The sequence below is a fragment of the Alligator mississippiensis genome, chromosome 2, assembly GCF_030867095.1.
Source record: "Alligator mississippiensis isolate rAllMis1 chromosome 2, rAllMis1, whole genome shotgun sequence".
In the NCBI taxonomy this organism is placed as follows: domain Eukaryota; kingdom Metazoa; phylum Chordata; order Crocodylia; family Alligatoridae; genus Alligator; species Alligator mississippiensis.
This window is the reverse complement of record NC_081825.1, coordinates 196,995,171-197,525,592: the sequence shown is the minus strand read 5'-3', so window position 1 is coordinate 197,525,592 and position 530,422 is coordinate 196,995,171. Positions and strand designations below refer to the sequence as shown.

Sequence of the window (530,422 nt, the reverse complement as noted above, 5' to 3'; positions counted from 1 at the left end):
CCAGACTCACCCTGAGCTATATATCCACCAAGCCATGCCCCTGGGATGACTAGTCATGTGGCTTCCTCTGGCCCACTGCAGGTATCCTCTATTAAATCTGTAGACCAGCCAAACTGCAGTAGCAGTTTCTTTCTTCTCCAGGCTGAACTCTGTCCTACAGTACTATTGCTGTGCTACCAGCCCTGCAATAAGTACTCTGCTGCCCTGGCCACTTTGCCCCATCGCCTTACCTCTGAGCTTCTTATTCTGCACTGGGTGCCTACAAGCTATTAGTCCCCTACTGATTGGCCTCTCCAGGCTACTGGTAAGCAGCTCCCTGCACCTGGGTGCCCCTGTAGGTAATGGGGAGTCCCCAGCTCCCTGTTACAAGATCATTTAGGTCTTTAGCCTATGTACTTTTGCAGTTTTCCCTAGTCAGAACGAGAGAGAAATAAAATGAGTCACAATGGGCTAGTTCCCAGAGTATCCTTCTCTCATTCTCTCCTTAAATGCTTGAGGAAAAAAAAGATGAACTTCTCAGCATCTCTGGAAAGGAAACACCTGAAGCACCTAAAAAATGGTAAAGAGTAACTCTATGATATCTCCTAGTTTGCTGGTGAGGTTACAGTACAGTGAAAGTGACATAAAGTGTTATATTTTTAATTAAACATGACAGGAAATGATGGAGGTACACAGCAGTACAACAGATTTGAAAAGGGGTATTCCCTCTCCAAATACTCTGGGAACCATGGTTCTAGCCCATTGTGACTCATTTTATTTCTCTCTCATTCTGACTTTCACACACTAGCCTATTAACAACACTGCTCTGTCTTGAGAACACCGTTTTTGTCATCTTACCCATATATGTTGGTGGGGAAGGCAGTATTTTCCTGCAGTCCCAGTAACCCCAGAGGTCAAAGAGCTGAGACAGAGCACACACTATCAAAAATGTTAGTGTACATTTCTTAATGCCAATTTATTTCAAGCAATTGTGTCACAGGATAGTTTTATTTAGCATGCAACTGTCTGAACAGAGTACTGAACTGAGGCCTAGGATGGCTGGATGTGTCTAACTGTGAAGGGTCAGAGCTGGTCCCCAAATTCTAGAGTTGCATTATTCCTACTCTGCCCAGCCTGTCCATGCAGTCACTTCTCAGTTGTAGCTGGGAAAAAATATTTTTATTCTTGCTTACAAATGCATGCAATTTCTGATGCTGCAAGAATCCTCTGACCTGCAGCCCTCAGCTCCTGGATTTGCTCAGGTCAGCAGAACAGAGGTTGTTATGCTTCTGTCTCTCTGGTTACAAAAAGGTTCACAGGAATCAGATTTCAACTAGGTTGAGGGCAAAGAGAAAGAGAAATTTTCCACCTACCAGGGTGTTCTCACACTTCCTCAAATACTCTTACAAGTCTCAAGAATCTCACCCCAAAGAGGGACTGTCCCAAACATAAATCACAGAAAGGAAAAGGGCAAGGCTGAGACAGGGGCTAGAAAGGAGGCCTGGGTTATGAAAAATATTGGGACGGGTTAAATGTAGGAATTGGGAAAGACTTGCTATGATGTGAGCCCATGAACAGGGACAGTCAAGCCAGTGGTGAGTGAGAGAGTGGCTAGCATTTACTATCTTGGGGTGAGCATCCTGTAGTAAGAGACCATGAATTTGCTGTTGTCCATATCAGTGGGAGAAACACAAGAAGCCAGGGAAGATTGGTCTAGAGGACACCTGGCATTACCGGATAAAGGACAAATGAGCCTGACAAGAGTGGGAAAGCTGTTATGTTCTGCAAAGTGTTTTGGGGGAGTGTAGCTAGAGGTGTAAGTCACTTCAGCAGACCTAGTTATACTGACTCTTAAGGTCTGATTTTGGGCTCTGCTTCAGTCTTTACTTTTGAGTTAATTTGGGCTACTGCTTAGGAGCTGTACTTAATACCCTTCTATCCACATATATTATCTCACCTGAGTTTGACAGTACCTTCAACCCAGGCTACTTGGTACAGGTTGGAGTAAGAGCTAGAACCTGTACTCGGCTCACTTTAGCAAGTTGCATTGCAAATGCAGGCCAAATCACTCTAGTACTGACAGTCCACCAATGCCTTTCTTGCATGCTAAGGACAGACAAGACTTTCCTCAATTCACCAGAAAAGAGTGGCTGATCTTCCGAAGCATAAGGATCCATGGGCAGTTACACTAGCTTATTCATGGGTACGTACAGCACCAGTTCATAGATACTGCCTTTTGTATATGGCTCTGCAGTCATTTATTTTTACCTGGATGAGATTTAACCTGGTGCTCAGGCCACAGTGCCAGTCATCTTCAAGGCCACTATAGGTGACCACAATCTGCTGCTCCCCCTTAGAGCTCCTTAGCACATGCACATGCACATGCTGAGGGGAGCCTAGGTTTGGAAACAAGAGGAGCAGGCAGAGCACTTTATGCTCTGGTTAGTTTGCACTGTGGGTCAGTTGCTCTCAGTTAGGTGGTCTCCCATGAAGCAAAGCCAGTCTTGTACTTCTGGGGGTTTCCAAAACACAAAAAAAAGAGTTTAAGAGGTCACCTTTGCAAACCATGTTAAAAAAAAATCCATTTACATTCCTGACCACTGTTGTAGGGGCATCATCAGCATCCCAAAAATACAAGGACTTTTGACCAGTTTCAGGAATCACACAGTAACAAAGTCCAATTAGACCTCACTACCTTTGGAAATAGTCCCCTTAGCACCTTAGAATTTGTGTTGCCAAGGAATTCAATCCCTCAGCCAGGGAAAGTTTCACAGCAGAAGGAAATCTGAAGGAATGTAATCCTCTTCATGTAGTGTGGAGTGGAAATTCTCTGTGGGGAAATCATTGCAAAAGAAGATCACAATCTAAGCTATAGCCAGTGAAAGCTCTCAGCAGTGGGGAAAAAATGTAACTAGTGTTTAAAAACAGCCCATGAAGAAAGAGAGATCATTGTTTTCTGTCTAAAAAGCTTCCTAAAGCTGTCAGCAATGCTAAACTTAAATACTTTTAGTTTTTTTTTAACAGAACTAAATCTCCCACGACAAACAGCCTGAAAGCTTTATCAAGTTGTCTGGTTTCAGGGAGAGTTTTCAGGCCATTTAAAGATGTAGTGTTGCTCCCTGTTTACACAGTATCAGTAAAGGAACATTACAAAATGTTTGTCACTTGCTGCTGGGGTTATTTAGTGGGAAGCAATGCTTTCCAGGGCATTTACAGCTTCCAGAACACACAACTATCTTCTTTTTTTTATTTTAAGACACCTTATACATGTCCATACATAACTTAGCAGGAGCCAGCTCACAGGAACATTGTCATTTACCATTTCAATGACATGCATCTGCCAGATTACATTTAGCATACTTCTGCGTTGACTTACTTCAGTGTAGAGTTCTATTTATGAAGTGATATGGCCTGTCTTTTACAGACCCAAGTCTACAAAGACATAAGTGCATGCTAAAGTTATACTTACAAGTAGTGCTTAAAATCAAGCATGTGAACAATCTGTCCAGAATTAGACCTAAGGGACTAAACCAATATCCTGTGAAATAATGGGAATCTTTCCAAGAATGTTAGATCAAGCCCTTACATTATTTAATGTTTGATCATGGCAAAAGCCAAAGGACAAATTACACTAACTTTGAACAGACTTAAATATTGAATTTCTCACCAATATTAATATCTGGTGAATTGGTAGCTGAAACAAGGCATTTTGCTTACACCAGGCCATATTCCGTCTGCCTGGGCACTGATGTGAGCTTGTGGGCATTGTGGGGCTGGCGATGCAATGAGAACAAGAATAAAGAGGGCTCACAAAGGATTGTACATTTCTTGGTAGCAAGCTTTCTTGGTTTATTCAGGGCCTTGCTGTGCTGTTTCATTGTCCTGGTGTGCTGGCAGTTTCCTGCACAGTCTGCAAGAAGATGTTCCAAACATGGAAGATAAATGTGGTTATCAGTGGAATCAAGATCATGCAAGGGTCTGGTAATGCTGCTTCTCAGCAGGGCACGTTAATTGAGACAGCTGCAGTATAGGCATAGCCTCTGTTGTATTTTAACCTGTTACTGACATCTTTTCTGGGAACTGTGCTAGGTAGCCTATGCCATAAACTAACCTCTCTGCAAAAACTTGCCTGTGGTCCTACCCCTGTACTCCATGTGATGGCTAGAAACTGGTATCTAGAGGTTTCCTTTTGGGAATTGGCTTATAGGTAAAGTAGATATGCGTTAGAATAATGGTCCAGGGAAATGGCAGGGGATAACTGATTTCTAAAAGCCTGTTTCTGAAAGTTTCTTCAAGGCCTGCTGTGTCTGAACAGACAAGCAGCGAGCAGACACACAGGCTGGGAAATTAAAGACATGTACCACATTGTTCCATAACATGAGATAAGGAGGCATTAGGTCACAGTGCCCAACTGCCTTTGAGATTTCTGGTTTTATGGAACAGACCAAATTAGGAGAAGACCCAGAAAGAAGCAAATTAGGATGTGTGTATGTGATGGGTTTGTAAAAGAAAGAATTATGCCGACAGAACAGAAAATGGACAGTATGATGACCACCGAGAGACCAATCAGTGATGGCCAGAAATTAAGAGTCATCAGGAGGGGAAACGAATACAAAAGAAGGGATTTCAGAGCAGCAAAATGCTGACATCTAACATTCAAGAGAGAACCTCAGAGTGAAGCTCGCGTACTGGCCAAATGTACCTTGACTCTGTGTATCTCTAGGACTGGTAGATATAGAATTGCGTGTGTTATTCTTATCCGCTATCACTTTGTATCAATAAAATGTGCCTATTATCAAATGGAAAGGTTGTGGTCAGTCTGAGGGTTTTGGGTCCTCTTGAAACAAGGTATCTGGATCATAAATCCAGTGCCAACAGATTAAGTGTTCTGCACGTCAAGGACTGAGAGAGATAGAGGAAGGAGCTGCTACAGTGACTCAGCACCACCTAAGGGCTCCTCCACATCAGGGAAGATCAGAACCTGTTGTTGGTATTATGTTTCTGCAGCCAAAGCAGAAGTCAGGAGCCAGTGCTGGAAGTTTGCTTTCCAAGGAGCCTGTTTCTGCTTTTAAGATACCCCAGATCTCCTTTCCTCTCCTGCTCACACTGAAATATAAACGAGTCTCAGGTTTTGGAAAGCTGCACATACATTTCTGCTCTCAACAGCGATTGCACAGTTAATGAGGCAGAAAGCACACAGGGTTTTGCTGCCTTAACTTAGCTGTAAAATAATCCAGTGTGTAACATTCATTAGCTATAATGAGTCCTGTATGTGAGACCCTGCACACATCGCACTATAATATGTCCCAGATGCTCAGATTTTAGAGACTGAAACCTGGTGGGTTATCAAGACCTTGTTTCCTTGATAGATCTTTTAAAGCTAATGAGGAAATGAAAAGCCCAGTCGCATTAAGGGAAGAAAGTCAGGAAACTGTCTGACCTGCTTCCCTTTTCTGGGAACAGACCTTTGAAATTCCAGTGCACAGCTCTCTGAAAGTCTATTGAAAGTACAGTCCCTTTCAGTGGCTAATGGAATGAAGAGCTGTTCACAGCAAGGTGCTGGATGTTGTGTAGTCGGAGTCTCTTTCCAGCACTGCTGAATGTAATGGCAGGCCTGCTCAGAGGTGTGGGTCAATGTTGCTCTCTGGTGACTGCAGCCGAAAAGGGATATAAACCCTCATGGTGGTACAGCCAATAGGTTTTGGTTTTTTTTAGTTCAAGTGATATGGGGCTGGGTTCCCAGAGTTATTTCCACTAGTGCTTTACCTCCTGATTATGGTACCCATTTGCAGCCATGTATCTAGATCTAACAAACAGATGCCAAGCTATAACACACTCCTGTGAGACCAAAATATTCAGCAACCAGTTTTCTCTAACTAGGGGGGGTAAATAAAATAGCAGCTAAGTGCTCACTTCTACCACAGCCATCTACCAGTTACAGTATCAAGAGTCTGTTGCCTTCCACTGGCTGCACCAAGTTTATGAAGTCTACTCCAATGGCAAATGGAATAGATAAGGTTGGCATGGGAATTTTCTGCCAGCTGTGGTAGGGTTTTACTTAGGGATTAAGTACAACCATGAGTGACTGGTGCCTCCTGAATCTGGGGGGGAGTACCCTCAGAAGCCACCAATGGCAGTGACCCTGTCAGGGAGGCATCAGCCCTACTGACAGCATCAGTGTCAGCCATTGCGGGGGCACTGGCCCCATCGGGGGGGCACGTGCACCCCCGTATACCTTCTACTAGTCGCCTATGATTACAACTGGTTCAAACCTAGCTCAGGTCAGAAGTGGCTTAAATGAAATGGATGGGCAAGCTTAGGCCAGTTTCTAAAAGACAAGTAATCACATTACAAAATCCGCCACCACTTCAGCTAGTGCTGTATCAGCAACATAGTAGCAATCTTCACCAAAATGCAAGGGCTGAATAGGTGTGGTAATTTGATTACCTGGACTATTGCCCCTTCCCAGAGCCTGCCTATGTGGCAAAGAGAAAGTCCTGTCCCTAGAGTGGAGAGAGACATGGAGAGGGGTCTGTGCTGAGTGCTATGGCTTGTGCAACTTGAGCCAACTTTGACATAATCGACATAAGCCTTTCACCTTGGGAAGGCCCAGAGGAAAGAGCAGTGCCTTCCTAGTATGTCAGCAAGAGGAGAAGGGGAAAAAGTTGTGATGAAACACTTATTTCTTGGTACTGGAAGAATCAGATTGTTCATTATGTGGTTTACAATATCCTTCATAGCTCCTTTCCTTTTATAAAGGAGGTGAAAGATAAGTACATTGTCACATAGCAATGGTAACTGCTTCTTTTCTAAAGGATTCTTTTCAGCATTCACATACTGTTTATCTAGAGTACTTTAATGGCCCCCCATTACCGTAATATTGGGGTGCCTCACAATCATTTCTCTCTGTATCTTGTAATAATACCCTGAGAGGCAGAGAAGTGTTGTTACCTCTATGTTATAATTGGGGAACTGGGACAGAGACACTAAGGATACAGTTATTAAAAGTGAGGAAAGCTCAGCTTCACAGAACTACCTAGGTGCCTAAATAGGAGTTAAGTACCTAAATACATTTGGCCTCAAAGTGATCTGAAAGACTAAGTCCCACTTTCAAAAGGGAATGAAACACATGGGAGCCTTGAGACTTAGGCACCTAACTGCCACCAAAACATTTGAAGATCTGGGCCTTATGTGCCTAAGTCATTTTTGAAAGTGGAACTCATTTAAATACCATTAATCCTGTATGATCAACCCAAATTACACCACATGCCCATAGAACAGCCAGGAAAGAAGCCTAAATCATTGGAGTCCCTGACTAGCACTGTAGCCACCATACCATCCTTCCTCCCATCATAGTAAAATTGATTGGCCAGAGTCTGTAGTAGCCTTCTAGTTGTGGGTGGTTGATGGGGTAAAAGGCTGCATATGTACTTTTTAAATTACTTTTGGACTCTCCTTTCTATTCAGACACATAGAGAATGGCTTCTGACAAATTCTACACCCTATGTCACAAAGCAGCAGGTAATTTCAGCTTTTGCTGATTTCAGCGAGAGTTCAGAGGACTCAGTTTTCTACAGGATTAACCCCAGCGCAGGGCTGCTTGTGAGTGTTTTATATCTAATTTCATTTCTTGCAGCAATCTGTTTTTATGTGTGTATCAGCAGAGGATGTGACTCTTACACCTCTGGTTTCCCCATTGTCATGTTCTCATTTTCTCATGTATAGAACACCTCTCTGGTGGGCACTGTCTCCTACTCATTCTGTTCCCTAGCACTTCCCTTAGGAGAGACTTCTATTATCATTTGGCAGCAGATACTGTGATGTTTAATTTGCAGCAAAAAGAAATTTGTTCCATGTCTCTCAAAAGCAAATAACTGAAGGAATTATTTTAAACTATATAGGATCATAGGACCATAAGAAAGAAGGGCTGCTGTATATGCCTACGGAAACTGCACTCAGGCTGAACATACCCCATGTATTATTGTGGTTTTTGATCATTGTTGGAAATCATCAGATGGCCTCTTTTCCTAGCACAAAGGCCAGAAGCTGTACATTTTAGTACATGAGTAAAATGGCTGCTTTTAACATTGCTGGCCTTGGCATGCTTGAGAGCGGTTGAGTGGAGTTAGAGAGGTTTCATCGTGTCATTTCTGGCTTTGGTCCACAGAAGAGGGAAAAAGTAGCCAGTGGGGATGCCATGTAGGGAGCACCAGGGATACCATGTAGACTTACACTTAGTTTTCTGGGAGGAGAGAGCTCTTGTAGTCATGAGTGCCAGGTACTAGCAAGAGACATGAGGACACAGACAAAGCCAGGGAACTGTGTGCATGCTCACCAACCACTTACCATATTTTCTCACATACAACCTGCATCTTTTCCCAAAAAACAGCTTCTGGAAACTGGGCTGTGCATTATAAGTGAGGACATACAGTAACAGCAGTATCTACTGCTTAAGCTTCTGCCGGGTGAAAGCAAAAGTAAATTCTGCACAAGATCCACGGGGAGGAAAACAATGATCAGACTTGGCTTCTTATGCGCCACTGCTGTTATTTACTACTAGGAGAGAGGTTTTTGAAATGCAGAATGAAAGGAAAAATGTGTGCGTCTTATTCTGGGGTGTGCTATATGCAAGAAAATACAGCATCTGTGGAGTCATTTTATAAGCAACCATAGCTGCATATACAGAAACAATGGGCATCCCTGCAGCTCAAACCCCTGAGTCCCCCTACTCAAAGGGCAGGCTTGTGCTGCTGGAACTGAATGAAAGCTCCCTTAGCTATGTACAAGTAGCAGGCAGTACTGATCGCTGAAAGCAGCACTACAGGAAGATGCAAATGGCCACATCATTATCCAAAGTCCCCAGGTGGGAAATACATTTTAAAGGGATTTTTCACTGACCCCAGTTAAAAACAATATTAAAAAGTAGGCCATTTCTCTTCACTTGCAATAGCTCTGTCAAAAGAGCTATATTCTTGATCAAATAAATAATAATAAAAAACCCTTCATCTATATTCAAGCCCTCTGCTGCCCATAAACTTGTCACGAAACAGTGGAGAGTATTTTCAGGCACTCAATAATTGTGTAATGTATTGGGTCACTGGGAATACATGAAAGCTCAACAGCAGCTATAATTTGCTAGATAAACTATACACCAGCAGGCTGCTCTTGTTATTAATTTAAAAAGAAGGAAGATATTTTGGGTGATTCATTAATCTTTCCCAAACTCCTGAATCCCAAAAAATATTTCAGACTGACTGACTGGAACATGAACTCCATCAGGAGTGCACTGTAGCCTAGCAACCAGTCTTTCTTCTCAGTCCATTAGACCTACAAAAATGATCAGGTCCTGGAGCTGAGAAGGAGCAGGTCTGAAAGGAAAGGAAATATGATTCAGAGCTGGCGTATGCAGAAGCTGCTGTGGAAAGATTCAGAATTACAGCTCATTCTGTAAAAAGATGTTATTGTAAGCAAGGCTTTATTAAAAGCTATTAGCCCTTCTGAGTTAGCAGGTTTGCAGAGAAAGCCCGTAGGTTTAAGAGCCTGAATAGGATCTTACTAACACCTCCATTGAAGCAAATGCCTTTCTCGTATTGAGTTTAATTGCAGATTTTTAGGGTTCACTTCTTTTTAAGTCCAGTTGAAGGAAAAGAGCTATTTTGTTGTCAGGAAGTTTATTATTTATTTAAAAAAAAACCAAGTGATCTAGGAGGGCTCATTAATTGGACATTTACAACAATGCAAGACATCATTTTCTTAGGCAAATTTGTTCTTACTGAGATTACATTTTGCTTCAGAGGAAGTGTCTGAATTCATTCTCTTCCTGCCTGCTGCTCCATATGCTGTGATATTAAGGTCATACTCATTTTCCAGTGCCATATTCAATGTTTTCCAATTACGTGCATAGTAAATTGAAGATCTCTTGTGCCATTTAGCTCTGAGAGCTGACGCATCTCTCAGTATGATTTCTGATGGCATGGGTCAACGTTGTAACAGCTAAAAAGAGCCTGCTGAGAAATATTTCTAGAAGCGCTGGTGACAGAGAAGTCATTTAGCAATTAAATGGATTATGTTTTTGCTTCACGTTAACAAAAACCTTCCAAACATATGGAACAACAATCAGAATCAGAATGGAATGACATCAGCTGTGTGGAGAAACTACTTCTTGCTCCTGAGAATCAGGACTAGGGCTTTGCCCATAGTGTTAATAATTTGCCATTCAAACATACACAGTAGTTAACCATGTTAGTCTGAAGTTAAGCAAAAAGCAGAGCAGTGTGGCACCTTGTAGACTAACTCAGAGAGGAACAAGCTTCTTCAGTGAAATGGTTACCTAAGGGAACCATGGGAATAGAGTTGCAGAGCCCTAGAGTGCTAGTTCATATCCTGTCTAGATTACTGATGGTATGAAGACCCACTGTCACATCAGCCACGTGAAAGGGCTAGCCATACGTCCATTAATCTTGATTGCTTCGGGTGGAGGCAGAAAGGGGTGCAGCATGACCAGAATACTGACTTCCTGCTGCCAACCTATCTCCAGCTAAGTCATGCCTAAATTGGGACAGGGATTACTTGCAGGCCTCCAGGTTGGTCTTTGGTCCAATACACTGGTATGGGTTGGTGCTGGGAGAAGGTTTCATCACTTGGGCAGACAGCATGCACTGCTGCTAGAAGACCTAAGCAAAGCCCAAACTCCGGTCTGGAAGATCACCTTGAGGAGCAAACAGAGTGCAAAGTTATGGCTAAGCTAGTTGTGAAAGGATTACTCTCCTTTGATGTGTAAGGGACACTTTACTGTTGCTGGGGGCTGTGTATCTGATACCTTATAGAGGGGTCCTTTAATGGGACCTATTGCTAACTATATGTTTTATCCCTGCTCAGTTACTGTTGTTCGTCTTTGTGTGCCATTTATTTCTAGGGTTAATTCTAGCTTCACCAAAGATTATGGAAGGGAACCAAAAAAGTTGGACCTAGAAAGAGACTGTCCACCTTAAGGCATACAGTTTGGCATTAGAGACAACAAAGGGACTGGGATTCCCTTACCATGGTGGTCAAAGTTGTCTTCATTATCCAGTCTTGGATATTCGACTTTTCACTGGCCTGTGTAATATATGATGGTTTTGATCTATGCAGAGAAGACAGGGGTGTGAATGTGACTATAAGTATGAAAAATGATCACAGTAGTTGGCATCCTTGTTGACTGGAGACTCTTCATGCTGCATGGAAGTCAGGATTAGAACAGGGCCAGACAGGGTCGTGTGGAGAAGCTTGCTTTGTTATTGCTTGTGTTGTATATACCTTGAGGGTAAATGGGAGACTTGGGCACCCTTCACTAGCACTTGTATAACAGTTGAACCTACTTACCTGAATCCAGGGGATGTGTCTACACATGTACTTATGGACACCTAAATGTAATGTGCCTGTGCTTAAGGCACATTAAGAGAATTTAGGTGTGAATCTACATGTGGACATGCTAATGTGCATTAAGGTGCATTAAATTTAGGCACAAATATCTAAGTTGCATTAACTCATGTGCAGATGCATTAATGTGAATTAACACAGTATGTATCCATAGATGCACACCACATTAATGCGCATTAGCGTATCTACATGTATGCTAATGTGACTCAACTATTTGTAACTAAATTTGATATCTGCTTTAAACAGGTATCAAATTTAGGCTCACATAGCCTTAAATCACCATTTTAAAAGCATATTAAGGGTGCACACATGTAGATACATGCCCTTAATGCACCTTAAAAATGGTGATTTTAGGCTTAGACCACTTGAAGTATGAATGAATGCACACTTACATGATATAAACTACCAGCCTGGTCACTGCAAATGCAAAACCACACAAACCTGTGTGTGTATAGGATTTTTGTTTCTGGACTGTTGTGTATGGTTTTTGTTTTTATGTTCTGTGGTGTTACAATGTAAAGTACAAAAGTTACAATGTAAAGAGGCTCCTTAACAGGAGACTTGAGGGAGTTGGATAACTGGAAGATAGCCCCTAAGTTAAGTAGTTAATTAGGGACAGACTGCAACAGACTGCAGAGGCTTGTCTACAGTTCCACAAATAAAGGTTATTGTTAGTTCTTCTCATTCATGTATGCCTAGGCTTATTGAACCCAGTGATCATTACATGTTCCTCTTTCTTTTATATTATAGATGTTTTGTAGATATGAACATTTGGCAGATATGAACAGGAGACAGCTCCAAAGGATTTAGATAAGTGAGGATCTACTATATATGCTAGGAAAAGACAAAATTACAGAACAGAGGGGAACATAAGCCTATTCTGAAAATGGTGCATTTATTTTTGGAGGACACACGGACGTCATTCAATTCCAAGAAAAGTCCTGCCTCCCCCTCTCAATGCTTCAGACTTCCCCTTCCCTCAGGAAAACTTCTAAAATTTGCATCTTGTGAGTTACCTTAGCAACTGTGCTTTCAGTTTGATTGGAGCTGTACAAATGGAGCCAGATTGTGGTCTCAGTTCTGAGATGACAGTCCAGTGTAATGCTGTTGAAGTCAATAGAAGTACTTCAGCTTCACATTGGTGGAAGTTGAGTTTGGCTCTCAGTCTCTGACTCAATCATGGTCTTAGGGCTGTTAGGATGGACTGCAGAATAGGCATAATAATAGACTTAAAATGAAGGTAGCATGTTGCCTGGCCTAGTTTAGGAAGAGAAGGATTGGCTTGTGGTTGGTAAAGTGTAACACACTGAATTCAGGAAATTTTCATTCTGCTCCTGCATCTCTCACAGACTCTCTAGACAAATTTGCTTGGCATCTGAGACTTGGTTTCCTTGCCTGTCTAAATGGAAGTAATGGGCTTTTCTTTTGGACTGTGTTGAGCCCCCATCAGGAGGAATCCCCCTCAGAAACGTCTTAAGTTGACACAAGACATCTTCAATTTCTTCTCTACCAGTGGCCTCCAGATATCAGCATAGTCTGAAAAGTGGGCAATTCACTGGGAAGAGGCAGACAGGGAGCAGGTTGTTTCGGTTGCATCTCCATCACGTGATCTGCTGTGGGGCTTGCATAGAGTTCAAATTAAACCAAAGCTTGCACTTCTGTGCTAGTCTCCTACATGCTGCCTGGCCTCATGGAAAAGCAAGACCCCTTGGTTTGCAACAGCCCTGATGGCCCACAGAGATATATGTTTCACCCCCACTATATCAACAGTCTCAGTCAAACTTAGTAAAACTGAACCTTCTTTATACGAGTACCATAAGAGGGAGTGCCTTAACCACCAGGCCAGTGATTCTTAACCAGGATGCTATGGTACCAGCTCCTCTGAAGACTGCCATGAGGTTCAGGCTTATCCCTGCCTGTCAGATCCTCTACTCCCACTGCCTAACACCTCTGCAAGGAGGGAAGCATTGTAATATATAAAATAGTTTTTGAAATTGGGTGCTACTCCATTCACAAAAGTTACGGAGGGGTGCCTCAAGTCCAAAATTGTTGAGAACTGCAATACTAGGCTCCACAGTCAGATTCTGACTGGGCTAATTAATATTTATTTATTTATTTATTGTATTTAATTATTTATAAATAAGGAGAATAAGAGGAGAAACAGAGAAAGACCCTGATAACCTTTTGGCTAGGGCACTCTCTTGGCCTGTTGGCTATTCTGGGGTATATCTCTCCATTCTCTCAAAATTCTAGCACGAACCTTTGTCCAAGCCAATATGTTTCTGCAACATTTGGTTCCAATATATCATATTTTTCCAACCAAATTTTATATTAAAAATTACTAACCAGTAGATTATTACCATATATATAGAATAAACATTTCATCAGAAATCTAGTTGGACTTTATCAAGCTAACTACATGATGACCTTCAGCAAAGTTTAAATACTCCCCTGTTACTGTATGTCTTCCATTCACACAGTGGTTGCAGAAATAATTCTAAAGATGAAATGCACATGTGAAGAATTAATCAAATCTACCTTAAAAATTATTGCAGTAGGAGCATGACAATTTGTTCTGTATTTCTAATCTTTTCCTGTATAAACTCTTTCTCTACCCCCCCCACTCCCCCCACATAAAACACACAAACACAGGTCACCTTCTCTGTAAGGCAAATAAATTCTTATCAATTATACTAGATATGGAGCCCCTTTGATCTTACTGTGGTTATTCTTAGTTTCCCATACTGGGTTATACAGTAGTTTGACCAGTCCCTGGAGTATCAGATGGTCACTATGACATTTCTAGGTGATAAGAAAATAGAAGCAGTGTCTTCAGAGTAAGAATTGCATAAAGAAGCCCCTCAAACAAGACAACAAAGGAGAAATGGATAACAGGCAAGGGTTCTTATAGAAAGAAAGTGAATAAGAGGAAAGGGGTGTTAAAGCTGCAGTGTCACCAAGAACTGATTCCAGTTTCCTGTACAGACATCCATTGTAACTCCTTTTTACTTCCATTGAATTATTTCAGACTTCCACTGGTGTAAATGAGGTTTGATTCTGGACTCTTCTTACAGTAGCTGAGCTGCAGCTCAGCTTAGTAGCTGAACTGTAATTGACTTGGGAAACAAGACATTTGCAACCAGCATCATAGAAAATCAAAACTACCCAAAATGTAAAAGGGTTAATATATCATTAGAGACGTGGGAGGATATCATGACTTGTGCACATTTTCTGGAACAGGGAAAGTTGTGTGAAAGAGAAAAACAGGGGTTCATGAAAATGTCTGCAAAATAAAAGATTATTTGCTACAATTTATAACAAAATGAAGGTGGAGTCTCATTTGTGGAAGTCTGCTTTGTATTTAGCAGTTCCTTAAACCTCAAAGGGAAAGGTTTTTCCAAGAGCAGTGGGGGTGATTATTTTCAGAACAGCTCAGTTCCCATTTAGTCATCTAACTAGATTTTTCAAACCAACCAATCTAGCTTGTCAATTGCTGAGCAGTTACAAAAATCTGGCCAGAAATGTCAGAAGTCATATAGTGCTAAGAAATTCTGAAAATCTTGGCCCTTATTTAAGTATCTTTTATAAGATACTTAAAACCTGGCTCTTATTTAATTGTTTGAAGGTTGGGGATGCTGTTTTGAAAACTTTTATCACCATTTTATAACACTTTTATGCCCACTGGCTGTGGTTTGAAATAATCTCCACATAAACCACTCACTTAACCCTTTGTGAATGTGCTTTTTAATTTGCTAACCTTAGAATTCATCATTGTATTTTTGCAAATGTCTTTCCAGATACTAGAAGAGATTTTTCTGAATGGATCTGGGACCGCCTTTTTGTAATACAATTAAACTCAAGGGGGCATCATTCTGGAGCTGTCAGTTACATAATTCCTATTGGATCTCCTTGACAGCATCCCCCAGAACCCCAGCAGAATGGAATAATAGGATCTGATCTTGGTATAAAACCAAAATAACTCCATTTAAGTCTGTTGAATCACACTGGTGTCAGCTAGATGTGTGCTCTCTCAGCAAAACCAGCCTTAGGGGGGTGATGTGGGTGACCCCACAGGATGCTGTGGTTGGCAAGGGCACCACACACACACACACACACACACACACACACACACACACACACACACATGCACGCATATATATGTGTAAGCAGCCCATATTCACAGCAGCACTGTCCCCCTGCCCCAGGTAGGAGAAGCAGTGGCCACCAGCCCAGGCTGCCCCACTACCTCCAGCTCCTGCTCAGGAAGAACTGGGTCAGGCAGTGTGGGTGGCAGCACCATGCTGCTCCACCTCCCTGCCAGACAGCACCATGAGCCCCTGCCCACCTGCTTCTGCCTGCAGCAGCACCACTGGCTTAGAGGGTGGGGAGCTTGTGAAGGGGGGCAGCAGTCCCTTGAAGTCGAGGATGACATCCATCATGCTTGATGGGTCCTCAGGTGACTGAGGAGCCCAATTCTGGATACACACATTCTTGGGCAATGGGGGTATGTTTTTGCACAGGGGTGTGGGAGTCACAGCTCTGCATTGGTCTCCTTCTCCTTCCTCTGCTGCTGCCATTCTGCTTCAGTATCGAATCGTTGGACCTCAAAGTGGTGCACACCTTGGTGGACCAGGTGGTGCCACATCAAACAGTCAGCAGCTTGCTCCTCCCAGATGTTGATGTCAATGTCGATGCCTCCATGCTTGAGGGTGACCTTGAGCGTGTCTTTGTACCATTTCCTTTGGCTGCCCTTTGAGCGTTGGCCAATGGAGAGCTAGGAAAAGGGAACCTGGTGAGGGAGGCAGTTCTCGGACATCTGGACACAGTGGCCTGTCCATTGGAGTTGATTTCTCAAAAGCAAGGCTTCAATGCTGGTGGATGCAGCTTCATGGAGGACGCTCACACTGGTCTGCTGGTCCTCCTATTTGATCCCCAAGATTCGACGCAAGCACCGCTAATGAAAGCTCTCAAGGGTTTTAATGTGGTGTCAATAGATGCTTCCAGGTTTCACTGCAGTAGAGGAGGGTGGTCAGCACGACAGCCTTGTACACCAGGACCTTCGTCGACTTCTGAAGGACTCTGGTTTCAAAGACACATTGTCGCAGCTTAAAGGAGGTGGCACTGGCACAGTTGGCCCAGTGCTTGACTTCTTCATTGATGGTAGCCCGTTGAGAAAGGTGGCTGCTGAGATATGGAAAGTGCTGCACGTACTCCAGAGCCTCCCTGTCTATGTAGATAGCACAAGGGATGTCAGCTGTCCTGGAGAGGGTTGGTGGAGAACCTTCATCTTTTTAACGTTTAAGGACAAGCCAAGTCTCTTATATGAAGCATTGAAGAGATCTAAGGTCGCTTGCACATTATACCAAAATACAAGTTTGCCCAGGGCACCATTATCCCTAAGGCCATCTCTGGATCTCAGAGTCTGGGTCCAGAGGACAGAGGAAATGGCTGAACAGAACTCAGAACAAGTTCTCTCCTCGGGAGCTGGTTTAGCCCTCCTGGCTACCAAACCAAGCAGACACTCATGGGCCAAGGATTGGCTCAGTGTGAGTCTTATCTCCTTCAGAAGTGGACCAAAGTGGACCAGAAATATTAGTCCCAACTAATCAAATTCTACCATCTCCTATTTATGGATATACTGCATTCATTTTGAAAGACATAACACCCTTCCTAGGGCTAATAATGGTCTTAGTCATAGTCTTGTGATTTGGGGAGAAGGGGATATGTCATGGGTTTTATACAAAAAGGAATCTGAACTTACAACCAACTTGCAAGTGAAAGCAGTGAAGCGCCTGTACTGGAACAAAAGCCCAATACTCCTAGTTCCATTCCTCAGTTTGCCACCATTTTGCTGTGTGACCTTAGGCAAGTCACTCAGATTTGCATTTTTGGAAGTGGCTTCTGATTTTGAATGTTTAAACCAGGTACCTAAACACCAATATAGCCAAAATCAAAAGCCATTTTTTTCCAAAAGTCATTTGGGTTCTTAAGTTGTCATTGGTTCTTTTCATCTACCTGAGGTTGCTTTGACTGAAGAAGAGTTTGAGGGACTTGGAAGGAGATATGCACTGTGGTTTGAGACATCTGCTCTAGTAGGAAATATATATGAAGTCTCCCACTGCTGCTGCGGAGCCATGCTCGGAGCTGTGTGGCCAGCAGCAGCGGCGCAGCACGGGGTGGTGGTGGCGATGACTGCGTGCCACCCGGCCACCACCGCGCTGCCTCCTGGCAGCCAGCTGCACAGCTCCGGGCACGGCTCCGTGGCGGCAGTGGGATGTTTTGTAGGCAGTGGCTATCACCCCCATCACATGCCAGCCTCCCTCTCCCCCTCCCCAGGGCAGGCGGCTGGGCAGCTTGAATGCGGCCTGCACATGGCGGGCACCACCACACTGCGCCCTGCATCGCTTGTCCGCAAAGCCCCGCCCCACAGAGAGGCACCTCTGCTCTCACCCCCTGGCTCTGCTCCCAGCTGCGATGTGCTGCCTGGGGCTGGCAGCACCCCCCGCTCCCTCAGCCCCCAACCATCTTCCCCAGCCCTGCCCTACTTACCTCTAGGATCCATGGGTGAAAGGCATGGCTCCACGGTGGCGCCCACAAAGCACCCCCACCCTGCATGCAGCTGCCACCACCCTGCACCACCGGGGAGCTGTGCAGCTGGTTGTGGGGCATGCTGCTGCATGCAAGCCCCCTGTTTTACCCCCCGGCCGGGAGGCATGTATACGACCTGCACACGGTGGTTGCCACTGCACTGCCACTGCTGTGACCTGCACCATTTGACCACAAAGCTGTGCAGGTGGCTGTGGGATGGTAGCTCAGGGTGCAGTGGCAGAGTTGAGCTGGCGACCTCTGTGTGCAAACCTCCTGTCAGGCCGGCCGGCACATGTGTGGCCCACAGTGTGGCACCCCTGCCCTCACCCCCTGGCCCTGCTCCTGAGAATGGGCACAGGGGCACACTCCCCCCCCCCCTTCTTGATCTACCCCCACAACACCTTCCCTTTCCCCTGCCCTGCCCCCTCCTTCCCCCCACACACACTTACCTGCTGGGGTTGGTGTCAGTGTCTGCATGTCTTGGGGGCTGTTGTGAGGGGCATCAGGAGGGCTGTTAAGACTGTGGGGGGAGTGCAGAGCACCAGCAGCACTGGGAGGGGCTGTGGGGGGGCCTTTAATTTTTATCACGGATTTTGGGTTTTTAATCAGAGAATTTGCAGTTTTTAATCAGAGAAAGCCAGGGTCCCTGGTCATGACAACCACCCTCGAGTGTGTTTTGGTTCTGCTTTGTGCTAGGCATTGTTTTCTTTTCCAGCCTCTTGTTTTTTTCCATTCCTCTAGTCAAAATTAAATTATGTGTTAGAGAAGATCTCTAGTGCAAACACCTTAGTGATTATAGTTATTTTCAGACTACACAGTCTGTATTTTATTACACAGCTATTATACAGGTTGATGGGGGCAACATTAATGAAGCAGCTTGTTAAAAGCTAACCTTATTATCAGGTAGTGACAATAAGTAAAACAAAGATGGCTTTGAACCAGACCATGAATGCTTCTGAATCATAGGATAACTGGATCAGTATATGAAATGAAATGCCCTGATCTGGTAGACTCTTTACTTTTTGAGATCTAGAAATTTCTCATTATTTGATGGTCATCTCATTCAACTTATTTTTCATCAGTTCCTTTTCTTCTATCCTCCCCCCACCCAAATTCCACTGACATGTCACTAGTAAACTCACCCATCTGTTGGGATAGGAGACCCTTGGCTTACCTGAATGCTACCAACTAGACCTTCTGAAGAGCTCATCCCCACGCTGGGCCCAGGTTTTCCAGGTTAAACGTCTTGCCCTTATTCAAATGCTTAAGTGAAAGCTAAAATATCCAGACATTATGGGCTCCTATTCACAGAAAGCATTTTCTTTTTTTATTCTTTACATTTGTATTCTTTATATTTTTTTTCCTGGTTACAATTAAGGCTTTATGTATGTTTCCAAGAGAGAAAATAAATTCAGCTTTATGGATCTAGACAGCAGTGAAACGTAGAAAAAAGACACTCAAAAAGAACTACTGATATAAAACACTGATATAAGGTGTATATCATAATAATCTGTTGTAAATGAAGGTTAATAAGCTGTTCTCATTGAAGAATCATAGTAGAATGTGACAATCGGAACAAAAACAAAACAAGTCTACATCAATTGTTCTCTTTTGATATTATTATTTGTAACATTTGCAAATAGAATTAAGTTAATGCAAGTGGTTCTCTTGGGGGCATCTGCCTTAGTTATTGAGTCTTTACAGCAACAAGTACCTAGTACAGGACAGACGAGGCAGAAAAGTTTACAGACTCAAGGCTAGATCACAGGGTGGAGTCAATTGGCATGGTTCTGCTGAAGCTGTGAATGGAGCTCTGAATACAATATTTAGCATGTAACATTAAGAAAGAGGTCTGTCAGTGCTTTGTTTGCTACCTGATGGGGCTAATCTGTACCAACTGTAAAACCAAAGTATTGAAAGTCTAACGTTACACTGGATTAATTGTATATTGGCAACCTGAAACCATTCTGTAACACGCCCCCCCCCCCCCCCCCCCCCGCCAGGCAACTCCTTCATGGGACTTGATTTTTAAGCCATAAGAGATCTTTTTTTAGTTTGCTTCTCAAATTACTTAGTCTGGGAGTGCTCAAGCCCCAGCCCACAGGCTAGATCTGGCCATGTCATTTGGCCTATAGGGCTCCCCATGGCTCTGGAAATTTGGTGGCAGAGGAGCAGCGGCAATGCTTGCCCTGCTGCCAGATTTCTGGACCTGTGGGGAGATAAGATCCACATTGGGTGCCTAATCCCAGTATGCTGGGCCTGCCAGGGGTGGTCCCAGGGCCCTATTCTGGCTGGAAGGTGGACAGAAGGGGGTGGTGCTGGAACCCAGAACCCAATTCTGGTACACAGGGGCAATGCTATGCCCCAGGGCCCAATGCCCAGGCATGGAAGCCAACCAAGGCCTCTCAGGGTCCAATTCTGGCACACAGGTTTTAATCTGGTCCACAGACTGACCCCATACCACTCATCTGGCCCTCCAGACCAAAAGCTTGAACACCATTGACCTAGTCCAATCATCTCTTTCTCACGTAATTCAGATTTTATATGTGTATGAGACAGTTAAATATATTTTAAAAATTCGACAAGCTTTTGAATGCTATGCATTCTTCAACTCTGTTGTCCTAGGCTTCAAACAGAGTTTTAGGTGTTGTGGCAACAAGTAACATGATGACAGTCCCTATCCCAGAGAGCACACAAAGTGAGATTAGAACAACAAGACAGGTGAGGAAAAAGTCAAGCAAGAATTGGAAGGGAATGAGAAAGCCAAGGCTTATATGTGAGACACGTATATGCATAAATGTGTGATGACAATGTTCTTAACGCCTGGTGGGTGTGCTGATGGCAGAAAAGGCAGCAGGGACAATGCATGGAGCACTGGAAGGCCAGGTGGCCTCAGGGAAGAATTGGATCGGGTGCCTCCAAGCTGGGGCAGCACCTGGCCAGCTAGCAGTCTGCCCAGGCAGCCCTGCTCCCTGTGCACTGTCCCTACCACCTTCTCTGGCTGCCAGCACACCCAGCCACCCTCCTGCTGCCTCCCTGTGCTGCCCCAGGGGCAAACCAGCCCATTCCTGGGTGGCCCCAGGTGTTCTGGCAGCCACAGGCACCTGCTGAAGGCAGAAGCAGTGAGGGGTCCAATCCTTTTTTTGAGCAGGCCAGGGAGCAAGCTGACAGATTAATGGTACCCCAGCCATGGGACAGGCAGGCAATCTTTGCTGACATTTAAAAAAATGGATCAGGCCCTCACCGCTTCTGCCTTCAGCAGGCACCTGCGACCACCAGGACAATGACAGAAAAATAAAACCCACTGTTTCAATTAAAAGCTCACCATTTCAAGTTAGGGGGCATAGAATACAACCCTGAAGGACTAAACCCCCATCATGTGTACAACCATCCTCTGTTCATTCTTCTTCAATATCATTTAGACTTTTCTCCTTATTAATTTCCTGTCAGCTTCTATAGATAAGTGCTCAAATTGTCCAATGGTTCCTGCTTGAAGCAGTCAAAACAGAGGATGGAAACTATATAAGTGGCTATACACAAGATTCATTTGTAGTGCTAAGATCAAATAAAATAGAGAAGCAGATTAACCAGTGATTGAGTCAAGCAGAAGGCAGTGTACCGGCAAATGCTGGGATCATAGAATCATTTGAGTTGGAAGACACTGAATAATCTAACATATCAAATTATATGTGTTGCAGATAGGGAGCTTCAGAAAGAATAGTCTGCCTGAATGGACCAAATTCATCTCTTTCATAAAAGCAATGAAGCTTTTACATAGAGACTGGCAAAAATTGTTGTTTGTGATTTCTTCTCAGTTCATTGCAACCCCATTATCTGAACACCAGGAAATGAAGACATACCTAGGTAAACATAATTCTACCTCACTGGAGCTGGCTGTAGCCAATAGGAATGACCTGCCAGTGCTATGCTTGTATTCACTGTGCTCTGTATGAGTGAATGGTAGACTGAATAATGAATCAGCTTGGGCAAGCTATGGCTGTGATGTAAAGTGATCTAAGAGGGCCATCACTCAATGTGGGGACAGGCAGTTAGCCTCCCTTCCTGCCTCGTGTGTGTGTGTGTGTGTGTGTGTGTGCGTATGCAGAAGTAACGGGAAGGTAGCATCTGACAAAGCAGGCTGCCATGTATAAAAGCTTATGGCTTTCTGAACCAGTCTCTATATAGGTGAAGGTGACACCTGCCTTTTGTCACAGGAAACGGGCGTGTGTACCTTGAAAGATCCAGTATGCTAATTTCAGCAGTGCATTCTGTAGGCCAGGTCATTCATGAGACACAGGGGTTCTCTTGCTGTAAGGATTATCAGCACTTAGATGGGAGGTGATGTGGTAAGGATGGATAGATGGAACTCTCAGGGTTGATAGTGTTGTGTGCATTGGCGACGCGGAGGGGGTGCATGTGGGTGCACATGCACCCCCTGAGCGTGGTGGTGCACCCCCTGCAAAAACGCACCACTGACACTGTCGGTGGCCCCTGCAGGCAGTCACTGCTCACCATCCTTCCCCCCACTCGCCGCCGATGTTCAGCAGGCGGTCCATGATCACTGCTGGCTGCCGCTACCAGCGGTGTCTGCAGGTGGTCACCGAGTGGCACCCAATTTCAAAAACCAATTTATAGATTACAGTGTACAAAAATGCAAATAGAATCTGTCAGCCTGGAGTGTTGCTGACGTTAATCATCTGCAGGGGTGCACTTCGATAACGCTGGCTCAGATGATCCCAAGTTCGACACATTTAGCTTACCCTGCACCCAAAGTGATAAACCAAATTTTGGGGGAAGTGAATTAGCACATGAAGTTTGGAGCGCTTAGAGGAGTCAGCCTTTCAACAGCCTTTCAACAGCCTTAACTATGTTAAAGTTGTTACTCCATTATAATTTGTACCAATTTCTTATTGGCCATAGACTACTTGAAATCCATAATATCTTTCAACTACACTTGCATTTTAATTCACTTCAATAAACGGCGCATGAATGAAATTCACAACAGTTTTAACAGGCTTGCTGTGCCCAACAGCAATGAAAATGAATACGGTCCCTGGAGCAAAAAAAAGTCATGCCCAATTATGCTACTGGGAAACTGTTTGATGTAAAATGGTGATGAGAAGCTGAAATCATCTGTCCTTCCAGTGCTGGGATTGTGGTGCATTAAACATCTATGTTCTGTAAACTACAATGCCATTATTTTTATTGTCTTTCTTTTCATAAAACATCTTTGTTAACTGGAAGACATAGGTTCTCCCTGGGTTGAAAATCTCACTCTGAGCGCAGCTGTCAGATGTAATGAAGCAGTCAGGAGGAAATTCAGAGGGAACTGTTTTGCAGATTGTCGTCATGGAAACACAGCAACTAGGGCATCGAGGGCATTATTGTTTTCTGCACGTACTCTGCCAATGCGATGGCATATAATCAATAAAGTGCAGCAGCATTAGGACAATCAACTATTAAGGCTCCTCTTTCAGAGATTTACTCTGGAATAAGATCCAGACCTCAACCAGTGATAAACTGGTGCTGCCCTGTTGATTTCAGTGAAGCTCCACTGACTTTAAACTAGCTGAGGATGTTGCTCTACATTTTGGAAGCCATGGCTTGAGTAAACAATAGCCTAACAAAGCAGGAGCGTGTAAACCTTCTAAAAGTAAAAAATCTGCAGGGAACTATTCAGCGGGCATATCTACACATGCACTAACATGCTTTAACTGTATATCGATTTATTTGGGTGTCGATATAGTTAGGAGACAGAATTTGGGAAAGTTAGTTAAAGCTAGGTTCTCTGCTTAGTAAACAAAAAATGTAGTTAATAGCCTGTAGGTTTTTCTTTTCGATTGGCTGGACCTGTCTGTGGGTATCTAGCATATTGTTTTTACTCAAAATTCTCAACAAAGTTCATGCTAAAGACTGAAGCCAGCACTAGTTAGAATAAATGTTGGACCGATAAGTGATTGCAGCCTAAATACTGATTTTAAGGAAATATCCACTAGAGCGCCAAGATTAATTGGTTACGCAGGGAAACTATCACCAGTAGAAATAGATCATCATGCTGCAAAGAATAAGATCAGATTCTAAGAGTTAAAGACTATTCTGTACCAGCTGAAGACATCCTTTCATGTCCCAAGGGTAGTTCCTTGCAACATACATACAAACTTTCCGGAAATTAAGGAGCCATTTTTGTAATTATCGTGTAAAGTGAGTCCTAGCACGAACTGAAATCATAGAATCATAGAAAATTAGGGTTGGAAGGGACCTCAAGAGATCATCTAGTCTTAGTGTGTTACATCTTTTACCAGATTGTTAAATAAATAGCCAGTTGGTGGCAACAGAATGCTTTTTCATGAGTATATAGCGCAGCAACATCTTAAGCCAGTATCAGATCCAGAAGATTGTAGTGGTGCAGTTGCACCCCCACATTTTGTTCCTGTTCCGCCCAGTTTAAAGTCAACTGTCTGACAGAGGCAGGAGCAAAGGAATCAATTGACTCCATGGCTTATTAAAATCTATCTGATTCCTTCTAAACTCTTCATTCCACAGGTGTTAATGATCCTCTCTCCTTTTTGACGGTCTTGATATTCCACTTGTCACAACCCAAAGTTGTGAGTTTTTGTTTGTGTGTGCTTCGGCAACGCTAAATTATGTTCCCACTAAAATTACAGCTTCCTTGCACGGCGGAGTTCTCTGCTGCGGGAGAGAACTCCAGTGCAACGGGGAATTTCCCGCCAAATTTGCAGCTTCTTTGCATGGTGCATTTCTTTTGCATCTCAGAGATGCACGGTGCAAAGGAGTTCCCACCATTTGTATGGGAGTTTGCGCCACATTATTGGCCAACTCTGAATAAAGGCACATGTGGCGGCTAGCTATTGGCTTGCTAGCCGTACAAAAGGCTTGGGTGGTTTCCGCCCAAGCCGGAGAGAGAGGAAACCTGGAGAGAGAGAAAACTCGCCAGGAGGAGGAGGAGACTTTGCGCTGTGTGAAGCTCTCTAAGCGATGTGGACCCTTACGGACTCAACGCACCTCTCTTAAGCAGGCAACAGAGGTCTAAATAGCATTTGGCCTCTCCCCATCTCCGAGCGCAATCCTAGACGTATCCCTATCCTATATACCCAATTTTCGGATCCGCGAAGCCTTAACAACTCTGTGATAGAGGGAACCGAACCAAGCCCGTGGAGCTTTAGTAACTCCGGGGAAGATTAGTGCCATACGAACCCACGGAGATTCAACCACTGCGGAGGGAACCGAACCCACGGAGTCTCAACAGCTCCGGGGGAACTGAATCCATGGAGCCTTGACAACTCCGGGGAAAAGAGCTGACTTGTCGTAATCCTCCAACGGGGATTTAAGCGGAGCTGTGCCTGGAAAGCTGTCCAGCCTACACCACTACCATCTTTTGGTGTAAGTAAACAATCTTTTAATCAACCATCATGCTTCCGTAATCAATTCTAGCTTGCCGCGGTCTTCTCCGGCCCCGCATGCCCGGGGTGCTGGCCACAGCCTGCGTGCGCAAAGACAGGCCCCGGCTCGCCACCGGTCGGCCCGCACACCACTAATCAAGCTATCCTTTCTTCTATAATTCTGCTGTCTGTTAGCTGCTTCTGATAATGTAGTTCCTATTTCACAGCCTTGCAGACGGTATTTAAATCAAATTAAAAACATTAATTCAGGTGGAAACATTTATTCAGGTGAACATGAACTCAGGTGTGTAAATAATTTTCAGTGAAGCATGTTCTTATGTTAAGAAGGCCCTGCATTGCGGGATAAGGCCTTGCACTGCCTCATGTTGCACCGCAACATGTTCAAGAAGGCTAGATTTTGTTTTATGATTCTGAAAGAATGTAGATTCAATTCTAATGGCAACAGAACTAAAGAAACCACATTTCTTGATTATTTTTGCATAGTTTGCTGTGGTTCTTAATACATAATAGGTGATATAGCAAACTAATGTATATTCCAATAAAATTAGATTAGTTTTTGCTTTGATTGTAAACTGAATAATATAGCCTTAGCATATTAGTAAAGCTTCTAGTTGCTTCTTACCTGAAGAAAAATGTGCAATGTCTTATATGTGCTCATGCACCTCACCATCTGCACTCCCTTTCCAAACTCCTAGATCTGCCCATGCCTTAAGCCAGGGGTATTCAACCTTTTAGTGCAACAGGCTGGATGAATGGTGTGGGGCCTGTCAGCAGGCCAGATCTGACCCCACATGCCAGGATAAGGTGCTGAACTGCATCCACAAGTCCACTGCTAAATGGGGCCCTGTGCTGCCTCCCTTGGCTCTTTGCCACAGGATTGGGCCCCGTACCACCTCCATAGACTGCTGGATTGGGGCTCCAAGCTGCCTTCCTGGGGCTCTGTGCTGCCCATGCCACTTCCCCAGGGTTCTGTGCCCTCTGCCTCAATTCCATGCGGCCTGCACCACCTCCTTGGGGCTCCATGCTGCCTGTGTCACTTGTCTTAGGGTCATGCCACCTCCCTTGCCTCTATATGGCCTGTGCTGCTTCCCTGGGGCTCCATGCTGCCTCCCTCAGTTCCATACCACCTCCCTGGGGACTCATGCATTCAGATCTGGGCCCCACGCTGCCTCTACTTGACCCTGCACTGCAGGATAAGAACCTGCATTGCCTCCAGCTGGCCCCTATATGTCTGGATTGGGGCCTGGGCCACGTACATACACTGGTCCAGGTCCAGCATGCTGTTCTACCGGTGGGGCTTCCAACAGGTCTTGAAATTTGGCAACAGGAAAATGGCAGTTGCTGTCACTGCTCCCCCACTGCCAAATTTTTGGACCCTTGGGGACCCCTGTGGGCTAGATGGCATGGCACTTCAGGCTGGATATGGCACGGGGGGGTTGGTGGTTGAGCACCCCAGCCTAAAGCTATTGAGAACCTCAGATAACATAAGAAAAATTTGATATATTTGAAATGAGGGATGCACAGCATACTCAGCTCTTCCTACCATCTGATTCATGCAACAAATAATAGTACAAACATACTTTCTCATTCTACCTTTGTGCTGTTTTTATATGCAAATTGTTTTTCTAACATAATTACTAGATCAGGTAAGGAAATTACCATCCATCAATTATGGTCTTGTAATAATTCTCAAAATAAACAGTTTTGGGAAAATTTGCTTTATTGTATTGCTGTACCCTGCTGATGTACAGCATTTACTACACTGCATGTTCTAAAGAGGTAAAATGAATAAATTAAACCACAATAGCAATTCATCTGAACTGTGTCAGTGAGGCCTTTGCCAATGACATTGTTTGAAGATGCAGAACTGGTCTACTAAATTCTTAGGGTTTTGGTATGAGGGGCCAGAGTGTATTCAAATGATTGCTGTTATCCAGTCTAATGAATGTAGATTTCTCATTATCATGGAACAATTCATGTCTGTAGCTAATTGCCACCCACACATCTTTGCTAATTAAAGCTTGTTGCTCTAGAAAGGATGTTTAACCTTATCAGCCTTTATTTTTTGGCTGCATACGTTCAGTGGAGAAAGATGGCCCTGCCTTCTCTTTATTTTCCTCCTGCGCAAATACTAGTCACTGCTGTACTGGGAAGCCCAGTCACAAAGGTACGTCATTATATTTGCTTTTTTACACCCTTTCTGCTGACTCTTATTATGAATAGTTATATAAAGCAGATTTTCAGCCTAGCAAAGCGACGGAGGCTGGCAGCATCTGAAATGAGAGGGGCAAAGTTGACATAAAATGCTGCCAATTTGGAGCAGCAGGAAATGATCATAATGTAAATGATTAAAATCATGGTAGACACCATCTACCCAGCCTGCTCTGTGGGGTATCCACTGAGGCTGAGTGCCTGTTCACTGGCAGAATATGAGTCATAAACCATACAAATTGCCTCAAAGTTTAATGGGTGCAATACAATTACCATAGGTTGCACAGATGCATATTACAGATAGAGGACACATCTACACAAGGCGCTTACTGTAAACTTGCCTAATTAGCTCTGCAGTAAAGTATTACCAGTCTACACATGTGGAGCTATTAGGCTGGAGTAAACTAAATAATTCTGCCATAGGTTAGTACTGCCAGATACAAGTAGTATTCTATGACAGTTATTTACTCTGCCATAACACATATAGGGCAAGCACGTGAGCTTGTAGCAGCTCAAATAGAAGGGGCGCAAATTTGAGCCGGGGCTTTTTGCTTCAGTGCATGTGCTCAGACATGCACTTCGTTGTGGAGCAAATTGTGCCACTTGGGGCAAAATAACCCTGCCTGGCTCCTCCCAGATCTGCAGCCAGGGAGAGATAGAGCCTGGGGCCAGCACCTGTGCTGTCCCCAGCAGTATAAAAAGCTGCCCTGTCCTGGCCCCAGCGGTATAAAAAGCCGCCCTGGCAAGTAGCTCAGGGCTACTAGCTCTCAGGAGCTTCTGGGACCCAGCCAATTGGTACCTTGGGACACTACCCTTTGTGCCAGCTAGACTGCTGAAGCAGCCCTGAGAGTTCCCTTCACCAGCAGTCTGGCAGTGGGGACTCCTGCCTGGCTGTGACCTGCTGTGGACCTGCCAGCCTCGGATGGGGACTGGCCCTCTGGGCCAGCTGCCAGTGGACTGCAGTTGCAGGGTTGGCCTTTGTGCGGCACTACTGCCATGTGTGCCCCTGCTCAGCCATCTGGGCAGCTATCACCCGGAAGATGTTCTGGGTGTGGTGGCCTGCTTTGAACTATCAAAGCATGTCCTCCTAGCACCAACTGGCCAGGAGGTCAGCCACAGCCAGATGGGTCCAAGGCGCCAGCTCTGAGCAAGCAGGGTCCTGCCACTGGCCTCCCTAGCAGGAACTATGGTGTTCCCTATTGGAAAACTGAAAAATCCCTGATAAAAAAATCCCAAAGTCACTCTGTAAAATACCCCCAAATCCATGTTCCTCCACAAGTAAAACAAAAGACCACTATAAAGACAGAGAGCAAGACAAAGACAGCAATTAATTGGACAATGTTTTATTGATATATCTACAGTGTTAAAGCAAGTCTCTTATCATAATAATAAAGTGAACTCTACATACACGTTTCATAAATTCATGAATACGTTTTGCTGTACTCCCACAGGGCGATGACCCCCACACAAGGGGTTTGGCCCCCTCCAACAGGGGGTTCAGCCCTCTCACAAGGGTTATGACCTCCCAACAGGGGGTTCAATCCCCACGCAAGGGGTATGGGCCCCCAACAGGGGATTCAGCCCCCACACAAAGGGTACGGCCCCCCCAGTGGGGGCCTAATGACCCCCACAGGGGCTACCACCCCCCTTGCAAGGCTCACATGACCCACCCCAGCCCCCCAATTCCTGCCCCACCCGGCCCCATCCCCCACCAGTGGCTGCAGCCCCCGCAATGGCTACCCCACCCAGCCCCACCCCCACTCCCCCAGACCCCCCAGTAGCTGCCCCACCCAGCCTCACCCCCCCAACCTGCACCCCCAGGCCCCCATGGCTACCCCCACAACCCCAGGCACCATTGCTTAAAAAAAACTCAGAAGAAAATGGCAAAAAAAGCCTCTGCTTACCTTAGAAGGGGGGGGGGAGGGCTCCAGGGCCTCCTGGCAGAGCCCCCCTGGGCAGCACAGGGCAGTGGGTGGGGGCAGCAGGGCCCAGGCTGTGCCCGCTGGGGCTGTCACCCTGCCCCGCACTTTGCAGGCAGGGACCCAGGCAGCCAGCCACAGCCAGACTGCAGGTAAGTGCAGGGGGGTTTTTTGTTTTTTTTTTTTAAACTATGGGGTGGGGGGCAGGGATCTGGGGGGATGGGGCCAGCCAGGGCAGGGGGAGGGGCCTCAGGGGGCCTGGTGGGGGAAGGGGCTGGCCCCAGCAGGAGTCAGCGGGCCTCGGTGGGGGGGGGCTAGTGGGGGGAGGGGCTGGCCGCAGCAGTGGTCAAGGGCCTCGGGGGGCTGATGGGGGTGGGGGGGCTGGGGGAGTGGGTGGAGCCATCGGGAGTCCTCCCCATGGCACCCTCCCCCCTCCTCCAGCTCCCCTGACCCTTTACTCACTGGCACCGGAGCCCTGGTGCTGAAACATGCAGTCTGGCCGGCCGTGTGTTTCAGAATCAGGGCAAGGGCCAACCATAGAGATGCTCTGGCAGCCAGAGCATCTCCATGGAGGACCCAGGACTGTGCCCTGCCCCGCTTTTTTAAACATTGATTTTTTTAGACCCCTGGATATCCAGGGGTTTAATTTTGTCCCCATGCTGCAGAGTGGGGAACATTTTTTTGTTTCCACACATGCCTGTTGCCTTGCCTCTAAGTGGTTTAAGGCAGGGCAAGAGGCATGTGCCCGCTTGTGTGGATGCGCCCATATAGGCTAAGAACAGGCATTCAAAAAGCCTGAGCCTGAATTGATTCAATCTTTGCAGGTTAGTCTAACCTGGCTAGGCTAAATCAGTGTAACCGGACAGTTTTGTAACCAGACAGACATCCCAGAAATGCGGGCACATGGCTGCCTGCAGTGGCTCAGGCTAGAAGCCGGGTGGGGGTGAGGGACGGGTGCTAGAGTAGCCCTCCCTTCCTTCCACAGAGCTGAGCTGAGGGACAATATGCCGTAATTAGGGAAAGGGTCCCCCTCACCCGTACAGTCCAGCAGAGAATATTTATGACCCCTAACTCAGGGTTTATCACCCCATTAAGAAAACAGAGAGAACATTACCAGCTATCTGTTGATTCTGCCTTTGTCCCATGTGCCACAGCTTGGAGGTAGCCAGCATGTGGTCTGCTAGTTAATGCCGAGAGGTGTCTGTGAGGGACGGGAATGCCTGCTTAGCAGAGAGGGGAGGGGAGGAGCAAGCAGATGCTTCTGTGCCTGCAGGTCTCTGATAAAGCTGCAGCCAGGGAGCAGAGGGGAGGGGCCAGCCCTGCTGTGGAGTAGAGAGCCCCACCCAGCCCAGAGAGCATGCCAGGATGCTGGGGGAGTCTGGTTTAATTTAAACCAGCAAGAGGTCTGTGACAGACATTGCATAAACCAGTTCAAGCCAAATTAGTTAAGTCTGATACTACATACAACCAGGTTTATCTCAAACCAGTTTCAGCCATTCTCAAACTGTTTTATGTGCACTAAACATCTGTTCAGTTACAAGTTTAAATCAGTTTCTAATCACTTAAACTGGTTTATGTGTAATGTCTGTCCCTAGCCATAGACATTGATGGGGCTGGCTGGAGCACAAGAGTGCTTCAGTGCAGGGGCTGCCGGCTGGCTAGCCCCACACTGAAGCACCCTCATGCCCCAATCAGGCCATGTACAACATGTTGAGCCAGGTTGGAGCAGCTGCAGGTTGGCAGGCTGACCCCTGGGACCCCCTGCCAGCCAAGGCTACGTCACTCAGGCTCAAAGTGCTGTGGTCCTTGTCATGACCCAAAGGGTATGATTTTGTGTGTGCTTCAGCACTGCAGAATTATTTCCCACCACGAGGAGCTTTCTTTGCATGGTGCAATTCTCAGTTGCATAGAGAAAACCCCGGTGCAAAGGTGTTCCCGCCACCCGCATGCAAATTTGTGTCCCACTATTGGCTGTTTCTAAATTATTCCCACGTGGCGGCTAGCGATTGGCTTTCTAGCCGTATAAGAGGCTTGAGCAGTTTCCGCCCAAGTTGGAGAACTCCGAAGAGAACCCCGCAAGGAAGGACTCTGTAACCATCTTGTGGAGAACTCTAAGTGCACTGTGGAGTTCAACGAACCCAGCGTGTGCCTTAGAGGAGGATACAGGGGCCTGATCAACCTCTAGCCTCTCCCTGTCGCCGCCTGATCCCTCAACGTACCCTTCCCTGCGCACTTGTGGAGAGTCACCTTTTGGACTCTCATCGTGGTATCCAGAGCTCTGTCCGGGTTTAAGAGGCTTGAGTTTTCTACGGGTCTTGTTCGAGCGAGTTTTCTTTTCGTTTGTAACTGCAACTTAAGCGAAGCTTTTCCTGCCTGCACCGCGACCATCTACGGTGTAAGTAAAATAATCTTTAATCAACCTCTATAAGTCCATGCCTAATTCTAGTCCGTCGTGCCGAATTCCTCGACCCACATGCCAGGGCTGCTGGCCACAGCCGGCCGCACGCCCCCGAAAGCCTCGGACCGCTCCCGGCCCGCACAGTCCTGAGCACACTTGTAAACACTGAGCCCAAGAGCAATAAACTCCAGTGTGAGCTGTGCCAGAGTTTATTATGTTGCATTAATATTCATGTGTAGATGCATCCATGGTGGTTTAAAAAGAGAGTTGATTGAATCTGTTCCAGTTCAGCATGCAGGGTTCAAATTATGGGAGAACTTGTGGGGGGGGAGGGGGAGGCTGAGCCCACCCCCAAATAAGAGATGACAGCCCCACTGTAAGATTTGAAAATCATAACCTGGGAGGGTCTTCAGTTTTATTAGGGTATCGTGATGGGCAGCCCAATTTTTTTTTGCAGACCCCTCCAAGAGCCAAAGTGTAACTCAAACCCTGCCAGCACAGCAAGCAGGAGTAGAAACACTGCCTAGCATTCTGGGGCTTGACTGAAAGCCCACTGGAGTTAATTAGCGTTTTTCCATTGGCACCAGTAGGCAGCCTCTAATAGGCACTAGCTGTGAGTAGGTACAGTGTCTTAAAGGCAAAGCTATTTATGTACATGTGAAATGGTTTTTTTTTTCTCAGGGGATTAAAAATACTGCTCCCAAACTACAAATCATACCCTTACAGGATATTGTGCATGGGCCACATTAGCAGTGTTATCCTTGGGCCCTTGTACACGATGTGTGTTGTTTAGATGTGTGTTGTTTAGTTGTTTTGGCAGAGCAGCCTGAGGGTGCTCTCCACTTAGTGGGCTGTTGCAGGTGACAGATGAGCCTGCACAGTGAGCAGCCTGTATGTTAAACCTGACGACCCAAGGGAGTTGCTCAAGGCAGCAGGGCAGGTTGGGAGTGACTCAGTGAGGGGCAGTGTGCAAGAGGCCTGGTAAGAGAGGGCAAAGTGGAAAAATCCCCAGTGAGAGGGGGATGGTATGAATGTGGCCCTGAAAGGGGTAGTGTGTGAGAGGCCCAACAGTGGACCGAGTTTGGCCCAGCCTTAAGCTGGAGCTGTGAGAATAATTTGGATGCCATCTGCAAGGCATGGGACACGATAAGGGAAGGTTGGAGCCATGTATAGCACCCCCTCAGGGCAGTAAATTGGGCAGCCTCCAACATTTTAAACCAATTTATGGAACAGCAAGTTGTGGTAGGCAAGACTGAGCGGACTGCCCTTCTTAGACAGGTGGGAGGGCCAACATGAGACCTGGCCCTAGGATGGCCCCCTGTCACAGGCACTAAAAGTCACCATTTTCCTAGGTTAGTCGCATTTGAAAATACACTTTTTTTTTTTATTATGGTAGGTTTCAATTTATCATGGCAAGTTAGACCACCTCTGATATGTTTTATTTTTACCGAGGCCAAATGTTCCACCAGGTTTAAGTTTATTGTGAAACTTTTGTTATGCATATTCTCACGCACAGCTAAAATTGCCATTTGCCCTGTTCTGACACGATTTGTCCACCAGGTGCCCTCTAGCATTTTTTACTAGTAATAGCACATTAACCATCTCACTGGCTGTGCTCTCCCTCCCCTTATATGCCAGTAGTAAATGGGGAAGGATTTAGCCCTCTGTGAGAGGTCTGAGATGAAGCCTTGGAATTTACAAAATTCCTCTGAAGGAGTTACATTTTTACTAGTATTCTACAGGGGAATTATATATCTAATATATAGAGGACCCCCTCCCCTTTACTCACCCACCACACATTCATGTTATTAATTTGGGAAGAAAGGGAGGCTGCCCGAGGGCTTTCCAAGCCTGGTCTCACTCTTAGGACCACAGGTGCTCATCATTGCCTTTAGAGCTAGTTTTGTGGGCTCTATCTTCCCCAATACCCACTCCCATGCCTTGCAGGTGATCTGCTAACACAACTCTCTGCTCTCTGGCAGGTCCCAGGCACTGGAGCTTCCCTTGATGCAACCTAGTCCCCCTGGGTACTGGATCCTCCAGGTCCCATCCCCTCCAGGCACCAGACCCTCCTAGTCCCCCCAGGCACTGGACCCTCTCTCAAGTACCTAGTCCTTCCTGGATTCAACCTATCTTTCTCTTTGGGCCCCTGGCCTATCTCTTTCAAGGCCTGTTCTGGCTCCACCCTCTGCCCCTATGGGCTCAGATTCTCTTCCACTGGGCCCCCAGGCCCACTGTTCTGGCCCCTCTCTCTTGCTGGGCTGATTGGGACCTCCACATCTTCCCTTCAGTCCCCACAACCACCCATGCTATGCAGCACCAACACTCTCACACCATTGTCTCCATCCCTGGGCCTTTCTGTTTCAAGGCCTGCCTCACCCCTCTCAGGCACTGCTCTACTCACTAGCTGAGCTTTGGGCACCCTGGCCTTCCAGTTTCTGCCATCCCTCCTCAGGCTATGGGCTTGCCCACTCCTAGTCCCAGGCCTATCTGTTCCAAGGCCTGGTCTATTCCTGGGCTCAGTGCTGCTTACCCCAGCTCAGTGGTTATCAGGAGCTCTGCTGCCAAGAGCTCCTTTCACAGTGGTACTTGGGGTAGACCATTGGCGATACGTAGGGGGTGCACGCGCACCTCCTGAGAAAAGTGCTGCCAATGCTGCCGGCAGCGCCTGCGGGCAGTCGCCACTTGCCACACCTCCCCCCTCGCCACTGACAGCATCTGCGGGTGGTCCCCAATCACCACTGGCTGCTGCTGCCCACTGGTCGGCACTCATCACCCTCCCCCCCACCACTGACACTGCTGTGGCTACCTGTAGGAACTTCCTGCTCACTGCCGCCACACCCCAGCTACTGACACTGCCACCACCTGCGGGCAGTCACTGTGCCCCCCAGCCTCTGGGGGCACACAGCGTTCATGAGGTAGACTGCCTAACCAGTTCTGGCCCTGGGCTTGTATAGTTCAAGCCTGGCCCCTTCTGGTCACCTGATACTCTAATTAGGCCCTACCACACCTGCAGGCTGCTCCTAAAGCAGCCCTTGCTCTCAAAATGGCAAGTGCTCCATGCACCATATCACAGTGAGGTCCGCTGTTTTGAGTCCCCATTCTCCACAAACTTCTGTCCATTGCTGTATCTCCTGAAACACTGCCTGTACTTAGGTCTTGTTTTATACACTTATACACCATTATATTCTTGGGTCTTCTCTTTTTCCAGCCTCCAACCTCATAGCCTGAGCTTTCTTCCCCACATGCTCTTCAGGCTTTCTAGCCACATACCCAGACCATCTCAGCCTGATCTTGCTCAACTTTTCCTCCAGTGATGCCTTTGCCTGTTGCCACTCCTATATCTTATATGATCTTTCTTGCTGACTCCACAACTCCATCTCCATCCTCATCTTTCACCATCCTCAGAGACAATCATTGTTTCTTCTTTGCCCAGTTCTCAGATCCATACAAAAGCACTGGTCTTATCACTTTATTCTAGATTTCCCTCTTTAGATGAAATGGCATTTCCCTATCACAAACTATATCACTTCCTTCCATTTTGCCCATGCCTTATTTATTTTGCACTTAACTTCCTCATCTCCCTCTCCATTTTCTTGTGCAATAGACCTCAGATACTGAAACTTGCACACAGATGGTATATGCTGGTCACATTCACAGAAGTTTAGGGCTGGAAAGGACCTCATGAGATCATCAAGTCCAACTCGACTGCTCTGGGCAGGAAAGACTGCTGGGCTCAAATAACCCCAGCAAGGTGTGTGTCTAGTCTCCTTTTAAAGATCTCCAGGGTAGGTGCCTGCACCACCCCCACTGGGAGTCTAGTCCAGAGTCTGGTCACACAAACCATGAAGAAGTTTTTCCTTATATCCAGTCTGAAACTTTCTTCTAGGAGCTTAGAACCATTGCTCCTAGTTTTCCCCTGGGGCGCTTTGGTGAATAGTTGTTCACCTAGCTCCTGATGCTCACCTCTGATATATTTGTAAGCTGCCACCAAACTCCCCCAAAGTATTCTCTTTTCTAGGCTGAACAGTCCCATATCTGTCATCCTTTCCTTGTATGGCTTGCTCTTCAGGCCTCTAATCATATAAGTGACACCTGGCACCTGGCTGGGGTCATCTGACCTCGGTCATCTTTCCTGCCAGGGGCAGGGGGTCGGACACAATGATCCTTTGTGATCCTTTCTGACTCTACAATCTATGAATCTATGAAAGTGGCTCGTCTCTAGACTCTCTCAAGCTTCTCCACATCCTTCTTGAAGTGTGGCGCCCAGAACTGGATGCAGTACTCTAGCTAAAGCCTCACCAATGCTGAGTAGAGCGGGAGAATAAGTTCCTTAGTTTTGCTTGAGATGCCTTGGTTGATGCATGCCAGCGTATTGTTTACTCTGCTAACTGTAGCATCACACTTGTGGCTCACATTCATTTTATGGTCAATTATGACCCCTAGGCCCTGTTCGGATGTAGTGCTAGGTACGATAGCACCACCAAGCCTGTAAGTTTGTTGTGGATTTTCTCCTCTCCAGATGGAGCACTTTACACTTCTCAGTGTTGAACAGCATCTGATTCTGGTCCACCCATTTAACTAATCTGTCTAGGTCTGCCTGGATCATTAGCCTACCCTGATGCATGGTCGCACTTCCCCACAGCTTAGTGTTATCAGCAAACTTTGCCAGTGTGCTTTTCACCCCCATATCCAGACCATTGATAAAGATGTTGAAAAGCACTGGTCCAAGTACCGAACCCTGGGGATCCCACTGGCTACCTTCCGCCAGGTCAACATAGATCCATCTATTAGTACTCTCTGGATCCAACGCCACAGCCAGTTTCCCACCCATTTGACCACTGAATTGTTGAGCCCATAGTTCCCTAGTTTTACCTTGACAGCCTCATGGGACACCAAGTCAAAGGCCTTCCTAAAGTCCAAGTAAATGATGTCGATCTCATCTCTCTTATCCAGGTGGTGAGTAACCTGGTTGTAGAAGGAGATAAGGTTAGTCAGACACGACCTGCCCACGACAAAATCAAGCTGGCTGTCATTTAGAATTTTGTCTTGTACTATCTTAATTCATATGGACTCCTTGAGACATTTTTCGAGGATTTTTCCTGGGATTGAGGTCAGGCTGATTGGCCTGTAGTTCCCTGGGTCCTCTCTCCTCCCCATCTTGAAGATGGGCACAACATTGGCCCTTTTCCAGTCTTCTGGGACCTCTCCTGAGTGCCTCAAAGAGGTTTGCCAGCAGTCCTGTGATGACTTTGGCTAGTTCGTTCAGCACTCGGATGGAGTTCATCCAGTCCTGCTGACTTATAGATATTCAGCCTTTCTAGCTGTTTTTTTTACCAGCACTACATTGACTGTTGGTAGGTGATCATACCTACTGTGACCAGTCTGGGTCATATTTGCATTCATCAGGCTATCACTCTTAGATTGGTGGAATACAGATACAAAGTACTTGTTCAGGAGTTCAATTTTCTCCTTGGTGTCAGTGAACAGATGTCCAGATGCGTTGAGCAGTAGTCCCACATTTCCACTGGTTTTCTTCCTGTTACCTACATACCTATAAAAGAACTTCTTATTGTCCTTGATTTCAGTTGCTAGCCTGAATTTGGTCACTGCCTTTTCTTTCTAATCTGCCCCTACAGGTGTAGGCCAATCTTATCTAGTTCTCCTTGGGGCCCATTCCTAGCTTCCATCATTGGTAATCCTCCCTTTTCTTTTTCAGAAGATCTGCAGCTTCTCTATTGAGCCAAGATGGCCTCCCAGCCCCTGGGCCACCTTTTTTGCATACAGGCATAGACAACTTCTGTGCACCAAAGATCATGTCCTTGAGGAACAACCACTCTTCATCCATACTCTTTCCCTGTGGTCCATGATCCCGTAGGGCATTACTCGCTAAAGTCCTTAGCTTATTGAAGTCAGCTTTTTTAAAGTCAAGAATTTGTACCTTACTGACAGATTTCCCAGGCCTACAATGGACCATGAAAGTGATAGTGTCGTGGTCACTGTCACCCAGGTTACCCTCTATCGTCAGATCACTCACCAGGTCATCCCCCTTGGCCAAAACCAAATCTAGGCGGGCATCTCATATACTTCCGGAGACAGATAGAGCTCATTGATGGAAGTCAGGAATCTATGCAGCCAGTCAGATCTGGCCAAGTGTTCTTCCCAGGAGATGTCTGGGTAGTTAAAATCACCCAGGGTGAACATAACCCATGCTTTTGCAGCCTCTTCCAGTTCTCTGGAGAATTCCAAATCTAGCTCCTCGTCTTGATTTGTGTGGGGGTCGAGGGGGATCCGGGAAAGGGTCGACTGGGTTGTGGCCACAAACCCAGCACGTACAGATGGGTACTTTCGACTGCTGGAGTAGAATTAGGCACAAACACGTACTGGTTCAAACAAAGATGGCTTTACTTACACTGTCGAGATGTACAGCGTAGGAAGAAAGTTAACTTCAAACTTCAGTTACTTCAAACTTCAGTTTCAGTTTAACCGAGGAGCTCTGATAAGACGAGATATCTTTCTAAGGGGTCTGAACATGAGCATGCAGGACATGGGGTACGTCGGGACAGTTGGCGACGGGGAGTCGTTGGCAGTTGATCAGTCCGCCACGTTCACTCCGAGATGGGCGCGGAGTTCTCCAACTTGGGCAGAAACTGCTCCAACTTTTTATACGGCTAGCGAGCCAATTGCTAGTCGCCACATAAGAATAATTTAGATCTGGCCAATAGTAGTTTGTGAATTTGCATATGAGTGGCGGGAACCTTTCCACGCCGGGGTTCTCCACCGTGCCGAGAAATTCCCTCGTACAAAATCTCACCGTGCCTTGTGCTAGAAAGTTCCACTGTGCCGAGGCACTCAACCACTAGGCTCTGACAATTTGGAGGTCTATAACATATTCCTACAGTTAGGTCCCTTTCACAGCACCCGTCCCCCCTCCTATCTTGACCCAGAGGGTCTCAAGTTGCCCTTCCTTAATACTAATTTTGGCTTTCAAGGAGGTGTACTGCTCCTTTACATATAGAGCCACACCTCCACCCTTTTTCCTATGTGATCCCTCCTATGCAGGGTGTAGCCCTCTATAACTATGGTCCAACTGTGGGTAGAGTCCCACCAGGTCTCTGTTATCCCTATGAAAACATAGTCCCCACTAGAAAGCAGGAGGACCAGTTCTTTCTGTTTGTTCCCCATACTCCTGCTATTTGTGTACAGGCATTTGAGCCCTCCGCTGAAGATCCTTGGGTTCCTGTTACATTGAGGGAGCTCCATTCCCTCAGCTCATGCTGTAGTGTCCTTCATGTTGTCTCCTGTTGTGATGGCTGCTTGTTTGTTGGCCCCGGGCTTGCTCTGCACATTGTCGTCCCCCCCAGTCTCCTCTCACTGTTAGTCAAACAATACAATAAGCATATTCCCCTCACTATCACCTGAAAATATATCTGACATACTCCTTTTTTTACCTTCATAAGTGTAGACCCTGACTACTGAAGATTTACCTCCACCTGTCCAGGTCACTCTCTTTTCTGTAGTCAAGGTCATATCATCTATAAATAATATTAATCAGGAGGCATTCTTCCAAATGTCATTGGTGAGTGTATCCAGGACTAGCACAAATAGTAACGGGGTTAATGCTGAACCTTGATGGATTCCAACTTTTACCAGTGAATCTGCTGGAATACAACACATATTGTATTCAAGTCCACAGGATATAACACATTTCCTACAAAAATTACTTTCCGACTTAGAGGCTGACTAGTAACTTAACCCTAACAAATAATAATTGGTATTTTTTAAGTATATATATTTTCTCCAGTAAAGCATATGAAGGTTGATTTCTGTATCTCATTAACTGAAAGTGGGCTTTTATCTGAGTAAGGTTAGAATGAGAACTGCAGGATACTGCCACATATATATATATATATATACATACATACATACACACATACACGCATACACATAGCAATCCAAGCTTCTATTCCACAGTTAAATCATTTAGATCTCTAATCACATAAAACCCATCTTCAGCCCTTCTGAAAGGCACTGTACATGAATAGCAGCTGCAAATTGAGCTGTTTTGACCAAAGCAATATTTTTTAATATTTGATTTGCAATTATCTCTATATTCCCTCAGGGCTAGACAGGGTTCATGTTGATTTAATTATATTGGTTTCAAAAGTTGGCAACAAAATTTTGTGCAGTAAATTTACCGTGCAGTAGACTAATTTACTACACAGTAAGTACCTGCATGCATAGACAGTGGTGCTTTACTGCGCAGTAGGTTAGTCTACTGCACAGTAAAGCATCTTGTGTAGACATGGGCAGTGAGAGATACAGCCTTTTAATCCTCTCTAGTGGATGTGGAGGACTAGGACTCTATGATCACTCCACAGAGAGCAAAATATATACTGTTATTTAAGAGAACAAATGAACTATCCTACGTACAAACACCACCATTTCACAGACACCAGTTGCCTGCAAACAACTTCCCATTTCCTCAGTAGGTGTCAGTAGATTCCAAGGGATTTCCAAGAAAGGGCTTGAGGGCAGAGAAGGAAGTTCCAGACAACCACAGCAATTAATTTCTTAATTACCTTCTCTACACAGTTTTTCAGCAGGGGAAGATTTTCAGCATGTATAAATGGGAATGCTACCATTGACTGATTTAATTGGAACTGATCATATTTACATCAGATGAATATTTGACCCATTGTCTCAATAAAATTGAGTGTATTTTTAATTTAAGCAATCAGCTTAATAACTCTTCAGCTTAACCAATATATGGATGATCAGGGTAAATAAGCACCTACTTGTTTGAAAACATGTGAAGTATAGACATATCTTTAGAGAAACATAACCAATCTATTAAGGGGCCTTAAATCTGATCAATACTAATTTATAAGGTGTTAGATTTCCCTCCCCTGCATACTAAATTAAAATAATATACAGGCGACCCTTGCCATTCGCAGGGGATACATTCTTGTATTCCCTGCAAATGGAGAAATCCGCAAATAAGGCACTGCGTTCATGAATGCCGAGCCCCCAGCAGCTGGGGGGGTAATGGCTTTGGTGGTGATGGCGGGAGTGTGGCAGCAGCGGCGGCGGGAGCCTGGCAGCAGCAAGCACAAAGCTCCCAAGGAGCTCCAGTAAGTGTTTAAAGTGTATTTAAAATGTGGGTTCGGCATTCACGAATATTTGAAACCACGAATGCCAAACCCACGAATAACGAGGGTTTCCTGTATATAGTAACTTTTAATCATAAAAGATCCTAGTTTACTTTACACACAACAGCAATGCCTAGCATGCTGTCGGTATGATAGAGGTGCTATTGAATTAATTTAATAAACATTTGATACTGAAACTATGTTGCTATTCACTCAGCTGCAAGTATGTTCACTAATATATAGAAATCAATGTAGACACGCACCTTTATAGACTAACTACATAATATGTGCATGTATGTGTGTGTGTGTGTAGAGCACAAACTTTCAAGAACCCAAGTTCCTCTGATGCTGTAAAAGGACATGCGGAAAGCAGAGTGTAAGGAGAGAAATTAGAATACAAAAGACGTGGTGGGGGGAGATAGGGATGGGGGAGAAAGATGGGAGGAAGGAGGGCAGTGCTAGGAGAGAAAAGGAAACAAGGAGTCAACTCATGTGAACAAACTCATAAATCACAAAAGCTAATTCAGGTAATGAGATAAGAATCCACAGTCCCTATTTAAACCATACGTAACATAGTCCATTGTTCTGCAGTTTCTCATTCAAACTGTTTTTCAAAAAAGTTTTGCTTCAGAACAGCAATTCTGAGGTCAGCAACCAAGTGTTCAGAGAGGTTGATGTATACTGCCATAGGCTTTTGTGTCTTTCTGCAGCTGATGTTAGATCAGTGTTCATTCATTCTTACACACAGAAATTGCCCTGTCTGTCCAATGTAGAAAGCAGAAGGGCATTGTAAGCAGGTGATGGCATATATGACATTGGTAGAGTTGCAGGTGAATGAACCTTGGGTGTTGTACTCTTTGTTATTAGGTCCAGTGATGTGGTCTGTATTGATGTGGGGACAAGGCCTGGTACCTTGGTGAGATTGATAGATTTTTAGTCTGTTGTATGAGAGATGCTGTTTTAGATTGCGGGACTGTCTGTAAAACAAGTTTGTCCCCAAAGGCTACCTTGAGATGGTCATCCTTTTCCAGGAGAGGTTGGAAGTCATTAGTGGTGTATCTTAGGTGTTCAAGCTGGGGGCTATAGGTGACAACCAGAGTGATTTTGTTGTCCTTGTCCCAAAGTTTGTATTGTAGCAGATCAAATTGAGATCTGAATTTGTATATTGACATATGTTGACATGCTGGGGAGTCATACATGTTTCCATGGCAGTGCCATTTGTTTATAGGTATGGGGAGTCCCCAAACCTGAAATAGTTGTGTGTGAGGACAAAGTGGTAACGCTTAATTGAAACAGAAGTAGTTTTTTTTGTCAGGGATATTGTTCTTCATGGCTTGTAATCCGTCCTTATGAGGGATGCTGGTGTACAGAGACATGACATCCATGGTAGCTAATACGGCATTTTCTGGAAGCTTGTTAACGAAACCCAGTTTCTTTAAGAAATCAGTGAAGTCTTTCACATAGATGAGAGCTCCAGTGGTGTATGGGAACAAGATAGTGCCAACGTAGCGAATAGTGTCAATGACAGGGAAAAAGGAGTGTCCCAGGTTGCCAGGTTTGTGGATATTGGGTTATAAGTAAAAGTTGCCTGGCCTAAGTTCTCAGAAAATGGAAGTAGTCATTCTCTCCAGTGTTTCCGGAGGTGGCTTCTTTAAAAGCGTATTTAGTTCCTCCTGGTATTGTGCTGTGGGGTCCTCTGTCAGGAGTTAGTAAATGTAGTGGGACCTGAGCCGAAGGGCTACACTGGGGTGGGGCCTGGGTGCCACGCTCTTAATGAGTGTTTCATCCTCTTATCCCACTTGTCACAATTTGCTGTTAATGAAAAGGATATCAGGAGGCAGTACCTGACTGTAGTGGGCTACGTTGAGATGCGCACACATCTCAGTTTCCAGGCAACTTCTGTGGGGCTCCATCTCTCCTACACCACAGCCTTTTCCACTTGGGTGTTCCTGTGAGGGTATTGGGATAGGCACCTGGTCCCCTAGGAACCCATCTTCACATGACAAAAGAAAGGTCCAACATGAGAAGAAAAACAGAGCAGTCTGGGACGGATGTGAGCTGTCCGAGACCTGTTACTCTGGCAGGGGTCTGCCACCAATGGCATCCGTAAATTAATAAAGCAATATAACATAAATAGCCATGTCTGTCATTAACTCATGGGCCTAGCTTCGACCTTGTAGTGTACATTCATCTTCTCCCCAGGTGGCTGAGATGGCTCCACCTTCCCTGCAGGTGGCTCTTTGGGGTTTGCCTCCAGCTGCAAGCCTGATTCATAGGGCAGGCCTGTATCAGGCCAACCTCTGTGGGTAGTTTGGGGCCATGGGTACTATGAATCCCCATGAGGCCCTTGCAGGTACCTTGCATCCAGTGTCCCATGCAGATTCCTGCCATGGGAGCTGGGGTTGAGCTGGTCTCCAATGAGATGTCTTTGGCTCCAGTAGACGGAAGCAGCATGGCTTGGTGCCTATGCCAGTGCCTCCCCTTTTCTGGGGCTGGTGCTGCCCTCATTTTTGTGCCTGCTGGGCAATGGGCCCAAGTGGAGCCCAGCTTCCAGCTCTCAGCCTTGCCCAGGAGACAGACACATGGGGAGTACATCACCTGCTGCTTGCTGCCTTGCCCAAGGGGCAAGCATGCAGGGGGTATGCTATCTGCCTGTGCACCCGCTGCCTGCCATTGGGACACCCCAGGATCCCACAGGCTGTGGAGCATCCCAGCAGCCATTGCCCTGGTAAGTGCAGGGCCAGCCTGGGTCCCTGCTACGTACGGTAAGTCACTATATAAATGGTAAAAATAGTAAAAAACAAAGAGTACCTGGAATCTGCAATGGGAAGGTGATTACCTGATTTGGAATTTGGCCAAACAGTGTGGTTAGTACCCTCACACTCATTAAATGCACCTGGGGATCTTTAAGGAATAGACATGAATATTCTGTAATACCACACAGGAACTCTGGTTCAGCAGTGATTCAGACGAAGGAACAGTAGCATAACTACAGGTGGGTGAGTGGACTGTGATCCTGGGTGCTGCTGGAGCTGTGGGGTGGGGGCACCAGAATGTAGCCATAGGATCACCTCACACTCCCATCTCAGCCCCCTGCACACTGCACTTTCCATGCTCCAGCAGCCAGATGCAGCACTAGGTGTAAGACAGATGGTGGAGGGAGGGGCAGCAAATCAGTAGCCTGGGGTTGGTACAAGTCAGAGGTTTGCTCCCAGGGGAAGCTGCTGTTGTGGGAGGTGTCCATCTACCCCTTAAGTTTTGTGTTTTAAATTGCTGTTCAACATACATTTCAGTGGCAGGTTCTGTGTTGACCCCTGCAGCAGCAGCTTGCCTTGTTATGCCTCTGCCACCTGCCTCATGTGTGGCCATGCACATGGTGCAGAGCTGCTTAGTTGTGCCTCTGTGAAAGAGTCACACCAGGTGAACTGCACCACCTAGATGGTTTCTGATCTAGCTACTGAAAAACTCAAGCATGCTTTTTACTTGTGTTACCTAGTAGCATAATGAGTCCAAGGAGGTACATATGATAAAAACACCACTCCTTTAGAAAATAAAGCCTCCAGTAAAACAATGAAGCATCTTACTAGTGGCAGTGGAGAGCACATGTATATTCTAAGCATATCTTTTTGCCAGAGAGTAAATTACTCAACCTGTTCTCTTCAAGGTAGAGATTTAAAGCAAATATTTTATCCACACACATTAGTTTATGAGCAACCCATCCAGGACAAAAGGAAAGAAACTTAAGTGAGAAAATAGCTTATTTTCAAATAAAAATTTCCTTTTGTATTTCTGTCTATTTTACTAGTCAGTAATGTTTACTTGCCTTTCTGGGTAATGCCAAAATCTGCTTGTCTGCTGTTCGTAGTTTTTAGCACAGAAACAACTTACAAAATTGAAACCTGAAAAAATGTGAGCATGATTTTAACTCAATACATCAAAGAATGTGAACACGTTTTATTTGCCTCAGCTTTCCTATAGAGAACATGGCACTAGTCAATACTGTCCCTACACGTGTCTAATGCACAAGACAGGCACCTTGAAACATGTGCCTACAGATGCACATTGCTCCTGCTGTCTGCTGTGACAGAGCAATAAACAAAGGAGCCACATTGGCTCCAAGAGCACTGAAAATACAACAACAAATATTGTTTTGCAAATGGAGAAAGACAATGCTGTTGCCTTCATGTGTCAGTGTCCTCCATTATACAGTGGAGATGATAACACAGGGGAGCTGTGTGAATTCATTCACATTTAAGAGACTATTGACCATATAAAGACCCATGTGAATCTCTCTTTAGGCTCCCTATCAATGTAAGCCTCTCACACACTTTAATGAATTTATGCTTTCAACACTGAAAGTGGTTGAAGAGACAGGCAGATAATTTTGGGGGGAAAAAAATCAAAAGAAAGTGTTGAACATAGATCCATTTTTATTCCAATTGCTCTTGCAATAAATTACTGATTTGTTTCTCTTTGCTAAAACCCAGATTTTCTGATTCAGATGACTGAAAAAATTGAGAACATTTCTGTAAACATAAAGTTTAAACAATTTTTACTAAAAGTTTCTGAGGGGTGGTCCTTTTTTCTGAAATGCCTTTTGTGCAAAACATGGCTAGCTACACTCAGCACCCTTGTGATGAAGGAAGCAACATCCACATCTTACAAACCTCTACGCCTGGGAAGATCTTGGACCATATCATTAAATAATTTATTTTTAAGCACCTACAAGAGAACAAGGTGATCAAAAGCAGTCAACGAGGATTAACGAAGAACAAGTCATGCCTGAACAGCCTGATTTCCTTCTATGACATGATGGGCTCTGTGGATGTGGGAAGGAGGGAATGTGATGTACTGTGACTTTAGCAAGGCGCTTCACACTGTCTCCCATGATATTCCTATTATAAAACTACAGAAATATTGTCTAGATGAAAATATAGCTAGATGGTACATAACTGGTTGGATCATCATGCTCGAAAGAGTAGTCATCAATGTCTTGATGTCCAGAACGCAGGGCAGATGTGGACCTGTATAGACTAAAGAAGATATATGGGCTGAAGCTCACTTCACTGTTTAGCATCTTCATCAGTGATTTGGATGGGATTGAGCGTGCACTTGGCAAATTTGCAGATGACACCAAGCTGGGTGGAGCTGCTGACACACTGGAGCGTAGGGCTAGAATCCAGAATGACTTGACAAACTGGAGAAGCAGGTGGCTAAGGAAAAGATGGTGACAGGTTATTTTCTGTGGCAACCGGGGACAGAACAGGGACTACTGCTTTGACATAGGAGCCAGGGACATTTTGGTTGGACGTTAGGAAGAACTTCCCCACTCCACTCCATGGGTCATCAAGTGTTGGAAGAGAGGACTGCCAGCAGGGAGCAGGGCCTAGATCTTCTAAGGACAGAGCCAGTATGTAATTATGTTGGTTAGGGGTTTGATTTCTTGTTTAACTAACCTGGTTAGCGTGGGACAAACCCTAGGGTAGAAAGTTACACATGTGCAATGGCAGTTGCCCGCAGTATAGTTAACCAGCCACCACTGGTGACGTGTAGGCCATGCACATGGGTGCATGCGCACCCCCTGAGCGTGGTGGTGTACCCCGAGAAAAGGAACCACTGACACTATTGGCAGTGCCTGCAGGCAGTTGCTGCTTGCCACCGCCCCCCCACTTTTCGCCACCAACAATGTTGGCAGAGTCTGCGGGCGGTCCGCAATCACCACTGGCCACCACCACTGCTGCCAGCGATGTCTGTGGGTGGCCACCGACCACTGTTTGGCACTCACTGCCCCGCATCCGCCTTCCCGCCAACGGCGCTGCAGCTGTCTGAGGCTCACGGTGCCCGTCTCCTTCCTGGACAGGAACAGCAGTAGACACACAAAGTACACTTATGCCACAATAGGTGGGTTTTTACTGGTATGTGTGTGTGTTTTCAGTGTGTGCGTGTGTGTTCTCGGGGGGGGGGGTGCTTTGTGTGTGTGTGTGCGCCCACGTGTGTGGGTTTTTATTGGGGTGTGTGTTTTTACTGTTTTCTGCGGGTGTGTTCAGTGTGTGTGTTTTCACTGTGTGTGTGTGTGTTCTCGGGGGGGGGGGGGGTGTTTTCAGTGTGTGCTTTCCCTGGTGGTGCCTGTTCCCGCGGTTCCAAAAACGCGGCTGTGACCGAGGTGTGACGAGCGCCGTGTGTAACCCCGCTCCACGACGGCGGCCGGCGGGAGGTGTGGTCCCGCACTGGGAGCGCCTCGGCGCGAGGCCGCTCCCCCCGCGGGCTGCCCGGAACGCTGAGGCTGAGACACGCCCGGAACCTTCGGACGCCGCCGCGCGGGGGGGCTTTTCCAGGGCGGACTCGGCCTCGCGTCACGTGACGCGTGAGCGACGGAAGGCGGAAGTGATGGTGCCGGAGCAGCCCTCGGGAGCTCGGGGGCTGGTGTCGCGCCGGCGCCGGTAAGAAAGGACCGGGCGGATGCGGATCCGAGACTCGACGATGGCTGCACGCGCCGGGCTGTGCTCACTGCTGGCGCTGGCAGTGCTCGCGGGTCTCGGGGCGGCCACGAAGGTGAGCCCTTTGGCGCGGCACCGGCGGGCGGAACAGCCGTTAGAGCGAGCAGGCTGTGCGTGCGTCGAATCCCCCCTCCCCCCTCCGAGGCTGTGCGCGTGTGGAACCCGGCGGGAGGGGCTTTCGCTCACCGTGGGGGAGGGGAGCCGCGCGCTGGGGGCTGGGAGGGGCGGGGTCACGTGGGAGGGGCGTGGGGGGTGCCGGGCCTCTGCTGCCAGTGTTTAGGAGGCAGCTCTCCCCCTACACCCATATACACACATACATGCGTGTACACACACACACACACAGGAACATGCGTGTGCACCCACATATTCGAGTACGTGTGTGCGCACATACGTAAATGTACATACACACACGTGCACACATGCACATACATGTGTGCACAGGCTTCTGTGACTTGAAGCTGGTTTACTTGCGTTGTGCAAGGACATACGCAAAGCAGCATATAAGTCGGTGCGGACACCTTGCATGCTGCCCCCTCTCTTCCTTTTTCACTTCTGTCGCTGCCTGCTTGAGAGGCAGACTTGGCACTGGCTGCCCCATTCTGACATGCAGCTCTCATGTCCGAGACCTGCTGCAGATAGCCCCAAAATTAGGGAGGGTCATGGGAAAATTATGACCATTAATTGCTTGAGCTTCCTGAGCCAATGGGCTCGGTATTGGTGGTCTTGGTCTTTGGCAGACAGACACGTTTTTTGTTTGTTTGTTTTTAAATTCTTTTCTATGTAGAAAGGGTGAAGTGAGTGTCTGTTTTATGTTTGTCGGCCACACTGTTTTGTGACTTGTGTCAGAGAAATGGGATGTTGGTAGATGTCATGTGAATAGGGTAGATGTTGGTAGACGTCTCTCTCTTCTTGTCCCTGCTTATTTTTCAGCTATAAGATGTGAATATTAGGGATCTGACATTACTAACTGGGACGGCACCGTAGATTTCGTAGATTTTCAGGGTCAGAAGGGACCTCAGCAGATCATTGAGTCTGACCTCCTGTCCCGGGCAGGAAAGAGAGCTGGCGTCAGATGATCCCAGCCAGGTGCTTGTCCAGTCTCTTCTTAAAGACCCCCAAGGTTGGGGACAGCACCAGCTCCCTTGGAAGCTCATTCCAGACTCTGGTAACCCTTACCATGAAGTTCTTCCTGATGTCTAACCTGAATCTGCTGTCTGTCAGTTTGTGGCCATTGTTCCTAGTTACTCCAAGGGGCACCTTGGTAAACAGAGTATCTCCTATTCCTTGCTGCCTGTCCCCCTGACAAATTTGTAAACAGCCACCATATCCCTTTTCAGCCTTCTCTTATGGAGGCTGAAGAGATCTAGGTCCCTCAACCTCTCCTCATAGGACCTATCCTGCAGGCCCCTAACCATATGAGTGGTCCTCCTCTGGACCCTCTCAAAGTTATCCATATCTCTCTTGAAGTGCGGTGCCCAAAACTGGACGCAGTACTCCACCTGTGGTTTTACCGGTGCCGCATAGAGGGGAAGTATTACCTCCCTAGACCTGTTCGTAATGCACCTATTAATGCATGATAGACTGTGGTTAGCTGTATTGATCATTTTATCAGATTGCCGACTCATGTTCATCTTTAAATGAACTATGACTCCGAGATCCCTTTCTGCTGCTGTGCTGCTTAGAAAGTACTCCCTCAATCTGTATGTGTATTGGTGATTCCTTCTTCCTAGGGGCAACACTTTGCACTTATCCTTGTTCAACTGCATCCTATTTTGTTCTACCCACTTTTCCAACTTGTCCAAATCCTCCTGAATCCATTCCCTGCCCTCCAGTGTGTCTGCTTTGCCCCGTAATTTAGTGTCATCTGTGAATTTGGACGGTGTGTTCAATATGCCCTTGTCCAAATCACTGATGAAGGTGTTGAACATCTTCGGCCTGAGGACCAAGCCCTGTGGGACACCACTGCCCACATCATTCCAGGTTGATACCAACCCATCCACTACTGCTTTCTGGGTGCGTCCCATAAGCCAATTGGCCACCTACCTGACTGTGTAATCATCTGAGTCACAGCCACTCTGTTTTTTTTTTTTATGAGAATGGGATGTGACATCTATCAAAGGCTTTTTTAAAACCAAATATATGACGTCTACCTCGACTTCTGCATCTAAGAAGTTTGTGACCTGGCTGTAAAAAGAAACAGGGTTTATCAGGCAGGATTTACCTGCTGTGAATCCACTCTGGTTGCCCTTCAGCATTACTTTCCTGCTGGACTCACACAAATGTATTCCTTAATCATTTTTTCAAAGGTTTTCCTAAGGATAGAGGTGAGACTAACCAGTCTATAGTTACCCAGATCCTCCTTGTTCCCCTTTTTGAAAATAGGGCCCACATTGGCCCTTTTCCAGTCCCCTGGGACCTGTCCTGAGCACCATGAGTGCTCATTGAGCATCTGTCAGGCATGGGAGGGCAATCAGGCACATGTCTGTCAAAGAAGCTTTTTGCTGCTGTGCTTCTGTACTGCTGTATTTTTAGAATGCAAAAGGGGAGCAGGGGCCTCCGATGTGTGTCCTCTTTTGCCATGGCTCTGTCTTGTTGCCCAAATTTTAGTGTCCTGGGTGTGAGCACCTTATTCTCTCTCTGGTTTTGTTCTTGTCTCTTCTGGCTTCTGCTGTTTCATTGCTCTAGATTTGTTTTGGTTTTCTTTTTATCTGATTAAAATGTGAGTTGGTGCTGTGCTGTTGACTGCTGTCTTGTAGCAGATGAACACTCGACATAAATCTCTTTGCTGTCTTTTACAGAGTGTGAATGCTCTTTTATGAGCTAGCTGACAGCAAGCACTTCCCGCTTTATTCAGGGATCTTGACACACAGCATTCTTCTTTAATATTAATTAGACCTTGGACTTCCCTGCAGCAAGGTATAAACATACAAAATGATTGTCCTCAGCAGGTGGGTGAGCCAGACCAGTCCCTGGTGGGTTTTTTAATGAGCTACAGCCACTTAAGCTTGCTCTTACCTTTACTGACCAAACCAGTGTTGAATCCAGGGTAGATACTTCTCATCCTTGCCTTTATAAACAGCCTCCTGTGCTACACTTCATAGAAAGCTTACTTGAATCAAGTGGGCCAAGTATCACCATTGGCTCTTGCTCTCACTTCCTCAGAGCAGTTAATCTGATTTGCGATTAAGCCAGCCTCTGAAGGATTTATAAACCTGTTGCTGGCCCCTCCAAAAACCTACCACATCCCTGGACACAGGAAAAGGGAAGAATTGTTTCCTTATTATAGGCTTTCATTACTCCTTTCCCATTTGAATACAACTCCTCCCAGTCCAAAAGAAACTAAAAAACTTTAAAGTGCAGTTTCCAGTGCATATCTCTGTACTGTTCATTCTGTTGTACTTTCCTTTCTTCAGTGCTTTCCTTGCATATACTTGGGCTCTGCCACTTTCTTTTCCTTTTGGTTTGCTTCTCCCTCTTTCTCTTTCTTTTATGTCAGATTCCAGTTGGCTGCCCTTGACTTTGGTCTTTTTGTCCTCTTACCCCCAACTGCATTAAAACAAGAGGGCCATGTGCTACAGTGCTTCCCCTAATGGTTTCTTGTAAAAGTCTGTCTCTGCCAAGGAAGGATAGTAAGTAATTGGTGAGGAAAGACTTGTCCACCAGGGTACTGTTACCAGACTGCCTTTCTTGTTGACTGTTTCCTCATCCAGCCTTTTTATGCTGTTCACTGTCCCATTCTGCATCATCTTCAATGTGTGATGACAGCTGTACAGAGAATTTGGCTGTACCATGCTAAAATCCTCTTTAAAAAGCTCATGTTATAGAAAATTGAGATAATTTAAAGCAATGCATTTTGTTTTTCCAAAGAAATTGTTGTCATGTGGGTAGGCTCCTGCTACATTACTTTGATCTGTAAAGTTCTGGCAATTGAGTGCTCTCCTTTAAAATAGTTACTGCTTTCTCTGACACTTGTGGGGAAGAGGGGGAGCAGCGATTATGGTGATGTAGATACTTTACAAATAGTTGAAGTACATGTAAAATGTATATTGTAGCTGCTAAGTTTATGTTGTTGTTGTCGTTTTTTTGTTAAGAGCTTTGATGGTTGATGACACTTTTTTTTTTTCTAAGCTTATGTTTATTTTCCAGGATTCAGAGGATGCCCGATGTAAATGCATATGTCCTCCTTACAAAGACAGTCGTGGCAATATTTACAACAGAAATGTTACACAGAAAGACTGGTAAGTTTGTGGGGAATTATAAAGGTTTATAAGGTTATGTTTCATTTGTCTTTGTCACCTTTCCAAGATGACACACATGAGAGATGGTTCTCTCTTTTGTAATTGTATGAAGGGAACTGTAGGATTGGGCAAGGCCTCAAGCTATTCTCTCTGCTCTCTTTTTTGTGGGGGTGGAGAGGGGGATGGGTTAGGGGTGCATCGATAGAGATTTTTGCAGCCCATAGCTACAGCCAATTATTAAGGAGGCATATCGGCCGATACTGATCTGATTTCTGGTTACAGCCCGGTAGCTTGGTGAGCTGCCTCCAGCTGGCCAGTCTGATATGGGGGAGAGGAGGAAGGAAAGGGGCATGGGGGGAGCAGATGAATGCGCTCGCAGTGAGGGAGGCATGGGGCTGGAGCTGGGGCAGGGGCAAGCGCTGCCCAGTCAGGGTGGGGTGGGCATGGGACGGAGCTGCAACTCATTCGGGGGGGGTAAGGGAGGTATGGCTCCTGTGGCTGCACAGCGCTCGTCTGGGAGCCACTGGTCCACCAGCTCATCCGGCACTTGCCTGTTTGTCCTGCAGCTCCTGCCACTGCTCCCACCACTTGTCTGGGAGGGCGTGGTTGGGGGGCGTGTGCCCCTGGATCTGTGCAGGGCAGGCTGGGGCCAGAGCTGTGCCAAGCTCTTCCTGGTGGGGTGGGGCTGCACTGGGAAGGGGCTATGGCAAATTTGTAGTTTCCTCTTTGAAATCTCTGGGTTTGTCTTGTAAACCATGTATAGGTGTTTTCCCACATAACAGTACTAATATTGTGCAACCCCCCATAGCATTCTTAAAAGCATCTCCCTGGTTAAGAATCATTGGAATGGATTGTAATTATTTGGCTTTGACAAGGATTCCTCAATTAGTGAGTCTCCTGCTATGTCAAATACCTGATCAACTGTTTTTTAATGGAATTTGGCTAGAGAGTGCATTTATGTGCATTAAAGTTGGGAATGTTAGTGGTGTATATTTTTGCCTTCTATTCAGCAATAAAACTTGCTTGTAGATGCAGAACAGTATGATATACAGCATCCATTTAGTATTAGTTCAGTTATTTATGTGACACAGGAGCTAGATCAATTTTTAGCGTCTCTAAATTATTCACCACATAATGGCTGCTTACAACTGGTTTATCCGCTCACAAAGTCTGATGTTAATGTCTGATATGGTGAGCATCATGGGTATAATAATGAGCCTACAATTTGGGAGTCTTGTTGGTTCTTTCACTGAGATTATTTTTTGGTGCTTCAGACACTGGACCTAATCACGCAGGAGCTTGTATGTATAAGCTGAGGATGCAGGAACCTTACTAAAAGTGTTTGCCATATGGTGAATTTGGGTCCATAGCTATTGTGGACCATTTCAGCTCTGACTGAATAATACATTAAACTGCATGTCTGGTACAAAAGGTAACTATTGCTGAGCCACTCTGTAATATGAACCACAATGTGATTGGACTTGACAGTCTTGTAAGAGGGGCAAAAACAGAAAGAGTTGCCATAGTAGATTTTAACTTTAAGATAGGGGAACTAGAAAGAAATTAAAAGTGACACCAAAAAAGGTTAAAAACTTGCAACCAGCATGGAAGCTGCTTAAGAACATCATATTGAAGACACAAAGTAAATGACTACTACAAATATTTTTTTTTAAAAAAGGAGGGAGGAAAGTAGATCACATGGTCAAATGACACTAAGAAAAGGAAAAAAATATTCATTTAAAAAGTGAAAGTCAAATCTGAATGTGGTGAAGGTGAGCACAAGCTCTAGCAGGTCAAATGTAAAAGTGCCATAATACAAGCTAAAAAAGAATTTGAGGAGGAATTTACTAGAGACATAAAGCATAACGATAAAAAAGTTTTAAAGTATGTTAGAAGCGGAAGGTTGCTTAGGAATCAGTTGGGCCACTAGATGATCAGGTTGTAAAAAGAGTACTAAAAGAGGGCAAGGCTATTACTGAGGAACTCGGTGAGTTTTTTGCATCATTCTTTACTCTTGTTAGGGAGATTTCCTTATTGGAACCAATCCTTCCAGAGCACATGTCAATAGAACTGACCCCAAAAAACCATTTTTCCGCTTGCGGTTATATGGGAATTTCTGGGGAGAAATCAGCATGGCTTTTCAAAAGGGAGATCATGCCTCATCAGCCTATTAGAATCTTTTCAGGATGTCAACCAGAATGTGGATCGGAGTGATGGTAGTGTATCTGGACTTCAAAAAGCCTTTGACAATGTCTTGCATCAAAGGCTCAATGGAATTTGGGTTGCCACAAGATTAGTGCTTGTGGATCAGAATTTGATGTAAGGATAGAAAAGAAAGAGTAGGTATAAAGGGTCAGTTTTTAAACTAGAAACAAGTAAACAGTAGGGTGCCCTGAGTATCTGTGTTGGAATCCATGGTTTTTAATATATTCCTAAACAATGTGGGGAGGGGGCTCGGTAGTAATGTGGCCAAGTTTACAAATGACACAAAATTATTCAGAGTAATAAAGAGCAATGCAGTTCTCAAAGAACTACAGAAGTATCTTGAAAAACTGAACTGATAGGCAACACAATTGCAGATGAAATGGCATGTTGATAAGTGGGGAGTGATGCATATGGAAAAAATAACCCAAATGTATACATACACAGGGATAGGTTGTACATATTAATTGTTATCACACAGGAAGATTTCTTGGAGTCATTTTAGACAGTTTGTCAAAAACATAAGTTCAGTGTTCAGCAGCAGTCAAAAAGACTAATTAAAATGTTAGAGATTATTAAGAAGAGAATTGTAAGCAATACTATGGTATGGTATGGTAAAGGCTTACAAAAATATTCAGTGCTGCAGTGAAATAGGGATTTACCTGTCACACTACTAGAACTAGAGTACATGAAATGAAACTATTAGGGAGTGGGCTTAAAACCAACAAAAGGCAGTTCTTTTTCACACAGCGTATAATAAACTTGTGGAACACATTGCCATAAATGTAAAGGCTGATGGTTCTAATCCATTTCAAAGGGGAGTTGGAAAGATTCATAGAGGAAAGATCTAGCAGTAGGTATTGAATTACCATAGCAAGGTGCAGCCTCTGAATCAGAAGTTCCTAAACCTCTGACTGTGGGTAAGCTGCAACAGGAGTGGAACAGGGCCAAGAAAATTCTGGACATACCCTGTTCACCCTCTCCCTCGGCATCCTCTCTGCCACAGACAGGATACTGGTTTACGTGGACCTATGGTCAGACCCAGTAAATGGCAGTTCTTATGTTCTCACAAGACTGAATAAAAGTGGTTTAGTATGTACTGATGATTAGTGGAGCCAACTTCCCTGATGCTCTGCTAGCTAAATGAGTTTAAGATGTACATACATAGTTTCTGTCTGCTCATCTCCCTTGTATACAAGGGAATGTTCCCTTAATTCTGTTAATTCCCATTATTTCAAGCCATGGTTTGCAACATTCAAATGCCCAGTCAGGTTCTCTTGAGAGTGATGCTCTTTCCTTCATAGTTTTTATTTTGTTTCAACAGACCAAACATGTTCTAAGGTCCTTGCATATTGTTAATGAGGATAAAATAGGACGACTTAGGAATTTAAATAAAAATGTGGGTATGTTAAGACAAATATATTTATCAAAATCCTTGTATGCTAATGCTCATTCATAGCTTTTACAGGTGTCCTCATTTGAGACTTAGTTACACTACCAGTGTACTAAACTGAACAAGAACAGTCTAAGATTTGCTGCCATTGCTATTTGATGTATTTATAAGACAGTCAAGTGGAAGCAACTTCATATTCTGCTCATGTGAGCATACACTGTTGATGACTTACTTCGAGTTGACTTGGAATTTGAATATTGCAGTTAGTAGCACAGGAGAACTTCCAAATAAAAATATAATCTCCTTTCTCTTCTTAACAGAACTCAGAATTTTTGAATTTTGATAATTAGATTTTTTTTCCTCAGGCTTTTAAAGGAAAATACAAATGAGACACAAGGGGTTGGTGAGGTTGTAGCTGGTCACCTGGCTTCCAGGCATAATAATCCAGCCCCTGTTGGATCTTCTTAACTGAGTGGTGCTTCCATAGCAGCTCTATTAGTATCTTAATAACCTGCCTGTGGCTATTCTGTTACTGGGACACCCAAGCTAGAAAGTGGCCCCAGCAGTAAATAAGTGCTTGTATACCAAAAGGAAGCCTTCAGTTAGAGGTATAAACAAGCAGAGTGTGAGTCAGCAAAAGGCCCAGGATTGCACAATGCTTTGGCAGGGAGCAGCAGTCTTGTGATGGCTGGTGTCTGAGGTTGGAATTTTATAAAGACAAGGGCTCATATGCCAAAAGCACAGTTAAAGATCTTATCTTGCATTGCTTAATTTTAGCTCAATAATGCTTGCACTTACTTGTTTTTCTACTTTGTCTGTTGGAGAAAACTGAATATATTCCCAAACAGCCACTTTTTGTGTTGCTTAAAAAAACAAAGGAGTGGAGTAGGGGCAAGCACACTAGCTTCACACTCCCTCTGGTACATGTGTAACTCTCATTTGCAAGAATAGTTGTTATCATGTACCAAAGGGAGATTGATCTTCCTTCAGGCACTGGAAGGATGACCTAGTTTGGGGTTTCCCAACTTCTGGGGGGCTGCATGCCATGCTGCCCGTGTGCTGCACTCCTCGGTTCTCTTGAATCCCCAGCTGTGAACTTCCTCAGCCCTGGGGGGTGCCCTGCTCTCAGGGGTAGGAAGCAGAAGCTGAAGGAAGATCTCAGAGACTCTAGCAGCAGCCAGAGTGCCATGTGGGAATGGATGCCCTGACTAGGGCCTGCATTTAAACCCCTGGGGGACCACATAGAGGCTATCAGTTAGCCCTGACTTAGATGGAGAGGGGGATACAAAATTGAATGCTGAAGAATAAAAGGAAAAAAGAGGACAGTAGCTGGAATAGTTGCCACTTATCTCCATGACTATGTTAGATGAAGACTCTTTTTCCAGCCCTTTTTGTTCTGATTAGTTTTATGGGGGGGAGCAAATTTATACTCTTTATTATAGCCCTGATTATACCAAGTGTTGAATGCTCTGCTGTGCCCAAATAAACTAAATGAGCCATAACTCTGGTAACTGTTGATAACAATGGGGCAGGGCTGTTCTTGAGCTTTCATTACTTATTGCATAACACATACATGATTGATGTAAATGTCACATGCCCCTTTTGGTTCTGTACTACACAGAAAGCTAGAGGAGACTGGGATGGGGGAAGGAGCAGTTATCTCATCTCTTTATTTAAAGGGAGATCCCTTTGGGATCACTAAAAGTGGCCAGCATGCTACTAGGCATGGGGACAAAATAACTTTGGGGATGGAATAAGGTGGAAGAAAAAACTTGGCTCACAGGAATTTATTGGACCAAGTTTTGTTTGCTAATTTAAACGTATGTTCCCAGTGCAGGGTGTAGCAGGATGATATGGAAGGGAGAAAAAACAGGAGTGGGAAGAGTTTCTGTGAGGCTGGAGTAAAAGCATGCTTCAGTGCAGGGCTCTACTCTTAAATTGTGGCCTTGTAATTTGTACTTCTCAGCATTGGTATAGAACAGGGGTAGCCAACCAACAGCACATGCCACAGGTAGCCTCCTTATTTGACAAGTAAGATTAGGGAGGGAACAGGCATCTCAGCAGGAGCTTGGGCAGGGAGCAGAGTAGAGAACAGAAGACACAACAGCAGATCATACAGGGGAAGGGGATCTGAGTGGCATTTGGGGAGGGTACCAGGCCCCTGCTGGCCTAAAATATGTTTAGTTAGTTCTAGTAAGAATTTGCAAGCAAGCTAGATGGTGAAGTCTGAGCAACGAGTCGCTCGGGTAACTAAACTTGTTGAAAAGTGGCTCTATTAAATCTTAGATGTTATAACCCAGGAAAGTTGGGCTTAACCAAAGATTGGCCTCTCTTGCCTGCAGTTATGGAGCCTGCACATTGTGAACAGTAGAAACTGTCCAAAGAGTTGGGTAAAACCAGCCAAACTGACTATAAGCAATTTGTTTGTCTCCAGTGACTGTCTTCATGTGGTTGACCCTATGCCAGTCCTAGGACCTGACGTGGAAGCGTATTGCCTACGTTGTGAATGCAAATATGAAGAGAGAAGCACATACACTATTAAGGTAACAATATAATTCCCCTGCTACATATTCAAGTCTTTCATCCACCCATAAAACAGAGCTGACAAAATAAAAGCAAAACATCCCAAGTACTGTAAAGCTTGAAAATATCTCCCTTTCTAAACATCTTGTTCATAATAATTGAACATAAAGTGAACAGTAGTGACACCACATGGCAACTAAGACTTGGTCTTAGAGGGGATACACTTAACTTTTTAGTTTCAAAATTTGATCTGATATTTGCTAGAAGCTTTTGGATTTTGAAGCATTCTGATGTTTTAAGTGTGTGACTATTTAGAATTTGCCTTGCTACATTTTTTATGGTTTTCAATCTCCATTGATGTTTTTGTGCAAGTCTTAGATAAGTAGGGAATGAAGACAAATTGGTGTGGCTGTAATAGGAACCTCTGATTTTTGTCAACCAGCCCACTGCACAACCTGGATGTTGTTATTCTTTGTGGTAGGATTCTTTCCACCAGCTACCAGTCTTGCTTGCGGCAAAGAGTTGAAATCTCAGCAAAGACCATTAAGAAGAGGAAATTCTTCCCTAAACAAAACTTTCTTTTGTTTTGTCATTAGTTTCAAATTAATTTGTGTGTTTGTGGCCAAAGTTAATAAGCTTAAAGCAGTTGTGTTTCTTTGCTTTTGCTGTCTGTTGTGTTGAAAGCATTGTGTGGAGCATATTTCCAACACTACCATAAACTCTGCATACATTTTACAACATGCAGGTTACAATCATACTCTATTTATCCATCTTGGGGCTGCTTCTGCTATATATGGTGTACCTTACCTTGGTAGAACCTATCCTAAAGAGACGTCTCTTTGGACATTCACAGCTTATACAAAGTGATGAAGACGTTGGGGTAAGTTTACCTCGTTTGAATGCTGTTGAACATTTTGTGGCAGGCTGTATGTGAGAAAATATGGAATGTAATACACACCCGTAGGTCTTCAAAGTTCGTGGTGGGGTGGGGCATGTTCGCAGTGTTAATTGTCATGGCTCCCAGACCTGAAGCAATTAATGCCATCACTGCTTGCTTGCTCACTGCCTCACCCCCCCAGTCTTCCATCCCAACACACACGCACAATTTCTGGAGTCATAAGGATCCCTTTTCTTCGCCTATAATGGACCCCCCAATTTCTCCCAGCTGGTTTTGGGGAGGAAGGTACAGGTTATGTGCAAGGAAGTATTGAGTGATGAGAGAGCTTTTTCCTCAGGGAAAAACCACCTTTTTGCAAGGGGGCATGATAATCTCCAGATTTGCAGGAGGTTGTAATGGCCTCTGCAGAACCTTTTGTTTTTGGACGTTAAGATCAGGAGCTGGAGTTTCCTCACTGTTACCTCAGTCTAAATTTTGGGGAAGAAAGGGATGAAAAAGTAGGAATTAAAATGTGTCCTTTTAAACGTTGATGCCTTCAGTCCTGGTAGTGGTTGCTACATACTAGGTGGTCTTGTGCAGTGGAAAAGGAAAAATCTTAACAGTACAGACATGAATGAGATGGTCTTCCCTGGATATGCCAACAGATGTTAGCGGAGATACTAAAAGATTAAATGCTTGACAGTGAAGTACTATCATGAGGTAACCTAGGAGATTACAAATAAATAATTTTCCTTTGCATTATAACTAGCTACATGCATGATGAGAATACATTCCCATAGATCAAGATAATTTTTTCTCAAGAGTTCTGTCTGAATAAAGGAAATAGACCATAGATAACCAGTGGGAGCAGTTGCTTCCCCAGTGTTTGGCCCAGTATTTTTATTCTTAATGTAGATAAAAATACATAGATAAGACAAGTTAGATGACATTGCAAGCACAGTCAGCTTTGTAAATGTGATGGTCCATATGCTATGAAGAGACGTCTGAGCGGAGAATGTGGATATGCTAACCTGGGGTAACCTTGATGGAAGGAGAGGAGAAAATCAGTATTGTGCCCTTTTTGATCAAAGAATTTTAAGGCTCTCAGTCTGTGATAAGAAATTAAAGTACATGAAATATCTAAAAGCATAGAGTCTAGAAAATAAACTCATATTCTTGCTATATTCGGCCAAACCACATTGGTAGTAGATATTAAAATATATTTTAAGTGCAGTGTATCTTTACTAAGTTAGAAACCACACCCCTCTTCCCCCCCCCCCCCAAAAAAAACAACAAAAAAACCAACCCTCAGTCCTATAAGGAGGTATAGTTTGGTTTGCTTTATTCAAATCTGCTAGCAGCCTAGACAACTCTAGTTTCTAGTTTAATATGGTTTTAAATGACCATTTAATCTGTACCCTCATTTAAAAGTGCTCGTTATAGCCTATATGTGGTCCTTAAGAATATTGTCATTAGTGCTTTCAGAGTAAGTAGTTGGCTAATGATGCAGCAAAGCTAAAGAGTTTCACGCTGATGTTAGAGAGCCCAAATTCGCTTTGTTTATTGTAAAACAAAAGGCTGTCTTTGTTTACACACACTGTTTAAAAGTCCTGTGTCTAGAGGTGCACTGATGCATCAATCCATATCATATTGGCACCGATAAAAGGAACATTGACATTATTGACAATCAGCTTTTTTTGGCTGATGTGGCCGATTTAAATGCCACATGCATGCTCAGCCACAGTGTGCACGCAGCCAGGCAGCGTGGAGAGCAGTGTCCATCTGGTAAGTCTGTTGGGGGTCGGGTGGAGGGAGGAAGGGGGTGTGGGGAGGGGCAGATCAAGGCCCTGCAATGAGGGAGGGAGTGGGGCAGGGGCAGACACTGCCCAACTGGGGCAGGGCGTGGGATGGAACTACAAGTGGTGCGTCCAGGGGGGATGGAAGGGGCTGGCTCCTGCCACTTTGCATGGGGGGCGGCATGGGGGGCATGTACCCCCTAGATCTGTGTGCAAGCTGAGGGCAGGCTGCCACTTGGGGCTGGGGGTAGTGCCAGGCTCTTCCCAGTGGCAGGGCGTGGCTGGGGCTGTGCTCAGGGTGGGTGGTGGTGGTGCTGGGAGGAGGGATATGGGGTGGGATACAGCCACCCCAAAACTCACCGTAGCCTCCCTGACCCTGCCTTCCCTCCCAGCACCACCGCTGCCCACCCTGAGCACAGCCCCGGCCCAACCTCTCTGCTAGGAAGAGCCTAGCACTGCTCCCAGCCTGCAGCTGCAGCCCGCCCTCACCCCGCACATAGATCTGGGGAGCATGTGTCCCCCCCATGCCTCCCCCAGGAGGGAACTGCCCTGCCTCCCCATGGGAGCCACCCTGCTTCCCTGCACCCCCTGGATGAGCCGCTTAAGCTGCATCCCACACCACGCCCTGCCCCAGCTGGGCAGCGCCTACCCCAGCCCCACTCCCCTCCCTCACTACAGGGCCTTAATCTGCCCCCCCATTCCCACACCCCTTCTCCCCAGTAGACTTACCAGCCAGACACTGCTCTCCAAGCTTCTGGGTTGCGTATTGGCAGTCGGATTGGTATCGTCCGATACGGCTTCTCAATGAACGGCCATCGGTATCAGCAAAAAAAAATCATTATCAGTGCACCCCTAAAATGTCAGTGAGTGTCATTTTAACTGCTTTACATTCCCAGCTTGTCTGCTCTGAGGAATCATATTTGAGGAAATTTGCTCTGTATCTTTATATGCAGGGTAGGTCAGATTTACTTCCATCGTACTTACCAAACTGTTCTGAACACTTAGAATTGTTATCCTGGGCAATTTGAGAAAAGTATATCACTTAGTCTTGCCCACCAACCATCATGATGGAAAGTAACTGTTTTTATCCTTCAGAGATTATGTTTCCATTGTGGAAACGTAACTTCAGTATATTCAATAAATATTTTCCTGGATAGTGTCTGTAACAGTACATACAATACAACTTCACTGCACATCTACAGTATATTTACACTGCTCAGTTAGCCTAGTTGATTGACACGTGTCTGAGCAACTAAGCTAACCTAGCTTGTATTCAACTCCCACCCCAACAAAGTTCCATCTGTGTTATTGTGTCATCACTATCTCTGCTTTTACCCATGCATGTATGAGGCATGTCCCACGGTTCTTTTTGCTGAGATTTTGTTGACATCTTCACCACAAAGTTGGTGGATTCCAACCTGAATAAAACTGGAACCCACACTCTAATGTATGCCATAGCACTGTGAAGCTAGCATGGGTTTAATAGTCTTTCAAACCTGGATAGAGGGTTTAGGGGCAGGGTGGAATAGAATTTGGATTCACTATGCACTAAAGATAACCTCTGATCCTTCCTGTCTTCATCTGTGGAGCAAAAACTCTCGCACAAGTTCATTGCTCTGAGTGCTGCAGCATCCTCTCAGACCAGAAAAGTGCTTCTGTCTGTTCACATAGCTGTGCAAAGATGATTTTCCTACTTCCTCACTTAGCCCACGTCACGTCTTTCATCTCATCCATTCATTGGCTGCTTGTTTTTATCACATCAAATACAATCTGCTTACCTTTGTTCTCAAGGTCCTTTGCAGCATATCGTGTTCCTTAACAGTTATGGCTCATATGGTGAAAGACGGTTCCTGTCTCTGTGTTGTCATTGAGCCCAGTCTTTTCTGTGCCCTCACATTAAACTCTCAAACAAGCACTTCCTTGCCCTCTCTCATGCTGCCCCTCTTAGTGGAAGGAGCTCCCTGTAATTTTTTTCAAAGCGATTTGCACTATGCTATTTCATATCCTTCCTTTAGGTCCCTGTTAAAAGTTCAATAGGATCTGACCAGCAGTCTCAATAATCGCCCCTTCTGTCATGCTGCATACGCATGGCACAAGATGCTGTTGTTGGGATTGCAATCGAATCCTAACCATGATGTGGTGCCCCTAAGGCTAGGAGCCCTGATCAGCTAACTGGGCACAGTAGTCAGCTGATCAGCTTGGCCACATGTGCAATTCAAGGCATGATGGGAATCAGCTGCAAAGTTGTTTTGCATATTTTATGTAATAACTTTGTGCCTTATTCTCTGTTTTATTGTACCATTATTTGCACCAGTGTGGCTGGGTTACTTCTTAAGATGTGATTAACTGTATTGTCTAAATTTTATTGTGCGCTCCTATTCATGTATTATCACTTGCTTCATACTTGGATTACAAACTCCTTGAACTAGGCATCATCTAGTTCTGTATTTGTACAGTACTCGAGGACCCTGTTCCGTCCTGGCCCGTATCTTGGGGATTCCTAGGTAGTACTGCAGTGTAATCCATGACAGTCCATTTAAGGAGGATCCTCCTTAAATAGGTCATTGTGACTGTGTTCCTTTATACAGCACATGTCACTAATACCCACCACTTTTGAAATGTGGGTTTTGGCAAAAGGAAGTCAACGCATAGAAATGCAAAAAGCGCAGAAACAAATCAGTAGTGTTTATCCTAATATGTCATTTATGTAATCTTTTCAAATGTCGTTATATCTCCGTGGGATTTATTTATTGGAAAAAATACAGCTTTGGCAGGTACTGTTAAAAAAACAGGTAGAGGAAACAGTAAATAAATGCTGGGTTGTTGTTGAGGTTTTTGTCATTAAAACAGCTGTATTTACCCTCTGTTTTTCAGACAGCTGAGCACAATGGAGTTGGTTTAGTAAATATCAAAGGGTGTTGGTTTTTACTTAGCATCTTTGTGTGAACATCTCAAACAGCTTTACAGTAACCAGTTGAAAGCTGGTGGCATACTGACATGGGCTCCTCCATTTTCCATTTTTAAATTGGAGTCCACTCATGAAAACTGATGGGAGAATCCCTGTATCTTGGTCACCCAGGCTTCTGATTCAAAGAGCTCCTAAAAAAAAAATGTAATGCTTAGCACATGGTACTAAGACATATTCTCTTGCCCACAGAAGGACTGGTTCTTCTTCCATGGGACTTGGTGGCTAAGCTTCCAATGACAGCCATGGTGTAAAATCAGACCCCATATTACCATTGTGTTGCATGAGTTGCTGCTGGTATGAGGCCTCCCCTTAAAGAGCACGCACGCTAAATTTGGCTCCTCTAAGGAAAACTCATAGCAGTTAATTTCTGTAAAGTGCTGAAGTTCCTATCTGTTTTTAAAGGTTGTCAAGCCTAGTGTGTCTTCCTTTTGTCCAGGATAATGTATTTACACAGTTAAAATCACAGAAATATAAATGTTACTTTCTGCAACTTTAGGATCATCAACCTTTTGCCAACGCTCATGCTGTGCTGGCTCGTTCTCGGAGTCGTACCAACGTGTTGAACAAAGTGGAGTATGCTCAGCAGCGTTGGAAGCTGCAGGTCCAAGAGCAACGCAAATCTGTCTTTGACCGCCATGTTGTGTTGAGTTAACTGATGTCAAGTTGAGTTAACTGATAACTGGAAGAAAGCAAAATGGACTAATGGAACTAGCTGACTTATGTCTTCCTGCTCCTACCACTTCTGAAGGGTTCTTTAACTGGTTTGTTATTGTTGGCAAAAAAGCATTTGAACCTTTTGCAAGAATGTACCAGAGTGGAAGCTATTAAAAATGAATACCTGTAATTAGCCTAAAGCTAATAATTCTTTGTTTTCAGATCGCTTTTGCTAACAGAACTAAAACAAACAAACAAAATCAAAGGTATCTTTGGATATAACTCTGATACTGTATTTATCATTATGACTTTAAGATGGTTTTTAAATGTATATTTCTCACTTCTGCTTCTGTGATTTAAGTAGTAACAGGGAATATACTTTGTCACAAGAGATTGGTTACAACTCACTAATCAGGTTACACAGACTTTTGTAAATATACTTGGGGTTTCTCCTGGTTACTTAGAGCTGTGTATTAGGAACCTAAATCTTGTGGTGTAGTTTTCATTTTTAAGATTAGTGGGTGGTATTCATCACTTGGTTTGTGCACTGATTCTTTGAGGAAGCTTAAATGGACAGTGACTGTTGATGAGCTGCAGACTTAAAGTACTGTGATGTAGATAAATTCTAATGCAGTGCACATTAAGCCAGTTTGGCATTTTACTCTCTTGATTTGATCATTTAATATATTGTGTATGGTATCTTACAAAAACATCTTTTCCCATCTCTTCATGAGTAAAGTCTCAGGAGTTAGTAGATGATAAAGTATTTATTTTACAACAACCACAAGGAAAAAACCCTTTTGCATTTGTCTCCAGTGATGGTCTAATGCACATACCTTTAACTAGCGCCTGTCACCTTGGGACTAGCTGTACCTTTTTTTTTTTTTAACTGTGGTTCTGTGCTCATCCCTCTAAGAGGTGTATACAGGTTATTAACTTTCATATATCCTCTTTGGAATGTAACAATTAAAAATGATTGTGCTGATTTTTGAAAAGCCTACTTGCTGTTTCTGTATTTCATAATTTCCATGGATGGCAAGAAGGGAGAAATACTTTACATTTTTTAAACCATTTTGCCAGGTACTTCAGATTACAGATTAATGTTCAGTGTTTTGATTGGGGAAACATGAGTCAGGACTGGCAATTGAGTACAGATTACTTCTAATTGAATTCATATCCAGTGTTGGTAGTAGTAGCTGCAAGTTATTCCCATTTTGATGGGAAGCCTTGTCACTGCTCTGTGTGCAGTAAAAGCTAAAATAAGTTAGCTACAGTCCAACTTCCAGTAGGAAAAATAGCAAAATACCCATGCTTAGTTCTGCTGGGTGCTCTTGTTTGTGCTTAAAGCAGCAGAACAGAGGAGAACAAACCCCTGTTGCATACCCGAATCCAGGTGCAGATGGATATTGCAGCTGAGCCACAACCATCCTTGCACTGCCTTAGTTCTGTGCAGATCAAGGACTTCACTCACTTCTCAGTACAGTCACTGCACCCATTTCACAAAATCCAGAACTCTTTTAATACCAGTAGGGTTATCATGTGTGCTTTTACCTGTAGTAAAAAAAAAATAAAAAAAATCATTTGCTAGTAGAAGATTGAGAGCCAGTAGAGTGAGAAACCAAGCTTTAGTTACTATTGCTTTTCTCAACACCCAAACTCGTGACTCCCAGGTCAACAGGGACAACAATGCCCTCATCCTCCATACAGGAAATACAGTGTTGAAATTCTTTGCTTCATGGTCACTTGTTCTTTACCATTTCAGATGGCTGCCCTACCAGCAGCCTTACTCCTTGCATGTCTTCTCTGAAGAAGCCTTGAAGGAAGGGAAATGGTGGTTCCTACAAGGAAGGTCTTGAAATGTTTTGAATTCCACATATACTAGCCTTCTTCCTGATGTAAAGGTAGCAGCAAGCAAGTCTATGTTTTAAATCCTGGATGGGTCTTCCCAGGAAGGAAAAGTGCAACTCTTTCAGCGTACCAGATTCACAGTCAGTAATTTTAGGTTGTGCTTGAAAATGATTAAGAAAATGAGCTGATCAATAGGAAATGCAGTTTGTTGCTCATTTTAATGCAGATGAAAATGGAGATTTCTCAAATGAGTTAACTTATTATACATTGGATTCAAGTTAGAATGTGCTTTAATACTGGATGCAAACTTCATAAACTCGTTGGGCAGCTTTAATATGTAGCAGAGACCCACTTTTAAAAGCTATGGTTACTGATAAGACTGCTGCAGAATGTGTGTTGCCATTGTCTTGTGCCCTGTCAATGTCTTCCTTGTCCAGCACACCCAGGCTCTGCATCTCATGGAAATTCCCCTAGAGAAAACGTGGGCCCTTCTCACTCCTGAAGTGATGCAAATGGAGCAGAGAAGGTTTAGTCTGGCCCAGTGCAGAGATCCTGGAAACAGCTAACCCAAGAGACCACTGAAGGTTGCTCAAAACAAAACTGATCTTGTGACACTACCATAAAATCAATTTAGTTGAAAATACCAGTTTCATGTACCCCTTATTCAAATATATTGATTTGTGTATTGAATGAAAACATAAAGGTCTAGTTATTTTTTTTATGCTGATTATGTAGTGAGATGTAAAATTTAATTAAATGAAAAGACGTTCATTACTGCAAATTGCTGCAGCATATGGATGAGGGATATAAATAAAACATCTTCCTGATTTACTTTTTAAGGTAGTTCAATTGTATCTAATATATCTAAACTTTCTAGCCTATCATTCTAAGATTTGTTGCCATCATAGTTACAGTGTGGGTGGTAAAAACTAAACCAGAAAAGAGCAGATATAACTGTAAGCTACTTTGCATATTGTCGGTTGACTATAAATTACACCAGTCTTTTGACTCAACTCAGCAGTATTAGAGGTACATCATTCAGGTAAGAAACGTCAAGAAATACATATGGAAAATTACGTACTGCTATGGCTGGCTAAATGTCAACTGACTTTTGTAAATGATTTCTCAAGACTAATGTGTGTGAGAGACACTAGGTAGTTAAGAGTACTTTAATCAGTCTTCTTTAATCTATTTTTTATTAAAAACATAAGCTACTACTTTTATATAAGAATTAAAATGCTATTTTTGAAATTTATAATGCAAAACAGATATTTTACAGGCATATTCAGCTGCCTCAAAATTGGAAACTCTGTTTCTGTGGATTGTTTTGGAGTTTTTACTCCATCTCAGAACAGGTGAGTCTTTTGTAGCAGACAAGAAATGCTGTATTGCTTCTGATTTTATGTTTTGGTTTAGATGTGAGCCTGGCACATAATGTGTTGTATAATGTAGTTGTGTAGCAAGTATTAAGTGCCATCCAACTAATGCTGTAAGTACCTGATGATATCTTTGTTGGCTTTTACAGTGCAGATGCAGTTACTGGCATTTGTATTTTAGTGGAACATAAACAAATTAAAACTTCCTATCTTTTTCCCCCCAGTATTAACAAAGGAAGCAATCATCACTTGTCTGCTGTTTTGAATTTACAGTACATACGTATGTTCAACTTGGATCTTTTCCCACATGTAGTGAGGCAACTTATTCTGTAATTTAACATGCATTTGTGTTCAGCATTTGCCTTTGCTAGCACCTAGCATACTAAAGCATCTGTTCTAGAACTTGCTTTCCCTTTATATAACGTAGCATGCTAAAATAGATTCTCAACTCAGTGAAAAATGTGAAGCTCTAGGTAGTAAAATTCATTGTATCAAATGATACAGAACACAAATCTATTTTGATAAATATAACTTTATGCACAGGGAAAATAGGCCCAAACAAGCAATCATACAATTCCTTCCCTTCTCAATGGAGTGGGTATGAAGGTATTAGAGAAGCTGCAAGTCATGGTGAAGAAGTTGGATTAATGGCAAAATTCTTCCATCAGATACTGCACTATTCCTCTGTGAATATCGAATGTTTGGTATTTTTTTATTTTTTTTTAATAGGTGGTGATACTGGGCATTTCCAGTACTGTTAGGAAATTCTTCTGTAGTCTTTCCTTTTAGGACGGCATGATGTAACCTGATTTTAAGAGTGGCACGTAGATGTGGAAGTGGATGGTATTCTGGCTGGACTCTGCATCAACAAAGATTGTGTGCAATCCCTGTGAACAGATCCTGGTAAAATACTGTCTGCTTTAAACTTTTTAAATGTGGCTTTCAGTTAGAAAAATAATCAGTGCTGGAATGCTAAGATTAAAGGACTCCTGACATAGCTTGATAACCTTGTACAGTATAGCTTCCTACTGATGGTGCTTTTGCAATCTCTTTTTAATCTTCGGAGTGTGATTTGAGCAGTTAAAACCCAATCCAGAGTAGTTTATCTGTGGTACCTATAGTTAGGCCTCTTGTAGAGAGAAGGTGGAAGCATCCTCCATTTATGGACACCATGAATTGGAAAGGGATTACCAAGAATATGCTGATCTCTGCAATACTCTCATATTCATTCACTTTAGCTGCAGAAGCCTTTCTTCCTAATACAGTACTTCATTACTGAAGGTATATGATCTGGACGTTTTTTGTCATCCTTTTAATATGAAGCTAAGCTGACTCTCAGATCATTGCAAATCAGTGGGAGCAAACTGTTTAAAACAAACGTGGGTCCCTCCAAGAAATGCATTTCTCTCATAGACCTGGCGTAGCACTTCACAGACACAAGATTGAGGGCCCCACACAAGAAATTTTCAAACCAATTAATACAAAGAGGTGGTAGGATAACAGAGCAAGCTGTCAAGCTTTCAGCGGACGTTTATGTTCAGTGGGGGTGCTAGTTACTTGAGCTGTAATCTACATGGTTTTGGGGGAAGTGGGAGAGTGCATGGGGCTGGATAGGATGTTGCTTAACATGCCAGACTTGTTTATATAACATCAGCAATGAGTACTAATTTCTGTCCATTTCAGCCTGAGCTGGGATCGGTTTGTGACGTTTGTTTCCACGTGCCTATTAAATTGGAGCTCAAGAAGCAGCTTGATTGCTGTTCCGTTTAGGAAGGTGTACAGAGTTGTGTTGTCTTTACTTAGCACTTTTTGGTAAGTTTCTCTAGCATGAGCTGGTTTCTGGGCCTAGCAAAGACTATGTTCAAATGGTGCATCCATTGTGACAGTCTCTCATATCATTCTATAGTAGCATAAATTAATTTAGAAGTCTTTCCTGGAACATCTTACTGATGGCAGGTAACCCTTAAACTCAAGGTATGACTTAATTAATATGCAGTTATACATTTCCAGGTTCAATGCAACCCCCCCTGGATAGTAAAAACTACTGTAACTTCATGGACAAATTACCCATCTATGGTGACTCACATCATGTGCCATTGCCCAGGCCTTTTGGTGGGGATCCCTTCGTCACATTTCACGTATACCCTGAGACTCCTCCCCAGGTTGCTTGCTCTGAAGATTTGTCAGTACTTCCTTTTGCATCTGAGCAGTTAATCTCTGAGAATTTCTACAGTGATCCCTGCAGCTTCCCTTATCAAGTTCCCCATGTCAATCAGGGCAGAGGAGAGTACTCATATGGACCAGCTTTCATCAGAAAAAGGAATGAGAGGGAAAGGCAGCGGGTTAAGTGTGTCAATGAAGGATACGCCAAGCTCAGACATCACCTGCCTGAGGAATACTTAGAAAAACGGCTCAGCAAGGTAGAAACACTTCGGGCTGCAATAAAATACATTAGTCATCTACAGTCTGTTCTATACAGTGATCCTCTGGTGATGGAGAAGAATAGCCAGGCACCAAGCCAAGGCAACTGTCAGACAGCTCCAGTTTTGAGGTCTATTTGAAGTCCTCCGACCAAATAAAAAATACTCTTAAATTTGAAAGCTTTAATAACCATTGTATTATGAGTAACATGCATTTCTGGGAAACCGGTTCATTTTATGTGCTGTCCAAAGCACCCATCAGTACCAGCATGCTTGAAAAAATTAAAGTTAGCCTACTGCGACTATACTAAAAAGAGATGTGTTAATGGGCAAGAAAATCATATCTGGACTGTCTTAAGTCTTGGAAATTAGAGAAAAATGTTAATTGGAGACCAAGAGTTTAATAGCTGTTTGTCATTCTTTCAGCGAAAATTAACTGTCTGTGCTGTCTCAGCTTGCAGGTTCTAAATAAAATAACATTTTCACTGATGAGCTGCTGTTCATTTTCAGGGATAATGAAATGGGTTTTCCCTGTGAACGCACTTCCCTGGGGGAGCTTTTCTCTAACTGCCAGTCTCTTCCACAGAATACAAGACTTTTTGTAAAGGTCCTTGGGGTGTTATTAGTAGGCCCCAATAAATTTTCATTTATGGCACAGTGCACTTACCTGGGCTTGGGGGAATGCTACATTTTTGGATATGGGCCCTTCCTTTTATTAAGCAATATTTAGTATGTGAAACCTGAAGCTCTTCCTTGGGGTTTAAACCCCATTTCTCATGGTCAGACTTCAATATGAGAGCCAAATATTGTCACTCATCCATGTTCTGCATGATTTTAGTTAATAAGCAGCTATGTTGAAAGTAAACAGGACTTTTCATAGAATAAAACAACTCATTGTGGGAGGGGAGAGCGTAGAATGTGGCCTGGAATAACTATACCTGGTGAGCTTTAAGTACTCGGCAGTTCCACTATGATCAAGGTATTTTTTCCTTCCCCTCTCCCCCCCAACTTTTTTTGTACACCGTAGCTATATGCCATTAGACAACGTATGGTTTCACTTTGCACGTATGACAGCAAAGTGATCTTTCTAGCAAGAGCCTAATTGCATGAGAGTGTTCAGGAGCATCTAGCCCATGGTTTGTACTGAGCTTTGATGTCTCTTGGGATAAAAGATGCACTACTATTATAGGCATATTTTGTTGGTGAATATCAGTCAATCTCCCCACTTACCATGAGGAGAGCTATTGCAACCTGGGTGCTGAGGAAAACAGAAAGAAGACCAAACAACATTAGTGCCTCAAACACAATTCCAGATGTGCCTTTTCTCTAAACACTCTGCAGAAATGCAGTGAAGTGGCCATCCAAATAATATCCCACTACTTGTTGAAGAGAAGGCATGTCTAGAAGCTGGAGCAGAGCTTGACAGGGAGATTCCTAAAATGCACATTCCTGACTGATCTTAAGCAAGTTAAGTAATCTCAGTTTTACTCATCTAGAGATGGCAGAGTCAGTCTAATCACCAAGGGATCCTGGTTTTGTCTGATTTAAAAATAGCCCCAATTTTTGGTTTAAGAAGTAACCCTAAATCCACTTTTTTCAGTGATTTAAATGAAACACCATTAATATATAGATATATGTATATAGTGATGTTTCATTTTAATCATGGAAGAATGTGGATTTGGGGTTACTTTTTTTTTTTAACTGAAAATTGGAGATTCTTTTAAATCAGAACCCCCCACCAGGATCTCTGTGATCACTGGACAGATTCCTAGAAGGGAACTTTACAAATTAGGGATACCCCTTTCGTTAACGAGAGGCCTTGAAACGTATGTTGGACCAAAGGCTCTTTGAGGAAGGATTCTTCCCAGTTCCAGGTTTGTACAAGGCTTACACAGTGGGACTGGGGTCTTCAGGGGTTGCTGTAATATAAATAGTAAAAGGCAGGCTCTGACTTCTTTAGCTATGTGCCATACCCGAGTGCTGTTGCAAAGCACAACCAGTCCACTGGCTCTTGCTCGCAAACATGCAACAATGCAGCTGCCTTTTGAGGAACTTTATGCTTGTAAGACCCAATCTCAGCCTGTGGGCTTGGCACTGCTCTCAGGCTGCTGCAGTGCCTCATTTTCAGGATTTGGTGTGATGCAGTGGGTGAAGGGAGCGTGCTTCATAGGAGTACTCCTGGGCTCCAGAAGCCACACTTCATCTCTGTATCTCAATTCACCCTTGTCTTTTTTACTTTCAATAGAAAGCAAGCCTTGTCTTTTTGGCCTGTGAGCTCTTAGGAGCAAGATCTTTCTGATCCTGGGTTCGTACAGCAGTTGAGACTCGGACTTGGTGTGGGGCCTCATGGTGTTACTGTAGTCTGCATAAATAAACAGAAGTGAGGCAACGCAAGGTTTGTAAAGTGATCTGAGGTTATCAGTTAACATATCTTGGCCACGGTCCTTTGACCCTCCTTGCACAGCCACAACACCCTTTATCATAATTGCACAGCTTCAGGTATTAGTAGGATAATATTTAGTTATTCAAAGGTGTAAAAAGGCCCATATATACAGAATGCAGTCTAGTACTACAGCCTGCACCCCTGACCTCCCTGCTACAGCTAACCTGACAATTTAATCATTTAATTGTCAGTGGTGTTTGAAATTAGGTATGTTAGACAAACCATTATCCTTGGTGGTTATGTTTCTGCACTTGTTAGCTGAGAAGCTCATGGGTGTGCCCGCTTGTCCTACTCCAATGCATCAGTTCCTGTTGGTAGTGGATCTATGGCAACCTGCTTAGTAACTAGAAAACACTGGCAGTGAATGACTTTCCACATCAAGCAGGAAAAGGAGCAGGATTTCTGAAGCTGTGCTGACAAGATTCAATACTCTTTATAACTGGTAAGTTCAATAAATGCCTTTCCCAGAACTGCTTGTTTAAGTAGCTGAAACTTCTCTACTAGACTCTTCTCTTTGGTCTGTGCTTTCTCCTGCCTACTTTGTACCCATTGGGAGACTAAACAGGGAACTTCACTCTTTCCCCCTTCCTCCCCTTATGCCAATAGGTGTCCCCAGCATCATATTCACTCAGAAATTAGTTTAAATGGAATATTAAAAATAAAATGATAGTTAACACAGACAATAATTTAAAATTCATGATGTCAGCAATCTTTTGGTGTCAGTTTGAGAATCAGTTGATTATATAAAGAAAGCTATCCATATAATTTCTGTTATTTAGTCTGATAATATTTGCAGAGATGATTATGGTTTATGATTTGGGTCTGGTGGTTATTGTTCAAAGAAACTATTTTATTCATGGAATTTGCTGAACTATCACAAGGTTTACCATCATGTTTGTTCTGTATCATTACATTTGTTTTAAAAAATGGTATCATTTTTAAAAGCAAAGATACATCACAGCCTCAGTTTCATTTTCAAAAGCAATTTAAACACCTGGAAGATTAAGTCCTATTGACTTTCAGCGTGAAAATTTTCCCCCAAGTGTGCAAACATCTCTGAGGTGATATACAAGCTTGGCTGGAAATCTGCATTAAATCTTGCCACACTACTGGCAGTTACGCTTATGTTGTCATTTTTACCATGACAGCCACAGAATAGTTACCTCTTCACTTGTCACATCTGAACACGATTTCCTTCTCTTGGCAAAGCATTGTCTGTCATTATAAAACAGGATGGAACATTAGATCAAAATATTTCCCATTTAAACATCACTATAAATCACACATGAGTAACAAGCAGCTGTAATCTAGCATAATATTCAGTCTTTGAGTTTACTCAGCTCTACCTCCAATTTTGTTTGTTTGTTTGGGGGGGGGCACACAAAATCTGGAGGGTTGGGCTGGAGACAGTCTGCAGGCGGGAACCTTCTCGGGTGCAGCAGTAGGTGGCACAAGTCTGTGAGTCCCAGAATGGCGTCAGAGCACTGTCCTATTAACGACTAGTTGTAAAACTGGTGTAAAAAATCCCATGGCACTTTTCCTAAGATTTTCCATTTTCATATAGATACCTCTAAGATTCTCACCCTATAGCCTGTTAAAGTTGATGGAAGAATTCAATCAGTTTTTGCTGGAATAAGGTTAACCCCCACTAATACTTTTTGGCCTACCTAAACTGCATTCTGGACAATTATATTCAACCTACGTAAACTCTGCCTGTGATTTCAATGAAATACATTATTCTCCACTTCCTGTTGCTCTGCACTATTACAGTGCTGTTGCATTCACCCCTGAGGTGGCTGAATTTCAGTGGAAAGTGAAGTTCTGAACAATTTTCTTATATAAGAAATGCATTAGTTAATAAATATTTTTAATTTCTTAGTGATCCACTGGCAATGCTTGGCTATTGTGGTAATGAATTAGCTATATGGTAGACTAGATTAAATCCTTGGTATCTGGTGTATATTCACCTCAAACACCAGCAATGTCATTATTCCCTGTTTTAGGTAGCTGGTTCTGTGGGGAATGGATCAGTCCTTGTTTGCAGATCACAAGTACTGCAGCATGATGACAGCACACGATAAAGTCTCATGCACCAACTTTATAACTCATGGTTATCCCTTCTCCAGTGGATCCTTCATCACTCATCCTGCCTGGGTTACCAGCTCCCTTAGCCCTGTAAGGTAAAGTTGCTGTTTGTGTCTGCAGTTTGCCGCCTTATGCCCAGTCTCTGCTAATAAGAAACAAAAGCATAGAGGCTTTTGATTGACTGGCAAACTAAACATAATTAGAGTTTTGCTTTGTATTTTTTCCTTGTCAGCTTTTTAGAATGTTCTTGTCCAAAATTATCTTGCAACATTGTGGACAATTGAAAGCAACTAGTAAGCCTGCTATATGAAAAAGTCTTCTAGTATTATACAGATGCCCAAAATCACAATGTGCCTAACTAACAACCATCCTCTGTGAAGCTGTCCTCATGATGTTTTGGGACAGTAAATTTCCTTTCTGTGTTGAGCCTAAGCCAGTCACCAATGGTCAACTTGACTTTACTGAACTGCTTTTCTCTGTCTTTTCCTTTTACTGTGTTCATCCTTCCCTACTGTGGCCCACCGTAAGTTATTAGCCCTGACCTAGCCTTAGTCTAGTCCTAATCCTCAGGTCCAGCTAAGCTGTGCTTAGTTCAGGATAGCTTTGTGGCTGGTACCTGTCTGTCTCTTGATTTCAGCCAGCCAGGAACCAGTTGCTCACAGCAAGAGCGAGACTGACTGCTGCTCTAAGTCACATCAGCCCAGAATCACAGGATTTTCTTACTATTAAGTAGCTGCTTATACCACTTTTCCACCTACTTTGCACAATGGGAATAGCAGAAAGCAGGTGTCTGGTTCTGGCCCTGGGAGGTGTTCTTCACCTGACTTAGGGAAGTGATTTTCTCCTAACAGTAATCCACTGCTTTTTAATTCAAGGTGCTCATGGATCAGGCACTGTCCCTGTTTCCCTGAAACAATATGTAAGGGTCTCATGGTGCTGGAAAAATCTATGGACTTTGCTAATGTTCCTGTTCTGGCAAGAAGGGAGTCAGATGGGTTTTATTACCAAGGTACAATAAAACAGGAGATCAAGGTAAGTAACTAGTGTTTTCTATCCTGCCTGGATAACATGATGTACAGGGAGATCCATTCATTAGATGGATTATGTAGTGGACTTCCTACAAGACATGGGTAACATTCACAGGGATTGCTCTGAGTCTTTAATGAGCACCCTTTCCACCCCTTGAGCCCTGAAATAGGCTGAGCTGAGCGGCACTGCCTTGGGTGGATCTCTGTGCCTTCAGCGCATTGCACAGGGTTTCAATGCCAGTTTTGAACTCAGCTGCTGCAGACAGGCAGAGGGGAGGCCAGAACCTGAGCCATGCATAGGAGTCACAGCATCCAACTTAGCCATAGCACCTATCCCATGCACCTTTTTCATGACATACTGTGCACAATGGCTTGGGATACCATATACGGCTGTGTTACCAGCTGTTTTTTTCCTTGGCTGTGCCTTGTCTTCCTGATAGGTCTGACTTTATGAAAAGTATCTTGGCCTTTATGAGGGGCTGTTAATCTTGGGGAAGGATTCTTCTTTGTCATGTCTCTAGTCCAACCTTTTTTATATAATCTGCTCCCAATATTTTGCACAGGTCACTGCTTCTGGTGTTAGTGTTGTCAAGTCTTGTGCGGTGCATTGTGGTGCTACAGGGCACCTCAGCAGATGATCTATGGTTTGCTTCTTCTGATGGGAAGGACTGTGAACACACACTGTTCAGAAAGACAGGCTGCTGCTTGGGAGAGAAGGACTGTGAGGTTGAGTTCAATAGAGAAGTCCCTATGGTGATACTACTCCTTTATACTGTATCAGGATGCTCACTCTTCCTTTCATCAGCTTGAAACATTGTGACCACTGTCCTTCACTCCATGTCCCACTTCCTTGCCGGAGTTAGTCCAAGTTTTTTATCTGGACAGTACACAGTTTTAATTCAGTGTAGTCCTTAGGTATTAGACCACTCTCTGCTGCTCCCCACACCATCTTGCCTGGGTTTAATGATAATATCTTTGCTTTTATCCCCAAGATTGCCAGGCTGTAAGGAGAGACTGCAGCCCAGAGACCCTGTTACAGCATGCCCTCCAGCATTGTGGGTGCCTCCAGCAGGGAGGGTGCCTCCAGCACTGTGTAAATCTGTCTTCAGGCTGGAGCCCAGGTCTTCCTATTTGAGTTAGAACGCTCTGCTCATAACCATTGACTCCTCACTTCCCTCCCCCTCCCAGTTCTTTCTTTGGGGGTTTGCCCATTTGGCCCTCTCCAGCAAGGTTGTGAGACCCCTTTGCTCCTGCTGAGAGTTGGGGCACTCAGGACCTTGCAGAAAGAGGTTCTTTGTTTCTGTGCCAGTCATGCTGGGCATTAGGCCAATTTGAGATGAATATTGTTATGATGGAGAGGGTCCCAGGTCTTGTTGTGTAAAGACAGATAAACATCAATATTGCTGGAAAGGTGTTAGTGTGTTATGTATACACTTACACCTTTCGTCCTCTGCAAACTATGGCACAGCATGTCTTCTCAGAGACGGTAGTGAAAGCTTTAATTCATTAAGTTGTTAGCAGTTAAAACTTCAAAGAAAAAAGGGCCTATTCTTTCTGAAGAACAAGGGAGTGGCTCACTTCACTTTTTGATGCTGAGTCCCTTCACTGTTTTTAAATAATTAAATTCCTGCATGTAAGGAGAGAGGGCTCAAGAGTGATAGAGAATAGGCCTGTATTGCCTTGGGGTGCTTTATCATTGCCCATCTATGCACTGGTTTGCGGCATCCAATCAGTATTGTATGGATTACAGCCTATAGTATCTTTTGCAGTGGGGAAAATACAGGACTTATTTGTAGTGAAGGTACTGGGTATGTTTGACTGAGGCTAGGGGATGCAGATGGCCTCCTGGAGTTCTTCCCAGTTCTCTAGATTCCAGACGAATAGAGCATGGGCTGCTTGCTGTCATGCTTTAAGCTGTCCATGGAGTTCTGGCCTAGTCTAAACAATCATGGACTGGCCTGCTGACTGATATACAATACAAGGCCTCATTGTAGTTCTCTTTTGTCCTGGGAGCAGGAGGAGAGTGGAATGCATCTGATAGAGTTTGCCAAGCCACCTGCACTGGGTGAAAAGTATCCAGCATACGTGCAAAAAACATCCAAGGATGACATCCTTGAGTATAGCCATGGAATGAGTCACTGCATACTCCCTGGAGACAAAGTTCTGGCACCCTGGGAACCAGACATGGTGAGATATGGCCCTGGCACTGTTGTACTGGGCATTGAGACCAGGGATCCACTGAGAGGTAAGAATGAAGTTAACCTGCTCTTGCTACCCTTGCTCAGGGACACAATTGGGGTAGATTGCATCCTCCCCCACTTTGATTTCTGGTCCACCCAGTTTAAAACCCAACTGCCTGGCAGTAGAAGCAGCATTTCTATTCAGGCAGTGCTGGGGGTGTCAGTTGACTTCATGGTTCATTATCATCTGACTCCTTCTAAGCTCTTTGTTCCACAGGTGTTGATGACCCTCTCTCCTTTAATGGTCTTGATGTTCCACTAATCAAGCTACCCTTTCTTCTGCAATTCTGCTGCTCTTGATAATGTAGTTCCTATTTCACAGCCAGACAGACTGTTTTTAATTTATTCCAGTAAAGTTATATTTGTTTTTGCATGTCTTAAACTGAATAATATAGCCCTAGGCCCCTAACATATGAGTCAGGCTTCTAGTGTCTTTTTACCTGGAGAAAAAATGTGTGCGTGTGATGTGATGATGATGTACTTGACCATGTGCCACCCCTCTTTTCCAAAATCCTAGATCTGCCCAAAGAACCTACTGTGATATTATGACAATGAATGCTGTGATGGGTGGTGTTGCCATACAAGCATCAGTGCAATTTGTATTGTTTATTTAAAAATACAGTTTCCATGGAATGCAGTAGGAAAAACTAATATGGCTCTTAAGTGCTTGAGCGTGAGAGCATGACATCCTCAATTTACCTGGGTTAAGATTGGGACTTGTTAACGTTCACCTTCACTATCCACTATGTCTATTCTTGTATCAGCTATTAATTAAAGTAGCTCAGTGGTTCTCAACTCAAGGCACCCCTTGGAAGATGCCAACTCAGTTGTGACTAATTTGTTGCCTACAGAAAAAATATTTAATAGAGATTTTCTGTTGCAAAGAACACAAAGACTATAACTATACATTTCTATTTGAAATTTCTGGACTGAATTTGTGAATTGTTTTTATAAACCTAACAGTGCTAACAATGTGTGGCACCCTGCAACACCCTTGAAAGCATCTCAAGGCACCTTGGTTATGAATCATTGAACTAGCTCCTAAAACATGGACCCACCCATTTCTAAGGAAGTGAAAGATGATGTCCTGGTCCTGGGACTTATGTGGAGTGCCCATATACCAAGCAGGGCAAGTGTAAGAGGATGGCCCATGTAAAAATGCTCATAGCACTCATTTCTACATCAACATGGTGATCTGAACAGCCAAATGTGAGCTATTACACAGTCTTGTGATTCAGTCAGGTTTGGCAACTGGGCCCTACCAGTTTATCAAAATGTTGGTATAAAATGTCATTAGATTCTCACTGCTATGTTTGGCTATGTTGTCAGAAGTTATTCAGACAATTAACATTTGCTTGCATTTCACTGGGTAACACTGGCAGTTCAACAAATGCCACAGTATCTTCCAGTGTGTAATGAAATTTTAGAGAAGTGATTCCTAAAGGCTGCGCCGCAGGTGACAGACGTGTACTGGAAGATCCCCCTTTGTGAGGAGCTAAATGCTCTCCTCCCCAGCCTAACACCCTGTGCCTGCCCCTGCTGCTGCACACCCCCTACCCCAGGCCATCCCCAGGCAGTCCCCCTCTCCTCCCCCACTCACCCCCCACTCCCAGCAACATGCTGTGCTGTGTGCAGGCAGGTGGGTGGATGCACAGATGGAGCTGCACTTTGCAGTCCAGCTCATCCCCTCCATCCCTCCAATGCTCCTGGGGCTGGCAGAAAGAGCCATTGGGGTGGTCACTGGCATGTAAGACCCTGCAAGAGCCACCTCAGCAGAAGGGGCTGTCCTTGTCCCCTGACATACAGACCAGGAGTCATGGACAGTGGAAAGAGCAGGGCACAGCTTTTTATTTTGATGTAATTTTTTAACAGTACATTTCAACACTGGTATGATTTCCTATAGCAGGGGAATGGAATATGTTATATTCTTTGAAATATATATATTACAAGTATTTAGCTTTTTGGGTATTAAGAGTGAAGCGTACTGCCAACTTTAAACCAGAAAACAAGTTGGCCCCAGATACCAAAAGTTTGGGAAACGGTGTTAGAGCATGTTGGCATTCCTGTTCTAGTGTACAAAGGTTAAGTTGCACTGACCTGTTCAAACACTTTTTAATGGAATGTTACCTTTTCTTTTCAATAGCCTCAGAGGATGAAGAAATTACAGTCCATTTCTGGAATGGCAAGGAAGTGAAAGTACCACTAGGTGTGGCCTTATGGATTCCACCAAATTTGTGGGATAGGATTATAGATATGATCCACCTGCCCTTCACCAGCAGTTTAAAGCTTATGGAAGCCCTCCAGAGCACTAGCTGTTGCAATTTGTGTTGCAGACCTCTGAAAATTCCTGTTAATGCATACACTTTAGATAGGTGTACTGCATGCAGGTGGCCATGCACTATCACCTGGACCCCCTTCCACTGTCATTACCATAGTACGTGCTGTTCACTGGCACATGCGCAATGCATCTGCTACCACCATCCCAAAGTCAGTACCGGGTGGCTTGTACCATCCAAGTCTCCACTACTTCTGAGAGACACTGAACAAAAACAGCCCGACAACAGTATCAGTATGAAACTTTTGGAATTGGAAGCTCCAAAAGAAGAAGAATCAGCAGTTGTTGGTGCTGATGCTGGTGCTGCTGCCTCCTCCTCTAGCTCCTCTGATTCAGAAAGTGACTCAGAGATGTACTTAACTAAGAGCACGATGGTGGACAGTGCTGTTAACACAGATTCTAGCCTTTTCGAAAAGTCCATGTTGAAAGATGCTGTGAAACCTCAGTGGAGATACTGGAAGAGAAGCCACCCCAAGTCACTTCCCCGGAGTCCAGGTAGAGCTCAATTCCCTCCTGGGGTGGCTCTCAATGGCTGCTGCTTTGCTGAAGGCATTCCATGTCCTTGGCAATCTGGTAGTCCTTTTTTTAGGGTCGGCTTGACTATCTCTCTGACAGGAGTGACAGAGACGTACCTGCATATGTGTATTTATGCCAGTAAATAAAGTAGAAACCAAACTGCATGTTTGTGTGGTGCACAGATAAAGGAAAAGGAAGCAAGTAGACAATCTGACACAAACCCTTTTCCTGTTACATGGAATTTAAAACAAAAAAGTCAGAGGAAATCATGCTAACAACACTTATTATGAATTTAATTTTTGCAATCTTACTTCATTAAAAAACCACAAACCCTGTTTTGGAGTTTCCATTAAGCATGACTTTAATTGGTATAGAAGCACGATGTGCATGTCACACGCATTTTCTCCCACCCCACATAACATTTCTCCCTCATCTCAGCCTCTTTCAGTACTTTTTTCTGGCGAAAAGCAACTCAAACTATTAACTGAGACCATGCAAGATAACTCTGGATTCCAGTGGTCTCCCTCCATGGGTTACCTTTATACCCTTAGTGACTAGTCTGAGCTAGAGCCAATTTCAGAGCAAAATTGCACTTTCCTTCCTTGTTAAATGAATGTTTCTCTATATATTTTTAATTATTTTCACACACAACATTTCAGTGTTTTGCATGTTACCTGTTGTTTCATGGTCCATAGGAATCTGTGTTCCTAGCAATACATGGGCAAAGGACAAATTGAAATCCAAAACTATTTGTCTGGAGGCGTCACCTATTGCAGCGATCAACCATAGTGCAATGTTTCAAACTACTGAACAGTCTCCTCGAAGACAACTCACAATGAAGAAAGCCTTAATCCACCAGAACTTCAAACCATCATTGGGGGTAAGATTATCTAAGGTATAACAGCAATGTAATTAGGTGTATTCCATCCTTGAAAGGAAGAGACTTTGTAAATGTACTGGAGATTGATTGGGGAATCATATGGTCCTAATATTACCCTTTGACTTGCTAAAACCAACCCCTCTCCCCCCCCCCCCCCCCAAAAAAAAACACCCCCCAAAAAACTACAGTGGGGAAGAAAGTCCTTTCCCAATACCAGACAATTGGAAAGGATCTGAACCCACTGTACTTGGTTTAAAAACTGGATCTGTAACCAGATAATCCAATCAATAGAAATTGATCTTAGAGTATAATCTCAATGCCTGCTGAAGCCAATGGCAGGTAGACTAGATGACTACAAGATTGATGTGCTTCTGGCAATAGATAGCTCTGAAATTCAGGTGCATTAAAATACAAGGATTGGGTCTATTTTCTAGGGCTTTGCTATTCTTGTCTTTGCTTCTGCTGGGCAGCAATGTATTAATCTCACTCTGCAGGTGCCTCAAAGATCTGCCCTTCTGAAGTGTATGCACCTTTTAGAGTTGCAGGTACCTTGTATTCCTTAGCCTTTCTTGAACATTGCCCCTCAAAGCAGCACACAGTTTAGACTGAGGAATACTATGAGATTGTTTTAAAGGATACAGAATGCATACGCCAAGTCAGAAATAAGATGGACTAAAATCCTGGTTGTCAAGCTTACTTTCTATCACACACAGGCCATCCCTCCTTTAGAGAAATCTGGAGAAAATCAACACTGCAAGAGCACATGCACAGACCAGCAAAGGAAGCAGCAAGTCCTGCAGCAGAAAGAGGAATGTGAAAGGGAATGTCAGGCTGAACACAGATGCCACACTGCATTGGAAATCAGTGGGTACATTACACAGGTTATATATCTGAGGCCAGCTATTTTCTCCTCTGGACCTTCTGATACCCGAGTAAAGCACATGATAAACTGTACATGCTAAACTTACAAGGTGTTTATTTGCCAAAGACCTGTTCTGCACACACTAGTGTGCACTTTTTAAAAAGAACCCAGTAGTTGTACTTACTGGGCATTTTTCCTATTTCCAACATTTCTAGTTTAATCAATCAAATATATACAATATATATATATTATCTGTATCAGGGCACTGAGGCAGCCCATGAGGCTGCTTGCAGGTGGCAGGGGAGAGCTAATGAGGGACCTGATTGGAAGAGGGCTCAGGCTGGAGCTATGTAAGCCCAAAGCCTGCACTGATCAGGCAGTCTTGCCTCAGCAACCACAAAGTGAGGAGCTCCTGGCTGCAGGGCTCCTAAGGGACCTGGATTTTTTTGAATGACTTTGCGAGCTTGGGAATAGAGGCAAATTCCCTGGGGTGAAAAGGACTGGGCTTTTACAGGCAAGTGGCCTTTGTTTATGTTAAGCTCCTGGAGGGTTTGAAGTTTCTGCCAGAGGGCTGAGATGCTTCTTATTTATTTAAGTTACACTGAGAGTTTAGCCTTGAGCCGGGTGGTGGCCAGGCTCAAAGCCTATTTAGAGAGCCGGTAATCCAGGTGCCAACAGACTGAGAGTGAGGCCAAGTAAGGGGTCTAGCAGCTTAGGAAAGGCTTAGACCCAGACCAGAGGGTCCATGAGCCCCAAGCAGGCTAAGCTGGACTAGAGGGGCTGAGAGCCCAGAGGAGAGGGCTGCATGCAGGACCAGGGGTCTGAGAGCCTGGAGGGGCTGTGTGCAGGACCAGAGGTCCAAGAGCTCAGAGGGAGACTGTGTAGGGGGTCAGGGGTTTGAGTGTAAAAGTAGTTAGTGTCAAAGAGAGAGAACACCCATGAGGCTTGGGGCACGATGTAGGGGAGAAAACAGAGCCACGCATTGAGCCCTTAAGGCTGCGGCTGCCTTAGAGGGGCATAGATACACATATAGCCCTTGAAGCTACAGAGGCCCTGCAGGTGCACAGGCCAGCCAAGAGGGGCTATTGAGCTTAAGGGTCAAATCAAGGCAGTTGAGGGTCCAGGAGGGACCCAGTGGTACTAAAAGTGGACTAAGGGCTGTGGGCAGCCTTCCTTGTTTAGCCTCTAGTAAGATCAAGGCATGGCATGTGAGTAATTAAGTGAGGGCTGTAGTAGAGGTTGAGCCAGGCACAGATCACACAGCCACCAGGGGGATTCACAGCCACTCCTGGGGTACAAACCTGCCACATTATGTTCTTTCATAACTGATGTAATTGCACAGAAAAACTGTTGTTTTTAGATCTGATACAAGTGCTGAACTCCTAGCATGCCATACATTAGTGGCTAATGGTAGATCATATCATATATACCTCTACCAATTCTAGACAAAGTGACTGAAGAGCAAACAGGCAGATGGACGGGACTTGAACATAAACTCCTGCATGATGCATAAGTTTTGCTGCATCAGTACTTCAAGCTTTGGAAGTTGGACCTCATGTTCATAAAGACTAGAAAGTATCTACATGAAGAGACTTCCCTCATTTGTGGATGAGTGTGCTATTACTCACAGCACTGGTGGCAGTAACAGAAAGCACACTTAAACTCCAGATGATTAACGATTAAAAGGACAGCCCCCCAAATATTGGAGTGTTGTGGATGCAAGTCAGTGTGACTGTTCCCTCCGCGAAAGGCAGCTGAAGCACAGTTCTGCCTTGTAGTTAAAGGTACCAGCTAAAGAGCCTGTGTTCTTTAAAAATATACAACTGTAAGGAACTAGAACTTTAAAGGTAGGATTTTCAAATGCATTAAGTGTTATATTAACTTTTATACATCAAAAGGTAATAAACAAACAATCTCACGCTGACTTTGATGGGATCAGAATTAAGCCAACAATGAATAGTTCTAAAATTCTATTAAAGGTTTGTTATTTTGCAGCAACAGTTAACACAGAAATGTTAAAAGCTCATACTTGTATAAAATTAGTTCCATTAGGTTCCACTTTATGCTGAGGGCAAGAGGGCTGTTACAGAAACAGCAACTGTTTTCCACTGCAATATTTAATTCACTAGGGTTTTTCTCTTGTCAAGAGAAATGATGGTGAAACATCTTGAGCAGGAAGACATGAAGCAGAGCCAGATAACAAAAGCAAAGCAACTTGCACAGCAGAGAAGAAACCTGAAAATGCAGACCATGTCAGAGACAGATAGGCACAAAGAACAGCAGAGACTAACAAACCTGGAAACAGGTCAGAGAGAAACATCATCAGAAGGAAAGGAATAAGTGTATAGCTGAAGAAGTCAGCGATACAATCTCAGGTAAACCACATTATTTATATAAAGTATGGTTTTCTTCTACAGATCCGGCCTGCAAGGCCTTTCTACATTCCCAACAAGTACAATTTGTAGGTGGCTGGATTACCTCCGGGTTTGAGGTATTAGGCTATTTCCACCTAAATGGAATCATGGTACCTTCACTCTCCACTCCAGGGGTAGGTAGTTTTTGCCACCTTCTACATGACTTGAAGATCCACCTGTCTTGGGAACAGCAGCAAAACAAATAATAGTACTAGTAGCTTGCACATGTGGAAGACAAGATTCTAATAAGCCTCCAATTTATTCTAAGTCTCCAAAAGAGGCTGCCAAGAGTTTACAATTCTCCTTTTTGGGGAGCCAGCAGATGAGTGGAAAGAAAGAATGAGCTAATAGAACAAAGGTATCTTAAAAGATGAAAAGCAAAGTATGAAGGAGAAGCTACAACAGATAAAAACCACCAATACTTGGAGAGAACCACCATCCCTGTGCTAAATGTATATTGGCCTTATTTAATAGCTCACAAATTAAAATTTGTGTGTGTGTGGGAGGCGGCAGCTGAGTGGAGCCGGGCCGGGTCAAGCCCCGCCCAGGCCCCTACTTGGCCCAGCCCCCCAGGGAGAGAGAGAGAGAGAAGGGGGGGCACTCACCAGCCCCCCTCCAGTAAGGCAGGGTCCCCCAAATCCCGGGCAGGGCCCCCGTATTTGCCTTAAGAGCAGCTTCCTCGACGGCAGGCCCACTGCGCATGCGCGCAGTTTAAAAGGGCCCGCCGACCGGGAAAAAGCCCAGTTAGACGCGGGAGCGGCGAGAGACGTGCGGGTGAAAGCTCGCTGCGCCCCCGCTCCCCCAAAGCCCCCCAGAAACCCTCCAGCAGCCGCGGAGCCCTCCGCTGACCCCCAGCACAGCCGGGGTAAGCGGGGCCCATGGAAAGAAGGGGCTAACCCCCTTAGTGTGTGTGTGGGAGGCGGCAGCTGAGTGGAGCCGGGCCGGGTCAAGCCCCGCCCAGGCCCCTACTTCGCCCAGCCCCCCAGGGAGCCACGCGACCGGAGCCGCACGAACAGGCGGCACAAACAGGCGCGCTTCTCTGCCAGCGCGTGAGTTAGCACAGAGTTCGCGCGGGAGGGCGTGCGGGAGGGCGCCAGACCCTGTGCCTGCGCACCCCCCAGGGTAGACAGTCCCAGCCGTAGCCAGCCTACCTGAGGCATGACACGGATGGGCACGCGCCGCACCCCGAGGGTCCCCTCGGGCTCCGCGGCCCCCCCCCCCCCGGCACCTCAGAGACGGCCACCCAGACGGAGCCCCTGGTTCCGGGCTCCACACAGACGGAGCCCCTGGCTCTCGGCTGTGGGGGCTGCCTGTCCCTTTTTCAGGCTCTGGGGCCTGGGAGCATGGCAACCTCCCCTTGCGGGGTCTGCTCCCTTTTGGGGTCTCTGGCGCGCCAGCTGGAGGAGCTCCAGGCCACAGTCCACAGACTGCGTGCCATCAGGGACTGTGAGCAGGAGATAGACTCCTACTGCCAGGCCCTTCTCCCCGGGAGGCAGAGGGTAGATCACAGTCTCCCTCCAGGCCAGAGGAGGACTCTGGGACCTCCTGCTGTGTCCAGCCAGGGGCATGGACCAAGGTGGTCAAGGGCCCTAAGGCCCGCCGCACCAAGGCCCCTCCCCCGCCAGAACTGAGCAACAGGTACGCACCTCTTGCTGCCCCAGCAGAGCCTGCTGAGTTGCCGGCCCCCACAGGCAACATGGGCCTAACTGCAGCTCCCGCCCCTGCTCTCCCCAAGACAAAACGTAAGGTGTTTGTTGTGGGAGACTCCCTCCTGAGGGGGACGGAGGGGCCAATCTGCCACCCCGACCCCTTAGCCCGGCAAGTCTGCTGCTTCCCAGGGGCCCGCATCCGGGACATTGCGGAGAGGATCCCCAAGCTCCTCAAACCCACAGACCACTATCCCATGCTCCTTATTCATGTGGGCACCAATGACACGGCTCGGAGCACTCCCAGCCAGGTCATGAGGCGCTACAGGGATTTGGGAGCGGGGCTTAAGGGTCTGGGGGCACAGGTGGTGTTCTCGTCGATCCTCCCAGTCTCAGGCTATGGGCTGAGAAGGGACAGGAGGATCTATGTGGTCAACCAAAGACTGCGGCGCTGGTGTCGTCAGGAAGGCTTTGGCTTTCATGACCACAGCCCGCTCTTTGGCGAGAGAGGCAGCGAGCTGCTGGGAAGAGATGGTCTCCACCTCTCTCCCCTAGGGAGGAGGCTCTTCTCAGCCAGACTGGCTGACCTGCTCCACCGGGCTTTAAACTAAGCCCGCTGGGGGATGGGGGGACTACTGCCACTGCTGGCCCGCTGAGCAATCCTTGCAAAGCCAGCGGATCACGGCACTCAAGGGAGCCCACCCCAGCCCCAGCCCTGGTAAAATCTGTGGGCAAGGAAGGAGCCCCCCAGGGGGCACTTGCCTGCCTGTACACAAATGCCAGGAGCTTGGGGAATAAGCAGGAGGAGTTCATCCTCCTGCTCAGTGCAAACAATTACGATGTCATAGGGATCACGGAGACCTGGTGGGACTCCACCCATGACTGGACCACGGGGATAGATGGCTATACCCTGTACAGGAGGGATCGTGTACAGAAAAGGGGCGGGGGTGTAGCTCTCTATGTTAAGGAAAGCTACGCGTCCCTGCAAGCCGATATTGGCGACCAGGGTGGACGGCTGGAGACCCTCTGGGTTAAAATCCGTGGGGAACACGGCACAGGGGACACAATGGTGGGAGTCTATTACAGACCTCCCACCCAAAGTCCTGAGCTAGACCAGGAGTTTGCCCAGGAACTGGCTGAGGCAGCTTGCTCCAGGACCATGGTTGTCATGGGTCACTTCAATTACCCAGACATCTCGTGGGAGGATCGCTCAGCAAAATCTGAGCGGTCGCAGAGCTTCCTCTCGTGCGTGGATGACCTCTACCTGACTCAAGAAGTCTATGGGCCAACGAGAGGCAAAGCGCTGCTCGACCTGGTGCTGGCTACTGGGGAGGACCTAGTCGGTGACCTAGTGATCGATGGGAAGCTGGGTGACAGCGACCACGAGCTGATCACCTTCACCATCCGCTGAAAAGCTGGCAAGTCGGTCAGCAACACGCAAGTCCTTGACTTCAGGAAAGCCGACTTTGACAAGCTCAGGAGGCTTGTCAGTGAGGCCCTAAGGGACCGTGACCACAGGGAGAGGGGAGTTCAAGAAGAGTGGTTGCTCCTCAAGGGAGCGATCCTCAATGCACAAACTAAGTCTATTCCATCTCGGAGGAAAGGCAGCAAGAGGGCACAGCAGCCCCCCTGGCTCTCCAGGGACCTAGCAGACCTCCTGAGGCTAAAAAGAAAGGCCTACAAAGGATGGAGGATGGGAGTCACCTCCAAGGAGGATTATTCTGCACTGGTCCAGTCCTGTAGGGAGCAGACCAGGAAAGCCAAGGCTGCAACTGAACTCCAGCTAGCTTTGAGCATCAAGGACAATGAAAAGTCCTTTTTCAGATATGTGGGGAGCCGGAGGAAAAGCAGGGGCAACGTTGGACCCCTGCTGAACCAGATGGGGCAACTGACAACTGACGCCCAGGAAAAAGCCAACCTATTAAATAGGTACTTTGTGTCGGTCTTTCATCAGCCCCATGGGACACCTGTGCCTGCTACAGGGCCGGGAAGTCCGGGTGAGGGTGATCCCCTGCCCTCCATTAATGCTGACTTTGTGAAGGAACATCTTGAGAAGCTGGATACCTTCAAGTCAGCCGGCCCTGACAATCTTCACCCCAGGGTACTCAAGGAGCAGGCGAGCATCATAGCCCAGCCTCTAGCGCGGATCTTTGAAAACTCTCGGCGCTCTGGTGTAGTGCCCGAAGACTGGAAGAAGGCCAACGTGGTGCCTATCTTCAAGAAAGGGGGGAAAGTGGATCCGGCTAACTATAGGCCCATCAGCCTGACTTCTATCCCGGGGAAGATCTTAGAAAAGTTTATTAAGGAGGCCATCCTTAATGGACTGGCCGACGCCAACATCTTAAGGGATAGCCAGCACGGGTTTGTTGCGGGTAGGTCTTGCTTGACCAATCTCATTTCCTTCTACAACCAGGTGACCTATCACCCGGACAAGGGAGATGAGATTGATGTCATATATCTTGACTTCAAAAAAGCCTTCGATCTGGTGTCCCATGATCGTCTCTTGGAGAAACTGGCCAATTGTCGCCTTGGGTCCCCCACGATCCACTGGCTGGAAAATTGGCTCTGGGGTCGGACCCAGAGGGTAATAATTGATGGAAGTCACTCACCGTGGTGTCCTGTGACCAGTGGGGTCCCCCAGGGCTCTGTCCTTGGACCCATACTGTTCAACATCTTCATTAATGATGTGGACACTGGAGTCAGAAGCGGACTGGCCAAGTTCGCCAATGACACCAAACTTTGGGGCAAAGCATCCGCACCAGAAGACAGGCGGATGATCCAGGCTGACCTGGACAGGCTCAGCAAGTGGGCGGATGAGAATCTGATGGTGTTCAACGCCGATAAATGCAAGGTTCTCCACCTTGGGGAAAAAAAACCCGCTCATCCTTATAGGCTCGGCAGTGCTATGTTGGTTAGCACTATGGAAGAAAGAGACTTGGGGGTCATCATTGACCACAAGATGAACATGAGCCTGCAATGCGATGCTGCGGCTAGTAAAGCGACCAAAACGCTGGCTTGCATCCATAGATGCTTCTCAAGCAAATCCCGGGACGTCATTCTCCCCCTGTACTCGGCCTTAGTGAGGCCGCAGCTGGAGTACTGCGTCCAGTTTTGGGCTCCACAATTCAAAAAGGATGTGGAGAAGCTTGAGAGAGTCCAGAGAAGAGCCACGCGCATGATCAGGGGTCAGGGAAGCAGACCCTATGATGACAGGCTGAGAGCCCTGGGGCTCTTTAGCCTGGAAAAGCGCAGGCTCAGGGGTGATCTGATGGCCACCTACAAGTTTATCAGGGGTGACCACCAGTATCTAGGGGAACGTTTGTTCACTAGAGCGCCCCAAGGGATGACGAGGACGAATGGTCACAAACTACTACAAGATCGTTTCAGGCTGGACATAAGGAAGAATTTCTTTACTGTCCGAGCCCCCAAGGTCTGGAACAGCCTGCCACTGGAGGTTGTTCAAGCGCCTTCATTGAACACCTTCAAGATGAAACTGGATGCTTATCTTGCTGGGATCCTATGACCCCAGCTGACGTCCTGCCCTTTGGGCGGGGGGCTGGACTCGATGATCTTCCGAGGTCCCTTCCAGCCCTAATGTCTATGAAATCTATGAAAATCAACCAAAATCTTAGTCGAGGAAAAGTCTGCATATACCCAGTTAAAAAAAAAAATCTTTTTTATTTATAGATATTAATTCAGCAAGATATTTAAGCATAAAATAAGTCTCTTCAGAAGGCTGCTTCTTCAGGGGCTTAATGGGTAAATGTCATTGGATTATGTTTTACTCAGTTTAGTGAAAGTAAAAATACAGTGAATTCTTTCAGGTAGCCATAAGTGGATTTATTCTCTTCAATTATAAATAATGCATGGTTTAGCTTGCATTCCTGAGACAACCCATCCTTCGTATTAGAGAGTGTCCAGTGAGCAGGTACAGTATCCTACATGGCACACTGCAAACCAGATTCTGGGCTGATGTAAACCATCTTAGGTTCATCAAAGCTTATGCTGGTCTGCACCAACTGAGAATCTGGCTCTTTACATTCAAAGAATTACAGCTTGACTCTGCATTGCTGCTAAGTAGGGCTGTGTGAAATTTCATCAGCTGTTTCATTTCGGAGGTGTTTCAGGCCATTTCGGCACTCGAAACACTGAATCTGAATTGAAACAGAAGGCTCTGAAACATTTCAGAAGTGGTTCAGAGAATTTCGGAGTTTCAGAGCTGAGCTTGCAGGGAAACAAAAACTGAGGAGGAGGAGGGGAAAGGGGCAGGGGGAAGGACTTTTAAAGTCTTACTGCCCACGTAGTTTAAAAGAGCACGCCAAAGGAAAAAAGCCCCAGAGAGGCTTAGAGAGCAGCGTGAGACGCACAGGTGAAAGCCTGTCACACCCCTGCACCCCAAAGCCCCCCCAGCAACCCCCAACTGCTGCGGAGCGCCCCCGCCGACCCCCAGCAGCAGTCCGAGGTAAGCAGGGCCCGTGGTGGGAAGGGACTAGCCCAGCTCAGCTGAGGGAGGCAACTGTGTAGGAACTGGGGAGGGTCTCGCCCCGTCCTGCCCCCTACTTCACTCAGCCCCCCAGGGAGCCACGCGACCAGGCTGCGCAAACAGGAGTTAGCACGGAGTTCACGCAGGAGAGCGAGCGGAAGGGCCCACAGCCCTGCCTGTGAGTCCCCCTAGGGAAGCCAGTCCCAGCTGTAGCCAGCCCACCAGTGGCATGACACGGATGGGCACATGCCGCACCCCTTGGGTCCCCTCAGGGTCCGTGGGCCCCCCCCGGCACCTCAGAGACCTCTACCAGACAGAGCCCATGGTTCCGGGCTCCACGCGCATGGAGCCTTTGGCTCTCAGCTGCGGGGGCTGCCTGTTGCTTTTTCAGGCTCTGGGGCCTGGAAGCATGGCCACCTCTCCTTGTGGGGTCTGCTCCCTTTTGGGGTCTCTGGCACGCCAGCTGGAGGAGCTGCAGGCCACAGTCCAGAGACTGCGTGCCATCAGGGACTGCGAGCAGGAGATCGACTTCTAGTGCCAGGCCCTTCTCCCCTGGGAGACAAAGGGTAGACCACGGTCTCCCTCCAGGACAAGGGTGGAGTCCTGTACACTTCACTCCCTTGTCCAAGTCACTGATGAAGACATTGAAGAGTATCAGTCCAAGGACCGAGCCCTGCGGGACCCCACTGCCCACACCCTTCCAGGTCGAAACCGACCCATCCACTACGACTCTCTGGGTATGACCCTCTAGCCAATTCACCACCCACCGGACTGTGTAGTCGTCCAAGTCACAGCCTCTTAACTTGTTCACCAGTATGGGGTGGGATACCGTATCGAAGGCCTTCCTGAAGTCTACAAGTATCAAGGACAATAAAAAGTCCTTTTTTAGATATGTGGGGAGCCGGAGGAAAAGCAAGGGCAACATTGGACCCCTGCTAAACCAAAAGGGAGAACTGATGACCAACGCCCAGGAAAAAGCCAACTTGCTAAATGGGTACTTTGTGTCAGTCTTTCACAAGTCCCAGGGGATGCCCCTACCCATTACAGGACAGGGACGTCTAAGTGAGGGTGGTTCCTTGCGCTCCGTCAATGCTGACCTTGCAAAGGAACAGCTTGAGAGGCTGGACACCTTCAAGTCAGCCAGCCCTGACAATTTACACCCCAGAGTACTCAAGGAGCTGGCTAGCATCATAGCTCAGCCCCTGGCACAGATCTTCAAAAGCTCCTGGTGCTCTGGTGAAGTGCCCGATGACTGGAAGAAGGCCAATGTGGTGCTTATCTTCAAGAAAGGGAGGAAAGTGGGTCCGGCAAACTACAGGCCCATCAGCCCGACCTCTATCCCGGGGAAGGTCTGAGAAAAAATCATCAAGGAAGGCATTCTTAACAGACTGGCTGATGGCAACACCCTGAGGGACAGTCAGCACGGGTTTGTTACAGGTAGGTTGTACTTGACCAATCTCATTTCCTTTTACGACCAGGAGACCTATCACCTGGACAAGGGGGAAGAGATTGATGTCATATATCTCTACTTTAAAAAAGCCTTTGATCTGGTATCCCATGATTGCCTCTTGGCAAAACTGGCCAACTGTGGCCTCAGGTCCACCATGATCCGCTGGCTGGGAAATTGGCTCCGTGGTCAGACCCAGAGGGTGGTGGTTGATGGAAGTCAATCGTTGTGGTGCCCTGTGACCAGTGGGGTCCCTCAAGGCTCTGTCCTTGGACCTATTTTGTTCAACCTCTTCATTAATATGTGGACATTGGAGTCAGAAGTGGACTCGCCAAGTTCACTGAGGATACCAAACTTTGGGGTAAAGCATCCACACCTGAGGACAGGGGTAATCCAGGCTGACCTTGACAGGCTCAGTAAATGGGCGGACAAGAACCTGATGGTGTTTAACACCAAAAAATGCAAGGTTCTCCACCTTGGGAGGAAAAACCTGCAGCATGTCTATAGGCTTGGCAGTGCTATGCTGACTAGCGCTACGGATGAGAGGGACTTGGGGGTCAGGATTGACCACAAGATGAACATGAGCCTGCAGTGTGATGCTGCAGCCAGTAAAGCAAGCAAAACACTGGTTTACTTCCATAGATGCTTCTCAAGCAAATCCCAGGATGTCATTCTCCCATTGTACTTGGCCTTGGTGAGGCTGCAGCTAGAGTACTGCGTCCAGTTTTGGGCTCCACAATTGAAAAAGGATGTGGAGAAGCTTGAGAGAGTCCAGAGAAGAGCCATGTGTACGATCAGAAGTCAGGAAAACAGACCTTATGATGAGAGGCTGAGAGCTATGGGACTCTTCAGCCTGGAAAAGCACAGGCTTAGGGGCAACCTGATGGCTGCCTATAAGTTTATAAGAGGTGTTCACCAGGACCTGGGGGAACATTTGTTCACCAGAGCGCCCCATGGGATTACAAGGTTGAACAGTTATAAACTCCTGCAAGACCATTTCAGGCTGGACCTAAGGAAGAACTTCTTTACTGCCCACGCCTCCAAGGTCTGGAATGGCCTGCTGCCAGAGGTGGTTCAAGCACCTACTTTGAACATCTTTAAGAGAAACCTGGATGTTTTTCTTGCTGGGATCTTATGACCCCAGCTGTATTCCTGAGCCTGGGGCAGGGGGCTGGACTCAATGATCTTCCAAGGTCCCTTCTAGCCCTAATGTCTATGAAATCTATGACTGCTCTGATATTGGCATCTAGCTCCCGGTTTGATTCCCCAGCTCTCTGATTGCTTCCCCCAGCTCATCCCAGGGGAAGAGCTTGTATGAGCATGGGGTTTTAGCCAGCTGCCGCTGCAGGCTGGGGCCAGTGGCAGCTGCTTGGCGCAAGCGCTGGGAAGACTGTGGTGCTGCCACTGGCCCCAGCTTGCAGCGGCAGACTGCTAAAACCCAGCGTGCAGATCTGGGGGCCCGTACCCCCCAGGAAGAGCTGAGGAATCCCTGCCACATGACCTGACTCTGCAGGGAGCAGAGATCTACGCCAGGGTCTCCTCGCTGCTGCCACCTGCCCTATGCAGCCCCACATTGCTGAGGCAGTGCGGGGCGGGGAGCAGAGAGGAGACCCTAATGCAGATCTCTGCTCCTTGCAGAGCAGAGTTGAGCGGCAGGGACCAGCAGGCTTGTTCGCCACTCTGTGCTGCTTCTCTGCCCCGCAACCTGGCGTGACATGGATCAGAGATCCGCGTGGGGCTCTCCTCACCTGAGCAAAGGGCAGCAGCCCTCCCCCTCCCCCAGATGAGCCACCCATGGCCCCGACCTGCTCCTCGCTGGGGCCCCAACCCCTGCCCAGCTGGATAGGGCTGTGCAAAGCTTCCCTTGCAGCCCATTTGAAATACATTGGGAGGAGATTTGGCAGAGTCAAATCTCCAAAACAGATTCAGCTGAAATGAAACAGGACAGTGATCTGAAAAGAATCGCTGTCCTTCAAAACGGCTGACTCCGAAACTGAATCGAAGCACAGCCCTACTGCTTAGATCCCAATTTTAAAAAAAAAAATAATAATTTTCATCTCCATCTAAAGATTAAATTTTATCCTTTATTTGCATCTTTTATTTAAAAACAATATAAAACCCAGTGTAATACAATTGTACAATTAGAATTAAGGCATATGTGTACAAATATGTATACATATAATATCCATGTATACAATAGGTTGTAATAGTCTTTTCTGTTCAACAAATACACAATTCACAAAGCATGTACCCTGAGAATAGAAGACCATTTTAAAGTGCCAAGAAGGAATTCATGCTTTATTGCATTAATTTGTTAGCGGATTCTAGGATTGTTTTATTCCATGATTTGCCAAGAGACCAATCATCATAGACTGAAAGTTAAATCAATACTTTGTCCTGCAGTGATGTCTACCACATGTGTCTGTTTCACCATATCCTCTGAGGTTGCTGTGACAGAATAGGTGCCAGGGGCTACTTCAATGTAGATATCTTTAGAAGCCTCTCTTCCCTTATGGGGAGAAGAAAAACAATACTGTTTAGTAGTTTTGAACTTCCTACAGAAACTGGCCTTCTTTAGTTGTGAGATGTTATGTTCATACATCAGGTAAAACATGTTAAATTTTTAAAAAGGTACTGGCAAAGATGAACATTACTGGTAGTTACATTTTCTGCTCATTTGAAAAATTAGGAAGCTGTGATTGTAAATACCATATTCAAAGCCTTTTATCTGTGTTGTTTTTTTAGAACAGTAATGTAGAAATAACTGGCATATAGATCAGTTGTGATCTATGAAACTGGGGAATAGATTGTCAGACATTTCTCATCAACTTAAATGCAAGTAATGCAGATTTAGTAGAAAAAAAACAAACTTGTTGGGGGTTCTGATAAAGATGCAATGTTTTTCATTGTCTGTGGCCTAAAATCCATAGCAAATTGATTTGGCAAAGTAGCCTTTGGAAAATGTAAACCATTTCTCTCTCTGACCAGAGCAAAGAGTACTGCTCAAAACCAACCAGAGTAACTTCTAGCTCTACAACAGATAACACGTGTTCAAAAGCTAGCATTCTACAAAAATACTTTTTTGGGGGGGACTACTGCCTGACCTTGCCATAGGGGAATTTTCAAGGCCAGATCTTTGGCCATACTAGGATCCCCCTGTCAGGCTCTGCCAGCATGGCTGGCTCATTCCCCATAGTCTGGCTCGATTCTAGCATTAATAACATATCAAGGACACGCTGGTGCTGTGGATAGAAGGGGGTCATTAATGATGGTGCATGTCAGACAAGCCAGAATATTATTTAATATTACATTTTGTAGTTCCTTACATTTTGTATCCATACCATACAAAAAAATCTACTTTTATATAACCACATGCTAACAATTGATAATCTGGCTTCCTGTCTGTGTGTGTATATACACATGCACATCCATTTTAATACTTGTTTATCCACAATGGTGGTGGATCTTGTACAAATGCACTCTCACAAATCAGGACACAATTTTTTGTGCTACCACTAAAAATATTGTGTGACTCTATAAATAGGATATCAGATATTTGATAGAGAATGAAAGGAAATTTCATTTGTTGATTAAGTAACTCCATATACTTACATGTTGCTGAGGGGTTGCAGCTGGACTGGATACTGGAGAGGTTTTATTTTTCTGGAGACAAAAATGGTGCTTATTAGTCAAATTCCATATATTGCCAGTTCTGGATCCTGTTAAACCCCATTCTGATGAGTCTCTTGTTAGAGTTTGGTTTGTATCTAGAACAAACTTTTTCTAAACGTCCTTAGCTATAGTAGGATAGAAAGAATGTATGGAAAGTTGGGGGTTATTTGGATTTTAAAGAATTATCTTGGAAATATTTTGGCAAAGTATCGTGTGATCTAAAAAGGATCAGGCAGCTCATCTTCAATAGCAAATATCTTGACCATCTTCCCAATAAAGAAGTGGGAGAGAGCACATTCTTTCTTTCTTCTTTTTCTACGGACAGTGTCCATAGAAACTAACACAATAAAAGTAGGTTGAGAGACACTCGAGCCACTTCAATCCATAATTAGATGCATTTGCATAGTTCTTTTATATATATTTTATTTTTTTCTCTCCCTTCAAGTTATCTTAGTACAGTTTTACAGTCTGCTGTAGTAAGATGGCAATGAAGCCAGTCTTGCTGGCCAAATCATGAAATGTATGTTGTTCCACAATCTACAACCCAATACATTATTGTGGAGAATGTTGCAAGAGTAGGGAACCCCCTCTCCCCAAAAAATGGTTAACGATAATGTGACTAACAGTCCAAAGGCAGAGTGGCATGTAGGAATCAGTAGGAACACCAGGCAGATTACACCCATGATTTGGATGAGGAAAAGAATTAAACATAATCACAATAAATTATTGGTAGCACCAGTATACTCACTTCTTTTTCCAGTGCCTTTAACAGGTTTTCTGCTGCTTGTCTGTTGTGGTATCTGCAGACATGTTTAATTTCATTCTCTCTACACCTACATGCTGGCACAGAGCTATAGTATTTCTGGAGAACAATAAGCACAGAGGATTACATAGTCCAATATCACAATCACACCCAAGGCTGCTCTTAATTCACAGTCAAAACTAGAAGTGGAAATGCATGATTATTGACCTTTTGCATTAAATCAGTACCCTGTTCCAACTGGAGACTGGAAATGCCCTTAAATGAACAAGGGCTATAACCAAAAAAAAAAAAAGAGGACTTGGGTTCCTGCTCCCCCAACCCCCTGGAAGAGAACCCTCAGCCCTGAGTGAGATGCTTCAGAATAGGCATGAAATGGCATACCGAGTAAGAAGTTGTTTGCACTAGCTGAGAGAGAAATTTTGAGAATGGGATGAGTCTTAAATCCTTCCTCTCTCCAGCATTCAGGGAGACACCATGCTCCAACTGGGATTCACAGCTTCCAGTACTCTCCAAAAGGTACCCCCTTTTAAGAGGGTCTAGCGGAATCATGTTTCCTGCTCCCTGGGTCCAATTCAAATTCTTCTCTCCAAGTGCAACACCTGAAGCAGGACAGGCTGAGAATGCCCTGGTGGTTGGGGCACTTGCCTGGGAAGTCAGAGATATGCATATAAATCCTCAGGCAGAGAAGGGAATTTAGCCTTCATCTCCCACATCTTGGGTGAGTGGCTTAACCACAGGTACTGCATTAGAATATGGCAGCAACAGATGCAAAATGAATGGTGATCTATTGGCAGACAAGGTTCTTTGGGTGAATCTGATATCTTTTATTAGACCAATTGAAATAGTTCGAAAAAAAAATTAAGTAAGCTTTATTTAAGTTGGTCTAATAAAAGATATCAGATTCACCCAAAGAACCTTGTCTGCTTATGTCCTTAAACCAACACGGCTACAACCTACACCCCTGTAACCTGGTGATCTAATGGTACTTCAGGGTATGTTCAAATAGACCCTCAGATACCTATGGAACTTTAATGCTAAAAACTGTTTCCTGTGGACTCGAGGCACATCCAGAATTAGGGTCAGCAGACCAGGGGTTTTGAGAATTGTAATTTTGGATTTAGGTGCCTAAATCCCACCGGAATCCCTTTGTCCATATCATGCCAAGTGAATTGGTCTTCCTATTGCTAAGTGAATTGCTTGGGAAGGAATCTGCTGCCATCTGCTGTCCCCATGCAGCACACACAACTTTTGCTCACGTGCCCTTTTAGTTAGCAAGCAGGAAGTTCCAAGTGGTTTAGTTCATCTTGTGCATTTCCTTTGCCAACTAGTCTAAGCCAAACAGACCAGAAATATGGCGAACTATCCTCTTCTTGTTTGCAATTCCACTTTCCCACTTTATGCTTTGATGTCACTACTAAAAGCAGTTTCAGTTTTTTTTGACAATTATTAAATAAATTGGTCTAATATTGTTATGTATATTGTACACATGCCCAAAATTATATTGCAGTTGAAGTTCAGCTTCAGATACAGATACTGCCCATGGACCCATGTCTGTATTCCAGCCCGTGGGACCAGAATTTTGGCAGTTGAACTTTGAGAACTGCAGCATTAATGCTGCTACTGCTCATCCCACAACCAAGGGTGTTTTTACATGTGTTCCCAATGCAGAGCCAGATGCTTTTAAGTAGCAAGCCATGCTAATGAAAAGCACCCACATGTCACATGCATAAGCAACACAGCATGCCTCTGCACTGAGAAAATGGCAGTGGTACACTTTGAACTAAAGCACTTAGCACTGCCATTTTCTCAGTGAAGAGGTGTGCTGCGCTGCTGATACACATGACACATGAGGCTGCCAGAGTGCATCAATTTATGTATCCCAGCAGACTTGATTAATCAAATCTGTTGCAACATGCTAATTCAGAGCATCAAAGTGGGCTCGCTGCATGTGTGCAAGTGCCCCAAGTTTTCATCCCCCTGGGCCAGATCCAAAGCAGGCCTGCAGGGCCAGAAATTTGGTCATGTAGGAACAGCAGCTGCTACCACCGACTTTCCAACCCTGTGGGCATTCCCATGCTACTCAGCCACTCCTTTGAGCTGCAAGAGTTTTAACCCCCTGGTCTAGGAGACTAGTGTGGTTGGAAGGCTATCACTCCTCAATTCTCACCCTAACTCTGCTAATGGCTCCTGCTGTGGTACTGGGTACCCTATACCTTGCTATGTTTCTATTCTCTCTTTTGTAACATGGAAATGAAGCTGTCTGTGTCCTGCTGGGGTAGTTGGAGGCTTCACTACTGTGTTTACACAGTACTTTGAAACTAGGTGCTATACAAGAGCTAATTATTGATGTATTTAACTTGAACCCTTCCCCTTCTTTTCAGTTCTCTCTAATTTTAGACTCACCCTCTTATTAATTTTCTAGATAACAAGCTGCTTGCTGCAAGATGATAGCCAACATCAAAGGACAAAGATGATATAAATTATGATGAGGTTTGCTTACAGATTTTAATTCAAAAGATATGCCACAGCAGTGTGTTCCAAAAGGCAGAATTGGAAGAAATCAATGTACAGTTTCCAAGATATTTCCAGAAAGCTAATGAGACTTGATCACTAGGTTTCTCAAGTCACTGCTAAATTACAATTTCAGGGTAAAATATGTTCAAAGATGAAAGCACGTGGCTTTTTAGAACTCTGCAAGTAACAGCAGGACTGTGAAAACAGGCATTTTATTTGTCACTCTTTAGGTTCTGCTGATCATAAATAAAGAAACAGTCCACAAAAAATTTGTTCATAGGAGCCTGATCTTTACATAGGTGAAGTTCCTCCAGGCATCAGCAAAAATTTGCTTGCATCTGGGGTGCGTGGGGTTGGACTGTACGTGGCTCTTTCATGAGCATACACAAACAAGAAAAAGTTATCTCTATCTTGCTGGAGGCGATAAAACTACACTTCTTTCTCCTCTTGCTCTTTAAACACACGGAATATTTTGGCTGTAGTGTCATGGCACACATGGAAGGTAATACAACTTACCTTTGTTCAAAGCATCTACACACCAACAGGAGTAGTTCTGCATCGCACATGACAAGAACTAAAACAATGATGGTGTTAATCACTGCTCTAGCCTCCCCATTTTAAGTTTCTCTTCCTACCCATTGTGTCACTCCTCTACAATCAAGCTTCTCTTACAAAGGGAGAGAGTGAAAATAGGCACCCTCCTGTGGCTGTAATTTAATATGATTTTACTGGGGCTACTAACAAGGGGAATGCTACTGCAGACTAGGTGACAGTGTCCCCTAGCATGCCATGCAACCCAACTCAGAACAGATCCAGGTGAGTGGGAGGTAAGAGGGCTGCCCACTGATCTGAGGGTGGGAGATGTCTTTAGAGTTCTCAGTCTAGACAGGGTCATATAAGCCATCATTCAAGCCCTCATTAGTCATTACTAAAACCTGAGAGGTTGCTCTGAATCCCCAATTCATGTCTAGTTCTTTTACAAATGAGCCAACCACAAGCATAAGTTTGGCAACTCCTTTCTTCTCTCCCAATATAAAGACTTACCTCACATTCCTTTGTGGTCTGATTCATGAACTCCACAACTGAAGCAAATGCTGCACTGAGACTTTCTGAATCTTCTTCCTGAAATTAAACAATTGTTGGGGAAGTGATATGTGACTAAGCGTTTTATAACAGAGGCCTACTGTGGTTCTTGTGCCTTGCTTTGAAGTTACCTTCATCCATATGAACCAGGTGCGCACAACTACAGCCAGGCTGGCAGAATAAGCAACAGAACATCGCCTAGCTTACGAGGCTTTCTCCATGAGGCAATAGCTAGCTGTGGACTATATGATCCTACCCTACATCAGAAGCATTTGTAAACCTTTGAAGCACTTATGAACCTTTGCTACCAGGTCGCATCCACAAAGCCATTGCAATGCTGCAGAGTAATTATGCAGTTTCACCATCTCTGAAAACAAGAGAGTTCGATGCAACTGGGAAGATTTTACACTGGCTTTGACAGCATGCAACGCAGAAAGGTACCAGGGCACAAAGCGTGACTGCTGAAGCATCCTCACATAGTCTAACTAATTATAACACATGCATTAGGTCTTAAGGCTAGGGACAGCAGTTACACATAAACCAGTTTAAGTGATCAGAAATTGGTTTAAATCTGTAACAGAGCAGAAGGTCAGTCCACATAAACCAGTTTCAAAATGGCTGAAACTGGCTTAAGATAAACCTGGTTGAATGTAGTATCAGACTTATCAGATTTGGGTCAGACCGGTTTAAAGAACTTCTGTCCCAGACCTAGAGGACATGCCCTGTAGACTCCACCTGCTGGAAGGAAAGCCGGCCCAGGGGAGATGGTCCTGGCCCTTGCAAGAAGGCAGGAGCGGATCACACCTCCAGGACTGGCTGCTTCCAGCACTAATGCAGTGATTCCCCACTTGAGATCCTTTGGAGCAGGTTGCACAATGTGAGCCCTGCGAGGGCTTCGCAACCTGGAGATGTTGGAGCGCTGTCTTTCAATAGGAAAAAAAAAAAAAGTAGCCCTGCCCTCAGGTTTTCTTGTAGGCACTGCCTGAGAGGGGGTCTCCACTCTCCAAGGGCTGAGAAGCACTGCTCTGAGGAGCCAGCCTTGCCTCTCCCCCTTGGCCAGAGCCACTGCAGGGGGCATTTCACTGGAGCTGGCTGCTGCTCCCTGAAGTGCCCGGGGAAGACTCAGGAAGGCGGGAGCCGCGGATCCCACCCCCCATCCTCAGCCCTAGCCCCCTCCCGGCTCCCCAGGCACCGACCCGGGGCTGCGGCCAGTTCACGCGCCGCCTCCGGGCGCGATCCAGCACCTCCCGCGCGAGCCCGGCGGTGCGCAGCATTCCTCCGCCCCAAGCGGCCCGGCCCCAGAACGCCCCGGCGGCGCGTCACAATGCGGGAGCGTCACTCCCGCCACGCCCCGCCCCCTGCACGTCTGTCCACTGCAGCAAGCGCCGCGCGCCCGGGGCTGCCTCCACGTGCCCCTCTAGCCCAGCGCTGCTCAGCCAGGCGGCACGGCGACGGCGAGATCCTTTCAGGGCTGCAAGGCAGTGTTAGGGGTGCAGAGAGGAGGAGTCGCCAGCTAAACCCAGCTCAACTCACTCATTTTGTGACGAGAGGAAAATCATAACAACAATTAATAGAGCACTAGTCTGTTGCAAAGAACTCGAAAGCTGCAACAGGTCAGAATGCTGACCATTATCCTCAGCGTTGCTTATCATCCGGGATCCTGGTTTTCTCTGATTTAAAAAAATCCCCAATTTTCGGTTTAAAAAGAGTAACCTCAAATCCACATTTTTCCATTATTAAAATCAGTGGCCTTGAGACCGTTGGTGCGCTCCCTGACAGGGCAAGTTCCCTGCTTAGGTGATGGGCAGAGGGGGTAGGTGGGAGCGCTGGTGCGCGTACCCCGCCCCCCACCCCGTGAGCACTGGCCGGGGAGTGGGAGCACCTGGATGGAGCACGGTGGCCACTTCCAGGAGCAGCACTGCCAAGACTGGCTGTGATGGACCCCTCCCCAGTTGCTGACTGGTGGCTGGGGGGGCACATGCCCCCCCTGACTAAGGTGGCACCCGTTGCCCATGATTAAAATGAAATGCTGCTATAGATATATATATTAATGGCATTTCAGTTTAATCACTGGAAAATGTGGATTTGGGGTTACTTTTTTTAAACCAAAAATTGGGGATTTTTGTGGATCAGAGAAAACCAGGATCCCTGCATCATCATCATCCTTATTGCTGTTATTATTGGTGTTGCTGTTGTAATGAACATTATCATTTTTATTGTTGTTATCACTGTTAATATCACTATAGTGTCACTATAGGAACCCCCAGTATTAAAAGCCTTTTGACCTGCTGGGGTGTTGGTTGTAGCCATGTTGGTCTAAGCAGGGGTGATTGGTGCCTCCTGAGTCTGGGGGGGGGGCACAATTTGTGGGTGGGCCAAAAGCCCCATATCCACTCCTATACTTCTATACCACGGCTTAGTGCCCCCCCCCACCCCCACACACAAGCTGCCAGCCTGTGTGTCAAAAAAGCTGCCCCGCCCTGAGCAGTGCTGAGTTGGGGGCCAATCTTAGGGGGGGCACAGGCCCCCTGTGCCTCCCCTACCAGTTGCCTGTGGGTCTAAGGGCAGGCAGGAAAGGTTTTTTGACATCTTTTATTAGACATTTAAAAGATACTAAAAGTTTAAGATTAAAACTTTAACTTATTATATAATATCTTTTATTAGACCAACTAAATAGTTGAAAAACTGGTTCTTTGCAAGTTTCCTTGTTGCAAATTGGCATTACCCACTGGAAAAATGTTTGGGTGGGAAATGTCCAACCAGCCTCTCCCCTGCAGGCCAGATGAAACCATATGGCAGTTCAAAGTGCATTATAGAAAAGCATGTTAGACCATTCTGCCGATGCCAGTTGCATCCTCAGGGGTAGCAAGATGATGTAAGGAGAGTTCAGATGGACTCAGATTCAGCAGGCTGTGAAGAGGATGGGGAACCGAGCCGGTTTCCACCACAGCTAGCATTGCTAGAGCAGCGCAGGTGGAAGAATCATGCATCCTATTTTTGCTAGCGTAAGCTCCAGAGTTTTCTATAATGTTTCCATCCTTGGTTGTTTTGGACTTATGCAATGTGGGTCATAGGATTTCTTTAATATAGTGGTTCTGAGCATTTTTAGACTCAAGGCACGCCTTGTTAGACTTTGGGCACCTCTCAGAAAATGTCAGCTCACCTTTCACTTATTTTTTTACTATAGGAAAATAATAGAGCAAATAATAGAGCACTTACTCTGTTGCAAAGAACTCAAAAAGACCACAACAAGTCAGAATGCTTATTGTCATCATCATTATTACTATTATTATTGCTGTTGCTGTTATAATTATCATTATTGCTGTTTTTATCAGTTAGTATCACTATTATTGTTGCTGTTACTGTTATTATATATACCCTGCCTTAGATTTATACCCTGCCTTATCCAGAAGGCTCAGAGCTGCTTACAGTAAATGACACTCTGGATTCTACTTTGAAGTCTCTGGCTTCATCTTGTGATCCATGTGTTTTGCACCTCTAACAGCTCTGATATTGCGCAGCATCTGATGACACCCTGAAAAGGATCTTATGGCACCTTGGTTGAGAATCACTGCTCTAACTTCTGTCAGGTGCCGGGAAGGCTTATGGAATTACACCTATGGTTCCTGCCTTTTAGGGTCACTCCCTGTACTTATCAAGGAAGGGCATCTCAGTATGACTAGCCAATAGTCTACTCATTTAGTTCAACATACATCTAAGATGCTATAATCAATATATACCTTTGTGGCATCAGATGTCAAAAAAGAAGCCCAGAAATCATTTAAAAATTAAAGTATCGTTTTATAGCTTCAGCTACATGTCTGCCACTATTTCTGTTTCAAAGATTTCTCTTTAATGGTATGTTTAAAATAGTTTAAATGACCCCACACAGCAGTTCTGTACACTGCGCATCGATTTACCTTTGTCCAGTCTTGGAGTATCTTTGCTATTGCGTTCTTCTGCTATTTTTCAAAAGCTGACTAAGCAATAGTAAACTACAATGTATTTTGTCATAACATTAAGTTGCCTTTTCAAATAATAGACACAGGGACATTTAACTAGTTACTTTTTCTGTGTTACATCTACTGGTTTATGAGAATACAATATTACTGTTATTACATAAAATGATAGTAAATAATTCTGAGAGCTGGATGTGAACCAGGAAAAGCAAAGGAAATCTAGAGACTATCATTCCTAGCTTGAGTTTTTATTTGATGCTGAGAAATAAACCTTTCAACCTGTGGTTTACATAGAACTGCTGACAGACCCTTACCTAATACTGTACTGCCAGGAGCCACTGTGAAATATGACCATGTTAGAGTACTAGGTTTTATTACCATTTATTACTACCTGGTGGAAAGGTAGTGTTCCTAGAAATAAAATGTTAGAAAACATAGAAAAACACTTTTAAGACATAAAAATAATTACAATATAGAGAACAATTGGGTGAGTAAGAATAGTTATGAAGAACTGTAGAGAGAGGGGAGAAGGCAGCTGAATTTCAATTTTCCTCATGAAGCCTTGAATGTTTTATTGTCTTGAGTTCTGATTCAATTCTGCACATTCTGATGGGAGCAGAACTTGGAGTGAACAGCAAAACTATGTTGTTCTCAAATTCTCTTTGGCAAGCCCACAGGCTTTAACAGTAAATTCCTTTGTAATTTGGTTACTGTGAAGAAAATTGGACACTTCAGCCTTTTGGCCTTGCAAGCTACTTATGTGTTTGTAACATATGCAAGCCTTATGGAAACATTAGGTTCAGGACAAAGGCCTCATCTAGAATATTGTGTGCAGTTTTGGGCTTCACATTTAAAATGGACATGGAGAAGTTTGAGGGGGTCCAGAAATAGACAACAAAGATGATGAAAGCCTTGAAAGGCAAGTCATACGAGGAGGGGTTGAAGGAAATAGGCATGTTCAGCTTGCACAAAAGGTGCTTAAGGGGGAGGTAAAATACCAATCTTCAAATATCTGGAGGACTCCCATAAAGAAGAGGGAAGAAACCTTTTCTCTCTTTCTGCAGAGTGTAGGGTGTGGACCAATGGCTTGAAGTTGCAGCAAAGTAGGTTTAGATAGGATATCAGGAAAAACTTCTTCACTGTTAGAATGGTGAGGCTGTGGAATAGTTTTCCTAGGGAATTCGTAAAATGTCCATTGCTGGAGTTGTTCAAGAAGAGGATACAGTGATGCTGTGCTTTTGCTGTTAGTTGCTGAATAGCCCTTGGAAGGCTGTTGCAACTTAATTAGTGCTGCCCTGTGGCTTCTCTAACCCACACTGAAAGCTATAGAGAGAGCAGCAAAATAGGCAAAAAAATCCTTCAGCTTGACTGGGGCCATCAGTAATGCAGGGGTGGCCCTGATTTCAATTCCTCCATCCCTGTCATAGGGGCTTAGCCTACAGTAGTTGTCATCTATTGGGGAAGCAAGGAGAATAAGCCACTCTGAGTTTACACGTGATGATTGTCATCTCCCAGTTGCTTCATTAGTGCAGCAGCTAGCTGCTTGCTAGAGACTTCATTGGAATAAACAAGCTCTTCCCAGCTTGTCTGAAAAGAAGTTGTCAGCAAAGGCCACAAGTGGTAAAACAAAGGCTTTATTTTCACTGCATTCTATTTGACTAAATACTGAGGTGTATGTACCTAGGTGCTTCCTGAATTGAGGCCTAAACTGACAAGCAGTTCAGTGGCTTCAATTCCCTTGTTTCTTGAGATGCTGACAGCAGGGAAGGAGAACTCTTCCCACCCTCAGCCTCCCCAGAGCTGAGCTTGTTCCTTTGGGAAGAATTTCGAACACTCTCTTTGGACACCTAACAAGACCAGGAGGGTATGACTGTGTCCCTTATTTTGATATGTAAACTAAGGCACTTCTATATTATAGGATGTGACCAAAGGAAGGAAGAACAGGGAGCTGCCTGCTCTTACTTTGCTGACTGAACCACTAGGTGACACTCATTTTTTGTCTTTATGACTCTGCTTTCCAAAACACCCGCTACTGCATGGGAACAGTATACTTTTAAGATAGGTGATGGAACTAGCTAAGGATTCTTCTTCTTGATTAGGAAAGATACTTTTGTTCATTTCTTTTTCCTACCATGGTATTGGCAGCAGCAGTTTTTTGATCTAGAGTTATGCTATTCCATATATGTTGAAACCTAACCTCCCACATTTTTTGATGTTCAGTGACACACTACTCCTTTTGCAGCTGAGTAAATACATCTGTTATGTGAAGGCTGACAGCTGAAATGGCTTTTGCTTTGAAATGCATTTTAGCATTCGAATCCAGATGAGTATTGTGCTTATTTCCCTTACTCTTGCTGTTTGAAATATAACAAGGCTTGTGAAATGCCAGACAACTACACCAGATTTCCTTGTGGGACTATATTGTCTTGAGATATATCAAGGTCGATTGCCTGCAACTTAATTTGAGTATGTGCTGAGGAAGCCAAGAAAAATTTTGCCTGCTTTTAGGATCTTCAGGAAAAAAAACCCAACCCTACTTAGAAAAGCACTTAAGCAGGTGCTTAATTCTAAGCACCTGCTTAGGTTCCATTGATGGAGAGACTTTAACTTATGCTTAATATTAAATAAATTTTCCTAAATTGAGGTCTTTCTTATCTTTTTCCTTTTCAGTAACTTCCCAGGCATGAAATGTATTCCCCTCCTTTCTTTTATCTTTCTTTTGTTCCCATTATCATTCGATTCATGCATCATGTGATTTATTTTTGTGTAAATATTTTTCTGAAAGCAGTATCTGAATGCAACTGCCAGACTTTTGAGTGTTCCCCTCCCCCTGTAATAATTTCACAAATAAATCACATTGCCATCATAGCTCATTACTGGCACTTCAGGCCATTTGTAATGAACACTATTTATTTTCCATTAAACATTAAAGGGCCACGCCTATCTACATCAAACTCCATGCTAATGCTCTGGCCTGTAAAATGCCACTGTACTCTCGATGTTTTCAGTTTCTTTAGAAAAATGGAAACCACTTTTGACTCCCCTAAACTTTACACTGTTCCCAATCCCACACACAATTGGACCTGTTAGTGTCCATCTGGGTGCTGTGGTCTACCTGTGGAGAGACAGCTGCAGTAACATTTCTGTTTGCTCCAAGCAGTTTGAGCTGGTGACTCTAAGCAGGACAATAGACTTCTGCTTCTACCCACTAGGGAGCAGCTCATTCCAGGGTGGTTATTATTCAGGCTCCCCTTAGCAATCCCAAGTGACACAAAGGATGCCAGTGGGAAAGTTCACATAGTTGCCATTTCCTCCCTCTCTCTCCCCTTCCTTTGGAGATGCAGGCTGCAACTTCAGTGCTCTCTCATGATAAGCTCAGAGAAGTTTTTTTTAAAGACAAAAGATTTTTGTAATGCTGAGACAGTTCCCTCACCCTGTGCTCTGGCCGGCTTCATGCCTGCTAATACAGCCACTGCTGCTGTGATCAAAAGCAGATGGTTTCCACCAGGGTCAGAGAGAGAGGGAGAGAGAGAGCGAGTGTGTGTGTGATCTCCAACAGTGTCAGTCTGTGTGTGAGAGTGATCTCCATCAGCATCAATGTGTGTGTATGTGTGTGCGCGTGTGTGTGATCTCCACCAGGGTCACTGTGTGTGTGATCTCCGCCAGCATCAGTGTGTGTGTACGCGTGTGGTCTCCACCAGTGTCAGTGTGTGTGTAAATGACAGAAAGCTGCCATGTGTCTCCCTCTCACCCACACCCGAGCCGAACAGGGGGTTTGTCTCAGGGGAGAGCCGAGCCGGTTTTGTTCCGAAGCACTGGTCCCAGACTCAATGCCCCTCAGCTCAGCACGTCTCGCTCCTTCCCGGCCCGGAGCAGGTCCCCCCTCCCCGGCTACAGCTCCCGGGGGCCGCAGCCCAGGCTTGCTCCCGGGCCCGGCGACGAGGTGGATGCTGCGCCCCGGGGAGGCGAGCGCTTCTCCCGCCCCAGCCCTCCCTTGGCGGGGCAGCGATGCAGAGAGCAGCTCTCCGTGGCTGCTGCCGGGGGACTGGTTCCTATTAATCTCCCGTCTCCACTTCCTGCCTTTGCATAGCTCGCTCTCTCCCGCTCGCCTGCCTGCCCTCCCTCGCTCCCTCCCTCGCTCCCTCCCTCCTTCCTCCCCCTCTTCCCAGCTTCTCCCAAAAGCCGCCGCCGGCCGGGCTGGGCGAGCAGAGCTGGGGGTGTCCGGCCAGCGGTAGCAGGCGGGATCCGCACCTGGAGCAGCCCAGGTAGGAGCCGGGTGCCTGCCCGCCGGCTCACTCGCGGGGCCCGGCCGGGCCGGGCCGGGCCGGGCCGGAGCTGGGGCAGCGCGGGACAATGGCCCCTTCCCCGGGCGCCTCGAGCGCAGCACGGCGCGGCGCGGGCAGGGGGCGCCGTCCGGGCCCCGGGCTGGGCTCTGTGGGCGCCTCACCTGGCTCAGCATCTCCTCGCGGTGAGGAGGGGCGCAGGGCTGGGAGGGGCCTGCGGAGGTCAGCTCCTGCAACCCCCCTTGGCCCCAGCCAAGCCACGTCATACAACTAGGGTTGCCCACCCTCCAGGATTGCCCTGGAGTCTCACCCCGGGGGGCGCTACCCAGAAGGGGGTGGCGAGACTATATGACTGGATCCCGAACGGACTTTAAAAATGGATCAACAAACTTTAAAACATGGGTTCTCCTTTAAAAACGTGGAAAACTCTGGCTTTTCCCTTGCAGCCAGTTGCAGCCTTTGGGGTGCTTGCCCCCTCCTCCCCCCCATGCCCCATGCACTGGGGCCTGGGATGGGGTTGGCAGGTCAGAAGTGAGAGGCACTAGGTCAGGGCTGGCTCTCGATGTTTACAAATGGCTCCTGGTACAAAAAAGGTTGAGAACCACTGATCTCAAGTGAAGAAAGGGCCTGGCATCAGGAGGGCGCTTGACACAACCTGAGGTGTAGGCCTCTCTGCTGGGCTGAAAGCCCTGCCTCCCCTTCAGTGGAGTGGTGGCAGCTCTGGCCAAGCAGAGGATGTTTCCCACCCCGCACCCCCATCTCCATCCTGCATGGGGAGAAGTCAGGAGAGCTGCCACAGCCCCTTGATTTTCTCCCTTCGGTACACACGGAGGTCCCTAGCTGAGTGCACTAGATGCGGGAGCAAATGAGCCACCTGGTCGCAGGCGGAAAACTTTGTTGGATCCCAAGACAGATATAGCCCGTGAGCTGAGGGAGCTGCTTCCACAGGCCACTTGGTGGGAAAATCAGATGTGCTTCTGCTGGACTGCTCCCAAATGCTTGCCTCACTCAGGGGCAATAGGTCACCTCCAGAAGAAGTGGAGCTGCAGACTATTACAGGCCTTTTTTACTTTGTGCCTAGGTTTCTAAATGACATGCACTCTTCATCCAGCTGTTCAGGCTAAATACATGAGGATGTGTGCATGTCCATAATAGTTACTGAGGTGGCCATCTCTTATATTGTATAGGGTTTGGGGAATCTTTCTCCTCCTGTCTTGTTCAGTACTGTCTCTTCTTAACTCAGGCTAGCCAGTGATCCAGTAATAACTACATAGAATGAGCAAAACTGATGGGAAATAACAGATCATTTTGGATTATTAATCTAAAGAATTTGGTTTTAAGGCAATTGTCACCCAAAATAAAGGAGTCTATTAAATGGTGATTATGTGAAGTAAATATATTTTGATTTCTTTTAAAATTAGCATATAGCCAGTGGATAAAAATATTCCTTAGTACCAAATGGCTAAATTAATACACATGAGGGATGGTAAGATCTCATATTAAAAAGTAGTGTTGGTTGAACAAGTCTTGTGTGTGAATGGAGTGTCCTCATTTGTTTTACAGTTTGGTGCTCTGATTTACACAGCATCTCAGAAGTAGTGAATAGCGGGAGTCAGCTTTATTATTAACAATTAGTTTTTTTACTTTTGGGATTTCAGGAAGTTACTTTTTATTTAAAGGAGAACTGCAATTCCTTTAAAAATTGTTATTAATTCATCACTTTAACTTCACAGAGTTAATGAAAAGCATGCATGGTCAGTGCTTTTTAAGGGGCTACAATCTGTACATTATTAAGAAGGATCAAAATACCACTGACAGGAAGCTGCTATCTTGTTGTATGATGACCTAGGGTCCAGTTCTGTCTTCTGGAAATTGCTCCCTCCTCTCTTAATTAATTGAAATAATAAATCTAGCTTTTATATAAAACTTTTACTGTGAGACCGACTGAGCCTTTAAATAAAGGACAGCAGTTCACTGAAGCTGTGCTTCTTAAGTGAATGTCCCAGACGGCAGTAAGCCTCCCATATCCCTGAGGAAGGGACACAAATTCCTCTTCCTGGTGTACTGTATGTGCTCTTCTCTGCTGTCATGCAGAGGGGAAGAAAGATCAAGGCCTGTTTTTTTTCCCCCCACCCACACTAAGCTGGAGCAGCTTTGGCCCTTGATTCAGTGTCGGAGCCATAACTAATTATTTCAGTGCCCTGGGCAGGGCAGAGAGGGGAGGGAGGATGTTGTGTAGAACAGAGTAATTATTCAAGGACCCTGGCCCCCTTATTCAAAGACTCTGGCTCCCGCTGCCAGGTGCAGAAGTCATTGCATCCTGGATGCAGCAGCCAACACAGCAGGGCCTCATGGCAGCTGCTTGGGCATTCTCTCTAAATCTGTGCTGGGGGAAGATGCTCTCTTGCCCACCCTTAGTTACGCAACTGTTCAGTACAGTCATTGCAGTTATGGCTAGACACTTCATAAGACACAAAAAGGAGGTGGCTTTTGTCCTTCCCCATATTGCTTACACATGCTGGAGCTACCCATACCCCGTTCCTAGGAAATGGGAGAGATTCATGGCCATTTTGCTCTAAACAAGTGACTCTGAAAATGTACTGGACCTTTTTTAAGGAGCATGTGACCCCTTATTAGAGGTGACCCTGTAAACCATTGTGTAATCTGTTGACTCTTATGGGCCATGCCAGTTTATTCTGGGTTGGGAAGCCTTGCCAAGGACTTGATGGAATAGCATGATTTTATCCACTTTATTGTTTTCATTGTGTTCCATAAACATCTACTACCCCCTGGGAAGAACCATTGGGGCGGCTGGGCCTCTTTTAAAAAAATTGCTGGTTAAATAAATGTTGCCAGTTAAAAAAAACCAAGCAGCAAACAAAAAAAATGGCTGTGGAGGATCTGAGAGTGACTGGAACTGTTGAAGTATGTTTAGGAAGCAAAGCTATTTTTAGTGATGGGGTAGTTGAAGAAATGATGCTAACGCCTTGTAAAGAAGCCAGCTTAAAGTTCAGAGTCTGCTTTTATTGTAAGACATGCCTGAGTTTTCAGCAGTTGTATAAAGCAAACTAATTTACTTTTTAAAATATTATTACTTTTATTTCCACTTTTAAGAGAGAAAGGTTAGGCTCATATTTCTTGTTCAGGGGAGAGAGAGTCAGGAAACTCAAGTTCTGTTCTTTACCATGCTAACAATTTTCATTGTGGCCTTTGTTAGATAATAAAAGTCTTGGTTGGCTAATTCACACTGGTGTAAAGGTCACAGTACCAACAAAGCCTTTTCGTGACTGTACGGTAGTCTGAGTTTGGTACTGCAAGATGGTGAGCAGGTTTAGCTGAGTATGCATGGTGCCTCATAGGAAGTGTGTCTGTCAGATGTTGCTTTAATATGTGATCATGTCCCTGTCAGCTGGATTCTCCAGTGACTATATCAGCCTGTTATTTAGTCCCAGGTAAAGGAGCAAGGATCTTCCAAATGATCCTAAGTGATTTAATAGCCTGAGTCATAGAATAATAGAATTAGGGCTGGAAGGGACCTCCTTGTGTCATCTAGTCCAGTCCCCTGTCCTATCCAAACCATCCTATACAAATCAATTGTCTAGCCACTTAGCCAAACTACACTGTCAACCCTGACACGGCACAAGACATAACACCCTAACCTATCATAGGAAAAGCTGGGGAACCATGGCAGCCAATGTCCTGCTGCTGCAAAGGTTGTTAATACATACTTAAGATAACCCAGGAAGATGGCCATGCCCCCTACCACAGAGGAAGGCAGAAACTTCCACAGTCCATACCAGTCTGACCATAGGGTAAAATTCTTTCTTGAATGCAAATGTGATGAGCAGTTTGACCCTGAACAGAGGAGCAATAGTCATATTCCCAAAAGTGATTATGTTCCTTAATCCCTTGGGGAAAAAAAGTTCAGGCTACTCAATCACTTAAGATCTTTTTGGAAGTTTTACCTGAATATCTCCAGTTCTGAGGAAGATGCACCTGCTCTGCATGGTAAAAAGCCTATGGGTTAGATCCATGATACCAACTTATATTTCTCTGTATACGGTCACAGTTGAATTTACTCAGCTTCTACCAGGAATTTGCTCCAGGGGCCAGGTTTCATTCCGTCTATTAAACTTGTGGGTGGACTTAAGCACCTAGGGCATTTATAGACAAGTTCTGGGAGGTGGGGGGGAGTGCTTTAATCAGTGCAGCTCTGAGAGCCTTGCTAATTAAAAGTGCCTGGAGCATCACGTGTATCCCTGCACTGAAAAATGGTGGTGGGGCACTTTGAACTAAAGCTTGTCGAACAAGCTTTAGTTTAAAGCTCTCCGCCACCATTTTTCCGTGTGGGGACACTGATACACATGATGCTGGAGTCCGCTGGAGCACAGTAATTACCACGCTGTAGCGGACTCGATTAATTGAGTCTCCACTGACACGCTGGAGTTCCAGTGCATTGGAGCAGCCTCCCTGCATGTGTATAAGAGCCCCCAGGTGTGGTTGTATTTCACCATACTCAGATCACTGAAACACCATTAAGGCATCTACTTTTGTAACAACTGCCATCTTACCCTTGAACACCGGTGAAGAGGAGGGTTAGAACGACTCACCTACCTTTTGTATTAACTGTTTTTCTAGGTGTTGCCTGAAAAACTCTACTTATATACCTATTAAGTAGGACAGAATCTGGCCCAGTTGTCCACACAAGTCTAAAGTTTACAACCAGGGAAAAATTAAAGAGTAGTCATAGCTCTGTGGGTTTATCAAGTTTTTAAAATATACTGTATGATGACAGTCAATTCAAGTTTCAGCCCAGAGTTTGTCAGTGTCTTGTTTCACGCAAGCAAAACCAAGAACATATTACTTTACAAGTTACTTTATTTTCTAATATGGAATGCCATATGTGCTTGTTCTGTCTCTAAGGTTTGCAGACTATGTCTGAGGGGTTCATGAAAGATGACTATGTTCAATCAAAAGTATGTGAATACCCACACTTATAATTCAAAGGGGTCTACACCTCCATTCAAAATTTCAAATGGAGGTGCAGATCCCTTTGTAAATTTTTTAGCACCCACAAATGAAAAAACGTTGAAAAACACTGGTGTAGAGTGTAGTAACTTGAGTTTCAGATGTCATTAGCCTGCAGTTGGGATTTGGTTGGCAGTTCAGATACAGGCAAGTTTGGAGAACTGAATTCAAATATTTACATTCTCAGCTTCGCCTAGTCCTTATGCTTGTAAACACTCCCAGTCACATTAACCTTCAATAAGGTTATGGAGGACCTTGCCAATCCCTTCAGGCTCCCACTCTGCAAGACCTGAAGTTTCCTCTTCTAGGAAGGATTTTGAATGCATTTATTGGACGCTGAGACTTGACACTCAGCACTCTCACCCCTTAACCTAATTCTACAAGTTGTTTTTCTGTATTGTGTTCCTTTTTGAGATGACATTTTTTCCTGCTGGTAAAACATGCCAAACAGAATGTCATAGGGGTTGATATCCTGCCCACAAGAAAGGGTGCAGCATGGGTTCAAGGAATTCAAGGAGCTTTAAGCTGCTTCAGGCCTCAGTCCTGTAAGGTCCTGGGCTAGTATAATTTCAGTGGACACCTATACACGTGTAGGGAGGCTGCTCTGACTTGATTAACCGAGTCTGCTGGACTGTGGTAATTATCGTCTGCCAGCAGACTCCAGCATCATGTGTATCGGCATCCCTGGGCTGAAAAATGGCAGCAAGGGCACTAACTAATGCTCATTCAACGGGTCCCACATCTTGGGGAAGGAGCCAGGGCTGCGCTGACACAAGGATTGGGCCCCATGCAGCTCACCTGCCAGCCACCCCTGGCACACCAACATCTTATAAGTTGTGGGTGTTTTTGGTACTCTGCCTAAAAACGTTGTTTACCTCTATCTCGGTTGAACTTGATGATTCTGTTCCTTTGTTTGTTGCTGTTCTCATGTCCGTTGGCTGCCTGTAAGTGAGGGGACAGAAATGAAATTTGAGGAGGGATTTGACTGATGTGGATTCTTGTCCTTGAAAGATAAGATATATGCTCTCAGTTCATTTCACACTGGCTACCCAATATTCATCAGCTTCTGGTAACAACTTTATTGTTACTGGAGATGCATGCCATAAGTTTGGATTTTTGAATTTCCCAATCTTTAGAGGTTTTTGGAATGAGTACAACTCTGAATAGAGATAGGGGTCAGCTGTTAAGTTTATACCAAAGTCCAAACTCTCCTGTTCAGTCATGGTACTTAGATTTAGTCCTTTCTCTAGTTTTTACTGATTGGGTTTACATTTGAATTGGTAGCTTAGAAATAAATGTTTTGAGGTTTAGCTGTGCATGTAATTCTGGTTGAGCAAATGTATCTGTGCACAGTGAGGCAAAATAGTGCAAGTCAAATCCCTCTGCAAAAAAACTATAAGCTGTGTCTGTGGAGCTGTGACTTACATATTATGTACAAATAGAAACTTCTTCGCTGGCAAATGGAAAACACAGTAACATTTTTGTTGGAAATGTAGCTCTCCCTCACCAGAAAATGAGAGAAGTGGGATGTTATTTAAACTTAAATATATATGCATCTCTTAACATCTGCTTGAAGCTGATATTTAAAAAATGCCTGATGTGTGAACATTTAATGTTAGTGCCGGTGCCAGCACAGGAAACTGGGTCTTTGAGTTGAAGCCTTTAACATGATCCCATAACTCCCATGTTATTAAAAACACTCATTGTGTAAAGTTCTGTTACTATGATTCATTTTAATATTTTGACAGGGTCACCACACTGAATTAATCGTTTGCATTTTTTTCCCTAAAAAAGAATTAGTTGTCTGCATGGAACATCCCTATCACAATCACAAGAGATGGATGCAAACTGATCTACATAGTACAAAATTCACCCGTTCTATCTGGCATTCTAACTATTAGTGCAAAGTTCTAAATATGTTTTGCAAATTTCCATTGCACATTACAGAATTATCCCCTTAAGTGAGTGTGTTGATCACAGGAAAAATGAAAGACAGCAAGAAGCGAAGATCTGTAATGTTGTTTCAAATGAACACTCCGTGCACTGTTTTGCAAAAGTGCTTCACATCAAGAGACGGAACAGGCAAAATGTTTCTTGACATCTGTTTCATAGGGCATTGTTACTTTTTTGAGGGAGTACAGATAGTTCCTACAAGATGGGGAAAAATGAATGACAAGTTCCAGTGATTTTTGAACTTTTGTTCTGGTGGAAACTCTTATCTTCCAAGGTCACTTAAAAATAAGAACAGTAGCTGGCCCAACATCATATGTTTCTTTCATATTCTCTAGAGAAAAATGGGCAGTCCAGACTGTGTAAGCACTCCTCTCATTTAGGGTTAGGAAGGTAAAATGTTTGAGAGTTTCTAGTGTTTCTTATCTTTGTCCTGCTCTAGGTCTAAAAGTCATCAACTACTTTTATTCACTATGGATCATGTAGCCTTGATGATAAAGTATATTGCTTGGCAAGTAATATTGCTTGTAGCTTGAAGCCTCTCAGGAAGAAGTTGCTTCCTAAGTTACCTGCATGGTAGTAGAATTTGCTCTCTGAGCTGTCAGCAATCATAATTTCTGCTTCTAGGCAGTAAATTTGCAAATAGTTTTACTGTAGTGTATGCTTACCACATTGTGGCCTATTATAGAATGTTTGTTCATTTATATTTGTGGAGAATGTGTTTTCCATCTCACCCAAACTATACCTGTGTAGGAAGTGAACACCTCAAGAGATGAGGCAAGATCAAACTAGAAAGGGGCATTGCTAGGTCAAAAAGGAAATGATAGGGAAAAAGGCTTAACATTGGCTGTAAAAAATCACAAGTTTACCCAGGTTTTACGTGATTATTTACTTGACTAATAGGATCGATTGAACCACTACAATGGCATCTAGTGCCTACAGATACAACATACAAACCTTCAGATTTGTGTGCCTATTTCTTTTTCAGTGTTTTGCAGATTCACCCATTCTCTGTCACCAGTGCAACTAGCTTAGCAATATCCATTAAATCATGAATTAATTACAATCTGGAATATTTTTAAAATAGCTGATTCCACAAATATTTTTGTTACCATTTGCCCAACCTGGATTCCTCAAATCCAGATCATACTGAAATGGACACAATGAAACAGGCCATCCTCCTGATGGTCTCCCCAGCCATTGCCTACCCCGAATAGACGGTTTGGTTTTACATTGTGCCCTGATAGTTAGGGAAAACAAAATGTTAGTAGGCCCATTCCAGAGACAAAGGACTGCCAGTGAAAATCTATCACCACCGATCCCTCCTGTGTAAGTGTGCCTCATCTAAACTTGTACTGTTGGTGCGTGAGGAGAAAGGCCTTGGTTAGGTCAGGTGGCCTGGACCTCTTGCCTCTTCTTAGACCAGCTCAGGACACAGTCTTTGTTACTTGAAGTTTACCAGTGTACAAACAGTAATTTTCAGGGTGAAGGATAATGCCTGCATAGGTAGTGTGCTGCCTGGTGCTGTCTGATGCATCCCAAAGGCAGAAGAAGTGTTACTTTTTATAAATCTCTCTCTGAGCCAGAAAAAAACACCAGGGTGATTTAGCGGAGGCAGTACTGTAAATAGGACCCAGGCCAGACCACTGCATGTCCTCTTCTTTTCAACCTTCCTGATTAGACTCTTGCCTCCTCTTAGTCCTTGATCTGCATCTCAAGATATCTTGTACCCAGGCGGCAGGGCTTTAATAAATCATGTATGTCACAGTCAGCTGCGTTGCTTCCACTGTATCCAGGGCATCATGCTCATGGATTAGGTCACAACTCACCTACAGCTTCATTGAGCCTGAGAAGGGATAAATGCCACCAGAGATGAACTTCTCTATCTGTGTGTATGTGAGGTCTTGTTACCCTTGATTTACATTCCCTGGTAGCAGATATTTGGACAGTTCAGTAACGTAGTGCCACCGTTTACAAATAATTTGAAGTGAGAAACCTGTCACTAGTAGTATATCCACCTGATCTCCTTGGATGCCCTTTTGCTTCACAAGAAACATTGGTGGTTACTGTGGGCCTACAGGAGTTTTCTCTAGTCTAGGTAATGGGTTCTAGTAGTCAGAGACCTGAAAAATCACTATGTTCACCCTCTTCTTCTGCCACATTTTCTGTAAGGCCACAGTCTCCAGGCTATTCATCAGTGTCCAGAATCCCTCTTTGTTTGCTGGAGTGCCATGAGAAATGTCAGCTTGTAAACTGAGGATTAAAACCTGTGTCACAGGACATTCAGTCAGGACTTGCTGTGAAGCCTAGCTTTGTTTGCCTGTGAATTCCCTCCAAAAATGATCAATCCCAGAGTCAGGAGGAGCAAGTGGAGAAGTTGCCGCAGATGGAATTAAGATATTCCCCACAAATGAAATGATGAAGGAGCCAAGCAATCTTGCTAAAGAGAGAGAAATAATATGGATAGCAAAAGCTTGGTGTGAAAAAGGCATTCCATATCTGCCCTTCAGCCCCTATAAGATGGTTTACACCCTGGAAGGGATCAGGATACGTGACTGGGAGGAAATGATTGCCTCATTCTTTCAGCCCAGTGGATCATTGTACATAGTAATAGGTCTGCCAATAGAAACACTGCAGTGGTTAGAGACTAGACTAATAGAGCAATCTATAGGAATGCTTGGAAACTCTATTTTTTGCACTTAGGGAAAATAAAATGAATTCTTTTCTGAAGTATAACTTTTAACCCATGATTATACTTCCTTTTAACAGAGAACATCATCATATTCACAGAGCTTGAGACAGGCCAGAATCTGATCTTTGACAGTACTACTATGAAGCTAGGTGAACTCCCTTGTCCTCCTCTAGTCGAGATCAATGATAGTGCAACTGAGAAGAGAATCTGGCCTGCTCTCACTTGTGGGAAATGTCTAAGTGCAAGTCTCCCACACTGCTCCTTGTGTTTCAGCTACAGCTTTTGTCGATGACTATGATACCTTCTCCATAAAGTGCAGTGACACAAATGTGAAAAGTAAAACATGCACTGACATTTGGGAATCTACATCTTATTAATACTCATCAGCCTGTGGATAATATTACCAAACCAAGGATCCAGGCCTGAGTACCCTGTTTCAGCATCTCCTTTTTCTTCTCATATTCTTTACAATGTGTGATGGTGTAGGCTGGCAACCACCGTTGCCAACCTGAGGCCAAATAAACTTATAGGCAGGGGGGCATCTGGGATATAGGCTACACCAAATAGTGTCATTTGGACCATCACAGGAAACAGATGGTGACTTGTCCAATTTCTCCCAAAATATATGGTACCAGCATGGGCAACTGGTGCCTCCTGAGTTGATGGGGCATGTGCCCCCCCCCCCCCCCCCAGCAGCCAGTCAGCAACCGGTGGGGGGGTGATTTCACCTACCGGGGGGGGGATCATCCCACAGCTGATCACACAGACCCAGAAGCAGTGGTCCCGGAAGTGCCAGCAGTGCTTCTCCTGGCACCCCTACTCTGTGACTGGCGCCCACAGAGGTCACAGTGGCGCTCCCACCTGCCCCCCCCACCTGTTGCCTAAGTGGGAAGTGTTGGCAGGGGGTGCACTAGCACTCTCAGGGGATGCATGTGCACCCCCATGCACCCACTTTGTGTGTTTTAAGTCTGTCTCCTTACTCTTTTCCATTTATTGGAGGCGTGAAAGGTGAAAAGCTTTCTAGATATTCTCAAGTGAAATTTTTAAGGGAGGCCTAATGCAAACATGAATGTTGTTTAGCTGTTCACTTTAATCTAAAACCTGTCAAGGTTGGTGATCATTTTTTACATTGACTTCATCTGAGTGTTGGCTACAAATGTCCAACTTGGGATCCTTAAAATTCTGGTTTATTAGGCGGATTGAAACACTGTAATGAGTTAAATCATAAACCTTGGGGCTGGTCCTTACACACACACACACACACACACACACACACACACACACACACACACACACACACACACGGTAGCAAGCTACAAGAGTCAGGTATACCTATCCTACAGGTGCTGGAGTCTGCCGTTGAGGCTTCTTTCAGCGTGGTGTTATCTTCCAGAAGGGGGTTGCCGGCTGGTCCTTCTGGCTGGACAGGTTGGGTGCTGGTCAAGTTGGAGATCAAGAGGGTGCCACTGAGGGTCACTTTTCACTGCTTTTTATCTGTCCTTGGCAGACTTTGGTGACTCCCCAGTTTTCAGGGTTGCCCAATCCAGGGGTCGTTGACCCTCATGGGATTTCCCCCCTCGGTGGCTACTGGATGGCATCTGTCAGCCCCTGGGGTTGTCTGCATGTATGTGCAGGTTTGGGAGTCCGTTGATGAATTTTGAATAGGACTCTGGGAGCGGTCGATCTGGAGATATTCAGCCCAAAAGTTGGTCCCCAGCATTGATTAACTCAGGCCAGGGCTTCTAGCCCTTGATCAGTGACGTTTAGAGATTTCCTGGTTGTTGCATTGTCTTCTATTGGGTTCTTCCATTGGTTGATCTGCAGTTTCCTTAGGTGTTAATTGCTGCCTGCTACTATGTTACACATTCAATCACTGATTCACTCAGGGGCCAGCCTGATACAGGGAAGGGCAGTTTGATTCCTGCCCTTGTTAACATTGTTACAATGTATAACTTACTTATGAAACTGAACACATTTAGTTAAAAGTTGAAAGGTGAGGAGTATAAAATATAAGCTACAAAAGTAATGCCATGGCATACAAATAGATAAAAATACCAAAATACAAGGGGAGATACAAAATGCACACATACAAATTTCAAAACACAATTCCTTATCTTAAAGTGAAAGAAAGAGGAAGGAAGAAAAGGTAGAAGAGGAAAAACATATCCAAGGAGGGGAGAGCAACTGCAGGCAAGAGGAAAAGGGGCTTTCTGCTACATGAGTTCAGATTAAACCATTTAGAATAACAAACTCATTTATTTTTACTGGTCCTAACCTCTGAAAAGCTGCTGATCTCACTGGACAGGAGAGTCCTACTTTTGTAGGCAGGGTATAGGCCTAAAAGAGACGCACTGTAACTTGTGTATTGTGGGAATGTGAACATTCGGAGCTTCTGAAATAAATTAGTTAGAACTCGGTAAATAACAGAGAAAATGAGAGAGAAATTAATGCACTTAGAGCATTTAAAGTGTGAAAAAAATCAATTAAGTGTTGCAGTTTCAGAGCTCCTTGTGTCACCAAATATCAAAAGTGATTTAAAAATGTTAATTAATTAAAGCATCACTACAACTTTGGACAGTATCTCAGGTCTACAAGGCTAGGGCTAGGGTTAGGGCCAAACTATGTGTGGGTCTGACTTCATTTATCACATGACAAGCACAACTGGAATGTTGAAGTAATGCTGACAGGCATCCAGGTTGTAGCCGTGTTGGTTTAGAGGAAAAGGCAATCAGGACTCGTAGTAGAGATGATTTCTTTTATTAGACCAACAAGATTTTTGCAAAAAAATGTCTTTAATTGCAAGCTGTCGGGGACTAACACCCTTCATCAGGCATTGAAGAAAATATTATAAAAGTTCACCGAGGTAGAAATGAAAGTTCATATTTCATAGGATTTCTCTGTGAGATCTTATGAAATATGAACTTTCATTTCTACCCAGGAAAACTTTTACAATTTTTTCTTCAATGCCAGATGAAGAGTGTTTGTGCCGGAAAGCTTGCAATTAAAGACATTTTTTTGCAAAAAATGTTGTTGGTCTAATAAAAGATATCATCTTTACCACAAGTCCTGAAATAATGCTGAGAGTTTCAAGCCATCTAGAATAGAAGGTGAGCACCTAAACTCATGGGCTGGATCTGGCCTGCAGATTGGTTGGATCTTGCTTGTGAAAGTCTGACCTGGTTTGATGTGACATGGGGGATTGGGTGGCATGCAGTACCCCCTTTGACAGTCCTTTCTCCTGCTCTCATAAACTAATCCTCATGGCAGAAGGGTCAGGGATTGTTGGTGATAAGCACAGGAGGCTTGAGGTGGAGATTTGTGACCTGTGGCAGGGGACCAGGTCACAAGTTCTGGCTTGCAGCAGTATACGTTTGCCAACTCCCCTGATCTAGGAGCTTTGGATGCTCCATTTCCACTAAAGTCAACGGGAATTGGGTGTTGAAATCACCTGAGTGACTTTGAAGATCTCATCCTAAATGTCCAAAAGCAAGCACATGCAGTTTCATAGATTTCATAGACATTAGGGCTGGAAGGGACCTCGGAAGATCATCGAGTCCAGCCCCCCGCCCAAAGGGCAGGACGTCAGCTGGGGTCATAGGATCCCAGCAAGATAAGCATCCAGTTTCATCTTGAAGGTGTTCAATGAAGGCGCTTGAACAACCTCCAGTGGCAGGCTGTTCCAGACCTTGGGGGCTCGGACAGTAAAGAAATTCTTCCTTATGTCCAGCCTGAAACGATCTTGTAGTAGTTTGTGACCATTCGTCCTCGTCATCCCTTGGGGCGCTCTGGTGAACAAACGTTCCCCTAGATACTGGTGATCACCCCTGATAAACTTGTAGGTGGCCATCAGATCACCCCGAGCCTGCGCTTTTCCAGGCTAAAGAGCCCCAGGGCTCTCAGCCTGTCATCGTAGGGTCTGCTTCCCTGACCCCTGATCATGCGCGTGGCTCTTCTCTGGACTCTCTCAAGCTTCTCCACATCCTTTTTGAATTGTGGAGCCCAAAACTGGACGCAGTGCTCCAGCTGCGGCCTCACTAAGGCCGAGTACAGGGGGAGAATGATGTCCCGGGATTTGCTTGAGAAGCATCTATGGATGCAAGCCAGCGTTTTGGTCGCTTTACTAGCCGCAGCATCGCATTGCAGGCTCATGTTCATCTTGTGGTCAATGATGACCCCCAAGTTCTTAGAGAGGACCCAGGATCTTCTTTTCAGGAACAAGATTAATTAGATTGAGTATTAAAAGCTGAAGTCATGACTTAGTTTTATATCTTTAACCTAATCCCCTTCCTCTCTTTATGTAGCTCTGCATTATATTATTTATTCAGTAATTTATTGTTCCTCTTTTACTTGGCCATAAAAATATTTATTTGCCTTTTTCCTGTATACATCTTTGCTGAAGCAGAAATGAACACATTCCTTCAAACAGTTAAGACTAAAGTGGCTGTTTCCCTGTGGTAAGCATTTATTCCAAACTACAATTAGAAAAAAAAACCTGTTTTCTGCTGTGATTTCAATGTCATCTTTCTCTAATCCATGTGATTTTTCTTGCTGTGTGAAAATGCATCACAGAGAATGTGGGATTCATCTTTATAGCTGAAGGGACCTACTTTTCCCCCTAAAATCAAAAGTTATCTATTGCATTATACTTAAGAAGTTAAAACCTTGAGAAGTGAATATTAGGAAATGACTTAATGTTTCATTCAGGATGCACTTTTGTCACCTGAGACAAAAAGAGTATTGTTGCTAAAGTCTGGATTGCTAAAAGAAAACAAGAAAAGACTGATCCCTATCTATCTTGAACTGCTAAAGGCAATTCAGAGGAAGGGCACCAGACTAAGGATCTCCAGGATCCTATTTCCTGTTCTTCTGATGACTCACGAGGCCTTGTTCAAGTCATTTAGCTTCCTTGTGTCTCTGTTTCTTCAGTGGTCAAGAAGGGATATCATTGCTTATCCCACGTTGTAAAATTGTTTTGAGATCTATGGATAAGAAGTCCTAGGGAAGGTGCTGAGTCTTTTTATTAAGTGTTATTCAGATTCATTCTTATCTGTGTTTCATAGTTTGTTCTCTTGGTTTCCCAAACTGGCAAAGACAGAGGCTTGAAACTGTGCATTTTGAATGTAGTGGGAGGTTTACCATTGACTTCAGCGAGTAGCGGCTCAAGCCTTAGGAACATAGCACAGACAGGGAGGCATGAACTTCAGAAGATGACATCTGGTGCTTGGTCTGCATTGACCCTTGTGGCTAAGCAGAGAAAGGCCCTGAAAGCTGCAATGCTACAGCCACCCTTCTCAGCCCAAAGTCCCTGTGATCCAGAGCTGGAGGGGAGGGTAGCGTGGAGGAAGATCCTCCAAAGAGTACCCAGAGTCTTCCCTTTCTCAAAATGTCTGAAATTAGCAGACTTTTCACCTGAGCAAGTGATGTGAGGCCAATTTTATACCTACTTTACCTCTAAAACACAGCCTCAGTGGGAATGCTGACAGGATTATAAGGGCAGAGCAGCATGAGGGACTACATTAGGATATTTTTGTGGAGCAGCAAAAATTCTCAATTTCCCCTTCTCAGTCATATTTCCCATTGCCCAATAATTGTTCCTGGTATCTGGTTACATTTTAATTTAAAGCTCGTAGAGTGAATATGTTTATAATTCACAAGGCTCTATATATCCTATTTGAAAACCTTATTTCACTGCTCTATTAAATATACTGCAAATCTGCTTGGCTTCCTAATAGGAAGTTGCATGTTTGTTTCTCTGGCCTTTTTAACATGTTAGAAAGCTTTTGTTCTTGACTTAATTTGGGTTTTAGTTATAAAGTTCTTTACAAAGTCTCTCAGATCATTTCACTGTTCCACAACATCCCAGACGGTTGGAGTTGTGTTTGTTATTTTTGTATTGGCTACAAATGTGCTTGACTTGCTGAAATGACCTCGGTCCCATGTCACAAGAGCAGTGAAAATATTACTGCACTGCATTTTTATGCTGTGTAAATGGATTTTATTCAAGGTCAGGTTTCTAACCAGTTTGGTTACAATGGAGACAAAAGGCAGAGAACAAATGACAATTTTATCAAGCCCTTTGGCCACTCCTCAGGTTTTTCGGATTTTCTTCTTAATAAGCAGCTGAGTGCCCTATGGCAGGTCATTCTCCTCTACTTAATATCGTAGCAAGGGGGGGAGAGAATGAGTGGGGCAACCACCCCAGGCGCCAAAATGAAGGGGCACCAACAGGCACTGCCCAGCTGGGGTGGGACACAGGACGGAGCTGTGAGTGGTTCATTTGAGGGGTGGGCGCGGGGACGGGGAGAGTGCAGCTCCCACCGCTGTGTGCACAGACCCCCAGATCTGTGTGTGGGGTCAGGGCAGGCTGCCACTGAGAGCTTTGCCCCGGGGGGCCAAACTTTGTTGCTATAGTACTGCCTCTACTGCCCCTAGTGGGAATGCTGAAAACTCCACAGTTTGGCTACAACTGCTTCTATAGATTCCTACCATTAACAGTTCATTGAATTTGTTCAGGACAAGCCTAAACTTTTTGCAACCTTAAGCAGACCCTTGCGTTCTCTTTGAAGCTGCTAATGAGAGTCTGGCTAGGCCAGAACCTTAGTGAAGTGGTAGTTTCCAGCCCTGGCTGTTGTTGGTGAGGAAATGATTCTTAGCAAGAGAACATCTCTGGAAAGTGGTTGTGGTTGATGGGGGTGCTGACCAGGCTGCTTTGGGACAGTGGCTCCTGGCTGGTTGCTGTTCTTGGTTAGGACTGGAGGTGGACTGGTAGAGCCACCCTGAAACTTCTCTGTACCTTAGACCAGGGTGCAGCAATGTTTTGCACTAGGGGACCTTTGTGGTATGCTTCAATGCAGCACCCTGCCCCCCAGCCCTGCTGCCCACTCAGCTCCCGTGTGTGTGCTTGCTGAAGCTGCAGTCACTGCTCCCCCTGCAGTGCTGCTGTTGCAGATTCTCCCAGCCACTCACGCAAAGCCCCCTGCTGGCAAAACACTGCTGAAGCTTCTGACCCCATGGTCTGGATAAAATAGTTCTGCAGACTGGATCTGGCCCACAGGCTGTAAGTTGCCAACCCATGCTTTAGACTGTTGTATATATGACATGCCCCTAACATTAGCCCTGTAGCTGTTCGCTCTGAGGGCAGTTTGGGGGAAGGTCTGTACAGATGCGGCCAACTGCATGTTTGAGGCCAAAATCCCTTTTGATCCTCCAAACCAAAAGATCATTTTAGCTTTGATTTTCATTTGTAGTGTGCGAAGGATGTTGAAATAAAGAAAATGAAGTTAGACCTCAAGATGTATAAATATTTGACTTACCCCAGCAAAATGCAAATGTCTCAGAATAGATACAAATGGAATGAATGACACTCTGTTTTTAATAAAGATTGAAGAAGCAGTCAAATAAAACAAGGCTCAATGTCTTGGGAAAATGAAGCTAGATGTTCCCAGTGTTTCTGGTTTTCCCATTCGGAAACCTGAGCCATTGATAGTTTTCTGTAGCATTCGCAGTAGCAATCATTGACATAAAATGCAGGGGTGAGGATTTTTTTTTCCATGGTTAATAGTTTCCAGGATCTGTTGCCAGACTGAAGATATTTATCCTCCCTTAAGTGTGAGTGAAGTCCCCTTGGCACTGTTCATGTGGGAGTGCAGTTATAAGAAAGTTAAGAATCTGTATTTCTGCTTCATTCATCCAGAAAGCATTTCTTTGAATGTAGCTAATTAAGAAAAAAACTGCTCCTGGATTAGGTTTGTAAAGGACTGCATTCAGCGCTTTTACTTAACGTAGAGCTAAATCCCACAGTCCTCCATGAAGTGATTTCAGTAAGAGTTTTGCCTTTGATAGTACTGACACCCAGTTCTCTGCTCCAGTGAGTGCAAATGGATGTAAAATATTATCAAATAAAAATGGTAGTAATTTACATCACTTTGTGTTGATATAAATCCCTCCACAAGATGCAGGCAGTTCAGAATGTGGGCCTGAGTACAGACTGGAGGATTTGACTTATACTGGGTGCATCTACATGTTCATTAATGCACAGTAGTTACTGTGCATTTAGTTGCTTAATGAAGTACTAACTAAATGCACTAGCACCAGCTCACGGTGTTTTAGCGATGCTTACTGTGCAGTACCCCAGCACTGCTGCGCAGTAGCTTATTGGCACTGTTTTTGCCCAGCGCTCTACTGCACAGCATTATTAGGCTACTGCATATTAAGCATCTTGTGTAGATGTGCACAGTATAGCAGATACCTTGTGCTGTGTGAAAAGGTTGGCTCTTTTATTCAAGACCCTATAAACTTTTTGTGAGTTAAACAGGGTTGAGCAATTTCCCTATGTAGAAGGGAAACTTTGAAGAAACATGGAGGTGCTGCAGGACGGATGCTATGATTTAAAATGTGGTGTCTGTCCTTTTAAGAGGGAATCTGATCCTGTGTTCTACTATGAAGTTGAGGGCATTGTGCTGTTATAGGCAATGTTTTCCAAATGAGATGCAAAAGAGACGCTGGACCCTTACAATGACTGAAGTTCTTGGCTTGCTTTTCTGTCTGACTATCATGTCTTGTAGATTTAAATGATAGCTAAAACATAGGAGTTTTAGGCACCCTGAACTTCCAAGAATGCAATAATGACTGCCCTACCAGCATTCAAATTAAATAATATAAATTCAGCCTGCCAACAATATTAAACAATCATAAATAGTCAAAAAGTAACTTCAGTAAATCAAATGGCAGAAAAACTTCTTTTCACCCTCATCAAATCCCTCCAGATTCCATCAGGGAAACAGAAGGGTTTTTGAAGCACGAGCAGAAGGTTATCAAATTTGAAAACCCTGGGTGTTTCTGGCCAGTTGTGTATTAAATTCAGTGTTCTGTCCAAATTCAAGTTAGGATAATTTACAGTCCCCTGCCACCCTGCTACAATTTCCCATTAATTCAAGCAGATGTGGTAGCATTCTTCATTCTTTGTGCTATGCAGTTCTATATTATTACTTTGTGTGGTTAAGTGATTGCCATGTTTCAATCTAGTGATGGTCCTGTTTCAGTAGCGGACATACATCCCTTATTTCACAAGGATATTGTTTCTCCTGGAGGCTGGACCTTACTGGTGAGGGATATCTAAACTGGCATAGCAGGAGAGCTGTACTCTGGGACCAGCAGACGTCTCTCAGATGCTTTGGCAGCTGGGATTCAGCCATGTGGAATGATTTATCATACAGCTGTGGTAATAATGATAAAATGTGTTTTTGAGATCTGTACTTGAAATATGTGACAATTTGTTGTGAAGTGTTGTTAACTAAATTACAGAGTAAAACATTTCTCCTCTTTGTGATCTGAGGTCTTAGTTCACATCAGTGCAAGTTGTTATAGTGATGATAATAATAATAGTACCTAGCTTTTACCTAACACCCTACGTTAATAGATCTCCAAGTATTTTACGAAGGAGTCAGTATTGTTGCTTGAGCTGGCTGGGACTTTTTTGACTGAATATTTGATTGAAATATGCTCTTCTGTCAGAAATGAAGTATGTTGTGCAGATGTGTCCATTTCAGTGAAGCGTGGTTTTTTTTTTGTGGAAAGATGTTCTGAGATCTGAACCTCTCTTGTCATTTCTAAAGACAGAGTAAGGGAGAGAGCTAAATAAAAAAGCCTGTGTTTTTGACCTAAAAGCAGATATTTTTATTTAATTTTTTTTTCATGAAAAAAATCACAAGGTTTTGGTTCCATTTCAGTCTAGAGCAAAAATAATTTTTGAAGCCTCAAAGGTTGCAGCAAAACGGAACTATCCTTTGCCTGGCTCTAAACATTATTTCTGTTTTATGGATGAGAAAACTGGAGCGCACAGAGGTAAAATGACTTGCCCTAAGTCAACCAGTGGGCCAGTGGTAGATCTGGTCTTCCTGAGACCCAGTCCATTGCCTTATCCACTGGACCACACTGTTTCTGGGTGAAATACAATATTACCACAGTTTATCCAGGTTCCCCCTATAGCCCTGTGGTGACCCCAGGGATTCCTTTGAAATTTAATTTTGCATTAAATTTAATTTTTCATTAAAAAGAAAAAGATACCAACCTTTCAGATTATAATAAAATTCTCTCACTGTGGTCCTATGTAAGGCTGATCAGTTGATTTCCTCCCCCCCTCAAGTTCTAAAATGAAAAATAGCTGTCACTTTCTCCTATTAAAGGAAAAGGGTGGGTAATATATAAATATGTATCTTCTGCTGACACTTTAAATAAGCAATTCTTAACCAGGGAGCCATGGCATCTTTGGGTGCCTTGAGATTCTTTCAAGGCTGCTATGGGCCACACAGTATTAGCGTTATTAGGTGCACAACCATGATTCATTAAGATAAACCCAGATATTTGAAATAGGAATTCATAGTGTTAAAAACCTGGCTTTCTGAGTCTTTCTGAATTTTTAGGAACAAAAGAATTCCTCTCTGTTGTTTTTCTGTAGTCAAAAATGAGCGAAAACTATGAGCTGGCTTTTTCTGAATGGTGCCTTGAGTCCAATGAGGGGTACCTTGAATCTAAAAGGTTTGAAAACCACTTGTTTAAATGGTTACATTATTAACTGCATCACTGCTAATTATTGCAGCCAACTTTCCCAATTGGTCTGGTATTCTGGGAGGAGTTTGGGATTGTGGATGGTATTGGGATGAAGCATGACAACAATTTAATTTTTTTTAAACCAAAATGATGTCTGACAGTACACAAGAAGTACTTGTTATGTCATAAAGAAAGCGAATGGTAAGAAAATACCCTGTTACAGTGCCATAGGAACAGAGGACTGGAAGGGGCATCCTAGGCCATTGTGTATGTGCAGGCACTTGTACTGTTCAAGCCAAGTAATGATGTGCTACCCCATTCCATTTTCCTTCTGTAGATACTTCTGTCTAGAAGATGATGTTTGCTCTGTATTGCTTTCCATTTATGAAATGAAAACATGCTATTCCCTTCAATTCAAGAGGCCTCCCTGTAGCAAGCAGCAGAGATTCAGTGCCCCAGTTATTATCTTGACATTTTGTTTTATTGTTCCAGTTTACAAAGTGGTCCCTGTAGGTTTGCAAAGTATGCATGAGTAAGAAAGAAATGCGCTTCTCTTTTATGTTGGGAATTTTGGGGATTTCAGCATAGCAGTAGATCTAGCTATCCATTGAGACCCATGGTTCTAGCATACCCCACAAACACTTTTATCTCCTAGTTCCTACCTCATTCTTTTCCACCAGTTTATATCTAGATCCACTTTTTCTATACTAGCAACTCCATTTAACTCCACTGTTATTTAGTTGTATGCTCGTAGTGCTAAGAGACCCCAGTCAGGGATTGGGGAAACTTTATGCAATACATTGCATGTACATAGAACCAAAAAAAGTCCCTGTGTGTTAATGAGATAAGAGAGAACAGGTAGATACTGCAAGAAGACTGAGGAAATACCAGGTAACACTGAGCTGGTTAGGAAGAATACATAAACCAGTGACCCCTGTACACTGTCTACCTCACCTTTCTTGGGTTTTTTGCAGGCATCACAGTGGAAGTGGACTATGAGGAGAAAAATGCAGCATTGCCTTTGTAGAATTTTACAGGGAGTTTCTCACTGCATATGGAAGAGAGGTCACTTTCATATCCTGGGAAAACAAATGTGACACATGCTCAATAGCCTTTTAGAACAGAACAGCTCAGTTTCCTTCAGAGATTTCTGTAGTTCAGTGCTTCGTCCTTCTTACTCTCTGTGTGTCCAAGCTGCAGGCCAGTTACTAAAGGAGATCAGTTTTTAGCTTTGATGGGCCAGTATTGCTTCTCAAAACCTGACCTTACTGGTCAGAAGAAACCAAGTTAGGATCATGTCAGCAACAGCTGTGTTCACAAGAGGTTCTTTGGACTATGGTTTTAATAGGGCCTTAGCTGCAAACTCATTTTGCCAACATGCTAGTATAATAGGGGGAAGAAAACGAGGCATATCTTCATGCATGGTATAAGTGTCAAGCACAAAAGCTGTCTTGTGCTTCTCTAAGCATAATGCTGCTGCCTGGAGAGAGCAAGGAAGGTTATTTATGATTGTTTTGTTTTATCTTAGGGCTCTGCCAGAAGTTACATTTATGGTGCACATGGTGAGTTAATCATGTCGTAAGTTACAGCGTGCCAAATGTTCAGCCAATTTATGGTGCCCAAATGGCAAACCAATCACAAAGATGTTCCACATATAATGTAGAACATCCTAGTGGCTGGTTTGTTTTGTGCCTTAAATTTAACATAGGTCATGTGTCCCAGATCTGGGGCTGCCCCAGGCTGATGCAGACAATCATCTGATTGTCAGCATCAGCCCAGGTGAGGCCCAGGTTTTGAACCAGGTCCAGGGCTGTTCAGGGCCAATGTCAACTTTGTCCATTGGCCCCGGGTATCCCCCGGTTTAGTACCAGCTGACTGCTAGCATCAACTCTGGACAGCCTGAAGTCTGGGGTTACCCCCAGTCTGATCCCCAGGAGTTGGGCTGCAGTAGCTCTGGGTCCCAAACTGGGATCTGGGGCTGCCTCATGCTCAGCCCTGATGCTCAGCTGAGCATTGGGATTGGGTATTGGGCAGGCCCAGGGACTGGGACACAGCTGCCCTCTACCCAATCTGTGGGATCAGGCTGGGGGCAGCCTCAGGTACTACTTCAGCCCCAGCAGTCGCATGAGTGGGATCTGAGGAATTTTATGCCCATTCCAAACACTGTGTGTCTTGCCATGCACAGGTGGCAAGGCAGGACATGTGATTTTTGGGATGGGGCATAACATTCCTCCGATCCGAATCATGTGACCCTAATCACACCATTATTTTAGCATCTGCTGGGGGCCTTGGTGTCTAGGAGCCACTTGGCTTGGACCAGTGTCCACTGTGACTAAATACTGAATGAAACAGAACAAGAGGGCAGTCCCTGCCCCAAAGAGCTTACAATCTCAGTATAACACCAGAGACCACAGATGGATGCTAACAGACAGAGGAACATGAGGAAGCAGTGAGACTATATGAATCAGAACAACAGGCAGTAGTCTTAGGTTGTCTATATGCTTACTGTTTTCAAGTGTTTTGTAGGCATGATGGAAAATATGTTTTAAAGAAGAAACTGAAGGAGGTTTATAACGGTAGCTTTGCAGATGAATGCAGGGAATTCTTCCCAAATGTGAGTGGCAGAACAAAGTAGCATTTATTTAAAAATCTAATGGATAGGTGATGAAGATAGGAGATAAGAATCTGTTTAAGTTTTAGCTGTTTGGGTAGATATAAAATGCTGTATAGTAGAAGTGTTTTGAAAAAAGAATCTGACAAATTTAGACATGATCTGGATGTGAGGACCCAGATAGAGATTTTAATCAAATATGGTATCTAGATTATGGGCCTTTGTGGTAAGTATCATAATGATTTTGTCTACAGTGCTTGAGAAAAGAGGTAATGGTGGAGACTTGTTGGGCGGTGGAGTTTGAGTTTGCTTTGTGTTTACCCCAGGGCTTGTCTTCACCAGTGTTCAATTGATTGTTCTTCAGTTGGTTAAATCCATCTGACAAAAGTTGTGTCTAAGCCCTCAGACAACTGAAGTTTTGTCTTTGTGTTCATTATAAGTCTGCCTTAAAACTGTTAAAGTGGGTGATATCCTCTCTACTTTTCTGGTGATTTGGAGTGAATATGGGAGGGCATGTTAAGGTGGTGAATTTCTGAAGGAAGGAAGGAATACTGTGAGTAGCTGAAAGGGGGCTGAAAGGAGGCATGGTGGGATGCAATGAAAGGATAGATAGCCCTTGAGCTAGTAATGGAGCCCACCAGCTAAGAGAGCAGTTAAGGATGACAGCTGTCAAGGTTAATACACTACAATATCTGTCAGAATTGACAATGCAATGATTGTGCCAGTGTGGCCAAATTGGTGCATAATGGATTGAGCTACACATTTTTTGCTTTTAACATTTCAAAATTTGAATTGAGCTGCTTGCTGGCCTCCAAACATTTGAATGACATATTTTTGTGTGTGGACACAAGGTTCTTTTCAGTCTTTTTTTTTTTTTTTTTGGCGGGGGGGCAGTAGGGAATTGGTGTAGATTTCTGCTTTACAGATAAAGGCTTAACTATGTTCTTCCTGAGATGGAGCAGTTCTTCTGGCCTTGAAGCATAATAGCCCTGAGAGGAGTGACCTTGGAGAGAGCATTTTTGTAAAAGGCTCTGGCAGACATTGTCAAGGCAGCACCATGGGAACCCTAGGACAGTGAATATTTCATAAAGGCGCCAAGAGACAAAAACTGAGATCTTGACTCAGGTCCAACAAATTGGACAGAAATTTCTGAGGAAGGAATAGAGAATGCTGCAGAAATCCCGAATTATCCTGGAATTATTGTATTAGTGAAAATAATTAAGTACTGTGAAGTGTCTCTGCCACTTGGGAGAAGGGAGGATTAGACTGACTGAGGGCATCTGCTACTTCTTAGGCGTTGGGATAGGGTTCAGTTTCTAAGTCTTTGTCTACTTTTGCCTCACTTGTTTGCCTGAAGTTCTCATGGCAGACAGCAGCCATCATTGCCCTACTGCCTGCTTTTTTGGCTATGTATGGCTACACTCGGCAGTTGTGCTATCCAACTGCAAAGTGCACCCCGGGAAAGCAGCTGCTAAATACACTTTGGCAGCTGACAGAAGGTGTAGGATTGGCTACTGTACCTTCTGCTATCTTCAGAAGGGTGGTAGAAATCTTACTTCACTTGGCATAGGATGTTTAACTGCTGGCAGGAAGGCAAGCTCTGTCAAGAAAACTATGTATTGTAGCCTAGACCCAAGCTTTCCTTCATGCATAAGGCTTTCTGTTCCCTCTTGGTTTTCACTGATTTCTGAAAAATGGTCTATACATTTATACTTCATTGTCTTCTGCTTCCAAGTCATGTTTTAGTTAAGCCCCTGGGGCCTGATCCTTCTCTCATTGAAGCCAATGGCAAAATGCCCTTTGGCTTCAGTGGTGGCAGTAATGAGTCCTCAATGTCAGTTTCTGTTTCTGTTTTTTGGTCATGCTACGTGCATTTTTCTGTAAAAGTCTTAAAAACTGCTCTTAACTTCCTCATAACTCTGAGATTTGTAGCCTTATTTGCATGCTTTTTCTAAGCATTCTATATTTCCTTTGGCCTCTCACTCTGTTGAAGAATATGTCTATCCTCTGTACACATCTACGCATTTAAGTAACTTTTCCTATCCTTTCTTTCTCTTGTATATCCTTTTTCTTACCTGTTTGCCTCATTGCCTCCTATAGATTCACAAAAGTTTAGGGCTGGAAGGGACCTTGTGAGATCATCGTGTCCAGCCCCCCTGCTCTGGGCAGAAAAGACTGCTGGGGTCAAATAGAAGAGAAGCTGGTGGTTTTAATGTCATCCAAGAAATAGTTTGATCCCCACTGCTCTTAATATCTGGCCCCTTATGCTGAATAATTGGCATGGAACTGGCCCATGGGCTGCATCCAGCATGGGGTTGGTACATAAGATTGGTCTTGAGGGGCATTTATATACATTTTTTTTTGTCCTGCAATGTGCCGGAGATCTGCCACTTTGGAGCAGACTCTATTAATGGCCAGCAGGGCCATGTTATCTAGACTGAAGGGCTTCCTCAGGGTCTAGAAATTTGGCAGCAGGGGAGAGGTGGAAACATTATTTGCTGTGGTTCTGGAAGCAATTAATGTTACTACTGTTCCCACACCATCAAATCACCAGACCTGTGGGAATCCCACAGGTTGGGTGACACAGCTCTGTACGCTGGATATGGCCCACAGGCCAGAGGTTAAGCATCCCTGACTTTAGAGCATCACAAAAGATGATAGAACACTTGGTTTTGTGTGCATTTGGAAGGCAGAATACACAAACAGTGAATAAGTTGTGTGTCTGTCAAAGATGTATCTGCTGCTGGCATTCCTGAAGCATTGTGCCTGGGAGGAAACTGAAACCAGGCTGTGCGAAATAGCACCGTTTCGTTTTGACTTCTGTTTCGCCATTTCAATGAGACACTGTTTTGTTTCGAGTTTCATTTCGATACCACTGTTCCGTTTTGTTTCGTCGAAACTGTTTCAATGCTGTTTTGATGTTTCACCCATAGACTATAATAGGGAAGCATGAAACTACCTATAATGTTGTGAGTTTTTGGCAGATTTGGATGAAAACAGTAGGGATGGTAGACCCTTCTGAGGGTACAAAGTCTGCCAAGTTTCAAGGAGATAGTTACAGGGGTTTCTGGAAAACTGCATCTCAAAGTCTTGAAAGCAAAACTCATGTTACTTGTAAGTGTGAAGGCACAGCAGGGTGAAAACTGCAGGCATGGTAGCTCCTGCTGAGGCCATGAAGCCTGCCAGGTTTCAAGGAGATAGGTACAGGGGTTTCTGGGAAATCGCACCTCAAGCTGCTGAGAAGCAAAACTCATGACGTGTGTGTGTGTGTGTTGGCTTCATTCATTTTGGCAAATAAAAAACAAATTGTCCAATAAAAAAGTTAAATAAAAAAAAATTAAATTAAAAAAATAAATAAGTTAAAAAAGGGGTCTATGAGACTGCTTCATGTCCACTATGCTTCTTGGTTTGGAACATACCATATTTACTCAAATATAACTCCCAATAAACGTGGGAGGAAAAGCTGTGCTTCTTCCAATCACGTACAAGGAAACCACATTAAATATATTGTCTATTGTTAAACTGCTGCCAAAAGCAGCATATGCTCAGTAATGGAAACCAACTATAAAGGTGATTAAATGCAACCGGCACCAAGCATGTCATATATATATAATTGTATCTCTAACAACCTGTCAAATGAACACTGTGGCTCACTTGGGAGATTAAAACATACTTTAATAGTTAAACTATTGTAATCCCATTACACACTTTGCACCATGCACCCATCACCATTCTAGTACTTTCACTCACTGTCCTTTCAGAGGGTTTGCCTCTGAAAAAGTCAATGCCAGTCTCTTCTCCACCAGATGAGGTCTGCCGTTACTTTTGTGTTGTCCTCTGCTGTCTTTCTATAGTACCAGTACATTTCACTCAGCCCCATTTTAATACAGTCCTCGACTGTGAGGTCCAAGTGTCTGTTGATGAGCAGGTTCCTGGCTTTCCACAGGGCATACCTGAAGCAGGAGATGAACTGGTCGAAGTGAGCTGTCGAGCTTGTTTGGTCAAGTGCCTGTAGAGGACCGTTTCTCCAGTCAGGATTCTGAAACCTGCACTAGGTTGAGTGCACAGACTTTCTTCCACACCTCTCTGGCATATGGGCAGTCTAAGAAGAGGTGGTTGATCATTTTTGCTTGCCAGCAGCAGGTCTGTCTTAAGCAGTTTGATGGGCCTCTTTGCCCTGCACTGTTTCTTCATGCCCATATGGGGAGAGCTCGGTGGGCTACCTGCCAATTTAGGTCTCTGTGCTCCTTCTGCAGGTCTTTGTGGAAGATTCGTTTCCTACACGGACTGGTAGCTGTCACCAGGTAGTAAGTCCACAGGCAATATGATGTCTCTTACCCTTACCGCCTTCCGTATCTTGTGGTGGTTCACCAAGGTTGCTAGTGTAGCATCATGCAGTTTGTATTTGTCCCAGAAGCTTTTCAGGACCTCATAGAGCCATGGGAACACCATTGCCCATGAGCTCCCATTGATTGTCATGTACCCCTGCCGCTGTCGTAGCAGCTGCCCTGCAAAATACTTGACAAAGCTGACTGTATTGGATTCCACCTCCGTTGCTAGTTTGCAAACCTGGCTCATGTACTTGGCCCAAAGGAAGAGAAGGATGTCTGGCATTCTTTGGCCTCCGGACTGTTTCACTTTGTATAGTTTGGCCCTCGCCACTTTCTCCCATGTGGAGTTCCAAAAGAAAACACATGTGGCTCTTTGGATTCTGCAAACAACTTATTATGAGGTGGGGAAGACTAGGGCAGTGTGCAGAAATATCGGCAATTGTACTGCCTTCATCAGCACCACATCCCACCCCCATTGATATGCAGCGTGATTGCCATAGCCCCAATCTCTGTCTGGCCTTGGCCTCTGTCTTTTCCCATGCCCTCTGCCCCATCAACTCTGGGGTAAAACTCCACCCCGAGGATTTTTACCCCCTTGTGGGGAATGGAAACCCCCAGGGGTGACAGGTCCCTGAGCTCATCCTGTACTAGGCAGGTGCTCTTGCTCACCTTGAGTTTGGCTCCTGATGCTGCTCTGTTTACCCGGGTGTGTTGTAGCATTCTTTCAACTGACCCTTTGCCCCTGCATACGATGTTCAGGCCACCCATGTACGTGAAGATTTGTGTCTCTTTCCCCAAAAAGGATTGGGGAGAGCAGGCAGCCCTGCCTGATGCCCAACTCCACCATGATTGGGGCTGTCAGGGACCTGTTCACCAGTACCCTGCTGCTCATGTTGGTATACAATGCCTTTATCCAGATGACAAAGTTGCAGAGACTCCAGTGTCCACTCCTCCACCAGCTTCTGTCCCTCATCCTCCCTGAGGACCCACGTGAGCCTTTGCAGGCAGTCCTGCATTTCTTTGGGGTCCTTTTGTCAGCCTGTGTAGAGTTTCCGGTAGAACGGTGCCATTGTCTCCAGTATCCCCTCATTTTACCAGTGCTTCAGCCCCACTCCATCTACCAGGCTACCACAGGGATAGGTTAGTACAGTCCATTTGAATAAGTTACATGATCGTGCCAGTGTACTTAGTCCCCGTCAGTGCCACTTCTTTCAAGTCATGGTGAGCCACTATATTTAATCCATTTTTACTTCATTTAAGCTCCCACAGCTGAGTTGTGACATTCTTTCCCATTTCCAATCATTCCTGTTTCTTCACCAGCCTTAAATGTCTGACAAACATCACCAAATGGGGCCCACAACAGTTCACCCAGAATCCCCCTGTTGGCCTCTCTCTTAGCCTGTTACATATGATTAGTGTGACCCTGCCTTTCATGAGGTACAGCTGGACTAGGTTGCCATGTGCCTCATCTGCATATATATATATTTTTGAAGGATCCTAGGACTTGGGACAAGAACACCCATTTCCAGTCATGAGTGGGAGGCTAATTGGCATATGGATCCTTTGTAGGGGACAAAACTTTCTTAAAAGTATATTTGTGGAATACCTGGGCTAAAACTTTCAACCATTAAAACATCTCTGTGTTTTCAGATTTGCCCCTTACTTTCATGTGCTCAGGTAGAGCAGGGTCTGACAGTTAGTGGGGGGAGAAGAGGCTGCATGGGGAAGACGTTGGTGAGGGTAGAGGGAAAGGAAGCCACCTGACCTCCACAGATTTATTTTCCCTGCTGTAGCAGGGGGAAGGAAACAAATTCAAAGCAAACCTCCAATAATTAGATTGTATACCTGGAAAATTGTAACAAATGTATACATTTTCCATATGCAGAATCTAATTATTGGGGGGTCATTTTATATTCAGGATCATCTTATATTCAAGTAAATATGGTAATTTCAGAGCACAAAGTTTCATCAGTGGGTCCCTTACAGAATGGAGAAGGCAATCTTGTCACAGCTGATGCAGAGGAAGCTGAAGTATTTAATGCCTTTTTTAACTTCAGCTTTCAATAGCTGTGCACTGATACAGATTGTTTGGCCTGATACCGATGGCTGATTTTGTTAACGAGCCATATTGGCCAATACTGATCTGATTGCCGATATGCAGCCCCGCAGTGTGAAGAGCGATGACCGGCTTGTAAGTTGGTTGTGGGGGGAGGGGTGGGGAGAGGGAAGAGGTATGGAGCACGCAGATCGAGGCCCCTGTGGTAAGGGAGGGAGTGGGGCTGGGGTTGGGAAAGGGGCAGGTGCTGCCTAGCTGGGGCAAGGCAAGGCATGGGATGGAGCCACGAGCAGCTCATCTGGGGGGTGCGGGCAACTCTCGCCACTATGCACACCCAGGAGGGCATGGGGAGCATATGCCCCCAGATCTGTATGTGGGGTGAGGGCAGGCTGTCGCTGCGGGCTGGGCCTGGGGCTGCGCTGGGCTCTTCCCATCAGGGGTCTAGGCTGGGCTGTGCTCAGGGCGGGCAGTGGCGGTGCTGGGAGAGACTACAAAAGGGGCTGCAGCCACCTCAAAATTCGCTGTAGCCGCCCCTCCCAGCACCACTACTGCCCACCCCGCATGCAGCTCTGGCCCCGGCCTGCAGTGGCAGCCTGCTCTCGCCCTGTGTGCAGATCCGGGGGCATACCCCACCATGCCCTCCCGGTGTGCACATAGCAGTGGGAGCTGCCAACCCTGCCCTATACCTCCTGGACGAGCTACTTGTGGCTCCATCCCATGCCACTCCCTCCCTCACTGCAGGGACCTTGATCTGCCACCCATGCCCCTTCCCTCCCCCTTCCCCAACAATGGATTTACCAGCTAGACACAGCTGCTCTCCACTCTGCCGGGCTGCACTTCTGGCCATGTGTGTGTTGCAGCTGTGCTCATGCATGTGGTATTTATTGGCCACATTATCGACCACATCAGCCAAAAAAGCCAATTGCTGATACTGTCAATTTTCCTTATATCAGTGCCAATCTGATATGGGACTGATGCATCAGTGCACCTCTAGTTTTCACAAATAGGGGCAGCTACCAGATGATGAGTGCAGTAGGTAGCAGGGATAGGGAAAAGAGACAAACAGCCTAGAGCACTGGTGCCCTACCTTTTCCCTCCTCTGGCTGGCTGGTTGGCTCTCAGTCCCTCTGTGGGCCTGATTCTGGGGCAGCAAGGCAGGACCTAATCGAGCCATGTAAGGAGATTGGGGAAGGGCCTAGATTAAGCCCTGCTGGGTGAAGGGGGCATGGCCCAGACCTGATCCTGCCCTTCAGGGGGAAAGGGCATGGCTCAGCCTCAACCCAGCTCTACAGGGAGAGGGGAAGTGAGCAAGGCAGGGCTTGTCCTGATCCAGCCCCATAGGGCTTGGGAATTTTGCACTGTGGCAGGGGTGGCAGTATTACTTGCTGCTTCTCCCACGCCACCAATTTTCCTGGCCCATGGGGAGCCCATGGGGGCTGGATACCATGGCTCTGCGCACCACGTTTGGCCCATGAGCTGAAGGTTGAGCACTTCTGGCCTAGATTAATGGCAGAACAGTTTAGGGACTACTTGGAGAAGCTTGATGCTTTCAGGTTGGCAGGACTGAATGGGATGCACCCAAGGGTACTGAAGGAATTGATTGAGGTAATTTTGGAGCCATTGGCTATCCTTTTTAAGAACTTGCAGAGGTCAGCTGAGGTCCCAGATGACTGAAGAAGGGTAAATATAATGCCTGGCTTTAAGAAGGGGAAAAAGGAGGATACGGGGAACTACAGCTCAGTTAGCCTGACATCTATACTTGGAAAGATCATGGAGCAGGTCATCAAGGAATCCAGTGCAAAGCACCTAGAGGAAAACAAGATGATCAGGAACAGTCAGCATGGATTCATTAAGAGCAGCTCATGCCTGACCAATTTGATTTCCTTCTCTGATGAAATGATAGGCTCTGTGGATGAGAGAAGAGCAGTGTACAAGGCATACCTTGACTTTAGAAAGGCTTTTGATAATGTCTTACAAGAGTCTCATTAACAGGCTAAGGAAATACAGACTAGATGAAAGTACTGTACGGTAAGATACAAAACTGGTTGGATTGTTGTATTCAGCAAGTAGTCATCGATGTCTGCTTGGGAGGAGGTATCAATATCTTAGGGTAGCTTGAAGGGTAGTTTAATGCTTTGAAGTTGCACCTGCTTATAGTATTGTTTATATTTAGCCTTATTTAATCATCGCTTAAGTTTTGTCCTTATTAACTTTTTATTTTTTTTATTAGCTGGCTTTGAGTTATTTTTGTAGAGCTCATAGGTGCTCATTATATTGTATCATTTAATTTTTATCACTGTGAGAAGTTATTTTTATATAACATAGCAATAGCCTTGTTAACAGCTCCAATTAACTGAAATTGGCACTAACCAGCTGAATCAGAGGGATGAAAGTACTGGATATATTAATGAAAGGTGATAAGGGAGACCAATGGACAATGCCCAAAGTAAGACATCAGAAAAAGGCCAGATTAAGAGGTGTGCTTGTGATGGGTCTATTAGACAAAGGAATATACTGATGAGATAAAAGATGGACAGTATGGTGACTATAGACAGACCAATATGAAAGCAGAGTCATCAAGGAGTGAAGTTGAAGAAAATTATAAAAGAGGGGAGCAAGAAAGTGATTGTCATCATAAATCCAGCCTTCAACACCTGTCTGGACTGTCCCAGCCCACAGTGTATACTTTGCTTCTAGGAACTATGTGGCTGTCTTTTCTGTTGAGTAAAGTAACATCTGGGATTGGGTGAGATTATTGTACTGAATGTTTTTCTCTCTCTGAATATAGAAACTGCTAAGATAAGACTTGTATTAATGAAGTTAGACTTTGATTTTAGGACACTGAGGTGTCTGCCTTCGTATTTCACATTCCATTTTTAAGGGTTGATTGTGTGTTAGCAATCCCTAAACGCTATTTGGGAGAGAGTGCTGCTAACAAATTGGGGTTTCCTAGAGGTCTGTCCTGGGTCTGGTTTTGTTTAATATCCTCATTAAAGTTTTGGACAGTGGAATTGAGTGCATGATTAGCAAATTTGTGGACTATCCCAAACTGGGTAGAGTTGCAGATACTCTGGAGAGTAGGGCTAGGATTCAGAATGACCTGGATAGACTGGAGAAATAGCCCACAGTCAATGAGATGAGATCCAACAGGGCAAGTGCAAAGTCCTGCATTTGGAACAAGAATAACTACATGCACAAATACTGACAGGGAAATGACTGGCTAGAATGCAGTACTGCAGAGAAGGATCTGGGGGTTACAGTGGACCATAAGCTGAATATGAGCCAACAGGATGCTCTTGTTGCAAAAAAGCCAACAGCCTCCTGGGTTGTATTAACAGGAATGTCATTTGCAAATCAAAGGAAGTGATTCTTCCATAGGCAACTGGTAGGGGGAGCATGGGGGCCCCCCCCAAGATTGGCCACCAAGACACCCCCGCCAGCATCTGTGGGAGGTCGCTGCTCACCACCCTGCCATCAACGCTGCCACCCACAAACTGTGCCCCCCCAGTCTCAGGAGGCACCAGTCACCCATGGATTCTTCCACTGTATTTGGCACTGGTAAGGCTTACTTTGAGTGCTGTGTTCAGTTTTGGACCCTACACTTCAAGAAGAAAGTGGACAGTTTAGAAGGAGTTCAGTGCAGATCAACAAAAATGATTATGTTCCAGGAGACAAGACATGAGGAAAGGCTAAAAGAACTAGAGTTATTTAGTCTGGAGAAGAGAAGACTAAGGGCTGGGGGATTTAATAACAGTCATCAAATACCTGAAGGGTGATTATAAAGAGGATGCAGATTGTTGTGGGGTACAGGCCTAGGAGCAACAGCCTCAAGCTGCAGCTGGGGAAATTTAAGATGAAGATTAGGAAGAAGTTTCTGACTGTGAGGGTGGTCAGGCATTGGAACAGGCTACTTTAGGGGCAGGCAATTATTTTGGCTGGAGGGCCACTTAATGAGTTTTGGTGAGCTGTCAAGGGCTGCAGGGGTGGCCCCGCCCCTTGACAATTGTCCTGTCCCCCTGGTCGCTATCTTGGGAACAGAAGTTCCTCGACGTAGGGTTGGGGCATCTCCTGGCTGCCACTGCTGCTGGCCCCAGCCCTGCAGTACTGGCAGGGACCTGTGCACGCAGCCCCGACCACGCACGCCCTGCACCTGCTCCGGGCTTGCCCGTCCGGGCTGAGCAGCAGTGGAAGCATTGGGCAGAAACTGTTGCTTGGAGTTGGGGGAAAGCAGCCCCTGACCCTCACCACTGCTGGGCAGCCAGAAGCAGTCACTGCTGCCTAGAAAGACAGGCCAGATGCAGAGCTGCTGCATGCCCAGGGGGCAGCAAGATGCTCCATGACCAGGTGGTACCTCGGCCAGGCAGGACCAAGGGACCTGCCGCAGGCTGGACAAAGCCCCTCCGCAGGCTGGATCTGGCCTGTGGGCCATATTTTGCCCACCCCTAGGCTACCTAGAGGAGTTGTGGAATCCACATGCTTGGAAACTTTCAAAAATTATTAGACAATTAGCTAGGATGGTTTATTCAGGGATGATGCTGCCTTGAGCAGGGGATAGGAAAAGATAAACTTATGAGGTCTCTTTCAGCCCCACTTTCCTAAGATCTAAAACCCAGAGCTTGCTGAAATAATTGTGTACTATTCCATTGACTTTTGACTTTGGGTGAGGCCTTTAGAATGCAGGGCTGTAGTTTCAAGGCTTCCTGGGGTTTTTTATGATCAGTGTTGGTTTTTTTTGGTAGGTGCAGTCTGCTACATAGTATATGAATCGCTGACCTTGTATGGACTGGCTCATTTTAAGGACAGTGCCTTCTATTGGTTAGACCAGTGGAACTCTGCTAGCTTAGTTGATAGAGGCCAAGATTGCTACAGTTCTGGGTGTTAATGAAAGAAACTTTGCTTTTACCATGTGGACAAACTCTGTAAAATGCTGGGGGCAGAAATACCAGTAAGTGCTATACTGCACTTTGTGTGTGGGCACCCCTTCCATCTGTGGGAAATACAGTAAGACCAATTCATGCGTGCTTTATCCCTCCATCATAAGGACATCTTCTTGATTAATTTTTTGTTTGTTTGTTTGTTCGTCCAAACTGGAAAAAGTTGGAACCAAGTTGCGCTTCAGGTTAATGCAGATCATTTTTTGCCTGCTTGTTTTCCTGCTGAATAAGAAAAATATTGTTTTGGGTCAAGTGAAACCTCGAGATTTGTTTTTTCAATTTTTCAATTAAATTTTAAGTACATTTTAAAACACATCCTTGTTTTGAAACGAAAAATAAAAATGTTTCGTTCTGAAAACGTTACAATGGAACATTTACACTCTCAATTAATTTTTTGTTTGCTGAGACAGTTTGACAAACTTGGCATGAATTTCTGAACAGTTTTGGTTGACCCAAATCTGTATTTTTTTGCAAATAAAATATTCACTCAAAACATTTGATCAAGCTCAATTCTTCTTGTGTTCTTGTGGCTTAAATGTTGGAACCCCCTGACCTGATGCACCCTACCTCAAATCTTGGCATGGTATAGCTGTTTTCAAGGTAAGCTACTAAACCATTATGAAAAGTTGATGCAAGTTATTTGGGGAAGGCCAGAGAGTAAGAGCTATATCTCAGATCCCTCTCCAACCAAATGATTTTCCTTTTTTTTAGATTTTACATTTACCCCAGAAACCATGCCGCAGTCCTTTAGGTGGTTTATCCAACATGATCACATTGAAATAGAGAGTTGTGACTGATGCACTCCTTTCCAGTCTTGGTTACATCCCAGAATTTTGGCATATCATCCTTGCTTACCACTTTATAGAACCAGAATGAGATTTTAATAATTTTGGAAAGTTTGCATTGTATAGCTGGCCGTTGATGTCATTCATTAATTGAAATCATGGAAAATCCATTGATGTCAGTTTTATATGGGTCCAACCTTTGCTCTGTTTCTCTCCTGTACATGGGCAAAAATTTAGAGACAAATTTTAGAATTAAATCACTTTTTGTGGGTGGGAGGCAGGGCTGTAACTTAAACCCTGAGTAAAAATGAGCAAGGATCCTGGTTTTCTCTGTTTAAAAAAACAGAATTCTCTGATTAAACCCCCCAAATATGCATTTTTCCATGATTAAAATGAAAAGCCACTATATATATAGGTATCAGATTAATGCAATGCTTTATTGATATATTTACAATTTTAAAGCAATTTGGAAACCTACCAGTGCCTCGATCATTATTATAAAATACATTCTAAATACCTGTGTATTTTGTTGTTTGTTTTTGTTTTTTTAATCATAGTAAAATCAGAGCTCTCTCTGTCCCCTTCGCTCACCAGGGTGAGGGTCCAGTTGCATCTGTTCCCACAGCTGCTTTGTGGCTATGAGCAGCATGCTGGTGCCCTGCCCTTGCCCATGCCCCTCACTCCCAACCCACAGTCCTCCCAGCCCTGCCAGTGCCCCTCACTCCCATCCTGCAGTCCCTGTCTGTCCCCCACAGGTCCCCCCTTGCACCAGGCCACAGATTCAACTGAGGCTGTCCCACCTGCTAATTTGTGGCTGTGGGCAGTGCTGGCCACTGCTGTTTTGTTCCCCGCATCTGTGCCCAGGCCCCAGCGGTCCCCATTCCCTTCCTGGGAAACCCATCACAACCCCCTAAGTGGTTCCTGGGACCAGGACCTCCCCCCACTGGGGCCAGCAAGGCCCAGGGCCTGTCAGGGCTAGCCATGCTGCCCTTCCCCGCCCCTCTGTGTGCCCCATAGTGCAGTGCACTCCCAGCCACCACCTCCAATGCTAGCCCCAGCAGAGCTGCCAGCAGCCGCTGCAGCCACAGGCTGCTGGGATGTGGTGTGGCAGTGCGATGAGCAGTGGGACAGCGGCCACTGGCAGAGCAGATGGGCAACACTTGCCACCAACATCCTGGCCCCTGCCCAGGCACTGCTCCGGCTGGGCAGCATCCCCAGCCCCCAACCGTGCCTTGAGGGCACCTGGCCTTGTGGGCAGGGGCGCAGCATGCACTCCCTCCCTCCTGCACTGAGCTGCTGCCACTGCTGCCCTAGCTGGGCAGCATCCCCAGCCACAGCCCAACTGGGATGAGCCACAGTGGGACAAGGCATCCTGCATCCACTTCGGCCTTGGTCTGTGGTGCCAGAACAGGGTAATAGGCATCCCCATCCCTGCCCAGCCCTCCTGGCATGACCTCACCTGACCTACAGGGCACCCCCCCCCCAGCCCTTCCTCTGCTGCCTTGCACCCCAAAGACCCAGCCCCCAAAAGCCCAAAGGCTGTAGGAGAGAAAGTGAGTCTGAACCAGCCCTGGCTGACTCAGATTCTCAGGCCCTGCCTCTGCCACCTCCACACAGGGTTTAGGATTTCTCACTTTTTTGCAAGTAGCTCTTGCAGGCTGAAACTCTGCCAGCCTGCAGAAAGCTGTTTACAAAAGGGGAAACCTGTGATTTCCTGCTTTAAGGGAGAAAACCTGTGTTTTTCTCCTTTTAAAAGGGAAAATCTGCACTTTTCCACATTAAATTGAAAACCTGGATCCCTGAAAATGACCACAAATTTTCCTTGCCATCTCTATCGTGTGGCCTGTATTGACATAGCAGGGCTTAAGCCAATCTGAGCAAGCATGTGTATTTTGGAGCACTGTGCCTAGCTCTCTGTATAGGTCTGATTTCTTTTCAGTCTTTTACTATGATGCTGCCTCATAGCATTCCAGTCAGTGGCAGCAGTAGAGGACATTTGGAGAATTGCTTCTTTGAGAAAAACTTGTTTAAAATATGTATTTTAAAATTCTGAGATACGTATGAAAGGCTGGGCAGCTGAGCATATTGCTTATACTAGGTAACTGAATCACCCTCGGTCCCTTTGCAAGCAGGAAATAGTACATCCTTGTGATGCAGTATCTCATTTTAAATGGAAGGTTTCTAGCTCAAAACTGATTGCATTTTCTGTTCTTTACACCTGTTGCTGATTTATGTAAACTCAGGATGTTTCAAGTGTTTCAACTGAGCCTAAGCAGCATCTGCTGCTGGAATTATAGCTCCAGCAGTGTCAGTGACCCATTTCCTAGAAGCTTCTTAAGTGCTGGGTTAAGTGCTCTTCCTTCCCCCTCTCCGCAGGGGAATGCGGAGACATTAAAAACATTTGAGGGAGCTTACTTTGCAGTGAAGCAGTGTGCACATTTCCCCCTTCCCCACATCTAACATTTGGTACTAGTCTTCCCCACTCTTCCTGAGTAACCTTTGTAGCACCATGCTTGTGGAGGTGTCAAGCTTGTGAGGATAAATAGTGGGTGGCAGCAAAACTGGTGTACACTTCATGTGATGGGTTCATTTGACCAGGCTCCGGCACAGATGTATTCCAAAAGACATCACACTGAAGTCAGTGATGTTTCTCAAGGAATGAGGTTGTACTCAGTATGAGTGGCATTCTACTGAATATGAGTAAAGGTATAATATGGCCCTTAGGAAGGTGTCCCTTCTGGGAGGGCAAATCAAGGGCTTGTGACTCTGCGACAAAACAGTAGCAAAGGGCTGTCCATTATTGTGCTTTCAGAAAGCAGATGGGGAAGCAGGTAGTTGTTCTTACAGGGTTGGTAATGTCTCAATATGCCTCTTAGCTTCCCTCCTGGTTCTGGGGGAAAACTGCTTGTTTCAGCCCAACACCTGGACCTATGCAGCTCCCCTTGAGCAGCTGACCTGGATGAACTATGCTTTGGCCACACATGGTAGAAGGAACAGCAGCTCTGCAGAGGCTAGGTCCCCCTTTATGCCACCAGTAAAGGCACAGGAGAGGGTCCTCATATCCCCTTGCTCTCCTGTGCAACTGGGCAAGGCTGGCCTCTATTTGGCTTGGCAATAATGGTTTGCCAGTGCAGAAGGCTAAACTGTGAAACCATTCCACCAGTGAATATTTGTCCACTCTTCCATGTAAGCGCTCACCAGTGGCGGGTGTTTGCTATCTGGCTCAGAGCATCTTATCCTAAATTCAGTTTTTCTCCTTGCATATCTATTATGTTTGGGTAAACGAAAGATTTCCAATAATGCAGCTTTCCTTTTATTGTTCACTGCCCGGTGGAATTAATCCCTACAGCCCCTGCAGGATGGCTCTGTGAGCCCTGTGATTTGGTAGAAGTGTGGTAAAAGAGCTAAGGCTGGTTGAACTATGTAAAGTGAAAGGTTGACCCTATTCTAGCATTTTGCAGAGAAGAACTGGCTTGTCACTGTGTTCTAGCTATACTATGCCAAAACTTTTGTGCATGCCTCAGGGATGGGCACTTGGGTTTTTATAAAGATTTTTTGTGATTATAAGTTACAAAAGATATGGGACTCTTCTACCTTTGCAGCTGTTTTCTTTGGCAACAGGTAAACTTTATCACTAAAAAAGCAGACAAATACATCTATTTAGTTTTGACTAAACAATAGCTGTTTAAAAATACAAGGCATGTAATCCATGTGTAAGGCAGAGCTGTGAGAGTGCTCTGAGTAGTGGGCTTGTAGGCAGCAATGCTTAGTTTTAATGCCAACTCCAGCACTGACTTTGGAGGTCCTGGGAAAATTACTTAAGGTCTGATGTTTCTGAGGTGTTGGACAATACAGGATTCAAGCAGTTGTTGGTGCTCAAGTCCTTTGAAAATAATTTCTCCCTGGCCTAGTTTCCTTTTGCTGGATGCTGCAAGTCTCGTTTTGTGTATATCACTTTACAGATAATGCTATATACTGTTAGTTCTGAAAGCAGTGAAGTAGACTCAGATTAGGGTGCTACCAAAAGCGGATCTTGGATTTCGAAAAGGGGGATGCAGATTGTGTGGCACATCATCACACATAACAATACACATTTTTCTCCAATTAAAGAAAAATTACAAGATTTACTAATATGCTAAGGGCAGCACTATATTATGCATTTTAAAATCAAAGCAAAAATATAATTATTGGAATATGCATTAATTTGCTAGTTTATATATAAAGTTAAAAAAACACAACAATCTAGGCAAACAAGTACTGTTAGGCAAAATACATTGTTTCATGAGTCCTATAGTTATTATAGTTAAATGTATATCTCTTATTCAGAATCATAAAATCTAGTAGTCTGTAGTGTCTTGACAGTGCCACCATTACTTCACTTTCAGTTAATCTGAGTTAATATTACCATGCCAGGGTTAAGGTTTTAAACTAGACCTAAAAACAGTCTGCAGGGCTGTGAAATAGAAGAGAAATGTTACCAGGAACGGCTAACAGATGGTGCAAGTGCAGAAGAAAGAATAGTTTGAATAATGGAACACTAAGACCATTAAAAAGGCCTGTGGAGTGCAGAGAGGTTAGCAGGAATCAGGGAGATGACAAAGAGCCATGAAATAAATTGGCTGTCTCAGTGTTGCCTGGATAGAAATGTTCCTGCAGGTAGCTGGTTTTAATGTTTGGGTGGAGCAGGAATCAAAGAGGGGTGCAACTGCAATACTGAACCTCCCCTGGATCTGTCTTTGCATGCTACCATTTCCAAAGTTTGTCACTGTTGCTGTTTATTTGTATTTCACAAGTGCCCAAGCCATGAACATAACACTGGAAGGGACTGTCCAAGTTCTTGAGTCCAGGCCCCGGCTGGCACAGGTACCCTGTCACAGAAACTTAGCAAATACCCCCTCTACGGGTTAGGATTTGTGTTCCCGCTGCTCCTATTGAGGACCACACTGCTCTAATGATTGGAAATCTTCCAGTTTCCAGCCTAGATTTATTTATAGCCATCATATACTCATTTGTGCTTTAAATCAAAATTTGTTCAACAATATAGAATCAGTAGAACACTGGAATGTGGAAAATGGGATCTCTCAAATCATGGAGTGCTTGGGCCTCGACAGCTCATGGAAGGAAAGAGGTTGCTCAAGAGTTAAGCTTTCTCAATCTCACAGCTCTATGGATGTGGCTGGTAAACTCTTTTGCAAATAAATTCTATTTTTGTTTTTCTTTGAAAACTAAGGGCTACGGGTCTAATCCAAAGCTTGCCAAAGTTTCCGGAAAGATTTTTGACATCAGAGGCTGTTAGACTGAGTCCTACATGGCTCGAGTCAGGCTGGCGCCGTGCAAACCTCTGATATGCAGTTCAGTTAGAATACATGTGTGCAAAATGCGTGTCAGCCTGGTGCAATTATGTGAAAGCTCAAAGGGAGCTATGCATTCAGTACAGCGTATACAATCCCATTTGTGCCTCTATACAGCATACTTCCCTGCATCTGCCATCTGTAATGCTGCGCCTCTTCAGAGAAGACAATGTTAGTTGTGCCAAGTTCCCTTATGATTTTATGCTGTGTGAAAAATGTCTGTGACAGGCCAGCATGAGGTTGCCACATTGATTTTTGTGTGTGTCCTAATCGGGCTATGAGCCTGAACTGCAGCTATTTTAGTCAAGGGATATTACCCAGGGGCACACAGAGTCATTCATGTAGTTTGGTCTGAGTAGCTGAGAGGAAGTCTTTTGATAGTACATGGTTCCTTCGTTAAGTGGCATGCTTTTTCTTGGAGTGAAAATGGAATGCTGTTTTATAGGCAGGGCATGATGATTTGCACTCCATGAAAATAAAAATCATGAAAACAACTGGGGATGGAGAGCTGCTTAGGCTGGGCATAGTGAATGGGAACCAGGTATTTGGATCATCTCGCCCTCTGAGGCAAACCTGGCCTGGGCAGGATCATACCAGTCTTGCTGGGATCATTTGATCCCAGCAGTCTATCCTGCCCATGTGCAGGGGGGCTGGACCTGATGATCTGTAAGGTCCCTTCCAGCCCTAACAACTATGAAACTATGAAACGCTCTGCTCCAAGAGAATGCAATATTAGGTTAGAAGGTTCTGGATTGTAAAACCTCACGTGGTGGGCTTGTGGACCCTTTCTCAGTATTTATGCTTATGCTGCAGCCATACCACTTTGTGGCATGACTCACAGGGATAGGCCTGGTGAGTCCTGTACTTGAATGAGTAGAATGAAGAGTCCTTAAAGGAAGTGGAGTTGGTTATTCAGTAGGGATGTTGTTCACTCCCAACCTTCAATAAATCAGTTACCCAGTGTGGTCTTTGATGGCTTTGTCTTTCTAGAAGTATATGACAGCATTCATGTTAAGAGAAGAAGAGAGAGGTACAGACTGTTTGTGGTTGAATTACCAAAAGCTCTCATGGCAGGCAAATTTCACTCAAATACGAGTGTGTTAGATTTGATTAATTTCTTTTCACTGCATATTGTGGTCTTTTTTCCTCGCTTTCTTGATGACTATGCACTGTTAAAAATGTAATATTCTGCTTGTGGCTGCATTTCCCTAGTAAATGAGGTTACATCTGCATGCTGCATATGTCAGGTCATACCCTCTATTGCCAATCCAAGTGCTCAAATATGATGTCAGTACTCCCTCCCTTAGCTTCAAAATAGGCTTAAAATCATATTGTTTTAAAAAAGTAAAAAATGCCATGCCTATTTATTCATACTCTAGTTTCAGGCCTTTAGAGTTGATCTGTTTTTTGGTTTTCCCTGCAACAGTGATGGTTTGGAACTTATTTTTTTAAATGAAAGCTAGGATTCGTATGTCTCAGCATGATCTTAGGGGAATTCCTGGTTGCCAAAAAGGCGGTGTATACCTCCACTGCTCAGGCCTGTAGCGGGGCTGTTAGGAAAGCTAATGCGGACATAGAGCTAGGACTAGCGTCCAAGATCAAAGATAATAAAAAGTCCTTTTTCAAAGATATAGGGAGGATGAAGAAGGCACTGGGAAATGTGGGGCCCCTGCAAGATATGCTAGGCAATCCGGTGGTTGCGCCAGAGGAGAAGGCAGACCTCTTTAACAAATTCTTCACCTCTGTTTTCTTGTGCGGGGACCGGGACTCCCCCACTGTGATTCAAGACAGACTCGAGGGGAACGTCTCCAGACCTAGGTTAGAGTGGACCGGGTTGAGTGCTTCTGGAGGGGCTGGACGTGTTCAAATCAGCAGGTCCAGATGCTCTCCACCCCAGGGTGTTGAAGGAGCTAGCAGGGGTTATTGCAGGGCCCTTGGCACAGCTTTACGAGTGTTTGTGGTGCTCGGGCCAGGTGCCAGATGATTGGAAAATAGCCATTGTGGTCCCCATCTTTAAAAAAGGGAGGCGGGATGACCCGGGCAACTATAGGCCCATCAGTCTTACCTCAATCCTGGGGAAACTCTTTGAGAAGATCATCAAGGAGCACATCTGTGATGGGCTGGCATCGGGGATAATGCTCAAGGGCAACCAGCACAGTTTCATTAGAGGCAGGTCATGTCAGACCAACCTGACTGCCTTTTACGATCAGGTCACAAAAGCATTGGATGCAGGTGTCGCCGTGGATGTAGTCTTTCTGGACTTCAGCAAGGCCTTTGACACTGTCGGCCACCCCATCCTCATTAAAAAACTAGGCGACTGTGGCATTGATGCCTACACAGTCAGATGGATTGCAAATTGGCTGAAGGGTCGTACTCAGAGGGTGGTGGTGGATGGGTCATGTTCAACCTGGGGGGAATTGGGCAGCAGAGTCCCCCAGGGCTCGGTCCTTGGGCCCGCACTGTTCAATTTCTTTATCAGCAATTTGGACAGGGTGAAAAGCAACCTATTTAAATTTGCTGATGATGCCAAAATTTAGGGTGAGATGGGCACACTAGTAGGGAGGGAAAGACTGCAGCAAGACCTGGATAGGTTGCAGGGGTGGGCTAACAAAAACAGGATGCGTTTCAATACTGACAAGTGCAGGGTGCTGCACTTGGGCAGTAGTAACCAGCAGCACACTTATAAGATGAGGAAACTCCCTTCTTGAGAGCACAGAGGCAGAAAGGGATCTTGGAGTCATTATTGACTCCAAGATGAACGTGGGCCGACAATGCGAGGTCACGGTCGGCAGGGCTAACCGGACCTTATCGTGCATCCACAGGTGCATCTCAGGTAGGGCCAAGGAGGTGATCCTCCCCCTCTACATGACACTGGTCAGGCCACAGCTGGAGTACTGTGTCCAGTTCTGGGCACCCTGCTTCAAGAGGGATGTGGACAACATTGAGAGGGTCCAGAGGAGGGCCACCCGCATGATCTGGGGACAGCAGGGCAGACCCTACAATGAGAGGCTACGGGACCTGAACCTGTTCAGCCTTCACAAGAGAAGGTTGAGGGGGGACCTGGTAACCGTCTATAAACTCACTAGGGGGGACCAGAAGGGTTTGGGGGAGACCTTGTTATCCCGGAGGGCACTAGGGGAAACAAGGAATAATGGCCACAAGTTGTTGGAGAGTAGGTTTAGATTAAACATCTGTAAGAACTACTTCACAGTCAGGGTGGCTAGGATCTGGAACCGGCTTCCAAGGGAAGTGGTGCTGGCTCCTACCCTGGGGGTCTTTAAGAAGTGGCTTGATGCTTACCTGACTGGGGTCATTTGAGCCCAGTTTTCCTGCTGCCCAGGCAGGGGGCCAGACTTGAAGATGTACAAGGTCCCTTCCGACCCTACTTCTATGATTCTATGATCTTTAGATGAGTGCACCTATTGGTAGGAATCTACCCAACTCCAGGAGGCAACTGGAAAGTTTCGTGGGCAGATTGCGGGGCCAGCTGCTATTTTTGAGGGCTTATCATGGCTGGGGCTCCACCTCTGATTGGCTGAGGGGCCACGGTGGTCTTGTCCCCCCACCTCTGACTGGTGTAAAGGGATGTCCATTGTACGGCCCCACCCCTCACCACTGATTGGTTGAGAGGGCTGTCCATCATGCATCCTTGCCCCTCACCGCTGATTGGTGGAGAGGGATGGGGCCACACAACAGGCAGCTCTCAGCCAATCAATAGCGAGGGGTGGGGGTGGCAGCCATCTTGCCATTGTCCCAGTGGCGAGCCAGCATTTTATTTTTAGTAAGTCTTTGCTGATATCACCCAATTTTGCAATTTCAGTAGGTCCCTATGTATCAGGCATGGGAAAAGGGTAAAAAACAAAAACAAAACCCTTCCCTTCCTCAGTTTTGCTCATTTTATTGCAAACCTTGTGATATTTGGTGGGTTTCTTCTTAAAGCCCCAGTTCTGTGATTGAGTGTGTACTAGACTCACTCCACATTTTGGGCTTTTATGGAGGTACAGAAGAACTTGAAAAGACTCTCAAAAACCAGAAGGCAAATAAAAGGCATGATATCTTTATTTGTTTTTAAAATTGATGATTTCAGGCCCCTCTCACAGCATTTTAGAGGTCAGTGTCCTGACTTTGAAATGCTTGAAACCTGCTTTGGAAAGTTTCAAGCATTATGATTTCAAGCTTTCTTTGAAGGCAGAGCAAAGGGGTACTGACATGATTTTTTTTTTTTTTTTTAGCACTTGGGTCATCAATAGAGGGTCTCCCCTAATACGTAGAAAGCAGATGTCATCCTCATGCTTGAAACTTGCTTTCCTTGCATCCTTTTGTGCAGGATCCAGGCTGATGAGCAGTCACTGCATTCACAGGGTTCATGTCCTTCCCTGGATGCACTGACTGCTCATTGCTAGGACAGCGCCCTTCTTGCTGGCTGGCAACAGAGAACAGCAGTTTACACCTCCTGAGAAGTGCCAGAGAGTATGCATTCCCCACGTTTGCAAGGAAGCTCTGGTCGGCACAGTGCCTCTTGGAACTCCTCCCATGGCATGAACTAGTGCCTCACCAACCTCAACGTTGACCAGTGCCTGCAAGGAACAGTCCAGCCTGTAGCTGTAACTAATTGTTATTACTTGCAGTACATCTAGTTGCTTTGTTTCCTGATGATGTCTCTAGAAATATACTCAACATTGCTACTGCCTGTCTATATGGCCAAAGTTGCCTGATTGGGGGTGAGTTAGCTAGTGAAGAATTCCATATCTGACTCCAAATAAATAAACAAGTGTCTCAGGAAGTCCTCCAGGATTGGAGGCTGAGGGTCTCTTAGACTTGGCAGCAGGAACAAAATCAACAAAAAATGATGTTTTTTGTTTTGTTTTGGGTTTGATTTTAATAACAGATAAAAGTTTGCAAGCAGGAACGTTGCACATACCTTACGACATTTATCTAAGGAACGCTCTTTTTTAATGGAAGAAGAAAGGGATTTCTTTATAATTCAAAGATCATTTCTTACTGATTTTGTTTTTCCAGTTAGCAGTTAGTAGGTAGATCCGTCCAACAGATAGAGAAGCCTTCTTTCTGAAAACAAAGCTTTCCCTGAACTCTTGTGCATTTACAGACCTTCACCTGCATTGAAACCAGCGGTGTTTAATAAGCTGGAAAATTTAACCCAGGATATTTGCAGCTCACATCCCTCCCTGGCATATGTTTGGTTCGGGTCAAAATTTCCAGTTGTAGTTCTAGAATAGGGGGTTTTATTTGGAGTTAGATATGAACTTCCCCAACAGTGAGAATGTTTAGATCTAAGTTTTCAGCCTCTGGCCCGTAAGGATTTGTTGACCCATAGATTTACTTTAGTGCCAAGCCAATACAAGACAATTTTTATTTCATAAAATGTCTTTCAGAAAAACTGTCATCCAGTATGCTTTATGAAGTCAAATACCAGGAGATAGTGATAAAATTAAAATATTTTCCTTTGGGATTTGGTGTCTGATGGAAACTTGTGAAAACTTCTTGTGGTAGAAACAAATGCAGGGTAGAAAACACTGGCATTCATAATAACTAGATTATGTGGAAGTAGGTAAAGATGGGCTTGTGTTAGATAAACGGATGCAGTGTGAAGGTGATACAGAGGGAGAAGGAATCAAATGTTGTCCTTGGTTACAAGAGCATAAAATCCAGTCACTCTGTTGACTTGAATGAAATAACCTTGTGCTGTTACAGCTCAGGAAACAGAATTTATTTTTGACCATGGCCTATGCAGTAGCCTGGAGTAGTTGAACTGTGATGTCTACCATTTACTGTATAATGTAGCTGACCTTACTGAAATTATACTGGAAGTAAATTTGCCCTCTGGAATAGAATTTTAAACTGGGTGCTGAGATCAGTGGGCATGTATGCTGGTGGGTATGTGGGTGGTGTGGCAGTGATTCTTATCTACCTAGTGTTTTGCATAGCAACTCTTATACTGAGGATGAGAAATCATTCCAGCGTTGGTCTTTGGGGAAAGAAAAACCCAGCTCAATTTGGTTTGATGAATAGACCCTAACGATAACATTTAGCTTCTCCTTACCTTGACTTGTGAGGGCGGAAAAAGGTTGTCTGTCTAATTAGGTGCATAATGGAGATTAAAAACAGAAGATGAATGGGTTCTTCAGCTCAAGAGGGAGGATGATAAACAGAGGGGAGCTGGTGTCTCTGCTACCCACTACTGCCACAGTAGCTGTGAACAAATGAAGTGGGTATAACTGGTGCCTATGTTGTGTGGTTTTCCTGCAGCCTATTATTTGACTACTTGGATACTGCCTTTAAATTGGGCAGATTACTGGTGTGCTGTCTGTAGTTACATCGCTCTATGTTTTATGAGTCCAATTTAAAGTCCAGCCTCTGGTTTTCAGTTTGCGTTTTTGTGGGCACAAATAATGGCAGGAACAGTCGGGCATCCTCAGACATGTATATAATGAACTTGTTATTCAGACATGTAGTGCCTGACTTTCAGGTGCAAACAGTACTTAGGTGTCAAAACTAGGCATCACAGACATGGACTGTGGATACAAAAGCTGTGGCCAATTTTTGAAAGTCTTGCCCTGTTTTGCTAGATGGGCTCTACTGGAGTGCTGCAGTGCATAAGGGGAGGTCCAGCAGACAGGGATGTGGTTTTGATAGTAAGTATGTGGTTGGAGTTGGTTTTCTTCTGTTGGTGATGAGATATTTAAAATAATAATGCTTATTTCTTAAACAGCATGTTTCATTTTCAAAGCATTCTACCATCATTGGAGCACATGCTCAGCTGGCTTAAATTAGCATGGCTTTATTGACTTCAGTGGAGCTCTGCTGATTTATACTTGGTGAGAATCTGGCTCATTAACTGATTTACCTTTATGATAGTTGGGTGAATTTGGCAAGCAAGAATTATTATCCTCATCTTACTCATGCCCAGAGCCACATCAGTATCCCTGCAAAAATTAAAATCTAGGACTTGGAAAGTCTTATGCTGGTGCAAATGAGATGAGAATAAGCTGGGAGTAATTGCCCTGCAGTCATTAGAACTGCACTGGTGTAAAAGCAGGGTACATGGAATCAAGCTGTGAGTTCCTGATCCCCACATCTGTGCTCACACCTCTGGATTACATTTCTAACTGAGGTTTTTTTCCATCTTTTTTTTTGGCTATAGCCAGTGCTCAATGACTTTTAGGAGCAGACACTTATCAGACACTAGATCAGGACAGTTAAAACAAGCTAAATATAAAACTGTCTGGAAACAGAACTCCTTTACTCTGCCACAGAAAACTCATGCTTCACATGTGTATGATCCTTGTCTGACCTAAACTTAAATCATGAGTTCAGGGAACAAACGTTTACGGAACTGGTTAGGTTTATAATTCCTTGTGTGAATAACAGAAGATGGTCTTAAAGAGAAAACAAAGATACTCATTTCTCAGTAAACACACAGCATAAAAAGGACCAAATTCTCATGGGTTTCCTGTTGCTGGTTTTTTTCTTGTGGAGTAGAAGTTGCGGGGTTTCAGAAATATGCTCAATCAGTGTAAGCCATTTCCTATTGTGGCTGGCAGCTGTTCAGTCAGTGTTTGCAGATGTAGGACACAGCAGTGCTCCTTAAAAACAATCGTCTATGAAGAGCAGATGAACCCATCTGAGGTTCTGGCTAAAGAACATGCACCCATTGTAAATCAGTGTATTATTGTACCTCTGGAATACTTTTAGCTCTTCTGACTGGAAATGAATGTCAGAGTTCTGGGAATAAAAACAAGGCATGTTTGAAAGGAAGCCACTGAGTGGGATACTGCTTTTGTGGCTCCCGTTCAGTAAAGTAGTAGGCATATATTTAAGTCCTTTAAGATCACTGGGACTTAGGCATGTGCTTAACGTTGAGCATTGCTTAAGTGGTGAGCTGAAACAGGATAGTTTGTTATAGTTTTCCAGTGCTGCTAGGTGCCCTCATAACAGGAGGAGGAAAAATAGTGACTTTTTGTTTTTCCTTCTAGAGCAGTACTCCTCCTTGGCAGCCTCACTCACGCAACTCTTGTGTTTGCAGAACATGGCTACCTCTGCTGCTTTTTGGTGTGGGACCAGCTTTACTTGCCTTTAGGAAAACGTTTGTCATGACAGACTATTCAGTAGGGCTGTGTGAAATTTCACTGTCCGTTTTGTTTCAACACTGTTTTGACTCATGTCGAGGTCGAAACAGCAAAATTGAAACAAAACAAAGGCCTTTGAAACAGCCTCAAAACAAAACTAGGCTAGTCGGAATGTATCAAGCTGGGGATGGGAAGTCAGTCCAGCTGGGCTGACTTCCCATCCCTGGTGCAAGATCTGGCCGGGAATGGGAAGTCAGCCCAGCTGGGCTGACTCTCTGCCCGCAGCCTGATCTAGTGAAACATCGAAACAGAGTTGAAACAGCCTTACTGTTTCGACGAAGCAAAATGAAATTTGATATGAAACACTTCCGTCAAAACCTCAAAATTCAAGATGAAATGGAACGGTGCCATTTTGCACAGCCCTACTATTCAGGGGTGGCCAACTCACGTGCCCCAAGGAGCCTTGAGGCTTGCTATGTGTGGCATGGATGTGCTGGGTCCTCAGTAAAGGGAAATACCAGAATAGAGGCAGGGGGGCATGAGCATCCACTAGCCTGGAGTGGCGTGAGAGCAGGATGCTGTTATAAGCAGAGATGTCGGGAGACTGCCAGAACTAGATTAACCCTTCCCTGACCCTGCTCCTGCTGTGGAATTCAGGTCTTTGTATCCTTGCTTGCCATATAAAACTGCAGTAGTTGTGGGATCAGGGAAGGATTAACTTGGCTCTTGGTGGAACACTTCAACTTGCAGGAGCATCCTCACTCTGCTCTGTAGCATCTGTTCAGAGGCTTAAGCCCCCTGCCTTCATTTCAGCACCCCAGGGCACAAACTCTGCCAAGCAGGGATCAATCAGAGCAGCACTTGAGGATAGGGCAGGGCTTAACTTATGGCACACCTAGTGAGGAGCTTCTTATATTAGCATATTTGAGGATCATGATTGTTATATTTTGTATTCCAGAGTCCTGTAAGATGATCAGTCTCCACTGAGCTGAAGACCCACAAGAGTTGGGTCTTGTCCTGATGGACTAATGCTCCCAATAGACAAAATGTAACAAAAAGAATATTACCCCATTTTACAGATAGGGATCCAAGGCAGATTGAGAGGGAAAGAGATTTTTCAAAGGCTCAGGTAACACTTAGGCATCTAAATCCTAGAGATTTTTCTATTTGTGCCACTTGAAAATCTCCTAGGTACCTGCCTATGGTTTATCAACCAGCTTGTGGCAGAGGTGGGAACTGAACCCATTGTTTCTGGCATTTAAGGCAAAGCCTTAACCCCTCATGATGTTCATTGTGAATGCTAGGCAGAAGGCAGAGTAGATTTGTACTGTTTGTAGATTTGCAGTGTTTTGATGTAAAGGGTAGGGAAAGCAGAAGGAAAAAGAAGGGGGCACTGCTGAGAGAGGCAAGGTGTGTAGGAGTGAGAACCTGAGGAATATAAATGTTATAAGAACAAATCTAGGTAACAAGATAAGAATCTGTAATCCTGATTTAGACCATATTTAACACAATCTAGCCTGTGGATGACTTCTTGTTCCACAATTTCTCATTCAAGCTCATTGCTATAATGTGACTTGTGTGTAAATGAATGTTGCAGTAATTTAGGATTTGATGTTTTTTGTTAAGAGGAAATACACTCAATGTTAACAAATGTCCAGCCCTGCACAGTCTTGTTTATTACTGTAAAAGGTGGCTGCACACATGAAACTAGTGTCTGTCTGGTTCTGGGGTGACAGTGACCCTTTATTTTGAAAATGACAGTGCCACCTCAGGTCAGGTTTGTATGAGGGCTTTTGGAGATTGGATTAATTATGTTTGTTTGCTCTTTTCCCTTGCTGAGGCAGTGTTGCTCTGTGGATAGTTCAAACCCAGACTTAATACAGGGTCACCAGATCACTCTTTCCTTCTCCCTTTTTGCTTTTGGCAAAAATAATTGTGCAAGCCTGTCATAGGGCACTGTGGTGAGCAGTGCCCCCACAGTTGCACAGCTCTGCTTTTGTGTTTCTAGATCACAAGTGATTTACTGCAGACACCAGTTTGGCACAGACAGCTGTGCAGATTCAGTGGTACTTACATTATCCTGTTGTGTCTTAGCATGGTCATTTTGATAAGGCCTCAGTTCAAAAGCATGAGAGAGAAATGTGCTGAAAGCCCACCTCCTTCTTAGCAAGGTTTTGCTGGCAGTGCTGTTTATTATATGCTGCTGTACTACAGAGGCAGAAATATATTCTTTTGCTGTATAATTTCAGCTATACTGTGAGGGCACTGGGCACTTAAATCTGGTGGGGAGGGGGTATCTGCCTTTTGGCATGCATGGCATGTCTTGGCTCCATTACTTTGCTCTTGCTTTCAGCTTGTTGGCTTTTCTGCTGAATATTCTTAACAAATGCCTATTCAGACATTGTTTTATGTCATTTTTTATGTCAGTTGCCTGGCAGCATTTCATCTGTAAAGCTGGCAGGAATGAATGTCATGCAGTTACCCTCATGCTGGGGATAAAAGTTTGCAAATCTGTCTTGCTTTTACCAGGCTGTCCTCCCACTTCCATCCTCTAGTCCAGTTCCATACTCCAGTGCCAGGACTGAAGTAGCTGTGATCATTTGTAGCATTTTACACTTTGGGACATCTGGAGTGGCCAGGGTGGCATCAAGGATCATGTGAGGTTTTTTTAAGGGCTCTTTTAAAAGGTATATAATATCCCTGCTCCTGGCAATTTAGGGTGGGCATGTCACACATAAGGCCTGTGGGCCGGGTCAGGCCCATGGAGCACATCTATCTAGCCCCCTGGGCCACTGGTGGTTTACTGGAAGTTGGGAGCATGGCCAACTGCAGAATGTGGAGCCCTTTGGCTCCACTGGCCAAGCCTGTTGCTGGCAAGTTTGGTTTGCTGCCATGGCTTCCTCTAAACTAGACTCCTATCTCTCCTGGACCTGCTGCTGGACCCATCTCTGCTAGCAGACCCCTGCCCTCAGACCTCTCACCACCTCTGGGCCCACTGCTGCCACCAGATCCCTTGCTACCTCCAGACTGATCACCACTACTGTGGTCACCACCGCCACAGTGGTCACAGCTGCTGCCTCTGTACCCTGGGCTGGATCCAGCCTGCAAGATGCCCTGTGATCTGGATCCAGTCTGGGACCCCAAGTGAATTTGACACTCCTGGTTTAGGACATTCAGATTCAGCACAAAGGTGCCTCAGCAAAGAAGTTATATTTAAGAAAGTCTTTGGTGCATTATAATTAGAGAGAAAGAGCAAGACTGTGATCAGTGGGAATAAGACAGATTCTCTGTTTATCTATATAATGAGCCTATACAGCATGGATAAGGGAATAAAACCACTAAGGTTACCAAATATTCTAATAGGCATGGATTCATATTTATTACAAGACTTAAAATAATGGGTCCCTTCCTCAAAGAGACTTCACACATTCGCATGCTTCTCAGCCTCTGGCCAGCTGCCAGGGTGTGCAGCCTCTAAAGCAGGGGTTGGTAACCCCCCCTTCCTCCCCCCCCCCATGAATGCCAGAGCATAGCACGTGAAGGGATTTTGCTTGCTATGCATGCCTCAGGGCAGACAGTGGGGAAGGGGCCAGGGCAGCACTGCCACAAGGATCGGGTTTGTCATGTCATGACTCCCGTGTGTGTACCCACCACTGACAGCAAGCTGGGGTGGGGCTCCGTGGACCCCTGTGCAGCCACTTGCAGCCTCCCAGCTGCCTGCCACAGCCGGCCTGGGCTCTGGGCTGGCCCCTGCCACCTGCCACAGAGCCTGGGCTGCTTGCAGCTGGTGGTAGCAGGGAGGCTGCAAGCATCTGCACTGGGGTCCACGGAGCCCTGGCCTGGCTCATTGCTGAAAGCAGATGCACACATGCTTTTAGGTGGACAGCAGGGCCGGGGCCAGGTCTACGCTGCCACAACAAGGATCAGGCCCCTTGCAACTCCCCTGCTATCTGCCCCTGGCATGCCAATGTTTTATAAGTCGAGGTTGAGTTATTTGGGGCACTCTGCCCAAAAAGTTGCTGACTCCTGCTGTAGTTTCATATGACTGTAGTTACAGTAATTAGCTAGCTGATGCACTGTCTTGGTGGTGCTCACATCTCCATTTTTTGGTCCTGGCAAATTCCATTCAAGCATGGATCCAGCGGGTGGGACATAGCGCTCTCATTTCCTCTCAATTCCTTTGCATAATAGCCTTCCCCCTGAAGTTGTTTTCTAGGCCTTCCCTTGGTATAATACACTTGTCTCTCAAAAGCCCACCTGTTATTGAGTAGGGAACAGGTGGAACGATAAGGCCAGATGGGCAAACCCTTCAACTGGAGACTGATGCTTTGATTCAGCAAGTTTCAACTGATCTGAACAGAAGAACCCTTCTCTCCCCCCTCAACCTTGGAAAGATCTGATTAATCCTAAAAGGAAAGAACTTGAAAGGTTTTAAAGAAATCACCTGGCCCTTTAGGAAGATCTCTGCTTTGTGTTAATGGCTAAAGGATGTATTCCAATGAAGGTTAAATCTAGTGAAACGTATACATTTTCTTTCATTTTAACAGGAACAGATGATTTAATATGCAGCTATAAATCTCTTGGGAATGTACAGACATAGTCAAACAACATTCTGCTGCCAAATTTTTCACTGACTAGACATATAGCCTATGAGTCATAGAGGTCTGTTATTCTGCATCTCCAGTGCCTTTTTTTGTTGATAGAGGTCCTTTGTGCTACAGATTGAGGGTGTTATCACCCTCTCACATTAATGGACCTTCTCTTTCATCCAGTAGATAGTGTTAAAGCTGTTGATTTTCTTTATCTGCATGTTTGGGCATGCACAGGAGCATGTGAAATTTCTTTTTCATTCTATAGCAAAGCTGGTTTCACACTGTGAAAGTATTCTTAGATAGCTGAGTTAGTACAGCCTTATAAATGCATTTAATCATGGGATTCTGGACTGCCTAAAACAGGCACACACCACCTAGTCAGCTTCTTCCTTAACTTAATAATATTTTGCACCCAGTGGTCTCTCTCAAGTTTAAATATCTCCCCTCACAACACCTCTGTTAGGCTTATTTACTGCTGTCATTTTACAGGTGGGGAAACTGAGGTCTGATCTGCTCTACAAAGTACTGCCAGTATGTTCTGAGCCTTTGTGGGAAAGGGCTGCATATAAATGGAATAAATCAGGGATGTCAAACATATGCTGGGTTACCAGCAGGCGACTGGAAGTTGGGAGGTTGTGGCTGGGAGGAGCGGCCTGCTGCAGAAGCCAGGGCCATGGGTCCTATTGGACATGGCAGTTGGCAGCAGGAGGGTAAACAAGGGCTGATGCAGCTCCATTTGCCCCAGGGTTGCTTGTTTTATCACCATTACCACATCTGTAGCAAGCAGCAGCTTTGCTCCTGCACCTGCCCCACCTCCTCCACCACTGGCCCTGGTATTGCCCCGTGCCACATCTCCTGTTGTTGGTGCTGCCACTTGCCCTGTGCTGGAGCGAGAGCTGCTATCTGCTTTGGGCTGGAGCCACTGCTGCCGCTGTCACATGCCTTGCACTGGAGCTCCCATTGTTTGCCCCAGGCTGCCTCCAGCCTGAAAGGAGCCTTGTGGTGCTCCACCCTGGAACATGAGGTAGATCCGACATCCCTGGAACGAATGAATAAATATATAATCTAGGGTTAGATCACACTCCTCCCTACCTGCTGTAGTTATGGCAGCAAAATCCCTGGTATGGATGCAGCTACACCAAGAAAAGAGTGCTTCCGACAGCTTGGCTTATGCTGTTTGGGGGCAGCAATACCGCAACACCTTGCTCTGCATGTATTGTATATCTGCTAAAAGGGTTGGAGTGTCATTGTAGCCATGATGGTCTACTCTAGGAAATGTATGAGGCAAGGAAGGGTTTGCTGAAACAGAGATACTGACACTGCTGTAGCAGCCGAGGCTTTTGAAGTTAAAAAAAGAGTTATGTGCCCAAGTTAAAAAGGAGTTCAGATCTAATACCTTTAATTCATGTTCAATAATATCTTACTGGAACAACGAGCTGCTAACCCTGGCCACAAAAGTGTCCGTCTATCAGGCTTATGTCCTCAGTACCCTCCTTTATGACTGTGAAAGCTGAGTCACATACTCCAAACAGGAGTGGAGATTGAACAGCTTCCACCTCTGCTGTCTCAGAAAAATCCTTGGAGTCACTTGGGACTAATGGATCACCAGCAATGAGATCCTTGAAAGAAATAGCCTGCAGTCCATGCAGACTACGCTGGACACTTGCAGGCTTCGCTGGCTGGGACATGTGGAGTGCGTGTCTCAAGATCACCTGCTGAAGGCTGTGCTCTATGGCCAAGTCAAGAACTGCCTGTGACTCAGGGGAAGGCCAAAGCTCCAATATAGTGACAAGGTCAGGCAAGGTCTCAAGAAATTCATCTGACAACTGGGAGAACCCTACCTACAACTGCTCAGTCTGGAGAAGCCAGGTCAAGGCTCATACAGTCAATGCAGAGAGCCATCAGAGAGCCCAGTCTGAGGTCTGCAGGTGAGCCAGGAAGTCTGCTTCAACTTCCATCTGAAGCCACTGTGGGAAGGTTTGCCATTTGTGCATTAGGCTTGTCTCCCACTTCCCACACCACTGCCAAGCACTACTAACTGACTGACTGTCACTTCTTTCATCTGTCAGGATGTTAGATGGCCAGTTGGGGGGAATATCTTAGGGTAACATTTTAAAAAACATCTAAGTGATTGAGGAGGCTGAGTTGTAGTTTCAAAAGGGGCTTAAAGCCAGGCTACATAAGTGTTTAGATGCCTAGCTCCTGATTTCAATGGGAAATAAAACATCTAAATAGGAGAGGCACCTAATGAGACTGTCAAGTTCCTAAGGCACTTCTGAATTTGGGACTTCGGTTCTTGAGCTTTTTAGGTATTTTTGAAAATTTTACACTTAGTCTGCAAGTGATCCACCTGAAACCAATAGGAACACTTGCATAGTAGGGAGTATGTCATTACAGTGAAAGGTATCAGAACTAAGGGTCCACACTGAAGAAGGCAAAAGTGGTTACAGACACCAGCATATTTAGAAAGGTGTTAAAAATGGGTAGTTTTGAAATCTGGTATCTCAGGACCTGCTTAGCCTTTTTCTCAGTGGAAAATTGATATTTTTTGGCTTTTTACTGATGCAAAGCTTGCAATTTCTGTTAGAAATGGTCTGGAGATGTGAAACCTTAAATCTGCTACTGGTCCAATCCTGTATATTGGCTTTTGGGTCAGGAATTCTGGTAGGTTGTTTCTGAGGAGAAAAAATGGCCTCAGGGTAAAAATGCTAAGAGGCATAGAAACTTGAGAATAGCATTGGTGGGGATTGATTAGAAGACAGAATGCAGGTGAGATCAAAAGAGCATAATAAGTGAAACTTATTATGTGACTGCAATTTGTTACATAGTTCCATAATTTCATTTTCAGCTCCAGGTTTCAAAATGCTCGAGAAGCTAGAAAACCCCATTGCCCAGATGAAGAAACCAAGGCAACTAACTTGCTCAAGGTGTCATAGGTGGGCAATGTCAGAACCAGGAAGAAAACTCTTTTGCACTGTTGGTTGGTTCTCTTTCCACTGAGATCACCTTGATTTCTTTTAAACATGGATTTTACCATCATGTGTTATGGCCACAAAAAAAAAAGAAAGAAAGAAAATCCTGCTTGCATCTTCATAGGGAGCTTTCTACAAGGACAGAACTCCTCTTAAGACCAACGGAAATCTCACACATCAGGAAATTGGAAAATGGAGTCAAGAACAGACATGTCAATTGTGAAAGGGAAATTTGCCCCAAAGCAAATTCAGACGTGTGTTCTTAATCAACTGAAGCTGGTGTTCCCTAAGCAGCTTCCAATACTGTGGGTATAAATTTATACTTATAATTGAATGTGGACACAAAACTACTGCCATTAGTCAAAAGTTTATGTCATAAAGTATGGGTATAATCTGTTTGGTGCCAAGTGCCCTCATCTCCTGTGCATTCCTGGAAGGTGGAGTGCTCAGTGTTTTACAGGGTCTGATCCTATCCTGTTGGATAGTTAGAGATAATTGTAGGTACAATTTTCAGTGCTCACAATATTGCACACCAGGTAGTAGCTCTGCTAAAAAATCAGGGTTCAATTCTCAGTAGATGTTAACAAGGCTTTGCTGGTACTTCCACCCTGGTTGGCTCCTGATGACCTGAAAAGTCAGTGCATATGGCTTGCTCTGCTTGACACAAGCTTTTCTGTGCACAGGTGGCTTGTGCTTGATCTGTGATGTAAAATGCTGCCATTTCACAGTGATAACAGTAAGCAGCAGTCCTAAAGAGTAAAGCATTACATTAAAACAGCATACAGAGCACTGGAGTGCATCATGTGAGTACATAGACCTTTTCCAGCAGCTTAAAGGAAAGCTATCTATAATAGCGTCCTGGCACAGACACACTGTATGGTTTCCCAGACTTGGAATTAAAATACTGGTACTTTCCCAAGCTCCAGCTTGGTTAGTTTGGTTTACCAAGCATCAATTTTTCTTGTCACTTTTCTTACGTCCTTTAAAATGTAATTAAAAATAGGAAAAGATGTTTCAAAACAACATGGGGCAAACTGGTAATTTACTTCTGGCCCATCTGCTATTATATGAGAGTAAAGCAAGAAGTAGCTGTTGCTTTCTTTTTAAATAGCAATCTCTAGGGATGCTGGATGCTGACTGTGTGATCATTTTGCATACTGCCAGCCCAGCTAATTTAGAAGAGCAGGTAACGTGTGTGTAGTCCCTGAAGGTTAAAAATGTGTGTGTAGGGTATGGGGGAGAGGCTTTTCCCTGTATTTACTTCTATTTGTCTTTAATGGTCCCACAATAGTCTCTTTTTGAGAAGTGTACACTAGTAGAAGAGGAAGGATAATATTGTTTTTAAGGCATTAAATTAGCACAGCAGAGGTCAAAGTTCAGTTCCCAGCTCTGTCGCAGACTCCCTTGTGATGCTGACTAAGTTACTTAGTCTCTTGGTGCCTTGTTTCCCCCTCTGTAAATTCCCCATTACCACCATGTGTGGATAATATTTCCCTAACACATGGTGCTGGTGTGAAGACAAATTCATTAACATCTGTCTGTCCTAGGTACTTATATGAATCTTGTTGCAACATTGACTGAACACCGCAAAATGTTTTATGTATTTGTTTTCACAACACTTGGATGAGGGACGGGAAGTGCTGTTATCCCCATTTTATGGATGGGGAACTGGGTCACAGGAAGAGTGACTTGCCAGGAGTCATACAGGAAGTCTGTGGCTGAACTGAGAATTAAACTATGGTTTTCCAAGTCTCAGGCGAGTGCTTTAACTACTGTCCGGTTATTCCCTTCCACATCTGTGAAGTGTTCAGATGAATTGGAGCAGTTCACACACTATAGTCCCGTTTCAGTCTGCAGATTAAGGAAACTGTTACTTTGCATCTAGTTCTTGTTTTGAAATCTTACTGCTGTAACCATGAGGACTAGAGACTTGATCCTTTTTTTTTTCAAACTGAAGCTTAGGAAATGGAGCGTAAGATTGAAGCCTCTGAAACAGAGTGTCTTTCACTAAGATATTGCAAGGCAGCCTAATTTAACCATTGAAATTGGACGTTAGGGACACCTCCTCAGTTGATGAGAACTGGTATTGATCCTTTAACTTCAAAAGCACCTGGCCCTTAAAAAAACTGTTTTGCAGAATTAACAGATAAGTTTTAGACAAAGTTTGCATGACTGGCACAACTGGAGCATTTTAACTCATTTCAAATTATTAGTCCTTCAGAAAGGTGTTTAGGTAGCTGTAAAATAATCAGTTCATTTTAATGTGGTTGTTTTTATTGGACTTCTATTTTTTATTTCATATGTATGTATATGTGTGTGTTATATATGTTATATAAAACTTCTTAAAGAAAAAATGTTGCAGTTAGGCCTAAAGTAAATAGCACTGAAAGAATACATGTTTCAGAAGGTTAGAATTTGGAGTGCTTCCAGTTCAGATGTTGTTGCATTGGCCTTTGTTCCCATGTCTGTGCAGTTAAGTCTATATATATATTTGTATACATAGCTCTCTGCACATGTAAGTCTGGACATATCTCTCTCTTCCTCTGCATGGTGTGATTGCTGTGTCTCAGGATTTTTTGTACCTGGACTGTGGCGGGCTCAGCAGTCCTATGAGAGTAGTCTTTTTAAATAATGTTTTGGTGCTTACTCTTCCACTTAAGTTGAAACCAGGAATGGCTGTGGGATTGGAACACAGAGCTAACTTAGTGGTTTTTTAACTCTTTGAAAAGTTTGTGCATTTTTTTCCAGTTTTTTCGTTGGGCTTTTTGTGGGCTTGTGCTGTGTTTTATTTGAACTCGGTCATTCTGCTTACTTCCTAATTTTTCTTACTTCCACACGGTTAGGAACCAACTGCAAGGAAAGCTTAATTTCTTCTATTTCTTCTGATTTCTGCAAAGAGTCCTGTGGGAGGGCAGCATGATTTAGTGGTTAAATAAAGAACTATGCGCCCTCTTTCTGATTGCCATTGGCTGCTACTGATTGACCTCAAGCAATGTCCCTTAGCTATTTTTACCTGCCTAACATAGGGCAAATACCCACTTTTGTAAAAGACTCTGAGACACATCAATGAAAAGAACCGTATATGTGCAAAAATGTTGTTTTATTTATCTCTGTTATTCAGAGGCAAAAGACAAAAAAGCATTATTATCTATGGTTGGGAAATCTCCCTGCTGTTATGATTGTGTTCCCTGGCTGACAATGTGCAAGACAAACTCATAGTATGCCTAAGAAAACAAACAACACTTTATAGTTCTGAATGCTAGATAGTGTAGGTGGCTTGCACAGTGTTGAGCTGCTGTTCACAATACCATTCCTTTTTTAAATGATGTTATGCAGGGTCTCATGAGATCCCTTCTGCAAGTTACCTCCAGCTCACATGGTCACACAGGTCAGTTCTGTGATTCGAGGCATATCTAAAACAAAGGAAATGAAGTAGTGGAGTTATCCCACACATTAAGCGACTGCTTTGCATAAAATGGTCAAATCAGGCTGACATTTTACCTCTTGAGTCTGTTGCCTAATAGACTTTGGACGATAGTCAACAGAAGTTGTATAAACTTCCTAGATACTTTTATAATTGACTATCAAAAGGAACCGCAAAACAGACTGTAGTTATTTTTGTTTTTTTAGTTCAAAGAGAGCGCAGTGCTGTGGGGTAAGAATGTTTCATATAACTATGGTGATATTTTACTGGACAATCAACCTTAGATCCTTTTATCTTTCTGTTTTGTGTTCAGACTAAGAAGTCTTATGGAGGAAAATATAAACTTTTATTCCAGAAAAATGGCACCACTGGACTTCATAGAGCTGGTCCCTGTTCCCATTACTTCACTAAATAAAACAATTTTTTATTCAGGTTACCACAGCAGATCCAACACACCTGTGACGGTGCTTATAGAACATCATCATTTGGCCCATTCCTCAAGTGAAAACTACTTTCTTAGGGGGAGTCCTTCCTCCCCTTGCATCCTTGCTCAGCCCTGCTCTAACTGTACCTTAAGGTGTGATGTAAAGAGGTATAATGGAGAACAAATATCATTTTCCTGCTATTATTCCCCAACCAGTGATCAGCTGCATGTGTTGGGAGGGGGCAGTGGCATAGGGAATGGGAGGAGATCAGGTTCCACTCTTAGTTTGCAGCAAAAGTAGCTGTCGAGATACACAGGGAAAAATAAGATCTGATGCTGCATGAGTATGGTCAAATAGTGCCTCGCTAATCACAGCTCATTCTGGATCATTTAGCTACAAACAGTCCCTGTCCAAGGCAGAATTTTTTAAATTTACAATGTAGCCCCACGAGTAGCACATCGTTTCAGACAGTATCATGTGAGTAGAGGTAACTCAATCCTGTTCTTTGGCTCTAGTTCATTAAAAAAATGCAGCTCTCTCAGATTCTGTGGCTTCAGAAGCTGAAACAAACTCCTACTGATACTCCTACAGAGTATCAAACAACTTCTGACACCTTTACCTATCACGGCCAGTAGGCAGTCAGTGACCCTTGGAGAATCAATCACCAGCATGCTTGTGAAGTTACCTCCAAGGGTTTCTTTTCAGACTATAAATCCAACCTTTAAGGGTAAATAGCCTGGTGACATTATAAAAAAAAAAAAAAAGTTTTGAAGGGGAATTAAGCCTCCTAAGGGACAGGTTTTATCTCCCATCCAGGAAGGATTATTAGTTTTACTGGAAGGTCTTTCTTTTTTTTTTTTTAATCCCTCCTGCTTCAGATTTGGGCTACTGCTACCAATCTCCTTTTCTCAGGCACAAATGCCAGATAATTATCTATGGACGGGGTCTGCTCTAGGAATTGTGGCCCATAGGAACAGAAAAACTGTCTTACAGAAGCTTCCCCCTTTTTGAATGGCTCCACAGCTTTCCATGACCTGCTGGCACCACTTGAAATGATTCTGCTATAGTAGGATACTGATGGTTGGCTGAATCAGTGAGCTGGGTACAGAGCCAGCTTGTGTGGCCTCCTTGACTTTACACAGCCTTTCATGTTGGGTAATCTGCACTATGCGTATATATTCATGAGCCAGTCTATAGATAGGGGTAATTCTAAAACTGGGCATTTAAATTAGTTAATTTTCCATATTGTCCTGATTTTCAGCTGTTTTATTAACCTAAATCATGGGATTATTCAATTCCTTGCTCAGTGGTTCATTTTTGACGTCATTAAAAGATCTAATATGGAGAATATGCCTAGTTATGTCACCAAATAGCATCTTAAAGCCTTAATTGCCAAGTAAGAATGATTTCCTTGTGTCTTTTTCTAAACATACCATACTACTTAAGGTCTCACTTCAACAAAGCACTTTAGCACATGTTTAACATGTGCATAAGGTCCTTTGAAGTCAATGCTTCGGCACTTTGCTGAAGCAGTGCCTAAAAAGTAGCAATCCCAATTTTAGGCCACTTTACCTGTGAATGAAAATGTCCACGTAGGAGTTTCATGTGACTGAAGTTATGCACATTAACTAATTATACATCTTTAGTTTAATTTCCCTTAACTGTCCAAGTAGACAAGCCCTTACTTTCATTGAAGGTTAATGGATCTGAGGCTCCTAAATCCCTCAGAAACTTATGAAAATGTTACCTGATACTCCTTAAAAGGGATGGGTCAGGCTTCAATATGATGAGCTTTCATGCACAAAGTGAGATCAAACTGGAATAGACTATGAAAACATAAAGGGTCTGGCATATTTTCAAAAAGTGTACAACTGGGATTAGTCATTTCCTGTGTGCTTGCTGGGATAGTGGAATCAATGTAGTCAGGCAAACACAGACCTTGGTGGGCTATAAAAAGATGCTTTGGTTATCTTTAAATCTACTGTTCAAACGAAGGAGTTATTATGAAAATATTGAGGATAATGAAATTGAGACTACAATGGGGAGGAAATTGAGTTCAGAGCTGACTAGGACTCTACTACTGAACTTAAGAGTTTACAATGAACTCAGGGGGATTAGTTGTGTCTAGCATCGCTAATAGTCTTAGTGTTGGTAGGATCTAGTCACAATTTTAAAATGTATTAAACCCCTAGCAGATGTAACATTTAAGATGTGATTAGTCTGTCAATTACATCTTAAATAGTAAGTAGGGCACACATTCAAGCAATTAATGGTGCCACAAATAGGGAAAGCAGCCACAAAAAATATTACACATTTTTGTGCAATTTTTTTGTGGCTAGTTTCCACCGAACCTTAAATTGAACATGTGACAGGATTAAGACTGCTCTGGGGTCTGTAACTGGCCCCTGTGCAGACTGTACTGGCCAATGATCAGCTGATTGTTGGCTGGATTGGGACCACATTAGGGCTTGAACTAGCCTGGTGCAGTCCTTGGAGCTGGCTGATGATTGTGTGGCATGGCAGGACAATCGTGTGGCTGTCAATCTTGTGGTGTGCCCAGAGGCACGATTGTTGGAATTGGGGATTAGATCCCATTGTACTGTTTTAAATAAATGTCTCTCAGCAGCCTTAGAAAAATATATTGTACCACTCAATTGTACTTGAATGTTATTTGTTTAGGCCAAGTCATAGTCTAATGAGAGTCTATGGGAGTTTTGTTGTTTACGTATATAGGATGAGGATTTGGCTGTAAACATGTATCTTGTAACATAATTTATTGCAATGCTCTGGTATTGTAGACTTAAAGAAAGAAAGGTCTAATACTGTAAACCTTTTCTTCATATGAGAAATCTTATTGACATCCCTGGGACTGCTCATCTGAGTAAAGGTTTGCTGGACTGGGCTCTAAAAAGTGCAAGCATTCTTCAAGGAATCTCATGGGAGTGCCATGTGTGCAAAGGGACATCAGGGTTGGGTCTTCAGACAAAGGGCAGGATGTATAGGATTATATCCCATGAACACATGGTGCACTGTGATATGGTGCCATTTCTTTTTTTCAAATATGATGGGGGAAATGCCAGATTCCTGCATCTATCACAGATGCTTGCCACTTCTCAGGCCTCACATTTATTAGGGTGGGATACTAACATTTATTTCAGTCTGTCACGTCTTTTCACAACAGCTGCTTGTAATGGGGCCCCTACCCTGTCACTGAAGGAGAGAGAGACCAGCTGGCTGGCTTCAGCTCCCTGGAGGAACCCATAGTGGCAGAGGGCCTTTAATAAAATGGCCCTCTTCCCCAGGTACGGCCAGCACAGTGTGGCCAGTGATTGACAGGCCTGAGGCAGAAGTAGTGGGTCAGGTGCCCCAGAGAGTAGGTTTAAGGCCATATAAAACCACGACTGTCTGAGGCCTGGGGAGAGAGGGGCCTGGAGGAAGGACTTTAGACTGTGGGGGCTGCAAGGAAGCCCCAGAACCACTCAGCAGCAGAGATAAGTATTTTGGCCTTGTGTTGTAGCTCATTGCCATGGCTGGACGTTGACCCAAGGTTGGGGGAACCTTTTGTTTGGGATCAGAAGGTCGTAATTTGCATTGTGTTGAAGTCGAACCGGAGGACTGGATTGTGGCTGCAGGGGAGAAAGACGCCTCCAAGAAGGGTTCCAGAGGCACCCCAGGTCCTAAACCCTTCAAAGACGGGGAGCACTTCTGTTAGTCAGAAGGACTGTAATGTGAGACAGAAAAGATTGAGAGCCCAAGTCCAGAGCCCATGAAGGGTGAGACTGGGACTGGAGGGTCCAGAGCCCACAAAGGGTAAGACCAGGGGTGAGGGGGTAGGGCCTATGAAGGGTGAGGCTTGGGCCTTGGGACAGTGGACCTTTGGAGGAGGGGACCAACTGGAGTGAAGTGGGCCAAGGGCAGGGGGCCTCAGCCCAGACAAAGACCTAAGACCCGGAGTGAAAACCCCCTGCCCTCTGTTTCCTGACCCAGTGATGTACATGAGTGACTTTTACAGGAGTCAAAATAGCAGACTGGAGCAGAGTGAAATAGTGACTCATGAGAAGAAGTCTAGTTTCATATAAAATGACAGATCCTTGTGTCTCACAAATCTGTATGATCTCTTGGAATCACTACTGCAGTGTGTGTTTTCACCAGCCTTTTGGAATACACTGTTTGCTGTGAAGTAATCATCTGCATCACTTTGTATTGTAATTTAATTTGATTGAAGCATTTTTAATAGAATTAAATTTTCTATTTTTAGGGAAAAATACATTGTCAGAAAGTCCTAGACCTGATGCATTTAGCAATATGATTGTGTATATAGTTAAAGCTTCTTGTGCCATTATGCAAGGGCTTGCCAATAGCCCTGTCCTGTTTTGCTTTTGCTTTTTTATTTATATCCACAAAATTCAAACGTTATACATTTTTGACCTAGCTGAAACTATGAGATTTCATGAACCATTTAGGAACCAAATTGATTTCTGATGCCTCTTCTACTCCTGATGGCTTTTTGATTTAAAAAACCTTCAGCAAGGAAACACAAGACATCAAGCTCACTGAAAGAGTAGCTCAGATTTCCATTTTCACTCTCCAGGGAATAGACACCAGATGCACGCTGCTGAGGAGTCACTCATTGTGAACTAATCCTTTGTGATACACGCCCTACCTGCTCCTGCTTGCACTCATATTGTGTCTGTCCTGGACAGGGAACTGGGACTGTGGTGCAGAGTGATTAGTTTATATGACCAGTTAGAGATAGGATGTGGTTTTAGGAATAAAGATTTTTTCCAATAGTAGTCATGTGAACATACACATACAATATACAAACATGGGATGCTCCTTGATTACAATGTGGCCTTGGCATTTCTTGGACCTACATCAATAATTGAGTACATGTTGTTTGTTTGTTTTTGTTCCTTCTAGAGTCTGCCTAGCACTGTGCATATGATCACACCTAAAAGAGTCATGGCTTGGAACTGAACCATAGGATAAAAGTCCTGATTCTGGCATTCCTGTAAACTTAAGTATATGACACTTGAAATATCGCCTAAGTCACAAATAAATGTTTTGGGGTAGGAAATTAGGGAGCATAATCTTTATGCTTGCTCAGGCACCAACCCACACTTTTCTCTAAGGCTGAGCAGAATGTTTCTTCTTTGGCAAGAATCCTGCTAGGCACTATATGCAAGGCTTATAGCAGCTAGGTGCCCGTTTTGGAGGGTTAACGAGGCTGGTTTCTGCCTGGATCTAGGGTGTGGCACACAAATATGCACACAGCCAATAGCTGCAAACAGCAGATAACATGGCTAAAATAGGCGTGGCCAATTATTTAAATACACTAGAGAGAATTTTACAACATTCCATGCTATTTGTATTCTTTACATGCCACACAGATAATTTAGAAGGTTTTAAATACATGATTGGGACTCCCTTTTCTTTTTCTTTGCATAAAGTGCCTATCTTGGCTAGCATAATGCTACATCCATGTATAATAATTTTCTTGTGTTGGGTTCCCAGACTAAGAGAATAATAGCAAATGTCCATCTTGTCTCCTTAAGTAGTTGATGGTAGATTGTTTCTTGTGGGTTTAGTAGTTTCAGGATCCTACAGTGCCTGCTCATGTTCAAGGGGCAGAGGATCATTGTATCAGAAGATGGAAATAGGTCTTCCAGTACTAATGTTTCATCTTTGCACGTTAATGTCCAGTAGGGGGAGTATTGCTTGTAGCATGGATTATAAACTTGGAGTTTAATGATTTTTGTAGTTTTTAAAAGCTTCAGTGATTCTCTCCAAATAAATCTTAAAAAAAGAAAGTCCCTGTGCCATATCTCAGAGTTTAAAAGTTTTGAGTGCAGAACTGCTCCTAATGAGTTCGGTGAAGACAGGATGAGACTCGTTGTTTTTACTGCATTTTCTGACTAGTTGCTTGAAACACTCTCAAGTATTGAATCCAAGATTGGCAGAGTTGCCAAACCATTTGGGTGACACTGCTTTAGAAATGCCTTGTCAGGGAAATAATTGTGTGTTTTACTTAGGCTTGAAATCAGTTTTGCTTTATAGCAATGATAGCAAAAATGTTGTGTACACCTTTTCTAGTGAATCTCTCTTTCTGACATTGCTACTGTTTCACTGGAAGGCAGTGGGTTTTGAATAAGAACAATTTAATTTTACGTGACATAGGAAAAGCTCCAAACAGACTAGCCAAAAAAGTCCTGTTTTACAGCTACGATGTTATCAGAAGGCTGTGAATGAACCCTTTAAAAAATAGTTAAAGTCTCTGTCATGTTTCCTGAAAATGCAACATATTAAAGATGAGGTACTCAGTTATATCATTTGTATGTGCCTTGTATATGAGAGAGCTGTATGACTACATGTCCTTAGTTTAAAAAAATTAGAAGTATTCTTTATTGTTGCAGAGAGCAAAAATAATGAATTAGAGGCCTCAGAAACATGATTTATGAGGAAAGGCTGAGAGACCTGGGATTATTTAGTCTAGATAAGAGAAGACCTTGGAGGGATGTGATAGCTGTCCTCAAATACCTGAATAAAGAGTGCTTATATGGAGAATAGAGATAGACTATTCTCTGTGCCTGCAGGGGACAGGACAAGGGACAATAGCAAGGGAAAGGAAAGGGAAATGTTGCATGTTGTAGCAAGGGAAATTTAGGTTGGCTATAAGGATGAACTTGGTTAAGCCTTGGAGCAGGCTGAGAGGCTCTGGAATTTCCATCCTCCACCACTTTTAAGAACAGGTTAGACCAAATTTTTCTAGGGATGGTTTAGTCAGGGATGATCCTGCCTTGAGCATATGATTGGAGCAGATGACCTCCTGTGGTCCCTTCCAGCCCCTACTCTTGTATGATTCTACTAGCAAATTGCCCATCAAGAATGATGGGGAGGGAGGCCTGCATCCAGCCCCCTCCCCCCCCCCCCCCCCCCCCCGGCCCAGTGCCAGGTCTGCAGCCACAACCCACCTCCCCTCTGCCACTTCAGGCCAGCACCAGGCACAGGGCCATTCCTTCCCTCCCCCCTGCCACTTTGGGCTGAGGCCAGGGCCCCTCCCCCCCACCACTTTGGGCCGGGGCCACTCCCCCCCGTCCCTCCGCCTGTTCAGGCTGGGGCCTGTGACGGTGGCAGCAGCAGAAGGTAGGGCCGCGGCGGCAGTCATGGCAGGGCACAGCCACCGGTCACCCTCACATCTCTTCCTGCTCCCCTTCCTCCCTCCCTCCACTCTTCCCTGCCGCCTCCCCTTCCCTGCTGACTGTTGTTGGGGCCCCTGGCTCCAAGGGGCAGAGAGGGGGTGGGGGCCGAGCCCAGCATCGCTGGCCTCGCCCCCCTGTTCTGGCCCCAGTCCCTACTGTTATGGTGTCGCTTCACCATGTGGGGTGGGGTGAGGCCAGCGCTGTGCAGCCAGCACCCCGTGCCTCCGCTGCCTCCAAGGAAGCAACCAATCAGAGTGCGAATAAAGCGTTACAGACAGACAGACTAAGGCTTTTATAACATCAGAACGATTGTCTTTAATGTAAATTTGTGTTTGATTTTGAAGCTGGCTTTCAAATTAAAAAAAAAAAAAAAAAAGTGAGGAGGAGTCTCCTAGCTTTTGTAATATGTTTTTCAGAGATTCAAGTAGGGTGGAAGAGATCACATGTAGTGCCTAAATCTTGTTACTGCCCTAACAGGTAGAATAAAATCAGGCCCTGTGTGCTTACAGACATTGACTCAGACCCATAGGCACAATTAATTCCAGCTATAATAAGAAGCATAATAACTCTTTGTGCACTTCCCATCCAGCTAAGATCCCCAGCGTGGAACACAATGTGACAGAGACCTCAAATGAGCAACTTAGATTCGTGCAGAAACTTAAATGAGTGGGTTCCTTTTTTGGTCAGTTAAGAATTTTCACAATTTCAGTTTCACAATTCCCTATTTCTGCTGCAAATAATTTTGCACAATAAAAGTGAAGCAGGTATGTGTGGAAGAAGCATAGGCAATTTCTGGGAAGAGTGATGTCCCTGGCTAGCAGAAATGTGTGAAAGACACAGCTGCCTGTTTTTGGGTCATAATAATGGCATGTACCTGATGCACAAACTTGTCTTCTTAATTACAGAAACATGAAAGAATACAGGAAGTTCTTCATGACCACCGAGAATCCCTGCACTAATTAAGACACTAACTAGCTACTGGGCAAGCAGCAAGGTAAGCAAGCAGGTTTGAGAGGAGCTTTTTGTGTAATCTGCTTAATTGTATTTCAGCTAAGGCTGCAGCTATCAAATTCATAACAAGCCAAACCAAGATAAATAGCTGCTGGGCTAGAATATGAAAGATTGCTTTGATTACAAAGCTTTTGCAACCAAACATCTCAGTTCTCCTTCTAGGGGAAAAAAGTTCCCAAAGCTCCATGTTGTTTTTGAAAAGCAGCGTGTCTCTATAACTGCAACAATCGATTCATGACCAAAGCTCTGTTTCCTGGGTTGACTCGAGGGAAAGCTGGGAGGAGGGGAGGAATGCATGAAAAACTTTGTTGATGAAAAGGCGTGCTGTTTCATGGATTCCTCCCAGAATTGTGTGTGCGCGTGCATGCGAGCGCGTGTGTGAGTACGAGGGAGAGAGAGTGAGTGCGTGTGTGTGTGTGCGCGCGTGTGAGCATGTGAGAGAGAAAGAGAGAAAGATCTCCATGACAACTTGCTCGGCCAGTCTGCGTTCTCTGCAATCATTTTAGTTGGAATCATTTAGTGCTGTGAAAGGTCATATGAAGGAGTTGTGGGAAGCACAGCAGGTATTAGACCCTTAACTACTGGTTTCTAAGTGCATCAGCTAATAGGACAAAGTTTTGTCTGGGAAATACAAATCTGAGAATGGAGCGGAAAGGGAAATGCTGCAAATTTCAGGTAACAAAAAATCCCTTTTATTTTATTCCCCCTGCCCCCCTCCCACCCTTGAAAAGTTTTTTTTTGCATGGTGTTTACTGCAAGCTGAATGTCTGTGTGAGTTTGGACTCCCTGGCTCTGGGGAATGATGTCATGCTCTAACAGTTGGATTCTATTAGGCAAGGAGGGAGGAAACATTGTAATTTTCTGAATAAAAGACCTTTGGGCTCTTTGTTGAGTCTTGTATAAGAGTTGCAAAAAAAAAAAAACCCCAAGAAATTTGCTCCAGGAAAGTGCCATTTTATGTGAGGATCTATAAATAACAAATAAATTAAAAACCACAGCAGCAGTTATTATTATTCTATTTCAGATTATCACTGAAGTGTTGAAATGGTAGGCTTTAGCAAATTTTTTGTTATTTTTTTTTTCTTTTGGATGTTCCCTTGCCTCTCTTATGTAATGAAGAAGTAAATAGATTGCAAAGCAAACTAAGCATGCTGCCTGAAACCCATACATGCTTGGGATACTTTCCCAGTTGTTTTAAGCACAAACTTTTGAATATTTCTTTTAGAGCTGATCTTGTATTTGAAGTCTCGTACCTATTTTTGCACATAACTGTAAGTAGCATTTTTGTTCCTGGTGATATTGTTTTAAATAGGATTTCATAACCACTGTATTTTTTCCTGATCTTAAAATAGCCTTTCTTGAACAGTGAGTATGAGCAATGAGTGTATTAAACCTAGGAATGCTAATAATATTTCTTACATACAGAAAATAGGGGTGTTTCTGTTAGTTTTTGTTTAAAATCCTTTTCTGTAAAAGGTTTTATTTCTAAAAGAACAAATGCGACCATTAGTACAACATATATGGCTCTCATAGTCATAAAAACATCATTAGCATTTTGGACATTTAGGGTCATTATGCTCAATATGCTCTTGTGAATAGGATCTTTAGTGGAAAATACCTGCACATCAATTTAAAACATTCCCAAAGGAAATTCTCTGAAATTTCTGGTTTCTCAGGCATCACAAAAAGATGCTGAACTGATAACCATGACAGGCAGAATAGATTGCTATCACGTTACTTAAAATTCCTCTCTTCCCAGATGCTTATTTCCAAACTTTTTTTTATAACTGTTTCTTTTTATACATTTGTGGCTTGATCTAAAGCTTTGCTCTAGTCTAATGCCCATTGACTTCAAAGGGCATTGGATCAGATTCTTCCTGAGAACTTCTCAGTCCTTGTTTCAGCCTTTGACTGTGGGACTAGGCCTCAGGCTCTCAGTTTTCTTTCTTGAGCTTTCCCAACAGAGTGTCTTTTGTGCTCTGTCAAACAATGAAAGACGCTTTTGATTGGCTTAAATCCCCTAGTACAAATCAGAGATATTGATGATGCCTATTTCCCCTTTCTGTTAGAATGACTTTAGAGAGAGGGAAAAATGGAATTGGATTTCTCCCTCACCCCCCCCAAAAGGTTTGTTTGTTTGTTTGTTCAAATTGTCCCTTGATCAAGGCATGTTATCAGTCATCCTTCAAGGATGAATTTGAGAAAAGCTTTAGTAAGAAAACAATATCACAGTCTTATCTGTCAACAGTGAACAGAGAAACAGAATGTCTGGCTATGTGTAATCTTGTCATAATATGTGCATATGCAATTGATATGTACTTTCTGTCAATAAAGCACTGATATACCAAATTAATTTTTTATTCCAAACTCTATTACAGTGTCAACAGACAAGGAAAAAAAAATATTTGAGCAAATAAGAAACCTAGATTTAAACATTCTATCCTGCAAAGACCTCAGCAAAAAGGAGGACTGATGCTTCCAAACATTAAATATTACTACAAAGCCAGCCAACTTAGAAACATGGTGTATTGGATAACACCAACTCATAGTAAGCATTGAGTAAAGATAGAGCAAATGTACTGTCCAGAAAACTTAACATATTACCGTGTCTAAAGAAATTTTTCAGACTAAATGCTATATGTAATCCCTCCTTTATGAAAACTGCAGTGAAAACCTGGGATTACACATATAAGAAATGAAGCTCTTATTCCATCACCTGTAGCACCTACGCATAATTATATTACATTTAACCTTAATAATGTATTAGGAAGCTTTAATATCCGGGAACATATTGGTATAATACATTTTGAACAATTTAGATCTTTTGAAAAAATACAGTGACATGAAAAATGACATTAAATTCCATTTTTTAAATATTTGCAATTGGGACACTTTGCAACACATTCCCAAAGAAAGATGAACCTCAGTAGGAAGCTGTCAGAATTTGAGAAAATTTTGGTCATGTCTATAAAACATACAGGCCTATTCTCTATGTTATAAAAAGCAATTTTGAATAACCATGTAGAAGGAAAAACACAATTTATGACAAGATGACTTAACAACATTGGGTCAGAAATTAATGCTGAAGAATGGGAGGCCATCTGGAACAATGGTCCTCACATATCCATTTATATTCATAAAAGAAAACTTTTAAAATCTTGTATTGATGGTATCCTATCCCACTTAAAATTAAATGCATTTATAATTTAGAAACAGGCAAATGTCAGAGGGAGTGTGGTGAGCTGGGAGGATTGTAGTGCATGCAGTGGACATATCTCAGAATTAAATTGTTCTGGAAGAAAGTTGGAGACGTAGTGAGGAAAATAATAGGATGCCAATTATCTGATAACTCCTTAGGCTAAGTACAGGCAGTCAAAAAGCCCAAGGCTGAATTGATTCAATCTTCACAGGTTTGTCTAAACTGCATAGATTGAACCGATAAGCAAGTGAACAGGTGCTCACTTTTGATCCTGGAAATGCAGCCACATGCCTGCAGTGGCCCAGGCCACAAACCAGGGGGTGCTAGAGTATGCCTCCATGGTTGGCTGGGGCAGAAAGCTTGGGCCAAGGTTAGCGTGCCCATCCTGCAAGAAGGGGTTTGCTGTGGAGGTGCAAAGCATCCTGGGATTCTGGGGGACTGCGAGTTAACTTGAATCTAGGGGAGAGGATCTGGGACAGAAGTTTAATAAACTGATTTAACCTAAATCAGTTAAGTCTGATACTCCATCCATCCAGGTTTATCTTAAACTGGTTTTAGCCATTTTGAAAGTGGTTCGTGTGCACTAAATTTCTGTTATGTTACAGATTTGAACTGGCTTCCTGTCACTTATACCAATTTATGTGTAATTTCTGTCCCTAGCCTTAGTGTTCCTATTGAACTTTCCTGAGAACTCTGCAACGTGTCGTAGGGAATCAATCAGTCATTTTCGGGTGGCTGCAAGAATTATAATAGCAAAAGCCTGGAAGAGAAGTGACACCCCTAAAATTACTGACTGGTTTAAACAATTTTGGGAAGTTTTAGTAATGGAAAAGTTGCCCTATTAAGTCAGTGTTCTACAGGGGAGCATGCAAAAACATGCTTTCTTGAAAATCTGTTGGAAATTGTTGGAATTTGCTAAAACTATCTTTTCCTACCTCCAAACCAGAAAATGTGAGAAACATTTTTGAATATTGACATGCAAGTTCTATGAGTGAACACTTTAGAATAAACTTAGAATAAATTAAAGAGTTACAAGCAGAGGGGGGAAGAAGATAATGAGATTTGTTTTATGCAGAATTCTAGGGAAAAGGTGGGGGTGAATTATTCTATAAAGATAAAACACGGGGCTTGGAATTGATGGAACTGTTAGAGACTGGGGAACAGAGAGAAAGATAATGTAAAATTTCTGTGGACATTGATTTGAGTTGTGTTAGCACTGTTGATAGAAGATTAATGACTTTGTGTATATTTTGGGTGATTGGATATGTTTTTGAATATTAAATCTGTTATTTTAAGGGTTTTATTCATTAATAAATCAAGTTTTAAAAATAAAGTACTGATACACATTATATAACATTCAGTTTTCTGCCTATCAGATTTTATCCATTTGCTATCCTATAAATAAATAAATAAATAATGGTTTAATATGTTTACATCAATAACTTTATTATTGAAACCATTATTCATCTCATCATGTACTTGGTGATTTCTGTATTCCTACATGAGGGGCATTTAAGTAAAAGTCACAAATCTTTAAGAGGGAGGAATCACTACTGGTTTATGTTTCTGGTCAAGTTAAATTACAAAACCCATGCTTTAAGTTGGACACCTATACCATGTATAACCTGTGTACACTTTGTCAGTGGGTCACACATCCACACATAAGTCTATTGTATCTATACAGAAATCACCTCTGGTCCCCTGTTTAGCATGATGAAACAAGGAAGAGTGCTGTAAATGGCAAAGCCATGGATTCCAATTTTCAGGAAGCCTCTGTAAATGAACCTATAAGATTTGTGGGATCTGCTTCTGACTTTGTATGTTGGCTCCTTAATCTGTAGGCACAGTGGTCCATTTCTGTGTTGACGAATAATCATGTACCAACATGTTTGGAGGCCTGCTAAAAATTTGGGCTATAAATTTCCATTTGGGATAATAACTACTGTATTAATCTCAGGGTGCTTTTAAAACCTTTACTTTGCTCTGGCATTTATCTTTCCATAACTTTGCTGTAAGTTTAACTTCTGTGGATGCATCTACACATGCAATTAGCATGTAGCAATAAACTCCAGTACAGTTCGTATTGGAGTTTATTGCTTCTAGGCACAGCGTTTATATGTGCTTCTGGGATCACAGCACAATGAGCTGAGTTGGATCAGTCCCAGGTAGTTGCAGGCCCAGGGGGTGAGCCTGCCAGCTTGAAGCTGTTCTTCCCTGGCTCAACATGCTGCAGAGGGGCAGGCTGGGGCACAAGGGTGCTACATTGTGCAGGGCTAGCTGGCAGGCAGCCCTCACACTGAAGCACCCTCATGCTGCAGCCAGCCCTGGTCACCATCTGCCCGTGTGTTTTGGCAGACTAAATAACTCTGCCGTAGGATAGTACTTGTCCCAGACAGTACTATCCTACAGTGGGGTTAATTAATTAGTGCACCATAATAGGGGCAGGAGTGTAGAAGGTGATACTTTTACTGTGGCACTAATTAGCCAACTCCACAGTAAAGTGCATGTGTAGATGTGCCATGCAAGTGGTAAATATTTAGATTTTAATGCCTCCCCCTCCCCTCACATATAACAGTTGTGGTCCAGAGCTGATAACATTGAACACACTTTATGATCTTTCTATTTCTAGAAAGGAATGGAGCCATCTACCTCATGTTTATTGGTGTCAGTGGTAGGTTGCATTGCATTGTAGCTACTCACCATGCCCTGGCCTGTTTAGCTGTTATTCCTTCAGTCAGGTTGGGTTGTTCTTTTAGGGCAGGGGTGGGCAATTATTTTGGTCGGAGTGCCGCTTACCAAGTTGTGGCAAGCTGTCGAGGGCCGCATGGGTAGCCCCGCCCCTTGACAGGTGCCCCCCCAACCCCACTTGACAGGTGTCCTGACCCCGGTCACCATCTTGGGACCAATGTCACAATGTCTTGGGACCAATATCCCAGGGCCAGCACCGGTGGGGCCCAGATCTGGGCACAGTCTGGCAGGGGTCTGTGGAGCCGGGTTGGGCTGCACCAGCAGGGAGAGGGGGGAGCTGGCCTGGCTCCATAGAGCCCCTGCCAGCCAGGACCCTGTACCCCTGCTGGCGCTGGTGCTGGCCCTGGGACATGGGTGCAGGCTGTGCTCCTGCACCTGCTCACTCCCAGTACCCCCCCAGCCCCATGGTACAGGTTGGGGGCAGCAAGCAGCCCCAACTCCCTGCTTGCCAGCAGGGAAGGAGCTGGTGCTGAGTGCAGGAGAAAGGCGGCTCCTCACCCGCCCCGTGGCTGGCGCTCCCTGCTGCAGCCGCTCGCAGCCTGCACGGGGCTATCCTGAGCAGGCACAGGCAGACCCACACGGGCTGTGAGCGGCTGCAGTGCAGGGTGCCAGCCACAGGGTGGAGGAGGGGCCCCTTCCTCCCCACCCCTTCCCCTCCCCCCCGCACTCAGCACCAGCTTGTAATCCACCCCTACTCCCAGCCTGGGCCCCGTGCCAGCTCTGGGCTCGCCTGTTGTGACTGCGCCATGGTGGTGGTGTCAGCAGCTGCAGCCCCCGGTTGCCGTGCCAGGCAGTGTTTGCTGCTGCTGCCCGCCCAGCACTCGCATGCTGGGCAGCACAGAGGCAGAGGTGGCACCCCAGCGCCCTGCACTGCAGCCACTCACAGCCCTCATGGGGCTGCCTGTGCCTGCTCAGGACAACCCTGCATGGGCTGTGAGCAGCTGCAGCAGGGAGCCCTGGGCATGGGGTGGGGGAGGGGCTGCTTTTCTCTCGTGCGCTGCACCAGCTCCTTCCCTGCCCCCCGCCCCCCCCCCTTACCTGAGGTTCTGGTGCCAGGGCAGACAGTGGTCCCAGGCCAGAAGCCTCAGCTGGGGCTTCTAGTTGGGGAGGCGAGGCCAGGCCAGGCAGGCCCTGCTGTTGAAGGATCCCTCCAGGGCTTCCCGTGGGTCCTACTGCCCTTGGTTCTTGTCATCCTTGACAGGAACCAAGGACAGATCAATTTTAATTTTCTAAATTTTTTTAGGGGCCTCACGGGCTAGATAAAATGGCCTGTGGGCCAGATCCGACCCACAGGCCGTATTTTGTCCACCCCTGTTTTTGGTGGTCAAGTTTGCTTTTCCTGTTTTTTGAATTCTTAATATGTTTTTAGAAATATCAATTTGTTTGAAAGATTTAAGGTTTATAGGTTATATGGCCAGAGGGGACCAATATGGTTAGTAACCTGATCCTGTATAATTTTTTGATTGTACCCTATGACACTGAAATCCGTTCTTTCCAAGACCATTATGAAAAAATAATGCTGCTAATTTCAAAATGATGTGGTAACCCAGGCATTCTGTACTTTTGAGAGGTACCCAAGTGAAACTGTGCACCAGATGTTTTTAGTGCTGTAATGAAACATGTTTTGTACAGAACCAGGCTCTGGCTGAGTGACCAGTTTTCCAAGATTCTTACTCTGATCCCATTGAAGCCAGTAGTAAAATTTCCAGTGACTTTAAAGGGAGCACTATTAGAGTCAGGTTCTGCACTGTGAATCTCACCCTTTGGATTTTGAGGGAGAAGATGTTTCTGTTTCAGTCATGTGTTTCTTCCTTTCTTATTGTGTTTGCCTAAGGGATGGGAACCAAAAGGATAATAAAAGCATTTTATGCTAGGGTTAAATCCTGCCTGTGGCAGTGCAGGTGCATAAGGAACAGGATGAATGGACATAACTTTTATAGAAGGCACAAGCCATGCTGCACATAATAGCTGAAATTCACCCAGAGTTAAAAAGCATTGTACATGGAGCTAAGAAAGAGCTTTGGTAAATAGAATTCATACCATCAACTCTTACTTCTCTGAAACTCCATAACAGCTGTCTGTGCTGGAAGAGCTGATAGTCCCTGAAATTTCTACTATAAAAAATGGCCAGCGTTTTGAAACACCGATGGGTGATTTTGAGTGCCTCTATATTAAGATGCCATTTAAGGCATTAATTAAAATGAATTGAAAGATCCCTTGATAGTGTTTCAAGTTCAGCACTAACTATTGGAAGCATCCAAAATCACTTATTGCTTTTGAAAAGATTGGCTAGCGCTCTTGTCTGTGACTTAACATGGAGCAGAATCTGTTGAATTCTCTTAGTGTGACTGAGTGGCATTTCTTATTATGTTACATTCTGCAGCATTTACAGGAAAGCAATGTGAGTCATAATTTCAACATTTCTTAAACATAATTTCCATATGCCCCAATATTCCAAGTGGACATGTACCAAATGTAGTCTACATATGTTTATATACTGTATATACCTTACCAGTGGGAAATAAAAAACATTAGTAAATCATAATATTTTTATAACTATACTAATATTAAAAAGGTACCTGTTAGTTGACTTGTAGGCACCTGGACTGGTTTGATATAAATATAATAAGCAGCCCATGGATAGTGGCTGTTGCTATCTTTTCATTGGTAGGGAGTAAATAGAACTTAGGAGAGTTGATTATACAACTCCATGCACGTACACCATGCTCTTAATTCTGTTCAAACTAATGTGATGACCCCATATCAGCCAACAAAGACATCGCTTCCACTGCATAATTCCTGTAATGGTCCTGTGCCCTCTATCCACTACCTGCTGGAACATTTGGCTTTACTCTGCCATTTGTATGTCATGTTCATTTTTATTGTGTGAAAACAGATAGTTTACTTCTTCCACCATGGTGTATGTAGTCATATTTCTGCCTATCTTACACTTCTTTCCCTCTCTATTTGTGCACACCCATTCTATGTGCACCTAGCTGTAGCTAGATAGAAATAAAAAAGTAGTTTCGCCCAGTATGGGAGGCCATTTATATTGTGCGTCTCCAAGGCTCCAGTGTAGGCTCTTTTGTTCTTTCACGTAAACTGCTGGATCATGGGGTTCATCTAGTCTTCTCCTTTCTCTGACAGCATCTAGTAGCATCTGGTTTAAGAAGTGGGAGACCCTTCTATTAGATGAGCAGGGAGTAACTTGCTTATAGTGGAGGTTTTCTCTATAACTCCTGTTTGTTCATGTTTACTGAGCCTGAGGTTTCCTATTCTTTGTCTTGTTTCATTTTAACTGTGGGCATTGTCATTATCCAAGGGTGTTCTGCTTAACTTCAATGATACCTTGCTGCAGTAAGTTTTTGGGTTAATTATGTAGTGTGTCAATGCTTGCTTTCATTTCCCTTAAATATGTTCCCTTACCTTTGTTTATTTATTTACTTGTAATACATGAGCAAGGCAGGGTGGCACCTTAGGCGTTTGTAGATGGTTTAATATTTTCTAAACCATGTTAACTGATTCACATCACACAGTTCGAATCAAATTTCAATTCGAATTAAGGGTTAATAGATGATCATCATTGACAACCCCTTAACAGACCGAATTCTCAGCCTGTGTGTTTAACCTTATGCTGTTGGAAGTAATTAGGAGGAGATAAGAAGCCTGTGTAAGCACAGCTACATTGTTGCAGTTATTTAAAGTGCTGTGCAATTAACCTGATCCTTAAGTCACCCTGGGGTGTTGTAGGCACATTTGACTTTATAAAGGTGTTACTTTGTGCCCAGATAGGCTCTGCTGTGTTGCAAAAACCCAACTGAGTTTCCCTTGAGGGGATTAATATTTGCAGTTCTTATCTGCTTATCTGAGTTTCTAAAGACTGTTAAGCAATGCAGTATATACATGTTAATATAGTTTAATTTGCCTACTTCAGACTGCCCTAGCCTGCACTATCTTTTAATCCTCAGTAAATGAGGGTTAGTTAATTCAGACTGGAGCCAAATTTAATTTGGACTACAGATGTCCACATGTGTATAGTGATGGCTGTAGTTCAGATAAACCTGGAAAAACATACGTTCTATAAATGTTCTTAGAGACTATTTCGTTCAGAGAGTCATGAACTTCCATAGGCAATAACCTAATTTGTCAGATGCTATGAATAGGAACATCTTGCTTTCCTTCTCTGTCATACACATTATTTGTATCCTGTTAGCATGTTCTTCTTAGCTTCTCACTGTATGGAAAATTTGATCATTTTGGTTACACATGTCTGTTCTTCTCTTTCTGCCAAACCTGCTTGAAAATGGAGGGGAGCAGGCATGTGAGGGCAAAGAAAGGTATAATATTTTCAGTATTTTTTCCTTGTCCCATTTGCTATCATAGTAGCACATTAGTAGGTTAGACTGATGCTACGTATTTAAGAAAGTTGCCCACAATGACAACCATGTCTTTCCCCTAATTGGTAATTTAGAACCCAGTACTGTGAATGAGTAGTTTAAAATATTATTTCCAATTTCTTCTCTTCCATGTGCTTCCCTCCAGCCATGCTACCTTGCAGCAGACAGTCAGTGTACTACATGCCAATTGGGAGTGCAGGAGTAGTTGTTCCATGCAATGTGTCCTGGATGCATCAGAGAGGGACACATTGATTTGCTATCATTAATGACAGCAAGAACTTTGAAATTGGCTGTGCTGTCATTCTGTGTTGCAGCACAAAATCTCTTTACCTCTCATCAGCAGTCTCTGTTCTGTCTCTGCATCTCTGTCCTGGTTATTTTACTGAACTTAACACAGTTGCTGTTGTAACAAAAAGCAGACTCTTGGCACAAACACGATTGCAAAGTAGGGAGAAGCCTGGCAACTTTCACATAAATCCATTATAATTAAAGCTTCCGGTCTGGGATTTAAATTTCATCTTGCTGCTAAGAGCCTGATATATCTTAGTTTTCAGACTGAAAGGAGAGGGAACCAAATGCCTGTGAAAGCAAAGCCTTGGTACCACTGGCTACCAGCAGGCGTGGAACAGGCAGGTGTTTTTCAAGCCCCTTCACTGAACTGAAAAAATAGTCAGCCCTAGAAGGCTAGAGACAGAAGTTGCACATAAATTGGTTCAAGTAATCAGAAACTGGTTTAAACCTGTAACAGAACAGAAGTTCAGCTCACATAAACCACTTTCAAAATGGCTGAAACTGGTTTAAGACAAACCTGGTTGAATGTATTATCAGACTTAACTGATTTGGGCCAAACCAGTTTATGGAATTTCTGTCCCATACCCCTTCCTGGTTCAAGTTGAATCAGAGTCCCCCAGCATCCCAGCATTCTCTGCAGCTCTGGGCTGTGCTCTCTGCTTCGGTGGAGTAGGGCTGTCCCTGCCCCCAGCTGCCAGCAGGGACTTTTCCATCCTCAGCAGCCAGGAGCAGGGTGGATTTCCCCACCTCACCTCCTTCTTGGCTAGGGAATCAACCCAGCTCCCAGCTGGGGGAGGGGAGTAAAGCCCCCACTGCCAGCCTCCCCCCTCTGCTGGGCATGGCTGGGCATTTGCCCCCCTCCCCCCACTCCACTGTAGGTGGGTTCCCCACTTCCCCAACACTGAGGAGACCTCAGCTGGGGTCCAGTGACAGGTGAAGGGGAGGGTTTCCCCTCAAACCCCCTCAGCTGGCCCAGGCTGAGGAGCGGGCATAGCTAGGGGGACCAGCTCTGGGCACAGGGTAAGAGGGAGAAACACCCCACTGGGGGCTTCCCACTTCCCCCTTCCTCAGCACTAGGGAGACCCCGGCTGTAGGTGTGATGGGTGGCAGGGTTCCCCTCATACCCCCTCCTCAGCTGTCTGGGGGCTAGAGAGGGGGCATGGCTGGGGAAATTGCACATCTCCTGGCTTTCTGCTCTGGCTGCCAGGCTGGGAGGTGAGTTCTAGTGCGCCTGGCTCCTGGTATGGGCCACTGCAGGGGTCTGACTCCGTTTCACTTTTGAAAAGCAAATTTAAGTTCACTTTCTTATTGGTTCAATCTAAGCAGTTCACAGAAACTTACAAAGATTGAATCAATTTACCCTTGGGCTTTTTGACTGTCCCTAACCAATATGTGTTGAAACTGCCAGCTGGTCTAAAGCCAGTCTCACTAGTGGCTGGCAGGGGTATACCAAATTCATCCTCAATTGAATGCCAGCCGTAACCCAAAACTGAGACCACAGATGGTGTGTTAACCCTCTCTATGACCTAGGTACAGAAATATGGGGCTAGTTCCAAGTACTCCAACAACCCTGGCCTGTAAAAAGCAGTATTCTCCCATTTCATCAAACCCTCCCACCATAATGAGAAGAGAATGACCCAGATGCCAAACCTCTCCCTTTACCTGGCCCAGATCTTGCATTGCTCCCTAGGAAAGGCTTCTCATCTGATCAATGGTAGAAATGGTTGCAGGATATGGGAGTCCATAATTATTGCATGAGCACTGTCTGGCTCCTTCCAAATGTCCTGAGCTCCGAAGCAACAAACACTTACAATGTCCTCTCTAACGTACCAAATTGCTCCATTTTCCTGATCCAGCTGAGTGCATCTGTGTGTGACTGGAACTTTTTCAAGTGCTGCGTCTGTACCAGCATGCTTTAAAGGGCAAAGTCACCTCTGCAGTCCACAGCACAGACAGTGACAGAGAAAAAAAAACAGAGGGGAATTAAGGAGGCACAAGATCTGCTTTCAGGAAGTCTACCTTAGAGAACCTCTCCCAGCAGGGAGCACGTTACTGTTTGATTCATTAATCCCTGCAAATGGAGGGAGAAAGGACTGTGGTGAACAGCACTGTAATGTAGAGCACAGACCTGTTTAATCTGCCTGTTTGGAGATGACAGAGCTTCTGTCCCCTGCTCTATAAGCTGGCAGGGTTGGAGGGTAGCTCATTGTTCCTATGCACATACTCTTTGGTCTCTCTGTTGAGAGGGTTTGCACAGGTATCGGTGCGATATGGAAACTCAGGGCTTCTCCCAAAACAATTATGAACAGTTCTTAAGATGGTTTCCAGGCGTGGTTCTGCTTATGTTGCCTTTTTGTTGACGAAGCAAAACTTTTTGCAAAGCATCACTGAGGAATGTTTTAGGACATAAGATATGCTGTTCTTTTAGCCTGTGTTTCTGGAGAGAATCCTTCATTTGGGCTCTTTGCCAAGCTCACCCAGATCATGATACATGGTTCACTGAGCAGGCTTGCTGTTTTTCAGAAGCTGATTTATGGGAATAGGTGAAGGGTAGTGAAATTTGAAGAGGTGTCACTTTCAGGGGATTTCTGTTCTCTTCTGCTCAGCAAGTTATAGCAAGGGAATGCCTGGAATAATGTCCTACTGGACATGTACAGGCAACCTCTTAGCTAGCTTTCATGTTCCCTGTGTCAAGAGTTGGCTTCAGGCAGAGATGGAAGCCAACCATCAGGAAGGCAGTACGACTCCCAACAGAGGTCACCTTAGCCTGACTTCTGCTGGATGCACTCTTTCCTGAGGTTGGGTCTTGACAGTGTGTGTTAATATAAACATGCATACCAAGGGTTGTGGGGCTGAACTGTACCTTACAAGATCTGTGCACTGAAGGGGCTGTGAAGGCCCTCTCCTGTTGATGTACACCCGTAAGGATGAAGGACAAAGAGAGCCTTTGGATGTGCAGCATCATTCAGCCAGCTGCTGGCACTGGGAGTGAATTCAGGGTCAGAGTACTTTGGAAGCAGAGAGGGGAGTATTTGGGCATGTTGTGTGAATTTAGGGCTGTGATCCTCCCAGACCTCTGACTGTCCTCTGTTTCTGTCTTGCCTCTCCCCACTCTGTAACCTCTGTGGATTCAGTGGGTGGGGAAGGAAGGGGGGTGAAAAGCAGGGCAGAGTGTAGCTGGAGAGTTTTCTCACTGTGTCCTTTCTGCACAGAGGGAAATACAGGAGCCTTATTTTTCACTCCAGCAGAACTGCCATTGACAATGAGAGCTTTGTCTCACTGGGTGAGAAATTAGATTCAGCCCTATCATGTTTAGAGCTGCTCCCTCAAGCTCTCACTAGCTTCTCGCCTCAATTAAGGAAAGAGATCAGGAAAACAAAAAGATGAAGGAAGTGTGGGCTTATTGTACATGGTCTGAAACATGTTCTGCTCTCTTCTAATGTGAGAAATGGAGGAGAGTGTCATATGCCTTCAGATTTGGCATCCGTGTCATGGTCTGCATTCCTCTGCTACTGAGACATAGTACTGTCTACTGAGGCATGCACCAAGAACTAGGATTGCTCCGGCTTTCCATTTACTACTGGCTGATGTGAATAGATTATAGACTGCACATGTAAACAAAAAATCAAATTGTTGTGTAAGCAAGCACTACAGAAGCATAGTGCATTTCCTGAGGATTTCTGGCCATCTAGGAGGGATTGATTTCCTGAGTTATATATAGCCCAGGCCATCAGTTCTACCTGGCCAGTTGCAATTCCCAGCAAAGGCCCTGTACTTAGGTTATAATAGTAAGTGTGTGTGTGTGTGGCCAGATTTTCAGCTGATATAACATGAAACCAGTGGAACTATCCTCTATACCCTTAGAGGATCCAGCTGTAAGTTTTGTGCTTTTTAGTCTTTATCTGAAAATAGCAGTTTATGCATCATGTCACTGGGGTTAGAGGTTAATGTGTAATGTCACTACCTTGGTCATACACATACAGTATAAATAAAGGGCTTCACCTATGTGATGTTATGGATGTCTGGCAGGCACGGGTGACATCACTGACATCAGTGATGTTTATCTGTTTTTAACCACCTCTACTGATTTTACTTGTATCTATTGTGCATGTATAACATCACAGATGCCCATGGTGCTCAGGTGAATGGGAAGTCTGTTGTCAGCAGAATGTCCTTATATATAAGTTGTAAGTTATATAACTATATATATGTCCTTATATATACATAGTGGTATATGTACATAGTGTCATTAGTGTTGGTGAGGTGTGTGTGTTACATTACTGATAGATGCTGTGTGTATGCCACTTGCATCAGTGGTGTGGTATTGTATGTATCTAGGAGCAATAAGTTAGGGAGCAAGCTCCATGATAATCAAACTCTTTTTATTTTGAGAAAGATTAATTGTCAATGTCCCATTTACAAGGCACCAGCTGGTGGGGAGATACAGGAGCATGCTGTTGAAATATGGTTGGTAATGGGGAAGACAAAGAGGAGGGAGAGATAATGGGACCTTCTGCTTGCAACTGAGGGAATGGCCAGCTACTTCTAAGGCTGGAAGAGAAAGGGAAAGAGAGAGAGGCCCACTGCTTGTTGGAGAGGAAGTGGAGGAGGGAGGGAGAGAGGCCAGCTGCTTGCATAGAAAGAGAGAGATATTTGCTGCTCTTAAGGGGGGAATGGAAGATCCAGCAGTGCACTGCTTGCATGGTGTGGGTGGAAAGGGATGATATGGCATAAATAATTCATCAAAACCAGGAGTTTACAGCTTTTGGGAAATCTTCATGTTCTGACCTTACTTCCATTCTAATATGGAATAAAATCAACTATTGACATTTTCTGTAGAACCAGAAATTCCATAAACTTTCATTTTGGAAATACTTACACACTGTAATTCTGAAATGAAATGTGCCTGGCGGAGCCCTATCAGACTGATGTGATTCTGCTAAGTTTCCCTGATGCCTACTATTAAATAGCTGGGGTGAAACTGTCAGTGTGACAGGGATGCCTCAGAGCTTTAGACCCTGCCTGTGACTCATCTAAGTTTCATCCATCAAATATTGCAAGTTTGACAAATCAGCATTTTCTGATAAAAATGTGTTTCAGTGGAAAACTCCTAATCTGCTTGGAGGTTCTCTGAGTTGTTGGCTACTGACAGATGTGGTTCTGGTTTGTGTGTGAACCAACTAGCTAGGGTCAGTTACATTCCTCTGTAATTTTTAGTAAATGTTATATGTGGCAGACTCAAATAGCACATTGCAATTGATGAATCAACTTCCTTCTTTTTGAGAAATGTTATCCATTGCTCCAGGAGTTAACATGCCTTTTCAAATGTGGACAGATTGTATACTTTCAGGTAAGGCACTGTCTGAATAATGGACAGGGAACATCAGTGATGGCTTATAAATGCATTCATTATACTACAGACTTTGGCGACTTTGGAGCAAATGGTCTGGCTGGCCTAGAGAACATGGTGATTCATTTGTCTTCTTTTGCTGGAGAATTACTGGCTAAGGTGAAGCTGCAGGATGTTTGCTGTTGCTCTGAGAAGCAGCAGAGTAGTTTGCCTTGTTTTTACTCCTTAGCAAGTCACTTTTTTCTGAAAATTTAGGCATTTGCAAAGTGTCTCATTGGACAAAAACGGAAGAATATAGACTCATTATTTATTTCTTGGTTATCTGTCTTCCTGTCTTATGTATCAAATACAAAATATGCACATACATATAAGTAAGTAAGGGGGAGAAAGAAAAAGAAGTTCATGTTCAACTGCATGCTAGAATCTTTCTCCCACCATCTTTTTTCAAAAGTATTTTTGATCACCTGTGTTCCTAAGCTCAAATTGTAGCAGCAGGAATAACAGCAAGTAGTCACCCACCATACTGATGAGGGCTTCAGAGCTATTGTAATGTGCAGTACAATTACCTTTTGCTTCATGGAATCAAATCTGTGTGGGCATTTAGTCATTAAAAACTGAGACCCACTAAGTTATAAGTCTTGCTAACATTGATAGCTACTGGAACATCTTTTCTTCAAGTGGTAGAACCCTCTGATTTTAGAAGAAAAGGTCATGAATTCAAACCTGATGCTCTGTGTGTGTGTATGCATGTGTGGTTTAGCTGAGTGTGTGCTTAGCTGATAAGCCTGGTACCTGGCTATACATGGAACTATAAATTATTGCACTCTGTCTGACTATATACACAGAGTCCACATAACAAATGTCACTGGTAACATTTTGTCTCCAAACTGTGAGGAACTGTTTCATAGATTCATAGACATTAGGGCTGGAAGGGATCTCGAAGATCAAGTCCAACCCCTTGCCCCAGGGGCAGGAAGTCAGCTAGGGTCAAAGGATCCCAGCAAGATAAATATCCATTTTTTTGGATCCAATGGTTTTAATGGTTTGATGAGGAGAGCCCAACTCTGCCCAAGAAAAAGTGACTAAACAGCTCTTCAGGAGACCAAAGGCCAGCCTGCTTGGATCAAGATTGCACTTCAGGACTTAGGGTTGCTTCTGGTTTCCACTCTTTATTAAATGCAGTGTGAGCATAGGCAGCACTGTATAAATCCAATGGTTATACTTGTAAATAGTCACCTGTGTAATAAGCAGTACCACTGCGTGTTGCCTCAATTTCCTACCAGCACATGGACATTTGCAGTGGTACCATGCTGATTTCTTATTCCATGCACAAAGTAGTCTGAACCTGATGATGATGAATATCCCATACGTAAAAATGTTTTTTAAAGGAATGATCATTCCAATTACTCTTACTCTTATTTGTAAATTCCACTGACCCTTTTTGACTATAACCAAAAAAGCTCGATGTAGCTGTGCAATAAGACATGGAAGCTCATTTTTTGCAGACCATGTCTGCCAGAGACAAAGTGGGAACCTGAATAAAAAGAAACAAAGATGTAAAACAGAAGAGTGAGCTTGTCTCCCACTAATGGCAAAACGATTATGTTGTTGATCTGCTGTATGAACAATTGGAATTGGGGGCTGTGGGTGGGAGCAGGTCAGCTTCTCTGAGATATATCAGGCTGAGTCACAGCAAAAGACAGAAGGGAAAGTGAGACGGAAATGTTTTCATGTTAAAGGAATGCCCCACTCTCTATCAGTGCTAGGCTTCCATGGGGTCTTGGGGGAGATCTTAATGGCAGATGTGCTCATTCTGTTAAAATGTTTACACGTCAGTAATTTTGGACATTTTGAGATACAGCTCCCAAAAAAAGTCAGTATCTCCAAATTAAGAGAGAATAATCAAAAGTAGAGAAAGAGGAGATCTGACATGTGAAGTATGTCACTGAAGGGGAATGCATTCCACATCTCAGATGTGGATGTTGGAGATCAGCCCCAGAGTACTTGATGACAATTAATCCAAAGGAAGTAACTAATACAATTGGCTATGGAAAAACATAACTTTTAAGAGCTTTAAAAGAGGAGGGGCAGCTGCTGGTCAGGAGTGCACATGAGCTGCTACATTGTAACTGTCTGTGGGTGGGTCTACATGAGAAGTTTACTGCAAACTTGCCTAATTAACTCCACAGTAAATGTTTTGGCATCTACATGTGGCTGTATTAGGCTACAGGAAACTAATAAACTTGGCAGCAGGTTAGTACTTGTAAATACAAATATTATCCTGCTGCAGAGTTTTTTCATGTGCAGCAGTGCACATGTACATGCTGATGGGGCTGGCTGGGGCATGAGGGTACTTCAGTGTGGGGGCTGCCTGGCAGCCAGTCCTGCACTGAAGCACCCTTGTGCCCCAGCAGCTCCCCCCCCCCTCACACAGCACATTGAGCCAAATTGGAGCAGCCTGGGGCTGGCAGGCTGACCCTCCCAGGCTCTCTGCCAGCCAGGGCTGCTCTGACCTGGCTCAACATATTGCAGTCCCGGGAACACACGTAAGTGCAGTGCCCAGAAGCAATCAACTCCGCTATCAAAGTTTATGCATCAAAGTTTATTGCTGCACATTAATATACACGTGTAGATGCACTCTGTGTGTTCCTGTAGCCATATAACGAGTGAACTGCTACAATTTTGATCTTGAATGAAACCGGGTTAGTTGCAGTGGTTTTACTATACTTGTATTACTACAAATGCCTGCACATGTAACAGCTTATAGCTTTTGAGGTTAATACAATTGTTATGTCTATCTGTACCTGATATATTGTTGGCCTGTAAAACAGAGCATCGGATGGTGCCAGCTTCCTTGTGCTGAATTTGACCTTATTTGTGAATTGATTTCAGCATGATTGCTTGAGGAGTCAAGTACAACTCAGCTTGACTTCATTGGGGTAAGTCATGGAGGAAGGGCTCCACTCCCATAGTGTAAGACCGGTAGATCCTGGCCCAGCATTAGAATGCAGGAAGCAGGGGGAGAAAAACATAACCACAACAATTAAATCTGAGGCTGTCTTCATCTTTTACTAGGTAGGCAATGCCAAGCTAAAGCAAAGTAGTTGTTACAGTGACATTTTTTACCATGTTATCAAGGACAGCTGGTGGCAGTGGTATGCTGTGTTACCAGTCTTTTTTTCCGTTTTGCTTTCCTCTCCCTGCCCCCTCCGCCCCCCACAAAAAAATTAAAGCACAGAGAAGAGTTAGAACTAACTCTCAAGGATTGTAAAGGGTTTTTATTATAACAAATGATAATAGGAATTCACATCTCTTATCCTCATGAAAAAACTGCCAGTTACTTGAGCGTTTCTCTCTCTCTCTTTTTTTGGTTAAAAGCATTATTTTAATTCTATGTCATGAGAAGGATTGTGGATGGAGTATAACATAATTTTGTTTTTTGTGTCTACAGCACTTGACATGGTAGGGTCCTGATCTGTGACTTAGTTGCTTGGGTGCTCTGATAATGCCAGTCATTTTGAAAGGAATTTGGAAAAATACTGAACACATGGGGCCAAATTTTGCAGTCAGAGTCACTATTTGTCTTTTTCATCAAATTGTCTGAATAGTGAATCAGTTAGGAAAAAGACTGTGGCTGAGAAATGGAATACAGGCTGAGAGATTAAATACAGGCCTCTGGATAATATAATGGTGCCTGAAATTGATAGGATGACATCTCTTCATTTTTAATTGAACTTGAAGTTTGCATTCCTGTTTTGTTTCCGTGTGTGACAGGTAGCCTCTGGGCCGACCTTAATGTGGCCTGCACACCTGTTCCTGGGGCAACCGCCCGCCTACTCGCCTGCTACGCTTTGTTCTTACTTGGTTAACTGGTGTTAATTAGTGGGAGGCTGCCCTTGTACTGCCCCGCTGCTAGGGGGTGCTATCTGCGGCTCCGTTTCCTCCCCTATACTGCAGTCCACACCTCGCCGATGGAATAGCCATTGTCTCAGTTCTATCACTATTTGGCCCCTTCCTGTTCTCCCTGGGCCTTCCTTCTCCATGCCCACACTTGGGCTCCCCAGTAAGGCTGCCCCCCTATCTGGGGCTCCCCAGTAAGGCTGCCCCCCTATCTGGGGCTCTCTGTGCCTACACTGGGGCTCCTCAACAGTGCCCCCTCTCTGGGGCTCACCACCCCCGCACTAGGGCTCCTCAACAGTGCCCCCTCTCTAGGGCTCGCCACCCCCGCACTAGGGCTCCTCAATGTTCCTCTCTGGGGCTGGGGTCTATGTACCCCATACGCTGCGCCCCTACTGGCACTGGGGTCCCCACGCTGTGGGTCCCCTATGAGGCCTTCTCCAACCCCTCATAGCCTCACCCAAACCACCGGTCTGACAAAGAGCAAAACATAAGCCCCTGGGCTATAACATAAATTGAAGCCACCTGGCTAAAACATCAGTCTGGCCTACCGGGGAACACTCCTTTCCTCAGCAGGGTCAAAACGCTGCTCCTGTGGTCAGGCCTCACCCTTCTTCCCTGAGAGAGTTCCTTCCCCTTGGGCTGCTGGAAGGGAAGTGCCTCCGGTCTGTGCTTTATATAGGAGCCAGGCCCTGCCCCTTTCAGTCAGCTGACCTCCTGGTTGCCCCGGCAACCCACAGCTGGGCTCCTTAGTCACTGCTAAGGCTCCCTCCCTAGCAGTTTCCCCTCTTCAGGAGCAGGGCACCTCAGTGCTCTGTGACACCATGTAAAGCCCTTTCATGGAAGCATAGAAAGAGGAGAGATAGAATTGCCACTTCAACAGTTATATTTTTAAAAAGATACTTGGCTCTTGGAATACAGAAGACTTTTATCCTTATTTAACTGTCTGCAGCCTTACATGGAGTTTTTATTGTGATGTTGAAAACCATTCTCAGAAAAGCTGTTCTGAAGCCCAGGCAGCATATAGAAAATGTTCCTATCTAAGTGCTTGCTTCTTCGAAGTAGTGAAGCCAATGATAAGTTGATGGTTCAGCATCTCCTGAGGGTGGTCCCTAAATGATTTGAAAGAATGATTCATTAAAAACTTGTTAAATTTGCTTGTAAAATATGTCATTTTTTCCTGGCACGTGTTAACTTTGGAAGGAAAGACATGAGTGCAATATACAGTCCAATGCAAACCTTTTCCATGGGAGCAGTAGCTGCCAAAAAAAGTTGGGGGAGGGGGTTGGGGAAGTGGGGAGAATAATAGTTACAGTTTGATGTTACTGTAATATTAAGGCTATAAATTTCAGGTACCTCTTCACCTGGAGTACTGTGCTTAGTTCTAGTCACCCTAGTTCCAGAAGTCTATAGCCAAACTGGACAGATGGCTGATGAGAATGATTAAAGGTCACGGTCAAGCAACATTGGCAGGATACACAGTTTTGGCAGTTTAGCCAAGCGAGGGGTTGAATTCTCTCTTTACTTGCACTCTTTGCAGCTGTATTGAAGCCAATTTCATTGCAGTCAGTGTCAGTGAAAATAAGGGCAGAATTTGGCCTGGAGCCTTATGACAAGTTTTTATGTAAGTGTGAGTGCTAAAGCTTTAGGTGAAATAGCTTAACTCTTTGTTTCCCTTGAAGGACCTTAGTGGCTGAGTCCAGATGTATGTGGCGCCACAGACCCATCTGTGATGCCACACATCGCACATTCAGGCATTCCCCATGCTGCTACCTTGAAGTGCAGGTTCGGTGGGGGATGCAGGGAGGTTGACCTTGGGAGATCCCAGGTTTAAAAAAAAAGTGGAAAAAAAGCAGGGCAGTGCAAGCTGCCCAAAACCAGAGCCTGGCTGACTGGAGCCACACTGGTTGCTGGCCAGGCTCCCAGCTTCAGGAATGATGTGGTTGTAGCTTCCCTGGCCCCCAGGACCCCAGGTAAGGCTGCTGGGGCCAACACAATTACAGGCCCCCACCCTCCCCTATCCCACCTGGGGTAACACACATGGTGCACCACTGCTACTTGTCCCTGGGGAACCAAATGCCCACGCTTGTCTGGACATGGTCAGTATGTACATTTGTAGCTCTTATGTTCAGAAAGTGATTTGCAGGTTAGTAATGGATTTGGATAATTAAACTAGGATCAGATGCTTCCCAGAGATAAGCTGGAATGTTTTTAGGTTTATAATGAGCTGTAGCCTTAGTGAATCAGTTTGTTTCCATTTTGAAATTAAGCAGCTGGATAATTTTTATTTTGGCAGCAGGCCATTGCCAGCCAAATTTGGGTCTTTTGATTCTGTAATTTTTGCTCCAATGGGAGTTTTACCCAAGTAAGGCCTAAAGAATTTGTCTCCCATTATGAAGCAATATAAACATTCTCAAACTTGATTCCAAGCTCACTGAAGTTAATAGAAAGGGCCTCACTGATTCCAGGGGCCTTTGGATCAGGCTCTTATTGGGCAGGTGTATTCCTACTGGAAGTGAATACTCTTTTAACTTAATGTTATGTAGCCAGGCTTTGTTGTGGCTACTATTTGTTGTGGCACGTTTAGTGTACTCAGTGATTTCATTTTTTACTGCAGCACTGCCAGCAAATTCTTTGAGGAAAAGGTCTCATTGCCTTCAACGGAGAGCAAGTTGGAATCCAATAAGACAGGGTCAAGTGACAAAATAACCACAGTCTAAGTTGCTCAATAATCTTTTTTTTAACTTTTCTTTTTTAATTGATTAGAACATGGTTGCGTCGATCCTTTGGACCTAATCTTGAGAAGCCTGAAGTAAATGAAGTGACAACACATTTAGAACCTTTTAATATTTATGAAGCACAGAGCAGGTACTCTGGAGCAGCGGTTCTCAACTGGGGGTCTGCAGCCCCGTAGGGGGCCGTAAGCAGGTTTCAAGAGATCAACTGGGGCTGTGGTCAGCTGGGGCAGCCCATGCCTGGGCTGAGCTCGCTGCCGCTGCCAGGTGCTCAGAAAAACTCAAACCCAGGAAACTGTGGGTTTCCTCTTGCAGGCTGGTAGCATTTCACCTTTTTCCAGCTAGCATATAGTCTGGTGGTTTGCCTGGTTCTCTCTCTCTCTCATTGTCACGCTGCCCCAGGTTCTATATCCTGTCCAGAGGTAACCTTCTCCAAAGCACCTGAGTCCTGTTGACATTCACTGAGATTTTGGTGCCGGAGTGTGAGAGTCATTTTTGAAACTAGGACTTGAGCGCCTTAGGAGTTTTTTAAAATGTTATTCTACATGCATCTATTCAAAATACTTAACTTTTAGTTATTTAAAAAAAAAACACATTAGGAAAACTGACACTTACTTTTTTGCAGACCAGCAAGACCCGTTCTCAGAGCAGCAAGCCTTTAAGTATTTTACTTTAGACAATAATCTAAACATTTTAGAAACTTTGACTGCAAACAAAACTTGAAACAATTGCTTCCACCTGCGTGGTGAGGAAAACGGCTTAGAAAATAATGTGCGGTGAGTGTATCTGCGTGTCTAAAGAGCTTGAGCAGTATTTCTTTCACAATCATACGAAGAAGAGCAATGAGGGAGGAGGAACAAAAGATATAAACTGTGAAAGAAGAAGACAATGAGAGTAAGAGAAACTGTGTCATATGGATTAAGAAGCACTTTCATTTGAGCAGTGGCTGAATAAGACTTTTCTTTCCCATTATAGTGAATTCCCAATTCATGCAGGTTTTTTGAAGCAGCTGATGTTCATTAATTCTTAATGGTGCAGAACTCTGCTACCCAGTCAGTTAAGACTTGGGATTGGAAGCAATTTTCTTACTTAGGTGAAACATCTTTGTGAAAGTCAAGAAGATGAATTCAGGCCTTGGTGGGAAGCTACAAAATCATTCTTAAAATAAATAATTTCAAATGTTAGTTCAACCCAATTAAATGTTTCCACATTGTAGTGGATCATGTCATTATCTGTTATCCATTTTTCATTTCATTGCAGGGCTTGTATTACAGGTCCTAGATGTTTATTTGAATGCAAATATGACAAACCTCTTTTTGATGAACAGTGTTAACTTGCTTCCTGTGCTTTTGTGCAAAGCGATTCATGTTTCTATTTATGACTGGTGTAGAGCAGTTCTTTCTTAAACAGCAACAGATATACATACATACATATTTGGATTGTGGATGTGCCTGATGTATGCATTTTCTAGTCTCTCAGTTTCACAGAAAATTGGAAGAAGCTATTTGTTTCTCCCTCAGCAGGTGAAAAAATAGATCTCTTTCTTGACAAACATATAGTGCATATATAAATAATATATTTTATCTGTTGGGTAGATAGTCTGAACAAAGAATGTCTTAAAGCTTCTTTGGCTAGTACATGAACAATGTTGATGCACAAGAAGGAAACTGCATCCACTTACCTTCAGCACTAGGAAAGGCGTGAAGATAAAGGGTTTGGTGGAAGGAGGTGTGTGAAGCTGAGAAATTGAAAGAAATAATAGGGATGACAGAGGAGCCCACAGAAAAAAAAAAACCCCAGGGTTGTTCTTTGGTTGCAAAATTAAACTTAATTCAATGGATGATTCACAGTTCCCGCCTTGGTTGTCTTTTAAAATCCTTCATTCATCAATCCCTGACAGTGGAGGATGATTGTCTTTCCCTGATCGCTTTACCTGCGTGTCTGAAAATGGCTAATGAGGCCTATCTGGAATCAACAGGCTCTACTGCAGCTCGGACATGTTTCCATGTGGGGTGGGTGGCATTGAATTCCTGATTTGGTCCACAACATGCTGTTTCTGCTGCTCCTGCTTCTTCATCTCCTGTTGTTGTCATGAGGTTTCAAAGACTGAGCTCCTTGCAGCAGACTCTTCCTCCATTTGGGGTGGTCCTGGGTGATAGGTTCCCACAAATTAACATTTACGTTGCATTTTTTAAAAATTGGCCATGAGAATGTTCCTGAAGTGCTTTCTTTGCCCACCTCTTGAGTGTACGCCTTGACTGAGCTGGGGTAATGAAACTTGCTTTGGGAATCTGGAGTGAACATCCGGGTGATGTAGCCAGCCCAACAAAGTTGATGTCAGATGATCGTCACCCTCAGTACTCATGGTGTTTGTTTGCAGGAGGACACTGACATTGTTGTGTCTGTCTTCCCACTGGATTCGGAGGATCTTCCAGAGGCAGCATTGTTGCTGCTTCTCCAGCAGCTTTAGATGTCTTCTGTATGTTGTCCATGTTTCAGCTCCATACAACAAGGTGAGGATCACAACTGCTTGATAAACCATGAGCTTGGTTTCAGATCTGATGTCATGCTCTTCAAGCACCCATTTCTTTACGCATCCAAAGGCATCACTTGCACATTTGAGGTGATGCTGGATTTCTTTGTTGATGTCAGCTTTCTGTGAAAGATGTTTTCTGAGGTACAGGAAATACTCAACATTCTCCAGAGTCTCGGATTTGGATTACTGGAGCTGGGAACTGTTCATTAGGAGCTTATAGGTGGAGGACCTTAGTCTTCTGAATGTTAAGTGTCTATCCCATTTTCTTGTATGACTTGGTAAAGATGTCGATGATTGCCTGAAGGTCAGTTTCTGAGTGAGCACACACTACAGCATCATTCGTGCACTGGAGCTCAATAATTGAGGTCAGGGTGGTCTTGGTTTTGGCACAGAGTCAGCTGAGGTTAAACAGCTTACCATCCATTTGGTAGTTTAGCTGTATTCTGGCCGGAAGCTTGTTGGAGGTCAGATGTAGTATTGTGGCATGGAATAGTGAGAAGAGTGTTGGAGCAATGATGCAGCCTTGCTTAACTCCTGTTTTAACCTCACAGGGATCTGTGATAGATCCATTAATGAGAAACTTAAAAAAAATGTTATTTAAATAGTCTCTGGAACAAATAATGACCAAGAAGGGTATCCAGGATTCAAATGAAATACACCATAATTCTTTTGGCATATAGCCCTTATGAAATTGAATGACGTGAAGCTCTTTCTTAATGGAGTTATTCCTGTTATGATGTTTAATGATAAATGTACAAAGATTTTTATTTCAGCCACAGAAGATCCTTAATGCTCAGTTCACAAAATATCCCACAGCAATTACAGTCTCTGCAGGGTTCATTTTAAACTCTGTTACCTGTGCATTGAAACCCTGTCTGCAAGGCAATCTACAGCCTTAGTAAAACACCTTGAAGATGTGACAGAATCTAGCAGAGGTGTACCTGTATATTTGCCCATATCTTATCGGCACCAGTACAAGGAAAATTAATATTATCGGCAATCGGCTTTTTTTGGGTGATGTAGCCAATGATGTCACTGATAAATGCCACATGCATGCACACAGCCACAGCATGCACATGGCCAGGAATGCAGCCTGGCAGCTCAGAGAGCAGCATCTGGCTGGTAAGTCTGTTGGGAAGGGTGTGAGGGAGGGAAGCAGGTGGGGGAGCAGATCAAGGCTCCCACAGTGAGGGAGGGTGTGGGGCTGGGGCGGGTGCTGCTCAGCCAGGGCTGGGTGGGATGCAGGGCAGAGCCATGACTCATTGAGGGATGGGGGAGTGGCTCCCGTTGCTGCGTGCACCCCCGGGGGAGGCATGGAGGGCACATGCTCCTTGGATCTGTGTGGGGCGAGGGCGAGTTGCCTGCTGCATGCTTGGGGCTGGAGGCTGCACCGAGTTCTTCATGGTGGGGGCTGGGCCTGGGCTGTGCTCAGAGTGGGCAGCAGTGGCATTGGGAGGGAGGCTATGGTAAATTTTGGGGTGCTATAGCCCACCCTGTAGTCCCCCTCCCAGCACTGCTGCTGCCCACCCCACTCTGCCCACCCTGAGTGCAGCCCAGGCCTAGCCCCCACCAGGAAGAGCCTGGCACAGCCTCCAGCCCCAGGTGCACAACAGCAGCCCACCTTTGCCCCATGCATAGATTTGGGGGGCACATGCCCCCCGTGCATCCCCTAAGGGTGCACACAGTGGCAGGAGCTGTCCCCACCCCCCATGCCCTCTGGACAAGCCACGGCTCTGTCCCACACCCCACCCCAGCTAGGCAGTGCCTACCCCTGCCTCAGCCCCACTCCTCCCTCACCGTGGGGGCCTCAATCTGCCCGCTCCCATGCCCCTTCCCTTCCCCACAACAGATTTACCATCCAGCTGCTGCTCTCCAAGCTGCCAGGCTGCATATCAGCAATCAGTTGTTATTGGCTGATATAGCTGGTTAATCATCGGCCATCGGTATCAGCCCCAAAAAATCTTCATTGGTGCACCCCCAGAATCTAGATATATATCCAGCCAGTTTGCTAGAAGGGAGCATAATAGTGAGTGAATGAATGAATGAATGAATGAATGAATGTTAAGCACTTAAGGGCTGAAATACATGGGTGGTTTTACCCAGAGCAGAATAAATGTCTTTAACTTATCAGGTAGAAAGCTTTTATTCATTTAGAATTGTTTTGTAGGAGTTTTTTTATTAATTACTTTTACTAAAGCACAGTAGCACAGCATAGGGCAGATCATCATTAGTCCTAACTTCAGTGGAGATAGTATTTTACCAGCTGAGGTTCTAGAACTATAGTTTCAGCTAACAAAGGGTTATTGAAATAATGACCCAGTAGCCATGCCTGTGGATTGTTCCAGTCAGGTTGTAGCATTTGAGTGATACACAGCAGGCGTGTCTATACGTGCATATTAATGCAGAGCAATAAACTCTGATACTTATTGTGCTGAAGTTTATTGTTCCTGGGAGCCACATGTACATGTGCGCCTAGGACTACAGCACATTGAGCCAGGTCAAAGCAGCCCAGGCTGGCAGGAGGCCCAGCGGGTCTCACCCCATCAAGCCCTGTCCTTACATTATTGTGTGCAGTGTTGTGTATTTGGAAAGTCTCATCTCTAACACAGTGAGCAGTTCTGATTTGGCCTTGTCAGCTTCAACAATGAAACATTTTAAAATTGGTGATGCAAAACTTGAGACGATAAACAATGTTACATCATATCTGTGGGTTGGGATGTTTTAAACCAGGTCAGGGATTTGAAGTCCACTTCCCATTAATTTTAACACTACCAGGGCAGCCAAATATCCTAGATGGCTTTGAAAAAGCTCATCAGTCATATTTTAGTAATATCATTCTCTTACATTGCACCCATCAGTCAGGAAGTGCAAAATGAACTGTAAGATTTAAATCTGTGTATGACGTAAGCAAGTAGCATTATACTGATGTTAAATCAGGCAATAGACACAGAGCACTTACATTTCTTGCCTATGTTCTTGCAATGAGGTAGCAGCAAAGTAAAAAATGCTATTGAGTTTTGATACTTTATTTCTGTGCTCTAACCAGTAGACTATTCTGCTTTGTCTTCCCTTGTTTAAACTGCACCGCACTAGTTTAAAGGTGTGATAATGAGAGATATAACTGGGTTTAATTCTTCATGCCTAGGGGCAGCCAGAATTTGCTGAATTTTCGGTTCATAGGCAGTCCCACTTGAGAGTTCTGTTAATATCCATTGGATCTGACAGGCAAAAATATTAGGGATATAGTTTCAAAACTGAAAAGTGCAATGCTTTTATAAACTGTGGTTCCCTAGTTGAACATGAGGATCAAATTCATTCCAGACGCTATGTTCAAATGGAACAGCTTATGAATGGAAGCACAGCCCCTGGATTGAATTTCAGCTTTAGTAAGTAGTTTTGCATTGTGCTATTTCCAACGTATACAGAATATCTATTTTATAAGCAGTCATTTCCCCATCTCCAACACTATTTAGATATAAAATCAGTTGTGCTTTGGATGTCCTATGGGATGTTTGGCATAGAAAGAAAATGATAATACTGAAAGGCATAGTCATTGGTTGTTCTGCATCCGTTTTATATATTGAAAAGCTATATAGTTATGTGTGTATGTATACATATATAATGCGTCTGTTGTCTGTCTGTCTGTCTTCAGTTAACAGGGTGTATCTATATTCAACTAACAGGGTATGTTATCTGGTACTTAAAGGAGGAGATTGGGGGTGATATCTCCTGCCTTGTGTTACCGTCTTGGGTGCTGAATGCTTGGTGGCCTTGGTTAAGTTACATAAATGGGCTGTGCTTTAGCTTAGTCATCTGTAAAATATGGATAATTCCATCTCACTTCCACACAGCGTTGTTGTGTTCCTTAATTAACGTTAGTTTGTAAAAGCACCATGAAATGTTTAGAAGAAAATCGTCCAAATGTGTTATTTATGTGTCCACTTGAATTAACTAAAAAGAATAATATCCTATTTACCCAAGAAAAAAGTAAAGAAATGTGTTTAAATAGCAACTTTTAGGAAACATGGGAGTCCTGTACTGAAGTTTGCAAACTTTTAGCCATTATTCAGAAAAACATCAGCTGAGAAATAATGCTTGAAAGTAAGGAAGGAGCCACAAACCAGTCAGCTAAATTTTTTGTGGTTTCACCCATTGCTTCAAATCTTGCAGGTTGTGCTAGAACATTGGCAAAGGCAAAAAAAAAAAAAAAAAAAGACAAAAAATCCTCATAAAAAGGAAAGTTTATGCAGAAAGGTTTTTAGATGCGATTTTACAATTGTTAGCTGCAGGTTTTAAATTTGAGGAAGTTGTTGCACTCTCCTACCTTTGGGTAAACAATGATAAATTATATTTTAAGCACTTCTCTCTCTCCATTCTTACTGGGTGCGTCTACATGTGCAAGTACTCCAGGGTGGGTTTACTTTAGAGTAATTTACCCTCCAGAGTATTCACAGACCATTCCACAGCATATAGGTTACAGTGTTAGTTTAAATTAAAGTATTCAAACCAAAGAATTGATATTGTCTCTCTTAACCTCTTCCTTGCTTGGCTGTTGGTGGCTATGTCTCACTGCCATACTCTTTTTTCTTCTGCATGGCTAGATAGGCCAGGTTCACTCAGGTGCCATGCTCTTTCTAGTGGTCGTCTGTGGACTGCTGTTGCTGGAACACTGGCACATCCTAGCTATCAATGTAGTGGTTAATGACTTTCTGTGTTTCTGGGATAAAATGGAGGATGGCCTTGATGCATCTAGGACACAATGGGTGCCTGTATATGTGTCAGGAGACTGCTCCGATGTGCTGTCATTACAGCACGTCAGAGCAGAATCAATTAATCAAGTCTGCTAATTAGCACGCTCTAGCCAGCCTTCACATGTCTTGTATTAGGGTCCCTGTGCTTCAAAATCGTTGCGGGGGTGCCTAAACTAAGGCTCGTTTGATGAGCTTTAGATAAAGTGCCATGACTGCCATTTTGAAGTGCAGAGATACTGATACACGAGATGCTTTGGGGCTTTAATTAGAGCGGCTCTCAGAATCCCTCTAATTGAATTCCTCCCCCCCTCCCCCCGAGCACGTGTAAAAACACTCAGCATGAGACTTAATTGCTGTGCAAAAGCGTTCCCTCAGTAATGGTAGAGGCTGGAAAATAACCCACAATGTCTGTCTTGAAAATAGACAACCACCTAGAAACCAAACACAAACTCAAATGAGTGAGGAGAGTGGGGTCTTTCTAGAGCTTAGATAGATTTTATTTTTAATGATATTGATTCATCAGTATGTTTAGTACATGCTGCTAGGCTTATTGGTACTCTAAAAAGACAGAATCAGATTAGCTGTCAGATGGATAATGAACCATTTACACACACTGTGCAATATCTTTCCCACAAAGGTGATGTCAGTTGAGTAGTCCAGTTACTTGTGCTGGTGAGATGGGCCTGGAGGTTGAGATACCTGAAGAAATTGCCGTTTTGGAAGTTACTGTAGATTGAACACATGACTTTCATACCATCATTTTGTGGTCTAATTTGCCTGTGTTATCCAGAACGTTAGAGTAGATAAGTATAATGGCTTCTTCTGCCTTCTATGAATGTATGAAAAATACAGGTCCCCTCAGTGTCCAAGGCCTTTCATACAAGATTCTTTCAGTTTTTAAATGGACAGCATTGATTTTCCCCTTCTTTATTTAGTGCAAAATAATATTGAGTGCTTTTTATATTATTTTGCTTATTGAACTTGTCTTATAGGATATTGGACTATCACTAACTAAATCCTACCCAAAGCATTAAAAATAATAGAAAAGAGATACAAAAATTAAGAAGACCTCTCTTTACCCACTCAGCCCCAAACCCAAATTCAATCTCAGTGGCAGTTCCTACTAGACATTCTTGAATATAAGGGAGTGGTTCCACATCTTTCTGAGCCATGACCCCAACTTTCCCAGTGTTTTTATTTCTGGGGGGCTTTCAACTCCCCACCTGTAAGTGCCAGGCCCCATTTGAGGTCATGACCTCTAGTTTGGGAAACATTGGTATAGTGCATATGAAGTTGGGACAACAGTGTTTAAATCATTATCCTATGTGTTTAGCTAAATTACAGTTGACAGTGACTTTTCAAGAGCTAATGCCATGCCAGTGATGGACACCATGGGAATGATTAAAATCAACAGCAAGGAGCTCGATTTTTTTTCTCCCACACATCAGGCAATGGAATTGCATTAAACTCTGTTTAATAGTGCATCTGACATAATTACATTGAATAATCTGCCAGCATTTTATTATATTAAATTTTGAGTCAACAATGCCTTTATCTTTTATGTTATAATAATCCCTGTTTGTGTTATAGTATTGTCTTAAGGTCCCAATTGGAGACAGAGTCCTGTTCTGTTAGGCAGCATAACAGAAAGACACTCCATTCCCCAAAGAGTTTTTATAATTTAATTTTTATGTCTCTGTCATTTCTGTTCAAGAGTATTTCTTTTGTCATCTATATCAGGTAGAGGTGCTATGGTCCTGTGTAGAGGTTACTCACCTGGAAACCCAGCAATAAGTGTTCTGTTCCTGGCTCTATTGCTGATCCACTGTATGACCTGGTGTAGGCCACTCCATCAATCTGTTTATTTCCCTTCCTACTTTTTGTCTTTTTCATTTTGATTTTAGTTTTGGATGGGGATGGGCAGGAACTGTCTTCATATGTACCTGTATACTGTCTAACACTATGGGACATTGATCACCATTGCTGATATTTTAGGAATCAATGGGCGCATCTACAAATGGTTGTATGGTCATGTAGCAATGTGCTATGTCACTGTACGATGTGCTACGGTGATGTAGCAATCACTTGGGTCTACACGTGATTAGCAGCTGTCACCAAAGCAGCATGCTCCCCCAGTATAGCGTGCCGCTATGATGACATAGTGGCTAAATCTAACTGTATGCTGTGTGCACAGTGCAGTAACTGCCCATGCTGAGTCATACTGTAGTACTTCCAAAAGGAAATACTAAAACACAGCATCATAGCAACGTCGTTGTATTGCAACCCCATGTCTTTTTGCCAAATTTTGGCTTTTCTTTTCCCATCATCTTGGGCCTTCCTAAAGAACTTAGAGATGTGCTGACTGCCTGGATATTGTAGTGAGTGTTCTTATGTGTATTTGTAATGCTCATACATTGCCCCATTTGGAAATTTTTTGTTTGTTTGTTGTGTTACCATTGGTGGGCATACTTGAATGACATTGAGAAAACCAAACCAGCATACTAGATCGTTTTTGAGGGGTTTCATGGGTCTTAATTTACTGGCTAAATCTCAGAAATTTGCAGGAGCAGAACCACTTATACTTCAGATGGAGAAAGGTAATTCTTCTTTAGAAGAAGAGGATGATGCACTTGTTTCCTTTTATTTAGTACATATGACCCATTGGGTCATAAATAATAATGATGATGCAAACATTATAACAAAGTAGTTAAGAAAGCTTGAGCAGTGTGGGAAGAGGGACTAAACTGTGCTATGCTGGCTGTTGGCATTAAGTCCTTCCCAGGAGGAGTGGCATAGTACTGCATACAAAATAGCAAGTTATTCCTGCCAAAGGCTCCAGATCAACACTCTGTCAGTTGGGAATGTAAGACTTGCTGCCCTTAGTACAGAACTCATTAACCTTAAGTTTTGAGCAGTAAATTTGAACTACAGGAACGATAATATTTATCTGTTGGGGGGGGGGAGAGGGAATAGTTTGTTCATGTCTCCTTGGCTTAAATTTGTGAATATGTGCAAGACTCTCAACTGCTATAAATCAGCATAGCTCCGTTGAAGCCAGCTGATGATCTCGCCAAACTGTGAATAAACATATCAATCAGTTGCTTAAAAATACGGAAAGATTTGGACCTGTTGTTTTACTCTTTTAATTGTTTTTAAAGATACTTGGAACCTTGAGTGTAGGCATAGCCTTTTATCATAAGAGACTAGTGGGATACTCGTCCACTCTCCTGTCTCCAGCAGGAGGAAGGTATAAAGCCCCTGTAATGTCCCCAGCTGTAACTTGGAAGGAAATTTCTTCTTAATAATGCTTTAATGCCATGAGACAAGAGTGGAAGTCAACATCAGAGCAGAAATAAAGGAAACTAAAATGTGTTGTAGTATTGAATAATAGGGCCATATGAAGCTTCAGTCCCTGATTCAATTCGGTGGAGATTCAGCCTGATTTGGTGGCCAAATCTGAGAATCTGAATTGAATCAGGAGACCCTTTAATTTCTCCAAATCAAATTGGAACCCTCTGAATTGTTTCAGAGAGATTCAGAAAGATTTGGAGATTTGGACATAGACACAATTTTAAATGTTTTTTCTACATACCTCAAGGTACCAGGCAGCTCGTCAATGCTGCGATGGTGGGGTGGATGGAGCATCCCACAGGAATGCCGGGGGGGGTCCCCAGCAAGCTCAGCAGCAGACTTGGAAGTGGACCAGAAGCACTTGCGGTCCACTTCCAGGTCCACCGGGGAGTGCACTGGCCTCCCCTTGCCCCGGCTTGGTGACTCGTGCCTCCTGGCCTGGGGGGGCACCCAGGGTCTCCCCACGGCTGATCACTGAGCTGAAGGGGCATGGGGAGCCCCCCAGTGTGCTCCCTAGTAGACCCGGAAGTGAACTGGAAGTACTTCCAGTCCACTTCTGGGTTTGCCCTCGAGCACACGGGGGGGGCTCTGCACTCCTGTGGGATGCACCATCTGCCCCAGCATTGCAGCATGCGTGAGCTGCGCCTAGTACCTCAAGGTACGTAGAAAAAACATTTAAAGCTGTGTCTATGGCTGAATCACTGATTCTCTCAATCAGCATCAAATCTTCAGATTCGGATTCAGCCGAATTGAATCGGGAACAGTGATCTGAATCAACAAATCAAATCACTGCCCCCGATTTGGGCCAAATCCAAATCAAATACGGTCTGTTTTGCACACCCCTATTGAATAATCGCATCCCAGTATGACCAGCATGTGACTTGAATATGTGACTCCAAGCATACTCTTTTGGTACTGGAAAAGAAAACATGTTGAACACACCAGGGTAAATGTAGCCAGAGGTGGGTGTTCATTTAAAATTTAATCTGTGCTTAATTGTGAATCATTTTATAGGAAATTGGAATTTAGGAATTCATTTTTTGTTGTGAAGTTTTGCATGTTGAAGAATATAGGAACCAGCATTCCTTTTACACTCTTCCAAGACAGAACAGAATGGAGATTCTACCCATCTCTGCTAATTCGCATGCATGTGCACGCGTGCACGCGCACACGCACGCGCGCGCACACACACACACACACACGTGCGCGCGCGCACACACACACACACAGACCCCAATGGGTCTATATAGATGCTGCTGCCCATTTGGCTCTTATGGTGGTTCACAGTCCATTAGAGAGTGTTTTTTGTGAAACTCACTTTATAACTACTGTTCTTAGGCATTTGCTGAGGTGCAGGAAACGTGCAGTTTTATTTACCCAATTGTATGGATTGTTTTAGAACAACAGAAATTTCTCTCTTTTTTTCGCCTTTGCTGTGTCTATAATGGGTGCTCCAGAGAAGGAAGCAGTTTATGCACAAACTTTTTTTCCCCTTTGAGATAATTTGAAAATCAATCATTCCAGCATAATTAGCAACGTTCCTTTCCTAGGTTCTGACTTTAGATTATCTGTGATGCAGTTATGAAACCAGAATTTAGTTAATCCACAATGTTGCTTTCACAGCAATATTCATACAACAATGCAGTAATGGGGTTGTTGGTTGTAGCCATGTTGATATAAGCAGAGTCTCCCAATGCCTAAAGAAGGGTGTTTGTGCTCAAAAGCTTAAGAACTTTTTTCCATCTATTTAGTTGGTCTAATAAAAGATATCACATCTACCCAGTGACAATGCAATAATTGTATGCATTAGGGTTGTTGGTTGTAGCCATGTTGGTCTAAGCACATAGGCAGACAAGGTTCTTTGGGTAGATGCGATATCTTTTATTAGATCAACTAAATAGTTGGAAAATTGTTCTTTGCAAGCTTTTACCCTTCTTCAGGCATAGGGAGAGTCTGCTGGTGTTTTGAGTGCTCTCCTGGGTAAAATAGAAGCCAGTATGCAAAATACAGCTCTGTGAAAATGCAAATAGGTATAATATACAGCCAACCCCTCCAGTACCACCGAATGTGCACTGAGGAGAATACCCGCAATTGGCACCTCCCAAATCTCAAAAGGGCTTTCACCAAACAAGGACAGTCCTCCAGAGAGAGTTTATACTTATGAAAGAGCCACCTAAATACCACATGAAGAATTGCTGCAATACAAAAAGAAAATCTCCATGAATCGCATGCCATTAGTTATGACATACCATCCTTCCCTGGAACCTATATGGAAAATCCTCAAACAGTTGCAACCCATACTAGAAGAAGACCCAATTCTTAAAGAGATCTTTCCAGAACCACCCATTCTAGTCTTTAAACAAGCACCGAACCTCGCCAACCTCATCACCAGATGCAAACGCCCTATGGCCCAAAGCACACTGAATGGATCCAGACCATGCCAGGACAAGGAATGTAAAATCTGCCAACATATCTCCATCACTTGCACAATAACTACACCCCACAACAGAACCATCACCATTCCTGGATCTTACACCTGCACCTCCAGAAATGTAATATATCTCATCCAGTACACTAAATGCCCTGATGGAAAATAAGTAGGAGAAACCAAACAAAAATTATGTACCAGAATAAACACACATCGAAAAAGCATCAAGGACAAAAATACCCAATTTCCTGTGGGTGCGCACTTCTCACAAGACAACCACTCTCTCTCCAATCTCTCAGTTCTAATCCTCAAAGGGAACTTAGAAAAAACCTTTCATAGACAAGCCTACAAACTTCACTTCATAAATCTACTGGATACAAAAAAACATGGACTAACTATAGACATTGGATTTATGGGACATTATAACCTGCTTGCCATCTAATAACCCCAGTTAACCTGCCTGCATTTTACCAGCTACATCAAGAGTGAGCAAAATATGGCCCCCAGGCCAGATTTGGCCCACCAGGCCATTCTATCCAGCCTGCAGGGCCCCTAAAAAAATTAGAAAACTATTATCTTCCTGTGGCTGTTTATCAAAGATGAAAAGGCACCAGTGGCAGCAGGACCCAGTGGCAGCAACAGCAAAGCCTGCCCAGCCCCATACCCAGCCCCTCCCCACCCCCAACCAGAAGCTTCTGCTTAGCAGAGGCTTCTGGGTTGGTGACTCTGGAGCTGTTCCCCACTGCCCTCTGCCCAACAGTGGAGACTCAGATAAGAACGGGCAGAGGGAGTGGGGGAGAAGATTGCCATTATGCAATCCCTTCTATATATAGTACACAAACACAAATCCTGACAAATACGTTTTTTGTAATAAAATTTAAATGTGTTTACTAGGTGTTTGACTTCTGGTGTATGATTTTTTTCTTCTGGTTCTAAGATGGCAAAACAGTGGCTGCCACCCCCTCCCCCCGTCCCCCCAGAGTGTTTCTGGGAGGCAAGGAGAGGGACTTCTGGTGGCAAAGGTTAGGGGGTAGGACTTCTGGTCTCAGTCTGGTGACCAGAGGGCAGGGCAACTGTCAAGGGGTGGGGGCTACCCATGCGGCCCTCAACAGCTCACTGAAACTTATTAAGTGGCCCCCCACCCAAAATAAATGCCCGCCTCTGGGCTACATTCTATCACCAGTTCAACATTCCCCCTTTGCCCCCCACCTATCTCACATGTATTGTCTCCCTTTCCCTCCGATCCTCACTGCCACGCATTTGCATTTTCACAGATCTACATTTTGCATACTAGCTTCTATCTTACCCAGGAGAGCACATGGACACCAGTAGACTCTCCCAGTGCCTGAAGAAGGGTGTTTGTGCCCGAAATCTTGCAAAGAACAATTTTTCCAACTATTTAGTTGGTCTGATAAAAGATGTCACATCTACACAAAGATCCTTGCCTGCAATTGTATGCAGTCATTTTCCAATTGTTTGCCTAGACCATATCAATCTTCACTAAATCTCGAAGATCATGATGTTGCCTAATTTTTTTTGTTCTGTCCTGGCAATCCTAAATCCAAACTAAGTAAAAAAAAAAAACCAAAACTGAATTACTTGGGGTTTAGTATGACACGGAACAGAATATGTCCCTTTGTATTTTAGTTTACAGGTGCAGCAAGTACAGGCTGAGATGTTGCTAAGTAGGACTATGCAGTTGCTTATTAATTGCTTATGTTTAAAGATGCATCTTTAGTTATTCATCTTTGGATGCAAAATACTCATCTGCACCTTTTAAATTCAACCTCTGGTTTAAATTTTTCCCCATTATCAGCTTTAGTCCAAGAATCTTTTAATAGGGTGAACCATACCAAAGCTTGAGAAAGTCTGTAGGAGGAAGTAATGGTAGCCAAGTGGGAAATAATGTCGGATGTTTTCAAAGTGGCTTTGCTTTGAAAATTGTTATGTAAATCAGTTAAATTACAAAATGAACAAGTTTATAAACTACTGCTTTGTTTCCAAACATAGTGTAATGATTCCGAGCAGTTCCATTTGTTAAGTATCCCTTTTAAAGTTTCTAGAGTTACACATTATATTGTCATCTTTTCTTACCAGAATTAGAGTCATTTGATAGCATTTGATTTCTATCATTACCAGTGCACACAATAGTTTAATTAGAGAAAATGTTCCTGTAGCTGCTTCCTTAGCTGATGCTACTTGACAGGTTCTCTTCACCTTCCTGGAGATGACTGGTGAGGCTTTTGTTTTCAGCAAAAACAGAACATTCTAAGAATATGAAACCCCAGCTATGCCCATGTTCTGAAGGACTGCTGGCTGCTTAGAGAACAAGGATAGTGTGGTGACAGATTTTAAATATCCTGATGAATTTCTGAAGACATCTACATAGAATGTAGGAGCTTACTTTAAATTCAGTCTGTGGAAAATTGTGTTTTGACATGTACTTTGGAGGATAATCCCAGCTAATCTGCCTGCTGGTCTGTCTTCCTGCCATACCTGCAGGAAGCAGACATGCTGGAACTTCTACAACCATATATACATATATAATTCATTCTTAAAGGACCTTAGGAAAGACCTTACCTCACTTCCATTACCCTCCCCCACCATGACATATGGAATATTGGCCTCTGCTCAACCCTAAGTAAGGGTATGTGTTAAAAAAGCTTTCTACAGCCTGAGGCCAACAATCAGGTTACTGGGACAGTCTGATCAGAGCCTCTGTATTTTAACCTACTTCATTCAGTCAGCATTTCTTCCAACCCCAATTTAAGTCTTCCAGTTTCCCTCCTGTGCTTCAGTTGCCATTTTCCATGTGTTGAACAGTGCATATTGCAAGCCTGTCAGGAAGAGTTAATCGTGCAGGACTCCTTTTTACTTGTTTCCATTTCCTCAGATTCTCCTGTGGTCTTCAGTGATGTTGTGTCTGAGAGTCCCCTGGTCCTTAATGGATTTAATCTTGCAAGCCTCCTGTTGTCCCTGTTTTACTGATGAGGAAGTGCTATATTATACAGAGTGTCTGTGATTTGTCCAAGTTTGTGAACTGAACGAGATTTCTCAAGTCAGAGGCTAGCATCCAAACTACCGGGCCACTTTCCTCTAGTCTGCATTTTCATATTTTCACTTTGGAAATGTGGAGGCATGAACAGTACTTAGTGCCTTCACCACCTGCAAGTTTCTCTTGTGACCAACCATTTTAGGGCATTCTGCTTATTCTGAGGTGTAAACTGGAGAAAGTCTGTTTTTTTAGGGACTATGCAAGGAAGTTTCCTGAGTCATTTATCTATTTTTTAATTAAATACATGTTTATCAAATACTTTTCAATGAAAAATTATGGAATAACATTTTATGGATATTTTCATTTCAGTACAAAATACACAATAAGTCATAACAAAAACATTAAAATACTTCATAATTCCAAGCCAATCAAATGAGTAACATCAGATCTATAGTTGTCCTGTATAATAAAGTTTCCTACTCATGTGCAAATTAAATCTAAGGTGTTTTATATTTCACAGTACATAAAAGAATGGATACAATTTTTGGTAAGTTTGACTAATTTCTGTAAACAATGGTGTCTTTTGAGGTCCCCAAGACTAGTCTCCCATGGATTTCTAATGGAAGCTGCTTTTACCATCAACAAAACTTCACTAATACCAGGAATTAAGGAGACTTTAGTATTCAGCTCACCAGGAAGAGCAATATGTTCCATGTGACTAATGTAAAAGAACAGGGCAAGAGTTGCATATCCAGACTCTTTACAACTGTAAACCATAATTTGCTAAAATGGTCAAGGGGACTTGGAAAATTATACCTGAAATTCAAAAGTTGAGGAAATATAATGGAATATTTGCACAGCAAGGCCTGTATAACAAGCTTTAGAGGTGACAAATGTGTGTAGAGAATTATTTTGTGAATCAAAAGAGAGTTATTTGAATTTCCTTCTTATTCTTGTGCATTCACACCTCTTTATCTCTGTACCCATTAATTTCTGAAAGGTGAACCAGGAACCCTTACCTCAGCACTTCACTTAGAATGAAGGTGACTTCAGTAGATTGCATTTATAGATGAGGTTTTTTTTCTAATTTTCATGCTTCTGTCTTCTTAGGGTTTCCTAGGAACGTGTCTAGCTTAGAACATAGTTGATAATGGAAGAAAGGATTTTCCCACAACTGGTTTAAATCTCTGCATGGTCTGTGGATGTAAGGGTAGGTTTATTTTCTAATGGTATAATGACCAGCTGGGCTTGGCTGAAGTAATGTATGTTTCAAAGGAAAGATTAGGCTGGCAAGCCAATTGCTGTTGTTGGGTTTTGGTTTTTTTTTCTTTTTGGAGGAAAATAAAATATTCCATCCAGAAATGAAGTGATGCCATAGGTTGATGTGAGTGTGGAGTCTGGCTTCCCCTCCCCCATGGGTGGCATGGCTGGAGTACAGCTGGGGGGAGGAGGGGGCAGGCTGGCAGTTGCGGGTTTGGGGCTTCCCGCCCTGCTGCCCTCACCTTGGGGGCCTCTGTGGCCCAGGGGGTGCCTTGCTACCACATGCATGTCTGCATGTGCACATACACGTGGCTTCCTCTGTCTGATTGCCCTCCTGCTCCCCCCTAGACCCTGGCAGGCTGGAACTCAGCCCTCCTGCAAGGGGAAACCTGCTGTTTCTTGTGTTTTTCCTCTTTAAAAGAGAAAATCTACACTTTTCTCCTTAGAAAAATGTGCATTTTTCTCCTTAAAATGAGAAAATCCCATGTTTTTCCATGTTTTTATGTGGCAAGCAGAAAACCCGGGTCCCTGGTAATTAGTACCTACAGCTAGGCAGTGACACTCCTAACTGAACTGCACAAAGAACTAAAGTGGACCCGATGATCTTACGAGGTCCCTTCTAGCGCTAATGTCTATGAAATCCTAATGTCTGTGAAGTGGGATAAGTAGGGCGTTACCTCATTCACAAGACTGAGGATCAGGTACTGTGTCATCGTTGTTGTCTTCTTTTTCTTGTGTCCTGTCTGTGATTATTGATGACAGGTATTTAGCAGGATTTGCAGATTCATTAGAATCTTGACAGGGCTGTGACGTGAGCACTTCTGCTATGGCCATAATGGCAATTGGAACCACTGTGTGACCAACCAAGAGAGGATGAAATAAGAGTGGAGTATGCACTACCCTTGTGCCAGGTAGAAAATCCAGCTGGATACAAGGGTGATGGAATATGCAGTGCCTGGTAATGGTTGAACATAGGGTGCTTGCTTTCCATCCCATTAGCATGAGTGCTGGAGGTATTGCTTCTTTGTTTCTGCACCTCTGGGTTGGCTCCACTCCTGACATCCCCTGAACAGGGAGGAGAGTAAGTACTCTTCACTTAGACGAGCGGTTCTGAACCTTTTTCAGTCGATGTACCCATTGGTCTCAGAGTGAGACTTCACATCCCCCCTTTCAATGGGAAATTAATTTTTATGTCAAAGTATGTGTAATCATGTATTATAAAAACGGCAAGATACTCATACAAAGACTTTTCAAATTGTCAAAACTTTTTGTAGGCCCTTCGACCTGTGTTAGACAATGTATGAAATATATCTCACATACCCCCCTGATGAGGCTTCACGTACCCCCTGGGGGTACATGTACCCCTGCTTCAGAACTGCTGACTTAGACCTTGTATAGCATTGTCGGGGTGGATCCAGAGGGTGTGCAGTGGCATGGTCCTACCTGCCTTTCATGCCATACCATGGGAGCAGCAGCCAGGGACCTTTTTAAGATAAGAATTCCTGCATTCCCTTCCCCTTGTGCTCAGTGGTGTGTCCCCTTCCCTTGCATTCCCTCCCTCCTGCACCAGCTGGCAAGGGTTGCTCCAGAGCTGCTCTTGTCCTGCCCCAGCCAGGCTGCCTGGGGAGGTGGGCTCAGCAAAGGACAGCAGCAGTAGGTGGCAGTAGGTGGTTCCTCTCTGTCTCTGCCAGTCCCTCTGGTTGTTCCATGCTAACCTGGGAGCGGGCTCAGGGAGAGGAAGCCTGCTGCCAGCACTGCTGCTGATATTCCTGTCTGAGCCAAGCTCCCTGTGTAGCTGGGCTGGAGTGGGGAAAGTGGTTCTAGATCTCCCTTTGTCCCCAGAGCAGCTGGGGGATAGTGGCAGTATTGGATGGGGTGGGAGGAGGGAATGGGAGGAAAGTGGATAGGAGGTGCTGCTGAGCATGGAGGGGAAGGGAAAGGGTGGTGAGGGAGGGGGTGATTCTTACCTGATTTGGGGACTTAAAAACAAAGTCCCTGGCAGTTGTTCCCACAGCATGGTCTGCCCATCCTGGGTGGGATTGAGAGGGGGAAAGCTAGGAGAAGCTGTGCAGCCACCTGTCAGTTGCCTGCTGCTGCTCCTGCACCCCGCTCCTCCCCACCCTTTTACAAAATCCTGGATCCATCCATGGCACAGTACATTTATTTAGTAATTCCCAGATCATAGATTAAACTGCAATGCCTGCCAGAAAAAAAATTACAATTTAATATTGGAAAAGGGGTTGGTTTAATAGATTTCTAGAGTCGGAAGGGACCTGGTAGATCATCGGGCCTGACCCTCTGCTCCAGGCAGGAAAGAGCGCTGGGGTTAAGTAACCCCAGCCAGATGCCTGGCTAATTTCCTCGTGAACACCTCCAGGGTAGGGGAAAGCACCACCTCCCTTGGAAGCCCATTCCCTATTTTGGCAACCCTTACCATAAAGAATTTCTTCTTTATATCCAATCTAAATCTGTTGTCATTCAGTCTGTGGCCATTATTTCTGGTAACCCTGAGGGGTGCCCTGGTAGAGTGCCCCTATTCCCTGCTGGTGCCCCCTGATGAGTTTGTAGGCAGCCACGAGATCGCCTCTCACCCTTCTCTTGCAGAGGCTGAAAAGATTCAGATCCCTCACTCTGTCTTCATAGGGTCTTACCTGCAAGCCCTCAACTGAATGAGTAGCCCTTTTCTGAACCCTCTCAAGGTATTCCACATCCCTCTTGAAGTGCGGCGCCCAAAACTGGATGCAGTACTCCAACTGTGGCCTGACCAATGCTGCATAGAGGGGAATTATCTCTTCCCTACTCCTGCTGATCCAAGAAAGAGTGTGCTTGGCCTTGCTTATTATCTCGTCACGCTGTTGATCAGTTAGTTAATGTTTACACAGCACTTGGAAAAAATATAAGGAAGGATACAAGTGTCAGATCTTATTAGTTATAAGTCTGCAATATGCCATCCTCTCTTTTAGAAATGTAACAATAGCTAGAGGCCCAAAGAGCTCTCTATCAAGGGAACTGTTTGGTCCCAGCTATGTTATTCACATGATTTGTTCCATCCTGCAGCTCTTTCCAAAAGTTAAAAGACCTCATTTCAGTTGATAAATGCGTATTTCCTCAGTGTTCATGCCTGTCACCACTTTCCATGCCCAAATATTCATCTCCACATGAAAACAAAGCTTTAAAAAATGCTATAAAAGGAGCACTTGGAATGAACCTTTGAGGCAGGAGTCCAAAATGGCAGCTCCATTTGAGCTGCTGTTTATAAAGCTTTGTCAATTGTATTTACCTTTAGAAATATCAATTTGCGCATGGGTACTGGGCCTGAAGCAGAGAAAGATTTGGGGTTTAGTTTTGTTATGGCTCAGATTTTCCTCTGTAAATTTGGAAATTTGGAGTTATGAGAGTTGAAGGGAGTAGACTTCTGAAATTCTGGTGCTGCTATTATCATACAGAGATTTTTCTTCTTTTTAAGAGAATTTGTCACTCCTCTGAGAATTGGACTATATTGGCCTCATAAAGCAAAGGCTGGTCAAATGGTTAAGAAAACATAGTGGTCTGGAGCAGCTTAGATAATACCCTGAAACGGAACTGTATAATTAAGCCTCAAGGTTCTTTCTAAAATGCCCCAGATTTCTCTCCACACAGGTGTTTTTCTTCAGAGCAGCTCTGTTTTAGTGGAGCAGTAAAGATTCAACAAAGTACCTATAGCTTTCTTCCTCACATAAGCAAAAGCATCTTTAGTGTGATTCATGTATTTCAGAGGTTGGATAGAGAAAATCTGCCATTATGACCCCATCTCCATGTTGCATGTATTACCAATTAACTAGTTAATTGTGCAGTTAATTTAGACCAGCTACATGTGCAATTTAACTATCATGCTATCAAAAGGTGCATCTAGCTATGACGTTAGAGCTGGAAAATTTGTAACAAGTTTGTAGCTGGTTTCTTTTAATTTGTAAGTGCAGTAAGGTCTCCCCCTGCAGCTGGGAGCCTCATCAGCTGATGGTGCTCCCAGCCAAAGGGGTGCACCATGCACATCCAGGCTGAGAGTCCCACAGCTTACAGGACTCTCAGCCTTGGCAGCTGTGGGGCACTGCTGGGACAGAGAGTTCCACCAGAAGTTGAACTTGCAGCTGCCGGAGCTTGCTATTTGCTGGTGCAGGGGGAGCCTGGGATGGCAATAAGGTATGATAGGATCTGATGCTGGATCTCACAGTCCCACCTCCTGCTGTGCACGTGTGGCATGGCAGGAGGCGCATTTTGTGCATTAGATTCTATCATGCCTTTTCCTGCATGTGTAGAGGGCCCTAAGTTCTATGTCTGTGAATACTTATTTTATGTTAAACAGCAAATATTTAACCAGGGAGAGAGTTAAGATTGCCATTGATATCTAAACACAGAAGACAGACTTAATCCCAAATTATGACTAGTTTATAAGAGACTTTCCAGTTCCTGTGATTATTTATATATTCCAATTAGCATTATGGCATATTACCATCATAAATTCATCCTTTCTCCTCATAACAACAAAAAGGGAATGGGTTACCACAAGAGGTGTTTAAAGTGTAGCAGGGATATCAGAAACTGGTAATTTTGGTAATCCAGAAGATCTGTATTTAGTACTAAATACTAAGAAGAATACTAAGAAATATTAAAACTGAAACAGGGCAGAATTCAAAACCAGTATGTTCTTTGCACAGATATAATGAGTTGACATTTCTTTGTTCCACTGTATAATGCAAGTTTCACAGAAAGGTTCATAGGTGTTTGCATACCTTTTTGATCTGGACTGTGTTTTGGGTGAATGTGTGCCATTTGTAGATCTTTCAAAACTCATTAACTCAAACCTGGTATGAAAGAAAACAAGTTAAGATTTATTTTGAATTTTAAGATTCATTCACAAATTGTATAAATCAGAAATGAGAAGGATAATTGGAAACAGGACTGAAATGGACTTCTTGGGCCACTGTGTCCAGTCCCCTGATATCACAAGCAACAGGTCATATAAACTCTTTTATAAACTTATCTAGGTCCATTTTGAAATGCAGAAGAGAGCATACTAAGCTGTTTTGAAGATTTGGATTTTCTACTCCATGTGTGATACCCTGAGATCAAGGGCCTGTTTTTTTCACGTTTGTGTGTTTTCTAGCCATGGCATCAGGGGGCTATGACTGATTGTTGACTGAGAAAGCAAACAAACAATTATCTGATACTTATGCTGACTTCTAGGTCAGTCTCACTCAGTTTACAAATCAGAACAAGGCTGTGCTATTACCATCATCATCGCCACCTCTTCTTCAATTTGGCTGCAGAAAATCAGACTGTTCTTCTGATTTCCTACACCCAACTGGGTGGAACAAGTGGGACACCAGCTCCAGGACACCAGCAGCATCTCACTGCACTCTGAATCCAGACTCTAGGACTTGGTATCACCTCCCCACTACTGGTTGATAGCATCTCTGCCCAGGAAGCCAAAATTGTTAAGTCTCTGTTCCTACATTAACCCCAGTAAGGGAATCTGGCATTAGAATTTAGCTGTTGATGATGTTCATGAAGCAGAATAGTATTCAGTTTTGTCTTATGGCTATATGGACTTTGTAGCACTAAGAGCAATAAAAATTTGTTTCGCCAGCAAACCTTGCAGATGACACTCAGCAGACACCTTAGGAGTTGATATATGCAGAGTGGTTTATACAGAGTTGCTCTTCTGACCATAACCACACTTTAAAAGTGTCAGTAAAGAATATTCCTTTGTAGGGAACAGAACCAAATTAGATCTCCTTAGCATTACACCTAAACCTGTAAGAATGCAGAAAGGAGCATTAGTGCCCCATTCACTAGGAGGGATGTGTAAAGTCAACCAGCATTTGAAAGCATGCTGGAATAGGGACATCCCATGAGAAGGGGAAAGTCTGAGTCAAACTTTCACTGTAGGCTTGCTAACTTTTGGACTGAGAGAACATGTGTTCTGATAATAGTTTTTACACCCAGGTCTTGACTTGAAGAAGGTATTTCCATATGGATTTTATATCAGATTTACCCTACTGCCTATGGAATGTACTTGACTTGGCAAAAAAACAGACTTTCCATTTAAGGGAAAAGGGCCTGAAATTTTATCTGATCTGAGTGTTAATCTGACATCCCTCAGGCTTAGCCTGTGGCCCTTCCTATGCTGCAAAGGCAGCACTGGATATGCTTTTTCAGTGAGATCATTCCAAAATCAAATTCCTATTAAATTATATTTACCCATGGTTTGGAATTGAATTAAACTAGGAACATTAGTAGTAGAACTGAGAACTGGAAACTGGGGCTTGAAATGCTGCTGAATGAATATTCCACCTCTTATACATACACACATGAAAAATGTTTGCGTTACATGGTTTCACATTGGTAAACACTGATAGTTCATTTTGGCATCACAGCCAATCTAAAATCAGTAGAAGGGACCAGCCACTCTGCAGTGAACACTTTGTAACGAACCATTTCCTGGAAGATCAATTGGCTGCCAAGGTAAAGTTTTATCCATTACCCCTGAGGGTCACATATTCTTTTGGCACCTCTGGCAGAGGAAGGGCAAGAGGTGGTAAAGGCTCTGCATCTCCATGCCTGCAGCTATTTTAAAAGGGCAATATGTGTAATTGCATAGAGGGAGGAAAGGGGGTAGGATGATAACAGCTACTCCTGGTCTCTTCTCTCTTTTACTGTGTGTACTTGGATCCTTGTTCTCTCTCTCATGGAAGCAGAAAGGATTTAAGCCTATGGCATTGCACCATGTATGTCTGCTGCTGAGCTTCAGATTATGAGAAGACATTGTTCATTCAGTCGAATTTGCCAGTACAGTGGAGACCATCAGACTTAGACCTGTGGGAAAATATATCCCTTAATAACTGAAATTCCCATCACAGAATCATAAGCTCTTGAGAGAAGGACCGTATCTCTTGAGATATCGCTATGAAGTGCCACATATCCCAGTAGCACTATATGCATCACTTTAATAACAGCAAAGATGGAAAAGATCCATCAGATCATCTTGCCTGTTTCCAAGCTAGGACAGGACTACAAAATAATTTGAAATTATTCATAATTTTTTTTATTCCCTGGTTCCCTTCTGGTGTTTGGAACAAAAGGTGTGTTAAACTGTCTCCAGCCAGTATTTCAGCTTCCTTTGCTCTGAGGAGAACAGCGTTTGTTACACAAAGTTATGTTCAACAGAATCCTTCCATTGGCAGCTGTTGCAACTCATAGAAGTTATGTTATGAACTGTTATGAACTTGCTCAAGTGTATGTGCATTGCTGTTTTCTGCGGGCTGGAATGTCAGCTGGTTCATGTGTCTGTGGCTGGCTCACCCTCTGGTGGCTGGAGGCCTGAAAAGACTTCCATAATCCTTATTACTTGTGGCTGCTTATAAAAACAGCAGAGCTGTGTGTTCTGGAAACAGAAGCTCCTGAGTTCTCTGGAAAGGCCTTTGTCATCTGACTGGGGTGGCTGCCTGCACCTGCAATGAGAGATTGTTACAAGCTGAAACCTGACCAGTTTGAGGGCAAAACCTCTACCAGCTTAACATTTAAATAAGACAGGGAAGCTTATTGAAAATTGCAGTCATAACTGCAGTGGATGCTATTTGAGAGCTTGGCACCATTTCCTCCACAATAAGCTCAATTTCTCAGCATTTTAGCTTGTTTACCCTTTCTAGGAGAAACAGGATAATCAGCAGTTTCTTCCTGGATGAATCTTAACTCCCGTTTTCAGAGGGGGACTCTTGAAGTTCCTGATGTTTCTTCTAATGGCTTTTCAGTGTTGATCAACACTTTCCTTTTTTTTTTTTTGTTTTGTTTCAGTGTGGAAGACTGAAATTCCAGCAAGGCTGATTTACTGAAAACTGAATTAGTGTTGATGGCTGGAGAGAAATATATCTTGATCTTCCATCTCTAGTACTTGAATCAGGAGCAGAAATAATTGTTCTAAGATCCTGGTGAAGTTGCCAGAATATAGAGCAGTGCTCCTGCCAGATAGACAGACATTTCTGTGGCAACTGTCTTTTTCTTTAGTCTAGAGTGTACGGGCAGGCCTTGCAGGCCATGAGCCCAGGCCATGTCCGTGAGGCCCAGGTGTTCGGGCCAACCTGTACATACTCTCTAGTGGCCCCGATTTGTCACCATCCCTGGAATAAACGCCTCTTAAAAGTCAAAAATCTGTCTTTCTTTTTTTCTTTCTTTCTTGTCTGTGCATGCATGCATGTGACAGAGACAACAGGAGGCTGAGGGTAGCATATTGCTTTCTATCTCAGTGATGTTTGCAATGGCCCTAGTGGGATTCGAACAGTTCCAAGATGAAAGGCTTGAATAGGCATAATTTCCATGGAATTCAAGAGAAGACTGCTGCTTCTCATTCTTACCGGTCTTTGCTACTGAATGAGTGGCATTTGTTTATGTTAGAAATGGTTGGTACAGGCAAAAGGGTAAAACTAATTCAGAGGTCCATCAGCCAGCAGTAGAAGCCAGCTTGATCCCTGTGGAATTCTTAGTGCACTGAAAGAGAAGATGTGCCTGCTGCCAACTACTGGGCCCAGCTGTGCTGGTTAATGATTCCTTCTTTTAATTGAAATGATTGTGCAGTATTATAGCCCTGCCTTGTGGGAGCTGCTGGTGCAATAAATCTTGATTCCTTTTTTTCCATATTAGAAAATCATGTTCCTTGGGGATTTTAAAAGTCTTTTTTCCCCCCCTTGTTGCTATAGTTACAATAATCCTTGTTAACAAAGGGGATAAAAATTAGCTTGCTGCATTTAGTTTACTTATTGTGACTTGCATAGTTGCCAACATTTCCTTTTCCTTTTTTTTTTCTTTCCCAAGAGTCTGTTCTCCAAACACATTGAAGGAGTCTGGGAACTGCTAGGCAACTCCAGTAACTGGAGAATGCACGTGCACTCGGGAATTTTAGGTTCCTTTTGTATAATTAGGGCCTCAAGTTATGGAGCTTGGATAAGCAGCTGCCCACATTTACGGGGTCCTACACCGAACTAAGATGCTAAAAAAGGCCCCTCCCAACCTCATGATTCCACAAACTGTTTCAAAGGGAAGCATCCTCCTCTTTGGTCCAGGAGTATGGTGGATTCATTCTTCCTAAGGTATTTTGAGGGAATGACATAGGGCCTGTCTCTTGTGTGTGTATATGTGGAGGGGAGGGGTGGCAGAGGAGGGAGGGAGAATTTTCCAATGGGATGAAAACAACATAGAACTTGAGGGTAGGTGGGCTGCCATCTCTTCCTCTTCTTCTGAAGGAACATATAGAGCTTTCTCCATTTCTCTTTCCAATTTGGCCATTTTCTAGCTCCATTATTTTCACTGAAATTGTCTTCTTTCCATTACCTGCATTTGTGTCCAGTTACTTTGCTGAACTTGACTTCTGCTGTAAATCTGTCTGCCTTCCTGATCCAGCCTGTCTGCCTTTCTCCCTGCACTTGACCATCCATCCCAGATCTCAGTTTACAGCACCATGGCCAATCACTCCATGCCAAAATCCCTGACAGTATTATGTCACCTCACATTTCACCTCCTCCTAGTTGTGTTCTCATTTGTCTGTTCTTTCTTCTCCCCTCTCTTCTTAAAACTCTCTTTACCTCCTCTTGCAGCATAGCGTGGAAGGAAACTGATTCACCTGCTGTCCTGGTCACCCTCCTGCTCCACAGCCTCTTCTTTCTGTCTGTTCCATTGTTCACATATGGAGATGGGACTTGGTCAGGCAGGAAAGGGGAGCAGAGGCAGCCATGGACTTCTTGTTCATGCCTCCAGAGTCCTGAATGGCAGAAAGCCAGGGTTTTTTTGCTATTTATATTATACAGTTCAGCCAACTGCCCAACATATTACCAGGCAGGGTTTAAAAAATGCAGAATATTCTCAACCAAAGCAGGACATCTGGTACACTCTGTGTGCTTGTCTCCCTCATCTGGATAGTCAGTTTTGTCTACTATCATTTTACAGAAGCACTTTTGAAACAGGATGGGGGTTTATTCACACTGTCACAGTATAATTTGTAGCCTTGGCAGTGTGCTGGTTAGTGCACAAAACATGAAAGAGAGAATGTAAGGGATAATGTGATGCAACATGAGTGCATCAGAGAGAGGTTGTTGGGCTCCCTTGGATCACCTAAAAATTCAAGAAAGTTTGTCCCTGGACAGCACAGGGTTATGTATGCATTAGGGCTGTGTGAAGCTTCAGGTGCTGATTCGATTCGGAGGAGATTCAGCCTGATTTGGTGGCCGAATCTCTAAATCTGAATTGAAATCAGGATACCAATTAAAAGGTCTGAATTGATTCAAAGCTCTTCCAATCTATTTGGAAAAGATTTGGAGAGCTTTAGAGATTCAGGCAGTCCCCGATGCCTGCAGCAGGGAGCTGGACTTGGACTCCATGCTGGTAAGTAGGGGTCAGGGGAGGGGACCATGGGGAGGACCCCTGCTAGGCCCCTTCCCTGACCCCTGCCCACTCTCCCAGCACCCCCATGACTTCCCTGCCGGGGCCCAGCTCCTGGCTTTTTTAAAAGAAAGCCCCTACTCAACAGCTGCTGCTAGGTGGATGGGGGGCAATCCTCGCTGCCCCTGACTGCCCCACTCCATGTGGGGGGCTCTGCCACGAGCCCCCCAACCTCTGTCCACTCTCCCAGTCCCCCCATGACTGTCCCACCCACCCTAGCTCTGACCCTTGAAAAAACCAAACAACCCCTACCCCCCAGACTCACCGGCTGCCGCAGCAACCTCAGGGCTTCTGGGGGCTTGTGGCTTCTGCGTGGGGCAGTGGGGGGCAGTGGTGATTGCCCCCCCCAGCCTGGCAGGAACCAGTGAATGGGGGCTTTTTTTTTTTTTTTAAAGGGCTGGGAGGTAGGGCCAGGCAGGGCAGCCATGGGGAAACTGGGAGAGTGGGTGGGGGTCAGGGGGCTCATGGCAGAGACCCCATTTGGTGGGGGGCAATGGGGATCACCCCCCTTCCCCACCCCACCTGGCAGCAGCTGGGGAGGGCAGCCATTGACGGTGGGTGGAGGATGGGGCCAACTCGGAGATTTGGCTGATTTGGCTATGGCCGAATCTCCAACTCAGATTTAGATGAATTGATTTGGAACAGTGATTTGAATCACTGAATTGAATCACTGTCCCATGAATTAGCCGAATGTGAATCCGAAGTGAATACTAGCTGCTTCGCACAGGCCTAGTATGCATGTCCTGGGCTCTGAGCCATCGTACTGGTCTGGGTGGCCCCTCTATCTGCCTTCTAGAGCACAGGAGTGCAAGTCTTCACAGACAGCACAATAGCTATGCACAATAGCTAAACAAGTGAGGTGACAACAGTACTTTGGCCTGGACTTGGTTCTATAAAAATAACATTACCTTGATGGTACTTCATTTCCCAGGTGTCCGCAACAGACTAGCAGACCTCTTGAGGAGGCGAGCAGTGACCACTCATGAATGATTCTTATATGGGTCTTTGGAGGGCAGATATTCAGTAACTGATTGCAATCAAGGACAACACAGGTGTCAAATAATTTCTCTATCAGAAGCACAAGTTCAGGATTCATATTACATGCCCTCTGCCAGTGAAAGAGATGTCTGCTCTTAACCCTTCCACATTGTGATCACTCTTTTCACATTGTGCTGGCCAAGATAAGTTTGGCTGACAGGCCTACTACAGGTACCCATAATGCCAGCTCATTTGCTGATCTTCCTGGATCTGAACATATAGCTCCATGATTAGACACTTCATCCATACCCAGAATTGCTGCACCTGTCATAGACATGGCTGTTGGCTGGTTAAGCACCATGGATAGAGACCACTCTTTAACAGTCCAGGAAATAATGATTCAAGCAGGAAAGCATGCACTAGAGAAGGGGTTCCCAACGCTTTTATGCTGTGGACTGGAAGTGACTGTGGATGAGTAAACTGTGGACCAACAGTGACTGGCATACTGTGGGCCGGCAGCCAACCCTTTTTTATACTCAGTATACTCAGTTTTATACTCAGTATAAAAAAGGTTTGGCTGCGGGTCCACAGTATGCCCGTCACTTCCGGACTTCTGGTCCAGCAGCCAACCCTTCACAGCCCAGTACTCAGCCGTGGCCTGGGAGTTGGGAACCTCTGCACTAAAGAAGTGGGAACCAACCTTGATGGCAGGCATACAACCCATTAGCTCTGCACCCTTCCCAAGTGCCACTCTGATCTCTTTCCCCTTCCCAGTCTGCTGCTCTGCTTTCTGCCCTGTTGCCCCTATGCTGCCTGCTTCTTCCACAGTCTGCCATGTGCCACATGCACAGGCTGTCTGTGCCATTTGTGGCACCTGTACCACAGGTTGACCACCCCTACACTAGAGAACACCGTCATCTAAATGATAGAGGTTCTCAGTATAGGTAGACCAACCAGTTGTTAGGACCAAAGACCCTCCATTACTCATTAAACTTAGAACAGGTCATCCTGGCTCTCTGCTTTGTTGAGGATGTCCACTATGCAGTAATCTCTGCTTGCCTTCTGTCTATACAGTGTGTCTGGTCTTCTCTCTCTTCATAATAAGTTTCTCAAAGGGTTATTCTATGATCCATTGGTCAGGGATCCTACTTCTGCAGGGGACCTCAAGTCTTTCTGAGGCTCATGGATTTTCCATTTGCTCCATTCTCAGAGTATTCTCAAACCACTTTTCACTAAAGTCTGTCTGCTTGGTGGGCACAACTTGAGGTCAGTGAGCTTCAGGCTGTTATGGCTGAAACCCCACACCTGACATTCCATAGGACAAGGTAGTGCTTAGACTTCCTCTGATGGTCATTCATAAGGTGATCTCAAATATCCATCAAAAGTAGACAGGCAACTTACCTGTCATCTTATCAGAGTCATGTCTGGCACCAGGTGAAAAATAATTTTTTTATAGATCCAATCAAACCTTTCAGGCTGTTGTCCTGCCCATTTTGAACCATGGTAGTCAAGACATTTCTTCTCAAAGAATACAGAGCATCTCAGTGAGTAACCAGTGGGCCACTGTATCTCTCCCATTAAACAGCAAAGTTAACTGGAGCAGAGTATAAGTATCATCATCTGTCTGCTTTGGGGAATATGCCAGGCCAGTAGCAACATGGAGTAACTCCCAGACTTCTGTCAAACATAACATTAGCAACCAGGCCAGTTGCCAAATTCAGGAGAGTAGCACTACAGTTGTAATTTGACTGAGGTAGCTGAGACTTTTTTAAGTGTCCAGGGGAAGATATTTCTTGCCAGTCACCAACAGTAGGATCCACACAGATACATTGTCAAAGAAAAACAACAGTTACTTTTCTTTTAGTATTGGGTTGCTTGAAATATTGCACTGTATATGGACTCAGAGCCTGCCCTCCACCTTCACTAAACTGCAATGGACAGGAGGTTATAAGTGAATTAAGGATGGGTTGTGGCTGCTCTGTCCTATATGTCCTTAAGTGGAAATCCAAGGAGGCATGGGGATCCCCAGTGGATGCTGCTAATCAAATACATTTGGCCTTGCACTTAGTGGCTTCTGCACAGTCAATATCTCAAAAAATGCATTCATGAAAAAAATAAGCATTGCCCTCTTTCAGATCATAGGAAAATAGGACTGGAAGGGACCTTACACGGTCATCTAGTCCAGCCCCCTGCTCAAGGCAGCATCATCCCTGACTAAACCATCCCAGCCAAGCAGCTGTCTAACCTGCTCTTGAAAAGCTTTCGAGAGACTTCCAACTTCCAAGGTGGAGAATTCACAATTTCTTTTAAGTAGCCTGTTTCAGTGCTTGACCACCCTCAGAGTCAGAAAGTTCTTCCTAATCTCCAACTTAAATTTCCCTTGCTGCAGCTTGAGGCCTTTTTTCCTAGTTCTGTCCCCAACAGCCACAGAGAAAAGCCATCCATCCTTTCTGTAACTGTCCTTTAGGTATTTGAAAACTATTATCAAATCCCTCCTCAGTCTTTTTTTCTCTAGGCTAAATAACTCTAGTTTTTTCAGCCTTTCCTCATAAGTCTTCTCTCAGGCCCTTAATTATTTTTGTTGCTCTTTGCTGGACTCTTTCCAAACTGTCCACATCCTTCTTGAAGTATGAGCCCAAAACTAGACACAATACTCCAGGTGAGGCCTCGCCAGTGCTGAATAGAGCAGAAGAATCATGTCCTTTGATTTGCAAGTGACACTCGTGTTAATACAAACCAGGATGCTGTTGACTTTTTTTGCAACAAGAGCCTACTGTTGGTTCATATTAAGATTATTGTCTACTGTAACCCTCAGATCCTTCTTGACAGTACTGCCGACTATCCAGTCCTTCCACAGTCTGTGTTTATGCATGCAATTATTCTATCCCAAGTGAAGGACTTTTCACATGTCTTTGTAGAATCTCATATGATTGCTTGCGGACCATTTCTCCAGTGTATTCAGGTAATTTCTGGATCCTAGCCCTACTCTACAAAGTATCTGCAGCTCCACTCAACTTGGTGTCATCTGAAAATGTACTAACCATGTACTCAATCCCACCATCCAAATCATTAATGAAGGCATTAAACAATACCAGACCCAGAACAGACCCCTGGGAAACTCTACTTGATACCTCCTGCCAACTAGACATTGAGCCATTGATAACTACTCATTGAGCACGATAATTCAATTGGCTATATGTCCACCTTACAGTGCTTTCATCTAGTCTGTATTCCTTGTTAATGAGACTGTAAAAAGCCTTGCAAAAGTTAAGGTAAATCACATCCACTGCTGTCCCTGCATGAGTTTGGGACTGTCTAGCTGAAAAAGTCCTAGGGACTTCCAAGTGTGTGTCAGGGTGAAAAGAGTGAACTTGTAGCTCAGCTCTGACCTTTGTTTCTTTCTCACGTTCTTTGATGACACTATATTTTAGTATATTCACAATTGGTTTATTTAATAATAAAATTTCTGTGAATTTTGAACTAGAGAGTAGAAGTTTCTTGCTGCTTCCTGCTCAGTTTATCGTCTTTTCCCCCACTCAGTTGAGCAAGTCTAGTATCACTAATTTAACTCTGAAGCTGTTTGGTCAGATATTGGCTGTACAGTGAAAATTTCTCACTAAAGCTCAGCAGTCTATGATACTTCATCATAACACCTTTTGACAGCTTGATAAGCTTCATGCTGGGAGAAACTCAAGTAGTTAAGAGCCTGCTTCTTTGCTTTTGAATTCAACCAGTTACAGTAGCTGCTCCAAATTCCAGCAGATGTTCTTACTTTTATCCTGGACTTCTTTATGGGGGGACAAGGGAATTTGTTCTGCTTAAGAAACAATTCACTGTAACCACAGTATGTCAGAACTAAGACAGGGAAAACCTGTGGCTTCGTACTTCTGCCAGTCCTTGACCACCCTCTGTTAGATGCACCATATTTGTTGGTAAAATGCTTAATCCCTCAAATGCTTAATTATATGTTATGAATATAAAAATATACAGCAACTTAGATTAATGTTATGCACCATTAGTTAAGGCAGCATCATGAATCATGTCATGCAACATTAACGTGGGTGGCTCTTTGTGTGTATTAAAGTCTACTGTATTTATCTCAGCTGTGGCAGGAGAGGAAAGCCAAACTTTTTTTTTTTTCTGTGCTGATGATAAAGGATGAACTGAGATCACAAAAGAAGTGACTGAAAAAATGCCTCACCCCTATTACATTGAATAACACTAAGCAAACTCTACCTTATCCTCTGGGTCCCTATCCTGGCTGAATGTATCACTTTTAAAGTGGCAGTTGAATTCTAGTTGAAGTGGCAGTGGAATTTGTGTTCCTTTAAGTACTCCTGAAAACATTGGCCATTAGTGGGTGAAATCAAGAGAGTGAGGTAGTGCGTTAGGCAGCGCCCTTCCATCTTGTGAAGTCTGGATCTCGGTTTTCTCTCAGTTATGGTAGGCTCAAGTGGAGTAACCATTTTTTGGTACAGCAAATCTGTGGAGTTACTTCAGATTGATAGTGTAAAATCTGGTTCCAGAACCTTGTCCGGCTTGATGCTACAGACTAAGATACAAGCCAGTTCATTTTTGCCTCTGTTTGTATGCTTAACAACTAGAATTATGATGCTCCTAAGGAGTCCCAATCAGGGTTAGAGCCCTGTTACTCTGGGATTTGTAGAAATGTTGAGTGAGAGACAGCCTCTATTATGGAGAATTTAACCACATAAATCAGGGGTGTCAAACTCACCCCATGCCTTGTGCCTCAGAGGCGAGACCTGTGGATGGCAGAGCCAGTGGTGGCTGCTTTGGGGCCAGCGGCCACTGCTTTAATGACAAGATGACCTTTAACCCCTTCTGATATCCTAATTCCTGTATATATGTTATTTGTACTTGTGAGACATGCTTGATGGGGCGTAGTGTGGGGCTGGCAGGTTGGAAGTGACATCCTTTGGCATTGCTATGGAGAGGAGCTTGTACAACACTGCTCTTTGACTGTTTCATTTACTCATAATTTTAAAAAAAATGTAGTAGTTTAGACTCTGGGATATTACATTTGATTTTGCTAAGCTACACATCAGGTTATGTTGCTGAAGCAGATCTCCTTCTTTCCCTCCCTAGCAAGTGCTTTTTGGAAGGCTCATTCCAAGAAATGCCCAAAGGTCCTTATCTTGGCTTATTCCATTTGTGCCTTCTTTTTAACTTGTGTTCCTCAGCAGCCTGCACTAAGGAGTGAACCATGCTTTAAACTCTGCGTATTTTTAAGAGCTTCTGATACTCCATGGGAAACGCTGAAAACCAGTCTGTTTGGAAGCAGGTCTGTTTATATACCATGTTTTGTACATTTCTCCCCATTATTCTTTATCAGGAGGAGATTTGCATGAAAAATAAAGGATTTCTGCTTCATAAAGCTCATCTGCTATTCCTCATTCCTCCCTGAAGTTATAATCCTGTGCTTGTAACATCACAAACAATTGGTTATTGTGCAAATGATTTTGAAATCACAAGCAGAGGATTATGATTTCAGGGAGGAATAAGCATCAAGAGCAGATGAGCTCTTAGAAAATAAAGCTTCTGTTTTCATGCAAGTATCCTGGAGAGGAGAAAGGACAAAAGAATTAAAATACCAAGAAAATGTGGTATAGAGGCATTATCATTTATAAATAGGCAGTTGTTGTTCCAAGTTTTCATTCAGGCACCAGACCTTTGGAGAGAGAGGTTTTGACTCATAAGTCAAAGGCTGCTTGCTTTCTGACTACTTGTCCTAGTTAGTAATACTAGTTTTTGCAATGCAATGAAATGTGGTTGAGGGTTTTCAGGAATCTCAGTATAAAAGATATTGAGAGTCATAAACTACATGGAGTCAGGTTGAAAAGGATTGCAAGATCTAAATTTAACACTCAAATATAGTGACCTTTCTCTGTGAAGGGTCTAGTCATGTGATCCGGGTTGAGAGTTCTCAAACTTATGTGAAAACTGCACTTACCTTTGCCTCAAAAGGCAAAATCTGTCTCTGGGAATGTATACAGATCTTCAAGGGCACAAGGAAGTGCCATCTCTTGTATCCATGTATGGAAAAGAACGTCTTAAATTAGCCCATCTTATATTTTTTGTCTTTTGCTACCATTTGGTTTCAAATAGGAGTGAAAATAGTTTACATACTTGCAGAACCTCAGATGTGCCTAATGCGCATTAGTTATTCAAAATTTACTGAGAGGAACATCAATCTGCCTTGAAATGAATGCTTGCAAACATACTTTGAGATGCCTGTACACTGCTGGCTGCCCTTTGAGTAAATAAGGTTCTACATGCATGAGGAGGAAATCCACTGAAAGTCAGTGGAGTATCTGAATCTAATATGTGGCCCGTATGATCTAAGGGTCCTTCTAGACAATAATAAAGGTGCTGTTAACTGAGTTAGCTGATATGATTTCTACTTATCACTTAGGCCCTGGGAGAAAAAAAGCTGTTCAGTTTGGACATGCTAGCTGATGTCTTCTAAAACCAGGGTGTAGACCCAGAAAATGTAATGTTTACAGGAGTTGGCTGGTTGAGCTGCAAACAAGGCCTGGGTTTACATGCCAGGGCCTGTCTAGATTTGGGTCTACATCCCAGGTCTACACCAGTCTTAGTACATGGTAAAATGTGTCATGTAACATATTCTAAAACCCTTACTTTTTATCCCAGTCTAAATATATAGTGGTGCAAACAGATATTGCTTTTGTGCCACTCAAACAATTTTTATGGTGGCACAGAGGGAAAGCAAATAGTCTATACCTTTTGTTGTGCCAGAAATGCCAAAATTTGTGCCCTGACAAAAGGTGATACACGTTTCTGCCACTTTACTGCAACAGACTTCCGTTAGTTTTATGGCAGAAGAGCATAAGCACTCAGCCTGGAGCTGCCTGCGCTCTTGGGAATTCCTATATGGAGTTGGACCCCTCAGACCCCAGAAGTGCCTGCCTGGCTTTTTCTTCTTATAGAGATGCACCCAAGGGAAACTCCAGATGCATCTCTGCAACTGGGGAACTCTTGCCCAGTGTTCCACAAGATCAATGGGTGGGACAAAGGGCAAATGCTTTTTGCCCAGTGAAGCAGATCAGCAGTGCCGGGTGCATCCCAGCACAGCTCATTTGCTTCATTTGATGATGTCTGTTTATACCCAAAGATGTGTATTAGTAGGTGTAAACCAGGATCTAAGGTGTGATAAACTATCTGTCGACTCTGTACTCTTGTCTGATGTGTTTGGAGTATCTAGCACAGGCAAGACATTCTGCATTTAACAAGAACAAAGAAGGCTTTAATGAAAGCCTAATGTGGAACCTAGGCTTTAAATTGGTCAGTTTAGCAAGTGTTTAGTATGCACTGCTTTGTTTACAATACCTAAACATTTGAATCCTTTTACATGTGCTAGCAATATACCTTTTTATCCTTGTCTGGACATGGCTTACCACATTCCAGTTGTGTTAACTCGTCATGTTGTAACCCAGCTGCCTCCAGAATTCCAGTAGGACCAGCTGACAGTACTGACAGTACCTTAAATGGTGTCTACACTAAATGTAGTTTCAAATCAAGATATCTAAACCCAGATAGTTAATGGGATTTTAAATGGTACCATTTTTCCTAGGCTAGCCCAGGTCTCTGATTCAGCAATGACCATACATGATTTTTGTAATATTTCCTTCTCCACTCAATCACTCCTGAATTAATCTTTGGATAAAAGAAGAAAGTTTAGAGTTTAGAATCATAGAAACTTAGGGTTGAAAGCGACCTCAGGAGGTCATCTAGTCCAACTGTCTGCTCAAAGCAAGACTGTCCCCAACTCTAATCATCCCAGCCAAGGCTTTGTCTACCTGGTTCTCAAATAAGCTCTAAGGATAGAGATTCCACAACCTCTCTGGGTAGCCCAGTCCAGTGCTTTACTACCCTCCTGGTGAGAGAATTTTTCCTAATATCTAACCTAAATTTCCCTTGCTGGAACTTGGGATCATTGCTCCTTGTTCTATTATCTGTCACCACTGAGAAGAGTGGTAGCTTTGTATCTCTGTATCTTTCATGCTACATGATATAAATAAACATCTTCAAAAGTACAAATGAATTATCAAGTCTTTGCCCCTGTGAAGTTGCTTCTCTGCTGGTTTAACAGCATACGGGAAAAAATTTGGCTAGGTAGTGCTCAGAGCAGACATGGCATGGGACTTGCATCATGCTAGTAGGCAGTCTTACTAGTATTACTCAGAGATGTAGCAATCGTTCTTATTTAGATTTCTTGAACTCCACAGGTGTTATCTCTGTCTTCATTTCATTCAGATGTCTGTGGCTAGTTAATGTCTTAATCTGGGCTTCTTCAGTAGTGGCTTTTGTCAGCTGTTTGCTTCATTAATAGTATAGGGTCCGTTATGAGCACCAGTGTCAGAATCAATTCCATCATTCAGGAAGAGGTTGCAAGGTTCTTGTTGAACAGGTCACAGTCACTGGAAAGGGACTTCGGTCAGTCAGTTTTACACTTCTGAATATTAGAATTTACCATATTAAGAATATTTAGTATTTTTTAAATGCTGGCATTCATCATGCATGTGGCATCCAAATCCTCTATGTTTGTTTTTCCTGTTTTGCTCAGATTAAATTATTTTTAAATTTCTGGATTGTGAACCTTGATTATGAGATCAAGATTTGGCAAATACAGATGCTTACATAGGTAGATCCGAGCATAAAGTAAATCTGGTTTAGGACTTGGTGACATCCACACTCCGACCATGAATAGCTAAGATTGTCAGCAGAGCCCCAGATGGGTGTTTCTTTGTTTTACTAGGTTGGAAAGCATGATTTTGAGTGAAATTTTCAGAAGTTCTAGTCCATTGAAAGTCAATAAGATTTAAGATACCTGGACAGGTTGGACAAGTGGGCAGATCACAACAGGATGCAGTTCAACAAGGAGAAATGCAAAGTGCTGCACCTAGGGAGGAAAAATGTCCAGCACACCTACTGCCTAGGAAATGACCTACTGGGTGGCACGGAAGCGGAAAGGGACCTTGGAGTCCTAGTGGACTCCAAGATGAACATGAGTCGGCAGTGTGACGAAGCCATCAGAAAAGCCAATGGCACTTTATCATGCATCAGCAAACGCATGACGAATAGATCCAAAGAGGTGATACTTCCCCTCTATCGGGCGCTGGTCAGACCGCAGTTGGAGTACTGCGTGCAGTTCTGGGCACCACACTTCAAGAGTGATGCGGATAACCTGAAGAGGGTCCAGAGAAGGGCCACTCGTATGGTTAAGGGCTTGCAGACCAAGCCCTATGTAGAGAGACAGGGGCACCCGGACCTCTTCAGCCTCCGCAAGAGAAGGTTGAGAGGCGACCTTGTGGTTGCCTATAAGTTCATCACGGGGGCACAGAAGGGAATTGGTGAGGTTTTATTCACCAAGGCGCCCCCGGGGGTTACAAGAAATAATGTCCACAAGCTAGCAGAGAGCAGATTTAGACTGGACGTTAGGAAGAACTTCTTCACAGTTAGAGTATCCAAGGTCTGGAATGGGCTCCCAAGGGAGGTGGTGCTCTCCCTTACCCTGGGGATCTTCAAGAGGAGGTTGGATATGCATCTAGGTGGAGTCATCTTAACCCAGCACTCTTTCCTGCCTATGCAGGGGGTCGGACTCGATGATCTATTGAGGTCCCTTCCGACCCTAACATCTATGAATCTATAAAGATCCAAGATTGCTTATGTTTTAAGCTGTCTATTGTATGTGTGTTAGTTGACTAAATCCCCAGTATTGCAAAGCACTTAATCGTGTTCTTAATTTTAAATATATGGATAATTATTGCTTAGAGTTAAACACATTTTGTAAAGTTTCTGTATCAGGTCTGAATTATGTAAGGGAAGTACGTTTTGGGCTCATCCTATTATTCAAAAGCAAAATATCTTGAGAATAGGAATTTCAGCTGGTAGTGGTGTGACAAATCTGCTCACAGGGAGTCCCCAGAACCCCAATTTTCTTTCTGCTGTGCTACTAGTTACCCCAAGGGTAGCTAGCTCCCTACTCCAGCAAGCCTCAACTCCACTGCCCTTCTCCTAGAACCTGCAGCTGCAGTGAAGGAATCTGACAGAGGTCGTCCTGTTGGGTTATGAAAGACATTATAGTCCCCCCGTTTTCCTGGAAAAGGTAAGTGCAGACTATTGCTTGCCTAGAAATCACTCTTTGCACAGGCAATCAGCAAGGAGACAAACAGTGAAAGGATTTATTATGTAGGAGAAAACAATGTTATGATCAGAACAGACTATAGGTTTGGAGACCAGAAAAACAAAACAAGTAAAGTTTCTTACCTTCTCATCTGACTACACCTAAGTCCTCCTAAGAAACCTGCCAGAGTTTTTAGAGATCAGCCCTCATGCTGATTCATTAAAGCCCTAAAGCCTGAGATTCAAAGACACTGATTCTGTCCTACCTAGCCTCCAAGGCCAGCCTCCCCGTACCTCCCTCAGTATTATTCTTATGCTCAGGAGTCCCCAGAATCCTCTAGAACAGCAGTTCCCAAACTCTGACAGATTGTGCGCCACCAATTTAAAATGATACAACATTAAGTACCACCAGCAATTTTTTTGTCATATAAAGTAATTATAATAAATCTGTTAACGTGTAACACAGACAGGTTGTTTGAGTGCCACTGGTGGTACATGTACCACAGGTTGGGAACCGCTTCTCTAGAAAGCTCTGGTCTCCCTGAAGCATCTGGGGCCCCTCTGGCTAAAGGACCATATTTGCAGATGCTTTTGCTATAAAGGAGTTGATTTCCCCAATTACAAGCAGATAATGCCTTTGGGACATAACTCCTTCAATATGCCATTGTATGTGGCAATTGTCCTGGCCCTAGAACACAATGACAAGGGATAATTCGCAGTTCTACCCGTTCCTTGGCTAAACCATATCCAAAACCATAAAGATATATACAGATGGCACAACATAATCTGTACAGTAATAACAGTAACATAAATACATACAGAAGAATGTGGACTTTCCGACAAGACCACACATGCCATATCAGTACAATAAAACACATGAAAGCATTTCTGATGCCACAAACCCCCAAAACATAGCGGGGTTCCTGACAGATGGCTGTAAGATTTGTTCTGTTCCAGTACAGGTTCCTAACCGTCTTACATTCAGTATCCTAATAAGGGGATTAAACACTATAATAGCTCAATAGGACATTAGTATTCTATGTACAGTTGATATATAATGTAGTACTATAACTTTCACAGACACTAGGGAAGCAAGGCTTTTTGGTGATATCTTATATTGGACCACCTGTGTAGTTAGAAGAGAAAATTGTGTAACATCTTCCCAGCTATATGGTTGGTCAAATAAAAGATATCACCAACAAAACCTCTTTTGCTTCTCTCATATTTTATGGACCTTCCCAGGTACAACACCACTCCTTACTACTAACTCCCTACTACTACGATTTAGGGGTCAGACTTTCAACTCTTACAATAGGGCTGAATTTTCAAAAAGGTTTAATCTTTCCTGTAGGCCTCTGATTGAAGTGCCCAGGTGGGTTCTGAGCTCTTCTGGAAATCTAATCTCAGTTGTGGATGCTAAGGTTTTTTGCAAGTTGTGGTAAAAGTACCTCTGGTTTACACTAGGCCCTCTGCAATGAACAGAATTGACCTCTATTGCAGTGTGTGTGTTTTTCTGTTTTAATATGCTAGTTTAAGTCACTTGTACAGAGGAAATTCCCACCTTCCAGTGCAACTTCAAGTTGCCTAGTTCAAAGTTGTGTTGCAGTGGAGGGTTGTCAGGAAATAATTGAGTATAGGAATGTAGCCTCCCTCTTGGCTGTTCATCACAATTATGCGGTGCAGTCTGTTTGGATCTTCTTTAATGATTTCCTGTAAACAGCCAAGTGCCCTTACTTTGCTTTCTTCTCTAAGTGGTGACATATTTCTGAGTCGTGACTGATGTTATTCCAAGGAGATGGGGTTTTGTGAGAAAATGAGCCTGTGTAAGGGGGATACACTGGCATATTTTCTGCATCGCTGCAGCAGACACCCTTGGTGAGGAAGCTTGCTTTGCTGTGTAGGATGGAGCGTGGCTTAACTACCCCCTTCCTGTCCACTTTGGAAAGGCCCTGGCCTGCTATGTGACTTCTTGTCCCATGGCTTCTACTCAGGGAAGTGCAGGGTCCACGTCATACGCATGCTCTGCACCAAGGTACAAAAGGGGGAGATCTGTTCTTGCGCTCTTTTCTGTGTCCTGGAGTACCAGTGCAGTGGTAAGTAGGATCCTAAGGAGAACCTTATCAAGCATTTGTTGTTTTAAATCTTGCTAGGCAGGCAAACTGTCAAACATCCCAGTTTTATAGAGGCTTAAATTACCAATTTAGAATGATAACTGTTTTCAAGAGAGACAAATCTATATTTATATGTTTTACTGATAATAAATATTGGACCAAACTTAGCCCCCAAGTAGGAGAGCTCTGCCTGGGTTTGAACAACACCGAAGCTGAATGTGCTATGATAGTAGGGGTTGTAAAAGCCACCCCTCAGGTATCCCATGCTCCAGTTGAGGAGGGAGGAGAGGTCCCCTTCAGAGATCCTGACCTCCTGCATCTCAAGGAGTCTGCTGTAGCCTTGTTTTAGTCGTGTTGGTTATAGGGATCTGCTGGGATCTGCTTAATTCTGTAGGCACTTAAGCATGAGCAGTGCTGCCAACAGCTATGGCTTTTTTGGAGTTGTGATATTTGGTATTTTTATTACATTCTTGTCTCCTGGATTTACATGCTCATGTGAGAATCTCAGTTTTAATTACAGAAATAAGTTGCTCACCCTAATGGTTAAGGAAAGCTTGAAAACCTGCCTCTGAAGGATCCCACAGCAGAATGCAATTAGAAAGAACCTATTGTTTGTTTGTTTAAAGTCACTTAGCCAACCTCTGGAATTTTGGGGGCCTGACCCATTATTTTCAAGTGCTTGGAACTGGCAGTGTTGTGTTAGTCAAAGGGACTACTTGCATCAAGATTCATACACATAAAGCTAGATTTTTAAGGGTATTTTAGGTAGGTCTGGCATTTTGAACTTGAGCAGGTTGTGCCCTGAGCACAGTACCTTTTCTGAAGCCAAAATATCAAGCATTTTTTTAAAGTGATACGTGTAACTTAAGGGTAGCCTGATTCTCCTGTCTTTTTTCACACTCCAAATTTACAAATTTTTATAGTTGTTCTAGGCATTGGATATTTTTCTTATGTGAAGAGCTGCTGCTGCTGCTAAACTTGACATGATATAAACATCTTTCACCTTGAAGTAGCTCAAAGTACTGCCTGCTCTTAAATCTGTCTGGCTTTAATCTTATTTTTGCTATCTAAGAGTTATTTGCCTTCTCAGTCAGAAAATTTGGCTACCTCTGAAATGGACGATTCTGAATTTCACATAGTTGTGATGTGGTATTTAGAAAACCTTCATGGTGTGTTCATGGACGTGTGTGTGTGTGTGTGTCTGTAAATTGATCCTTCCTAACTTGGCTTTGTTGGAAAGACCCATAAAAAGTTTGCTATGATATAGAATCACTCAAGCTGTTCATGATGCTCTCTAATAATGAATTCAGTGCTCCAGTGCTTACACCCAAAATTGTAGGTCCAGCATAGCGGCTTGTATCCACTTATATGTTTACACAGCCAGTGCCGTAGCAGCAAAGTTTGGTGCCCGGGCCAAAGCCCGCAGCAGCAGCCCTCTGTTGCCCCGCTCACAGATCCGGGGGGCATCCCCCCACCCCCAATGCTTGCTTGGGAGTGCATGCAGCGGAGGGAGCCACTCTCACCTGGTCCCCATGCCCCCCCCCAAAAAGGAACTGCTCACGGCTCCGTCCCACACCCTGTTGCCACCCCTTCACTTTGGCTCCCAGGGCAGTCGCCCCACTTCCCCCCCACCCTTGCTACAGCACTGTACACAGCTCACATCATCATTGTTTCTGAGCATCTCGGAGCCTTTTATATACGTATTCTCATACATACACATATCCTCGCAGCACATGTGATCATGGAAATACTTTCACCTCCATTTTAAAAAAGGAGAAATGAAAGAAAAGAGAAGTTCAGGTCCAGATCCAGAAAGCATCTAAATATCTTTGTAGATCTGGGTATAGTAACTTACTAAAGGCCATTCAAGTACCCAGGTCAGGATTCTAACCACTAGCCCATCCTTCCTCTCTGGGTCAGAACAGTGGGTATCCTGTCACCAAGAGTGGCCATACTGGACCTATAATTTTGGATGCGAGCACTGGAGCACTGCGGTCATTATTGTGAGTGATGTAAAAGCAATCAGTGCAATACCAGAATTACATGAGTAAAAATATAGGTAAGGTGGTGACTGGACAAGGCAGCCACTTACGCACATGCTTTAGTGGGGCCATGTAGTGTTCACCTCAGAGATTAGAACCTTGCTCTTAGTTTCAATTTCAGAGTTTTATGAATACATTTTAAATAGTTTTTCTCTACTTATACAAAAGTGGAAGACTTTCAAAATATTTAAATTTAAGTTCAGAGCCAGACCTCCACAATTTTTAATAAAGATGGTGCTCATAACACAAATATTAGATTTCAGCTTTGTGGTTTGGTATGAACCATGAGCAAAATAAAGATCCATGAGCAAAATAAGCTTTCATAACATCAGCCAGGTAACTTGACTGCTACTTTGGCAAGGATGTCTTAGTTTCTGGATTTTTGGTGTCTGAGAGGTGACAGAGCTCTCATTTACTTACCGATGCATTTACAAAAAGAATATGCCTCTACCGTGTTCTTTAGTAGACACGTTATGCTGTGTCCATCTGAAGATGGATTCACTTCTTGGATAATCTTATAGGAACATAATGCCCACCTGTATCTCAGTCTGTTTTCCTTTTTATTTCTGCCTTAGAGCTATTATACATACAGATATCTACTATTGTGCATAGGAAGAAATGTAGTTCTTACCAGTTGTACACAGTGTGTAGAGTTTTTTTCTCTCAAGAACAGATCACGTCTTGCTTGAAAGTGAGCCAATGTTGAAATAAATTGGTCCATTCAGAATTCATGGTGGTTTTGAATTTAGAAATAATGGGTTTTAAATTATCTCATTTTTATGTGAAAATGATGATTTCACGTTCTAGAAATGATTCAATGTTGGATTCTGGAAGTGTCCTACAAATGGCAAATATGTTGCTGTGACTTGGGGATGGGACAGGAGGGGGAATTCTTTCCCAAGTCTTACTCTAATCTATGACAGGTTTCGCATGTCCCAGTTTGGCATTTCCTCTCTTGGTTTGTAGCAGAAAAGTTGATTTTCCAAATTGTAGCACACATGCTAATGGTCATCATTTGACTTTAGGCTTCATTTATTTCACTTGCTTTTAAGCACCTTGTGTTTGTGATTCAGGCAGTCTGGCATGGTGAGAGCACTGGTGCTGCTGAACTGGAGAGTGGAAAATATGATGAAACTATTGGTTCATTGTGGAATTTGCTTGGCTGGCTTTAGAGGTTTTTTTTTTCTTTATTTTCCTAAGGATGTGCTTTCCTGATTAGAGCAGGCAGTTCAGTACAATCCTGTTATCTTGATAGTATAATAATTACAATAATACTGAGATCTTAAAGGAATTTGGGGAGCGCTAGTGCAGAAAAAATTCTACTGACTGGAAAAACCTTCATCTAATCCAGGAAAGCTGGACAATCAGAAAATTGAAAGTGGACCCGGAATCTGTGGTTAGTTTAATTGATTCTACATTTTGAGCTGCATTCCACAGGAATTTTCTATGACCTTATTTGCAGTAGAACTATTTGGGATAAAACGGTTTAGCAAATATCTTCTCCATACGGCTGAGTCTGTTTGTAGAAGGATTTTGTGTGTTGTCAATGCCCAGCTCATTTTTCAGTATCACATTTCAAGCAGCCTTGATTTATTGCGGATTTAGGTAAACACCACATCTTGTAGTACTCTTTATTTTTGCATTTGCTATGCTATTAATGGGATCTGCAATCAGCAGTTCTGGTCAGGGCTTACATAGCCCTTGGGCAGCAGCTCTACAAATCAAGCTGTGGTTTTCAGTCTGCAAGCTACTGAGAAATCAGAAGCCATTGTGAACTAGGATCTGAGAGCTTGTAGCATCCTAAATAAAGAATCCATTTTATGCTTACGTTACCTGAGTTCAGCCTTGTTTCCATCATAAAAGAGTGCTTTGGACCCCACTAAAAATCTTCCTATGAGTTTTTAAAATTATTTTTATTTCCTACTTGGTAAAACACTTCTAATAGTTCTGATAACAGGTGAGGAGTGCCCTTGAAGGAGCTGCAAACACAGCTTCTCAGAGCCGGGGTCCAGCAGAAAGAGGTTTGTGATGAAGCGGGGTACACAGGTTTAACATCTGGCATTAGGATCTGGTCAACAGAGGTATTGCCCCCATTCTGCCCTTGCTTGCAGCACAAAACTCCTGCTGATATCAGTGGAATGTGGTCAGAATAGATCTCCTCAGTAACCGGTTGTTTCTTAGGCAGTGTGTGGCGATGTTACAAAAGTGAACTCAGTCTGGGCTTTTGGGAGCAGTTGAACAATTCAGCCTTTCTCTGGCATTCCTTTCTCACATACTTGAGGGACCCACAGAACACAAAGTTACCAGTTGCCACCTCTCCCTTGGTTATTGCTAAGTTTTTTTTCTCCCACAATGTTCTTTTGTTTAACTGTTCCTGCTTCACAAGTTGAAATCCCTTTGCATTTGAGAATCAGTCTGACATCTATTTCCTGTTTTTGTGTGTCACAGCACCACATCAGTGAGATCTTCTTCACTGCTGGCCATCTCCATATAGTTATTCATCCAGGAATCTCTTATTCTTTGTGCCTCCTCCAAAACAAATAATACTTGTCTGCTTTTAAGAGTATTTTGGTTTCTCTTTTATGTAAGGCTGCCTATCAGGAATTAGGGCGCTCAGGACTGCTAGTCTTTCCCCCAACTGGACACTCGAGAAAAAAATAATTGGATAGATTTGTTTTTTATTAGGGTAAAGAGTTTATGACTTTTGGTTTTCTCTCAGATCTCACAGCCCAATGCTGCTAGGAAAGAACTAATAGGAGCCACTGGCTATTTTTCCTCAGTAGGAAGGCAGAATGAATGAGTTACATTGCCCTTCTTGGTGTTTCAAAGCAGCTTTTAACCTTGTAGCTACTTGGAAAGATAAAGAGTATCCATGGGTATTTTAATGTAACAGACAGACTTGAACATGATTCTACAGTGAGCTCATGGCTGTGTACTGTGGACACAAGCTACATTAATTAATTGAAAAGAAGTTTATTTGTACAGAACTTGTCTTTGCTTTGGTTGGTATCACTCGCTATTGGCTTCTGAACAAGTGTTGTTGGATGGAAGAGCTAAATTCAAACGCAGCTTGTGGGATTTTGCAAACTCAAAATCCGTCTCAATTTTAAACAGGAAAAAGACAGAATCTGAACCATATTCCTAACCCTGGTACCTCTGTCCCACCTGCTTTGGGCCTGCTGATAAAATGAGACTCAAGTATGATCTGGAAGTGATCTGGAGTTTTAGTTATGCAAAATCATAATCAGATTGAATGCATTTTGTAGCAGACAGTGGCTTTGGGGTTTACCCATTACTGATGTTACTTTGGAATTTTTGTTCCTTGTAGTTTTGGAAAGCTTGCTTGCTAGTTGGACCCTATTTAAGCTTAATTTGCTTTGTTTTCTTTCAGGTACCTAGGTTTATAGAGAGCAGAAATGACCATGACTGCCAACAAGAATGCCAGTGTCACCAACAGAGCTGGAGGGAATAAAGTGCCTCAGGATACTCTGGACCGGTAAGTGCACTGTTGGCTTTGGAATTTTAAACTCTTCATTTCAATCAATTTATTTTGTGTCCCAACATTTTGTCACTTATATCCCAGAATGAGTCAGCTTGTTTGGAGCTGAATCTCAGTTTGAAATGTACGTACAGTAACTGCTTCTCTGACACAAAGACAGTAGAAAAATATGTTCATGGCAGAAGGTGAACCTAACTATCCATCACTCCCCTGACAATCCTCCGAGTTACATTAAGATGGCTCAGTCCCTTGAAAACAGGACTTATGGGTCTGGAGTCCCACAAGTCCTAACTTGTGTCTTAAGACCAGGGTTTAAATCCATGGTGACCTCAGGCAAGCCTCTTCATCATTCTGTTCCCGGTCTTCTGCTTGTATAAAGCAGCTTTTTCTCCCATCTTTCTTTTTTTCTGTTTAGACTGCAAGCAGGAAGTGCCTTCTACCATGTTTTGGTATGGCTGCCAGCACAATGGGGCTGAATGTAAGGTGCTGCCTCTAGGAGGTGTTGGTGCTGCTTTCTTGAGTCATTGTGTACTCTTCACTTTTGACTTAAATCCAACACAGACTACCTCCTTTTTCCTTCTAGTCTCCTTTGGGAAGATCTGCCTTGTCATGTTGCTTTATGATGCAAACAAACAACTCGTCTGTGATCGATCTTCAAGTTCACTTTGGATTGAGCCCCTCTTTAGACCTTGTACAGTTCCTTGTACTGCAGCACTGCCTTTGTGCAAGGTGATGTACAAAGAAGTAAGAAGGATACACTCCACCCTAGATTGCTTACAGTCTATATTTGTGACCAAGGCTTGAAGGTGGGACCAAAAAAACCTCCTTATTTTCTAATATATAACCCACCCCTGTATATCACACGCACCCCATTTTTGTTTTTTATTGTATCATGAAGAAAAAAAGAGCTTATTACCTTGGGTAAGTATCTGAGTAGGAGCTGCTAGGGAGCCAAGCCTTTTCCTGAGCCTGCAGTGTGAGCCCCATGCACTGGGTGGAGCCTGCATCCCAGATCTAAGGTGATGTAGTGCAACAGAGCTGTACACCAGGTCCAACCCAGCCTGTGGCTTCAGAGCCAGTGTGTGGGGTTGGACTGGCATATCAGGTCCAGGGCTATGTGGTGGGTCCAACTTGGTGTGCTCAGTCTGGCCATGGACCAGCCCCATGCACCAGCCTGATTCAGCCTGCCTGTGGGGAGAGGGTTTCTCCCCAGGTCCAGAAATTTGGCTGGGGGTGGAGCGGAAGGAGGGAGATGTGATGGTGTTAATTGCCATGGCTCCCAGAGCCACAGCAGTTAACACCACCACTGCTCCCCTTCTTTCCCCCACACAAATTCCAGAGCCATAGGGGTCCCTTTTTCTTGCATATAATATACACCTTCATTTTCCTTAGCTGGTTTTGTGGGGAAAGAAATATATATGTGAAAAAATATGGTAAATGATGGTGGAGAGTGAGAGAAAACAACTGAGATCTTGTCAACACAGTTGGAATTGGGAGCAATAGATGGTTTGCAGCGCCCTGCTATAAACAGGTAGTGTAAACAAGCAGCGCCAGTCTCAGCCATGGTTGATATTAGAGCATGAGTGTACAACCTCCAGCCCCCATGGGTCTGAAAATTTGGTGGCAGGGGAATACTACTGCTGTTCTCGTGCTGCCAAGCCTTTGAACCCATGGGGAGCTCTGGGACCTGCGACACTGGATCTGGCCCAAGGCCCAGTCATGGTGTTGGAGGGTGGTGCCAGGCCCCTGGGACCCAGTCCTGGTGCACAGGGAGTGGGGGTGGCTGTGGGGAGAGTTGCCAGGCCCCTCAGCCTGCAAATGGGCCCCGTGTTACTCATTTGGCCTGAGGACCAAAAGGTTGAGCACCACTGGTATAGTGTATCTGGAAGATGCTGAACCAGAACAAGTACACTAGTGTAGCAGGTCTATACTGTAGGTTTGCATCAGTATAGCTACCCTGATATAAAAGCCCCTGTGAACAGAGTCTGACTCGGATGGCTTAAACCAGCGTAAGCACAGCATGACCGGTCCAAAGCAAAATGAGTCATTGGAGGCATGATGCAGAAGAACAGCGGCAGTCACAGACAGAAGCAGCAGATGCTGCTGGATAAGCTCGGAGAGTTGGGAAATCGTGTAGGCTGATTCTGACCCTAGCAGTGTGCTGCATGTTGATTTGTTATTGTTGTCACTGCCTTGCTTGCCTTAGCTTGGGATACCTGTCACCTTGTTCCAACTATAAACAGAAAAGGGAAATATATATAAATTCAGTTATGACATCCTAAGTGTGGAATTGCTGGAAGAAAATTATTTTTAAACCTTTTTGCCCTCATTTTTTATTTAAAGGAACACTTTGTTCTAATGATGCCTACAGCTGTTTTGGTTTTAAACTCTTACATTTGTCAGTTTTTCTTTATTTGGGGTATATATGTGCTTTGTCACCCTGTTCAGCCCCCTGCATCAAATCTTACACTTCACGCTTCCCCACTCCCTCCTTTGTGTCCACTGGAATCAGGGGGATACAGCAACATGGTTGCACCCCCTTTGGCTGTGTGGCATGTGTTCAGCGAAGTCTCTGAGTTTATTGGCATATTAGTGCAGCTCCTGCCAGAGCTCTGCATGTGCCACAAGGATTGTACTCACTCTGGTCAGAGCCCCTGGTTTCACACTGCTCCAGAACCCAGGGGGTGGGTGCCACTGCTGTTTGCCCTCCCTTCTTCCTCCCAGCTATTTTCCCAGAGAGCTCACTGCATGTGCGCCATGCTGCCGAAGAGGGTTTGGTCAGTCACCTCTCCATGATCCTAGATCTGGCCATCCTGCTGTGGGTGAAATGGCCATATCCTAAATGTCTGAGAAGTAAGTAGCTTCAGGAGATAGAGAGCTGAAATTAGATATCAAGAGAGCAGTGATGAGATCTCATCACTGGTGAAACACCCATCAATATTTTTAGTGTTGATTTGAGTGGAGACAGGGTTTTGCCTGGGCTGTCAGTGACTTCATAGCATTGACAAATCTGCTAAGTGTTCAACATAATGAGGGTAACTTTTATTTACTTAAAATATTTACTTAAATATGGAAAGAGCTTTGAGAGCTACAGGTAAACTACTGTACTAGGGATGAAAAGATGTTATTTCTTTGTTAAGTCCTGTTTTCCCGAATGTTGTGTTCTTCCATCAGTCACTTCATGTCTTTCACGATATAAATTTACTTCTTACCTTCTTTATATTGCTTCCTCTCTCTCTCTCCCCTTCACCTGCTGTGTTGGACAACTGCCTAAAGGCACAGATAACTTCATATTGATGTATTTCCACTACAGATAAACAGGATATTAGTAGATTTGTTAGATTTCACACGAAGTGGGCCTAACATCCTTTCATTCCTAATTTTGCTACTTCACACCTTCCTTGTTTCTTAGCAAGGAAGGGGGAGGGAGTTTTTGTCTTAATAAGAGATGAGCCCAAGTCTGGAGCCAGTTCCTTTTAGCTTCAGAATTAAGATGTTAATAATAAATATTTAGAATTATTGCATTTATCACCTTTTAGTATCACAGTGATTTGTTTTGCAAGTCTGGGCTCATAAAGAAGCCAGGAAGTTGGGATCCAGACTTCACCAAATTTAGGGTCAACTTTCCTGACTGGTTCTAGTCTTGCTATTCTTTGAAAACCTATAGGAGTTTTAAGTATATGAGACAGCAAGTGTCATATGTTCTTTCTTTCAGTTTTATCATCCTCACATGTTTTGGTTATGGTTTATATAATGAAGGATTTCAAGGTGCAAGCAAGGGCATGAAGTTAGAGCTAACCTTGAATTGCAGTTGCCTGACAAGTGAGAAGAATAATAGCTTGTCAAACGCTGATTCTGTATCCTTTAATTTGCCTTTCTGTAATCTCCCTAGCTGATCTCCCTTTGTGCAGCCATGCAAAAAGATGCTCTTTGAGTCAGCTGTGAGGATTCTTCATTTCTGTCGGACTTAAATCAATGCAGTAGGTGCTGGCATAATAAACGTTTAATTTCAGGTTTGGAAGATTTATTGTAAACATGTTGAGAACCTACTTAAACTGAGCAGTCATTGTTTCCATCATTCAATTTGGAGATTTACAAGCCTATATTATCTGCTTTCTGTATAATTTGCAGAGGTAAAATTTCATAAAGAGCTGATAATAGCATGACAGAAATGTAATTATCTCTATGTCTCTCCATACTCCTAGCATTACCTCCTCTTAGGAATATTTTTCAAAGTAGTTTGACTGCACATGATGAACACTAAACAGTAGGTTACAGTTTTGCAGGGCCCTTGTCTACTTGAAACTTTTATAGCCTATTTTGGGTCTTACCTGAAGCCCAATAAGGGGAATGAGAGGGAGAAAGACCTTTCTTTGACTTCAGTAGTCTTGCAATCAAGCATAAATGTGTTTAGATTTTAAATACATTTTCAGTGGAAAAGCATTGTGTGTGTGCGTACATGTACAAATATAGAGAAAGAAAGAAAGAAAGATGGTTGGTTTACAAGCATCAAGACTCTTTGTCACTCATCACTAAAAGGCAGTCACCTGTGGCAGTGGTTTCAATGTTTTCCAGTGATGGGCTACATTGACCTGGCTTGGCTCTGAGGTGTGCCAGCTCAAGGATCTGGCACCTCTGCTTTTTCCCAGTGCCCATGACACAACCAAAGGCCCCTCTGCCAAATGTCACTGAAGTCACCTGGCATTGTGGGCTGGATCCAGCCCACAGGCGAGAGGTTGATGACCTACAGAGTAAAGCATAGTGACTAATTAGCAGTGCATTTTAGGACATGTGGGGCAGTGGATGGCAAAACTGAATGGTGATTTTCTCAGTGTTGTGGGTAGTTCTCAGTCATAACATCAGGTGAATGAAAAGGGATCATTTTGTATCAAAATGTATGGAATGAGTGAGCGTGCATTTAAAGTTCCTTTAAACCGGCTAGGTTTTAAGGAACGAATGTACTTTGGATTAGTATCCAGGTTTATGGAGTTCTCTCTACTAAGATACCCTTGAGGGGTTTGCATCCCAGACCAAGATGGCTCTTTAGGTCTGTTTTTAGCCTATGCAAAAGTAAATTGTATGAAGCAAGCTTGTATAAAGAATTGTTACACCAACAAAATAGCATTTAGCTAAATTTGACTAAACTTGATCAATAAAAAAATATAACCCCTCCTTCATATTCCCTTGCTGCGTAGAGATAATACTTACATCATTGACACTGAAAGCAAAGGCAGCAAGAAGTCAGGAACACTTCTGTGTAGTTGAAAGCACATCATGGCAGTACTGTTGTGCAGCAGCCTTGAGACATGTCAGTGACTGGGTCCACAGTATACTGGCTAGCTGTGTGCGCCCTTTCACACCAAGTGATCACTTTGTTCAGCTGCACCCTGAATAGGAGTCAGGACAACCCCAATGAGAGATACTTGGAGGACAGAGACGTGGATCTATAGTCATAACAACAATTGAAAACTCCCCTTCTCTCATAGTTTGTTTTGTTTTGCATATTGTTTGTAACCTGTTATTTGATATTTAATTGGAGTCATGGTTCTTTTGGAGGTTCATTCCCTTGGAGATTTGTACATAAACTGTATTCAGATCAACAATCTGATCCCTAAGCATTTTTATTGTCCCTTCCTTTCGTCTAGAAGAATTTTAAAGGCAGAAATGGATTTACCAGCTCTGTCCAATACAAATGTTGCTAGAATATTATCAGAAATGGGCCTGTAAATAACCTACAAAGTCAGTGTAAGTTACAAGGTTCCTCTTTTTTATTTTCTTTAGAATTGTCATAGTTAACATTTTTGTCCTTGTCTGTAACACTTCCAAGACAAAGTCATGACTTCTTAAAATGGCAGAGCTTTGTTTTGTTCAAAGCAGATGCGGGAGGAGACAAAATTGATAAATAATAGTAGGCAGTGGACTGCTGGTTCTGTCTCCTCCATCTCCTATGTCTATGCCATTGTTCAACTCTGTGTCTCAGAGCACATTCGCCAACACAGTTTGTGCCCTATAATGCACTGTGCTGTGTTACAAAGATTTCACAGAAGGAAAAATTCAGGCAGTGTCTTAGAACCAAATTCTGTGTTGAATTTGAAGGGACTGCATGAGGTGACTGCATTGCTGATTTTGACTAAAGATTTGTTCCAAAGCCTTCTGAAGTAAGAGGGAGTATTTCTATTGATTTTAGCAGTCTTGGGAACAGGTCATATTAATCTTGTCCAGTGAACCAAGGCAGACCTGGTTATATTACTCTAGAAATCTGATGGCTAGAGCAGTGCTCCAACTGTTAGTCAGCATCATGCTGATGTAGTCAGCGATAAAACAGAAAAGAAATCGTATCAAGCATGTTTCCATCATAAGGTAGGATTTGATGAAAACCTTTTTGTTAGGTTCATGCCCTGTGAGTGAAGAATGTATCCTTATAGACACAATTACTGTATTTTTATTTTAGTTTATTGGTTCATTAATAAGTTCTGGGCAAATTTCTAGAAATCTTGGTATTATTTTAAGCATAGTAAAAAAAAAAAAAAGTTATCTAGTTTCATATGTGTAAAGCTTAGCTTCATTTGAAGACAGAAGTTTGATGACGCTCTGTTCTAATTCTCCAGATTTTGAAAGGCATGTTACTTATCAAGTTCCTAACTATGGAACACTAAAAAAGTCAGTGAAAAAGAAACCACTTTTAAGAACACTTTTAAAATACCTATGGTGCATTTGCCTTAGTGCAGATGGAGTGAAGCCCAAAACTAAGTAGTGATCCTTTTAAAACTATCTTAACCAAATTATGCCACATTTACACTAAAGAAAATCATGGCTGCTGAAAACAAATAGGTATTACTAGAGCATGCTTAAGACTTATCTAAACCATGTAGTCAGGCGTGGTTTGGGAAGGTGATTACATCACTCTTTGGTCTTGGTACCAGTAGTGTAACTGTGGGTTGTATGACTAAGACATGAGTCATGGGTGCCAGCTTCGAGGGAGCATAAGAATAGAGCCAGTGGTGCTGTTGGCTTGGCTGCCACAGGCATTGCTGCCGGTCCGACCTCTGCTGCTGCCCTTGCTACTGCTGCTAGCCAGCACACAGAACCTTCTTGTCAGGCCTCTGCTTGGTACCATCTGTATGAAAGAGCCATGTTCTGTTAGGGTGCTGATTTATAGAAACTTCAGCATGGACAGACATTTGCTGTCATCCATTTAGTTTTAGCATGGAGTCTATTTTGTCATGAGGCCTGTTCTCCTTCTACTGGAGCTGTGCAGGAAAGCAGTTGGCTCATGTTATTGAAGTCAGCCACTGTAATTTTGTGATGAGATGAAGTAGGGGTTGCCAACTGGGGGTATGCATACACTTGGGGGTACTTGGGAAGGCCCCAGGGGGTACGTGGCAGTGGTGCAGAGAAGCAGGGGTACATTGGACGCCGCTGTGCGCCACCTGCTGCTGCCGCCACCTGCCACGCACAGTGGAAGTGGCATGTGGTGCCAACACCCTCCCCCCTCGTTGACCAGCCACTGGGGGACCCTCCTCTCCCACTTGTCAATTGGCCACTGGGGGGACCCCCCCACTCGTGAACTGACTGCTCGGGGACCCCCCTCCACCGCTTGTCAGCTGCCTGCTAGGGGACCCTCCCCCTCATCCAGGGGGTACAGTCCAGGTAGGGTTCCCACCAGAAGGGGTACATTCCTTAAAAAAGGTTGAAAACCCCTGAAATAAAGGATGGGTGCTAATGTCAGAGTGTCATCTGCCACCAGGTAGCCAGATGCCTAAATGCTATCTCACAGTGGATTATATCTGCAGATCATGGACAAAGATTATTGGTCTTCTAAAAGTTACTAAAAGTCCATAGCATTCCTAGATCAGGTTCCTTTTTTCTAAGCGTTTTCATTTACTTTTCCAGTTAAGTGCGCTCATGTTTGATTAAAACTGTAGAATAAAGCCAGTGCTGATGCTGAAAAGTCTGTTTTCATGCACACTTCGTGTCTTGCTGTTTCCAGCTCATTCGTGGGACTTTGACTGTCTCCTTTAGGCTGCTGGTATGTTTGAAACAGTGTCATTTGTATGCATTAATAAGTAGGGCTTCTTTAGGATGTCTTTGATCTCTCAGAGTTGTATCTTTCTCTGCCTACTAGTAGAAGCTGGATAAAACAGGAAATGACTGAGCTGGGTACCCATAAACCTCCAAATACAGGCTTTTGAGTTTTATTTTCCTGTAGTGAGTGTGTGCACTCTAGCTGTCAACCCCATTGGTCTTTAGCTTGCTTACTGATTTGTTTGTACTAGCTAATGGCTCAGGCATTCTTCAGAATTTAACTTAATGGACCACGTCTTCTTTTGGTAGAGCTTCGTGTACATCCAGTGAAAGTGGTGGAACTATACTGTTTACACTAAATAAGCATCTGGCCCAAAGATTTCAAACATCATTAAAGACAGGGGTGGCCGACCTGTGGCATAAGTGCTACAGGTGGCATGAGCAGCCTCTGTGTGTGGCATACAGTAGACTGGGGGGAGGAAGCAGAAAGCAGAGTAGCAGTTCAAGCAGAGAACACAAGTCAGAAAGCAGAACAGATGGGAAAGGCAGGGCACAGAGTGGAAAATGGAGCAGCATATTAGGCAGAAGAAGGGGATCAAAGTAGCACTTGGGGAAGGTCTGGGGCTAAATCATGGCATGCCTGGCAAAAAGGTTGACCCCTTTGATTTAAGTAATAGATGAGCACTGTGTCAACTTAACAGTTTGTAGTCCTGTAATGATTTTAATATTTTATATTTCATGGCAAACTGAATCTATGGGATGGGGCTGTGTAACCAGCTTTGTGACATGAATCCAGGGGTGCTTTTTGTGGAGTTATTAATACCTCTTGTGGCTGTTTCTGGAGTCTCTGATGGAGACTACTTTAGCTGACAAGTGCTTAATGGGTATGATCTATCCAACATGTCAGATCTTGGACCTGGTTCTCTGCTGCATGGGTTTGTGTATAATTATTTTCATCTGCTGGCAAACCTAATGCTCCCCACCCCACCTTTCAGAATTGGCTAACACCCCACTCCACAATGGCAGATGACAGTGAAAAATTCAGAATAGTGGAGGATCAGCCCAGTTGCTCCGCAGGTTAGCCTTGAGGCAGCAGAGATCTGCAGCTGTGTTTTCATGTTCTCCCAGCATCCAACCTGGCTCTTTCCTTGTGGAGCCTGGTAAATAGTAATTAAAAACTCAAGTAGCCAAGTGATATTTTGTCTATTTGATTTAACAATAATTGACTTGATGATCAGAATAAGCCTGGTAGAACAACAGCTAAAACAAAACTACAGTGGAAAAGAGGCAAGTTAGCCATCTCCATTAAGCAAACATGTTCATACTGAGCTAATTCATGATCAGGCACGGATCTTACACTTAATCCATTTTGCTTCCGAGATGATGGAGCAAATATCAGTGCCAAAAGGCAAAAACATTAAAAAGAAGTCCTGAAGCAAACTGAGGGGAGCTGTCTAACGCTTTGTAAAACAAAATATATCCAGCACACCTACTGGCTAGGAAGTGACCCTCCTAGCAGCACAGAAGCGGAAAAGAATCTTGGAATCATAGTGGACTGCAAGATGAACACGAGTCGTCAGTGTGACAAAATCATTAGCAAAGCTAACCGCACTTTATCGTGCATCAGCAGATGCATGATAAATAGAACCAGAGGTGATACTTTCCTCTATGCGGCATTGGTCAGACCACAGTTGAAGTACTGTGTCCAGTTTTGGGCACCTTATTTCAAGAAGGATGTTGATAGACTCGAGAGAGTCCAGAGGAGGGCACTTGTATGGTTAGGGGCTTACAGGACAAGCCTTATGAGGAGAGACCGAGGGACCTGGACCTCTTCAGCCTATGCAAGAGAAGGCTGAGAGGTGATCTTGTGGCAGCCTACAGATTCACTAGGGGGAAGCAGCAAGGGATCGGAGATGCTCTGTTCACCAGGGCACTTCTTGGGGTAACAAGGAACAATGGTTACAAACTGACAGTGAGCAGATTTACACTAGATATCAGAAAAAAACTTCACAGTGAGGGTGGCCAAAATTTGGAATGGGTTTCCAAGGGAGGTGGTGCTCTCCCCTAACTTGGGGGTCTTTAAGTGAAGGCTGGATAGGCATCTGGCTGGGGTCATCTGACCCCAGCATTCTTTCCTGCCTAGGCAGGGGGTTGGACTCAATGATCTGTTGAGGTCCCTTCCGACCCTAACATCTATGAATCTATGAAAATCTGGAACCGTCTCTTGAGCTGGTCATAGTCAAGCCAAGTTTACAGAAAGTTCACCTTTTGGCTGACTAAGAAAGCATAACTCTCAGTGCTTGCTAATAAACCACTAGAAGTGCTTTGTTCACCTACGACTTTGCACAGAGGACTAGAAATATCTTTTCTCTAGGAATTGATTCTAGGATGAAAGGATGAGCATAAGCACAAAATCACATCGCTACCCTGCCTTCTGTCTCACTGAACTAGTGCACCAGCTCCAGTGATCTCTAATTAGGTGCCAGATACAATAAATTAGGTTGCTGGGTTATAATAGAAGAACTGTAGTCTCTGCTGTCTTCTTGGTAGAGATTGCATGTTAAAGAAATCTTACTGTGGGACAGGAGAGATCCATCTGTTTTTGTGGAGGGAAAAGTGCTGCATTGAGTAAATGCTTGTACTGTCATACTTGATATAAGTATGTCCAAAGGAGTCAGTACCTGGGTGCACCTTGATGTCCTGGAGGAGAAGTTCCTACACTGGGTTTTCTTCACCAGCAATACCTCAGTGTGGCAGAGCACCAGGAGGTGCTCAACGTTTAGTGGGCTGCTGCAGGCTACATAGGAGCTTGCAGGGTAAGCAGCAGGGAGTCCTCCCCCTCATCCCCTTCTTAGCCATTTTAAGGGGGAAGGTGTGTGGCAGTGCACCTTTAGGTGCCTACCACTTTAAGTCTGAGAGCAGGCAGCTGGCAGGTGTGGGCCAGCCCTGATGACGCGGCCATTTTAGATCCAGACCCACATGGCTTAGCCAGCAGTCTGCTGCTGCAGCTGGAACAATAACACCCGGCTAACACGCTGCTCACAACACCTTGGAGGTAAGGGCAGGAGCTATGGGGATGGCAGGAGGCTCCTGTTCCTAGGTAAGACCAGAAACTGCACCGTGCTGGGGAAGAGTGGTCTGGTGGGGCTGGCCTTGGCAGGACAGTCCCCCAGAAATGCCAGGCCAGTTACCTCCCCAGTGAAAGGCGGGTATGGGTGCCTTAAAACCGCAGCCCCCACATCCTGGTGGGTTATCTAGACCTAGGGACAGGCATGGGGGCCAGGAACATCTCTAGACACCTGAGCCCCATGGGGTACAAGACTCTGGAGGCCCCAGCAAAGGGGGCAGAGATGCAGAGCAGCCCTAGGGAGAAGGCATAGGTGGAAGACCTTAGTAGGAGGGCATATGTTGAAGTCCCAGGAAGGGGGCAGTTAGGCCAAGGTCAGCCTGTGGATGCCTGAGGCTGCAATTGGGCAGCCATGAGACCAAGTGTTGGGTCAGAGGGAGACCCCAGTAAGCCCTCAGATGTGGTGAGGCCAAGTTTGGGTCAGAAGTTAAGAATTTTGAGTAGCTGAATACACAGTGTGGCCCAGAGAGGGACTAGGGGCAAAGTCAGCCCAGTGTGAGGCACAAGGCTGGTACCACATAGAGTAGGAATGCTTGAAGAACTGCCAGCTGGTATGAAAGTAGTTAAGCTTGATGACCCAAGGGAGTCGCTCAAAGGAGCAGAGCAGGTTGGGAGTAGCCCAGTGAGGGGCAGCATGCAAGAGGCCCAGTGAGAGAGGGCAGAGTAGAAGAGGCCATAGTTTATGAATGTGGCCCTGAAAGGAGCAGTGTGTGAGAGGCCCAACAGTGGACCAAGTTTAGTCCAGCCTTAAGCTGGAGTTGTGAGAACAATCTGGATGCCATCTGTGAGGCATGGGACATAAGGGAAGGCCAGAGTCATGTACAGAGCCCCCTGCTATTGGGACAGTCATATGGGCAGCCTCCCACATTTTACACCAGTGCAGGAAACAGCAAAGTTTCCTGAGACTGGGTGGATTGCCCTATTTAGAGAGGTGGGTGAGGTGACGTGAAGACTGGGCAGATTGCCCTATTTAGAGAGGTGGGTGAGCTGACATGAAAGCCAGCCCCAGGATGGCCCCCTGTCATATTTGACTCCAACTCTAATTAATTTATTCCATTGTCATGTTCATGTAGCATTGTTCCATTGTTGTCTTGGTGCTAATACATTTTCAAGCTCATTAATTTCATTTCAGCCATTTTACTCTGTAGAGTGAAAAATCATTACCCTTCAGCTCTGTTTAAACTTGTAATGCCAGTCTCAGCTTTACTGTTAGGCAACTCATACAGCTGTAGTGGAAGAGGCCTGGCAATGTAGGTAATCCCATGTCTGTCATTTTAGTGGGTTTAGCACTTTGGAGCAGGACTGTCTCTTATGTGCTTGTGTACAGTGCCTAGCAGACTGGAGCCCTGGTGTGGGTACAGATATCAAGCTTAATATGCTTTAAGTGTGCAGAAAGTGCTTTACAGCCATAACAGAACAGATGTTCATGGCACATAGTAATTTAAAAATGGTGGATCCCACTCCAAGTTAACCCTGGATGGATGTGTACTAACTTAAAGTGCTTTCTGTTAGAGTGCTTTACTGAAGATCTGGGCCAGATCTCATTGAGGGTTAACTTGGAATGTGATCAGCACCATCCCAGGCAGTGTCACAGCTTAGCTGGGGCTGCTATGGTGGGAGAGACCCTGGAGGCCTTTGCCTATAGTAGCCCTGGCCAGCTGGGCCAGCCTGCACTGTAGCTGCTGGCTGCAGCTGTCATGAGGCTGGGCGGGGGACAGGGAACACCCCCACCATGTGGACCCAGCCCCCCCACTTGACCCTAGCCAGCAAGTTGTGCTAGGGTCCTCACAGTGAGGGGGGTTCTGTCCCCCCCCCCTTCCTCCCCCCCAGCTGCTGCTGACACCCACCAGCTAGCAGAGGGGGTGGTACTGGTGAAGAGAGGCTGCTCTGGCAGCCCCCTGGGAGACATACCAGAGTGTCCCCAGTAGCCAGTGTGAGCAGGCTGCAAGCCCCCCCCACCAAACAGTGAACATCTGTTCAGTTGGCTTATGCTCTAACTTATCACACATTGAATAAGGTGTGATAAGTTAGAGCACTTCTGCCAGGGGCTTTTTGAATGTCTGTACTTAGCCCTAGTTTTTAAACCTTACTAAATGCAACCCTCTGGTATTTCCCTCTGGTGGGTGTTTTCTGAGGTTAAATTTAGATTCAGCACTGTTTAAATAATGTGTTGATCCCTGGGTGGAAGATACTGTACGTCTAATAGATAAGGCAATGGTCTGGCATTCAGATCTGGGTTCAACCCTCTTCCAGAGAGAGAGACAGAGAGAACGAACACACTTGGGCAAGTTGCTTGGTCTCTCTTGCTGTCTCAGTTCCTTGCATGTAAAACGGTGATAATACTGGCTCTCTCTCATGTCTCTGGGTAGCTCTTTGGTGTAGGGACTCTCTGCATGTTTGTGCAGTGCTGAAACTACACACTTCTATTTTTAGTTGGAGCTTCTAGGAATCCTATAATACAAATATTATGTGTCATAGCCATTGCCCTAGTGCTGTGGTAATTAAAGTTATTCTGCACTTTTGCTTGTGTAAAATATTTCCTGCTTTCTGGGTGAAGTTTTTGTTCGGTGCTGCAGTGCATTGTGTATATATGCTGCCTTCTCTCTTGGCAGTGGCTGCATTGTAAAGCTGAGTGAAACAATCCCTCTTTTTTTATAGCTGGTAGAGCTTATTGAGTGAAGGAGAAAACTTTTCATCCAAACCAAGAACATGCAAATAATTAATATTTTGGTCAACTAAGCTGTGCTTACCCATATGATTGTAATATGCATGCATGTTTAATAAAAGGCAAAATCCTTGCTGGATTATCGATATGTATTATATTTAGACTTGGCTGAATTCAATTTTTTTTTTTGTTTAAATGTGATGGATAATATTGACACTTAACTGTTTTTTAAACATTAAGTTATTATTGATTTAAATTAAATTAACAACATACAGATTTTACGCCCAGGGGATGAAAAAAAACAAACCCCCAACAAAAAGTCCAAGAAAACAGCAAAACTTGTATCCTTTCTAATTGGAGTCTTTCTCTCCACATACTAGTCTCACCAGTAGGCTGCTTCTCCTCCTTTTGCATTCTTTCCTCTGTTCTCTGCAACTGAGTTGTCCCACTCAGGCATTAGGAACTCCCTTCCTCTTCTTTGCATGCCTTCTTTCCTCCACTGCTTCTAGTTGGGCTCAAATACTCTTCCTCCCCAACACGGGCTTTTGTAGAGGTTTACATAGCCTGTTATCTCCCTCCAGCCCACTTCCCCACCTGTGAATGAACAGGTAATTGCTTAATTGATGAGTCATTAGGCCAACCACTCTTTTCCTCTTTAAAGAGGCTAGAGCTCTCTATACTCTAGTCTGCAACTCCCCTCTGTTCTTCCCCTCTCTTTGCAAATATTTCTGATGGAAATATTTTTTGTGGGTCTGTGAGTATGAGGTGAAATTGCTGTTCATCGACATTTCCTGATAAATAATTGATCCTGCCAAGCCCAATTATATGTCATAGGGAAGATCCTGACTTATTTTTAATTGCATGGAGTGTTCCTATGTACTGAAATAGCTTATAGGCGTTGGAAAAAAGACTATTACCATTGGCTGCTTATAGATGTGCTGGTTCATGGTCTAATTAGAAAATGTTGGAGTAGATTCAAGATTAATTGAGTCTGCTCCACATTCTAATTAGAACATTCCAGCATTGCCTCACTGCCACATGTTTCAAGGTCCCCCCCACCCCGGTCCTCCACATCTTAAAATGAGCATGGGGGCACTTAAACTAAAGCTCACTTGACAAGCTTTAGCTAAAGTGTCCCAGTGACAATTTTAAAAGTTGAGGGGCTTAATACATGTGACGGTGAGCTGTTTTAATTGGAAAAGCTGTTGGGGAACCACTCTAATGGCCCCTCCCTATCCCCTAGCATGTGTATAGGCACCCATTAAGGTTTTGGACTTCCGTATATAGGTATAGTGTATAAGGAGAGATGCAAGTATAGATATAGATTCTGTGCAAGGGAAGAATGTGAAAACTCATAATGAGGGATGTTTTTTTTCAGGCCTCTACGTCTTGTAAATGAAGAATTGGCTTGGCAGTTCCTGGAGCTGTGCATGCACTGTTACACAAGTTGTTTAACAGGATAGTCTGGCTCTGGTGAAATGACATTTCAACTTGCTAACAAGAGTGCAAAGTTCATGCCTGAGTCAAGCAGCTCAGGTTCTTAACTGCACTTGCGTGTAAAGCCTTAAGCTACTTTTCTGCTCCCCCAGGCCAGGGATAGAAGTTACACATAAACTAGTTTAAGTGATCAGAAACTGGTTTAAACCTGTAACAGAAGTTCAGTGCACATAAACCAGTTTCAAGATGGCTGAAACTGGTTTAAGATAAACCTGGCTGAATGTACTATCAGACTTAACTGATTTGGGTCAAACCAGTTTATGAAACTTCTCTCCCAGACCCCTTCCTGGTTCAAGTTAAATCAGAGTATGGCCCTGCCCCTCTGCTTCCTAGCTGGAGCAGTGAGGACTGGCTGTCGTGGGGATGGGAGGGGCAAGCCTGGCTGGGGATGCAGCCCAGTCTACAATGTGGGGAGGGGACTGCCTCTCCCCAAGGCAAACCCCAGCTGAGGTCTGGGGCCAGGGAGGGGGGCTAAATACTCCTTCCCCCACTCAAGCTGCTGGGTGCAACTGTGGGCTACAAATCCCAGAGGCACCTGGAAGCAGGAAGAGGAAGTGATGAGCAACCCTGAAGAGTCCTGCTGTTGTAATTCTGGACTGCAAATCCCAGAAAGCTCACAGGCAGCAAGAAAAGAAAGTGAACACACAGCCAGAGAGCCCTGCTCTAGCACCCTCTGGCTTCTGGCCTGAGCTATTGCAGGCATGTGGCTGCATTCCCTGAATCAAAGGTAAATGTCTGTTCACTTCTGTTTCAGTTTAATCTATGCAGTCTAGGCTAACGAGCAGACTGAATCAATTCAGCCTCAGGCTTCTGACTGTTTGTACTTAGCCCCAGTCTTGGTTAGTCAGGGGCTACAATAACTGCCAGGGTAACTGGGAGTACCCCTCAGATATGCTATAACCCTATTGGGACTTCTGTGTTAGCTGCGTTTGAGGTGGATCACGAGTGTTCCATTCTTTCTACCCCTTGTTTGACATCCACATGCCCCTCCCCATCTAATACCCCTGCTATTTGGGGGGAGGGGAGAGGAGGGGAGGGAGGAGCAGGTGGTGTAAAGGCAGAGGGCCAGATTCCATTTTACTTAGGTGCATACATAGATTTAGGTGTCTAAGTGTGATTCTGTCCCACCCTGCACAAGTCTATGAAAAACTGTTAATACAAAAGGTGGTGTGGTGGGTTGCAGTCCTCCACCTCATTGCTTTTTTATGACTTAGTCTTAAGGGTCAGATGATGGCGTGTAACAAAATTAGATGCCATGCTGATTTCCAGGGATTTGAACAGGGTGGACTAGAATTACACTCAGGTGCTTAAGTCCACCTTGATGTCCAATAAGTGGAATAAAATCTGGCACAGAATCCTCCTGCAAAGGGCAGCTTTCTGCAGGGCTGTCCCTAGGGGGGGTGAGGCGAATCAGGACAACCACCCTGGACCCACGCTTTGGGGGGCCCCACAGACAGTCCCGTACAGGCCTTGCTGTGGCCACCATGAGCTGCCACTGCCAAGTGCTGCTAGCTCTGGCTTCTTGCCACATCCCCCTGCTTTGGCTGCTTGCCACCTCCTGCCACTGGCTCCAGCCGCTCGCCACACCCCCAGCTCCGCCAGCTCTACCCAGTTGTCACCCCCACTGACTCTGGCCACTTGCCACCAAGGTTCCCTCTAAGCTGCATGTGTTTGTGGCCACACACAATAAAAAATCTTGCTGCACAGTAACTTTTTAATTCCATGCACCCGCCTGGAGAGGAGCTGGGCTGCAGCTTCCTGTAAACTTTGGGTGCGGAGCACAGCAGAGGCACTGGGGCCAGCACAGGACACTTACTGGTGGTAAGTTACCACTTGGCTGCATGGGGGCCACTCCTCACTCCTCCCTCCACTTTTCACTCCTCACTGCTCCAGCATCCCCATGGGGAGGGTGAGTGGCATGGGGAAGGCAGCGGCTCCTCCCTGAGGTGAGGCAGGGGCAGGAATTGGGGCTGGGGCAGAGTCGTTCCCCAGCTTCTTTGGGTGAGCTTCAACTTGAGCCCCGACCCCATGTGCCTCCCCAGCCAGGGTGGTTGGAGAAATGGAGAACCTGCCTTGGTGTGTCATAGCTCCAGGCTTCAGGGCTTCTGCTGATCACCTGAAGGAGCAAGGAAGAGCTTGCCCCTCTCAGCTTTAAGCCCTGGACATTGGCCACAGCCAGAGATGGGAGATGGGTGCCCCCAGAGGTTTTGAGAGACCTTCCAGGTGCAAGGACTGTGGAGGTTTTCCCCCTGCCTCTAGCACGGGGCATGGTCAGCTGTCTAGGTCTGTTTGAACACATCGTGCCCAAGAAACACCCTGCCACTGCCATGGCAAAGGTCTCGGTGCTCCCGTTGTGTGTCCTGCTCCCATCCTATGGCTTGCAGTGGGGTTTTGGGGCAAGGGCTGCCCTGGATCTACAGTGGGTGAAAGGGGCTGGAGTGGATGTTGTGGACCCCTTTGCACAGTTGTCTGCTAGCATGTGCAGGGGCCCTGTCTGGGATTTCCCAGCAGGTCACTTCTAGTCTTATGCTGAATGTAGGCATTCCCCTGGCATGTGCTGAAGGGGGGAGGCAGGACCAATTCTGGAACAGACCAAAGTGGTGTGCTCATGGACCGAAGCAGTTAGCTCGCGGATTGCTAAACTTTAGAGGGAACATTACTTGCCACCCCCTGCTCCGCTAGCTCTGACCGCTCACCACCCCCTCCCCTCACTTTGCTGGCTGCGGCCGCTTGCCAGCCATGCTCTGCCAGCTCTGGCCACTCGCTGCCAGCCCCCTCTCTCCTGGGCCCTGCTCAGGCTGATATGTCCTGGGCCCCGCACACCCCTAGGGATGGCTCTGGCTTTCTGTCTGTATAGCTGAGGTAGTCCCAGGCACTGAGGACTGAACCCAAAGAGACTCTCTGTTGTCAGTATTCACCTATTGCTTGGAAATTCTGTTGAAACGCTTTTAAATTCCTTCCTAGGAGTCTGTGATCCAAAGCCCACGAAGGGAATACATCTCTGAAGGCAGGAGAAGAGCCTAATATTTTGACAAAGTGAATTCAATCACACAGCTAGACGAGTAGTGGTTTAATAAAAATCTGCTGAGGGTAAGCAGTATGTCAAGCTATTGAAACCACTATTTGATTTAGCTTTTCTAGGCTTTGGGGTTTTAAAAGCAGTATAAATACATTTCAGCCAAACTGTTGTGGAAATTGAGTAACTGATGCGAGATCCATTAATAAGTATTGTATTTCATTAAAAGCAGAGGCAGTGTGAACTATGCAGTTGACAGGTTTTTGGAAGGTCAGTTCCCAGTGGTGCAAAGTTACCTTAGGTTTAGAAAAAACATATGAAAATCTTTTATGAACTGAAAAAAGTTTTATAGTGGAGTACAAAGGACCAGAGTTTGCCACTCTGATTTGTGATGTGGATGACAAAAGTAGAGTTCAGAAAAGCTTAGCAGGAATGGAGACATCATAACCCCATTAGAGAGAGAGTCGTTTGAAAACATTGATCCACTTGCCCTTTGGCTTTGGGAAAGTTTGGATTGGGTTCTGAACTCCTTAGCTGTCTCTTCTCTAAGGGACCTTTGCCATAGTGCTTGTTCCCAGTGATTGAGGGGTTAATTCAACATCAGCTTCCTTCTTTTCCTGCATATACTAGTGGTGACATTGGGAGGTCTAGTAGGGCATGTCCGTTTGAAATGCCCTTGGGAAGGCATGGCTTCTCAACCAGCTTGTGGTAGGGTAATAAGATGGGGCATTTTGCTTTGTAATTTCTGACTGTGGTAACTTACATTACTTTCCCCTTCCTAAATGCTTAGTTCAAGAAGAGACTTTGAGTGTAAATGGGCTTCCTTATTCATGGAAGTCACCCAGTGAAATCAACAGGAGTTTTGTGACACAGGCTCAGTCCAGAATTCCTAGTTCCCTTTTGTATGCACACATCTTATAAATGAATTAAAAAATGAGCTTTGATTGTATCTGGCTTGATATGGCTTAAAAAAACATGGCGGGGGTGGGGAGGTAGTTATTATTTAGCTCTCCAGCTGATGGGAGAACGAACATGTTCGAGCAAACTTTCTCATGTAATCTAATTTCAGGGGCACTTTGAATGCTTGCAATTGCTGTTAGACACAGCAACTATTAGGCCAAGACTAAAATAATTGCATTTGTTTTTTCTGTATTCCTATTATGTTAAATAACAGCCTTGAGAGATTGTTGTAGTTGACAGATTAGGCCAGAAGTGATATTTACTGTGGAAGTACTGAGACCAGTGCTGTATTACAACAGTTACTGAACATTCTCCTTTTACACTGTTAGCAAGCATGTTTCAAAAAGAATAGCTTTAGGGATTAAATTATTCTGCTATATTTTTCACTAAAATATTAAAGCAGTTTGAATCTGAAAATGTTTAAATTGTCTACTACACTAAGAAATAATAAGGAAAAATGGCAAAGAATGAGCTAACTGCATTCACTTGCCACTAAACAACTTTGAGGTAAGCAGACTATTCCAACTTTTCTCTGAGCCTAACTTGCATAAAAGGAACTGTTCCAAACAGGATATTTTACCACACCTTTAACGCTCCTACCAAATATGAACTTTCATTTCTACTTAGGAGAACTTTTACAGTCTTTTCTCCTGTCCCTGAAGAAGGGTGCTTGTACCTGAAAGCTTGCAATTCAAGAACTTTTTTTTCAAAAATCTAGTTGGTTTAATAAAGTATACCACTTCTACCATGCGTTCTGATTCCTTCTGCATTTACTGAATAATTTCTCGGGGCTCACGTTGCTGTTGTAAAAGTGCTTACCTGGCATTCGTGAAGTCCATACTATGGATAGCACAAATACTGGTATGCAGGTTATTCTCACATCAGATGTGTTTCAAACTGTATTGGAAGAAAAAAATCTTTGTCTCCATAGTCCTTTCTGTCTTGGGTCTTTTCAGTGAGATTGCCAAGAAGGGTTCCTCTTCTGTCTGGTGGGACAGATTTTTATTAAACCACTATTTGACTACCTATGTGATTGAATTCACTTTGTCAAAATATTACATTCTTCTCCTGCCTTCAGAGATATACTTTCTTTGTGGGCTTTGGATCACAGATTCCTGGGAAAGAATTTAAAAGAGTTTCAGCTAGAGGTGCACCAATATATCAGTTGCATATCGGATTGGCACCGAAAAAAGGAAAATTACCATTGGCTATTGGGTTTTTTTGGCTGATGTAGCCAATAATGTTCACCGATAAATATAATATGCCTTCTGGCCAGGGCCCCTGGATGCCGCGTGCAGGTGCATACATGCACGTAGCCAGGAATGCAGCTGGGCAGTGTGGAGAGCAGTGCCTTGCAGGTAAGTCTGGGGAGGGGGGGCATGGGGGAGGGAAGGAGCATTGGGGTGGGGTGCAGATCGAGGCCCCCACAGTGAGGGAGGGAGTGGGGCAGGGGCAGCTCCCCACCACTGCGCACATCCTCTGGGGAAGGCATGGGGGGACATGTGCACTACCAGATTTGTGTGTGGGGCAGATGCAGGCTGCTTGCTGTGGGCTCTGGTCTCTCCATTATGCTGTCTTTCCCTCAGGAGCCCTGCATTGGCCATGTGCCCCCTGCACACCCAGCAGCAGTGGGGCAGTGAGTTTTGCCTCCCGCTGCTAGTTGTGCAGGGGTCACATGGCCAGTGTGCAGCCCCCAGGGCAAAGGCAGCAGGGCGGAGAGCCCCAAACCCACTGTGGGCAGCCCACATCCACTCTCGCCCCACTCAGCTTGGCTCCACTTAAAAGCGTCCCTGCACTTTAAAATGGTGGTTTCATAGTTCATAGTTTCATAGTTGATAGAGTTGGAAGGGACCTGAGCAGATCATCAAGTCTGACCCCCTGCCGTGGCAGGAAAGAATGTTGGGGTCAAACGACCCCAGCATGGTGTTCATCTAGCCTTCTCTTAAAGACCCACAGGGTAGGAGCGAGCACCACTTCTCTTGGAAGTTGGTTCCACATCCTAGCCACCCTAACTGTGAAGTAATGCCTCTTGATATCTAGCCTGAATCAACACTCCGTCAACTTATGGCCATTATTCCTTGTTACCCCCAGTAGTGCTCGGGGGAACAGGGACTCTCCCATTGCCTGCTGGTCTCCCTTGTCCAGTTTATATACGGCCACCAGTTCCCCTCTCAGCCTTTTCTTGTGGAGGTTGAACAGGTTCGGGTCTCATGGCCTCTCCTTGTAGGGCCTGCCCTGCTGCCCTCAGTCATGCGAGTGGCCCTCCTCTGAACCCTCTCGATGTTGTCCACATCCCTCCTGAAGTGGTGGCGGTGCTTGAACTAAAGCTCATTTGACATGCCTTAGTTTAAGTGCACCTGCCGCCATTTTAAAGTGGTGGGATGCTGATCCCCTGGATCTGCAGCTCTGTCCCACTCCCTGCCTCAGCCCTGGGTCCCATTCACCACCCTGGCTGGGCAACACCCTCAGCCCCTGCCCCACTCCCTCCCTCACTGTGGGGCCTCAATCTACCCCTACCCAGACCTCTTCCCTCCTTCACACCCCTTCCCCTCCACAGACTTACCTGCAGGGAGCTGCTCTCCAAACTGCTCAGCTGCATTCCTGTAAATCAGTTATCGGGTCCGTATCAGCCAGTATGGCTGGTTAATATAATCAGGTATTGGTATTGGCCAAGAAAATTCTTACCAGTGCACCCATAGTTTCAACAGAATTTCCAGGCAATAGGTGAATACTTCTGATAAGTGAAAGTCTCTTTGGGCTCAGTCCTCACTGCCTGGGTTTACCTCAAGTAATACGACGATACAGTTGTGTACTGTTTCATAGATTTTTTTTTGGTGAGAGCTAGTCTGAGACTACAAATTCACTCTACCTTGGCTACAGAAAAGCCAGACCCAAAGGGAAATGATTTCTCTTCGTCCCTGTTTGTGTGAATTAAACTGGTGATCAAAGGTAAAAGATCATGTGTTGTGGCACTGTTTCCTGAACTATATGTTGTTTCTAAGGAGAAATTTTCTGCTTGAGCATAATGGAAAATTCAGACAGATATTACATAAGATAATGCGGAACTAAATGCAAAGAAAGATTGGAAAATACTGAGATTATATATAACTTTCTAAAAAATGTGTCTGCAGTGTCAGAACAAAACAATCTATTTGATAATATCCAGAAAGAAGTAAATTGTCACATAACCCTTGACAATTCACGTCATTCTTTTTAGTAACTGTATCAGATGGCCTGTTGCATAATAATTTCGGATTAGACAAGTGTCCTGAATTAATTTCTGTATAGAGTGGTATCCCTATTTTGATGCTTGAACAAGAACACATACCCTTTTTCATGAAGATATTAAATGTCTGTTGCAAGCAGCAAAACTGAAATCAGAGCTACTCTTTGCATGTTCCATCCCCAGGTTATAACAGAGTATAAATGTAGAATTTTTTCTATAAATTTTCTACGTTCAAAATTTTGAGCAAGATAACGTTTTAATGGGATGTGCAATGCCCTATTAACAGACATTCATTGCTGTGGGATAAGGGTATTAGTAGTAAAGCAACATGCACACCATCTTGAGCTGATGTCACTATTGACTCAAAGCCGAGAACTCATGGTTCATAAAATTCAGTATGGTTGCAGCCAGGTCTTTTGGAAGTTGTGCCCTGTGGCCCCATCTGTTTTGACAGAAATTAACTAATTTCTGGCAAGTGTCATCCTTTCATTGCTCATTTCTAATTTGCTCAAGTCTAGTAGCAGGATTTCTCACCCACCCATTTTTTATCTGTTTTGAACATGTATGGCTTTTTCAAAGTCTCCACCATGATTCATGAATTGTTCACTAAAATACCCTGCATTCTTGTTGCTATACAGTATTTAGCTTGGCAAATGAAATGGGTTTAGTCAACAAGACAAGTAAATGCAGTAAAGAGCTATGTGTTGAGTATACGCAACAAAGCAGGAGGTGCTGGCACCTTTCAAGATGGAATCTTGTTTCTAACACCCTAATTATCTATCCATGTATTCCAACAAATTCAAGACTGCTGCTTCTGAGGCTTTGTGTCACTCATCCAACCTGGGCCTAAGAATAGTAGATGTATCTTCAAATGTTAAACTTGGTATTTGTTGATAAGTTGTACTAATTATTAAATGACTGATTTTAAAAAAAATAAGTAAACTTAAAGACAGTTAGACTCTAGTTAGAGCTAGAATAAAATACACTGTTTAGTAGGAGTAATATATTAAGGATGGTCTCTAACATGATTTCATCTCTTATGGTTGAGAAGCTGTAAAAGAAACTTGAAATTAAGAAGCTTGGTATTTGGCAGGACCAGTCCCTTAAGGGGACTGTTCCCTTAAGGGGAATGTTTTCATCCCTCATTTGTAACACACTTCTTGTACCAAACAGAGAGGGCATGCCCAGGCACTGCACTTCTCTGTGGCCAAATACATGTCTCAGCCTAATGTTCTATTGGTTTCACTGGAATGTTACTGTACGGTTGTAATTCTGTAGCACTTTAAAGCTGATCTAACATCTCTCCCAACTATCCAGTTGGTCCAATAAAAGTTATCACTAAAAAACACCTTGCTTTTGGAATGCAATTAGTAGCCTAAAACTGGGGAGCTGATGAACAGCAAAATGGTTAATATTCGCAGAGGTAGGCTAGAGGCACACCTCTGAGTCAAGGTTGTCTCATAAGTGGCATTGGCCCAAGAGCAGCCCTAAGAGGTATTATGACTCAGTAGCCCTCCCCTCCCCACCCCAAAGCATAGATTGCTTCCCTCTTGTTCAGGGGTGAGTAGTGTGCTGTTACCAGGCTGTCTTAGCTGCACTGGCTAAGGCATTTGTGGGGGAAAAAAAATTAAGGTGCCATCCATCTCCCACTTTCTGCCCACTCACTTGGTTCTGAGAGTGAGCCAGGTGCACAGTGACTGGTAGGCCTGTGCGAGTCGGCAGCGATCTGATCTGGCTTCAGATCCGGCCACTTCGGATGGCAGTGATCCAATCCAGAGCTCCGGACTGGGTTTCTGCCTTGATCCAGCTGAAGCGGCTCTGAAGCTTTGGAGCTGCCTCGGAGATCCGGCCGTAGGGTATAATGGGGGAATCAATGAAATATCTATAACTTTGTTGTTTTTTATCTGATTTGGATGAAACTTGCAGGGATGGTAGCCTGTGCTGAGAACATGAAACATGCCAAGTTTCAAGAAGACCAGTTTAGGGGTTTTGGGGGAATTGTACCCCAAATTCTTGAAAGCAAAATTCCTGTCATGTCTGTGTTACACCACAAGGGGTCAAAACTGCAGGGGTGGTGGCTCTTACTGAGGCCACAAAGCCTGCCAAGTTTCAAGAAGATCGGTGCAGGGGTTTGGGGGGAACTGCACCCCAAGCTGCGGACAAGCAAAACTCTTGACATGGGTGACACTGTGTGTTAAGGTGCAATGGGGTGAAAGCTGCAGGGATGGTGGCCCCTGCTGAGGCCACAATGCCTGCCAGCTGTTGAGATCGGTGCAGAGAGGGGGTCTGGAGCCCTGCATCCCTAGCTGCTGACAGGCAAAACTCGTGCCATGGGTGCTTGTGGGACTGACTGTCTCTGTCTTGGGACAGTTGATTGTCTGTATTGATTCTTTCCTCTCCCTAGCCTGGTTTTGTAGTTGCTAATTGATGGCAATTAACTGGCTACATTAGCTAGGTCCTGTGTACTGAGGTGATCCCTGAGTGAATCATGACTGATTGGTAACTGGTAACGCAGTAGCTTAGCAGCCAGGCCTGCAGTAGCGTCTCCCGTGCCCCAAGACAGACAGTCAGTCCCACAAGCACCCATGACACGAGTTTTGCCTGTCAGCAGCTAGGGGTGCAGGGCCCCAGAACCCCCCTGCACCGATCTCCTCGACAGCTGGCAGGCATTGTGGCCGCAGCAGGGACCACCATCGTTGCAGCTGTCACCCTGCTGTGCCTTAACACACAGTGTCATCCATGTCATGAGTTTTGCTTGTCCGTAGCTTGAGGGGCAGTTCCCCCCAAGCCCCTGCACCAATCTTCTTGAGACTTGGCAGACTTTGTGGCCTCAGCAAGAGCTACCAGCCCTCCAATTTTGACCTCCCTGTGTTGTAACACATAGACGTGACAGGAGTTTTGCTTTCACGAATTTGGGGTGCAGTTCCCCCAAACCCCTGCACCGATCTTCTTGAAACTTGGCAGGCTTCATGCTCTCTGCAGAGTCTACCACTCCTGAAAATTTCATCCAAATCAGATAAAAAAAACAACAAAGTTATAGATATTTTATTGTTTCCCCATTATACCCTATGGCTGGATCTCCAAGGTGGCTCCCAAAGCACTTTGGAAGCTCCAAACCACTTCGGGAAGCCTAACGAGGCCAGCGCTTCGACCTGGACGTGCTGCTTCGGATCCCAAAGTGTCCGAAGCTTCTCCGGATCTGAAGCTGTGTTCAAAGCCTCTCACAGCCCTAGTGACTAGTTGCTCCTGCATGCTCAGAGCCAAGATCCAGGCAGGTTTTTCTGGGATGGAGGGGTTGCAGCCATTGTCCTGCACTGCTGGGAATCCAGGCCCCCATCTAGCCCCAGGTTACTAAAAGTAAACTCCTCAGTATGTTTTCTAGTCGAGCACTGATGACAGGCCACCTTAAATAGGCTCCTGGGTTCAAGCAAGTTGCTCAAGGCCATTTTTGCAGGCTTCAGTTTAAAGAGGTGCATGTGCTAAAGGTGGCTGATGTAATAATCTTGTATCTTGTCCCTCTTCAGACTGAATAATGACATAACTACTAATAATATTAATCCTGGGTCATACCTGTCATTGCTCTATGTTTCAGCAGTTTCCCAGACACTAGCAGATAGCTGTGACAGATGGCTGTGATTAATTACAGTGACCAAGCTGATATGATCTTTCCTCTGGGCAATATCTTTAACATTTCTTCCTTGAAGACAAAATTCAGTGCAGCAGCTGTAGTTTTGTAGTGCTCAGTGGTATATATCTGGAATACTATTTGCATTGCTCATTTCTGCAAGTTCTGTGATTGGATGTACAGCATCTGCGATATTCAGTGAGGGGGAAAGTGTGGTTGTTATTTAATCCTAATTTACTGTAACCCTGGCTGACTCACCTGTATAAAGGGGCCTTCCCAAGGAAGCAGCTGTTCCTTGGTAAAACAGGTGGGGCAGTAGGGAAAGCCGTCCATTGGCTCATTAACATTCAGGCACAACATAGGAGCCAGATCATGCTCTGTTGCAGTACATTTAAAACAGGCATCTGTTTGATTTGCTGCTAAGAGTGAAAACTGATCATGATAAAGGAAAACTGGATGCCAACATTGGCAAATCATGCAGCTGCCAGACAGACTGCTTTCTTCTTGAATGCATGGTGAAGATAAAAGCGTTCTCCTGTGGATGTTTAACTGTGCATGGAGCCTCTTTTTTTCTCTTGAGACAGTGTCATCATCCAAGTGGACCTTGAGAAGTGTGTTTAGTAATCTTGTCTTTCACTTGGTGGACCTAATGCAGCTTGGCTTTTTAATAGGTAATCAGTGATTTCTCTGATAATGGACAGGACAATCAGTTTCTTTCTCTTCATACGTTCAGGGGAGGACTTTAAAGTGGCTGCTCCTGCCGTACAGTTTTAAAGAAGTGGACCACATCTGTGCCTCTGGTAACTCTCAGTAACTTTCAGTTTGCTAGACCTCTGCCACCAAGCACACTGGAAATGAGTTTCTCAGATTCAGTGGCAGGGCTTTCTGTTATTGCTTTTCCCATTAACCATTAACATAAGGTTCCTCCCTTTAAACATACAAAAGGGACAGAGGTTTGACAGGCACGGCCAGAGCACAGTCCACTTGTTTCTTGAGGACAGGGGTATTCTAGACATCCAGAAGCAAAGAAGAGCCAGCAGGATGTGCTAGTCCATGGGATGGAATTTCTGCTCCTTTCCATTCCTCGTCATGACCAGATGATTGAATACAGCGTCCAAGTAAGTCTGGATTTCTTATGGGTGAGGGGTCAAGCCGGGTGATACGTGGCATTTAAAGTGTTTGTTGATGGCATCAGAGGAGGAAGAAAAAAAAAATAGAAACAAAAGGAGCTTGAAATACTGGAGGACTCATTTTCTTTAACATGTGGACTGTTTTCTGTGACCAGTTCCATAGTTCAATGTATCTCAGTAATTTAGTCTACCAAGAGGGGGTTATGAAAATAACACCAGATCTGTCTTGGTGGTAATTTTAAATGCTGGTATTTTGCTTATCATGTACAATATGAGGGAAATCTTTGGGTTATAATGTGCTGGCAAGATCATATGACTCTTGGATGGATCCTAACTCCTGCATTTGGGAAACTGCATGTTGTACTATCTTCCTTACTATGAATTAGCACAGATTTTCTTTTTCTATATGTGCAGCTAACTTCCAGTTCTAAATAGCATGTGCTCCTTTTCCCAGAATACAGGTTCTCTACCCCCTGCATCTCTGGAAGTACCATCAGATTTAAAAAGGGATGTTGTCCCCTGTACAGTTGGGATATGTATATTGAATATGCTGAATTCACTGCAGCTCTTGATAACTAGAGAGGTTCTGCACTTGCTTATACCCAGGCTGTATTTGGCTTACAGTGACTATGGGTTTTTTTTATTTTGGCTGAGCAGGCTGGAAAGGAAGCCAGTGTTAAACGCAGCTCTGCTGGCAAGCTCCTTTATGCTGCTTTGGCTCCGATGCCTATTTTGTTAAAAATGTGTTCTAAAAAAATTATGTTCTGGGGTGAAAGACAACTTGAGTCTCCTATTGAATAAATAGCAAGAGTTTTGCAGGTCTCTGCTTTTAATATTAATTAGTACTGTGGGTCAAATTCTAGGGAGATGAGAGGGATGTAGCTTGAGGTCAAAATTTGGCCTTGTTTTTTGTTCCAGATTTTTACTAGATGATATCCCACTTCTAGTCTGGTAAAAGTAAACTCACTGCCATTTGTTTTGTTTTTAGAGAGCAAACGCATTTCCAGTTGGAAGATTTGGTGGTCATACAAATGATGCAAGCTTGCTATCCTTTGCTGTTTATCCTTGCACGCACATCCTGGCATGACCTAGATTGTTCCAAATAATCTTCATTCTTTTTTCCAGCTCTTATGTTATAAATGTACCTTCCTGTATGAGCATGAAATTTCCTGGGTGTGTAGCAGAGACACATTCCCTTTTCTGGCTGCTTTAACACATGGTATATTTAAGACTATATTTAAATATACCATACCACTGTATATTAAAATGTCACATACGTTTTATTAGTTTGCCACACTTCACTTTCATGACAATGGGAAGCACGGCATCTTCTCCAGATTCAGTTATAATGTGATAAAAGACGGAGGTGAGCTGGTCCACTTCTTGCAAAACACAGTAGGCCAAAAGAAAAGTGTAAAATTAAATCCACAACTTTATAGGAGGCCAAAATATCATAGGATGCCCTGAATATCATCCAGCTTCTGAGCTAAGCTTTGCATTCCATTATTCTTGGTTGTATAGAGCTGAGAATTGGCCTGTAAGACCTGTTTCATATGGGTGAGTAATATGTGCATCTGTTCTGCAGTTTGGTCATGTTAATGTGTATTGAGATTTCCACAAGTGGCCAAACACTGTTCCCGTTAACATGTGCCTATTAACTTTATAGGAGCAGAGGTATGCCAACTATGAATTCTTTTGAAAATTCATCCTAACGACTCAGAGTGCTGGACTACATGAAGCTGATTATTGATGCTTAACTAAAATACAAATTACTGTTTCTGATTTAGGGCCAGATTCAGGGAAGTAGGTGGAAAAATTTCCATTCATTTCAGTAGGCATTCAATCTGGGTCTAATGTAGTGTTATATAAATGACTACAATAGTGACAGGCTAATAAATAATTCAGCACAAATATTTATTTACTATCTGTTCTCTTCTATTCTTACTTTATTTAAAAACAGATTGGAAAGTTCTTTTTTTTTTTTTTCCCAAGTATTTTCAAGATTTTATTAACAAAAGGTCTGCTTGGCCTGCCAATTTATTTGAGATTTGAGGAACTTCACAATTCATGCTGTGTCAGTTACTTATATCCTATTATGTCAAAGGCTTTTTTCATTATCTGACTTGAGTAACGAAGCAGTACAGAAGGAAGAGCAAAGTCTCCAAACAAGGCACCAACCCTTCCTCTCAGTTTCTGATCCAGCCATCATCAGCTATACTTCATAACCTCAAGGCTAGACTGCAATGCACTCTACACAGGACTGCCCTTGAAGTTGCAGCTGGTCAGAGCGTGGCTGCCCTCCTCCTGATGGGGGACAGTCACCAGGAGCACATAACTCCAGTCCTCCAGTAGCTTTCTGGGCACAACTCAAGATGTTTGTTTTGACTTATAAGTTCTTAAATGGCTTGGGTTCTACATGTCTATGGGACTGCCTTCTTTACACCCCATCACTATTCCTCAGGTCAGCTGAAAGCAACCTCCTACAGCATACCAAGTCCACTTTGTGAAACTACATGGGAGGTCATTCTTGGTAGTTTGTTCCTTAGCTCTGGAACTTCCTGCCTCTTGAGGCCCATGAGAACCTGAGCCTGGGTATCTTTTGGAAGTGCTGCTGCAAAAGACCTTTCTGTTTGGGCAGGTATTTAGTAACCAAAGCTAGGCTGAGATGCTGTTTAGCATTTATTTATTTTTTTATTTATTTTTATGCTAAATGTCTTTTAAGTTGTTCTGTTTCTCTCATGTAAGCTGCCCTGAGCCTTTATTGGGAAGGATGGCAGATAAATTGAATACATATATCTTCTTATTTTAAGTTTTGGTGAAGATGCAAGTATTTGGGCTAATAAATATTTTATTTTTCAGAAGTATCCAACTAGTGAAGAACAAGGGCCTCTTGTTTCTTCATTTAACAGCTTTAAATCAATGTGCCTTCAATTCTAGAGGGTTTTTTCTTGGTTTACTTTCATAGATTTCATAGACATTAGGGCTGGAAGGGACCTCATATGATCATTGGGTCCAGCCGCAAGCCCAAGGCACATGAAGTCAGCTAGGGTCAAAGGATTCCAGCAAGATAAGCATGCAAATGTTTCTTAAAAGTGTCCAGAGTAGGTGCTTGCACTACCTCTGGGGGATGTCTATTCCAGGCCTTGGGGGCTCGGACAGTAAAGAAGTTTTTCCTTATGTCCAGCCTAAAAATGCCTTGCAGGAGTTTGTTACCACCGGACCTTGTCATCCCTTGGGGTGCTCTGGTGAACAGGTGTTCCCCCAGATCCTGATGTACACCCCTTATATACTTATAGGCTGCCACTAAGTCATCCTTGAGCCTGCGCTTCTCCAGACTGAAGAGTCCCATAGCTCGCAGCCTCTCTTCATAAGGCCTGTTCTCTTGCCCTCTGATTGTGTGTGTGGCTCTCCTCTGGATTCTTTCAAGCTTCTCCATATCCTTCCTAAATTATGGAGCCCAGAATTGGATGCAGTACTCCAGCTGCGGCCTCACCAAGGCCGAGTACAGTGGAGAGGATGACATCCTGCGTCTTGCTCGAGATGCATTGGTAGATACTTTGACATGATTAAGATGAAAATCAAGCTGCAAATGCTCAAATAGTGGTAAAATGTTCCCTAAAAAGGTCTGCAATATTGAGTTTGAAACAAAACTCACTGTTTATTGTTTGCAGATATTTGTTGGATTTTTTTCCCCTCTACTGTGCAGCTCTGTCCAGAATGTAAACTGCAACAAAGCGTTCTATTTGCCTGTTTTAACTGAAATTTATTCTGCATTCAGTAAGATAATTAGTTCATAAACAAAAAAGTAGTAGTTAGGAGAGGTGCATTCCCCAAGTCTCTGTATTTATTTTCCTGTAAGGACAGGGCACATTCTCCAAAGAGAACAACATACTAGATATCAAAACAAGACCACAGAGAAAATATCAAGCCTGTTTTGTTTTCTTTACTTCTGGTCATCTCTCTTGCTCTCGTGACCTATAGTATTTTCAGCACTGTAGCCTGTGTCAGTACGCCATCCATACTGTGTGCCTGTGGTTTGTATATAACTGTATGGGTTTAAAGCCCACTGCCTAAGTTCCCAACATGGGATTGCTTTCTGTAATTCATAGCAGTGACAGTACATGTATGCATTTGTGATTTGTATCATAGAGGTTTATGAATGTCACTCAGCCCAATAACCTAGGCTGGGCCATGGCTGCTTGCATCCAGTTTCTATATATGTCTGTAAACTGCCTTTACTGAAAGAAGGAAGACCCTGGTCAGTGCTTTCCAGGGCTGGACACAGGCATGGGCAAACTGGGTGGCTGCCCAGGGCCTAGACAGAAAGGGGACCTGAAAATGGTAATGGTAATAATAGGCAGACAAGGTTCCTTGGGTGAATTTGATATCTTTTATTAGACCAACTCAAATGGTTAGAGAATAGTTATTGAGCAAGCTTTTGGGTTCAAAAACCCTTCGTCAGGCTAAGGAAGCTTCAGCACTGCTGAAGCCGAAAGCTTTTTGAACCTGAAAGCTTGCTCAATAACTATTCTCCAACCATTTGAGTTGGTCTAATAAAAGATATCAAATTCACCCAAGGAACTTTGTCTGCCTATGTCCTTAGACCAACATGGCTACAACCCAAACCCCTGCAATGGTAATAATAATAAGTTATCATTATCATTATTAATTATTAGTAGTATTATTATTGTCTCTGGCAAAGGGGTGTCTGATAGTTTGCCCGGGGCCACCAGGAGTCTAGGTATAGTGCTGGTGCTTCCTTTTACAGCTGGTGCATAAAGTGGGTCAGACCACTTTGCAGGCCATATTTCACATGTGTAAAGAGTTATGAGTGCTCATGTTATGTTCCCTTCCTCCCTTTAATACATGCAAAGTCCAAGCAGATTTCTTTATCAAATGCTGTCTCTCTTCTGGTCTGTCAGGTGCTGAGAAAGTTCCTGGTCCTGCTTTTATTCATTGGATAAAAAGTATAAAAGCTCTGTTTTCTAAGAAGGTAACTGCTCTTATTTCTCTTTTTTTCAAACACTGTTATCAGTGTCAGCAGTGGCCTTTTGTAATAAAAAGGATGTCACTTGCATTAAGAAACCATCTTTTCATCATCCTTTAACTCCATGCTCTTTTGGGAGTAATAGAGATGGAAGTTACCTGTTAGCTTAATGATGAGCAGTGAAACCCACTCTTCTGGTATATTGGGGCAAGGGAGTGGAAGTCAAGTCTTTGAAACCAAGCCAGAGAGGAAAGGTAACTGGGTCTCTCTACATGTATTATTGCATTTGGTAAAGGCCTGTAAAAAGAAGCAAAGACTCTTTTGCTTTGATTTTTCTTATAGAAATGGATTAATAAATAGGTCTTGCTGTACAACGCATATGGTTTATTACAGTCACATGGTATAGACTGTTTTTATTGTATGTCCTCACTTCAGATTTTGTTTATACAGGAGAGGTCTGCACAAAGTTGAGCTGTGCCAGCCAGGCCACACCCCAAACATATAGCCACATGATAAAGTGTGGGAATGTGGCTCCTATGGGTGCAGACGCACATAACACTTGAACCGTTCCAAGAATGTCACTGATTGGGAGCCAATTCACAGTTGTCCCTGGGCAGAGGTGTCCACACACATACTGCTAAAGGTTCTAAGTAGACTTGTCACCATTTAGGGTTGCGCTGTTGAAATGCCATTAGGGTGTAGCAGAGTACCCAGACTCTCATGCCATCCAGAGGGGAGTGGAGGGGTAGTCAGATGCTGGCAAGACTGTACAGCATCCTGCTTGTGATTGGCAGAGGACTGCATACCCTGGGGGCTTTCCAAGATCTCCCTGCCTTGAAAGCCACACGGTTAACTTCACCTCTTTACTAGAGATGCTGTACTCCAGAGTGCCAGGCCCTTTTGGGGCAAGGGGAGGCAAGCTACACAACCCCCTTACTCCTCAGCAACCCCTCTACTCTTCCCTCATGGCTTTCAAGGCAGGGATTGAAAAGCCATGGAAACCTTGGGGGGTGGGGAGGGGTCCTCTCAGAGCATGCAGTACCCCCTAGGAGCCACTGGTGCTTGCCACAGCAGCCTTACCTATAGTCCTGTGGGCCTCCCAAGGTGGCAGCAGCAGTGGTGATCCGGCTTCTTGGAGCCTGGCCAGCCAGGCTCCAGTTGCAGACCTCTTGGTGGCAAAAAACCCTACCCTGCCGCACTGCAAATTACCAGCATGGTGAATGGGTGCACGTGCGCCGTGTGCGGTTTTAGGCGTTTAATTTGTTTGAAGTGCCACAGACCGCACATGTGCGCTCGTGGGGATGTGCCCTTGGGGTTTAAAGTGTATTTGAATAGTTTAAGTATTACATCTGCCACACCCTGTGAACTCGCACAATAACTGGGTCAAAGTTTAAAAATGGGACTGCTTTCTTTTTTCTCTCCTGAAACACCCCATTCTGTCAGACAAGACCAATGTCAGTGCATTGCAGTCAGACAGAGTCAATTCAATATGTTTCATTTAGATTGGGCTGGTGGTTGAGTTTCAAGTACATTGGAATTTATTTGGGCTGCTACTTCATGCACTTAAATTTTTTTTGGCCTCATCTAGTGTAGTAACCCCAGAAATAGCACACACATTTGCAGATCTTTTAAATCCTCTTGCACTAGCTTGTTTGTGACCTCTTTCATTTTATCACTGCATCCAAACCTCTCTTTCATACCTGCTAATAAAGTCTGACAGCTGACCCAGATGTAAAACAGCTGCATTTCATTGCATGTTGCCCCAACAAGTGGCAGATGGATAGTGCCTGTTAGCTTTAGAAAACTGGTAAAATAAGTAGATACAATAGTGGGAGGACACCTTGAGTTATCAGCAACCTCTCGAGCATGGACATCTGCTGTTTGGGGTAAAGAATCAACTATAATCCAATCTGAAGAACTTGCTATGTAGTCTGCCAGTAAGTTACAGAGCTACCTGACTGCAGGATCTGATCAGGATCCCCGAGTCCAGTTCCAGGCTCTAGAAGGAAAACATGGTCTAATAGTTAAAAGACATGATTACAGGTAGATAGCTAAGCACTGGATTTGACACTTCTTTTTCTGAATGGCAGAGTGCCAGGGTGGATGAGGCTGCTATGGTAAAGATCTGAGGTGAAATCTTGGCACCACCAAAGCCACTGGAAAAATCCCAATGATTTCAGTGAAGCCAAGATTTCATCCTTGGATTATATTCCAAACTACCTGTAACATCAGGGGAAATATATTTGGTTATCTTCTAGGGCACAGAATGAGCCTTTGCTTGAAAATAAAATCTGAAGAGCTGGGAAATGTATTCTTAGTCATGGCCTTCTGTCTTCCAGTTCAATTAATTTTTCCTTGAGCTGCAGGGTATTTGAATAGGATATGATCTGGCTGTAGAACACTGCTTGATTTGAAGCAGCCACAGGAAAGATCTTGATTCAGCCACCGGATTATCAATTTGGAATTTCAGATTAGTTTTCAAACTCTAGGGTCCTTTGGATATGCAGAAACTAAACATCATTTTGTGTAAAATGCATTCCCTTTTCAGATTTGATCCATATAAATGAAGATGAGTAGGTTGATTTAATTGATTTCTGTGGTGTTGCAAAGGCTTAGCAAAATGGGCTCTAAAATGTTATGTCCTTGAGACTCTAGAGCAGGTAGATAAACATGCAGAAAGGTCACTAGTGCTGTGAAAAGAGGAACTAATCATGTTTTAGACATGACTTCTCCACAAACAAGTTCCACAAAACCATAATTTCTAAAACAAACACTGATAACTTGTGCATTCTGACTTAAAGCAAAGATTAATTAATATGTATTGTTCTCTTTCACCTAAGATAAATTTTAAATTATTAGGAAGGAAAGAATCCAAATAAATTAGAAGATATTTGAGACTAGGGTACTTTAAGAAAAGCAGTTTCCAGAATTGCTTCATCCAGAATAGAGAAGCAGGAAGACAGCACTAAACTTCTACCATATGAATTACTGGTTCTCAGAATAAACCTTAGAAAGTGGGGGACAGGGGTGTGGGAGAAAGAGAAACAATGAAGTAATGTTTAATTTGCCAATATGGAATAATACATTTGTATAAGGAAAGAACTGACCAGTGAGTTCATTAGGGAAGATGGAAGAATGACTTTCTGCTATTTGAAAAGTCATCATCTTAATAGATGTGATAGTGGAGCGCACTGATGTCCCCTAAGTTGCTCTGACTGTGACTCCCTGTTCCTTTTATTTTGCATAGTAATTTATATCAGTGCCAAGTCACTGGTAAACCACAGTGGTGGAGCCATTAGAACTCATCTGGTACTGATGCAAAAGTCTCATAAAAGGGGAGGGCAAGAGACAATCAGGCTTTGTAATTCTAGATAATTTCACAATTGTCTACCCCCTGCTTTCACACCTTTAGAAATTACTTGGCAAAATATAATCTGTGCGTGTTGAACCAATGCTCCTCTGAGTTTTCATATTTATTATTTTCCTTATATGAAAAATATTATTTTCCTTTCCTTCCTTCTTATACTTTTGTTATTACTTTTCTTGTACAGAAAGTATGTCTAATTGGCATTTTGTAAATATATGTGGATTTTTCCGTGAAATCATTCTAAAGTTTTGGAAAATGTTTAGAGCTAGATTGCATTTTTTCTATAGCCATCTTCTGTTGTCAGACCCCATTCCTTTACTTTGGGGATCCAACCAAATTGGAGTATATTGGAGCTGGTGAGTTAGATCCCATCTTTCCTTTTTTATAGTCATAAAGACTGATATCCCTTTGGGTTTTTTTTTTTTTTTTCTTTCAGTGCATTAATGTCTGGATTGCACTTTAAGAATCAAGCTCTCTCTTAAAAGCTAAAAAAGGCCCAGAATGATTGTAGTCAGTTGAGTTCTAATGGATTTTCCTTTACTAAAATGATTATAAAAAATCAGCAAAGGACTCTGAAAGGCTTGTCTGAACAGGAATTAATTGTTGAGTTTTTATTGGGGTTTCAACCTCCAGTCCCTAACTGCATACATCTCTAATTACAGGCCAAGGAGTATGTTTGAATGCCTTGTAGAAGTCTGAAGAATCTATTTAGCTCGGGAGCTGTTTCAAATCCTGAGCAGCTTGTAATTTTGTTGGGCCTGCCTGCCTGCCTTCCTCTCTCTCTTCTAACTTTTCTAACTTTTTTTTTCATTAGAACCACGTGGGCTATCTTTTTCTCTGAGTTCTTTTGAATGTTTCTATTCTAAGGAATCATATTATGCAAATTTACTTTTTACTTTGGAAATTCGTTTTTTTGTTTTTCTTTTGGCACAAAGTCAATAGCAGAAGAGGAAGTTATTGAAAAGGAACATTGCTGGGTAGTCTGATATATGTGCCTGTTTAGCTCTTAAAAGCAACAAGTGGCCTTTGGAGAGGGAGGTTATTGTTTTGCACTTGCATCACTTCTATTTTAGAGAGAGGCAAGATATGACAAGTTTTACCTCTGGCTTGTTTAACAAGTCAGATCAGCTTATTGCCACATACACAGCTCTGGGTATGAAACGTTCACTTCCTATACTTAGACTAATCCATGTTATTTAGATTTAAGACAATTGACTCTAATGTATGTTAATATTTTAGATATTTGTAGTGTGTCAAGAACCTATAGCATCCACCTAAATGTAGTGTAAATTATACTATAAAAGCAAAGATGTCAAACAAAAGAGCTGCCATACTTACTTGCTGGGGACTAGGCTCAATGTCTGTTTCTTGGAATTCTCAGTTACCTTGAGGCTTCTTAACAATGATCCCATGCTAAAGTCTCTTTCCATTGCCAGTGTAACTAGTGCAGTTGAGGATTCAGTACATCTTCTTTGATAGGGCAGGCAGGGATTAGTGAATATGATAATTCAAATTTAGAGAGCCACTAATTTCCAGAAAGGAGGTGTCCAGACTCAACATATATACAGCGTATGGCATCCTAGTGAGCCCCTGGCCCCTCTCCCCGCCACATACCCAGAAGTGCCCTGCAATAATGTGTGCGCCAGGTAATGCCCCATGTGGCACTCAAGTGAGATGCCTTCATACAACTGGGAGGGAGTTGGCTGCAGGACTGGACACAGGCATGGACAAACTGGGCAGCTGCTGGGGCCTGGACAGAAAGGGGGCCCAAAAATGGTAATTTTTTTACAGTTGTCCGATGATGATGATGACCTCTGGAAAAGGGGGCCCAATACTAAAAGTTTGCCTGGGGCTGCCAGGTGTCTTGATATGGCTGGTTGGCTGAATTTAATTTTCTTTGTATTCAGCATTATTTCAATAGAGTGAAGGATGAAACTTGTCTGTGGAGATATGAGAAGAAGAACAAAAGAACAAGGAGAACAAAAGAACTGTGAGACAAGTAAATAATGTTGAAAGTCTGCTATGAATCTGCTCTGTCTAATGGGCTTATCTCATAACTCATCTCAAGGGCAAACAACTAGTATATAGTGTGCTTGATAACTGAAAGTGTCCTGCTTTTAGGTTTGTTGGAGAGAAGAGCAGGAAAGTCACATTATAACTTTTGAACAGAAAAAGAAGAATTCCCTAACAAAAATCTCTCTCTCTCTGTCTTATTTTGATTACCCTAATTCTTCTTTGCAGCTTAGGAGACCTATCTTTGCTATTATGGAAGGAAGTTGTACTGTAATAGTACCCACTGCAGGTAATAGCTGTTGAGTATTTCTCTTTTTCTGTCATAGAAAAAACTAGAACTCTTGGTTCTAAAATGATACCTTTTATTAGACCAACTGGAAAATGGCAAGAAAATTGTCCTTTTCTGCAAGCTTCGGGATCAAAGTCCCTTCGTCAGGCTCTGGGAAAAGTGTAGATGGTACAAGATGGTAAAAAGTCCCCATAGGTAGGAAATAAACTTCATTTTTGCACAGAGGGAGCTGAAGATGGAAGGCTGTCCCGCTGGGTCCATGAGAGTCTCTTTTTCTGTAATACTTATTGTGAACATTGATGCTATGCTGTAGGTCAGGGGTTGGCATCCCCCATCATGCATGCCAGAGCATGGCATGTGAGGCCATTTTACATGACATGCCACAGCTGGCCCAGGCTCTGGCAGCAGGCTGCCAAGAGGCTGAAAGCCCTGCTGCAAGCAGCCCAGGCTCCAAGGCTGCCAGCAGCTGCCCAGAGCCCAGGCCCACTGCAGCTGGGAGGCTGCAAACAGCTGCAGAGGGCTCCAGAGCCCCAGCCAGGTGGCAGTAGGGGTATGCACACCTCCAGGCAGATGGCAGAGGTTGCACTGCCCTGGGCTGTTCCCTGCCTTGCACCCCAAAGCATGCATGTACCCACCACTGCCATGGAACATGGCCAGAGCTCTGGAGCCTGGTGCAGTTGTTTACAGCCTCCTGGCTGCCTGCCATGGGCAACCTGGACTCTGAGCAGGTGCAGCAGTTGGTGGGAAGGCTGCAAACAGCTGCACTGGGCACCAGAGCCCTGGCATCAGTGACGACTGCATGTGTGCTTCAGGGCACAGAGCAGAGAAGGGGCTGGGGCAGTGCAACCCCGGCCCCTCCTGAACAGCCTGCCCAGAGACGTGTGTGCAGCCACTGCCAGCAACAAGGATCAGGCCCTTCGCAGCTTCCACACAGTTTGCCCCTGGTCATGCCAAGTTGAGGTGTAGGTCAGGGTTGGGGTGTTTTGGCTCTGTAGCCAAAAATGTTGCTGAACCCTGCTGTAGGTGTTCCTTTACAAGACAGTTTCCTAGCAACAGAACCTAACAACAGGGAAGAGATATCTGCCATACAAGGGGCCTTAAAAGGCATGTTTTCAACTGGACGCAAGCTTGTTTTGGCCATGGTTCAAATACTGGCATGTTGCATTGATATCTGCAAATAAATTATGAGTGCAAATCTATTTTTTACATCATCTGAACCCACAATATGGTTCGGTTGAATTTTGGTTCCAAAAATGCAAGAGTAACATTTTTTAGTCACAGCTCTTGCTTCCGTGAGGGAGAATATGCTTCTGAGAATTTATCTCTAAGAATCTGATAAAATATATCTTGTACGGTTTCTTTTCTCTCTCTCCTTTCAGCTTATTTGGTAGCATACACTATACAGGTAGAAGGCTTGGATCAGAGATAAACTTGTCTAACCACACACAATAGAAATGCAGGGATTTAAGTTTTTTTTTATGCATTTCTGCTTGTAAAAATAACCTCATCATGTACCCACATCATCCTGTAAATCTATATGCATCAGTCTTGTTTACTCTGCTTCCAAACAGATGGAAAAATGTAGTGCTGACAAAGATCTGGACTTTCCCCACTAATTCTAGTGGAATCTTAGCACTGAGTGCATGTACTTGACTTTTTAAGAAATATTTTAAGCTCTTGATTTAAGGTACTGAAGTTAAATTATCATGGTATTATGAGCTTGCATTATTGTATGGAATTAATTTAGATCTGTTAATTGAGCATCGCTGACACTTTATCTGATAAATTACTGCACAAACATTTTGGGTTAGATCCTCAGTTGATACAAGGCAGAGTAACTTCATTGACCTCAGTGGAGCTGTGGTGATTGTCACCTGCTGAGGATCTGTCCCAAACATAGTGAACAGTGTGATACACAGGTACCCATACAGTCCTTCGAATGTTTCTCAGCTTGCATTCCTTGAATGCGATAGATGCAGGAAAAGAATGTAAATTTCTGGGAAATTTTAAATTTAGTGCTCCACAGAATTTTGCAGCCGTAGAAGAAAGCTTCCACCAGCATTTTCTATAGACCTATGTAAATCCTGCTTAGAACATTGGTACTTATGGCAAGTATCTAGCCATTGCCACATGTGAATACATTAAATATCCTGTTTTTAAGGTCACAGCTGGTTCTGATTTAATTCAGGTTGCTCTGATTTAGGTTAGGGTGCCTTGATAAAAATGGTAACATGCTCAGAGGAAGAAGCCAGAATTAGCACAGAACCCAAATAAAAGATTAAGCATCAACCAAGCAAAAAAGAACAAATCTTAGGGGGGGAACATCAATACTACAGAACCAATGTGAGCTTTCCAACATAAATATTAGAATGAAACAAAGGGATATTATCAGCAGCAACCTGGAAAGGCCCTGTGCACTTTCCTCAAAGCATTGCTCAATCCCTTTGTCAGTAAATGGCCCGCCCAAGTGTTGAAATGGAAAATTCCCTGTGCTACTGAGATCTAAAAGCTCCTTGGTATTCTATAAGGATTGGCTAAAGGGAGGATGAGGATCACAGTACTAAGCAACCTTTCCTGACAAGTTGGGTCTGAGCCTTTCAGTAAAATTTTAATCTCTGGAGCAGTTCTGAAGCTTCTGTGAGCTGGAATGATGCAATGAAGATCTACTGATTAGTCTAGTGCTCAGAGAAGGACTCTCGGAATTAAGAAGCATGCATTTTACTGTATGTTTAGTCCCTCCCTTCCCTTATGTCCAAGTCAAATCATTTGACCTCCCTGGAACCGAGTTTAATCATGAGTAAAAAATGTATACTAGTATTTTACTTGTTAACAATAATGCTTAATGTTTATAAAGAACTTTATTCTTGGATGAAAATGATAACAAAGACCTCAGAGCTTTTGCTGGTTGCCAGGAAGGAATTCCCCCCTCTCCCCCACTTCTAATGCCAGTGGATTCTGGGGAGGTTTTTCCTGAGAGACAGTAGGATGTAAGGTCAGGGAGGGGGAAGGAAGAAGGTTTGACTCGGGTGTTTATGTACTTGCCACTACTAGCCAGAAAGATTTCTGACTAGAGGTCTTGTTCTTCCACTCAAGTGCTAAGTATAGACATTCAAAAAGCCTGAGCCTGAATTGATTAAATCGTTTCAAATTAGTCTAACCAACAAGCAAGTGAACAGACATTCAATTTTGATTCTGGAAATGCAGGCACATTCCTGCAGTGGCTCAGGTTAGAAGCTGGAAGGCACTAGAGTGAGCCCCCCCCTTCCCTTTCAGCTGAAGGGAAGCTGAGCTGAGGCGGGGGGAGTGGCTAGGCCCCAGCAGGCTATGACTGGGGAGGGGTTTAAACCCCCACCCTGGTCTGCAAGGACCCCAGATGGGGTCTGCCCAGCTTTTTCCCCCTCTGGCTCAACATGGCCTAGGACTCCCAAGATCCCCCTCCCAGCCAGGGGGTGGTCCCACTGCATCTTCCCAGCTGCTGGGGCCAGGGTTTTGGTTGGGGCAGCCCAGGAGCAAAGGTCAGATTGGGGGGAGGGAGAGGAATGAAATGACCCGAAGCCCAGGTAGGGATAATGCACAGCGGGATTGCGGCAGCAGCAGTTCCATCCTAGATACGAGCCATGCTGAGCAGAGGGACCCAGGCTAGGTGGGGTGCAGGTGGGGAAGGGGCTCGTGTGTGTCCGTGCTAGCCCAGGGCAGAGTTGAGCTGAGTATGCAGCTGGGGGAGCAGCTTCTGCCTGGTGACCCCTTCTACCCACTGGAGAGTGGTGCCCAGGCCAGCCCCTGCCCCTGCAGTGGCACACATGGTGCAGAGTCACCCGCTCAGCCCCAAGTGCTATTTCCTGCATCCCCCAGGTCACTGGGCGCCAAGCTGAGCATGCACTGCTCACTTCCTCTGCCTAGCGGCCACAGCAGTGCAACACAGTCCCATGTACCAGGCATGGGGCGCTACCCCTACAGCTGGCCTGCTGCCGCCATCGCCATCTGCCCGCCTAATGGCTGACAGCAGTTTGACGATGCAGGTGGTGCCTACCAGTATGGCCAGGGCAGGCCCCCCTGACAGTGGCAGTGAAACTGTAGGGGTAGCACCCTGCACATGGCACCTGGTACATGGGGCTGGGCTGCACTGCTGCTGCCACCAGGTATGGGAAGTGAGCAGTGTTTGCCCAGCTCAGTGCCCAGCAGTCTGGGAGATGGAAGTAATAAGACTTGGGGCTGAGGGGCCAAGCCCAAGCTGTGTGCGCCAGCCAGCTGGCCCAGCTGCTGCTCTCTAGTGAGTAGAAGGGGCTGTGAGGCAGGAGCTGCTCTCCCAGCTGCGTGCTGGGCTCAGATGTACCCTGGGCTAATGCAGACACCCTCGAGCCCCTTCCCCACCCCCCACCAGCCTGGGTCCCTCTGCTCAGCAGGGCTCTCATCCAGGATGGAGCCACCACCACCACAATACTTCTGTGCATGTCCCCAACTGGGCTGAGGCCATTTTGTTTCCCTCCCTTCTCCCAATCTAGCCTTTGCTCCTGGGCTGCTCTAAGCAAAACCCCAGCCCCGGCGGCTGGGAAGGTGCAATGGGATCACCCCCTGGCTGGGAGGGAGCTCTGGGGGTCCCAGGCCATGCTGAGCCATAAACAGGGAGGAAAAGCTGGGCAGACCCTGGGTGGGGTCCCTGCCAGTAGCAGAGGGGAGGCAGGGGGGTTAACCCCCCCTCTGCCTGAGCCTGCTGTCCCATACCCCTGGCCCCTCCATTCCAGTGGGGAAAAGTCTGGCAGGGGCTGCTTGGCCCCTGTCAGGCAGATTAGACTGTGTCTCCAGCACACCCACCCCCTTGTCATCCAGCAATCACTGCTCCAGCTAGAGAGCAGAGGGGTGGGGGGTGGGGGGTGGGGCCCACCCTGCTCTTCTCCAGAAGACAGCTCAGCCCAGCCCAGCCCAGGCCTGCAAAGCATGCTAGGATGTGGGGGGACTGTGATTTAACTTGAACCAGGAAGGGGTCTGGGAGAGAAGTTTCATAAACTGGTTGGACCTAAATCAGTTAAATCTGATACTACATTCATCCATGTTTATCTTAAACCAGTTTCAGCCATTTTGAAACTCGGTTATGTGCACTGAACTTCTGTTCTGTTACAGGTTTAAATTAGTTTCTGATCACTTAAACCAATTTATGTGTAACTTCTGTTCCTAGCCTAGGTCATACTGATTGCCAAATTCAGAAGGAATATTTTGCCCTAGAACAAATTGGCAGAGTCCATGGGGGGCGGGGGTTAATTTCCTCTGTAGCATGAGGGTCCAGTCTGTTTCCTAGGATCTTCTGAGCCATCGAAACTCTTAACCATCTTTTTTCCCTGTCATTGCATTAGCAGGGCATTGGTAATGCTGTAGTTGTCCCTTCCTTTACCGGTGGCACGTTACAAGGCTCTTGATGTTTTGGGGTTTATCCAATTGAGCTGTAAGTGAAGCTCCGAAGTGGCACTTCGGGGATTCTGTCATTTATTGAGTGCTAGTGAATGCAAACACTCACTGGGCTTCATATCCCTGGAGGTCCTTTCCAGTCTCTCTTCCTGTTACATAATCTATTGTACTAATAAAAGCCATTCTCTGAGCAGCATAGTGGCTGCTTTGCACTGCAGAAACTGAACTATTAATTGTGCCTGAGAAAACAGCTAGGAATTATAAAGCGAGTGTGTCCAGGTTTTGTCTCACCCTGATCTGACAGCACTGGAGGAGATATCCTGAGATGGCTTGGAAGCAGGAGGGAGTTGTGCAACAGGCACAGCTCATCTGGACCCAAAGATCAGGTCTGTAGCTGTATTGTCCCTATTGAAAGTGTAATGAGGACTCTGCATGGCTCTGGTGAGGTAGGAAAGTGGTGTCATCTTCATTTTGCGGATGGGAAAACAAAAGCAGTAAAGGGCTTCTAGCAGCCTTAAGCATGTGTCTTAGGGTTGTACTCCGGCCCTGTCTTGTGAAAGGAACTGAGTATCTAATCCTGCAGCACTGCTTCTAGAGTTCCTCAAATTTTCTAACTGGGTTAATTGCCAATTCCTGGGGGGCACCTGAGTAGAGTAGAACTTATTAGTCATCAATGGACCTGATGTTGGGAAAGTTGCACAAATATAGCTTGTAGCAGGGGTGCTGAAGATCCAGCCCCTGGGCTGGATCAGGACTTTCAGGCAGGGTGAATTGTGGTATACATAGCCCCATTGTGGGCACATCAGTGGCAGATGGGTGGGCAGCAGGTGTGTTAGTCTCTGTGGCTGCCAGTGGTGGGTTCATATCTGGCCCCTGAGGCTCCTCACAGTCTAGATCTGGTCCACAAAGAACTCCATGGTCCAGATCCAGCCCAAAGGTAGTTTAACACCACTGACCTATAGCATAGAAAGGCTAATGGAACTTTGAAAGGTCCAACATAGAATATTACCACTGTTGTTAACATTTTTGCTCAGACAGATAACTCTACAGTTGAGGGGAGGGAGGGGCAGTGGAAGAGGTGAGTGCAAACAGACCTGCAAAGTGCTCTGGCAAGCTGTCTTCAGCTGTGCTCATTCACTAGCATCCCTATCCTACACACACTTATAAAAATGCTTACCTTTCTTACTATTGAATGCCCATGAGATTACCTGTGAGCATAAAATTAAGCACATTCTGAAGTGTTTGCAAGGTCATGGACCTGAGCAGGCAGTCAGACTCTGACTGCTCCCTTGACTATGTAGCAGGAAGTACTGCCCAATAAATTTGGGTTATCTAGTTTCATTGTCTTTGTAATAAATATTTTTATGTATACAAGATGTTCTGTGGACTTTATTTCATACCCTGGTGAAAAATTGCTTTGACATCCGCAGCTTGTCAGCTGTTTCAGTGCTGCTTGTTTAAGACAAAGGATTGGAAAAGCGTCCTTATCAGATGAGAGAGAACAGCAACTCATAGCAATTTGAGAACACTGTTATTATTTGGTAAATAAATATTGTAAGTCTGTATTCAAGTGAACCTTTAATATACTCAGATTTTCTTTATTGTTCTTGTGTTATGGTGTGTGTGCTTATTATTTTGAAGGAATTTGTAATATGTCTTGTAAGATATTTTCCATATCATTCTGTATGTAGAAACTTCAATAAAACCTCTTCTGTCTTGAAACAAAGAATACAAAGGTTATGACTCTCTCTCTTTCCAGAAATGGTTGTTTCTAAATGATGGGAAATTTTTTGCCTCTGGCAGGATTTTCTTCCAGGGCAATGGATTTATTGGGGGGAGAACATTTATTTTCCATAGCTTAGTTTTTGGATAATTTGACTATTTCTTGATTCTGATGGTTATCTTAAATCTAAAACTACTGTCCTTAACTTGTATGGGTAAGGCTTGCTTTTCACTAGATGACTAGAAGCATATTCAGTTTAAATGGGGCAGAATATTTTACTTTATTTGTTGCATATGGGCCCTTTGTTGTTTGAGATGCATATTTTGGGAGAGGCCTTTGAGGAACAAGTGACTAGCTTAGAGATGTGTTTTGCATTAGGCTTTTAGATTCTATGCCATGGGTGGGCAAAGTATGGCCCACGGGCCGAATCTAGCCCACCAGGCACTTTCATCCAGCCCACGACACCCACCAGTGAATTGTACCCTGCTCAGCCCTTCCACCCAGGAGGGTGGGAGCAAGGTGCTCATGTATACACACACCCCAATATATACCCTATTGTGCCTCGCTCCCACCCTTTGGGGCTAAAAGGCCCAGCCCAGCCAGCAGAAGCTTCTGGGTGGGGTTGCTGTTGCTGCAGCCACCAGGGACCAGCTTGGCTTCCCTAGCATCCCACTGTCTCTGGGCAGCAGGTAGGGAAGCAGTGATGCTGGCGGCAATGCGGAGCCCATGATCAGGGGTAGTGGAAGTGTGGAGCTTGGGTGGGCAGCTCATAGGTGTAAGGGAGGGTGGGGGTCTGTGGTGATTCCCTCACACTGCCTCCATGGTGTGTAGCCCTGCAGGTGGTGGCAGTGGCAAAAACAGCAGCAGACGGGGTGCTCAGGGTGCTGGTGTCCGGTGCTGGTGCCCAGTGGTGCTCAGCTCTGGCCAGCGCTGCGCATTATGGCGAGGAGCGCAGCCCCCACCAGGCCATCTGTCACCAGCACTCCCTGTCGCACACACTCAGGCCCCACACTCTCACATGGCACGGGAGGGAAGGCCCACACGCTGGAGCTGGCTGCCTTTCCAGGACGGGGCAGGGAAAGCAGCTGGCTCCAGTGCATGGGACTTCTCTCCTGTGCCATGTGAGTGCGGGGGCTGCATGTGAATGGTGGGGGAGTGCCAACAATAGAGATGGCCACGATGTGCAGTGCTGGCCAGAGCCAAGTGCCCTGAGCACCCCTGCTTGGTGCTGCGCAGTGCGGGGAATGTTGCGGGGGGGTTCCCTCCATCCCCCCCTCACCCTACAAATGCCACACCCCCACATCCCCCCCCACACAGCCACACCCCACCACAAACCTCCCCACACCCCCACCATAAACACAGGCCCCTAATGACACCCCCCCCCCCCCACAATATACAGGACTAAGAATTTATTTTTGAGTTATTATGCAATCACCTTTATATACACCATGCAAGCACAAATATAATAAAAATGCTTTTTGTAATAAAATTAAAATATGTTATAGTAGGTGTTTGACTTTTAGTGTATGATTTGTTCTTTTTCTGGTTCTAAGATGGCAACCCCCCTCCCAAAAGGAGTATTTCTGGGGGACAAGGGGAGAAACTTATGGTGGTAAAGGTCAGGGGTGGGACTTCTGGTCCCAAGATGATGACCAAGGGTTGGGGCAACTGTCAAGGGGTGGGGCTACCCATGAGGCCCTCGAAAGCTCACCAAACCTTGTTAAGCAACCCTCCACCTGAAATAATTGCCATAGTTCTATACCATAATATATACCACAATTGCCCAGTTCTATACCACAATAAAAAGAAATAAGGCATTTTAAATGGTGAAGTTAGTGCTCCATATTCTTTCTCAGATGATGTGACTTCATATAATTTCACTGATGTCACCAGATGAGGTTCTGCCCCTACTTTTTAAAAAAAAACCCTGAAGCTTCAGCTCTGTGCTGAAGTGTAAACAAACCCCCTGAATTATTTGGGTTGTGTATATTATAGCTTGTATTCATGGAGCCTTATTCTAAAATATCTTTAGTAAGTGTGATGATGTACTACCATGGATTTCCATAGTTATGCTTTGTTTGATGAGTGATACTGAAATCAAGGGCTTTGCCTTGTGTAAAGCATCATACTGTCTATCTGGTTCTCCTGCACCTTTGTGCTTTCCTGTCAGTCATTGTTTAATTTATCTCTATTTCTTAGCTTTGTAAAAGTCCTGAGAGAGCACTTTCTTGCTGGAGATCTTTAGAAGATAACTGCCAACCTGTTGTTATATTACAACTGCTTAGCTGTATGTGTAAAAATGCCTTTTCTTCTGCAGGCCTGACCCTGCACCCTGGCAGCCAGTGGGAGCTTTGCCATGGACTTCAATGGGAGAAACATCAAACCCTAACAGCAGATAATTTACCGAAAACTTTGTTATTTTAAAAAAATAACTAATACTTGTTTCAGCATGTGCATATATTTTCTGGAGAAACTTGTGCGGCATATGCAAAGCATGCAAATAATGCTTTCTTTGGCTAATTCAATAAACCTTGCCCTGAGAATTAATTGAAGAGATGTTCTTCTATGTGTAAACTGATAAGGGAATATTCCTGGCAGTAACACGCACCTATTGTGAATGAAAACAGGAGAAGTGTTCATTCAGAACAAAATGCTAGAAAATTGTACAATGGTGTCAAGCCAATAAGTGCACTAGGAGGAAAGAACTCCTCCAATACCTAGATATTTTATGTGACTAGTTATCCAAACCTGACATTTATTTCTTGTATTTTAATTAAGAAGATGCAATATAAAAACAAAGTATAACTAGAACAGAAGCTGAAAGCTCCTGAAAAGCACTAATTAATATTTACAAATATGATTATTATGCACTGTATGAAACAGTCAGTGCCAGCCAGGCAGAGAAGTTTATTTTAGTGGTTGGAGTATAGGATTAGGAACCAGAAACTCGGGGTGTTTCTCTCTGATAATGGGAACTCTGCCTGATTTTTCCCAGCTGCAAAATTAAGCTAATGTAAGTAATTCCCACTTCTCAGGAACATTCTCATTTTATAGTGGTAGTAATGTTAAGTCCTTTTGTTTTCGTATGGAACATAACCAGTCAAATGACTGAAATAGGAGGTTAACAAACTATATAATACATGATAACTCTGTGTACTGGTAGTAATAACTTCTTCTAGCCAGCTTATCAAAAATTCCACATATTGTTAGAACTAATGTTCAGGTCTATCAGATTCATATGCTATTTGTGTCAGGGTTGTCATTTATTATAGTTTCCATAGAGCTTTGCCTAATGGGATACTGGTGTGGTTGGCCAAGTGGTACCACAATATAAGCATTAAATAATCATCATAGGGGAAATGAGCTGCATATTGTGCAGTTAAAGGGAAGAGGAGATTTCATGAGTGTCCTTTTAACCACCAGAAAGCAACATGGTTAAGGCGACAATTCAACTGTTTCCCTTAAAAACGAAGAACAGAGGCAGACGAGGATTGCTGGAATGATCTCTCTGCTTTCTGTATCTAACTGCTAACTTAACCTCAATAGCTCTTCAGCTGATGCCTACTACTGTGGATATGGTTTGTCTTGGGATTTGACACTTTCATCTAATTGAAATGCACCCCTTTAATTTGGAAGACTGTTTTCCCATGCTCAAGAAGAAAGATAATTCAAAGGAAAAAATCTGAATTTTTTCTCTGTGTGTGACTTCTAAAGGAATACTTTGCAGGGCATATCCATCATTTGCACTGAATCCTGGTAAGGTACAAAGCTAACACATGCCTTAAATCTGCAGTGATGAGACTGTGGCATGTATACGAGAATGACTTAATTCGTTCCCAGGAGTTCTTGCTGCATTCAGACACGCGTCTGAGTAGCAGTGCTGCAGGGTGAAATGGTCTTTCTGAAGAACTGGAGGATTTTCAAGCTCCAACAAGAAGAGTCAGTACTAAGGATCACATAAATAGTATGACTTTACAGTATTAAACTGAGGAGAACCAGAAGTGGGAAAACTAAGATTCAGAAACGTGCATTACCTTGAGGTCTGAGAAGGAAGAGCTACAGTGGCTGAAAGGGTTGGTGGACAACAAGTACTGTGTGGAATATTTCATTATGCATTCAGCTCTCACAATATACCTGCTATTACTGTGTTGCCCTTGACCATCTGGGATTTCTTATCTACAAAGATCTGTCTGAAACTGTATAGATTAAGCAGGGCAATGACCTTTTTAGAATTCAAAATGTATATGTTTATATCCTGATGCTTCCCTTTCTATCATGAAATGAAGATAAAGTCTCACTGAACATAAACAGCCACTAACCAATGATTTGCAATTACCTTTTGGCTCAAGGCCTGTATTTCCCTTTGGAGAACACATTAATTTTTCAAAATGCAGAAGAAGCAAATAAAAATTCATCTAGTCAGAGTATGCTGCACCACCTATGCAAAAGAGATTTGATCACCCAAAGGACTCTGAAAGAGATAAGTTGCCTTTTGTGATAATTTGATAGTTGCTGTTATCTGACCTGAGCTTTTATTGTACTGTGGACTTTTGTTTACAAAGTATCATAAATTCAGGGGAACCGGGATGAGATGTAACTATTTGTTTTTGTTCTGATTCACTGGAATGGTTTGGAGGAGTAAGAATCTCATGTTTCAAATTAATCTCTGCAGTAATTGCTTCAGTACTCTAGATTTCCTGCTTAGTGTGTCAGATTTAGAATCCGGCCTTGAAATTACTGGCTGCATGTTAATGGTATAGAGAACACAGGAAAATCAAGTCCTTAGGAATCATTCTTCCACATGGATGTTATATGTAGGGGACAGGTTACATTAAACTTGTCCTTATTCTGCATGCAACATAAAGTCTGCTTCAGAACCAAGGAGGTATGTTTGGTCTTTCCTCCTCTTTGGTTACTATTTAGGATAGTAAAGGTTGCTAGGGCAGAATGTTAAAGTAGCTGTGATTAATGTGTTGCTGTGTTTTATGTATGTGTTTTGTGCCAGGAGACTTACAAACCTGTTTTTGACATGGTTTTGGCTTAATTTTCATATTGCTGGTGTGTCACTGATTAGTGTGTCACTTAGTGTTCTTTGTTTCAAAAACTTTTTGTCGCAATTTGCAAATGCACCATAAAATATAACAGGGTAGTAACAATGGTTCATTCTGCAAACCATGGCAAAAATAGTCTTTTAGGATCTTGAAAATTTATTAAGGGAATTGTTGAGAGCTTTTTGGATAGTTCATACCTTTCAGGATGTAAGTGGGGGAAAAATAGCTTATTTTTTTAGTGCGTGGTATGCTTTCAAAAATAAATTTATTTTCATTCTTCTTGATAAAGGTTATAAAATTCCATCTGTTGGCCATGGTATAAAGTCGAAAGATAAAATGGGTCTTTCCTTTGCCATTTTAATTTGATTTTGTATATACATATGTGCAAACTTAAAAATACATTGTGACGAGTCACAGTTACCCACAGTGATAATTACTGGAAATTTCTGAGTTAATAAATCTTACATATCTTTTAATTAGTTTGCTCACTGTATCCAAGGACTAAATTTTTCCTTGTGTGAGCTTTCCTGATTCTTCCTTTAGTGGGAATCATCTTCTTTATTGTTCTGTCTTCAGTCTTTCAGATGCCAGTGGAGCTGTGCTGAGGTTCTCTCTCTGTGTCTTTAGTAGATGCTTTTAAGGCAGTACTTGATCAGTCATTTAGCTACTCTCAGACTGAGGAAAAATTGGTGAATTCTGGGCAAAAAGGGAAGGTCTGGACTTCTAGAATGCTGTGCCAGCTCCTTGCAAAATGCAGTTCTTCATAACTCTGTGATTTGGATAGAATTTAGTTGCCCTTTAATGATGTTACTTGGTGGTTGCATGATGTGCATACATAGACCTGTTTGGGTGTAGAGAGGAGATTTAGCTAATACCTGTAGTTGTTTCCAGGGAGCTCATTTTTATTTTCTTTCTGCTTCCAGGTGTCAGTCAGGCTCTCCACCACCTCTTTTGTCCCCACCAAGAAGTCCAGCCTACCCCCTCAGTGATAGTGAGGACTCCTGCCGATCCAACAGACCCACCACGGTCTCCAGTTCCAGGCCGCACCTCAAGGACTGGAGCAGCCGGGAATCTACACTGAAAGGCACCTCCACAACCCCTTTGGATGCCAGCCCTCCAAGTCACCCTCTCAAGGCTGTCACCATTGGCTCATTGGATAAAAGGCTGTCTGTGTTCAAGGCTGAGGACCAGAAAGAGACCCCCAAGGAGGCTCAGGATGGGGATGTAATAGGGAGCCGTCAGCTCACCCGAAGCACTCTCTCCTTGGGCACTGCTACCAACTTGCGAAATCTCTCTCTCAGCAGGACTAGTGTCCGCTCACAGGCCTTGGACATCAGGCAGAAGATCACAGAATGGGAATGTCGCAAAGAGCCTTCTCCCAGAATGAGCACGTGTGTGGACAAGAGGGATGTTGGAGAAAGGTCTGGTAGTGAGAGCTGCCCTAGTATGTTGCCTTCTCCTTGTAGCGAGAAGACTTTTGACTTTAAAGGGTTCCGAAGAATGAGCAGAACATTTTCTGAGTGTTCCTACCCCGAAACCGAGGAGGAAGATCTCCCAGAGAGAGATTCCTTTCATAGGTTTGAAAAGAGGCCAAGCAGGAGTGAGCCTTCTTCCAATGCTTTCCTCAAAGGACCTGCCAGGAAAGAGACTTCTGCTGTGCTAAACAGAATACAGAAGATTGAACAGGCATTAAAAGAACAGCCTGGCAGGGGTCTCCCTCAGTTGCCAAGTAGCTGCTATACTGTTGAGAAAGGGAGGAAAAAGTCTGTGGCTCTGGGAATGGTTGAGGCTTTGAGTGAGAATCTGAGTGATAGCAAAGGAGGGAATGTAAGTTTTGGGAGTGATCCAGAAACACCTGCTGAAACTGAAAAAAGTAGCAAACCGAAACAAGGGGTTATTGCAAATTCAGTTAGCCCAAAGCTGCTTCTTGAAAGCCCAGCTAACACAGCAGTGAACCCTGTCCCCAAACCCAAACGCACCTTTGAATATGAAGCTGACAAGAACCACAAGAATAAACCAAGCAATGGTCTACCTCCTTCTCCGATGCCCGCTGCTCCTCCCCCACTCCCCACCACCCCTGCGCCCCCCATGATTAGACGACAGAAGAAAGACTCCCGCTTTCACAGAAAATTGCAAAATAGGTAAAATCAAGGGGAATGCATTGAATGTGATCTTTAAATGAATGAAGGGAGACTCATTTGTGCATCTCAGCATTTTTTCCTTCTAAGGCAATATCTTTGATCTGAAAAATGCACAAAAATCTTATGAAGTTTGTGGCTTCTCTCTAGAGTGCTCTGATTGGATGCCAGCCTATTACACCACTTTGTTTTGTCACAGATTTGGATGCAGTTAGAATTCTCCTGTTAGGAAACTGGATTTCCTGGAGAAGTCTGTAGGGTGATGCAGCTTTGTGCCTATGGAAGGTCATCTGTGTCGTTTGGTGCAAGTGCCTCACTTGAAATCTTTAATGAAGTATAATGTTATTATCCCCCCAAATCTTGTTAGCAACCATTACCATTGTATTAATGTCAGTATTTGAATGAATGTGTTAATCTAAAAATACATCAGTAGGGGGTGTAATTTGCTTCTAAGGGTCACAAACACACAGTGTGTACAGACATTCACTCTCCTAGGAGAAAGCAGTGATCCTTCTAGGAAAAATTGAATGCCTGTACAAGGCTACAGTGAACATGCCAGTTAAGTGGGATATTGTCAGTATTTTATATTTACTTGGAATTGTTGTCCAAAGTAGTGGTAATTGGTAATAATGTTTAATTCTTAGAAAAACCCGATTTATTGCAGAATGTGTTCCATATGTGTCTATGAAACCAGTGATGAATATGGTCTTTTTAAAGTTTTTATCCAGAATTTTGCCTAGTTGGAACCTTTTTAGCTGTGTGACTTGCATTGACTTCAATGGGAATTGTAAGACTAAAACTGTACTTGGAAAATGAAGGGGTAATTGTTCATAAGCATTTGAAGTACTATTTTTGGACATACTTGGATGTCTGTGGCTATGGAACACATGTACACACTCTTAGTGAGTTTTACAAGTGACCGCTATGCAGTTGTTTTTTTAATGAACTCCATAAATCCAGTATCCGGGACTAGATACTGACTTGACTTATAAGTGCGTGTCAGCACAACCTGACCTAAAATATAATGGGGCAGGAGGAAGGGAGGACTGGGCTGATCTGAGAGGTCCTATAGCTGTAGTTCCAAGAACAACCTGTTTCTGAGCTGGATCAAGTGATGGTTACATAGTGAATATGTTTCTCAAAGAAAGAGTGAGAGGAAGTGTACAAACCCAAACTGTACTTGGCTGTATGCATCTTTGAACCCTGACTGTAATCTTGGGGAACAATATGTTCATAACTAAGGGTTGGTTGTCCCTCTAGCTGAATTCGAAAGAAAATTGTACCCAGTTTGCACAGTTCAGCACTGGGAATGCACAGAGTCCAAGGAATAAATCACTTTGTTCAGATGTAAATAACAGCTTGCATTTAAAAACTGAAAATAATCATTAATAATTAGGGTGTCCATGTATAACTTAGAGAATGGTAACAACCACTAGATGACTCCCACACATCAGGTAAACTCTCTTAAGCCTGATTCTCGTCTTACTTGCACTGGTGTAACTACGCTAATTTTGGGGAGTTGCTCTTCTTGGTTTACACTGGCATAAGGAAGCAATGAATCAGATCTCTAGTCTCTGTTCAAGTGATCAGAGTCAAATACTGAACATGCACCTGAAGATGGGGTAAAATCCATTATACTAGCTGGACCTTGACAGCTCTGTTATTCTATTTCTTATCTTTTAATGGAATTAAGAATACCTGTATTTGTAAATCCTTTAAACATAAAGTCATCCCTGAGTTGTCCTCGTAACTGAAAACAAATATAATTTTTATTCTAGCAGGATGTGTCAGGGCAAGCATCTGTGTTGCTTTACACTTACTTGAATGTCATGGGAACTTTAGTGCTGTACTCTTTTAACATTTTGTTTAAAAGTTATTTCTCATTCTGATTTTTAATGACTCTTATGAATCCTTTCTCGAGACCAGTTTGCAGTCTTCCATGCTTATCTGCCAGAGGATGGATTCATACAGTATCCATAGGATGTAGGCCCTCTAGCAGAAAGCAACACCTCCCAGCATCTGAATTAATGGAACATCATGTTCCCATGCCTCAGATTAGAAACTCTTTCATAGGAAGAATAGAAAAGTAGTTCCTGAACCACAGCAGGAGAGAGGTGTGATGCTATTTGGATGGTCCCTGTGGGAAGAATGTGGGGTGATATCTTACCTGGGCCACAGTGTTGCAAGATAATGACACCATGTTGCAAGATGGAGTTGAAATCAATAGGAGTTAAGTGTGTAAGCCAGTGGTTTTCAGTCTTTTTTCATTTGCGGATCCCTAAAAAATTTTGAATGGAGGTGTGGACTGCTTTGAATTGTAACCGGGTATTTACATAGTTTTGATTGATCATAGTCATTTTTCTTGGACCCCTTAGATATAGTCTCTGGACCTCCAGAGGTTCACAGACCACAGATTGAAAACCACTGTTCTAAGCTGATCAATTGCTTTTGGAAATCTCACTGCATCTTTAAGTTCTCAGACAGTTGTAAAAACTAATGCTAAGCCTCTAGACTGCAGCATTGATGACTGAGTTAAAGAGTTCAGATCTGAAACTCATGGTGGATTCCTGTCACCATGGTACTGCCCTGGTGTCATGGATTTGAATGTTCTTAGACTTTGGGAAGGATAGATACAGATTTCAGTCCTTGAGCACTTGCAATATACTAGCAGTTCCCAAGGATAAGCCCAGATGGATGAACTGTATGTAACTTTGTGCCAGGGTGGGAAGTATTCTACAGTGAGCTTGTGTCTACATAGGAATGACAGCCACTCATGGAGACCTACCTCGGCTAGCTGCTAGCATGATGCTGTTAGTAATGTAGCCATGGCAGCATGTTACTCAGTGTAGGCTGCACAGCCCTCACAAGAAGACAGGTAAAAACATGGACTATTAGCTCATGATGACCTCCTTGCTGTTCTGGCTGTCCCTGAGATAATTAGTATAGTTAGTTTAGGTGCCTTGAGCTGCAGTCACTGCCATGTAGACAAATCCTCAGAGAATAAGACCTGTGCATCTAGACTGCCTTCCTGAACAAGTCAGAGAGGAGAAGGGAGTGGACCCAGCCTAGATGCTGCCCCACCAGCACTCTGGCCAGCAGCGCTAACCTGGGGTGAATGGGAGAGTTTCTAGAAAGGCTGCCAGAAGTCACCTCTCTCTAGAGCAGCAGGGGAGCAGAATGGCTCTGCTGTGACTGTTGAGAACAGTTCCTTGGGTACGTAGTGGCTGGGGTGCAGCTTTGTTATACCTTCCTATTGTACATGGGTGACTGGTGCCTCCTAATACTGGGGGGGGGGGCACCAGTGGCTGATTGGCAACCGGGAGGGTGTGCAGCAGCTATACTCCATTGCCCCTTGGCATTTCTGCTGGAATTAATAGGCTGCATCAGCGTGTCCCTCAGTTTGCTAGTGCATCTGGTGAAGAAAAATCTTCCAGGAGAACACTTTTTTTTGCCTTGACAATAAATGGTAAGATTTTCCAGAGGGTGAAGTACAAGCCAGGCTGTGACCATAGCTCTGCAACTGCCTTATTTTGTGGCCTCAGGCAAGTCACACAGCTTCTCAGTGTCAGTTCCCCTACCTGTAAAATGAGGATGATGATAATTCTGTAGCTGTATAGGAGGATTGGAAGGGCTAATTTATTCACACTGAAGACATCTCTGAGCATGTAAAGCAGACTTCAGTCTTCCTGTTGTTGTACAGACCTGGGACAAGCCATCACAACAGCTGCCTCTTCCAACTGTTATTCCCTTAACTGTAGGTGTTACCGTTTTAATCTTAAATCCAAATCTCACCATTGTCACCTGGAAAACGGTGACAGAATTTTTTTTATAATGATCCATGTCTTTGCTGAAGCACTTGATTTTCTTTTTCAAAATGGCTCAAACGCATCACAGTATTTTTAAAGATATTGCAAATGGCACTTCAGTCATCCTCTTTTGTCCTGGGTGAAGCTGGAGGGTGACTCAGCAGTTAAGGTGCTAGTTTGGGACTCAGAAGATATGGATCTCAATCTGCTCGGTAGAGATGATAGCACTACCCTATTTCAGTGGGGGTTGTGAGGCTAAAGGCAGCATATAGAGCTCAGATAGATAGTTTGGTATATAATTAAGTGGAACTCTTCTTTTTATTATGAAACAGCACAATTCACTTAGGTCTGCAGGATGTCCTGAACTAGTGGTCATGTAAGGACATAATGGGAAGTAAGAAACTCACCCTTGAACTGAGTTGCAGAGGATGAAAAGTGGAAAGAGCCTTCGTTTTACCAGCCAGCATGGCAGAGCTGTACTGTGAGGCATTGCTATCTCCTGTTGGAAGAGACCAGTAGCAACTTATTACCTGCTGGCCATGCAGAAGCAGAGGAGAAATTTTACGCAGTTTCTACCTGATACTGTTCCTTGGACTGGGAAGCTATGTGCCATAACCCTTGCCACAGCCCCACCCCAACCTTGGCTCATGCCTACTGCATAGTCTTATCCTTAAAGCATAGCTCATGAATTTTCAGTCATGTCAGTACTCAGTAAGCAGCCAGCTCCATAAGCTGTTGTAGTCTTGTCACTAATTACTTTACTGCATTGTTTTAAACTCTAGAAAATCCTTTGAGTTTGAGGACGCTTCCAGTCTGCAGTCCTTGTACCCTCCCTCCCCAACTGAGAATGGTACTGAGACCCAGCATAAATTTGGATCCAAGAGCACTTTAGAAGAGAATGCCTATGAAGACATCGTAGGTAAGGACCTGTTGCAGCACATGAACTATCTACTTGATATTGAGCAATTGTGGTTAAACAGTGCATTGTTGAACACATGCCCTGAGCAAAAACTTTTAGCTGCAGCCAGTAAGGAGAAATGGAATGGGGGGTAAATGGGCTGATGCGTCAGAGCAAACACATTATTCAGTCTGCATGCAGGAGGTCTCAATTCCTTCAGACCTCATTGAGTGGTCTTATTGGAAACAGATTGTTTGGTCGGCCATCATCATGCTTTTCATGGATTAAATTATTCTTTTCCAAGGCCTGGGCTTGCAGCCATGGGCTTAAAATATAAAGGGAAAAAAAGATGCAGAGTTTTCAGGACTCTCAAACAGCTGGACTGCTCTTCCAGGAGCAGACTGGTCAGACTGTGCTCTGAAAGATCTGTGGGTCAGTTGCCACAAAGCAATGGTCCTGAGCAGTGCTTTCAGCTGAGGATTGATTTGTTAAAGAGAATTTCATCTTCCTGTGCCTACAGAGCCATCAGGAATGCAAAGCATTGTCTTGATTAAGCCACATAACAAAAGCAGATTTTCTCTGCCCTTGAAGAAAATGCACAGCCTTTCCATACATACTTTTAACATATGCCTATCAAAAGGATTGTTGCAATAATTGGAACTTGGACAATTATCTGCACATATTTTCCATATGGGTCAGCAGCATTTGTGTTTGGGGTTTTTTTTGGTTTGTTTTTACATTTTTGTTAAAGAAAGTGCACCCCTCTCATGTATCCAATGAACATATGACTAGGGCAAGGACAGCCCCCCCCCCCCCCCCCCCCCCCAAAAAAAAAAAGCACTGTCCTGGACCTCTTACTGTAGCATCTTGATGATGGGCAGAGATATGAGACTCCACCCAGCAAGGGGGCTGAACACTATCAATTCCCACTGAAGCCTGTGGAAATTCAAGGTGTGCAGTGTCTAGCACAGTGGTCACCAACCAGTGGATCTCGATCCACCAGTAGATTTCAGAGCCTCTTGTGGTAGATCTTAGGGGAAGGGGCAGGGGCTAGTTTGAGGCTTCCCTGGTGAGGGACCGTGCCATAGAGGCAGGAGCAGGGGTAAGTTGAGTGGGGCCCTGGTTGGGTGAGACTTACCTGCTGGGGAGGCACACCCCCAAATATTTTTTTTCCCTCTGCCTCTATCTGCCACCCCTTGCCTCCCCACAGACTCACCTGCTGGGGGGGTGAGTAGGGGTGTCGATGGTGCATGGTAGATCTTGGGTTGCTTTTAAATTCCAAAGATGATCTTCTGCTTAAACAGGTTGGAGACCACGGGTCTAGCAGGACCCATCCAGAGAGACCCATTTGCATTCCTCCTTCTTCCCTAGTTTTGCCACCTGCTTTTCTCTTTTTTAGATTGCATCATGATTCTCTAATCAGCTGTTTAGGGAATATTTTGGCAAGAGATAAATCTTTAAGTGTTGATCAGTGTAAGACTTCCCCTGGCTACTTTTGAGTGTCCTGTTGGTTTGGGCCTGCTGTTGAGAAACAGCTCCCTTTGACTCCCTGGAGTTTCAAGTATGTCTGTTAGCTGAAGTGCACTGAGTAACTCCTGCTCAAGTGGCACATGTTGGCAGGAGATGCTGGCCTTGGAAAACCATGAGCCCATCCAGATCCTTGCAGAGAAAACCAATGTATTTCAACACCCACCCTTCCAGACAGACCACCACTAGAAGTGGGAGTGAGGTTTAGTTTTTTGGACTTTTCATTCTATAGCCTTTCTACTGCAGGTGCCAATATTATTGCCAATTAGTAATGTGTGGGTTTTTTTGGTAATGGTCCTGATTTGATTGCCTTTCTTGGAAGAAACTGTTAGTTTTCTTCCCCCACTATTTAGTTTAATTATATCAAAGTACAATAAAGAACTTGATTGATATGGAGACACTTAGACAACCTTATGGCTATAATAATGTCTCTTTGTTCATGCTTTTGCTCAAATTTTACCTTGGATGGTCAGTTCCCAGTGTCTGCAATGAATGTCTCACATATTTACATGTACACACGCCTGAAAGCAGAATTTGCCCCTTTGCATCTTAGAGCTGCTTGGCTTTGCTTTCCCGTTCCCCCAGTCAAGGAACACAGACCTATATTAAGTTGACAGATCTCTGTGCAGTCAACATGGGGAAACCATATTAGGCATTGCATTATACACCACTGCACCAGGATTGTCAACATGCTGCCAGATGTTAGATTGCAACCCTCATTTTCCCATTTTGACTGTGTTTTTACATTCTAAAATCAAAACAAAATGCTCAGCATTGCAAGAATGTGCCTTTTAACTAAGGGTCCAGTAAAATAGAATAATAGACTCATCTACAACCTGAGAACTATTAACTTGTTCCCTGCAGGTAAACCTGCTCCATGCAGATAGGCATTTGGGTATTTTGGCAAGGCATTGGGCAGAGTCTGCAGCATTTCTGATTTGTGGATAAAGAGAGAACTTCATTGTTTTCCACTTCTTTCTGACAGTCTGTGTTCCAAAGGGTTTCATTCAAGATAAGCTGTGTGGGATGAATATTTAATGAATATAATTAGATATATTAGCCGACAGATATAATAGAACAAAGCCAAAGCAAATCAGTTTAATCAGAGGATTTAAAGAAAATCTGTTAGTTTAGTTTACTTGATGATACATAACTGGTAGCTTTATGCCTAGATATTTAAAGAGTACTTTTGTGCTTGCCATCATAAGTTGTAGTCATGAAGCCAGGTGTATGCAAGTGTGCATTTCTGTAGCTATGAGTGTCAAATCAAAGAAAGAGATTACTTTCTCAACTGATGTGGACTTTTAGGTGAATATGTGACACAGAAATGAAAGTATCATAGGTAACTGCCTGAATTACCCAAACCCTCACTGGTCACTTGACTGACCATGCTGCAGCAATAAATAAAGATCTTTTTTCCCCTTAAAATGATTATTAATAATGCTGATAAATGTGTAAAATGCCCAATCAGGGTAATCTCAGGCATTGCCATAAAATTTCCTGTTTTGAGAAAAAGGTTGCAAAATTTTGGGCAATCCTAAAAAAAATCCACACTGTGTATCCACCCCAAATCTATTTGTTCCCTCATTCTAGCTGAACCCTCTCTCCAGACACACACATTCAAATTCTTGTATGCTCTGCTGTCTACTATAAGCATTTGTATTATGAGACTTTGGCAGAAAGAGTCTGTCCCTTCAGTGGAAAATGGATGATCACTGTAGAGGTTTGTTACCTTTGGTAGAGAATTAATTATCAGATAAAAGGCTCTCCTAGAAATTTCCCATACATTATAAACATGTTTATGAGCACTGTGTGTGATATTGAACTCTTTAGTAATAGCCAGGCTAAGGGTTCAAAATGTTATCTCTTAGTATTTGAGGACCATTTGTATTCATTGTCATCGGTAGTGATTCCTCACTAAGTAACCTTCCTTCTCTTAATACTCTTTTACTTCGTACTTCCTTCTGGTCTTTCTTTCCCACCTAGAGTTTCTCCTTATATTTGAGGCAGGGGACTCAGGAGTAATGATTTATTGTTGGCTATTCTCAGAGTGTTAAAAAAGCGTTAAAATATATTTTTTAATATAGTTGGCAATTTGAAGTTCAGCTAAAGTAACAAAGTTGCAAGACAGAAGCTTTTGTTCAGTTCCATAACTTGTCACAGATTAAATGTGTTGGTATTACTGTCAGGTCTCTTTCTGGGCTGAGAAATAAAATATTCTACAAAAGGGCATGTATTACTGCTATTAATTAGAGCTGTATTTCATGTGAGTGGAACCACACATGCTTCATTTATTTTCTCCATCAGAACTTGGTGGGATGTGACAGACAAAGTACAGTTTTGCATCATTTTGCTGCTTGTAGTTTAGAAGGAGTCTTTAATTAGACCAAAATTGCTATGGCTTTATGAATCCAGTTGGAGAAAGCTTTCATGCTTGGCTTGGTATTAATTGGGAAAACTATTGCAGCAACAAGAGTTGTCTGAAAATGTTGCTTCTGCTACTTTTGTAGACAGCTATGTTTTTGTCATATGTTTTCATTTTTCTTCAGTACCTCCCCCAAAGTTCAATGAAGTAGTTTTGTCATGATCTTATCTATAGCATCTCTAAATCACCTTTCACCTTACTATCCGGCCTTTGGAAGATGACGTTATTGCCATGGAGTGGCTTGGATAAGAGTGAGAAAATTAGATTATGTCCCATATTCTGATTTTACATAAAGCCTAAGAATTTGTTCATGCTTTGAAACTTTTCTTACCTTCTGAACTGTTGGTGTGCTGGACACAGGGATGTAACTGGAGATTTTCTCTAACATGAGACTAAATCAAGTGTAGAAAAGTCAGTGTTAAATTGGGCTGTGTACTTTCTGCATCTTAGTGTGGAAATTTTCAAATGTTAATGGGGACACCAGCAGTTGCCTTGTCTAGGTGGGACTATGCTCCTTTACTTGAGCAGGTGGTCCTCCCTTGTTTAACAAAGGGGTGGGGGGAGGTGTTCTGAACAGAATAAGCTTGCTTATAATACTGCTTTCTCCCCTGAGATTTATTAATAGTGATCCTGGTATTAGAAGCCCAGTGGTTTTTTGTTTGTCTGCTATTTATGAAACCATGGAGACCTTTTAAACATGTAGCCCTGTTATATGTATCAGATTGTTCTAACAGGTGTTGCCCCTTACTGAATGTTTGGGTAAGATGGGATTTATTTCAGTCACATAGGGGTACAAAGAGGCCTTGCTCATGTGACAGAGGTAGTTGTCATTTAGCTTGTCAACTTGCATTAAAATTTTGCTCATTTACTACATGTCTATCTTTAATGGGTATGATTCAAATAGATTTCACATGTGACCTACTGTAACTGGTATAAGGGAGTATGCAGGTAAATTCTTCATCCTTGGAGTCCTTCTGGGTGTCTCTCTAAAAGATGTATTCTAGCTATCCTTACGTTTATTGGGCCCAGTAGTGTTCATTTATACAGCAGTATCCTTCCACTGTAGGACCTGCTGTGTAAAATTTGGTGGCTGGGGTGATGGAGGAGGTCAGATTAGATAACAGTGGTAACTGCTAGATGTAATATCTGAGTTTCTGACCTTATCAAGATCCATGATCTTAGTTAAATGTTTTGGGTCATGTCATAAGTAATGTGTAGAAGTTTAGTGATGAGTAAAAGGAGTTAGTGTCAAATCTTGAGTTAAAAGTCCTTTGTGCCTGGCTCCCAGCCCTTAACTTAGACTACCAGACCAGGTTTGTCTTATTTACTCTCACAGTTGGAATGGTCAGCAAAATGGCTTTGTTCATAAACTCTAGATAAATTTTCAGTTTTAAAATATACTGTATTTACCTGAATCCAAGACAACTTTGAATTTAAGGTGACCCTCTACTTACTAGATTCTAGGAATGGAAAATTTATAAATTCATCTGCCCCACCACCATTAGTGGCAGTGGGGCAGGCAGCAGAGGGGGGTAAAATGACCTGATACCCTCCCCTTCCTCTCTCTCACCTCCTGCTGCCTGTCCTCCCCCACCACTTGCCCCGTCTTCACTTGGCCTCTCCTCTCTCCTCTCCAGGCCACCCTGTCTCCATTGTTGCTTACCCTTTGTCTTGGCCCCAGCCCCACTCTAGCCCAGGGAATAAAGCACATGGTGGCTTTGGGCCTTGCATGGCAAGGCAGCAGTGGTTGTGGTGGTGGCAGCTACGGCCCTGGTCTGGACAGGACTGGGTCAGAGCTAGAGTTAGGGCCGGAGCTGCTACCATGACCATTGCTGCTGCTGCTGTGTGGCTGGGTGGGGGCCCGAGCCACCACATGCGTCATTCCCTGGGGTGGAGTGGGGCTGGACCTAGAGCCAGAACAGGGATGCAATGGAGGGTAAGCAGCAACCAAGGGGGGTAGACATAGTGGTATGGAGGAGGCAGAGGGGTGCATGCAGGGAGGACAGGCTGCAGGGGGCAGATAGCAGACCCAGAATTCGGGTTCTGTCCAGAGCCAGAGCAACTGCCTGCCCCCTTCCCCCACATTGTACTCAAATGCAAGATAAGGGACTTTTTTCTCCTATGTTGAATGGAAAAGAAACCTTCCTTTCAGATTCAAGTAAGTTCAGTATTGTAGACTGGCTAGGCACGGGGGATTGGTTCCAACAACCGTCCACACAAAGGAAGAGTCCTCATGGAACTTGATGCAGTAGAGGAGGAACTTCAACTGAAATGCTGCCAAGGTCACTAGCTAGACCTGATATTAAAGAATGGCAAGTGAGACAGAAAGGAGGATGAGTGGAGGGACAGTCAGTAGAATTGGGAACTGTATATTTAAGAGGCTCTTACATGAGCCATTTGGATCCAGCTGTCATGTTGTGCAGAAACTGATGTTACTTAATGTTTATCAATTAGGACTTGAACTCCTTAGCTCTGAATGGTTACTTAATAATCCAAGTGGGTCTTTTCAGTGGGTGCCCTGATGGTGCTGTTGTTACTGCGCTGTCATTTAGTACTTCCAAAAGTACTGCGCCGTGCCATCGGCACATTGTTATTTTTAGACTTTACACTGCCATAGCAATGCACTATAATGAGAGAGTGCATTTCTGTGGTGACATAGCTATGGTGTCATGGTTTTTGCCCGCTGATGCTATGTAGCTAACTTGTTGCTACAGTGATGTAGCATCACGTGTAGATGCACCCAGTGTGTGTTAAAATCACCCTACTCAGTAGTGTCACCTGCTTAAGACAACATAGAAATAAAGTGGGCTTCGGCTGTGAAGTTCAGGTCTAGATCTGGATACTACTTCCTTAGAGAGTGGAGGGATTTGGATATGGGATTTTGGCCTTGTACTTTACTAAGCTGAAAACTAGCTTGGAAGCTTGGCTCTAAAATCAGATCTGACCTCTTGATTTCTACCACCTTTCACATCCAGAGTTCTCCTTTGGCCTATGAGGGAGACTGGAGAGATCACAAATTCCTGATCTGTATCCAAACTTCTCCAAAGAGCAGTGATGTCCAGGGCCAGGATTTCAGTTCAGGCTCATCTACTGTATCATTTATATGGCATGTGTTCAGAAATAATTTATGAGGCCAGTCAAAGTACTTTCCTGGAGTCTGTGAAGTTCCCAGTCAGCTGAATTATATGTGAATGGGCTTTTTTGTAGACTGGCTTTATATAAAAGGTTCGTTTTGTAGGAAATCTTGCCTTCTAAGAAAGGGGGAAAGCAGGAGAAGAAGACAAAGATAAGAACTGTGCACCTCTGAGTAGAAGTTGCTGACAACCACTTTGTTTACTGTGATGGCTGCAGAATTACTGCCATCTCCAAAGGAAGAGGACACTCCTAGAGTTAAAGTGGAAAAGAGTTTGCAGCACAATGGAATTGCTAGGACTAAGCTGGTGGCTGTGCTTTGCGAAGAGAGTGAAGCGGGAGGAAGGTTGTGTATGTGCCCTCCTGCTTTCCACAAAAGTTCAAGGACCACTCATAATCAGGTCCTTTAGGTTTCAAAACTCTTTGGACAAGTGGGTGTTCTTGACTGTGATGTTTGTGGATGTACATGATGTGGGGGCCGAAGGGGGATCGAGGATCAGGAGTCCTCGGGAACGCTAGCTGGGGTGCGGCTGCGATCCCATGACGGGCAGATGGGTACTCTCTGTCACCGGAGCGGAATTAAGCATAAACGAGACACGTATCAATTGGAAAACAGAGGTAGCTTTACTTACACTGTAGAGTCGTATACAGCGCAGGCAATTGTAGTTGCAACAATTCTATTTTCTAATCGGTAATCGAGGAGCTCTTGTAGACCGGGTAGCTCGGGTCTAACACGGGCATGCAACACGGAGGATACGTCGCAAGGCTTTGCTGACGGGGAGTCGTTGGCAGGGGATCAAGCTGCCGGAGTTCCACTCCAGGGGGAATCGCGGAGTTCTCCAACTAGGGCGGAAACGCCCCCAACCTTTTATACGGCTAGCGAGCCAATTGCCAGCTGCCACGTGGGAATAATTTAACATCAGCCAATCACATTATGCAAATCTGCATTTTATTGGCGGGAACTCTATCCACGCCGGAACTCTTCACCATGCCAAGACTTCCCCTGCCTTACCGTGCCTTGTGCTAGAAAGTTCCACTGTGTCGAGGCACTAACTCAAATCAGCTCTGACACATGACATCTTAAGGATAGTAAGCAGTCTGTCAGAAGTATCTGACTAGAACTGAAATAGATAAGGGAAACCAAAATCTTCTCATTTTTTAAATCTTTTTGTTACTCTATGCTGTTTACTATGTTTTGGGTAGAGTTAATTTTACAGTTTCTTTTGTCTTGTAGTCAGTCAGTTTCCCCTCCTAATATATGTGTGGGTCTTTCGGTAGCAGAGGAGAGTAAAAAAAAATATTATAAAACCACAAAATGGGCAGAAGGATACCAGAACAAGTGGAGTTAACTGTTTTGTTTTGTTGTTTTTTTTTCTTTTCTGGGCAAGAGGGACAGGGATGGGATTTTTTAGACTATTTTTCAGGACGATGATGTCCCTGTAAATCTCATGCTCACAGCTTCAGTTGGCCCTCACACTTGCCAGGCAGAAAATGCCAAGCTGGTCCCTGCAAAATTGGCCAAGAGCAGGCTGTTCTTTTCTAAATACAGCACTTTTCAGAGTGAGTAGGACCATCTGTTCAGGGCCATGGCAGCCAAATCTTTCAGTTACTCTCTGGAGTGAGTGTCACAAAGTGAGCAGTTGGTAATGGGTTTATATGGGGGTGTGGAGTCAAATGTTCCCATCTCCTTAATGTGCAATGACAGCTTCCCACAATGTAACATCTTTGAAAGGCAACACAGAGGACACAGGGGTGCCTACCCTTAGTTTAATACACTTAATGCTGTGTGGACACAGGGTGCATCTACACAAGATGCCTTAATGCACATTAGCCTAATTTAATGCATGTTATGGGCGCACGTCTACATGTGCACGCCCCTAATGGGCATTAAAATGGCAAAATGAGATTAATCGTGCCTAAATTTGATACCTACAAATGCAGGTATCAGATTTAGGCAGGATTAGTTAAAGCGCATTAATGCATGAGTAGACACCCGGCACTAACTTTAGTGCTGGGTCTTGCCAGCCACTAGGGGCACATGGCAGGGCTGCAGGGACTTTGCACAAATTTTAGTCCCAAGTCTCTGCACATGTAGACACACCTGCCAAAAATTGCTTAATAGGCATTAGCTTAATGCACATTAGATTTAGTCAGGCTTAAATGCACTTGTAGACGTACCCACAGTGCATCAGTAGAAGCAGCTGAGTGGAAATGTACTCAGTCACAGAACGTTTACCAGTTACAGCTTTCTAGTTTAGATAAAAGAGCCCTCACCTCTGTGTGTGTGTGTGTGTGTGTGTGTGTGTGCACATGCGTGTGTGTGCGTGTGCACGCGCATGTTTGTGTGTGCGCATGTGTGTGAAGTAGGTGTCTAACTTGTAGTTGTACATAAGCCTGCAGAACATGAAGTAAATGGAAACAGTGCTTGATATTTCCAATAAAATCCCATTATTACGTATTGTTGTTATCCATCATGTTGTCAGCTCATGCTAGGCCACATTGTCAAACCTGGGAGAATCTAGGATTCTCTGCAAATTATACCTCCTATGAGGCTGTGCTAGTATCTTCAATCGAGTGACACCTGTGGTTTTGGATTACATGCCTGCCAGTCAATGTCAAGATGGCTTGTCAGTTCAAGAAACAACAACACTTGGTACAGAATGAAAATAAAGATGGGGTCAGGTCTGCAAGGGGAATGCAGAATTCCTCCCTCCCCCATGCACACATAGCTTCCGCTAGTGTTCTAGAAAGCATGGGAGCTCTTGGAAAACGAAATTGTCGCAATTTTAATAATAGACAATTCACGATAATAGTGGCCAGAGCACATTATATAAAACAGACTCCATATGTGCCTGTCAAAGCAGGGCCAAAAGACTATTGTGGCTGTCTGATTCTAATCAGACTGTTGAGTTTTTGCTACATTGAGATAACTTGTGATTTTTTTAAACTGTCCTGCACCCAGATGTCTTTGTGGAGCCTGTCATTACAGCTATAGCTTCCACACTACAGTTTGTTTTAAAGGGTATTATCAGCCATGCTCTAGATTTATAACAGCCAGTTCTGCAGATGAGGAAAATGCACAATAAAGGAGCCTAATTCCAATCTGACCTATCCTAGACTCTAACGATGGCAATGGAGTTAAACTGAGAGCAGAACCTGGCATATAAATATTATCTGGTTTATAACATTTGGTACCCAGTTTTGTTTGTTCAAATTATTTTGCCTTTGTATTAGGTGGATGACTATTTTCTTGGCCAGTGCATTTATAGTTTTATCAGCTATGGTTGTTCTTCTGTTTCTAATACATGCTTGTTTTCCTGTTACTAATACAGGCAAGATAGAGACACACAGTATAGACTAACTATCAGAGATGCATGAGCTTTCGTGACCAAGAGCTCACTTCATCAGATGCTATGAAAGGACATGCAGAGAGCAGGCTAGTGTTGCAATTCTGTGTTCTTACATCTCCACAGAGAAAGTAGGGAGAGCAAATTCCCACCAGTTTCGCTCTCCTAATTCACTGTGACTAGATATTTATGAACCAACAGATTTTTTTACTCTGGCCTGCATTGGGCACACACAGACCACCCTGCACGGTACAGTAAATGCAATTCTGTCTAAAAAACTTGAGGAAAAGAAAAAACAGGACTTGGAAAATAAGCTGATCTACAAGTTGTCACTGTGGTTTTAGAGGCTTTTCCAGATTTATAAGAGTCAGTGTGACAGTATACAGACAAAGCATCCGATTCGGTCCTGCTGACATAACTATCGTCTTCCCAATCATCATCGGGGTACTTGGATTAGCTCCAGAGAAACAGGGGAAGGTCCCATAGAGTAGAGGATTTCTGCTTTTGGTGTGGGGTAGAGGCCACCGTAAAAGGCAACTTTTCACTCTACCATAAGGAATGGCAAAGGGAAAAAGCAAAAAAGCAGCAGCAGCTCAGAATGCAGGTGTACACTAGGGGTGTGTGAAATGGGCCCTATTTGATTCTGATTTGGATTCAGCCCATATCAGGGACAGTGATTCAATTCATTGATTCGGATCACTGTCCCTGATTCAATTTGCCCTAATCCAAATCTGAAGATACGATGATGATTCGATTCCCCCCGCCCCTCTGGCTTGGTGATCGGCCATAGGGGGACCCCGGGTGTCCCTCCTCCCCACCCCAATCCAGGAGGCACCAGTCACTGAGCTGGGTGGGTGTGGGGGGCCCCCCCCAGCATGCTCCCTGGCAAATCCAGAAGTAGACTGGAAGTGCTTCTGGTCCACTTCTGGGTCTGCTGCTCAGAGTGCTGGAGAACCCCCCACGCTTCTGTGGGATGCTCCATACGCCCCAGCATCGCAGCACTCATGAGGCCCTGCTAACCTAGAGGTATGTAGAAAAAAATTTAAAGCTGTCTCTATGTCTGAATCTCCGAACCTTTCTGAATCTCCGAACCTTTCCGAATCTCTGAATTGATTCGGAGGGTTCCGATTCAATTCGGATTCGGAGATTCAGCCACCAAATCGGGCCAAATCCGTGCCGAATTGAATCAAGGGCCTAAGCTTCACACAGCCCTAGTGTATACCCCTTTTACACAAAATCCTATACAACTCTAGAGTTGAGCTGTAGCTGCAGGCTTGGAACGCTCTGTTTAGTCCGGAGGACCAGTGGGAACATGGCGTGGGATGGGGCCCAGGCTGAAAGATCACGTTTATAGAGCCTTGGAGTGAGCCCAGCTGCAGGAAGGGATCCCTTTTTCTTCTCTCCACAGCAGCACTGCTGTCCTGCAATTGGAGCTATAGAACAGGACCCTATTTTTGTTGGCTGCCAGCTCTGAATTCTGTGCCCCAGTGGAGGGGAGTTCCACAGAGTGGAGTGGCAACTGATACTGGCTCAGACAACATTAATTGTCTACAGGCTTCACTCTCTGCTTCTCCTGTGATTTGTAAAGGGGGGCGGGCCAGTTTCTTTCCAGGTCTTCCCATTCCTCATCCCATTCAAATAACTGCTTTGTAACATATATGGAGCCATTAGTAGTTTAATTGCAAATTTGCTTCCTTCCATGCTATCCACAAGCGAGAGCTTATGGACTAAAAAGTTATAGTTCTCTAAGGGTTAAAAATGGGATTGATAGAATCTATCTATCTATCTATCTATCTATCCCCTTTGAGCCCTTAGAGAGCTGTGACTTTTTAGTCCATAAGCTGTCCCTTGTGGATAGCATGGAAGGAAGCAAATTTGCAATTCAACTACTAATGGCTCCATACATGTTATAAAGCAGTTATTTGCTTTATAACGTCCCTCTCTCTGTTTCTGTCTCTCTCTCCACATACACAGAGGTAAGGCTGTGCTAATATTTTTTGTTTGTTTTGGTTTGCTGCCTGAACTGAAAAATTGAAGGAAACATTTATTTCAGGTAGAGCCCAAACACTTTCCCCCATTTTCTCAGTGAAAAATAAATGTTCCAAATCAACTGAAACGTTTCATTTTTAGACTTTTTATTTTAGGTTTTAAAAATCTCAGATTATATTTTAGGCAGCTTATATTTCAAAACATCATTTCAAGCCAAAATATTGAAATAGACTTTTGTTTTTTCATTTATTTTTCTTCCCTGAGCCAGGAGCATGTTGCATGAAACTGCATTTTTCTGGGTGAATAATGAGTTCATCTGAAAAAGTTTGCCCCGGATCTATTGAGAAATCCAGTTCTTCTCTAGAGTAGTTCCAGTGATTTCTCTGTTAACACCAAAGAAGAATTTGGCTTGAACTCCTTTTCAGTAGAAAGCTTATACCAGAGTATTTGGCCCTAGGCTTTGTCATTTGGGTAGTACCATGCCACCTTTTTCTTCTACTCAGCTTGGACTTCTTGTTTCTATCCTTAATATTGCAGGTAAATGTAGCAGTGTCCTCTTTTTGGATTTAATTAGGCATGGATCATTCCACATTATTATGGATCGTGGGAAAAAGATGGATTTTTTTTTCTGATCAGGGCTTTGGACATCATACAAACTAATGTAATAGCATTCATTTTTACAGGAAACTGTATGTTTAACCACTGTCTAATTTATTTGAGTATTTCTAAAGTCTGTTAATCCATTCTGAAATGCCTCATTCACCCACACTTGAATCCTGGGTTTAAAAGGAATTTTATTGCAGCCCATTTAACCGTGAGTAAGTAAAAGGTCATTTTGCAAAGCTGATTCATTACAATAATCGTTGTAACAAGAACAAGAGCTGTGGAATTTTTTTTAAATCCCAGATTTACAAATAATGGTATTTATGTGCAATAGATATTGTTTTTATTAGTGCAAAAGCCATCCAGTTAGTTAGCCTTCCAATTCTAAAGTTCTCCCTTACCATTTTTAACTTTAGATTAGTGATTCTCAGGTGGTGTGGGTCCCTGTGGTGGCTTGGAATCCTTTCAGTGGTGCCACAGGGTGCAAGGCAGAAACTGTCATTCAGTGCAGGGGGGAAAAGTGGCCCATCTCCCTCCTGCTGCCAAGCAGTTTTTGTTGCAGCCACCCAGAGTGCCTACTGCACCAGGCTGCCATGCAGCTCCATCACCACCGCCTCTGGGCTGCCCTCCGTGGTAGCGGTGAGCAGCCACAAGGCAGACCCCACAGTGAGGGGAATGTGGGGTCAGAAATGCATGCACTGGTCCTGGATCACCCCAGCCCCACTGGAAGGAGCCACCCCAGCCCCACTGCGTGCCCAGGTTTGGTTTTTAGTATATAATTTGGGTTTTTTTCTGGTTCCAAGATGGTAAACTTCCTTCCCAAAAGGAGTACTTCCAAGGGCAAGGGGAGGGACCACCAGTGGCAAAGGTCAGAGGATAGGGGCGGGATTTCCAGTCCCAAGATGGCAACCAGGGGACGGGGCGCTTGTCAAGGGGCGGGTCCACCCTTGCAGCCATCGGCAGCTCACCATACCTCATTAAGCAGCGCTCCCGACAAAATAATTGCCTGCCCCTGTGTCATGGTCTTTCTGAGTTCTTTGCAACAGAAGAACTGCTTTACTATTTTTTTCCATAGTAAAAAAATGAATGAAAATTAAGAGCTAGCATGTTGCTAGGGGTGCCTTGAGTCTATTGAGTTATGACTTGAGAGTAAAAAAATTGAAAACCACTGTATTAGATTAATCTTGTTCAGTGTATGTCACCAGAACATTTTTGCTCCCTTAACTGAAGATGTCTTCTCCATATAGCTCATGGATTTGCTATGACGATACAGTATGTACAGTTAGATTCCACTTGTATGAGGTAATCTGTGGCTGCCAATTGAAACATTCTCTAACAGCAGCAGTTTTTCAAATTTCAGACTAAAACAATGCTAAAACATTCACTCTTGTGCTTACATAGATGACTAAATCGTAAAAACTTCAGTATCTTACATTACTTAATTTTTAGTACATGTCTTTTATATATAGATATAGATATATAGTGTGTATATATAGTGTAACATACATTATATATATGTTCTCTATGCAAAAACCAATGTAATGCAATTGGAAATAAAGCACTTCACATTTAACAATGTAGAAATAAGGCTGAAGACCCAATATAGTCTTTGCTTTCTTATGCTAAAGGAGAGAGTATAGTCTAATGCAGTGGTGGGCAATTATTTGGGCTGGAGGACCCCTGAATGTTGGTGAGCTTTTGAGGGCTGGGGGAGGAGGGCAGGGAGATACCAGTTGATCCTATCTGGCTTGCCAGCTACTTCCAAGAGCCTGAGGAAGAAGGGCTGTGCCCTGCGCTGCTCCTCGCTGCTGCACCTATGGCCAAGCCAGGCTACACAGTGCACAGACTCCTCTGCTCCCCTGCATCAATTCCCCCCCCACACCTGGCTTCCTGTTGGCACTGTGCAGTCCTGGTACTATGGCTGCCAACAGCTAGGACTGCGTGGGATGGGGCACAGTGCAGCCCGCTGAGTGGTTGTCCTGCCCAAGCACCCACCACAATCAGCCACTGCTGCTACGCTATACTGGGAAAGTCAGGGGTGGCTTCCCCAGGCTGAGTCCCCCTTCCTCCCCCTCTCCCCATTGACCAGCATGAACTTATTGCAGTGGGTGGGTGAGATGGCTTCTCAGTGTGCTGTTTCACGCCCCATCCCATGGGGGCCCAGCTGCTGGCAGTTGCGGTGCCAGAACTGAGCAGTTGCAGTGCCAACAGGGAGCTGGGTTGAAGGGGAAATAATGTGGGGTGGGTGGGGGGAGAGGCTGGAGAAGCCCATGCCCTCCACTACACAGAAACACCTCCACTGCTCTTCAACCTCATGGCCCAGCCTGGCCCCATCTGTAGCAGAGTGGAACAGTGCAGGGAGCAGCCTTCCCTCCTCAGGCTGGCTCCTGGTGGTGGCTGGTGGGATGAATAGGATCAGTTGACAGGTCAGATACAGCCTGCGGACCATATTTTGCCCCTGGTCTAAATGGCTAGAACCTGGAAGTGGGAGTCAAGTGAGTAGATTCTAAATAAGGCTTTCTCGTAGACTTGCTGCTTTTCCATGCATCAGTTTCTTTATCAGAAAACAGAGACAATGTTCCTTATCTCTTGTAAAATGCTTTGAGAGATTTTTATTAATAGTAATGAAACATGCTACATATTGATATAGTTAGTAGAATTACCATATTTCCAGTTTCAAAAAAGCAGACACCTGTTGGAGAGGGGGGAGTAATATGATTGTTGTGGTGCAGTGATATTCCTGTGCCCTGCCTTTGCCCCTCACTCTCGAGCCCCACACCCCCTAGTCCAGCTGCTGCCCCTCAGTCTTGACTGACAGTACCCACCCCCGACCATGTTGGTGCCCCCACGTTCCCTACCCACAATTAGGGGTGTGTGAAGCTTTGGTCACCGATTCAATTTGGAAAATATTTGGCCTGAGTCGGAGGCTGAATCACTGAATCTGAATTGAATCGGGAGATCAAAAAACCCTCCAAATCGATTCAGAAAAGGTTTGGAGAAAGATTCGGAGATTCAGAAGGCAGTCTTTCAGGGGAACAGAAACTGAGAAGGGGAAGGGGGGGAGGGGAACTGACACCTGTATCTGGCCAGTGACTGTGATCTTTCCCTGAGTCCCCTTTCAATCACAGTGCTCTGCGGGAGGGACGTAGAAACAACACGTAAGCCTCTGTTTGCAGCCTTTCTGTCCCTTTTGTGAGCTGTTTCTGCCTGAGCACCGGGGAGGCCCTCTGTTACAGGCTACCATCCCTGGTGGTTTCATCCCGCTGTGCCTTAAAACTCACACAAAGTCACGTCATGAGTTTTGCTTGTCAGCACCTTGAGGTGCAGTTTCCCAGAAACCCCTGTACCTATCTGCTTGAAACTTGGCAGGTTTCATGGCCTCAGCAGGGGCTACCATCATTGAAATCTGCCAAAAAATGCCAATGTTGTAAGTAGTTCAGTGATTTCCCATTATAGTCTATGTCCGAATCTCTCCGAATTGGCGCTGAATCTTCTGAAGCCAATTTAGCCGAATTGATTCGGGACAGCGTTCAGAATCTCCAAATTGAATTGCTGTCGTCCAAATTGGCTGAATCCGAATCAAATACTTCCCTATTCGTGCAGGCCTACCCACAATCCCCTGCCTTCCCTGGTATCCCTCACTCCCAAAACACAGCACCCCCAGCCCTGCCAGTGTCCCTCACTCCCAACCCACAACCCCCTATTCCCCCCAGCCCTGCAGCATCTCCTGGCTACCCCACCCCTACAAGCAAGGGCACTAACCCCAGTCTGCCAGCCAGGCCACACAGCTCCTTGCTTAACCCCACCCCTTTCCCATCCTGGGCAGGTACGGTCCCCCACCCTGCTGCAGCCCCAGCACCTGGACAGCTTCCCCCAGTACACCTTCCCCTGGCGCATGCACATGCGCGTGCAACCCCCCCCCCCAGAGAGTCCCCAAGCCCTGGCCCTCCAACCCCCTCCCCCCCATAGACTTACCTGTATCTAGCTGCCAGGGCTTCTCCCACCCCCCTGCCTGGCTGTATGCCTGCCATGTGCGTGTGTGCATGCAGACGCATGTGATGTCCCTGCCTTCAATTGCCCCCTCCCCTGTTCCCCCCAGCTCTAAACAGCTTCTTGCTAGGGCAAGCCAGAAAGTGCCGGGGAAAACTTAAATGCTGAGCAGAGCAAAATCCCAGGCATTTGTTGATATTTTTAAAAACTGCCCAGATGGAAATGGGAGGACCCAAAAAGAGGACATGTCCAGAAAACCCCGGATGTATGGTAATCCTATAATTAGAAGTTGACAATTTGTGCAGTACATAATGCAAATTGAATTTCTCATGCAACTTTACACATAAGTTTAATAGCAGCCTACACATGAAAACAAGTTTGAAGAAGATCAGTTTAAAAGCAATATATATTCATAGATTCATAGATTGTTAGGGGCTGGAAGGGACCTTGTAGATCATTGGGTCCAGTCCTCCTGCACTAGGCAGGAAAGACAACTGGGGTCAAGTGACCCCAGTGAGGTGCCTGTCCAGACTCCTTTTGAAGATTTCTAGGGTAGGTGACTGCACCACCACTGGAGGGAGTTTATTCCACAGTCTGGACACAGTCAAAAACACAAAAAATGTATTTTTAAAATTGAATTTCCTGGAGCTTGGGACCTTCTTTAATTTTAGAAGATCTTGATTTAGGTATGGTCCCGTCTTTAAGATGGTTGTGAGTGGAGAATAGGCCTGAGTTGAGATTGCACAAAGTTCTAAACCACATTGTTGATAGATTTGATTTTGGATTAAAATATTTCCATTTGCTGACTTTCAGAACTTCTCAGATGGATGAAATTTTATCCAAATTTTATCCAAATGTGTTTGTTTTCTGTGACATAGCATAGGACTCTCAGAGATGCATAGTCATTCTGAGTTTCCTGAGCAGAGGATGTTGCATTCCACAGGTGCTGAAAAAATAATGGCTACTACTGGAATATTGGAAAACAGCATTTATCCCTAGAGCACAACATTTGGTTCTGAAGTTCAAGCACTATAAAATTCATAGTTTATGGTCTAGGTTTAGATGTTGGGGATAATGCAATGCTTTGATTTTAATTTATATTTAATGAATTAAAGGTCTGACTCTTTTCATGCTTTACTAACTCTAATGCTTTGTGGAGAATATCAATTTTAGACAAATTAAAACAGAAATAAATATGTAATTAGTGAGGAGAATGAACTTTTACAGATGACCTGGAAGAGGCAATATGAATAATGAGAGAAACTAAAATATGCTCTTCCCTTTGTCTCTTTTTTTACATTTTCTATTCTTTTATATAGGCCTGAGATGTTATTCATTCTTTGCTCCTCTGATCAGGGACCAAAGAGAAAAGGTAGCATGTAATAAAGTTGAAGTATCTGTCATTTAAAGGTGGTGTGCTGTGAACAGTTGCTCAATGTTATTTCTTTCACTCTGTGAGAGATTGCTATGGATTTATAAAACCTACTGATATTCTTTAATGTGCCTTGCTTTATATATCAATAAATTTTCCACAGCTGTGGATGCTCAGAAGCAAGTCTTGTGAAATCTTTGCATTTTATAAGAGAAAAATCCGTAGACATCATAGCCAAGATCTACTCCAAATGCTTCCAGCTGCAGTCAGAGGGATGACTCATGCTGAAAGCTGAGGAGCTTTTCTATGAGTGTTTTACTCAGTTCACATGATTTTTTTTTTTTTTATTTTACATTCCTGTCTGTTTTTCTTTTTCTTAAAAAAATGTGAAGGAGATTCACCCAAGGAAAACCCGTATGAGGATGTGGAACTAAAAGGCCGTCACGCAAGTCGAAAATCCCAGCAGCTATCTGAGAATTCCCTAGATTCTTTGCACAGGATGTGGACTCCCCAGGACAGGAAGTACACAACACCTGCCCAGGTAATTCGGTACTTTTTAGATCATAAGTCTTTGTTTCTTACTGTGATTTAAGTCTTTTCAAAACTTTTGCAAGAGAACCATCTACAGCATAAGAGGAACAGTGGCTGTACCTAGCGGAGAAAGGAAAACAAGTGAATTAAACACATTAAATAGTTGCTACAAACACTTTAACAGCCTCACTCTAGATACTCTTCAGCACTAATTTATTGTAAAGGCTGATTGCTATTTGGAACTGTTTTCATGTAGTTCCATTCAGAACGTACCCTGGTTTTGGAAAGGAAATGCAGACTTGTTTTGTCCTCTATCTTGTCTTTATGTTTATAACGTGAGGCCTGCTTCATAGAAAGGTAATTTGTTATCTTAAACTGTTTCTACTTCCAATTGTAAAAATCTAAATGTAATGTTTAATTGCACAGTGCCAGGGGAAAGGGCAAAACACAGTTTTTAAAAAGAAAGAAAATGAAAGGAAAGTGGGAATGCATAAGTCTCATACTGCTTCAGCTAGGTTGTGTGCACTATCCACAGCAAAATGGAAAGACCTGGAAGTCTGAGGGTTTGCATTTTGCTGTGAATTTAGCACTTTGTGTGAAAGTTGTGAAATGAAATGAAATACCTTTTTGTTTAGCAGAGAATCATTGGGCATGTCTACATGTGCAGCGGACTGCGCAGTTGTTACTGAGCAGTCATTTAGTACTTACTTTAGTACTTGCTTAAGCACATACTAAATGACTGCACAGTAACCAGCATTACTACGCAGTCCCATCACTGCACAGTTATTTTTAGCTGCTGCTGCAGAGTAGCAATGAGTTACTGCACCGTAGCTCGTTGCCGCCACCCTAGCAATGAGCTATGGTGCAGTATCTTGTTGCTATGGCAATATAGCATCTCATGTAGATGTACCCATTGTGTCCTAAAGCAAATACACAGTTCCATTTGGAGGAAGACATTTTTTAATTGAATCAAACACAATGGTCTCCGGCTAAAGAAAGTGCAGAGGCTGGACAGAGGCTAAGGCATGAGCACCTCCATCTTCCTATTTGCACATTGGATGATTTAAGCTAATTTGACAGTCAGGGCCCATTCTGGCCTGGGTCCCTTGTCAGTTGCCCTAGTTGCTTGTCCCTAAAATTAGCTTTTCCCTCCACTGATACTCATTTTTCTGCATGGGACAGGGAATTAACATCAGATTCTGTCACTATTTTATTGTCTTTTTACTGAGATATAAAACAAACATGCAGTGACAGTAGGTCAGCTGTGAGCCTGTGTAATTCTCCAGTGAGCAGAAGTAGCAAAGTCACCATTTCCTGGTGAACAGCAACTCTGTCTACCATTCATCACTCAGCTTTTCCAGCCTCAGTACTATTGATGGTATTCCCTTAAAATTGTGCTTTATGATAAACAAGATGGAAGGGATCAGGAGGTCAGCAAGCTTTGGAAAGTCATCTCCCAGCTGAATTCCTCTTGCTAAAATAAAGGACACTGAGGATTTTCCTGGCACTAGGGCTTGTGGTAAGCAGCAACCTCAGAAACACTGGCCTGTGGTCCTCTGGAAACCCACTGTTTTTGTGGTCTTCTCTCTTCTCATTTGTTATTATAATAATTGGAGTATTCAAATAAGAAATAAACTTTTTATTGATGACAATGTTTCTTCTTATAGTGAATAAAATCTGTAGTAATATTTATAAATTTCACTTAATAGACCTTCCATTCAATTTAATATGAGTTAGATCAGGCTCTAGATTAGTTCCCCCTTTTTGCCATGTCTTTAATTTCTGTGAGAGAAAAAAAACATGTCAATGATTTTTGTTTGTGCAGCTGCCTTCGAAGCCCAGCAGCCAATCATTGCGCATTGGAAACTGGTCAGAGAGAAAGAGCCATCGCTTACCACGTTTACCCAAAAGACACAGCCATGATGACATGCTGCTTCTGGCTCAGCTTGGTATACCTTCATCACCCTCCAGTCTGAATGATGACAGTCTGAGTACCACGAGTGAGCTGCTGTCCACACGCAGGGCCAGAAGGATCCCTAAGGTAATGGCACCTTTACTCTAGTTGCAGCTAAGCATCAGTCAGAAAGGTCCATATGCAGATTTTAGCAAAAGTTCTGGAATTGACTCAGTGGGACCAGATCCTCACAGCCACTCTAGCAGTGCAAAGAAGCCCTAAACCTGGCTTAACTTTCCCCTAATTCATGCTCTCAGCATTGAGGAATGCTTTAGTGATGTGGTAATGCAGTAGTAGTTGCTGTTTCACTCCTCCTTCTGCCTAGGGGTCTGGCTGAAGAAAAGGAGATGGCCAGGTTAATCCCAGCTCCTAGAATGGCCCCTTGGGACTAGCATAAATTAGAACAGCCTCCAGGGTTCTCTAACTAGGAGTCTAGTTAGACTGGGACTCCCAGATAGTTAGACTAGTCTAGTCTAGTTAGACTAGTCTAGTCTAGTCTAGTTAGACTGTACCTCCCAGATAGACTAGACTAGTTGGTCTAGTCTATCTGGGAGGTACAGATTCACCCTAATCCAAAGGCAACACAGGTGGCAAAGTTCTTGCTTTGCTTGGAAACAAGTCTTCTGCAGGGCACAGCAGAAAGATGCGCAAAGATCTCCACATTGGAGATTTTACCATCTGCACAGGATTTAGCCATCCATTTAAGTCTGTTTTTCCCCAGAACTGGAAATTTGGGGTCCAGACTGAAGCACCTAGGAACCCCAGGGAGTGGAGGGCTTTCTCTTTTATGCACCATCTGGCTGCATGCTACAGCACAGAAACAGAGTTTCCCACCCTTGGAGTGGGATGACTCTATGCTGCTCTCATAGAGGCAAATAGGACCCAAAGGCTTGAGCAGCTCTTTGCCAGAGTGACCTAGCTTGGTCATGTAAAGAGAATCTCTACTATTAAAAAAAACCATGTTTTTCTACTCTGAGCAAGAGAATGGTAGTGTGCTCATCTCAGTGGTTTGATCCATTGCTATGTATTATGTGCCGTATGCATCTGAAACTGTTTTTTCCTCTCTTATTTATGGTAACTGTTCCCAAGGAAATCACCATTGACCTAATACGGTTCCCATTGTTTACTCATAGCCTGTCTGGTCCTGATAAACTCATTATCTCTAGATTTGAACTGAAAAATGAGTTAAATTTGAACTGTTTCAGCAAAAAAATGAATGTCAAATTTAAAGTAGGATGTGAAATAACTGTCTGTCACAATAGAGGCAAAAGGAGAGAGTTGCCAACACATTTATTTTTATTCTGTGAACAAAGCTAGCTTTTACTGTACATTCAGCTTTTTCCTGTTCTATTAAAGAGTGCTTTTAAAACTTCAGCTATAAATACTGTATAGAAAGAAAAGAAAGATTTTTTTTTTATATTCTTGTCCTTTAGTCTGAAATTCTGCCTAAGCAGAAAGAACTGAAATTAAGGCAATTAATCCTATATCCTTAAATAATTATGTTAGGCCCTGATATTGATACCTTTACTCTCACCTAGTGTAATACTTTACTGTTCAAGTACTTCCAATAACTGGATTTAGCTATTAGTCAGTTTGAATAAAACTTGAAGAATTTGGCTTTTAAGTTTGTATGTCATTTCTGAATTTGTTCCTCTGATTTAAAAATCTCAAGGAGCCTTTACATGTGCTCTGGGGGGAGGGACGACGGGAGCCACTCTAATTAAAGCACTTGTAGTGTCTCGTGTATTCAGTGTCCCGCACTTCAAAATGGCAAGCTTTAGAGCACCCCTGCTGCCATTTTGGATTGTGGGGACACTGAATACATAAGACACTGAGGTTGCTTGAGTGTACTAATAAGCTGTAATTACAACATGTTGAAGCAGCCGTCCCACACATCTACAGGCACCCTCCTTTTTAGTGATGTGTATTTTATTAAAATTGCTATTATATTTGGTATACTTTATCAAAAAGTTCTACCTGCTAGAATAATATGATTACTGGTGAATCTGGGCTTTCATTAAAAGAATAGTTTATTATTAGCCTTCACAGTTGCAAAGAATATCTCAAAAATGTGACGTTCTAAACCAGTGATTCTCAACTAGGGAGCATGCTGGGGTACCATGAGATCCTTTTAAGGATGCCATGCAATAAACCCAGAGATTTCAGATAGAAATCCATAATGTCAACACATTCTGATCTGTTGTGGTCTTTCTGAATTCCCTGCAACAGAGGAATTGCTTTAGTATTTTTCCACAGTCAAAACATGAGTTAAGGCTAAGAGCTGGCATTTTCTGAGTCTAAGGTGCCTTGAGACTAAAAAGGCTGAGAACCACTGCCCTAAAGGCTCCAAAACTAGGAGGCAAATCTAAAGAACTTGATTTTTTTACATTGTTAAACACACCATTTTGAAGTGAGTCCTATGATTTCAGGGAGACCTGGTTGGTGTTTTTTGAATAATTGTGGTTGGTGATCCAGGGGACCCATGTGAAATAAAATCAGGAGACTGCTCCACATGCTTATGAGACAGAATTTGGGCTTCTCTCTTCTTTTCTTTGTTCCCCTCTCTTTCCTCCTTTTGTTTCTCTGGTTTAAAGAGTCTCTACCAACTTGACAACCATATCTCCATCTGCATGTTGTGGGTTTCTAGGAGGCTAGAACTGAAATAGGTGTGAGGGAAAAGATTTATATGTCTCTTTTTAGTATCTTTGCTTTGCAATTGACAGCCCTTTGGGGTGAGCGAGTTTTGCTGTTCTGTCCCTGTTTTCACTCAGAGCAGCTTGAAGGGACCTTGGTTTAACTGTGTCCCACTGAAACTAGACAGATAGCAGGCAGTCAAGTGCACTCTGAAGAAGGGAGGAGGAAGAGGTGAAAAGGGGGTAAAAGAGGTGTTGTTATTGCCCATTCAGTAGTCCCTTTAAATATCAGCACAGGTGGTGGGGGAGCAGTCTTACCATTATTATTTACCATCTTTTCTTTATTAGAAAAAAAGTTTGTAACATTTTTTTCACTCAAAATTCAGGACACATTGTCTTTGTCTTTATTTAAAAGGTGCTCAATCCCAAACGAGTATTTAGAAATTAGACCATTTAAAGAATACCACATTGACAGAGTCCTTTGAACCCATCCCCCACCTCCTGGTGTTAATAAAGAGGGTATGTGCTAGCAGGGCTTGTTGGTAGGAGGCCTTGCTTTAGACCAGAATTTGTGAATTCAAATCCTGCTCAGGACATCTGCTTATATTTGGTACTGGTGTGCCTGGATAGCATTGCATTATCAGAGACACTGGACCTCAGATGGGACATTAAATGGAGTAGTATTTGCTGTAAGTAGTATTTGCTTTGGCTTACTAAGTGAAAGCTAATGAACACTTGAATCTATTTGACTAGACTAAGGGGAAATGGCAGTAAAACCACTCTTGATAAACCACCTCAAATGCCCCAGGCTGAGTCAGCAGTAGCTCTGTGCAGAACGGCTGCTGGCTTTGCACACCACACACAGGACTTGGGGCTGTAGAGTTATTTGGGAACCTTTGTATCAGTTTCCATAGGTTCTGGATCAGGCCATGAGGCCCAGATTTTTAACAGGATTTAATGAGATGTTAGGTCTCAGTCTTTTAAATCACGCAATACTGCGTGCACCAAAGCTGACATAACCATAACTCTGAGCCAGACCATTGTGTGACTCATCATGGTAAAGCACCTTGAGCTGCCTTTAGTCAGGAAGATCCATGAAAGAAAATGAGTAATTGCAACACACCCCCTCACTGCTGACCTTGGCACGCCTGATTCACTGCCTCCGCACGTCGTTTGCCCCATATCTGGGTGAGATTTCCTGAAATTGCTGTACAGTAGCAGCCAAGCTCTCTAACACCATTTGTGGGTGTACAGCTTCCAGGCCAATATAGCCAGGAGCAAGACAACAAGCAGAGCAGGTTTCAGTTCATCTGAATGGTAGGGTGAGCAGCTCTAAAAGGGAAACACTAAATACCTGTGTAATTTAGACAAGCAGTATCTTGACTATAGGTTAAGGTTGTATCCCAAGCTCATGATCACACCAGCATAAATGAATACAGCTACTGTGAGCTTACGCTTGTGTAACCAAAAGCCAAAATCAAAAGATGACAACAATGTTTACCACCTAAACTAGGTAGTTATTTCATGATATGTCATTCATGACAAAGCAGGGATAGTGTGATCTCTCTAGCTAACTGTGTGTAGGGGCCTGGTGACTGCTGTGTTACAGATTATTCTCTGTTACTGGCCTCTTGTGTGGCTTTGAGCAAATTACTTAATCGCACCCTTGCCTATTTCCTTACCTATACAGTGACGTAATACTAACTTGTACAAATCACATTGAAATTCTACATTGAAAACTACTATGGAAATTCAACATATTGTTATTGACTCTTGGGCTATTGTGATGATGAATTGCTTAATATTAATAACCAAGTTGAAGTTTTGTAAAGTGCTGTGTAAGTGCTGATTATGAATTCCACTTTCTATGTCAAAGTTTCTGAACACCAGTTTTCTGAATAGTAGTATCAGCTCGGGTGCATGTTTTGCAGTTAGCACATGTCTCAGTTGTGCTGGGAACAAGGCTGACTTTCTGATAAATAGTTATTTTCAAGATTAGCCCTTTTGAGGAAGAAGCAGTAAGTGTGGCTGACCACGGGTTAAAATTCCACTTTGATGGTATGTGGCAAACTGGAAGCTGACTTCAAAAAGCTTCAGTAAGTGAGGATAAGATTGTAGAAAACAAATGTAGCTCAAGTGAAGACTACTACTACTACTACTACTATGAATAATAATAATAATCCCCAAACCAAAAAACACCAGTATAGTCCAAATTCAGTAGTGGATTCAAGAACAGTGCAAGGGGAGTATGGCCCTCCTCCCCGCAACACATGCACATACACTTTGGCTGTGCTGCACGTGTGCAGTGAGCTTTGAGCTCACTGTATGGTCAGTGCGGGCTCCTGCCAGAGCTCTGTGTGAGCAGTGAGCTTTGAGCTCACCTGCTGATCATGCTGAGGTCTGACTGGAGCACCTGCTTTTGCATGGCTCCGGAGCCCATGGGGTAAATCCTACTGCTTTTTGCCCTTTCCCTCCTGCCTCTTCCCTGCTGAATTCAGTAGAGGATAGGAGGAAAAGAGTGGCAGTGCTCACCCCCTGGGTTCCTGAGCTATATGAGTGCTCTGGCCAGACCCTGTGCTGAGTGTTCACGTGTGACACACCTAAAGAGCAGTGTGACCATGCGCTGCACTCCTTTGGATTCTCCCCTATCCAGATCCTCTGCTGATGTATATGAGTGGAGCTACACTGATTTATGCCACCTCTGTTTCTGATTCTGTATCTCAAAATTAGGGCCCAATTCTGCAATGCTTAAGCGAACAGACTAAGACTCCAGTTCTGATAGGTAAGTACCTAGGTGTCAAGAGGACAATTTGTGTGCTTCAAATTAGCCATGTTTTAAGGACCTTCCTGTGTTGAGGCATAAGACGGTGGGAGTTTGCCCAGGTGAGGACCATAGAATCTGCATAATAGATAATGCAGACAGCGAGAGAAACAATGGGGTTGGAGGGGAGCAAGGGAGCAAAAGAGAGGGAGGGAGAAAGAAGTAGGGGAGAGAGTTGTGTAAGGTAACATTTTCTAAAGCCACTCAGGAGCTTTTATCTCATTGGGCTTAGATTCTTGATCACTTTTTTAAATCAGAAAATGGGTTCCTAGGTCAATTTAGGCATTTTTTTTTTTTTTTTAATGACACACACATTAAGGGAAACAGGGATATTTTCAGTGGAAACTCAAATGCAGGTGGAGTGTCACTGTGGTAGAGAGAATGGAGAGGCATTTCCAGCTGGTAGGGACTGCAGCGGACAAAGCTCTCACACCATTAAGTGGAACAACAGAGAGAACTAATTGTATAGGCATAAACAATATCTTGAGAGAGAAATGTTTATTTTCATTATCTATTAATCTTGTTTTGCAGCTTGTACAACGGATCAATTCCATATATAGTGCGAAAAGAGGGAAAAAGCGATTGAAGAAGCTTTCAATGTCCAATATTGAGACAGCATCACTGCGAGGTATAACACTGACCTCTTGGGCTAAATAAGCCTATACAGTTTGTTGGGTCAGGGATTGTTATCTCACCTCCTGCAGAGATTCCCTTCTTTGATCCACAGGACACATGTCCAGGGATCTCCTGCACTCATTTTATATGCTGGTTTTCATTAATGTCTGTGTCCAAAGGAAAATGGACTGTGTTAAAATTAAATTAGGTTGTATGGCAATGTCTATCATACCTATCCCCACGGCTGGCAAAACGCATCAGTCCAGCCCACCTCTTAAAACAGGGGTGGCCACCCTGTGGTATGTGCCAGAAGTGCCACAGGCAGCCTCTGCATGTGGTACCTGGCAGATAGAGGAAAGGACAGACAGCACAGTGGCAGGTAGGGCCGGGAACAGAAAGTGGAGCAGTGGATTGGGCAGGGAGGACATGATAGGGAGCACAGTTCAGGGTAGCAGATTGGGCCAGGGAAAGGGATAAGATTGGCACTCAGGGCGGGTGCAGGGCTGCTTAGTGGCCTGCCTGCCAAAAAGTTTGGCCCTCACGGTCTTAACTTCTGCATTTTGTATCTCCAGCTGCACAGAATACATAGACTTGACCTTGACATTAATTCATGTTTTTTCCTGATTCAAAACTGTGACTTTATTTTTGTAGTTTGCAAACTGCACCACCAAGAAAAGCTGGCCTTTTCAGGAAAAAACAAACAAACAAAACTGTTTTTAGATATTTATATTTGCAGAGAGAAGTAATTCAGAAAACTTCCATTTTCTCTTCATTTTGTGGTATATTCAGGGGTGGATACTTGCTGACTTGTGTTACCACATGTATATAGCTGAAGCATTATGAAGTTAATACAAATACTCTTCACAAATATAGCTTGTCACTTTTCATACTGTTCATATTCCATGCTGCTGATTTGTCAAATCAAGACTTTACACAAAGTCCCCCAGGCCTCTCCTGGAACGCCCTTATGCCGTGCAGCTGTCTTGCAACAATGTAAAGGCTAAAAACAAGAGGGACTGGAATCAGTTTTCAAAATGATGCATGCAGCCCCGGTTTAACACACCTGAGGAGTCATTGCTAATAAACTTTGCTGTGGTACAAGACTTTGCACTTAAAGCTAAGCTGTGCTCTAAACCTCAAGCATCAGAATAAATCCATTGTAAGGACCCCATCTTTTACAGATGACCACTTATTCCATGAGGTTTTAAACTCCAGGGGAGAGCATGCCAAATGCAGGGCTGATGGTGAGACATGATTATTTTCCCAATCTCACCGAAGTGAATAAAGTAGTCATTTGATTTTGTTTTGCTTTAACAGACCCCTCTTTTATTTCTTTTGCAGATGAGAACAGTGAGAGTGAGAGTGACTCAGATGACAGGTTTAAAGGTGAGGGCTCATGTCTGCATTAGCTTCCAGCCACAGTCATGCCTGCCTTGCCCATTAAAATAAACACTCCCGTCACTGCAAGTCGTTCCTGTCAGAATTTGACTTCTTCTCTAAATCAGTGTTTCTCAACCTGTGGGTTGCGACCCAAAAGTGGGTTGCAAGAATATATGAGGGGGCTGCGAACAAACTTTAAAGGAGAATCCACTTTTAAAGGAGAAAAATGAAGGAAATGATGGCTTTTCCCTTGAAGGCTGGCAGAGTTCCAGCCTGCAGGGGGCTGCTTGGGGTTCCCCATACCTCCCACATACACACCTTGTGCCCCACATGCTGGGGGGCTGGGGCATGAGGGCAGGGGGCAGCAGGTTGGGAGTGAGGGGCATGGTGTTGGGACTGGCCACTTATGTTTACAAATGGATCCTGATACAAAAAAGGTTGAGAACCACATTGCTCTAAATTATATTGAATTTGCTGCCCCATAGCTTCTCTTGGCTACTTTCAAAATGATGGGTCATGAATATGGCATAAAGACTGGAAACTGAGGGTAGGATGAAGTGTGAGGATCTAACTGGGATTTGAGACTGGAGAATCTACTGAACATAAAGAGGAGTGGTAGGTGTGAGACTGGGCATTGTTAGCTCTGCATATGCTGGCATTTTCCCGATTGACACCAAAGGCTTGCTTAGAAGGTTGTATGTAGATATAAGTCTACAAACTTCAAATAGTAAAAACTTTTTTTAAGCTGTGCAGCAAGGAAGTTAGCGTAGCCCCAGCAGACACACTGCTTGGTTCCAGTCAGAGGAGTGCTGAAATTCAGACAAAACTATAAAAAGGAAGAAAAACAGAGTTTGAGAGCTTTTATTGTCTGTAGCAGCAACTGTTTCTCTTTTTTAAAAAGCCCACATTAATGGTGATCAAGTAGAACAGGCGTGCAGAATTGTGGTTCTGAGGTGAGGGTGGACTTACGGAGGGCTGTGTTTTTATCTATAATAAGGCTGGAGCCACATTGGGTGCCATCCCTTTTCTGCTCTTTTGGGAGAAATGAGCAGGATTCTGACTGGACAAATTCAGTTGAAAAAAGCTCTTTCTGTTCCAGATGTTGGTGATGGGTCTTTGCTTTACATGGTCAAAAACAAATGCTTCCCTTTGTCCATAATCACTTTTTGTCTCAAAGTGTGGACTCAATATAACCTACCCCTGGTCCCAAGCAACTTCCACATGGACAAGGGAGAGAGAGCATTTTCAGCACAGATCAGCCACTAATAGTAAAAAAGCTTTCACAGAGCGCTGAATGTATTCTACAAATGTATTCACTGGCATGATTCAGCTGGACCATTCACTTTTTGGCCTAATGGTCCAGACGAGGAGTCTGGGGCTTGTCTATGGGGTGGATTGAATCCTGCCTGCCAGTATCAGGTCCTGGGGCCTCGTGCTGTGTCAGCCTACCAGAATTGAGCTCCAGAAGTTGTGCATTGCCTCTGCCAGCTGAAATCAGGTTCTGGGACTCTGCGCCAATTTGGCCTGCCAGGTTAGGGCTCTGGGGGTTGCACACTACTTCCACCTGGTCCCATGTGCCAGGATCAGGCGTGTGGCATCCCTGCTGTAAACCATTAACTGTGCTCTGAATAGTGGAAGAAAATGGGAGGGTTGGCTGTCTGTGTGTGAGTGTCATGACTGTTTCAGGGTTCAGAGCGGGCTCCTGCTCATGATTTGCATTTTTTGCTAAGGCTATGCAACCATAAGGCACTGCAGGTTTTGCACTGTGAAAGTAGCTGAATCATGCCAGTGCCCCTTGTATTATATCAAAATTACCATTATTGTGTTCAGTGATGGCCCAATGATCAGCCCCTGCCTCACCACCCCATGCACTAGATTGACTAGACTAGACTAGATCCCAGCTGGATCCAGTCTGCAGATGGATTGAGCAGCAGCCCAAGGGGAAAAAAGATGGGGCACCACTGTCTTAGATATGCTCAAGTGCTGCAGACCCCACAGGGGAACACAACCAGCCTTTGGTTTACATGAAATATCTTGGTAATAATCGGTGCCCGTGGGTCAGGAACTGCAGGAAACCTTGCTAATAGTTTTATTGGGGCTGCAGCACAAACCTGTATTAAAGTTTAACTGGTTGTAGAGTTGGCCCTTAATAATACGTTGCATGTCTAATTCTGATCTGATTAGCTGCCCTAATAAGTATGCCAACCCCATTGTTTCAAGTGAAATTGTGAACATACAGATGGGAGCAGCTGAACCTGGTAAGTGAAGAAAAAAACAGATCTTTGGCAAGGGTAAAGTTATGAGCTGCTAATGATTCTACTAGCTTAGTGTTGCATTGCTTCAGTACTTGGAGAAGGTTTTGATTTATGGATGGAATTAATAAGAGAGATCAGTGCACAAATGCCTACATTTAAAGGGGAACACGTTTGGAGCAGTGTTTTTGGCAGGTTGAAAGTCCTTTGTGAATTACCATAGCTTACTTGTCTATTCCCAGATAATGATCTTTCCTTCTCTCTTCTTAATTGTCAGCTCACACCCAGCGTCTAGTTCACATCCAGTCAATGCTGAAGAGGGCTCCTAGTTATCGGACGCTGGAACTGGAGTTGATTGAATGGCAGGAGCGGGAGCTGTTTGAGTATTTTGTGGTGGTTTCCCTGAAAAAGAAACCCTTGAAGAATACTTATCTCCCAGAAGTGTCTTATCAATTTCCCAAGGTAACATAGCAACGTATCTTGTTTGCAGAGGGTAATTTTAAACCCATCTTGAGATGGCTTTGGCTAAGCTCAATGAAGTGGGCAAATGGGACAGTTAGGTGGTGTTTTGAAGGTCTGGGTCATGAGGCCTGGTTTTGGGAAATGTATCCAGTGTGGACAGAAAAAAATGTGAGGCCTTTTCAAAAATATTTTTCATATTTTACAGAATCTCATTTTTCCAGAATTAAAGTATAACTTAAACGCAAGCACTGAATTTATGAGTTTCAATTCAGTATCTAAACATTTAGCAGGCATTTTTACTCAGATCTGGCCACAGGATCTAAATATGGCCTGATCCAAAGCCCTAGAAATCAGTTTGAAAGATTGTGGATTGTGCCCCTAGAGTGGAAATGAAATTGAAATTTGTTTTGAGTTACATTTGAAAGTGCTAAAGTACAATGACTAGGGAAGGACATTAGGTTGCTGAGAGATAATGCAGCTTCAGTCCAGGTTACAAAATGTTAGTAATGACAATTTCTATTGAAGTAGCTGCTAGCTGTCCCCATCATGAAGCAGGGCCTGGTCTGTTAGACAGTGTACAAATAAAGTCTAAACAGATGGCTCTTGCCCCAAAGGACTTGTTAGAAAACCTGTTGCTTGAGAGTATTTGTGATTGGCTGGCTTTATCTGGATACATGTGAATCATTTCCTTTCTACTACAGCTAGAAAGACCCACTAAGCAAGTGCGTGAAGCAGAGGAGCGTCTCAAAGCCATCCCCCAGTTCTGCTTTCCTGATGCCAAGGATTGGGCCCCAGTATCAGAATACAACAGGTAAAGCCTCCTGTGTGCATTTTCCACCAAGTGCTCTGGATGCCTGGGCTGAGTGACAGAATTGCCCTGGCCCAAGTAAGAAAGCAGAAGTTTGATTCTCAGCCATTTCAAACTTGTACAGATGTATTTGCTTTTTTGTTTTGTTCTGTTTATGTTCCATAATATTGTTCTCCTTTGTTCTGCTTGATTCTCAGTCCTGTGCGGTTTGGGAAGGGAGCTGGAGAGTTGACCACAGCTCCAAGTTCCAATACAGAAATGAAGGGCTAGGCCTGATTCTTACTGCCCAGCACCTTGTGTTTTCCTCAGGAAAAAGCAAATGCAATGTTTGTAAAGCACTGCAGGCTAGAACTGCAGCTGCTTTGAGTCTGCATGGGTTTCAGTTGGGCTCTGCTTCTCTGTGCCGGCTGAGGAAGTGGTAGAATCCAAGGGAGGACCAGGTCCTCAGTCCCCTCTTCTTCCAGAGGGAACCTTCAACATGTCTCTATCCCTTTCTCCTGCTCCACAGTTAGCAAACAGGTGGATGGATAAGAGCAAATAATTCAAAATGTTAATTTGAAACAGATATTCAACATGCTGACGGGAAATATGCGTCAATGAAATGAGACGTGTTGTGGAGTGTGCCTTTGAGTCGTCTGACTGTGCTGCAACACCAAGCTAGCATTGTGGCAGCACAATCCTTAAGTGAATTACTGAAGGCAAAACAAATGGATTGGGTGTTTCATGGGCTTGCATGGCACAAAACACATACGCAGTAGAGCTGTGCAAAATTTTGGTGGCAGGGCTCCAAACGAAAAGCAGGGCTTCAAAACGAAATAGGCTATTCGAAACGTTTCAGAAATTTTCCAAAATGATTTGGATGTTTCCGAAACGTTTCGGATGTTTCAGAGGCAAGCTTGCAGGGAAAGAGGGAAGGGAAGGACTGCTCTGATATTAACATCTGTAGCTGGCCAGTGACAACAATCTGTCCCTGAGGGTCCCTTCCAACCCCACTGCTGGGGAATTGAACAGGGAGCTGGGAAATCGAACTGGGGGCTGGGGAATCAAACAGGGAGCTGGGGAATTGAACCAGGGGCTGGGGAAGGTCCCTGAACATTCCCCCAGTTCCCGGTTGGATTCCCCAGTTCTCTGATCGCTTCCCCCAGCTCTTCCCGGGGAGCACGGGCTCCCAGATGATGTGGCTACCGATGTCAGCTGGTGATAGAGCTGGCTCTGGGCTATTTCCCCAGCTGGCAGCGACAGTCTGCTGAAACCCTGCACCCACATCTGGGGCCCACGCCCCCTGGGAAGAGCTGGGGGAATGATCAGAGAGGTGCGGATTGAACTGGGAGCTCTGGCTGACTGCTGGAGCTGCCCCAGCTCCCAGGCAGTGCATGGTGCCCTGAAGAGCCACGCTGACTTGCACGATACTGCAGCTGCCACATGGGTGTCAGGCCGTGGGGGCAATTCCCACTGCTCCCCACTGCCCTGTGCTGCATGGGGGGGCTCTGCCACAAACCCTCAGAGGCCCTAATCGCTGCTGTCAAAGCTGGTGAGTGCAGGGCCTTTTTAAACTCCGTGCTCACCGGCTGTGGAGCATGTAGATGACAGCATGCTGATGGTGCCAGCACCCAAATCTGCCTGGCACAGCTTGTGTTGAGTGCCAGGAAGAACCCAGTGCTGGCAGTGGCCCCAGCAGGCAGCGGCAGCCTGCTGTCATCCTGCATGCAGTTCCGGGGGCCTGTGGCGCCCAGAGGGCTGCAGGGCTGTGCCAGACTCCTCCCAGGGGGAGCGGGCCCCCAGGTCTGCGTATGGGATGTCAACAGGCTGCCACCAAGTGATAACGTTTGCTTTGAACAGTTTGAGGTGCAGTTTCACAAAAACCCCTGCACCTACCTCCTTGAAACATGGCAGGCTTCATGCCCGCAGCAGGGGCTACCATTCCTGCAGTTTTTACCCCGCTCTGCCTTCACATTTACACGTCATGAATTTTGCTTTGAAGTGCAGTTTACCAGAAACTGCTGCACCTATCTCCTTGAAACATAGCAGGCTTCATGGCCTCAGAAGGGGCTAGCATTCCTGCAAGTTTCATCTGAATCAGGCAAGAAATGACAAAGTATAAGCAGTTTTGTGATTCCCCATTATAGCCTATGGCCAAAACACCATTGAAATTCTGAAACAGCTCCAAAACAGTTTTGGCCGAAATGAAATGGGACAGTGATTCGAAACACCGAAACAAATCACTGCCTCTGAAACGGCAAATCCAAAATGAAACACAGCCATTCAGACAACCCTATGAAACATCGAAATGAAACACTGTCCCTCCAAAATGCCAAATCCAAAAACGAAATGCAGGTGTTTCGCATGATGTATTCTGTATTGTTTGGCTATATCATTCAGTGCTTGCTAGCACCTAAATTATGAGAGATTAAAAACACTGAAGGAGCATTAAACTACTGTGTGGGCACTGTCTGTACAAGCTTCCACTAGTTCTGCTAACAACATTGTGCAGATCCTTATTATTGTGTGATCCTAGACAGATTTCTGATTAGCCCATGTTTGTGAAATGTACATGGCTGATGTTTTCTGTAATTATACAGACCATGGTAATTCAGCACAAACACAAAAGTGTTTCAGCAAGCTTGAAAAAATGATCATGAATGCCTGTCAGCCCAGGCACAAATCCATTCACCTACCCCTTTTCCTTTATGATAATTATTGTTTTAAAAAATTATGATGTTTAATTTGGTCTGCCATAAAATATTATTTGCCTTGGCATACAAGTGAGTGGAATTTTGCAGGATTGTGCTGTTCCCAGTTCATAAGATGATCAGTGTCCCTTGGGTGCAGTGTTTGTGTGTGTGTACTTTAAATGAGAACTTTTGGTGGAAGAAGAAAGGAGAAAAAAACCCAGCCTGGATATAACTGCAGATATGGGACAAAATACCAGTTGATTTTGGTCCTGATTCCCCTGTTCACTGCAAAAGCAGTTTTGTGTAGATGCGACTTGAGGCCCATATGCTTTTGTAGGCCGGTGGCCAAATCCTCCAGTGAAGTATAGGGCCTCATGCAGCATTGTTGCTGGGTTTTGGTCCTAAGGTTGGGATCCATAATCCATGCCAGTGTGCCCTGATACAAGGTGGATCATCTGCTGGTATTGAACTGGCTTAGAAGCTCCTTATCATGGCTTCTAGTATAGAGGGCACAGACAGATTAAAACAGATGTGGCTTGGATACCTCAGTAGTGCAAAAATTTCCAGCTAGGGTTTCAGATTGCTGAAGCCTTTGAAACCCAGATAAATTCAAGCATACTTGGCACACAGTAGCCTCAGCATCAAGGAGTGTGAAGTGAAGTTTATGCTGTATAATTACCTCTCCAAAACTTGTGCTATTATTCTTGGGCGGTGGCCAAGGACCTAGTTCTAATTCTTTGAACCTATCTTATACGGTTTAGAAGGGAACAATCTGGTAGATATTCTTCCCCACCAACATGATTCATTCAAAAAAGTAACAGCTGGGTAATAATGCTGCGCCCACTTTGAAAGACTGTCTTCTAAGTACCCAGGCTACTTCAAACTCATCAGTCTCCTGATTGAAAAGAGGGCAGAAGAAAAGTCTTGCTATAACAATAACAACATGTGGGGTGGTGTCTGTTACAGTGAGACCTTCTCTTTCATGCTGACTGGAGAAGATGGCAGCAGAAGGTTTGGTTATTGCAGAAGATTACTAGTAAGTACATCACTTTCAGTTCTTTCCAAGTACAAAAGTCTGTTGCGTGTCTTCATTCCAGGGTGGCACTTACTCTGTGCAAAAATGTGGCATTACCACAGTCTTGGGACAGGAGCAAATCTTTTGTGGGTTTCATGGAAAACTATCACACTGAAAGTTTTGAAATCTAAGAAGTTCAGATACAACAAGAACTGACTTGAATCTTGGTCTGCGTCAAACTGAAATAAATCCTTTAGGAGGGTCATAGAACTATGTGAAACTTTGGATGCAGTAGAGGACAGCAGGGGGAAAGCTGGAGGGAGTGAACGTGTGGGTAAATTAATGGTACACCTAAAAGCTAAACTACCCTTATTGGAACAGGCAAATGCAATAAACTTGGGGGCCAGCAGCACAGCTCAATTACTTCTAATGTTTACCACCACTGGAAAATAAATAATAGATAACATTGGCAAAGCTTCCTTGGAAAAAGTGAGCTAGAATGATATTATGGAAAATATTCTCTCCACCAAATAAAGGGAGTATAAAAGTAACAAATTTATGAAAATATCAGTGAGCTTTATGTCTTGCTTAGATCTTACCTTTGATTGTGGAAGTTCAAGACAGAAGTTCCTGGATCAAGTTTTCACTTAATATGCCCAAATGTGGATACAGAAACGAATATTTAATTAACTGGCCAATAGGTTTAATTCTAACATTTTACTCATTCATGCACTATGAGGAGAAATTTGTAAACTACATAAAATCCATTGGGCAAAAAATACTAGGAGGAAACTTTGAATAGCATGTGCTTTCACTTGTTACCAGAAAGAGATTAGCATCCCAGGACAATGGCATGTAGGATAAACAGACTGGCAATATGCTACATTTAATATGTTTGACCACCAGAAGGAGAAATAGAAGTTGAAGAAAAACAAACTTCACAAATAACTGCAGGTGAAATCAGTTGTGAAAGATTCAGACTTATCTTTTCAAAAATTAGTTCATTCATTTACTCATTCCTAGAATAAAATGTGGGAAAATACCTTTAGAACTTCTGGAAAAATATATGGGAAAGATGTGGAGGAAGACTGCTCTGATTATGAGACTAAATGTCATAGTTTGCTTTTTTTTTAACTTTTTTTTTTTATTCAGGCAAATGTAGAAACAAAACTCCAACACTGGAGTAGTACACAGGAATTGCATGAGGTAGGGGTTATTGCACATTTACAAAGGAAATAATATACAACAATTCATCATTTGTATGATCAATATAATGTTTACATACGGTAATATTCAAACAATCTTGCTAAAGACACTGGCTTACTGGTGAATATATAATATATGTATTAGCTGGAACTGCCTCCACTTCATAAAGCATATCTAGGTTATGTCTGGTCTACTTAATATAGCTACAGTACTGTTTTGGTCCCTATATATTCTTTTATTCATTCTTGCCCTAATTTCATTTACTAAAGTTCCCACTCTCCCATTATTTACCTAGTGCAGTTTTCCTCCCATAAATATCCTAGCTTGAGAGATGAATTTTTGAGCGAGGTAAAGCTCAGACAGTATCATTTTGGAGCAGTAAAGAGGTCACTCACCACTGAGATTTTACAGTAGTGATTCTTAACCAGGGCATTGCAGCATCCTGGAATGCCAAGAGACCATTTTATGGGTGCAATGGGATGCCATACAATAGTTGCTCTGTTAGGTGTGCAAATACCTACACAATTCACAAGGTAAACCCAGAGATTTCCAATAAGGATCTATAGGCTAGGGACAGAAATTATACACACAAACTGGTATAAGTGGGCAGAAACCGGTTCAAATCTGTAACACAACAGAAGTTCAGTGCACATAAACTACTTTCAATAGGGCTGAAACTGGTTTAAGATACCCCTGGATGGATGTAGTATCAGACTTCACTGGTAAAATCAGTTTATTGAACTTCCATCACAGATCCCCTCCAGAGTCAAGTTAACTCACAGTTCCCCAGCATCCTAGGATGCTTTGCACCTCCCCCACAAACTCCCCCACACAGGGTGGGCAGGCTAGCCTTGGCCTAAGGTGTCTGCTCCAGCCAAGCATGGAGGTGTGCTCTAGTGCCCCCTGGCTTCTGGGCTGGCCACTGCATGCACGTGACTGCATTTCCAGAATCAGAAGTGAATGTCTGTTCACTTGCTTACCAGTTCAATCTATGCAGTTTAGACTAACCTGCAAAGATTGAATTGATTCAGCCTCAGGCTTTTTGACTATCTGTACTTAGTCATAGTGTCAAAAACCTTCTGACCTATTGTGGTCTTTTTGGGTTCTTTGCAGCAGGAGAATTTCTTGTATTTTTCCATAGTAAAAAAAATTAGTGAAAACTAAGAGCTGGCATTTTCCAAGGGGTGCCCTGAGTCTAAAAAGGTTGAGAACCAGTGCTTTACAGACTGGAGTTAAGTGATAGTGCTGTTGAAGAGGTGAGAATAAAATGGGTTGGTAAAGACATGCTTAAATGTTTTTAAGAGGTTATGTATGTACTATAAGGGGATCTGTTGGGGTTACTAATGACAGTGGGCCTGCACAGATGCTCTTAAATGAGATTTTAATATGACAATGACTGAACGCACAATATAAATGCTGGAAAAGGTAACATGGGTTGGGATTTTCGAAATCTCTCAGCACTGGCCTCGGTCCTTCTACTGAAGCAGATAATCAAAGTAGGAATGGTCTGTGCAATGCACTTTTGAAAAGTTGTACAGCCTTGAGCAATATAAAATTGGAATAACAAAGACTTTTAGTGTCTACAAGAATCATTTTCCTAGTAAGTCTATGGAGACACTATAGAATGAGGACATTAGTAGATACTGCCCATATGAATAACCAGATTATTTAAAATATAGGTACATCAGAAGGTGTGTGCAGTGATCCTTCTTGGATCATGGGAAGGAAAGAAGAAACAGATTGAAGATCTAACAGTATCAGATAAGAAGATGAGAAGGAAAAGTGACTGGCAACATGTTGATTTGGCCTGTTCCGCCTGGCTCTTGGATATAGGGCTGGATTAGCTACTGTGATCTCTGTGCTCAGCAGACATAGCACTGGCATAACTGGCCTTGGGGGGTAGCTTCACTGAGAGAAACTTCTCCTTAGCTAGGAAGATCTGATGGAGGAACTTCTACACAGATCGCTTCAGTGTTGCTAACACAGCAGAGAAGGGAGTGATGTCTGCAGGGAGTTCAGCCACCCCCTTGTTCTTGTGGCTGTTTATAGGCGGTGGAAATCAGAGTATCCTTTTGGCTGTTCTTACTTGGGGCATGGGGGAAGGAGCCTGCCTAGGGCTGCAGTGGGGTCAGAGCAAAGCTGCGTTTGGAGCCATTCCTAACCTGTGCAGATTGGCTGCCATCCAGCCATTACACAAAATGTTTTAGAAAATTGAAGTGAATGTAGGAAAGTGAGTAAAGAAATCCTGTCCCCCATGAAGTCATTGCAGATCACTGCAAGGCAAATAATGCACTATGCTCCAGGGGTACAGTGTGACACAGGTGACTGCACCAACTTAGAGGGATGCAGAATTTCAGAAGCTGCAAGGGACATTTGCAACACTTCCTTGGCAGCAGCAGAGGTCCTGACATGATTGCACTGAGAATCTGCTATAACATGCCATGTAGAGCTGTAAGACAAACTGAAAGTGTTATAAACCAGTATGCTTTCTGGCAGTAGTTCTCAACCTTTTTAGGCTCCAGACACCCCTCCATAACTTTTGTGAATTGAGCTGCACCCCATTTCAAAAATGAATTTATATACTATAGAGTTAACCTTGTTGTAGAGGGACCAGGCAGTGGAGACAAGGGAGCAGCAAGGCAGAGAGAGTCTGAGCCTGCCTGTATCTGCTTATCTCCTCATATTTTGCTTCTTGCTTATCTTCTCACATGGGGTGCTATGTAATATTTCCTGTGCTACCATTCAAAGGATCTGGCAGAACCCCAGATTGAGAATCGCTGCTTTAGGGCATGAGGTAGCCTCTGTTGAGAAGGGCCAGAGTGATACCTCTCTATGAGCAGGTTATTCCATAACTGGCAATGCTGGGTTTCTTGGCTCTTTCTCTGAAGCACCTGGCACTATAATAGACAGGCTACCAAGTTCTATGGACCAATGGCCTGATGTCCTGCATGACAGTTCTCTGACACCTATTTCTTTTGGTGAGGACTACAGGTTCCTTAATTTTTCTTACCAAATATTTTATTAAGACTGTTTTATTTTGGAATGTTGTCATATGAACTGCTCCACGAGTTGGTTTTTTTTTTGTGCATTAGATTTTTTCCAGGGTTTTTTGATAAAACCCTGCCAAAAGGACCTCAAGGGATACAATAACTATTACATTCTGTTTGTACAACAAAGTTCTACATTGCATTCATTTTACATATATTTATATTACACTGTTTCATTTTAAAACAGGATTAGAGTGGAATGTAACCTATTGTACCATAACAAACAATCTGCAGTTCCACAGACAGTAAGACGTTTTCCGATTAAATCCTAGTACATCTAAGACAACCAATTTTAATAGCTTTCCTAGTGATCTGATATGAAAAATATGTATTTTGATGTAAAAGGAAATGGCTGGCTTATGTTAGTCGTGTTACCACTTTTGAGTATACTGTTTTAACATGGTTAGTTTGCTACCTCCTGTAATAACACAAGAGTTCCTCAGTTTCACTTTTTTACAGTAATCACTTAACTTGATGTCTTAATTATTTGGCTTTTTCACAAAAGTACTAAACTGAAGCCTGTTCATTATATACAGAAATCATCCATGGCTTTTTTTTTTGGTTTGATTTTGTACATGTTACCTTGACTGAATGCCTGAAATATACAGTTAATAAAAACGTGTGAATTTAGACCCCAGATACTCTCCACTTCTATATCCATTTATGGGTTTGCAAAGGAACAGTAATCTGAGCAAGCTGACCTTTCACACCTACTTTGCACTAGTGTGAGGCAGTGAAGACCCAGCTTTGAAAGTCTGGTGTCTACTGGTAGCACTCAGGCTCCGGGGCCCCCAGTGATGGAAAATATTCAAAACTTTCTTTGTGGAGAAGCCAGGAGCTGACTTGTGCATCCCAGAAAGTGGGTGAAGCCAGCCAAGGAGAAGACAGAGCTTCATCCTTTGGGAGGTGTGCTGAGTCATTGCATCTCTCAGGCTACTTTTGCTTATCTTATAGAACACTGCCTGGAATTGAAAGCTGCTTCCTCCCTGTGCAGCTCGAAGGACTGCTGCAGCCTCTGAGCTGCTGTGACACGTGATCCCCATGGGTCTCACTGGGTGTGCTGCTGTGGAAGTTGCTCCTGATGTTGCAGACTGGTTGTTCTTTGCTGGCAGGGCTGTACTGAGGTGTAAGGCAACCCAAGACCCCATCCCGTTTTGAGAAACAGGGTCCCAATCAGTTGCTGTAGAAGGCAGTTGATTCAAGGGAATTGATTCAAAGGAACACACTTTGGATATGGGTTCCTATCACTTGTAGCTGACCTCCAAGAACACAAAGATTTTAAAATAAACCATAAGGCTTGGAAATAATGGGATCTTCCTTCTCAGCAGCTTTGTGCTTATGAAACACAGCAAATGGTTCTATGGGCCAAAAATTAAATCGGGAAAGGGGGAATATTTACATTAAAATAGAGAAAGTGAACCAGCCTCGTCTATAGGGCCTTATCTATGGGGGAGTTTACTTGTGGCCTATTTTTATGGGCTTCAGGGAATGTTATATGGATTTGCAGAGAGCTCGTTAGAGTAACTTTCCTCTTTGGTCCCCAAAGTTCTCCTAATAGATCTGATCTCCTGTGTACACATTTTAACAAATATGCATTAATCTTCTACAGCAAGGAGTCTTCCTCACTAAATAGAGAATTTGGAATCATTTGTACCCAGGCCAGAACTCTTCATTCTCCTCCCGCACACCTTCGTCACACACAGTTTCATGGGGTGTTTGTGTCTGGATTCAGCCTACAGGCTGAATCCTCAAAGCACAGTCCTCAGGCTGGGTTGTTCCTGACTGCACTTGAGACCTGTTTCTAGTTCTGAACAGGTCAGCCTGCTGGAAGGGCCACATGAAGATGATGGGCTAGGCTGGCTCAAGAGTAATGATAAAGGTCCTATCTGACACAGTCACCTGTTTGCTGTGGACCTGCTTTTCCAACTTCTTATTTCTAGTGCATGCATGCCCTGTAAACCAAACCAGCCACAAAGCAGGTTGGGCTTGCAAAGAAGGAGCCCACCTGTTAAAAATAAACTGTCAGACCTCATCTACTCACTGCAGAGAAATGATAGTGGGCAGCTCCTTCGTCCCTTTGGCATCATCCACCTTGATGCATGCCTTCTGTTTAGCTCACTCACATGATCAAATTGGGTTCTGCTCTGTGCAACATAACACAGCAGGAGAACCTCACAGGGAGGTTCTCTGGAATAGGCCCCTTAAAATTGTAATATAAACTATTGTTGGTGAGACAGGACCACCCTGTGGCCCCTCCCTCGTCCTGGTGTCCTGTTTGCATTCTGGCTTAGGTTTGCTCCCCTGATTGCTCCAGTTTCAAAACAAGCCCTAATGCCAAGTAGGATTAAAGCGAAGTGCAATTTCCAGTCTGCCACAAGACTAATGCCTAATCCAAATGGATATTACATTTCCTGGTGCCCTTGCTGGAAGCAAGTAGCACTTTTTTTGAAATATCACAATAAGGGATTGCTGTAGGTAAGGGTCAGGCATCAGCTTAGTAAGAACTGATTGTTGGTGAAGCTCTAACAGCTCTGACTGGTCTTGCTCCATATCCATAATGTTTATCCAAAGCTAATCCTTATGTTTGGCAAAAGTGAGCCTTACACAGCTGGACCCTGCTTCATTTCCATGATGGCCCCTTCTCAACTGTACCCTTCTAAAGGTTAATCCTTTACCCCTCATGTTTTCTCAGTCCCTAGCTACCTTTGGGGGATTCTGAGATCCACAATCCCATGTTTCCCCCTTTCTGTTATCAGAAGGTATAGTACATTTCCCTTCTGAACTCTACAGGTTTCTGCTAGGAATCCCCTAGGTCCGCTTCTGTAACTTCCAAAGTGAGGATCGAGAGGCTGGGTTTCTCTTCCTACTGGCTTGCTAGGCTCATTTCCCCTTCTCACCCTTCCCACACTGCCATTTGTGGCATCTTCTGGCACAAGCCACTACAATTAGAGGGGTGTAGGGAGGACATAGAAACTCCCCATTGCCTTATGGTTAATGTGCTGATGCATTGTAGTGAGCATGCTGTGGGCTAGTATTCCCCAGTTAGTCATGAGAGGCTGAAATCCTTTGGAAAGAGGAAGGAGGCAGCCTCCTGTCTGCTTTTGGTATCTTTAAAACAATCCAGACAGCTGAGTTATTTATTTGAACAGCTGGCTGCTGTGCACCATGCAGCAACTTATTGTCTTGCTTTTAAAGCAGGAGCATGTGACAGCCCAGTCAGTGCAACAGTGTATTAAGAAAAGGGCTCCCAATGCTCCTGCTGAATTTCAAGAACCTGGGAGGGAAGGCCTGTTTTAAAACAGGAAATGTCAGGATCCTTTTTAGGTCCAGTGGAGTCCCACAGTGGAGGAGAAAGCAGATGTTGCTTTAGCAAACTCCAAACTAGACACTGTACAACACAGTTCCTTACTGACCGAGGAAACTAGCAGAAACCCCGGAGAAGTGATTGCAACCCTCTGTCTCACAACTCGGTTCCTGGCTGTGTAGATCCATCCATCCCCCTGGGAACCAGCCTCCTGTTGTTAGTGAGGCTCATTAGAAGTCTTGCGAGTAGAGTAAGACTATTGCACTGGGACCTGTAAAAACAAAACACCAAATCCTTCATTCCCTTTCCTTTGGGATGCAGGCAGTGGAGACCACATGCAGGCTGAGTCAGAGTCATATGACTCCCAACTGCTCCTTGCCCAGTAGGCACACTCAGAAAGGGTCTGTCCGTAGTAGGGGCAAGCAAGCAGCAGGCTGCATGGCTCACAGTTTTATAGCTATCATGTAGTCCCCATCTGTGAGTTACAGCTGCTGTCCCCTGGGGTGACCTCTGCAATTGGGCCATGATGAATACACCACCTGGCTTTTAGAGGAATGGACCCCGCTCTAGGGGTCAGGGACCACACGGATGCAGGGATGTGACTCAAGCTGGGAGGCTGAGGGGTTGCATGGCCAGGAAGGTTTAGATGTACCTCATCTTCAATAAGGGCAATAAACATGCTTATAGTGTTTTCCTGGGATTTGCTGTGATAAGCAGGTGCTACATCTGTTATGTGAAGCTGCAGAGAAAGTCTCCCTCAACCAGAGGATACCTGTGAGTACAGTGGGTTGGGCAGGGTCAGGTTCAGTAAGCCAGGGGTGGGCAATTATTTGGGCAGGAGGAGGGAGTTTTGGTGAGCTGTTGAGGGCCTGGTCAGGCCCCACCACTCACCAAAGCTCACCAAAACTCCCTAAGTGGCTCTGCCCCGGGGCCCAGCCCTGTGCTGTCGCCACCCAGTTATCCCAGCTCCAGGGTCCCTGTGGAGACCAGCCTGGGACCCCTGCAGGCAGAGCATGCTTTAGTTGAGCAAATGGGACAAGGCCACGGGCCACAGGGAGCAGCATCTGAGAGCAGGAGTGGAGGCAGGGGCCAGGATCTTGGGCCAGTGACAGTATGGGGCTGGGGCCCAGGACAGAGCCACAATCTGCTCCTGGCATGCTGCTGCCTGTGGAACCGGCACCTGTTGCAGGGACATGGGGGCAGCAGATCATGGCTCTGCCTTGGCCCCCAGGTCTTGGCCTTGTGTTGTCCCGACCCCAAGATCCCAGCCCGCCCACTCTGTCCAGCTCCCTGAACCCACTCCTGGACACCACTCCCTGCTTGCCTGCAGCCCCATCCCATCTACCTGACCCAGTGCTCCTTGCCCGCACAGGTCCCTGGTAGATCTCTATGGAGACCCTGCCCACCCACTCCATCCAGCACCCCCAGCAGTGGGTGCAAGGTGGACAGGCTGGGGCGCTTAAGCAATCGGGCCAAGTCTGGCGTCCCCAGTGGAGACTGGCAGTGGCAGCTGGAAGGAGCTACCTCTGCAGGGGCTGCCAGGAAGCAAAGTTCAGCCACCGCACTGCTCCAGCCCTGTTGTGTGTCTGGGGGCAGCAGGACCAGCTGCCTGTGCTGCGGCACAGGCTGCCTCCCACACCAGGGCTGAGGGGCCCACTGTGGGCCAGATAAAATCCCTTGGCGGGCTGGATCCAGCTTCTGTGGCCATCTTTTGCCCACCCCTGATGTAAGTTCATGTCTGGGATTTGCACAGCAGCTCCTGATGTTAGAACTGTTAAAGAAGGCCAGTAATTTCACTTGAGAAATCCAGCCCCTTGGAGCATCTCCAGCTTTGAGACATTTGCTTCTTGGCTCTTCATGATGATTTGTGTGCACCAGGGAGGCTCTACTATTTGCAATGAGAAATCTCTAAAGTAAAAGGGCATCATATGTGATGGATGTGAGCAGTGAAGATGCCCAGCACTCATAAAATCAGAGACATGTAACCTTTCAGATGTTTGAAGGGAATAATATTTCATAAGGCAGGGCCTTTGACTAAACTCAGAGCAGTTATTGTTTCTGGTCTTATAGATGACCCAGGAATGTGATGTTTTTACTGGCGCTCGGTAAGACAGTTCTTGGTTGGTTGCTATCCAAGACTCCTGGCATGGCTTCGACGTTCTTGCAGATTTGACACAATGATTTTAACCAAAATCCCACATGCTTGATATAATCGTTCAATGCCTTTAGAAAAGGTTTTATACCTAATATGGACAAAAAAGGGTTCTGCTTTTTCAGAGATGTGACGTGCAGTGAGCAGGTTTTGATCCAGAAATAGATTCATCTGTATTCATTTAGTAGCAGTGTTTCTGCATGGCTGTTATAACAGCACAGGCACCTGCTGATTAGCCCAGTGGCAGTTGCGATTCTCAGATTTTAAAAGCCTTCGGTTTCCTCTGATTGAGCACTGTGTATGACAAACATGCTTTGGGGAAGCCATTACATCACCATCAAAGTCTGATGATGAGGCACTGGCAAAAAAATGCCACCAACTTTTAATGTTATTGGGAGAAAGATCATCAGCTGCTTTGATTAAATATAAAAGTGAGCAGAAAGCAGATGGAAATGATGTTAGGCAAACATTTGTCTGGAATCGTTTAGATAAGGATGATTCTGCCTTGAGCCAGCGGTTCAGACTACGTGACCTTTTGAGGGTCCCTTCCAGCTTTATTGTTTTATGTTTGCATGACTGCAGGCTGCTTTATGGTACTGTTAATACTAGACCTGATTTTCTTGCTGTCATGCATCTTGTGTAAACATTTTCAGATGTATGAAGTAAGTACAAAATGATACCACCCAGTTTTTAATTAATTTTCCACAAGCACAAGTCGCCCTATATGGTGAAAGGCAACCAAGAACCTGGTCTAGGACCCTGTGCCAGGCTCTTTAATGCTCGGGATTTGGGAGCATGCTTTTAGCAATTTGCTGCCTCGGTACTTTATCATTTCTAGATGACTGAGTCAGGAATTTCTGCAAGAATGACAGCTTTGAGAAACATCCTATATTATAACTTAGAATCGCCTTATGCCATCTAGCCTCTTGAAAGAGCAACCTGGCTTGAATTCAGAGAATGGGGCCATGAGACTGTGCACCTTTTAGAGGTTCTGTCCATTGAGGAGTGCTGCAAAGCCAGTTGAAGTCAGTCACTGCATCTTGTGTCTTTTGGACTTTGGATAAAATCCCTAGTTCCCAAAGGCCTCTGATTTATGACAACCTATAGGCCTAATCTTAAAGTTAATTGTATGTTTAAAGCCTTGCATGAAACAGGGCTATAAGTAATCCGCGGGACTGACCAATATCTACTGTCAGTGAAAATGGTCCTCATTGTTTTTTCCAGGTAAAATATTTTTAAATGTTTATTACTATTTTGTTCAGCCCAAGAATTTTGACTTTAGAGATGGGTATGCAAGCATGAAAAGGGAAACTTACTTTCTTTAAGAAATCTTAGTCCCTGACATCAGCAAAACCTCTCCCTGGATTGATAGCCCCATAGGAAGTCTGTGCCATTTTGATTGCTGAATGGCAGCATACAAAGCGAGAAGCTGCATCTGTGTAAATGCTTCAGTCAGTGCTGAACTAGGTAAATGATGAGACTTTTTGGAAATGCCACCTCCTCAGGTTTTTGGAAAACAGGTTTCTTCTCCCCTTTATAGTCAGGCAGGCCCTGGAGGCATTGTATTCCTTTTGTATACAGGTGTTCCTGCTGAGTAATAGAGATCTAGGTTCCCTTGGGTATGTGGCTACATGCTTTGATTTAGCACGGCATGTGGAGGATATACAAAACAAAGTCAAAATGAAGCTGCGAGTATTTGACCCTGTGTGCATAAGTATGTAGCAGTTATTCTTGAGGGAAATGTATATCCCAATGCCTAGATGGCTGTTTCTATTCTTGTGTGCTTTATACTTGATTTATACTTGCATAATCTAAACTGTTACAAGAATTACACAAGTATTGCGCTCAGAGGCATAACTAGCAATGTTGGCACCCTGGGCAGAGATGACGGAAAGTGTGTGGGGGTGCCCTCTGTAATTCAGTACCCAGGGCTTGTACCACACTCAACTGCCTTCAGTTTTCCTACTGATCTCACGTGCAAATAAGTAGCATCCAATTAATCTGGTAGAACTAGCAGCCAAATCCTGGCAGATTCTCACTGCTTTGTTCTTTGAATATGCCAGTTCTGAGTTAAATAGCCTTTGAATATTAAGATGTAGATGGAGAATCAATATTACCATAGACCTGCCAGCACCTTCCTATCTTCCCCCTTCCCACAGGTAGCCCCCATGCTGTCCCAGTGTCCATACCGCCATGCAGGGACTAAAGGACCAGGACTGTCGAGACATGAATTACACCCACTGTTAAATGTGCTTTATGGTCATGAGTTGGAGTGATATTGGAGAACAGCTCTGCTTCGTGATGATTTCCAAAGTGGATACGCACTCTTTGTCTTTTAGTTTCCTGCCTTATGGAAGGAATACGATGGCTTTCCAAGAGTAACTGCTTTGGTGGAGAAATGGATCGCAAAAGATGTGGAGCACTGGCCAAGCCTCTGATTAGAGATATAAGTATATTTCCTTATGGCTCAAAATTAATATGTAATTTCAATCTCTGTTTCATTATTATCAGCCAAGTGGAAAAGGTCCACGCCTACCTGAAGTATATTGTGTCATCAGCCGACTGGGTTGCTTTGATTTATTTTCTAAGGTAAGATTTTTCTTTTCAATAGTGCGCTGGTTACACACTGACAAATATCCGTATTAATGAACCAAATGAGAATTACTTAATTGGATGGGTAATAATAATATGTTACAATTGTTGTTTTGGATATTTTGTCTCTGTTACTGGGATCATCAAAGAATGTATTATTGCTTCTGTGTCTGAAGCAAATCTTGATTTGAAAAACATCTGGGTGTCTGTATGAACTGGCTGCCTGAGGTTTTTTTTCTCCATTGTTTTCTAAAACCATTCTCTGCTGAGCTGTAATTCTTGGCATTTAGGTTTGAATGATGGGCCAGTACCACTTTTATTCCAAAACCCCCGTAATGAGGTTAAGAATCAAGATTATTCGCTTAGTGGATTCTGTGTATCTTATTCCATTGGAAATTTTCATCTCAAGACATTAAGAAAGTGTTAATGATGATTATTTAATTAAAGCCCACGTCAGTGACTCCAAAGTTACATCATATGCTAATCTAGTTTACTTAAAGAATAACTTGACACAGGAGTTGTCAGACAATAAACAGCTTATTGTCTGATTAAATCCTGAAGCAGGGTTGAGGTATTTGGGAGCCAAAGAACCAGGTGACTGGGAGTCAATTCCAGCATCACAAACATTATTCTTATAGAAGATAAAAATATAATCAAATATAACAAAACATTAAAAATATTTTTCTTGCTTGATTTGAATTTAAACTATCTCTTCTGCTGCCAACTTACTGCCTCTGATGGAGTGTCCTGCATAATTTCAGGAAGCATTTTACTGCAATACAGTTACACCAGGCAGGATTTTAGTGCAATTTCAGAGGACAATGCTCTGGCTTTGAGTGGCTTTTATTCTCTTCCACCTCCCCTTTACCCTGGTTAGTACATTATGATTGTGACTTTTCATATCTTTGAGATAAAGTGCTATGTAAATGATGTCTTCTTTTACAAGAGACTTTTCAATTTGACATCTGAAGTAAGGAAATTTCATGGCACTCCAAACCATTTTTTCTTCTTTTTCAATTGAGACATTTGGAGCATGAGAGATTAATTTTTGTAATAATATCACAATATCTTACATTGTTCACTGAACCTAATCCTCACACTGAATGTCTTCCAGTGTTAATAAGACACCCCCTCCAAAAAGAATACAGTTGTAGAAAAAAAAAGTTTCTAATATTAATGAGGTTGAATGTTGGTTCACTCTTTTTTCATAATTTCAATGATTTTTTGTTGCATACCTTTTTTGTATGCAGTGCATCTTAATTGTAGACCTTTTCACAGGGAAAAATGCTGCTTATACATAAAAAAAAAATGACATATCTCATAGAAGCATGTTTTCAGGTTTTGAATAAAAATTCTGATTCTTGCGAGTCAGAATTTAAGAAAACACAATTAAACAGTTAATTTCAGTTCAGCCTGTAATAGGTAAGTCTCATAGAAGACCTGAAACTCAATGTTTGTTAAAATAGTTTTTAGATATTTTTATTCTGATGAAAATTATATGTGCAAGTGAAGGAGCATCATGCTGGCATAAGAGGATATATAGCTCTCAAGCAGGTCTGGAAAGCTAATGAGACGGGCAGATACCTTCAAGTTCCTCTTTCTTTTTGTTGCTACCTAACATTGATAACGTTCTCATTCGCTGAGGTTTTTGTTGAGGGGGAAAGGCTGAAGCAGATAGTACGAAATTGCGAATGTAACTACCTTGGTTCCAGGACAGTAGCCAAGAATATCAGTTATGCTGAAGGCCTGAAGTGTGTGCAAGGAAAGCCCATGCCAGAAAAAACAGTGATAGGCCAGAAAATTGCAAAAAGTTGTGTGTACCTACTTGGAACCTAGTCTGCATGTATGTATGTTGCAAGGGCACTTGGCCTTGCAGTCCCAATGATTTTAGATATGGCAAGAAGTCCATTTTTAACTGGTACTTGTGTATCATTATGTATGCATCAGTTAGTAACTGGCTAAAAATTGCAGCTGAACTATCAGTTTCCTGTTCCTCAGCCTGATTCTTTTTTCACTTGCCCCACTAAATGGTGTAATGCCATTGGCTTCCCTGGTGATCACAGAAAGTGACTGGGAAAACACTGGTGATGTTAGGTTGTTCAGCTCAAACCTAAAGTCTACAGTCCTCAAAGAGATAGGCTGAGCCCACTGTTAGGAGTACAGTAGAGCTGCTTTTATCCCTGAACCAGCATGGTTATTGGAACTGGGTCATACAGAAGCCTTAATTGAAGATTACAGAGAGCAGATCCACCAGGTGTGGATCAACTCTTCCGAGAACTGAGCTCCTGAACTCCTGACACTAGGGAGAACTGAGAGTACTATAGCCCTGATTTGACAAAGCCCTTAAGCACATGCTTAATATTCAGCATTTGCAGAAAGGCTCTCACATGAAAAAAGAAGAGTTGAATCCATATGATACCAATCTGCAAGAGAGTTGGTTAAGATGGAAGTGAAGTTTCTTAAGAGGTCAGAGCATCTCTTTGTTTTGGTCTGTACAAGAAAAAATGGCCCAAATGGTAAAACTGACAGCAAAGAGGAAAGTGATCGGGATGATGCACTTTGCAGAGGTAGACAAAACAAGGAGCTGTTTTCTCTGTTTAAAAATGTGACGAGGGGGAGACTGCTGAGATCTTAAACCTTGGACATTATTGAACAGAGAAGCAGAAGGAATCCTTTGTTTTAGATATCTTAGCATCTTATTTTTGATTTTCCACATTGTTCTCATTCTCCTTGGAGTCCTTTTTCTCTTCAGTGAGTGCTGTGACATTTAATGTCCAGGACAGAATCCAGAAGCACAGATTTCCTTTTTTCCAAATTCAGCTAGTGCATTTGGTCTTGGTTTCAGCAGCTATTTTTCCCCATAATTGGACTCATGAGGCAAATATACATTTGCCTTTTAAAAAAACAATACTATATTTAGTTACCGGTACGACAAAGGCCATCAGGATTGGGATTCTGTTGCATTAAGCTGTACAGAAACATAAGACAACACAGTCCTCTTCCCCAAAGGGCATTCAATTTATTTTTATCTAACTTAAACATATGTGATTTATACTTCACAGCTAATGTTAGCGATGTAAAGCATCACATAAAGGAGATAAGTTTGGCAGCAGCACAAGGGCTTACATTGGAGATATTAAGGAACAGGGGAATATTATCTCATCGACACTTTTTAGTAACAGGGCTGGCCCTTGGTAAAGGGCTTTCTTATATTGGCGTGAGAGGTTATGGCCCACCAAGCTGCAGTAATGGTGAAATTAATGTAAACCTATATAAGCATCTGCCACTCTCCTTGCCTTGAATTGGAGGTGGACGTGCTTGGCCATTTATTAGAATCAGACCTTTACTATATTGTAAAGAGGAAAAGGAGGCTACACTCCAGTTAGTCCATTGGTTTTTGGTCCTTTAGTTGTTATTGTAACTCACCAGTTTGTATTTAAGTCTCCTTGTAGTTAAGTTCTCTTTCAGCAAAAAGCATTTCCAACAGAAACAAGGGAAGCTGCCTGGCTGAGACCCACTAGTTATTGCATGGCCTTTTGCTCTTGAGTAGTGGTTGAATAATCAGTCTTCCAGGTCAAACCACTAACTGCTTTTGAAGCATACTTTCCCCCTTCTTTAGGTTTATCATCCACATATTCTGTCTACTGTGGGAAAGCTTAGCTGTGGCCTAATTTATGTTGGCTCATGCAACCAAAAAGAGAAGGGGGAAAATATAATAATCCTCTGAATCTTTAAGGAGTTCCATCTGCTTGCTATAAGACAGGATTACCTGTTCTGTATCATGGAAAATTACCTTAATGCAGACACCCAGTGAAAACAGTAGGGCATGTTTCACAAAATCGCTCTGGATGAGCTCTAGTTTCAACATGGTGACTGCAAAGCGATTTTTATTTCCAGGGCCAGATCCATGCTTAGAGCATTTTGCCAGTATAGCCATGCTTATATGCTATGCTGGGAAAGCAGTCCTCGTATGGATGCAGCAAAGTTGCATTCTTATTTGTTCAGCTTCTCCCTGTCCTCTTTAGTGAAATAAGAAAATCAAAATGTTGCTGGTGTCACTGCATCTATGCCTAAGGTGTGTTGGTCAGAGTTTCTACCTTTCATAGTTTCATAGTTTGTAGGGTCGGAAGGGACCTTGACAGATCATCAAGTCCGACCCCCTGCCATGGCAGGAAAGAGCACTGGGGTCAAATGACCCCAGCAAGGTATTCATCTAACCTCCTCTTAAAGACCCCCAGGGTAGAAGCCAGCACCACTTCTCTTGGAAGTTGGTTCCAGGTCCTAGCCGCCCTGACTGTGAAGTAGTGCCTCCTGATATCTAGTCTAAATCTACCCTCTGCCAGCTTGTGACCGTTATTTCTAGTCACTCCTGGTAGTGCTCGGGGGAACAGGGACTCCCCCAATGCCTGCTGGTCCCCTCTGACTAGCTTGTAAACGGCCACTAGATCCCCCCTCCGCCTTCTCTTGTGGAGGCTGAACAGGCTCAGGTCCCTTAGCCTCTCCTCGTAGGGCCTGCCCTGCTGCCCCCTGATCATGCGGGTGGCCCTCCTCTGGACCCTCTCCATGCTGTCCACATCCCTCCTGAAGTGCAGCGCCCAGAACTGGACACAGTACTCCAAGTGTGGCCTGACCAGTGCCACATAGAGGGGGAGGATCACCTCCTTGGACCTGCTCGAGATGCATCTGTGGATGCATGACAAGGTGTGGTTGGCCTTCCTGACTGCGTCCCCACACTGTCGGCCCATGTTCATTTTGGCATCAACAATGACTCCAAGATCTTTTTCTGCCTCTGCACTGACGAGAAGGGAGTTCCCCTGTAGGTATGCTGCTGGTTCTTCCTACCCGGGTGCAGCACCTTGCACTTGTCAGTGTTGAAACCCATCCTGTTCTCATCTGCCCACCCCTGTAACCTGTCTAGGTCCGACTGCAGCCTATTCCTCCCTTCTAGCGTGCCCACATTCCCCCACATCTTAGTGTCATCAGCAAATTTGAATAGGGTGCTTTTTACCCCCTTTCCTCACTCCTAACCAGCATAGACATCAACCAGTGCCTACAGTGCAAGCATCATACCTCAGGAAGCTCTGTATTTCGTCTTACAGTTCACCTCAGATGTAAAACTGAAGTTCTGACCTGCTGTGATTATTGAATCCTGTTTTACATTTCCTAAGAGAAAATAGAATATCCCTGGGGTCCTGCTCAAATTCCAGCTCTAGTAGTTGCATTCTGCCCTTACGTTTCAGACAGTACATTAATCCTTTGTTAAACAGTGCCTTAAAGTGTGGAGAGCACAGAATGCACCAGCTCAGGTGTGGCTGCATTTTATCACTTTCTACAGGCCAAAGTCTGTGATTTTCAGTGGTCACTGAAGGAAGAATTCAGTTTCTGCTCTGGCACATATTTGGGGCTCTTTGGGGCAGAAGCTGCTTCAGAAGTGTATGTTGTTTTTATTACACTGACATGTTTTCTGTGTGATGGATCAGATCTTGGATGAGGTTGAAAGAAGAAGGGGTATATCTGCTGCCCTGGTTTATCCATTTATGAGGAGTCTGATGGAATCTCCTTTTCCTGCACCTGGAAAGACCATCAAAGTCAAGACTTTTCTGCCTGGAGCTGGAAATGAGGTAAAAAAAGAATGACAGACATGAAAATTGAAACCAATTCTCTCCTCTCACAAATAATTATAAGAAGTAGTCAAAGAAATAAATGTGGGGAATCATGAAATAACGGTACTGCAGGCTGTGTGGGATGGATCTGGTTAAAGAGCGGCACTGTTTTTCTTAACAATGAGTCCCTCTGATTATTAAGAACCAGATCCATGAAGAGATAAGTTGTGGAGATGTGTTTGTAATTCCTTATGAAGTTCAAATTATTTTCCACAGACTTCAGGGCCTTGCACTGTTAACCAAAGAGCAGTGGCGTAGCCATTTTCTTGGTGTGGCCAAGCTCTATCATGGTGTTAACAAGCTGGAAGTCCATCTTCCCCACCCATTCAGAAACTACAAATTATTACAAGCTTCATTGTTGCAGGGTTATGGCTAAAGGCTGAAGATGCTACCAACAGCACTTGAGGATAATTTTGAAGCATCACTGTTCCAAAGTAGATAGCCATTTATTTGCCTCTCAATATAATAGCTTGTATATGGAAGAGTGAGCCATATAAAAAGTCTTGTGGATTTTTAGAGTGAGGTACGCACATGTGTATGTCTGCGTGTGTACATTAGAACCTAGATACTTCACAAAGTTAAGTTTCTTCTCCCCCCATCCTCCTTGTCAGGGAATATGGGGATTTGTGAAGTATCTGGGGACATGAAGAGCCACAGCAAACAGCTGGAGCACAGGACCACAGATGTGCTCCAGCTGTTTGCTGGTGCTTTTATTTCCAAGGGTGTTGCTTCTGTGATCGGCTTTGTGAGACTGCTGCTCTGCTTCAGCTGAGTGGGAAAGTTTGACCTTTTGAAGTAAAAACCACAGCAAACAACTCAGCGGCTCATTCTTAATTCAGCAGCTCCCTGTGAACTAAGGTGTTGTAACCCATCCAGATATAAATGATCCAGAATTTACAGTACATATGAGTGTATTTCTATATATAAAAGCATAATGTATCTGTATAAAATAGGTATAATTATATTTTATTACAGACTCTGTTAAACGGGCAAAAGATATAATTCAGCTAGATAGAAACTTAGCATTGTTTCATGGGTTACTGCAGAATGGCAGTATTTGTGCCATGGTTAAAAATGTGGTGGTTTTATGGGTTCCCCCCACTTTTTTTTTTTGCTAGTAGGTTGCTCAGTGCAGCAAATTACACTCTTGGTTCCTGAGGTCTCTCCTATAATTTCCTGTAAAGTTACATCCATGTAACTGATTAAATGCAATTTGGGCCATTGAATGCAATAGGAAAAAGAAGGTGAAGTCCTTAGAGTAAAATTTGCAGTCAAATTCCCTGCCTATTGTTACTGTTTACGTTGGGTCAGATTATCTGATGACAGTGCTATGGAGTGTGCAGAGCAGGGTGCAGCAGGCGGTGGCTCCTCCCATGCAGTCTGTGCAAGATTGCTGATTCCTGCCCAGACCCCAGCCCTGGCTCAGCAGGGAGCAGTGTCTGGGTTACAGGTTGTAACCATTTCCCCTGCCTAGCACAGCCTCACAGCACCCAGCAAATGGAGCCCCTCCCCCGTGCCTTTTCACTTGCAGGAAAAAAAACAGGACAGTCTCCAGCCTCTTTCCCTGGCCCTGCGTCCCACTCCCCTGCTGTGCTCACCCAGCCACACAGGGACTTGCAGGAGGGTCTTCCCAGGCTTGGAGTCTCCTCACAGACAGCTCCTCTCTTGGGGAAGGGAGAGGGAACGGACACAGTGCGGCACTCTTCCCTGTGGCCTCTAGCTGCTACTTCTGCAGGGCTCTGCCAGGGGCTCTTGGAAGGGTGGCCATGGGGAGATCCTTTCCCTGGTTTCCAGCCTGTCTCTCCCCCCCTCTCTCCCCCCCTTGTTCTCCTCCTGGGAAAACTGCTCCCTATGTCTAACCAAGCTGCTCAGCCAGTCCCAGGCCAAGGCTCAAACCCTGCTGGGGTTACATCACCCCTCCCACTTCCAGGGGGGCTACCTCCAAAGCAGCTTCACTCACCCTCAGGGCAAGCGGTGTCCTACTGGGACAAACTCTGTCTCTTCGCACTCTGTCCCTCTGCAGGGCAGCCCTTTCTATTCCTTCAGGTGGGTCCATTTTTAATGCTGCCACAGTAGCAAACAAAGGGGCACACCTAAAGCAGCTAGTGGACCAAAAAGACACTTGGCTTAGCTCTGTTCTTAGTTTCAGCAGTACAACCCAATTAAGTTATAACTGGCTTCATTGAGAGAAGACCTTGATTCTTCTGTTGAGCCACCTCTGGCCTACATGGGGGTAGCTACGAATTGGGAAGCAAACATCATATTTCAATGAAAGGCAAACTGAAGTGCAAGACTTTGCCAAGCACAGAAAATACTCATGGCATTTATAAAACTACTGTAACTTGCAGCACATCCAGTCCCACAGCAGGATTGTTGCATTGGAAATCTAGCAATAGCAGCAGTTCCCAATGACCTAGCTCATTAATGTGACTTAAGCTTCCTATCGCAATTCTGAAGAATAATTTAACACTTTGTGTTGGGCACCTTTGTGAAACACAAGGGGATTGCAGCATTTACCAAACTCTTAAGAGTGCAAGACTATCTTTTCTCTTTGATGCCTATGGATTATTGGAGCAGTGGGAGGTTAATGAATATGTAGCATTCTAGTGCGGTAAAGTTTGCGTGTGCTGGCTTTTAAAAAAAAATCTAATCACAATATTTCAGTGTGCAATAGTGTTATGACATTGGCTTTGCTTTTACTGTGATGTCACTGCCACTGAGCACAAACCATGCCACAGAAGAACCAGTCTACTCTGTTTCTACTGTCCTGAATTGGTAGCCACAGTCTTAGGGCAGTTTTGCAAAGGCTGTAAACGGGATTTGGAACCCAGGTGCCCTTGTAGGATTGCACTTGAGCTCCGAATCCAAGTTGGGACCCAGTTTTCAGTGCTATTGAAACCTAACTTAGCTTCCCGGGTTGGCTAACCCAAGTTAAGAATAGGTCCTTCTTTTAGCACTGTAGACACACTTCAAGGGTTTAAGGCTCAGTGTAGGCCTCATGCTGTGGACTCAGCTGAACTACTCATCTGTTGAATAAAGTGTTTATAAAGTAGGATTATTTCCTTCCAGGGAATGTTGATTGACTAACTGCCAAGAGACTAGTTATGTGGGAGGCAGAGGAAGTATTGCCTGGTGGGGAGGAGTAGACTGTAATGTTCCTCAGAAATGTTGCATCTTTTTCAGTCTATCTCTGCAAAGTTGAGAGTTAAGGGAGAAAGTCCGACTGCTTCTCATCCTGTGAAACAGGGCAGGCAACGTGTGCTCTGAGATGTGTAGAAAACTATTGTGGCCTGGCCAGTTAAACTAACTTGCAATCTGTTGAATACATTCAGGTGATAGAGCTTCGGCGTCCAATGGACTCACGCCTGGAACACGTGGACTTTGAGTGTCTTTTCAAGTGCCTCAGTGTACGTCAGATCATTAGGATCTTTGCGTCACTTCTGCTGGAGCGACGTGTTATCTTCATAGCAGATAAACTCAGGTAAGTAGTAAAAGAACTTAAACTAACATATTGTTGGAGCCAGCATTTGCCTAGTGATACAAAGTGAAAAATGGATAAAATTGTCAACTCTCAGGATTCTCCCACGTCAGGGTTTGAACAACCCACATTGGCTTCAATGCAAGCTGTTTATAGGATGTGGAGAAAGCCTCTGCATTGTATTCTCAGCTCTGTTACTAGCTGAAAACCATTTAACTGGTCTCTGATTTAGGTAATCCCATATTACAGAAGGAATACCTACTAGGAAGCATTTTCTGCATTTAGACGAGTTCAGATCTGCCTTCTGCTTGGCACAAAGAATGGGTTCCATAGAGCTCAACACTTCTTACACTTGTGGAAGAAGGGAAATATCCTGATTTTACAGATGGGGAAACTGAGCCACTGGAGGAGCCTAGATGCACATTTTCATGCATTTACTAAATTTCAGTGCCTAGTTTAAGACATCTCAGACCTGATGCCCATATGAGAGCTGGTAGCTCCAGCTGTAGTCATTAGAAATTGCAGGGGTTTTATACTTCTGAATATCAGCCCTGAGTCTAGTTGAACCCCTGGCAACATATGTACAACAAAATCAGTGATTATTTGCCAGCAGTCACAGAGTGAATTAGTTACATTTGGAGTAGGGTTTGGTAATCCTGACTCCCATCTTCCCTGCTTCATTTACAAGAGCAGAGCTGATCTCAGTCATGTCCTCTGTGGTGACACATACCATTCTGAGATGCTTAACTGGCTTGCTAGTAGGCTAATAAGCAGTTTCTATGATATCTGGATTTTCAACCCCTGGGTTAGCTGAAACCTTTGCTGTGCAGGTATTTGCCATGTAAGTATTTGCTTTAAATTACCTTGGCCTTCTCAAAATATAAATGTTCGGATCCCAGGAGGGTCATCTGTTCCTCCTTTTTTATGTGAAGTACTATTCAGTTTCCTTTCTTTCAAAGAGTGTTAAAAACAAAGCCTAGTTGTATGGCTGGTCGAAATCAGTGGCATATTTTATGTGACGGGATCTGCCACAGCATCATACACCAAAATATTCCTTCTCTGTGTTACAAGCTGGAAGCAGGGTGGGTTGCAACCCTCCATTGCAGAGGTGGGCCCATTGTAGTAGCCACCTTTGCATATAATGTATTGGATTCTTTAGGAATTAAAGCATTTATATATTTAAGAAGATTTATGGCCCAGATTTAAGTAATATATTCATATAATAGCTGAAATTAGAAAATACCTTGGTATTGCAAACAGTTCAATAAGAGTGACAATACTTTCAGAGGACAGTGGCACTTGACAAGATAGTTCAAGCATTGGTTGATGTTCTTAAAATCTCTGTGAAGCAGGTCACCAGCCCTGTTTTAAAGAGGAGGAAACTGAGGTATGAATGACAAGGCCATAAAGAGAGCCTGTGACAGAGATAAGACTCGAATTCAGGCATTTCTCCCTTCCTAATCTATGCTGTGTCTGCATGGCTGGCTGAGTGAGACACAAGGACATTACAAGGAAGCAAAATGTTATTGTTTCCCTTCAGATCTGCTAAGCTTGTTTTTCAGGTGCCAACACAGCCCATAATAAGGTAAACTCAGAGATGGTGTTATACATGGCCCTCACTCAAACCCTGCAAAATGGAGGGATGTCTCCTCTGTAGCCATCTCCCTTGCTGTCCAGGCCACACCCTGAAGGTGTGAGTATCATCTTTAAAAGTTTAAGGAAGATATTTTTAATTGTAACCTGATTAATAAATAAATAAAGAGATGGTAAATGAAACAAAGACCATATTTTATTGAACTCAGAAACATCCAGAATCTCTTAAAAGGACCCCAAGGCCTTCATGGGTGGTTGAAAACACAGATGGATCTAGACAAACAAACTCTGTTAAATATGTTATCAGCCCTGTCCTCTGAAAGGCCTCCAGGAATAATAGCTGCACTTAGTGGTCACCAGTGTATATAACAGCAAAAATACTTTGCATAGTAACAGTTAACAATGTTTAGGGGATAATTTCTTAAAGCTGTGGACCCGTTTCCAGGATATAAACTGCCTTCCTTAGCAATATTCCTTGCGGTCTGGGACAACCAGAATGATTGCTCACCTTGTTGATAACCCTTTGTTTAAATGACCATTCAGAATGATTTAATTTCTTATAAACCCAGTGACAATTTTTTGTCGAGTCCAGAGTTTGGACTTTTCTTTCAAAGAGTGTCCAGCACATCATTGATATCAGTGTAGGCAGTTTTAAAGGAGGCCTTTCATGGACCTTCCTGCCAGTTTTCTACAGCAAGTTTACTTACATTGTTACTCGCTGATTTGCTTTGCTGTTCATTGAGAAGTATTGTTGGTACTTGCATGTAAAACTCCATGTGTCGTTAAAGAATGATAGGGCCCTGTCTTCTCCCTCATTGCATTGTGCATAGAGCAGAAAGTAGCTCCTAGGGGATCCTATTCTAGGCCTGCTCCTACTAGATGCTGAGAAGACTCAGACCATTGCCTCTAGGAGCACCTGTGGGGATGATGTGGTTTGGAGATGATTGATGAAGGACATGGCCGAACTGTGAAGGTCAATATGGATGCTGTCTCACTCTCTGAAATGCTTCTCCCAGAAAACTGGGCTAGCAAATGTGGTAAAACACTTCGGCACATATATGAGGGGAAAAATATTTCAGCCTCCTCTGAGAGAGCCAGTGCTAACTTGGCCTGGAATACAGCTATGCTTTCAGTACTGAGTTAGTTAAGGTCTGTATTGAACAGCCAGGTTTTACAGATGTACATTTCTTTTTACACCAACGTACATTTCTCCAAAAGTGAACAGATGAGTCTATTCCACGGCAGTTGGTTGCAGTAGGCATGATTACAGTGCTTTCTCACTATGAGAACAAGTATTAGCTGTTTTGCATTTAACAAACAGCTGACCCGGGATGGAAGTGGATGCAACCTATACCAGCATAGATTTACCCCAGTTTCTCCTGGGGTAATTTTACATCAGATTTGAGTAGGTTACACCAGCAGTTTATCTTGTCTGTTCCTTGTTGACACTAATATAAAACCTGGCTGCACTGGTACAAATATGATGTGTGTCTAAGCCCTTGGTGACATTTGGATTTACATTTAGATGAAAATAATGTCTATTCTGTGTTTGAATTACTGACCAGCATGCAAATCTGAGCTTCCAGTCTATTCTGGACCATTGTTTTAGTCACATCTCTCATCTGGGGACCTTGATATCTATTCAAAATATTACTTTTGGGGATTGAGGAGACCTGGGAGTTTGTGTGGCTTCCCCATTTAATGAATGAGAAGGAACAGAACCATTGAAGCCTGGGGATTGCTGATTGTTGTAGAAGTTGATGCCCCCACAGCTCTGTCCCTGCACCTCTTCCAAACACTTACATTTATCTGATTGTTTTGTTTTGAACACCGTTAAGTACTGGAAAAAAGAGCTAGATGGGCATGGTCTGGAGGACATAACCCAGGGCTTGGAGCTGGGAAACTTGGATTCTGTTCTTGACTCTTCCACTCAGTAGATGCGCGACCACGTGCGGCTAACTTTACCTCTCTCTGTTTCCCCTCCTAACCTTTGTTTGTCTTCGCTATTTGGAATGTAAGCTCTTTGGGGCAGAGACTGTCTGTCATTCTGTGCATGTGTATGCATGTGTATAGTGCCTAGTGCTATGTGGCAGCTCTAGCATTTATTGTAATATGAATAAGACAAGTACTTTGACAAAAGCCTGGGGAAAGGGACAGTAAGAAATGGATTTAAATAGGGGTGCACCGATAGAGATTTTTGGGGCCAATACCGATAGCCGATATTTAAGGAGGCATGTTGGCCGATACCGATCTGATTTCTGATACAGCTGTGTGCAGCTGGTAAGTCCGGTGGTGGAAGTGGAGGGGGGAGGGAAGGGGCGTGGCTGGGCAGATGAACATCTGTACAGTGAGGGAGCAGGCAGGGGCAGGTGCTGCCGAGGTTGGGGGGGGTGTGGAGCCACGGCTTGTTGTGGGGAGGAGGCTCCCACCGCTGCTTGCACCCTGGGAGGGTGGGGTGTGTGCCCCTCAGATCTGCGCAGGGCAGGGCGGGCTGCAGCTGGGGCTGCATGGGGCTCTTCTCGGCGGAGGCTGGGCTCAGAGCAGGCAACAGCAGCACTTGTAGGATGCTGCATCCACCCCAAATTTTGCTGTAGCTCAGCTCCCGGTGCTGCCACTGCCAGACACCTGGCACAGCCCTGGCTCAATGCCCTGCCTCCACCCATGCGCCAGGAAGAGCCAGGGCTGTGCCGGACAGCTAGCGGCCATAGTAATGGGAGCTGAGCTGTGGTGAAATTTGGGGTGGATGCAGCATCCTCCCAGCGCTGCCGGTACCCACTCCAAGCCCAGCCCCCACTGAGAAGAGCATGTAGCCCCCCCCTTCTCAGGGTGCAAGCAGTGGTGGGAGCCACTGCCCCCCGTCCCCGCCCCATCCAGGCAGCACCTGCCCCTGCCCACTCCCTCCCTCACCGGGGGGGGGAGGGAGGGGGCATTGATCTGCCCCCCCACCATGCCTGTTCCCTCCCTCCTCCCCTTCTACCACAATGTGCTGACCAGCTGAAGGCAGCTCTCTATGCTGCTAGCTCTGCTCCTTGCTGCCTGAGTGCTGCAGTGCAGCTGAGCACAGCACAAGCATTTATCAGCCAAATTATTGGCCCCATCAAGCCAATATCTGATATCTGGATGTGGTCTGATATCTGCCCCATCAAGTCGATATCTGATATTGGCCCCATCAAGCTGATATCAGCCAATTTTCTTTATATCGGTACTGAACCAATATCAGACCGATATATCACTGCACCTCTAGATTTAAATTATATACTCACAGAGGCTTTCGTGGGATGAAGTCTTAAAATGAAACACTCCAGCTCTGAGCTAAAAATTGTGTCTCGCACCCTTTTTTCTTGCCTGACAAGGATTTTGTTTTTGAGCATCAGTGTTGAAGCTGAAGGAGTGCAGTGGTAACATGGAGAAAAATGTGAAATATCTTGTACATCATCCAGTCAGTGGACCCAAGAACCAAAGCAGGAAACTAAAGAGATTTTACCAAGGCTTGATTTCTAAATGTATTCAGAAAACTAGATTAGAAAGAAATGTTGAGGGTTTGGGCTTCAAACAACGTGACACAGAAGGTATTTAATACATCTCCAAACAGGAAAGGATTTTCTACAACTATACAGATTGTGCAGGGCAGGCATAATAAAAATGAGCTTAACTTCCATAATTGTTATTTATCATTTGTGCCGTGCCCAAAGTATGTTTGGTGCTTAGCAGAGAAATGATACCTCTACATTTTTGCCCTGGAAAAAGAACGGGTTTCAATGCAACAAGCGATGCCAACAGTAGAGAGGAAATAATGAATATTAACAAGCAGGTCACAGGATTGACTCATTTAAATATGCATGCTAACATTTCAGGTTTTTAGAAATATGTTGAGTTCTTTTCATATTTGCTTCCAGGTTTGTTTGGGTTTTTTTGTTGCTTACAGTTGAACAAATAATGGAAATAAAATTCTGCAGTAATTTGCTCATATTTAAAAATGAATTTCTGTTCAAGTCTTGTGAGTGGCCTTTTGGTGTTTGCTTTCTTTACCAACACATATACTAGCAGAAGCGGGATTTTAAGATCCAGATTACTTAAATACCCACTGAAAGAACAATGGAGAAGATGTGTCTGATGGTATCACATTCTCCCTCGCTCTCTTTTTCCCATCTCACTGCCCCGAAAACTGTGAGTTCCTGTTTGTGTTCCTAGAGCTCTGCCTACTGGCACTGGTTTTGATATACCCTAAATGGTCCTGAGTACTTCTCTCTCTGAAGCTGGCAGAAGCAAAGCTCTCTGGGACATGTGAGGCTTTGAAAATGTATGCAACAGATGGAAAATAAGTGGGTTCTGGGGATTAGGGACAAGAGTGTTACTACAGATAGGGAGGCAGCAACAGAAAATAAATAGAAGTAAATAGTGGAGGAGGAAACATCTCCCCTTTAAGCATTTTACTAAGGAAACAAACTCATGGGCATGTTTTTGGGTGGGTAACATGTCTAAGTTTGTAAAAACAACTCTTCCTTCCCCCTTCCCCTGATTTTTCCCAAAGGAAGAAAGAAGACCCTCAAGAAGATCAGTTTCCTCTTGTTATATCTCCTGCTTTTTAAATCAGTTTTCCCCCCAACTGTAGTTGCTTATCTTTCAAAGAATCATCAGAAGATCTTGTCTGCATTTCATGCTATACAAGTCCCATTCAAAGCCCATAAAAATCAATGGTCCTCTATCCTTTCATAAGCTACTAGATCTAGGAAGTCTGTAACTTCCTCTGTCAAGTTTTAGTCTTGATGGGTGCCTGTAGACGTGTGGGGATGCTGCTCTAACATGCTTTAATTATTCGATTAATCAAGTCTGCCGGAGTGTTCTAATTAGCGCTCTCCAGCAGGCTCTATGTTTCATGTATTCAGTGTCCCCACACTTCAAAATGGCAGCAGGAGCGCTTTAACTAAAGCTCATCAAATGAGCTTTAATTAAAGCAGCCCGGCTGCCGTTTTGAAGTGTGGGGTGCTGAATACATGAGACAATGCGGGTGATTTAATTAGAGTGATTCTTGGAGCTGCTTTAATCAAAGCGCCCTGTTCCCACCCCTGGAACATGTGTAAAGACACCCAAAAAGCATCCATTTAGTTCTTCCTTATTGTTAAAACTGTTTGTCTTCGTAAATTGATTGATTTTCCAGTGTACTGCAGTAATTTAGGACTAAAGGTCAAAGACATGCCTTAACCTAGCAGAAGTAGTACAAAACCAGGTAAAGTGCAACTGTTATAGTACAGGGCTTTATATTGTTGATCTACTCCTTGCTTATAAAGATCAGTTACACAGGTGTAAATATGGTGACTGTGGCCAGATGAGCAGGGGCATTCACTTGCAACGGCACAAATTGCCTCAGCGCTTGCCCCTGCCCTTGCCCAGCTCCTCCTGGCTCTTCAGCCAGGGGGAGCTGGAGCAGCAATCTTACCTGGTGGCTTGATGGCATGCTGGAGCAGCAGAGGCAGCATAGAGTCTTGGCCAGCAGCCAGTGTTTCTCTGGATGACCTGGGCTCTGATTTTGCCAGCGCATGCTTGTTTTGAGTGTATTGTGTTGCTGTTTGTTCTGGCGCTTTTTTTTGCTACTGGGAAATCCCGGTAGCAAATTTTGCCAGTGTGCTGCAAATTTGCAGTGCGACGCATGTTTTAACATTCACCACTTGCAGTTTGTGGCATCACAAAGAGGTTTGTGGCACCACAAACTGCATGCTCCTGCTTGTCTGGATGCGGCCATTGTGTCCAAGCATTGGTAGTGGGAATAGTAGATAAGGAAGTCAGTCTCTCTTGATATTCCCTAGTGTATTTTGAATCTAAAGGCATACCATATTTTCTTGCATACAGCATGCACTTTTTTCCCACCCAAAAACAGCTGCTGGAAATTGCAGTGTGTATTATATGTGAGGATAGATACTAAAACCAGTTTCTGTTGCTTACCAGGTGAAAGCAAAAGGGAAGTCTGGATGTGATCCACAGGGCACAGAACAATAAGCAGGCTCAGCTCCCTAGTTGCTGCTACTCAATTATTTAATACAAGGAAAGATCTTTTTTTATTTCATTCTGCCTTTATTAACTAAGATGTGTATCTTATTTAAGGGCATGCTGTCTACTAGAAAATACGGTACTTATGTTCCAGCAAACTTGAGAGAGGCTCCCCCTCTGCTTCTCTGATCCCTGTTGTCATGAGACCTAGACAGGAACACTGTGAATATGAGTGTGGATTTGTGAATATTTGGGAAAAGTTGTCCCACAAGCATCTCTCTGAAAGCTTTATGGAACTGTAGGGAACCAATGTGTTCACTTACGAGAGGCAAGGGCTCTCAAAATAAATACTGTCAAGTGATGTCCTTTCTCCAGTCTCAGTGCCATAGATTTATGTTTGGCCTTATTAAACTTGGAACATTCAGAGCTTCAACTTTTTTCTTAGTCTGTCTGTCCTATCTGAATCCACTGTTATGTTAGTCAAGATACCAGACCAGCTGTGACAAGTGCTATATAGAAAGCCATATTTTAAGGGTTAAGGGACAAATAGGTCACAGTCTTGTCGATAGCTTCACAGAGGAAAAACATTAGAGACCTTGTAAGTTAGCAGACAAAGTTATCTCAAGACCCAGTGCCTGGAAAATGACTGTATAAAATTGGTAGGGAGATTAAACTTTTTAACAGTGGGGCTAATTATTGCATCTGGGATTCCAACTAAAACCAAGTGCAGCAGTGGGGGCAATTAACTCTTGGAACAGTTCCAAGGGAACTGATTCCTTCATCACCACCTGAAGTCTTTGGATTTGGATTTCATTTGTACAAGTTATTCTCTAATTCAGCCACAAGTGCCTGGGTTCCATAGCATTGACTTGTCTAATGTTCATGTCCAACAGTATTTTAATAGTTTATAAAGAGATAGCCAGACCTGGCAGGGAGCTTTTATTTCTATAGCAGATGAACAATAAATAAACATGTTTTGCGCGTCCTTTCTCTTGTTACAACGAAGGGATATGATATGCAGCGTAAGAGTGATCACTGGCCAACTTGCCTGCTGGCCAGTAATAAAGATTTCATTAACTTTCCCATTCTAACAAAAAAATGACAAGACAAACATGACACTAGTTAAGCTGACCATGGGAAAAACAAATGCATGCCAGAAACCTGCTTTCTAGGGAGTATTTGCTATGGCTGATCACCAGCCAGAGCTGAACATCATCATTCAGGATGTTTCTCAGTTGGCAAAGCAGATGACAAGAGACATACCCCTAACACAAATAACTCCTGTCTGTCTAGTGTCAGGCTCGGTCTTGCATTAAGCCAGAAGCTCATGGTCCCCCTTGTCTTGAAGTAATTATTTTTCTTTCTTTTATCTCAGCTGCACTGAAGAAGAAGGGTTAGAAATAGTACGTACAATGCCCACCAGGGTGACTAGATTCATATTTTAAGGCCAGAATGCATATGATGATGATACGTATGTCTTAGGGTTTTTCATCCAAATATCTAACTGTGTTTTACAAAGGAGGTTGGACTAGTCCAAACCAGAATTTCACCAGTAATTCCTGCTGTGGAAAGAATTATCTTTCTCACTATTGTCGGCTAAGACAATGGTTGGAACATATTTTGTGGCTGGAATGTCTATTTCTCATTCAAGTTGTGAACATTTCCATTTATTTCAGTTGGAGCTAGGACAGGCCTGTATTGGCAACTTGCTTAGAACCCAGGGGACTCCTCTTTTGAATAAAAACAGCTTACAGGTGCCTACATGTTTAACGTGGAGGTACAACCCAGGGAGCCTGCCTAGGTGCCTTACCTTTTTCACAGGCATTAATGTGAGAATTAATTCTGATAAAGAGTTTAGTTTATGTACTCTGTGCCCTTCCTCCACCTTCCTAGGGGATATTTTAGTCATGCCATTTGAGGCTTTGGCCACAGTTCTGCTGTAGGAAAGCATCATCATTATCTCATTTAGGACTTGTAAAAATAAGTCTCTCCTTCCCATGGCCCTCACTCCACCTCCTCCCTTCAGTGTAAATGGGAATGAGATAGATAGTAGGCCTCTTCTTTAGATGAGGATGGGGGGGAGGGGGTTGGAAATCAGTTTTTAGGACTGTAATTGCTCGTTTGTAAATTACAGCATTTCTGTAACAGACCTTCCAATACCCAGTGAGTTTGTAGGCATTCCCCACTATCATTTCCTAAATGAACACATTTCTTTTCTTTTCTTCTTTTCCTTTATTCCTGCTACTTGGCCAGAGAAATCCTTCCTCCAGCTTTAGAGCTGCGATTTTGTTAATGTCACAGTGATCAGCAGCCAAGCTAAAACCATCAATATGGATGTTAATAAAAATAATTAGGATACGGTGACTTGTCGTTAACCGTTCCCTAGGGTAACTCAACCAGAACCACTTTTGGTACAGATTTATGCTAAAGAATTGTCCTACGAGAAGGATCTGGATGACTCTGTGGAAGTTAGGTTTAACTTTCCATGACTGGAGACTTTTTCTTTTAAGCACCTGGCAGAACTTGGGCAAGTGGTTGAAAAGTCCAAGGACAATTTCTTGCCAAAAATTCCATTTGCTTGAGTTCTGTGGAGAGTGTGGTTGGATGGCAGAAATTGGAAAAGCCAGATCTCCATTTCTGAAGAGTTCTTTTTGTGCACTAATAATATGGAAGCAGGAGATGGCATATTGATTAAAATCAAGAAAAGTTTCCCTGTTTTGTTTTTAAATAGTTAAGTGTTTTAAAATTATTCACTGATATGCTTCTTTCTGCTTTATTGTCATGTCTATAGTTTAATCTTGAATCACCATGATGCAAACTAATTTGTTTCATCAGCTAGGACTGGGCTTTTTGTAGATGACTTAACCTCGGGGGCAGCCATAACACCAAGGTGGCCATATGGTGCCTGCCCATCTCGGTCTCTGAAGTATCCTCCTTTTACTTCTCACCTGCGACATCTTCTTGTTCTTATTGACAGATGGAAAAGGGAGGCAGCCCATGGGTCTTAGAGTAAGCCTTGGTGTATCCCTGCCAGTGGATCCGCTCTCTCTCTGACACCACTGATGGCACCAATCCCTTCAGTTAGGTAGGTCTTCCTGGCCCACATCTGTCCCAAGGCATCCATTGCCTTATGGGCTAATCAAGTTCTCCAAACCTCCCCTACAGTCATACCCATGCCTCAGAGGTGTCACACATCCAGTGGGACATTTGTCCCCAAAGCCACCAGGCCACCTCAGGTCTTTATTCTCATGTTGGGGCTTCAGCCTTCCTGGCTTCCACCTCTATACTCTAGCTGGTCCCTTAGCCAAGGCTCACTGCCTCAGACCTAGCTTCTGGGCACCAGCCCCTTATCTTGCCTCTGGGGCCTTTATCTCTGTTCTGCTTGGGCTCTAGGCCCCCTTGGCCCCCAAACTCTGACCTTTTCTAGGCTATCTCTTTCTGTTCTTGGGTTCTGGGCCCCCCTGGCCCCAAGCTCTGCCCCTTCTTATGCTTTAGACCCCCCCCTGGCCCCAGGCTCTGCTCCTTTCTGGGCTGTTTCTGCTCTTCTTGGGTGATGCTGGGATCCCTGGCCCCTGGCAGGGCTTAAGGTGGTCATGTACTCCCTGCCCCTAGAAACTAATGGGACCTCCAAACCACCCCTTTCTAGACCCACGCAAACCACTGTTGTAAATTCCTAACCCAGTGTAAGTCCTCCGGCTAGAATGTACCTTCCCAAATGGGTCTTAGCACAGACCCCAGCTCTTACGTCATATCACTCTGCTCCCCCCTACCCTGAGTCCTCTTCCCTTGCAAGTCAGCAACCTTCTACTTCCAGGGTAATCCAGGCATCAGCCAGGAGCTCCTCTGCAGCTCTCCTGCCCTGGGGCTTTCCCCCCAGCAACTCCCAGAAGCAGACTGACCACTCTGGCTCAAGCCCTGGGTTTATATGGTTAGAAGCTATGCTTCATTTTGGTCATGTGACTCCCCAAGCTGCTGCAGGTATTTTCTGACTTAGCTTGCCAGCTCAGCCCTAGGGGAACTTACTGCTGCTGGCCTCTGCTGTAATAATGGTTTCAAGTAGGCAAATCCCCAGGTACTTGTTTCCTGGTGGCTCATATTGGGCAACTTTCTTCCTCCTGGGGCTCTCCCTGCTGCTTCTTCACTCTTAAAGAAACAGGAGCCTAGGCTCTCAGTTACAATGGCCTATAAATGCTTCCTTTATCCAGCTGTCTAATTGGAGACCTGTATAAGAGTGGTTGGGAGGAAAACCTGATAGATTTTAAATTCTGAGGGCTTTGTCTTTTCGGTTAGGTTTTGGTTCACAATATTGCCTTCAGAAAGAGGCTACACTATAAAATTACAATAGCTTTTGAAACAGGAATGGTATAAAGATACCATATTTTCTTGCATACAGCATGCCCCAGAATATAATATGCACCTTGTTTTGAAAGGCAGAATGAAAAAAAAGCTTTTTCTTTGTAAAAAGCAACTGAGTGGTAGCTAAGGATCTGAACCTGCTCATTATGTTGCTCCCTCTGGATCACTGCAGATTTTACTTCAGTTTTACCCAGTAAGGTCAAAAACTCTTCTTACCTTATATATCAAATATAATGTGCAATTTAATTTCCAACAGCTGGTATTTGGGGAAAAGGGTGTGTTGGATGCAAGAAAATATATGGGGGTTTTTAGCATTTGGCTAAAAAATAGTCTCATGCATAGGTAAAATGAATCCTTAACTACTTTCCCTCTAGATATTATCTCCTAATGAGCATGAGTACCCAGCCCCTGAACTGGCTAACAATTCCACTTGTTTCAGAGTAGGAATCTTTGAGAACATGTCTTAGTTCTGCCATCTTAGGTTGATTAGGAGACACCATCCTATCGTGTTGGATAGTGATCTGGCCTTGGTTATACCTGTCTGTCATCTTCTGTCTAGACTGCAGCAGTACAGTATACCTGGGTATGAAGCCATCAGCAGTTAGGAAATTCCAGCTGGTACAGAACTGCATCCCATCTCAGCAGACAAGCTGCCACAATCATATTAGAACTGCTCTTCACTCTCTCTGCTGGTTTCTCATAGGATATTAAATCAAATTCAGGGTCACAGTCCCCATCTTTAAGGTGCTCAATGGCAGAGGCCTAACATATCTAAAATATTATCTAAAATTCCACTGTTCTTCCCTTTAGCCAGAATTGGTGAATTTTCTACTGTGAGGGTGAAGCTCGCCTATGCAGGAGACAGAACTTCCTTGGAATCCAGTTCAAGACTGCAAACAAACTTCCACAGGCTCAAAACACACCACTGCCTCCACTTCAAGTACAAGGCGCCCTTTTAATGCAGTATTGGAAGGTGTTCAATTATTTATAGGTATGAGGGAGGTAGAAGGATCTGGACAGAGTAGCTTAGGACAGAATTAGGGAGTTTTAACTAAATCTATATGATGAAAGTGGAGCACTTTTGTTCACTCAGTGCTCTGGCAGCAAAGGCAGCAACAGGACATAGACAGTGATACAGGCTTCTGTACAGATATAACCCCTGTGTGATACCCAGGGGCATAATTGTCTGATGAAACACAGCTCCCCAAACATAAATCAGGGAAAGGAGCTGATTTATGAATGTTCTGTTAATGAAGCAAACGAGCTGCTTCACAAAAATCTAATAATATCTGAGCTGCCTGAAGGTCCCCTCCAGTAGTATTTGTGGCTTAGTGGAGACTATCCCACAACAACATAATGACACTAAGATATGGGGGGAAGTGGGTACGCTAGTAGGAAGGAACAGGCTGCAAGCAGATCTAGACAGGTTACAGGGGTGGGCCGATGAGAACAGGATGGTGTTCAACACTGACAAGTGCAAGGTGCTGCACCTGGGGAGGAAGAACCAGCAGCATACTTTACAGGCTGGGGAACTCCCTTCTCGCCAGTGTCGAGACAGAAAAGGATCTTGGAGTTATCATTGATGCCACAATGAACATGGGCCGACAAAGTGGAGACGCGGTCAGGAAGGCTAACCACACCTTGTTGTGCATCCACAGATGCATCTCAGGCAGGTCCAAGGAGGTGATCTTCCCCCTCTATGCAACACTGGTCAGGCCGCAGCTGGAGTACTGCATCCAGTTCTGGGTGCCGCACTTCAGGAGGGATGTGGCCAATATGGAGAGGGTTCAAAGGAGGGCCACCCGCATGATCGGGTCAGCAGGGCAGGCGGTACAAGGAGAGGCTGAGGGACCTGAACCTGTTCAGTCTCCACAAGAGAAGGCTGAGGGGGGACCTGGTGGCAGTTTACAAATTAGTCAAGGGGAACAAGCAGGCATTGGGAGAGTCCCTGTTCCCCTGAGCAATCCCGGGAGTTACAAGAAACAATGGACACAAGCTAGCGGAGGGTAGTTTCAGGCTAGACATTAGGAAGCGCTATTTCACTGTTAGGGCGGCTAGGACCTGGAACCAACTTCCAAAAGAAGTGGCGCTGGCTCCTACCCTGGCAGCCTTTAAAAAAAAGGCTAGACAAACATCTGGCCGGGGTTGTTTGACCCCAGTACTCTTTCCTGCCATGGCAGGGGGTCAGACTAGATGATCTGCTCGGGTCCCTTCCAACCCTACCAACTATGAAACTATGAAACATTATGGCATTGGCAGCCTGGTAATCTGGAACTGTTCCACTGTTGTAATTAGACAGGTGAGGGGCAGAGATGTGGAATTCCCTTGCATTGATTTTACAAAGGCTGCATTTCTTATCATGCATTGTAAAGAAACATGACTTCGACAGTTTTGCCTGCAGAACACCCCACAGGATAAATTCTGGATTGTGACTCATTCCCTTACAAAGCAAGGTTTGCCTTGGCCAGTTTTCATGGGAAAAAATACTTTTTGCAGGGTAAGGGGGGCAGGCAGTTATACCCTTTATGTTGTAACCACAGCTAACACATTTTTGTGCAGAGGGTAGCTGATAATTAGGATGATGTGATGTGGAAAATATGCATATCCTCCTCAGTGTTGTGCCCCTCTTCCCATCCTTATCACTGAGGCTTGTTTGCACTTGTGATATGTCACACAGCTAGCTTGCCTAGAGTGATCGTGTCACTGTGCACATTAAAGGGGTTTCTGCTGACTTTAGTCTGGCTTTCACTCTTGGCAAAGGATTTGCAATTCAGTCCTGGGTTCTGTTTAAAGCTGCTTTTGCCAGAGGGAAAGAGGATTGGTTTGAAAAATGCAGAAACAGTGAAGGGGGCTGGCTGTCAGGCTGCAAGACATTGTTTGCCAGCAGAGAGCATCCCCAGACGCTGTTTGCTTGCTTCTATCTCCCATCCTGGCAGAGGAGACTGATACTGTCCTTTGTCAGCTCATCTTGAGAGTCAAGGACTTTCACCTCTGTTGGCCTTATTTCAAGTTTAATATTGAGACTATATGTACCTTACTATATAGGTCTGCTTTAGCAGTCATTTCAGTAGCTTGGATAGTGACTAAGGATGAGGTGTTCAAAACTGTCAATTGATGGAGTAAGTTAGCCTTGAGTTACTAGGAACTGATTTTCATAAGTGTTGAGCACCCAGAATACCAAACTGTCCCTTTGTTCTGTGTTTAAACTCAGATCTGGTGCTGTCTGCTTATATTATCTCCATTTATGGGTGGATCTAGGATTTTGAAAAGCAGGGTGCAGACAGCATCACATATAACAGAGCACACATTTTTCTCCAAGTAAAAAGAAAATAGAAGCTTTATTAATATGCTAGGACTATATTATTCAGTTTGAGATTGAAGCAAAAACAAATATAATTTTATTGGACTGTGCATTAATTTGCTGTATACATATTATGTAAACAAACTTGCAACAAAGTAGGCAAGAATTATCAAAAGATGTTGTTTCTTTAGTCCTGTTGCCATTTAAATTAAATCTACATCTCTCTCAGAGTCATAAAACAGAATCTAGGCTTCTTGAGCATGTTGCAGTGCAATGCTTCACTGAAAGTTGTTTTCATACCCGAACTGGTCTTTTAGCTGGAGTTGAGTCTGCGGTGCTGTGAAATAGGAGCTACCTTATCAGGGGCAGCTAACAGACAGCAAAATTGCAGAAGAAAGGGTAGCTTGATAAGTGAAACATCAAGACCATTAAAAAAGGAGAGAGAGCTGTGAAATGAAAGAGTTTAGAAGGAATCAGGTAGATGAGCTATCAAGTCAATTGGCTCCTTCATTACTGCCTGAATAGAAGTGCTGCTGCCACTGCCAGGCAGTTGTTTTTAAACTTTGGGTGGAGTGGGAATCAAACCAGGGAGTACAACTGCACCCCGCTTCCCCTCCGGATCTGCCTCCGGATCTGTCTCTATTGGCAGAACTCCATTGTCATCAGCAGAAAATTTTGATACCAAATCTGCACAGACAGATCTGTACATATTCTCTGAAAACAGACATGGATACTCATGTATCAGTTAAAAATTTTAATCTATCCAAACACAAACTCTCATTTTACAGTTCTTTGCTTTCTTTTAAATAAAATCAATCAAAATCATAAACAATGAAGTGTTTATATGAGTTTCTATTGCCAGAGAATATATTTGGAATAAAGATCACTCACCCTTCTACATAACACACACATACATGCACACCACCCCATTCCTGCATCCACATTGACTTCTCTATTGAGAGAGAGGCCAAATTTATTACCAGAGGGATCTCAGAGGGTTTGCAGGTCTGCTTCAGGTCTGGGTAGGTATTCAGAATCCATCCTAACCTTATCAAAATTATCCAAGTCTCCACAAAGTTAGGCTGGATATAACAAGAGAGAAACTGCTGAGTACCTTGGCATTTATACTTGCAGTGCTGGGTAGAGTCAGCTGGCACAGAGACATGCAAAATGCAAACAAGCTGTTTTACTAACAGGCCCTTCCAACTGCCTTTGAACTGCAAACCAGCTATCATTCTTATTTCACTCAAAGGTGGAGATCCTGTCCCAGCACAGGCACATCCCACAATATCTTTAAATACAACCTGAAATTAAGATGGAAAATAAGCAAGAGGTTAGTAAAAGATGGCAAGGATTTTTGTAACTGCAGCCTTTATCACTCAAGTGTCAGCACTGGGCTTTCAGTGCCCATCAGCTCCTGTGTTGCCCATGACTGTTTGACAGTGGACAACATGACAGCAATAGCAATTGTAGCGGGATCGAATCAGAATAAACCGGTATAGTGCATGCACACTGAAAAGGTTTCTAGTCAGGAAAAAAAGAGTACTTTACCTAAGCTGCAGTATACAAAGAAAATAACCTGAATAGACCCTCATGCTTACATCAGCTAACTTAGACCCCTTCCATACCACCTGTAAAAAGAGCAGGATCTTGAATGATGCCATTGTGCTACACCAGTTCTGCTTCATTAACAAGCAGGTGAAGCAGGGGTGGGCAATTATTTTGGCTGGAGGGCCGCTTAATGAGTTTTGGTGAGCTGTCGAGGGCCGCACACTTAAAATCTTTCAGAAGATATCATTTTAACATATTAGATAAAAAACAAATCATATACTAAAAATCATATATCATAACATTTTAATTTGACTTTAAAAAATAAGTTTTGTCCTGAATTATGTAGTTTTGAGTAGTGTATGTAGAGGCGACTGCATAATAGCTCAAAATGAAGTCTTACTCTTGTATATTGTGTGTGGGGGGTGGTATGGGTATGAGGTGTGTGGGTCTGTGTGGGGGAGTTGGGTGTGCATGTGTTGGGGGGAGCTGCCTGCACACTAGCTCCCAGGAGCCTGCTGGCAGTGGGTGAGAGAAGAAGGGTGGGCAGGGGGTGCATGCAGTAGAGATCACCTGGGTGATGCAGGTGCAAGTGCAGTCCTTCCCCCCCACCCCTCATTCGGCTCATGGCTGCCCCCACAGTGCTCTGCATGGGGTTGAATGCTGCCCACTCTCACCGGGGCAGCCCATGCCACACTTCTACATGCCCCAGCCGTGGCTAGCATGCACAGCTTCCTGGTGTTGTTGCAGCTGCCCAAGTACTGCTCTGCTCCCCCTGCCTCCTGTGGCTCCTGCCCCTGCCCCTGCCCCTGCTGTGCTGCTCCAGGGAGCAGGCAGTACAGGGCAGCCATGGGGATGCACGTAGGACAGCGGATGCCCAGTGAGGTTGTGGAGAAGCTGCAGCCACGTAGCTCCCGCCCCAGCATGTGGGGCTTCTGCTCCCGGCTGCCTTCTACCCATTTGGCTGCACGCAGGTGGCTGCTCATCATGCCAGGCTGGCGTAACTGAAAAATGAGGTCTCCTTCAGAGGGGATCATGATACAAGTAAATTTGAATCTGAAAAAAAAATCCTATAATACTTCTAAATACTAGACCACCTACTTTCCAAACAGCTATTTATAGGAGTGAGAACTTACACCTCTAAGAAGCACACTAGCCCCTTTAAGGGCTTAACCATTTGTAGAAAACTAAAACACATCCCACAGAAAAACATTCAGTTTGCAGAGGCCTAAGCATGCTCTGAAGCCAAGATGAGCCTAGTCTCATTGCCATTCCAGGGGATTTTTTCTTCCAAGGTAGCCTTGGACCTAAGTGGCTTAAAAGGGATTGTCACATGGTGCTTTTTTTTTTCCATTTTTGGGCAGAGTCAAAGTAAAATTGGGGTGCAAGGCAAAAAGTGGGATTTTTAAGATCTCAATTCAGCAGAGTACTTAAGAGTGTGGGTAGTCCTCACACTTCAGCACAGCACTTAAGCATTTTGAAGTAAATGAAACATAAACATGTGTAACTGTTTTGCTGAATTGAGGCCTAAAACAATATTTTGCTTGTTCAGGACAACTTTCTCTCGCTCCCACTTTGTTATGTGCAAGTCAAATGTAAATTAACTGCAAGCCCTGCCATTCCTTTGTAGACATTTGGATTAGCATGTCTGTTAGTGGCCAAATTAAATACAGTATTAGGAATTATTTTGCATTTTGATCAAACAGGAACAAACAAGGTGTGAATTCCAATGTATGATCTGCTTATAATCTCCTGCCCTTTCCCATCCCCATCCCTTTGTATGCAGCTTGTCTTTTTATATCAGAAATTCTTCTGGGCAGGAAGTGTGTGTTTTTTTTGTGTGTTTGCACAGTGCCTAATGTGATGGAACTGTAGTCCCAAATTGGGTGAAGGGGTGCAATATAAATAGATTTTATTGTACTTGACCCACTTATCAATGGAACTTGTATTGCATTAACTGTAATTGGTTCTGAACCTCCATTATGCAGTTTCAGCCTGGTGTACTCTCTAGTTTAATTTGTTAGTATTTTTCCTGCTTGCTAAAAAACCAAAAAGTAAGCTGTTTTTGGTATGTTAATGAAAGAAGTAATGAGAAGTAGTGGGTAGGATATCTGGTCATTCAAAGCATGCATGGAAAATGCTGCTCTTTTTTGCTTTATATTCAAGGGAAGGCTCAGCTTACTCAGTACGCAGTGTTATAAAAGTGGTGTGTGCATCCTCTTGCTGTGATAAATGTTCTGATGACTCTTTGATAAGCGTAGCACAAGTGAGACTTGGAATTGTTGAACTGGATGAATAAAAGTGCAAGATGCCTTCAGTTAAATATCCATAATGCAACCAGCTCTGAGCTCATGTAGCACGTGAGCCATACAGATGTTTTAAGGGAAAGAACTGGCTCCTGCCTCTGTGCAGTGTTAGTTTGAGTCTTCCCAAAATGTCTGTGGGATGGGAGCTGGAAAGTGCAGTAAGAGAATTAATGTATTTACTTAATCCAGACTGCCAGTGACTACTTGTGTCCACAGGATTAAAGTGTTCATTAAAAAAAGACCAAATGTTTTTCTTACCTTGGATACACAGTCCCCACATAAAATCATTATCACCATTACAAAATCAAACACCTTTTCAAAATCAAAGTTGCCAGTGCTACATTCATTTGACCCACTCTTAGATATATCTTACTGTATAGTCCTTCATTCAGGATACTCTGTTTTTTTCCAGGATCCTGTTTCATTCAGGATGCCTAATGATTGACGGTGGATCAGGACAGCCTGGTTGTTAGGCTGTTGTATGTAGGACCCCTGTTTCATTTGTTACAGAAGGTGGAATGGGTGTAATGAGTGAGGCAGGGGGTGGCAGGAAGGGAAAGGTTTGTCATATATTTAAGTGTTGATCTGGAGAACTGGATTCTGTCCCTGTCTCTGTCCCTGTACCCCAGTAGCTGTGTCCTTGCCCTATACTTTTCACGGGTAGTTTCTAATCGTCCATATTTACAGGTGGGTTTTACAAAAGCAACTGAAAAGCTGCCTATGTGGATCATCAGCAGGGTTGGACCTTTAGATCCACTAAATAGTCTCCTTGCTCAGTCATTCCCAGTTCTCCACTCCTGGCTTTTCACGTGCTTTGTCTTTCCCCATGGCCCACTCTGCACTTGCTGTCCTGTGGCCATTCCTCTTTGATCAATCACTTGCCTCCCATGATTCCTTGCCTGCTATTTCCTCTTGCCTTCCACATGCCAGTTCCTCTTTGGACCTCAGTTACACCCCAGATTTTCCTTTCTACCACCTACCTCCAGTCTCCTTACCCACCTTATCACAGTCCTCCGCATCCTGATTCCACATCCCAGTCTCTTTGCTTAACCACTTGCTCCTGATGTTACTCTTTGGCAGTCTGTCTTCCCTATCCCAGTTCCCAATCACCCATGTCTTCTGGCCAGCTTCCAGATCCAGCCTCCTCCCTTCAGATCCTTTTTGCAAGTCTGATTCTTACCCCCTATGCCTTTAAATCAGCCAGGTTCCTCCTTTACATCTTTGATAAAGCCGCCCTACTCGGCCTTTTTCCTTCCCACATCATGTTCCACAGTAGCCCAGCCCTGCAGTCCTATTCAGTGGCCACATCTACACAAGATGGTGACTGCACAGTAGCCAAATAATACTGGGCAGTAGTGCATCACAGCACAGACAGTGCTAATACACTACTGCGCAGTATTATTAGGTTACTGCGCAGTAACATCACTTAAAAGATCTTTGCTGGCACTACTGTGCAGTACTCTGGTTACTGTGCATTTATTTAGTATTTGGTAATACAAGTACTAAATAAATGTGCAGTAACAACTGCGCAGTAGTGTCTCGTGTAGTTGTGCCAAGTGTCAACAGGCTCTTTGGGGAATTTAGCTGCTAAATTAAGTCTCTACTGAGCATGTGCAAATTGAGATTTTTTTTTTCAAATTAACCAAATTTGAGTGGATTTTCCCAGTGACAGAAAAAGGCACATCTCCAACACATAAGCCATCTTGCCCTGCCTACACATTAGGTCTCTGCTTCAAAGTGTGAGGGTGCTAGTGCTTTCTAAAAAAAGAGGTGGGGGGGGTCACTAAAAACATTTTAAATGGCAAAAGAATGCATGTTTCCCTCCCTTGGCTTTGGAAATGGTTAAACAGTTGGTAGGAACCCAACTTGGAAACATTCACTGTAATCAGTTAAAGTTTGGCCAAGTTTGAGAAGCAACCTAAAACAGTGCCCTACAATAGGAAGTATCTGGCAATATTAATAATATGAGCTGCTACCAGGTATCCTTTTGTAATTACAAGCTGTACGGAAGACATGTAGGTACCCCCTTACAGCTCTAATCAACATTGGCATTAAATGCTATGGACTTGATTCTCAAATGTCTTCAGTGGTTATCAAACACCTCAGCTTCCCTTCAGCATTTAATTGCTCGAGTAAGCTATTATTTATTGCTTTATGCAGTCCTCTGTTAGGAATATTATGCTATAAACATCCCTTTGCTTCTGAGTTTCATGTAAACATCACACAGGCGTCTTCTGTTGCTTTTTCCCACATAATCTCTGCATCGAATGTTGTGACTTTGAATGTAACTATTGTTCCTGATTGCATGCGTTAGCACATTCCATAACTTCAGGCCTTTTCTCATGGCCACAGCCATTCAGTCCACTTGCTCAACTGCAATGTTCTTTTTCTCTGTATCAACAATGACTCATAATATTGTATTTTGAAATTTTCATGGGGCAGTTCTCTCTCAAAATAATAAAAACAAAATCTGAAAAGCATGTTATTTCTTTGGTTTAAGTCAAAAGAAAAGGATTCCAGATTTTACCCTTTGGATGCTCCATGACAGTAGAGTGAGAAGTTATCAGATCTACAATCATTTGGTTAGGTAAAATTGAACAGGAGTGATGACTTAATGTTGGCCAGAAGGCAACTTAGTGAAGTGGCCTAGTGGTACTGATCCATGCTGTCATGTGAAAGACCTGGGTCTTTCCCAGGTTTGTTTCTCAGGTTCCCAGATTCCTGTTTCTCCTTCTCTGGTCCATTGGGTGAGTAGCACTGCAGGACGTGGAATAAAAGAGAGTGCATTATCACACAACAGTAATCCCATAGCATATCCCCTAAGGGATAAGCCCAGACAGTTTACACCCCAGGGTACTTAAGGGGCTGGCAAGCATCATAGCTCTGCCACTGGCACAGATCTTCGAGAACTTGTGGTGCTCAGGCGAAGTGCCCGATGATTGGAAAAAGGCCAATGTGGTGCCCATCTTGAAGAAAGAGAGGAAAGTAGATCCGGGGAACTACAGGCCCATCGGCCTGACCTCTATCCTGGGGAAGATCTTGGAAAAAATCATCAGAGACCATTCTTGACAAACTGGCTGAAGGCAACTTCCTGAGGGATAGCCAGCACGGGTTTGTTGCAGGTAGGTCTTGCCTGACCAATCTCATCTCCTTCCACAACCAGGTGACATATCACCTGGACAAGGGAGAAGAGATTGACGTCATATATCTTGATTTTAAAAAAACTTTCTATCTGGTATCCCATGATCATCTCATAGAAAAACTGGCCAACTGTGGCCTCGGCTACAACACAGTTTGCTGCCTGGGGAAATGGCTCCGAGGTCAGACCCAGAGAGTGGTAGTTGACAGAAGTCAATCATCGTCGTGTGCTGTGACCAGTGGGGTCCCCCAAGGCTCTGTCCTTGGGCCTATTCTTTTCAACATCTTCATTAACGATGTGGACATTGGTATCAGAAGTGGACTGGCCAAGTTCGTTGATGACACCAAACTTTGAGGTAAAGCGGCCACACCCAAGGACAGGATGGTGAACGAGGCTGACCTTGACAGGCTCGGAAAATGGGCGGGCATAAACCTGATGGTCTTCAACAGTGAAAAATGCAAGGTACTCCACCTTGGGAAGAAAAACCTGCAGCATGCTTATAGGCTCAGCAGTGCTACGCTTGCTAGCACCATGGCCGAAAGGGACTTGGGGGTCATGATTGACCAGAAGATGAATATGAGCCACCAATGTGATGTTGCAGGTGGCAAAGTGAATAAAACACTGGCTTGCATCCATAGATGCTTCTCTAGCAAGTCCCAGGATGTCGTCATCCTCCTGTTGTACTCGGCTTTGGTGAGGTTGCAGCTGGAGTACTGCATCCAGTTCTGGGCTCCATAATTTAAAAAGGATGTGGAGAAGCTTGAGAGAGTCCAAAGGAGAGCCACGCGCATGATCAGAGGGCATGAAAACAGACCTTATGATGATAGGCTGAGAGCCATGGGACTCTTCAGCCTGGAAAAGCGCAGGCTCATCGGGGACCTGGTGGCTGCCTCTAAGTATATAAGGGGTGTGTATCAGAATCTGTTCACCAGAGCACCACATGGGATGACAAGGTCAAACAGTCACAAACTCCTGCAAGACCATTTCAGGCTGGACATAAGGAAGAACTTCTTTACAGTCCGAGCCCCCAAGGCCTGGAACAGACTGCTGCCAGAGGTGGTGCAAGCACCTACTCTGGACTCCTTTAAGAGACAATTGGATGTTTATCTTGCTGGGATCCTGTGACTCCAGCTGACTTCCTGCTCCTGGGGCAGGGGGCTGGACTCGATGATCTTCTGAGGTCCCTTCCAGCCCTAATATCTATGAAATAATAAGTGACACAGTACCTGAAGTGAAATAGTGAAGTGGAAGAGGGAAAAATATTGGGATCAGTGCTCAAACTAGATGGAGGAAAGAAAGCACTGGTATTAGCTGCCTGCAATCACCAGGGCTTTAAGAGCTCAAAAGATTTTCCATATTCTTCCTAAAGATGTTCCTTTGCTATGAGGTTAGCAACATCTGAAAGTGGCAAGGCAGCTGATCTGCTAAGGCTGCTTCTTAATACAGTAATATTTTTCTGTCACTAATTTGTCTACCCTGCTGTTACTTTGTTTTATCCATCTGGTTTCAGTTGTATGCTAAGATGGTAAGCTCTATGAGGCAGGAACTCTTTTTATTACTATTATCACGATTATCATCATTATTATTATTATTATATATGTTTATAAGGTCTAGCACAAGAGGGGCTTGATCCTTGCCTGGGGCCTTTAGGTTCCACTGCAGGTAATAAATATGAAAAACAATCAATAATAATTTCTGCAGCTTTCAGGAATCATTTAACTTTTCAGTTGCTGTCAGAAGAGGTTTTTAGGCTCTGGTCACCTACATGTTACGTGGAATTTATGACCCAAATTTTCAAATATGGACACTAATTCTGGGTGCGTCACAGAGTGCTTCATTTGAGATATTTGGCCTTTAGGCCTCTTCTTTGGAAGTGCTGAGCTCCATCCATTCCAGTTAAATTTGGTTGGAGCTGCAGAGGCTTGGCACCTCTAAATTAAGGCCTCAAAGAAGGCAAAAAAATTGAAGCATCTTGCTCAATGACTGTTTTTGAAAACTTGGTTCTAAGTGTTCTTTATAGGACTATTCTGTGTCCTGTTGTTGGAAGTTAGTCCAAGTGCTAGGATGGCATTGAGGTGTGCGGAAAAGTTGTTCTTAGAGCAGCTATTGTGCTACAGAAATTATTAATGGTTCATGCTCCTCCCCTTCCCCAGCAGTGGGGAGCCATCAAAGAAAAATGTTACTGTGAGCTGAGGTTGGATATAGGAGCGTGGAATACCTACCTCATTCAAGTACTGGAAAGGACAGAACCTCAAAACTCCAACAAGAATTCAGAGGAAGCTCTCTAAGGGGAAGAAGGGATGTGGAGAAGGAAGGTAACTCGGTCATGGAGCAGTTGTGGGTTGGAGCGTGCATGTATTAAAAACAACAGATGAAAGAGTTCAGTAAATGTAGAGTGAGTATAATTAAATCAGCAGGAAGAAATGAGAAACATGAAAAGGTTGTGGAAAAGTAAACACAGGCAGTGGAAAAACTTTGCTGAGAATTTACATTTTGGCTACATTTCTCCATCTGAGGGAATGGAGAGAACCAGATTCTGATAATCGGTGCCAGATGAGCACATGGTCCAGAGCATCTGCATAGCATAGACCTGGCACTAGCCCACAGGGATTATGAAGTGTTGGTGGGGTTTTGGCTCTCCACACATGTAATGGAGCAATCCCCACGTGCACGGAGAATCTTGGTCCTCTGGGAAAGGACAAAAGGGGCTATCACCTTGCTCCCCTTTCAGTGCAAATGCCAAAACACATAGACTCTTTCACTAAGAGCAGCTGGTTACAGAACCTGCAAGCAAATAATTTCTCTTGTAAGCCCAGCACTTTGGGGAGAATGTAGGTGGAGTGTGAGGGCACTTCAGAAAACTGTAGTCTGCAAATGATGTTGAGGAGATGGGTGTGGGGAAACATGTCATTATTTAGATGCACCTAACAATTTCTAGCTCCTCTTCTTCTGCCTTGTCAATATTTGGGTTGTTTGCAAACAAAGAGATTTGCCCTCACAAATGTTTCATGGAAAGTAGTGTGCGTTCTCAGAATGACTTCAGCATTTCCCAAGGGTAGCACTTGCAGCATTTCAAAGTTAGCATAAAGCACAGCATCAACATTTCCAGTACTGTATGTTGAATCTATCTCCCAAGCATTGTTTAGTGATGAATAATATGTATTTCTGGCAATACAGTCCTCGCACTATGATGAAGTATTGGCAGTTAGCTATTGACAAATAATCCACGTGGTCATTTTCCATGACCAAGTTTCTGAGTTTGATTATTTTTGTTCATCTGCACTAATGATCACAGACATTCTTCTGTTCTATTTGGATACTAGATGCTCTTTTTCTCATTGACTTAATGGATTATTTGTCAGTAGCTGAAAAACTAGCATCTCAGTGCAAGTGCTAAACTGCCAGAAACATGTATTGTTTATCTCTTCATAATGTTGCTATTGAGAGACTAACTGCTTCAGTGTTGCAAATTTTCCTTCCTTTGTTGATATGTCTTTTGATGACAACTTTCTGGCTGTAAAAGATATGATTTGGATAGAGGGGGGTGGCTGTAGCTGTGTTGGTCTAAGAACATAGGCAGACAAGGTTCTTTGGGTAAATGTGATATTTTTATTAGACCAACTAAATAGTTGGAAAAATTATTCTTTACGAACTTTTGGGTACAAACACACTTTGTACCCGAAAACTTGCAAAGAACAATTTTTCCAACTATTTAGTTGGTCTAATAAAAGATATCACATTTACCCAAAGAACCTTGTCTAATTTGGATAGACAAATTTGTTCAGAGGAATTGGCATTTGTTTGGAAATGAGGACAGTCAGCTTCTGTTTGCAATACAATAAATTAACGTTGTTTAAAGATATTTTTGGATGATAGATAATACTACCCATATTAGACTGAATTGTGATAACTTAATTTTCTTCAACAACCTTATTTCCTAGAAGTCTCTGGACTATTAGTAGACTGTTGTTGGAACTTTCTGAGTAAAACATGAAAGTTTTTCTTGCCCGTTAATAAAAATGTATAATTGTATGTATGTGTACTCTCATGAGGAGAAGGGCAAGTATTATGGAGCAAGTTGTAACAAGAACCAATAGCTGGACAAATTTAATTTTGAAGTCATGAACTTTTAACATTAAAAATTATTCACCAGTGAACAAACGAGGCAAGGAAGTGATAGAGTCTAACTCATGAATTCATCAAGTCAAGACTGGACGCTTTTCTTGGACAATAATCACAAGTCATTAGGGGTTTGTGAAGCAGGCCTTATTCAGTTTGGATTCAGATTAGACCTGAATCAGGGACAGTGATTTGATTCATTGATTCAGATAACTGTCCCTGATTTGATTCGGCTGAATTCGAATCTGAAGATTCGATGTGGATTTGGAGAATCAGCGATTCGGCCATAGACACAGCTTTAAAAGTTTTTTCTACATACCTTGAGGTACCAGCGCGGCTTGTGAACACTGTGATGCTGTGGTGGATGGAGCATCCCACAGGAGTGTGGGAACCCTCTCCACTTCCGGTCCACGTCTGGGTCTGCTGGGGAGTATACTGGGTCCCCCCCTGCACCCCCTGGTTTGGTGATCAGCCACAGGGGGACCCCAGGTGCCTCCCCCCCCGCCAGACCTAGGAGGCACCAGTCACTGAGTTGGGGAGGGAGTGTGGAGAGGGCCTCTAGTGCACTCCCCAGCGGACCCAGAAGTAGAGCAGAAGTGCTTCTGGACCACTTCCGGGTCTGCTTCCAAGTGCACTGGGGAACAGCGTTCCAAGGTGCGCACGTGTGCAGCCACGCACAAGTGAAAATCTGGCTGGTGTGGGACACTTACTGAAGGTAAGCTCCTCACTCCCCATGCAGAGCAGGGCAGAGCAGGCAGCGGCTGCTCCCTGAGGTAAGGCGGGGACAGGGACAGGGGCTGGGAGCTGGTGTGGGCTCCGCCGGCTCTGGGGAACTGATCCGCTCCCCTGCAGTGCCCCAGGGAGCAAGGAAACACATGGCATCAGGGCTGGGGAGTGGAGCAGTTCCCCGGAGCTGGCAGAGCCTCACACAGGGCAGGCAGTGGCTCCTCCCTGAAGTGATGCAAGGCAGGAACAGGGGCTGGAGCTGGCGCAGGCTTCACCGGCTCTGGGGAACTGCTCCACTCCTCAGCTCTGACACCATGTGCCTCCTCGCTCCCCAGGGCAATGCGGTGGAGTGGAGCAGTTCTGAGGGACTCCTGCTGTTCCCCAGGAAAATAGCCAAAATAAGATATCTGCAATTTATATGGATGGCCAAGCATCTTTCTAGATGTGGCACAGACTTCTGGAGTATGTAGACCAGTGACCCTCAACTCAGGCTGCTCCAGCACCCTGGGGTTTCTTGAGATCTTTTCAAGAGTCCTGTGAGGTACCACACAATGTTAACACTGTTGGGTGTGCAAATATAATTCACAAAATAAACCTAGAGATTTCATATAGGAAGTCATAGTGTTAAAAACATTTTGGCTGCTTACCAATGTCAACCCCCCGCCCCTACCCCTGTGCCCCCAAAATGGCACTTTAATCTTGGTGTGCCCCTGCACCAAGCGCAGTGCACGCCCAGAAGAAGCACTGCATTCTATTGATTGATTGTGTCCGGCCCATGGCTGCCCCACAGCTCTCCACTGCGCTGCTCTGGGCAGCAGTTAGCATGGAGAAGGGTGGTGGTGAAACCCTGCCTGCTCCCACTTGGACACTTACTTTGGGACACTTACTGGCAGACTGCGCCGTGCCAAAAGGGGGAGGCGGGACCAAAGCGGCACGCTCATGGACCGCTACTCCTTAGCAGGAACATTGCTGGGGAGCCCCCTGCACTTCTGTGGAACACTCCATGCACCCCAGCACTGCGCTACTCACGAGCCCCTGCTCCCTGGAGGCATGTAGAAAAAACATTTAAAGCTGTGTCTGTGTCTGAATCTCTGAATCTTTCCTAATTGATTTGGAGGGTTCTGATTTGATTCAGAGATTAAAGGGTCCTCTGATTTGATTCGGATTTGGAGATTTGCCACCTAATTGGGCCGAATCTCTGCCAAATCGAATCGGGGGGCTGAAGCTTTGCACAGCCCTACAGGACATGCTTTAGTTGAACACTAAACTTTAACTAAAGTTATTGTGATCAAGACAGGGTGAAAGCTGGGGTCTGTGTTATATAGTTGATTAGATTAGATTAGATTAGATTAGATTAGATATCCCTTCTGGCTTTAAAAATCTCTCAATTTAAAAAAGGTGCTGTGTCTTAAAAATGTACATGTGCAATTTAACACACTGCAAGATGCCTTTTGTGGAATTACTCGCAGTGCATATAGTTAGATATTTTGGTGAGTCTTTGCAGGATAAGTACCTTTGTTTGATAGATGTGCTGGGATTTGTAAACACGGGATTTGTATCCTCTCTTCAGAGGCACCACACATAAGTCTGTATGATAATGTAAGAGTGATGCTGTAGCTGTCATGGTCCAGAAATTATGCAAGAGGCAAGGATTTCTTAGGATGATATCTTTTATTAGACCAACTGTGTAGTTAGAGTTAGAGCCTTGTTGCATGGTAAATTTAGGTGGCTTCTGGAGCTCTAAATCCCTGGGTTGGGTGCATGTTAAAACCTTTTAAGTAGCTTAAAGCACTCATTATTTGGCTTAGAGTTATGCCACTCCAATCCACCTAATTTTGTTCCTGTTCCATTACTGTGTGACTACTTTCCACAGTTATTCTTCCCAAGTTGAAGTCCTCCAGTATCCCAGAATGCTCTGAGCTATGGGGGGCCTGATCCTTTTTTTTCCGGAGCTCAAGTGGTGCCCACCACCCCATGCCCTGCCAGCCAGGCTACTGGCTGGCCAGACACCACCTGAGTGAGGGGCCTGATTCTTTTCTTCCCAGAACACCCGGTGGCTATGGTGCCTCCTGCTGCTGCCCAAATCAGCTCTGCTCCCACTGGTAGTGATGCAGGGGGTGAGCACTGCCTGAGATCTGGAGAAAAAAAGATTGAACCCCTTGGAGCTTGGAGCGAGTGAGCTCCAGGGCTGCAGCCCTGGAGCTCTCTGGTCTCATAGAAACTGACACAGTGGCTCTGTGCTGAGAGCAGGGCTGTCAGGGCTTAAGCTTGGCAGCTTTGCTGTCAGTACAGTGCTGCTGTGTCAGTCTCAGCAAGACCAGAGAGCCCCAGGGAAGCTGCTTCCTGGGGTCTCTCTGGTTTTGCTGAAATGGAAACAGTGGTGGGCCCGCTCTCTGCCCAATGGGAGCAGTGAGTGGGTCCTGCTTCTAGTCCTGCCCCTGCTCACCAATCCTCTAGTGACAGTCACCGCTGTGCAAGTGAAGGACAGTCAGAGTAGGTTTTTTCCTTACTGTGTGACTGCTCCACTAGGCTGAACAACACTAAGCTGATTAACATTTGTCCAGCTTACAGCATAAAGTTTAACAAGGCCCTTAGATAAGTTTTTGAATCTATGTTAAGTCGTATATTAAATTACACTCTCTAGTATGATTAACATTTCATAATGCAAACTAATGTTTAATTTTAGATTAAAGATCAATCAGTCCATCAAAAAAATTCCGCTATACTACCAACCTTCCTTAGATTATTAAAGCCAAAAAAGTTATTTTTAATTATTTTTTTTCATGATTTTTGTGCATTTTGTACACCTGGAAGAATGAAAATAACTAGCTGGTTTTACTTTACATGTTTCATAAACAAAGATGGCGAGTATCATGTGGGTTGCAAACCCGGAAGGGAAGTCAAAGCAGACATGATTTCACAGAATACATTTTTCTTTTCTAATTTATTAAGCATATTTCTTATTAAGACTGGGGAGTCTTTATGAAAAGGTTTTTAACAGGTACATCTACACATGCGTTTTAATGTGCGTTAGCCTATTTCAGTGAGCATTAAAAGCTTACAGTTTTTTAGTGATGCTTCACTAATGCACATTACATTAAAATAGTCTAATGAGCATTAAAGCATCACTAAAACCCATGGGCACTTTTACACATGCTCTGGGGGTGGGAGGGGTGGCACTTTAATCAGAGTGGCTCTCAGAGCTGCTCTAATTAGAGTGCTGCCATGTCTCATGTATCAGTGTCCCTGTGCTTAAAAATGGCCCACACACACCCAGCCCAGGGTCAGGGAGCTCAAGCATGCAGCTGCACCTTGTTACTCACTGTGCCTGGATATGCACTGCAACCATGGCTCCTTGCTCAGGCACAGAGCAACCAACGCCTGGGATCCTCCATCTCCCTCCCTTCCTCTCTGGCTGGCTCAGAACCCTGCTCCTCCTGGCGCACCTCTAGGACAAATGCTTGACATGGTTTCCATCAATGAACTAAAAACAGAACTTTTTGCAATCCTTTCCTTCTTCAGAAACAGAGAATGGATAAAAGGTTTAAAAACAGGACGGTCCAGTATAAAACAGAACCAATGGCCACCCTGCTGCCCTCTCTTTCTCCCACTAGAGTCAGCCAGTGCAGCTTCCTAGGGTCGGGAAGATCCATGTGCACAGAGCTCACTGAAGGTTCATGGGATCTGCATCCTACAGGTGTAGTCACTTGTGAAAGCAAATGACATATTGCAAGGACCAAAATTCAGACGGGCTACAAAAGAGTTTGTTTCACATGTATAAACAGTTTGAAATATGTATAAGTGCATCATGAAGTAACTTTCATATTAAGAGGTTTGAGGAAGACGTAGGGCAGGAAAAACAACAAATAGGAAGGCCTCAGATAGTATAAATTAAAGTAGACTTCTGTGCTGAGTGGCTTTCTTTCATCCATCACCTCTGAATTTGACTTAGGACATCAATAAGGACTTCACATTTCAATGAAAGATGTAGCCCTCTGTAAATATCTTTGATGCTGTTGATAAGACCATAATAAATTTGCATCAGCTGAGTTCAGTCTTTGGGTATGTGTACATGACTCCTACTGACTTTAATGACAGTTGCATCAGTGCAGAGGGCAGATTTGGCTTGTGACCTAAATTTAATGATCTTTGTGGGGCGGGGGCTCAGACTGATATAGTTTAAAAGGCATCATTTTTAGAGGCCAGGTATTTTAATACTTTGTAAACATCAAGTTTAAAATGGAAACACCGAGTCGTGGTCACAGTGACAGTGCTGGGAGCTGCATCATGTTAGCGTAGTGTAGCGGCTTCTGCTTGGCAAATTACTAGGACAAACACCTGTTGGGTACAAATGCTGTCATGTCTGTGCAAGAACAGTCTCTTCCCCCAAGCCTAGATTACAAATGGGCTCCTTGTGACAGTTCTGAAGGAGAAAGCAGAGTACTGGTCTGAAGCAGAAAGCCTCCCTAAGCGTGGGAATAGTACACGAGAGAGGAAGTTGGTGCTGATTTACGTCACAGCATGGAAGAGGATGCGTTACAAAAGGGCATTCTATAGAAAGAAAAAAAAATATTAACTGAGCATTGGAGGAATGTTTGTTTTCCTGCTTTTAGCTTAACTTGGCTCTTTTTTTTAGTCACTTCTCCATAATGACCCAATTTTTAACAGTTGAAAACACCACAAAACCATTAAAATAGGCTTGAGAATTGTGCCTGGGAGCCTGCATTACATTTCATAGTTTCTTCTCCTGAAGCACATCATTGTGCTTACCTAATACATAAACCGGAGAGCAAGATAAGAGTCAAGGGCAGCACCATCATGTGCTCTGGAACAATATAAGAAAAAGTTAACTTTGATAAGAAACACATATTAGTTTGCGTAAGCAAGATCACAAGAACACATCATAGTCAGTATCTCTTAAACGCCAACCAGCAAAAAATAAAAAGATTATTTCAAGGAAAAGATGAACACTGTCTCCTCTTCTCCCCCTCTCCATTTTTTAACCAATTCCAGTGTAACTGTTCTAAGTAAGCAAACAGGTGATATACCTTCTTTGTATTCAGAAAAGAATGCTTGCAAGCATTATTTGAGTGGAAGTCTGATGCCATCTAAAGCCTACAAGATGTCTTGCAATTAAATAAATGAGCACTCCTCACCTAACATTCTCAAGTCACAATAGCACTGAACTTCTTAGTTATTTGTAATGGTTTGAACATGCTTAGCATATCTGAGATATGCAGTGTGAGAAACTTAGCTCGGCATGCTGGACTGGGTAAAATTCCAAAGTTCTGTCATCTTCAGCTTGTTAAAGGGCAGACTTTACCAATCGGGCCAAAGTCACAGCTCTGAAAGTGCGGGTTTGTCTTTTTTTCCCTGCTATTAAAACCAATTTGATGATGATGATGTTTTGTAACTGACCTTCAGGAAGCATGTGACCATAAAGTGAAACCAGAGTACATTCATTAGGCAGAAGGACAGTGAAAGCAAGGAGTTTCCCATGGATAATACTAATCCTTAATACTACTTAAAAGACCTTTTCAAACACATGCCTTATCTTAGCATTTTACTAGGGAGAACCAGTCTCGGTTCCTTAGAGCATTTTTTTCACCGAAGAATTTGTTTGGATGAAAAATGCTGATTTTGTGAAAATTAAAGTCGTTGGGTAAATACATCAGTTGAGCTAAAATTCTTGTGGAAAATGTATTTAGAAGCAAAACCCTGTTCAGTCTGGAAAAAATGTATTTCAAAACACTTTGGAAATTGGACAAATATTCCTGTGGGGATGATATATTTAGAAGGAAAACTGTCCATTTTGGAAAAAAAGAAATTTCAAAACACTTTGGAATTTGGAAATTTTTGTTCCATTCTATGAGTTTTATAATTTTAAAAGTATTTTTACAATTTGTTGTGGTATTCATCAGTGGTATTGTGCATTGCTACTACTGCTGTCATAATATGACAGTAAAACAATTGAAATTCTGTTGTTTTTATTTTTAAAATCATCAAGAGTAGCTGCCAGTGTTCAGTCATTTGCAGTTTTGATTGAGACATTTCGTCTTTTCCCCCCTAGATCAGTGTTTCCTTATTATAATGAAACAGTTTAACACTAACCTTCTAGTTTCCACTTTGAATGCTATGAAGAGCATGGGCCCAGGGGGAAATAACAAAGCTATCACAAGGCCACAAATATAGAAGGGTGTTTGAGGTTGGAACAGAAGACAGGTGCTAAGTTGGAACTTGGGCTTGGATGCATTAGGTATCTTCTCTGAGTTCCCACTCTGCCTTGAGTTCAGTAGTATGGGAGCAGATGTTTTGGATTAAGAACATGCTGTAGTGATGATGTTGTTCCTCTTTCCTCAGCACCCTCTCAAGCTGTTCTCATGCTGTGGTGGCCCTGCTGTATCCCTTCTCCTGGCAACACACCTTTATTCCTGTTCTCCCCTCATCCATGATTGATATTGTCTGCTGCCCTACTCCATTCCTGGTTGGATTGCTGTCCAGCTCTCTGCCCAAGCTGAAAGAGCTGCCGGTAGAAGAGGTAGGAACTGATCCAAAAGCAGTTTCTGTGGCATATAATGGATTTATGCCAGCCAGAGATCTGGCCTTTTGGCAAGTTTGCGTGTCTCTCCTTTAGCTTGCAAATTTATGCTTGAGAATTGGAAAGAAAAAAAAGTTGCCTCTGGAAAAATTGCCGTCATGCAGATTTATGGTAAAGGAATAGTGGTAGACAAGCAAAGTCAACATTGGTTTTGTCACAATTAGGTCAATATTCTGATTTTCTTCTATGTGAAATAGTGTAAAGTGGCATCATTGCTATAAGAAACCATTCACTTAAGGGCCGAGCTCTATAACTTAGTTTTATGAGTTCACACACCACCAGCCGTGGAAAAAAGAGAATAGAACTTTGAAGGCAAGGAAAGTTTTTTTTAATGCCCTGCAGGCCATAGATTGCAGATTAAATAAGATTTGTATTAATACAGTCTTTCGAAAATATTGCTGCCAAAATCATCACTCTCTCAAACTGCTCTGATCAGTTCATTCTCCTGTGAACCCCTCACTGGCTTTCTCACATCTTTCACTTCAGATTACTTTTCTTGTCTTCCTTTCAGAACTTTCTGTGACTCTGCCTCTTGCTATCTCTGCTGGTTTTTTCCTACCCTCCCCAAACTGCTCTCTCAGCATCCTTCATTCATATTTCATCAATGTCACACCTGTCATTCTTGGAACAAGTCTTTTTGTACCAGAAAGTAAGCCTTCTCACTAGAAAGGACCCCTTCTGGTGCCATAAAGAGATCCCTCCAGTTAAATAGCTTGCCCAGTAAAATAGTGCACCCAAGAAAAATAGTACACCCTACAATATTTTTTAAAATGGTCTTCAAATTTCCCTGAAATCTGTCCACCATTTGAGGTATGACATATATTAACTTCCTCAGGGCTCTACAGAAGGAAAGAACTTTATCCTCCTGTTTTGTACAGCGTTCAGAAAATTGTTTGGAGCTACCATCTTGATTCTTGATCTAAGTGCTGTTCAGGCTTGGTACTATGTCAACATTTTTGCTCCATCTCTTTCTGTAAAGGCAGACACCCACAGAATTTTTATAGTAATCTTTTTTCTATTTTTCTTTCCTTAAGGCTTTAATGGTCAACCTGGGAGCTGATCGTTTTATCAGACAGGTAAAGTATGAATCCAAAATATTAAAAAAACAGGTAAATTTGCTGTTCAAAAAAAGCTGGTATAGCTGTGGGGGTAACCAGGGAGCCCCCGTTGGGATGGTGCAGTGGTCCAGAGATTAGAACATTCTTGTTTTCTGCTTTCACCTAAAAATAAATGCTTTTCCTTGAAGCTGGCAAGCAGTTGATGTTTAAAATTGCTTTCAGGAGAAATACAGAGATGAATTCATGGCTTAGAGTGAACACTTGAACTCTTAACAGCATTGTTCTAGCTAGGTAAGGCCAACTGAGGTGATGAGATGAAGGGAGAAGTCTGTGTGGCGAGGCAAAAATAGAGGGTTATGTAGTAAGTTGTATAGTAGAAGGAAGATAAGGAATCTCCAGCTTTTAAAATCAATTTGGCACTAAATAATGTACAGATAAAGGAGTGCTCTGAGTTGCCCTTTAAAGAAAAGGTTGGGCTTATAGATAAGCTTACTCTGAAGATCTGTTGGAGGAGTCTGCATGGTGAAGCTGAGGTTGCAACACTGAAAGTCTTGTATCTGCTTGTTTTGTGGAGCAACCATTAAATATGCTGCGGAAAATGAAGAAAAAACATGTGCAGAAAAAAAAGCAAAAGGAACTATCAAGGGTTGAAGCAGCTGCCAGAACACAACTAGAACAGCTGTGTGTACAAGTAGCTGGGCCTTGCATGATGTATATATTTAGTAAACACCATTTTTAGACTCCCTAATCATGCCTTTCTCATTCCTTCACACATTACATTTGTTGTGTAAAGAGCAGATTCAGGGATCTTATGCATTTATTCTGCTCTTCAGTAGCATATTATCTTTCCTGACTAATCTCACTAAAAGCACTATTAAGCACATTAAAGAATATATAATAATGCAGGCACAGACATTTTCATTACTTCAAGTATATCAGCATTAACGTAACAAACACAGAGCAATTTATTTATGAACTCTAGACCATGAAAAATCATTGACTACAAATGAGAATGTAAACAATCTAAAGGTTGTTTTTTCCTTTGTTAGATGGATGACGAAGACACTCTGTTGCCAAGGAAATTGCAGGCTGCTCTGGAGCAGGCTCTAGAGCGAAAGAATGAGCTGATAAATCAAGATTCAGATAGTGATTCAGATGATGGTAAGATAATCTGGAAGCAAGTCTTATCTCTCCAGGTGTGCGCAAGTGATATTGCATCTGTGGAATCAGGAAATAAACAGCTCTTGTTTCAGAGAGCTCATCATTCACTCCAAAGGGACATTTTGCAACATCAAAGTACAATTCAAAATACAGCATCTGCAAGGAATAGGGGCTGATGGCATCAAAACACTGTAATATATTGTTAACAACCTGTTTTAAATTCCTTTTAAATACCAGTGTACTCCTGCCCTTGGGTGCATTTTTAACCCTTCCTTAAAGAAAAGAAGAGATTTTTACATTAAAAGCTTATATAGCTTGTTCAAGTCTCTTCATTTTCACATTTATTTTTAATACTTCTTTTAAACATGAATAACTATTTTAATAAATATGAATAACTATTTTAATACCTTTGAGGTATTCTGAAGCAATGCAAGAACTGCATCTCCAATAAATACTTTACAATCAGTTCTTTGTAAAGTTTAATTATCCCTGGAACAAACATTTTAACTATGAATATCCCACAGAGGCATGCTTAACTGTCAAGGAGACTCAGTTAAAATTCAGACAACAAACACATAGTTCAGATTAAAGCTCAAAAGATTCAACTTTAATTCAGGATTTTATGAGATGTCTCCTACGGGTTTGCCCACTAAAACAAAACATATTTTTGTTGACTGTGGTTTATGGAAGACCTGCTGTTCTGTCGATTGACAAGTTTGGTGGTAGTGCAATTATGACATCTAAGTCAAATAATCTTTTTTGTGGGGGTAGGGAAGAAGGGTTCAAGGTGATGGTATGTTTTTAAATGTTGCAAATATTTTTTTTCAGTCATTATCATTCCTCTAGTTAACTCTTAGGTGATTGAACCAAATAAAATGCAAAAACTTTTTACCTCATCTGTTCTTTAGCTGGATTTAGTATCTCATTGCTGCTTTCTTTTGCAGAGTGTAACACCCTGAATGGATTGGTATCTGAAGTTTTTATCCGATTCTTTGTGGAAACAGTAGGCCATTATTCACTGTTCCTAACTCAGAATGAAAAGGGAGAGCGTGTCTTTCAAAGGGAGGCTTTCCGCAAATCAGTAGCTTCCAAGAGTATCCGTCGCTTCCTGGAGGTTTTTATGGAATCCCAAATGTTTGCTGGTTTTATCCAGGACAGAGAGCTGAGAAAATGTAGGGCAAAAGGTAAGTCTTGTGATTCTATTTTCTTTAATGTAGACTTACTTGCTGGATTTCTCCTACCAATAGCAGTCATAGCTTTTTCTTCTACATGAGTCAAGGTGCAGTGCCATAGCTAATGAACTTCCACATAACTAACAAGCTACCCATTTCTTTTCTGTGCCCTGAACAGGTTTTAAACAAAGGAGTCTCATCCTAGTGGTGATTCCCATCCAAGCACGTTAGATAATTAAAGGGGAAAATGGACTGCTTGCCCACCATGAAATTACATACAGTATCCACCTCATTCAAGATTCTAAGGCCCTTGGCAGATGTTACAGTTAACATTCAATTAGTCTGTTAATCGTGTCTTAAATAGTAACCTGGCCACACGTTCATGGAATTAATGGGGGAACAGGCCACCAGAATTTTGCACAAAGCAAGTGTAATATTTGGTGGCTGGTTTCCACTGTGCCTTAATATGTATGTGTGACAAAGTTAGGACTGCACCAGGGTCTCCAGCCAGCTCCGGTGTAGTCCCTGCCAGCCAAAAATCAACTGATTGTCAGCTGGCTCTGGAAACTCCACCAGGGCTGGTTGGAGGCCCAGTGCAGTCCCAAAGTCAGTTGCCAGTCAGCTGATTGATTGTCAGGCACTCAGCTTTCAACTTGTCAGTGCAGAGGGAATTTGGGATCCTTCCAAATCTTTATTGCCATCTGCACTCATCGTTTGGTAGCTGCCTCTATTTGCGAAGACTGAAGTAAAAAAGGCTTAAAATACTTAAGCCTTTTCTGCATTGTCCATTACTATATGACCTTCTTTATTCTGTAAGGTGTGAACTACTCTGAGCTATGGTTTCTCTGGTCTTCCTCTTACTTTTGACATACCTGTAGAACCCCTTTTTATTGCTTTTTATGTCTCCTGCCAGCTCCTGCAAGGCTCCTGCCTTGGCCTTCTTAATTTTCTCCTTAAACACATGTGCTATACTCTTATTCTCTTTCCTATTACTGTGCCCAAGTTTACGTTTTTATAAGATTCCTTTTTGAGTTTCAGCTCCTTGAAGAGAGTGCTGTCTAGCCAGGCTGGTCTCCTCTTGCACTTCCTATTCTTTTGTAGCATTGGGCCAGTTTGCTCCTGTGCCCTTAAGAGGGCTCCTTAAAGTACAGCCAGTGATCCTGGACTCCTTTTCTGCTCAGACTTGCCTTCCAGGAGATCCTGCCCACCAGTTCCCAGAGTTTGTTAAAGTTAGCATTTCTCAAGTCCACTGCCTTTATTCTTCTGCTCTCTTTCCTTCCTCCCCTTGGATCTTGACTTCTGTCATTTCATGGTCGCTGTCACCCTTCCATCTTCATATTTTCAACCAATTCCTCAAATGATGTTTAGGATAAAAATATGGAAAGGTGTTCAAAACAGGCAGGCAGGGCACATTTTAAGAGACAGAATTTAAGCGTGGTTTTGTTACCTCTTGTTCACGTGAGTGATTTGTTCCAGTGAGTAAAGATTACAAAGGTTTGATATCACCCACATGGGGAATTTGGTTCAAGAAGTCTGAGCAGTTTAATAAAGCCAGTGTTGTGTGTCTAGGTAAGGGTTGCAAAATCTCATTTGCTTGAGTAGTGCCACTGAGTTAGCAATGGGTAATCCGACAATTTAGCTGGTGGTTCAGATCCATAGATTGCCTGAAGGCAGCGTTGTCCTCTGATGTGGTGTCTGAGCTCTCAGCAGGCTGACACTGAATGAGCTTAGTGCAACAGTGCCACTTGCTGGCACCTGCTGTGCTTTGCCGCCAGCTCTGGCTTTGCTCCTCCCCCAGCCGGAAGGCTTCATAAGAAGCTTCGGAAGGAATGATGGGACGGGAGAGCAAGCTGGAGTGCATCTCCTCAGCCTCCGACACTGCCACAGCCATGTGGGGAAGAGGGGGAAAGGGAGGGAAGATTGCAGAGCACACCGTCCATGCCTTGCTCTTCAGGTCAGAGAGGAGATGCCTTGAGGTACACTCTCCAGAGCACCAACAGCTTGGCCTAAGCTGGAAGGAGTGGGGAGGGCAAGGGTGCTGGAGCATGCTGGGGCAATTCGGGGTGAATGGATTGATTTAAGCAAAGGGGAGGAGGTGAAACAGAATGGGGGTGAGAACCTGCCCCCAAAGATGTTTGTGAAGATCAGGGCTTTTGCAGTGGGCAGTTATTTAAACGTGTCTGGAGGTAGGAATCCCTTCAGTAGGCTCCGGGGCTTTCCTGAGCACGTATCTCTGAAGCTCATTACAGTGGCTCTTTCCGCACTGCTCCCCTCCCTACCCTGCAAAGTGGTTGTTATGCCCTTTATCCTGCATAGAGCTTGCTGTTGATGGATCCCTGGGGGTCCATGCAGGCTTACGAGTACTTCTACTCATTTGAGGTTCAGTGTGTATGGGACAAGGTCTGCAAAATGGAACTGCTGCTAAACACTGAGCAGCCTTGAACTCTAGTAACTTCCAACAGCAGCAGCAGGCCTGCAGCACCTCCCATCTCAGGGCTCGATTTTGTTGGGCTGCTCAAAAGATATAGCCCAGGCCAGGAGTTGACAATATATGGCCTGAGGACCACCGGATCTGGTTTTGTCTGTGCAAGGCTTTGTCTGCCCACGCCAGAGCAGCAAGGAGCTGTGCTCAGGCTGAGTCGGATGCCTGGAAGCTGCTTCCACACTGCTGCTGCTTCTCCCCACCACCATGCCTCCTACTTAGCCCAGCGCCTGTGCAGCTCTGCTCCCTTTGCCTGGAAACTGTGCCCATGCCACTTCTCTCTGCCCCCTTTCCCCTCCTCCTTCCCCAAGGCTGCAGTGCAAACAGTACTTCAAGCTGGACTGGAGTTGTCCAGGTATGTGTTGGGTAGCGGGGGTCAGGAGTGGGGAGAAGCAGCTGTAGCATGGAAGGAGCATTCTGTCCCAGAACAACGCTGGCACAGCTCCTCTAGCTGGAAGCTGAGCTTGCACTCTAGCTGGGGAGCGAGGAGGCTGGGAGAAGCAGCAAGCAGCGGCGTGGGCACAGTTCCCAGCTGCGTGGCTCTGGCACCGGCACAGGAAAACCCCTACTGCTGACACAAAAAGAGCCGCCCAAACTGAAGTGGGCTTGTTCCAGCTCAGTGGCTTGAAACAGTTGCCAGACCCTGGCCTAGGCTACTTTGCACCTGCCAGTTGGATCTCCTACATATTTGAGTAACTGTTGGTAAAATCAGGTCCTAGGTCAGGACAATACCAAAGATATGGTCCTTGGATAATATTATCTACTGAGACCACTGCATTCTGCTAGGGTTGCCAAATAGCAAACTTGGATATTATAAACCTTAAAATTATCCTGGCAGCTTTGTAAGGGTTGATTCTGTTCAGGAAAAGAAAGCATCATTTGGAGGCAGTCTAAAAAAATCTGTGGCCCAGGAAACATTCTGAAACAAGCTTCCTTTGAAGGAAATCAAATGTTAAATGGTATTTATAGCAGTAAATTGAATTACTGTTTCAAGCCAAGCACAAAAAGCAGGAAATTGAAATGTGAGATGGGTCCAATAGTATTTGGAGTGCCTAAATTCCTAGTTCTTGTTTTAATTATGTTACCAAAATTATGTTCTGGGATGTTTTACTGGCAGCTTAGCTCTTGTATTATCCCTGGTGTAATTACAGTCAGCACAATGTGATATTTATTTAAAACCAAGCAAATGTCCTGAGCTGTGTATCAGTTGATGCAGTGATATATTTGCTATCGCTGGTACTATTATTCATTATTTGTGTAGCGCTGTGTTTCTCAAGCTGGGGTACATGGTAAACTTCTAAAAGGCATGCAAGAGGAAGGAATAAGAAGCCAGAAGGGAAGGGGCAGCATAAATGGAGAAAAAGAACAACTACTCTAGTATTTTTAGGTGGTTAGAGACGTTATAATGTGACAGCAATGTGTTACTGCTTTTTAATAGCCACAGCACAGAAAGTTTCTGTGTCCAAGAAACTTTAAGAAAGGGGGGCAGATAAGTAACCCCAAAAGGTGCGAGAACCACTGATATAGCACCAGGGGTGTGCTGGATACTTAATACAGAGGTGAAGATAAGGTCTCTGTCCTATGACTAACAGTTTAAGGCAGTTAGATCCTGCATGGAGTTCTCTTTGGGCCCCACTAAATTCAGATGTGAATAGGTCCATCCATCTGCAGCTGTTTTTGCAAGGTTGGTGCTCAGAATTCAGATGACTTATGTGAAAGTTATGTGCATAAATATCTGTTCCTACCCTGGGATGAATTGATAGTAGAGCACCTCGCTGAGTGCCGCTATCCTTATTGTTGCTGCTTGGATAGGTTAATTGACACTCTTCATATATTGGCCTGGATAGCCAAAGTCCTGGGCTTGAAGGGAAGCCTGGCCACTCTATTCCTCAGCAAGGTGGATATTATGAGGGTCATGAAATCAACACACACTGCCTTTGAAACTTGGGACTTGGTAACCCCTGAGGTGACTGATAATCTTCCTGATGCCATTGGGATCTTTTTGAGGGACACTCTTGCCTGGTCAAGTTTCTAAGCATGAATAAGGGGTGGGGAAAGAAAAACTGCAAAGGGAAAAGGCTGGTAATGCAGGTGGCAGGGAATCAAACCAGTCTGCAACAGCCACCAGGTCTTACTGGACTGTGAAACACACCTTTGGGAGCAGTGCTTTGTCTTTGTGGGTAGCCAGTGTATATTATTAGGTCTTGATATGTCCCCTTCGTAGCATCTTTTTTTTCTTCTTTCACTTGGGAAGAAAACCAAGCAGTGATTTCTTTCTCATCTGCCCACAGGTCTCTTTGAACAGAGGGTTGAACAGTATTTGGAAGAGCTTCCAGACACTGAACAAAGTGGAGTAAACAAATTCCTACGAGGTCTTGGTAAGGGAAATCTTCAAAAGAAATCCTGCATTGTTTTTCACAAATCATCTTAAAAAGTACTATCCTGCCTAAAATAAAATATGATACTCCACTCGTAGCTTAATTATGTATTGGGAATTTTCTGGAGAAAAACAATGAAAATCACTTAAGAGTGAGAAATGTAGGCTTTATTATGGTCTCTAGGTGAGTTTCCTTCCAATTTGGATGGATAGATTAAAAAAAACAAACCCTAACCTAACAAAAGGGAAAAATCTGGAAGTGGATATTATCCTTCATCAGATTTGGCTGTCCAAGATTTCCAGTTAGATACCTCTGTGGTATTTTCTTTACACTTAATTTCTTCACTAGAGGTTATATTATGTATTGGAAGACCCTCCCAGTTGCCATTCTTTTGCTCTTGGTTTTTCAGCATATGTTAATGATTGACGCACCATATTTTGTGCTTGCTGTAGGTAATAAGATGAAGTTCCTTCACAAGAAGAATTAACTTCTTTCTACTGACATATCCACCCAAAGACTATTTATGACACTGTGCGTGAGACACCTGCAACCTTTCAGATTCTGGTGTGAGAGAGGAATGAAATGAGCTGCCCACAGCTTTAACTGACTACAAATGCTGTTTGACATTGTGCCAGAAAAAAAGTGTCTCTGATAACTTCTTTATGTATTTGGATAGAATTTGTAAATAATGTGCTGTAAGCTTCCTTAACTGGTTTTGTAATAAGCAAAAAAAAACTGTGGTAAATATTTGTATATTCCTGAGAATAACAGGTGCTTCTTTCTTTAGTATGAATTGAGATGTGCTTGGTGCAAAATGAATAGCTAATTATGTGCAGCTGACTGTCTCAGCAGAACCACTGACTTCAAAGGATGTTTGTGAGAACTATACTGATGCCTGAATACTGTGGTAATGAATGAACTCCAGGGTATGTGGGGAAAGTTGTATGCACAGGGGCTGGTTATGTGTGGCAGAGTTTTTATTTTCCTCTAGTTTGCCTTCTAATCCATTTTGAGAGAAAAAAAAAGTAACTTTGTAATAAGGTACTTGGTTTACAGCACAGAATTTCCACTTGGTTTGAGCTATGGTCAGTAAACTGTAATGCATTCTGCACTATGACTGCTAAACATGAGGAAATCTGAGTTCTTTGATATGCGGGCTGCAATGATTAGGTACAGTACATCCATTTCTAATGTATGTATGTATGGTTTCTAATAAACTGTGTAAATATACCTGTTTGATTATATTCATTGGTATCTTTTCCAGATTTTTGCTACTGAGTAGGTAAGTTCAGAAAAGTGAGTTTGCTGCGATTATTCTTGAATATTTTATAGTTAGAACACAAAAAAAAACCAAACAAACCAGCCTTTTAGTAGGTTTTCTACTAAAATCTGTCTTTCCTATTTAACACTGGGGTGCCTAGGATGTTACAGGATAATATCGCTGTTTTGCTAAATTTAAATCTGCTAACAAAATTACCCTTCAAGATATTTTGCCATGCTTTATATTTGTTATAGGACAGTAACACATGAGCTTTATCATTATTTATATCATGTGAATTTGTGAACTGGTAGATTTTGTCTTTGACTATAACAACATCTTTCATGATGTGCACTGTTGCGTGTATTACTTTGTGAAAGAAACCAAATGAGTTTGTGAGTGGAAATGAATAATGACAAGCGGGAGCTATCAAATTCCAGTCTTTGTCTAAAGTGCCAGTGCATCTGACCCATATGTTTTGTATGAGAGTTAGTCCTAGCCATTCCTTTCCATTATCCAAGAATGAACAATGTAGTTAGGGGTTATTTGCCTTAGTAAAGAGGACATAAACTTGACAGAATGGTTGGTGCATCAGATGCATGTCCAGGCCCTCCACACAGGTAAGAATGTGTAATCTTTGTGTAAAAAATTACTGATCCCTACATGTTGCCTAATCTAATAACCTACTGGCTGTCTGCTACATAGCTATTCATAGCTCCTGTTAGCTTGTACTTAAAGTCTGCATTTTAAAAAAGAGTACATTGGAAAATGTTTGCAAGCTTATTAGATAATATAATTTAACAGCTGCTTACACTCCTTTCAACACAGGCATAGTTCATATTTTTCTTCATTTCTGAAAGCTTGTTTTCTGTGCATCCCAGATCAGGATGTGAGGCTTGCGCAATTCCTAATCTGTCAGTGGTTCAGGTTTGCTACCAGCCTCATAGAGTAAGATGGAGGGTTTATTCACTGGGAAGGTGAAGAAATTACCTTTCCAGCAATTATATCCCTCACATTCCTTTCTGATACAACCATTTCTCTCATGTCCATAAAAGGAAAGGGGCAGGACATTTAAAGTACTAAATGCTTTTGATTCTCTGGAGATGTATCAATGTACATTTTATTCTTCCCTAACAAAATTTACTTTTGTCTTGTCCTTCTTTGCCACAGCATTATACTCACCACATAAGGTTGTAAGAATGACTTTTGGCCTTTCTTTCCCTGATCAGAGGTGACATATTTGACTTTTAGAGGTTGGGTCTAGCAGTTTCAGAAGGTACCCCTGCTAGCAAATCTATGGAACAACAGTACACACCCTTGAAGAAGACTATGGAGGTAGTACCTTGCGCTGGAGGAAAAAGATACTGAAGGAATAGTTTTTACCGAGACAAGAGAGAGATGTAAAATACACAGATACTCAGTGAGTTCCCTACCATAAAGCACTGATCCTCTTACACTGAAAATTTGTGTGACCCTTCATCTGAGCTACAGCTATGTAGGTAGAAAGCCTGCAAATATTGTCTAGATTCCCTAACTGAATATATATCTTGCTCCAATTTTTGTGAGGTATAGGTGATGGTTCCCAAGGTACATACATGTCCCAGAGTCCTGCAGCTCTTCCTTGAGTTTTACTAGTGTGAGTAAATAAAGCACTCCATGTTATCTGACAATCTGTATTTAAAAGCACCATATGGTCTGAAATAGACTGGATGAAATTCAGGTACAAGTGCAAGAGTCCTGCACTTATGACAGAATAAAATGCCACAAATATAAATTGGGAAATAACTAACCAGGCTGCAGTTCTACAGAAAAGAGCCTGAGGGTTGTAGTGGACCATAAGCTGAATGAGAGTCAACAGTGTGCTCTTGCTGCAAAAAAGAACCCCCAAAGTACTGGTGAGGCCTCACCTAGAGCACTGGGTCCAGTCTGGGTTACCACATTTTAAGAAAAGCCTGGGCAAACTAGAAAGAGATCAGAAGAGAGCAACAAAAAAGGAGTAGACCTAGAAAGCATAACTCAGAAGGAAAGGTTGGAAGAACAAGGGTTACTTAGTTAGGAAAAGATGGACAGGAGTTTGAGAAGTCATCAAATACAAAAAAGGGTTGTTGTCAAGATAGTAATAGTCTCTTCTGCATCTACAGGGAACAGAGCAACAACTAATGATCTTGAATTATAAGGGGAAAGTAAGAAGGGAATTTAAGGAAGAAGTTGCTAACTATGACAGTAGTTAAGCATTGGTATGGATTACGTAGAGCAGTTGTGGAATCTCCATCTTTGAAAACTTAAGTGCAGGTTGGACAACTACCGTATTTTCGTGCATATACCCTGCATACGGGTATAACCCGTACCCATGTATAACCTGCGGAAAATTGTGTTTCCCAAAAATAATCCATGCATACCCTGCACCCGTGTCTTCCCTGCACCCCCTTCGCACCCCTGGGCGAGGACTCCAAGCCAAGCAGCGCCTCCCCGCTGGGCCCCGGAGGCGTCACTGGGTATCCACTACATGCCCTGGCAGGCGGCGGCACCCCTGGGAGAGAAGGAGACGGAGGGTGAGGCCCCGTATACCTGGGGAAGTGGCGCAGCCCGGCCTGCCCCAGCCCCCACGGCGGCAGCACAGCCCAGCCTGCCTGGGCCCAGCGGGGAGGTGGCGCAGCCCGCCCTGGCCCCGGCTCCAGCCCCCACGGCAGCAGCACAGCCCGGCCCCAGTCCCCGCGGCGGCGGCGCAGCCTGGCCTGCCCGGGCCCAGCGGGGAGGCGGCGCAGCCCGGCCCTGGCCCCGGCGGCAACGGCGTAGCCCAGCCTGCCTGGGCCCAGCGGGGAGGCGGCGAAGCCGGCCCCGGCCCCCACAGTGGTGGCAGCGCAGCCCGGCCTGCCTGGGCCCAGCAGGGGGGCGGCGAAGCCCGTCCTGGCCCCAGCCCCCGCGGAAAAAAGTCCATGGATAGCCCGCCCCCCCATATAGCCCGCACACATCCATTTTTTTTGTAAAATCGCATATACCCTGCGGGATATATGCACAAAAATATGGTACTTAGCTTGGGATCAATTCCCGTTGAACAAAATTATTTTCCTTTAGACCTCCTGAAGTCCCTTTTATCTCTACTTTTATGATTCTTTATGAACAGAAAATATAGAGTAAATTATCCTCCTTTGTAGGAAAATTACTTGAATGATATTTGATTTGTGAAAGTAAAATTACTGAGGAAGAAAAAACAAATCAGAAGGGACTGTATTCTACTGCCATAGAGAATATATACATGGCAGAGTATAAATACATGTCTGCAATCGAATTCACTTATTGAGTACCAATAAAGTCACTGTCGGAATCTGTCTTACTCCTTGTACTGACTTCTAAAAAGTAATCTCAGTAGTTTCTTCAGCATCAGTAACATGGGATATTAGCATATACAGGCAGTCCTTGACTTGCAATGTTTTGCACTTACAACGTTTATAAATTGACACCGTTTCAACTTTATGACGTCAGTTTCAACTTTACAACGCTTGATCCAATGCCATGCCATGCCAGCGATCGAGTTTGCTGCATTGTTCATCTCCCAAGCTTCCTCGGACACTTTCTTTAAGAAAACAGACAAGACTCCAGAAAAACCTGCAGCCAAGACTCCTGAGAAGACTCCAGTCAAGAACCCTTCACAAAGTTCACCAAGAGCCCTTCAAAAGTCCAGCAAAGTCACCTCAAAGAAGTCCTTCCAAATCAATATGATTGCTATTTACAATATAAATACATTAATGTAGCTATATTACTCATCTATAATTGATTGATTACAAAATTCTGGGGTATTTTTAGTGAAAATAGTGTAACGGGCCTTGGTTCAGGAACAATCCCCCATTTATAACTTTTTTTTTTTTTAATGAGAAAATTGGTTCCGAGTTACAACATTTCGACTTAAGATGCGGTTTTCAGGAACCAATTTTGTGGTAAGTCCGAGGACTGCCTGTATATGGCTGAATTGATTTTTGTGACTGAACCAATAAGTTTTCATGAAATAGGATAGAAGAGTTAGAATGGCCTTTGAAGTAAGCTAACATTGCCTTTACTGTGGAGCAGGGAGAAATTAAAAGGAAAGTGTTCCGTGGATTACACAAACTGGCTACTAATGTAAAGATTACACATTCTTGCTACAGAGAGGCAAGACACAGGTCTACAGCCCAATCTTTTATTGCTGCCACTCCAAAACACAAACAATTATCTCAAACAACATAAATTCTTACCTATGCTGGCTGGGGAGACTCTAAAGAGGGGAGGAGGGTGGTGCACATATAGGCAGCAGGTCTTAAATTTGCTGAGTTCTCCAGATTTCCCTCCAGCCTGTGTCCTATATCTATAGCTGGCTTATTCTAATATTGATTCTAGTAAAAGTTCTGTGATTGGTTTTATACAAATTTGTTTCACTGAAACTGAGCTGAACTAGTTCTCTGAATGTGGAAGGTGTCATTAAGTTGGGATCTATGTTCCTGTGAAACTTACAGGTCTGGGAGGAAGGATTCCTTATTTCTTTCCTTCACCATTATGGAATACCGCTTGCCACATTGTCATTTATGATCGTCATTGACATGACTGCTTTGTTTTACAACTTTTCTAAGAATTGTAACAAAAATATATCTATTATAACAAAACGGCATCTAATATATTTGGTTACATCAATCTCCACCACTAAAATTTTAAGATAAATTTAAGATGTATTTGGACTATTTAAGGTCTTCCCCTATAATGTTTCCTTTCAGGCTCCGTTTAACTCATAGCTGGTTTAGTTGGACATGTGGGGCACCTATACACATGCAGCAAGGTTGCTCTAACATGGTAATTCCAGTACATGGATTAATTAAACCTGGTGGAGCATGGTGATTACCAGACTTTAGCATCACCTGTATCAGTTGTCCCTGCACTGAAAAACGGTGGTGGGGGCACTTTAATTAAAGCTTGTTCAACAAGCTTTAGTTAAAGTGTCCCACTGCCATTTTTCAGCACAGGGATGCTGATACACTTGATGATTCGGATGCTTTAATTAGAGTGGTTTTCGGAGCCACTCTAATTAAAATGCCCCCCCATGTCTATAAATGCCTGTGGATTGCCTCCTTTACTTCACTGACCAAACTGGTTGTCATGTCTGCAAAGGTTCGTTCTGTGGTCACTCAGAAAAAGGCTTTGGGCCTTCTGCTTAGCCACACTTCTGCAGCTTGGCTTAGACCCCTTGAAAATGGCCAAGGCTGGTAGCAGGCCAGACAGCATGCTCCACCAGCTGGCTTTTACTTGGGCATGAAAACGTAGCCTTCAGAGCCTATCAAATGTCTTTCTGTGCAGCACTTGCTGAAAACTGATAGACCAAGCGATTTCTGTCATGCCATCTGTTCATCATGGCCTTAAAACATTCAGAGCCAGTCTACAATTGATCACTCCAGTCTGAGGAAGGAAGCTTAGGCCATCTCCCTTTGCTAACTCGTACGTAGGAGGAATTAAAGTCACGATGCCTGTCAGTAATTTGTGCTAGATCAGCTACTGAACCAGGAGATTTGCTCTTCTGAGGTCCCTGCTACACATTACATATTACACAACTGGTTCATCATGCAATAAATTTAGATGGGCCACAAGTGCCAAGACCAGCCACAAGTGCAAAGTAATTCTCATACAATTAGCTGGTTAATCATGCAATAAATTGAGACCAGCCACAAATGCAAAGTAATTAACACAGAATAAAAATGACTCCCTAGCTATAAAGAGCTAACCAGTTAGAAAGTTAGTGCTTGAAAATGTGTAACAACCAGGGATCCTGGTTTCCCGATAAAAAACCCAAACAACCCAATTTCTGGATTGAATAAAGTAAAGTAACCCCAAATCCATATTTTTCCATGATTAAAGTGAAAAACCACTAATATCTATATAGATAGATATATAGTAGTATTTCACTTTGATCATGGAAAAATGTGGATTTTGGATTACATTTTTTAATCCAAACTGGGGACTTTTTTTGTCAGAGAAAACCAGGATCCCTGGTACCTCTATAGCTGGTTTCCATCCAGCTTTAATTTGAATGTGTAGCAAGGCCCAGATACTTGGCAATTAAAGCTCTCCCGTACAGTTGGCTATGCACTGTTCAAGGCTTTCTGAGAGCAGCGATGTTGTTCTCAGAGCTACGTTTCCACACCATGTTTCTTTTTACTTTTTTTTTCGATGTCCTTTTTCTTACGCTGATTATTTAACATAGCATCTGACAAACGCTCCACTGCTGAAGGGCTCAAAGGCAATTCAGCAGCGTCGAGGCCCTGCTCACCGCTCAGCTGTTTAGGGCAAAGGCTAAAAGGCAGACCCCTGACTTCCTGGCTGGGGATCTGCATTTGCACACACTAATTTAGTGTTTCCCAAACTTTTGACAGCCGGGCAACACTTTGTTTTCCAGACCCCTCGCGTGCGGTACCTCGTCGTTCAGCCCGGCCTCGGTTTGACTCCCCCGTGACGTCACTCCCAGGGACCAATCAGCGGGGGGAGGCGCGCATGACGTCACCCGCACCAAGCTTCCCGCCGCCGCTGCCGCCTTGCTCCACAGGGTCGGTTTAATAAGGGTCGAGCTGTAATGATATCGGCGGCAACACGGGATGGAGAGCAGGGCACGCAGAGACCCAGCCCCAGGGTGTTCTCAGCAGCCCTAATAGCTCAGCGAATACTAGGAACCGTTATGCCTGAGTTCTCGCGACATCAGACTTCTTGAGGGCCCCGCCTCCCTTTCTCACAGAAATATTGCGCGATTTTGAAAGATCGCTTTTCCCCCCCACCCCCCGTCACACTTCCGCTCCCTACGGTTGAATGAAGTCTCGCGAGACCTCTTTCTCTTCCCCGTGCTCGCCGCCGAGATGGTGGGTACCGGTGCCGGTGCGGGACATTCACCTTCCCGCCCGCGGTGGCCCGTAGCCGGGTGCCTGTGGTCCTGGCCAGGGGGTAGCTGGAGGGGGCTCCCTAGTCGGCCGGGAGCTGGGCGCGTTTCCCCGCTCCTGGGCTCTGCTGCCGCCGACCTCGTCCTGCTCCTGCTACGTGTCGGGCGGCTTGGAGCCTCCCTCAGAGGCCGGGAACGGCAGCGGGGCCAGGCCTTAAGTCAGTTAAGAGTATGAGAGTGGCTTGGGTTTTGCGTACGCTGTGCTGCATCAATGAGTTGCCTTACAATTTATTGTGCGTTTTGAAGACTTTTGCTGTTATTGATTGTCCATTATACGTGGGTTGAAGTTATTGTACGAATATGGTAAATATCATACACCTGGTAACAGTGTTGGCCCTGGCGAAGCCCAGGCTGGGGGATTTGACTGGGGTGCGCCAGCGCTGTTGCTGGGACCGGAGCTGGATGTTCCCAGCGGGGGGTGAGGGGGGTGGTCAGACTGATTGCCCCCAATTTGGGGTCACAAAAGGGATTTTGCCCCATGGTCAGATGGGTACAGACTTGCGGCGGGGTTGCCTTCTGTGCTGGGGGAGCAGTCCTTTTCCTGCAATCTCTTGAATGTATATTGACAACCTTGTAGCAGCAAGATGTTGGCTGCCATGCCTCCCCCTGCTGTACCTGCCCCAGGTTAGGGTGTTGTGTGTGTTGTGTCAGTTGAATAGTTTTGCTAAGAGGTTAGACAGTGGGTTTGTACAGGCTGGATTGGATAGGGATGATTGTACTTCAGGCAGGGTTTGGACTAGAGCAGAGGTGAGTAAAATACAGCCTGCAAGCTGGCTCTGGCCTGCCAAAGGATTTTATCTGGCCTGTGGCAGCCCAGGCCATGATGTGTGGAGCCAGTCCTGACATCCCTGGGCACACAGTGGGGCTGGGGCAGCGCAGTGGATAGACTTGCTTCCTGACTGTCCCAGCAGCAGTAGCTCCTTCTAGCTGCTGCTGCCAGACCTAGCCCTGCTGCCCAGGTATTCTGACCCTTTTCATTGGGCACCCTCAGAGCTGGGGGTACTGGATGGACCAGGCAAGTGGGATCTTCATGCAGGCTGGCCTGGAACTCACGTGGACAGGGTACACATGAATGGGATGAGGCCAGGGATGGGCGGGGGGGAGCAGTGTCCAGGAGCAGGATAGGCAGCCAGGGCCAGGATCATGGGGTGGTAGCAGCGTGGGGCTGTGCTGGAAACAGATCATAGCTCTGCCTCAGGCCCTGGTCCTACGCTGTCACCGCCCTGCGATCTCTAGCCCCTTTTCCCTGTCCTGCTCCTGGACACTGCTGCCTGCAGCCTCAACCCATCCGCCTGCCTATGTACCCTGTCTGTGGGGGTACCAGGCTAGTCTACATGGAGACACCGCCCACCTGGCTACTTCAGTAATCTACCACTTAGGGCAAGGGTTTTCAACTTTTTTGGATCAGTGTGCCCCCAGTGGCTGGACGCAGTGCAGGCACTGCCTGCCCAGCTGGAGTGGGGGAGGGGATGGCACGCGACTGGGCATGGGGGGGTGGGTGGCACACGGCCAAATGTGGAGTGCAGCAGCTGCCATGCGTGAGTTTCCCCCCCGGTGTCTGGCTGGGTGGCACCTGCATGGCAGCGCGGGATGGTGCGTGGCAGCACTCTGTCCCTGCACACCCACCCACAGTGCCTTCTCAAGTACCCCCAGGGATACGTGTACCCCTGGTTGACATCCTCTGACTTTTGGTGAGCTGCTGGGAGGAGTGGGGGGTGCTGACCCAGCCCACAACAGCTCACCAAAACTCCCTAAGTGGCCCTCCAGACCCAATAATTGCCCACTCCTGTACTAGATGACTTCTGGAGGTCCCTTCCAGCCCTGCTTGTCTATGATTCTGTGACTTGGTAGGTATTGACCGCAGTGGAAGGTAGAGCTGGGCGCACTGGCTTGGGGCTGATCCAAACAGCGTGGCACCTCCTCTAGTGCTTCTCCCTTCCTGACACTGCTATTGTCTTCCAGCCTTCTAGACTGAGGAAGACCCGGAAGCTTCGAGGACATGTCAGCCATGGCCACGGCCGCGTGGGTGAGTGTAGGGAATGGTTTCAGGGTTGTTTTGTGTTTGTGTCATGTTATTCTGGGATGTCATGTGTACTTAATCTAAACTAGTGGTTCTCAACATTTCTGCACTCAAGTCCTACCCTTGCACCTTGGAAAATGCAGTCCAGGGCTGTATCTGCAAAGCATTTGCTCTCTTGTGTCGTCGTTGTCGTCCCATCGTCATCCATCCGTCCGTCCGTTGTGTACCGCCCCCGGCCGTTCACCCCAACCTACTCAGTCGCCATGTCCGTTGGGGCCCAGGACCCCTTACCCCTCCCTACCAACTTCCAGTAATCCAATAGCCTGAATGAAAGGGCTCTATGGATCAGATCCAAACCGTGGGTTGTATTTTGACATCTGGTATAGGGGATGCTCATCAGGCTTGTTTTAAATCTGCTGGAACACTGTGCTGGTATTCATTGGTGTCTGAGGTTCAGATCAAGTGCAACATAACAGTATCTCTTGAGTCACAATAATACCAATTTCTTTTTAGGTAAACACAGGAAACATCCTGGAGGCCGTGGTAATGCTGGGGGCATGCACCATCACAGAATTAACTTTGACAAATAGTAAGCTGTACCTTTTTTTTTTTCCTTCTGTATTTCATGCTATGTCTGTTTCTATCATGTGAATAAAGGTATATAAATACATCTTCTTGCAAAGGTGTTTGCACTGCATGAAAATCTAGTAACTGTTTTCTTATATAACCTTCTATAGTAGAGAGGTGGTTGTCCAGAAAGTCAGTTGCCTTGAAAGTTTTCTATTAACAAAACCAGAAGTTTAGGCTAGGGCATGTGTAGAAGAAACGGGGGCCCTAAATTGAAGCAGTGGGTTTTAAAAAGCACTGCTTCAATTTAGGGCTCATTAAACCTCCATGTCATGCATACTCGTTGCCACTGAAGTGGTGCAAAAGCATTTAGCCTGCTTTAAAGTGTCGTGCACACACACCTCTTGTTTCATCTACATACGACCTTAGATCGTAGGAAAAACTTTCTCACTAGGAGGGTAATAAAATGCTGGAACAGGTTACCCAGAGAGGTTATGGACTTTCCATCCTTGGAGGCTTTTAAGAGTCAGGTAGACAAAGGCTTGGCTGGGATGGTCTAGTCAGGTATGGTCCTGCTTTGAGCAAGTGATTGGATTAGATGACCCCCGAATTCCCTTCCAACCCTAATTTGCTGTGACATGTCAAGCACGTAGTGATTACCTAGAGTCACATGTAGGCATTGCCTATTGTCATGATGTATAATATCTGCTTGCTGACTCCGTTTTCGGTGTGGTGTGGTTAATTAGTCACCTGGTTAGTAACAGAGAATCTTGAATCTACATTTTGTGTATAGCAAAATCCCTCTGAGTTTGAGAGTTCATAGAATGTGGTTTTTGATCTATATCAGGAAAGATGGAGGAGTTGAGAATTCTATTAAAAATAAAGTAGTAACTGCATACCCTTTTAAATGATAGAACCTATAGCTGCAATATAAAGCTCCTTTTTGCATATATGTTTTTTCTGTTCTACTTTTAATTATGTTAGGGATGAGAAATTGGACATTCTTTAACTGATAAATAAAGTCCCATGTTTGGCTTCCTTCAAGAGAAAAATGAAATGATAATGATAAAATATACTTTATAAACTGGCCCCTATTTTCATTGCTGTAGGATTTTTGTTTTTTAATTTGTATGCCAATTAGAAACTGAAAGGAATGTAATTGTGATATTGAAAACTTTTCCTTCACAGTCATCCTGGTTATTTTGGGAAGGTTGGTATGAGACATTACCACTTGAAAAAGAATCAATATTTCTGTCCTTCTGTCAACTTGGATAAATTGTGGACACTTGTTAGTGAGCAGACAAGACTCAACTATGCAAAAAACCAGGCTGGATTAGCTCCTGTCATTGATGTTGTACGCTCAGTAAGTATCTAATCAAACACTAATATTGTTAGTATCCTTCTGTCATAGAAAACGTAAGTTAGATGTATGTCTGCTCATCTGAAAAATTAACACTGTAAACCAGGGACGGGTAATTATTTTGGGCAGAGGGCTGCTTACTGAGTTTCGGCAAACCATCAAGGGCCGCGTGACGGGCAGCTCAGGACAGATTAATATTACTTTTCTAAATTTTTTAGTGACCCCGCGGGCCAGATGGAATGGCCTGGTGGGCCACATCTGGCCCCCGGGCCGCATTTTGCCCACCCCTGCTGTAAAATGTGACGGAGTTTTTAGAGCATCTGAACTTTCACGTGAAAAGGTCTTATGGGTTTTAATGGATGTGCTGCTGCAGCTTTTTGTTTCCATGAGTCCTTATCTTTTCTGTTTTGAGGTTTGGATTCTTCCCTGGGTCATTTTAGAACTGACCAACGGATCAGCTTTTTAAAGAAAATTGGAAGGCTCTACTTAAGAAGTGGGGAAAACCTTCAATTGTTTGTTTTTGCCTGAGTGGCGCTCTAACATACAAACTAAACTTCCTAACACTTCCTTGTCTGTAGTAGTCCTCCAAGACAAAATTTTCATCATTATTCGCTGACTAATATTTCTTTTGATATAGAAATGTCAGCCCGAAGAAGAGGGAAAGCAACTATCCTTGTTTTAGGAACATTCTCTGAGATTTGTATTCTGGGATAGAGGAAACTGGGCTTGTTGGTTAGAAATGCCTAATTCTGGATGAAGGAGAAATTATTTTTTTCCCTTCTGTGGCCTAGATGACTGCAAGGACCTGACTCATGCACTTTTGAAGTTCTCAGCACAAGTTGTTGACTTATTGGTGGCTACAAACAAAATGAGACTGAGACTGCCTCATATGCTAGGGGCCTCGGTAGATGTTATTTTGTCCTGTTTTATCTGCTGTTTTAGTGGGACAAAAACCCAGCAACCTAAAGGTCAGGCTTATTATCCAACTAATAAAATGGCTGATTTGGCCCCAAAATGGTAGATCTGGAGCAAAAAAGTTGCAGCAACTTCCTTGTCCTGGGAGAATTTCCCAGGACAGATTTAATCTGGAGTCTGATATTGCTGTCCACCAGCATCACACAGTCCTTTGCTCCCCTCATTGCTCTGCCCCCACCCTCTCCCCAAGTCCCCTCAGGGAGAGTAAGGAGTTATTAGGGTGCCCAGCTCGCTGCCCCTTCCTGCCAAAAAACTGATTGGATCAAATGAGGAGTGGCCTGGACTAGGGGGCTGCTTTCTGCCGAGTTTTATTGATTAAGGTTCTTTAGAGTTCCTGGAAGGCAGGCAGGCACTTTTAAAGTTTCCAGCACAAGTTTTTGACTTTTCAATGGCTACAGATAGAATGAGACTAAGACTGTGACATCCCTGGCTTATACAAACTTCTCAGGCCCTGTGGACTGGATGAGGGGTACTGGGGCCATTCTGCAGGCGAGATTGGGCCAACAGACTGGCCCCATGCATTGGAGCCAGTGCACAAGGCTGCTGTGGTATGGGTACCTCGTTTAGTGCGTGTCCCAGACAAGCCCCTCACGCTGCATGAGGTGTTGGCGCTGGCTCTAGAGCACAGGGCCAGTCTGTGGGCCTGATCTCAACCAGCCCTGGAGCCAGTGCACAGAACCAGTCAGTTCATGCAGCTCATGCCTCATGAGCCCACAATGGTTGCAGTGCCTGTGGTACCTGATCTAGCCCCATGAATTGTGTGTAGTACACACCAGACCAGCCTCGTGTGCAGGCCAAGGCTAGGCCATCCTGCGTGCAGCACAGTGATATAAACTGAATAAGAACAGTTGAGGATAACACATTACCCTGAAATATTTATCAAATACATGCAAGATTAGCTAGAATTCTCACCCATTTGTGAGCTGTAAAGTTTAATTATGTTAGATAGTTTGGTGAAATTTTAAAATAAAACATGTTTTGCAGCACTTGATGCAGCTTACCTCATGTAATCAGGAGTTAAAAGTATTCTTTGCTTGCTTTGCAATATGCACGACCATCAGTCAAGGTTAGATCTTAATTTGAGTAGATTTAAATGGAAATATGGTGAATCTATTATTTCTGCTGTTAATGAAGTTGCATTTGCTGAGACTAGAAATCTGTTTCCTCACTTCAGTCAATTTTCACAGTGGAGCAAGTCCATCTCTTTAGGCATGGTCTGTGCTACAGTTTTGTCAGTAGAAAGTGACCTTTGCTTTCTGTCAGTGGAGTAAAACTACTTTTCAGACCAGAGGAAGTCTTCTGTTGGCAGAAGGTGCTCACCCTTTACCACTTGCTACAGTCAGTTTAGTGGCTCGTGCCATCCTGCAGTGCATATCACCTTTGACAGTTCTGCCAGAAGACATAGGAATATGAACATGCCTTGGCAACATTTCTTGAGGCTGCTGGCAACAATTTTAGCAGAAGCAGTCTAGTGTAGCCAAGGCCTTAGTTTTCTTGCTGGTGTAGGACAAAGGAGAAACCCAGATGTAGGACCTCTGGAGCTGATGATAAAAATCTGTTTAACTTTCCTGTCTTTCTAGGGTTATTACAAAGTCTTGGGAAAGGGAAAGCTGCCAAAACAGCCTGTTATTGTGAAAGCAAAATTCTTCAGCAGAAAAGCAGAAGAGAAGATCAAAGAAGTTGGTGGTACATGTGTGCTGGTGGCATAAAGCATCTTTGCAAATTTATTCAGTATTTTGAATAAAGACACTATATATAAAAAATGTTTCACTTTGATTTATTAGAGCATTCTTATGAGGAATTTATATGTCCTAGACCAGGGGTAGGCAACGTTTTTTGGCCAGTGCCAAAAAACCCACAATGTCTACCTTGGAAGGTGCCAGAGTGCCAACATGCCAGAACCTGGAGCAGCTGTTTGCAGCCTCCCAGCTGTGGCCAGCCCACGGAGCCCAGTCTGCTTGGAGCAGGGCTTGCAGCCTCCCAGCCACCTGCTGGGAGCAGCCTGGGCTCTGTGGCTGGGAGCAGCTCTTAGAGCCCGCCCTGGTGGTGGTGTGCCAAGCAAAATGGCCTTGCGTGCTGGGGGTTGCTGACCCCTGTCCTAGACATTCCTCAAGTGTGGTCCTGTCCTCACCTGTCAGTGACTAGTTATTGGGATGATTAGTTCTTGGCATGGTTCATGCTTGCATATATAGGATGGCAACACTGGATAGTTTTGCTTCAGACAATCTATCAGTGTGAGAACTTGTCTACTTTTATGAGGGGGCTAATTGTGTTAGTAGAATTGATTTGGTGAGTCTCTTCAATGATCTTTGGGTAGAACATCCCAGAACTCATTATTTCCTAATGTTCACTAATACTGCTTTGTGGTACAGTACAAATCTGAAGGGTATCCCAGTGGCAGGTGTTTTGTTTTTGGGTTTGTTCTTTCCTTTTGTTTACTCTTTCCCCCAAGCATGCAGTAGAAACCACACTATGCACACACATATCAATAGTATTTTTGGTGGGAGGGAGGGGTAATTGGCAATCTTACACTACCTCTACTGGCCGGCCTTTGATGCTGCTTTGGGAACATTAACAGGGATTCAAGCATCATTGCCAACAGGCTGTTGCTTAGACATTCACCATGCCAATGGCATAACTTGCACTCATATGGATGGAGGTATATATAGAGGTGTAACATTTTCTAATAATATTTAGAAATGGAAGCTCAAGGCAAGTGGTAGAGTTCATTCCTTTCTACAGGCAATTCTGGGTCTGCCTAGCAGGGAGCTGTTTGTCTAAAATATCACCAACCTCTGCTGAGCAAAGAGCTAGATTGCAAATAGACTCTGTTGTGTCAATAGGAACTTGGCTATAATGTACATCTTTATAAAAATGTGTTGCAGTAGGAAACTGATGGCTTCTAGTATGACATTCTGGATTACGTAATCTACAGAATAATTATGTAAAAGAACTACCCATAAATTAGTAGCATGGTTAAAACATTGCAGTTCTCATGATCTTCTACAGTAAAGAAAGGACCTCCGTTTACCCTCAATCTTGCTAGATTCACCTGTGGTTCTTCATTTGCCTTGTTAAACAGGTATTGCCTCATAACAGCACTGCGAAACGGAGCTAAAGTCAAGAAGTATGTAAATATCCTCTGACAGACTTAACATTTACAGGCAGGGCTGTATATATTTAGATAAAAGGCCTTGTGTGTAATCATTTCCAAAACTAGTTAAGTACTGCAAATGAAATCAAGGGATTTCTCTGTAGACTTTACCAGTTTGCCTTGTTTGCATTATCTTTGCTGCCTGTGCTTAAGCATTTTTCACTATAGCCAAAACTTCAGTGAAGATTTTATTTACAGATTGGCCTGCTTAAGTGGTGCCAATATAGATTTTAGCAGTAAATGCAACTGAAAATATATTAACTTGCAAGGATAGCAGGTTGCAAAGTAGGTAGAGGTTTGTATTACACATACAAACCTCAAAGCCTGCAGGGTGTTGGCTTATATGAAAGAAAATGGTTAATTCTAAAGCAGGGAGATGCATGCAGGTGTCAGTAATATCCTTTTGTAGGTGATTTAAATCCTCAGAGGGCCTAAAGCCTCAAATTCAAGTCCATTTCATGGCCTCTAAAATGAGTCATTTTTAAATTGTGCACTTTAATGTGGGGGGGACTGACACTTGATTATATAACTTTGGTCAAAGCTGTCTCAAAACTAGTAACTTAGTTTTGGTATTGAACTATGAATACTGGTGTAGCTTAGCTTTTAAGGAATAACTTTATTCTTTAACGCCAAGCTTAGGTGAGTTTAATTCTATCCTGCCTCCTATATCATCAAAAGGATTTCCAAATCCTTGAGAGTTGATTCAGGAGGTAAAACTGCTGACCTTCCATCTGCTAACTCCCAGAAGGCAAATACAACATTCAACCCAACTATCTAAACACAAGAAACCTTGCACACCACTAGGTATCTTTTATCTAATTGTTGGGTTCCATTATGCTAAAATACTTTACTTCATAGTACAGCTGCCATTAAACTGCTTGTGATTGAAACCACAAGTCATCCTGCACTAGAAGAGTTTTAGAACAGGTGTGGTCAACCTGTGGCATATGTGCTACAAGTAGCATGGACATCCTCTGTACATGGCAGTCTGGGGAGGTAATGGAACAGAAAGCAGCAAATCAGGCAGGACAAAAGGGGAGAGGCACTTGGAGAGAGTGTAGGTCTGTTTTGTGATACACCTGCCAAAAAAAGGTTGGCTCCCACTGGTTTAGAAATCTTCCCTCCTGCATCTTGTCCCCAAGTGCCTGTTCAGATGCATCCTCCAGTTTTAACTATGGGGAAAACAGCTGTAAGGCAAAGCAGTGGAAACTTGGGTCTAGATACCCTTCCCATTCTTGCTATTTTTCTTATCAAGTGACTGATTTCAGAGCTTTAGTTCTATGGGATAACTCACTGAAAGGGAGATATGCTGATAAAGGTGGGGGGTGGAAAGAGCTTTCTTGGTAACAGAAAGAGTACATTGACAGACAAAAATGTAGATGTAGTTGGTTTCATTAAAAAAAATTCTTGCATATTTGATTTACCACTAACATGTCCCCCTGCCACTTTTAATAGCATGTCACTTGTTTTTGCTGGAAAGCATCTCCCATTCCCTTTTTCCACAAACACAAGAAGTTAAGACTAGCCCTATCCAGGGTGGGTGTTTGTTTTTTAAGAATCAATTAAAGCAGCCACAGGACTACTTTTGTGAAAGACCACAACAAAGGCAGTGTCTGCAAACTTCAAACTACAAAACCACCACTTGTCCTCTGTACTAACAGCTTCTATCAACAGTCTCAAGACACCAAAGGTAAGCATTTTAGCTCTTCTCAAGTTATGGAAAGCTTCCATGTTAATATCTTAAAGCAAGATGGTGACTTAAAGCCTTCTAGAAAATAGATCACAGGAATAACTGCCATCCACAACCTCAGATAATGAGGTTAAATTCAGAATCAGAGTTAAATTTCCTGGCAGGAATGGCATGTTAGCTTTGCACCTTTCCCAAATATCACTGATCTTTTCCTGTGCCTGATTTGTTGCTCTTTTTTTTTTTTTTACTTCCTGTCTTATGTTACTACCTGTTCCCTTCCTGATCTGTGGACACTTGCTACATGTAGGCCAACCTCAGGCTAGAATAAAATCCCATGAACTGTAATGTTACCAACCTGGTGGCCGACTAGTTTATAAGAAACAGCCAGTGAATAGAGTGGCAATTATTCTGCGAGTACTCTAGCACACCTTAACCACGGGCAAGGATTATATGTGACTCTAGTCTCGCTTGCATAAACAGATACCCTGACCCCCAACATCTGTAGGATTTGAAAGTAGCTTGCACAAAGCACTGATTTGTTGTAGTCTCTTTATTCAAACTTGAATACAAAAAGCCTTCTATGCCACTAGCACACAAGCTCCACCTGCTTCTTTGATCTTCTCCTCTGCTCTCCTGCTGAAGAATTTTGCTTTCACAATTACAGGCTGTTTGGGCAGCTTCCCCTTGCCCAGGACTTTGTAATAACCCTAGAAAAAGAACAGTCAATTTTAGTTGTTTCACATAACTATATTCCTATACTAGCACCATAACCTTTTAATCCCATTAAGTGGATACACAAATTAAACACTCACTTGCATTTCCCAAAATTAAAATTAGTACTTGGTTATGCTTCTCAAGTTTTAATATTCCCAAACCAGTATTTTCATTAGCCTGTGTCTACAGGTTTTCCAAGCATCTTAGTTAACTTCAGATGTGTAGATAATGGATTCCACAGTCCACAAGGAAGGTGAAATCCCACAGTGCTGCCTTCCAAGTTGATTTCTTGCCAGACTGTTTTGGATTGTCAAAAGCCATGCCTCCAAAAATTAGAGTCAATATTTATGATAAGCTACTGTAGTCCAGTTCAGCACTGGCACTGAAGAGGAAGCTTTAAGCTATGATGAGCATTTGCAGGTTATTTAACTTCCCAATTGTCAAGAGATCTGTCTCTCTTAATGTTGGAATTAACACATTCCAACACCTGATCTAGATTTCTGAAAAGGAATCCTTCAAGTGACTATTATACCTTCATATAGTTTGTACTGCCTTCCTACATATAACTGATTTAAGGTATCAGTTCCACTTAAAAAAGCATGTAACTGATCTGGTGACCAACTGAGGCATGAAATGCAACAGTCAGTGAATAAAGATCAGTAGTTTTTCTCCGAGAACTATAGCACAACAAGACAATGAGAGATGTCAGGATGTGACTCTAGTCTCGGCTTCTGTACCAACTTCCCAGAGTAGGCTGAAAAGACTTGGGGTAAGAGCTCTTTAAAAATGAAAGAAATTATTCCTCCCATTGACCTAGAGAAAAGTAATCTACAAAACTGCTAATAAAGGGGAGCACAGGCAGAATAAAATGTTGAAGGGGAGACATCCTACAATAAAACTGAGTCAACATAAATGGCACCTTTTAAAAACAGCCCAGGAGCTAAGGTGTAAAGCGTGCAAACTGGATGCTCAATTAAGTAATATAAGACTAGTTTAAAAATAAACCAGATTGAAATTGTACATCAGGAGCATTAGTTTATCATAGATCGTGCTGAAAATGGATTGATCTGCTAAAAACCCATGGGCAAAAAAAATTAAAAGCAGCAGCAATACAACCTCAATCCAAACCCTAGGAAAGTACACTTACCGAGCGTACAACGTCTATGACAGGAGCTAATCCAGCCTGGTTTTTTGCATAATTGAGTCTGGTCTGTTCACTAACAAGTGTCCACAATTTATCCAGATTAACGGTGGGACAGAAGTTCTGGTTCTTCTTCAAGTGGTAATGCCTCATACCAACTTTTCCAAAATAACCAGGGTGACTAAAGAGAAAAATTTTAAGAGATCTCATTAATGTGTAGTTGATCCCTTTTAAGAACAAACAATAAATGCATAAACAATGCCCTTATTTTTTTGAGCGGTTGAAGTTCTTTAAATCATGCATGGCAGGCACTCCAATTTAAAAATATAATCTTAATCCAAATGATGGAATTGCCCTGTTATCCTCACTAGCCTTCCAAAAAAGCAAATCCACGTTATAGAAAAGGAAGTGGAAGTGATTTGACAGTAAAATACTGCAATGAAATGAAATTGGCTGTTGTAGTAATATTATGCTTCACTGACAATTGCACTTCCCATCTGCAGATGTTTTTGAGTGTTTGTTTCTGAAGCAGAGTTCCCATCCTCTCTGAAATGGGAGTTTTGGCCTAACTCTGCAACCCTTTACCCCCAATTGCTTTTTAGTTGACTTTTAGGCTGTTACTAACCCGGTGACTGACTGAACTACTGATCAAGAACAGACAGTGAATAAAGGTCAGTCCTTATTCTCCACGTACACTAGCACACCGTGACCACAGGTAGCATCTAGATGCGACTCTAGCCTCAGCAACTTAACAGCTCTTCCCCAAGAAGATTACTATATTCAGGCCTGTTTAAGACTCACGTTTGCTTTTATTATTTTGTGCCTATCTACAACAGATGGGCACAGAGCTGAGTGTGTTACCAATGCCTTACAAACATCAGTTATTTAACATCTAAAAGGCCCAGTATGTCAAAAATTCTGAAACATGCATTTTCAAAATACTACAAGAACCAGTTTAATCACACCAAGCTGCACACACAAGACCAGCACAGGCCTAACTAACATTGGTTTGATTTGCTGATGCAAGTCATGTAATGGACCCCTGATGTAGCTGCCTGTACTGGGTCAAGATAAGACAAACTAGGAATGGGGGCATGCTACCAGTATGCCAGAAAGGTGGTGTATGGCAGTGATTCTCAAGCCTTTTTCTTTTTTTAGGTTCAAAGAAAAGAACATGCTAGTTTCCACTCTTATTATTGTCTGAGCTCAAAAAAATTTGGGAGCAGTTCCTTTGGTTGCAAAGGAAGTCAGAAAGCCTGCAGCAGGGCAGAATAGTTTTTGACACTGTGAATTTCTATCTGAAATCTCTGGATTTATCTTGGGAACCATGTCTGTATGTTCAGCAGTGCTAATACTGTACTGACTTGTGCGAGGGCCAGTGGGCACTTAGCCTCCCCTCCCCCACTCATTTTGAACCTTTGACTCTTGCTCCCACCCATTTTGTCTCTCTTTCCCCAATTCTGCTGTCATGTACCCAACAGCCCCCTCCATTAACAGCGAGGGCAAACTGTTGCTCAGTGGGCAGAAGGCCCATGTTCCCGATACACATTAAACAGAACAGGCCTATGTCCCACTGCAAACCCCCGGGGACTGTCAGGCCATTTTCCTGCCCCCTGTCCACTCGCATCTCCAGGCAGAGTTTCACTGGGCAGTGTCCACTGGCTCCCTGAACCCCTCGCTGCCTGGCACACTCTCCTCAGCATCCCCCCTGGAGGCACTTGTTTTGACGGAGCTTACTATTTGTCGAAGTTGATGCGGTGGTGATGCATGCCGCCCGCGTTGCCGCGGCCGCCGGGGTGCTTGCGGTGCTTGCCTGCAGCGGGGGGAGACGGCACGGGGTCAGCAGCCTGACACCTCTCCCTCCCCCCTTTCACCTCACCCATCCTCCCCTCGCCCCGCACTCACCCACGCGGCCGTGGCCGTGGCTGACGTGCCCGCGCAGCTTCCGCGTCTTCCTGAGGCGGGACGGCTGCAGAGAGGACACAGCCCGTGAGCGGCACCGCCAGGGCGACCCCCCGCGAAACCCCCCGGCCCCTCCCCCTGCTCCGGCCCGCCGAGTGACGTCAGCCGGATGAACCGCCGCCGCGCCCGGCACCCCTCCTGCCCGGCCCCCCGCGCCGCGGCCCGGCCACGCCGCAGCTCACCATGCTGGCTGCCTCCGGAAAGGGGGAAGGGAGGGCCCGGGCTCTCGCGAGATCTCCTCAGAGGGAGAGGGGAGGGAGAGTCTCGCGACATCCTCTCGCAAAGCCGAGCATCAATGGAAAGGGAGGGGAACGAACTCTCGCGAGATCGCCTCACAAGGAGGTGGGGCTGGGTGCAATGTCAGGTGGAGGAAGGAGGTCCCCCGGGGCGATGTGTGGGCGGTCAAGAGAAAGATTGCAGAGGGGAGCCTTGCGGGATCTCATAACGTGGGGGGATCTCGCGACATCTTCCAAGGCAACGGGTGTGTCATAGTAAAGAGGAGGGAACGGAATCTCGCGAGATCTCGTAACGCGGCAGTCACGGTAAGGGGGTGGAGTAGAATCTCGCGACATCTCCTCACAAGGCAGGGTGAGAAGGGACGGGAGCGGAATCTCGCGAGACTTAGATGAGTTTGGGATGGGTTTAGCCTTTGTGCCAGGCCCCGCCTATGATGGTCGCTGGGCGGGCGCGGCGCGGGGCTCGGCGCTACTGGCCCGCGGGGTGTCGGGCGGCAGGGCCCAAGCAGACCCTTGCAGGGTGGGACTCTGGCAGCCTGCGAGGGAGAAGCCACGGTTTCCCACGTTTTTGTTCTTTAAAGGAGAATCCCTTTTTAAAGTTTGTTTGCGACCCTTTCATGTATTCCTGTGCCCCACTTTTGCGTTGCGACCTGTGGGTTGAGAAATGCAGGGTCTAGCCCACACGCTACTTGCCCCAGGGGCTGCATGCCCAGCGAGCCACAGTTGGTGCGCACCGTGGCACAGGGGTCCGGGGTGTGGGCTGCACGTGGTCCCCCGACCAACTCCACTGTGCTAGCTGTAGTGCTGGGTCCAGCCTGCATCTTGCGGGCAGTGCACACGGAGGTAGTGCTGGGGGCTGATAGATAGTATGTGGGCTAGTCCCAGTGGTGCAGCTGCTTCACAGGGGGTGTACCTTGCAGACCAGCTCAAGGATGTTCATCTGGGAGGTGGACACCCCTGCGTTATACAAGTCCATGGTGTGCGCTGCTCACCTCTTGAATGCTGTGTGCTGGCTGGTTTCTGCATCTCCCAAAGGATGTAGTAGACTTATAAAAGTTAGAGAGAGAGGTAACCAAAATGATCAGAGGTCTGGGGCAGTTGCCGTACCAGGAGAGACTTGAAAAAGCCAGGATTATTCAGTTTAAAAGGAGAAGACTGAGAGGGGATATGAGAAGAGGCCTATAAAATCATGAAGGATGTATACCAAGTGAATAGGGAACTTTATACGCCAAGTCCCAGGATACTGGGACTAGGGGGCACCCACTGAAATTAGTGAGAGACAGGTTAAATACTAAAAAGGGAAAATATGCAACACCTAGTTAACTTGTAGAACTCATAGTCCCCAGAGGTGGTAGAGCAGATGTGGCTAGATTCAAAACGTGACTAGACAAATTCATTGATCATGGATCCATTAATAGCTGTTAAACAGAAACATGTTTCCTCAGGCATCTTTAAACCAATGATGTTGCATGCCAGGGAGAGCATGACTGTATGCCCTCTCTGTAAATCATCCACTCCTCCCACTGTTAGAGTTAGGCTACTGGGCTAGATTACCCAGTATGGCACTTCTTGCATTGTTTGGCTAACACTGACTGCTCACATGGCTCCTGAGCCAGTCAGCAGTAGACATCACTGGTACAAGTGGAGCAATAGAAACGTTCGCTGTCCATGGGCTCTTCCATAACTATTTTACTTAGCTATTAACCAAGCTTATTCAACCTGTCTTGTTCAAATGAGATCTTAATCCTTGCTACTTTTTGTGATTTGGGTAAAAGCTAAAGTGAAGACATGCTGTGAAAATGGACACTAATGATTTTTCAGGAACTTGGGCAGGATAGACCAGAACCACATTTGGACACTGAATAGGTGGACTAGGACATGATTGCTAATGTTTAATGGCCCTAGCAGATTAGTGAAAGATTTCATAGATTTCATAGGCATTAGGGCTGGAAGGGACCTCGGAAGATCATCGAGTCCAGCCCCCCACCCAAAGGGCAGGACGTCAGCTGGGGTCATAGGATCCCAGCAAGATAAGCATCCAGTTTTATCTTGAAGGTGTTCAATGAAGGCGCTTGAACAACCTCCGGTGGCAGGCTGTTCCAGACCTTGGGGGCTCGGACAGTAAAGAAATTCTTCCTTATGTCCAGCCTGAAATGGTCTTGTAGTAGTTTATGACCATTCGACTTAGTCATCATCCCTAGAGGCGCTCTGGTGAACAAACGTTCCCCCAGATACTGGTGGTCACCCCTGATAAACTTATAGGTGACCATCAGATCACCACTGAGCCTGCACTTTTCCAGGCTAAAGAGCCCCAGGGCTCTCAGCCTGTCATCGTAGGGTCTGCTTCCCTGACCTCTGATCATCCGTGTGGCTCTTCTCTGGACTCTCTCAAGCTTCTCCACATCCTTTTTGAATTGTGGAGCCCAAAACTGGACGCAGTACTCCAGCTGCGGCCTCACCAAGGCCAAGTACAAGGGGAGAATGACGTCCCGGGATTTGCTTGAGAAGGATCTATGGATGCAAGCCAGTGTTTTGGTTGCTTTACTAGCCGCAGCATCGCACTGCAGGCTCATGTTCATCTTGTGGTCAATGATGACCCCCAAGTCTCTTTCTTGCATAGTGCAAGCCAACACAGCACTGCCGAGCCTATGAGGATGCTGCGGGTTTTTCTTCCCAACGTGGAGAACATTGCATTTATCGGTGTTGAACACCATCAGATTCTCATCCGCCCACTTGCTGAGCCTGTCCAGGTCAGCCTGGATCACCCGCCTGTCTTCTGGTGTGGATGCTTTGCCCCAAAGTTTGGTGTCATCGGCGAACTTGGCCAGTCTGCTTCTGACTCCAGTGTCCACATCATTAATGAAGATGTTGAACAGTATGGGTCCAAGGACAGAGCCTGGGGGACCCCACTGGTCACAGGACACCACGGTGAGTGACTTCCATCAATTACTATCCTCTGGGTCTGACCCCGGAGCCAATTTTCCAGCCAGTGGATCGTGGAGGACCCAAGGCGACAATTGGCCAGTTTCTCCAAGAGGTGATCATGGGAAACCAGATCAAAGGCTTTTTTGAAGTCAAGATATATGACATCAATCTCTTCTCCCTTGTCCAGGTGATAGGTCACCTGGTCGCAGAAGGAAATGAGATTGGTCAAGCAAGACCTACCTGCAACAAACCCATGCTGGCTATCCCTTAAGATGTTGGCGTCGGCCAGTCCATTAAGGATGGCCTCTTTAATAAACTTTTCTAAGATCTTCCCCGGGATAGAAGTCAGGCTAATGGGCCTATAGTTAGCCGGATCCACTTTCCTCCCTTTCTTGAAGATAGGCACCACATTGGCCTTCTTCCAGTCTTCAGGCACTACACCAGAGCGCCAAGAGTTTTTAAAGATCCGTGCTAGAAGCTGGGCTATGATGCTTGCCAGCTTCTTGAGTACCCTGGGGTGAAGATTGTCAGGGCCGGCTGACTTGAAGGTATCCAGCTTCTCAAGATGTTCCTTCATGAAGTCAGCATTAATGGAGGGCAGGGGATCACCCGAACTTCTCTGTCCCATAGCGGGCATGGGCGTCCCATGGGACTGATGAAAGACCGACGCAAAGTACCTATTTAATAGGTTGGCTTTTTCCTGGGCGTCAGTTGTCAGTTGCCCCATCTGGTTCAGCAGGGGTCCAATATTGCCCCTGCTTTTCCTCTGGCTCCCCACATATCTGAAAAAGGACTTTTTATTGTCCTTGATGCTCAAAGCTAGTTGGAGTTCAGTTGCAGCCTTGGCTTTCCTGGTATGCTCCCTGCAGGACCGGACCAGTGCAGAATAATCCTCCTTGGAGGTGACTCCCATCCTCCATCCATTGTAGGCCTTACTTTTTAGCCTCAGGAGGTCTGCTAGGTCCCTGGAGAGCCAGGGGGGCTGCTGTGCCCTCTTGCTGCCTTTCCTCCGAGATGGAATAGACTTAGTTTGGTTTGTGCATTGAGGATCGCTCCCTTGAGGAGCAACCACTCTTCTTGAACTCCCCTCTCCCTGTGGTCATGGTCCCTTAGGGCCTCACTGACAAGCCTCCTGAGCTTGTCAAAGTCGGCTTTCCTGAAATCAAGGACTTCCGAGTTGCTGACTGACTTGCCAGCTTTTCGGCAGATGGTGAAGGTGATCAGCTCGTGGTCGCTGTCACCCAGCTTCCCATCGATCACTAGGTCGCCGACTAGGTCATCCCCAGTAGCCAGTACCAGGTCGAGCAGCGCTTTGCCTCTCGTTGGCCCATAGACTTCTTGAGTCAGGTAGAGGTCATCCACGCATGAGAGGAAGCTTTGTGACCGCTCAGATTTTGCTGAGCGATCCTCCCACGAGATGTCCGGGTAATTGAAGTCACCCATGACAACCATGGTCCTGGAGCATGCGGCCTCAGCCAGTTCCCGGGTAGACTGATGATTACTTTTACCAAGTATTAGTGTTAAAAAAGGAACGTGTTCTAACAGGTCAGGTTTTAGTGAAACATTACCTTTAATTATGTCTAATACAATATGATATTTTGCAAGTAACTTATAACATTTCCCATTAACTGATGATAGTAACCTTTAATAGTCACTGCTCAGTACAAAAAAATACTGTGAAGGAAACAGCACAGAAATGGCTGCTAAAATATATTGATAGTTTTATTTCTTCCGTGTTAAATTTTAAAGGCTGTTTGTAAATATTTTGAAGGAACTTGTAGCATTTTCCAGTGTGTTTCTTGGAGGGTCTGTTTGTGGAAGGGGAATGGAGCAAGCAAGTGGAAGGGGAGTGGAGCAGGGGCGCCTACAAATTATGTAACTCCCATCACTTTCATTAGGTAGTACTTCAAAATCCTGGTTTTGTAGCATGCTCCACAATTGCCAGAGTGACCCTTTAAAGCTCTTTGCAGCATCAGGGTCTAATTATTTTTTAAGATATTCCATGAATCTGGCCTCATGTCACATCCTTGCCTTTCTTCTGAAGTTCTAGTGAAGACTGCTATAAGGTATCTGCTAAAAATAAAGGCAAAAAATTAATTAGGTCCCAAAGTTTGGTTGAGCCTCAGCCTGCATTTAAAATGGAAAAGCCATACATTTAAGACGTAAAGGTTATAACTAATAAAATTAAACTTTTTTTTTTTTTTGTCAGCCTATATTCGCCCCGTGGAGTTCCTGGATAAGAATTTATATAATTTTGTAAGGATTCATATTCATACAATACAGCTTCTGATTCAAATAGAATCAGACCTGAGGCATCAAACATAGACTACGATCTTGCCAGTGCTGCGGAAAAAAAATTCTTTCTGCCATGTCATATTTCTGGTGTACTATATCAGGTACATTGAATCTTTTTCACTTGCCTTGGAAGTTGTTGTTGGAGAAGGGAGACCAGCTGTCCCAGCTGCCAGCAGAGGGTTTGGGATTGAGAGTATGGTCGGGAGTAGAAAGGTAAGAACGGTTTATTGACTTAACAAAAACACAACTACACGTGGTATACTAAGACAGATAGTGACAGACAATAATAGTTCGCATCAGCAACTTATTGGCAGTCCCCTCTGATGTGTGATGTATGACAAGTTTCTCTTTCCACAAAGCTCAGCGAAGCCAGGCGTCTCCAATCACCGCTGTCCAAGAGGTACCGGGAAGGATCCTGGTATTCAGTCTTTGGGCTTCTTGAGATCTACAGGCCTCCTGATTTAGGTCAACAGCTAATTAATCCCTTTCACAGAGCTGTATCTTCCTTCTGAATGATTTCCGGATGTTTCAGCCAATTTATAACTTCTGAACTGTGCTGATAAGTTACAGCTATTCAGATTCTTTTTACTTCAACTGTCCTTAGACTGACTAATAGCAGTACAAGCCTTGCATTCCTTTGATAAGGTTAGTTTTAACTACGCCACAGGGCCGTACTACTTCAAGGCTTTGCTAAATTTACTAGGCCTTACTTCATACAAGGCCTTATTACATCTTAAACTTTAATTAGGCTCTTAGCAACAACATATAGCTTAATATCTAAACAAATGACAGAAAAACACTTTGGTCTAATCTTCATTGAGCCTTCAGCAAGCACCTTTATCACACAGACATAATTTTCAGCCGTCATACTCTACTCCTTGCTTGCTGAAGCACTATGATAGCTGCAGTTGAGATGCTAAAGCTACATGCACTACATTAGGGAATGGGGAGGGATTTTTAAATTTAACTTGCATTGCATGAACAGATTTATGACAACAACCGTTAAAACACTATTTAGCTGTTGCCACTAGGTAAATGCAAAATACTATGACGCTTAAGATGGTTAGCCATGTAGTTGAGGTGACACCTGGTGACACACGAATAGTGCAGATCACATCATACCATTTACATGGCTCGGGCATGTTGACAGCCAAACTGATGATTCGCCTACCCTCTCGAGCAAGGAGAGCTAACTGAGTGCCTTGCCAAGCTTTTGCCTCAAGGCTTTGCAGCTTATTTTTTATTTTATTCTAGGTTTCTAACTGTGGCATGTCTATATCTGATACCCATGAAGTGGGTATCGTAAAGTTGAGAGGTATAGTCTCAGAGGAAATTTCTGGCCATTTTAGGGCAATAGTACAGTTACTTAATTGCAGCAAAGTAACGGCTCTACTCTTAGCTCTTAAGCAACATGAATTGCACAAAGTCTAGGTGGTACCATTTTCATACAGCAAACGACTTGGTCTTTCCCAACAAACACGTTTTATTGTTACATATGACACATTAGGTAACTCATATACGCAGGTCATGTTAGGTTGGCTGAGAGGCCAGCCTCTCCATAGGGTCTTTAATCAAGGTGCTACTAATTTGAACCAAAGGGGACTGTGCCACATACTGACGGCCATCTGGGGTAACTATTTCCCATATGGGACGATGCAGATTCTAGTCTCAAAGGCATCCTCCTCCTTGGCCCATGCTTAGTAAATAAGCAGTGGTCTAGTTTTCATCTTTTACCCCCTGCCCTAGGAATGAACACTTTCCTTTATCACAGCCTTCTCAAGTGGTAATCCAGGTACTTTGATAGGGGTATCTTTCTTTAAATGTTGCAGGCATTCTATGATGCTCTAAGCCAGGGGGCCATTCTCTATTTTTAACGTTGTTTATTACCTGGGAAAAATGCATATTTAATGATAACTGAACTTGCACACAAGCAGTACTTCAAGTTTGATTTTTGCCTGCTTTAAAAGGAGTGTCTATCATGGCCTGGGCAAGATGGGCTGTCTCTAATCCTACATCAGTTAGCAATTCGTCAGTGTGCTCTGAAGTTTTTCCTTCGAGCATGCCTCCCCTAGTGAGCAGCTTTACTGCCTGTCAGAGATTGGCTACTCTTTCAATGTTTTTTGGGGATTTATCTAAGTTCTATACCTTTATAGCTGAGTTAAGGCTGTCTCAAAGATAACTTGGAGCATCTCTTCATCTGCATGACTTAACTGTATTCGTGGAATGAAAAATGATTGGCTATTCTCACTTAAGTAACTCTTTAGCTACGTGGGCTCCTGCCAAACAGTTTGGAAAAGTAGTTCAGACATACTATTGTTTTGGTCTGAACAATACGCGGGCAGTGAACAATGAAGTGTTTAGGAGGGTTGGGATTTTAACTTGTGACCTCCACCAGGGTGTGGAGTTATACACGGGCAGTGTTGGGACCTCCTGTGGGGGAATGGCCAGAGACAGTAGTGAACACCCTGTTCTCTCACAGATTACATTTATCCTTCCCGCCGTAGGAGCCTGTAACCACACTTCACCTCCCAGAGAGTGAAAGAGTTCCCGCTGTCGCTCATGGAGATGATGCTGTACCGGGTTCATGAAACAGCATTGCCCTGGCAGAATCATAGCACTAATTTGCTTTAGAAACCCCACTGGTATAAAAGGATGGGGATAAGTGATGGAGACTTGTGGATACAGCCTCCTTCTAGTTGTATTAAAATGGGTACCATTCTACCACGCCTCTGTATAGGTATGATTCACATACTATGTAATAACTTTGTTCCAACTTGCTGCGTGCCCTCCCACCTGCTGGGCTTTACACTATTGCTGGAGTGTTGTCAGCCATAGGAATGGGAGGGGGCAGATTCTCCCATAAGTGCAGTGGCTCGAGAGGCTGAACAGATGCAGAATGCACATTTGGGGGGCACAGACTCAGGGATGTTGAGCTCAGTGGGGTTTCCTTCAGGAAGTACGTAACAACAAACCCCTAAGCAAGCAGAGCTACAACAATTACCTCCCCTCCCACAGTTAGCCATTCTAGCCTTCAGGTAGGAAATGTACTCAAGATAATAACTGGTGCCACAGGTGCACTGACAGTTACTACCTTGCCAGTCCACTATCTTGTTTCTTCTACTCAGAGACCAGGACTTCACTTGCTCTGGGGTGGCGGGTTTCTTCCAGTATGGATACTGCGGCTGAACCACGTGAAGGTCATCTGAGCGCGTTTCCGGGGGATGCTCTTCAGGGTCAGGCCACTCCTTGAGGTTTTCAGGAGCAAGTCCATTAATATCTGGGTAATAAGAAGGATAGTAGACACGCCCTACCCAGGAAACACAATAAGGCATTAATAAAAAGAGTACAGTTATAACAGTCCACCACTTCATGGTGCCAGTCATTCAGACTGGTGACAGAGCAGGACTTGTCTTCAGTGGCAGGCTCAATTAGGAATGGTTATGGCTGCATTTGTGGACAGATCCAATCTGTAGGAACAAGACAACAAGGAGCTTGGCTCCTGTTAGATGAATCTGACATAAATGCCCACCCTGTATTATGCATACCTTTTACTAATAGTGTCCCCTCCCACTTATCTCCCTGAGGATGCTTCACTACTACCTGATCCCCTACTTGGAGCTTTCTCGGGTTGGGTCACCACCCCTACGTCACTCTACTGCCGGCTCACGGGGACTACCCAATTCAAAGGCCTGTTGCATAGGGCTACCTCCCGGATGGGGTCAGTTATTGGTCCAATTGATAGCTTGATCTAGGTGCAAGTCCCAGTCCTTAAGAGCTGGGCCAGCGGCCAACCACAAATTGCATTTGAGGATGCCATTGGCTCGCTCTACCAATCCATTATACTGCGGATGGTATGGGATGTGATATATCTATAACATGCTATGTTTTGCGGTTCAGTCATACACAAGATGATTGCGGAAGTGAGGGCTATTATTGCTTTGCAGTTCTATGGGTGGTGGATACACAGCTAGCAGAGTTTCTAGTGCTGCACAAGTGTCCTGGGCTGTAGCTCTTGCGGAGGCATGGGCGAACGTTATCTTTGTGATAACTTCTATGGCTACAAACACGTACTGTTGCAACATGTCTTTGATATTAATGGATCTTATCTATGCAGGCTTATAACACTGGATGCTTTCTGTCAAGGCTGGTAGCGATGGGATGGCAGCCGTCAAGGGGTCAGTATTGGCATTTAAAGCTTAAAAGTCAATAGCTGCCACACTGTATTTGGCTTACGCACTGGCCATACTGGATTGTTATACAGAGAGTGGGTTCGGATAATAGTCTCGTCTTGCAACTGCTGGCTTATAATATACTGGATAGGTTGGGTGGCCTCGGAGGGAGTTCGATACTGGGGTCTGTGTACTCCTTTCATGGGAGGCAGGGTTAGTGGGATCATGCTACATCGAGTTACAGCTGTTATAGCTGTTTCTTCTGGTTCTTGGTGAGGCACTGCGCACCCAAACTGCCAATTTTTTTTGCTCAAGGGCAAACCGCTGTCTTAGTACATTAAGTCCCAGTAAGCTTTGTCCGCCTTTAAGTATTACTGCTGCCGCCATCACCTTAGAGCCATTAGGTAATACGAAGGTTGCTCGGACTAGATATCCTGGTCGTCTGGTGCCTCCAACTCCAATTACTTGCCAAGGGGTTCCTTTCTCCCCTTTCTAATCTGCAGAATCTAAAATGCAAATCTGGGCACGCGTGTCTAATAGCATATCAATTGACTTTTCACTTTTACTGAATTGAATCTGTACAGGTATCTGAATTAAGGGACTAATATTAACTTTAGATACTGGTCCCAACTTGCTACTTCCCCCATTGTGGCCCGTTTCTTTGGGGGTTGGGCTGGCTGGACTCCCTAGGCCACATGATCCCGGGGGGGGGGTGTAAAGGCTAGCGGCCCTGCATGTGCCTGGGAAAATGTCGACAGTTCTGCCCTCAGAGCAGAGAATCTCTCCGGTGACCCTGCTGGTGGTGCAGAAGGCTCCGCTTTTGGACTTGCTTTTTTGCTGCAGTGTTTAGGCCACAGCCCTCACAAGACATTGGTGGGCAATCTATCAATTTGCACTTTATTGAAACAGGCAGCTAACAAGTCTTTCCACATTTTTGCTTGCAGAGTCTTGGGCCAGCCTTTCTTGGCTTTTCTCAACAATTCGGGGGGGGGGGGGGGGGGGCGCCAGGGAGTTTATCTTTCGCTGAGGCCACCGCCATGGCCTTGGCCGTTTTCATTGGCTTGGTAATCCTTGGCTTCTGCAAAATGGGTAAAAGCTGTACTGCTCGCCAGATCGCATCTCTTACCAGGTGATTCACCGCCTCTGGCTCCAAGGCCAAAAGGGCTGAGGTGCACTCTGTGGGTGCTCATCGGCAAAACCTCCTCCACAATGGTGCCGTCACAATTTCTGCACCTGGCGTGTGAGTCCAAACTGCTACACAAATGATTTCAGTTAGTGCTACTTGATACAAGCAGCAGACAGCCTCTTCTAAATTGTCCCACGCCTGAGGGGCAGGGTTAAGCTCTTTTTGCATATTACCATAACTGGCTGCAGTTGCTTGGTGTGCAGCAGAAAATAAAGTAACATTTTTATCACCTCCTGCAAACTGATTTAACTGGAGCTCAGGGCGCAGAACCATTTGTGCGGCTTCGGATCTATTCACTGAAATTGCAAATGCCCCTTCACTATACATTTGAACTAGCCAGTCTATTACTGGCTCTTCTGGCTTGAACTCATGCTGCTTTTGTATATTTTTAATCTCATTGCAGGTAAAGGAATGCAGCTCTGTTTGGGGATTCCCTCCTTGTGGCCCTGAACGAGTTATCACCATGGGAAAAACTTGGCTGAATTCCTCCCTATGGGCGGGGAAGGCCTGGCCAGATTCCTCCCTCTGGGCAGGGACATATGGGGGTGGTTCAGCACCAGGCTCATCATCAATTTCCTCCTCTCTATCAATCTCCTCCCTTTGATCTTCCCAGAGCGCAACTTCTGGTTTCTTTCTATACAGACACTGCCCTACCTTGTGGAGGGATGGCTCCACAGTCTGTGCTAACTGCGCCCTCTTCTGGAGGGAAGCGGCCACACAGGTGATCATAATTTTTCCTTCCCTCCGTTCTAATGTTTCCAAGTGGCTCTGCGTAGCTCGTGCAGCCTCGCACGCCACGCTGTTGAAATCTCTCATGTCTTCTAACTCCTTACTCAGCCAGGTGACCTTTTCCCGGAGCTGGGCATTCTCTTCAGCCCCTAACCGCAGGCATGTGGCCAGCAGCCATGACAGGGATCCCTTCTTGGGCTTACCCCAGGCAGCAGTAGCAAACCTAGCCCAGTGATTGGGTACAGTTCCCAGGTCACTCCAGGCAGGTCTCAACCTATCCTTATCCCACCCGGGATTCTCCATCCCTGTCACTTCCTTAAGCAAAGCCACCAACGGGGCCCACGCAACTCCCTCCATTCCAACCTTTCTCTCCGGACCAGAGCCTCTCAATCCTGTTCATGACGCCAATTTATGTCCCAGCTGCCAGTGGAGGGTTCGGGATTGAGAGTATGGCTGGGAGTAGAAAGGTAAGAAAGGTTTATTGACTTAACAAAAACATGACTACGTGTAGTATACTAAGATAACGACAGAAAATAATAATTTGCATCGGCAACTTATCGGCAATCCCCTCTGTTGTCTGATGTATGGCAAGTTTCTCTTTCCACAAAGCTCAGCGAAGCCAGGCGTCTCCAATCACCGCTGCCCGAGAGGTACCGGGAAGGACCCTGGTATTCAGTCTTTGGGCTCCTTGAGATCTACGGGCCTACTGATCCAGGTCAACAGCTAATTAATCCCTTTCACAGAGCTGTATCTTCCTTCTGAATGATTTCCAGATGTTTCAGCCAATTTATAACTTCTGAACTGTGCTGATAAGTTACAGCTATTCAGATTCTTTTTACTTCAACTGTCCTTAGACTGACTAATAGCAGTACAAGCCTTGCATTCCTTTGATAAGGTTAATTTTAACTACGCCACAGGGCCTTACTACTTCAAGGCTTTGCTAAATTTACTAGGCCTTACTTCATACAAGGCCTTACTACATCTTAAACTTTAATTAGGCTCTTAGCAACAACATATAGCTTAATATCTAAACAAATGACAGAAAAACTCTTAGTCTAATCTTCATAGAGCCTTCAGCAAGCACCTTTATCACACAGACATAATTTTCAGCTGTCACACCAGCAGGTGAGAGAGAATTTACTAGGTTCTTAGTGATCATCTTCACAATTTGAACACTTTATGTTCTCTGCTCCTTAGGGTCTGGAAGTGGGATATTAAAAGGATCCCACAGCTACTTAATACACTGGCAGATCCATGGGTTGTTCCCAGCATATGGGACTGGGTGGGAGCAGCAGAGGACCCAGAACCCAATTTCAGGAAATGGGGCTGGGATGTGGTGGCCTGGTGCTCTAGGACCTGACACCAGTAGGCAGCAGCAGCATGAGGCCCAACCTGAGTGGGTAAAGGCAACACAAGGCCCAAGGGCCTAATCCTGGCATGTGGGACTGGGTGGAGGTAGCGCAGGGCTCTGGAGCCCAATCCTGGCACGTGGGCCCAGTTCAGCTTGTGGACATGCCCTGAGTTACTCATCTGACCCACAGGGCCAAAAGATTGATAGTCACTGGTATGAAATAGCAGAATTGAAGCCCTTGGCAACTCTAGTCACTGCTAATGTTGCATTTATAGACAAATATGGCAAGATAAATATTACAACATGCATAGTACTCACACTAACCCCACACTTTTAATACATGGAAGATGAAGTCAAAGTATCATTTAGCAGCAAGACATGGAAGAAATGAACAGAGAATATCTCATTTAGATTCAAGTTCCTTCCTTGAAAGTACGGAGGTGTTCTGGTTATGATAATATATGCCATATTTTTTTTATCTTAAGTGTATTTAGACCTCCCTAGAAGTTTTAATATACTGGGATATGTTTTAGCCATCCAGTGTACTTGAAATATTTTTCAGCTGAAGTACTGATATACCGATGCTTCATTTTCCAAGGACCTTCATTCTGGCCCCCATTTTCTCAAGATATCAAAACAATATAGTAACTTAAGAACTGAATACTCCTAGTACAGGGGTGGGCAGTTATTTTGGCTGCAGAGCCACTTTGGGAATTTTTGTAAGCTGGGGGTGAGGAGAGGAGGGGGGAAGGTACTGATCTGGCATGGGGGGGAAGGGGCAAGGGGCAATTGATTCTCTCCAGCCCGGGCCCGTCTGCCCCACAGCCACCACTGGGGTGCCAGATGGAGCGAACAGGTGGAGTCTTGATGGAGACCAGCTGGGAGCCCTGCTGGCAGGGCACGTTTGGCCGGGTAGATGGGATGTGGCTGTGGGTGGCTGGGAAGCAGCATCCGGGAGTGGAACAGGTGGGCAGGTGCCAGAGCTGGGATTGCAGGTCTATCCAGCTCGGGGCAGAACCACAATTCACTGTGCATGGCAGGAGTGCCTGGGCAGTGGGGCCAGGTGGCAGCAGGCATTAACAGTAGCAGCTGGAAGGAGCCACTGCTGTGAGGGCTGCCAGGAAGCGGTTTCTTCCCCCCGCCCCGGTCTAGTCACGCACACCACGGCCTGGGCTGCCCCCTGGGCCAGGCAGCGTCTAGGGGCCTGCCATAGGCTGGATAGGATCCCTTGGCGGGCTGGATCCAGCCCACCCCTGTTCTAGTGTAATTGAATACATTTTTGTGAGTTTGGTAATGACTACAGTACTTGTAAGGAATGTAAGAGAAACAGGAAGCCAATTATGTCCCTTGGATCTTTTCCTTTCAGAAATGGCTTGTGAAGTTGCACCAAATACAATGAGCTCGTCCATTAAGCATTATTTTCATGTTATTTAATACTAGTATTGTCACACTGAATACAGCTTATTGTTAAAGGGACCTTACATTCAAATCTTCAATCTGCTGCTGCTACAAATAGTAAATTTTAGATAGTTTTATATAGGAGTGTAGGAGTACATGGTTCTTTGGATATCTGCTGATTTTTTCCTTCTGCTTCTTCAGTTGAAAATGCAATATAAGACAAGATTTGAATATGCCTTAATATTTTGAATGGTTAAAATATTAAAATCTCAAGCTCTTTTTAAAAAATGGGCAGGTAGTCATTTTTTAGTCCTTCATATTTGATTTGCTTCATGTTTCTACACATGTTTTTAGAGAATCCATTCTTTTTTGTTTTAAAAGTATCCTCAGTGGTTTCAGTGCAGCTCATGCTTTCTTTTTACATGCTAGCATGAATGGGTCAGTCCGTGCCCCTGCCACATTTATAGGACTTCTTCAGGATCATTCAGAGCCTGAGAAGCTTCCTAAGCTATCCCCCATACATGTGAAAGCTGTGTTTACTGCTCCTGATGACACAGATGCTGGTAATATAATTTTACTCATTTTAAAGGGGCATTTATTTGTTTGTTTTCTGAAACCCTCAGCCAGAAAATAAATCCTGCAGAAAGAGGCCTTCATTTTGGGAAAGAATAGAATAGCAACACTCTCCCTGGATGTTGAACACAAACTGGTGTAATGCTCATTTTTTCTGTACACCACTCTAAATTACACCAGGACCCAGAGCAAACAGGAAGCTCTTCCAGGGTAGCTGCTCTCAGTACATTCTGTTATTCTGATACCTCAGCACTAGATGGCAGAGAACTGATAATAGCCCATTAACATTGAACAAACCAGCATTTTAAGATGAAGGCAGAGAGATGATACCTACACTGGAATAATGAACACTAAAATCCTTGATTCTTCCCTTGATAATTCAACATTGGATTTAAGAAAGTTTGTCATCTGTCAACTCCTCTGTTACAGTGGTGTAAACATGGCAGGTATCTTAAGTACCCTATGCAATAAACAAAAGCTACTTAATGACTTTGTCTCATAGCACTATGAAAAATCTGTGTTGTGTAACTCCTACTCAAGCAGTAGATGTCTTGCACTTGAAATAAATCTTTTCAAGTGTTTCACTCAGATGACAATTGAAGACTAAAGCTCTCTGGACACATTGAAACTAATCACTTCAAGATTATTCTTATTTATGGAAAGGGATTGCAAGCTATGGGAGTGGTATGTCATCCTGTTCACTTTGCTGTTCAAACCCACTCAAAAAGCACTCTGGCCTCTCCAGCCAGTATTGTTAAATAAATATTATCTGGATTCAGTTTAGCAGATTTCTTTTCTGCATTCATTACTTTTAATCCTTTTAAGCTTTATCACATCTTAAATGAGCTGTGCCTTTACTTCTTGAGTGGCAGCAGAAAGTGGCTATGCAGTAGAATGGGAGCTTTGTGAAATGTGAAAACCCTGGTTTGCTAAGTGGCCTGTTTCCATATTTAATTCTGAGAAATACACCATTCATATTAAAGGGGAAGTGAGAGAGGTTGATGTGACTTTCTTTGCCTCAGGTGATAGCCATTCACTCTTCACTCATTTCTCCTGGTTCAGAAAGATATGTCTGAAGAGTTTGGGTTTTGCCAATAGAATGTACCAGATTATATCTGATAGCATGAATTTGAAAACAAAGTGTTACTGATGGAAATACCAGACCTTATTAGAATAGCTTTTCCCTCCCTAATGGTATCTTTGCAAGTCACCACATTCAAAGGTAAATTCCTGTGAAAGGGCTTGACATAAATAACTTTGAACATCGGGATTTATAGCTGTTAGAAAGGCTGGGTTGAAAGGAAAGACGAGCTTTGAAGATTTACCTTAGCTACATCTCTGTCACTAGTGCTTTGTGTATGGGAGGGGGTACGTTCTTAGCCTGCTTGAGCTGCATCTCTGTATTCAGTGCTCAATACTGATGACACTCTGAGAGACAACACTGGATTGTTTTGTGGTTCACACGTCAACAGAATTGTTACCTAAGGGATCCACACACTCTTCTGTGCAGAGGCTACTTGCACCTGTAAAAGTGGGGCATTCTGCCTCCCGGGTGTGCTGTGCTCTTATCTTATCTTATCTTATCTTACAGAAGCTCATCTGCGCTGGCACCACAGAGACAGTGGCTATGGATGAAGAGAGCCAGATGATTTCCACTGGATTTTCCCCTGCCGTTGCCCATGGGAGAAAACAACATCGATTGATACCACCCAAGGCTGTTTGAACTGCTTGCCCTACTTGTGCTGATGAACTCCAGAAGCAGTCGTTGCAGGAATTATGTTTGTAGTGGCCAGGCAGCAAAACCTCTTGAGGATCCGTGGCCTAATGGGATGGAATCTCCAACTTCTCCCAGGAAGTAGATGGCACAGTTTCATTCTTTGTTCTCTCCCTTTTTCTCAGAAAAAAAAAATAAATGAGAAGGAAGCTCCAGCAGCTGTAACTTGTAAAGTTTCTCGTTGTATGTGTGGGTTATTTCCATGATGGAACTGAAGCCTTGCTTCCAGGTTCTGAATCTACAATGAGGCATGAACCAGAAAATATGCAGTTTGGCTTGGAGAATCCCAGGCTGATAGTTAAGAAAAACATTGTTTTATTTATAAAAGGAGCAGGGCTGAGATGATGTTCTCTTTGAGAGGCAACAAGCAAGGAACCCTAAGGTGAAATTTATACTGAGTCCTATAGTTTGAAGGGTATTTTAAATCTATAAAAACAAGAATAGTCATAGGAAGTTTTATAGTTCTTTAAACAGCTTCGTAGGAGGCATTGCTGAAATGGGAAGGAATTATTAGGTATGTTAATCTCTATTTCCTTCACATTTTGGTTGTAAAATATGGGGGGAGAAAATGTTAAAAGAATGTTGGGACACACTGTTGCATTTTTCACTTGCTCTGAACACTGCTGACCAGAAGTGTACGCTGTGTTAGAATTCATCATATTAACATACCTGTAAATAGATGCACAATACAATTTGCCTCTGTTTTACCAAATTAACTAAATGGGTAAATGGGATTTTGATTTTTTTGGTGATTTGAAGAGAAATGGTTCTTTGGGACAAGATGGGTGTGCACTTTTCAGCTGCGAAGAACTTCTTCAACGGAGCTAAACAAATGTGCATCTTGCTGCTAGTTTTTGGTTTTCACTTGAGTGATCAAGTGCTTCATTAAGTAGAAAGTGATTTTCATGAGCCATTTTGTGACTTTCAGTCCTCTTGATATCAAACTTTGGACTCGGAAAATGGAGAGCTTTGATCTGTTGAGGAATTGTTTGGTGTGCAAATGGGAACTAAAGGGAAGAGACCCCAGATTGCTTCCTTGTCTTCATTCCTTTTGCAAGGACTGCCTTCCAGATTTGATTCAAGGATACAGATACACTCCCACAGAGAAGGAAATTCTCTATGAAGGTAACATTTGATGTGCTATATTTTGTACTTACAAAGTTTATAACATGATAGTATAGTAACAGGCAAATTCAGAAAAGAAAACCATTTTCTATTACATAAATATATTCTTTAAAATTAGAGCTTTAAAGGAAAAGCTGGGTGGTTTAACATAAGAACAAAATATAAGGTGGGCTGGATATCTATATCTATTTCTCTTGGTTAATTTTTTTCTGGGAAAAACAAAATATGTTAAAGAGAAATTAAATAATTAGGCAAAATATTGAAAGTCCCATAATTGGTTTACATTTTTTTATTTTAAGCAAGCATAAAATCCTGAATGTTTATCTTGTTATACAAAGAGATATTGCAAAGTAACTGCTGCTAGACTACAACAGTTCTTTGAATACAGTGGTACTTCCAGATGTGTAGAGGGGGTTGTTTTACACTGAATGGGATCTTTCACATTGAGAGAGGAGGTTGTAGTACCTGGACTTCCACTATGCATATTGCAGTGCTGCAAAGCAATTCTAAGCTTTCATGTTCCATTATTGTAAATGGAGTTTCGCTTTATCTGGGGTCATAAACAGATTACACTATATACTGTGTTGATTCAGGCTTTTAATTAAAATAAGCAAGATTCGTGCACCATAGTGGTAAGGAGATGCATTTCATTAATGTGCCTCTTTGCTGAGCCTGAAGTTGTAGTTAGAGATTTTAGACATAAATGCTCAGGTGTTTCTAAGCTGTAGAATGACATGGATACAATCAAGAACAGATGGCATTATACACAAAACATGGAAATAGCTTCTTGAATGGAGAGCCCCCTTCAGTGAGGAAATAAACGTTAATTGTAAGAAAAAAAACTATTCCTATTATACACTCTTTATAAAGAGAATGAGTGTAATTTATTATTACATAAATACAAACGTTAGTGGATTCAGTTTTGTCACACCACTTATGGTTCCAGACCAATCACTTTAGAAACGTGTAGGAAGACAAGGTTTCTGGCTTGAAGAGCTGCCAGCTTGAATTAGCTCTAGATAACCTGAACCCTGACACAAAGTTATGAATAAGAGACAAAAAAAAACCCAGTCACTTCCAGTAAATAATAAAGATAAGGTATTGCCAGTCTTCTAACATCCCTAGATACCCAATCCATGGCATCTATCATATATGGGTAAATGGGGCACCAGTCCTGAGCACTGATTTAGAGGAGGCATGAGAGTGGTGGCTGTTGCTGCTGCCTCTGATGCCACAGCCACCCACGGCACAGAGATTGCTTGTTATGTGTCTGGTACCTGGTCCTGCGGGGTCTTTTTAGAGTCAGGTTCCCCTTTTTTCCAACTCAGTCACTGACCTAGCAGAGTCTCATTTTATGTCTCCTACTCTGAAAATGTTAACCTCAATCTCCATGTGTCTCAGTTTCCCCAAGTGGAGAATCAGATTAATGTGATCCTGGAATAAAATTCACAAAATCATAATGGGGATTTATTATATCTTTTAAATATTCAGTATGTATTTAAGCCGGTCTTGGGGAAGAGTCAGGAATTACTGGTATTTGATTACAGTTCAGATAAACCAAAGGCCGCATCTAGGACAAGGTTTTGCCAACCTTCATATTGCTAAACCCTCTCTGCTTCCTTGTCCTGTTTTTGTCCTTAATCTGTAACAGGCTAAGAGAAATGACAGAGAAAAAAATCAACAGTAGTAACCCAGTAAATGTAAGAAAGACACCAGGTGCAAATACCCAATTAATATGAGAGCCATACAAGCAGCAAAGAAACCACATCTGTGTCTCATTTAAATTAGTCATTGCCATAGCTAGTAAGGACTTGTCTGTATTACAAAATGTAACTATGTTGGGGCACATTTGCATAGAATGGAGTGAACTGAAACAATGCTGTCCACAGCCTTGCAAGCAGCGTAGAATAAATATTGTTAAATCACAGATAGATTATAAAACACAGAACATGATGGCTTGTCTTACCTAGTCTTCCTTAACTGCTAGGTTGTGGTCAGCACCATATCAGTGAACTCTATCATAACTGTGTTTAACCATGGTAACATTTCATAATGATATTTCACAAGCTCTCAGTGCAATCAAATGCAAAGTTGCTTGAACTGAGTAAATATAAACACTAATTGTAAGGAAAAAAATCATACCTACTATGAACTCTTTGTAAGGAGAATATGAGGTGAGAAAGTTGGTACATTTCCAAATGAAGGCAATCTAAGATAAACAGAGTCTTTAACCATAAAGTTAGTTCCTGTATTTCAGTGCAGTACAAAACATAGTAGAGCTGTTTATTCCCCATTTGTGGTTTTTGTAGGACTGGGCAAGTTACTTGAGGGTGGCTGAGATTATACAGAAAGTAGTGGTAAGTTGTATTGCTGTGTTCTTGTTCTGGAAGAAGCATTAGAGAGATCTCCGAGGTAACCTGAACTCTCTTGGGTGACGCTGTGCCTTAGAATTTATTTGAGAGAGCTGTAGGTTTGAAAACAATTGGAACTGATCTAGGTGAGTCACTTCTGAGAACAGCCCTAATAATAGGGATCAAAGGTAAATGATTCTTGCTGATATTAGCGGTACCAGGAGACCTTGGCAATCACTGTGTGTAGGTAGTTTGACTCTTGCTACCTTATTCTGCATCTCAGTGTCATTTTCCAATCTTTCTTTCTCTGGGCCAAATAGTAATACAGGCCACATTTCTCTCAGGTGTGGCTCTGGGTGTGTACAGAAAGCATGAGTTAGAGTGCCATTGAAGCCAGCAGGTGTTTGCTTGTTGGTGGGGAGGGTGGCTTGGAGCCTGTCTGCACTGGTCCAACCAGCAGGTGGGGGCACTAAAGCAGCTTCCCAGGAGGATGCCAAACCACCCCTCTGCCAGCTGGCAACTGTCAGCAATGGCCTTGTGGAAAGCAGGGGGCAGAGCCCCCCCCACCACACAGCCTTCCTCAGTTACCCTTCCTGGGATCTTTGGGAGAGCCAAGCCAGGTCTGCAAGGTGGGGGGCTCTGTTTCCCCACTCCTGCACTAGATCTGGGTGCAGGAGCCTCTGTTGCTGTCAAGAAGCTCGTGTGGGGGGAAGAGGGCCGCTGCTGCGCCCCCCCCCCCCCCTGCTGCATGGGCCTGGCTCAGCTCCTCCCAAGACCCTAGCATGGGTAGTGGGGGAGAGGCACACACAGCAGGGAGGGGTTGGGCCAGGCTGGGCTGGCTCTCTTTCCCCACTCTCCTCTCCCTTTCCTGCTGTGCAGGGAGGAGATGGAGATTTTCTGTCTCATCTCTGTAACAGCCCTGGGGTGGGACTGGGCCAGTGCTTGCCAGTGCAAGCACCAGCCATCCCCATAAAGCTGCATGGGATGTGGGTGGAATTGTCCCAAATTAACCCTTGCAGGGAAACTGTACACAGATTCCCTAAGGCGCTCAGTTTTAGGGCTCCCCTGGTTGATACTACATGGGATGAGGGTTAAATTTTCCTGCAGTTCACCATTTTAAAAGCACTCTGCAGCTGTGAACATTTCTTACGTTACAGCTACAGTGAGCTTTTGGGGGCCTCAGCACGTGTAAAATGTAACATCTGTACACACCCTATGAGGAAAAGTGGAACATTTCAGGGAAAGACTGGAGGGAGGCCGCAATTAATTTCTTGCCACAAAGGAAGTACCACCAGCATAAGCTGGAGGTAGCTGCAGGGGAGAGGCAGCCCCCAGCCACCCATGGGGAGGAGAGGGCATGCTTCCTCCCGTTGTCTCTTTTTCTGGGTACTGCCTGTCAGAGGGGATGGACATCCAGGACAAACTGAGTTGTGAGAGTTTCCCTTGCCCTTTGCACAGCCTTGGGTCACCCCTTTAGAGGCTATACATAAGCACCCACTTGATGGGGAGCCACCTTATCCTTTGGAAGAGGGGAATAAGATCCAGACTCATAATTGACAGAAAATATAACTTAAGAGCATGTGTGGAAGAAATACAAACTGAACTGTTGAAACTTAAGTAAAGCAGAGCTTAAAACTAAGGCAAGGTGCCATTGACTGCTGCTGTTTTGCCCACTGTTTTCTTTCTGTGACTTTACACTCAGCTGAAAATATGTAACTCTTCAGCTGGAAAGCCAGATGTCATGTGGCAGTCTACCCCTCGATTCCAAGCTGTGTAACATTCCAGATGTAGGGTCAGGGATGTCCAAAAATGCACCCAGTAATGTTAGCATTTATGTATACTGATTTGTTTTTAATGAGAAAAGTGTTTTGTTCTTTATGGAACAAGTTAAATCACTCTGTCTCTGTTTTATACAGACTTTTGGTATGGTGTATGAAGACTACAGGTCCCAGCATACAGTTTTCCATCTTGGTCTAAGTAAATATATTTAAAAAGGAAGGTGTCTGTTTAGCTCTGCAAACAGAGTTTGATCTATGAAGTAACTATGGCCACTTTTGTGATAAGACTGCCAGACTACACTAACACCCAATGACCCTATCTTGATGCAACATCACATAATGCAAGTGATGCAATATATTGCATCTTTTAATTCTGAAAGAGAATACCCATTTGTTTTAATTAGCCATCTACCCTAAGGGGTCACAGCAGATGCAAAATCTGAATTGTTCCAGAAAGGGAAATAAATTCATCACAGAAGGCAGAAAAGCATCTCTGCTCTTTGCAAGCTATGGATTTGAGTCTGCCTAAATAGAATTAAAGGAATTTGGCTTCTTTCACTCTGTTATTCAGCTGCCAGACCCAAAAGGCAAGAAAAACAGTTGGGTTTGGTTAAATAAATATGAAGCTGTAGGAGAGTAAGGGGTATGTCTTTGAAACTGTTTCCTATAGCCCATAATTGGGTCTCCAAGGAAATGTGAATTATGCTGGCAGCTCTGAGCACTAGCTAATGCTCTCTGAGAATAATTATCCTGATATTGGTGGGGGAGAGAGTGAGGCAAAAGGTGCAATGTCTGGACAGCAGGTAGAATTGAGATGTATATGTTAATCCTTGTACCTCTTTATGATGATCAATTTTGTGGGTAATGATAGATTAATTATCTGCATTGATTTATTAAGCAGACACTTGTTCTGAGCTTTTCGTGTTAAAACCTGCCATGGAATAAGATCTGGAGGATCTTGAAATGGAGCTGGGAATATAGTCACTTGATGCTTAGATTAGAAGCCGTATATCTGTGTTCTCTACTCTCCTGATGAGGAGGTTACAGCCTTTATGTTTAGAGGTGGATGTCGCCAGTTATTTATGCCTTTGCCTCTTACAGATTGGATTACTACTATATGCTTTATTTACAGTGGAAAATTAAGGCCATGGAGAAACTTTAGCTCCTTTCTTATTGGTGCTTCTCTTGGGGAATGTATATATAGCCCTTGGGGTCAAGAAACTACACAAACTTCCATTTTATCCCAGGGCCAGTTCAGGATGTCAGCTTTCCTTAATAGACCTCATTAAGATCAGGGTCCTGTGTACCACAGAAACCACCACTTCCCTTGTGTGTTATCCAGGCTGCTGCAGTTTGGCTTCACTAGATTTGTACATTTGGGGATCAGTTGTTCTCTGGAATTCCCTTCCTGTGTGGTCTGACAGAGTCCATGCTTCCTTTACCCACAGGTCACCTGCTGCAAGGCTGACATGTTGCCTGTGACAAGGTGGCATTTGGGCAGGTGTTGGGATTTGGTTTAGGTGGCAGAATTTCATTGCTTGTCTGATTTTTTGATGCCCCAAACGTGCAGTTTGGAAACTGAAATTCAGTTGAATAGTGAGGCCCTGATTGCTTGTCTGTTCTCACCTGTGTGTGTGTTCTGTGTATCTGCAGTTTGGTTTCCTTTGCTGATGCAGATGGTGAAGCTGGGATGAATTAACTAGATCTGCAATATAGAGAAACAAAGTTCTGTTTGGCTGCACATGGTGTAGGGTTGGTCTGTGCTGCGCCAGGATGGCGTTGGTGCATACTGCATGTAGCACATGGGTCTAATCTGTGACACTTGTGCTAGACCAGCCCCGAGCACTGGATCTGAGGCTAGTCTGGATCAGGCCCATAGACCAGCCCCATGTGCTGGATCCAGTGCGCAGGGCCAGTTTGCAGTGCACTTCTCTCAGACTGGCCCCAAGTGCCATGCATGGGCCTAAGCCAAGGTTGGCACTTGCTGCATACCACTGTGGGGCTGGAGCTGCTGTGTGTACTTCAAGCAGCATATACAGCCAGTCCAGGGCATGTGCTGCATGTGGTGCCCACACTGGACCAGCCCTGTGGGCTGGCTCCACCAGGTGCGGCCAGTGTGTGGAACAGATTTGACCTACAGGCCGGGCTTGAGACGCTGATTTCGCACACAGGGCTGGAAAAGTTTGACGCCCCTGCTCCACATCTATGCTGCACCATGTATTACTCCTTCTTGCACATTATCTGATGGAACATATTTTAGGGAGTCACTTTAAAACACAGTAGTCCTCACTGGTCTTAAATACCTGCTGATAGGTTAGATATACTGATCATAGCTATGAGCATCTAAGAGTAGGGACCTATTAAAATCATGGCGAGATGGCTGTGGTCAGCTCACAGCACACAGAGATGATTTTATGGTATTTTGCAGTGGCCCTACCCCTTAGCATTGATTGGTGGAGAGGCCCTGCCCCTCGGTGCTGTTTGGCAGAGAGGTCCCGGGGTGGGAGGAAGGACAAGGGGGCAGCTGCCATCTTGATTGTTGGCTGCCCTATTTGTGCTGCTCTGCCAGCCAGCTCTCCTCCTGGGAGCAAGAACCACCAGCATTTTATTTTTATTAAGTTGTTTTTGTTGTTGATTTTGTGGACAATCCCAGATTTTGCGGTTTCTGCAAAACCACTAATTAAGTAGGTCCCTATCTATGAGTGTCTACTTTAAGTGTTGGCTTGCATGTGGCTTATTCCTCATGGGGAAACAAGTGTCAAGTCCAATTTTGGGATCTTTGTCCACTTTTTTAAGTCATAACTCTATCACATCATAATAGTCTCCACACCAATGAGTAGTGATGCCATAAATAGAAGATTAATGACTACAACTGATAAGTAAACAACAGGAGCTAATAAACTACTGGGAAAAATATCACATATTTATGCAAATATTCTTACCTCCTTCCTGCCATAGTAAATGGCATACAAAGATACGGCATCTTGACAGCTCTGACCCATAAATGAGCTTAATTTTCTATTTCTAGAAATAGAAAATTTTGACAGCAATAACTGGGCCTGATGTGGACATGATGTTTGCACCAGAGCTGAATTTGGCTCTTGCTCTTTTGATATGTAGGTTCTGTTGTTTGAATCCTATAATTCCATGTTGGATTGCTATTTAGATGCAGTGATTGCATCATTCTTCATGCGTATAAACAGCAAGTCTCTGGGGGCAATGCCGACTACACTTTCCTTCACCAACAATGCTGTAATAATGATATATTTAAATGAGCTGTTTGTAAAGTACAGGTTCCTCAAACAAATGAACATTGTTTTTAGGTAGCATTGAGCGATGAAACCTGGAAAGATTTGTAGGGAACAGTCAGCACAGAGTGCCGTTGAAGCAAAGGGTTTTGAGACCCTAATTTAGCTAAAACTGAGAGCCCCATTAGCTTCCTTCTGGGCACGTGTATTGCAGTTACACATGCAGGTTTGAAAGAAGATTCGGGAAGAAATAAAGTGGGTGCTTTTCTTTATTGTGCTGCTGTGGGACATTTCAACTTCAGGAAAGATAGACAAAGAAAAGTTTACAAGGGCCTAAATGCAACTCAGCAGGTGAGCTCAAGAAAGAAGGCAAGAGAAGATGATGTTTGGGTGCATGATGACACATCTCAACCCTGCTTCTTTGCGATGTTTCTTGACTGAAGAAGGGAAAGCTGTCCCAGGTTCTTAACAGAAATGTCTAGTCACTTCCTTTTATCAACATAACTGATTCTGACAGCCAAAGCTGCTTCCAGGGATTACTCTGCTTCTGCTTCTTAACCTGTTTCCTGAGCTAAGCGACTTTGACTTGTGTAGCTTTGTGACTGACTTTATCCAAAGAAAAGGTAAGCAAAGGTGAGGAATGTTTTAACAAAACTGCATTTTAGTAACAATTTAAGCGTAAGCATTGTAGAGAGGTTTGACATAGGCAGCTGTTACTTGAGACAGCTTGCAAACCTCCATTCAGGCCATTTGTCTACTTTGCTTAACTTCATGGTGATTCTGTTTAGATAGCCATTCCGTTAGAATCGTCAGGCATCTGCATGGTGGTTTTTGGGGGGTGATTTTTTTAATGTTTATAATACTGAAGAAGTATCACAAAAAGAAGCTTGATTAATTGAACTCAAGGTAATAGAAAACCAGTTGTGATCCTCAAGTCTGCAGGCTTCAAACAATCCCTCTTTGAGCAAGATGTAAGTATGTCTGTCCTGGATCAAACAAAGTCTTAAACAAGCATCTAAAGAAGAGCCCATGGTCTGGGTGGGAGATATTTACCCATTAGCTGTGCATGCATGTAGCAAAATTCTTCCCACATGGTATTGTCATGCATCCAGAATTTTCAGAAATATTTCAGGCTTGAAGTCCATTGTTATATGACTCTCAATTATGCAGATGTTTCAGATCCACCCTAAGACATTCGTGTCATTAGAGTTCACCTACATTTGAAAAAGATCCTAATATCAGTCAATAACATCTGATAACATATCCTGCCCTGACTGACATCCCTGCAACAATTCAGCTTTCAGTGTTCTGAAATGGGTATAAATTCAGGAACAAATTTGACCCAGGGTACTTAGTACATCACTTTTATATAGCCAGAGATGTATATAAGCAGAAACAGTCTCTGCATCCCCAAATTGGCTTGTTCTAGACTTTGTAATGCCAGTCTCAAAAGGCACGAGGCTTCTGCACAGCCATGAGATACACAACACTTGTTTTTAGAGCAAAAGATGCTTTTTAAGATAACCAGGATAGAATATTTCTTTAAAACAAGTAATTCGGTACTAATTTAAGTGAGTAAATACTATTTACAAAACATATTTTGCACTTCCTGGATCTCCAGCAGATTAGCACAAATTAAAATTCACATTGACCCACCTAAGGCCACAAGCACTCTATTAAACTCTGGTCACTTGATATTATTTGCATTATGTATTTTTCATGCTAAATGCCATCACAGAATCCAGTAAAATTGCCTATTTCATACTACGTGACAGATATGTGCAAATTGCCCTGGACATAGCAATCCTTTAGCAATGTTTTTGCCAGCCAGCAAGTAAGTATTCCAGGGTATGTTATTTGTAATCCAGGTTGCTCACTATATAGCATGTGTGGTGGAAAAAATATTTTTCAGAGTATACACACAGTATTTTCCTTCTCAGTCTCTGTGAAGAACATTCACTAGTTGTAAACTATCATCCTCTTTCCCTGTATTAGACATGCTGAGGCATGTTTCTAACGATTGGGCTACAAGATTATCTGCATTAGGAACTGGTTTAAGGTCTCCAAGGGCTAGATTCAATTCCCTTTAAAGTCCATGGAAAGATTCTTGTTAACTAGAGGAAGAATTAGACCAGGCCCCATGTGACTGAAAAAGACTGTTTGCAAACTACATTTTCACTTTCTGACTTGCCCATTAATATTTATCTATTCATTCAGGTTGCCATTGCTATAAAAGGGTGAAAGATGCTATATAAAAGGACGTCATGTAGATTTGAAAGCTAGTACTGAACCTAGGAGTCCCCCACTCTGCAATTCACAGTTATTTGTAACCTGTCCCAGTAAAAATGTTCTGTGTGGGCATTGCTAATGATTTTGCATCATAGCACATTCAGCGTAGGTACTCGTGTGTACCCATTATTTATAGATATCTCTAGAGAGCAGAGCTGTTAATAGTTTACATAAGACACAAATATTATAATTCTGGTGAGGAAGGAAAGGTTTCACCATGACTGATATATCATGTTGACCCACCTAATACTTTAGGTATTAAGGCAATTAAGTAAATAGATAAGTACATGAATTAAGGTTGCATAATCAGCAGCACAAAAGCAAAGCATGGATTGTGCTATCGTTTTAGATGTTACATTTTAAATATCAGTGGAATTGCAGTTGTATTTTCAGTATATATTATAACTTGCCACAGGAATGGTGTAACTGAACATGCAAGAAAAAATCCCCTGTATAAAAATCCTAATTGGTCATGCAATGTCATGTGTTAGTGAAGTGGTCAGTGATTCACCCGTGTAGATGTGCACAAAAAGCTGCAGCAGGCATGTTTGTGACAACATTAATTGTGGACAATACCAACTTGTATAGACTCATGCATGGTGCAGATTGTCTTGTGTGTGCTTGCAACATGTGAGGAAGAGGGGAAAATGGCTTTAAACCATTTTATCAAAACTCAGGCTGCCAGGCCCAAGCAGGATTTCAGTATAAATTAAAGCAACTTCTTTCTGTCATAGTTTACAGAGCCATAGCTTTTATCAGCAATAACTAGGCTTAAACACACCCCCAGTGACAAACCCAGAAGAGGAGCACGGGGTGCCAGCTACTCGCAAAGTTCTTTTCACTGGGATAGCTTGTAGCTGCTTGGCTACACCTGATATTCTAGGATACCTGCTTCCTCTTTACGCACACTTTCTGTGGTAGGGCCACTGGAATCATGCAGGCTTAATTGCTCCATCTGGGTATCCAGGACCAGGATAGTCTTGTTGTCAGGCAGCTCTAAGAAAATATTAAGTGGTACGCTTTTCAAATGTGTTGCTTTTGCTTCAAGAGTTGAGCTAGGGGGAAAAGCCAGCTGTACTAATTCTATAAAATCAGTTTTGTTGAGTTTGAAAAAAATATAAAATTTAGGCAGTTTCTTAAAGTTTAGCAATTTAAAAACTAAATACAGATCGCTGCCAGATTCACCAGGATGTGTTTGCCAGAATGGAGAATTTGGGGAGGGTTTTTCTATACAGTGTCTGACGAATGATTGAAACTGCAAAATGCTTGTATTTAAAAAGCATTGGGCCCTGCCTTAAGAAGTAAAGGCACTTTGGACCCTGTAGTTTCAGGGCCTTAAGTGCTTAGGGTTGTATTTGTAGACAGATGTTACAGGATTGATATCTTCAACTGGATAATTTTCTAACCTTAGTCAATCATTGAAACAAATATATTTAATTGCAAGAGTAATGGATAACTTAGTATTTGATTATGTTATAGGCCATTCTCTTTCTAGACTAGTATTTTTAGTTAGGAAGACCGCATGTATGGCAGTGTCATTCTAGTATGAAATCATAATTGAATTTGCTTCTAAAAGGTTTACTTAAAAGAAGCTCAACCCTGGAAAACATTGTCCACAGTTAACATAAATCAGTGGTCACCAACCAGTGGATCTCGATCCACCGGTAGATCTCGGAGCCTCTTGGAGTCGATCTGACACTGGGGTGGGGGGCTGAGTGCCCATGTGCATGCACATGCGTGCCCCAGCCCAGCAGGTTAGTCCACGGAGTAGGCAAGGGGCAGGGGCTAGATTTGAGGCACTGTCCCTCATCACAAGGCCCTCGAGGCAGGAGCAAGGTTTGAGTGAGGCTCTGGCCGGGTGGAACTTACCTGTTGGGGATGTGCACTTCCAAATATTTTTTTTCTCCTTCTGCGTCGATCTGCGCCCCCGCCCCTTTGCCTCCCCACAGACTTACCTGCTGGGTGGGGGGTGTCGGTGCACAGTAGATGTTGGGTTGCTTTTAAATGTCAAAGGTGATCTTCTAAAAAGGTTGGAGACCACTGACATAAACTGATCGCTTGACAAGATATAGAAGGTGATTATGAATAGTGCCAAAATTTTGTTCTTGCTGAAAACTCAAAGGCTGTGATTGAAAAGAGATTTGTTGGGTTAATGCACCATTTATTTGGTTGAACTGGATTTAAGTCTACCTGAGTTTACTGTCTAACATGAATTGGGGGATTTTGACTTAGTCAGAAGTATCTATCTGCTTTTTCAAAAAGCATGATGCAAATATGGCAAGATGCCAAGGATGAAAGGAGCAAGGATTGTTACTGGTGGAGTACATTTGCAGATCTTAGGAAAGCTTCTGCTTGAACTGTAGCCTTAGTCCAGGATTTATCACACTAGTGTTTACTACATCATACTATTGAAGGAGGTTATCAAGACCAGGTTAGATTCTGTGGTCTGCTCTACTCTGTTTGAACAGCTACAACAGTGCATAGGGAAGAGTTGAGTTTCATCTCCCTTGGTGAGGATGCTTTCAGCTTGAGGGAGTCCCCTGTATGCACAGAGTTGATGTAGTTGGCTGCTTGGTCCCTCCCTTCTCACTCCCTAGCCTGCCAGATGCGTCAGCCAGAAGAAATGGAAAGGGTGTGGCAAAACATGATGAGCTCCAGCTAGTCCCTGATACCTTTTTGGAAGAGCAGTTGCCAAACACTTAGGAGAGCCCAGAGAGTGAAACTTAGTAAAATCTTCTGAATAAAACCTGGGGCACTAGTTTTTAAAGCTTTCCTTAGATACCGTGATTGCATCCCGATGAGAGCACACCTGTATTTCTTTGTGGACAATAGCAGCAGCACATAATTGTGCTGATGCTCCTTGTCCCCAGGGGACATCCATGCACGTGTTGGCTACAAATGTCCAACTCGGGATCCTTAAAATTCTAGTTTATTAGGCGGATTGAAACACTGTAATCATAAACCTTGGGGCTGGTCCACACACACACATGCACACATGCACACACATACACACACACACACACAGTAGCAGGCTACAGAGTTAGGTATACCTATCCTACAAGCGCTGGAGTCTGTCGTTGAGGCTTCTTTCAGTGTGGTGTTATCTTCCAGAAGGGGGTCGCCGGCTGGTCCTTCTGGCTGGATAGGTCTGGTCGAGTTGGAGATCAAGAGGGCGCCACTGAGGGTCACTTTTCACTGCCTTTTATCTGTCCCTGGCAGACTTTGGTGACTCCCCAGTTTTCTGGTTTGCCCAATCCAGGGGTCATTGACCCTCGCGGGACTTCCCCCCCCCCTCGGTGGCTACTGGACAGCATCTGTCAGCCCCAGGGGTCGTCCGCATGTACGTGCAGGTTTGGGAGTCCGTTGATGAATTTAGAATAGGGCTCTGGGAGTGGTCGATCTGGTGATATTCAGCCCAAAAGTTGGTCTCTGGTGTTAAGTCAGGCCAGGGCTTCTAGCCCTTGATCAGTGAGGTATAGAGATTTCCCGGTTGTTACGCTGTCTTCTACTGAGTTCAGCTTCCAGGTGATAATTGCTGCCTGCTTCCATGTTACACATTCAATCACTGATTCACTCATTCTTTCAGAGGCCAGCCTGATACAGGGAAGAGCAGTTTGATTCCTGCCTTTGTTAACAATGTTACAATGTATAACTTACTAAAACACATTTAGTTGAAAGTTGAAAGGTGAAGAGTATAAAATATAAGCTACAAATGCCATGGCACACAAATAGATAAAAATACCAAACTACAAGGGGAGATACAAAATGCACACATACAAATTTTAAAATACAATTCCTTATCTTAAAGTGAGAGAGAGAGGAAGGAAGAAAAGGTAGAAAAAGAGAAACATATCCAAAGACGGGAGAGCAAATGCAGGCAAGAGGAAAAGGGGGCTTTCTGCTACATTAGAGGAAACGGGGGCTTTCTGCTACACACGCGTGCTCTGGTGCATAGCAAGTTGTCCTAGGTGGGGTATGGGAGGCTGGAGCTAGTACATGGGCTGGCCCCAGCAGCCTTACCTGGAGTCCTAGGGGCCTCTCAGAGCTCCAGCAGCAGCGATCTGGGTGCGTGGAGCCTGGCCAGCAGCTGGAGCATGGTTCTGGCCAGCCAGGCTCTGGTTTTCAGTGGCACACATTGATGCCACATTTGCCACCCCATTTTTTTTCTGCCCTAGGTTTTTTTGATACTGGGAGATCCATTGCACCATGCTGCAAATTAGCAGCATGATGAATGCCTGCATGTGTGGCATGTGCTGTTTGAAGTGCCGCAAATGGGTCTGCAGCACCACAAACTGAACATGTGTGCTCATCTGGATATATCCTATGGGGGTTTACACAAGTGACCCTTTTCACATGATCAGGCCCCTGAAAGTACTCTATAGCCATGATGTAACGTGTGTAGGGCTGCAGAGTACTTTTAAAATGGCCGATTGTGTTAAAAATTAACCCTGGTCAAATCAGTTAATAGATGAGGGTCCTCTGAAGCACAGCACCTTAGGGAACTTGTGTTCCCCCCAGGGTTAATTTTTCCCACTTTGCCAGACTGGGCTAGTACTCTTGTTGGTGAGCCCCAGCCCAGCTCTATCCCTAGGGCTGTCGGGGGGCGGGGGAGGAGGAGGAGGGAGCAGCACAGAGCTGCCAGCTGCTTTGCCTGGCCACGGCTGAAGGAAGGGTGGAATAGAGCCCCCTTGCTTCATGGCCCCCCTCCAGCTACTCCGGCTGGGGTATTAGGGAGGAGGCAGGCTGGGCTGGGCTGGGCTGGGCCTGCGAGGTGAGGCTCTGTTCCCCCCAACCTCCAGCTCTGGCCAGGCAAAGCAGCTGGCAGCTCTGTGCAGGCCCCTCTGTTTCCCTGTACCCTTTCCCCTCTCTCTCCCTCCCTCCTCTGGTGACAGTCCCATAAGCCCAGCCCCATGTATGGGAAAAATTAATCCTGCGGGGAGCACGAGTTCCCTAAGGCGCTTTGCTTCAGAGCTCCTTCATCTATTATCTGATTTGACTAGGGTTAATTTTTCATGCTATTGGCCATTTTAAAAGTGTTCTGCAGCTGTGCACATGTATAACATCACGGCTGTAAAGCACTATCAGGGGCCTGATTGTGCAAAAAATTTAACTTGTGTAAGCACCCTATGGTTTAAGGGAGTATTGGTAGCATAACAGATTAGTTTCTTTCTCTTCTTACTTGTGGTTGGGGTTCAGTCAGTGGAATGATCTGTCAAGAACTCTTAACCTAATTTTATTTCCGTGGGCAGTTTATTTTCCTTGTTTGGTATGATGTTGGTTTGCGTGTTGCATTGTGAAACTATTGCAAAGCACAGTGCTTTATGCATGTTTGTATATCATGCAAAGATAAATTTGTATGTGCGATATAAACACATACATTTATATTGTTTGCACGGTGGTTGGTCATGCAAGATGATCACAGTTATTCTGAAATGACCACTATTATTTTATATTGAGCAGTAGCTGCACGTATGTGGAAGAGATAATGGAGTCTATACTCTGAGGTGCTCATGGTCAAAAGCCACAAATTTATAGAATGCAGTGCATTTCCTAGATGGGGAGATTTTCTCAATTAGTTTAGAAAAAGATTGTACTGAAGATGTAGGGCCTGTAAGCTTGTGAGCAGCATGACTCTCCAACTTCTGCAGTCTGAACTTTTCCTTATGGAACACCCAAATTTTAATTTTCCCCTGGAAGGAACAAGGGAGTAGCCCCTTGCATTACATGACAAGAAAAGGTGCCCTCTCTTTACTAGTCCTGGTCATTTCATAGACTAGTCACGTTAACATTGGGACCGTCCCCCCACAAAAACACTTCTGTGCGGGGGACTTAGAAGCTCTTCAGAAGAACAATGGCTAATAGCAGAATATACAGGTAGATCTGCAATTCTCTTTTTGTCAGAGCTTCAGAGGTGCCCAGATACCACACTGATAAGTGCAGCAGAATTTCTGAAAAGGAAGCAAGGAACAGGAAGTTGCACAGATCTAACATGATTGTTTGGTGACCCACAGCCACATACTATTCTAAACAAACTGAATGTAATGTGTTTTGCTTGATGAATAATTCTGGTTCCTAGAACTAAGCTTTTTTGGTGTGCTATCAAAGTGTGGTGAGTGCTTAAGTGTGGCTTTTTTCATTTCCTGACTCATGCACATGTTCTGTTTATTTTTTTACTCAGGTATACTCTCTTGTCCTGTGTGCAAGCAGCCATGTTTTGCAAAGGATGTAGCTGAAAATTACTTTCTGAAGGACTTTCCCACAGCAAATCCAGCTATGGCAAGGGTAAGTAGAGACTGCTAGGCACGCTATTTCCAAAGGTCCTTAGAATTGACAGGTGGATAGACTCAAGGTTGACAAGGTTCTTTGGGTGAATCTGATATCTTTTATTGGACCAACTTAAATAGTTGGAAAACAATTATTAAGCAAGCTTTTGGGTTCAAAAACCCTTTGTTAGGCTAAGGAAGTTTCTGCAGTTGGTGTGTACTCTTCCTGGATGGAATGAAAAGTGAAGAAGCCAGGGGCTGGGCTGGTATGCATACAAGACAGGTAGTCAGTGAAAATGTAGATTGAGGAGTCAATGGGTGAGAGACAGGCAAGGGAGGGTGGGGGAGGAGAGAGAAGGGGGATGAATAGTGGAGAGATGCCTGGGGAGTCAGATGTCAGGCAGGTTATAATGTGTCATAAATCCAATGTCTATATTTAGTCCATGATTTTTAGTATCCAGGAGGTTGATGAAGTGGAGTTCATAGGCTCCTCTCTGGGAAGTGTTTTGTAAGTTTCCTTTGAGGAAACTTACAAAATATAGACATTGGATTTATGACACATTATAACCTGCCTGACATCTGACTCCCCAGGCATCTCTCCACTATTCATCCCCCTTTTCTCTCTCTTTCTCTTGCTCTTCCCCCCCCCCCCCCCACATGTCTCTTACCCATTGACTCAATCTATATTTTCATTGACTACCTGTCTTGTATGCATACCAGCCCAGCCTCTGACTTTTTCACTTTTCATTCCATCCAGGAAGAGCACACACCAACTGCAGAAACTTCCTTAGCCTGACAAGGGGTTTTTGAACCCAAAAGCTTGCTTAATAATTGTTTTCCAACTATTTAAGTTGGTCTAATAAAAGATATCAGATTCACCCAAAAAACCTTGTCTGCCTATGTCCTTAGACCAACACAGCTACAACCTACACCCCTGTAGACTCAAGGGTTATGTTATTAACATTAACTGTTTGCATCATTTTATGTATAACTTTAATTTCAGTGCAGCTCTTCTTTACTCCTAGAGACTGAATATACCATCTCTGTAGCATTTATCTCATCTTGTGTAGAGAGTGAAGCCTGATTCTGTGCTACTGACATCACTGGGACTTTTGACATGGACTTTAGTAGGACAGGATTGGGCCCACACAGTGAAAAACGCATCAAACAAGATACTGAAACTTTCACCCAGGCAATTCTCGGTATCCTCTGATCCTTTATTAATGCAAAATAAGCAGTGATGGACAGCTGGCTGGCTGGACATTATGGTCAAGGAGAACTCGGGCTTCTCTCTGGGTATGTCTACACTGCTTTTGCAGTGCTCTTAGAGAGGGTTGCTCCTGAGCTTGGCCTGCCTTTCTACTCCCACTCAAACCCACCAAACCCAGAAATACAGTAGTGAAACTGCTCAGAGGGTGCCCCATGTGGTCACTTTCAAGCCTGCTGGAGACTGAGGAAAGGCTATGCAGTGTCACTCCCAGTGCGGCATCACTGCTGCATTTATAGGTTTCACATGTGCTGGTGGGAGCAGGTGGGAGAGGCTGGGGCCCCATCCATCTCTGATAGTGTTGCGGAAGCAGTGTAGACAGACTCTGTGTCCTTTCAGGCTAGAAGTGGATTGCTAATCCCATGCCTGATACCAAGTGTCAAAGCAGGTACAATGGGCGTGCAATAGTTCTTGAAACTGAATCATCCAATATAATTTTCCACTGAAATGTAGAGAAGACATATGTTACAATATTCCGTGAGTACAGTTGTGCCCTTCTACAATCCTATAAATATGGTCTAGGTTCTGAGTTTTAGTAAACCAGTGTAAACCTGTTTCTCTCACCCTTAATCTGTTTTGCTTGTCAGGTTTGCAAGTTCTTTGGGGCAGCATTTGTCTCTCATTGTGTGATGGCACAATCCCTAACACAGTGCGTTGGAATATCAGTTTGGGCTTTTTGGTGTTGCTTTAGTACAAAATAGTGCCCTGATGCTATGTTATGAAGAAATGGCTGCTCTCTGTAATAAGTATTAAAAAATTAACTCCTTCATAATATGTCCTGGTGAAAGGGATTGAAATTCTGGTTGTGGTGATGTTAATGGAAAAACTCTCATTCTTGAGCTGAAATTCTATCGTCAGACCCCAGAAGTTAGGTATCTAAAAAGGTTTAATCTAAAGTTAAGGCCAAAATTTAACAAAACTGAGGTAATAAAACACAATACCCACCGCCAGCCTGATCTCAAACCTAATGAAGTCAAGAAAAGCCTTTCCATTGAGTTTGCTGGGCTTTGGATCTGGTTCTGTATGCTAAATGCACGTAATATATCTTGCTGTCAATGTTTCCCACTGAAATAAGTTGTGACAGAGATTAGTTTAAGAGAGATTTTTAACTTCCTGGCACCTACAGAAAAGAGGTTGTATCAAGGAATTTTGCTAAGTATCATTATTAGCTGTAGTAGTAGTAGTAGTCTAGTATAACCCAAAATTAAGGACCTACTTAAATCATGTCAAGACAAAGGGTTTTTCATGGCCCACTTACAGTGCACAGAGCTAATTTTTTGGGTATTTCACGACAGTTCTGCCCCCTCACCATTGATTGGCAGAAGACCCCCAGCAGCCCTGTCCCTCACCACTGATTGGCACTGAAACATTTTCACTTTCCTGACTGGTGCCTTCACTTAGACTATGCCACTAGCTCAGCCTTTCAGTAGCTGTCACTCAAATCACGTGTTCTATGGCTTCACTTTCTTTGAATTCTGGTAAGCGTTTGGGGAGGAGAGTGTCTATTCTGCTGGAAATCAGTCAACAGCATTTTTCATGGAGATCATCATTTTGCACAGTTTCCATAAAAATCATGAAACTGCGATTTAAGTAAGTCCCTATCCTTAATGCATTAAAGTCTTCCCATGCACACGGAAAGCAAATCATTACACCTACTGGAACTTTTCAACCAAACCACTGATGCTTTGATAATGAAGTTTCATCATCATGTTCTGTCTATTGGTTTGTATAGGCCATGCTGAACCAATAGATAGTTAGTTATTGGTGTAGACCTAGTACTGTCTGGTGTCGCTTAGTGTCTATGGTATATTGTTCTAATAGTAGCAGTATCATGACTATCTCAAAATATAGTTCTCTGATTTTACCTTCGATAATGTGGGACCCACCTCTGATGCCTCATATTAGGCTGTTGCTTCACTGATCTCACAGGCAGTAATCCCCCTTAAAGGCTGTGCTATATGGCATGACAAACTTAACAAAGGAGATAATTTCCCAAACAGTTTTAATTAAGTGCCATTTGTACTGATTCAGAGGTCATATCCTTTTCATATTTGTGTTTCTTACCTAGGTGTTCCAGTTCTACCAAGTTGGTATTAGTGTACAGATAAAGCTAGCTACTGTTCAACTCTCCTCTGGAAGTAGAAGCTAAATTCTTTATTTGAAGCAGGTACAATGGGCGTGCAATAGTTCTTGAAACTGAATCATCCAATATAATTTTCCACTGAAATGTAGAGAAGACATATGTTACAATATTCCATGAGTACAGTTGTGCCCTTCTACATTCCTATAAATATGGTCTAGGTTCTGAGTTTTAGTAAACCAGTGTAAACCTGGAGTAATTCCATTGAAGGTGCTCCACATTCACACTGAGAGCAGGACCTAGCCTTCAGGTAGTACATTCTGTTTTTCCCTAATAAACAACCTTTAATGGACATATATGAAGGTATAATGGAGACGGTGAAAACAAGACACAGCAAAATACCTCCTGATAAGGGTATTTAGGGGTAAAAGCACAATCTGGGTTAAGATATTTTCCTCTTTGGTTAATTAGATATCACTTTCTTTTAACACTTTTTTAACACCACATCTTAGACATTCCATCGGGTGCATAAAGGCACTTGTAAAATTCTTCAGAGTACTGATTTGATCTCTCATGTTTGATCCGTCATTGTATGTTAAAACAAGAAGACAAAGGGAAAACAAATGACCTCTTGCCCCTTGAGAGCCTCTATTTCAGCTCCCTGTATTCAGCTCCTTCTGTGCAAAAATGAAGTTTATTTCCTACCTAGGGGGACTTTTTACCATCTTGTACCATCTACACTTTTCCCAGAGCCTGACGAAGGGGCTTTGATCCCGAAAGCTTGCAGAAAAGGACAATTTTCTTGCCATTTTCCAGTTGGTCTAATAAAAGGTATCATTTTGGAACCAAGAGCCAAGAGTTCTAGTTTTTTGTATGTCTGTTTTGAGAGGCACTTGAGAGCAAGTATCTTGACTCATTCTTGCATTGAATTTTGAAAATTCCTACCTTCATAGATTATAGGATTTTTAAGTGCGTAAATCCAGACCCATTATGACCATCTAGTCTGACCTACTGCATAACGTAGGCTATAGACTTTCACCTAATCATTCTACATTAGGCCAATAATAGCTTCTTAGACAAGAGCATTTATATATTTTATAAAGGCATCCAACCTGGATTTGAAGCCTTCACATCACGATCATATTCTTCCCCCTCTTGCGCTAAGGAGTAATACCACTGATGTCAACTGAATTACATTGCCCTAAGAAAGAAGAGAATCAGGCCCAGTGCTCCCAATTACTGGAGTAACAAATCTTCCAGGAATGTGAATCACAATCTCTTTGAAAGTCAGCAGTTTCTACAAGCTCATTGGAGGAGCTTTGCATTTAATTATACTTGTATATAATTGCACTTTTTTTTCCTTTCCAGAGCTGCTCTGTCTGTAAAGAGAAGAGGCCAGCTCACAGCCTTTGTACTACCTGCAATAAGTGGCTGTGCAGTTCATGTACAGAGGAACACAGGCATGGCAAGGAAACTGGAGATCATTTCCTGTCTGTATCCCTGAAGAGCTGTTCAGGTAGAAACATAAACTTTAAAGCTGAATTTTTTTTTTCATGTGGTAATTCAACTAAAGACAGTGAGAATCCCCAGGGCCTGTTCCCTGGATATTGTGCCTGACCACTCTGTGAGTTGGAGAGGCAAGAAAGAGAATTAATGTTATGAATGATAAATGCAACTCTAAGGGCCTAACCTTATCCTTAATACAGACAAAGCAATGCCAAGTCCCAGGAGATATTGAATAAACTTGTGTTCTAGAGATGCATAATCCCTCTACAAGATGTCGCTGTGCGAAGGGATTAGTGGCTGCCCTTTCTGTGGTTCTGTATAGATCTAGCTCCCCCCTGCCGCCTTGGGGGCATGTTTCTAGGAAGGCACTGAGGAAGAAACCCCCCCTGCTCAGGGACTGGTCTTTATTAGGGAGGGAAAGGAAGGAGGGAGCCCAGAGGCTGGAGTTAAAAGATGAGACAAAGATCAGGAACCAGAGGGTCTGAAATAAGAACCAGGCTTGGGGCCAATTCTCAAAAATCCTGGTTAAGACACAGAGCAGGAGTTGGGGAATTCAAGGTGCCTGGGGTAGTTGGGCAGGAACAGAAACTGGGTTTGGGTGAGAGCACGGTATAAAGCTGAGCTGGATCCCATGCAGGAACTGGAGTTTGGACAGGAGCTTGGGAGCAAATTTGAGGCAAGATCCAATTAGATTAGGGTCTAATGCAGAGGTGGGCAAAATACGGCCCGTGGGCTGCATCCCGCCTGCCAGCTGATTGGATCTGGCCCACAGGCAGGCACCCTCCAATTAATTGTGTCCGGCCTGCCAGTAGCAGCCCCTGCTGCGCTCTGCAAGGGCCAAGTCCTACCTGGTGCAGAGCGTGCTGTGCTCCCAGCCTCTCCCATTGGAGGACACCAGCCCCGCCAGCAGGCACAGCTTCCAGGTAGGGCGGCTGCTGCTGCTGCTGCTGTCCAGGGAACTTCTTGGCTCCCCCAGCCTCCTGCGACGACTCCTTCTGTCCCTGCCGCAGCCCTTCTGGACAGATGTGGGACAGAGACTAAGAGCTGGTGGTGCTGGGCTCAGCTCCCAACCCCTCCACCCCCGGGACTTCTGTTGCTGCCCATTGGCGGCAGCTGCTTTCCTGCCATTTGTAGCACTGCGAGCCAGGCAGGCAGCACTGATCCCTTTTTCCCTTTCCCCACCCACAGCGGGGCTGGGCTCAGTCACATTGTAAAGAGTGGGCAGGGGGGAAGCCCCCCACACACACGCACACCCCCACTATGCCCATACACACACCCAACACTGTCCTACACACCCCAACCACACCCCACCAAACATCCCACACACATCCACACATACACCTACCCCCCACCCCTCACCATACCTACAACACACCCCACATCCCCTACACACATCCAAATATATACCCACACCCCACACATGTACACCTACACCTCTGCACACATACACCCACACTGCCTCACACATCCCACCCTCTCATCATACCCACACACCCATCCAAGTCCCCCTCACCCCAACCACACATCCCATACCCCCACACACATCCACATATAGACACCACCCCACCCCACACACCCACATGTATACCCTACTTCCACCATACTTGCACACCCCCATGCATCCCATACCTTGCCATACCCACACACACACCCAGCAGTCCCACACACCCCCACACCCACACATACACCCACACACCCCTAACCATATACTTCCCCCATCACATCACTCTCCATCCCTCCACACACAATATACAAGCAAACCCCACTCTGTACTCCCTGGGCAGGCAGAGAGACTTCAAATGGCAAAGGCCAGGGGCTAGAGGGTGGCAACCAGGGGGTGGGCACCTGCCAAGGGGTGGGGCTACCCTTGTGGCTCTTGAAGCATCACCAAAACTTGTTAAGCATTCCTCCACTGAAATAATTGCCTGGCCCTGGTCTAATGTGATTGGGAATCAGGGCTGAAGATTTGCAGGGTAAGGAAGCTTCAAGACTGAGGTATATTTTGTCTGGTGAGAGGGTCAACAGGGAGAATATCAGTTGGGTCGGGAGAGTTGGGGATTGAGCTCCAATTTTGAGCCAGTCCAGTGAGGGAGGCTGCCGGTATGCAGCCTCTCTTCCCCTAACTCCACCCCACCTCAGGGGTGGGGGGCTCCAGTTAACCTGCCCTCCCCTCCAGAGCAGCAGGGCAAACCCCAGAATGGACCTTGCTCCTCTGCCTTCTTCCCCTTGCATCCTGGGACAGCACTGGAGATAGGGCTGGACTGCTTCAGCCCAGCTTCTGGAGTAGACAACTGTTAATGAAAGTGCTTCGCTTTGGAGCTCCTTCATTGGAACCCTCATATAATGAGGGTTAATTTGTGACATGATTGGAGCACTCTGCAGCCATGCACTTCTGTTTGGACATAGATGTAGAGTATTTTCAAGGGGCTGATAGCACGGTAAATGTAATTTCTGTCTGTGCCTTTCATTATACAGGCAGCCTGCTCAGCTCCACCGGGTCTGAGTAGTTCATCAGGGTGCCTAGCATTATGCTAACCAGGGGAAAGTTACCCTTACAATCAGGGAAGAAGTCTGTTGCTTGGAAGCGTTCGGGTAGGATGGAAAACAGTGGGGGAAGGGGACAGATCAGTTGAACAGCCAGAATGGTGCACTATGGCCAGCTGCACAAAGTTTGGAGACAAGAAGTCAGAGCAAGCGTACAGGGGAACTGAGACTGGCTGAGCAAGAAGACTAAGACTGTGATAAGAAAGCCTAAGATGAAAGACTAGAACTGGATCTGCAAGTAGAATGAGTGGGGCATAAGAGCCAAAGGTGAGAGACAGGACTGGGGCAGGGACAGGATGGAGACGATAGGTTAGAAATGATCAAAATTGGGGGTAACAGACAGAAAGAGCTGTGACCACTGTAGCATGATTCTTTTCTGGATTGAAACCCAAGACTCCTGAGTCTCATTCTGCCAGCATAGCTCCATGAAACCCACTGTCAGAGTGCAGGTCTTATCCCTCATACAGAGAAGGATGACCTCTGCCACCATCACTGGGCTCTAGTGGCAGAGGTCTGCACAGTAGATCCCATGTTCCAATTGTGTTGGTGTTCTATGTGTTGCTTTTTTCAGTTTCCTTTTTTAAACAAAGTAGGAAATTGTGCACAGATTTATGTTAAAAGAACATTAGGGTTGAAAAATTGTACATGATTTTGTAATTGAAGATTGTCATAATGAATACACAGCAGGGGCCAGTTTAAGGTTGCAAAAGTAACCTTAAATCTGATATTTGCAACTGTAGAGTGCTTGAGTTGGCAACTTTAACGTTCTTTTAACATAGTCATTTGGCATATAGTGTATCTTTATCATAAATTGATTAGGACCAAGTTAAGCTAAATAAGCCGATGGTGAACCAAGTTTTTTTTTTAATATGTTTTTGTGTCAGTTTAAATAACTTTTACATCTGAATCAGTTCATCTTTCTCATGGATTGTATTGTGTGTCATAGGCTGGAAGCAAGAGACTGAAAGGAGAACAGATAGTAGTCCTACTGTTTATGGATATTCCCAGAAATTAAGTGCAACCCATTAGCTATAGGAGAAAGGACAAAAGGAAGAAATAAACTTAGATGGGAACTGCTGTTTGTTGTGTGCTGCTACAGTGGTAACTAGCAGAGGCAAATAGCAATTGGAAAGAAAAGAAAACGTTAAGAATAAGTTGGAAATAACATAGTAAATTGCTTTCTGAGAATAAACAGTGATAAAACATCATGATTTATAGAGATTTTTAGTGTTTTATATCTTCCCAAATAGGATAACCTAAGTATACAGGTGTAAGTAAATACCAGCAAAGTATAGGTTAAAGTGTTTTCTGGACTTTTGACTAGGATAATCCTAAAATGAAGAGACAAATCATGAGTGTACTGAATAAGTGGACAGTATGTTTTTCTTTTTGGGTTAATGGAAGGAAGAGGACTGTGGGTTCCATTCTCTGCTTGCTTATTGTGGTATCATTTCATTTTACAAAAGATTCCCCAGTTAACACACTTGACAAGCAATCAGATACGTTCTTTGTGGTTCAGTTCTGGGACACGTTCTGTAAATATAAAACCCACTGAAGCAAAGTTTAACAAAACAGTTCTTACTTTTTTGTTTCAACATGTATAGCTGAATGGCAAAAACTAAAAACAAAAGAGGAAATGTTCTTTACAGCTACACAGGTAGATATATTACTTAATGATTTAGCAGAGTTGTAAAGTATGTACACTTCCATATGTCATACATTTCATTTAAAGGGAGTGCTAGATATTCAGATTCCACTGTTCACCAGACTTTGCTGTGTCTCTGACGACAAGATACTTCCGTGGTCAAATTCCCAAACTTCTTTCATCTCTCCTCTTGAAATTCCTGAACTTCAACCTCCCTCCTCTCTGTAGGCTTGCACTTCCACAAAGAGACTGTCCACTCTGCAGCACAGAGACCATCCTCACATCTCTCATCTACCATGGCTTTTGACATTTCCTCTGCAAGGGATGAAGTTTTCCTCAAAAGAGGTCTGTAACCCTCATTTGAACTCAAGAAAATTAAAGACAGAGAGGTAGCAAAAAACACTTGTCTGTTGTAGCACTTAAATCATTGCTGAAAATCAAGGGTTGATTTTTCCTAGTAAATATGCCTGGTCTAGTTCTGAACAGCCGCATCAAATCAGAAAATCTCAGCTCCAAATTGTTTTTAATTTGTAGAAACGTATCCCATTATGATCATTCCTTGAGGAGGGGGGGAAAAAACCCTCTTCCTGTCATGTTTGCTACTACAAGGACTTTAAGAAAAGAAAATAACCAGAGTATTTTTAAGGTTTTTCAATAAGAAACTAACTCGTTCCTCTCTGATATCTAGTGGAGAATTAAGTAAATACACATGGGCTTTTAATTTTACAGTTTGTGTCATGAAAGAAACATATTTCTAGTTCCTCCTTAAGTACAGCACAGCTAAAGTCACCCTCCATTGATTATTCACTTTATCATTCACTTCTCTTAATGGCATTCCTTGTAATTATGCATATGGACTTTTCTGTATGGTGCAAGTCTGCTATGTACACACAACCTTACCAAACACACAAACACCAAGTATTAATAATAAAAGCCCTATGTCAAACAGTTTAAGCACGAGTAGGACTTCAGCAGGACTAACTGCGTGTTCAAAGTTAGGTGTGTATTTAAATGATTTACTGAGTCAGGGTCCAGAAGAGCATATACAAGGAGAATCACTTTGAACTGGGCCTGATATAGTTGAGTTCAGTGAAGTGTTTTCTTTTGAGGGTATATCTCAAATCTGTATGGAACATTGAAGACTATGGGGAATTCATCAACACATTTGTTACTGTTCCAGGACTCATGGCACTGGCATTATAGATCCGCACTGGCTATCTATTAAGTGCTGAGTAGGATTGAAAGTCTTAATTTTGAGCCTGTGACCTACTTATCTGAAAGACTGTCTCTTGTGTTCTGTGCTGCTGCAGCTCACAACAATAGATATGTCAAATCTTGGAAACCCATGAGAGAGGATGCTGTTGGCCAGGCATTCTCTATGAGGCCTTCTCAACCTAGGGACGTACTAGCTTCCTGCTCTAAAACAAGACTTCTATTTCCATTGTGTTTTTTCCTACTGTGTTATTGTAACAGTTATGTTACTATTGGTCTTGGTGGTTTTGACTGTGTTGAGTAAGGGTTTAATAGAGAGGATTACAGGAATGGTCTTTCTTCTAGCTGTAGAACTAAAAAATCATCAAGGTGTATCCAAAGCAAAGAATTGGGTCCACCTTTTTAATGTCTGCTTGTATAAATCTAAAGAAATACAATACATTGCTACTGCTAGGTATAGATTTAGCTCTTCTACTTGGTTGGTTTGCTTCAGGGTTTTTCTATTAGCTTACCAACCTGAGTGTGAGTGCCAGGCTAATATTGCTGATTTTAAATATAAAGTGGAACTATGATGTGGCTGATACATTGGGCATAGCAGGGGCTTAACAACCAGGATTTCTTTTTATGTAACATCAAATGGAGAAAGGGATCTCTACAGGGAGGGTCAAGAGCACTTTTTCAAAGCCAGTGATTTTTTTTTGCCAATAGTTAAAAAAACCCAAAAACACTTTTCTTGAGACCATGGCTACCAAATGCATGAGACTGGATGAAATCTTTTCACAGTATTATTAATTAAATGACTATGGGAGGATACCAAAAGTGAGGGGCACTCAAAAAGTGAGAGAATATTTTTATGATAGCATAAGGAGCTATCTGAAGCAAGTTGTGTCTCTGTGAGAGAAGAAGGCGAAGTCTTTTACTTGGGTGTTTTCCATTGCAACTAGGAACAGACAAACCTTATGAAGTTCAAAGTATTGTAAATTTGTCATGATATTTTTGAAGCTCATAAAACTAGAATGAGAATTAGTTTAAGATACTGCAAAATGGAAGCCTACACTTTACATTTGGGAAGGAAAAAGAAGCCCTCACATCCAGAAGCTAGACTGGCACTAAATAAAAATTCTAGCAACCGTTTTTATTGTTTCGTTGGAATGTTTTTTCTCTCTGCTACTCTCTGCTCTTTCTTCTATCTTTGCAAAGCAGTGAATCCAGTAACATAGGTGAAAGTCAAATTTCAAAATGATGTTCGAAGGTAGGTTTTTTTTTTAAAACTTTACTCATCCTATAACCATACTGGTCTTCAAAAACCAGAAGGCTCAGACTGTTTCCTCAGTAACACAGAGATCCAATTGTGTGAATCTATTTAAGATCAGGATATACAGTTAATACTGCACACAGATCTTTGAAATGGTGATCCCAAATAGACAATATGTGTTCATTGTCTTTTTGTAATAGAGAGATAAAGTGCTAATAAGCTTCTGGGAATTAGATGATAGTTTCCTTCTGAATGTGAGTTGGAAACAGATTTCAACTGAAAAAGTGGTGATAATACAAATACTTTAGTCAACTGCTGTTCCTGGGATGAAGCTCTAGACTTCTAGAGGGTGTTTTTAGATCATGAAAACTCAGGTAGAGTCTGTGGGGACTTTTTTCTGTTTGATACCCTACTCTGATATGGTAAAGGAGAATTATCTGTGGACCTCTCACTGCTTAACGTGCACAGTATTTGCCTTTGGAGATGTAGGTTTTTAATGGAAGATCAATTGCTTGCACAGAAATTGGAGACCCATTAAAACATGAGACTGTGGCTGCTGTTTATTAAAATTGTATGTGGTGATAACCCAGAGCAAAGATGTCAGATCATTACACATCCACTCATGGCACATGAATTAATAATGCATCCAAAGTGTGAATTATGCAATGCTGCTAGATAAAAAGTCTTGATACAAATCTATCATACAAATGATCTTATTACACATTAAATCAATATGGAAAGATACTGATTTGAATCCTGAGGAAGAAAATTAATTAAATCATCAATGTTCAGAAAACACTGGAACTCCATAGTTTATAAGGTGCCACCATGCCCTGCCTCCTGTCAGAAACACTGGGGGAGAAGGGGGCGTTATTGTAAGTTAACCCCCATGACTGCATTGTACCTGTTTACTTTGAAATAAACAGTGAGTCACTGAATCAGAACATTTTACAGAGACTAAGAGGGCTGGTACATGTAATATAATTTTGTATGTAGTAAAAATGAGCTTCCATCATGATCCACACCTCCCATCTTAGGATCCAAGCTTCTTGTACCACCCTAATGATCAAAAGATGAACAGGTCTTATCCAGTAGATAAGGGAGACTCCCAGCTTTGAGCAGCTTGGGATCTGTTAGCACATAACGAACTATGAAACCTGGTTGAGTTGACAAGAGCCAGGTCTCTTTGTCCTTTCTTTTTTTCCACCCTCATTGGTATTATCCTGTGAAACATAAAGGTCTTTGACTTAAGGACAAATGTGCATGATGAGAACACACTGGCTAAAAATTCCTAGTCTTTCACAGAACTCTTCATGCAGCTTAACTACATGAAAGGATGTTCACAATAACCTCCTGTGCACTATTTCTTTGTTATGGTAGCATTGTAGGTCTTCTTATCATTTATTTGTATTGCAGCAGTGGTTTTCAAACTGTGTTCCATGGAGCTCCGGAGTTCTACGATAGCTCATCAGGGGCTCTGCAAAGAGACTGGGGATAATCCGGGGATAAGGCCAGGTTGCTTGGTTCTATGTCTCTCTGTAGGATAGGGGTAGGGGTTGTGTGGCAGAAGAAGTGATATCTAATGATGGTTGAAACTCAGTGTTTGGTGAACTGGTTAAATATCTGCAAGTCAGATTTGAACCCCTGAAGCCTCTGAGCATTTGTGATACAAGATGTTAACTTGCAAGTGTTTGGTGCATGTACCCTTGTGAGTAGATGTAATTCCAGAGAAGGGGACTTGGCCATTCAGGTTTAACCATCACTTTTCTCTATTTTATAATTCCTAACTGCAGTATCAGTGTTGCCAAGCCAAAGGATTAAAAAATTATGCGTCATCACTACAATCACGAGTGACTTAAAACTCAGTTTTTGAGTTCTGCTTCTTTGCCACCTTTTTTCTGAGTCGTTAGGGTACGCTCATGTAATATTTTCAAGCTTGACTATACACCTAGTAGGGCTGTATGTGAGTGCACTTGTTTTGTTCTGTTTCTTTTAAAGAATGCTCAGTCTCATGTAATCACATGGCTGTAGCAGCTGCATCTTTAAAATTAACACCCAGAAACTTGCATTAAAATTATGAGAGTTGGTTCCATTGTGATAGATAAAAGGTAGAATAGGACCAGCTTTGCTGAGCTTTAGCTGCAGTTCATGTCCAGTGACTCCATTGCTTTATATTCTCCAGGAACTGAAGGGGGAGCAAGTGAATTTACTTTGTGTTGTCCGATGCACAGTCAAGAGCCCCTCAAACTCTTCTGTGAAACCTGTGATGTTCTTACTTGCCGCAGCTGCCTTCTGACAGAACACAAGGAACACAGGTATCAAATATGAATTAATTGCTGTCCCTATTTACTCCCCACCTAAAAACGTAGTCAACTTGTAGTTGAAGTTTCTTAACTGCATTTCCAACACACATTTGAAAAGCGAGGAAATCAGACGTTAATGTAACTTGGACAGACACACCAAGCTGAGTTATCAAGCCTTGCCCCTGAACAATATGATATTCAAACACACTCACAGACCCTTACCTCCTCAACACACACTGTTCTAACTCCAGCATCTATCCAGCTATCCTTAATGCCATCTGAACATTCACAGGTGTGCATCAGCATTTCCAGTGGTGCCCATATTTTACTTACATATGCACATTGGCTATTACAAGCACCCAGGTCCCTGCTTCTCTTCCCACTACTCACCTATGGTATCCAGCTATTCATAAACGCACAACCTGAATTTTGGCTTCAGCCTAATTAAGATATTTCTCTAAGAGACATTATTTAATTGTTTATGATGTGTCATTTTGCCTAACAAGGAACTCTGAGGTCAAATGTAATGTTGAGGTTTTAACTGGGATTGTTAGAATGTGAGTGCGAATGCTGTGGGAAGGAGATTTTTGTCAAATGAGTCTGTGACCTGCATTTGGATAGTAATGTTTGGACAGCAGTGGATGGGATGTGAAGGGATATAGTAGGTGTGTGATGGGAAGAGAAGCATGGAAGATGGGGTAACACAGGAATTGGAAAATGGCTAGGGAGTAAATATGGGCAGCTAAAATGACTTGCCCAAGTCACAAGTCTGTGTTTGTGCTGAGGACCTGGGTGTTTGTAGTAGCTAGCGTGCATGTTTAAATACAAGATGGGCACCTGCTGAAATTCTGTTGAACATTTGTGAAAGCTCAGGTGGTGTTAATGACACAATGAGGTCCACTTGGACACTGCCAGAAAATGTTAGCATTGTTCAGGTAGTAGTGTTCAGGCTAGTAACCTGCAAGGTTTCATAGCATAATTTTTCTTTCATGGTGAATAATTTATGAACAGGAGCCGGAGGCAAAACTGTGTGAAAACTTGCCTTCCTTTTCCAGGTTCAAGCATCTTGAAGAGGCCTTGCAAAATCAGAGAGTTATTCTGGAAAATGTAACAGCAAAAGTGGAAGAGAAAAGAACTGGGATTCAAGTCTCAGCAAAGCAGATTGAAGACAGGTAATTGTTAAAACAGTTACTTCATGGAAGTTAAGCAGACAAAGATGCCATGTCTTTGTACTGCAGAAGTGTGCGAGGCCTTGGGGGCATGGGCCCATTGGTTGTAGATTTTGATGATTTCTTGGTATTGTTGAACTTAAAACAAGAAGAAATCAGAAATACTCATAACAAAATCTGGAAATATGTTCTCTAAGAAACCAGCAAACAAGAAAATACTGCCATAAACTAAATGGTCTGTAGGTAAAAAAATAATTACATAAACTTATCAGTTATTCTTCTTGTATTTGTTTGATGTCAGTGGAATAGAAGAAGAGTTATAGAAGTTTTAAAGTCTTCAAACCATATAAATCCCCCTGTACTGTTATTGCAATGTAGACTCATAATTCTTCTGGAAGCAATTTAATTCAGACTGTCACTTAGTTTGCTTATCTGTTGTTAACTGCTGTCTGAGATATGGGAGGGTTTCTTGACTTGGTGCTTGCCTTTGTTAAACAGTTTTAGAAAAAACTTTTGAGAGTCTGATCCAACTCCTTTTCACTCAGTGGGAATCTTTTGATTGGCTTCAGTGGGAACTGGCTCTTAGTCCTTTTACAATACTCAAAAGCATTTTCCTTGTAATTAATAAGTACAAGACACTGGATAAATGGAATGTTGATTAATTTATCCAGGTCCATTTATACTTTACTCACAGGCTATTTGAAGTAAAACATTTGCACAAAAAAGTAGAAAATCAGATCAAAATGGCCAAGATGGTTGTGATGAATGAAATCAATAAGCGAACAAATTCCCTTCTAGAACAACTTGAGGTAAGTGAGGGTGATGTTACTGATATTGAAAAGTTGACTACTAAAGGATCTTATCTGCCATCTTTTTGCCAACTTAAATTTTAAGGCTAGCCAGTAGAATGAACATGCCTGTGGAAGTTCCAGTGTGTCTCTGTTTTAGTTTTGAGGGAAAAAGAAAAAATATTTGTATGGGACCAGAGGAAGAAAAACAACTGAAAAATGGCATATTATTTACTGTCTCTGGGCTTGGCAAAATGCACAGAATCCACAAAATGGCCACACTTTCTTTTCTAGTATACAAATATAGAGTTTTATAAAGACATCTATTTTTTCTTGTTGGAAATTAGACTTACTGTTTCACTTTTCTGGAAGTGGTCTGCAATTTGGTGTTCTTCAGGTTTAAATATATGGGACCTTATTTTCAGTTGTTCTGAGCACACAAACTCCTATTGAAGTTAATGGGATCTTTTGAAAATCAGACCTTGAGTGTAATGGTTGGGTAGTCATAGGTTGGGCAATCAGAATTTGCAAGGAGGTTTTGAAAATGTTGATAATTGTGTTTGACCTAGCCATGAATAAGCAGTCTTGCAATAAAGGAAAGCTTCTCTGTATTGCCACCATAACATCACTAAATGTTAAGGTGATTTGTTAGGATTTCAGGCATCTTGACAACAATGGCCTTTCGGTCTAAACTATCTATAGCTGCAGTGGAACTGCTTATGGGCTAACAGCTTAATATATACTAAAGTGCTTTGCTGGTTCAGTAAGTAAGAGAGAGACGAGCTAGATCGGTACACTGATATAGCTCTACAGTCAGTTTCTTGTCTAGTTGTTGCTCCCATTGAATTCAGATTGGTCTGTTGCAGAAGGCGAAACCCATCTCTGCTATCTCTTTTTGCTTGTTGTTTCAAAGAAGTTTCATGAGTTTCAGCAAGTGCTTATCCAGGCAGTGACTTTCATGTACTCTTTGTGTGTCCAAGTATGCCTAAATGATGCTGACAGTTACATACAGAGCATACTGGGTTTTTTTTTATTATTACCAGAGAATCACAAGTGAAAGGAAGCAGAAACTGGAGCAGCAACTTCAAGGCATCGTTGTTTTAAACCGGCAGTTTGAACATGTGCAAAATTTTATCAACTGGGCTGTATGTAGTAAAAACAACATTCCATTTCTCTTCAGTAAGGAACTGGTAAGAATAATACTGAGGTAAAATTGTGCAGTGGCTACAATTAAATGAGGGTCAGATAGAGGAATGGAATTAAGATTAATAGAATATCAGAAAGAAAAAAGATAGGAAGTTTCACAGAGCTACCCTGAATTGTATGAAACTAAACCAGGGACTGAGGAGCCCTAAATAGATGGAAACCTGCAAGGCATCCATAACATGAGATTGGTGAGCTAGAGTGACTCCAGATTCAAACTAAGTCTCTTGTTCCTTGCAAATAAAAACTGTAATAGAAAATGTTTTGTGGGGCACATGAATGTCAGCTGGGAGTGTCAGCTGCAAGTTTAATCATTAATCCATATTTATTCCTGACCAATAGCCACTGTAGGGTTGTGATGATTTCTGAACTCTAATGATTTTATATTCACCATAAAATGGTGGTTCTTTGATTTGTCACCAGATTGTGTTTCAGATACAGCGTTTACTAGAGACAAATTGTAGCACAGATGTAGGCCCTCCTTTGAAGATCAGATTCACTTGGGACCCTTCCTTCTGGACTAAACAACTTTCCAATTTAGGTAAGGAAAACAAAGCAGCATTCTATTGGCTTATTTGGTAAGTGCTTAAAATTGTACAAGAAAGAGACGAAGGTAAAAAAAAAAAAAAAGGGTCCCTGGCCAAATGAGTTTTTTTTAGCTTAATTAAGAAATTGTTCAGGGATCAATAAATGTGAAATAGTTATTGGACATGGACACTATTTCATCACCTGGAATACTTAGAAGTGAATGAAGGGCACAATGTAAGCTTTAAATATCCCTATACTGCAACTTGCAGTGTATGATCTGTTTAAAAAAAGTGGAGGTGTTCAGATCTCTAGATGTAAAATACTTAAACACAGTATTCATTAGAGTAGTATATAATCAGCTTAAAATATGAGGTGCCCAAGAGGTGATTCTGACTTGGTTAGATAAGGTCAGGACAAAATATGAACCTTTGGTCATGGGGATCCTTTGCAATAATAAACTACAGAACTGAAGTTACTTTGGCTTGGTTAAGACTATGGGCCTCTATGCAAGTTTCACCAACAGTGGTTAAAGAACAGAAACCAACCAACTCACAGTGCAAAGGACTATAAGATACTGGGGTGCTATAAGTTCTGTAGAAACGGTCCTTTGTTTTATTTTGTAAGTGTTCTATGTTAAGCTTTGTTTAATTAGGCACTGACATTTCAATTTATTCAATAGTATCGCCAGCCATTTGTTATGTGATTGTGTCCTCATTATTTGCATATTTACTCTGACTGGAAAATGGTCTAAAGGTAGATGGACCTGTCCATTCATTAAATTTGAATTAAGAATTGTATTAGAGTACATACACACTGCCACAACTAAATAAAGGCATTTATCAAGTTTCAAACTTATACCATATTTGATTGAACATAAATATATACTATTACATAGAAATTATATGTACTGTAGTAACACTTGGTGGGCCTACAGACATTAGGGGTTGTGATTGAACACATAGTGCTTTATACAAAGTGCCATGAGTTAGAGCCCCCTGCCTCAACCCAACAGACATTTCCCTGTTGGGTTGGTGGGGCAGTAGAATTGAGCCCACCTGCACCGGCCCTCCTGGCCAGCAGGTGGGGGCACTTCAGTAGCCTCTGAGGAGGCTGTCAAACTGCCCCTTTCCCTAGCTTCAGAGCTCCCAGTAAGGGATGGAGGGAAGGGAGCAGCACCCAGCTGCTGGCTGTTTTGCCTGGCCTGAGCTGGAGTGGGGAGGGGGGTGTAATGGAGCCCCCTCGCCTCAAGGGCCTGGTCCAGCTCCCCCCAGTACTGCAACTGGGGTAGCTGTGGAGGGGAGCATGAGGAGAGGGGTCTCCATTCCACCCCTTCCCCCTCTAACTCATGCTGGGCAAAACAATTGGCAGCTTAGTGCTGCTCCATTCCCTCCCTTCTCTGCTGACAGCTCTGGAGGGGGGCTGGGTTGGTATGCACCAGCCCAGCCCCACCCTTCATGCAAAAACTTCACCCTCAAGGGAACACAAGTTCCCTAAGGTGTTCTGCTTTTGAGTACCTTAATCTAGTAGCTGATTTGACGTGGGTCAATATTTTGCATGATCAGCCATTTAAAAAGTACTCTTCAGCCTTGCATGTGTGTTATGTCATGGCACTTTCAGGGGTCCAATCATGCAAAAAATGTCATTTGTGTAAACATCCTTGATGTTCGTGCCAAACTGAGAACTTTGGCTTTGCCTGATTTATGTTAAATACTGTTTTGAACAAAACTAGCCCTGATTCTTCCCAATTAGTGGCATCTTTGTACCAGTGCAATGACCTTCCACCTGGCCAATCAGTTTAGGAGTTCCTGGGTAGAATGGAGATTGTATAACAAGTTTATATGATCTCCTCCTGTTCCCCACATAGTGACACAGATGGGGCAGTTCAAAAGCTCTCATCCTCCTCTGCTATAGGCCATACCTTTAGCATATACCTTCAGAGAAAGTTTAACTAAAGATTAAATTTACTGGATTTTTTTGGTTTATTTTTACAGGAGGTTTAACTTTGGAAGGTGGACACATCTCTCATTCAGATGTCCTAGCCTATGGGAGTGCTCAGGGATTACACACCCCATTGTATCATGGACATCATTCACCAGCGCCACAGCTCGAGCCTATCAGTAATCATTCACATCAGTTTCCAGTCCCTGTTCAGTGCCCTACACCAGTATGTTGCTCACATTGCCTCAATGTACCTCACATGAATAAAGGTCCACTTCCACATCAAAGCATGAACCATCACCAGAATTTTAGACAACTTCCTGAAATGCAGTCGCAGCAGCATTTTCCACTGCAATACAATATACAGCAACATGAAAAAGAGCAGAGGTGTACTTCACAGTCTTTGAAAATCATGCAGTCTGATCTAGAGCAACAGTCCCAGCCAGAGCCAGAGAACATATCTGTACGGATGGGAAAGCACTTGCAGGTACAGCAGCTGCAGCAGACTACACCTTCAGTTTATACCATTCCACCACAAGATGTCCAGCAAATTCACACCAGCCATGCACAGCAGTTGCACAGCCAGCCTAGTCTGCAAACTCCAGCTGTTCAAGTGCAACTTGGTCATCCCCAGAAGCTGAAACTTAACCACTTGCAGCAGTCACAACAGCAGCAGCAGCAGCCACCGCCACCACCACCACCACCACCACAACCATCCCCTAGTTCAAGTCAGAAAGAAAGCAGCCATGAACAAGTCATACAGCAGAGTTTGGATATCATGCACCACCAGTTTGAACTGGAAGAGATGAAAAAAGATTTGGAGCTTCTTCTCCAGGCTCAAGGACAACCAAGTTTGCAGCTGAATCAGACCAAACAGCCTCAGCATGTTCAACAAACCATTGTTGGACAGATAAACTACATAGTGAGGCAACCAGCCCCGGTTCAGCAGCAAATCCAAGATGAGGTGCAACAAGTAAGTTCTCTGAAAACTTATCACTTCTGCATTTGTTCTGCCAGTGAGAATGAGATGATAAACTTAGATGTTACCATAAATTCCACAACCCTGATAGTTGCAAGTTAGAGTTCTTTTTTTAATGTATTAATTAAGCTTGATGTCACTCCATGGATATCACTTTTTTTTATATTTTTGTTAAAAATAATTATTGTAGGACTAGTTATTCTTTTGTGTAGATATCATTTGCTTGTGTTACAGTAGGGGCTTGAGGCGGACTCTATTGTGTTAGGTGCTTTACATGCACAATAAGAAACAATGCCTGTCCCAAAGATGCTTCCTTTCTCTTTCTTTGTAATATCAGGAAATGGCAAAGTCCTACACGTAAGTTAAAGAAACAAAGTTGAGTCAAAACAATATCAGTTCTGGATTATAGCAGGGGTGTCAAAGGCCTGTGGAGCCCTATCAGCTGGCCCAAGAGTCTTGGAGTGGACCACATACTACATACCATGCATGTTGGATTAGCTCTGCATGCTGCATGCAGTGCACAGGGCCACTGCAGGATGCATGCTACATGTATTACTTGCTCTGATTGGTCCAGGATGCGTGTTGCACGTAGCACCCACTGTGGCCAGTCTGAGATACATACTGCATGTGGTGTCCTCTCTGGCAGGTCTGGGATGCCTGCTGTATGCAGTGCCTGCTTCAGCTGGTTTGGGAGGTTCACGCAAGGCTCGCCCCACATGTTGGATGTGGCATGCGGGGCCAGTCTGTGAGCCTGATCAGGCCCATGGACTGACTGGCCCTGTGCCAGTCATCCAGCCCTGAAGGGCCAAATGGGTTACAGCAATCCTGTATCTCACCTCAGCTGTTTTTTCCAGGCAGCAAATAAGTTGAGGAAGTTGCCCATTTCTTTTCTTTTGTCCAAGTAATGCAAAGACAGCAAAGTAGGAATTATGGTCCTTTAATCTGAGAATTGTGTTCCACTCTACTAATAGCTGCTGTTATGGCAACTGTTACCCTGTTAGTTAATGATACATTAGAATTCTATAAAATGAGTCATATTTTCCCCTTTCCTTCGTGAGCCAGAATTATATTTCTATTATGGTATATTATATAATGATATATCTTTTGATTATGGAATAAAGTTGGTAGTTGCTGCCCATTTAATATGTCTGAGAATTTCCCAATTAGGCCAAAGCTTGCATGAGGAGATGGCCTTTCTAATGCATTCAAAAGGCAGTGAGGACTTGGGCAGATCTCCCACAGATATGAATTGCATTGACTTGATTCTTTCATTGATCAAACTCTTCTCCATTCCCACTGTGGCCATCTCCCCCTGGGCCCTCATTAGTTTAACTGTCATGGTGAATAGCTGGGTTTTAGCCCATCCATCTAGGCTTTGTTGAGTTCTGTGCATTAGATATCACTTATCTCTTCTGGTTATCCCTCTCTATTTAGTTATTTCTATCCAGAGTTACTTTTAGTATTTTTAAAACAACAGTATTGTTTTAGAGTTTGAATATTCCTCATACAATGTGCTAATGTGATCTCGCTACCATTATTGGACCAGAGTCCTTGAAAACACTGAACTCTAATCCTTTCATTATAGCGTTGTGAAGATTCTGCTGAACTAGATGGTCAAAAACCAGTGCTTCCACTCGATAGAAACGTTATGCCACCAGTGTTGCAACCATCATCTGAAGAATTCATTGCAGGCAGTCATTCCCCAGAGAGCACCTTGCAACATCCTTCTTTGAATCCAGTGAGAAAGGTATGTGCCACTTTTTTCAAAAATCTCGTTAAAAAAAAACATGCTTTTATAGTATTGAATGGTCAGTGATGGTTTCATTGAAGGTTACACTGAAGTTGGAGGGTTTAAATATGTGGTATGTTTTCTGTCAGCATAATGGTTTGAAAGTAATCAGGCCATTTTCAACGATGATTACAACGTACTCAGGGGTCAGCAATCTTTTGCTATTGCAGGCTGCCATTTGTGACCTGACCACCTGCTGTAGGCTGCATATCACTGCCCCTACTCCTCCCTCTCTCTCCACCCCCCCGGAGTGCCCAAGCCACCTGTACTTACCCTTATCACCAGTTCACATGGACAGTGGCAATGGAAAGGATTAACTTTTGTGGCTCCATAGAAACAGATGCTGCAGAAAGACTAGATGTAATATGGCAGATGGTAGGACCCTGGGAATGCCCCTGTAAGCTTCATTAGAGCATGGATTAATATAACAATTGATCAGTGTCACAGGGTACCATCTCTAGGGGTGGCCATAAAGCCTCTTGAGGCCAACAAGTTTTCCTGTACCCTGCTCTATGGGCAGTCCATCTTTGTCTTGTCCTCCATGCCTTGATGGTAATTGTTATTAAAATGCGTGAGGCTGCCCTGGTCTTATTGTAATAACTACCAGATTTTGGTCAAGTCTTATGAGCCAATTGCGTGGGTCCATTGTACCCCTACACTACACTCTAAGACTCAAAGATGTCATTCTCATTCATGTTCTCCCATTAGTCATACAGTCCTTCTCTGGGCCCTCAGACCTCTTGACTTCTCACTCAGTCCCAAACTGGGCTGCCAGACCCCTCAGTCTTTCACCTGGCCCCTCTCTGGGCTGCCGGACCCCTTTTGGCCTCTTCCTGGACCCTTCTGGTCCCCTGCTTTCCTGGCCTCTCTCTGGGCCTCTGGAGCCATCTGGTCTCACTCTCTCCTGACCCCCATCTGAGCTTCTGGACCCATCTGGTCCCACTTACTCTTGGTCTCACTCCGAGCCTCTGGACCGCTCTGATGTCACTCTCTCTTGGTCCTACTCTGAGCCTCTGAACCAGGGGTTGGCAACGTTTTTGGGCAGAGCGCCAAAAATACCTGCAACGTTATCTTCTAAGATGCTGGTGAACTGGGGCGGATGGTAGGGGAGCTGCAAGGGTCCTGATCCTTGTTGTGGTAGTTCAGACCTGGCCCCTTCCCCAAGGTGCGAGGGCCAAGCAAAATGCCTTTGTGCGTCACACTGGGGTTGTCTACCCCTGCTCTAGATTGAATTGGTCCTACTCTCTCTCGGCTCCGCTCTGGGCCTCTGGACTCATCTAGTGCTGCTCTTTCCTGGCTCCTCTCTGGCCCTCTGGACCCTTCTGGTCCCACTTTCCCCTTCCTTTTCTGTCAAGGTGTGGCCCCTTAGCCTTCCTCCACCATGGGGTAATCCACAAGGCAGTGGGAGCTGAGGCTTTTAGGCTCCCCATACTTGCCTTTACTTGGGGTGGCCCATGCGTGGCATTTCATGGAGGCTGCCCCACCCTGCTAGCCAGCCCCACTAGGGTGCAGTTTCAGGTCTTATCTAGGGCCAGTCTCTAGGCCATCCTGTTCTAACTATCCTGTCCCATCCTGGGCTCCCTCTGGTGCATCACACCTCTCCTGGGCTGTGGTTTTTCAGTCCCTTTCCTCACCCCTCTTGGGCTACAAACTTCCAGGCCTCCTTGCCTGGCTCAATCTCTTGGACCCCTTTTCCTCAAACCCTTCTCCTCAGATGGCACTGCTTTAGCCATCTTCTTCCGGGGGTGAATGCCTCTTGACCCTTTCTTCTCAGGCTGTGGCTACTCATGGACTTTCGACCTATCCTAGGCCCTGGCCCCACCTCAGGCCATTTGAGATCTCCAGGCTCCCCTGGCTCAGGCAGTCTCTGTGGTGGTCTCTTTCAGCCTTTTGACCCCTCTTGGGCCCTGGCCTCGCACAGGCCAGTTGAGATTCTGAGGATCGGTCCTCCACTGTCAGCTCTCTCTCCACTGTGGGTCTGCCCTCTTGGGGACCCTCCATACAGCCTCACCCTCAGCTCCTCTCTCTGGACTCAGCCAGACCCCTTTATAGGTCTCTCACCCACAGCTCCCCTCTCTGGGATGACCCAGACCCCTCAGTAGGACCCCAGATACTCAGCCCTCTCAGAGCTCTGGACCCCACACTGGGTCCCTAGGAACCTCCTTCAGACCCATAGTTTCTTCCTAAACTTCCAGACTACTTCTTGTTGTGTTTTCCTTGCTGTCATTCAGGAGCTGCAGCCTTTTTGCTGGGCAACATTCCCTCACCAGCTTCCAAGATTTCACTGCCAGCTTTGCTCAGGGCCTGGGCTTATTATCTGCCTTAAGCTCATCCCTCCTCCTGGAGCAGATGACTCCCTTCAGTCAGCCCTAGCCACCACCTGCAGGCTCCCTGGGTCAGCCAGCTACTTGGCCTCTTAGTGGCAGGTGCCTTAAGCATCCTGCCACAATTGGTTCATATACAAATCACGCAGAAGCTCGAATAAACAGCTTAAACTGAAGTAGGCCTCAGTATGTACAAAACTAGGCATGCCATGTATTGGTTGCCCAGAAGTGCTGGAAAAGTAGTTTACTAGTTTTAGAAGTGCCTCCAAAGCTAACAAATAGAGAATGAATGGATAAGACCAGTCAGGACACCAAATACAGAGGGTGTTTTTACACATGTTCCTAGGGTAGGGGAAAGAAGGCGCTTTAGAGTGGCTCTGAGAACCTCTCTAATTAAAGTACTGGTAACATCTCATGTATCAGTGTCCCCGTGCTTCAAAATGGTGGCAGAGGCACTTTAGTTAAAGCTGGCTGAATGAGCTTTAGTTAAAATGCCCCCACTGCCATTTTGAAGCATGGAGACACTGATACATGAGATGCAGAGGATGGCTGGAGCATGCTAATTAGCATGCTCCAGCAGACTTGATTAATTGAGTCTGCTCTGCTGCACTGCAGAGAAGAAGAAGCCTTCCTGCTCATCTATAGGCACCCAGAGTGACTTGGCAAACTGAGATCCCTATTGAATGAGAAGGCTGCACTAACTGATGAGAAGTAGGATGTAAATGAAGTCACCTAAAGAGTTTAATAATTGTAAGAACTAAGATTCGTATGCTGTAAGCATGAAGTTGTTTTGATTGGTGTATAAAAAGGGGTCTGGGGCTTAGGGGTTATACGCATGCCTGCACTATGCCTCTAAATTACCCGGCTAGCATCATGGATCAGCTGGTCATGGCTGTTAGTGTCTAGGCTCATTTGTAACTTGGCTGAGCTCTTTGTCACTAAGAACAAAAGTCTGCGGTCTCTTTCTTGTAATGATGACATTGTTAAGGGCACATCATCACCCATAGTATCCTGACAGCATATACAGATCATCCAAACTGCTCAACATGCTTGGTAACACTTATCACCCGAATAACAGTAACGGAGTCTTAACATTGATAGACTTCACCCTAACAACACTAGTGACTCCTTGGAGACCTACAGTTCCCCTTGGTGCCCAGCTGCAGTGTTCGGCTTGTTGCAGTCAAGAGTGGAATTCAAACTTGGTGCAGTTAAGGATTGACACAACACCTTGCTCAATTAATGACAGAAAGGTTTTAATAACTATACCACAAACAAGCTTTAAAACTAAATGACAGAAAAAGATTCCTTCCCAATATTCAATAAGTGAGCTATCACAGAAGTCCAGTATCTATTAGCTGCAGTAGTGTTTCTTACCAATACAAGTAGGCAGTGGTTTCAATCTCCACAGCCTTCTCGAGGCTTGAATCTGTCCAGGAGAGTGATCAGCTGGGCTGAGGTTACAATGTTGCAGTGATTTCTCTCTCTCTCTCTGTCTCTCTCTGGAAGTGTGTTTTGCCAGCAACTCTGTTTCATTCTTATACTTCTTCAATTGTATAGCTTCAAAACATTCCTCTTTGATAGCTGGTTGATTAAAGTTGGAACAAAGCAGGTAGGGAGAAACCACCATATTACAGTTCCTAACTGCTCAGATCCTGTTTTGGGTTTTCCAGTTGTAAGACTTGTTTTTGCAAGCTTTTTGATCAGTCCAGAGGTTACACTTCAGTCAAATGGGAAGGGGTTTGATTAACTGAATGGGATACCTTGGGGCATTGATTACAGGACACTGTTTTGGGTAGTTGTTCTAACAGTGGGGCAGAACCCAAAATATTCTGAACTGGCAATGGTCTCCGGAGACACTTGCAAAACGCCAAGCAGACATTGAATACCTGTTCCAAAAAAAATAAGCCTTAATCAAGGGAAGATGTGTCACCAAGGAGGATACAGTCATGGAGGGAGATGCAGGTATTTATGAATGGTTTAGCATAATAAAACATTGGGTACTTTTGCAACTAGCACATGAGATGGAATCATTTGGGATTGCTTTATTTCACATGGTCCCAGTCACGATCTTACATACTTAGTGCAAGACTCACTGTTATTGCAATTTAGAAATTTAAATTTTATGTATAGGTCTGGCCAAGCTTTCATTGTCAGCACTGCTCATCCCCCAAGCTGCCCTGGGCCAGGCCCAGCTTGCAGGTTGCCAACTTGTCTCATAACACAATTTGCATCTGTACATATGCAAGCCATGCTACAGCCATGACCAGGAACTTTACCCTCACTGGTAGCGTTTAGTATCTCTGGCCTGGATCTGGTTAGCATGGCAATTAAAAATAACTCCAATAAATAAATACAAATCTCTTTCTGCCCAAACATTCTACAAGCATGTTTGTAGGTGTTTGGGGAAATAGTTTGTGAGCAGGGTTCCTGTAAAACCATGATTTGAAAGTGTCTTTACAAATAGCTGCATGGTAATTGCTAGTGAATTTTGTAAGCTGTAGAGCAGAATATTGCCATAATGACTGAAAAGAAAGAAAAAGAAGAAAAGAAAAGGTGGAAATCGTTGAAAGGACATAATTGTGCCTTTTAATTTTTTTTCCTTGCATCTGTAAGGAGAAAAACGGTAGTTGCTTATATTCCTAGATCATTTATCCATATCCTAAATCGACAGCTTGAGACATGCGACTTGAACCAAGCCTCCATTTACTAGGGAAACCATATACAGAGAGATACTAAGGGTATGTCTACTCTGGGAGGCATCTGCAGGCTCCCTGTGTGACCTCCAAGGTTGAGGCAGGCAAACTACTCTTTCCACATCCATGCTCTTTTGCCTAAAATATGCTGAACTCCAGTTATCTGTATCTGCAGGTGCCTACTGGTACTTGTGTATTGAGGTAGTATTTGTAGGCATGTGTTCTTATTTCCCTAGCACCATGCAGAGTCCAGCCCTTTCAGGAATTGGTCTGTGGTACAGTGAAGGACATCTTGTCTTTTGTCCTTGGGGCCTTTAAGGATAGTTATTTTAGCCTGCCATGGCATACAGATTTGCCAGCCCTGTATTCTGCTCAGTTTTATGGCTGTAGCAGTGGTTGTCAGAATCATGCGTCCACTAAAGGGGCTGTTCAGGACTAGGGCCCAACAGTTCTTGAGGTGAGGCAACCATTCAGAGGAGGAGGTCAAGAATGCTCTTCAGACATTACAAAAAAATAGGCAAGAGCTCTGGACATGTAAGACATGAATGAAGATTACCAGACAGATAAGGAAGGCACAATGAATACTTCCTGCTCTCCATGTTTACACTGCTACAAGTGCATGGATAATCATATGGGTTAGTCGTAGCAAATGGACTGTTGGGTGCATGGTGGAAGTTTGCAAAGCTGTTACAGAGGTTGTTTACCTGTAGGTTGTTGGCCTCAGGAATGTCTGTCATCATAGCTGGCTTTTTGATAACAGCAGTGTTTCCCAAACTTTTGATATCTGGGGCATACTTTTTTCCTGGATTAAAAGTGGAGGCACACTTCACCCTTGCATCCAAGAGGGGCAGCAGATAGAAGCAGCAGCAGTGGTGCAATTGTGGTTTATAGATGTCTGGTTCCAGCACAGTTCCCCAGTGGCTGGAGGCTGCATGTATACTGTAGCTAGGAATGGGGTTTTTGGGAAAAGTGAAGGTGGCATGGATGCTTGGGAAATCTTCCTCAAGGGAGGCAGTCTCAGGCTTTGATCCCTGGGACCAAGGGGAGGTAAGCAAGCCCTGGGAAGCTGTGGGTGCAAGCACAGCTAGGGTAGGGAGGGGGTGTGTAACGAGTAGGTGTCCCGGGGCCAGTTGAGTCGTTGGCCTACCTGTTGTCTCTGAGTTAACCACCCATCTACCTCACCAGCCACGCCTTTGATGAAATAATTTAAAAGGTGATAACAAACTGGGAGGTTGCTCATTTACTTGTCCTGATGCCAAGGGCCTATACACAGCTCTAACTCTATCTTTATACCGTGCCCCATGTCTTGCAGCTGGCATCCATGGCCTAACACCCAGCCTCAACTTACTTGGCCTAACACCCAGCCTATAATCCAGCGTCCTCACGCTGGGACTCACTCCCATACCCTCACACCGGGCTCACAATCCCTGTGCCCTTACACTGGGCACTCCATCTCACTCACTTGGGGCTCCCAGCCTCCCTTTTCCTCAGGCTCCCTGCCTGGCTTGGGACCCTTTTAGTCCCCTCACTGGGGCCTCATCCTTTGCTTGATGCTGGGCCTTAATTCCCTTGTCCCCCAGGAGCTTCACGCCCAGCTCCATCATGAACTCAGGGCCCCACCCCCCTGGAGCCTCACACCCGGCTCCTTCATACATCTCAAGACCAGCTGTGAGCCTGTGCACTGCCTCAGATTCCTTCACCTGACCTGAGCCCTGCCTTGGGACTTACTGTGAGCCTGGGTGCTTGCTTTGTCTTTGGGGTGTGTTCCCCTAGCCTTTCCCCTCCATGGGGTAACCCACAAGGCAGTAGGGACTGAGGCTTTTTGATACCCTATACTCACCCTTCACTGGGGAGGCACAAATGTGGCATTTCCTGGGGACTGCCCCCCCCCCAGCAGCCCCACCACACCATCCAGCCCCAGAAGGGTGTAGTTTTAAGTCATGCCCCAGGACCAGGAACCTCCAGCCATCCCTATAGTTCCTGCCCTTACCTCCAAGATGTTCTGAGAAGCAGCTCCAGCCAGGCAATAGTCTCTCCTCGGCTGCTTGCAGCAGACTGCTGGCTCTACTGCTCAGAGCGCTGTTCTTATAGAAAACAGCTGGGCTATGTTCCCAACCAGGCAGTTGTACCTGATTGGGAGTGCAGCCACCTGCAGACTGCTCTGCTATCTGCCCATACCCTTGTGAGTAACAGAGGGAGTATAGAGACATTTGTTGGTAAGTGCTCCTCAAAGCTCAGCACAGTGGGGCCAGGGGCCAGGTAAAAGGGCTGGACCTGTGAAGGCAGGGGATGGGAGAGAGGCAATTGCACATACCTGCACAGCTTTCCCTGCTCTCCTGCCCCTTGAAGGAACCAGTAAATATGGTAACTGAGGGTACTGCACTCTGACTCTGAAGGCCTTGGTGGACTACAGGGGAGTCCATGTGTTCAGGCACATTGGCAAGGTGCACAATGCTTGGGTACTAAAGAGATCTGGTATTTGCCTTCTGGGACAAGCTGGAATGTTTTTCCTTCCCAGTGACAAAACCAACAACAGAGTGGTGCTGAAGCTGCCCTGATAATATGAGGCTGCGAAGAAATTCAGTTACATGCTCTGCAGTTGTGGAGGGATGGTGGAGAGGCAGGCTGAAGGTAAGATCGCTCAGTCTCCACAATCATTAGAATACTGACATGAACAGTATGTATACTGTCTGTGAAGTTAGAGGTATTTTCTTATGAAGTAGACCTTGACCTTAGCCAATTCAGAGAACCAAAAGACATTCCCATAAGCAATACAGGTTTAAGGTTAAGAGAGACACAGAAAACTTTGGCATCATGTATCCACATCCATCCCAGACATGGCAAATGTAATTAGTAATCAGTTACTAAAGAGTGTGCTGTTTTTCTCTGGGAAAACTGGAGAGCATGTACTGATATGCAACAGGGAACAAGTTGCTTCTTGTTTTTGTTTAGATTTTTGGGATGAGGTGACTACTAATCTGTAAAGGGTGTCATATACCTGATAAATATTATGGACTTTGTTGGCTAAAGTTGGATTTATGTCCCAAATGCAAATATCAGCTTTAATAAACCTCTCTGTGATTTCAAGTTTGGGGATATGCAGTGCAGTTGTAACATGTTATGGTTTGTATTTTAATATTTTGGGGAAGGAGCTTTTAACAGATTTCTCTTTCCTTACAACTCAGTGGGCAGCAGCAGTGGCTTAGAGAAACACTAAGCTTTACAAACCTCACAAGTATGTGCATTTGGACCAGCTTATTATTAACTACAAGGAAGTCTGCTTTTTTAAAAATATTAGCAAGTTGCACTTTTGTTTTCCAGTTTGCAACATAAAAATGCAGGCAGTTTGTAGGATAGTGCTATCTGTTGCTTGTGTTTCCCCTCTTTGGAAGAGAAGTGATTGCTAGGGCTGTGCGAAGCTTCAGTCGCTGATTCGATTCGGCCTAATTCAGTGGCTGAATCTCCGAATCCAAATCGAAGCAGGAGACCCTTTAATCTCTCTGAATCAAATCAGAACCCTCCGAATTGATTCGGAGAGCTTTGGTGATTTGGGCATAGACACAGCTTTAAATGTTTTTTCTACATACTTCAAGGTACCAGGCGGCTCGTGAATGTTGAGATGCTGGGGTGGATGGAGTGTCCCACAGGAGCATGGGGGGGTCCCCGGTGCACTAGGCAGACCTGGAAGGTGCACCAGAAGCACTTTTGGTCCACTTCTGGGTCCGCCATGGAGTGCACAGGGGGACCCTCCCCTCCTCCCCCTGGCTCTGTGACTGGTGTCTCCTGGTTCTGGGGGGGCACCCAGGGCCCCCCCATGGCTGATCAAGGGGGGTGGTCCCCCGCACTCTTGATGGTGGACCCGGAAGTGGACTGGAAGTACTTCTAGTCCACTTCCAGGTCCACCGCTGAGCATGCAGCATGTTGATTCTCTGAATCAGCATCTAATCTTCAGATTTGGATTCGGCCAAATTGAATCAGGGACCATGATCCTAATCAACAAATTGAATCACTGTTCCTGATTCAGGCTGAATCTGAATCAAATATGGCCCGCTTTGCATGCCCCTAGTGATTGTTTGTCCTTGCTGTTACTAGAGCTGTCCATAATCCCAGGGAATAGTTGAAAGGTTCAAGGGACAGGAGTTTGTACTGTGTGTTGTGCCTGATTAAGCACTTAGAGAGGGGCTTCAGCCACAAAAAGTGTACAGGAAACTGTTCTCTGCCTGACCCTTTCCAGGATACTGTGTAGGGACCTAGTCTGTCCAAGTATCATCAGTGGTGACTCGTCCTAATTAGGGCACTGCGCAGGGGCTCGGTTAGAAACCTGTACAAATCTGCATAGGGGCTTTCAGGTGTTTGGATCTGTTCAAAACAGGTCCTCCAGAAGTTTTTGGTCCTGCTCCCTTTCCATGGTCTCTCTTTCCATTGATCTCTTCAGTTTCTCTGCTCCTGCTCCTCATAAGGCAGCGAGTAGTTGCTAGAGGTGCACTGATACATTGGTCCGATCTTAGATTGGCACCAATATAAAGAAAATTAACTATATTATAAATCAGCCCTTTTGCCTGATGTGGCTAATAATGTGGCCAATAAATGCCCTGTGCGTGCATGCAGCCGTGGCATGAGTGGGGCCAGGAGTGCAGCCCGGCAGCTTGGAGAGCTGCATCCAGCTGGTAAGTCTGTTGTTGGGAGGGGAGTAGATCAAGGCCAATGCAGTGAGGGAGGGAGTGGGGCTGGGGCAGGGGCTGGGGCAGGCACTGGCCAGCTGGGGCATGTACCCCAGGAGGGCATGGGAGTACGGGGCCAGGGGGCTGCCTCTGTGAGCTGGGGCTGGGGCTGCACTGGGCTCTTCCTGGCGGGGGTGGCGGGGTGGAGGGGAGGGCCTGGGCTGGGCTGCTCTTGGGGCAGGTGGCAGTGGTGCTGGGAGGGGAGCTATGGGGGAGGGCTGCAGCCACCTCAAAATTCACCGTAGCCCCCACAACTCCTCTTCCCAGTGCCACCACTGCCTGCCCTGAGTACAGCCTAGCCCAGCACCCACCAGGAAGAGCCCAGCACTGTCCCTGACCTGAGCCTGCAGAAGCAGCCCCGTCCCACACACAGATCCAGGGAGCACACGGCCCCCTTGCCCTCCTAGGATGTGCATAGCAACGGGAGCCGCCCTCCCTCCCTCCCTGTGTCCCCTGGGTGAGCCGCAGCTCTGTTCCCACACCCCGCCCCAGCTGGCCAGCACCTGCCCCAGCCTCTGCCCCACTCTCTCCCTCACTGCAGGGACCTTAATCTGCTCCCTGGGTCGCACACCCCTTCCCTTCCTCCTCCTCTTCCACCACAACAGACTTACCAGTCAGACACTGCTCTTCAACCTGCTGGGCTGTGTACTGGAAATCGGATCGGTATCGGCCAATAGCCAATTTTTAAGGAGGCTCAAAAAATCTCTATCTGTGCACCCCTAGTAGTTGCTGGGAATCTGTACCTCTTTTTTTTATGACTGATACAACATCCTCCAAAATCTACTTTTTTGCCTTCTGCAGCAATGTACGTGGACTAAGGCCCCTGCACTGGAAGGCTGGGCCTTCAGATCTTGAGGTTGTTGAGAAGAGAGAGTCCATAGACAACTTTATTTAAAAATGTAGCAAACAAATTTCCCCAAATTACTACTTCATGACAGGGTTAGACATTGACATTTTTATCATATTTGGCATGTCATCCGTTCTCATTTTTGAGCCTGGCTCTGTTTGCAGATGACTATTTAACAGTACAACAGCTGGTCACCCATTATGGTAAGTTCATTCCATCTCTCTGGTTTTAAAGGTTTATCGATGTTCACTAACTTGCAGTGAAAGGCAAAGTGCTTGTAAATGGTATGTTTTTGGAGTTAGGGAGAAGCTGAGCCTCTCTTACCATCCTGGATTCCCTGATTTTTTTTCAGGCTGAGAAACCCCTTGAGGATATAAATATTTTCGAAGTCCCTGAATGGCAAAAAGAGTTGGCATTCCAGGCCAGTGGTGGGGTTCCCTCAGTCTATACAAAGGAGATTTTTAAGAGCCTGGTGACTACCCAACACACCAACGAATGGAGGGATCTCTCAAGTTACCAAGGTAGACCAGCAAAGTTTTCTTTACCACCTCACCTCACTGACTGACCAGACTTTCTGCTGTGTGACAAATTTGTAATGTCACACAGAGAAGAAAGACCTAGAAGAAAATAAGCTGCCAAAAGCAACACCAGTTAAATGATAACTGCAGATTACTAAGGCACACTACTGCCCTCAAGATTCTCCGCTGCCACAGAACACACAGAGGAGAGGGAAGAACCGCAGTGTTTGGACTTTGCCATTAAGGGCTTCAGTAATTTATGTGCACAGAAACTGGTAACACTCAATAGAACCTCTGCCACAAAACATCACCCAACTGCTCCAGGACAGTTCCCTTGCAGAGAGACTTGCAAGGATCAAACTGACTTCTGGTGACTTTCTGCATTACCGGATGTTGCCCACTGCAGGAGCTGTAGTTCACAGACAGAATCATAATTTAATTTTTATCCATGTTTTCTTAAATCATAATCAATGGACAATGTATTTATGCTGATTTATGACAATGTATTAGGAAAAGTCACCTTTGAACTTATACAACCACTCCCTAGAATTGTGTGACCATGTAGCAGCAGTTAGAATAGCTAAGGCAGTACTATAATAAAGTCCCTCTTAGTTTACATATTTAAATGTTTTCTCCACACAAAACACATAATTGAAGGGGTAAGGAGAGCAAGCTGTTGCGGAAACTTCTTACGTGACTTCCATCCCTAACTGACGTTTGGCAAACCTCAAATCCTCGCTACTTCTGCACTCAATCCAGCAGGAAGTTTCTCCCTCTTTATACCCAATTTTCTCCCAAACAATAATAAACATGATGGGCCTTGCTTATGGGTCAGAGATTCTAGTTGCTTCACTTCCATTTCTTCAGGGACAGTTGTATCTCCACTGCCAAACAGGTCCGTGGTTAATTCTCCCCAGAGGTCCAGTGTAAGCTGCTTTGGGGGTCATCATGTGTTGAAATATACCCTGGAAGCCCCGTGTGTGAGCTTCCCTCTCTCTCGTCTTCCTTTTGTAAATAAAGCTCCATTCTAGAAAAATGGGGTCATGGAAGCCAATGGGCTTACTATGAGGAACATTGACAAGTGTCCTGTCCACAAAACAGGGTCATGAGCTAGGGGCATTACTAAACCTCTAGTGTACATTCTTTTGTTGTTTGGTACACTGGCTTGAGCTGTTTGGTTCTGATTTGGCACTCTGATCCAGTCTTGATCAAGCTGACTGGAAATCTTTGTAATGGTGAATGTTGCTGGGAACCTGTAAATAATGGTGCTTGGAGGATTCCTTCCAGATATTAACCAAGACATAATTGACTTTAGCAAACCTTTTGATGGTATCTCCCATGACATTCTTTTAAGCAATGAAAGGAACGTCTAAATGAAGCTTCTGTAATGTAAATACACAGCTGATTGGATCATCTTGCACAATAAGTGTCAATCAACACTTCAGTGTCTAACTAGGAGATGTTAAATGGGGCTTCTTAGGTCCAGTACTGTGTAACATCTTCATTAATGATTTAGAGCATGAAACTGAGTGCACACTTAGTAAATTACATCAAGCTGAATTGGGGAGTAGATGCTTTGGAGAACAAGATTAGGATTCAAAATGACCATAATAAATTAGAGAAATGGTCAGATGTTAACAGGATGGAATTCCATGTGGACAAGTGCAAAGTATGGTGTTTAGGACAGAATAATCAAATGTGCTGCTCCAAACTGAGAAATGGCTGGCTGCTGACTACAAAAAGGGACCTGGACTACAAGCTGAATATGAAGCAACAGTGTGTTATTGTTTCAAGAAAGGCAATAAGATACTGGAATGTATTAACAGGAGAGCTGCATGGTAGTTGCAGGAAGTGGTTCTTCTACTCACTTCAGCTCCAGGACTCATGTGGGGCCCTGTGAAGGACTACATTTCAGGAAAGGTGTAGGAAACTTGGGAAGTGTCTAGTGGAGAGCAATCAAAATGATTAGAGATCTAGAAAACATGACATGAAAGGAAAGTTTGGAACAACTGGAACTCTGGAGAAGAGAAGACAAAGGATTTGATAACAGGGTTGTATAAAGAGAGTGGTGATCCTCTGTGCCTAGAGTAGGCAAAGATAAGGAGTAATAGTCTTAAGAGAAGTAGAACAGATTAACTAGAAAAGTTGTAGAAGCTCCATCACTGGAAGTTTATAAAAGCAGGTTGGACCAGCACTTGGATGAGATGGTTTAGATAGGGATGATGATCCCCTGAGCAGGTGGATGGACTAGATGACTGCTGTGATCCATTCCAGCCTTATTTTTTTTTTATCGTTTTAAGATTGTGATACCCATACAAGTACGATCTGTTGTGCTTATTTATGTATTGTAAGTAGGCTGTTTGGCAGTAATGACATATTCAAAGCCCTGCCACTAGCTGGTTTTGAAATGAATGTAAAGGACCCTGCCTTTTGAAAATCCCCAGAGAGGAATGGGATCACCCATCCCTGTTTCTGCCTGTTCCAGCTGTATTTAAGGATAGGCTTCTTGTGTTTCAGTATGGGTAGCTATCCTGGAAAAACTTGTTTTTGTTCTGGATATATTAAGAATTATCTTTCACCTTCCATGTAAGCTGTGTAAGGACATTATAAAATTGTCTCTTATTTAACTAAATAGAACCCTGAACGGCTGCGGTCAGATCACATAATAAATGGAAAGGCAAGAGGAGAATATTATTTTTTTGTAATTAAAAGACAAACTGTATGCCTGTTTCTAGATAATACTTGATATTTAAACTGAGGTTCCCAATTCTGACGAATTTCATTATAGTGGGATATCCTTCTCTACTTGCAGCGTTTCTGCTGGAGTCAGATGCTTTCTTTTGGTGCTGCATGATTTCTTTGACACCCCTTCAAGAGGGAGTGATGCAAAGTTGTGTAGGTCAAGAATGCAACAGTAATTCAGAATTAATTGTGTAGTGATACATTTAGCAGTGCCGGGTAGGAAAGAGTTAAAAATGAGACTACTCCACAGCTTCTATTTATAGCCCAATTTTTTTTGCAAAGCTTGATTGCTCATGTAATTAGACATCTGTGTTGTAATTTTGAAACATATTTCTGATGTATGTATACTATTTTTTACTAATAGGCAGTCCTGTGTGTGTATATATGGTCATCTCTGTGTGTGAGAATGAGCTAATAGCACTGTATGAAAGCAGTGCTAATATTAGTTTAGGATAATCACATTTCTCATAAATGGCAAAACCGCAAACAAGTTATGCAGATCATACCAAACAAGAGCAAATAACGGTATTATACCACACCATAACATCATGCATTTTTTTTGTCTGCTGTATATTTTCTAATTAAAAGTTTGCATATTAGAGTTTTGTTTATTTTTTCTAAGCACCATTTTTATCCCATCACTGCCAAAACCATCTTGCTGTAAAAGTTGATGAAAAATTATGAAAGAAAGACTAAAGATGACTTTAAACAATTAAAAATATCTTAAAGTTTGATATCTTGCCATCTGTTTGGCAAGAAATGACTGCAATGTCAATGGACTTCCATAATTTGGCTTTCTAGTGGCATAAAAGGTGTTTCTAGCTATGTTAGGTCATGAACATTGGCCTCTAAACTATCCCTTTCCCAGAGTTCATGGCAGGTTCTGTTTGAGTGTATTCTTGTAAAGTACAGTACAGTTAGTTTATATGTGTAGTTTCAAATGTTTGCACTCTCACTATTTTTGGGACATCAGAGATGATTACATTTCTGACAACCTTGCTGACTTTCCATGTTTGCCCCTGACTAGCTTTATTCTGTGGTTTGAGTACTGCTATCCATATAGGTTGTCTGAATGGGCACAGCCATGCTTAGAGTGTTGTGTGTTTTATATAAGTCCTCATTATTCCCTGTAAGATATGTACTGGGCATGAATAAACTCCTTTTAGGAAAGCAAGACTAGAAACTGAAATCCTCTACCCACAAAACAGCCATAAGTGTATTCTTGCTGTTTTATCCATATACTCCAGTCCAGGACTAGAGACCACTAATATTTTAGGTGAAAAAGGAGTTCTGTCCCCATTCTTGTTCAATCCATGCCACATGTCTCTCTGATGAGAATGCCTATAAAACACTGAATTACAAACTGACTGTTAATAATTTTTGTGATATGGATGTCTGTCTTTTGGAAACTGGACTGAGCTCAGCCAACTCATTTATACAAACTACTGAACAGCTGTTTGATGGGGTAACTAACTTTCAGTCACTAGTGTTGTGTATTAGATTTGAGTTAGTGATCTAGTGAAAAAGCTTTCCAGCCTCTGACTTTTGGCAGGGCACACTGACAATAAGGAGAGCAGCAGATAAAGACACTGGTGTGGACTTAAGAAAAGCAGACTTTAACAAACTCGCGGAACTGGTGAGCAGGATCCTGTGGTAGGTAAATATGATGGGAAAAGGAGTGCAGGAGAGCTCTTGGCCCACTTAAAGGTGCAGGAGCAAGCTATCTTGATTGATGGAAGAATGGGTGGTGCAACAGGAGCCAGCCTGGCTAGACAGCCATCTCTTTAATGGGTTGAAACTCAAAAAGGAATCCTATAAAAAGTGGAAACTTCATCGTAGTACAAGGGAAGAATATGAATATTGTATGGGTGTGGAGGGAGAAAAGTAGGAAGGCCAAGTCACAATTTGAGATGCAGTTGGCAAGGGAAATAAAAGGTAATGAAAAGAGATTCCACGGGCATGTCAAAAGTAAAAGGAGGACCAGAGAAACCATAGGTCCCTTACAGAATACAGAAGGCAATCTAGTTATTGATGATGCAGAGAAGATTGAAGTATTAAATACCCATTTACTTCAGTCTTCACAATGAGGGGCAGCAACCAAATGACAAGTGTAGTATGCAGTAAAGGAGACTAATTGTCTAGAGTAGAAGAAGAGTAGGTTAGCATGCTTAGAGAAGGTAGGTGCTTTCAAGTTGGCAGAGCTGGATCATTGAAGATCAGATGTGATCCTGGATGACTGGAAAAGGGTGAACATAGTGCCCATTTTTAAAAAAGGTGAAGAAGGAGGATCTGGGGAACTACAGCGTTACCTGAACACCTTGAGAGATCATGAAGTAGGAAAATGTTGTGAGGCACCTAGAAAAGAAGAATGTGATAATGAACAGCCAGCATGGATTCACCAAAAGCAAATCATGCCTGACAAACCTGATTTCCTTCTATGATAAGGTGGCAGGCTCTGTGTATGGGGGAAGAGCAGTGGATGTGATATACCGTGATTTTAGCAAGGCTTTTGACATTGTCTCTCATGACATTCTCATTAACAAACTAATGAAGTACAGACTAAATGAAAATACTGAAAGATGGATGCATAATTGGTTGGATCATCATGTTCATTGGGTAGTCAACAATGGCTCAATGTCTAGTTGGCAGGAAGTATCAAGTGGAGTTTCCCATGGGTCTGTCCTGGGTCTGATATTATTCAATATATTAATTAATGATTTGGAAAATGGGATCAAGTGTACAATTAGCAAATCTGCAGACAACAGCAAATTAGGTGGAGTTGCAGATACTCTGAAGGGTAGAGCTAGGATCTGGAATGACCTGCATAGACTGGAGAAATGGTCCACGGTCAGTGAGATGAGATTCAACAAGGACAACTGCAAAGTCCTGCACTTGGGATAGAATTATTGCATGTACATATACAGACTGGGGGATGATTGGCTAGGCTGTAGTACTGCAGAGAAGGACCTGGGGGGCTACAGTGGGCCATAAGCTGAATATGATCAGTGCACTCTTGTTGCAAAAAAAAAAAAAAAAAAGCTAACAGCATCCTGGGTTGTATTAACAGAAGTGTCACTTACAAATCAAAGGAAGTGATTCTTCTGCTCTATTCAGTGCTGCTGCAGCCTCACCTGGAGTACTGTGTCCAGTTTTGGGCCTCACACTTCAAGAAGGATGTGGACAGTTTGGAAAGAGTCCAGTGCAGAGCAACACAAATGATTAGGGGCCTGTGAAATGAGACTAATGAGGAAAGGCTGAAAAAATAGGATTACTTTGTATGGAGAAGAATAGACTTGAGGGGAGGCTTTGATAACAGTCTTCGAATTACAGAGAGGAAACAGGGTAATTACAGAGAGGATGCAGATGGGCTGTGTCTGTGCCCATAGGGGACAAGGCTAGGAACAATGGCCTCAAGCTGCTGCAGGGGAAATTTAGGTTGGAGATTAGAAGGAACTTTCTGACTGTGAGGGTGGTCAAACATTTTAACAGGCTACCTAGGGAAATTATGGAATCTCCATCCTTGGAAGTTTTCAAGAGCAGGCTAGACAGAAACTTGCCTGGGATAATCAAGGATGCTGCTGCCTTGAGCAGAAGGCTGGACTAGTTGACCTTGGAAGGTCCCTTCCAGCCCTACCTTCCTACAGTCTATGATGAATTATTAATTTTCAAATATGAAAGAATTGGTAGTATATTTTGGAGCAAATGATAATTTTATAAGGTTTGTTTTTTTTAAGCTTAACTGTGATGTCATTTGAACTGCACATGACACTTGTTTAGTGTGAATGAGTTGCTTTCCTTCATAGTTGCAATAAGCTAGAGGTATAGCTTTTAAGCAGGTACTATGAAGAGTTAGGAATAAGTCTTGCCATTGCCCATGTGTGCCATGTACCTCATTTACTAGCAAGCTACACATACCACAGTAAGGTATTGTCATGGTCACAGGATTAGGTGCACCTCTCTCCTCTTCATAGCCTCTCTGAAGACACTTTACCTCCCTTAGGGTTACATCTTACAATTCACATGTTCATGGCCCAGGTGTTTGTCTGTAGGAGGAAGATTCTTTTGAGCCACTGTTTCTCCTCCTGCATTGTGTTCTTTACAACACCTTCTTAAACTAAACCAATGTATTCATATAGTAAATATTTCAGTAACCTGGTCAACCTGTGATATGGATAAATTATTACAGAACAGTTCCATGTCTGTCCCAGACATCACGGAAATACTTGAACTAAGTAGTGGATCCCATCAAATATTCCTCATCACCTCAGTGCCTCATGGTTTCCTTTTAAAATTGTGATAGGCCTGCATCCTGGCAGTTCAAAATGGAATCTCTTCCTCTTCTATCAGATATACCTGGATTTAGGTGGAAGTATATGGTTTTTTCATTTCCCAACACGCCATTTCTCCTAAGCTTTACTAGTTACCTCTGCTTCATCTACAGTTCCTCTGCTTACCTACAATGATATTTTGCCTACTATGACATTTTAACATTTCTTAAGAACACGTTTTTGGGGGAAGATTTGTGTCTTCTCTTATGTCAGTCCAGTACTGAGAAAGCTATCAGCACTCCTACAAATAATTGGAATAGTTTGATACCTGAATCTGGTGTGTGTTTTTTTTGGGAGGAGGATTTTTTTTGGGAGGAGGATTTGAAACATAGATCTTTCTGCTTCCAAAGTATTGGATGAACAATCTGGCTGTTTACAGCACAAATATGTTCATGCTTAATGCAATTAGCTACATTTCTCATTATGTTAATTTAACAACACCCATCACTTTGACCTGGAAAGAAGGATAAATAAAACATGATGCTGCTTGCTCTGTTGGAATCATATTCTTCATCCATTTTAAACTAGGTTCATTTCATTAAGACAAAATATTAAGGAATGTTTGGATTGTTATTGGGAAATACGAATAGGAAGCATATGTAGCCTATATTATCAATGCTATTGCGAATGGCAAGTTAAACAACTGGATTGGAGTAGTACATTTGTTTAACCTCCCAGCATAATGAGCTGCCAGGGGGATTGCTCCACTTAATACCAGCCGTTCATTACTCTGCAACCATTTGCTCTGTGTTATTTCCATTCTGGCAAAGAGAATTGGTGGTTCCTAGTTTTAGCCTTCTTTATAAGTGACACTTAGTGTCAACAGCCTTGAGATTTTGCCAAAATAAACCTAACAAATCCTAATCCCAGTCTTTCAAGGTAAGTATTTGTATCTCAGAATTCTTCTGTGTTAGTGCTGCATGTTTACACTGGACCTTTCTCATATGCAACAGTGATGAAAGAAATATTTAAACTGCACAATGTGTTGTTTTTTAATTTTCTAATAGCACTTTGCATGTTCTTTATTCTTTCCTTTCACTACCATAGGTATGAAATTTATGGCAGAAAGGATTTTTTAGCAATTGAAATTGTGATACTGCAATTATATTATTAAGATCATCAGGCCAAAATTATTTATTAGATAACAGGATTCCATGTGTAATGACACAAATGTATTTGTGTGTGGTAAGCTGTACATTAAAATGTCAAAGTCTGAAGATTATTCTACAACTGAAGCCACCATCTACCCAAGAGCATAATTAATGCTTGTTGTTGTTCAAAGGGTGCAATGTAAAAGCACTAGTGCTTTTATAAAACAGAGATCAATTCTTTGAAGGCATCCCAGTTTCAAACACTAGCTGAACTGTCAAGGGAAAAGAGATTTTTGCTAATGGCAAAAGAAATGATTATTTTAGGGAGTGAATTAATAGGATGTTAATGAGCCTTGTTCCCAGTGAATTGTTCACTTCACACTTGACAGCAGCTCCAAGGATCAAAATGGAACATGTCTGTTCTTAACTCGAAGTTTTAATATTTTGTACTGAAAGATCATAATGTTGTCTCATCATTAAAATAACCACAAAATTAACTTTTGCCCCAAGGGAGAGGCAGATAGCAGCCTCATGGCCTCATTATTCTTTTTTCTTTTTAGGAAGAATAATGTTTCCTGTTGGTTTACACAAGCTAAAAAGGTCCCGTTAGAATCCCACAACAGTTGAAAGAGTAAAAAAAGACACAAGTGTATAGTTCTATGGAGTTTCACCTGTCTGAAGGTGATAGTTGTGAATACTTTAGGCCTTGATCTTCTATGCATGTGCCTAACACATTGTGAGGACTACATTACAAGAAGTTAAAGGAAGAGACTAGGGGTGAAGACTCCAAGTGCTCTCACAACTTGCTGTGCAACTTTGGGCAGCTCCCTTAACTTCTGTGTGCCTTAGTTTACCCATTCTCAATGCAGCGGAGCCCCCTGTAGCTTCCATTGATTTCAGCAGGATTCACATATTTGAAAATCTGGCCAAATGAATCACCGCGACTTAATACATTTTTAGAAATGGCTTCGAGCTCTCTTATCACAGTACACTTTTTTGTGGAGTCCAGTTGAAGGTGAGATGCTAAGATGGGTTTGCTGTTCTATAATTGTTATAGACAACGTGGGTTATTGGATTTATGGAAACCCCATATAACAAAGAGGGAGGTAGCACATAATGGGAAAATAATTGCAGAACCAACCAGTGCTTTTTTTTTTTTTTTAAAGCGCTTTTTGCCATGTTTGTTGTTGCACATGCAGGAGCTGAGATAAGAACTGATTTGGTATCAGAAATTTACACTAGTTTTTGCCTCCTGCTTTAGGAAATTGATGTGGCTGCCAGGCTCTTGTGCTGTAATTATTCAGATGGCTTAAATTAAAGAGCTCTAGGAGCAATCCTGGGATTTGTTTCAGGAATGCCCAATGCTAGTCAGAAAAGTGCATACAAGAAGGTGGCTATAGGGCACAACTGCATTCTCTCAGTCCTGGAATTGTTCTGGTCTAGTCCTCAGGTGTAAATGAGAGCAGCCTGAGGACTGTGCTACTGGTGCCAGGAGGTGGTTAACCACAAACAGCTGAGCTGCAGGGACAATCCAGCCACTTTCCTTTGCCAAAGCTTACTCCCTGCACCAGCTACAGACCGGGAGGGAGGCACAGAGGCTTCTCTGGTGAGCTGACATCCCCTTACCTTCCCCTTATATTGTGGGAAATCATCCTGGGGCTGGATAAGCCAGCTCTGGTGGAATTCATGCCAGCAAACTGGTGCAAACATACCATAATGCTGGGGAATATCTGGTTCTTTCTGTCTTAAACATAGTCTATCCTGTCTCATTTTAATGAGGATATGAATCAATTCTGTAGTCAGTCCTTGGGAAGATCTCCCACTATGGAGTCAATTGCAAAGAAATGAGAAAGAAATTACACTGCATTTGCAGCTATCTTTAACAACAGCAAGCCAAACTCTTCCTTGAACTGGAATGGGATGGAAGTCAATAGTAATGCTTCTAACTTAATTTACATTACCAGAGATCTGCACAATATGGTCTAGGCTACCATTCTTTTTACTCTACTTCATGGTTGCCTTACAGACTTGGAACAAGTTATCACAATCCCAAATGAACTAATAATAGTTAATAAAAATACTGATTAAATCTTAGCTGTAGCTCCTGTCTCAGATTTTCTTTCAAGGCAGAAGCTGTAATGAATGCATACCAGTTAAAAAAAAAAATTAGTACAAGAATGAAATTAAAATTGAATTCATATGTAATCAACAAATGTCTCTTTCCTTATCAGTCTATATTAATACAAGCATAACTTACAATATTGCAGTCAAATGAAAAGGATTTATTCAGTGAAATTATCAAGTGCAATGAACATGAACAAGCTGTGAGAAAGTGAATGGAGAACCCCACATTCAAAGGGTACAGATCTGCATATTTTTAAGGCAATTTAGGCACTTGATAGGGACTAGAGAAGAAGAGTCATGATTTCAGTACTGTCACATAGTGCTGTAAGACAGCTTAGAGAAGTCATATAGCTGGGTGGATTTGCTTTGGTTTGCATATTATTATCTGTTTCTGACAGTGAAATGTCTTGAGAGCATGAAGCAACAGCAGATGCATTTCATTAGAATTAGTCTTTCAGAGTCTTGCTTGGACAGGCAATTCTTCCCCCCACGCCTCCCCCTGCCATGACACACACCCTTTATTTTATAACTGGAGATAGATCTTTTCTTCTGCTTGGTGCTTTTAACACACCTTTACATCGTAACACTGTAAAAACCAATACCCCTTAACTGGTGAAACTCATGCCTTGAAATAGTTGAAGTCACTAGAGTTGTGTGCACTTGTTAGGTCTGAATCTTACATTATGAAGAAAGCACTGCATTTGAAAGCTTATCCGAGCTACAACATCACTCAAACATTATTCCTAGTGTAATTTTATTGAAGTCAATAGATTCATACTAGGGATGGATTTAGTCCAATATTCCATATACTGAGATTTCTCATTCACTGTAGAAGCAAAAATCACGATCCCTTACAGTGATCCAAAGAAAAAAAATCCAAGGAGAGAGAGAGATTGAGAGAGAAAGAGAGACTCAAGAATCTGTTTTTTTCCAGATGTTGTCTTTTGGAATTTTAAAGCCCTTTGGCTGATGATCTGAGATTACAGCAGTAACTTTGCAGCAGTTGTGACATGGCTGCTTTGTTAGGTATAATGAGATGCAGTTATCTCATGCACTCTAGAAATAACAGCAGCATCTTACTGTTTTAAAAGCTGATTAATTTATTGTTGGGGTTTTTTTTTTCAGCGTTCAGCTTCCCTAAGCATTGTGGGCTTTTCCAACACTTTAGAAATGGAACTATCTTCAACAAGGTTAACTAGGTCAGCTGATCCACAGATGCAAGGTGTATCTGCAGTAACATTCGGCCAATCCCAAAGCATGCCTCATGCCTCTGATATTCAACCAGAACCTGTGCCTAGCTACAGTTTGGCATCAGACAGAGCTATAAATGACCTAAGCCCTGGGACTACTAATAACCTAGCAACAGGTGATGTGCTCCTGGGGAATGCTAAGTACAAGGTAAGAATTGCAAACATGCCTAACTACTTTACTGCTAACAAAATGTACCTTAATTGATAACATTATTGTTACAGCCAGTAGCTTCAAGGTTGCTATGTTAATAACTGTATTATTATTATTATTATTATTAATAATAATAACAAATATTGTTATGATTATTCCTAATAATATTTAGTTGTTTTCTTCATTTATTTTTTTGGGGTGGAAATTAAGGAAGTTAATAGCAGAAGTTGATTCCTTTTTTTCTTTTTCCTCCAGCTGGAAAATGAAGATTTCAGTACAACTAGTGACCCCCTTGGTAATGACTCAGCCACTACCAGTCCCAGTACAATTAATGAATTAGCTCTCCCTATGCAAAAAATGTTAGAAGAGCCTATTAATCTTTCAGTTAAGAAATCTCAACAGTGTGCCTCTCCTTCTACACCAATCAACAATGCTCCTTGCCTGCTATCAGCCAGTGTAAAACAACTTAGCAATGAAAAAGGTACCAGGTTTTTCTTGATCTTCTTTGTTGATGCTATTGCTTTTTAAATCACCATTTGTTGCAGGCCTTGAAATACAATGTGGTTATTTCTAGTCCTAAATATATGCTATTCAACTTATTGTAGTGCATGCTACGGCATTGTTTAAAATATCACACCTAGTCCTGTAGAAGGATAATGTTTGATCTATTTTTTTTGGAGAAAAGCATGGAAATTGTATCTCTTTTAATTGCTAACTGCCTTATCCCTGAACTGAGAACGACGGAGAGTTTGCAAGTGGGATAATGATGTGAAGTACCTGGAGTATTACTTTTGTTAGCAGGTCTACTGTTAATGAGATCTGCAGCTTCTGCTGCTGAAGAGCTGATTTAAAGAGTCCAAGTGCAATTTTTAAAAATGACTTCCAAAATGTAACGTGAATTCTGCTAAGTCTGACACATGAGATACACAGCACATATTGCTTAGGTTAATATATTTCACAGTATGTGCTTTGTCTTGGCTCAGTCTGTTTCAGAACATTCCCTTCAGCCAAGGCTTGCTGCTTCTTTCTTAATGGAGAATTAGACCTTGCTTAACTCTCTTTACAGGCAGGTTGCCAACACGCCTATGCTACACTGTAAAGCTTCAATCCTGCAGACCCTAAAAGTCAATGGGACTATTTGCACAAGATTGCAGGAAGAAGCTATTCCTCTGTGACTTATGCTGATATTTGGCTGCTTTCCTCTATAATGGATGAATTAATATTGCTATCTCTGCAGTATATTTATAGTCAGAGAATTGTAATGAGTATAAAGAAGGGACCAGCTCAATGATACAAGAGAATGTATTTGCCTTCCCTTAAGTGTATTGAGCCATATTGTGACAATTATACCAAAGGGCTTTGTGTGGGCAGCAAGGATTGGCAGCTCTGTGAAAGGAGCACTGGAGAGACTGTGCCTCAGGCAAGCTAAATCTCTCCAGGGCTGCTCTGTGCACACAATCTGCTCCATCCACTAGTAGATTTCTCCACCTGAAGCGCTGATCTCCACTGTAGGTTTTGAAGAATCTCAAGAGGTTTTCTACTTCATCTCCCTGCTCTGAGGCAAGATTAAATAGATATCTAGACCATACCTATATTTGTCTTCCCTTTTCTTAAAAACCTTCAGTGACGGAGCTTTCATGAACTCCCTATGTGACCCATTTCATTGTTTAGCTATCCTAATAACTAACCTAGAACTACCTTGCTATAAAAGCTGATAGTTTCTTGCCTTGTCCTGGTGGACCTAAAGAAACAGCTTTTCATGTTTGAAGACACTTATCATGCTCCCTCTATCAATCTTCTTTTTATCATAGTAAACAAACCCTGTTCCTGCAACTTTTTTCATGTTACTGTCTTCAAAACCTCTTTTCACTCTTATTACTCTTCTCTAGACTCTCTCCAATTTGTCTACAATGTGTCTATGAACTGTGAGGCCCCCAAAACTGGACACTGTGCTCCAACTGAGGTGTAAACAATGCCCCAGAAAGTAGAATAATTATCTTCTATATCTTATATGTGAAATGCCTGTTAATAGTTACCAATATGACATTTGCTTGTGTGTTTTCTGCAGCAGCAGATGGCTCAATTTATTTTATGGTCTACTATAATTTTCCAGATAAGTTTGTGCAGTATTTCTGCCTATAAGTTAATTCTTTCTTTTGTATTTATGAATTTGATTTTTTCTTCCTAAGTATGATACTGTTCACATCTGAAATTTCATTTGGATTTTGGATCACTCGACTAATTTAGCAACATCATTTTGAATTGTAAGTCTCCCAGAAGAATTCAATACCTCCCAGCTTAATGTCATCTGGAAATGTTAATGTGGTACACATTCAAGTTATCAGTGAACGTATTGAATAGCACTGGTCTCAGGACAGAACCCCTTTAGGACTCCATTTAATATGTCATCCCAACTGGACAATGAACAGTGATAATTGCTTTTTAAGTACATTTTTTTCAACCACCTTTTATTTGGGGCTCATTTCAAATCTTTGTTTGCTTAAGAGGACAAGTTTTCCTAATGCTTTCTTCCTGAGTTCTTAAAACAATGGTATTCAGTTTATTTCCTTGTTAACATTGTTATTCTCAAACAAGTCCCTGCCAGAAGTAGAAAATGTTCATAATGGGCCTGATCCTGTTCATATTTAAGGTCAACGTCAGTTCAGCATAGCCCCATATTTACACATTTATACATGTACTACAATATTTAAATCATATTTCCACATATAAAGAAGAATACAGCATGCCTGTATGTGTACAGATGCTCTTGATCAGTTACTTTTGTTGGGAAAGGTTTCTCAGTCTTAGGACAGAATTGGTCCAAAGCTGAGAGAGACAACAGACATCATTCTAGAATAGCAAATGGTATATACATATGAAATTGTTCTGTTATTCACATATGCTATACTGTTAAAAACAGTAAAAAAATATATTAATATTGATGTACCCCTCTGCCTTTAATTTGACACTGATATTACATATATTTTATTCATTTCCTTACTGTCTGTTACAGATTTCAGTAATTGTGAACAGGAACATTTTGAGATGGATGTGAAGAATAATCAGAACATCAGGTAGTAGAATCACTTTCCACTCAGAAGTACTAGACATGAAGTGTTATCAGTCTTTTCAGAGAATGTATCCTATTTACATTCAGCAGGTTGTTTTAAAAAGTATTAAAAAGTATTGTTTTTATCAGCAGGTTGTTTTAAAAAGGAAACAATCTGTTCTGTAACTGATCATTTTAAAGACACACCAAATTACCGATGATGACAGTTCCTTGAAGGCATATCCAAGGCCTTTTTAAATTGTATTGTTATTTTCTAAGGCTGTCTCAGTGACACTGGTCTTATAGCAGTCCCATCTACATAGGATATGTAGGGACATTCTGGAAGTTGTGCTGAACAGAGCTTTCATGCAATTGAAAAATCTGGACCTACACATCACTAAAAATCACAGGTGCTAAAGTGTTTCTTTAATCATTTGCTGCTTTAGAACAGAACAAACATTCATTGATATCTAGTTTGTAGATCTGTTCAGGAATTAGTCTGCAAAATGGTTTTCTTTGAAAAATGTTTCTTGGGTGAAAGCTAAACAAACGTGTTACAGGAACATATCTGTTCCCTCAGAACTTTTCTTGGGAAAGGATTCTCCAATTCAGGATGGATGTGTGGTCAAAAGCCACAATAGAATAGTGAACAAATACTTCATCCTTTTTTTAGAAATCTTAAAAAAAAAATGTGGGATAGAAAAACTATTTTCTACCCAACTCTTCTTTTGTGTTACTTAATTGCAGAAGACTATATATTTGTAATACTCCATTTCTAGGAGGATGTCATGGGGATACAGCTGTGTATGGGCTCAGGGTAGACTGGGTGATTTAAAAAAGATTACATGCCAATGAAGGTAAATTATCACTTTACCAGAAAAAAACAAAGATGCATCCTGATCCTTCTTGAAGTCAATCCTTATTTTACCTAAGTTACTTATAACCAGTTATCGTCAGTTGTTTTTTCTGATGTAAAACATAATTCTGTTAAAAAAGAAGCCATTTTTATATTGTAGCTAAAGAACCCTATGTTCTTCTGGCTATTCATTGATTATAATGGGGATTATATTTATTGAAATTAATTGAAGGGTTTAACCCATTTTAGAGTATAGAGAATACATTTTAAAAAGTGTCTTCTCAGACTTGGAGAACTATGTGTTCGAAGCAATGTTGTATTTATATGCTTATGGTCATACAGCCTATATCAATATTTACAGACTATAAAATTATATTAAAAAGCTAATTAATCCAAGTTATATGTTTAAAAGTACTGAACAGACTAGAAATGTATGGCAAAATGAGGAGTACATACCTCTAAATTATATTACCATTTTTATCTATAATTTTACTTCTAAATATTGTTTTCCTAATTTTTTTTCAATTAGATTAAGTGTAATCTTTCTTGATGCTAGTGTCAACCATAGCTGGCTTTCTGTAGTCACAGCACAAAGATAGGAGGGCAAGCATTAGGCAGAGATTTAAGCCCTCATCCATCAAAGAATTTAACTATGTACTTCTATTTTAAAGAAAAGGATTCCCATTTCTATTTAGCAAAGCCTCAAATAGATGCTTAAATCCCACTGACTGCAATTGTAAGTGTGTATTTAATACTTATTGGATCAGGGCTTTTAAGAAAGCAAACAAATGTAGTAATATAAGAAAAAAGTTGAAATTAAGAGAAGATGATTCCATTTAATACCAGTAAGTCTTACCACACACCATTTTGATTTCAGTACTTATGCTAAGGAGTTGAAGATCCCCTATGTGCGACTGGAACGTCTGAAAATATGTATGTCAGAATCTGGGGAGCTTCCAGTGTTCAAACTGCAGCCACAGAAGAGTGAGCAAGATGGAACTTTTCTTCTCATAATTGAATGTGGAACCCAGTCTTCCAGTATGGCAATAAAAGTAAGTTGAGCTTGCATCATGCTTTGTTTGCTTGCTTGCTTGCTTTCTCTGTCCCCAACTCATTGTATATATGGTTACAGATGACGTTAGGCTTTTGTATGATTCACTTAGACCTGCTGATGAATTTTACTCTTCTGACATTCTCTGAAACACAATGGTGATGGGTGGGAGTATAAAAACAGATGGTTAATAAGGCTGTGCGAAGCTTCAGTCCCCAACTCGATTCAGTGGAGATTTGGCTCAATTCGGTGGTGAATCTCCGAATCCGAATCAAATCAGAGGTCCCTTTAATCTTTCCAAATCAAATCGGAACCCTCCAAATTGATTTGGAAAGATTTGGAGATTTGGACACAGACACAGCTTTAAATGTTTTTTGTACATACCTCTAGGTGGCAGGGGCTCTTGAATAGTGCAGTGCTGGGGTGCATGGAGTGTTCTACAGAAGTGCGGGGGGCTCCCCAGCACGCTCAGCAGCAGACGCCAGAAGTGGGCCAGAAGCACTTCCAGGTCTGCTGGGGAGTGTGCTAGGGGGCTCGCCCATGCCGCCCCACCCCAGCTCAGTGACTGGTGCCTTCTGGGTCTGATCACCAAACCAGGAGGGTGCAAGCAGGGGCCACATTATGCTCCCTGGTGGACCCGGAAGTGGAGGGGCCCCCCACACTCCTGTGGAAGGGTTCATCCAACCCAGCATTACAGTGTTCACGAGCTGCACTGGTACCTCGAGGTATGTAGAAAAAACTTTTAAAGCTGTATCTATGGCCAGATCACTGATTCTCCAAACCAGCACTGAATCTTCAGATTCAGATTTGGCCGAATCAAATCAGGGACAGTAATCCAAATCAATGAATCGAATCACTGTCCCTGACTTGAATCTGAATCGAGTAGGGCCCACTTTGCACACCCCTGATAGTTAACACGTTAGCTATTTGTTAGCTATGTCTGTTCCATGGTGACAGAGGCCATCTTTCATCAACTCCAGGAATAAGGTCCTAGGGGTGCCCTGGTACTAGGTGTCTATTTGGCTGAAGAACTGGTGGCTTAGGGCACCCCTAGTCTGTCCTCACCACCTCATTTCCAGGGTGAATGTGCCAGGGCAGGGTTTATTGCTTAAGCAGCAGGGCTGAGCTTCCTGCTATAACAATGCAGACATAACCTACATTTGTGTGGTATTCCTCCCTGCTCCTTCTTTAATGTTGGAGGCATCCCAATAGTGTAAAACTTACATCATCTCAACATGGCTGTAGTCATAACATGGCAGTGTAGGATGGGAAAAACAGAACAAATCTCTTTTTTTGGATTGTTGAGATGCAAGAATGTATTTGCTTTATAACTTGCTTCACTATGGATGCAACATGAAATATAACTGCCATCTAAACAAGAAAATACATGGGGTATATGGCATGGGGTTAGCACTACCTCCTCCTTATAGCTGGGGCAACTGAGGCACAGAGAGGCAGTGCCTGGTCCCAAGTCACCCATCAGGCCAGTGGAAATAGGGACTGGGACTCCAGAGTCCAAATCTAGTGCCCTATCCAAGAGTCCACTTATGATACACCTATTCTACATGTAGGGGCTTGGATGTGAAAATGATGATTCTGTGATTCTGGGTTTCTCTTCCTTCAAGGTCAATCAAGATAACCCATCTGAAGGAAAGATTCACAAACTGGGAGGCTCAGAAAATAGGAAAATCCCCATCAATCCCCCATCAGGACAAGTACCATCTCCTTTTGTAGATATCCGTCCCGTTGATCATAAGCTTAACAATGGCATTCCCAGCACAAGAAAACCTCCACTTCCTCAGGAAATCAGTCCAATTGAGAATGAGGATTTCTGTGCTGTCTGTCTGAATGGAGGAGAGTTGTTGTGTTGCGACCACTGTCCCAAGGTCTTCCATCTGTCATGTCATGTTCCAGCCCTGCTCAGCTTTCCAGTGTGAGTACATAAATGCATCCTTAAAGCAACCTTGGGCCTTGGCTTGCTGTCTGAGGGCTGTATGTGGTAGTGTTATACTCTTTCACTGTGTCTTAACTTTTGTTGGGGCGGTTCTCTTTTTTTTTTTGCTTTGCCAATCTCACAGAGGGCAACAAGATTTCCACAAGCTCTTGCAAACTAGGAGACACTCGAATTTTTAACAAGATCGGTTTTCAGTCGTGTGTGCTCCTCTGGCCCCCCAGCCAGCACTACAAAGGAGAGGCAGACCTGAATTTTATAAACATCACTGCAAGCTGCTGGAGGCAAATAAAACTTTACATAGTGCATGAAATCTCTGGCAAGATTCAGACAGCTCCATCAAAAGATTAGAAAATAGTGTAAGGACCAGAAAAATCGGGGTGCTTCATTTTGGAGAGCGTCTTCTCAGTTTCCTCAGGGAAAAATGTTCATCCCTTCTCCATATACCAAAGCAAGCAGGCAGCTTGGCTTTCTATACACATGGATGACCTGAAATTTGCCGAGGAAGCTTAGCACACTTTGGCCATTTTTTTGAAAGTTACTGCACTACTCCCTGGACTTCTCTCTAATCTGTCAACTTGCCAAGACCTAATGGTAGGACCTGATATGTGACCGAGATTCAAACTAGGGAGCACTGGGTTATTTTTCAATCAGGAAATTTAAAACGGGATGTTGAGTAAATAAAGTCTATAAATTCAGTTTCAAGATTCTACATTTCTAACGTAAATATTTTATAAAAGCAGAAGTCAGAGGAACCCTTGTTTCTGTGAAGCACAATTAACTTTGCCTCTCAAGTCCCTTTAAATATGGGATATAAGGCTACATGGTCCTTTCTCCTCACAAGGCAGCAAGTTTATTTTTTATTATTTTATTTCCCACCCCCTAGAAATTACTAAATTATTATTATGCTCTGTTTTCAAAATAACATGTAAAATGTATGTTTACTAGGCCAGATTTGTTTCTGTTGAAGTCATTTATTTTCTTTAACTAAATAACTCTTCTTCTGGCTGTAGTGTTCTTGTCTTGTCTTGTGTCTAACTTTTCTTGACTATAGCTATTCAAACCTTGGCCTTCCTAAAGTTGTCTTTGTCAGTGCGGGGTTGGCAACTGCTGCAAAAGGGATGTGCTAACACTCTTCAGCACACTTGCATTGAATTGGGGGCAAAACTGCATGTATATACTTTGGCAAACATGCAGTAAAATAACACTGAGTTGTTTGCCAATTGGTATATCTACCTATTTAACAAAGAGTTTTTTTTACTAGGATTTGTTTGGTTTGGAGAATCTTCTGTAGCTTTATGTAGCTTTAATCAGCTTTATGTAGCTTTAAGCTTCTGTAATTTATGTTATGAGTATCTTTTTGCGTATCCAATGTATCCGTTCTGTGTAGTGAATATCTTCCTCCTGTTACCAGTAAGGGCTTGGAGTAATTCTTGCTGGTTCAGTTGGATTGCCAAATGTTCTCATCAGTGTAGAACAAAGGGTGAAAAATAATGACAGTGGCTAACTAGGGACCCAGCTGGGCCCACTGGTGTTTATCTCGTTGGGTGCTTTTCATATTTTGTAATATTAAAAAAGAATGCTTGAAGCCATTTAGTTGGTCATGTTGCTGGCATGTATTAACACATACTTTTAGTACTATTTCCTGTTCCTTTATTCTATCCAAAGTCAAGTTAACAAACTGTCTGAAATGGTATCTATCTTAAATCAGATTGAATTTTATTAGTAGATGTTTAGAATTATGAATCCATACTAAAGCTTTTGGAGAGAGGTTTTCACTCTGGGTAGCATCTAGCACAGTGAGCCTAATGATTAAGTTGCACTGTAATATGAACACTAGGCAAAAATAGAGAAGATAAGTTATAAATTACACAAATACAAACCCATTAGGCACCAGTTGCTTTTTCAATTCAGATCTACCTTGGAAAAAATCTCATCTGAAACTTTGCTGATATTGTGTTGCAGGGGAGAATGGGTATGCACACTCTGCTGTAATCCATTGAAACCAGAGGTGGAGTATGACTGTGAAAACACACGTTACAGGCGCATTAACAAAGCACTGCATGGCCTGGATGACTGTGATCAGAAGGTGGGTACAAATGTAGTTAGACAAAGAATGTTTAATTTCAGAGTATGCCTTTGCAGTAGAGACTCGTGAACATTTTGATGTCTTGCATGATAACTGTGCGGGCCGGGCCCCGATCCCGCCGCCAAGTGTGAGTCGGGAGGGGCGATCCGCGGCCCGTCTTTGTGCACGCAGGCTGTGGCCAGCAGCCCGGGCACGCGGGGTCAGAGAAAACCGGCGGCGAGCTAGAATCAGTCACAAACGCGTAGTGGTTGATTGAAAAGATTATTTACTTACACCCAAAGATGGTAGTGGTGTAGGCTGGACAGGTTTCCAGGTGCAGCTCCGCTTAAATCCTCGCTGGAGGACTATGACAAATTCCTTCCCACGGAGTTGTTTAGGCTCTGCGGGTTCGGCAATTCCTTCTCACGGAGTTGTTGAAGCTCCGTGGGCTCGGTTCGGTTCCCTGGTCCCCCGGAGTTGTTAAGGCTCCGTAGGTTCGAAAATTGGGTTTACAGGAAAGGGATACGTCTGGGATTGCGCTCGGCGACGGGGAGAGGCTAGAGGCAGTTTGTTCTTTTTCCTTTTTCCCTCCGGAGTAGTTAGAGCTCTGTGGGTTTGATTATTAAGCCTCTATTGCCTGCTTGAGACGCGTTGGGTCCGTGAGGATCCTCAGCGCTTGGAGATCTTCACACTGGGTGAAGTCTCCTCCTCCTGGTGTTCGTGGAGTCCTCCAACTTGGGCGGAAACCACTCGAGCCTTTTGTACGGCTAGCAAGCCAATAGCTAGCCGCCACGTGTGCCTACATTCAGAACTGGCCAATAATGTGGCACGAATCTGAATACAAATGGTGGGAACTCCTTTGCACCGTACATCTCTGAGATGCAAAAGAAATGCACCATGCAAAGAAGCTGCAAATTGGCGGGAAATCCCCCGTTGCACCGGAGTTCTCTCCCGCAGCAGAGAACTCTACCGTGCAAAGAAAACTACAATTTAGGCGGGAACAATAATTTAGCGGTGCCGAAGCGCACACAAACAAAAACCACAACTTTGGGTTGTGACAATAACTACTAAAATTTTTCAGAAAGTTGGGGTACAAGTACAATTTAAATCGCCCATTACACTTTTCCTGGCTTTCTAAAAATTCCCATTTAATTTTATGATGAAGGCAGTGTTGCTGAGATGGACAGAACTGGAAAGTCAGTTCCTTTTTCTATCAAGCAGGAAAAGCAAAGCCAACAACAGAGGAAGGTTCCTCACTGCACCTAGCTCATCTGTCCTAAACCTCTGTTATCAGAATACCTCCCTTCATTCACACCTCTGCTCAGGCCAGCTGTGATGGTATTTTTATGTAGTAGTGTAATTAAGGCAGGGCTTGCAGGGCAGCAGCCCCAGGTGCTGACTCTGAGGGGACACAAGAATCACCTCTCTGGGAGTCATTGCTTTGTGCTGCCCCTGTCAGGGCATAGCAGCTGGGCAGTGCAGTGTTGCACCCAGCAGTGCATCTAGGCATGGGGTGTGGGGGAGAGGCATGTGGGGCAAATGGAATGGTGCTTCCTCCTCTACTGGTTCACCTCCTTTGCCAGGTTCAGCTCTGCACCCAGTATGTGGGTATGGGTGGGGAGGAAATGAGGCACCAGGGTGGGCTACCAGGGAGCCCAGCCATGGGGCTGCTGCTGCCACAGCTGCTGCTGCTACAACAACAACAGAGCATCAGTAGCCCAGGCAGGTAAGACTTCCCTTCTCCTTACCCATGCCTCCCCTCCCCTCTTCATCTACAGTAGTCGGTATATCCCACTTCCAGGCACTCAGTGATCTTGCTATGCCTCTGTTTTTGTGATGTGGACACCTATTGAAATCCTTGATTCCTTTCACATAGGCCATTGATCAGCTTGAAGATTATGGCAATGGCACTTAGTGACTTGAGTCAGACAATAACTGTTGGTCTCAGTAGGCACTCTCTGCATCCATTAAATCCTTTGTGAAGACTGGTTTTTGGTTGGTTTTTTTTTTGAGAAAGTCAGTGTATATGCCACACCAATGAAGCAAGGCTAATGAATACATTTGTTTATGCCTCTCAATCATATATGTATGTTTAGACCATTCAGATCTTTTGGAATTGAATAGAGAAAAGGATTTCTGTTGCTTGGTTGACAAAGATGAGTTAAGTACAGCTACTCAAACAGTTCTGAAGACTGCCTCCAGAGGAAAAAAAGGAACTGTAATATAAGTTAACATGTTAAGCCAATAAAGTTAACATGAACTGCAGGATTTTTATGCAGTCCCACTAAATATTTTTTTTTCCAATATTAATGGAGTACGTTTGGCCAGCTACTGCCAGAGATTCTTGCTTCTTGCTTATTGTTAATTGGTCCATGACAGCTAACTTACTAAAAAATAAGTTAACTGTTCAAAGATTCTGTTTGAATTGTAGCTGTGTGTAACTGCACTGGGGAAAAGATTTGTAAAGGGGTGTGACAAAATGGGAAACAATTAATGTATTTATCTCACAATATTGTAAGAAAAAGTATCCAGTTATTTGAGGCAGACATGGTTCTTTGGGTAAATCCAATATCTTTTATTAGACCAACTCAAATAAATGGGAAAAAATCTTAGAAAGATTTTGGGCACAAACACCTTTTGTTAGGCTGAGGAAGTGTCTGCTCTTCCTGGATTGCGTGGTAAAGCAGCCAGTACATATGCAAGAAAGCCAGTTAGTTAAAATGTAAATTGAGGTGGTCAGTAGGTGAAAGAGAGGTTGGGAGTGGGGAAGGGGGAATGAATGCAACTGTAGTCTGTGTTTTTAAGTTTTTGTAGGAAGTCTGTTGTGTCTTGGACAAAACTTGCTTTTTTGAGTGACAACAGGTTTTAGGCTATTTGATGTGTTATTTGAGGTGTTTGTGTTAACATTCTGTCATCTTAAAAAACAATGGGTTTAATAAGTTAAAGTAAAGTAAGACATCAAGACTCTCTGCAAATGTGTGCTTTATATAATTGAGTGTCCTTATCTGTACACATGAATTTTCCAATTTATACAAAACAATCATTATATATACAGTTACTTGTTATAAATGTATAACTGCTAGTGCACTCAGGTGGTTAAGCACAATCCTGGAGTGGTATTGGTAGGTCATTTTTAGACTAATCTAGTCTTTGTATAGTTATTTTTTCTCACTGTTATAAAATATGTGTATGTAACAGGTTCAATTGGATCATTGTTTCCTTGGATAATATAAGAGTGCAGACCTCTACCTGATTTTACTCTCTATGCAGAAATCAGCAGCTGCATCTAATTGTGTTCTTAGGCAAATAGTTTTCACTTGTTTATGCTTTTCTTGTAATCAGGTATTGAAATAGATGTGAATGTGGAATACAATTTTACCATCCTGTACAATTTAAAGTACTGAGCTTTAACATGACATAATTTGCATAATATCTTAAGTGAAATGTCCTCTGGCATTAGTGCTGCATAGGCTGTATAGCAACTTTCAGTTGTTACAGTACTCAGTCAGTGGGTGCTGCAAAACTTTGCCCAACTCCGTTTAAAAACAAAATAAATAGGTAATGTAAATTTGTCTTTTCCAGAAGTGTGAAAAGTTGGTGCTTTTCCTGTTCTGCAGCAGTCTGAGCCTACCCTTCCACGAGCCTGTCAGTCCACTGGTAAGTTCTACTTACACATAGAGATGGGAGAGAATCCAAATTGTGCTCCAGTTCTTCTAAAACATTTCTCCCTTGTCTTCCTAAAGATAGCCATACTTAATAGTGTCTTTCCCCACTGACAGCTGTTCAGAAAATATAACCCTGGTAGCCTATACTTTTTGCCAGCAAATATTTTAGTGCCAGGTTTGAATTTTTTGTTTAAGTTGTTTACAAGACCATGAGTATGGTGGCAGGTATCACAGTAAGCTGGGACAACTGACTTCCTCTATATGGAGAGAACGTAAAATGATCTAGTGATGAAATGATACTATTGAATACCATGCTGCAGTACGAGAGACATGGACTGAGATGTAACCGTAGACTTCCTCCTTTCTGGTCTGTTGTCTGACAGAAGTGATGCCATTCTGTTTTCAGTAGGAAAAGGAGTTATCTGTACTACTGTTAAGACTCTGGTTGCCTGTTGGTATTATAGTATCAACCATTACCTCAGTATACTGAGGAAAATACTGATTATGACGAGATGAAATGAAAGTATCATGATACTGGAGCACAGCTTGAAGCAAGTTGGTGGAGAGAATGAGAGAAAAACAATAGTCCCAGCATGAAGGAATGGTCCATAGAGTAGTATAAAATAAAAATACCACATAACAAGCTGTTTGTGGAACTTATTAGCAACAAGAAAATTGTTTCTCAGAGAGAGAGAGGGTCTAATTTGTGGCCTGCTAAGGGAGCTGTGGGTTCATCAGTAAAGCTTTGTGGTGACAATTTTCTATTTATTCCAGGCTGAGCAGTGTCTGTCGTGTTGTTGTGCTCTGGTATAAAGGCACAACAGGAAGGACAAGAATGCCACAGCTCTACTTTTTAACCAGCAGAGAGGATTAGCTTAAATGCAACCTTCCTGCGAAGGGCCTTTATTAGTTGAGTGGAACAAGTTGGTTCTCTCTCTTATCTATAAAGTGAGTGTTGCAGAAACTTATTATTTTGGCAGACCTAGGTGTAAGGGTTATCTACATGGTAGTATTATTTATGTAATTCCTAAGGGTTAAATGACAACAACCATGCCATGCTGTGATAGGGTGAAACTCCAGAGACTGCAGATTGCAGAAAAGACACCATAGTGCAGTGATCATTCTCACAGTCAGGTTGGTACTTAATCCAGTCTTGGATTTGTCTACAGAGAAATGGGGGAAGATGGCGTTTGTCTAGAGCAGTGGTTCCCAATCTGTGGTACACATACCACCAGTGGTACGCAGACAACCTGTTGGTGTGGTGCTCATTAACAAATTTATTAGAATTATTTTGTATGACAAAGTTTGCTGGTGGTACTTACGGTTGAACTGAAGAATTTGCTGGTGGTACTTAAGGTTGTATTGTTTTAAATTGGTGTTGCACAATCTGCCAGAGTTTGGGAACTGCTGGTGTAGAGGTCAAGAAATCCATTTAAATTTCTTTTTCTGCCTCAGTTTGACCCTGGGCAAACTCACTCCTGTTGTCCTGTAAAACACTCCTTATTTGTAGAATGGAGACATTGGGCATTAATACATGTGCTCTGGGAATGTGGCGGGTGGAGGATGCTTTAATTAGTGTGGCTTTAAGAGCTTCTCTAATTAAAGCACCTAGAGTGTTAAAATGGTGGCAGGGATGCTTTAACTAAAGCTTGTCAAATGAGCTTAAATAAAGCATCCCTGCCTCCATTTTGAAGCATGGGGACACTGGTACACAAGGTGTGGAAGGCTGCTGGAGTGCAGTAATTAGCACACTCCAACACACTCGTAATTACAGTGCGTCAGAGCAGCCTCCATGCTTACATATGGGCACCCATTAATACTGAATTTTCTAACAGTTAAAGGCAAGGATTTCTTTGGATGATATCTTTTATTGGACCAGGTGCATAGTTGGAATATAGTTAGACAAGCTTTTTAAGTGCAAGACACTTCCCAGCTGCATAGTTAGAATAGAGTCAGACAAGGTTTCAAATGCAAAACATTCAAAAGCTTATCTATTATCTCAACTATGCACTTGGTCAAATAAAAGATATAACCCAAAGAAATCCTTGCTTCTCACATAATTCCTGGACCATCCTGACTACAACATCATTCTAACACTACCTCACAGCTAAATGCTTTTATCTTTGTTTGTATTGATCTTTATTTCTTTGTATACCACAGACAGTATCATTTACAGGGTTCTTGTTATAAAAAAGATCATACATAACAATCTCTCTTCAAATCACAGGCTCGGCATTACTATCAGATCATTAAAAGGCCCATGGACTTGTCAATCATCCGGAGAAAACTCCAAAAGAGGGAGAAATCGCACTATTCTGCACCTGAGCAGCTGGTAGCGGATGTGCGTCTCATGTTCTGGAATTGTGCAAAGTTCAATTATGTAAGTACCCACTATGCAGAAACCAGCACATGCCACAATAAGTCAGTGAAGGGGCAGAGAGCTCAAAATTTAACCTGGTCCCAGTTGTAGTGCTGGTTCCATTGACGTTCCACTCTCATAAAACTGGTGTAATGGAGTAGACAGTCAGGTTTTAAATTCTTAGTAAATTCTACAGACTTGTTAATGCCAAAAATGAATGTTTTGAGTTTGGACATACATGGATAAAGTTAAAGAACAGTGTTTTGTCCACTGTAGCAGGATCAGGCATTCTAGGGGTGGCTGTGATGCCTCCTAGTGGCCACTCGACTCCTGCCTTCACTCTGACTCTCTGGGGTACCCTTTCTTCTTCCTCACCTGCCAAGCCTTGATGTAATTATTTTTAGTGTGAAAGGGAGGCTGCCTCAGGATCCCAAAGTGAGCCCAATTCTGGCTCCACTGTGGCTCTTGGGTGCTGAGTCATGGCTCTCCTGGCCCTATTACTGCCTTTTTGGACTATTTGTGGCCTCTCTCTCCCCCTGTAGCCCCACCCATGCCTCTCAGATGTTACCCTAGGTTGGGGGTTGCCAACATTTTGGGGCACAGTGCCAAAAACACCTGCAACTTCAATTTGTAAAATGTTGGTGTGCTAGGAGCAGAGAGTGGGGGAGCAGCAAGGGGCCTGATCCTTGTGGCAGCGCAGTCCAGACCCCTTCCCCAAGGCACAAGTGCCAAACAAAATGTCTTTGTGTGCCACACTGGCATGCATGCTGGAGTTTGCCTGCCTGTACCCTAGATCCACAGACCGGCTTGTATAGGCCTCGGCCATTTTGGCTTTAGTCCACTGGTTACTCTTGCTGTAGACTGCCAGCCTAGGCCTGAGTCCTCTGGCCTGGCTTTTGCATCTCAGCTACTTGGCCCTTGGCCTGTCCCACTCAGGTTTGGCCTATGGCCCTCTTAGCTTGAGCCTGCCCCCAGCTCCCCCTTGGGGCACAGGCTCTGGCCTTCTTGGCCTTAGCTCACCCCTATCTCACCCTTAGGGCTCAGGCTATGGTCCTTTCAGTTTTGGCTGCCCTGGATAGGGCTCAGAATCTGGGGTCCTCCCATCCTTCCCTCCAACCACTATCCATTTCTCCGGTCCCCAACTATAAGACACAGTGCAAGCAGACTGCTCCTAGAGAAACGCAAAGTCTCCTCTGGGCTGTCATACCACTGCAGAAGCCTTCCCCCTCTTGCTGGCTCTCTCAGTCCCTGGGATACCTGGTCTGCCCTGCAGCTTCTGCCTCTTACCAGCTCAGGCTAGTAGGAGCTCTTTGTACCATGGAGTTCAGGGCAGCACTGGATCCCTGCTGCAGGCTTATATCCACTGAGGCCCTCCCTTCTCAGTCAGGTACTCTTCTGACTGGCCACAGGTGTGCCCTCCCAGCCTGATGGACTGCTTACTGCACTTAGGCTACAGTTGCTCCCTTGCTGCATTCCCTCCCACAGCTAATCCTGGGGCCCTTTCTGCTACAGTCTGTCTCTCAAAGTAACAGGAACCCCTGGCTCCCTGTTACAGCCAACTAACAGCCTTCCTTGTATATGATCTACTACATTGGCTTGGAGGGACCGAAGCAAAGTAACTGGAAGAAAGGAAATATATTGGAGGAGAGCTAAGAAGTTGCCAAAGCACTTGTTGCTTTCTGTACTCTGACCCAGAGCACATCCATCTTTTAGTGGGTGTAGAAAATGTCTTTCTCAATAGCGGGTGTAAGAGCAGTGGGGCTATTAGACTATAGGGGGTCCAAAGGAGACTAGTGGAGATACGCAGGACAGTGTCTAAGTGCCTCTAGATGCTATTTCAGAGAAGAGGCTAGGAAGACCTTGCTACCCCATTGGTGAGCTATATACATACAATAATACAGGATTATTATTTCTTCTTTTACAGCCAGATTCAGAGGTTGCGGAGGCTGGACAATGCCTGGAAGTCTTCTTTGAGGGCAAGCTGAAGGAGATTTACCCAGATAAGCACTTTCCTTTGATGCAACAAGAAGACTCTGATTCTGAAGAGGTAGAGAGTGAGCATAACCAAATGCCCCCCAAAGGGTTCCAGTGGCCATCATATGGACAGGATTGCATTCAGCCTAAAAGGAGGCGGCGCCATGCTGTAAGAATGCAAAAGCAAAAGCATTTGGTTGCTAAGTGGCCGCACTGCTAATTCTGTTACAACTGTTGATGTGAAGTCTTGACAATGCTGTGTGGGAATTAATGGTCAGGCTTTTATCACATAAATATGAGCAGTTCTACAAATTTATGGCAAGATGCCCTCAATGGAATAAAGTGTCAGTGATTATAAATGTGTGTGAGCGTGTGAGTGAGATCTCTGAGACTACATGGTTATCTTTCTAGCACAAAACTGTGTCAAGAATAGTATGAAAGACAAGGAGCCCTCTAGCTATTCACTGTTTGTTTCCTTTGTACACAGGAAAGCGAAAAAACTAAACGAACGATGTTTCAGCCATCTAACAGCCTTCCTCAGGTGTGACCTGCTGGAGTTACCGGATTTGCTCTGAGGAACCAAATGTCCAGCAGAATAAGTGACAGATTTAAGATGTGTGGGAGGAAAACAAAGCAAGCGTTCAGGCTGTTAACTTTAATTCACAAAACCTACTGATCACCTGCCTTATTCCTAGATGGTGTGGGTAGACTGAGGAAGCTAAACTTTGGAAATTGTACCCAGTACTCTGTCTGACTAATCATGTGTATGTTTGCAGTGCTTACACTGAAGTACTAATGCTGTGGTGACATGCAATGAACAATAATAATAATAATAATAACAGTAAGATTTTTGTAATATATAGTACTGCTGAACCATTTCATAATCTATTTAATATGATCCTCCATTTTATAGAGCACAGCTAACCATGTAATAATCCTGCAAACTGAGAAGCAAATGTTGCCTAAGTTGCATAGCAAATATTGTTTGTGGTCACAAAAGATTAAATGTATTCTGGCTCAGTGATTTCTAAGGGAGCTAAGTGAGGCCTCTGCAACTTGGTTTAATGCAATTATCTGGCTAGTTGTTTCTTTTGAAGGGGAGCGTTTTCCTGAAATCACAAAGCAGCAAGTGCTAATATTGAAGGCTCTGTGAGAGTTATTTCTGAGCATATAATGTTCCTTTGCAAAGAATCCCTGCACTGGTCTCTAACTTACTGCTCAGTAGAGCACTAAGGGATTCCTAAAGCATTAAAGGCAGCATTTTTATAAAATCAGAAACCTATTTTGTCCTGTATAGGTTCTGGAGCTTACTGCATTCATGATAAAGGAATTGCATGGTTATAGAAGTGCCTATAAAATAAAGCAATATTTCCTTCATTTTCTGTTTGGTTATTCCTGGTAGCTGAGAGTTAATAATAGTGCCACAAGACAGTGATAGTGTGGATGTGCAGAAGCTCAAGCAGAAATGAAAGGATCTCTAATTCTTTGTTTCCTTGAATTACATGAACCTTTGACAGAATAACATCTAGAGCCAGATTGTAACCTTGCTGTTCACCTGTGTAAGGAACAGCATGTTGCTGTACTGCCCCAAGAGCAGGGCATGTACAGAGAGGTGATTCACAGCCAGACAACCCCAAATTATTCTTTGCTTCAGAAGCACAATGAGCCAGACATTATGTTGGCCAGTGCTTTGTCTATGTGCAGGGAGAGTGACTCTTCTTTGCATTTCTACCCACCTATGTCAGCTTCGCTTTTAATCTGGCCCCAAGAGAGGAGTGTTGTTGCAGATCCTACGCACAATTGAGTGCATTCAGTTACAATCAGTTTCCTGTAAATAAAGAAGATATTTTCAGCACAGTTTATATAGGCTATTTGGTCTGGAAACCATGTATGCTTCTTTAGACAACACTTTAAAGTAAAAGTTTATCTACATAATACTTGGATTTAATGTTATAATCTGTTGTCTGTATTGCTTATTGTTTGCCATTAACTCAGTAGTGAGATGACATTTTATTTGCTTTGAAATAATGGAATCTGCACTATAAAAATGGTGTGCTACAAGCTGAATGAAAAGTTGAGAGATGAGGATGACAGAGGTATATGACAGTTTATCTTTAGACATGCTCTGTCTGCATTAGCTGTAAAAGCATCCTGTGAATAAAGATCCATATGCTTGTGCTTTTACATCAAATTTGTCATTTTTTATAGAAAGAACTGCCTTGGCACAGAACATTGACGGCAGGTTCATGTCAGACTCTGTTAATCACACTCACCTGTGCCACAGGTATCAACTCTTCCTGGCTGGTAATGAATCCTGTCAAATGGCCTACTCCTCCATTGGCATTGTTTTAGTAAGTGGCATCATATATAGTTTTCATTTAGGATCATATATAGGTAGAGCTAGAAATGATTTATTGAGCCTTGTAGATCTTCAAGTACCTGGGCAGAGAGATCTTAGAATCTATTTTCATTTTTAGACGCTGTAGTTCTTTTTTGTGATTTGTTTAGTTATTTGCTTAGTTTTCTAAAATGTTGTCTTGAATCAAAAATGAATTCAGGGTTCACTGTGTCTTGTACATGAAGCTGATGCTTGGTGACGTCAGTATGATTTCCGAGAGAGAGGAATGCTGGCAAAGCACAGGCATGTGAAGCTAGGAGAGAATATATCCAGCTTCTGTGTCCCAGTCTGGCCCACAGAGAGTTTCAGGTACAACCAGCTACCCTGCAGATTTTCAAAAGAAGGCTGGACATGCACCTTGCTGGGGTTATTTGAGCCCAGCAGTCTTTTCTGCCCAGAGCAGGGGGGGGTTGGACTCAATGATCTCACGAGATCCCTTCCAGCCCCAAACTGCTGTGAATCTGGGGTAGGACGCAGCTCTGAGGAACGAGGTCTCTTGCCCTGAAGTTGTTTTGGTCAGTTGGTGGAAACAACAGTAAGGGATGCAGCTGTTACTGTCAGTTGTAGACTTAATGCCTGGGTGGCAAGCAGATGACAACAAGCTGAATTTACTAGCATGATTTCACACACATTAAAGCACACCTCCACGGACTAGCACCTCCCAAATTTGGCATGCATCTTGAGACCCACATCTTTCACCAAAGCGTTGGCCTTTAAGATCTACTACTAAAAACCTTTTGGGCCTGGGCTAAGAGAAGCACTACATCTTCAGTGTCAATGGTTTCCTGGAAGATTGTCTATAAAAATAAAAAATAGCATTACCATGAAGGGAAGCTGCCAAAGGAAGGTTCCCTTTTTGCTATCAAAGTGCAACTGTTGGGTTATAAAGTTTCTTTTTTCCCTGACTGTCTCACATACCTTTGTTCTAAAAGACCCGGAATGGACAAGCTCTCAAGCATTTAAATACTTTCTCTTGAAAATAAGTGGGTGAACTGTGTACCAGAAAAACCCAGGAAGAGCTGTGCAAGTCAGAATTTCTCCCTTTGTCTTTGGTAATAGGTTTCATGTGGAAGGAAAAATCTTCTTCATATTTAAGCAATTTTAAAACAGATTATTTACTTTAAGGTAATAGGCCTGCTTAAGAGAAAATGATACCTATAATTTGAACTTCATTCCCTTGCTTGCAGTTTCAAAGAAACACTTGTTCCAGGATGATTAAAATGAAATTAATTACATTAAAGTTAATAAAAGCAGGTGTTTAATGATACAGACTACCAACTGCTTGAATGTTTCGGGAACTAATGTCCTTTCCCGAACAATAAAAACCCGAGAAGTGTATTTGTGCACATCATAATCTGGTTTTTGCTCCAGTTACAGCTGTTTTATATTAATAGAGAAATTGTCTGAGACCATTGAATAACTATTCACTAATTTATTGAAAACTGAACTGTTGTAAGAGGGCAGAGCAGAAGGGATAAAAATCTTACTGTATAATAACACGTAAACAAAAGCTGTTTCCTAGTCATTCACATCTTGTGTTATGAAGGGAGAGAAGATATCCAAGTAATATTTCATACCTATTTATTTGATGAACCAAGGCATGGTTTCTTCTGTGATCTCATGTTCAGTTTTCCATTCCAAAAATATTTTTTCTTGTCCTTTTAAAAGTTGCTAACCTAGGTCTGTCTCCCTTCTCCAAATCCTCCTTCTCTCCCTCTGCTGCTGCTGCAGTTTTATGCATCTTTCCTCCATTTCCCCATTCCCCACATAATAGTCAAAGATGGGTGCTGCATACCTGGGTACAATTAATTTTCCTGCCCTATTTGATGCCGAATTTGTTATAAGCTGAATTGTACATTTTAACAGAGCAGCACTCACTTTAGAAAAATATTTTTATGCATAAAATTTTAGCATGAAATGAAGCTTAATAGAACAGTTTCTCTCCACTCAGCTTCCATGGCCTGACCTTGTTCCTGGTAAAGTTCACAGAAGCAGGAGTAGCTGCTTCATCTCCTGAAAATGTGGTGTCACAACTTATTTCTAGAATAATTCATGCTGTGATAGCAGTATAGGTGATATTTCATTATTTTTTTAATAGGCCTCCTAGAGATTCTTTATATACAACAGAGTGTGGAATAGCTGAGGAGGTTATCGGGTTATTATTGGCTCTGTAGTAGGAATTTAAAGGAAAGATGTAGAAAATTTTGTAGCTTATTGTTGGACTATAAAACTGGGATAGTGGTAACTTTTCTTCCTTGCAAAGAGACAGCACATTGCCTCTATCATTTTGGTCTGATTTAGAGTGCTTATATGGGAGTTAGAGTTGTTATAGCAAAGCAGCTAGGGCATCCTGCTATGGCTCCAGAAAGCATAAGTTTGAAGCCTTAAATAACATGGTATTAAATGTTGTATTAAAAGGACTTGCATGCAAATTAAAAGAAGTGATTCTTTAGCTCCATTTGACCCTGGTGAGGTCTTACTTGAAGTACTGTACCAAGTTTTGGGCACTGCACTTCAAGAAAGAGTTGGACAAATTGGAAGAATCCAGTAGAGAGCAATAAAAATGATGAATGATCCAGGACACAACTTCTGGAAGAAAGATTGTAAGACTCAGGATTCTTTAGTCTGGACAAGAGAAGACTGAGGGGGAATTTGATGACGACCCTCAAATACCTGAAGGGTGGCTATAAAGAAGATGGTGACAAATTATTCTCTCGCCGCATCCACATGAATGAGCATGTGTCTGCTGCAGTGTCTCAAAGCAGTTTGAAATGCTGCAGGAGGCATACCACAAACTAAAAAATGTTCCCCACACAAAAGAAAATACGTTGGAAAAAAGTGCAGGATACCTTCCTGGAGTGCGCCCCAAAGCAACTGGAGGCTGAGTCCTTCAAGGAGATGCTCTAGCACCCAGCCAGAGTGTTTCTGTGCCTGCCACATGTCCCTGGTGCTCCAGCACACTGCCTCAGCATACTGGAGGAAATAGAAACAAGGCATGGGTGGCAGCAGTGGCTCGGAGCTGGCTGGGACCCAGGCTCTGTCCCTGGTAAGCAGGGATGTGGGGGTGGGGGAACTGTGAGGAGGGGGGTGAGCCCCCCACCCACCCTCCCCATGGCGCACAGCCCCTGCAGCTGGCAGCAGCAGCCAGCAGCAGGCCCTCAGGGTGCTCATGGCCCGCTGCAGGCAAAGCCTCCTGGAGGCCCAATGGTGCATGGCTCCTGCCTGCAGTGCCAGGAGCCTCGGGTGGCAGCAGGTGCCGGCCTGGTCCTGCCCAAAGGCATCTGCCAGTGGGCTGGGCCAGCTCCATGCACCACATGTAGCCCCCAGGTCTCAGGCAGCACCACACACTGTCAGGGGTCTCTGCCTGCAGCATGCCATGAGCACCCCAAGGGCCCACACTGCTGGCTGCTGCCATTGGTGGCTGGGGCTGTGCACTATGGGGGGATGGGCATGTGGTAGGCTCCCCAACAAACCCTGTACCCACAGTCCCCCACGAATCCCCCCAAAATCCACCTCCACAACACCCCCACCCTGGGTGACTGGTGACTTCCGAATCTGGGGTGGCAGGGGCACCAGATCGCTGCAGGGGGCAGGGGGGATCCCCCAGTGGCTGATCACCAAGCCAGCAGCAAAACCGGAAGTGCACTTCTGCCAGCACTTCTGGTTTTGGGGCTGGCTCTTCCATGGGGTGTACAGCCGATCTCAGGGGGTCCACATGCACCTGCATGTACCCCCTATGTATTGCCAATACCCACCCATGAACCCCACCACAATCCACCCACAAACCCCAACCCCCATAAACTTCACTCCTACCTCCCACACACCCTCCCCACTCTCCCTCTCTCCCCCGGCAAACCCCACCTCCCCCCACACAAATCTCACACCCTGTGTACTCAGCTGCCAGATGGAACGGGACCTGCTGGTGGGAGCCATGGCTGCAGGGGCAACTGCTGCACTGCAGTCCTGCCCCATGCTCACACGGGTGATGGGACATGCGGCCTCTCCTGGGGGCTTCTGGTTCCAGGAACCACTTGGGGATGTGATGAGCTGGGGGAAGAGGTGGAGGTGGCAGCAGGGGTAGGTGATGGGCAGGGAGATTGAGGTGGCAGAGGATTCTATGGATGTATGTGATGGGTCAGGGGTGGCAGGGAAGCACTCCAGGTAGAATCGGCCACAAGAGCCAGGCTTGGAGCCCCCCGTCTCTCTAGAACAGCCTGTGCAGGGGGAGGCCGGCCTGGAAGGGAAGGGGCTTGCTCAGCCCAATCCCTGAGCCCCAGTCGAGGGCTTCCCAGGAAGGGCATGGGGATTGCTGGGTCCTGGGCACAAGCACAGGGAGCAGAACAGCAATGCTCCGAGACAGCTGCAGCTGGACCCATGTCCTGGTGCAGGGAGGCAGCTTCTGCCAGGAGGGAGCCAGTGCTGCCAGGAGGGGCAGGCAGTGGCTGTGGGTCAGGAGTTAGAGGCACTGGCGGATCTGTGGGTTGGGAGTGAGGGGCAACAGCATAGGCAGGGGCATGGCACTAGAATAGCAGTGCTGCTCAGTGTCACAAAGCAGCTGCAGGTCTAGCTGCAGCTGTCCCCACATCGTGGTAAGCAAAGGGGGCAGGGGCAGCTCTGATTTTTCTATTATTAAAAAAACCAAAAGCAAATGCCAAAGTGTATAGATATTTAGAAGTTATTTTATTATGATGATAGAAGCACTGGTAGGCTTCCAAATTGCTTTAAAATTGTAAATATATCAATAAAACATTGCCCAACTGACCTCTCTCTATATATATATCATCATTTTTTTTGAGGAAGAACGTGGATTTGTGGTATTTTCATGAGAGAATTTGGGTTTTTTTAATCAGAGAATCTGCAGTTTCTAACAGGGAACACCAAGATCCCTGGTGGTGAGGCAAGTAGCGGGACCAAGGTAGAGGAGCCTGCCCAGGGCCTGCACAGGGGACCCAGCTGGAGGGCAGATGAAGTAGCTGACTTCGTGGCCATTTGGGGCCAGAAGGACATGCTTCAACAGTTCAAAGTGGGCCATCGCAAAAAGCACACCTTCCAGGCAATAGTTGCCTAGATGGCAGAGCAGGGGCATGGAAAGACATGACAGAAGTGTCACATGAAGGCCAGCTGCGCAGCCTTGGCCTACTGGCAGCTGGCAGCAGCCTCCACTGCCAGACTGCTACAGTGGGTAGAGGGTGAAGGGACCTGTGACAGGTATCCGTTCTGGGCCGTCCTCAATGTGGCCCACACACCTGTCTCTGGGGCAACCGCCCGCCTACTCGCCTGCCATGCCTTGTTCTTAATTAATAAATCAGTGTTGATTAGCAGGAGGCTGCCCTTGTACTGCCCCACTGCTAGGGGGCGCTATCTGAGGCTCCGTTTCCTCCCCTACACCGCAGTCCACACCTCGCCGATGTTAACTCAGGTCTATCCTAATCTTGGCCCCTTCCTGTTCTCCCTGGGCCTTCCTTCTCCGTGCCCACACTTGGGCTTCTCAATAGTGCTGCCCCCTATCTGGGGCTCGCCGTGCCCACTTGGGCATCTCGGTCGTGCGACCCCCCCCTCCTGGGGCTCGCCGTGCCCAACTTGGGCTTCTTGGCCGCGCGACCCCCCTTCTGGGCTCGCTGTGCCCAACTTGGGCTTCTCAATTATGTGCTCCCCTCTCTGGGGCTCGCCGTGCCCCCTCTCCGGGGCTGGGGTCTCTGCACCCTGTGTGCTGCGTCCGCTGGCACTGGGGTCCCCACACTACTGTGGGTCCCCTATGAGGCCTCCTCCAACCCCTTATAGCCTCACCCAAACCACCGATCTTAACAAACAGCAAACACAAACTTGAGCCTCCTGGCTATAACTCAAACATTGCTCAACTCCAGTCAAGCGGTACCTGCTGTTAGGCTTCTACCCGCATCATTACTCCAGGAGCTCCTGCCTCTCTGGCTGCTGGCAGGGAACTGCCTCAGGCCTCTGCTCTTGGGCTTTATAAGGGCCAGGCCCTGCCCCTTCTGGTCAGCTGGCCTGCTTTGGTTGCCCTGGCAACCCACAGCTGTGCTCCTTAGTCATTGCTAGGGCTCCTTCCCTAGCAGTTTTCTCCTCTTCAGGCACAGGGCACCTCAGTGCTCTGTGACACACCTCCCCCCTTAAGATCCCGACTCACCGAGGCAGATCTTCACTTTTCAGGTGTTGCTGGACTCTGTGGCTCTTCTCAGCCTTTCTTCAGGCACCCGGTGACTCACAGGCAGGCGGCGGAGGTTTTCAGGCGCCTCCTCCTCGCCTTTTACCCAGAGCGCACCATGTGGGATTTTTCGGGAGTTACCCCGCCACAGGTAGTCCCCCCACATTAGCCATCCCTGGTAGGGTGCAACTCAGGCCTCTCTCTTTTCCTCCATAACCGCCCATCACTATGAAGACGAAGCCTCCTCTCTCTCCCTGGAAGAGCTACCTCCTACTACTTGGGGTGTCTTGTCCCTTCTCTGCCTCGTGCGTCCCAGATCTCCTCTTCTTTGTGCCCCTTGTAATAAATCCCTCTTCTCCTTGGTTTCCTGCCAGTCCCTGAGCTTTCCCCAAAGCTCCCACTGCATCCTCAGTGCACACGGGGCATCTTCCACCCTCCAAAATTCTATCTTCCCCTGGCCAATAGATCTTCCGCCAGGCCCTGTATACACTTTTACAAATGCGATTCACCTGACTCTAGCTTCAACTATTTGTCTCAGGGTCTGCCATCTGACTTGCCCTGGGATGTTATTAACATACACGCATGGCCGTCGTCCTCCCTTTTGTTCTTTTTCCCACCAAATTACCTTGGTTGTTGAGGGACCTTCGGTCTCCTTAGCTCGACCTGTGGTCTATATTCGGTCTAGTCTTTGTTTCTGTGCAGGGCTGGATACCTCACCCTTAGGGTGAAGCTTGAGACGTCCTTCTCCTCCCCCCTTAGTTTCCCTGGGGTTTTGGCTCCTCTGGTCCCTCTCAGGCCTTTGGGCCTCTCTGTTACTTAGAGGTCTTACCGCTCTCTCTCCTTTGGAAGCTGCACTTTGCTTATTATATGCCTGAGCCTGGGCCATTTTTGGTCTCTGGTCTACTTCCCTCTGTTGCCCTTGTTTTAGTGCTGTCAATCTTCCAGCATCACACAAGCCTGCAACTTTCTCTAGTTTTTCCCCTCAGGCCGTTCATTTCTTCAGTTCACCCACTGACCCCATCTCTGATTCAGGCACTCCATTACTGTAGCAGTGATCTCTTCTTTCATCCACGTGGGGTTTACCCCTGAGAGTGCCTCCATCCTTGATTTCCTTTCCTGCTGCTCTGTTTCCTCTTCTTCTCCAGGAATCTCTAAGCCTTTTGTCCTGGATGGTTCCTGATTTTTCAGGACCTTTAGGAGCATGGGCTGCACAGTCTTTACCAGTTTTTCTGTGTTTATTAGAATCTCTTTCAAGCCTTTATACTCCGTAAGGTGCTCCTCGTATCCTACTTTAATCTTGGAGGCATATTCCTCCAACCGGCTGCTTATTGTGATCAGTCTCCTGCTTTGTATTTGAGCAGCCTGTACTGCTTGTTGTTCACTTCTCTCTTGCAATGCCAGCTCCCTGGCTGTGCTCTCTTTTAACAGGGTCTTCAGGGACCATATCTCTTCCCTGAGTTGGTCCTTTAGTCCTGTTTCTGTCTGGGTCGCTGTACTTGTTACCTCCATTTCCACTGACTCCCCAGAATCTTGGCCTTTTGCATCCATCTGACTGTTTGTTGCTTGTAGAGTTTTATTTTCTGCTTCCAGGGCCTGAATCCGCTGCTCTAAAACTTGCCTTTGAAGCTGTGACTGCTCTTTCTCGGCGTTTGTCACTGCTTCTCTAGCCGAGCTGTTTTCTAAGAGGGCTTTAAGGCACTGTACCTGATCTCCCAGGTAGTCTTTTTCTGTCTCTGCCTTCTGCACCTGGGACCGTAAACTATCATGCTCTCTCGCTCGGTCCTCTAGCTCCCTTTCAAGTGACAGGTTTTGTTCACCTGCGCTTTCATACAGCTGAGGCGAAGCGACGTTAGCGAGAGGTGCCGCTCCGCAGAAATAAAAGGCGGCCCCGAGGAGAGAAGGGGCGCGCGGTGGGAGGACGCGGAGCCCGGGAGGAAGCCCGGGGGTGGAACCAGGCCCCCGCAAGGGGCTTTGACCATGGGCCGAACAGGCTGCAGCCACGCCGGGAGCAACGGAGGCGGGGAGAGCCGCGCCGCCGGAGAAGAGTGGCGAAACTGACGCGGGAGCTGGCAGAAGCCCCGAGGAGGAGCCTAGAGAGAGGGCCAGCTGGATTCACCGGTGAGGTAACGGGGGATGAGCTGGCAGAGGCTCCGGGGAGCCGGCGGGAGACTCCAGTGAAGAAACCGGATTGGAGCCGGCGGGAGACTCCGGTGAAGGAACCGGATTGGAGGGCCATTTTTCCAGAGAGTGCCCGCGGCAGGCCACGGAACGATGGGCCCCCGATAACCGAACAAGAGCCCCAGCGGAGCGGTGGCGAGGCCAAAACCTCAGCGAGCCTATGGACTGCAGTTATGTGGTCGGCGTTCCCTCTGCCGACCACATAACTTGGAAGTGCCCGGTTGTCACGGCGTGGGTGGAAGGCCGCCCCGTGCAAGCTACCTTGGATTCGAGATGCGCCCAATCCCTCATCAGGGAGGATTTGATGCCACCGCACGGTCGGAGGACAGCGGCCCCCGTGAGAATTGCCTGCCTCCATGGGGATGCGAAGCAGACCGAGCGCCAATGGGTCCGCCTACAGGTAATGGAACATCTGGGAGAACTCCTGGTGGGCACGGTGCCCCGGTTAGCCTGTGAAATGCTCCTGGGGCGCGACTGGGCACCGATATATGATGTCCTGGACAGGGTAAGGGACGCAGAAGCGGCCCGGAAAAGGATCCAGAGCCGAGAGGGCTGGTTGGGCGAGCTGGACGAAGACGAGGGGCCAACTGATGAGGTGAATATGTTGGACCTCGACAACCTCACAAGTAGTCTCCTGTTCTGCGACGCCCAGGAAAAAGATCCGGAGATTGGGGCAC

At 43.9% G+C, this 530,422-nt stretch overlaps 7 protein-coding genes, 3 long non-coding RNA genes and 3 other non-coding genes across 25 annotated transcripts; 5 read left to right on the top strand and 8 right to left on the bottom strand.

Annotated features, from left to right (window-relative positions):
* The first annotated feature begins 47,450 nt into the window (after positions 1-47,450).
* On the top strand, positions 47,451-66,921 carry TMEM9B (TMEM9 domain family member B). The gene is made up of 5 exons (XM_006268222.4): positions 47,451-47,638; positions 51,730-51,821; positions 57,851-57,959; positions 58,685-58,819; positions 64,077-66,921. Exons 1-5 carry the CDS (start codon positions 47,546-47,548, stop codon positions 64,230-64,232), a joined length of 585 nt encoding a protein of 194 aa, XP_006268284.2. The 5' UTR covers positions 47,451-47,545; the 3' UTR covers positions 64,233-66,921.
* A 4,635-nt stretch (positions 66,922-71,556) lies between these two features.
* Positions 71,557-99,726, top strand: C2H11orf16 (chromosome 2 C11orf16 homolog). 5 transcript variants are annotated; one of them, XM_019476701.2, is made up of 10 exons: positions 71,561-72,763; positions 74,325-74,501; positions 75,282-75,438; positions 77,451-77,679; positions 79,818-80,504; positions 81,221-81,405; positions 82,119-82,273; positions 83,713-84,051; positions 84,415-84,642; positions 99,115-99,726. In XM_019476701.2, the coding sequence occupies exons 2-8, from the start codon at positions 74,344-74,346 to the stop codon at positions 83,723-83,725; spliced, it is 1,584 nt and encodes a 527-aa protein (XP_019332246.1). In that variant the 5' UTR covers positions 71,561-72,763; positions 74,325-74,343; the 3' UTR covers positions 83,726-84,051; positions 84,415-84,642; positions 99,115-99,726. The 5 variants fall into 5 exon arrangements, with proteins under 5 accessions (XP_019332248.1, XP_019332244.1, XP_019332246.1 ...); XM_019476700.2 differs by having other exon boundaries at positions 71,563-72,763; positions 82,119-82,269; positions 99,115-99,724; XM_019476702.2 differs by lacking the exon at positions 83,713-84,051 and having other exon boundaries at positions 82,119-82,269.
* Positions 94,316-101,615, bottom strand: AKIP1 (A-kinase interacting protein 1). Of its 3 annotated transcripts, none has more exons than XM_059722662.1 (6): positions 101,486-101,615; positions 100,251-100,328; positions 97,074-97,337; positions 96,678-96,791; positions 95,870-95,920; positions 94,316-94,766 (listed from the first exon to the last, which is right to left on the bottom strand). In XM_059722662.1, exons 1-6 carry the CDS (start codon positions 101,561-101,563, stop codon positions 94,623-94,625), a joined length of 729 nt encoding a protein of 242 aa, XP_059578645.1. In that variant the 5' UTR covers positions 101,564-101,615; the 3' UTR covers positions 94,316-94,622. The 3 variants fall into 3 exon arrangements, with proteins under 3 accessions (XP_059578645.1, XP_059578646.1, XP_059578647.1); XM_059722663.1 differs by lacking the exon at positions 101,486-101,615 and adding an exon at positions 101,025-101,443; XM_059722664.1 differs by lacking the exon at positions 97,074-97,337 and having other exon boundaries at positions 101,486-101,607.
* A 6,757-nt stretch (positions 101,616-108,372) lies between these two features.
* DENND2B (DENN domain containing 2B) lies at positions 108,373-407,453 on the top strand. 5 transcript variants are annotated; one of them, XM_059722659.1, is made up of 19 exons: positions 108,373-108,513; positions 176,422-176,510; positions 245,619-245,723; positions 321,447-321,595; positions 323,411-323,626; positions 329,525-329,621; positions 330,950-330,994; positions 333,518-333,702; positions 334,404-334,513; positions 338,149-338,218; positions 350,418-350,495; positions 355,979-356,119; positions 359,494-359,642; positions 393,073-393,250; positions 394,345-394,386; positions 395,418-395,529; positions 396,474-396,713; positions 401,475-401,561; positions 402,014-407,453. In XM_059722659.1, exons 3-19 carry the CDS (start codon positions 245,666-245,668, stop codon positions 402,046-402,048), a joined length of 1,992 nt encoding a protein of 663 aa, XP_059578642.1. In that variant the 5' UTR covers positions 108,373-108,513; positions 176,422-176,510; positions 245,619-245,665; the 3' UTR covers positions 402,049-407,453. The 5 variants fall into 5 exon arrangements, with proteins under 5 accessions (XP_059578642.1, XP_059578643.1, XP_059578644.1 ...); XM_019476697.2 differs by lacking the exons at positions 108,373-108,513; positions 176,422-176,510 and adding exons at positions 296,751-297,968; positions 302,554-302,690; XM_059722660.1 differs by lacking the exons at positions 108,373-108,513; positions 176,422-176,510 and adding an exon at positions 176,887-177,202.
* Positions 167,550-188,914, bottom strand: LOC132248694 (uncharacterized). Its single transcript, XR_009460028.1, has 2 exons — positions 188,825-188,914; positions 167,550-167,881 (listed from the first exon to the last, which is right to left on the bottom strand). It is a non-coding gene; the product is annotated as an uncharacterized LOC132248694 (long non-coding RNA).
* On the bottom strand, positions 247,543-260,108 carry LOC132248695 (uncharacterized). Of its 2 annotated transcripts, XR_009460030.1 has the most exons (4): positions 259,930-260,108; positions 250,935-251,113; positions 248,939-249,033; positions 247,543-247,959 (listed from the first exon to the last, which is right to left on the bottom strand). It is a non-coding gene; the product is annotated as an uncharacterized LOC132248695 (long non-coding RNA). The 2 variants fall into 2 exon arrangements; XR_009460029.1 differs by lacking the exon at positions 247,543-247,959 and having other exon boundaries at positions 248,752-249,033.
* Positions 407,454-409,605: 2,152 nt separating the features above from the next.
* Positions 409,606-416,447, top strand: LOC102573729 (large ribosomal subunit protein uL15). Of its 2 annotated transcripts, none has more exons than XM_006264860.4 (5): positions 409,606-409,685; positions 411,725-411,788; positions 412,296-412,371; positions 413,538-413,712; positions 416,265-416,447. In XM_006264860.4, exons 1-5 carry the CDS (start codon positions 409,683-409,685, stop codon positions 416,391-416,393), a joined length of 447 nt encoding a protein of 148 aa, XP_006264922.1. In that variant the 5' UTR covers positions 409,606-409,682; the 3' UTR covers positions 416,394-416,447. The 2 variants fall into 2 exon arrangements, with proteins under 2 accessions (XP_006264922.1, XP_014457925.1); XM_014602439.3 differs by lacking the exon at positions 409,606-409,685 and adding an exon at positions 410,041-410,065.
* Positions 416,448-419,870: 3,423 nt separating this feature from the next.
* LOC132248935 (small nucleolar RNA SNORA3/SNORA45 family) lies at positions 419,871-419,997 on the bottom strand. The gene has a single exon (XR_009460406.1). It is a non-coding gene; the product is annotated as a small nucleolar RNA SNORA3/SNORA45 family (small nucleolar RNA).
* Positions 419,998-420,063: 66 nt separating this feature from the next.
* On the bottom strand, positions 420,064-423,604 carry RPL27A (ribosomal protein L27a). The gene is made up of 5 exons (XM_006264861.4): positions 423,528-423,604; positions 423,289-423,352; positions 423,121-423,196; positions 421,390-421,564; positions 420,064-420,235 (listed from the first exon to the last, which is right to left on the bottom strand). Exons 1-5 carry the CDS (start codon positions 423,528-423,530, stop codon positions 420,107-420,109), a joined length of 447 nt encoding a protein of 148 aa, XP_006264923.1. The 5' UTR covers positions 423,531-423,604; the 3' UTR covers positions 420,064-420,106.
* Positions 420,840-420,971, bottom strand: LOC132248934 (small nucleolar RNA SNORA3/SNORA45 family). Its single transcript, XR_009460405.1, has one exon. It is a non-coding gene; the product is annotated as a small nucleolar RNA SNORA3/SNORA45 family (small nucleolar RNA).
* LOC132248936 (small nucleolar RNA SNORA3/SNORA45 family) lies at positions 421,996-422,128 on the bottom strand. Its single transcript, XR_009460407.1, has one exon. It is a non-coding gene; the product is annotated as a small nucleolar RNA SNORA3/SNORA45 family (small nucleolar RNA).
* Positions 423,605-423,702: 98 nt separating the features above from the next.
* On the top strand, positions 423,703-521,190 carry TRIM66 (tripartite motif containing 66). Its single transcript, XM_059722658.1, has 23 exons — positions 423,703-423,887; positions 428,716-429,014; positions 439,799-441,106; positions 456,951-457,054; positions 461,751-461,898; positions 466,306-466,422; positions 470,727-470,859; positions 471,903-472,019; positions 472,711-472,825; positions 473,848-473,994; positions 474,431-474,548; positions 476,527-477,446; positions 479,038-479,199; positions 501,758-502,030; positions 502,289-502,514; positions 505,047-505,107; positions 506,816-506,990; positions 508,615-508,922; positions 510,906-511,029; positions 514,591-514,665; positions 516,901-517,053; positions 518,957-519,175; positions 519,494-521,190. The coding sequence occupies exons 3-23, from the start codon at positions 440,887-440,889 to the stop codon at positions 519,551-519,553; spliced, it is 3,975 nt and encodes a 1,324-aa protein (XP_059578641.1). The 5' UTR covers positions 423,703-423,887; positions 428,716-429,014; positions 439,799-440,886; the 3' UTR covers positions 519,554-521,190.
* LOC132248693 (uncharacterized) lies at positions 482,801-486,327 on the bottom strand. Its single transcript, XR_009460027.1, has 2 exons — positions 486,252-486,327; positions 482,801-483,454 (listed from the first exon to the last, which is right to left on the bottom strand). It is a non-coding gene; the product is annotated as an uncharacterized LOC132248693 (long non-coding RNA).
* Positions 521,191-530,422: the final 9,232 nt, after the last annotated feature.

Coding starts and splice junctions, on each gene's coding strand:
- AKIP1 (XM_059722662.1), bottom strand. CDS start 101,563: ATGCTGCGCACCGCCGGGCTCGCGCGGGAGGTGCTGGATCGCGCCCGG. Junction 95,921..96,677: donor TAAAGGCACTGGAAAAAGAA/GTGAGTATACTG, acceptor TTTTGTCTCCAG/AAAAATAAAACCTCTCCAGT. Junction 94,767..95,869: donor CTGCAACCCCTCAGCAACAT/GTAAGTATATGG, acceptor TCTCCCCATAAG/GGAAGAGAGGCTTCTAAAGA.
- TMEM9B (XM_006268222.4), top strand. CDS start 47,546: ATGCGGATCCGAGACTCGACGATGGCTGCACGCGCCGGGCTGTGCTCA. Junction 47,639..51,729: donor GTCTCGGGGCGGCCACGAAG/GTGAGCCCTTTG, acceptor TTTATTTTCCAG/GATTCAGAGGATGCCCGATG. Junction 57,960..58,684: donor GAAGCACATACACTATTAAG/GTAACAATATAA, acceptor TACAACATGCAG/GTTACAATCATACTCTATTT.
- RPL27A (XM_006264861.4), bottom strand. Junction 423,197..423,288: donor CCACGGCCACGGCCGCGTGG/GTGAGTGCGGGG, acceptor CCCCCGCTGCAG/GCAAGCACCGCAAGCACCCC. Junction 421,565..423,120: donor CGCATCAACTTCGACAAATA/GTAAGCTCCGTC, acceptor TTTTCTCTTTAG/TCACCCTGGTTATTTTGGAA.
- DENND2B (XM_019476697.2), top strand. CDS start 245,644: ATGACCATGACTGCCAACAAGAATGCCAGTGTCACCAACAGAGCTGGA. Junction 334,514..338,148: donor CCAGTATCAGAATACAACAG/GTAAAGCCTCCT, acceptor TGTCTGTTACAG/TGAGACCTTCTCTTTCATGC. Junction 338,219..350,417: donor GTTATTGCAGAAGATTACTA/GTAAGTACATCA, acceptor CATTATTATCAG/CCAAGTGGAAAAGGTCCACG.
- C2H11orf16 (XM_019476699.2), top strand. CDS start 74,344: ATGGATCAGTCCTTGTTTGCAGATCACAAGTACTGCAGCATGATGACA. Junction 75,439..77,450: donor CAATAAAACAGGAGATCAAG/GTAAGTAACTAG, acceptor TCCTGGGAGCAG/GAGGAGAGTGGAATGCATCT. Junction 80,505..81,220: donor GTCACTTCCCCGGAGTCCAG/GTAGAGCTCAAT, acceptor CATGGTCCATAG/GAATCTGTGTTCCTAGCAAT.
- TRIM66 (XM_059722658.1), top strand. CDS start 440,887: ATGAGCCATTTTGTGACTTTCAGTCCTCTTGATATCAAACTTTGGACT. Junction 441,107..456,950: donor GAAGGAAATTCTCTATGAAG/GTAACATTTGAT, acceptor TTTTTTACTCAG/GTATACTCTCTTGTCCTGTG. Junction 457,055..461,750: donor CAAATCCAGCTATGGCAAGG/GTAAGTAGAGAC, acceptor TTTCCTTTCCAG/AGCTGCTCTGTCTGTAAAGA.
- LOC102573729 (XM_006264860.4), top strand. Junction 412,372..413,537: donor AGAATTAACTTTGACAAATA/GTAAGCTGTACC, acceptor TTTCCTTCACAG/TCATCCTGGTTATTTTGGGA. Junction 413,713..416,264: donor TCATTGATGTTGTACGCTCA/GTAAGTATCTAA, acceptor CTGTCTTTCTAG/GGTTATTACAAAGTCTTGGG.